At 37.2% G+C, this 576716-nt stretch overlaps 1 protein-coding gene and 2 pseudogenes across 1 annotated transcript; 2 read left to right on the top strand and 1 right to left on the bottom strand.

Moving 5' to 3' along the window:
- Positions 1-261931: 261931 nt before the first annotated feature.
- LOC109447731 (L-lactate dehydrogenase A chain pseudogene) lies at positions 261932-262970 on the top strand (annotated as a pseudogene).
- A 24864-nt stretch (positions 262971-287834) lies between these two features.
- FBN2 (fibrillin 2) lies at positions 287835-554340 on the top strand. The gene is made up of 65 exons (XM_019732405.3): positions 287835-288091; positions 288910-288992; positions 293618-293716; positions 301860-301955; positions 310905-311000; positions 361340-361537; positions 382968-383093; positions 422578-422703; positions 436408-436560; positions 438035-438268; positions 439231-439368; positions 444083-444202; positions 445428-445553; positions 446423-446545; positions 448225-448347; positions 453631-453783; positions 455900-455953; positions 458333-458458; positions 460948-461073; positions 465673-465792; positions 471236-471373; positions 471924-471974; positions 472449-472574; positions 475725-475952; positions 476481-476606; positions 480981-481109; positions 481913-482038; positions 483930-484055; positions 484542-484664; positions 484820-484945; positions 485284-485409; positions 487042-487164; positions 489411-489533; positions 491249-491374; positions 496133-496255; positions 496814-496936; positions 500049-500210; positions 501151-501219; positions 501680-501805; positions 502915-503040; positions 504457-504609; positions 506646-506714; positions 507610-507735; positions 507907-508032; positions 508534-508659; positions 510717-510833; positions 512404-512532; positions 512970-513089; positions 515798-515923; positions 516590-516742; positions 517515-517580; positions 517898-518023; positions 518595-518714; positions 519778-519900; positions 520331-520462; positions 535080-535205; positions 535813-536019; positions 536921-537046; positions 538892-539014; positions 540350-540466; positions 541070-541198; positions 543119-543238; positions 548040-548271; positions 550061-550232; positions 552421-554340. Exons 1-65 carry the CDS (start codon positions 287835-287837, stop codon positions 552793-552795), a joined length of 8742 nt encoding a protein of 2913 aa, XP_019587964.1. The 3' UTR covers positions 552796-554340.
- LOC109447746 (heterogeneous nuclear ribonucleoprotein A1-like) lies at positions 297029-299078 on the bottom strand (annotated as a pseudogene).
- Positions 554341-576716: the final 22376 nt, after the last annotated feature.

Raw genomic sequence — 576716 nt, 5'->3', positions numbered from 1 at the left:
ACAAAAATCTGAGTAGACACATCTCTGAGAATTTGTGAGCAGAGGTGTGCTCTTAAGCAGACTTTGAATCAAATGTATACGCCTGTATGGCCTAGAAATACAGAAGCTAGTGTGTTAGCCTGAAAGTAGTCAAATCATCCCACCTAATAATGCTCAGGGAAGAGCAAAGCATAAACTTAACTCTGGAGACCCATGGCCCCAACCCAGTCTTCATAAGGTTTCCTTAAGTAAAGACCCCTTCCCCCAACATAAGCATATAGTCCAAAATTAGAAGAAATGGGAGAATATTAGCTATTATGTCACAATCAAGTCATTAAACATAACAAACAGCATATTTACACTCCATAATAGACTACAGAATCATTAGTAAATAATAATGTTAAAATGTACTGTTTCTTAATTTTTTGAGAAACCTCCACACTACCTTCCATAGCGGCTGCACCAGTCTGCATTCCCACCAACAGTGTATGAGGGTTCCTTTTTCTCCACAGTCTCTCCAACACTTGTTACTATTTGTCTTGTTGATGACAGCCATTCTATCTGGTGTAAGGTGATATATCATTATAGTTTTTATCTGCGTTTCTCTGATTAGTGATGTTGAGCATTTTTTCATATGTCTCTTGGCCATCTGTATGTCCTGTTTGGAGAAATGTCTCTTCAGGTCCTCTGTCCATTTTTCAATTGGGTTGTTTGTTTTTTTGTTGTTGAGTTGTATGAGTTCCTTATATATTTTGGATATTAGCCCCTTATCGGAGGCGTTGTTTGCAAAAATCTTCTCCCATTTGGTTGGTTGCCTCTTTATTATTATTTTTTTTTACACTTTACAATGTATGTTTTATTTAAGTGTTTTTTTTTAATGCTATTTTCTTTTATTAGTTTCAGGTGCACAAAACAAAGTAACACTTAAACATTTATCATTTCTATCCCTCACACTGTGTAAACCCCCCTCCCCCATCCACTATCCCTTTGACATCACACACAGCCATTACATTTCCACTGTCTCTATTCCTAAAGCTGTACTCCGCTTCTTGTATGTTTATATATATATATATTCATTATTGTTCACCTTCAGCTTCAGGTGTACAGTGCAATGATCAGGCATCTACATCTTCTCTGAGGTGGTCTCCCTAATGAGACAAGTGTCCATCGGATACCCTACAAAATCATTACAACATTATTGATTACATTCCCCAAATTAACTTTTGTAACCCTGTGGCAATCTTGTGGTTACTGACTGCTTTCTAATCCCCTCACCTCCACCTTATCCCCATCCCCCCCATCTAGTAACCCTGTTTTTCCTCTATGTCTCCAAAACTGTTTCTGATTAGTTCATTCACTTATTCTTTTCCTTAGATTCCAAATATAAGTGAGATCATATGGCATTTGTCTTTCTCTGTCTGACTTATTTCACTTAACATAATGTTCTCTAGGTCCATCCGTGTTATTGCAAATGGTAAGATTTCTTTCTTCTTTATGGCTGCGTAATACTCCATTATATAAATGTACCACAGATTGGTGCAGCCACTATGGAAAACAGTATGGAGATATCTCAAAAATCTGAAAATGAAACTACCTTATGATCCAGCAATTTCTCTCCTACGTATCTATCCGGAGAAATCCAAAACTCTAATTCAAAAAAATTATGCACTCCTATGTTTATTGCAGCACTACACACAATAGCCAAGACATGGAAACAACCGAAATGCCCATCGGTAGATGACTGGATTAAGAAACTGTGGTTGCCTCTTTATTTTGTCGATGGTTTCTTTTGCTGTGTAGAAGCTTTTAAGTTTGATATAGTCCCATTCATTTATTTTAGCTTTTACTTCCCTTGCCTTTGGGGTCAAATTTATAAAATGCTCTTTGAACCCAAGATCCATAAATTTAGTACCTATGTTTTCTTCTATGCAGTGCATATGATTTAACTGATATGTGAGATATAAAACTGAAAAAAACAAAGGAACAAGACAAACAAATGAAGAAATAAAAACTTGTAGACGCAGACAATAGTTTAGTGGTTACCAGAGGGTAAGGGGGATTGGGTGGTAGATAAGGGTAAAAGGGATCAAATATATGGTGATGGAAGGAGAACTGACTCTGGGTGGTGAACACACAACATGATATATAGATGATGTAATACAGAATTGTACACCTGAAATCTATGTAATTTTACTAACCAATGTCACCCCAATAAACTTTAATTAAAAAAAGTACTGTTTCAAGGAATAAAAATGAAGTAAAAATAAAACAAAGGTATATACTTTTAAAAATAGCAGACTGATGAACAAAAATTAAAATATTTACAAAAGGAAAAAAATAAAGTCACTGAAATGAAAAGCAATCAATAGCGTTGTTCACACACAAACCTCCAATCCTGTGGTTAGCTGTTAAGGTAACTGTGAGGAGCCCAGGAGGCCACCATGGACTTTCTTGCCACCTGAGACAAATCCTGGGGGAAGAAATCCTGAGTGACTTGGCAAGCATTTTAAATTTGATGTCCACAAAGAAATGCCAGTGTGTACACACACACACACACACACACACACCCTCACTCTCCACCCCTGCGAACACATGAACACACTCATGCACGTATGCATGCGTGCCTCATTTCCTGTAGATGGTGAGAGATTTCAGGGCAAAATAGAGGCACCTAGGACAGAGGGTGGGGCTGGGGGAGTAAAAGGGGGGATGAAGACAGAGTGCCATGAAAGGAAAAATCCAGCTTTTCATTCGAGAGTGAAGGGGGAGAGAGAGAGCATCAGAGAGGGAAAAGGAGAGTGAGAGAGAGAACAAGAATGAGGGAGAAAGAAGAAGAGGAAGAGGAGGGAGAGAAGGGAAGAGGAGTGGAAGAGAGAGGAGGGGAGGGGAAGGAAGAGCATAAGCCAAGTGTCAATGTTTTTCAGAAGTCCATATAGGGTTCCTGCTGTATAACCAAGAGTAAGATGAGACTTCAAGCAGTTAGACTCTGCAAAGAACTGGACAGTAACATAGTCTAAACTGCCAAACCAGAACAAAACCACATAAGCGAACAAACAAGCCTAGTGCTGATATTCCATCAGGCATGTCTTCTTTCTCTAGGAGGCATGCCACAGTTACCCTCACACTGATTTTCCTCACATTATAGTAATTAGTAATATTATTATTACACACACACACACACACACACACACACACACACACACACACGGTACCAAAAAAATGCATACACATTTTAAGAAAGGAAAATCTGTATTAGCATTGTAATACTTAATATATACTGATAACAAATGATGAAAACAACAAAGGAACAAGACAAACAAATGAAGAAACAAAAACTCATAGACACAGATAATACTTTAGTGGTTACCAGAGTGTAAGGGGGGCGAGGGGTGGTAGATGAGGGTAAAAGGGATCAAATATATGGTGATGGAAGGAGAACTGACTCCGGGTGGTGAACACACAATGTGATGCATAGATGATGTAATACAGAATTGTACACCTGAAATCTATGTAATTTTACTAACAATTATCACCCCAATAAACTTTAATTTAGAAATAAAAAGATGAATACAAGACATGTGTATACATGTTTTTGGCACCCCAAGTATATTTCTATATTTCTCACAGCGACTTTATGGAGTAAGTGCTGCCTTATCCCCATTTTCACAGATAGGGTAACTAAGGCAGAGAGAGTGTAAATAACTTGTCTGAGCCCATACAACTAATAGGGGGAGCAGGGTCCTGAACCTAAGTGACTTGGTTGAGAGCCTGCTTCTTAGTCTGAATGACAACTACTTCTGGACTTCAGAAAGGCAGGTGAGAGCATGCTCCGTACAAGCAAGCAGGGTTGTAGGTTGGGACCCCAAGATCTTTCTCCTCGCTCTGGACAGAGTCTGTGTGGATTTTACGAGCCCACGTCCTAAGCTGTGAGAAGGGGAGGGGGAGATGGCAGCACATCCTTTCTGCTCCATGCTTTCTCCATCTCAGAGCACACTTGCAACCACGACAGGGATGGGAATATAGCACTGAACTCTAATGTAAACCTGCTTTGAAGCTTGGCCCAGCCTTCTGCTGTGTGATTCTCAGGGAGCAGAAAGGAAAACACAGGACACTGCAATGTATGAGATTTTCCTGGCACATATTACTTACTCCTCCTCAAAACCATGGGCCTTGGTGACCTCTCTTCTCAATAGCATCGTAAACTGGAGAGAAGTTTAGTAAGTAAGCAAGTGTAATGTCACTCCCTGCTGGAGTTCTCATTTGTTCCCTAGCTGCGTGATCCACGCTCCATTCAGATAGCATCACACCTCACAAGGTCCCTGTCTCTCCATGGGTCTGAAATCTCTCCATTATATCACACCAGTTAGTGTGAAGTACCTCTGAAGTGCCAATTCTCAGGTTTTAAGACACTCTTATCACAGAGCGAGGCCCAGCGACTCCCCGCCAGGACCCCTTCGAGCTGAAGACCGAGCTCTTCTCACCCCATGCCTGAAGGAGCGGTGTGTGGCGCTGAGCACACACCATGGATGGCAGTGGACAAAAACCCAATATTTATATTTGACTTGAGAGGCTCTCTGGGTAATTTTGCAGGAGTTCTTCTGTCCTGGTTGTTTTTCTTAGATTAAAATTTTCACCAGCATTCCAAGGGCATACGCTCACTCATGTGCCGGGCCCGGTAATGAGAGGGAGCGCCACTTCAGAGTCAAACTCTGCCAAGTCTAATACTCAAAGTAGGTGAATGAGGTTTGACTGCCTCCTAAACTGAATGTCTATGGAATTTCTTGGACCTGAAACAGAGCCCAGAACAAGGTCTGTATAGTAACATTCACTAGGTGTCAGTGTTTGACAAACCGTCTTGCCAGCATCATTAGTGGAATGTTCATGTTGGCACAAATTGTCTATGGAAAATGCAATTAGGAAAAAGTTGTGCGAATGGCAATTAGAAAGTGAATAACCAGCCTTATTCCTTTTATTCAGATTACCCTTGGCTACTAAACTAGAGCCCTACTGGAAACAGCCTGCAGACTGTCACAGTAGCCGCTGGAGTGCATTGTCTGCAGAGAGAGTGGGAGGAACAGGCCAGGGATTTCTTCCATCTTGCCCGCTTCCTCTTCCTGCCACTTTCTTCCCTTTTTCGGGACACCGTCCTGTCACTGTTATGGCCATTAAGTCCAGGCTTCCTTCCTTGGCCAGAGGCTAGTCCCCGTGCAGGGAGAGGAAAGCCCCTTCCAAGGAGTGGCGTTTTAACATGAATCGGCCTTGACAAACATTGAACTGTTTTTAACAGAGAGGTATTACTATCTGCCCCATTTGTGACTGGTAAAGTACCAAAGAAATACATTTGTTCTTTCATTCAGTTAATTTAATCATCTACGATGTACTGAACACTTTGAACGTGCCAGACACACTGATCTGGCTTCAAGAGAATCAACAGTCAACATCCCTGACTTTACGCATGTTGCTTTCTAGTTAGAGACGACAAAATAAACAGAAAAGTAAAATCCATAGTATGCCAGATGTTTATAAATGCTATGGAAAAAAATTAAAAAGGGAAAGGAGAGAGTGAGTTCCTGGTGTGGAAAGTGGCTGCAAATGTATTATGATGGAACACATCACTGAGCAGGTGGCACGTGAACAAAAACCTGAAAGAGAGGAGAGAGTAACGCCCATCTCAGGAAATGGCATCCAGGCAAAGGAATTGGCAAATGTGAGTGCCTTGAAGGATGAATGCACTTAGTGGGTTCAAGAAAGAATCAAGATCAGTGAGACTGGAGAATAGTAGTAGATGAGATCAGAGAAGTAAAGGGGCGTGGAAGGGTGTACAACATCAAGGGCCTTTAGGTTATTGTAAAGAGGGGAGTTTGCTCTGGGAACCACTGGAGTATTTTTGAGCAGAGAAGTGACACAATCTGACATAAGTTTAAAAGATGATTGTTGAGGACATTCTCCAGGGGTCGGTGTGCAAAGAGACAAAAAGTTACAATAATTCAGGCAAGGTGGTGAGATTGAGGTGCTAAGAAATAAAAAAAAGATTCAGGATATATTTGGAATGTGTAACTTAAAAGGACTTGCTGATGGATTTTTTCTGGAGTGTGGGAAAAGAGAGGAGTCAAGATAATGCAAAAGATGTCGACTTGGGCCGCGGGCATTTTCATTTCCTTACAATCACATGGCAGAGGGCTGGGGCGGGGCGATGTGGTGGGGGGAGGCAGCAGTTCAGTTTTGCATCTGTTAATTTTCACATGCCTCTTAGCTATCCAAAAGAAGATGATGAGTAGGTAATCTGATACACAAGTGTAGAGCTCAGGGAAATGGTCCAGGTTGGGGACAGACATTTGGGAATTGTCACTGTACAGGTGGGGTTTCAAGCCCTGAGACGGACAAAAATCAGCAATGAAAGGAATGTAGACAAAGTAGGGATGATGTGCATGTTAGAGAAGACCTCAGTCCTTACTGAGTCTCGGGACACTTCACCGTTTAGAGTGGGGGCTACAGGAAGGAACCCATAAAAGACACTGAGAAGGAATGGCCAGAGAGGCAGGAGCAAGAACTGGAATGTGTGGTGCCCTGGAGACTAAGGGAAAGGAGTGCTCAGGGAGCAGAGAACGGTCAACTGTGGATTAAGGAGCCAGAAGCAACTAAGGCCAGTGGGGTGAGAGAAGAATTTACAGACCCTAAGTTAGGTATCTTCTGGTAGGGCCCTTTCATTATGGTTGGGGCCCACATATAGTGGCTATGTGAGACACTGCTAGTATTCGGAAAAAAAAGTATCTCTGTTTTGTTTAATGTTACTTCCTTCTGACTCTGTAACTTCTGCCACTTTTACCCCTCACCTGTACTTGTGTGATTGCATGTACATGTGCAACAAGCATATGCAAGCTTTTGTACACACACACACACACACACACACACACACACACACACACACACCAAGTTATGTCTGGGAATCCCAGGAGTTGGCTCACTTGTGCTTATGAGCAACTCCTGAGAGTTACTGCAAGGTACCCCTCCTTCTTCTATCTTCCATGGGGATGGATGTCTGCTACCGTGTTTCCCCAATAATAAGACCCAGGCAGACAATCAACTCTAATGCGTCTTTTGGAGCTAAAGTTAATATAAGACTGGTATCATACCATATCATATCACATCACATCACATCACATCACATCATTAGACCTGGTCTTGTATTATAGTAAAATAAGACCAGGTCTTATATTAATTTTTGCTCCAAAAGATGCACTAGAACTGATTGTCCGGCTGGGTCTTATTTTCGGGGAAACATGGTACTGCATCCAGCCTCATAGATTAACCATACACAATGTGTTAAGAGTCCCCAAGGTATTAGAGATAAAACCTAATAAAAAAAGGAGGGGGATGTAATATTATCATAATTAAGCATTTGATTTCAATTAATATTTAATTCATGACATTGTTACTTCTCTAAAAATGCTAAGCCAAAATGTTTTGCTTGCTTGTTTACTGCTTCTTCCTCATCTTCCTTTTCCTCCTTCTTTTGTAATATGATCAAATTTCAAGTGTATGTTCTAAAAAGATTGTGGTAAATATAGAACCAATTTAATTCAGTTAAAAATAAATGTGGTACAGGAGCCAACCTGAAGACACTAACAAAGGCAAAAAATGGAAGAATTTGAGCAAGAAAATAAATAATGATAGTATTGGATTATAATCCATATAATCTCCACGAGGACATACTAATGTAAATTAATGTGATCACCACATAATTGAATAAATAAATCAGTGCTGGTTTTTTTTTGTTGTTGTTCTATAAATAGTACTGAGAAATAAATCTTCTATATTGTGCCTTTTTTCATTTAATATTTTATTTGGAAGATCTATCTATCTATCTATCATCTATCTTTGCCTTGCTGTTTCTAACTGATGCACAGTATTTCACCAGTTTACATATCCCTCCCTTATCTTAGAAACACAGATTTCTTTAATCTTTCCACTAGCACCAACTATGCTGTACAAATATCTTTGAACATGACTATCTTTATGGAACTATATCAGAATATTTCTCAAGGATATGTATCCAGCAGTAGGATATCTGGATCATAGAACAAACATGTACTTAATTTTACTAAGCACTTCCAAATTGCTTTCCAGAATGAATCTATAAGGCTATACTTTCACAAGCAGCATACAAGCTTCGCATCTGTTCACATTTTTGCCAATATCTGATGCCATATACCTGCCAATTTTTACAATTTTGATGGGCACTGAATTAGTTTCCAGTAATGCTGTAATAAATTATCAGAAATATAATGGTTTAAAATAACTCTAATTTATTATCTTATAGTTCTGGAGATCAGAAATACAAAATTAGTCTCACTGAGCTAAAATAAAGGTGTCAGCTCGGGGGCAAGAATCCATTTCCTTGCCTTTTTCAGTTTTTGGAGGCTGGCTGCATTCCTTGGATCATGGCTCCTTCTTCCTTTTTCAAAGTCAGCAATGTATTATCTACAAATTGCCCTCTCATTCTGACCTCCTTGCTTTCCTCTTATAAAGAACCTTGTAATTACATTGAGTCCACCCAGATAATTCAGAATAATTTCCTGAACTGAGGATTCTTAATCACATCTGCAGAGTCTCTTTGCCAAGTAAGGCAACATATTCACAGGTTCCAGGGATTAAGATGTGGACATCTTTGGGGGTGGGGCATTATTATGCTCACTATAGGTGTAAAGGTTTTCTTTTTAATCACCTTCAAGAGAGTGGCAAGAAAATATGAGCGTCATATTTTACAGCAAATGCCATGAGAGCTTTTTTTCATTTACCTACACACTGCATTGTCATATGACACTAAGACTACTGGAGAGCATGTAGAGAAAAGACTTGTACAAGAAAACTGATTCTTCAAACTCACACAAGTCAGAAATTCCATGAACCAGTTTCTAAATAAATCTGCAATTTCCTAAAAACCTGACAAAGAAAAAATGACAATCAGCTCTAAAGACACAATTTAGATCGAGAATACTCTTATTTGTTAAGTGTTCAAATTCAGTGTTATTAATGCACTAGTATTGTGCAAGTATAATCACAGATTCACCATATTTCATCCCTGAAAACAAAATTATTCCTGAGTTTGTATGTAGAACTTCACATTATTCAAGGATGCAGGTCAGAACCTGAGAATACAAAAGCAAAGATCCTAAAAAAAATTTTTTTTTTAACTTTAAATTTTTTAAAAATCCTAAAAAAAAATTCTAGCAAATTGAATACAACAACACATTTAAAAGATTATACATCACGATCAAGTGGGGTTATTCCAGGGGTGCAAGGATGGTTCAACATACACACATTGATCAATGTGATACATCATAAAACAAACAAAAGAGATAAAAATCACATGATTATATCAATAGATGCAAAAAAAGCATTTGACAAGACACAACATCCATTTATGATTATAACACTTAATAAAATGAGTATAGAAGGAAGATACCTTAACATAATAAAGTGCATATATGCCAAACCCTCAGATAATATCATAATTTATGGTGAAAAACTGAAGCCTTTTGCTCTACATTCTGGAGTAAGGCAGGGATGCCACCTCTCACCACTGCTTTTCAACATAGTGTTGGAAGTCCTCGCCAGAACAATCAGGCAAGAGAAAGAAATAAAAGGCATTCGAATTGGGAATGAATAAGTTAAATTGTCACTTTTTGCAGATGACATGATTCTTTACATAGAAAGCCCTAAAGACTCCACCAAAAAGCTATTAGAAACAATAAATGATTACAGTAAAGCTGCTGGCTACAAAATCAACATACAAAGATCCATTGCATTCCTATATACCGTGTTTCTCTGAAAATAAGACCTACCCTGAAAATAAGTTCCAGTTAAGATCTCAGCCAGATGGACGCATTTTAGTACGTTATGATGACGTTTCAGTAGAAGATGACATGACTGTAATTGAATAAATGTAGATTGTTGTACATGAAAAAATAAGATATCCCCTGAAAGTAAGCCCTAATGGAGCAAAAATTAATATAAGACCCAGTCATATTTTGGGGGAAACACGGTACTAACAATGACATTTAAGAAAAAGAAATGAAAAAAAATTCCTTTTGCAAATGGAACAAAAAAAATAAATTACCTAGGAATAAACTTAACAAAGTATGTGAAGGAAGGACTGAAAACTGTAAGACATTATTAAAATAAATTGAAGAAGACACAAAGAAATGGAAAGATATTCCATGTTCATGGATTGGAAGAATAAAAATAGTTAAAATGACCATATTACCCAAAGCAGTATACAGATTTAATGCAACCCCCATCAAAATCCCAATAGCATTTTTTAAAGAAATAAAGCAAAAAATCATCAGATTTGTATGGAACCACAAAAGACCCTGAATAACCAAAGCAATCCTAAGAAAAAAGAACAATGCTGGAAGTATCACACTCCCTGACTTTAGCTTGTATTACAAAGCAACAAGAGTAAAAACAGCATGGTATTGACAGAAAAACAGATACACAGACCAATGGAATAGAATTGAGAACCCAGAAATAGACTATATATATATATGCAGGGAATTTGCCACAAAGAAGCCAAAAACATACAATGGAGATGAGAAAGCCTCTTCAATAAATGGCTCTGAGAAAATTGGAAAGCCCCATGCAAAAGAATGAAACTAGCCTGCTACCTGTCACCAAATACCAAAATTAACTCAAAATAGATCAAAGACCTAAACATAAGACCTGAAAGAATAAACTGCATAGAAGAAAGCGGAGGTACTAAACTTATGGAACTTGGAATCAAAGAGGAGTTTATGAATTTGACCTCAAAGGCAAGGGAAGTGAAAGCAAAAATAAATGAATGAGACTATATTAAACTAAAAAGCTTCTGCACAGCAAAAGAAAACCATGAGGCAACCAACAGAATGGGAGAAGATATTTGCAAACAATGCCTCCAATAAGGGGCTAATATCCAAAATATATAAGGAACTCATACAACTCAACAACACAAAAAATAACCCAACAAGTAATCCCATTAAAAAATGGGCAGAGGACCTGAATATACATTTCTCCAAAGAGGACATACAGATGGCTAAGAGACATATGAAAAAATGCTCAACATCACTAATCATCAGAGAAATGCGAACAAAAACCTCAATGAGATAGCACCTCACCCCAGTTAGAATGGCTATCATCAACAAGACAAATAAAAACAAATGTTGGAGAGGCTGTGGAGAAAAAGGAACCCTCATACACTGTTGGTGGGAATGCAGACTGGTGCAGCCATTGACCCAGCAAGTCCTCTCAGGGGTATCTACTCCCCAAATTTGAAAACATTTATCTGTAAAGATATATGTATCCCAATGTTCACTGCAGCATTATTTATGGTGGCCAAGACATGGAAACAACTAAAGTGTCCTTTGATAGATGATTGGATAAAGAAGATGTGGTATATATACACAATGGAATATTACTCAGCCGTAAGAAAAGATGAAACACTGCCATTTGCAACAACATGGATGAATCTTGAGATTATACTTAGTGAAATAAGTCAGACAGAAAAAGTCAAGAACCATATGACTTCACTCACCTGTAGGATATAAAACCGAAAGCAACAAAGGAACAAGACAAACAAACAAAGAAACAAAAACTCATAGACATAGACAACAGTTTAGTGGTTAGTGGTTACCAGCGGGTGAGGGGGAAAGGGGATGGTAGAAGAGGGTAAACAGGGTGAAATACATGGTGATGGAAGGAGAACTGACTCTCGTGAGCACACAATGCAATAGACAGATGATGTATTATAGAAATGTACACTTGAAACCTACATAATTTTACTAACGATTATCACCCCAATTAATTTAATAGTAAAAAAAGTAAATAGCCTAGGGTATCATTTTTCAAAAGAATGGTTTTTTTCTTAAGAGCAGTAGAAGCCTTTTACAAACAAACTCTTAAACTGATCATCAAGACGTAATAAGCCAAGCTCTCTGGTTGAAACAGGAGGTGGAGAAACAAGAGCCAAGCTCACTCAACCTCTTTTCCCTTTGCAGGAGCCCTGGTGACATCTCTGTGGGGTCCTAGGCTTTGAGCATGACACCGTTACTAATCCTGAGATAGTCTAGAGGGTAAAGTCCCAAAACAAAGAAGAAAATACAGAATTTTATTTATTTATTTTTGTGTGTGCACGCAGTGAATCTAGGAAGAAGGAGGCCTATTAGTGATTTGTCGGTGATAAAAGAATATCCTGCCTACAACAGAGAATTTGGAAGACATGTCACCTAAAATACTAACCAGAATTTAGACACACTGATTTTCCAGTAAGAGACCATTATAATTGGCTTTTTTGTAACAAGTTTGTCACTTGTTGTGCCACCATTATAATTGGCTTGCTTGAGCATAGTTGGTGAATTTGGAGGGGAAGCTCCATTTTAACTGTTTTGGGGAATGTGTTGTAACATGGAACAATTAGGAATTTGTATTAGAAATTAGAAATACAAAGTTCCAATAAATGTATTAAAATGCATGGTATAGCCAGATTCCGAGTATAAGGAGATGTACAGGGCTTCAGTCATTTTAATCACTTTGCCAGCCTCTTACTGATAATACTCTAAGCTCTTCTCTCCTACTTTCCAAACTGCCCCTCCCATCTCATTGTCCCTACAGTTCAGCCACCACCATTCCATTCCAAGAAACCTGTACCCAAATGCATGCTTTGCAACACACAGCATCTCTGTTATCTGCCTACTGTCCCATCCAATCTGAGTTCAAAATCAAATTTTATGGTCATTTCTCTCAAGTCTATTTTTAATATCCATGAAGCCACAACATTTATATGTTCTTCTTAATTTAATCTGCTGGTTCTCAGCTGGTGAAAATGACAAGGAGTTGGCAACATCTGCAATCCCTGATTGGACTGATGGATTGTTTTCTATTTAAAGCACTCAATTTAGAAACATTTCTTAGACAATTGGCTTTAAAAAAAAAAAAAAAAAGAAAAAACAACCACCATCAACACACTCCCTGGTCTGTTTTTAGTCATTGCCTTGTTTCCATCTGTCAAAAGGGCTTTTTTTCTTTTTTTTTTTTTTTAACAACTCTTCAAATGTTGAAATTTAACCAATAAGCCTCAATTGTGATTTGATTTGGCTTCAGTTACCTTTAATGCTATAAATTGACTTAAATTTTTTGGCTGTAGTGGAGCAATCCACATAATTGGCTGCTGATATGGAAATTAGAAGGTGAATTAGCCAGGTACAGCCATACAAACTGGATTAGAGAATAAAATGATTGAAAGATTGGCTTGAGACACGGCAGTGCAGCCAAAGTATCTTTCATATGGAACAGATTGGATTTGTAGTCTGGAACCCCAAGTTGGTGGTTTGGCTGCTAGAAGAAGCTCACAAGAGGTAAAAATGCTCTTTAACTCCTCCTTTCACAACCCAGGAAGCTAGTATTTACAAAGTCCTGGGTGAGAAGACGGGCAACATGATGAGCAGAGAGCCTGGATTGTGATTCCGTGTAAGCACCTCCAGCTGAGCCACCAGTGCGGTGGCCATATCTACCGAAAAGCCAGGAACCATACTTTTGCATGACATTAGGTGGACACTTAAATATTGTGTCATGGCCTGGAATGAAGAAAAATAAAAGGCATATGTATTAGGCAGAGTTCTTCGGAGAAACAGAACCAATTTTGTGTGTGTGTGTGTGAGAGAGGTGAGAGAGAGAGAGAGAGAGAGAGAGAGAGAGAGAGAGAGAGAGAGAGAGATTTATTTATGAGAGAGAGAGAGAGAGAGAGAGAGAGAGAGAGAGAGAGAGAGAGAGAGAGATTTATTTATGCTAACGAATTGGCTCATGTGATTGTAGGAACTGGCAAGTCCAAAGTTTGCAGAGATCAGCAGGCTGGAAATCCAGGGAAGAGTTGTTGCAATCTTGAGTCTGAAGACGATCTGGAGGTAGAATTCCTTCCTCAGGGGACTTTAGCTTTTTCTTTTAAGGCCTTCAGCTAATTGGATAAGACTCACCCATATTATGGATGGTCATCTGCTTTACTCAGCTTACTGATTTAAATGTTGATTACATCTAAAAAATACTTTCACAGCAACACCTAGACTGGAATTTGACCAAACATTTGGGCACTGTAGCCTAGTCAAGTTGACACTTAAGATTGACCACCACAGAACAGTAGCCTTTATCCTCAAAAATGTTTACTGCGCCCTCCGCTATGCTAGGTACTCTCCTAAATACTCGGGACACAGAAGGGGACAACACTGACTGGTTCTTGTTTTCAGGGAGATCACAGCCCAGCCAGGAAAATGGACAAGAAAAAACACAAGACATTGAATGAGGCTCTGCCTACTGATTATGAATTTGGGGCTAAGGTCTGAGAAAAATACAAGATAATTATCCTGATATTCTAAAGAGATGTACTTATTTTTTGCAGTTATAGGCATGTAGTATAGTATTTATATAGTATAGTATGTGAAATCCTTTACAACAAAGTTTACTAAGAAACTCAAATGTCTCAGAATGGACTAAATTTCTCAGAATGTTTATACTTCATGGCATTCAAGGAGCATAATTTCCATCATTAAGCTATTTTTTTATCTAGGTAAGATAAATATTCAAATTGGCTATACATGTTTAAGTATAAGTATACCATTATCTATTTAGCTAAACTTCTGCCAATGTTCTGGGCAGCCATAAAATGCTCACAGCGCTTGTCCTATAAATAGACAATGGCCAAAAGACTATCACTGCATTTGGATCTATGTGCATGTGTTTTTCTGTGAAGACACAGTGTGGCCCGAGAGCCTAGCTTGGATTAACACTCTCCTACGAAAATGCCTGGGGGGCAATTCTGTCCACTCTGCCTTCTGTGTGGAACACGCCACAGTGAGGTAGGCGGTCGTGCTGATCAACTCTCTAAGAGGGAGGCAGAATGACGATTAATTCAAGCTGGTAAGATTCTAGATGTTAAGGAAACCAACACTGAATTCAGACTGCTTGTGTTTAAAATATGACGTATGAGCTATGTGATTAGTAAGTAGCTTCATTTCTCTGTGATTCAGTTTGCTGATTTGTAAATTAGACACAGTACCATGCCTATGCCATTGAATTACTGTGAGGAAATAAAATAATGTATATTGAGAAACTAGCATAATTCTGGCAATCAGTATGCCTAATTATGTATAAAATATACATAAACATATATCTGTATATATATGTCTAATATGTATACAAATACATAGATTTATATATAACATGTATTTATATATGTATATTCATAGTGTATATAAATAGTACAAGCATATCAAAATGAAAGTTTGTTATTGTCTACCATTATTCCTTTTAAAATTTATTTATGGGTAATATTTCCCTGTATAATATCTTTTTTTCTGAACACACCCCATCTTTAATATACCCTTTGGTCACTTTCATTTCCAAACAAACTTCAACTAAAATGTTAGAGCACATAGTCCCAAACAAATCTGCACTTGATCTAAGATCCAATCATCCCCTCTGCCCCAGCTGGGCGTGGCCCTCTCTTGTCTCCAAGGATTCGTCCTCCCTTAGTGCTCTCTGTGGTTTTGGACCTTTTCAGAGGCTATCTTGGAGGAGAGAGTGTTAGGAAAAAAGGGAAGTTTTACATTCTGAGTGCAGTTTTCATCCCCATTGTTGGAGCCCACCGCCCACTGGATGTCAGTTGCGTCACTGCTGCCACTATCTCTAGATCAGGTATTTCAGCTTGGAGGCCAAAGCCCACCTCCTGATACGATATGAACACTTATTTCTCATATGTCAATATGTATGTTCTTAGGGGGGTGTGCATCCATAATTTTCATCCAATTGCAGAAAAAAAAAACACCCACTGCTCTACACGGAAATCATATCATTCAGGGAAAGCTTGTTGGACCATCCCCTCTTGCCCTGTGGTAAAGGACAATTCAAGAGAAGGGAAGCTCTCCAGAGGAAATAGTGGTCTTTTTAATAAGGCACGTAAAAAAGGTAAGGAGAGGTGGATGCATTTGTACCCTGAATTAGTAGATTATAGAGTTTTATAAATACCTACTTCCTAGAGTGTTAACAAAAGCAGCAGCCATACAATTAATGAAATAGTTACACATTGAGACTCTCCGTTGTAGCTGGTAGTACTAAGTGATTCATACGTATGTGAAAAGAACCTAGCAAATAGTAGGTACTTCATACATAATTCCTGCCTCCTTTTTTCCCTTTCATCCTCCTCTACTCCTTCCTGACATTCTAGACCACTCGTTTATATGATTGTCCTCAGCTCCCGAGGCTCTTCCTTCCAGTTTTCTCCCTAAGCTTTCTATTAGGTTCTGTTCAGCAAGAATTCATCAATGGGAAAACTCTTTACTTACCCAAATATATTTGCAATCATAAATAAGGATTGAAATGTCCAAAAGCTGAAGTAATTCATTTAGGATAGCTCTACTTCTCAGAATTCAGAAGTAATTCCTTTCCTTTTAATTTTTTCCCTTAAAAAAATCATATTGTAAGAACCTACTTAAAGTATTTCTTCTCTTTTATCATAAAGATCATATAAAGCATTACAGATACTGTGAAATTACAGAAATGTTACTTATAATTGATTCTCCCTAACGAGACTTGTGTGTCTAGTACTTGTCTATCTCTGTTCATCTCCTTACATGTAATCAGTGTACAGATGCCGCTCATAACCATTTCCTTATTGCTCCTTAGTCCTCATCATTATTTTTATAATGGCGGCCTAATATTTCATGAGGTACATAATTTTGCCTTCCTCTTCTGTTGGCCACTTTTATTCTTTACTTTTTATTCTGTTACAAAAAATACTTTGTCCTTCTTTTATTGGGTTAATGTCTTTTAGACTGAATTCACAGAAATTACATTACTGGGAACTTTTTTCCTATAAGAATGTTTTCTCTATGCCATCCTCACAAATTACAAATTGCCCAACATTATGATCTGCCTTCAGTAGACCAGATAAATCTGTTTTTATTAAGCTAAATATATTTAACCTGTGCCACCAGAAGTCACATTATTTTAAGACCGATGACCCCAAAAAGAACCCAGAGCCATACTGGGACTACCGAAGAGGCTGTGGAAAGTGGCCACTGCTAATTCTGAGAAATAATGAAGACCTCTCTCTTAAGCTTATAGGCTGTGAGGCTGTGTGAAGGAAGCAAGGAGGACGGAGGCAGATAGAGGTGGACAGCACAGTCTTATCTCTCTTCTCTTCCTGGCTCAGTCTTCGTGGAAACTATTTTGAAGGAAATGGAAATGTGTGTATCTTAGGGAAATATCCATAGCATGTTTATAAAAGATCACTCTGGTAAGCTCTTGGCAGGCCTGAAGGATCATAGCTGTCATCTTTGCCTATCCTTCATAGTCTGGAGAAAATAAATGATGATAATGTTACTCATCTACAAGAGTTCAGTTTTCTCCATAAACACAGCTGTGTCGTGAGTTAAGCAAACCCAATATGTGAAAATTTGGATTGACTGAAAAATAAACCAAAGATAATTATTTGCACCATAAAAGAATTCTATGCTTTATAAATGATTCATCATGGAATTATTTTGAATAGTGAGGTCTGTTAATGATCCAGCAATACAATTCTGTTTATAAGCATGTGATCAGCACAAAACTTTTTAAAGCCTCATCAATTACGTACAGAAAGGTATAACCATGCAGATGGTTCTCCCTTCTATTTGTGAAGGATTCTGTTTATTTTTCCAAAGACAGATCAGTTTCAAGTTATTATTTTATCATTTAGATGTGAACTTAAATTTAAGCTAACTTTCCCCTTAAGTTGACTCTTTAGGAAAATAATTTCTATTATTTCAATGCTAGTTAAGTCATTTTTCCTATTTGACCACTTATTTCTAGAAATAATAATAGAGACATTATTTTAGTAAGGATATGGTTTGTGATCACATCACTTGTGTTTCCAACATAGCACTGCATCTAGGAATAATTCACATTTCATTATGGGATGGAGAATGGGGCAAATAAAGTAGACTGTAGTGTCAGAAAGACTTGATTTCACCGCTTTATATTATACAGGCAGATTTAATTTTCCAGAATTCAGCGTATGAATATCTAATTTCTTGCGAGACTAATAAGTGAATTTAAGATTGGCAGAGGTTGAGAGATAGAAGTAAGTAATGAGCTGCAAAAAGGAATAAGGGAACATTTACATTCTCACTGCACAAGATGAGAGGAGGTTTCAAGAGATATCATTAAACATTGCTTTACAAAACAAAAAGAATTACCTTTTATCACTCCAAAAAGTAAAACAAAACAATAAATGTACTTGTCAAAAATTGGGAGAAGAGAGAAATGGGGTTTGGCTAAAGCCCTTACCTTCTATAGTGGAGGAGTGGTCAAATATACTGTCTAATGTTTTAAAATACAGAAAATGGCATAACGGAATAAGCATCATATTTAAACTTCCCAATAAAACCACCATTAGAACTAAAGCTGAAGTGACTAAAAACGATTCATTTATGAAGTAGGAATGGGTACAGAAAAAGGGACGTGCAGAATGTTGCTTTTTAGCTAAGCCCTTTGCTGTTGTACCTGTTTTGCTTTGATTTTAACAAAAACTTTTGTATATGTACACATAGGCATACGAGCACACCAGAATCTTCAATGGTTCGCATCATCTTGACAACAAAACAATGCAAACTTCTCAGGATGATCACGGCCACTCATAACCCAGAACTCCTTATCCGTCTAACCTCTTCCACCAGTTTCCAGTGTCCACCTGCAATCCAGCCATATCGAGCCACTTAAAGGTCCTCCAGACTTGTCTTTTTCAGTTGCTCCTTAACATCCTTGCATTTTCTTCTGTTTGTCATTTGCGCATCGGCTCTTCCATCCATTTCCCGTCTTTTCCTTTTTCTGTTCTGCATTACAGGGAGCTGACCCCTGCAAAACATAGTCCTAGACTCCCTTGCCCAGGCAATGGGAGGAAGGGACAGGAAACTGGTGTACAGGAGAAAGGTGAAAATCAGGCTATTTTTTTCCATTCGTTCTATGCTACAGGCAGCTTCCCTGGCAGTGCTTGCTGTGTGTCCTCAGTGGTCCCAGTTCCCGGTAAGCACACTCCTCCGTAACTCTGTTTCCACCTGGCAGACCCAGCTGTACCACTCCTGCTAGGTACTACCGTCTCTTCTCTTTATCTCTCCAGCCCTAGGAGCCGGAGTTGTTCCCTGCAGGTGCTAATCTCTGAATTGCTTCACCTTTTGCTCTTGGCTCTATCAACTCTTCCAGCACTTTTGTAGCTACTTCTGTCTATTAAATCCCCCTTCTTGAACTACACATAGTAAGTTCCATTTCCCTCACTGAGAGGTCTCATTAACTCTATTTCCATAAAGACTAAGGTCTGGGGTGACCACCTTCAGGACGCCTTCCTGTTCTGACTGCCTTCTAGAGTCCTCTGTGGTCATCATGCTTATGGTCACATTGTATTGTAGTTGTTCACATTCATGTGAATTTCTCAAGGGTTGAGACCCTGTCATATTTAACTAGTTTGTCTTGTATGGAATACGGACTGGACCTAGTAAACACCCAGTAAATATTTGTTGAATGACGATATCAGAAATGTGGACGATTTTCTTTTCAGATTGACAGTAGAGTTGATCTTCCAAACATATAAATTTGACAGTCCTTGGGTGGAGTTCTAAGGTAGTTTATATGAATATCTGCAGTATTCTATAAACTGCATCTTCCACCTACATCAGTGCCTTTTAAATGTTTTCCATCATGAAACCAGTAAAATATACACATTATACAGAGACTCCATATTTAATAAAGAGCATTTTTAATTAGGCTTTTGTTTTTGAGGATATGTACACATATACACAAGACTGGTAGCTTCTATTCTATTCTTTTCAACTCATTTTATTCTATTTCATTAAAAATATTATGGTTGCATCCCACCAAATTAATTTCTTGAAAAGCTAATAGTTCACAAACTTTCAGTTGAAAAGCCTACCTTAGGTAATAGAGGTGGCTTTTACTTACACAGGAGGGCTTCAATGATGCAGAAAGATTATTTCTGCTGTCTTCTTTTAAAATTATTCCCTCAGATATATTCAGATGCTTGAAATCCCACTGTGGAATCTTAGTTGTCTTATGCTAAAGATTCAATTCCTACTATGTATTACTGCTACTACTACTACTGCTACTAACATTAATAATAAGTACAATTCTCTTTGGAGGGTGCAACACTTTAAACTATTATCAAACTCTTGAAAATATATAAATGAGTTTCAGATCTTTCTATAAGGGTAAGATTTGATGAATAGTGAAGTGAAGAATGCTGAACATCTGAAAGGAAAGGGAAAAGGTTTCCTAATTTGGATATGCATACACACAAAAGTACAGGTTTAAAGTACTTCCTAATTTTACCTTGAGTATTTGATTGAAAAGTTTATATGAGGTTTGATCAATAAATACAATAAATGCTGCTGCCAAGTGCCATCCCATGGAAAGGCAGGGATCTTCAATACAGGAAGCAACACATTGAACCTTAGTAACAGTGTGTGACAAGTTTCAACTTGTTTGGTGCAGTCAGTTGGGTGTGACCTATGGTTGAGGAAGGTGTGTTTTAAAGTGTGCCATAAATCATCCTCCATCATGACAATGCTGTGTGTCATACATCGCTTCTGCTACAGAAATTTCTGTCAAATAAAGACATTACAGTGTGTCCCCATCCACCTTATTCACCAGATCTGGCACCGTGTGACTTCTGGCTCTTCCCCAAAGACAAAATGGTCATAAATGTAAACATTTTGAATCAATTCAGGACATCGAAGCAGCCATGACAGCATAACTAAAGACTCTCACGAAAGAGGACTTCCAGAACTGCTTCAGAAAGTGGCAAGAACGATGGAATAAGTGTGTTGTGTTCAAACTGATAGTGAACATTTTGAGGGATATTAATGGCAATGTGTCTTTTACTGTAATGAATTGTTTTTTATTTAAACATTCACCATATTTTTTGATCATTCCTCATATATGTTGACATCTTGCTCAATAGGAACTCATTGACCTCTCTAATGAGATAATACACTTATGGAGACGATTTTTGATTCATTGAATTCTATGTTATAAAAAGCTTGAAAGTGTTCACACTCTTGGATGTTACAAGGAACAGGCAGCAAAAAAATCTAAATTATGGTCTCATTGATCAAATATTTTGGATCAGGCTTACTGTCAAAATATCCTCAATAGATTTGCAGAACACTAATCCATCTCTCTTTCTTAGTATACAGATATTGTTTCTCTTATTAGACATGCATGCGCAGACACAAAATAATTTTTTCCAAGGTAAGTTACAAAAGACCATCACTGAGCCATCTGTGAGCAATTTCACATCTGAAATGCATAACCAAGGTCAGGAACAAAAACACATAATAGATGGCTCAGGGTCAAGTCTACATCCTGAACAAAGAGGTAGATGTGATCCAAAGCAAAAGAAATGCTGCATTCTTTTGCTTCAGCTTCTAGAGACTATCAGCTCAGGGTTTGATGGGGGTGGGGTTAGGGAGATGGTATTATTTAAAGACCTTTGCATGTGGTCCAGGGAAGAAGAAAATAAATTTTATTGAGCCAGACCCACCCCCTCCTCCAAAAATATTACTAGGCAAACCAGAGTAATTTTCATCCTGCATGTGTGCATTCGTTGTATTTGCTGGGGGTAGTCTATTAAAAGGAAAATGAGTAGAACGAAAAGAAGAGTGTCAAAAGTTAGAGAGAAAGAAAGGAAGATAACAAGATGGAGATGGAGAGTGTACATGAGCCTACATTTATAGGACTAAGTTTCTTTCTTTCTGGAGTTTAGGCCTTACCAAAAATGTATAGCATTGTGGTGCAGACCAGACCCTATTCAGAGCCTAGGTTTTGTGTTTTTTTTTCAAATTTCTGATAGTTTGTCCTTAAAGGGATACCGTTATGGGTTGAATTATGTCTTCTAAAATTCATATATTGATGTCCAAATCCCTAGTATCACAGAATGTGACCTTATTTGGCAAAAGGGTCATTGCTAGTGTAATTGGTTAAGATAAGGTCATACTGCAATAGAATAAGCCCCTAATCCAATATGGGTGATGTGTCTTTATAAAAAGGGAAAATATGGACATAAAAACAGTCATGTACAGAGGGGAAGTATGTGAGGAAACACAGGGAGAAGATGGCTATCTACAAGTTGAGGAGAGAGACCCGGAACGGATCCTTCTCTGGCATCTTGGTTTTGGACTTCTGGCCTCCAGAACTGTGAGACAGTACATTTCTGTTGTTTAAGCCACCCAGTTTTTTGTTTGTTTCGTACTTAGTTGTGGCAGCTCTTGCAAATCAATAGATACTAAGGCAGATTCTAGTTCCCTCACTAAAATTGAGTGGTCTATAAAACACTAGGCATTGCTCTAAGATAGGGATAGCATGATGAGTTGCTCAGTCCCTCCCTACCCTCAAGGAGCTCCTGATGACAGTTCAGTGTTCAAAAGCAAGCAGAACATTTCATGAACCACCCTAATCCAGGAGAAAGTAGAGGGCAAAAATCACTGTCCCACTTGCAACGACAAAGAACCAAAGAGGAGAGATTAAGTGACTTCTTAAGCAGAACATCACAAGAGTGAATTGAACTTTTCTCAATTTGCCCAGGAACAAATGGTTTCAGTGTCAGTTAGGGGTAAGGGGGGTGGGAGTAGAGAGCCTCTTGTTTAACTAGGAGTCATTTGGTGAGTTGGGTATTACACAAAGTGTGAAATGTATGAAGTCCAAACATTTGTCTCACTCTGCCATTCCCTTTCTTCAACCTTATATATATTTTCTTTTCTTCTCTCTACTGGTAGTATGTTTGTGAGATGCTACGCATGGTGTGCTTAACAACAAAAATAGTTATGTTCCTCAGAATGATGGAAAGGGAATAAGAACAAAATTGAATTATATACACATGAAGAAGACTCAATTATGATGACCATGAAATGTATTTGAAGTACAAAGAAACTGTTGTAGTGAATTATTTCTTTAGTAGAAATATTTGTTTTATGCCAGTCAGTTATTGGGTTTTTGCCATTTTTACTCTCAGGTCTGAGAAATAGTTGGCAGAGTTTGAAATGACATAGTTTATGCAGTTCTGTCTATAATTATACAGGCTGTCTGGTATTTTTACTAAGTTTTACAATATGATTCCCATGAAATCACATATAAGACTCCTATTCAAGAGGCTTGTTTGCTGATACAAAATGACCCTGCAGGATCTTGAATCAAAATTTTAGGTTATAGTATTGGCTCCAAAAAAACCCCACTCTGCCTTACTGTAAACATCTACTAGTGTAGATTACAGCGTGTTAGATACCAGCATCAGGAAAGCAATTTAATTTTTGTGTTTTTCAAGTACGCTTTCTTTTTTTATGTAATATATTAAATATTAATTTATCCATTAGAGGGCAGTGTTTCACAAATTTTAATTCCGTTATCTCTTGGGAAATTTGAACGGCAAATTTCCTGACAAAATAGTAAAAAAAGCCTTAGAAAATTCTCACTATTTCAATAACTGTTTAACTAGAATTTTGAAGACAACACACATGAAGTATTTATAAAGAATGCAAATTCCAAGAGCGCATTGGACATGTCTGTTCATTTATATGGCACCTGGACATAGTGATGACAAATGTACAAAATATCTGCAACATCTAATTGAAACTGATAAGGCTGTGTAATAAAATGTTAAGGCATCAGATTATTTACTGGGCTTCAGAAACCCGATGTTTTCCAAATTTTTCATCGGCCCATCTAATTAGTCCACGCTTTTATACTTTTGTGTATTTTGGGCATAGAAAGAGCAGCCAATGACTGCTTGTACTACCATCAAACCAAAGAAAACTAATGCATAAAGAAAGCTCTAGACGAAACAAATTAGCTGATGCAGTGATTGCCTTTGGACAGGAAGTAGGTTTGAGGAAAGATGAAGGAAAACTTTCATTATTAACTTTCTATTTCTGCATAGTTTGATTTTGATATAAGAAAAATGATATTATTGTCTATTTTTTGCAAAAGGATGGACCTGGCATCTTCCATTTCAAAAATGTTAGTACTTGAGTTGAACTTTATCACTCTCGTTTCATTCCAAAGAAATTGTTATAAAGATATTTTAGAGGAGAACATTGTGAACACAATCATAGATATTGGATTTAGAAGCAAAATACACAGAATAATGTATATATTGGCATTGGAAATTTTTATGCAATTGGTTATAGTTAGATAATTTGGGTGATTTCACAATTTGAAGATAGTAAGTTTCCAATGAGAAGAGAGCTTCACCATCCCCTAATTCTACACAAAAATGTTTTCTAATCTAGAATAAATGTAATTAATTGAAATGTAAAGTTATTTAGAATAAAACAAATAGTTCATTAGATAAAAATGAAGATATTAACTGAAATGAAAAAACTTTGACTTGTTTTCACTCTTGATAGAAGTTCATGTGCAGATAGTTACTGAGTAATCATTCTAGATTATCTATTAAAAAGGAACAATGATCCATTCTTGCAAACTCCTAAATCCCAAAATGTAAAGTTAAAACATTTATCCTGTCTACTCCATTGTTATACCCAGAACCCCTTCCCAAGCCCTTTCCACTTTTTTATTCGTGCCCATGACCTTAGTTTTTGATGAGACTTTAGGAGTTGAACTGATAGGCAAATCTAGCCATCTGGTATTTTCTGCTTTCCAAATTCTATTCATGAGTTTTAAAGCTGGGGGACATTTGTTAATGACTGGAAGTTAAGCGGGTATTGTATAGCTTATCCCTATGAGCAGTTTCCTTTTCTAACTGAAATATTTGGTCCAGCAGAATTCTAAGTCTATAACAGGGCTGAAAGAACAAGTTTCCAAAATTTAAAGTATCTCTGAGGTCAAAGACCTCAGCTATTTGGAGCATCTACAAATGGTAGCCTGGGTGACTTATAAGGAATGAATAAATGGAATAGGATTCTTTCACATATTTGCTTAGTCATCCAACAATATTAACTTCACTCTCCTCTTATGGCTCAAATCTATGAATAATGTGCACTTCAGTGGGACAGAACTGATGAGTGAAATGGCCAAAAGGGAAATCTGTGGCCTGGGAAATTCTGAGTTTAATGGCTTAATAGCAGTATGAGATAACAAGTCTAGACTATATAAATTGAAATGCCATTATATGCTTTAGAATAATGGGAAGATCTGGAAAATGCATTTACCTAATTCATTTGAAGCCCATGCAAACATCAGAAAACTGATCTGCAGGAGAAATGCCTATTCTAGCACTCATGCTTTATTATCATTCCTGGGTATTTGGATCCTCAAAACTAATTAATTTAGTCCCTCAGCTAGGTCTCTTTAAGCCCACAAGCAATGCTCATCAGTCCCTTCATAACTGGATTTTCTGAGGTGAATTGAACTGAGTAAAGAGCACCTCTGCTATTCATTCTGCTCACCAAAATTCAAAGTCAAAACTTTGCCAGAGTTGGATGAGTCTCTCTAGGAAAAGAAAGATCTTTCCCTCTGCCAGGCCACAAGGTGGGGCATTAAGTATGCAATGACATGTTACAACTTGGGAAATGTACAAAAACCTAAGAACTGAGCAGAAAGCAGAAACTGAGGCCATTTGTGATTGACAGGCCATTGGGCATCCTCCAGTGTTCCTCTTATTCCTACAGATGTTTTACAAACCATGACAACTCTGAAGTTTTTCTAGTCTTGCCAGCTTTCACTCACAGAAAATAGCCTTGGTATTGTGGACCTGTGTATATATGACAGGCCACCTTGCCAGGTTGGAAACTCCTTGAATGCCTGAGCTGTATATCAGTCACGCTCGTATCCCTAGTACCTAGCACATTTCTTAGCAGATAGAAGGTCTTCCATGAAGATTTAGTTTGAATTGAAGCCAAACAGTCAAACAAGCGTCATAAGGTAGTTTAGGTAGATAACTATGAGACCTGATTTCCAGCCACTGTGGCTGGGATTGTGGATTTTCATTTCTCTGTGCCCCACACCACCAGAGTGGGAGTACATTCTCGTGTCACTGATGTGCCCAGCTTGAATTGCCTAATGATTAGCTAAAAGAACAAGCTCCACATCAGCTTTGTAGAACATTTCCCAAAGTCCTAACTCTCCAACTTTGATTTGTCTGTTGAGATTGAACACCTGCTTAATCTTATGGTACAGACATTATGTACCACTTACATCGTTCATAATTCTACCATAAAGCCTGTCCCAGCTGTCCATTTATGTTTGTCAAGTGACTTACCCTGCCTGGGCGTCAGTCTCCTCATTTCTAAAACAGATTACAACAGTCCCTACTTCATAGTCTCTGGTCTGGGCTTTTAAAACAGCTTCTTGACTAGACTTTCTGCATTATCCTCGTTCTCTCCCACTTGTTAAGTATTTAAATGAGTTAGTTTAAATATTAAATGAGTAAATATATACTAGGTGCTCAATAAGTAGTAAGTATTTTTAATGTTAGCTATATTTTGAACCTCTCCCAAGGACTCATAGCACAGAACTCCAAAGATTAAGATTTGCAGGGTGTTTGTATATGTTAGGATGTCTATATTTGATATATAATCATTAGAGATGCAACTTGTTTTTAACAATTAGGCCTGGAATTGCTGAAAATGCCTTTGAGCTCTTTAGATACTAGAAACATGCTTTACTTGCCGTACATAAACTGACGTGCTACCACACAGAAACATACCCCATTTGCTGGTACATTTCTATACACCACATGAGAGAGCAATGTGCCTGTATCATATTGCAGTTGTTAATAACGAATATGGGGGTAGCAAATGTTAGTATGCTGAAAACTGTCTTGAATCTATTTTTTTTTGTCCTTATTAATAAAAATTGTGCTTTTGCCTTAACCCACAAACTTATTAAGTTGTCCTCTGGGAAAGAAAATAAATAAAAGTAATTTGATATCATAATCTAAAATCACTCAAACTCCTTATCAGCCCCACACAAAGGTCTCAGTTAAAATATTTTCCTATTGAAAACTTAATTTTATTCTGCAGTTAGGAAATATTCGTTCATTCTTGTAGCATTCCTGGGTTTTAAGAGAGATAATTCCAAAACTCTATCCTCACTTCACTCCCTGAAATTCAAGACTAAAGGGAACCTGAGACATCAAGAGGTTAAATGGCTTTCTCAGGACCACACACCACGTTAGGGTCAGAGCTGAGGTTAGAAACTGCAAGTTTCCCCATTTCTTTCTTAAGTGTTTCATGGGGGGTATGCTTCCTCTCTATTTACTTAGGTGTAGTAACTGTGCTGGTCACCAGTGAGTGGGGTTTCACAGTGTGACAATAAGATATTTAAAAAACGAACTTTTAAGAGGGTATTTTGTGCCCTTTGGTTAAAGTAACACAGATAGTCTCAAAATAAATCTTTCTGTCCATTTGTCTAGATCTAGAAGTCTGGGTGTGTCAACATAGCAGGTAATCAGCTTCAGGACATATGTGTGTCTTGTTTGGTCCTTTAGGAAAATCCCTTTCACACAGCCATCTCATTTTACATTTTTGTAATCTATAGTGTATCCCCAAATTATACTTTGAAAAATAAGAGGAAAATACTTATTTACTGTTATGGGATACAACCTTTGTGATATAATCAACTACCCAACAGCTTCCATCAAATGGGGATGCCATGTATAGTTGAGTCACACAGTGACCAACTCTAGGGCAACACATTTCCTTCCCAGTCTATATGAATGGTACCATCTGGAGTTACACAGTGTGCGACATGTGTGGCCATCCACCATGGTCCTGGTGACAAAGCTGAAGGTTCTATCCATGTGCAGAATAATTTCCAGCTATGTCCTTTTTCTTAGCCCATGAAAGCTGAAAGTATTGACTGATATCAAATGTTTAAGAAAATGTAATTATATATAGAAACAATTCAAATTTACTCTTGGATTTCTTTTTGTTTAATCTTTTATCTATTATTTTTAAAAATCCATTTCTACTATCATCCTATCTCCGCATCACCACTGCAGTTTTATATTATTTTACTATTTGTTTTTCTTTCTTTTCCTTTTCTCCTCAAAAAAAAGTTAATGCAGCTGAATATCATATTACAGTTCTAATTAATGAATATGAGAGTAGCAAATGTTCATTATGTTGAATCTATGTTTTTCTTCTTATTAACAAAAATTGCTTCTCCTTAACCCACAAACATATTAAATTGTCACTTAGGTAATTTAATTTTTACTTGGATTTAGCTATTATGGCTTTCCCTCGATAAGTCCCTTTCTTCTTCCCTAATTTGTTTTATTATAGTTTGTTTTTGGAGTTGGATAAAGTACATAAAATATCAAGCCAGGGCAATTCGATTCCAATTCTAGTGGTTCTGCTATAGGGGTTTTGTGATTATGATTCTAGATGTTCAGCTGCCTCATCTGAAAAATGAAAAGGATAGATCAAACAATCCCCAATGTCTCTCATAGTTTTAAAGATTTGTGTATCAATGAATTTTTTTTGTAGCATTGGATGCATGGCAAATTATTTGTGGTCTTAGGAAATACTATCATATATATGTTTTTAGGTTCTACTTTGACCAATAATCTAAGTTGAGGCTGAAATAGCACTTAGGATAAGCCTTATGAACTCCTCAGAAACCAGAATTGCCCACAGAGGCAGGGTGGTGAGCTGGAAGATGACCTGAGACTGGTCAGTGGCAAAGGAGTCCAATTCCTATCTTCTTCTTCTATTGGTATCCCAGTATTATTCCTGTCTTCATTAGCTATGACATATTACTTAAGCTCATCTGTAAAATGAAGATGATATGTAACTCCTGGGGTTTCTGCGAGACAGAAATGAGATAATGTATGGGACAGCATGTGACACTGAGGTAGCACTCAGTAAGTACGTATCATCACTTCAGTACTTCACCAACTCAAAGTAAAAAGAACCAAGTAACATACAGATCAAAGTTTTATTTGGGGGACTAAAGTTTAAAACTATTAACTTATTCCTGGAGTAATAATAGCACTGATTAACTGATTTATTGGTAGGCAATCGATCCAGAAACCATTGAGAAGCTGGGAACACACTTTGGTCTGAGGGACACGTGAACTCACTGTCATGTGGCACAACATGGAGCCCTGTCTCATGTCTTGCTGACACGTTGCAAAGCATCAGTGTCTAGAGCTTCCAAGCAGGAGTTAAAAACTGGCATGCGGATAGTAAGCATTAATGTGCCTAAACAAGAATTACATCTATTTTAAAAAATGGTTTGAGATATGACTACAAGGGCAGTTGAAGTTCTTTATCAAAATGAATGGTAGAGTTAAGCCATATTTAAAAAGGCTTTTTTTTTTTTTTCACTTACTGGGATAATGCAAAGGATAGCCTGACAAAGGAAACCTCACAGATTACCAACGAAACATTTAGCAAAGGAATGCACTTTTTACAGATTTCAGAGGAAACCAATAACTCACAGGTTAAATGTAAATCTGCTGAACAAAAATTTTAAAGGGTTTGCAGTTCGCTGGTTGATTGCTCAGATATCCTGAAATAACAATGATGAAATACAAGACAAGCATCATTTTAAAGAAAGTGCAGTATTAAAGTTTGAGAGAACATGCTGTAGTAACTTCCCACTCTTTAACTCACCGTGTATTCAGCGCTGCCTAATAACAAGTATGTACGCCTAGGTAAGTCTCCCTCGTGATAAAAAGTATCTTCAGAGCCTCCTGATGTAAAATACTTCTTTGTTCATTTCTAGTGAATAATGAGAATGTCTACTGCTCAGATACCTCAATCCCAAATCCCAGAATTGCACCTCCCGGCCCTCGCTTGCCTGGCTTGTGTTATATGCCTACCCTTGAACCAATTACAGTCAGGGTAGGAACTGTGAAGGTTAGTCCAAGTCAGGACTCAGTAGAACTTGGGCTGCGGTGGTAAATCCCTGGCAAACCACATGGCTAGGAAATTTAGAGTGAAGTTAGGAAGGGATGAAAGGGAAAGAACGAGGAGAGACAACTACCAAATGTCCACCATATTGATTTTCACAGCTCCTTACAGTAGTAAGGCCAGAAAAGAAAACTAATAATGCCAGACAGACCCCTTTTCTCCACAAAATAAATAGCTCCTTAGACCACTCTAGTTAGAAGAGGTACTTTAAATTTTAATATGGTCATCATTCATGTGGGATTTAATACAAAGATCCTCTGGAGTCCCCTGACTTGCCCTACGTGTCACGGGTTTCTCAGGCCTTGGGAAGCCTAGGTTCTAACTCTGAACTCAATGACCATGACCCATCCAATCGGTCACCCTCCTGGGGGACAGCTGGGTGGAAGTAATCGTTTTGGGTGTTATAAACATATTACCAGTAAACTCATTTTTTCTTTCTACAGATGTCCTTTCTGTTCCTTATATACAATAAATAAGGACAATATAACCTGTGGAATTCCTCAGAACTTTAGAAATGAACTTTTGTTCAAATATCTCTTTAGCTTTTTTCATAATTCATTGTAAATGCATTCCTAAATAAATCATTTTTTTCATCTTAAAAGGTTTTTATATTCTACATAAAGTTCTACATTAGTATTTTGTGTTCCCCTCCTCCCACAGCATTTTAGGAATTCAGAGAGGAAAACGGATTATGTAGAAGTGAAAGGGAAGCAAATCAATTGATAAAAGTTAGAAAACCAGATTTTTTGACAGTCAGTTTTGATTTTCTTTTCTAAATAATCAGCAGGATACATGCTTTGACCGACATAATTATCTCCAAAACCAGCCCTATGAGTTTCAGAAAATAGCTATTGCCTTCATTTTGCATTTAGTGACATTGTACCTCTCAGCCTATCAAACCTCATACCCTGGATGATCCTGGGCTAAGCTGCCCACATTACTATTAAAGGTGTTAAGGAGACAGACAGTAAGATTCAAAACCAACTACTCCAACTACCCCACTTAACCTACTAGCTGTCTAAACTTAGGCAAGTTGCTTCACATTTGTAAACCTTGGTGCTGGAAAATGGTGATGTTAATAAATGGCCCACAGGGATTTTGTGATGAAAGAATGAAATAATGCACATTAAGGAGCTCAGCATGATGCCCAGAGCAGAGGAAGAGCCTACCAACATATTAGCTGTTATTGGGAGGTCCTTTTATCTCGAAAGCATTCTTCTAGAGAAGTTCCCCCATATTGTTTTGGAAGTAAAGAAAACCCTCGAATACCACAAAACTTGCTTGGTATTGTTCCAGAAAAATATGGAGAATGTGATTATGCTCTTTAGCATAATTTGTAGCAAATTATGCTGGTTTAAGTTAATTCTAGTGCCCTCGTCTCTAGTGCAGTCTACACAGCTATTAGGTGAAGTGAGCATTTCTTTGTGAAGACTGATAAATAATTCAAGACAGCTGGTTGTCTCCACTGGTACAAGGAACTGAACAACTGCCAAGTGTCTGCTTAACTTTCTGCAGTATAGACAGAGAATCACTGTTTGCACATCCTAGAAATATGCTGTGCCTAACATCAGCAAAGGAAGGAATTGTTAGTTTGCTGTTGGAGGGGCAGAGTGAATCTTCAAACCCAGATCAATGATAGGATTACTTTAATGTGGAAAATTCTGACTAGTATAAATAAATGGGCTTCTATTACTCTTTGCTTTTTTCCAACTACTGACATAATTTGGCTGTTAAAGAAGGTTTTTGAAATGCCTTGATATTTTATTTCCTCACACCCAATTCTATAAATCTTTCACACAAGTTGAAGATATTCACAAAGGAAGGGAGAGGATGAGTCAGGATTTGTCTCTCTGCACCTATTCTTAGAAGGAGAGAGAACTTAAACATGAACTTAAAAAACTTAAGAAAGCTTAAACGTGAATAGGTCTGGACTATCAGTTTGTAATAACCTACAAAATTCTGGAAATCCCTTGAAAATATGGTTATGGTTCTACTTTTCTAACTGAACTAAAAGAAAGAAGATACCATATCACGGAACGGATATAACATTTATTCAAGCCTAACAGCAATTCAGTGTTTACGGCAAATTACAAGTAGTCTATGGAAGTAGGAGTATATTTGCTACTTTTAAAGAATCTTTTCCTCCTATGAATTTTCTTGTAATTTTCAAGATTCCTCCTATTACCTATGAATTAACTTCCTACATAGCACTTAGTAAAAAGGAATACAAGTATAATAGTATACAAATTACTATTAAAGAATACTATTCGTTTTGCTTTCTAGATTCAAATATTAGCTTCCCTCTGGAATCTTCTAAAATTAAATATATTTATTTTTCTTTTTTTCCCCTTTTGCTCATTGGTTGTCATTATTTTTTGCTGTATTTTTTAAAAAGATTTTTATTAAAATATAGTTAATACATTTATATTAGTTTTAGGTGTACACCATAGTCATCCAACATTTATATGCCTAAAGAAGTGATTACAATGATAAGTCTAGCAACCGTCTGATACCATATTATGCTATCACAGTATTATTGACTATATTCCCTATGCTGCACATTACATCCCCATGACTTATTTGTTTTATACCTAGAAATTTGAACCTCTTAGTCCCCTTCATCTTTTCCTCCCTTTTCTAAATTTTTAATTACAGTTGACATTCAATATTGTTTTATGTTAATTTCAGGTGTACAGCACAATGGTTAGACATTTATATAATTTACGGAGTGATCCCCCTGACTAGTCTAGTACCCACCTGGCACTATATATAGTTATTACATATTATTGATGATATTACCTATGCTTTACTTTATATCCCCATGACTACCAATTTGTACTTCTTAATCCCTTCCCATTTTTCACCTTCCTCCCCCAATCTTCCTCCCAGCTGGCAACCATCAAAATGTTCTCTGTATCTATGAGTTTGTTTCTGTTTTGTCTGTTTGTGTATTCGTTCTTTAGAGTCTACATATAAGTGATAAGATTTACACTGCATCTGTCTTTCACTGTCTGACATACTACACTAAGCACAATACCTTCCAGGACCATCCATGCTGCCACTGATGGCAAAAACCCATTCCCTTCCATGGCTGCGTAATATTTCATTGTATAATGTACCACCTCCTCTTTATCCATTCATATGTTGATAAACACCCAGGCTGCCTCCACATCTTGGCCATTGTAAACAATGCTGCAATTAACATATGGATGCACATGTCCCCTTAAAGTAGCATTTTGGGTTTCTACAAGGAAAGGAAAGGAAGTGGGATTATTGAGTCCTTCTTTAATCTCATGTTATAGCCTTTGTTTTAAAGTCTATTTTATCTGGTGTAATTATTGCTACCCCAGATTTTGTTTTTCATTTCCATTTTTATGAGATATCTTTTTCCATCCCTTTACTTTCAGTCTGACTGTGTCTTTCGATCTGTAGTGAGTCTCTTGTAGGTGCCTAGCATATGTAAGGGTTTTGTTTTCTTATTCATTCAGCCACTCTATCTTTTGATTGGAGCATGTAATCCATTCACATTTAAAGTAATTGTTGATAGCTATGTAGTTATGGCCATTTCATTATTCATATTTTTGTTGATTTTTTTTTCATCTTAAAGAAGTCCCTCTAAGATTCCTTGTAATACTGGTTTGGTGATGATGAAATCCTTTAGCTTTTTCTTGTCTGGGAAGCTCTTTATCTGTCCTTAAATTCTAACTGATAGTTTTGTTGGGTAGCGTAATCTTGGTTGTAGATCCTTGCTTTTCATCACTTTGAATGTTTTGTGCCAATCCCTGCTGGCCTGCAAAGTTTCTGTTGAGAAATCAGCTTAGTCTTATGGGAGTTCTCTTGTAGGTAACTAACTGCTTTTCTCTTGCTGCTTAAGATTCTCTCTTGATTTTTATTTTAACCTTTGCCATTTTAATTATGATATGCCTTGGTGTGGGCCTGTTTTGGGTCATCTTGTTTGGGACTCTCTGTGCTTCCTGGGCTTGTATGTCTATTTCTTTTGCCAGGTTAGGAAGTTTTCTGTTATTATTTCTTCAAATAGGTTTTCAATTTCTTGCTGTCTCTCTTCCCCTTCTGGTACTCCCATGATGTGAACATTGGTATGCTTGATGATGTCCCAGAGGCTTTTAAAACTATCCTCATTTTTTAGGGTTCTGTTTTTCTTTTTGCTGTTTTGATTGGGTGGGTGTTTTCTGCTACCTTATCTTCCAAATCACTGATTCAATACTATGCTTCATCTAATCAACTTTCGATTCCTTCTAATATATTTCTCATTTCAGTTATTGTATTCTTTAATTCTGACTGTTCTTTTTTTTTATGTTTTCTACCTCCATCTTTATGTTTCCAATCTCTTTGTTGAAGTTCTCCCTCAGCTCTTTGAGCATCCTTATAATCAGTGTTTTGAACTCTGCATCTGGTAGATTGCTTGTCTCCATTTTGTTTAATTCTTTTTCTGGAGCTTTGCTCTGTTCTTTCACTTGGGACATGTTTCTTTGTCTCCCTATTTTGGCTGCTTCCCTGTGTTTGTTTCTGTATATTAGTTAGGGCTGCTATGTCTCCCAGTCTTAGCAAAGTGGCCTTATGTAGTAAGTGTCCCTTGGGGCCCAGTGGTATAGTCTCCCTGGTCACCTGTGGTGGGTGCTCCAGGTGTGTCTCTTGTGTGGGTTGTATGTGCCCTCCTATTGTAGTTGAGCCTTGGTACTGTTTGCACATTAATGGGAGGGATTGACCCTCTGGCTGACTGGTTGTGAGGACTAGCCCTGAGTACAGTAGAGGAGCTATTGTGCAGGGGGTGACCCTATGGAGCTGGGTTCACTTTAGCAGGTCTCTGATGCCTGCCCGGTATGCCCATTGGGTGTGTCATCCTTGGAGGTGGCAGGATGATGCTTGGGCTCAGTCCGAAGCTGGCCAGTGGGCATGCCAGCCCCAGGCTTCCTGGGAGGGGCACTGCCACAGGCCAAGTTCAGTAGCAGCCTGTGCCCTGCCTGGAGCCACAAAGCACAAAACATGAATGGTGTTAGCTAGGTTGATGGAGATTCAGATATGGCAGCTGCCTGCATCTGCACATAGGGAGAGAGGAGGGCTCAACAAAGAAACAATGGATTCTGCCAGCACTTCTTGCCAGTCCAGCCCTCACTCTGAAGCCAGTCAACTCAGCTTCTCCCTGAATGTCCCTGTGCCTTTTGGGCTACTGCCCCAGCACTGGAGCTCAGAGTGAGTGAGTGTCAGTGAGTAAGTCCATGCATGGGCCCTTTAAGAGGACCGCCTGGGACTCTAGCCACCCTCCATCTCATTCAGCCACAATCTCCGCTGGTTTTCATAGCCAGAAGTCATGGGGACTTCTCTTGCTGGCACTGGAACCCTGGGCTGGAGAGCCTAGTGTGGGGCTGAGACCCTTTGCTCCTCCAGAAGGGACCTCCACAGCAGAGATATCCCTCCCGATTTTTAACTACCACACGTGGGTGTGGGACCAGCCCCTTCTGTGTTTCTGCCCCTCCTACCCATTTCGAGGTGGCTTCATCTGTACGTCCTTAGTTGTAGAGCTTCTGTTCAGTTAGACTTCAGGTGATTCTCAATGATGGTCATTCTATAGTTTAGTTGTAATTTCAATGTGGTCATAAGAGGAGACAAGCACAGTGTTTACCTACTCTGCCATCTTAAATAGATTTCTCTTTTAACAGTAATTTACTGGCAGTCATAGAGTGATGTCACAATGGTGTTAATTAAGAAAGTATGGCAAAAAAAAACCCAAAAACCCCAAAACTGTTGTGACAGCTGTTTTCAAGATGTACCCAAACCTTAAAGGATGGTATCACTTTCATTTAAAAGTGCATTTATTATTTTTCCTAGAAAATTCTGCCACTTATAAAAATCCTTCATAACAAGTAATAGCATATCAAAGGATATTGTCTTTAAATATTAAGACGAAGAACTCCAGAGCTACGAATTATGGATTTTATCCTTGTGCTGCTGCTACATATTTCATTTCTAGTGCTATCACCATGCTCTGTATTTTGTGCATATTAGCAAACTATTGCTTAACTAGACTAGAGATTTTTAAAGCCTCAGATGATCTTCCTAGTTAAAAAGTGTATTTCTGTCTCTTACAATAATTTTCCAATCTTGCCAAGGATGAAGGAGTAAATTGTTCACATTTAAAGACTTGTGGAGATGATTTGCATCTAGAGTGATGATTTAATAACCACCTATGTCTAATATAGTACCTCAAAGGTCTCCTTAGCACCTGAAAGAATTCCTGTATTTCTAATACAGACCAGCTTGCATACAGCAGACACCCAGGATATGTGCAGATTCGTGGTAGAAGATTTATTGTCATTGAAATCAGTGAGTCTAATTCCACAATATAAAGGTCTATTGATTGACTTCAACTGTCATGTTAGCTGTGGTCCTTACCAATCATTATCTTTTCCAAAATCATATTGGAGTATTTTCATGAATCACATGACATTATAGATGTCTGTATTTATTGTGACAATTTTTCACAATATGTTAATCAATGGTCTTCTCCTGACATACTAGAATACCAAACAATTACCATAATTATAAGGCATTACAACAATTACTAAATGATAGGACTTAAGTATTTTAAGGTAGATGAGCCTTTTTCTACTTTGCACAGAGGAGCCACACAGAGCCGTACGTTCAAGGTCTTTTCATTACCATCCCCAGTACAGTACATTCCAGTCCTACAAGCCCCCCCAACACATCAAGCTCAAGTCTACTCTTGGAAACTTGCATTAATGTCCACTCTGCTGGGATTGCTGGGATTTTCCAGATTTTTGCCTGGTTCCCTGTGATTATTCATAACTCACTCAGTTGTCGCTGCCTGAGAGAGGCATCTCATGACCAATGCATCGAAAGTAGTCCTTGCTTGTACCATTACCCTGCTGATTTTTTTGGTCTCAGCATTATCACTATCATCCTACAAAAGCATTTATTTTCTGTTTACTTTTTAATTGTCCGTTTCTCCCATTCTCATTAGGATTTAAGCTTCATGAAAACAGAGACTTTGTCTATTTTGCTACATCCCCAGCACCAGGAATAATGGTTGGCACATAACCAGTGCTTAACAAATATTTTTTGTTAAACAAATGCATGAATGGATATTTATGGAGAATTTTTCTTAAGGCTAAGCAGTCAGTAAACTAAAATGCAACCTTGGATTCTGTGAGACCACCAGTGATCTGTGTTCTCAGATGACATTTTAGGATTTAATTTGTGGAACTTTGCCCTGGAGGAACTCTGTAGACCCACTTTATGGAACATTATTGCCACAGCTTTGTGGAGCTCATTGCTCCATTCTTAACAAGAATGATATTACTGATATTGTTCTCACCATTAACACGTTCTCTTTATGAAGACACAAAGAAAAAAATTCTCATAATTCTCTGTACCAGAAAGAGAGAGAATTTCTCTTGTGCAGCTGGTTTGTTTTTGTTTCTTGACTTTGAAACTCATGATTAATCCTGTTCCTCTTCTTAGCTTGTTTGCTAGGAAATTCAGAGCCACATTTGTGGCTCCTCTTTGGTGAATATATGGCATACACTTTGTGTATTAAGCTTATTTCTTGTTTCTCTATCCTTATTTTCTGTTCACTTTCCATTAAATTTTCTACCCAACTTCCTCTCTCAGTTTTTATTTATTTGCTTTATCATATTGAAGGATTCTTTGCAATCATATTGTTTGGAACAAGGCAAGGTGGAAATACATTTTAAAGTGAGATTGTATTCCAAAAAGCACTGTGTTATTTTTGGATCTTATGTCTCGAGGATGGAGGTAGAGTCCTGAGTGACATACAGCCCTTGGGATACAAGCAGGTGTGCTGTAAAGATAAATTAGAGAACGTTGCTTAAGTGACTTGTTTTTTGGCCCCAGTATTTAAGATGCTTTGTATGCTTGGACAAAATTGTCTTCCTAGGAAAAACATAAAAATTACTTTTTGGACATTCAAGGAGGTGAAAGAAAAATCCAGATTGCTTTGAAGGAGGAGCCTGCAGTGCAGAAGGGTATAAACACAACCCCAGATGCCAGATGTTTTAGCATAGCAATGTGAAGAAATACTCCCTTTTCTTTATTTACACTTTACAGCAAATATTTTGCAAAGAGAAAGCAAAGAATGTTGATGTTCCCCCAGTTAAGCTTCAAGCATAACAAGATCCCAAGCTCCAAAATGTCAGCATTCCTTGCAGTGTCCTTCGAAGCACTGTGTAGTGATAAACATCTGGCATTCTATTTTCTAGTGTTCAGAAATGCTGATTATTAGGATCGTAGAGGAAGGAAGAAAAGCCTGCAACACTGATCAACTTCTAGCTCTAGTCTAGTTTGCAAGGAGCTAGATGAGGTGACATCATTGTTCCTTTTTTTAACCAGGGGAAAGAATTTGCTAATTTATATATACACACAACACACACACACACACACACACACGAAAAGCACTTTTCCTGCTAGCTGAGTGCTTAAATGGTATTAGATCATAGAACCATCTTTAAATTTGTTCATATGTTTGAGGATGGGAAAATACTCTTAGTGGAGGTCTCAGTATTCTGAAAACTAGTACATTTAAAGCAATTCTTTAAAAGTGACCATTTGGATTTTGTTACCAACCTAAGGTTCTTATTTCTTACTCTCCTTAGTAAATCAAATGAAGAAATAGTAAATCATACACTTAATAAAACATCAAAGACAGTCTCAGCTGGGAGTGACTACCAGTACCATTTCCATCATATCTGTCAGGAAGGGTCTGATGCTTGGAGGATAGTAAACTTAAACAGGCTGAGAGAGACTGAAAGAAGGAAGGGGCTTCATAAATCTCACATCACAGAGATTTATTCCAGCAAGCACTCAGCAAGCAAGGGAAGATGATACAAGTATATTCCACACACAATTCATAACAGAGATGGATATATTATTTTGTCCTTTAGAATGGAAGGTCATATTAAATTACATCTTAGAGACCCTTTACTTGTAAGGAATTGTCCTTTTTATTCGCAACTGCAAAATGTAGGGAATGCAGTTCAATAAAAGACCAAAGAAAAAAGTGAGGTGCTAGGATGTTCCAGACCAACTTATCAAACTGGGGCCTTCTAATAAAAGATCAAAGAAATCAAGCCATAACAGGAAGCTTTACTCCAGGCAGATGGAAAGATTCTAAGTCACACCAAAGTTTTGTCACTGCCCTCCAGGTGAGAAGATAATCTGATCTGATCTTATGAGTAATGAAGGCCATAGCAGGAGTCTGGGGTCCTGATCTCCTAAAAAGATTCCAGAACTATGAAGCAGGCCCAATAAGAGGTCTTATCTGGAAAGGTAAAGCTAATGAAAACAACTGGAACAAAGAGAAGTTAAAATGGGTTTTTGAGATGATTGAAATATTTATCTTATGTTAGTTTGGAGAGGGTGAATATGATCAGATAGCAAACTAAAATTAAACTTCTGTTTTCAACTTTTTAAATACGCCTTACAAAGCATTTGTGTTTCTAGATGAACACATCACTTTATAACATCGTGATGCGTGAATCTGCTATCATTGAAGTAACCCACCGTTATTAGAACTGAACTCCTTCCCTTACTGTTTTAACCATCTCTTATGCCTCTTAACTGTTCCTTTCAAAATCGTGCATTTGCAGGCTGACAAGCCAAGTTTGACTTAGGTAAACATGTATTAAAGCAGTTAACTGGCCCACATGGAATCAAACCCAGTTCCTTGACTTCATTCCACCAGACTCTAAGAAATCCATTAACAAGTCACATGAAGGGTGAACAAACACATAGCCACATGATTACATTTGCAACTTTACATTTTAATTTAGGTTTTGGTTTAGAGATTAGGCAGTTCTTGTTTGACCACCATTAAATCTGGGAGGAGATTATATTCTAATTAAATTAGTGGACCTCTGGATAGCGCAGAAATGATAATTATAAGTTCAAATGCTATCTGGGTGAAATTTTTCTTCTACCAGATTATTCTTATCTCTTTTTTTTGTCATTAAATTTCTAGTTAAAGCTTCTGTTTTAAACAGCATAGGTGTTCAGGGGGAAATAAGTGAAGATTACTGTTTTTTTCTCTGCCTTTTGTCTTCCATAAAAGGAGGGCAGAAACAATATCAGTCAGAAGTTGCTGACTTTGCCTATGATAATGTGTTTAGTAATAAATACTCATATTACTACTTCCTAAGTAACATGAAGCAGGAGGGAAGAAAACATGAATTCTAAATCTGATTCTCATCGTTACTTCATCTTGTACAATGACTGGTTCCTTTGAGGTCTATATGCTGCACTGTGTCACGCCCTTTAAATACCTCATCTTTAATTGTTATAGTAGTCATCAGAGGTAGGTACTATTATTCCCATTTTGCAGATGGGGAAAATGAGGCACAGAGAGATTAAGTAACTTGCCCAAGATCATGGAACCAGGAAGTAGCCTAACCTCTTCCCCACTATACTTACTGGCTTTGATTAATTCATCCACACCATCCACACCTCTACTCCCCAAATAAAATGTCCCATGAATATTCATAATTTAAATAATGACATCTAGCTTAGCAATTGACAAGATAACTATGTTACCATTTGTTATTATTTAATTTGAACTACTCTTTTAAAAAAAATTCTATGTAATCATTTCATTTAATTGGGCCAAAAGACATTTAAATAGCCACTTAATGTATTAACACATTCTAGGACATTTATTCTCTTATGGATTGATTTGTTCTTGAGCTATTTTATGTTTTTTGAAAGATCAGATCTTTTATTGAAAAAAAAGACACCATTCAACGTTATTCTTTAAAGCTTTCTATATTTTGGAAAGTAAGTTATTTATAACACATAATATATTCTAATAAGTTAGTCACTATCTTTCTTGCTCTTATTTCATCTTCATAATGTAAATTCATCTCTCCTTGTTTCCTCTCATGGTCAAGAATTTTAGGGAAGAGAGACAAGTTATCTCTCAATCTCCTCTGTTAGGTATTTACCTTCCCTTGTCTCTTTTATTTGCAAAAACTTCTATCCGTATTTTGTTTTTATTTTGATCTAACGTTTAACATATTTTGTACTCCATTTCCCATTCTTCAAATTACCACATATAGAGTGATTAGCTCCTTTTTACACTAAAGCTGAATATGTTTGTTTGGTGTATAGAAGCATAATACTTATCTGGTGATATTTCATTTTAGGAGAACTTACAATATTTGTTTGGCATATGCAGAACAATATTGGTTATTTTATAACTATGTTTTTTTGTGGACAGTCCCATGGATTTCTTCTTCAAGATATTAAATTAATCAATTAATTTCAATAAGGCATCTCATTTATCAAAATTAAATCAGAACTAAATTTTAGCAGCATATAAATTGTTTATATAGTATTGTTGGAGCTATGTAAAAAAGCAAACAAAAATGTATTTGTATTCTAAAGACAGAGAAATACACCAATGATAATGGAACTAGTGTGGTGCCAGGAATCATTTTTTTAACTCTTACTTTTTGTATTTTCTAGACTTCCTCTATGCTATTCTTCTTTGCCAGATCAGCCTAAGAGGCTATTGTTTAGAGATGACTGCAACAGAGGCAGAAGCTCACAGGCCACCAGTGTAGACATTCTTGGGACCAGGCCAAAACAGAGAGAATTGTTTCCTATTCATTCAGTGCATCTTTGAAATCTAGACTCTGACCTGGGATATGAAGACTCCTTGGAACTCAGGGGCAGATTTTGCAGTCGGGTCTGCAAGGAATTTTCTACTTTTTATAGAATTGTTTTAATGCATTAATAGAGGAGAAGCCCTCTGTTTATATTGGTAGAATTTCAAACACTTTTGTTTCATGGCCTCTTTATTGTGTTTGGAAAGCAATAACCCACTCCCTGGGGTCACTTTTAGGAATGACAGGACTTCAGCCCACAATACGCAGAGACTGTTAATATTGTCTGCATTTGAGAAGGTTAAGCATTTCACCAAGCTTGAATTGTTTCTATCATTAGAATTACAGAATCCTAAAGATTGAGGGGTAATATGGCCTAGCTTTGCATTTAAGGTAACAGAGATTGGAGTGGTTAAAGTGATTTGCTCAAAATCAGAGTGAGGAATGGAAGCAACTCTCTGTGATGCTGTGAAAGTCAGGCAGACCTGACTTTCTGTCCCATTTCACCACTTCCTAACCCTTTGGGTTGGCTTTCTTATCTAGTGCCACCTCCCTTAGGGGTTGTTGTGAGATTAAATGAGATCAGGTATGTTAGGCTCCCCACCCCCGCCTATAGCCAAGCTCAGGCCTTCCCTTGTGTCCTCTGAAAAACTTGAGTTTGTTGTTTTATCTGTTCTGTAAAGGAAAGAGGGCTGAACCAAAAATAAAGAAATATATGCATACTTAATTCTGATAATGTCAACTCACACTCCCACACCACAGTAAAAATTTTTCAATGTCTCCTTTTTATAAAACTTGGATAAAATCCAAGCTCTTGCATGTAGTGCACAGGGAGCTCCAGGATTTAGCTTCAGTCTCCTCTAAGGACGCGTCTACCTTTCCACTTCCTCCTCAAACCTCATCTCTACTCATACCTTTGCTAAGTCTCTGGGGGGAAATAACTTCCTACCACAAAATTCTTCTTCCAACACCTAACCCATGCCCTCTCTTCTATGACTCCCCCACTGCCCTCACTTCCCTTCCCCAAAGATGCAATTTTTAAAAACACCTTATTCAGCAAAAGCAGGGATCCTATTTTATTCACTTTTGTGCCCCCAGGGCTTGATGCCTAGAACCCAGAACCAAAGTGGACAATACTATGTATGTGTTTAAAATTGAGAGGCATTATTATTTAGCAATTAAGAGCACAAGCTATCGGCCTAGATTTCTTGAGTTTAAATATTGGCTCTGCCACTTTCCAGTCTCTGTGGCTTTAGGCAACTTAATTAAGGTTTCATCCTTAGTTCCTTCAGATATAAAACAAAATCATCATAATGCCCATCTCATAGGGGTGTGTTGAGAGTTAATATTAATATATTTTAAACAACTAAAATAATTCCTGACATATGACATTAGTGCTATTATTACTAATCTATTATATCATCATCATCATCATCACCATCTAAGCTCCCGTAGGGCAGGGGCAATGTCTTTTCAACATAATTTATTAAACTCTAAATAACTACTACAGAGGGAGGAATTTTTTTATAGCACAAGGAAATATAAGCTAATCAAATTCTCATAAAAGATTCTATTCAAGAAATATTTTGGCTGCCTACTAATGTAAAACACACTAGGTTATGCTCAGGGAGCTATAACTAAAAATAAATCAAGAGCCTAGTTTTCAAGCACACAATGCAATGGAAAACAGACATATACACACAGAATAGTAACACTTTTGGAAGTAAATGAAGACCAACCAAATGAGAACAGCAAAGGCTATGTATTCGGAGCTAGCTGTAGCAAGGGAGGCAGCCACCATCATTTGCATTTGGTAGAGACTCAAAGGTAGGCAGCAGAGTGGGAAAGCTTTACAGTGGAAAGAAGGGAAGGCTCAGTATGCCCTGATTAGGGGCTGTTGACATGTTGACTCTACGTGGGCTAAGCAGAAGCAGGCATCCTATGTGATTGGTTAAGGGTACATATTTGGCTTTTTTGGTTGGGCCTAAGTTGGAAGTGGGACAAAATTAGGAAAGCTTTCAGTTGTTCGGCTTCTGTACTAGGGTACCTAGGGTAATTAGTGATAGTAGTGTGACTTCCTACAAGTCTGACTTATAGATAGCAGGCTGACTATCTATAGCTAGATAATGGATTGGTTTCCTGAGCTGGTTGCTGCAGGTTTTAAGTCAAAGTTCTATTTTCATACATGTTCTGACCTGTGGATGCCAATTTGTCATTTGTTGGAAAGACAATTTTTATTGATTAAATTGTCTTGGCACCCTTGTCAAATATCAATTGACGATAAATGTACAGCGGGTATATTTCTAGCCTCTAAATTCAATTGCATTGATCTACATGTCTATTCGTACACCTGCACACATTGCTTTTATTACTATAGTTTGTAGTAAGTTTTAAAATCATAAAGCGTGAGTTCTCCAACTTTGTTCTTTTTCAGGATTGTTTTAGCTATTTTTATCCCTTGTATTTCTGTATGCATTTTAGGATAAGCTTGTTAATTTCTACAAAGAATTCAGCTGAGATTTTGAGAGGGATTGTGTTCAATCTCTAGATGATTTGGGGGTCTTGTGATGTCACAATATGTCTTCTGATCCATTAACACTAGATGTCTTTCCATTTATTTATGTCTTTAATTTTTTCAGCAATGTTTTATAGTGTTCAGTTTACAAATCGTGCACTTATTTGTTTAAATACATTTCTAAGTATTTTATTCTTTTTGATGCCATTGTAAATGGAATTGTTTTCTTAATTTCATTGTCAAATTTTTATTGCTGGTCTATAGAAATACAACTGATTTTTGTATATTGATCTTGTATCTTGCAACTTTGTTGAACTCATTTATTAGTTCTCAAAATTTTTTACTAGATTCCTAAGGATTTTCTCTATGTAAGATTATGTAATGTGCAAATACAGACAGTTTTACTTCTTTCTTTCCAATATGGAAACTCTTTATTTCTTTGTCTTGCCTTATTGAGCTGGGCTAGATTCTTCAATGGCAAGAGTTGTCATTCTTGTCTTGTTCTTGATCTTAGGGGGAAAACTTTCAGTCTTTTACTGTCAAACATAATGTTAGCACTGGGGGTTTACTTTATTAACTTATTTTTAATTATAATTGACACACAATGTTTTATTAGTTTCAGATGTAAAACAAGTGATTCAACATTTATATACCTTACAAAATCATCACCACAATAAGTCTTGTAATCATCTGTCACCATACATAGTGTTATTGACTCTGTTCCCTGTGTTGTGCATTAATTATATCCCTATGACTTATAACTGGAAGTTTGTACTTCTTAATCCCCTTCCCCTTTTTCACTCCTCTTTCAACCCCGTCCCTCTGGCAGCCATCAATTTGAGTACTGGGTTTTATAGATGCCCTTTATCAGGTTGATGAACTTCCCTTTTATTCCAAGTTTGCAGAGTGTTTTTATCATGAAAAGGTGTTAGATTTTTGTCGAACCTTTTTCTGTGTCTATTGAGATGATCTTATAGTCTTTGCTCTTTATTCTATGAACATGGTGCATTACTTTAATTGATTTTTCAATGTTGAACCCACCTTGCATTCCTGAGATAAATCCCATTTGTTTGTAATGTAAAAATGGTGCCAGGTTTGGTTTGCTAGTATTTGTTGAGGATTTTTGAAATTATAATCACAAGAGATATTGATGCATTGTTTTTTTCTTCTCTTGTGATGTCTTTGTCTGATCTGGTATCCAGGTAATACTGACTTAATAGGTTGAATTGAGAAAATTTCCCTTCTCTGCTATATTTTAAGGAAAATTTATAAAGAATAGTTGTTGATTCTTCTATAAATATTTGATACAATTCACCAGTGAAGCCATCTAGGTCTAAGCTTTCCTTTTGAAAAGTTTTTAAATTACTAATTCAATCTCTTTAGTTGTTATTGGTCTAGCCCAATATTCTATTTCTTCTTAAGTCAGTTTTAATCATTTGTGTCTTTTCATAAATTTGGCTATTTCTATCTAAGTTATCTCATTTTTCAGTATACAGTTTTTCATAGCATTCCCTTGTAGTTCTTTTTATTTCCTTAAGGTTGGTAGTAATGCTCCCTCTATTAAACATTTTTAGTACACAATATTGACACTGCTGCAGAAAAACATTCATACTCTATGGTAAGGATTTTTGTAACTTGGTGAAATCTTTGAAGACACTTTAGCAATTAGATTCAACAAAAGATGGTGGCAAATTAGATGTGGGTAGTAAGGACTTATGAGAACTTTAATATCATAACTTGTGGCCCAACATTTGGATTTTTGCAGTTTGTACCCTGAGGCTGCTTACAGAGCATGACTCTGTTCCTTGGACTTGGAAACTGCCTGCAAAATGTCTCTCTGTGCTGTTTGATCTCTGTTGATAAGTAACCCAAAAGCTTTTGTTCTACAAGCTTGAACCAGAACTAAGATGTTACAAGTGCCTAATCATATGTTGCCCATTGTTCTTGTATCACAGCCTCACTTGCTGACCACTGAGTCAGCTGACTGTTGAATTTTTCAGTTGCCCCCACCAAACAGAAAATGAATAATGTAAGTTTGTGGTCCTGTTTCCATTATCAACCCATCTCTTTGATCATCAGCTCCTTGAACTTTACCTTTAAAATTTTTGCTTTATCCCCCTGCTTCAGAACATGTCTTCAATTCATACTGAGGGCTATGTCCCTGATTTGCTAATCATATATGAATAAAACTCTTTTAAAACTTCTTTTGGAATTTTTGTTAACAGTAGTAAGGAGGAATTAAAGACAGCCCCAGGTTTTAGAGCCTGAGTGACAGGAAGACTACACAAGCATGCATAAATAGAAGGAAATTAGAAGGGAAATCAGTTTTAAGAGGAAACTAATGAATTTAATTATTAATTGTTATGTGTGATGGTTGTATGTGTTGCAAAGGTAGAAATGTAAGCAGCCAGCCAGAAATTCAGAATTACTATATGGAAGAGAATAATTATGGATCTATGTTGAAACTACAGCTCCTTAAACCTACACGAACAGATGAGGATTTTGTCGTTGTTTTGGTTTGGTTTTTGAGAAGTGACTATAAGAGAAAGAAGAACAGAAAAAAATATGGCAGAATCTTGAGACATATCTACAATTATGGAGTAAAAATAGAGAAAGAAATTAATACCAGAAGCTAAGTGGGAACATTCACAGAGATAGAGGAGAACTAGGAATGGCATTATAGAAACAAAGTAGGAAGCAACTGTAAAAGAGAGAAGAAACAGGAGTGTCAATTGGTCTATGAGGTCAAATAGGATGATGAGTGGGAAGAGATTACTAGGTCCAAAAAATGGGATGTCAAGTTTGGCTTTTGAAAGAATAGTTGGTCTACCCGAAATCTATTAGAATTTTTTTCCCCAAAAGTTACTCATTTCAAATTGTATTGGTTACTAAAATTGACTAAGCAGAAATGCTTTCAAGTACTTGATTATACAATTCTTTCAAGTTCCAACATACAATCATTTTTACATCTCATAAATATAATGTCTATTAACTGTATTTCTGTGCTGAAATATAAATTCAATATTTTTTCAGTAGATCAACAAAATTGTTTATATGCTTTGCCAAATATTTATATATCATTTTTAAATGTTATATTTTCTGCTACCAGAAAATATAAGAAAACCAAATGAATCCCTAAAACCAAGATAAAATGTTTCCGACTGAAAGGTAATATTGGAGTCTAAAATTTATTTTGGCATAAATTTTACCCTGTGAATAGAGAGTACTAAAATCAAACTCTTACTCTCTTGTGAAAAATTTTAAAAGGCTACATTATCCCCTAAATAGTAACTGTCTGGATGCCTGACCAGAATGTATTCCATCTGGTCCTTGGTTTAGGCAAGTAGAGATGTAATGTAAGTTGTAGCAAATTAGAAACATTAAGCCACATAAAAATGTCATTTTGAAACTGTTAGGACATTCTCAGAAAGCTGTGATTCAGTAAAATATGATGTGAAAAGCACTCACTCTGCCCTAGGGATAAGGGAGCCATAGCTTCCTGCTCAGGAGGCACACACACCAACCAGAGTTCTGTTGCCCTTGACTTTTTCTGTCTCGGGATGGGATGATGACCAATCAGGAAGCCATCTACCTCTCAACAGACCTGAATACCTGAGGCTGTGAAGGCAAGGCAAGATCCCCCTGCAGCCTTTAGCATGTGCAGGTCTTCCCTGTATCACTGAAATTCAATCCCACTGAATGTTCCAAAGGGCTAGAGATATGGCTAATGGCTCTAGTCTTTGGAGCTGAATGGGAACTTGAAAAGTCTCAACTGCAAAACAAATCATGTGCATGAGGAGGTTAACTTTCAAATTCCATTGAAAGTTTAAAATAAACAGCAGATAAAAAGTTTTCTTTTGCTAAAAATAAATGAAGACTTTGCTGTTTCATGATATCTTTATTGTGATTACCTAAGTTTTCTATGCTTTCCTAAAATTAATCTGACCGGTAACCATTGATCAGATTCTTGGCTGACTTGTTTCAAATGTTAGAAATGGAAGTTGTAAGGCTGAAGGACTGAAGAAGTTTCATTATTTTTGTTTGTTTACCCACCCAGGCAAAGCTTCTTATAGTAGAAATACTTCAAAAAAAAAATTAGGGACACGATTAAAATCTCAGGTTAATCCCTTCTCTCCAACTGGTCCCAGACCCAGAAAATCAGGGTCTATAGCAAGATGAAAGCTAGGTTTTTCTGAACAAACCAGAACACTGAGGTATGGAGAGATTCTCCCACAATTACCCTCCCCTTCTCCTATTCCGCACTAATCATCTTTCTCTATTCAATCAGGGATAGCAATTAGTGAGGGGAAAGGTAGGCAAGGAACTGTGAAGGAGTGGTGGGGGAGGGAATGGGAAGGAACACACAACATCTTGTGAGTGGTGTTAAGTACTGCAGGCCAGAGAAGAGACCACTGTCCTTGACAGTAGTGTCTGCTGGTAGGTTTTCATATATTCCATGAGTTCACAGTACCAGATATCACAAGATGGGGACAGGAGAAGATGCAGAGGTAAGTCACACCATATAAATATCTACTATAAATTGCCCTCTAATTGTACAACCAAGAATGAGATTCAGCAATGTCCCAAGACAACAGAGAATCCACACATTCTGACTTTTGAAGGAATATGGCTAGATAATCTCACTTATGAGAATAAGTAGAGAAAATAAAAATGAAGACTATGGAAAAAATGTTACCAATCAAGAGGAAGGAAAAATAATCCCTTTGAACTAGAGGCAGAAGTTTTGAAGGGAATGATTTAGTACTCAACAATTTTATACCCAACCAAGTGGTCTTTCTTGTATGAAAGTAGCATAAAGACATTCTTAGATAAATGACACCCCCCATAAAAATATACAAAACATAAACCCTTAAAAAAGACTCTTAATATTAGAAGATGAAGAAAGTAAAATTAAAAGATAAAAATGGAGAAAATCTTGATATGAACAGTCTGGCAATAAGCATTAAAGTCAGTTTAACATGGAGATTATGCCAAAAAAATTATATATGTTTTTACAACATAGAAAATAAAAGCCAAAATTAATCCTTGAAAAGTAAGCACTTAATATAAAATGAGCCATTTAATGCCAATCATTTGAATTAAATGCTGAGGTCTCACTTCATAAATAAATTGATCTGCAGTAAGCCAGTGTTGAAAATTAAGTGTATTATAGCAAATTATTTGGCTGTAAGCATTACATTTAATTCCTCACGGTAGTGTATATGGTGCTCTGCAAACATAAACACTACAATGGGGAATTCATTAAGAAGCAAGCAATACTAAAGTGTTTGAAGATGTGACCTCTTGTACTGGACCCTAATAAAGAGCTTATAGAATCATGTCTGAAGGTACTTTTTCCAATCTTTTAAAATAAAACACAACAATAACAAAAATAATTCCTCTTTTTCTTCTAAACAACGGGAGGAATCCCTTAGTTTTTGGTTGTATCTGAAGCATGAGAAACACAGGTTACACATGAGGGCACCAGGGACTCACCACATAGTTTTAGGAATCATAGGTCCTTTTTCCCACTTGAACGCTGAGGTGAATCAGCTGCAATGACTACATTTTGCATCATCCTGGGGCTGCCATAGGAGAAAGTAAATGCCATTTGGCTTGTGTTTAGGCAGAGGGAAGGCCTGAGAGACTAGTCTCAAGTTCCTCATTCACAAACAGGCGGAGTTTCAGAGGAAGTTCCCATGAGTCCTAAAAGAGGTGAGGGGTAGTTGAATGAGGAAGTATCAAAGAAGCTGACGAGCCCGAAAGGCCTGGTGTCAGAACAAGGCTGGTAGAGACTGCACAGCCGCTGAAACCATGGGCCATACCAAAGACCCCACAGTTTAGCAACAGATGCATCAGTACAGAGTTCAATAGCCAAAAATCCAACTGGATGAGGAACCTCAGCAAGGGACCCTGAAGACTGGGCCAGCACAGCTATGCATTCACTTACCAAGTGATTAAGTCATTGATTATCTACTATGGGCTAGGCAGTGTTCTAGGCACTGGGCCTTAGACATGAGAAAAAATAGCGAAAGTATCTACCCTCACGAAGCTCACATTTTAGTGAAGACAATTGTCTGTTTCTCTTGATAGACAATAAACAAATAGGTAAAATATGTAAGCACTATATTCAGGATGCTAACAAGAAAAATAAAGCACGCAATGGATAGATTCAACTAAAAATGTAAGTTCACAAATTATATACAAAGAGGTGCTACAATTCGGAAAACCAGGATAACAGTTAAAAGTGGGGACAAGTAACAAACCTGGGACAAGTCATAGACTCTGGATTTCTATTCTGGGTTTACAGGGAAAAATAGATTACCCACAAACCTCTACTACAAATTTGAGAATCTTTGACTCTTTGAATTGGAGAAGGGTAACAGACACCTTAAATGGGGAAGGGTTTTCTCCGTTCTGCTTCTTGAGGGCCCTTGTTTTGTGCTTGGAGAGGAGTGCTCCAATTTATAAATAGGGTTTCAGAGACGATTTCCCTGAGAGGGACAGGGACCTAAAAAATGGGGCAGGAGGGAGCCACATGGTACAGTAGGGCAAAAGCATTCCCAGCCAAGACAAAGCAAGGGCCAAAGCCCTGAGTGGAGGGAGAGGAGAAGGGGAGGGGGACACGACGTCAATGGGGTGACCAGGAGTGAAGTTATGTACGGTTGGCTCTGCAGGCCCTGTATGGAATTCGGATTTATTCTGAGTACGACGGAATATGAGCAGAGCAGTGACAAGATCTAATGGAGGTCTCCTCCCCTTACCTAATTCTCAACCTGTGCCCAACACTATCCCCTGGAAGAAGAAGAGGGGAATTCCCTTTAGAGGGGGATATGGCTCTAATGAGGAAGTTAAAGAGGAAATTGATTGAAAGTGCACCCGAAACTGATCAAGGAAATAGTAGTAAGGGATTACTTTGAAACTGGACGAGACATTGTTATCCTGAAAATGAAATGAAGGTTTTCTTGCCTTTAAGGATGTGGCCTCATTAAGAGTTTGAATTCAGTTATGGAGCAGAAGAAGCTGCATTTCTGCCTATATGAGATGTGTTTATGCATTAAAAAAATATTTTTTTCCATTACATGGTCAAAGGGTATGGGAAAGGACTCAATTCAATGGGCACCACTAGAATTTAGAAGTAAACATGGTGTCATCAAATATTTATTATGTCCCAGTGGAGGCTGAATTACTTTAATAAGCAATGCCAGACCAAGCCTCAGGCCTGTCCAGGACTAGACCATTTACAGGTGGCTTTCTCTCTCTCCCCTTTTATCCACATCCTCATGTGATGACCCCAGGAAAATGCATTAAGTACAGGTTAATACCAATTCCTTGGGGCAAAGTTCTCCTTCTTCATTAGGATAGTCTAAATCTTTTATTTTCTCTGTTAATGGCTCTCAATATTATTGGACGAGCATCACCACACAATTTGAGATCTTTTTAGAAATGCAAATTGTCTGTCCTCAACCCAGCTCAAATGCATCAGAAGTTCTGGGTGGGGCCCAGCAATTTGTATTTTAATAAATCCTGCAGGTGATTCTGATGCATTTTGAAGTTTCAGAACCAGGAGTCCAAGCAGAAGAATGAGGACCTTCTCACAGGTTCCTCGACGCCTCTTAACCACTCCTTCATCCTTTTCATCTCTTTGCCTCTTTGTGCCTAACTGTTGTTCAAGTCACTAAATCTTTCTCTTGCCAAGTGCTTATGGGGTTAAAAATGTCCTTTGGGGCCAGCCGGTGGCTCAGGCAGTTGGAGCTCCGTGCTCCTAACTCCGAAGGCTGCTGGTTCGATTTCCACATGGGCCAGTGGGCTGTCAACCACAAGGTTACCAGTTTGATTCCTCGAGTCCCGCAAGGGATGGTGCCTGCAACTAAGATTGAACACAGCACCTTGAGCTGAGCTGCCTCCTGAATGGCTCAGTTGGTTGGAGTGCGGACTCTCAACGACAAGGTTGTAAGTTCGATTCCTCGACTCCCGCAAGGGATGGTGGCCAGCACCCCCTGCAACTAAAATTGAACATGGCACCTTGAGCTGAGCTGCTGCTGAGCTCCCAGATGGCTCAGTTGGTTGGAGCGCATCCTCTCAACCACAAGGTTGCCGGTTCGACTCCCTCAAGGGATGGTGGGCTGCATCCCCTGCAACTAGAAACGGCAACTGGACCTAGAGCTGAGCTGCGCCCTCCACAACTAAGACTGAAAAGACAACAACTTGAAGCTGAACGGCGCCCTCCACAACTAAGATTAAAAGGACAACAACTTGACTTGGGAAAAAGTCCTGGAAGTACACATTGTTCCCCCCCAATAAAGTCCTGTTCCCCTTCCCCAATAAAATCTTAAAAAAAAAAAAAAAAAAAAAGTCCTTTGACTTTTTAATTCCAATTAACATCTTTTATTTCTAAAAATTTTATTTGGTTATTTTTCAAATCTGCTTGGTCATTTGTTATATAGTTCCTTGTACCCTACACATATTTTCAAATTTGGCTTTTATTTCTTATAACTGATCCAACATATTTTGTAAATTGTGTCTGGTATTTCATTGTTCTTTAAACTCTTGAGTCTGTTTCTGCTGGTTCTTCCTCATGGTGTCTTGTTTAGTTATTTTTTATTGCGGGCTTCTCAATCGCCTCAGTATTTATTATAGAAATTCATCAGGGACATGATGATGGGTTCTTGTAGAAATTTATATTTGCTTCTGCCAGGTGGTCCTTGGGACACTGACAATTTGGGATCACTCTAAATTTTCAGCTTGAGCTTTCTGACCATCCCTATGCTGCGTATTTAGGCTTCAAACGCCATGTGTGAATTGGTTTGTGGTTATAAATTCTCAACAGTTTCATTTTCCCTCTCAATCAGCACCTATGTTTGAGAGGGTTGATTTTTCTTTTCGGCCCATGATTAAGAACACAATTTTCCCATTTTACTTTTACTCTGAGGGTGTTGCCATTTGGGGTCTCAGTTGTATGACAGGGGGAGGATATCTATCAGACTTCTCATTTTGGGTGGAACTTTGACTTTGTCTCTCCTTTTTTCAGCCATGTGAGACCATAAACGCCAAAGTTCAGGTTGATTTCATTAAACAAATATCCTGAGTAACATCCAGTTGCAGCATGGGGTCCACTTAGTCCTCAATCTTTAGACTGATACTTCCTTACTTTCTTGTCAACTCATCGATCCTTTCAAGAGTTATTTTTATATCTTATTCAAAAAGTTTAGTTGTTTTTAGTACCAGAAACAAAAGTTGGATTGTTTTTCTTTCAAGTCCATTTAGTTTCCTGGTGGGCTCATTCCATATCTAAAGACGTCTACCGTCTTACCCATCTCCCTGTGATGATGGAGGCAGAGACTGAAGTGCTGTAACTGCAAGCCAAGGAGGCCACGGATTTCTGGCAAACTACCAGAGGCTAGGAACAGGCAAGGAAGCATTCTCCCCTACAGATTTCAGAGGGAGGATAGCACTGACAACACCTCATTTCAGAGTTCTGGCCTGTGAGACAATAACTTTCTGTTATTTTAAGCCATCCCATTTATAGTACTATGTTACCACAGATGTAGGAAACGAATGAAGCCCCTATTCAAGATAATCCATTTATAATAAAGGGATCTGCAGGATAGGTGATTGTCTTATGGGCATGAGAGTTTGTGCCCTAGGAAGAACAGAAAATGAGGAGGAAATGACTTTCTCAGTGTTCTCCCTAGTGTTGCATCTGTTGGGTAAATAGGAATGGCCTGGGTGATTGTGTTCCATTATGTGTACACACGCACTGATGTTTCACAAATGGATATTTGAAACACTTTCTGACAAAGAATTAGTTCAAGTTTGTCATATCTGGGAAAGCATACCTTAGTGAAGTAAGGTATTTCCTTATAATATTTAAGGAGAACCACATAGAACATTGTTGCAACTAGAAAACAAGCGGACACAGTGTTGCTTCTTTTTAACTACTAATTGAAATAATAATGAGTGTTAGCCCCACTTTGGCAACTAGAAGCCCCAAACAGCCAGCCAGTATACTTAGGGAGGCACTCACCAGGAGAGTGTAGGGCAACTGGATTTCACAAAAGGTCCAGGAGAAAATTTCTTTAGGGCTATGAACCAGGTGTGATCACAAAATACGGTGAATGCTGCTGCTGAGTGCCATCCAACGGAAAGGCAGGGATCTTCAATACGCAAAGCAGAGCCTTGAACCTTAATAACAGTATGTTATTAAGTTTCAACTTGTTCGGTGCAGTCAGTTGGTGTGAGCTACTACAGTTGACAGAAGGTGTTTTCCAGTGTGCTGTAAATCATGGATCATGAATAACACATGAAATTTTGTTTCAAACTGCAAAAAAGTGCTAAAGAAACACACAAAATGTTAAAATTAGTTTCTTGTGATGCTGTAGTGACCACGATCTGGCACTGTGTGGCTTCTGGCTCTTCCTCAAAGTCAAAATGACCATGACAGGTAAACGTTTTGAATTGATTCAGGACATCAAAGCAGCCACGACAGCGCAACTAAAGACACTCACAAAAGAGAACTTCCAGAACTGCTTCAGAAAGTGGCAAGAACAATGGAATGTATGTTCGAAGTGAGGGGGAGTATTTTGAGGGGGAATTAATGGCAATTTGTCTTTTACTGTAATAATTTTTTAAAGTTTAAACATTCACTGTATTTTTTGATGATGCCTCATAAGTAGTTAAGACACATTTAGATAGCACTGTCAGTATTTACCAGAGACCTGAATTAGATTAGGAGTTAACTAGGCAAAGGTGGAGAAGGGATTGGGTAAGAAGAACATGCCAGACAGAGGGAAAAGTCTGGGCAAAGGATGAGTGGATGGATTGAGCATAGTGCCCCCAAGGAATTGAAGGAAAGCCAAGGAGTGTGGAGAGTGGAAAGCAAAGAGAATGCTGGTGCAGTGTGAGGCTGAAAGTGGCAGGCAGTGGCTGGTCACGCAAGACTTTGCAAATCACATTAGGGAAGGTTTTAAATTGTTTTAAGTGTTTGACGGGATTATTGGGTGCCAGAGGACAACTCCGGCAGAGATACAAATCTGTAAGCAAACTCCGGCAGAGATACAAATCTGTAAGCAATGCGGATGGTGGATATAGAAACCAAGGGCTCACCTTTTCAAAGTACACAGGCTGAGAAAGCAGGAGGCCTTTGGACTAGGCTTGCTTACGATAGCTTTTATTTCGAATAAGAAAACTGACACTCAGAGACTTATGGTGACTCACCCACTATTCATTATTACACTCTCTTATCATACCTCTGATTACACCCTACTGGAGTCTCCTCTATGAGATGGGGCTCTGTTTAAAAATGGTTCTGCTCCAAAATTATAAATACTACAACAAATATGACACTTTGGAAAAAAATGGTTCGGTTGTATTGACACTAAGTCCTAAAGTTTTACATAGAAAAATTGACTCTTTTAATAAGAAGATTGTCTTAGTTAAAATAAAATGGTATACAAAGCACAGTAAATAAAACTAAAAAATAAGTTATCACAACCTGGGCCTGCATATCCCTAAGAAGGCAAGTAGCATCTTTTGTTGCTGATCTTGAAAAGTCAAAGTCAAAGACTGGAAGGGCTGAAAACACAGTCTGTAAGGTATTGTTTATTGTGTGCGGTGGGAGGCTCAGGCACATAGAACTGCACGCAAGGCACACTCAGGACAAGGGTTTATTGACTAAGGAATTGACCCCCTAACATCTGAAAGGACTTGTATCAGATTCTTATGAAAAGTAGCCTAAATTAAGTCAGGATAATTAAATACTGGTTAACAGTAGTTGAGTTTAGTGAGAAACACATCGCAAGTTAAGATATCCAAATCAACTGTTTTATTTCAGCTTGATACTCAGCAAACATCATGAATAGAGGTACAATTATTTTGATAAATACTCTATTTTTGTTGAAAATTTCACGTTACCTAAATCTTGCGCTCTATCTTATCTCTTAAAACTCCTCATACCTGGAAGTCACTATTTTTTCAGAGCTTTTGACAGACACTACCACTGGGATGCATTTGATTCCCCACTCTTCCAGAAAACCCTCCGTGAACACCACATCCTCCTCCACCCCCCACAGCTCCACTTCTGTTTTCCTATACGGCAAAAAGAGTTGACTACAATCTCCTCAAGCTCTTCCAAAAAATCCAGAAGGAGGGAAGACTCCCAAACACTTTTTACGAAGCCACTATCACCCTGATCCCAAAATCAGACAAAGATACCACAAAAAAAGAAAACTACAGGCTGATATCTCTAATGAACATAGATGCAAAAATCCTCAACAAAATATTAGTGAACAGCATTCAGCAATACATTAAAAAGATCATACACCATGATCAAGTGGGATTCATCCCTGGTATGCAAGGGTAGTTCAACATCCACAAATCAATTAATGTGATAGACCACATTAACAAAATGAAAAATAAAAATCACATGATCATATCAATAGATGCAGAAAAAGCATTTGGTAAAATCCAGCAACCATTTATGATAAAAATTCTTCAGAAAGTGGGAATAGAGGGATCATATCTCAACATAATAAAGGCCATATATGATAAACCCACAGCTAACATCATACTCAATGGGGAAAAGCTAAAACCATTCCCCTTAAGATCAGGAACAAGGCAAGGTTGCCCACTTTCTCCACTTCTATTCAACATAGTGCTGGAAGTTCTAGCCACAGCAATCAGACAAGAAAAAACAACAACAAGTCATCCAAATCAGTAAGGAGGAAGTAAAATTGTCATTATATGCAGATGACATGATACTATATATAGAGAACCCAAAGACTCCACTAAGAAACTATTAGAGCTGATAGATGAACTTAGTAAAGTAGCAGGATACAAAATTAATATTCAGAAATCAGTTGCATTTGTATACTCCAATAATAAAATATCAGAAGGAGAAATTAAAGAAATAATCCCATTTACACTTTCTCCAAAGACTATAAAATACCTGGGAATAAATTTAACCAAAGAAGTAAAAGTTCTGTACTCAGAAAATTATAAGACACTGAAGAAACAAATGAAAGAAGATACAAATAGATGGAAACACACACCATGTTCATGGATAGGAAGAATTAATATAGTTAAAATGTCCATATTGCCTAAGGCAATATACATATTCAACGCAATTCCTATCAAACTACCAATGACGTTTTTCACAGAAATAGAACATATAATCCTAAAATTTATATGGGACCATAAAAGACCCCGGATAGCCACAGCAATCTTGAGAAATAAGAACAAAGTGGGAGGTATAACAATACCTGACATCAAATTATACTACAAGGCTACAGTAATCAAAACAGCATGGTACTGGCATAAAAACAGACACGTAGATCAATGGAACAGAATAGAGAGCCCAGAAATAAATCCATGCCTATATGGCCATTTAATCTACGACAATGGAAGCAAGAATGTACAGTGGGGTAAAGACAGTCTATTCAATAAATGGTGCTGGGACACCTGGACAGACACGTGCAAAAAAATGAAGCTGGACCACACCACCTTACACCATATACAAAAATAAATTCAAAATGGCTTAAAGACTTAAATGTAAGATCTGAAACCATAAAATTCCTAGAAGAAAATATAGGAAGAAACTTCACAGACATTACCCAGAGTAAGATTTTTACTTATATATCCCCTCGTGTGAGGGAAGTAAGAGAAAAAACAAACATGTGGGATTACATCAAACTAAAAAGTTTTTCACAGCAAAGGAAACCATCAATAAAACAAAAAGGGACCCTACTGAATGGGAAAAGATATTTGCCAATGATATATCTGATAAGGGCTTGATATCACAAATTTATAAAAAACTCACTCAACTCAACTCCAAAAAAACAAACAACCCAATTAAAAAATGGGCAGAGGACATGAAGAGACATTTTTCTAAAAAGGACATACAGATGGCAAACAGACATATGAAAAAATGCTCAACCTCACTAACCATCAAAGAAATGCAAATAAAAACCACAATGAGATACCACCTCACCTCAGTCAAAATGGCTATCATCAATAAATCAACAAACAACAAGTGCTGGCGCGGATGTGGAGAAAAGGGAACGCTGGTGCACTGTTGGTGGGATTGCAGATTGGTGCAGCTGCTATGGAAAACAGTATGGAGGTATCTCAAAAATCTGAAAATGGAACTACCTTATGATCCAGCAATTCCACTCCTAGGTATCTATCTGGAGAAATCTTTATGCACTCCTATGTTTATCGCAGCACTACACACAATAGCCAAGACATGGAAACAAGCGAAATGCCCATCGGTAGATGACTGGATTAAGAAACTGTGGTACATTTATACAATGGAGTATTACGCAGCCATAAAGAAGGAAATCTTACCACTTGCAACAACATGGATGGACCTAGAGAACATTATGTTAAGTGAAATAAGTCAGACAGAGAAAGACAAATACCATATGATCTCACTTATATGTGGAATCTAAAGAAAAGAATAAGTGAATGAACTAATCAGAAACAGTTTTGGAGACATAGAGGAAAAACTGAGGGTTGCTAGAGGGGCGGGGGTGGGGATAAGGGGGAAGGTGAGGAGATTAGAAAACAGTCAGTAACCACAAGATGGCCACAGGGTTTTGAAAGTTAATTTGGGGAATGTAATCGATAATGTTGTAAAGATTTTGTAAGGTATCCGATGGACACTTGTCCCATTTGGGAGACCACTTCAGGGATGATGTAGATGCCTGATCACTGCACTGTACACCTGAAGCTGAAGCTGAACAATAATGAATGTCAAGTACAATTATATATGTGTGTGTGTGTGTGTGTGTGTGTGTGTGTGTGTGTGTGTGTGTGTGTGTATACTTACAAGAAGCAGAGTACAGCATTAGGAATAGAGACAGTAGAAATGTAATGGCTCTGTGCGATGTCAGAGGGATAGCGGATGGGGGGAGGAGGGTTCACACAGTGTGAGGGATATAAATGATAAACATCTAAGTATTACTTTGTCTTGTGCACCTGAAACTAATAAAAAAAATCTAAAAAAAAGAAGTGATAGATATATATTTTAAAACGTCATAGAAGATTGGAACATAAAGTGGAAGATACTGCCTAAGAAGAATTAAAAGTCAAAGTGATAAAAATTTTGAGAAAAAGGATGAAAACTTGACAATGTATTCAAGAAATTCAATATTCCAGTACTAAAAAATTATAGGAAAAGCAACTGAGAAATGGAGAAAAGGAAATTACCAAAAATATAGTAAGATATAATAATTTTCTATAATTAGAAAAATGCTAGATCTCTACACAAAATGCACAGCAAAACAATTTAAAAAATCTGTATCAATGCACATCATTGTGAAAGATCAGATCTCTGGAGATAAAGAGGAGATTCCAAAAGTTTCCAAACAGGGTAACATATGAAGGCATAGTCATGACAATGGCATATGGTATTGGACTTTTCAAAACAGCAACACTGTAAGCTAGAAAAGAATTCCATTCAGCAGTGATTTGTTAAGTGCCTACTCTGCACCAGGCATTACGTTAGGTGCTGACAATAGAGAGATGCCTTTGGAATTCTGAGAGAAAATTATTTCCAACCTAAAATAAGATACTCTACTCAAACAGACTAAAGTATATAAACAACAACTGTACCTCTTGAACTTTTGCTCAAGAAGCTATTGGAGCATATGGATCAAAATAAAGTTTGTAAACCAAGAAAAAGGAATTCAGGATTCAGGGATAAGGGATATAGATGAAAGGACAGACTTGCCAGGGTGATTGGAAGGGATGTCCCAGGACAAATATGGTTCAAATTAAAGGAGGGATATTGGGGTGGGGGAGATAGAACTTGCGGATTACCTATTGTGTTTAACTAGTTTCAGAACTCTATTAATTCTAAAATTCCAAATTAAAAGTGTTGGCAGTAGCACCCTTTGAGAGTAAGACTTGACTTACAAGTTGAATAATAATATTTGATTCTTTAAATTATGGTCACTTATTACTCAATAAAATAAGTATGAATTTTAACAAGAACTTAATCTGAACAAAACTATCTCAGTTAAAGCAAAACAAGATTGTATTTCCCCTTTTTTTCTTAAACCTAACTTAATTTTAAAAAGATAAATTTGTTGCTTTGCTTTCAACTAAACATGATGCCTTGTCTCCAATATCATCGCTATTATCCCTTTTAGGATATTTTGAATAGGAGAACATCAGTTTCCATACACAGTTAGAGAAGCAGCTTCTGCAAGGTAAGGATTGAAATGAAGTTTACGGCTTCCATAAACAATTGCATCATGCTATGCAGCCTGTATTTTCTTAAGAAGGAAGATAACATTTTCTTTATCAAAGCAAGCTAAAACAGGCTATAAATTATACAACGTCTGCCTCTCGGTTCACAGAGAACTACAATCCATCTGGAACCAAGTAGGAATGGAGCTATATAAAGTCTCTCTAAGTAAATGTAAATTATAGAGAGAAGAATGTTTCCACTTTGGTGCACCCATAGTTCTGGTCAATTCCTTTCCTATATTTTGATATGCATGACAGCCAAATGATTGGCTACCAAATACCCAGAACATTTTTATATTTACTCCCCAATAAATAAAATTCAGTGGAAATAATAAGAACCATGGTGAAAACAGTGGACTTTGATCTGTTTAGTTAAAGTTAAAATACTACTGTTAGAATACAAATTTCCTAGTGTCCCTATAGTGGGAACCCAATGTCTGTAACATTATTGTGGTGGTAAGAACATAAAAAGTTGGAAGTATTAATGTGTTCACAATGTGAATAACCTTTTCACCCCAAGCAACCTGAATTCAAAGATGGTTAACCACAGAAGTGAAAATATCTTGGGTGGTCTAACTCTAGACATTTGTTCTTAGTGTATTTGGCCAAAGCACAAAACCACCAAGGAGTCTGGCATAATGGATGGTGTCTTCCTAGAAGATGCTTGAGATTAAGCAGGTTGTTTTAAGTCAGACACGGGCGGAGTAATTGTGGCAAGAAGCCTTATGGAGAGGTTTACCAGGTCATAACAGGCCTTTTCTCCATGAGGATGTCATTAATACATGCCTGTCTCCTTCAAAAACTCTGCTTTTCCCCTAATCCTCCTACCAATTACAACTGAAAATTCTGGACGTTATATAGAAAACACACTAAGAAGAATCTGAAAGGCAGAGATAGGAAGCCAGACCAACTAGGGTCCTCAGGACCCAAAGAACAACACCGTAGCCTCATATAATCCAGACTAAGAGCTGAAGAAGATGACAACCTTGAAAAACAAATGGGTGTGGACAAAAAAGGCCCAAGAAAAGCTTGCTCTCCTTAGCCCAAAGACCAGGAAATAGGTAGTTTAGGAAGATAGAAGACTTTTAGATAATCACTGCTCCACTATAGCCAAACACCACAGGAAAACAAAACAAAATAAAACACTGTGGTTCCCATTCTTACCACACCAACAAAGGTTGAATGAAGAACTCAGAATTCCACCCTCACTGAGCTATAAAGATGCCCCACCCCCAGTCTCCCACCCCACTGGAGCCAGGGTGGTATCAGAGAAGGCTGAGTAGGAAGCTGGCCATAAGGAGGCCACTCCCTCACCCTGTGGTGTTAGTAACAGCCAATTGGGCAGTAGTAGGAGTGACCTCACAGGGCATGCCTACCTTTCCCAGAGGGTAATGTATCAGTGGAGACCTAGTAGGGAGTTGTAACTCCTATTTCTGCCTAGTAGTAAGGAGGAGTCTCATTACTACTCATCACTGAAGATGTCGACTGATGCCAATGGGAACCTGGACTTCTACTCCCACTTAGCAGTAATGAGGCAGTGCCCTCCCACCCCCCTCCCCTGCTGGAGCCATGTCAGAAAAAGCCAGCTAAAACAGAACGTTTACATCTAAAGTCTCATAGCAAAATACCCAAAATATACAAGTTTTTATATTAAAAAAAAAATCACTCATTATACCAAGAACCAGGAAGATAGGAAACTAAGTGAAAAAAGACAATCCACAGAGGTGTACGTACCAAACAACAGAGCTACAAAATGTATGAAGAAAAAGTGATAGAACTGAAAAGAGACATAGACAAATCTACAATTATAGTTGGAGGCTTCAACACTATCCCGTCAACACGGATAAAACAACTAGGTAAAAAATCAGCAAGGATATATAAGATATTCAATAACACCATCATCCAACAGGATCTAATCAACATTCATTGACCACTTTACTCAACAACAGCAGAATACTCTTTTCAAGTGTGTACAGAATATATACCAAGAAGACCACATCCTGGGCCAAAAAACAAAGCTCGACAAATTTAAAATAACTGAAACAATACAGCATGTGTTCTCCAACCACGATGGAATCAAATTAGAAATGAATAATAGAAAGATAACAGGAAGATTTCCAAATGCTTGGAAACCAAACAACACATTTGTAAATAATCTATGGGTCAAATAGGAAGACTCCAAAGAAATTTTAAAATACATTAAACTAAATAAAAATAAAGATACAACATATCAAAATCTGTGGAACACAGCGAAAGCAGTGCTGAATGGAAATTTATGGCACGAAATGCATACATTAGGAAAGAGGAAAAATCTCAGACAATAACAATGACATAATTATCTACATAGAAAATCAAAAGGTATCTCCAAAACACTCATAGAACTAATAAGTGAGTTCAGGAAGGTCAAAGGATATAAGATAAACATACAAAAGTCTTTTGTATCTCTATATACTAGCAATTTCACAAGTGGACATCAAAATTAAAAATATAATGCCATTTATAATCAAGAGAAAGCAAGAAAGTGGGAGGGTAGGATAGAAAGGGGGAAGGAGAGCTAGATAAACGGAGAGACACGCTTTGCTTAGGGATTGAAACTTCAATATTCAAGATATCAATTCTCTTCAAATTGATATAGAGGTTCAATGAAATTCTTATCAAAACTCCAGTAAGATTCTTATAGATATAGATAAGATTATCTTCAAATTTATATCAAAAGGCTAAAGAACTAGAAGAGCTAAAACAATTTTTAAATAAGAAGAATAAAGTCGTAGAAATCAATTTGTCTGATTCCAAGCCTTATTAAATAGCTATAGTAATCAGGACTGGTAGTTGGCAGAGAGATAAACATAAATCAGTGGAACAGAATCGAGAACTCAGAAATAGACCCACACAAACATGCTCAACTGATTTTTGACAAAAGTGAAAAAGCAATTCAATAAGAGGAAATAAAGCCTTTTTAAATAAGTGGTACTAGAGCAATTGGGCATCCCTGGGGAAAAAATGAAACTTAACCTAAGCTTCGTACCTTATGCAAAAATTAACTCAAATTGGATCATAGAGTTGACTTAAATGTAAAATACCAAACTATAAAACCTTTGGAAAAAAGAAAGGAGAAAGTCTAGGCAAAAAGTTCTTGGACTTGACATGAAATGTGTTATTCATAAGAGGAAATTTTTTTTAATTTGACTTAATCAAAATTTAATACTTTCCCTCTTTTTGTTTCCCCATCCCCCATAATTCTTACCTTGCCTCACTTTCTATAAATTATTTTAGTGCTCAGTATATATGTTCAGTGGTTTGTACATTAAATAGGTTCTATTTAGATCATCTTCCTCTCTAGCTATTTCTGCCACTTATCCCTCTGTAGCCTGCCTCCCAAGACATTGTTCATTTCACTAGGTTATAACTTACTAGTATTTTCCTCATCTCCCACCAATCACATAGACCTTAAAAATGGTAACTTTCTCTTTGTCTAATAAACCAACTTTTCCACCCTCTTTGTTTGATTTCTATTTCCTAACAATAGGATTTGTTATCTATTTCTCCTTGTGAGTGAAGTATTGTTCTCACACTCTGAGCTTTCATTCTCCTTTCCTTGCATTTTCCTATTTATTTGCAGCATTTAAAAAATTATACAAGTAATATGTGAATAATAATTGCTATCCATGATTGAAAGAATATCGAAGTTTTTTTCTGAGAAAAATATGATATTCTCAATTTTCTCTCTTTCAATCTCATTCTCCTCCTTGGAGGTAACAATGTTAACATTTGTCAGGCATTCTTCCACCTTGTCCTCTTTCTGTGCATTTACATATATTTTTTCAAATAAATAAATGTCTTTTACATTCCGTAAACAACATCACACTAAATGCAGTATTCTGAAACTTCCTTTTCCACTATAAGTTTGGGGACATTTTCATGTCAATGCCTATAGGTCTACAGCTCTCTCATTTAAACTATGTTATTATTCAAAGTATGGCACTACCGTGATTTACTTAACTCTTTATTGTTGGACAATTACAGTGTTTCTTATGTTTATCATTAAAAGTACCCTTACACTTTTGCACAAATGACTAATTACTTCTTTAAGCTACAGTCCCAGAAGTGGAATTGTTGGATGTAAGGATGTGTGCATTCTTAGTTTTAAGAAATACCGATCAATTGCCTTCCAAAAGGCAACTAACAGAATATAAAATACCTTACAAGCAATGTTCTGATGCAGGAAAAGAATCTCTAATATGTTAACATTTCCTTGATTGTCAGCGAAGCTAAGAAGATATTTTTGGTGCATTTTGTGGCTAATGTTTATTTAGATTTTCCTTTAATAACATTATAGTTTTGTTTGGTCATAGTTTACATCTAGTTCATCAAGTTTATCTTTATGTACGCTGTGAACAGTGGGTTGGAATTTATTTGCTCCAAAGGAGAGCCAATTTTACCAGGACATTAAATAAAGTATCTATTTTTTCCTTATTGATTTTAAAAACCTCCTTTATCATAAATTGAATTACCTAATATAAAGGAATTTCTTTCTGGAGTACATGGTTTCCCATTTTTCCATCTGTTTTTGCCTGCCCTAAACCACACTACATAAAGCACAGCTTTTAAATATGCTTGATATTTGGAGTAACTGTTCATCTTCAGAATTTTTTTTTGGTTATTTTATGCATCTTTTTTCTATATCAAATTTAGAATGAGCTTGTCATTGAATATGAAAAAATACTGTCGTGATTTTGACTGAGTTACATTGAATTTGATCACCATTTTCTAAAAAATTAGCATCTTTATGCTTGCAGTCTTATAAATCATGATATGCCTCTTCTATTTGTTTAGGTCTTTATGGGGGAGATCTTTTAGCAGCAGTTTATAATTTTATTCATATAGCTTGATATGGTTCTTGTTATCTCTATGCCTGACATTTATAATTTTTGTGAAATACTTTAGCATAACATTTTCTAATTGGATATCACTAATGCATAGAAAAGTTACTGATTTTTCATATGTTGGTCTTCTAGTCAATCACCCTTCAGAATTACCTTACCAATTTTAGTAACGTTTCAGTTATTTACTTGTAAATAATTATCAGTTTTGTGTTTCTTCTATTCAGAGATAGATAGCTATAGCTATAGATATATAGCCATATCTGAAATATACACATGTCTTATATACAGACACATTTTTTATGACATGTAAGATATATTTTTCTTGACTCATTGCATTATCGAGGACCTCTAGTGCCATATTAAATTGTGATGTTGTTAGTGGGTATTCTATTTTTCCCAAAGGTCTATTTCATTGGACCTAACAGAAAAACACATTGATTTTGTTCTTAATTTAGTTTTTTATATTGTCTACTTGATTAATTTATACTTTTATTTTATTAATTCATTCCTTTAATTTTCATTGTGCATTTTATTCTTTTTTCAGTTCTTCAAATGTTATACTTACTTTATTCATTTTACTATATTTCTTATTTTATAATATAAAATTTATGTATTATTCAGGCATTTTTTAATAGGCTGCATGTGAGAAATATTTTATTTATGTTAGAGTTATATTATATTTCTCACCCCTACTTAATGGAGTTATGACTCACATCAAGTTTTGAGGATAAGGAGAGATAAACTCTGTGATGTAGGGAACGAAAAAAATATTTGTTTCGGTTCTAAATATCTGCAAGATTCTAAGTCTGTGATGAGCATCACAGAACCTAGTGGTCCCCATGGGATGAATGAACAGAACCTAGGTTAGGAAATATTGTCCTTGTCTGAGAGGAGAAAAAAGGCTTCTATTTCCATTTGGGGTCTTCATCACGGCTGCCTTACACCCAAACTGGCTACATTTCTAGGTTAACCCTCTGATCTTTGTGGTAGTTTAAAGGGGTCAGAAAATTCTTTAGGGATCTATATATCTATATCTACATCTAAATTGAAATAAATAAATAAATAGCTTTTTATTGATAAACACATAAAATAAAAACAGGAGATCAATGATGAATGTCAACATGTAAACGAACAATTCTATCAACTCCTTGTTTAGAAAAAACATAAGCCTAGGAACATATTGTTGGTGCAATAAATGGAGCCGTTGCCTTAGCACTTCAGAAACATTGGAAAGGTTGATTTCTGTGCTATCAAGCATGGAATTTGGGTTTTAGATTTGCTCTGATAATGTCATCATTTTCGAGGATGATTCAAAGGGAATCATGAAGACATATCTCCCAGGCTTTCATGTGAGGTGATTAGGGGACTTACGGTAAGACTCCAGAGCCTCTTGGGGGAATTATTGATATAAAACTTCCCATTGGCAGTAAATGAATATGCAATGTTTATTTCTCTACCTATCATTTTCTCTCATCTCTCTACCTACTCTTTTCTTTAACTGGATTTTATGGATGCTAGGACAAAGTATGAGGTATGATAAAAAAAACTACAGTGAATATTTAAATTAAAAAAATATTATTACAGTAAAAGACACATTGCCATTAATCTCCCTCACTTCGAACACACTTATCCCATCATTCTTGCCACTTTCTGAAGCAGTTCTGGAAGTCCTCTTTCATGAGTCTTTAGTTGCGCTGTTGTGCCTTGATGTCCTGAATCGATTCAAAACATTTACTTTTCATGGTCATTTTGCCTTTGGGGAACAGCCAGAAGTCGCTCGGTGCCAGATCCGGTGAATAAGGTGGATGAAGACACATTGTCATGTTTTTATTTGACAGAAATTACAGTACCAGAAGCAATGTGTGACACTGTTTGCATTTTTTTGTAATAAAAAAAATATGGTGAATGCTGCTGCCGAGTGCCATCTAACAGAAAGGCAGGGATCTTCAATATCAGAAACAATGTGTCAAACCTTAGCAACAGTGTGTGACAAGTTTCAACTTGTTGGGTGCAGTTAGTCTGGTGTGAGCTATGGTTGAGAGAAGGTATTTAAATTTTTTTTAATTGGGATTATTGGGGAACAGTGTGCTTTTCTAGGACCCACCAGCTCCAAGTCAAGTCATTGTTTTCAATCTAGTTGTAGAGGGCGCAGCTCACTGGCCCATGTGGGAATCAAACCGGCGACCTTGGTGTTATGAGCACTGCGCTCTAACCACTGAGCAACCGGCTGCCTGAGAGAAGGTAGTTTTTAAAGTGTGTGGTAAATCGTTTTCCATCACAACAACACTCCTTGTCACACATCACTTTTGGTATAGGGCAATTTCTGTCAAATAAAAACATTACAGTGTGTCCTCATCCACCTTATTCACTAGATCTGGCACCGTGCGACTTCTGGCTCTTTCCCAAGTCAAAATGATTCTGGACACCGAGGCAACCATGACAGTGCAACTAAAGACACTCACAAAAGAGGATTTACAGAACTGCTTCAGAAAGTGGTAAGAACGATGGGATAAGTGTGTTTGAAGTGAGGGGGAGTATTTGGGTGGGGGGGGGTTAATGGCGATGTGTCTTTTACTGTAATACATTTTTAAAAAATTTAAACATTCACCATATTGTTTGTTCACACCTCATATATGTTGGATCTATTTCAGGTAAAAGTAGTGCATTTTACAAATAAGTCTTTCAAAACCCTAAACAATAACACCTAAATGGTTATCAGGGTAAAATTACAACAATATTGGAATTCTACATGATTCTCTACTAGACTTCAAAATTTTATTACAAGGCATCCTATCTATTAAAAAGTGAACTCTGAATGTGAACTGTCTTAGTCCTTATCCTCTGTTGCACCTAGACAATTTTGGGAAACCTAAACCTAGGTCTGCTGCTAATGAAAATGGGAAGCATGGGATTTGGAAGACCAGAGCAGGAAGGAATGGGTAGAACTTTCATATGCCCAAGAGGAAATGTAATCCCAGTCTCCAGCCCAGGAACTGAGCTGGATAACCACTGCTCTGTGGCAATAGTGGCTAAAGACAATGAAATAAAAATGGGTCAGAACAGGAATTTTTCCCACCTGTACCTAGGTGATCTAGGTTAAGTGATCTCAAAGCCCCAAGAGAGACTTGAATAAGGCAAGCTCCATACCAGGCCTCTGCGACCCCAGCATTGTCATCTTAAAAGCTGGTAAATTCAGGTCACACAACAAAGTTTACAAATATATTTCCCTGTTCCTGTAACTGTTTATATGTAAGAATATAATGACAAACAGAGGGACACATGGACTCTGTTTTGCAGCATAACATAACTATAAAATAATGTGACTCTTTCCTAATTGCATTATGAGTGAGTTTTCTCTGCCATTGACTTACATACAATAAGGCCTCTTGCTATGAAATGCCTATAAATATGCAATTCATGAATAGTCTAGCTAAAAAGTCTGGTGAGAGCCATGACTCCTCTTACTGGTGGAGGCCAGGAAACTGCAAAGACAATAAACCTTGGCGTCTGCTCCAGTGTAACTGGCTGTGGCCAAGGCACACTGTTCACATGTCACTTGGGTCTCTGCCAGGCCATTAGTCATTATACATTCTGCCCCAATGGTGCTTTAGAAATAGAGTGGGATCTGAATATGCTCAGAGGGAAGAAAGAGGAACACCAGTTTATACTCTATTGGGTTAAAATTTTTGACCTTTTCCCTTCCTGGGAAAGTTATACTTAAAACAAAAACTGAAATCCTTGTTAGCCAACCTTCAAAGTCACTTTCCTATAAAAGTATGCAGTGGTTATTAACAACTGCTTGAGGAAAAAGATGAAAGCTAAAGGAAATGGGAAAGTTAGCACAACGAAAATGGCAGATGTCATTAGCAGAACAATTAAATTCACCTCCTCAGATAATCTGCTTACTTTTTTTCTTCTTATTCATTCTGTACCATCAAGAGCCTTTCCCATTAACCTACCAATTAATATCATAATATGCTGCTCTGGGTACTATTTGCTGTGTTATTGCCCAAAGAATTTTGGGATTGCATTTAAAAGGACAATATCTTTCTGTAAGTAGTAAATCAGAGAGATTAATAGTATCTTTGCCCCAGACACAATCATAAAAAATAGCTGACCATTTTTTAAAAAACTCTATGTAGTTTTGATCTCCAAACAATGACTTGAGTTGCCTAGCAATTGAGTCAATTAAGTTCAGATACCTACAATGCTAAGAGCATTAAACTCAGTGTATAAATCAACCATGTTTATACTGATCATTCCAATCACTACTTAATCAGTAAGTAAAACCAACATACAAATATGAATTTGTGAACACATTTTGTGGTTATTTTTGTTACATGTAGTAAACAAATTTTTCAGCTACAAATGACAGACAAACATTTCAAACTATGTTTTCACAGAAATAGGAATTTCTTTTGTGGATGTAACTGAAAATTCAAGGGTATATTAACTTCAAACACAGCAAGTCCTGGGACCCAAACAATGTCTTAATACAGCTTCTGTTTGCAGGTTAGTCCCTCTGACAGAAGAGAGCTTTTTATTTATAAATTGAAAAGATGGCCACACTCTAAAAAAAGTTTGTCTTCAAAACTGTTAACAGTGCTGACATTGAGAATACCTGATATCGAGGACAGAGAACTCATCCACAATCACACTGACATTAATTAGCAGAGCTTAAATAAACTTTTTCACAGAGCTGTGTATTATAGGTTCAAAATATATTTCAAAAGATTTCTTGGAAGTATATCATAAATTATTCTTTTCTCTATATTTTATGTTTATTAACGTTTACATTCTGTGGCATTATTAAAAACCACTCTTATTTGATATACATATTTCTGCAACAAAATGGATAGAGTGACATAATGTCAAATGCTAATCTGTACATATCTTCCCCCTATTTAAAGCTATCAAGTGGATCTCCATCAATACTAGAATTAAGCCCAAGCTGGTTACTTTGGCATGCTGGGCTCTGCATAATCAGGCCATAATTATCTCAATTTCCTGCTCAGCCAGAACAATCACTTAAGTAAAATAAAACAAAACAAAATTAAATTAAATTAAAAAGATAGCCACATACATCTGCTTAAGTCATTCTTATAACTTTCAATACCACAGCAAAAGAGGCACGCTTTCCACCCCAGCATCCATGTAACGAATCTTTGGGAGGATTCTTAATGTCTACTTTGAGCCACATTCTGCTTTTTAACTACTCACCCTGGACAGAGGGATGGCATTCTTGGTTGGTCCGCCCTGAGTCCTGTGCTGGTCCCTTTGTTCACGTGGGAGGAGTATATGGAGTCCATGCTGACCTGACTCAGCCATCCAGGATTCACATCTGCCAACAAAAAGGCCTATTTTAGCAACGCTATACGCTCTCACTAATCTGATTTTAGACAAGCCAGCTAGGACCACAGATTGTCTCTTTCTTGCAGAACCAAGAAGATCTGTCCAAAAGTTAAATTATTGGTCCCAAGTTAAAGTTAGTGTTGACAATGGCAGGAAGCCCGGAACTAGAGCAAGAGATAGAATCAGGAGTTGGAGAAGAGAGACAATCCTCCATCTCCTCCCAAACTCTTCCTGCCTGGCATCGCCTTGCTTGACAATAGTAATAATTACTCCCCCATTAAGAAGCTCTAAATTAGCACACAGACTGGCACAAGGCAGGGCACTGTAGGGAGGGGAACATGATAGGCAGCTCTACCATGTCTGCATGGAGATAAGGGTTGCTCTGACCAGATAGAAGGGAGAGAGATGCTGGCCATGCCAAAAACCAATCATGGCAAGCATGACAGTTCTTTTCCCTATACCTGAATGGGATCTTCTTGTATCATTTTGGCTCTGTCTAGACACTAAAGCATTCGGTTCGATTACATATTATCTAAGGCGATATGCTAGGGCTACAAAATCTGGTTGAAGATATTGTAGTAGAGATGCTAATTTTATCCCTCATAGTTTCATTTTACATGATGGCTGTCATTAAATGACCTCAAAACAGAAATAATGTTTTGTGATGAGAAAATATCCATATAATTGCATATGTCACAAATTTTATAGTTAAATACTTAGCTGCAAAGGGACATAGGGAGAGAGAGAGGGAAAAGGAGAGGGAGAGGGAGAGAGAGAGAGAAAGAGAGAGAGAGAGAGAGAGAGAGAGAGAGAGAGAGAAGAGTGGGACAGAGGGAGGGAGAGAATCTAATGCTACACATAAATGATAAATGGTTCACGCAGTAATTTTGATAATTTTATATTTAACATAAGACTGTTTAGATATCTTTATCTTAAAATTAGTAAAACTTAATCTGTAATGCAAATTTAAAAAATACACCAAGAATCTAATTCTAATAACATCGGAAATCTAAATCAAATACTTTCACAATATGAAGCAGATGTTTAATTTATGAAGCCATTCCATCTGGGGTTCTAAATGCTATTTGAGCCACCAGCATCTCCCTAGGTTTTTCTACTGAAGGCAACTTACATATTGAAAATTGATATTTTAAAATTTAATCTATAATAAAGTTTTAAAAAGGCATATGGCCAATTTTTATATAATTTAGCAAATTATACTCTCTCAATAGGAGGAAGGAAATTCACTTTCAAATTTCCATAAAGAAAAATTTAGTACTTTTTTTCTCTTTAATCAAAGGAACATTACAATGTTTAGGTGATAATCCAAATAGATAATAAGTGGAAAAAGTCTGAATTTAGTGTTCTCAAAAAACAACTGATTCCCACGGAATGTAGCCTCATATAAATTGCCTTCCCATTTAACTTCATTACCCCTGCTGAGCTCAATTTTCTGCATCACTTTTCTCTACAAAAATTCTTGAATTTCAATATAATAAATAAAATTATTTCATGCACCAGCAAAAACCTAAGTAAATATATTTTTGGACTTCTATTTCCTGACTTCAGAAATTTATTTTCCCATATACATGTTTTCTCCATCCTATAGAATAAAACTAGTATAGTGTGTATTTATTTTTAGCATGGTCTTCAAAGTCTGAGAATTCATTTTAGAAAGACTCAGTATATCTGGGTAAGAAGAGTAATAAGTAAAAAACCATCATGTATATACAAGAATTATATATACTCCACTTCATTCCATTTTAAGTAGATGTATACCAGCATATCTGAAGCTACCAAAACTGATTTTTATGATAGTGATGAAAAAAAAGTTTGAAAAATAGGTTCCAGCGTAAGAAATAGAGAATGGAGAAAAAGCAGTAAAATGGAAAGAATTAACATATTTTGAATGCCTACTATGTACAAAAACACTACAGAAACAAATTTTCATAATGAAAAGAAATACAGAAAATAAATATTCTTTTGCAGTGTTTGTAGAAACTTTACCAACTTCTACCATTTACTTTATATAGGTCAGGCTTAATTTCTTTCAAGCCTTGAGTTTATAAGATAAAACAAATTTGCTGAGTTGCATTTATAGCCTGAATGTACAGTCCTGTCTGTCCATTGCTATCACATTTTGCATACCTGTCTAACTATTTTTTAGAGAATTTATACTTGGAAAACAGGACCTGAATACACCATTTCCTAGGATGTGAAATATATTCCCAAACCTACACATAAATGTATTAATTCAAAAACAGATATAAAGCTATATAGCTAAGCAATGAAATTCTAAATATTATAAATTTAGGTCCCCAATGTGTTTTAAATGCTTCTAATTTTATTTACTACAAATAAGCAAAAGAGTAAATCTACAATTTAATGATTGCACACATAGGTTATAACATGCAAAAAGTCATAATTCCTCAATAAACCTTAATTAGGCGCCGCCCCCCCCTTTTAAAGAAAATATTTCCTTTTGTATTTGGGGGAAGGGGAACCTGATGAATTAAAATCAGTACTCATGGATCTCTTGTTAACTCTGGACCATTTGATCAGCTCCTGCCCTCTGTTAGCCTCTACAAGAGCTTTAGTGGCTCTAAGGGAAGTTTATTCAACTGCTTCTCATCACGTCCACCCACACAGATTTACATGCAAAGAGCTCAGGATGTCCAAAAGCCTGGACTTTGAAAACAGAAAGGAAGAGAGAAAAGGGGGAAAAAAGTGAGAAAAGCATTTTTGAAACATGTGCCTTCCAACCCATTTGTAACAACTGCAGCCTTTTACACAGGTCATTTTACTGGAATTATTAGCTGTTAGAAAGAAGTTTTGTCATCATGATTGGAGTATGTTGAGCTCACCAGGACACCTCATGCTTTTCAAAGCAAAAGAGAAAGGCAGGAAATAACTGCTATTCCTTTTTTTTTTTAATTTCCTGAGATGTGATGATAAATTAAAAGTGACTAAGTACAAAAGGGGTCCCCAGTGAGACTAGTCCCTTAGAACAATCTTCATAGTAGCACTTCTGTGTCACCCACCTTGGAGGGTTTCTTGGCACAATTTGTTTGCATTCCCACTCACATCCCAACCTAATCTTAAAGCAACTATTCTTTTCTATTTCGTTTTTTGTTTTTTTTTTGAAGTGATGGGGTTCCTCATGGCTAGCCTAGGTCTACTTTTTCATTGCTCAGAGGAAATAAACAACTTAAATTAAAATTTAAGAGAAAGTGCATAAAATAAAAAGATGCTGGAGCAGTCTTTTATCCTCGTGGTGCCTGCCTTCCCTATAGATTTCTTCTGAGAGATACTGTCACCTCTCCAGTCCCTACCAAAGGATTTTTTAAAAAGTCCCTTATTTAAAAGTGGTAGTATTCTGACCATACACGCGGACCCGCTGGTAGAAATCACTGAGCCAAGGAGGCTACATGACAGGGAGGAAGCCAGTAGATAGACAGGCAAGCAGCTTGTCAGGTAGCCGGGCATTAGAGCTTCACTCAACAACTACCACAGTGAATCTCTCTCGAGAATTAGAATTGGGAACTCAGAGAGTTAGTGAGTAAGGAAACTCAAGAGTTAGGTAGAAAACTGAAAAGAAAAGATACACAGAAAGAAGTAGACATAGAAAGAATAGCTGATTCTTGTTAACTGCTCAAAGAAGGCCATAGTCATCATAATTATTGAAAAAGCAGCATTGGGCCCCTGAATGATGTTCCATTTGTTAAAATATTTTCTGGGTGCCAGTCCTTTTCTGAGCAGGTTAACCTGGCTCCTGTGAGACCTGGCCGCCATGGTGGAGAAATTGATTTTTCTCTGTAAATCTTTATAATAAAACTCCCCTGACATGAATTACTTTGAGTGGTTTTTGTTACCTGTAACCAAAGACTCTAACTAACACCAGGGGTCAGCAAAGACATTGTAGTTTGAATCAGTGAGATGTTTTTTGCAAATTTATGTAAAGCGAAATTGATGATTAAGAACTTTGTCTGCATAATTAAGTGACAACAAAAAATGTAACAAAATATTCATGTATCGAAAATCACTTTTGATGATTCATCCAACTGCTCTTACTGAAAATCTGAGTGTCATCCTTGACATTCCTTTCCACTTCGCTTTTCCATTGTCATCAGAACCTGAGGTCTACCTTCAAATTATATGTTAAAACCTTCTACCATCCCTCAAATCCTTCAACTTCTCTGAGTTTCCACCACTGTCCCCGTTCAAGATACCAGTGACGCTGCCTTCAACCATGTAAAGTGCCTCCGAACTAATCACCCTGATGTTTCTTACCTAAACGGTTTCCACTCTCCAGTAAATTCATTTAAGTCAGTCATGTGTATAAAACTCTTCAACATCATCTCATGTCTTTTAGAACAAGGGTAAAATCCCTCAGCATAATCTTGCAGACTCAAAAATCTGGTCCCTGTGCATCACTCCAGCCTTTGGCTCCAAACGGCCCTATTTTTGTTCCCCAATTATGGACTGTTTCCTCCGTCAAGGTCTTTTTTCCACCATCTTATCCCTTTAGCTGAAACATTTCCTGTCACATCACTACCTCCTCTCCCACTCCATTCACCTGGCTTAATTCTTAATTCTCATGGCAATTTTAGAGTCCCTGTTTCAATCTCACTGCTTCAGAGAAACTTTTCCTGACTCTGCATTGCAGATCAGGTTCTCCTGTTGTGTGATTTCAGAGCATCCCATATTATTCACGCATAGCACTTACTACATTTGTGCCTATACAGTCATCTGGGACTCCAAATCAGTTAGTCTTGTAGCATCACCCTTCCTTTAATATGCACAAATAGAATTTACTTCTGTTGCTGGGCTATCGTCTAAAAGACCCTAATGCTTCTCAATGCCTAAACTATGTCGCGAGCTATGCTTGCTTATAGGAACTGAAAAGGATTCCCTACAGCTCAGCACAAAGACCAAGACCAAAGATGCCCTGCACAAAATCCAAGATGGTGTGGGGGCATCGTGTGTAAAAAGGGCAGTGCGTAAAAGGGCCGTGCGCAAAAGGGCTGAGTGCAACAGAAGAATAACCTCACATGCCGAAAAGAACTTAATCACTCCACACCACAGCCTATAAATACAGAAAGGTCCTGCCTAGTCAGGGAGAAGGTGCCATCAGAGCATGTGCTCACCCGTCTCCATTCCTTGATCAAAGAATACAGTTTCTGCTCTGCCTTACGGAAATTAGTCTCATTCTATTGGCATGAAGGACACTGGTTTGGGTCTCCGACACAGAAGGGTCTGTAATAGTTCCAGACTGTTCCAGTATGTGAAAATTGTTAGCTATATCGTCCTCAAAATCTCAAATATGTTTGAGATAACTGTATGTAAAATACAGGTATGTAATATCAAAATTGACTTTGTGGGGCTTGAGCATCTTCAATGTTTTCTTCGTCACGAGTAATGTGGTTTTATAGACTTCGTGAAATTGTGAGAGTTGCACAATTCATATACTTTGAATTTTGTCATATCATGCGTGTAAGAATTGATCGAGGGGAGTTGGGGGGGAGGATTTTAAATGCTTGTAAACTTGTAAATTTGCAGTCTGATATTAATTTTCCTTTTTTTGCTGTAGATACATAATAAATATGAGTATATATAGAAAATGCCACCATGATGACAGACATATTTCACTTCCTCATTAATGAGCACCTACATAAGAATTTTTAAGACAGACCAAAAGATCCTTGAGAGGGACAGCCATTTGATGGTAAATAAGGGAAGACAGACCCTCTCAGAGGCAAACAAAAGCATCATCTAATTAAAGGCACAGAAAGTCATACACTTCTAAAAGGTACTGAGACCGGTGCCCAACACAAGCAAATTAAGTATCGAAAGAGAAGGTACCATCCTCTAGTATAATCAAGTTCAAATGAAAGTTGTGTCCATGAGAATGCCAGCTTGGAGAGACACTCTTGCCAAATGTAATTGAACCAAGTCTAGCATCATGATAACTGACTACCAACTACCAATTTGGGAGATAAATGTAACATACATCAAGACAGAAAAAAAGTTCAAATATTTAACTTCAAAATTGTTTTAACAAACAATTAATTAAACAAAAAATTGTTTAACAAAAGTTCAAAATTGATTATACTAAGAAAATCAACATTAGTAGGTGTTTGAAGATTGTTACGATAATTGGGCTTAATTTGGAAGAGTGAGCTTTGTGTTTCAACAGCAAGACTTTTCCACTATTCTATATAATGTGCTCTAGAATTTCTGATTGGCCATTTTTTTCCGAGTGTTTCCCAGCATCTCACCATGCTGTTAGATGTCTTTCTTGCTCTGTCTCTTTTTCTCTCTTGGGTTCCTAAACTGCTATTTCCCCATGGCTTCAGAAAATTCAAAAGTTTTCCAACTTGCAAGCAAGTTATTTATAACTTTGGGTCGACCTAGTTTATCCCATCCATGTCCTACGGATTCTGTCTTTGACACTCAGAAAAGCCATGAAGACAATCTCATAAATAAGAACAGTTATCTCCCAAAGAGTAACATACTTTCTATCAATATTTACTTTTTTCTTGCTGCTATACTCATATGATTATTTGTTTGTTTAATATCTCTTTTCTCCACTAGACTATAAGCTCTGTAAGGGTAATAGCCGTATCTGTTTTATTATTTTCAGAACCTCTAGCACTTAGCCTGACAAGAATAAAATAAGAGCCCAATATAGCTTTGCTTGATGAATAAATTAATGTGTTGGGGATTTCCCTCCAAACATTTTTTTTAGGTATGAGCACCAGTCTGTAATGGCAATGTTCCCTTTGACTGTAGAGGACAGTGGGAAGATTCTTGGGACTAGACTGAGAGTGGGAACATGGCTGGTCTGCAGACCTGAATCCTGCTCCTTGAAATCTCCTGTATCCTCACCCACTTCCTGCACCCTGGGCCAGAGTCAAAGGTAGCCTATGGAATAATAGTAGGAAAGCTAGATAAACTGTGAAAAAGCTCACTTTGCTTTAGAAGAGGCCCACAGAGATGTCATGAACACTCCCAAACAATGGTATGTACAGTTGTCCTGTAGTCATACTTAGAGGTAGGATTAGCAGATCTCACAGCACTCTTTCCTTGGACAGCTTATCAACTAACACAGCAAACCACCACCACCACCACCACCACCACACACACACACACACACACACACACACACACACACAAGTTCAGTAGCATTATCTCTGTTTTACTTATGAAGAAACAAGGCTTAGGAGTTCAGAACCTTAATGAAATACCTAGCTGACACCTGGGGGACCCAGAATCTGAGCCATGACAGGTCTGACCATTTTTCCTTCCACCTCATGCTCTCATTCATGTTTCCACCATGGTCAGAAATATGAGGAGGAACAAATCAATGCATATAAATGAAGATGCTGAGTTTTTTTGTTTGTTTTTGTTTTTGTTTTTTTAGAAACAACATCTGTTTGACCAAGGTAAATATCACTAAGTATTTCCTTTAAATTAGTCTAGGCAGTTTTATTGTGAAGCAGTTTCTGATCCAAAAGTTTGTTCACAATCAAACGAATGGACACAGTTATTTGCTAAACTATCAGGTATCCTTGCTGCTATTGTGATGTTTAGTAAAGGAGAACTGCAGCTCCTCTGAGAAGGTTTTTCATCAAGATGAGGTGTCATCAAAAAATACAGAGAGTGTTTAAATTTAAAAGAAATTATTACAGTAAAAGACACATTACCATCACTCCCCCTCAAAATACTCCCCCTCGTTTTGAACACACATATCCCATCGTTCTTGCCACTTTCTGAAGCAGTTCTGGAAATCCTCTTTCATGAGTGTCTTTAGTTATGCTGTTGTGGCTGCCTCAATGTCTGAATTGATTCAAAACTTTTACCTTTCATGGTCATTTTGACTTTGGGGAAGAACCAGAACTCACACGGTGCCAGATCCAGTGAATAAGGTGGATGACGACACACCGTAATGTTTTTATTTGACAGAAATTGCCGTATACCAGAAGCGATGTGTGACACGGAGCATTGTCATGATGGAGGATGAAGTAAAGACACTCATGAAAGAGGACTTCCAGAAAATGTTTCAGAAAGTGGCAAGAATGATGGGATAAGTGTGTTTGAAGTGAGGGGGAGTATTTTGAGGGGGATTAATGGCAATGTGTCTTTTACTGTAATAGTTTTAAAAGTTTAAACGTTCACCATATTTTGTGATCACACCTTGTATCTTTTTAACACTGAAAATACCATGAGTTTTAAATGAAGTATGCATTATTTCTAAAATTAGAAAACAGGGAATGCTGAAAGGATTTATTTAAGTTTTGGTCTAGATACTCAAAATGAAATACAAGATTGAAACTAGCCTATAAATAATTTAAAAATAAATATAACCTTATATATAACCTTTCCTCAATTATCTAAATATTTAGGTCAAAGTAGTTTTAAAAAAATTTACTATATCTAGAGGTTTTCCCAGCTGCCCATTTTATTCATTGCAATTAAGGACGCTTCTTAAAATAAACGTTCTTGATAAACATGTTTTTAAAGAACAAGTGATTAAAGTGTAAAAAGTTTTGTGGCTGGTGTGTTATTGTATCTGTTTGCATCTACGCTGTGACACAAGTTTCTTCCATATTAGAAATGATTTCTCAGGTGTATTGTTGTGGTTTGTTTTTAATTCTGTCCAAGTTTTCTAAGTGTGTAATTTACTTTGTTTCAAATGCGACTGGTATAATGATATAAAATATTCAATATTGGCAATTACAGGTTAGGTTCAAGTATGAATAACACATTGTTTCCAACAAGCCAAATCCTTGTATTTCATTTCATGTGGGTAGTGTTTCCTCTCTTTTATTTTCACTGGACACTTGCCTGCTTTCACAGTACCATGCACCACACATCCTGTTTATTAGTTTAAAGGAGTTTAACAAGGGGATTTATTTTAGGTTTTTCTCTGTCCACCAAAGTGCGATTTACTTCTCTGACAAAAAGTGGTTTCCCCGGTATATTCACACTATGCCTCATTATGACTCCTTCTGTAACATTCATATGATGTTGAAATATTCACCTTACTTACCATCACCCATGCTAACTTTCGTGAATATTTCCCAGTAGCAATTTAATTGTCAGTTTGATTTAGAACTTCAAAATTGTTCTATCCACTTTTTGAGCATTCAAAATATTTTTCAATCATATATTTTGTTCATCATGCTCTTCAAAAGGACCAACCCACTTGCATCCAATTCTATTGCAATGGATAGATTTGTCTCCACTGTCGGGACTCTAGATTTATGACTCTTAGCAAAGTGGACAGAACACGTTTTGCTTTAATGTAATTTCAACATAGTCCCTAGCATGACTGCTTGAACAAACTAAATACCATTACACCGATATTCTATTTACAGAAAGATCATATTATTTAGGGTTTATGTAAACTGCTTGCCTAGTTCCCTTAGAGACCCACCAATCCAAACGAAAAATATGCCATATCATTTCCCCTGATGTTACCACTACCAACAAGTCTCTCTCTAATGGTCCTGACATGCCTTGGTTTAAATAGCATGGAGCTAGAAGTGCCAGCCCATGTGACATCGCACATGGCTGATAAACCTCCATGGAGTTTAGCGATTATGTATTTTCTCTCCTGGAGCCAATCACACTCTCTGAACAGTGGAATGCAGAAACACATTGGGAACACTGCTAAATTCTTTATCCAAGTGTCTTCATCTTTTCAAATGTTTCACAACAATGGTTCCTGGCCCAAGGCCATGTCCCCAAGAAGCAAATAATCTCTTTCAACCACAATTTAAAAGCTCTGTCTTCAGACTCTTCAACTTCCCCACTTCATACTAGAAGAATAGCTTCATTTGGCCTGCCACATGGAATGCTGTTTTTCTGGCTCCAAATATCATGAACACTAAACTCAATTATATAATGAGCCATATGATGTGCATACTGTTAGGGTAGTATGTGGGTCAGTGGGACCAAGGACAAATAGAATAATCAAAAACACAGTTCGTGTGGAATACTCATTTGGGCTTGTTAGGGAGGCAGTGATCGGAACTATGGAGACTACTAGAGTGAATCATGCTGATTCTATTCTGAGTCTACAAATGAGCTCTTGTATAGAGCAAAGAAGAATGATATGCCCAGTTTTCTTAGATGCAAAGGATACCTAGGGAAGGAAACAGGAACGTATTAGCAGAGAATTCCCATACCAAGCTCCTTCTGCACCACTGGCAAAGTACCTTAACTGTCTAAACTTCAGGTTCCTTTTCTGTACAGTGGAAGTAAAATTAATTCCACTTCCTTCAAAGTGTTCTCATGGAGCTGTCCATATAAGGCGCTTAAGTAGTTTTTAGAAGGCTGTCAGATTACATGAGTAGTGTATTTCTATGTAGGTATAGAAACCATTTCAGCTAGGGTGACCAAGCATCTGGTTTGTCGGAGACTATAGGTTTCCTGGGCGCTGTGGAGACCTATTAGGCAAACTAGGAAGAGCTGGTCACCCTAACTCAGAAGTAATCATGTTACTATGGAAGTTACAGGCCTTTTTGCTTTTTTCCAATTAAAACAATATCTTTATGATTTGTATTCTTTGCACTACCCAGCAGAAAAAAAAAAAAAAAAAAAAAGAGTTGGAAATGTAATTACTAACGAATACCACTAGCTGGGAAGAAGTAGAAACTAATGTATTCACAAAGTACGCTTAAAAATTCCATGAAGGCGGAGTCCTTTTTCCATGGAGAGGCTTCTTCAAGAAAGAGAAAATGACTGATACTTTTTTCTCTATTTATTAGATTTTTTTTTTTTTTTTTTTTTACAATTGTTCTTTTGCTTCATGTTAACAGAATGGTTGCTAAGACAATCCCTTCTGGATGGAAGTAGAAATAAGATGCTGGTGGGGCTGTCACTACTCTCTGCTACTCAGCCGTCTGCAGAGTAAAGTATTTCATGATTATCTTTCTCCTTTGGGTAGTCATAGGAGTAAAAGAAAAAGAATATTAGCTGCTCTGGAATGCAAGGTAGGAGTGTAAAAAGGAAATACTGTGAAAGACATTTGTCTAAGACTGAACTTTGGGGAAATTAGGGACTTTGCTTTTTGTTTTGGTTTGATTTGGTTTCATATTACTATATTTTATACATTATTAAAGCATCTGTTAGGACTGTGACAGCTTCAAAAGGCAATTTCATAAAAAGATTTGGATATACAACATAAAGAATGTCCTCTTTCTATGTTCATCAGAATAAAAGGTTTCCTGGTTATTGTCTCTCTGGTCAGCCATCAGCAGCTGGAAAGGCCCTTGAATCCCCTACATTCATCCCTGATGTCACCTAAGATATAAACTACAACAGCTACGTCTCAATGATTCGTGAACAGAACTCACTTACAAAGCTGGAAAGACATCGAGTTCTTTCTTGCAGATGGCCAAATGCCATTTTACATATCTAAACAATTCTACTTTCTATATCATTATGTCAGACATTGATGTATTGATGGAACTGAAAATAACTGTGCACAAAGAATTATCTTTTTTGATGGGCATAGTTAGTAAGTAACTTATAGTAACAATTATAATTATATACTGACTATGTAGCAGGTACTAGGTTGATTTTTTCATATATTATCTCATTTATTTTTCATAACTATGCAAGAGGTATTAGAAACTTTTCCAGACAGATGAGGAAATTGGGGCTCATAAAAGAAAAGTAATTTGCCCAGGTTTCACTGATAGAAATTAGCAGAATCTGGCTTTGAACTCAAATTTGAATGTCTCTAACACCACAATCTTACCAATACATTACATTTTCCTGCTACCTAAAGTCACTGTACTAGATCCAATCAGACATACAACATGAATAAAACAGTGCCTTCTATAAGAGGAAATCTTTTAATAAGGCAAAACACGGTCACAGAAAAACAGTTGACTTTGGACAAACAACTTAACCTTGCTGAGTTTTAGTATCCTTGCTTATAAAATGAGTATACTAATTTCCAATACACAAGTTCGTTGTTAGGATATAATGAGAATGTACGTAAACTTAAAAAGATTCTCAATGCCTACAGCAGTGGTATTTGTGTTCTACTGCCTCACCCTGGTTACTTCTACATGGCCAATTTGCACAGGTATAGAGCTCATTCCTATCAGCAAAGACTCCAGTGTTGAGTGGATGTTTACTCCCAGAAAAAAAAAAAAAAGGAGATGGAGGAGGGGTAAATTGGTGAGGTTGTTGATCCAAAAGGATCTCACGCACATGAAGACATGGCAGGTACTTGACTGTTGACCACTCTGATCACGAGCTCTCCCATGTGCCCCCATCCTCCATCTTGGCCCACTCCCTCATCCCCTGGGCAAGGACTGTGGCCCCAGGACCCTGTTACCAGCTTATGACCCTAAGCACATAGATTACCTTCTCCCTGGCTTCTACCTCCATCTTTCTCTGTCACCTGCCCAATCCCATTTACTTTCTACTCCCCCCTCTCTTTCTTCCCCCTCTCATATAATTGCTTTCAAAGGCCCATTAGAAGGCCTTACTCACTCCTTAAAACCTGGGCTCAAATTATGACTATCAGGAAATCAGTTCCCTTTTTCTCATATCCTACCATACATTCCAATGCTGTTTCCATTTACCCCACTCTACTCCATTTATCCATCAAGTATAACTCAAATGTCACCTGTAAGAAAGTTTCCCAAGTCTCAAAAAGCAGATCATCCACTAGGATCTAATAGCCTTTTAAGTAAAATTTCATCAAGCAATTATAATTAATTGCTTATATGTGTTGGTCCTTAAGAGACTGTAAGTTCCTTAAGGAATAAACCCTTCCACAGTTACCTCTGTGTCAGCAGGGTCTGCAAGGAAAGAGCTAGGGGCTCTCTTTCTTGATGGTTACTTCCTTGATCTTTTGCTGATGGGTCTCAGAGAAAGAGCAGAAATGCAAATAGGAAAATTAAGAGTCTCAGTTAAATATTTTGTTTATGATTCTCTAGAAAGTAAAAATCAGCAGTAGCAGAATAAATAGTTAAATAAATTATGATATACATTCCATGAAATATTACAGCATAGAGCTGTTAAGTAGAATGAGGCATATATGTGTATATAAATTGATGCTGAAAGTTACCCTACATATTATTAAGTGAGAAAAGCAATCACAGAATAATTTTTGACAATTACATAATTTTTAAAATATCCAGATAGGTACAAGGAGGGGGGACAAAGAAAATATATGAATAACTCTCTATTCATGTAAGTTACTTATAGTATAAAAAGAATTTGAGGCACAGTATACAAAGATGCAATTTCTTGGTATCAACAACTGAAAGGGTGGGTGGAGCTGTAAAGGAGCAGAGTTTTTTTGTATTTTATTGAAGTTAAACTTACATAAATTCAAATTATAACTTTAGGATATTAAATGTAATCTCCACAGTAACCACACAAAAAAATAGCTGCAGAATATTCACCAAAAAAAATGAGAAAGAAATTTAAATGTTTCACTACAAAAAAATCAACTGAACACAAAAGAAAATAGTAATGAAGGAAATGAGGAACAAAAAGCTATAAGACATAGGGTAAACAAATAGCAAAATGATAGAATTAAGTCCCTTCCCATCAGTAATTACTTTAAATAAATGGGTTAAACTCTCCAATCAAGAGACAGAGATTGGCAGACTAGATTTAAAATATATATATACTAACTATATACCGTCTATAAGACTCATCTACATCCAAAGACACAAACAGGTTGAAAATGAAAGGATGGAAAAAATATTGCATGCAAAAAATAACCAAAAGAGAGTAGGAATAATTAAATCAATATCAGAGGAAATAAACTTTAAATAAAAAAAGATTATGAGACGTAGAAGGACATTATATGTTTTTAAAGTTTCAATACAGCAAGAAGATAAGCAATTGTAAACATTTACCATAACAGACCATTCAAATATACAAAGAAAAACTAACAGAATTGAAGGGAGAAAGACGCAGTTCTACAACAAGAGATGTAGACTTCAATACTCCATTCTCAATAATAGATGGAACAACCAGGCAGAAGATAAAGAAAACGAGGACTTGAACAATACGATATTTTTCTCAAGTGCACATGGGACATTTTCCAGCATAAACCATATCTTAAGGCACAAATTAAGTCTCAATAGATTTTAAAAGACAAATATAATACAGAAATTCTTCTCTGATGACAACGGAGTTAGAAATCAATAGTAAAAGGAAAACTGGAAAATTCATAAAATTGTGGCAGTTAAACAACACACCTTTATTATTTATTGTTTGTTTGTTTGTTTAGGTTTACTTATTTATATTTATTGGGGAAACTGGTTAATAACATTATATAAATTTCAGATGTACAACTTAATAATACAAACTCTGTATTCTCCATTGTTTGCTCACTACTCAAAGTCTAGTCTCCTTCCATCACCATATATTTGACTCTCTTCCCCCTCTTCATCCTCTCTCCACTCCCCTCGTAATCATCATTCTGTTATCTGTATCTATGAGTTTGTTTGTTCATTAAAAAACAATCTTTTAAACAACAAATAGATCAAAGAAGAAATCACAAAAGAAATGAGAAAATACTGAGAGTCAAATGAAAACAAAAGCACAACATACCCAAAATTATGTAATGTAGTGAAAGTGATACTAAGATAAATGTATAGCTAGAAACACTTATATTTTTAAAAAAAAGAAGAAGAAAGAAAAATTTCAAATTAACAACCTAAATTTACAACTTAAGGAACTAGAAAATAAGAAAAACTAAACCCAAAGTTAGCTAGCAGAAGAAAGGAAATAATGCTAGAGCAGAGATAAATGAAATGGAGAATAGGAAAAAAAGAGAAAAATAAATAAACCCAAAAGTTGGTTTTATGAAAAGAACCAACAAACTTTTAGTTAGATGGACAAAGAAAAACAAGATTCAAACTATTAAAATCAGAAATAAAAGTGAAGACAATACTACTGATTCTATGGAAATAAAAAGCATTGTAAGAAAGTGCTATGAACAACTGTACACCAACAAATAGGATAATTTAGATAAATGGACAAATTCCTAGAAACACAAAACCTACCAAGACTAAATCACAAAGAAATAAAAAATCTAAATAGATCTATAATTAGTAAGGAGATTGAATCAGTAATAAGAAATCTCCCAACAAAGAAAAGTCCTAGACCTGGTGGCTTTACGATGAATTTTACCAAACATCTAAAGAAGAACTAATACCAATTCTTCTCAATTTAAACAAATTAACAAACAAACAAACAAAAAATTAAGAGCGAACACATCCTGATTAATTCTTTGAGGCTACCATTTCTCTGGTATCAAAGCCAGACAAAGACACTACAAGAAAACTGGGGACTAACGCCCCTAATGAACATTGATGTAAAAATCCTTAACAAAATACAAGCAAATGGAATTCAGCAGCACATAAAAGGATTATTCATCATGACCAAGTGACATTTATACCTAGAATGCAAGGATAGTTCAAAAATGCAAAATTTGATCAATGTAATACACTACATTAACACAATAAAGGAAAAAAGCCACATGATCATCTCAATTGATACAGAAAAAACATTTGGCAAAATTCAACATGCCTCTATGATTAAAAAAAAAAACAAAACATTCAAGAAATTAGGAATATAGGGAAACTACCTCAACATAATAAAATCCACACATGAAAAACTCACAGTGAATATAATACTCAATGGTGAAAGACTAAAAGCTTTTCTTCTAAGATCAGGAAGAAACAAAGCAAGGACACTTCTTTTCAACACAGTACTGGAAATTCTAGCCAGCATAATTAGACAAACAAAGGACACCCAAATAGGAAAGGAAGAAGTAAAATTATTTCTGTTTGCAGATGATATTTTCTTATATGTAGAAAATCCTAAAGATTCCTCAAAAATATTGTTGGAACAGTAAGTGAATTCAGCATAGTAGCAGGATCCAAAGTCAATACACAAAAATCAGTTGCATTTTTATACACTACAATGAGCAATCCAAAAAGGAAGTTGAGAAATTAATTCTATTTAAAATACAACTAAACAGAATAAAATACTTAGAAATTAACTAAGGAGGTGAAAGACTTGCAAATGAAAACTACAAAACATTGCTGAAACAAATTAAAGAAGACATAAATAAATGGAATACATCTCATGTTCATGGATTGGAAGACTTAATATTGTTAAGATGTCAATACTACCCAAAGCAATCTACAGATTCAATGCAACCCCTATTAAAATCCCAGTGAACTCTTTGCAGAAAGAGAAAAACCCATCTTAAGATTCATATAGAATCTCAAGAGACCCTGAATAGCCAGTCTTGAAAAAGAAGAACAAAACTAGAGGACTTGTGCTTTCTTATTTCAAAACTTACTACAAAGTTATAGTAATCAAAGCAGTATGGTATTAGAAGAAAGACAGATATATAGACCGATGGAATAGAATAGAAAGCCCAGAAATAAACCCTCACATTTATGGTCAAATGATTTTTGACAACAGTGCCAACTCCATTCAATGGGAAAAGGACAGTCTTTTCAACAAATGCTTGGGAACACTTGATATCCACATGCAAAAGAATGAAGTTGATCCCTTACTTAACAACGTACGTACAAAAATTAACTCAAAACAGATCAAAGATTCGAATTTAAAACCTAAAGCTATAAAACTCTTAGAAGGAAACACAGTGCAAAATCTTCATGACATTGGATTTGGCATTGGTTTTTCCATATAACAACAAAGGCCTGGGCAACAAAAGAAAACACAGACAAATTTGACTTCATGAAAATTCAAAAATTTTGTGTGTCAAAAGACATTATCAATAGAGAAAAAAAGAAAACCCCAGAATAGGAGAAAATGTTTATGCATCATATATCTGACAATGGATTAATATCCAGAGTACCAGAGGAGGCAAAAAAATGTATACAAGTAGACACTTTAGTCAACATTGTTCAAGCAGTATTTTGCTGTAATCAGAAGTGTCTGGATGCTTATGGTAACCACTTTGAGCACCTCTTCTAATCGCAGAAGTCAAACGTGACTTGTAGTCATCTTTTATTATCCGTATATATTGAATATTACCATTTTAATACAGTTTTCCTTTCTTAAAATGTGTATACATTTTTTGGCACCCTCTGTATATAGAGAACTCCCCAATTCAACAACAATAAAACAAGCAACCCTGTTAAAAAGTAGGCAGAGAACTTAAACAGACGTTTCTCCAAAAATAGATATACAAATGGTCAATAAGCACATGAAAAGATACTCAACATTACTAATCATTAGGGAAAGGCAAGTCAAAACCATGGTATGATACTATCTCACATCTATTAGAAGAACTACTATATATATATATATATATAAAAATACCAGAAGATAGTAAGTGTTGGTGATGATGTGGAGAAATTGGAACCCTCATGTACTGCTGGTGGGAATCTAAAATGCTACAGCCACTGTGGAAAACAGTATGGCAGTTCCTCCGAAAATTAAACATAGAACTACCATATGACCCAGCAGTTCCACTTCTGGGTATATGCCCAAAATAATTGAAAGCAGGGCCTTGAACAGATATTTGTACACCCATGTTTTATGGCAGCATTATTCACAAGAGCTAAAACATGGAAGCGACCCAAGTGTCCATCAATGGATGACTGGATAAGCAAAATGTGATATATATATTCAATGGAATATTACTCAGCTTTAAAAAGAAAAGGAATTCTGACACATGCTAAAACATGAATGAACTTTAAGGACATTATTCTAAGTGAAAAAAGACAGTCACAAAAAGACAATTACCATATGATTCCATTTATCTGAGGTACTCAGAGTAATCATAATCATGGAGACAGAAAGTAGATTGGTGGTTTGCAAGGGCTGGAGGAAGAAGGGAATGGCGAATTATTATTTAATGGATACAGAGTTGCAGTTTTACAAGATGAAGAGTCCTGGAGATGGATGGTAGTGATGGTACCAGATCGCTTATGTATTTAATGTCACTGAACTGTATGCTCACAAAAAGGTTAAGATGGTAAATTTCATGTTTTTACACAACAGAAAATAAGAATTTGAAAACTTAAGATCCACCTTTCTCAAACTGTCACAAATACTGTCTCATACATCTTTCCGTATTTGTGTAGTAAATACAAGCAGATAGTGGTAGTTTCCCATTGCATAAATAAAAGGACGTGCAAGTGAGTTGAGAAAAATACATTCTTAACAGTTATCTCCATAGGTTGGTAATCACATGTGTATCACCAGAACATAAAATTTGAAACAGAATGCAATGTTCATATCAGCAATGGCCTCAGAATTTCATGCATTCATTCATGTATTCATTAAATATATTTTTTAAAGATTTTATTGGGGAAGGGGAACAGGACTTTATTGGGGAACAGTGCATACTTCCAGGACTTTTTTCCAAGTCAAGTTGTTGTCCTTTCAATCTTAGTTGTGAAGGGTGCCGTTCAGCTTCAAGTTGTCCTTTCAGTCTTAGTTGTGGAGGGCGCAGCTCAGCTCCAGGTCCAGTTGCCATTGCTAGTTGCTAGTTGCAGGGGGCGCAGCCCACCATCCCTTGTGGGAGTCAAACCGGCAACCTTGTGGTTGAGAGGACGCACTCCAACTAACTGAGCCATCCAGAAGCTCAGTGGCAGCTCAGCTCAAGGTGCCATGTTCAATTTTAGTTTCAGGGGGCGCTGCTCACCATCCCTTGCAGGACTCGAGTTGAACTGGCAACCTTGTGGTTGAGAGCCCACTGGCCCATGTGGGGATCGAACCTGCAGCGTTTGGAGTTAGGAGCATGGAGCTCTAACCACCTGAGCCACTGGGCCGGCCCCCATTAAATATTTTTTGAATACCTTTATATACCAAGCATATGCTGAAAGAATAGCAGTAAACAACACACAGTACTACTTTCATAGACCACTTTCCAGTGGGGCAAGAGAGTTATTCATTCTTTAAAAATAAAGAGATATATAAATTAGGTGGTAAGTGCTACAGAGAAAAATATTGCCAGATAAGGGAATACAAAACAGCTGAGAGTCCTATCTGAGATAGAATGATTCAGGATGACTTTTCTGGTATTTAGAGAGGAACATAAATATATGGGGGGCAAGGAAGGTGGCATGTGACTAAGAAGAAGATTCTGGTGGAAAACATAGCAGTAAAAGCCCCAGAAACAAGAACACGATTGTTATGTGCAAGGAACAACCAGTTCTGTGTGATGACGCTGAGGGAGGGTGGTGGGAGATGATACCAGAAAGGTGGTAGGAGGCTGGTTCATGTGCTCAAAAGGGCGATTGTGATGTCTCAGTTAAGGTGCCTGGTCACAAATTTCAAAGTTGTTTTTCTTCTACCAAATTCCTCAATTCAGGTCCATGAGCTTTTCCCAGCAGGTAAGATGGACCCAGACAGCAGATTGCTGAGGTTATATGCAAAGAGTGCATGTAAAATTGGGCTCGGGGTGAAAATTAGGACATAATGGAGGTGGTAAACAGTGGAAAATGGTTATTGTCAGTGGATTAGAAGTCCTAGTGAGGTTGAAGAGTTGTTGGATTTGTTGTTAACTAATGTGCATTAGTATGGAAACACAGGAGATGGTTTGTTGATGCTTAAAACTGAATTTTGGAGGGATACCATTATTTGTAATAGCAACTTCCAGGATATGATTGAGGAAACTCTGGATTTAGGAGCAGGGTTGGTAGTTTAAGGATCCTGAGGGTATTCTTAGGGGTATGAGAAATACAGAATCATGGCTTAGGGAAATCAAGGGGAGATTTGAAGTGAAAAGAAATCATAAAAGGGTAGTCTGAAGGGTTGAGAGTGGAATGGGGGCCATGTAACCCAGAGTCTGGCAGGTCACTGCAGATCTCTTTGATGGGAAGCCTTCCTCACTGTATTACCACTTGAACACTAGGCAGAGGGAAGCTCCATGATTTTCCATGGCCAATGGTTGTCTGTCAGTAGAGAATCTCATACAGTTTTGAAATGGGGCACCCATAATACGTAAGGGTACTGATTGTCTAAAAGAAAGGAGTAAAGGCAACACACTCATGGTGCTGGAAAGAACTTGAAAACTGACTGTTCAAGGCAAATTGTTTTGTTTTGTTTTCCTGTAACCCTTTTTAGCATCACTCATCCAATAGTGATGAATTAGACAACATTTAATAATAGTAGTTTATAAGTGTCATGCATCAAACACTAAACACTTAGTAGTCATTACATTGTTTTATTTTTATAGTAGCCAAAGAAGGTAGAGTACTGCCGCTTCCCACTGTGTAGGTGAGGAAACTGAGATTGAAAGATATTAAGTATTTTACCCTGTTCATAAAACTATTCAGAGACATAACTTGGACATGAAATTCAACATGTTTGACTCCAAAACCTGTGTTCTCAACCTCTGTTCTTTACTGCTAAATTCTTCATAAAATAAGGTAAAAGCAACTAAGAGTGCAAAAGAATCATAAAGCAAGTATTGGAGTGTTTGTTCAGCAATAATTTGTACTTCTTTTGTGCTCAATCAGAATAAAATCAAATACCAAGTAGATATAATGGTTCCTAGGAAATCACAAGGCAATTTGGTCTAAAATAACTCCAGCATTTAACAGTCAGTATTTAAAAAAATCAAAATGAACATTTTAATAGGATTATTAAATTTTGGCTGGTGACATAGGTGTTCCTCTTGTTTCTCCTCAGATATCAGGAACGTGTATCCCATCATCAATAGCGACACAGGATATATGGCAAAAAGATTTAGATGATTCATTAAATGCAAAGCTTTGGCAGCACATATGGGGAAGTGTTTATAAAGCAGTTTGGGAAACAAGGCTGCAACAATTCAGGTTAATATTCTTCCCAGAACCTGCTGGTCCCCATCCAGATTGGGTTACAGACAGATACCTCACTTTGGAAATACTGAAAAGGCAGAGCTGTTATTCTTTGTTACCTCAGTTTGGTTCTGATCGTTACTTAAAGCAGGAAGCCTAATTCCTTTTTATCAACACTAGGTCTTTGGATGGGAAATTCTAGAACATAGCACATTATCAACAAAACAAAAATACATATTTTATTTTAAGCTCTGCAACCAATATTTTGAGCAGGGAATAAACAGTGCCCATGCTGAGGCCATTAAAGAAACTGCCAGGACAGGATTACTGACTGAAGGGGTATTAGGTGGAGTTTAAATCGTTTTTATAAGGCAGAGTCTGGACTCCTCACTGGTTCTTGACCAATAACTTTCGCCAAAGAATCTACTTCACGTTTTGCCTCAAAATTTTACTTCATGTTATATGGGAGACTGTTCTTATTTAAACTATACAAGCTATTCCAAGTTTGCCAGGAGCTCCTTTTTACCCTCTTTACAGAAGAACTAGCTGAATGCTGGTGAACTTTTAATGGAAAAAAAAAGAGAGAGAGAAAAAAGCATTACTGTCTCTCTAGGTCATTGGGGTAAAGAGAACTTGGGGACAATGAGGAATCACTGGATCTAACAGGCAGACCAGTTTGACTGAGTTTTGAACCTTGTTAACTCCTCTTGGTTTGCCCTCTGACCCAGGCTGGCCTGAGTGCATGCCAGAAAAATCTGAGGAATGTCAGGTGATGCCTCCTTCAGTTAGCAACCAGCAGGAGCGCTGGCCACCAGCCACACCAGCCTGCTTTGGCATTGATGTAGGGTCTGGTCACGGGACTAAACATCACTCACAAAGTTTTTGGAAGGGAGAGAAGTTTCTTTTGGCCACCCAAGGTGGCTGCCAGGGGAGGTAGAGGGCATTTCTGGGAAAGCCGTTTGCCCCACTGCCCTTCTAGAATTGGAGACCTCCTTGGCTCCATTCTCAAAGGATTGTGGTAAGAAACCACCATTGCGGCTATCAAGCAAGTTAGGCATGTGCAGTGGCTACATCACCCTGCCATTATGCTGTAATGTGCCATCAACTTCCTGGGAAAGAATCTGTCCCTGTGTGTCATATACAATCATGAACCATGAAGACGAGATGGAGCGAAAGGTAAAGGTGGCACCAAGGGCATAGGATCTTGGAAAGGGAACTTCAAAACCCCCAACACCACAGCAAGCCAGCCGTTGAGGTCTCAGTTTAGGCCAAGCTTTGGGTTAAGTGCTTTGTATCCATTATTTAACTAAAGCCTAACAATAACTGTAAAAGACAGGAATTTTAAGCCCCATTTGACAACCCAGTGGTCACGTGTTAAACGTTAGCGAGCTTTTAAAAAACAGCTTGACTCGAATCTGGCTGATGAGCTTGCTCCTCTGTTAACCAAAATTCTATTTGCTGGAGTCCTGCACAGACATCTCAGGATTTCCAGGAGCATAGTCCCTGGGAGCCAGCTGGCCCTAGAGGCAGCCAACATTCTTTGGGCTGCACACCCGTGATGGGAAGCTGGAGTCCAGCCTTCTGCACAGCTGGCTTATGAGCAAGCCTCTATTTTTCCCCCTGGAACTCCTTCTGTCTGCAGGTTTATGATGCTCGGGCTTTTTGTTAAATCTGGCTGGACCGTAAATGAGAATAATACTTTGCACTTCTACGAGGCCTGTTATCTAAAAGTTTTAAAGGACTTTACAAATTATGTCAACAAACCACCATCTCCCGCTAGTATAGATACTTTAGCCATTTTGGAAATGAGTAATAATAAGCAATGCAGATTTAGTCATTTGTTTGAGGGCTTCCATAATCACTTAATTAAAAAATGAAGCACTGATGGCCTTTTAACTGAGGGGGTTGATAGCAGAACCATTTATTTCTACACATTATATAAGCTTTAACAAAGCAATGTTTCCCTCGTTTACCACATCAAAATCTGTGGCTCTTATGTGGTACTATCCAAGCTACATCCGCTTTTCATGCTGATTAAACAACATTCACTGGGAGCAGGGAAGATAGCAATAGCTGTAGCCCAACGCCTGCAAGCTAGAAAGTTTCCTCCCATTATCTGTGCATGAAAATGAGTATATTAGTCTCATTTTATGTGCACATGGGTTAGGGATCTCTCCGTGAAAGCTTGGTCTTCATCATCGACTCTCAGAGTGTTAGAAAACAGGCCCTGAAGCTGAGCTGCTTGGGTTTAAATCTCCACTCTATCACTTACCATCTTTGTGTCTTGGACAAGTTACTTAACCTGTCTATGCCTCAGTTTCCTCATCCATAAATGGGGGTAATTAAACAATTCCTACCTCATAGGTTTGTTGCTGAGGATCAAATGAGCTGATGTATCAAGATTGCTTAGAACAGTACCTGGCATACAGCAAGCTCTATATAAGTGTTGGTTGCTATTATAATAATGAATATTAATGTCATAAATCTGTACATGGAGTAAACCACACTGCACTTTCAGTACTATTCATTCCCTTTCCACATTACTCCAAGAAGGCATTTTATTTCCATGTGGATATTCTCATTTGCAACTGAACCAAGGAGAAAATCACTCACCCAAGTGAGTAAATACACATTCTTAATGTTATCTGTATAGATTATCTTCTCAAAATCAAGATGTGAATTTACCTTCTGCCTAAAATGTGATTCACTATAATGTAATATCTAATTTAATGAATTTATTAATCGTCATTTGTTTCCTTCCTTTGCAGCCTGATAAATCTTTCCTCATTTCCCATGTATCTTTTCCTTGTTAAAATACTTTTTCCAATTTTCCAGACGTCTCTTCCTTATGTTTTAACAGTTTGTCTTAAGCCAGAATTTTGTTTTCTCTCTGCTTCTCTTCTCAAAGCCCACCACTTTATGTTACCTCAACATTGGATTTTCTCTTGACTCATCTCAGTCTCATGTTCAATAGTCTCTCTCCCTTTTCAAACTTCAATTTCCATATCTGGTCTCATAACCCCACTTGCTTTCCTTCTGCCTTTCCCTTTCCTCTTTCATATTGTCTGGCTCTTTTCCATTGGATTTCAGTCCTTCTTTGTTTCTCCACCAGGAACTTTCTCCCCCAAGAACTTAGACATAAATCCCTAAAATTTAATTTCTATTAGTAATGATTCCACACATCCCCCACCCCATAAGCCCCTGGAAAAAAATGCCCTCATCTTGGCTTCTATTGGATGTATAACACTCTGAGACCATCTTTGGGAAAACTGACATTTTCAGGACAATCCAACCAATAGCATAGCTCCTCCACTACCCTAAATACAGCACTGGGAATACTCCCACTTGGGCTATATAAATCCCAATCTTTAATGAGGAGTTTCCTTATTCATTTCAAATAGACACAGACAAGTACAGTAAATTCCTCAGAATGAAATGTGACTGACAGATAAATAGTACCCAAGGGGATGAACAAAAAACTCTATGGCCTTGACATATTCTGGCCAAACCATCCAGCAGTTTCTGAAAAGTTCTAGAGCCGTCAATGGGTCAGCATAGCAGGCTGCCAGAGAGCCAGATGTTGCTATTGGAAATACATCAGCAACACCTCGTGCACACAGCCGTGGGTCTGTGGAGGAGACACGAGACGGCAAATCAACTCTTACCCCTTTATTACAGTCACACAAATGACAGTTGCTAGAAAATATTGTCATGTTGGGCTTTTTTTTCTCTCCTTGGAGAACCTGCATTAGACAAGGGATATTAGAAATAGAGAGATGTTAAATTTTGATAAAATGAGGGAGAAAGAGACTGAGGCAGAAAGAGACCAACTTTCACTTAAGCATGGAACATGCCTTCAGTTCCCTCCTAGAATGAAATACATCGTGTTCCATATTTGAGTTCAATAATGATGCAGAGCCAATGCAGTTCCAGTCTCCACTGGGAACATTTTCCTTGGCATCAGTCTGCACATTTTGGATTAAACACTGTTCTCTCTGAACTGACAAAGAACTTAGGTAATGTCTTTTCTGTAAGAACTTAACAAATATATTGGCAATGAAGCTAATCACACTTCAAAAGCTCCCTTTTTTATAGTTTTCACAAAGCAATCGGCATTATACACAACTGGAAAGAACACCTTTGCGTTAAGATTTACTTACCCACTCTTAAGGTATAGCCATCTGCTGAAACCATTTACTGGTACTTGGAAATACAAACTAGCATTTTAGAACATTTACTGAAAAAAAGATGATGTGTCTGACTCATAACACAAAGAGATTTCTCTCAAAGAGGAACTGTGCTGTGAAACTAGGTAGTGAGACAGCACAAACAACGGTGAATTTTCCTTAGGGATGGCAGTGGTCTCTTTTCACTTTCCTCACCTGCCATCACATCATGTCTCTCCTCTCTGTCCCCTGGTGGAAAATCTCTATAGATAATTGGAAGTGTCCCTGAAAAGGAACATTCTCCTCAGCACCATCCCTACTATCCTCATGATGATTACCACCATTATCACCACCTATGGCGCTGTCACTACAATTGTCTCCAACATCATCACTATGAGACCACAGATATCCTTACCACTACCACCACACCTATACCTTCACCACCGTCATTACAACCACCACCACTCCTGCTACCACCAACACCCTCTATACCACCATTGCCACCACTACCCCCATATCAGCACTGTCACCACCACCACCACCGTCACCATGATGACTTCCACCCTTCCTAACACCATCACCACCAAATATTTTTCAGGACTTTCTTTTCCTTTTCCTTTTATTTTATAAGTATGTAATGTGATTCTAATACCCAGTTCCAATTTTATCTTCTATAAGAATTCATCCCAGCCAGAAATGATGACACCTATCTATATTACCCTTAGCTGCTTTGTATTTATGTTACAATATTATAAGCTCTTGGATATTTTTTCTTCACATTATTTTTTTCTCTCATCATCCCTTCAGAGCATAATGACTTCCTTGCTCACAATAAGCATTTTACAAGAAGGTGATAAAAATTAAATTAATAAAATAAAAAGAAATCACCCTGCTTCTCTTCTGTTCTCTGCCCCCAATTAGAATGCCTAAAAGCAATCAAATGGTGAATAACTGAGCAACCTGAGGGAAGCTAGGTATAGGATCATACAAATACTGGGACTTTAGTGATCAAATAACCAAGACTTGGTTGTATTATTTATATAACTTCTGGATCATTCCCCTATATTAAATTATATGTATCTGTAGCTGAAAAGAAATCTGAAAAATGACATCCACATATGCACTGCAATAAAAAAACAAAAAACACTGCTAACAAATGGGACAGAAGGAGTAATACATACTGATAGCAATAAATTCTTGCACAGGCTTTAGCCACTTGCCCTTGCAGAGACTTCCTCATGGGAAGGGCAGTAATAGAATGATAAAAGTTCATGTTTACTCCTATAGGATGTACCACAAGACTCTGGGACAAATAGAAGGTTATTAGGAAAGTTACAAAGTTGTTTTTCCCAGGGAACTCTCGCTCTCGCTCTCGCTCTCGCTCTCTCTCTCTATGTCTGTCTGTCTCTGTCTCTCTCCATAAAATCTTTTCTTTGCATGCAATTTACATGGAAGGGAAAAGAATTTGATGACATCTGAAGTCCTTGTTACCTTGTTGCAACTCCAGGACTTTCTATCGTTTGTGGACAGGATCTGTTTTTACAAATCCCTTGAAATATGAATCACAATTCTAGCTGCAGAAAAGAAACATTCCTGAAAGTACTTTATCTCAGCCATGGCCTCAAGGCTGCCCTTGCAAAGTTCCTGAAATCTAATGGGATTATGGGGGCAAGATGAAGAGGCACTGTCAGCATCTCTCACATGAGATAATAGCAATAATTCTAAAAATGCTTTTGTCTTGTGGCAACAACTGTCATCAGAGAGACTCACGTTTTCCTCAGAGCAGCAGCATCTTTACAGACATGAATCACTCTGGAGAGCAGGAGCAAAGGCAGAGGGGAAAGTTTACAGGCAGCAGCCCGAATAGCTTCATCACCGAGGACGTACAGTTTGATGGTCGCCTGGTTTCAGGGATTAAGGAGGAGGTTATTTGTTTTACTGCCAACTCTTTCCTAATAAACTTCTCCAACTGGGGTTCATCTACTCATTATCTGTTCAAACTGTTAAGATTAATTTCTTAGCCTACGCAATCAGAAAAGAAGGCTTGCGATGTGATTGTTGGTTAATGTTGTGCCAGAAACATCAGGATCTAATGAATGGAGTCCTGGCCTGAAAGCCAAACCGATCCGATTCTTTTGCCAAGTCCATCCCTGACGGACTCAACCTCTATTCTTATGAAATGGGCTCAGCGGTGAGTGCCTTAGATCCTCCAATAAGTAATTAAACTGCTCTGACCTGAAATTCCTTCCCGCTAAAATGACAGGATTTCTTATGTTATGCAGCTATAATTGCCTCACGGGCCAATCCCTTCCTGGCAGGGAAGGAAGTAACTTGTGAGTTAAACCATCTTGTCCATGCCACACAGTGTAGTGATGGCATAATTAGCCTTTTGCCTTGACATCTCTCATTTATTCAATGAGTATTCAGTGTATTTCTCATACGTGCCTGGTACATGCTAAGGACCAGGTATACAGTCGTGACCAAGCACAGACAGATTTACTTGCCTTGTGAAACCTATAATCATATATTAAAGTAACCACACAAATAAATGTATTGGTACAACTTTGATTGGTACAAGGAAGAAGAAAAACGTGCCAGGTGGGATTTGGCTACCCTTCCCCCCTCGCATATACTTAGGCCAAATGTGATAATGGGTCTGGTTGAGGTGGAAGGAAATGGGAGAAACAGAAAGGAATGGGAACAAGAGTTTGCCATGGCTTGCGGAGGGTCTATGCCAGCCAAGCCACGCTGCCAGCACTGAGCCTCCTCTGAGGGATACACAGAGGCACAAAATCAAAACTACAACATCACAGGAACTACTGAATCCAGGTTAGCAGCCCATCTCAGAAAAGTGGTGGCCACTGTGTCATCACGCACCAGGTAGCACCACATAACCACCAAAAGTTGGCTCTGTGTGTTGAACATGCCACTAAGTAGGACTGAAGCCCTAAAAAACTAGAACCAATGGCAATCTGAGTTTGAACACCAGAACTACTTGCTGTTTATCCTGTTCTCTGTGGGATTTGTGGTGGATAACACATGAAAAGTAGCACTGCTGTTGCTAGAATTATCATTATTCAGAATCTCATTCCTGGCTTCTCTTTGTAGTTTCATACCATCTGAAGACAGTAAAACATGGTTTTTGTTTGAAATTATGGTTTTCCTACTGTATAACCTATGAGTATAAGGTATACAACAAATAGGCATTAAGCTGAAGTACAGAAACTAGAGTCCATGAAGCCATCAATCTACTTGCCCCTGTCACCTGGCAGACGTGGACAAGACTGTGGGCATTCCCATTGGCTCCAGATCACGCTTATCACTGAACATTGGTTCCCTAAGTTTCGCAGAAGTTTTATTTGGCTCGTAATCCCACACATATAATTTTTCTGCACTTTACACACCCAGTTCCCTGTTCTTTCCCCTCCCATCTGCTCTCCAAATGACCAATGACTTGTCAATCATATAGGGATAGAAATGCAAAAACAGAACACTCAGTACCTTTTCTGATCTCATTTCTGAGGATCTGGAGTAATCCTGGAACAGGAGCAGAAAGTTCTGTCTACCACGCTGACCCCACTGCATGCCTCTAACTCAAATATCTTTGCTCTTTCCCCATCTGATGTCTGGCTTGACTCCTATCCAGACCCAACTCTCTCCATTCATGCTTTAGTCCACTTCTCCTTGGCATGACTGCTAGCTGCAGCTGCCAAACCTAGCTCTGCTGCCCCTGCTTCCCTGGTGCCCACCGGCAGCTCCTTCACCCTTGCCACGTCCATGCCGTCTCTCTCCCTCTGACCCTGCCCCCTCTTTTACCCAATGCCAAGACTTCAATCCATAGCACTTCAACTCTTTTACACGAAAATGGTATTTCTGCTCTCTTGCTTCCTAAATTTTCTGCCTTTTAAAAAAGCTGTATTGTTTATGAAAGAAAGATATTATTAAAACCTTAAAATGACTGAAAAAGATATCAAACAGAACTGTAAAAATAACCCCAAATCCTACCACTCAGGATAAAGCAAGGCTCAACATATCTGTGAACATTCTTCAGACGTCTGTCTCTGCATAAATGCTCACATGGTTTGTAACAATAATGTCACCTGCACGGAGCATGCAGGACAGGATGACTGGTAATGTACATGCTTCACTGTCTGTGAGATACTACAGCCATGTGATAAATGGCAACAGACTTTTACTGTGCGTGTGCGTGTGTGTGTGTGTGTGTGTGTGTGTGTGTGTAATTACTGAAGGGCATTTGGATCGTTTGGCACTCTTCAATGTAGACATGCAGGAAGTTGTAAAGGGTAGGGCTGCTGATTGGTGAATGATTTTGGGTTCCCTTATGTTCAGTAACCCCTTTGTAGTCAACAGCTGCACACTTCCTCATCTGGCTTTCCACTGGAATGGAGCCTGGGGAAGGCAGAATTGTGGCCCCACAAAGACATCCATGTCCTAAACCCCAGACCTGTGAATGTTACCTTACTTGGCAGAAGGGACTTTGCAGATGTGATTAAGGTAAGGATTTGGGGGTGTCCCCATCTCCAGATGTCTTCATCTCATGCTAGATTATCTGTGTGGGCCCAATGTAATGTAAAAAAATTGCTTATAAAGGAAAGAGGGAGGATGGGGAGTTAGAGTCAGGGAAGGAAATGTGATGGTGTGATGACGGAAGCAGAGATGAGAGAGAGAGAGAGAGAGATTTGGAGGTGCTACCTTGCTGGCTTTGAAAGTGGAAGAAGGGGTCATAAACCAAGTATTGCTAATAGCCAGTAGAAGCTGGAAAAGGCAAGAAAACAGATCCTCCCCGAGAACCTCCATTAAAAAACACTCTGCCAACAACTTGGTTTTAGGACTTATGAGGTTCAGAACTATAAGATGTAAATACATTTGTGTTGTTTTAAGACGGTTTCTGGTAATTTGTTACAGCAGCAATAGGAAATTAATAGAGTCAGTCTCTAATTTCCCCCTTAATAGTCTCCTAAGAGAGTCAGTGAAACCATTATCACCCATTCTGAGGACCCTTGCCCAAAAGTAAAGAATTTGATCATGAACCTGAAATTTTTCCTCACAAACAATCTCTTGGAGTTCCTCAGATCACTAATGTAAGAGTAATCTTAACTTTGGGAAAATGCAGGGTCAGTGAGGAAAAGAGAGAGTTCCAGCCCCTCCATTATATTGGGTGAAGTTACCAGATCAGCCTGTGACAAATGTCACATACCAGGTACACTCACATGTAGGTGGTATCTGTGGGGCCTCAGGTTTGCTGGACTCCTACCTTCCCCACAGACAGTGGGAAAAATAAACCCAAACAATGACTATGTTTGAACATTATAGTTCCCTTCAAAATCTTGGTACAAATTAAAAACTTTTCAGTGTTGGATTGCACAGAAGTCTTTTCTGATAGGGTAAAGTAAGGGTCAAAGTTTCAAACATTTGAAAGAGCGAAAGGAATTGCAATACTGGGTGAGCACTGGAATGTTTCACTACAATTGTTTGGCTCTATAACCCGCCCTCTAAATTGAAGAAGATGAGGTGAAACGGTCACTTACTCTGTGAGGGGAACTGTAATCCAATGCACAAATGAGGACCACAATGACCCATTGTGTCACATCAGCTTCCAGGGCCTTTGGCTGCAAGCAGGTGATACAGATGTTGGCTAACTTAAGAAAAGAGAGATTTTACTGTTAGGGTATGAAGTAGGTCTTGAAATCCATGGGGAGCTGAAGATCAAGGCTTAGAAAGGTCAGCAACCAGAGCAGCTCTGGAGTCCTAAGTAGCGGGAACAAACAGAGAGACTCTTTAGGGAACTGCCCTTAGGATGACAAAAGTACCAGATTTAAATTCTTGGGGAAGAGTCATGTATCCAGCCCTTAGAATGTGGGGAGGAAGGCTGACTGACCATCCGCAAAACACGGCTCTCAGAGGAGCGAAATTATTTAATAATAATAGCAATAGAAAATAGTTCTATTGTGTTTCACTATGGTCAGGCAAAAGCTCAAGCACCTTATAAATGTTAGGTCATCTACTACTCACCAACCCCGTGAGGCTGGTTGGTTCTATTATTGCCGCTACTTTGCTGAGGAGGAAACTGAGTTACTGAGAAGCGAAGTACCTTGATCAAGGTCATAGTGCTGATAAATTGCCCCCCGGATTTCAGCACAGACAGTCTGATTCTAGAGACTAATACTTAACCACTATACCACAAGGCCTCTCTGTATACTTCCCAAGAAATATTCAGGGTACTGCTATCAGAAGAATGTGGAATGATTGCAGGTGGCAAAAACCATAGTGGGAGCCAAACTACTATTAGCATTTATGGGACATTAATTTACTATGTGTCATAAAGTAAAACACAAGGCGTTAAATATGGAGAGGAGCCCCTATCCTTACACAGACAACACCATTATAATACAAAGACATATACTGAAATGTGAGCTCCATGAGGACAGATACCTTGTTCAACACTATATCCTAAGTACCCAGAACACGGTCTAGGGTCTGGCACACAGTTAAGTGCTCAATAAATATTTATTGAATAAATGAATATAACAAATGCATCTAAAATGTATTTAAGTAATTCTAAAAAACAGATTCAAATATGACAACCATGCAGTGTATTGTGGGAGAGATGCTGAGTGAAAATATGAGGATACAGGAGAAACCATGGGAAGCTTCCTGGAGTAGGAGGCTTTGGCCATTGGATGTTAGAGTTTTAACAACTACCAGTAGCAGGTAGTAGGAAGAAAAATATAGTAATCTTCACTACTAGTTCATCTGCTGAACTTTTCTAGTTCTAATTAAAGAGATTATTACTTTCATAATATTTTAAAGTGAGTTGGAAAGGATCTGCAAATAAATATTTCATAGTGTTTTGAATGTGATCATAGAATCTTAAAGAGATCCCCAAATCGGAGTATTTTGATGGAGGAAGAAGATGATGAAAAAGAAGGGGATAGAGAGCACAAAAGATAAATTTTAAGGTCTAATTACTTTTTGGCAGTGAAATGGGTTAAGGTATGGGGGAGAGGAATAACATTGTTTCCTTTTATATACCTGGAGATAGAATTGAATATTTCTGATTTTTTCAGTGAGTTGAAAAATTAAAAAAAAAAAAAAACTTTACAAAAAAACCTCCTATAGTAATCATGTCCCTTTATTTCTTTTTGAGGTGCAGGACTAAGATTTAGCCACTGTGAATGTCAGACACAGTTATGCCACCCCAGCCATCCAAGGCCAGTGTCTGTCCCAAGCGGTAAGTGCCCATGCAGCACCAATAGTCAAATATGTTTTAAGAAACTCCCTGATGGTATTCAACCTAGGAAAGGGGATGTGGCTGAAACCACAGCAGAGATGCTTTTCACAAAGAAGATATTGCTTTATGGACAGGAAGCAAAGGATTGAAATAAATAGGTGCATCTTTGGGTGAAAGTTGTCTTCAAGGGCAAGTTCTAAAATTCATTTAATTTTCATAGATTACTGAGAAGAGAAATTCTGTAGCATCACCTCTATAATTATGAGCTCCACCTACATTTTATAAGTAGATAGTAGCCGGACTAAAGAATTAAAACACAGGGAGTCTTAGGAACCTTTATAAGCAGAGTCAAGCAAGATATATTCTCTATCAGTCACAATCCACAAAAGGGATCTGAAACCACTGTGGAAATACTTGAGAACATGTGTGCAACATGCAGGCCTATGAGGTCTGCCAATTAAGGTCGTGAACTAATCCTAGAAAAAGTGCTACATACCTCACTGCTGAATATCACTATGGTCACCTTCGAAGTATTCCCCTTGGAAGCTATGCACCAACGCCAGCACCTAGTCCACCCTTCAAAATAATTTTGGAACTCTTTTCCTGGAATGGCCATCAGAGCTGTTATCTATTACCCTTGATGTCCTGAATGTCATCAAAATGTCTGCCTTTCAATATTTCCTTTATCTTCATTCGGGTAAAGAAAGAAATCATTGGGGGCCAGATCAGGCGAGTGGGAAGGGTGTTCCAATACAGTTATTTGTTTACTGGCTAAAATCTCCCTCACAGACAGTGCTGTGTGAGCTGGTGCATTGTTGTGATGCAAGAGCCATGAATTGTTCATGAAAAGTTCAGGTCGTTTTCATCTAACATTTTCATGCAGACTTTTCAGCACCTCCAAATAGTAAACTTGGTTAAGTGTTTGTCCAGTTGGTACAAATTCATAATGAATAATGCCTCTGATATCAAAAAAGGTTAGCAATATTGTTTTGAACCTGGATTGGACTGACGGGACTTTTTTGGTTGTGGAGAATTGGCTGACTTCCATTATGCACTTTGATGCTTTGTTTTTGGGTCATATTGGTACAGCCATGTTTCCTCACCAGTCATAACATGGCCCCAAACATCGTCTTGCCTCTCCAAAAGGTCTTGGCAAACTGCGACTCTCCTTTGCTTTTTGTGCATCGGTGAGCTCCTTCGGGACCATTTTTGCACACACTTTTCTCATGCCAAGATTTTCAGTTAAGATTTTCCTAACTGTTTCTCTATCAATGTTTACTTGGTCTGCTATGCTTCTCAGAGTCAGCTGACATTTTTGACACATAATTCGAGGAATTTTTGCAGTTTTCATCAGTACTGCTTGTTACTGGCCGCCCTAACCTCTCTTCATCAGTGACTCATTCTCTCCCCTCAGAAAAATGTTTAATCCATTTGTACGCTGCCATTTTTTTTGATGGCACTATCCCAATAAACTTGGACTAACATGTCCCTGATTTCACTTCCACTCTTGCCAAGTTTAACAGAAATTGAATGTTTGTTTGTTGCTCTAATTCAAGCTCAGACATTCTCACGACGGCGCACAAAATCACACAAAAACAATAATGAACGCCACTCAGCAAGACACTGTCACACGTCGACACGAACACAGCTGTGAGACACTGACATACCAAGGTTATGAAACCTTACTGAGCTGTTTGTACAGTGCTGCCAATGTAAGTGCACAGTGGCAAATTTGCAAACTTAATTGTCAGTCCTCGTATACTCTACATAATTAAAAGTAAGAGAGATAGGACAATCATTCCAGGAAGAGAGTGAATCCAAAAAAACAGAAGCTGAAAGAGAACATGGTCAAAAGCTACAAAAATTATCTATAGAAGTGAAAAAAGACAGAAGATTTTTTACGACAAAATTACTAAAAGTAGGAGGCTTTTTTGGCATGTGAATGAGACAAATATGCAACTAATTTTAAAAGTTTTTCTTTCTACAGCTTTAATGAGTGTATGAAATTCACACTATTCAGGGTCTCTCAAGGACAAAGACTTGTCTTATTCACTGTTGTGCACTCACTTCTCACTATGGAATCTAGAAGCAGCAGATGCTCATTAAACGCTTTTTAGGTGGATAAATGAATAGATAAATAAAAAATCTATAAGTATTCCATTATTTTGAGTTCCAAGTTTCTCTAAACTGTGTATGAGAGATTTCACAGATAGAGGATAAGCCACTTGAAGGTGGTGACAAGTAAAGATAGCACATGGTCTCCTCTCAGCGCGATCTTCTTGCTTCTCCAGTACAGCCTCCCTCTTACATCCCCAGCCATCCACACACTAACCTCTGACTTCTAAAATAACTGCTGAGCAATGTGATCCACTAAGCTAGGTTTAGTGGCCATTGTAGTGTTCACGGATAGAGACTTGGCCTTCCTTATATCCCCAGCATCTGCATGACAGAGACCATCGGGCTTGCAAAGCCTACGATATTTATTATCTGGCCCGGCCCTTCCCAGAGAAAGTTTGCCAACCCCTTTGGTCATTACTGACCTCTGCCACTGTAGCGTGAAAGCAGCCTCTGTAGACAATACGCAAACGGATAGGCATCGCAGTATTTGATCTGCAGAGCACCATTAGCGGAGCCTTGATATAAAGGAAAAGGACCTGACTCCACCTCAGGGGTTCAAGGATATGAACACATGTCGGTGCACGGAACAGTGATATGTGCCCAGAGTCTGGAAGGAGCTGGCCAAGCAGAGGCGCCCAGGGCAGGGCATTCTGGCAGGGACAAGAACACAGCAACAGAGGTGAGGGAAACTGAAGTAGTCAGCAACTCCCAGCCATACGGTGTGGCTGGAACATTTGTTGCATGTGGAGAGTGTTAACAGATGGGGTTGGAAAGAACAGTTCCATTCAGTCAGGATGGGCCTGCTCTGTCCTCCTCCTTCTCCGGGGCCTGGCACAAAGCCTATCAGGTAGCAGCGGCTCCACAAACGTTAGTTCACTCAGAGTGAAAGAAAGATAGACAGGGTCGAGATAAGAAGTAACTCAATTTTTTTTCTTTTCTTTTCTTTTCTTTTCTTTTCTTTTCTTTTCTTTTCTTTTCTTTTCTTTTCTTTTCTTTTTTCTTTTCTTTTTTAGGACAAGAAAAAGAGAAAGCTATGAGCAACACATCATGGAACTATCAGGACATGACCGTGAACAGTTTCCTTAACTTCTCTGGTCTCTAAACCTCCATTTTCTTGAATGTAAACCTGCAGTGGTGAGGCTGACCCTCTATTATTATTGCAAAGATTAAATGTAGTGTGATTGGAGTAAGCTGCCTGGTACAAGGCCTGGCACCCAGAGGCAGTGATTATTGTGAGTCTGTGTTACTGCTGAGTTTGGCAGCACCTCAATGTTTGATATTATATCTCGTCTGGCAGGGAAAACTGAAACGGAGCTGAAGAGCGTGATGGTGAAAGCAGTGCACTGAGATTCTGTTCTGGTTTCGGCTGGGATTGTTTGTTCAGTCCTAACAGCTAGTGTGAGTCCTCCTTTGGGACCCTGAGAAATCACCAGCCGCACGGTAACCAAAAGGCAGGCAGAAATCCGAGCAGTCAGGAGGGAGGCAGAGGGGGCCTTGGTGGAGAAAACATTTGTTCCCCTTAAAGAAATAGGATGTTTGAAAAGAAAACATGGCAACATTAGAGACGCAGACTCCAGCACATACATTTTTGTTACCACTCCCTCCAGATGGGCAAGGGGATCAAGCCAGCTACATGATATATTCCTTTGCCAGGAACAAAACTTACTACAGAGAATGCTGTGTTCTCACACAAACTAATTTTCGTGTTATATTGAACCAGAGTCGTGTCCAACTGCCATTTTCCAGAAAGCAAGCAACCACTCTAATTCCTTAAATTTGTGATGTACCTAAAAGTCATGAAATCCATTATCAATTTGTGGTTTGGGGTATTGTTTACCGTGTCCAGAACAGTGCCCTGGAGTTTTTCCAAGCCTTAGAAGCACAAAAGAAAATGGGTTGAATGCACCCTCCCCCTTGTGTTTTACACTTTTAATCTGGTCTAGACTGGAATTGGGAAAGCTATCTTGGCATGGGAATAATCTACAGGCAAATTTAACTTGATGGGCCTTGCTCCATGGGGAGCCTGGAATAACACAGACCAAAGAGCAGACAATAACAATGCGGGCAAAGCAAGTCCAAAGAGCAGAGTTCATGAGGCCCTACGACTTCCTGGGTCATCTTGTCCACACTCCTGCAAAGTTTTTCCTCTGTAACTTTTTTGAACAATCTGCTCAAGTCCTGATAACCATCTTGCTCCCCACTCAGCGGGTATTTCTTTCCCTCATCACTCGCCTAATTGACATCAGTGACATTTAACCAAACCAACCAGCTTCCTATGTAAAATAAAATTCTCAACTAGGGATTGGCTTCAATGGCTCCCATTGCAAGTACTGGGGGATAATACTTTGCATGTATATTATCTTTCTTTAAAAATCTTTTCTTAGAAATTTTTGGTCTTTCACTCAAAAGCCCAAAATAATCATTTACTTTGCGTCATTATTTAAACAAACTTTTCATTGATAACAAAAAATTTTAGAGACTTAAGGATTTAGGAAATAGTTAATGTTATTAAAATATAAATTATATATACATAGACATATATATATTTATAAACTTTCTATATTTTAAAAGGTCACAAGATATAACAACTTTTTCTTTACTTTTTTTATACACGAGAGTAAGAGTTTTATAGACCTTTGGTGGTCAAGTTATTTTTGACCATTGTTTGAGCATTTTCCATAGCTATACTGTGGACACCTATGTGCAATTATGTATCTGAAAGAAATTCTGCAACACGGAATAAGAGTTCCCAATGCAATGTCCTAGAATAGAGAAAATGTCCTAGAATAAGAGAAAAACATAAAAATGATTTTCTTATATTATTTAAAGTTAAATATGCTAGGTAATAAGTTGGCTATAGACAAGCCAGAACATTTGCACGTGTTTCTTTTAGAGAATGGTTATGAGTGTGAAGCATGAATGACTCTCTGGCCTACTGGCTTCTCCACAGCCTTTTAGTTTTCTTCACAAATTATTTTCCCCCAGGTTGGTCTCATTGTAAAGACTGCTCCCATTTGAGAGACAGTATAGTATCATGGTTAAACACACGAACTCTAGAGCTGAGCTGGTTTCCAATTCCTGCTCTGCACCTTACCAGCTGTGTGTTCCTAGGCAAGTCTTTAACCTCTCTGTGGAACAGCCAGCTCATTTGTAAGAAGATAGCAGTAACTATAACTACCTCCTATTTATGAAATCTCTTAAGAATTTCATGGTTGATGCTGTGTTCACTAGCTGTTAGGTAGAATTTACTTTCCCTTCATCTTCTTCTGCTATTTCCTTTTCCATGAAATCCTTCTTCTCCAAGTATATAAGTATCAATAATCTCAATCTTATTACAGTCTAGAAATACTATGATCTCATAGGTCAACACTTAAAGAGCCATTGCCCCAGTGTTTTGTGATGATTTGGAAATCAGCACGATCAAAACCAGGAAGAGCTGCCATCATTGCGCTGGTACGACAACCAAAGAGCGACCATTGTGGATTAACATCTGTCTTTGTGAAACTTCAGCAATTATTCGGTAAGGTTACTGAGGCAGTTTAAGGCGAAAATGTAACATCAAAATTTTCTGTGGGATCTATATTTTACAATGTACACACACACACACACTCACATACACACACACACACAGAGTCATTACACTGAGACAAATACATGAACACTATTACTTCAATAATTAAAATAAGTAATCCTACATTCATTTTAATTAGACAGATAATCAATAAATATGAGAAGCTTTTCCGAGTAAGGGACAATAAATATCATCTAGTCAGTTCACAAACACAGGCTCTAACAATGCTTACAAACTCCTCCTCACATTCCTCAGGATTTTCTAGAATTTTCTCTAAATGTTGACAGGCTTAGTCCATAAGAAGTGAGGTCATTATCTTAACTGGCACATTACAGATTAACTTAACTCTATTAAAAGTTGATAGTCACACACATATACAGGGTTCTGTACATAGCTTTCAGTTTTCAGAATAAAATTCTAAAATACTCACAAAATGGGAATATCTCTTGATGGTGTTTCTCTGTTTTTGTGTTACTCCCTCAAGTGAATGTCTTTTTGGTTTTTGGTGATTTCCTCAAGTTTGAAATAATTCTTGCTGTTTAACATCTCTGTATATGTGCCTCTTTCCTTCTCTCATTCTATTTTACCCATTTTTTTCAGTCACTGCATTTACTAGTATCTGTTCATCCATCACTTTCCATTTTTAATGTCATCTTGGTCACTTTTATCTTGTTTCTAAACAATCACTGTATAAAATCATAATTTTATATTATTTCTTAAATGTGTTGAATTAAAATGTATTTTTAATGGAATATTTTATGCCTCTAAAAAGTCTTTGATTTAATTAATTTAGCTTTTTGAAATATAACTCACATATAACATTATATTAGATTCAGGTGTAGAATATAATGATTTGATATTTGTATATATTGCAAAATGATCACCACAATAAGTCTAGTTAACACCCATCACCACATAAGTACAATTATTTTTCTTGTAATAAGAAATTTTAAGATCTTAGCTCTGTTACTTTTATTGTTTATAGTAATTTTTCCTTTTTAAATTAGTTTCAGTTGTACAAAGCAACATAACGAGTTAAGTTACTTTTTAAAACTCAAGTTGAATTTTCACTTACATGACACCGATACTTACCTTTTTTCTCTCAGATTCAGTGGTCATAAGAGTCCCTTAGAATATTTTAGTTTCCTTTACAATTTATATTTAACTAAATAAATAATGTGTGTGAACATGTTTTGAAAATCTTTACCTCATATTTTTAAATGACTTTTTATTATGCCAAATTGTAAACTATAATTTAATTATTTCCCTACTGATGAACATTTAGTTTCTTTCATTTATTAATCTGTGAAAAAAAAGGCCTCAATAACTATCTTTATATACATATATATCCTTTTTCAAATATGAAAGTTTCTTTGTTAACACAGATCTATTAAGTAATAGTTCCAATTTAAGGGTTATATGCATTTTCAATATTGAAGTGAGAAATGCCCTTCTAAAATGGTCCTGATTATATAAATATTAACATTTTCTAAATGAAAAAATACAACAAGGTATTGTAAAGGTCCCTTCCTGCCTGTTTAATAAGAATTTTATCAGATATGGAAGCAGGATTTTATTAGAGTTTTTACTCTCACCATCTGGGGAAATTACTTTTTTCTCTTTATCATAATTATACTAAATTACATTAACTTTATCCTATTTGTTGGTCATAGACTGTTGTTGGATATTATTTGCCAATATTTTATTTTGGATGTTGGCACAAATATTCATAAAACTGAGGCTTTAGTTTTCCATTTTTACATCCCCTTGCTCAGATTTTGGTATCATTGCTATGCTGACACTCTTCATAAAAATAATTCAGATCTCCCTGTGTTTTAGAATAATTTACATAAAGTTGGAGTTGTCCATTCTACAGTGCATTTACCTATTGAATAGTTCTGTTCTGATGCTTTGTGGGGCAGGATTGCACTCTAAAAACATTCTCTATTTCCTCTTAGGTAATTTTTATCATTAAATATTGCTCCCTTTTATGTGATCACTCTTGGTTCTTGGAAAATCAACAATTTCTTCCAGGTGTTCCAATTTATTTTCATAAAGTTAAATAATTTTCTAAATTTTAATATTATTTTTCTATTCTTTCTAAATTTTAATATTATTTTTCTATTCTATTCTATTCTATTCTTGTAATTTTTTATGTATACTGTTTTCCTTTCTTCTTGATTAGAATAATTTCAGTCATATGCAGCACTTTGTTTTATCTTCATTAATTTATAATTTTGACTAGTTTGTATTTTTGTCATACTTCAGAAATTTAATGCTTTATTAATGTGTGCAAATCTTTTCTTTACCACTAATTTAATTTTTTAACTGAATTTTCCTTTGAGCACTATACTATGTAGTGTCTTCCTTTTGTCATTTTAAAGGTATTGTGAAATTTTGTCTGAATTTAATAAAACTCAAAATAGTTTAAAGCAGATTTTTACATTTACAGGTGGTGAGACTGGGTATTTTATTAATTATTTCTGGTTTTATACCTTTAAGGGAACAGAATATAGTTGAATATATTCTATACAACTCCTATTTTGGAATATATTGATTATCTTTTAAAATGTTATATGATAATATTTATAAATATTTCATGGGTATGGACATAGAAGATGTGTGTGTGCATGCACACACATATATGTTTATAAAAAAGACATCTCCTATATTTCCAGTTCCTGAGCTATCCTTATTTTTTGTCTTCCTAGTCTGAGAGATTTGTATGAAAACCTTTAAATTTCAGTCAATGATACGAATGTGTTTAATTAATATTTCCTTGGAGGAGTCCTTCATTTTTCCCTTTGCATGACTCTCAATACCTTACAACATATCTTACGAAAATGGCTGCATATCTCAGAGTGAAATTACTAGATCATCAGGTAAGCATACTCGTACATTCAGGTCCATTAGACACCTTCAAACTATTTTCAACATTGTTGTAACAATTTACAATACACCCTGCAATATGAGAGTTGCTGACCTTTACCAACTTTTCACATTGTTGCCTTTTTTATCTATTCTACTGAGTTAATTTGCATTTCCCCGATAGCTAAGAAAGTTAAGCATCTTTTCATGTTTATTAGCAATTTGAACAGCCCTTTAATGAAGTGCCAGACAAGTCATTGTGCCTATTTTTCTATTGGGTTGCTTTACCCCTCTCTCTTTATTATTTATAGAAGTCCTTTATTTAGACTACAGTCTAAAATAATTTTTGTCTTACTTTTACAATTTTCTTAGTATTATTAGAAACTTAAAACACCTTAACTCCATTTCTCCCCTTGCATTATTGAGACATTTTTTTCCCCCCAATATTTTATTCTTAGAACATATTGAGTATTTACTATGGGCCAGACGTTATCTAGGCATTGGGCAAATAGGGATAAACATGACAAGAAAAGAACTGGCCCTAGTGGAATTTAAATTTCTTTTTTTTTTTTTTTAATTTATTGGGGTGACAATTGTTAGTAAAATTACATAGATTTCAGGTGTACATTCTGTATTACATCATCTATAAATCCCATTGTGTGTTCACCACCCAGAGTCAGTTCTCCTTCCATCACCATATATTTGATCCCCCTTACCCTCATCTCCAACCCCCCACCCCCCTTACCCTCTGGTAACCACTAAACTATTGTCTGTGTCTATGAGTTTTTGTTTCTCATTTGTTTGTCTTGTTCTTTTGTTGTTTTTGGTTTACATACCACATATCAGTGAAACCACATTGTTCTCTGCTTTTTCTGTCTGACTTATTTCGCTTAGCATCATACTCTAAAGATCCATCCATGTTGTCACAAATGTTCCTATATCATCTTTTCTTACCACCGAATAGTATTCCATTGTGTATATATACCACAACTTCTTTATCCATTCATCTATCGAAGGACATTTTGGTTGTTTCCATGTCTTGGCCACCGTAAACAAAGCTGCAATGAACATTGGAGCACACATGTCTTTATGGATAAATGTCTTCAGATTTTTTGGGTAGATACCCAAGAGAGGGATTGCTGGGTCATATGGTAATTCTATTCATAATTTTTTGAGGAACCTCCACACTGCCTTCCATAACGGCTGCAACATTTTCATTTCATATATATTTTTGGAATATTTTACTTTTTAGGAAAACAGTTTTATTTACTAATTATAGAATCCATTCATTTGGGATACACTACACCCCCCTTTCTTTGCTTTTTTTAAATTTAAAAATCTTTATTTTTCAATTACTGTTAACATACATTACATTAGTTTCAAGTGTACAAAACCACATAGTGATTAGACATTTATATACCTCACAAAGTGATAACCCCTATAAGTCTATTATCCATCTGACATTGTAGTTATTAAACTATTATTGACCTTATTCCTTATGCTGTAATTTATAGCTTCATGACTATTTTTTAAATTATACTTGACATTCAATATTATTTTATATCAGTTTCAAGTGAACAGTGTAGTGGTTAGACTTTTATATAATGTATGAAATAATCGCCCCAGTAAGTCTAGGTTTCACAATATTATTGACTATATTCCCCATACTGTACTTTACATCGCCATGACTATTTTGTAATGACCAATTTGTACTTCTTAATGCCTTCACCTTTCTCACTCAGCCCCCCAATCCCTTTCCAATTAGTAACCATCAGTTTGTTTTCTGTATCTATGAATAATCTGTTTCTGTTTTGTCTGTTTTGTTCTTTAGTTTCCACATGTAAGTGAGATCATATGGTATTTGCCTTGCTCAGTCTCACTTATTTCACTTAGTATAATACCCTCTAGGTCCATCCACGTTGTCGCAAATGGTAAGATTTCATTCTTTTTTATGGCAGAATAATATTCCATTGTATAAATGTATCAGAGTTTCTTTATCCAATCATCTATCAATGGGCGTTTCAGTTGTTCCCATTTCTTCGCTATTGTGAATAGCGATACAATGAACATAGGGGTTCATGTATCTTTTCAAATTAGTGTTTTCATTTTCTTTGGATAAATACCCACAGTGGAATTGCTGGGTCATATGGTATATTTATTTTTAGTTTTTTGAGGAATCTCCACGCTGTTTTCCATAGCGGTTGTACCCACCATGAGTGCACAAGCATTCCCTTTTTTCCACATCCTCGCCAATCCCTGTTATTTGTTGATTTGATGATGGCCATTCTGACAGGTGTGGGGTGATAGCTCATTGTGGTTTTTATTTGTGTTTTTCTGATGATAAGTGACTTGAGCATCTTTTCATATGTATATTGGTCATCAGTATGTCTCTTTGGAAAAATGTCTATTCAGGTCCTCTACCCATTTGATAATTGGATTGTTTGTTTTTTGGTGTTGAGTTGTATGAGTATTTTTTATAAATTTTGGATATTAACCCCTTATGAGATGTATCACTGGCAAATATCTTCTCCCATTCAGTAGGATGTATTTTTGTTTTTGTTGATAGTTTCCTTTGCTGTACAAAAACTTTTTACTTTGATGTCATTGTATTTGTTCATTTTTTCTTTCGTTTCACTTGCCTGTGGAAATGTATCAGTAAAAATATTACTAAGTGTAATGTCTGAGTGTTTACTGCCTATGTTTTCTTCTAGGTGTGTTTTATGGTTTTGGGTCTTACATTTAAGTCTTTAATTCATTTTGAATTTATTCTTATATATGGGGTAAGGAGATGGTCCAGTTCTCCCAGCACCATTTATTGAATAGACTGTATTTACCGCAATTTATATTATTGCTTCCTATGTCATAGATTAAACGACCATAGGCATGGGTTTATTTCTGGATTCTCTATTCTGTTCCATTGATCTATGTGTCTGTTTTTATGCCAATACCATGCTGTTTTGATTACTATAGCCTTGTAGAATAGTTTGATGTCAAGTAGCATGATACCTCTAACTTTGTTCTTCATTCTCAATATTGCCATGGCTATGTGGGATCTTTTATGATTCCATGTAAATACTAGGATTATTTGTTCTAGTTCTGTAAAAAATGCCATTGTTATTTGGATAGGGATTGCACTGAATCTATAGATTGCTTTGGGTAGTACGGACATTTTAACTATATTAATTCTTCCTATCCATGAGCATGATATATGGTTTTATTTATTTGTATATTCTTCAATTTATCTCTTCAGTGTCTTATAATTTTCTGAGTACAGGTCTTTTACTTCCTTAGTAAACTTTATTCCTAAATATTTTTTTTGATGTAATTGTAAATGGAATTGTTTTCTTAATTTCTCTTTCTGATAGTTTGTTATTGGTACATGAAAATGTAACCAATTTCTGAATATTAATTTGTATCCTGCTACTTTACTAAATTCATTTATCAGTTCTAACAGTTTTTTGGTGGAATCTTTGGGGTTCTCTAAAAATAGCATTATGTCACCTGCAAATGACAGTTACTTCTTTCTTTCCAATTTGGATGCCTTTTATCTCTTTTTCTTGTCTGATTGCTGTGGCTTAGGACTTCCAATACTATGTTGAATAAAAGTGGTGAAAGTGGACATCTTTGTCTTGTTCCTGATCTTAACGAGAATGCTTTTGGCTTTTCCCTGTTGAGTTTGATGTTCGCTGTGGGTTTGTCATATATGGCCTTTATTATGTTGAGATACGTTCTCTCTATTCTCACTTTGCTGAGTATTTTTATCAAAAAATTGATGCTGGATTTTGTCACATGCTTTTTCTGCATCTATTGATATGATATGATTTTTATTTTTCATTTTGTTTGTGTGGTACATCACAGTAATTGATACTGAACCAACTTTGAATACCAGGAATGAATCCCACCTGATTGTAATGCATGATCTTTTTAATGAATTGCTGAATTTGGTTTGCAAATATTTTTATGACGATTTTTGCATCTTCTTGAATTATTTGAAAAAGCTTGAGAAGAATGGGTGTTAACTCTTTTTTGCATGTTTGGTAAAATTCACCAAAATTAAAAAAATTCAAATTTAAAAGCCACACTAGCTGGGTTGGGCAAGGTCCCAGGGAGTCACTAGGGTGGGGTATGCATGGAGTTCACCAGGCCAATGTGATCTCAGATTTGGCCCTGCTGGGGAGGACTCAACACAGGAAAGATGGTACCTGCATGTAGGCTACATGTGAGGAAAGTGCTACACAGGGATAATGGCGGCTGTCCCTGGCCCTTACCCTATAGCCACAAAACTCAGCCTTTCCCTGTACGTCTTTGGTGCCTTTTGAGTTCCGTCTCTCCACCGGAGCCAAGAGTGATTGCTTGCAAGTGAGTTAGTCTGCACGCAGGCCCTTTAAGAGGATGTCTGGGTTTCCAGTCACCTTCTGTCTCACTGGGATGAATGGAGTCCTTGCTGATTTTCATTGCCAGATGTTGTGGGGACTCCTCTTCCCATCACAGAACCCCATTACAGCTAGGGAGCCTGGTGTGGGGCTGGAAACCCTCACTCTTCAGAGGGGAATCTCCACTGAGGAATTGTCTCTCCTGATGTTTAACCACTATTTGTGGGTTTGGGGTCAGCCCATTTTATGTCTCTGCCCCTCCTACCAGTCTCAATGTGGTTTCTTCTTTATATCCTTAGTTATAGGGGTTCTGTTCAGCTAGTCTTCAGATAATCCTTGAGGTTAATTGTTCTATAATTTATTTGTAATTTTAATGTGGCCATGAGGGGTGGCAGGCACAGTGCTTACCTATACTGCCATCTTGGCACTTCTCATTCCATATATTTTAAATCCCATAAAACATTATTATTACTATCATTGTTTTGTATACACCTATTTATTCTTTTGATTGCTCTTTAATTATTTTTGCATTTTTAAATTTCACTCTGTGATCATTTTATTTCTCTCTGAAGAACTCTCTATAATTTAAGTCTTCTACAAACAAATTCTGTTTTTTTCTCTCTAAGAATATCTTTGTTCATCTTCATTTTTAAAAGATATTTTTGCTCAGCATATAAATAACAGCTGGAACTAATTTTCTTCCAGTACTATAAGAATGTCATTTTCTTGTGTTCTGTCTTGCATCATTTCTTCTGCAGAATCAGTGGGAAATCTTACCATTGTTTCATCTTCCTTATTCCTAGCTGTCTTCTCTGAGAAGAGCCAATTCCTCCTCAACAACTCTTAGCCTCTTGAACCCTGATGCTTTGTTACTCTTAGAATGCCACTTTCATCAAACATTTTCTAGAAAAGGAAAATCTTTCTAAAAAGGAATTGTCATATCAGTTGCTTAAGAAGACATAATCTTCACCACCCAGAGTCAGTTCTCTTTTCATCACCACATATTTGATCCCTTTTACCCTCATCTACTAGCCCCTTCCCCCTTACCCTCTGGTAACCACTAAACTATTGTGTCTATGAGTTTTTATGAACACACAACATAATATATAGATGCTGTATTAAAGAACTGTATACTTGAAACCTATGTAACTTCACTAGCAATTGTTACCCCAACAAACTTTAATTTAAAAAAAAGAAGACATAATTTTTTCCATATCATTGTACATATTTCATCCCCTTTGAAATTCATCTTTTTTTCACTCTCCCTTTGCATATTTGAGGGATTCTCTTTTTCCTTGAATTTGAACAGTATTTTTGAGTTGGTTAATGCTCATTTTATCTAGGACAAGGTAAGTGCTTTCATTTCCCAGTATCAATGATTTTTAAATATCTAGGAACATTTTAACTATTATTGAATATTGATTCTTTTCTATTTTGTATTCTTTAATTTAAAAAAATTTCTGTCTTTAATATCTGACCTCTAAAGTCTTATCTGTCTTAACTTCGCCCACATTCTCTCTGTTTTTAATGCCTAATTTGGATTTTTCATTAACAGAAATTAATCTCTTTTGTCTTTTTTTATAGCTGTATTTTCTATTCCTTTCCCAATGGCCAATTCTTCTCACCTAAAAACTTAATGCATACAGTCTATTTTAGACACTGGTTATATTATTTCTGAATTTTTCTTTATACTCTACAAATTTCTCAATAGATTGATACAATTTAATGTGTGCATAGCTTTCCTCACACTTTCTAGTGTTTCCTTGTAATTTTCTGAACATTAGAAACCTAGTCTCATGAGAGCCAACATTTTTTTAAATTGGGGTATAAATATACCTAGTAAAATTCACAGTTTTGACAGATGTATACATTCATGTAACCAACACCCCAACTGAGATATAGTAGATTGTCATGCCTCTAGAAAGTTCCCTTGTTGCCCCTCTTTCCAGTTAATCTCTTTCTTACCAGAAGAACCACTATTTTGATTTCTATCCCTATAGACTCATTTTTGCACATTCTTGAACTTGATATAAATGGAATCATATTGTATGTGTACTTCTGTGTTTGGCTTCTTTCACTCAAAATGTTTTTGAGAGCAACTGATGTTGTTGTATTTATTTATCAGTAGTTCATTCCTCTTTGTTGCTGAGTATTTATTTACTCATATATCACAGTTTGTCTTTCCAGTTTCCTGCTGATGGACATTTGAGTTGCTTTGGTGTTCAGATTAGATTTTATTGCTCTTGTGTAATACTTTTCCATCGCTTTGTGTGGGGGGAGATATATAGAAATGTACTAAATTCTGGGATATTTTTTATTCTTGCCATTTGCTTAAGAAAGTTTTGTAGGTTTTCTTCTTTTGATAATTTCTAGAAATCTTAATTTTAAAAAGTGATAATTTCCAGAAAATTTCCTTACTCTGTCATCTTATTTGAACAATTGGGGTCATATGAATAGAATATATCTTAAGTAAACACTAAAGCCTTTAGAATTTGGAACTTTTAAATACAGTAAAAAGTGTTAGGTAAGAATAACTGAAATACAATTGCAGAATTAACTATGTACAGATATTATTTGGGCTATTTTTCAATTTCACTGAGAAACAATTTAGACTCAACAAAATTCACTGATTTGAGTGCACAGGTTAGTGAATGTTTTGATAGTGTATATAGGTAAATAACCATCGTCCACATCAAGAAATAAAATAGATCCCTCACCCTAAAAAGTTTCCCTTTGCCTCTTTGCAGTCAACCTCATTCCCTGACCCCCATCCCCAGGCATTCACTGATATACCTTCTGTAACTATAGTTCAGCTTTTCCTAGAATTTCATATAAGTAGAATCATGTAGTATGTATTTATATTGTGTTTGTTATCATTAATTTAGCATAATGATTTTTTATAACTTTATTGTGGTATATTTTACATTCACCCATTTCAAGTGTACAATTCAATGATTTTTTTAAATAGAGTGCTGGTCATTTTCACACACACACGTATATATATAAAGTTTATTGGCGTAAGAATTGTTAGTAAAGTTACATAGGTTTCAGGTGTATACTTCTGTGATACATCATCTATATATCACATTGTGTGTTCACCACCCAGAGTCAGTTCTCCTTCCATCACCGTATGTTTGATCCCTTTTACCCTCATCTACCACCCCCTCTCTCCCACCCTCTGGTAACCACTAAACTATTGTCTCCGTCTATGAGTTTTTGTTTCTTCATTTGTTTTTCTTGTTCCTTTGTTGTTTTCAGTTTTATATCTCACATAGCAGTGAAATCATATGATCCTCAACTTTTTCTGTCTGACTTATTTCGCTTAGCATTATAATCTCAAGATCCATCCATGTTGTCGCAAATGGCACTATTTCTTCTTTTCTTACGGCAGAATAGTATTCCGTTGTGTATATATATATCACATCTTCTTTATCCAATCATCTGTGGAAGGACACTTTGGTTGTTTCCATGTCTTGGCCACCTACAACTGATTTATGGTGATGGTTGCACAACCAGTGATTTTTAATAAATTTTCCGAGTTGTGCAACCATCACCATAAATCAGTTGTAGACTATTTTCATCACTCCAATAAGATCCTTTATGTTTATTTACTCTTTATCTCATTCCCACCCTCTGCCCTAAGCAACCACTAGTACACTTTCCATCTCTATATATTTGTCTTTTGTGGACATTTCATATAAATTGAATCATATAATATGTGGTCTCTTGTTTCTTGTTCCTTTCACTTAGCATACTGTTTTGAGATTCATTTATGCTGTTGAGTACATTAATATTTTGCTCCTTTTTATCACTTATTTATTACTGTTTTGTCAAAATGCATAGTATTACTTAATTTGCTTATTACTCACTTTTTGATTAATATTTGGTTTGTTTCCAAGTTTGGGACTATTATGAATAATGCTCTCATAAACCCTTTTAAGCCTGTGAGTAAAATACATTTTCATTTCTTTTGGGTAAATATGTAGAAGTGAGATTGCTGGGCTATGTGGTAAGTATAACTTTCAACACACTATTCTACTGATATTAAAAGTGGCTTTACAATTTTGCATTCCTAAAGCAAAGTGTAAAAGCTCCAGTTACCCCATATCTTTATAAACACTTAGTTGTCAGTATTAGTATTGTCAGTCTTTTAAACTTTGTCCATTCCAGTGGGTATGCAATGGAATCTGTATAGCTATTAATATATATGTCTATCTCAATACAATCTCAATGAAGATGCTAGATGACTTTTTAAAGAAACTAATATCCTGATTATAAAATTTATATGAAAAGGCAAAAGCAAACAAACAAAAAACAGAAAAGCCAAAACAATCTTGAAAAAGGACAAAGTTGAAGGACTTACAGTATCTGATTTCAAGACACCCTATACAGATTTATCACAAGACGGTATGGTATTGGCATAAAGATAGACGTAGATCAATGATGCAGAATAGAAAGTCAGGAAATAGATGCATACTTACATGGTCATTGATTTTCAACATTAAAAACATTTGGGTATTCATTCACTCAACAAATACTTACTGGGCATCTCCTAAATGCCTGGCACTATAATAAGCATTGGGGATAAAACCATTAACAAAGCATTCAAAAATCTCTATTGTCTTGTAGCTTATATTCTGGTTGGGAGAGGAAAAATTCAAATCAAATCAAATGAATGAATGAATGAATGAATGAATGAATACATAAAATAATATGTTAGATAATTATAAATCCCTTGGAGTAAACAAAGCAGGAAAGGGGGATAGGGTTGATAGGGATCAGCTTTAAATGTTGTAGCCAGGGTAACAAGCCATCTGCAGAACATTCTAGGAAGAGGAAGCAGCAGGTATAGATTCCCTGAGGCAGACCTTGGAAGAGTGAATGCCATGAGAGCGAGCAAGAGTCAGATTGAGAAGCCTCAGCTCCGAAAAATAGCTTGGGCCAGATCACACAGGATTTTGGAAGAATTGTAAGGAATTTAGCTTTGATTGCCATTGAGGGTTTTGAGTAGGGAGGCAATATCATGCCACTAAATGTTTTCAAAGAATTACTATGGCTGATATAATGAGCATGGAATTTCAAGATAGAAGAAGGGACGGCAAAGGGGAAGTTAAGAGGTGTAGCCTATTCAAAAATTAATCTGGCCATCACAAGAGATACCAAAGAGAGATTGTAGAGTGAATAATAGAAAAGAAGATAAAAAGATACAGATAAACAAGAGGTAATGGGGAGGAGGTAAAGTGATCACAGTAGTTTTTAAAAAAAGAAAGAAAGAAACTATAAGAGGATGAGAGAATTGATTTTCAAAAAACAGAGTGAGATAGTATCAAATGCTTGAGAGAGGACTGGCAGTAAGTATGAGGTTAGGAAAAGACCAATGAATTTTAAACATTAAGTGTTATTTGGTGAATTTCTATAGCATAGTCTCAGTACCATGGTGGGACCATAGGGGCTTTAGAACAAATGGAGGCAGCAGTAAAAGCCACTTGCTTAAGAAATTTTCCAGTGGGAGGAAGGACAATAGCACAAGTTAGAGGACAGTGGGAGAAAATGAAGGTTGATTTCAGTATAGGTTAGACCATAGGGTTTAGAGGCTGAGGAGAAAGATCCAGGTGGCTGGGAGTAACTGAGGATGACAGAGAATGCAAAAGATAGGAGAAGTGTTGGAGAGGGTGGAGACTGGGGGAGTTACTAGGGACCAAGCTTCCTAGAATCTTCTAGCCAATTCCAGAAATTGTCTTGAAGGTGCTGTTTCTTTTGATATTTTTTCAGTGTTTGTTTTGTACTTATAAAATACTTGTCGTGCAGGGTGTCATGCGGGGTCTCTGCTCCCGCTCCCCACACAAGAACGCAGGATATCGTGAGGCCAAAAAGGAACACCCACGGAGCCATAGGTAGGGGAGTCATATCACTATATTCTGCTGGCGGCATCCGCCTCTCTGCAATCCGCTCTTGCTAGCTCAGCCAGACTTCCTGGACACAGCCAGGGCTCTCAGGGCACTGCCACTCTCCCTGGGAATAGCCCGACTTCCTGGACACAGCCATTCTCTCTCTATATTCTCGCTGGTGGCTAGGTTGGAGACACAGGAGGCAGGAGCCACACAATTCTCAACCCTCACTCTGCTGCTTGCCAGCCCAGCTGCCATCTTCTTGCTAGCCCCCATTTTCTTCTCTTTCTGCTAGCGTAACCACAGCAGTTATATTAGTGGCCAATGGCTCACTGGTTACAGCTGATGGCCAACTAACCACAACTGATGGCCATCCAATCAATACTGCATTCACAAATGCACCAATCCTACCCAGATTTCTCCCAGCTCACATAACAACTCACCTCAACTTGGTTGTCCCCCTCTGCTTTACCCTTAACTACAAACTCTCGTTCTTTTTGGAAATCTAAATAGGATGCAAAAATTCCATGAAGACACAAGTCAGTCCTGTAGAAAGCATAAGTTAGATGCTGCCTGGCTGAGATTTGCTGTGTACTGGGCGCTGCAACTTAGCGGTGTGAACCGTCTTAACCTGGCGCTGTTTGAACCTCTCATCTGCGAAGCCATTGGAGATGCTGATTTGCCCCCTGATACACAACATCTGGGCCTTGCCATGCAGGGCAGCCTAGTTCTAAGTAGGAGGTAGGCAGGAACAGCTGAGCAAGACTTGGGAATTTCACCCCCCACATACACATCCTTCTTTAATTTTTCCTTACAAAGCTCACACCCAGTTTCATTTTCACACACAAAGAGGTCCTTTGTATTTTATTATGACCAAGTTACAAAAGTAAATGTTTTCCTTTAAAAAGCAAGTGGGTGTGGATGATGGTCGCTTGGGTGGAATGTGAATAAAGACTTTCCCCCCAGCAAGCCGAACTCCAAAGGAAAATGGAATTATGTTGAACCCCCAATTTGGCAACAATGCTTTTATTTTAATTATGTGTTTGTTATTTTATTTTCCTGATCTGTAAGAAATTTTGGAAATATTTTAAATTTAACCATGGTGGGTAAAAAGAATTCTGAAGTCTCTGAAGCGAGTTACAGTGCTGAATAGAAGCAAATTATTCTCCATTCTCCTTTAGTTCAAAAGTGGATGCTCAACTGAAATTTTCCAATGTGTTTTAGTATCACTATAATATGTGGAACGCATTTTTTTACATGGGAACTAGAAGTGAGTGACCAAACCAGATACAGCTCAATGGGTCCCTGGCAGATTGCTTCATGTAACTAAAACACACAGTTTTGTTTCCTTTCCACTACAGTGTTTCCCCGAAAATAAAACACCCCCAAAATAAGCTCCAGTTAAGATCGTCAGCCAGATGGACGCATTTAGCACGTTATGATGATGTTCCAGAAGATGACATGACTGTACTCGAATAAATGTAGATTGTTGTACATGAAAAAATAAGACATCCCCTGAAAACATGCCCTAATGTGTCTTTTGGAACAAAAATTTATATAAGACCCAGTCTGATTTTCAGGGAAACATGGTACTCTTTTCTGGCTGACCGCATGAAACATTAGCGCCTGCTTTTGCAAATTGTGAAGTAGACAAATACTCGGAGTGAGCTAACTCAATGGGTACTTTTCTACATTCTTCAACCCTGCTGACAATATATCCCCATTCCAAATGTTACTGAAGGCTTTATGCTTTCCTCTCAATCTTTCTTTACATCAAAACCTCCTTTTGGGAAAGGATCTTAAAAACTGTTAATATATACATAATAAGTCTTTAAGCGTTCCATGTTACAGGAACATCTAATTGAAAATAGAAATAACACAGTAAAACAAAGGAATGAAGCTTTAAGCAATTTCAGCTGGCAATCAGCACAAGCTTGCTTTTCTCAAGAGAAGGAGACTTTCTAGTACCTTTGAAAAGACGCATCAGCATCTTCCTACTCTGAAAAATCTTAACTATGGGAAGACTTATAGACAGTCATTTCCATTAAAAAAAGTTATTAATTGAACAAATATTTACTGAAATTTTTTTTCCACTGTGGCTTTTACTTTTCCCCCCCGAGGCCCACATTTTTATATCATAATCCAACACACACACACACACACACACACACACACACACCAACTTTGGAAACAATATTTTCATTAAATAACACTTATCTCACCCTGTGCAATGCACTCTGATATTTTAATTTCTATTGACTTTTTTTAATGCTCATGAACTTTTACAACCCAGTTTTATGACCCAGTTTTATAAAGTACTGTAGAGGTACTGGAGATCCAAGATAATGAAGCAGATAAATGCTGTGCTTGCCTCATCCCATGAACACATCAAAATTATAACTAAATTACAGAACAATCAACCTGAAGAACCATCTGAAGTCTAGCTGAACAGAAGTTTTATAACTAAGGATATAAAGAAGAAGCCACATTGAGCCTGGTAGGAGGGGGGAGATGAAAAATGGGCTGGTTCCACACCTATGTGTGGTGATTAAAGATCAGGAGAGATATCTCAGCCACAGAGGTTCCTCACGAAGGAGTGAGGGACCCTAGCCCCCCACACCAGGCTCCCCCGCCTGCAGTACTGGTGCTGAAAGAGGAGCCCATCTGGCTGTGAAACACAGTGGGGATTCCGACCATACAGGTGGGACAGAAGGCTGTGGGAAACCCAGGCGTCCTCTTAAAGGGCCCATGCAGGCACTCACCCTGGCCTCCAGCAGAAGATTGGTGACTCGGGGGGGCATTACAGACATCTGGGGAGAGACTGAGTTGCATAACTTTAGGCAAGTACTGGAGAGACAGTCCCCATTTCCCCTGTGTGGTGCCCTCCTCCCATTCAGCCAGGAGCCATCTTTCCTGTGTTGAGCCTGCCCCCACAGGCCAAATCGGAATCTGACTCACCTGGTGAACTCCTCTGCTCCACCCTGCTGACTCACTGAGACCTTGCCTTACCTAACCTACATACTGCAGAATGCTTTATCAGAGGCTGAACCTTACAGGAACCAGCAGGTGGCAGCAGGCCTCGAAGTGTCCTGGCTTTTTGTGTAGCTACTCCAGACCTGGTACTGGAGGCAGCCATCCTCAATTCGCAGCATGGCCTCTCCCACATGCCTCCAGGTACAGCACAGTGACCAACTGTGGATCACTTTGTAGCTCCTACCAGGTACTCCTTGGCCAGTCACAGGCAGTGGCTGACCTGGGCCTGCACCAGAACCCCTCCCTTTGAGGGGACCTGTGCATCCATATGTTCATTGTTTACAATGGCCAAGATGTGGATGCAGCCTGGGTGTCTGTTGATATAAGAATGGATAAAGAGGAGGTGGTCCATATATAAAACGGAATATTGCTCAGTCAGGGAAGGGAATGGATTCTTGCCATCTGCAGCAGCATGGATGGACCTGGAGGGTCAGACAGAGAAAGACAGATGCAATGTGATTTTGCTTCTATGTGGAATCTAAAGAACAAAATAAACAAACAAGACAGAAACAGACTCATAGATACAGAGACCATTTTGATGGTTGCCAGATGGGAAGAGGGTTGAAGGAGAGGGTGAAAAAAGGGAAGGGATTCAGAAGTACAAATTGGTTGTTACAAAGCAGTCATGGGGATATAGGGTATAGCATAAGGATTATAGTCAATAATATTATAATAACTATGTATGGGGTCAGATGGGTACTAGATATATTGGGGCGATAGATGGAAGGAGGTTTGGAGGACAGGGTAAAAAAGATGAAGGCATTAAGAAGTACAAATTGGTAGTTACAAAACAGTCATGGGAATATAAAGTACAGCATAGGGCTTATAGTCACTAATACTGTAATAACTGTATAGTGCAGGTGAGTATGAGACTAGTCAGGGGGATCACTTCTTAAATTATACACATGTCTAACCACTGTGCTGTACACCTAAAATTAATATAAAATAATACTGAATATCAATTGTAACTGAAAAATTAAAAATGGGGGGAAACGGTGAAGGGCAATAAGTGGTCCAAATTTCCAGGTATAAAATACAAGTCATGGGGATGTAATGTGTAGCATAAAGAATATAGTGAATAATATTGTGATAGTGAGGTACAGTGTCAGATGGTGCTGGACTCATCATGGTGATCACTTCTTTATATATATAAATGTTGAATAACTACTGTGTATACCTGAAACTAATATAATATTGTATGCTAACTGTATTTTTAATAAAAATATTTTTTAAAAAGACAGGAAAAATTGAGAACCATATGATTTAACTCATATGTAGCATATAAAACTAAAAGCAACAAATAAGATAAAACAAACAAACAAACAAAACAACAAAGAACAAAAACTCATAGACACAGACAACAATTTAGTGGTTACCAGAGTGTAAGGGGGGAGGGAGAAGAGGGTAAAGGGGGTCAAATGTATGGTGATGGTGATGGAAGGAGAACTGACTCTGGGTGGTGAACACACAATGTGATATATAGATGATGTATTATAGAAATACACACTTGAAACCTACATAATTTACTAACCAATGTCACCCCAATAAATTTAATGAAAATTATAAAATAAATAAATAGCACTATAGAATGTCTGGACTCTGTACTAGACACCGAGGACGTGTGCCTACTTTCATTCTTCACTCTGGCTGTAGTCCAGAGTGGGAGATATTCTAAAGTAAACAAATACAAGTTGTGACATATTCTATAAGGTAACCAAGATGGAACCCTGATAAAATTAGGAGACCTAATCTGGAAAGAGTGGTCAGAGAAGACCTCTTTGAAGAGGGAAGTAAGCTGAGACCCAAAGAATGAAAAAGACAGACATACCAAAGGCAGGGGGAACAGCATTCCAGGGAGAGGCGACCACATTCCACAAGGCTGGAAGGAGCCTTTTGAAGAACTGGCAGGAGGCCAGTGTGTGGAAGGGGGGTGGAAATGAGGGTGGAAAGAGAGGCAGAGATATAGCACACAAGGATTTGTAGGCAACAGTGAACAGTTTGGACTGAATTCTAAATGTAGTGGGTAGCTCCTGAAAGATTTTTGAATTGTGCTAAATCAAGTTATGCAGCTAAAGCTATTATAAAGCATTCTGTGTGTTGACCTCTATTGTTAAAGATTCCATACTGCATTTTCAGAAACTTTCCAAGTTCAAGAAGAACTGATTGGCTCTCCAGTGATTTTGGAGGCAGCATGTAAGAGATGAGCTCGTGAAGGCAATGAATAAATGGAAGAATTCCCTTTGGGTATAGTGGCAATATATATATATAGCCCGATTCAAATCCAAGTGCACTTGAGACATTCCCATGGTAAGGCACAGTTTTTGTTTTTTTTAACAGCTGCATAAAATTGTTCACATTGAACCTTTACAATGTGGCACACAGTGTGCTACTCACAAATTTCCATCTCCCCAACCTGTATATGGACAGCTGTGCCTAAAAAAATAGGTGAAAGATTACATTTGCCAGTTCTCTTGGTATTCCCATTTTATGGCTTTTGTGGGAATGCAGTTCAGGCTTGCCTGCTATTTTATTTAATACTTCTCCTTGTAAATTCCAGCTGTTGACCATGTAATTAATCCCTGTATGGAAAGAATATTGGCATTTGCTACCGCAATACCTGAGCTTTATCCCAACAAAATTATATTCATCGTAGCCTTTTCCAGTACTCAACAGTTGTTTCTCAGGACCATTTTGCATTCCACACAATTAATATATACCAGGACTCTGCTCCCCACTTCTGCATAGTTATTCAACCATGACTCACTTGTTCTTCTTGGTTTCTAGTCACTGAAATCTAGGATTTAAAATAACAAGCATCTTCTATGTTACGCCTAAACAGGTTGCTTCTTAGCTTGTTAACTTATTGTTTAGTGTGGTCTTTAGAATAAACATGGTGGTTAGATCTTGATAACTATAACTAATACAAGAGACAGTCTTTGATATTTATCCTTGGCCATACTATTCTCTCATTAAGTCCTTTTTAGCTTTCCATGCTATACTTGACCTTTTTTAGTCATTCAGTCTTTGTGGTCCCTTTCAGTAGATTTATAGAAACATTTTTTCCTTTATTGTACCAAAATTAAAATGGCTAAGATTTTCAAGCACCATCCTCACAGGAGTATTTGTCTTTTGATAGGGAGCAAACCTTAAGATAAAGAGAAAATTCACTTGCTTTTTATCCATAAAGTGACTGGACAAAGCTCTAAAAAGCCCGCCTGTCTCTAATACGTCATCTTGTAATTTGTTCTTATACTACACATATGTAAGGCCAGCTCTGTTCATTATGACACGATATCTGGAATAACACCTATATTATTGGTATTGACTTGATGGCAAAATAAATCAAACATTTTCAAAAATTCACATTTGGATAAGGAAACTGATGAAAGATCATCAGCTTTGCAACAGTGTCTGGAAATCAGTTTTTTTAAAGCCCAAAGAAGAAAGGACTAATTTTTTTAAAAAATTACTATCTGAAAATTTACCCTAGGATCTGGGAAATACATGTACTAATGAAGAACAGCTGGATTTGGGACAAAATTATGAAAGTAAATCACATGTTTGACTGGGTATATTTTCTTTAGGATAGAGATCAAGAAGATACATTGCCAACCCAAATGTGGATAGATTTTAATGTTTTTGTAATATATAAAGTTAAAGGCTCCTTTGTAAAGGCTTACACTTATTTATCAAGTTAAGTCTATTTGTCAAGTGGGAAAGGACTTGCAGTGAATATCAATTCTTAATTAGGAGAGAAAGTAGAAAATCCTTTCTCCCTAATGAGAAAATGGAGTCCACCTGAGTGCAAATTTTAAGGAGAAAAATGTTGAAAATTTCTTAAGGATTTCTAGTTCATCATTTCCTCCATGATATTTTAAGGTGCACAGAATGGTTCTGCTATCCATACACAAGTACATAAAATGAAACAGGTATTAGTGTAAGAATACATTTATTTCTTTAACTAATATTATTTGATAATTTACTATATTTAAAGTTGTGGGAGATATAAAAGTAAATTAGAAATGGAATGTGTCCTAAAAGAGTCCATTTCGGGAAGAAAATATGAATATGCATTATTTAATAAAAGATGATGAATTAATTAAATCTATACCCTGTAGTGTATTTCTTAGGGATAAAACAATATCATCATCATCATCAAAATATTTCCTTATTGGTTTTAGAGAATTATCAGAATAATACACATCAGTGTTGACATATGTTAAATATTATTCTTCCTGACACTGTTATAGCATCTTTGTTTTTTGAATTGTGACTTACTTTATACTTTCAAATTGCAATAGAACTAAAATTTTATAAACACTTTCCTTCAAAATATAAGAATGTAAAATTAAATCATTTTAATATATTTTAAACCCTGATAACAAGCAGTGCAGGTGTAGAAACTGGACATCTGGAAGGCAGCTTTAGAATAAAGTCTATCCCTAAAGTTATCTATATAGAAACCTCTCACCATTCTTCCCATAGTGAGCGCACAGCCCATGGGGCAGGAGGCCAGCTTAAGCAGGCTTTGGCGTATAGGGCTTTTCAAGGTTTATCCAACCAAGGTGTGTATGTGTGTGTGTAAAATTATTAATGTTAAGTATGTCTACTGCACATCATTGCCGAATAAATAATAGGTTCCTTCTCTTCCTAAATCTCCAAGAGAATTACTGCCGCATATCCCAGCCGCCTCCACTTCTGCAAACAGGAGGGAAGGAGTCCACTCTGCAGGCTGCCTCTTACTCCACCACAGTCCTCATGTTACAGCGTCTAGGTTGAGTTACTTAAATAGATGTTGGTATTTTTTTACATAAATATGAAAAAAAAATCTTCTCTTTTAAAAATAAACCTAGAACATTATTTTCTTTGCTGAAAATTAACAAATTCCTGGTGTCTGGGGTGTCTACTCCACCCCGGACCCTCACCTCCTTACTGGGCCAGTTGAATCCTCTACTGACCCAGAAGCATTAGCTCCAGGACTAATGCTCCTGGGCATTGGGCAGAAGGAGGAAACGGGCATCTGGATTACCTCTAGAACACTATCATTTGCTTACTTTGTCTACACTAGTCACTGCTCCCTCTGCTTGTAAGCAACCTTCCAGGAACAAATGGACATTCCTCTTCTTCCAAATTACAATGCCTTGACAGGAAAAGAATGTTACACTGGGTGGTTGAAGCCAAAACCCTTTTTAAAAAAAGTAGAACTATAATTATATACATTAAATTGTAATATGGTTTGTGGTAAAATGCTTTCTGAATAACAGCTAATTCACAATGGAATTTTTGGAACACAATTCAAAATCCATGGAAATGCTTTTCTTCACCCAACAAAGAGCCAGTGTTAGGCTGCTCATGATCTGATTATAGTCAAGTGAAATGACAGCTGCAGTGTCATCATTTGCTCGTCTTCAATGCCACAACTACCGCCAAGAACACATCTTCCTGATGAGGTATACAAAGGGCAATCGCTCGCCCTACTTCCCCAGACCTAACAGCACCTCACTCTTCTGGGGAGAGAGGGCTACAAGGGTACTACATCTAACTTTATAATTTTCTTTCCATTTCAGTCTGCTCCTCTAAGACCAACTGCCACTGTAAGTACAAAGTCTTCCAATTTTATGTGGATTAGAAGTGGATCGGGCCCACTAATGCACTAATGAAATTTTAATCGTCACCCCCATACATATGTATATACTATCTATCTTCATTCAATTGTCTGCTGTCAAGAAAATGGAAAAGCAATGTTGAATTTTTCATTTTCCTAAAAGTAAAGCAGATACATACCTTTTCTGCTTTCTGTGCAGTACAATTTTGATCTGATGAAACCATAAAAGCCAAAAAGTGATGGGGAGAATACTGGCATGATTCATAGTCTAACTTTAATACCGTTATTTCCTTGATTTTATGTCTACCTCCAGAAATCCCTGCTGAAACTTTGGGACTCACATTTATTTTTCTGATACTATCTGTAGCTGAACCTGTATAACTTCAACCTCATAGCTATTCAACTATCTGTTAAGAGCCATTTCTCAATTATCTTTAAAAGTTTCTCCACCCATGGTTTAGTTCTTAGGCCCCAAAATATAGTAAATAAACAACCTTCCAAAATGAGAAAGACTTAATGAAATTGGTTAAATACAAATAATCAAAAGAAAAGGTTCATAAGTGTGAAGAGAAATAATAATATGAGGCATAGGATATGTACCTAGAGTTTGGGCAAGTTAATTTTTAAAAGATGGTTGTTCAAAAGATATGCATGTACCATTTGGTAAGGGGAAAAAAGAGGACAGTGACAGTAGGATACCTTCTCATTTGGGAATTCTGAGAAATTATAGGTAAAACATTAGACTGGGAATTTGGAGGAATTCTCCAACTGCACAGTTGAGAGATAAGGTTGAGGGGGATAGAAAGGGAACCAAGAAAGAAGAGTCCTCAGGGACTCCAATCTTGCTGGGCTTTCCAATCTTGCTGTGTTTTCATCTGGAATACATTATTCCAAGATCCTTCCACACTAAGTCCAGAATCCCTTTTCTGAGCTTTAAACTATTTCTGCTTTATACTAAGAAAACTACTGTAAAGTTTTCAATTAATTTTAAAGAATGGTAGTTTTATGTTACTTGGAGAAATCTTTTTTTATTGAAGACAGACAAGTAGAAGTCTAGAAAAATATCTAAGATACACATATGCAGAAATAATTTATGAACATTGAGAGAAAGTGAACAAATTGATTGGATGGAATGCCAAGCTCATGGAACATATTTTCAGTTCTATTAGTGTTCCACAGATTTTAGGCAATAAATCAGAATTTTTAAAATGAAATCTCTAAAATATTATTTCCATGCTACTACTGGTTGCTTTGTTAATTCAGTCTTTAAAAATATGTTCTTAATCCATCTATTTTTCTCCATCTCCAGAGCCTACCCGCGGCTTAGCCACCATCCTTGCTTCTCCCCACCATCCATTCTAATTCCTTCCAGTTCTCGTCCACACTTTAACCAGAATGAACTTTTCAAAATAAAACAATGCCAACAATGTTATCCCATTGTCAGTGATATCTTACTGATCTTAGAATTGAGCAAAGTTCTTCACACGGCCTCACATCGTTCCATCACTTGTCTCCTGTGCCTTATCCCCTCCTTCATTACATTGCTGCAACCACTCTGGTCTACTGACTCTCTTTCTTCCTGCCTGCTCAGACCTCCCCAACAATCTGAAGAACACTATTCACCTCTGCCTCTTCTCATCATATTAACTCTTGTTCATTTGTCAAGATCTCAATTCAAATATCACTTTCCCTCAGGAAAGCACTTCTTAACCACCTCCCAGATGAGATTAAAAAAACAAACATAAACCTTTGTAGTACCTCATACTTCCATGTTTTCTTCCTTCATACTAATCCCAGTTTGTCCTTATATTTCCACTTGTGTGATTATTTGCATAATCTCTCTCTTTTCAATAGACTGTAGGTTCCAGAAGGGCAGAGACTGTTTCATTCACAATTTATATCCCAAGATCTAATGCAGCACCTGATATTTAGTAAAAAATGTTGAAAAAATGAATAGAACAGAGCAGACTTGTGACTGTCAAGAGACTATCACTACTATATACCTTTTAAAAATACCCTTTCCACTCAATGACTACTCATTGGTTAATACTGATATATCATCCAAAAACTTCATGAAGCGTATTTTTTGGTCAAGTACATTAATTTCAAAGCACATCCCTCCTTAAAGGGAGTTAAAAATACCCTTCAAGAAATTTTTGATTTGGGATAGAGAAACACAAACGTGATTGAAAAATTCATTCAGACCACCCAAGTCTAACTCTTTTTCAACCTCAGTTTTAATTTAAATATTAGTTCCCCTAGAGAACATTTCTGCATCCCTCAGCTAAGTGCCATTCTCCTGTAAGACCAAGAATAATATTCCTGTGGACAGGTGGCTCTTCACACATGATTCAGGAACAAAGTCTCCTTCTGTCCTGAGTATCCACCATGCCCTGGGGCCTCATGGTCATTTATGCAACCAGTCAATTGGCAAAAAGAGACTGGAGAAGGGATACCTGCTTCTTAAATGACACACAATTCTTCCTTTTTTCCCATTGGTAAGAACCTATTACATGTCTACACCCTACTAAAAGGAAGGCTGGGAATACAGTCTAGCTGTGTATACAGGAAGAAGAAGAAATAGGTTTGGGGAGTCCCAAGAAGTATCTGCCGATCTGTGTCTCAGGTACCTAACGTTTTAAATATCCACTAAGATCTATGTATATTCTGTACCATGGTATCACTCTGGTATTTCTATTTAAAACTTTTTAGTCATGGTGACATCAAGGCAGCTCCAATGGGAGTTAAATTTGGTGCCCACGGTTTCAGCAAATCTGCATCAAGCATTGCTGCTTTAACCTCCAAATCAGTTGAAAGTCTCTTTAGCATCTACCTCCCAGACTAGGGCGGAGCACCTCTGCAGAGCATGGCAAGAACTAAGATTTCCATCAGTGACTGTTACCCATGCTGCCACACCACTGCCTGCCCCCCAGCCTGCTGGACTGAAGAGAAGGCCTCTGCATGGACACAAATAACAGCAGGGAAGGAGAGAGGATTTCTAGCATTCAGGCTGCTAGATGCAGTTTGGGAGAAGGGCAAAATAACTCTGGGTCAGGAAAAGTGAAATAAGAAGGTGTGTCCTTACTCTGTTCATGTCACAGAGGCAGAAGAGCCATGAAAGCCTCTCCAACCCTGACTGTTGTAATTGCCTTATTTTTACCTCTATTCTACATATTCTTTAAGGATTTATTTTATAGCTCAGTTGAAAGAAATACAAGTATTTTAAAACATTATATAATACTTGTGCTTTCTTATAAAGAAAACACACAATGAATGAAAAAGCAAAATACTTACATAAGAATCCTAAATCATACATTAGAAAAACCTAAAATTATAATTTAAGGAAGCAAACTATCTTCTCCCCCATCCCCATTTCACCTTCTATAATCTCCATTAATCACTTCATCCTACCAATTATCCAAGCAAGAAACAAAGGTAGAAATATCTTACTTGCTATTGACTCAACCATATCCATCCAGTCCATTCACATGTGATGGTTGGCCTATAGTCTACATTCCTTTATTGACTGCCTTCTCTCTATCACATTACTTAGCACAGAGCCCATTACATTACTCACTAGAATTTCTTCTCACAAAGACTCATCTGACCACCACATCCTACTTCTCCAAGCTCCCCACCACTCTTCACTCTCCTAATGCTTTGAACTCACCTCCGTATTCTATCTGACTTTCCCAAGTCCAGTACAGTCCTCATCTATAAAGTGGAGGTTCTAACGGGATTTAAGTCATTGGGTCATTATAAATATTCAATGTCAGTACTTCAAAACTTCTCATCACTGTGTCTTATAACTATTTCTTATGCCTGCATCCCCCCAACAATTTGGTTTTTAGTTCACTCATAGTGGTAATTATATTATCTTTATCTTTGTAACCCAGGTCCCTGCCTCATTGCCTGACACAGAAGAAGCTCGCAACAAGTATGCTGAATAAATGACTTAATAATCATGGTGTGAAATCTGGCATCACACATATATAAGTACTGAAAGTTCCATAAACCTCTGACACATAAACATAATTAGACATTGGTCACTTTTTAATATTTCAGCATCTTTTCTTTCCTTTAGAAAATGCCAAAAGGAGATCAACATTCACCATAATGCATAGAATACCACAGATGTCAGGAAATGTTTAAGTTATTATAGAATTGTTATCATAAACTCAAGTTCGCCCACATTGCACATAATGTCTATTAACCTTTTTAATAGTGTCATAGTATTCACAAAAAATATATATGTGCAGTAGGGGTAAAGTATAGGTATTACGAGAGCTTTATCTTATGTATCTCTGGACTTTTCATTTTCTTTTTGTATGGCACTATTTCTGCACATTAGTAAAATATTTTATATATTTTCAAGTAGCTTCTCTAAGAAAATGCAATTTAAATTTCAGGATGGAGATTTGTAGACAGGTAGATAAATTCTTCCACTGCTACTCACAGGTGTTGAACTCTCAGGAATATTCAAGTCAGTCACCGAGGACTCCTCAGCTGAAGAGCTCAAAGTCTGTTCAATGTGCAAAACCTCAGGACTATTGTTAAAATTCCAGGCAAACTAGAAATTATTTGAGCCAGAAATTACACAATTGTACACAGACCTCCAGACCAGTGGTTCTTCCCTAGAGCACTTTTAATCATTTGAGGAGAAAATAGTTTTATTTTAAAAAGCTTAAAACTTGGAACTGCACAGGGTGTTGGGAAAAAAGACTGACGAAGTGACCTTGCAAAGTGAACTCACCTATAAGTGACCATCACCGGCAAAGCTTTCAGAAAGCTTTTAAGTCCATAAATTGAAAAAATTAGAATTGTAGGTACCAGAAATATACAGTGCCTTAAGTAAAGATCGGTGTTATACGATTATTATTTTTGGATTTGAATCAGAAAAGCCTCTGTTTTTAAGCAGTTCGGAACCTCAACAACTGAGATGTGAATATGCAGTCTGACCATCTCAGTTCAAATTTCTCATAATAAAAAGAGATTCAGGGTCCCAATAAAAATGCTGAAACAATTTGTTTTTGGAAATTGAAAATTGTATTCTAAAGCTTATATGGAAAAATAAACAATAAACAGTAGTATCCAGGAAAACTCAAAGAACAATAGGGGACTAGCCCAACTAGATATGAAGACATTATAAAACATCAATAAATAGGTCGGCTGGGTGGCTCAGTTGGTTAGAGCGTGAGCTCTTTACAACAAGGGTTGCTGGTTTGAGTCCCCCATGGGCCAGTGAGCTACACCCTCCACAACTAGATTGAAGACAACAAGCTGTCGCTGAGCTTCCGGAGGGGCGGCCGGATGGTTCGGCTGGTTAGAGTGAGCTCTCAACAACAGGGTTACTGGTTTGATTCCCACATGGGATGGTGGGCTGCACCCCCTGCAACTAAGACTGAAGACAGCGACCAGACTTGGAGCTGAGCTGCGCCCTCCACAACTAGATTGAAGGACAATGATTTTGAGCTGATTGGCCCTGGAGAAACACACAGTTTCCCAATATTTCCCAATTAAAAAAAATTTTAAAAATGTATATCAATAACTAAAATGGTATTGTATTGCACATGAATAACCAGGTAGACCAATGGAACAGAACAGAAATTCTAGAAATAAACTCAAATGCATATGGGAAATAAGAATATGATAAATCAGGGTTCTCATATCAATAAGCTGCTGATTCATTTTTTTAATAACTGGTACTACAACAATTGGATAGTCATTTGGAGAAAGATAAAGGTGGACTAATACCTCACTACGTACTCCAGGAAAAATTCCAAAAAGAATAAAGACATAAAATTAAAAATATAAAATTTTTATAATTATAAAATATAAGAGAAAACCATATAAAATATTATACAAAAACAAGGGTGAATTTTCTTATTATCTTCAACTAGGGAAGACCTTCCTAAATATAATATAAAATCCAAAAGCCATAACAGAAAAAACTGATAAATGAGAATACGTAAAATTAAAAACTTATACTTGTCAAGAGTGTGAGAAGAAACACCATAAGAAAAATGTAAGACAAATAACAAACTGAGAAAAAACTTGTATCAACTATCATAAACAAAGGTAAATTTTCCTATAATATGTGAAGAGCCACTAGAAATTGATAAAAGAACAAAACTCCTGATAGAACTCTGAGGGAAAGATATGAATAGAGAGTTCACAGGGGGAAAAATGCCCCTTAAACACATGCAATGATGCTCGATTTCACTTAAGAGAAATGTGAAGTAAAACTATACACTAAGGTACCATTTCTTATTCATCAACTTGGCAAGAATCTAAATGTTCATAGTGGTGGGAAACTAAATGGTATTACTTCTATACAGGATAATTTGGCCATCTCTGACAAAGTTTCAGATATATCTTTAACCCAAAATCCCTATTTCCAAGAATCTATCCTCCTGATATATACAAGTATATATCACAAGTATAAAAATCACACATGCACAAAGGTACTCACTGCAACATCATTAATAAAAGCAAAAGACTGGAAACCACCCAGGTACCCAGCAATGAGTAATTAGTTGATTGGACTGTGATACAGCTATTCAATGCGAAAGTACAGTTTCTTAAAAGGAAGATCTCTATGCACTATTGTGGGGAGATCGCCTGCATGCATTCTTAAGCATACATATGTAAGTGAAAAGGAATATCTATTTCATTCACATTTTGTGTAGGAAAGTAGGAAAATATGTACACACATGTGGTTGCAAAATGAAACAACAAAATGATAAACAAGAAACAAATAAAATGGTTTATCTTTCATGATAGGGTTACCGAGTATGACAGAAAGGGATAAGTTTGGCCTAAAGGAACTAAGGAATATTGGTACCAATAGAGGGCAGGGGACTAGGATGGAGGGAAAAAGAATGGCAGCAAGACACTGTATATACTTCTATATGATTTTAACTTTTGAATTATGAAAATAAATTTTTATTTAAAAATCTAAAGCTAATTATAAAAAAATTGCTTAAAATTGAAATCAATTATCTATGAAGCACTTCAGAATGAGACACCCCACGATGCCCCTCTGTGATATGCAAATTATTTTGAGCTAAAGGCAATCAAAACCCTGTGGGCTCAGCAGAAACTTCTGCCCCTCCCTTGACTACCTAAAAGGTTCCATGTTGGGGGCCTTGCCCATAATAAAAGTTATTACCAGAAATAGCTGTTTATAACCATCTGTAGGGCAGGGCACACTTCTAATAACCCAAAACTGCTCTTCTTATCGTCCTGCATATCGCCCTCCTCCCCTCTGAAGTCTCAGGCACCTTACTTCACTCCTTGGCTCAAGATGCCATAGATACCTCATTTTCCCTTTCTGTCTCTGACTCTCTCCTGCATGTATATGTAATTACATAGCTATGTAATTAAATTTGATTATTTTCGCTTATTAATCTATCTCACCTGAATTTAATTATTAGACCATCTGGAAGAACCTAGAAAAGTACAGGAAAATTTCTTCCTCCCACACATCTATTAATAGCCTAAAAGCAATGTCAGCTCAGTAGCAATGAGTACCTATTGCACCCAGACTTTCATTTTTATTTTCACCCTCTAAAAGACCAGAGTCTTCAGAGAAATATTCATTTCAAAACTGGGATAAAGAAAGCACCATGTGAGTCTGGGACACATTCTTGTTCCAGAAACAAAGAAGCTTTCCAAAATCAGTGGGGTCGTATCAGAAGTACACAGGAGCCAGTCTGAAGGTGTCACACTGCCCCAAGCTGTGGATAAAATGAGCAACAAAAGAAGGATTTGATGGATTGGTAGTACAGTAGCAAGGAAGGCCTCATACAAACGGTTAAGTTTTGAGTAGAGACCTGTAAGATGTAACTAGCATGTGAATATAGGGGAAAAGAGAATTCTACATCCAGAGGGATAATAGCAAATGTAAAGGGTCTAAAGTATGAAGGGGCCCGGGTTACTGAAAAGTGAAGGTGGCCAGTGTGGTTGGAGTATGAGGAGTTAGGAGGAGAATAGAGAAAGATGGTATCAGAGCAGCAATGGGTCCAAATCACAGCAGAAACACAGCATTGGCTTAAGGGCCAGTGACAATGATATAAGTTGGACACTAGAAAGATAGAGGTCCTTGTTATGCAGTGAGAAAGCATCTTAATAACTGACATCTTCTATTACTTGGAAAGAAACCCACCTGCCTTTGAACCTTTGCCTCTAGGTGAGATGGTTGGAAAAATGTTAGAATTTTGTGTTGATTTTTACTAGATGTATGTAGCAATATTTCAGAAGAAAGAAATAAGCTCAGACAAGAACTGGCTGTTTAGAGGCAGTGATAAAAGTGGAGAGAGATTTGAGACTTCAAAATACTAGCAAAACTCACTGCTATCAACTCCAAAATTAAGAAATAAAAGCAAAAACCCTTGAACAAGAAAGCCCCATTAAAACTCAGTTCTGTGGTAATGATCACATTAAATAATGTGTGACCTTTCCCCTAAAACTAATGGCCTCAAGGTTGGTCCCCTTATGTTGAGAGAGAGGCCTGGAAGCAAGGAAGCAAAGACAATAGGCTTGAGTATTATGTCCAGGAAAGGAAGTGGGTATGTTTACTGACACGTAAAAGTAATGAAAGCAAATTAATCCAAAGCCTACTCAATTTTTAAGGGAATTGTATTGACAAAGAAATGATAACCCTCAACTGAAAAGGGCCTTGAATGTTTGGGCCACAGAATAATCTTAGGGGTTCCAAATTTGGGCCAGAATGGAGGGGGCTACAAATCTTTAAAGCTCCAGAAATCACACTCCTGCAGATCCATGGAAGATAACAGGCAAGGACAAAGCGCCCAGAAAGTGGTACTGGAGGACACAAAGAACTATGGACGCAAGTATTATTGCCAGACAGCAGAAGCAGGTCTAATAAGAACTCTATTTATGCAGGGTAGAAGGCTTTGACAATGCTTCCCACCCCCAATCTCATCCAGGCTTTCATCATTGCTATAAATTTCCCTTTACAAAGCAGAAATTTAAATTGAATAATCTTTTCTCTGCTCCACCATTATGTATTGTGTGTGTGTGTGTGTTGGGGGATGGATTGGAAGGGTGGAGGCCATAAATCTGTCTCTCATTTATAGGTCTCTGGAGCCATGTTTAGACCTGATGAACAGTGCTATGCAGTACAGCACCTAGAGATCCTGACCTTTGTAATGGATGCAGTAAATGAATGGGACTTTGGGTTATCTCATTCCAGGGGGGATAAGCAGATGGAAGGAAGAACAAAACAGATAGGTGGTGCCATAAGAAGGGACTAGGACAAAGACTTGCTATTCACTAACTCATTTTCTTTCTCCGGCTACTCTCATCCAGGCTACCTTTCCCAGCCTCCCTTGCCTGTCTCAGTTAAACCTTTTTCATGACCCTATTCTTTCGCTTTTCCATCTGCTACTAGGACTTTGATCTCCAGGATAACCTTGGAAGCCATGTGGTAAAATGGCAGAGCCTCCATCAGCCTGAAGCCTTGAATGACCATATGGAGCAGAGCCTCCCCCCTCCACCATCTCCAAGTGAACTCTGCTTAATAATCAAGCCACCTAGGTTTGGGCTTTATATTTATAAGAATGTGTAGACAGTGAGCCAGGAGCTAAAATTTTCAAGAAATAAAGGGATATGTCCTTAAGAAAGGGGGAGTAGATAACCGCATTTGTTCAAGTAGCAAATGTTAAATCTGATGACCTGTGATTCAAAGGCAGGGAAATCTATAGGTGAGGAAGAATGAATGGTCTGGAAGTATCAGTGATGATCTAGGAGGACACCTACCCAAACTCTGGCCCCAGTGATATTAATGTGGAAAGAAAATATCCACTCTTGAGAGGGCTGAAAGAGAAACAAGATCACCACAGAATGGCCAGGTTTTAATTAAAGCAAGAATGTGAGGGGAATGTTCATATAAGAGGCAGAAGGCTTCAGAAAAAGGGAAGCACTCAGAAAAGGTAATATACAGTCATATGGGAATCAGAATTTAGTGGATGAGGGATGACCTTCGAATTCTTGCTTTTTGTGATGACTGACATGAACAGAGACGAAAGACTAAATACCATTAACCCCAAAGGTCTCAAGGCAGAGAGGCTGTGATTGCTACAGAAACTGCAAGTGTTGAGGGTCAGAGGGGGTCAGTTCTTGCTAGTGACTCCTGCTGATGGAGGCCCAGAGTCCTACAAAGTGTGGTCTTACTCGTAAGTGCAGGCAGTGTCCTGCCCCCCCCCCCCCACCTCGCCCCTCTACAATGATGGCCGATAGAGGAGTGATCTTACTTTAGGTCCTGCAGAGGGTTGGTTTTACTCCAAGCAATCAAGCAGTCTCTTGTCTCTTCCTGTTACATACTGTAGTTCTCATATTCTTAGGGTGTTCTCTAGGCTCCCCTAGAAGGTTTATCTTGCATATTTATTTAACTCGTATATTTGTCTCTGCATATTGTAAAGTTAGGTAATGTTTTGCCCTCCTCTCAAAGAGTAAAAGGACCTCAGAATACTTTAACTCCTACCACTTGATTTGTAATTATATGCCATTGTTATCCTGTATTTTATTCCATATTGATTAAGAAATTATTTTTGTATTCTTAAAGAGTCAACATTTGTTTAGATTTACCCTTTTGTGTATCATTTTCTTTGTTCAGCATTGTTTCTGCATCTCAGACCTTTCCTTTGGGATCACTTTTATCCCTCCTAAAGTATATCCTTTAGAAGGATTTTAGTAAAGAGTCCATTGGACTGTCAGAGTTTGTTTATTCTTTGTTTTGTAAAAATATCTTTATTTGACATTATTTCTGGGTGCACAATTCTAGATGAATAGTTATTTTCTTTCATAACTTTGAATACATTATTCTGTTATATTTCTTTGTTACTCTTGAAAAGTCAGTTGTCCAATTGTTATTCTATTCTATTTTTAAGTTTTACTTATTAAACAACATTCATCTAACATTTACTCACCACATTACTCTGTTCTAAGCTCTTAACAAGTATTCATTTATTTAATCCTCATAACAACCCTATAAGTATAAGGTAGGAACTGTAATTATCATTGCTATTTTACAAATTAATTATTTAAGGCACAGAGAGTTCACCTTTTTTGCCTAATGTCATCCAATTAGTGAGGGTTTGAGCCAGTATTTGAACACAGGCTGTCTGGCACCAGAGTCCCTGCTCTTAGGTGTTACTTAATGATGCCTTTCTCTTTTCTTTCCATCCGTTTTTAAAATCTCTTTGTTGTGTTTAACAAGAGTTGTAAAAAAATGTTTCTAAGAAGCCAAAAAGCAATCAATATTTTTGAGGAATAAAACTCTTTGTATATGGAATTCTGAATTTTGACAAAATGAGGTATATATTTTTTCTTTTCTTTCTTTAATCATTTTTATTTAAGACTTGTTGGGCTTCCTGGATCCATTGATTGGTATCTTTCATCAATTCTGGAATTTTTTTTCAGCATTTTTTTTTTTTTAAAGAACATTGCCTCTTATTCTTTCTGATCATTCATTCAAGAACTTTGATTAGATGTATGTTGAATTTTCTAGCTTTGTCCATCATGTCTCAACAATTTTTTCATACAATTTTTCTCTTTCTGTACTATATTCTGGATACTTTCTTCAGAAAGGTCTTCCAGTTGATTATTTACCTTTAGCTGTGTCAAATCTGCTGTTTAGCCACTCCAATGAGTTTTAAGTTATTTCATTTTTAGAAGTATTATCTCACTCATTTTAAAATGATTACCTAAAGTTTATATTCTTTTGTTCCTTAGCTGTACTTTTAATTTCTTCCTTTATTCATTTAAACAAAGAGAGCATACTTTATATCCTGTAGTTTTTATCTCTAACATCTCAATTCTTGCAAATCTGATCCTGTGCGTTATTGTTTCCATGATTCTCACTCTTAATACTTAGTTTTTTGTGAATTAGTTATTTTTTTCTTAATGGTGAGATAATGTACTTTTGAACCATAACCTGGGAGAATTCTTTGAAGCTTTGGTTTAAAATGTATTATCTCCAAAGAGGTTTTCCTTTTTTTTCACACAGCAGCGTGAATTCTGACTTCCAACCCAAATGGTACAGAACTGGGATTACGAATTCTCAAGCAAGATGTTTTCCTTATTCTGCTTTATGTAGAGCTAGTGTATATCATCACTTTCTACCTCCACAGGCTTCAGAGTTTTTTGTTTTCCTTTGTAGTGAGGACAACACATCAATCAGTAAAGATGAGTACTTGATTTTATGTAGAAATCTCTTATTTAACCTCCAGTCTTGTTTTATTTCCAGGCTTTGTCTTGTGTCCATCTCTCACATGTGGCTCAATGTATCTCAGATTCTGGGCTCTAAAAGATGGGCATATCATTTAAGGAGAAACCACCTTATAAATTCCCCTAATTTTCTTCCAGGTCAGTCACACATTAAAATTTTTCTTTAATATTGCATCAGCATTCATATTTGTGTTATACATAGAAGTCTCAATGAGTGTTCCTCATTGTTTGATGTTATTTGAATATCAATATCACCAACATTCAGTAACAACAAGAATTCAAGAGATCTTTTTATGTACTAGGCACTTTGTTAGACACTGAGGGATATGAAAGTAAACCAACCCAAACCAAAATAACACAGTGTTCTGAGCTCATGGGCATGCAGTACTGCTAGGAAAAAGGCCATTTCAAAAAAAAAGTAATTAAACCAACATGTGATCAATGTAGTGAATTTTATGACATGTACATTTTGACTGACCTTAAATGACTAGTCCATATCACTGATCTAAAGGCCTTTATATTAAGTAAATATGAAATGGGACAATTAAGTTCGTGAACTTTCCACTGTGTAAGTGCATGGTGGAAAGTTCATGAACTTAATTGTATGACCTTCATATAAGTACTCTAGGAGTTATTTGAAACCATATGTAGATGGTGAATCCAGCAAATATCAGTGAGACTGGAATATCATCTAAGAAATCCTAATACATAACTAAAAAGAAAAAAGAAAAAAAATGTTGCATTTATGAGGAAGTGGAAGCATTAAAAGGAAGGGAAAGGCAAAATGTGTTCTTTATTGGAGCTATGTGTGATGGTTCAATGTGACAAATATAAAATGGGGAAGAGGCAGCATTGCAAAGGACACCAGAAATTTGGAAGAGAAGCAGAGGGCCCAAGCCAGATGACACTAATTATCAATATGGAATGTATGTCACCTGTTTAGCGCCAGCAAGAAAAGAAGCAAGACCATAAAGAGCCTGTAACAGAATCCTGTGGAAATGTAGTCGAAACTCCCCTGGCAACTGCTTCGAGCCAAAAGCTGGAGTCACCAGATGTCCATTTTCCAAAGAGAAAAATCAGTGTGAGTCAGGCCCCAGAGATTTCCCACCACTGATGTTTGAACCTAGTTGATATAAGGACTCTCAAACATCCAGGGTGTGTCCATTTTTTAAATTTCTTTCCCCAAATTATTCTTAATATATACTATCAACGTTTTAACAATCACCAAAATATATGACAGGGTTTTTAAAAGGTGTAGTTTGTTGCAAAAAGAAATCTAAAGGCCTTTTACCCTTTTTTTGGTCCTGGTTTGTGGTGACTCTGCTGATTTTCACATTATTTTAGAGACTTAGAACTGGATGGACATGTGCAGAATATTTAAGAAACTGAAAAATAATTCTACATGGCTGGATACAGATTTGAATGGAGAACAGGTATGTTGTGATAAAAGAGGTGCTCATGTTTTAAAAAATTATTACTAAGCATTCCCTGAACTCCAAAAGCATTCTAAGTACAATGAATACTTTCTGATAACACAATTTACAATGAGATTACAAGGGGGAAAAAAGGCAAATCTGGGAAAATAAATAACACATGAGTTGCTTAGGGCAAATTTAGGTAACTCTGTAGTTGCAATGAGATTATTACTTAAAAAAATAATTTCCATTGAGTGCGTAACACTAAAAAACAAGATCACCTGATATAAAGATAATACAGTTGGGATAGATTCTTGAATCACACACTATATTTAAAAGCTCTAAATTTAAAAGGTTTCAGAATTTGAAACCATCTTAGAAACTATCTACTTTTATTTCCTTTGTTTTATGAATGAAAACAATCTCATTAAGAGACTTTTCAGGGGTTGCATTGTGCAACCCCTGGAAAGTCTCTTAATGAGACTATATATATATATATATATATATATATATATATATATATATATGTGTGTGTGTGTTATATATACTAATATATATATATATATATATATATATATATATATACACACACATATAATTCACCCAAACATGGAGCGGTTAGAATTTGGGGGGAGGGAGGGACATTTGGCCACCCTGTAGAAAATTAGAAGTTTTTTACTTGATCAAGAGTTTTGTATTGACATTGAGACATGAAGTGGAACAGGTACTGGTTTGGAGAACTTAGCTGACTGAAAGAATGTTAGCACCAAAAAGGAACTCAGACAAAAGTTTCAAACCCATGTTTAATCATCCATCAATTCAAATGCAAGTATTTGAGGCCACAGGGATTGAATTCCAACTGGATATGTAGTTAGGTATAATGATATAGAAAAAAAAAAAATGATCTCAGAAAGAAAGAAAAAAAAGAGGCCATGCTTATAGACTTCACAGATGTGGGTTTCTTTTCTTGCCAAGAACATGCCTTCCAACAATAGGATAAGGCTTGTGATGTTTGCCTTCATGACAATCACTTTGAATTAACTTATCAGTTGAGCCAAAAAGAGGAATTGGATCAAACAAATTCTGATGTAGTGTTCATCAGATAGCTGAATTGCATCCAAAATGACACTATTATCTTTGTTTGCCAAGCTATCATTGAAGAAATTAAAGTGAGATTAAGAGCGTGCATTTTGCAATTATTAGGTGGGTGCAAAAGTAACTGTGGTTTAAAAGGTTAAAATAATTGCAAAACCCACAATTACTTTTGCACCAACCTAATACTTTCTTAATGAAAGAAATAACAGAATTATAAATATCATATCTGTGGTCCATGGTGTAAACTTAAATTGTGGGCCTTATCAAAAACCTTTCCAGTTTCTATCATTGAACTCTTTCTTTATCGAGCCACCTGAAAGGAATCACATGGGTGGGAAAATATTCTGATTTTCCTCTTCTTTCCTTTGATCTATGACGTGTGAATTTCCCTGCTGAAAAAGCTGAGATTCCCAGAAGTTAAAAAACAATGATTTGAAAAACATGAGTCATGCTTGAAAATAAAAAAGAGGGATCTTGATTTGTGATTGACTGATTACTGGATAAATTTCCTTAGTTTTAAAGAACAATTATAAAGAAACAAATCTGAAATAGTCATTGCGGAGGCCTTCATTTGAATTTTGAATGGTTGTGGGGTCAGAGCCCCAGAAAGTAGTTTACAGGCTCTCGGCCTCACGTGGAGGGGTGCTGGCTCGGGTAGTAGATGGCCATCAGCTGTGGCTGATTGGCCGTCAGCTATAGCCAGTTAGCCAATTAGCCGCTAATATAACTGCTGTGGCTACGCTAGGGAGAGAGAAAGAATGGGGGCTAGTGAGAAGATGGCAGCTGGGCTGGCAAGTGTGGATGGCGGTTTGCGGACAGTGTGGATCCAGCCTCCAGTGAGAGTATAGTGCCGCCAGAGAGAATATAGTGGTATGACTCCCCTACCTATGGCTCCGTGGGTGTTCCTTTTTGGCCTCACCATATCCTGCGTTCTTGTATGGGGAGCAGGAGCAGAGACCCCGCAGGCCTCCCTGCATGACAAATGGCACAGCGAGCAGAGTCTCCCGCACGACAATTATGCTTCATTATTCTTAGTAAGGAAGGCAGCCCATCACAAATGAAATAAAAAGCAAAACAGAAAATCACAGCCTGCATTGGTCATTCATCTTGACAATCTTCCTCTACAATTGCCAATATCTAAAATGATTCTGCTCTCCTCCTTTTGCCTTGCTACTAGCCATTCCCAGAAGTCATGATGTGCCTAGCCATGTTACTGTGGTGCTAGGAACAGCTTGTTATGTGACTCATGATACTCAAGGTGCGTAACACCAAAAAGGAGGGACAGTCCAAAGGATGGTTTGAAGTTCAGTGAGGGCACAACCGGCTTAAAACATGGAGCAATGTTGGTAGCTCTTCTCAGCAGAACCACTGATGAGCTCCTGTGTCACAGCTGTTCCAAGGTCAAATCTTACCAAGATGATAATTTACCCATATCAGCTGAAGGCCACCCTACCTTTATCCCAAACAAATCTGAGAGGAGACAGTCTCAGACTCTTTCCTAAAGTGTTTGGGTGACACAGCACTGACTGGTGTGCATCAGTTTGTTTCCTAAATCTCCTTTGCTCCCACCCCAAGCCTATTTAAAGTTCCATTGTCTTATGCAGCCTGGTAGACCAGTTTCCCTCCATTCTTGCTTTTGTCCAGAGGTTGACCCTAAACTCAAGCAACCCTGAGATAACTTTCTCGGGGGCTTACATTGTGTTGCTTAAAAATGTGTATTAGTTGCTAGTATTTGAAATCAGATGATTTTTTGACAAGTAGAGATCCCATCTTTAATAATATTACAAAGGAAAAAAAATAATAGCTTTACAGTGGAGAGATCTAGCAAATAATATCTTATCCAGCTAATCAAGATTGACATCATCAGTAAGAAGACATGTGGACATAACATCAGAGGTTACTTTCTAGGAGCCAATCAAAAGCCAGTCCTGAAGACATGCCTTTTTTGTAATGTGCGTGATTTGAACAACTCCAGGCCTGTTGAGTTAATGCTTTATTGCACAATGAAAAAATTGATTATATCCAAATAAATCTATAGTTTATAGTATTGCACCAATGTTAATTTTTTAGTTGATAATTATACTGTGTTTGTGTAAAATGTTAAAATTAGGGGAATCTGGGTGTTATGGGTTGATAGTGACCCTCAAAAAAGATATATCCGAGTCCTAACTCTTGGTACTTATAAATGTGACCTTATCGGGAAATAGGGTGTTTGCACAGAGTTGGTCACACACTTCTCTCACAGCGCAGAGCAAGCTCCAGAATATATCTCAGTACCCTCACCCCCCAGTTATCCCTGGCGTCTGCCCTCCCCGTGGGAGGTTCCATTACCAGGTCACACTCCTACCTCTTCCTGTGCAGCCATGACTGACGTGCCTCAAACATGATTCTTGAAATGTGTCAGTTATACATGTTTACCTCAAATGTAGGCTACCTGTGGAAGACAATGAGAATCATAAGAAGCAGCACTTTTGTTTAGGCACCTGAGAAGGTTAGGTTTTTATAAACAATTTCTATAAACAATTTACTACAAAAGAGAAAGTTATCTCCCATATATTTTTCCTCATATTTCACTTAACCTTTTAAAAAAAAGTGTATGTTTGTTTTGGTTCTTCAGAATAATGTATCCACTGTATAGTCTTCTATAGGTTAATCTTTTAAGAAATTAAACATGTACTTTTATACTGACCATGAATGTGTGATATGTATTAATGGGTTCTAGGTATTTCTGCCATAAGCATCTTTGCCCTAAACCTGTTCCCACGAGCATTTCCTCCGCAAACTTTTTTGTCACACAATGAATTGGCCATAAGGCAATTTTGCCTTAAAAGAAAACAAATAAAAGAGGATATAATGAGACGTAAAAAATTAATGACAAAATTAAAGACTTTATTGCAAAAAAATGAAAATACATCATCTTCGAAGTCTTTTGTGCATAGTAGTAGACATTTTTTTTTTTTTTGCTTGATTTGTATCCTCATTCAACACTGCACTTTTTCTTTTTTGCTACAATTTCTTCCCTCATTAAGAGAGGTATCAGTTTCCAATTAAAGAATCAATAATTAATGCTCTCAAAAACTGTTGTGAATTGGTAGCTGCCTCCTTTATATTTGCCATAGCTTGGTAAACTTTTGGTGTTGAAGGGTGGGAGGCATGGCTCTGCTGCTCACCTAAGGATTTACAAACTATGTTATTTTCTAGGATGGTATGTAATCTGGCTTAACGTGTCACTTTGCAATCTGGCTTTATACGTAGTTGTTATCATCCACTATTTTAAGACCACCATGTCTACGCGTCCCGTCACTGTATAGACCATTACGAAGGTTAAAATTAATAATATAAAAATGAGAGTATGGCAAGAAATTTGTCAATGGAGAAATGAAATCAAACTGACAACTAGCTTACATACATTAAGTCTTCCAAATGTAAACTGATCTGTCAACCAGCTACTCTATCTTTTATGGCAATATTACTTTACAGCCAATTAGCTTTATAGCCAAAATGGTTGTGGTGAAAATGCTTGCAGCAGAGAGGTTTACAGCAAACATGCTTATGGCGAAAATACCAGACATGGTATTAATATACCGTACTAGTTGTCTACATTTATTATTAAAATAATCTTGCAAAATTTTATAAGTAATGGAATGATAAGGAGAAATATTCTCAGTCACAAGAGGATATAAATATCTCCCCTAAATATATGCTCTTCAAAAGGCCTTTGTAGGAGATTTGTTGATTTTGCACTTATAAAAATTTCAGTAGGAATTAACAAAATTTAAACCACTGCTGCTTGCTCAAGGAAAGGAACACCTTTCCAGGGAAACTTATGAATATGTATTTGAGGAATTTATCAAACAGGAAAGGAGAGGCAGAGAGATGTGTAAAAATTAAACTTGCAGGTTGTCATCTTTGGTAAATATATATATGGATAGCTTTGTTTTAATCACCATCACTAAATCCTCACAAAGGGGGGAAAAGGGCATTTTTCCATTTTTCTTCTTTCCATCATCATCTGCCTTTGGCTACAGGTGTAACTGAAATGTTTTTGGAGAATGGCTTGATGCAAGTTGACTACTTGTTCAAAGACCCCGTAGGTAGTTATAATTCCCATGGACATTTGTATCAATGATAATAATTCATTTACCTAGTAAACAAATATTTATGGAGTTCTACCATATACTAGACACTGTTCTAAGAATGAACACCACAATCAAATCTCCTTGCTTGCCAGTTAGGGAGAATAGAAATACATGAATGGAAAATAAAACAATAAACAGTATTGAAATACAGGAAATGCCAAAACTTGGTTTTCACCAAAAACCCTGTGGGAAAGGAGCATGTTAGTGCTAGTGTACATGTTAGTGCTAGTGTACTTACTAGTTAAGCATGCAGGCTTTGGACACTCAGGCCCCTGAATACAATCCCAGTTGATTCTGCCATTTGTTGGCTGAGTAAATTTGGGCAAGCTACTTAACCGAGTGGTTCTAAAGAGTGGTCCCCAGACCTGCAACATCACCTCTGTTAGAACTTGTTAGAGATGCAAATTCTCAGGCGCTCCTCTAAATCCAGGGAGTCAGGGTGAGGTCAACAATTTTTATCTTAACACGCCCTCTAAGGGATTCTACTGCACATTGAAGTTTGAGAACTACAACTTAACCTGTGTCTCAGGATCCTTGTTATGTGTTGTTATGAAGACTAAATGCTATACAATAATGGGGTACAGAAATGACAACTTGTTATGTTATTGAAGTGCAGAGAAAGTTGTACGAGTTCTGACAATTAAGTTCGCGAACTTGTTGCAAATATGTTGCTAACCCTTTTTTGACATCAGAGGGATTATTCATTATGAATTTGTACCAACTGGACAAACAGTTAACCAGGATTATGGTTTGGAAATGCTGAAAAGGATGAGTGAAAAAGTTAGACAAACTGAACTTTTCGCCAACAATTCATAGCTCTTGCATCACGACAATGCACCAGCTCACACAGCACTGTGTGAGGGAGTTTTCAGCCAGTAAACAAATAACTGTATTGGAACAACCTCCCTACTCACCAGATCTGGCCCCCAATGACTTCTTTCTTTACCCGAATGAAGAAATACTGAAAGGAAGACATTTTGATGACATTCAGGATATCAAAGGTAATACAACAACAGCTCTGATGGCCATTCCAGGAAAAGAGTTCCAAAATTGCTTTGAAGGGCGGACTAGGTGCTGGCATTGGTGCATAGCTTCCCAAGGGGAGTACACAAAGGTGACCATAATGATATTCAGCAATGAGGTATGTAGCACTTTTTCTAGGATGAATTCGCGAACTTAATAGTCTGACCTTGTACTTGAGCTGAGGTTAGATTGGACAGAATTAGGTACATATGGAAGAGGACGAGGTCATTCTAGGAGGTGGAAATATATATGATGTTTTCAAGTGTCAGTGACTAGAAATTTAATTAGATATTGGAGTCAGGTGAATTCTGGGAAATGTTTGCAATAAACATATCTGGGTTGAAATCCCGACCCCACCAATTACATCCTCTGTGATCTTGAATTACTTAGTTAAATGGAATAAATTTATTTAAAATGGGAATAATAATTGTCCTAGAGAATTATTGGAAAGATTAAATGAGAGAATACATGTAATGTCCATAGCAGAATATTTGATATTTACTAAATATTACTAAATATTAGCTATTGTTGCTATTATTAATATTATCTGTTCATTGTTAAATTCTTTCTTATCTTTTCTCCTGTTTTCTGTTTTGTTTGTTTGTTTCTAAATGGTTAATTCCTCCTCACGTTTCAAGGCTTTATGTCTTCTCCTCAGTGAAACTTCCATGATTAAATAAGGTAAATAAAAACCCTCCTCCCCATTCTCTATCTTGGATCCTGCTTGTTTTCTCCTGTATTTATGTAAAGTAAAATAAAGATGTTAATATAAAAATTGTTGCTCCCCACCCCCAGAGTTTCTGACTCTCTGGGTGTAGAGGAGCACCTGAGAATTTGCATTTCTAACAAGTTCTAACAGAGGCGATGCTGTAGGTCTGGGGACCACTCTTTGAGAACCACTCTGTTAAGTAGCTTGCTAAAATTTACTCAGCCAACAAATGGCAGAGTCAGCTGGGATTGTATTCAGAGGCCTGAGTATCCAAAGCCTGCATGCTTAACTAGTACACTAGTACTTATACGCTCCTTTCCCACAGGATTTTTGGTGAAAACCAAGTATGTGGCACTTCCTGTAGTTCGTACTATTTATTATTTTATTTTCCACCGCTCAAGTCAGAGCACATTTGTCATGCGGGAGACCCTGCTCACTGCGCCATTTGTCGTGCGGGGCGGCCTGCAGGGTCTCTGGTCCCGCTCCCCATACAAGAACGCAGGACATGGTGAGGCCAAAAAGGAACACCCACGGAGCCATAAGTAGGGGAGTCATACCACTATATTCTCTCTGGCGGCACTATACTCTCACTGGAGGCTGGATCCACACTGTCCGCAAACCGCCATCCACACCAGCCCAGCCGCCATCTTCTTGCTAGGCCCCATTTTCCTCTCTTTTAGCATAGCCACAGCAGTTATATTAGTGGCCAATGGCTCACTGGTTACAGCTGACGGCCAACTAGCCACAGCTGATGGCCATGCAATCACAGTTGGCCATTTACTACCTGAGCCAACACCTTTCTATGTGAGGCCGAGAGCCTGGAAACTACTCTCTGGGGCTCCGCCCCCACACTCCACCCCTACAGGCTCTCGCCTCACAATCTACGCGACAAGTGTCTTCCGCGAGGGGACCTGTGCGAGGAGCCTGGGGGTGAATGCAATATCCTGGACACAGCCAGGCTCTCTGGGCACAGCCAGGGTTTCTCAGGGCACCACCAGTGCTTCTGGGCACGGCCAGACTTCCTGGACTTCTTAGGGTACCACCTGTCTTCCCGGACACAGCCAGGGTTTCTCAGGGCACCACCAGTACTCCTGGGCACTGCCAGACTTCCTGGACTTCTTAGGGTACCACCTGTCTTCCCGGACACAGCCAGGGTTTCTCAGGGCACCACCAGTACTCCTGGGCACTGCCAGACTTCCTGGACTTCTTAGGGTACCACCTGTCTTCCCGGACACAGCCAGGGTTTCTCAGGGCACCACCAGTACTCCTGGGCACTGCCAGACTTCCTGGACTTCTTAGGGTACCACCTGTCTTCCCGGACACAGCCAGGGTTTCTCAGGGCACCACCAGTACTCCTGGGCACAGCCAGACTTCCTGGACTTCTTAGGGTACCACTAGTTTCCCCGGGCACAGCTAGGATTTCTCAGGGCACTGCCACTTTCTCTGGGAACAGCCACACTTCCTGGACACAGCCAGGGCTTTCAGGGCACTGCTACTCTCTCTGGGAACAGCCCGACTTCCTGGGCACAGCCAGGGCTCTCAGGGCACTGCCACTCTCTCTGTGCCTCTCAGGGTACCCTGCTGGAACAACAGCGACTCACAATCAAGGTGCTTACATATTCTCAATGGTGGCCAGTCAAGAGACAAAAGCAAATATCCCCCAGTTCCACTAACAACAATTCCCAAACAAACAGTCAAGCGGTCCATTAAATTAGGGATGGAAGGCAATTCCCCATAGTCCATAGTCATTCGCCAGGGCTGTCCTGGGGGTGAGGGACGACTTGGACCTCACCCTCTCTCCCACGGAGGACTCAGCAAGCGTTACCTCCTGGGACTATAAGTCCTGCATCCGGGCTGCCTCAGCAGGAACTTCCCCGGCCCACAGGGCTGCAACGACCTTTGCTTTCTCCGGCCTGTGCTGGTTGCGGAACCGTCCACATCTTTCCACCTCTCCACGGGGCTCCATCTCTCCAGCAGCTGCATGGCTTTTCCTGTGCTGGTGGAAGAACCGTCCATGTCCTCCCACTCCTCCACGGGGGTCCAGCTCTCCGGCAGCTGCTCCTCCTGGTCTTCCTCAGACTGGGTGTTCATACGCACAAACTGCTCCACCGTCCTTTGGAGAGCTTTGGCCGGCACCATATCCTGCCGACTACGCCATGTGTCAGGCGGGAGACCCTGCTCACTGCGCCATTTGTCGTGCGGGGCGGCCTGCAGGGTCTCTGGTCCCGCTCCCCATACAAGAACGCAGGACATGGTGAGGCCAAAAAGGAACACCCACGGAGCCATAAGTAGGGGAGTCATACCACTATATTCTCTCTGGCGGCACTATACTCTCACTGGAGGCTGGATCCACACTGTCCGCAAACCGCCATCCACACCAGCCCAGCCGCCATCTTCTTGCTAGGCCCCATTTTCCTCTCTTTTAGCATAGCCACAGCAGTTATATTAGTGGCCAATGGCTCACTGGTTACAGCTGACGGCCAACTAGCCACAGCTGATGGCCATGCAATCACAGTTGGCCATTTACTACCTGAGCCAACACCTTTCTATGTGAGGCCGAGAGCCTGGAAACTACTCTCTGGGGCTCCGCCCCCACAACATTATAATAAGCTCCCCTTGGCATCCCCATTGCTCGAAACTCTGTAAAGGTTGGTTTGTTGTTGTCAACTCCTTCTCTGCTTAATTTAGGCTATTTTGACTTCAAGAATTCACAGCTTGCTTAGGCTAGCTTTTGTAATGGAGATGTATTATAAGGATATGTCTGACAATAAAAGAGAAAGAATTTTGGCAGGAATCTAAATCTGGTCTCATTGATACTGGATCTGATGGTGTTCTGGACCCCAGGTAGCTTTGGGTACCTCAGCTGCATCATCATTTTGAAGCTATTCTGAATATGACTGTTTGCCTTTGTATCAATTGACTTTCATTCCTGTTGCTGTTGATTCTTTTCATATTCTCAGGTCAAATTCCTGAAAGAAAGAGCACCTAATAGGTCTAGATAATTACTACCATCCCTAGTTGGACAGGACTTTTCCTGCTTGACAAAGTAATGGTCTTCTGCCCCATCTATGAATTGGCAACACTTGGGGCAACTGCCCGTCCCTGGTCCAATCAGTTATGATCATCTGGGAAGGGTCTCAGGGTCCAGAATGTGGCTGAGCATGGCAGCATGCTCAGCAAGGGCTGTGGGCACATCCTATGTGACTGACATGTCAGGGGCAAAAATTACTTTCTACTGAGTCTCCGTCTTGTATTATTTCTAATCATATAAAGTATTTAAGTAAATGATACAAAGACTTTACAAATATATTCTGTGGTTGACAGCGTTTTCTTTTCTTACATCTTTTTGTTCATTAATTCTTTGATGAGATTTCTCCTGTAGTTTTACATGTAATATTATATCCTCAATGGAACATTGTAATAGAGCTATAAAGAATGAGAAATAACACTGCCGAACTATTAATCCTTTATCCCAGGACGTGAGAATAGCATCTTAATCCCACATCTCAGAGGATGAGAATAGATATGGGAAGGAAGTTCTGTTTTAGGTAAAATGACACTGGCAGTCTCATAAATTCAATTGTCTGCTTGTGTTTGCTCTCTTGGCAGAGCCAGAGTGATAATTGAAACCTTTTATTCTTCAAACAAAACCTATATTTTCAGAAAAACTTGGGCAGAGATTTTGTTTTACCTTGGATAGTTTATACATTCTTTTAATTTTTTTCTTCTGCCAATAGAATACCATATATTAAGTTTCCATAGTCAGTTAGGCAAACACATAAAATTTAAACCAACCTTACATTTCTAAAAGATTTCTATCTTATGAATTGCTACCATTACTAATCCACTAAAAAAAAAATCAAAAAAAAAAAATCCAGACTTTAAGCAAGGGTCCCAGCTGTGATTTTATTTGCTAGTTGCTGCCCTGAAATTCATGACGACCTATCTCAGATTTCAGAATTTCATTCACCCATAAAATGGTTCAGAGTGACTTGTCTCTTGAAATCAGTTACTAAACTAATATACTTTATTGACTTTCCTGTTCAAATTCCTCGTCCAATTTTTTCCTGCTTTGGGGATTATCTCTGTATCCTACCCTCTTTATTTTCTGGAACTCCTTAGAGCTTTTTTACTTTTTTAAATTTATTGCACTTGAATTTCTACAGGATAGAGTCTGGGTGCTTTACCTTGGAGACCGTGATAAGAATTTCATTTTTAAAACTTCCTGTGTGTGTGTTTTTTAAACTCTAGAGACACAGTGCCAGATCCACTTGTTCATTCCCAGTTATTTCCCAGTGGGGGTAGGGTCATGTGAGGAAACAGTTCATGGAGCTGAAGAATTATTAAATGTATGTGGGTTTTATGAATGCTCTTATTCATTGCCACAAGCATATTTCATAAATAAATTTTTAAAACACATGTTTGAAAGTTGGAAAAATGCTAGGACAAAGTAGCTTATTTCAACTCTGAAATATAATTGTCTAAAATTAGTCAAGAAAAAATAATTTCCAAAGAGTTACATTAAATCACATCAAACAAAATTGCATCCTACCATCCATTGTCTTATGCTAGTGACCATCCTGGTCACCTAAAAGGGCAGCAGAACAGAGCAATGTGTCCATATGACTAATCAGAGGCACAAAAGTATAGACTTGAAAAGAAATGAATAGTCTCAAACATAATTCATTCTTAAATGACATCATATTGAGCTAGTACACCTATGAGAACATACAGAATCTACTCAGGAGAGATAACAAGCTAGCACTGAAAGATATGCTTTTCATCTGCTATTTGAAATAAAAGGTAGAAGCTTAATTTAACATTACCTGTAAATATAAAAGAATTTCATCTTTTTTAGGAGGCATATTATGACCAGCAACAAATTCCATGAAACCTTTATAAGAGGGAGGGGACAGGCTGAACATCTGGATTCCCTCTGTATCATCAAAAGGCCCTGGGTTTGGCCTCTGAGGAACTTATTTATTCATTTTTCCCAGTCAACCATGAGATTAGAGAGAGGGAGGTGAAAAGGGGTGAGAAAAATTACTTTGATATGATTAAAATTTCTTTCTACTAAGAACGAATAATTACGATGATGTAAAAATCACGAAGAGAACAAGGAAGTGATATTGGAATGCTGTGGAGAGACAGTTAATAATAAGCTTTGCTTCTTCAATCATACGATGAAGTTTCCTGTTGGCTTTTGTTTCTTTGGGTACATACATTAATCAAAAAACAATACAAGAATCTTTATTTACAAAGAATTGGGAGTCCCCTCTCCGCCCTTCCATCCCATCTGTTACTCACTGCTCCTCATTGGACCTGAAACAAGAACTCAAAGGCAAGATGAGCTTTTGGAAATGGTAGAGAATTAATTATGTCTCATGTTACCTTATTTATAACCCAGCTAAACTTTAATTATTCAGTTCTGCTATTCTCAAAGTTGGCACGTAGAGTAAAACATTATAGAGAGCGGGAAACATTTCCAAAGAGTCTCCTCGTCTACGTTTGCACTATGTAATTTAGCTTCAATTAACTTCAGGGGGCTAACAGCATCGAAGAGGCAAGGTCTATCATTTCCAGTGCAGTTTCAAAATAAAGATCACATTCAGAAAAGCTTTTTGTCTAACAGTTTTGCTTCCTCCTAAGACTGTGAAGCTGGTACTGGTCATTTTTTTGGTATTTTCTCCATAACAATATTAAGAATATCTGACGCTAAGGAAGCGTCAACCTTTCTTTCTCTGCTGCTGTCTCGAGCAGACAATAGGAATAACCTCTGTGAAGGTAACTCAGAATGATGGGTGAATTCAGCTGGCGGAAGGTGAAAACTTTTTATTAGTTTAACTCAATTCTACAAAAGAGTGTGCATTATACTTCTGCCATTTTAGGTATAGTAGAAATATGTTATGACCTTTCTATCAAAACCTCTTCAGGACCTATAATTCAGACCTGAACACTAGAAAAATAAATAATACCCATTATCATTTACTGAGTCTCCTTTGTGTTACAGGAATTGTATGAGGTGCTTTTCAGGACTCTTACCATTCTGCAACCTATACGTTATTGCTTCCTTACAGATGAGGGCACTGAGGCTGAGAAACGATCATTTCCCATGATCGCCAAGTTTGTAACAGGGCTGACGCCCATGTCTGCTTCACTACAGAGCTGAACTGGTTGTCTGTTCTTGCTTCAGAAAGCATTAGCATATGACATCAATAACCAAATAAGGGTAATTTATGTTGGTGGTTAAGCCAATCTTGATGGAACTGGAGGTAGAATTTCCATTCACTTTAAAAACATGTAGAGTAAAACGACCTTTATTTTCCTAATATAGTCCTTGCAGGAGATTAGATTATATCCTCATTACTAGAGGTTAAACCTGCTTTTAGGAAAGATGCAATTCACTCTTGAAAAACTCTAAGGCATAGCAGGGAAACTTAAGCTTTGCTTTCAAAGACCCATTCAACTATGCATATATAATTTAGGTTTCAGTATCTTACATCCTTCTCTTTCCAACCTAGCCCCAAACGTTCCTTTATCCTAACGCCTTATGCCACCTTACCACATTTTAGAAACAGCTTAGGCTTTTAGGCAAATTAAATCCCCTTTAGACTTTATGCAAAACTTCATTATTTTACTTGGACCATTTTCTGTCTATAACAAGGATAAAACAGCAGGAATTTAATTCCAGTTCAGTTTGGCCAACATCCAGGTTGGTGATATTTCCCTCTCCTTGTTTTCACTGTTGTTAAATGCAATAGACTCTTATAGATCCAGAATTGGAAAGTAAATGGACATATTAAATGTCCCCACTTTCAATCTGAAATAGCTGCAGAAATGTTAGGAAAATTCTATTTGTAATGATTAATAGCAAATTTCTAAAACAAACAAACAAAACAAAACAAAAATAAACTCATATCCTGAGAACAGATTGGTGGTTAACAGTAGGGGAAGGGATAAAGGGGGTCAATTATAGGTCAATTATATGATGATGGATAGTAACTAAACTTTTGGGGGTAATCATTTTGTAGTATATACAGATGTCGAATTATAATGTTGTACATCTGAAACTTATGTAATAATTTAAAAAGATAGCAAATTTCTGAAAGGACAAAAGATTAGCCAACAAATCCCTGGGATTTCTTTGGATCCCCCCAAATCAATATTATCAGAATTCTATACTTTTTCTCCTAATAGTCTTCTAGGCATATGAGTTATGAGCAAAACATAACAATAAATTGTGTTCTGTTTTAACCTATGTTAAATCTCTTTATGACTTATTTATAACTTACAAAGCTAAAGATAATAGGACTTTGACTTTTACCGGTGCAAATACATCCAAAGTTGTGTAGAAACTCTGAATGGCTAGAACCCTAATAGTCTATTATCCATGAAATGCGCCATTTGTTTCAGCCTGTCATCCTACGAAAAAAAAAATCAAAAGGAAAATAGTAGTATTAACTCTTAAGAAAGAAGAGAATGCACTATAGCTCCACTTTAGTTCACCAAATTTACAGAGAAATCTTTCTAGTGACATGCCTATACCTCAATTACTATTGTGTAAAACAATTAACATTTAGATATATTGTAATACTGTCTAAGAGATCATGAAAATATATCAAGATCTTTTTAACTTTATTCACTGAAGGAATTTCACTGAGCAGAGACAGTGGAAGAACCTTGTGCCTCTAAATTAACACATGTGGAATTTGAGACTTTGAGAAATTAAATAACTTCACCAAGGACACAGAGCTACTAAATAATGGACGCAGGATTTGAACTCTGCTCTTTCTGACTCTAAATCCATGCTTTTAATGTGTGAGTCAAGGCATGTACATAACTCACTGTAACAGCAGGCAGAAAATATACACCCTAAGAGAGATATGCAAATCAGAGAAGGAAAAGGTCGCATTAAATTGGAAAGTCTAATGGATATATTAGGTTATGAGCTGGACCATGTAGGAAGGAGAGGATTATGAACTTATGAGAGGAGGCCGTGTACAGGGCAATCCAAAGGAATGGCATAAAAAATGCATGAAAGGAAAATGAATATGGATGGTCACGTGTGGGACTAAGTTCTCATTACCTGTTATGCTCTGCCAATAGAGGGTGCTAGAGAGAGACTGCGAGGCTGGAGGAGAGAGAAGGAAATTTTTTCTTTCTGTTTGCTTTCTGTTCCAGTCAAGGTAACCCCAACAATATTTCTTCAGTCTGGGGGCAGCAGTTTGTTCCTGGACGAGAAGCAAAATAACTTCAGTTTGTTGTTTTGCCACATTATCAGAACCAACATTATTATACCCTTTCAGAAACACTGACACAGCCAGCCAGAATGTATTCTGCAGATGTCTGGGGTCCAGCTCCGTGGAGCCCCATCTCTGCACTGCTTTGATTAATTATTCCAACTTTTTCTCTTTGCTTATTCCTGAAGTTACTTCCTGCATGATACCTAAGTATTCCATGTTTGCCTTTTCAGTTCTCCAATATCCAGTCATCAGTATATTAAATCTCTGTTAAAATAACTGATATGGTTTCTGTTTCAATATACATTTTTCATGTGCTAATGCCCAAACCAACTACTTGTGAGAAAAATAGTATGACCATAATGGGCTTATTCTTAATAAACATTCAACTCTGCACAACGAGAAAGGCTCATGAAGCATATATATGACCAGTATCTGAATAAAACTGGGAGGAAGTTTCTATTAGCAAAGAGGAAGAGGGAAAGGGCCGTTAGGGAGACAAGTAGCAGTGACAGCCAGAGACACAGAAGATGAGTGGAAGATAGCTAGGTGAAGAAAGAGGGAAGAACATCCAGGAAAGAAAAGGAGTTGCATGTGAGAGGGATCAGAGTTGGGAGAGACTGAGATTTAGTCAAGAAACTGAGGCAGGTACCGTATCGCTGGAGTGGTGAAAAGAATAGGAAAAGAGAGATCAGATGAGGCTGAAGAGGTCATATCCAGGAAGTAAAGAGTTTAAATGGCCTAGAGATTAGAATCCAGGGTTTAGAAAACTGGTTATAAATTTTATTAAAACAGGGATGTTAGGGGGAGAAAACCAACTAAGAGTTATGTTATGTTGAATATAAGGGGTTTGGCTGCAGGAACATGTAAATTTTAACTTGATATGAAAAGTCTTGACCTGGGTCATCAACTTCAAGGCAATGAGGAAGCCACTAGAAATAATGTAAAGAAAAGAAAAAACTAAGGGCAAACTTTGGAGAATACATATATTTTAGAAGTGTGAGAAAGGAGATTGATGTCAGAGTGTAGAACTGCAGATGAGATTGAATACCTAGGTCAAATCTAGGAAGCTAGTTAAAGAGTCACATAGTGATAGGCTGCAACTCTTTTGACAGTCAGATTCTCAGGTCTGGGAGGAACCCAGCCATTGGCATTTCTTATTGGAACACAAAGTAATAATGATGCAGGGGCTCTATGTGTCAGAAAGATTGCCTAAAGATAGGGTGTAATGGGATAGCCCAGCCTTGGACAAAAAGATGATAAAGTATAAAGTAATAATGTCACAACGAGTCCTTAAATTTCGCAGATCCTAACTCAAGGCAATGGGGTATGACTGCCTTCTCTGAGACTCTCCCTTAATTATACAGAGTATCATGGGTTACTGGGCGGGGCTTCTGAGTTCATTTAATGCAAAGCCTTCATTTTACAGAGGAAATATCCTCCCCAATTCATGTTCCTCTTCGTGTTTCCAAAGTATCTCATACTTTCCTCTGTTATCACACCTTTTACATTGTGTAGTAATTGGCCACTTATGACTGTACTTCTCACTAGAACATAATCACCTCAGTAGGTTGGACAGTTTCTCCTTCATTATCTTTTTACTAAGATCCGTTACTGTCCCAGGCATTTAAGAGGTGATTAATAGATGGATGGATGGATGGATGAAAATTATTAAGACCAGAGAACTTACATGCCTTGTCTGTGATTCCAGGGACAGCAGAGACAGATGTGATCTCTTGTCTTGCAATCTTATAACTACATGTTGCTGTTCAGTGGCTTTTGCCTATAATGCATTAAAATAATGCCTAGCACATTGTAAATGCCCACTAACATATCATCTGTCTTATTTTATTTCTATGTGAAGTAAAAGAGAATAGTGGTACAGAACAATAATTAAGAGCCTAAAGCTTGAAATCAGAAAAACCTGGCATTGATATTTGATGAAGATAACTCTGAGCCTCATTCTACCTAAAACAATTCCCATGAGTATTATGCAGGTGATTTCATCCTTATTTAGCTATCTAACAAATGTTTGTGGAGACCCTACTATGTACCAGCCACCTTTCTAGGCACTGTGGACACAGAAATGAGGAAAACAAGCAAATATTTCTGATTTTATGGTGTTTAGATTCTAGTAGAAGGCAACAGACAGATAAACAAATAGAGTATATGGTCTTCCACATTTGTCATAATAAATCAAAGAAAGGGATAAATAGTAGGCTAAGAGTCAGATTTAACACAGGTCAAGGCCAAGCCAGTATGACAAAGACTGAGATGAGCAAGGGAATTGAAGGCCTATGCAAAGGAGTGACTGTAACCACGTACCATGGAATCTAAAGTGAGTAGGAAGAGAAATCAGAACATGAGAGGATGCAGTAAGGGATGGAGGAAAGACAGCAGGATCAATAGAACATAGGTACCAGATGGGGTTTAACATTTGTTGAAGTTGTTATAGATCTTAGATTGGGTTTCCCCATAAAGAGACCTTGAGACAAGGACTTGAGTGCAGGCAGTGTATTTGGGAGACAATCCCAGAAAGCACGAGTGAGGAAATGAGGAAGTGGGGAAGTAAGACAAGGAAGCAAGTAAATCCAGTAAGTTGAGCAACCAGGGTTCAGTCTCACAGGGAACAATATGAAAATCACGTAGGCTATGCCTCAGAATTATCCCACCAGAGACAGGGAGACTGAGATGTTATTCACTGACTCTCTATCCCCACTGGCTGAGGGTTTCCCATTGGAGATGCTATGTGCCGTCCCCACCACACATAGTGGAGGAAGTCCCCATGACAGAAGTTCTTTTTCTCTGAGAAAGCTCCCAGAAAAGAAGTGAGACAAGGAGAAGATGACAGGCACAACTGATTGAGGTGGGATGACTTCAGGCGAACACGATTCAAGGGAGTATATATAGATGGGACATAAACAGTCTTTGCTTCAGGATACTGGAAGAAATAAGAGAAAGGAGGAGGTAGTTGTGGGTGAATGAGTTGCTTTAAAACTATATTATGGAATGACGGCAGTTATTACAAGGTCAAGGGTATAACCATGGGACTCAAAGCCAAAGTAAAGTAAATGACAAGATCAATAGAGGAGAGATATGAGGAAACTTATAGTGCAGAATTTTGGAAAGATGGTCTATGAGGATATTTAATTCACCAAAAATTATGACGAGTCGTGTTGAAGAAAGTGGCAATGAATCAAGAACTAAAATTTTTTGAAACCTATGAAAGAGTAACCAAGGGAACTATAGATGCAAACAACAAAGAGGGATAATGTCTGATATAGTGTAATGACATGAGAATCCCAATGATTGTAGAAGCAGGGTGAGAAGAATTATTATGAAACATCAATGAGGATGCAGAGGCGCTTATACCACTTCTAGGTCCAGGGTAAAGGAATGTAAAAGAATAGTCTCCACTGAAGTTAAGAGCAAGGTTTCAGCAATAACACGAAGGTAAAGGGAATGTTCATTAAAAAGGCTTAAATACATAAAGAATTTCATTGATAACTAACTTTGATATTCAGGGGGCCCAGATGACAGGTTTCAGGGATGAGAGATGGATGGAAAATAAAGTCAGAAAAGCAGATGCATGGAACCAATGGAGATGTGATCAGAGGATTTGCAATCCTAGGTTTTATGTGGTTTGATGTTTACATTTTTGACAATAGTTACATATAGGAGAAGCCAGTGTAAAGTAAGTTAATTTATCTAATTTGTCATCTTAAACTTACTCCAATTCAATAATCTTATGTGTCCAAGTGATTATTTATTTATAAAACAATATAGCAGAATATCGGGATATATTTGAAACAACAAATACTATTTGAAAATAAGAAACATCTCAATAACACAGATTAAAGAAAAAATTATAAAATGAATTATAAGATGTTATCTAATAACAGTGAAAATACAATATACCAAAGCTTTTGTGATACATCTATATCAAGCAGTTCTTAGGAGTTACTATATGCCCTAAGGTGTTAGTAGCAAAAATTAGGAATAATTAAAATTAACGAGCTAAGCATTTAGCTCATGCATTAAAAATATCAATAATATAAATCCAAAGAAAGAAGAAGAAAGGAAATAATAAAGCCAAAATTAGTGAAAAGAAAGATAAAGATATAGAGCAAAATAGTCAAAAGTTTGTTTTTTGAAAAAAATCCATTAACAAAGTACTCTGAGATTATAAGGACTAATGAAAGGGAGAATAAACAAATATTCAATGACATATTTTTGTAAAGATATATTATGACAAGTGCTGAAGACATGAAAAAATAAACTTAACAATAAACCTGAACATGTACATGAAATGGGAAAATTCCTAGAAAAAATATAACTTAATAAAAAGAATTTAAGGAGAAATAGAAAGCTTAAACAGTCTTATATCCATTAAGTAAAATGAGTTGGGAGATTATAATTTTCCCACAAAGATGACTTTAATCTCAAATGGCTTTCACAGCAAGTTTTACCAAAAATCTAAGGAACAAATTCAATTCTTACACAAAACCTTTCAGAGACTAGAAAACAGGAAGCTTAAAAAAGATAATATAGGAGAATACATTGATGATTACAGGGTAGAGAAATAATCTCAAGTAAGAAAAAAAGCATTATTTTCAATGAAAAAATTGACAAATATGACATTAAAATTAAAAAATTTGGTTCATCACTGGACACCATAAAAAAAGTGAAAACAACACAAGCCACTGATTTTTTTATTTTGCTTTTTTTTTCTGAAAGTTTCCTTTTATTGAGTTATCTAAGGCTATTTTACTGATTTTTTTTTTATCAGCAAAGAATTCTGAAATTTAGCACAAGCATTTATAGCACCCACTGAGATTATTTTTCCCTCTGATGTGTTAATGTGGATTTTTAAAAATTTATTGGAGTGACAATTGTTAGTAAAATTAGATAGATTTCAGGTGTACAATTCTGGATTACATCATCTATAATTCCCATTGTGTGTTCACCACCCAGAGTCAGTTCTCCTTCCATCACCATATATTTGATCCCCCTTACCCTCATCCCCCACCCCCACCCTTGCTTTTTGTTTTTGTTTTGCAGTATCTAAAATGGACAAAGGACTAGTATCACAAATATATAAAGAACTTCTATAAATTAAAATTGAAAAGAGAAATGCTTCCCCACATAGCTGCAACACTTGAACAGATACATCTAAAAAGAAGAAAAAAAAAGAAGAAGAAAAAGAAAAAAGAAAATTGGTCAAAAAAATACATACATGAAAAGTGTCCAATCTTATTTGTAGGGAAATGCAAATTAAGGCCACAATAAATACCATTATTTCCTCAATAGGCGAATATTAAAATGTCTGGCAAAATGAAATGGTGGCAATGATGGCATACAATGAGAAGTCTCATAAAATGCTACAGTGTATGTTCATTGTATTCACCGCTTTGGATAAAATTTGGAGTCATTTAATAGAGTAGAAAGGTTGGATTACTTTTTGTTAAGATGGCAGTGTAGGTAAATGCTGTGTTTGTGTCCTCTCACAATCACATCAAAATTACAACCAAACTACAGAATAGCTATCACTGAGAACCACCTGAAGACTAGCTGAACAGAACTCACATAACTAAGGATACACAGAAGAAGCCACACTGAGGGGCAGCGTCGTAGAACGGGTTGGTCCTACACCCACATGTGGCAGTTAAAAATTAGGATGAATATCTTGGCTGTGGAGGTCCCCACTTGAGGAGCAAGGGGTCCCTCCCCACACCGGCACCCCCGCCCAGAGTTCCAGTGCTGGAGAGAGAAGTCCCTACAACTTCTAGCTATGAAATCCAGCATAGATTGTGGCTGAATTAGACGGAAGGCTGCTGGAGTCCCAGGTGTTTCTCTTAAAGAGCCCATGCACGAACTTACTGCTGACAGACTCAGTTGTTCTGAGTTCCAGCATTGGGACAGCAGCTTAAAAGGCATCAGGGACACACGGAGAGGAACTGAATTGTCTGGCTCAGGGCAAGGACTGGAGGGACAGCTTTCTACAAGACAGAAATGCTGGCAGGAGCCATTGTTCCTTTGTTGAGCCCTCCCCCTCCCAGCATGGAAATGCAGATGGCTGCCATATACCTGAGTTAACCTGGCTAACACCATTCACCCTGCCCTGGTGATTCCCCGAGGCCCTGTTTTACCCAACTTTAAGACCCACCCAAACCACTTCCAGTGGCTTTACCATACAAATGGATTGTCTTGGCTCATGCTGCAGACTTTCAAAAAATCTCTCAAATGTTCACAAAACCCAAACAAACAGCATCTAGCCTCAGTGTATCTCATACCTCTTGCTAAGCAGACCCAGGCAGGCAAAGACAGCAGCAGGCCTTGGTTTGAGGCTTGGCCTCTCCCAAGCACCTTCAAGCCCAGCACATCTGTGTATTGTTTTGTGGTTTATGCCAGGTGGCCTTGGGCAGGGCAGTGGTGGTGGCCAGCTTCAGACTAAGCTGGAGCACCACCAGGCTGCTTCTGTAGACAGCACACACAAAAGCAGTTATCTACAAAGGAGCTCCCATAAGACTGTCAGCTGATTTCTCAATAGAAACTTTGCAGGCCAGAAGGGATTGGCATTAAGCATTCAAAGTTATGGAAAGCAAGGACCTACACCAAGATTACTCTACCTATCAAAGCTATCATTTAGAATTGAAGGACAGATAAAAAGCTTTTCATACAAGAAAAAGCTAATGGAATTCATCACCATCAAATCAGTATTACAAGAAATGTTAGAGGGACTGCTTTGAGAAGGGGAAGGAGGAGAAGAAAGAAGGAGAAGAAGGAGGAGGAGGAAGAGGAGAAGGAAAATCAAATATATTATATGAAGAATAAAATGGCAATAACTACATACCTACCAACAATTACTGTAAATGTAAATGGATTAAATTCTCCAAACAGAAGACATAGGAGGACTGAATAGATAAGAAAACAAAACCCTTACATATGCTGCCTACAAGAGACTCACTTCAGATCAAAAGACACACAGACTGAAAGTAAAGGGATGGAAAAATATATTTTATGAAAATGGAAATGAGAAAAAAAATCTTTGGTAGCAATACTTATACCAGACAAAATAGACTTTCAAACAAAGTCTATAACAAGAGACAAAGAAGGACTCAGTAATCGCACTTCTGGATGTTTATCCAAAGAAATCTGAAACACTACTTCGAAGGGATATGTGCATCCATATGTTCAGTGCAGCATTACTTACAATAGCCAAAATACGGAGGCAATCTGGCTGTCAATCAATGGATGAACGGATAAAGAAGAGGTGGTACATATATAAAATGGACTATTACTCAGCCATAAAAAAAGAATTAAATCTTGCCATTTGCAACAATATGGATGGATCTAGAGGGTACAGTGCTGAGTGAAGTAAGTCAGACAGAGAAAGACAAATGCCATATGATTTTACTTACATGTGGAATCTAAAGAACAAAATAAACAAACAAACTACAGAAACAAACAAATAGATAAAGTGAACATTTTGATGGTTGCCAGATGGGAGGGGTGTGGGGGGAGGTGAAAAAGGGGCAGGGATTAAGAAGTCCAAATTGGTGGTTACAAAACAGTCATGGGGATGTAGGGTATAGCATAAGGAATATAGTCAATGATATTGTAATAACTATGTATAGTGTCTGATGGGTACTAGATTTATAGGGGAGATAAACTTTGTAAGTTTATCTAATGTCTAATCATTATGTTGTACACTTGAAACTAATATAATGTATGTCAACTGTAATTGAAAAATAAAAAAAAATTTTTTTAATTATAAAACAAAGTTTGCATATCCTACTATTCAGTAATTTTACTCTAGGTATATTCCCTAAATGTGATCTAAGATTTACATACAGAGTGTTCATAAAGGAAGTGATCAATAACAAAAGATTAGAAAGCAAAATAAATGTCCAAAAATACTTGAATGGAAAAAATACATTGTGGTATATTCATACAAGAGAATACTAAGCAGAAATAAAAATTCTTACCAAAGGTACTCCCCAAAACATGGATGAATTTCACAAACATAAGATTCAGCAGATGAAGCAAGCAAGAAAAGAAGGCATGTATTATGATTTCAGTTATGTAAATATCAAAAAGGGGGTAAACTAAATTACACTGGTTAGACATGCACAAAGACAGGACAAACTCATAAAGGAAAGGAAGACAATGTTTGTAACAAAAGTGATCAGGTGGAGCACACAGGGGAATTCTAGGTTACTAAGTAAGTTCTTTTTCATAACCTGGTGGGAATTCCATAGGAGTTGACTTCACAAATATTTGTTATATTATACATTTATATTTTCTACCTTTTCCTGTATGTATACCTCATAATTTTTTAAAATGTTAAAATGGAGATTTATTGAAAATTATTTGCATGTTCACAAGATAATTTTTTCTCAAGATCCAAGACACCAGTTAATCAATAATTTTATTGCATGCTTATCTTTGCAATATTGTACACTTGAGAATTATCGTATGAGTTTGATGAGCATTTACCAAATAATTTATTTTATTTTATTTTATTTTATTTTATTTTATTTTATTTTATTTTATTTTATTTTATTTTATTTTATTTTAAATTGAAGCAAATTTCTCATTCTGTCTTCCACTAGTTACTTCTACAGGCGCTTTACTAAACTTAGCACAGTTTCTAAGAAATTGGAATTCTCGGAAACATCTGGAAGTTGAAATTTTTTTAATTAATAGTAACATTTTCATCATTTCTCAGAGTGTTGTCTGTAATCCTTTCTTTCTTGACAATCCAAGAATAAGTCTAGGAGTTTCTGTTTGGGAAAATTTTTTAAATCTAACCCCTACAGTATTTGCACTTGGTAAGAATGAAGTTTGTTGAGATAAGTAGTCCCCACAGCTGATCTCCATGTGTTATTTCCAATGCCTCCTAATAAAGACAGCAGAGTTAGAAGCTTGCCCTTGTGTGACAATATTATCTTCATTGGTGTCTAGGATGTTCTTACCGTTGCAGTCTCTCACACCAACAGGAGATTTTCACTGGTGTTTTCCACTAATTCTTTGTCTTCTCTCTCTCCAGATGTTGGAATTGTCAACAGACAAAGTACTTGAGTGCATAAAAATAGAGCTGCAAACACTGCTCACATTTATTTTCAATTGCTTTGGGGATCCTACCTAGCTAAGTTGTAATAAGAACCAGAATTTCTCTTAAATCAGCAACTATCCCACCATTTTGATCACACTGAAGGTTAGTAATTTCTCTATATTATGATCTTATGTTAATTACCTCCTGATGAATTGCGAAACATTTTCTTTTGGGAGATTCAGTAGGTATCAGAAGAATTTAACATCTAGATCAATCATTTAATTTCTGACCCTGATGACCACTTAAATATCAAAAGAACACATAAACATCATTTGCACACCTTAAACTGGCTCCCACTCAATCTGTGGTTGTATCTTATCAACCAACCAATCAAATACTTTAAGAGTTGTGACTAAAAATACCAAATATGACTGTTTTGAATGATTTAAATGATCAAACCATTCAGAGTACTTTGTTCCCACAGAATAATTTAGCTTAGCTTCTGGAAAAATAGTGATTTAGTCCTGAAGGTTCTTTTTGGTTTCTACTACATAGCTGTCTTAGATGGTGTGCTTGTATGTTAAGCTTTATTTATTGTAGGTGCTTAGTAACCCAAGCCACAAAATTGCGAAGACCTTATTCTTTTATTTTCCCAGTTTCTCTTTCTTCTCTTAGTGGTGCCAGCAACAAAAGGACATGTAACTTTATCCTTTCTGGTTGCTAATACTTCACCTTTTAGACTCTGGAATGACAAGTTCTATAATTGCTGCTATTTTTCACCATTCCATTCCTTTTTGTGCTATGAAGTGGCTAGTATGTGCTTCAAAATTATATTTTTAAATAAAGTTCCTTTAAGTTGACAGAGGTTAAAGAAATATCCAAGCCAAAATGTTTTGGACTTGGTTTTTTAAACAGGATTTGGTTTCACAGCTCCAGAAATGTGCCACTTCAAAGTTTCCAGGTTTTCTTTTCTATAGTTTTTATATGGAAAATATATCCTTTTGTCCTTTGAAGAATATTTAGGTCATTATTACTTGGTAGGAATTTAAAACAAGTCAAGTAACAATTTCATTTAACATATACTGAGTGTATGCAGACAATCTTCAGATTGACAATGGAATAATATAGAAAATATATAAACTACAAATTACCATTACTGTGGTGGAAAAAAGGGACAGAAATTTCTGACTCCTACAATTTAATAAGAGTTCTTTGTTGCTTTCAGTTTTATATCCCACATATGAGTGAAGTCATATGGTTCTCGATTTTTTCTGTCTGACTTATTTCACGTAGCACGATAATCTCAAGATCCATCCATGTTGTTGCAAATGACAGTATTTCATCTTTTCTTATGGCTGAGTAATATTCCATTGTGTATATATACCACATCTTCTTTATCCAGTCATCTATTGAAGGACACTTTGGTTGTTTCCAAGCCTTGGCCACTGTGAATAATTCTGCAATGAACACAGGGGAGCACATATCTTTATGGACAAATGTTTTCAGATTTTGGGGGTATATACCCAAAAGAGGGATTGTGGGGTCGTATGGTAATTCTAGTCTTAATTTTTTGAGAAACCTCAGTACTGTTTTCCATAGTGGCTGTACCAATTTACGTTCCCACCAGCAGTATATGAGGGTTCTTTCTCTCCACAACCTCTCCAATGCTTGTTATTACTTGTCTTGCTGATAATAGCCATTCTGACAGGTGTAAGATGGTATCTCATTGTGGTTTTGATTTGCATTTCCCTAACAATTCAATATGAACTTAAAAATTTGGATTTCTCCACTGCTTTTTGATATATCTATGGATTCAGGCATTCTCTCTCTTCTTTTCTCATTTTTGGGAAAGCAAAGAATGTTTTCTCTAACTCATCAGAGCTGTATTCGTTGACGTCCCATAATTCACAATGAAGAGAAAGAATTATACCATCCTACTAGAAATGATCACTGTCCCCAACATTGACCAAAATTCCAGAAAATTTGCATTGTTCTTCAACAAATATCAGTTCCCACATGACAGAGAATTAAGAAGATACCAATATCCAATTTTTATATATAAAAACTTCATAATTTAAACAAGGTTTCTTCACTACCTTGGTTTTTCTCCTTGGACACTTTATAGTTTATCTGTGTTCCAATTAAAAGGTGACATCATATCTTGAACACACCATACTGCACAGTTTGACCAGCGCAGAGTAGAACAGGTCTGTCATCATGCTTGCTGTGCATAACGTAGTTCTACCCATAAATCTTTCTCACACATGTTGCTCATAAGTCATATGTAATTCATCTTAAATTTGTGCAGTGAGATTAGGGTCCTAAATTACTCCTATTAACTGTAAGCTTGACAGTAAAGAATGCCAGCCAATCAATTCTGAACATTGAGTCCATCATTTGTTATATTAGATCACCATGCTGTTTCACATCACCTACAACTTTATCAAAGTCATAATTGAAAATATTGAACAGAACAAGGCCAAGGATAACATAAGTTAATTTTAATCAGTGATCTTTGCATATGGTTCCCCAACAAGTTACAAATCCATCTAACTGTACTATTTTCCAGCTCAAATTTCTCCATCTAATACCTTGAGAGTCTATAAAATGCTTTACTCAAATTAGGGAGCAGTGTGGCCACATCATGCTCCCGACCCACAGTCCAAAAAGGGAATGAATACAAAACTAGTTGTGCTTTTTTTTCATAATCCCAGTGATTACCACTTATCTTTTGAGCTCAGACAGCCAATCCTTTAATAATCTGCTCTGGAATCTTTCTTAAGACGAGTAAGAAGTTTACAGAATTCACTTTCTTGTGAATTTCAGAAAAATAATAAAAAGACCTCATCTTCAGACATCCATAAATTTCTTTCTTTCAATTAAACTCAAAATAAAAACTTATTCTATTTTTATTAAAATACAGTTGGTATACACTATTATATTAGTATTAGGTGTACAACATAGTGATTCAGCATGTATATACCTTACAATGTGATCACCACACTAAATCTAGTAACCATCTGTCACCGTGCAAAGTCAATACACTATTATTGACTATATTCCCCTTCACCTTTTTCACCCATCCCTCTACGCTCCTCGTTCTGGCAACCATCCATTTCCTTTTTTTGTTTCTATGAGTCTGTTTTGTTTTGTTTGTTCATTTGTTTTGTTTTTTTAAAATTCCACATATAAGTGAACTCATGCCGTATTTGTTGTTTCTTCATAACACTGTATAGATTGTCAGAGACTTAACAATGCCAAACACATTCTCAGTGTTCTGTTCTGTAATTTTTTCCAAATTAGTAGACTGAAATGCACTAAGAGCATCCAATATTTCAGAGCAAACTGTTCTGAGAAAAAAAGAGAGAAATACTGTATTTATCAAATTAAAGAAAAAGACCTACACTTGAACGTAGCTAAAATGAACTTGCTTAAGGAAGGTGAAAAAGTGGAAACAGTTTTCATTATAAAACTCTGCTAACACATATTTCCTTCTATGAAGTTCATTTCTTCTCCTCTTACCTGGACAACAAAACCTGCTTTGAGTCAAGGATCTGATGCAACCAGATATTTTAGTGTGACTTTAAGTCAATGTGTTCTCTTTGAAAGGGACTATTTGTGTTTTAATCCCCACTTCTCTTATCTTCAAGTGTGGAATTTAAATCTAGGTTCTTTATTAAGGGAATTTCAAGTACCATAGAGCAGAAATGGGAAATCTGGGTAAGCTGGGTGGGGGAGAAGAGCTCCTAGTTATCCCTGAAATCACACCACTTGAATGCTACCCCTTCCTTAGACTTGTAACTGAAAACCACCTGACCAAAAAACAAAACAAAAAAAACATGCCAACAATTCAAGGAAGATAGTAGATCTGCCCTAAGTGTCAACCAACTTCTGACCCTTTTGTGTCTGAAATACGAGTTTGAAAATATAAGCCCGTGTTTATCTTCCGAAACATGAATCTTAAATTTCTGTCAATAATTCAGCATTCACTGCTAAAAGTTTGGAAGACAGACACTGGAGATGAAAGCTGAAAGTCACCTCAAGTTCAGCTCAGACAACGTTTCAGAGGCTGAGCTTGTACCATCTCCTCCTCACAATGGTTACTCTGAACGGTGCCAATTTGAAAGCTTAGCAAAAATTTTTAGGCACAATTTTAGTATAATTCATACCCAATAATAAATATAATCATCATCATATTTCCAATTAAAATGGATTTTTAAGTCTTTCAAGTAACTGTGAATTATATACTTCCTAGAATTTCTATGTATTTAATAGCCTGCGATGACCTTTCCTAAGTCAATTCTTATACATATTTTTAGATGAAAACATTTCATTCTAATGTCATCTCACCAATAAAATGTACCATGTGATATATTTTATTCACTGCTAGCTCAATGCCAATTGTGTTTTTGGTCAGATGTTGATGGAAAAAGAAAAGAAAAGAAAAACAACCCTACCCAAGAGAATTGCTCAATGCCCTAAGCAATGAGATTTTCTAAGAGAGAATCATGGAAAAAAAGATAGGCTTGAGTAGCCATCAGCATGGATCCAAAATTCACTTCTCATATTTTGGAGATTTCATTTGCACTTCCAGGAATTTAGTTTACTGTAAATCTTTTTCTTTTTCTTCCAACACATATTTTTGAAATTGGAAAAGCCTCTAAGAAATGACATAGAAAATTAATGGTATCAATACACCCCTGGCAAGTAAAGAAACAGATTTGAATAATTATCACCTATTCCAATTGTGAATTTATTGTAAAAATTCTGATGCAATTTCCTTTAGGTTAAAAAAAAAGCATAATTAAGTTGACTTAATCTATTGAAATGTTGCCTTGATCTACTGGAACACATAGTAAGAGACATAGAAGCAGAGTCACACTTTCCTTTGTATTTGAGGATAAAATAACAAACTATTTAATGTTATATTAGATAGATATGTAACCTGATATGAATAAAAAATCAGTTTTTGTTGGTTGGTTTTTGCTATGACAGCTTCAAGGTAAAATAATTACTTCTAAATTCTAATTCTATGGATTAGGTTAAACACCTCAGGTAAATTTTGAACACAAGAAAAACATTTGAAGGAAAGGTTTTTCTAACTGGTCTCAGTTTAGACTTGATAACCCAGTTTCTTAGCAACATATAACATATCCAATCCAATTATTCTTTTAAAATACTATTAGACATGCCTTTTAGTTAAGAAAATATTTGAACAAAAATTGGAGTGGGCATGGGTACAAACTATTTTAGGGTGGGGTAGAATTATTTTGGTAACTATTTTAATCATAGCCTTACCTATATAATTTTTAAAATAAAACAATCTTAGAAGATATAAATAATTATTCCCATTTTATAGATAAGAAAATTATGGTTCAGAGATGTTAAATGGCCTGCCTAACATTGCTCATCCAGTTTTCCAATCAATTATGTTAATTCCAAAATCTATGCAGTTTCTGCTACACCACATAAATGTCCAATAACAAGGAAAAGGATTAAGATAAATTGCAAATTATCAACTTCTGGGAGTATTATATAGCACTAACGTTATATTTATGAAATTTAACACCATGAGAAATGTTTATGATAATTGTTCCATGAATAAGAATTCCAAATTATTGCCATCTTGTTATTACTGTTATGTAAAAATTAAAAAAAAAATTATTTCATAAAGTGATAAGATTATGAAGGATTCTAAATATAGTTTTTATCATTGTTCTAAAGATATTTGTGGGGAAATATACAGATATGTAGATTTATAGATTTATATATATATATATAGATTTATATTTATAGATTTATATATAGAAAGATATAGATATATAGATATAGATAGATACAGAGAGACAGAGACAGAGAGAATGACTGTTTCGTGTTCCTTGAATATGGTGAAAATGGATGTGTTGGGATAGATTTTTAAGTTAGAAATGCACTTTTAACAATGGACTTAAATGTGTTGTTTCATTTAATGCTCACAAATACACAAAGTGGGATCATTATTATCTATATTTTACAATTGAGAAAAATGAAGAAGAGCTAAACTAAGTAACTTGGCCACAATTACCCAGCTAATTACTTATGAAGGCAGATGTTGAAACCACAGTTCACTTTTGAGTCACAGCAACTATATTGCTAATATTTAGTAAAGATAAAATATATCAACAGTGCTTACTTTATGAGATGAAAGCTAGATGTTAATAGACTACATAACAATGACAAAATATTATTAAATACTTAAGAATAATATAGAACAACTCAAAAGGAGGATAGGTAAAAAAGTAAATGTTAGGGATAATTCCAAAAGGTCACTAATACTGATATGGCATTTCAAAGGTAAACCATATCAAAGGATGAATAGAGAACAACTTAAATATATTTTATGGAAATTAACAAAAATAAACACATTAGAAATATATTGAGATTAGTATTTAAAAAAACAATTGAACAGCTAAGAAATCCAAGGAGCAAATATGGGACTAGGATGAGAATTCCATATATAGGAACAAATGAAAGAGATGCTCTAGGCAAACCAAGTAGAGGAGACACAACTTATAAATAAGAGAAAAGAATGGAGGAGAAAATCATGTCCTTTATGTTTGTATGTATTTTATAGTTAATTCTGGAATAGTTTATCACTGAATTGCATTGAATTGAGTTTTATCTAAATACGATTTCTTATATTTTTTTAGTATGACGTCTACCATCTTAAAATTTTAAGTGCACAACATCACATTGCTAACTATGGGCACTATGTTGTACAGTGGATCTCTAGAACTCATTCATCTTGTATAACTGTAACTTTATACCCATTGAACAGAATTCCCCATTTCCTCCTCCCCTATCTCCTGGCATTCACCATTCTATTTTCTCCTCCTATAATGTAAGTTTGATTATTTTAAATATCTCATATAAGGCAACACCTGCAGGATTTGTCTTTCTGGGACTTACTTTTCACTTAACATAATGTCTTCCAGGCCCATTCATGTATTTTGATTTCAATTATTTTGGATATATATCCAGTAGTGAGATTTCTGGATCATATGGTAGTTCTATTTTTAGAGGTAACTTTATACTGTTTTCCACATTGGTTGCACTACTTTACATTCCTATCAACAATGTATACCCTTCCAAACTCATTTTATGAGTTACCTGATACCAGAGACTAAGACAATACAAAACAGCAACAACAACAACAAAAAACCATATTGCAATATCCATGATGGACATAGATACAACTCTCCTCAACAAAATACTGATAAATAGAAGCCAACAGCACATTAAAAGCATCAGATACAATGATCAAGTGGGATTTATCATGGTTCAACATACATAAACCAATAAATGTGATACACCACTAACAGAATAAAGGATTAAAATCACATGATCATAATAATAGATGCAGAAAAAACACTTGAAAAAATTTAACATCCTTTCATGATAAAATCACTCCATAAATTAGGTACAGAAGAATGCACCTCAACATAATCAAAGCCATATATGACAAGTCCACAGATAACATCGTATTCAGAGGAAGGTTGAAAACTTTTCCTCTAATATCAGGAACAAGGTGCCCACTCTACTTAACATAGCACCAAAAGTTCTAGACAGAACAATTAGGCAAGGAAAAAAAATACATTCAAATCAGAAAGGAACAAATAAACTTATCTGTTTATAGATGACATGATCTTATACATAGTTAACCCTAAAAACTACAAAAAACAACTAATGAATGAATTTGGTCAAGTTGCAGGATACAAAATCAACACACAAAAGTCAGCTGCATTTCTATACACCAACAATGAATTATCAGAAAAGGAAATTAACAAAACAATCCCATCTATAATGGCATCAAAAAGAACAAAACACTTAGAAATAAACTTAACCAAAGAAGTAAACGACTTATATGCTGAAAACTACAATACATCGGTGAAGGAAATTAAAGAACACACAAATAAATGGAAACACATCCTGTGTTCATAGATTAGAAGGCTTAATATTGTTAAAATAAGAGTTTCTGTATATTTTATTAACAGAAAGTCCTGGAGTAGAGGTCAGGAGCTCATCTATGTAACCTCAGGCAATGACTCTGCCTTCCCCATCCTCAGTGTCCTGATCTGCAAGGGAGGGAGTGAGGCTGGAAGAGTCTCTCAAGTTCAACCTGTGAGCCTAAGCAATTTCTGAGCTGTATTTCACCAGTTCTGTTATTTGACCATAGTGCCAGATGAAACATGTGAAAAGGGGAGATGATCCATAATATCAACATTACTGGCAGTAGTCTAAACAAAATGACTGTTTATTGCATGCAAATCGTTATTTAAGTTTATATTCCTCATTAAGTATTTACCTTTTTTTTTTTATGGCAACTTGTTTTAACACACTCAACTTTAACTGCACATCCTGAAGCTCAAGGACTACGCAATGACAGAGAGACTTTAAAGGTGGCAGAGCCTGGTTAAATGTCCTGCCCTGACCCTTGCTAAGGGATTTACTTAATCTCTTTGGGTCTCAGTTTCCTTATCTGTGGACTAACAAGTGTTATCTGTTTTAAGGATTATGATGAGGATTAATGAAATAAATAATGTAAATTAGTTCACCCAATGACTACCACACTGCAGTGGGGTTAATAAATAATGCCAATCAGCCTTATCAGTGAGCACTAATCCATGCAGATTTAAAGACTGAGAGAAATAAACCAGGCAAGCATTCATTTTCCTGGCTTTATGCAGACAGCCTGCAAAGTGAAAGTATGCCAGGAAAAAAAAAAATCTAGGGAGAGGTAGTTGACAAAAACATGAAAAAATCAACACAGGAGAATGCAGATAAATGTAGGAGAAAAAGCTAAGAGGAAAACTATTTTGATTCTGAGTCAACTATGTGACCGATAAAGCTGTGACCCTTCCCAGGCAGGCAGAAGGTGGTCACTGACTTTAAACGCAATCCCAGTAACATACTGACCTAGATTCTACTTTTAGAGCATCTATATGTAAAGTCAATGGCAATGTTAAAACATAGACATTAGCTACAAAAGCAAAACAGTTGCAAGTAATTTGTTAATTTTAAATAAGAGATATGTCCACACAGTCTGCTTCCCACTAACTAAAAGCAGACACCAGAGAGGAACAAGCCCCTGGGCTCCTGAATTCTGTACACATATCCCAGATTGACTGTTCTATAGGGTCACTGGGTGCATCACTTTGTTCTTTAGGAACTAAAGTGAGTGCTTAGAACCCAATGACAAACTCTACATGGGAAACTGTGTAGAGAAATGTACATAGACATGTGACACATGTAACACTTTCCTATCTTCCTTCTTTTGTTCCTGCTCTTTTCTGCCTGATGACGTCTGCTTTTCACAACTGATACAGTTTTCAAGTTTCCTCATCAGGTTGTATACTCATCTAGGATAGAGAATTATTCATTATTCTTTGATCTTCACTGTTTCCCAGGTTGTACATACTTACTAAGTATATTTATTGAGTAAATGCAATATTACAATTTATCAACAGTGCCCTATCGTTTTAGATGCTAAAGAATGTGACAAAAATCTGTGAGTAGGCCTTTGTCCTTCCTACGGCACCTCTCTGAAATAACCCAGCGCTGGCCACCATGCCAACACCAGAGAGCTACCAGGTCAGCAGATTCTGAGTCTTCAGTGTCAAGTCAGTTTCACAAGCTTCTTTCAGGCCTGGTGAGCCTATTCTCCGTCTTCTGAGACAGTTATCGTTTCACCTGATCAGTTTTAACAAACTTATTATATTCAAGGTCACAAAAGTCAACACATTTAAGGTTTTGTGTGTCCATTCATTCATTTATTTAATATCTATATTGAGCACTTCCCATAAGGCACATATTGAGGGTAAAAGATTAATAAACAGAAAACCTTCCCACCCTGAGCTCCTGATGTAGCAGGAAAAACAACGCTCCACGAGGCCAGAAACCCCATCTCCTTTGCTCTTTGCTGTGTCCTTGTGGCTCGACATAGGTCCTGGCACATCTGGGGCACTCAGTCAGTATTTGTTGAATTGAAAATTACTTAAAAGTGAAGTGTTATACAGAGGTCGAGGGAAACCTGGTGAAAGCATGTGAAAGGCAGGGATTTTTCCTGCATGAAGAAGGAGTGAAAAGAGTGGCTTCAGAAAAGAACATCATACTAAATCTTGAATAATGAATAGAAATGTATTAAATTGTGACAGGACTAAGAGCTGCCAAGGCTGAGTGGACAACATGAGAGACGTGAGAGTGTGTGGCAGTCCATTTGGCATGACCCATCAGTCTTACCATTCTTTGGGTCAGAGATCATTTTGAAAGTTTGATGACCACTTTGACCAAAGAAAAAACCCCAACAAAACACTTAAATATACTATACTCATATGTGAGAGGGTGTTTTTCTGCATAGTTTTAGCAAACGTCCAACGGCCCAAAGGTTAGGTGTCACAGAACTTCAGATTCCAAATTAAGGTCCTATAACACCTCTGCAGGATTTGTAAAAACTGGTTTTGAAATCCTTTGCTCATCATGTCGCTTGAGGTTATATCAGAGGTTTGAGGGAGGAGAAGGATGTTATCACGAGGTAAGAGAATTGTGTGGAGCTGAGGTATTTTCCTTCTTGCTTCATGTGGGGAAGGGGAGAACAAAGGGAGGCGTGGCACCAAGTGAGAGGATTCCAAGATGTCCACTCAGAGCACTTGGGAGACACAGTGAGCTAGGGTCTACCTCATGACTGAGAAAGACCAGGGTGCACTGGGAGCGAGTGGCCTTTCTCCCAAGTAACAGCACCACCGGAGGGAACCAGCCTGGGGTCCTTTTGAAAGGGACTCCATTCAAAAGTAATGTCTGGGGAGAAGGAAATTGGTAAACAAAATGAACCTGCGGAAGGGTGCACTTCTGAGGCCTGGAGGTGGCCGGCTGGGGGATGGACAATGGCACTGGATAGTCCTAGCAGTGGAACTTTTTCAAAGAACTTTTTCAATTTTTACAAAAATGTACCAGAAAGAAAAAGCCTAGAAATCACCAATATAAAACCTCAATGACAGCAGCTAAAGTCCCTTCCACAAATCCTGTCTCCCCCACCACCTGTGAGGAGGCCAGAACTTTAGCTAGCAGGTGGGAAAGGACTGACAACGTAAGGAGAAAAGAAGCCAGGGAGCCTTCTGGATCTAATGCAGTACCAAGCTGGGGCAAAAGGAAGTTCTAAATTAGAGAAGAGCTTGCAGTTTTTATTGTTACACCGGACTGGAATGTCAAATGAAAAACAAATCTGGAGTTTTTTAAGGGAAGACTGTATTCAAAAGGATTATTGCAAGGTGAGGAAAGCATTACTGCAGTGGGGGATGGGAACTATGGTAGTGGGGAGAACACTGCTGCCCAGAAGATCTGCAAGCATCTCAAGGTTTAGACAAAGAGTATTTCTGTGATAGGTGGGAGTAAACAAAGCTAGAAAGAACCATGTGTTGGGAAGTGAGATGAAAGGGTGGTGTGACTGGGAAGTAGATTAGAGAATTTTTGCTTTGAAGCCAGCCTACTCTCAGGAGAGGTTGTATGTAGCTCAGGCTGAGGAAAGGTCAAAATTCAGGAGCCTGGAAAAAAGAGAGACATTTAACCTATGTTGTAACCCAAAGGATCTTGCTCCTATTGATCAGTGGGGAAAAACGGTTCAGCTATTCATTTATAACACAAAGAATGAGAATTTGCAGGGGCTGTGTCCGGCCTCGTCACAGATAAACAAGGGGGTATGACTTTGTCTTATTTAAGTCATATGGGGAAGGGTGATAATTTGCAATCAGCTGTTTCCCAGAACACAAAAGAAATGGGGGGAAATCTTAACCATCACTGTTTTCTAGTAAAACAGGGCTCAGGTAAAATTTAGCATTATCAGGACTTTTCAATTTCTGCATCAAGGTTGTAGCTATGACTGGAAAGGGCCAGAAAAATCTACGAAAGTTGCCAAAATTTTATACAAGCACCAGAAAAACTAGCCCATGCTTGAAAAGGGTGGCTCATTAAATCCCTCTGAGTCCACGAGGGCTTTGTCAGATCCCAGGCTAAATGAAGACCCCCAAACTCGAAGATCTCAGGGTGTACAGTAAGGGGAAACAGGAAGCAGAAAGGGCAGCGTGCTCATGCAAGCAGCTTCGATGGTTCTCTCAGTTAGATAAGCAAGACATGAAGTTTGCCTTCCAGGAGCTTTTACTCCAAGAGACAGGAAAGTATAAACACATTATTATAAAAATAGAAATGTACAAATACTGTGAGAGATACAAAAATCCAGAAAAGGAAATCTCCTAGCCCAAAGAGCTATAAGAATTCGGAGAAAAGGAGCATAATAATTTTTTTCCCCCTGATATCTCAGGAAAGGCTTCTGTAAGGATAGCACAGAGCTAATTCTGGTCCAGTATGGGATTAGAAAATGTGAAGAGAGGGAGGGCTGGGACATTCCAGCTGAAGGTGACAATAAGCATAGGTGGAGAGGTAGGATCTGAGAGGACCTATGTGAGGACTTACAAGGAGCTGGAACAGGGGATACAGGAAAAGAAAATGGGGAGAGAATGCTCTCAAGAAAGTGGCAAGGCATGGCTGCCAGACGGTAAGGGAGTTCAATGTGATTGTATTCTATATGAAAGAATAAGCCCCAGAAAATATTTGACAAGTAAACGGCATGATCAAAAATATAATTGCATTATTGTATAAAATGAATTGAAGAGAGAAGGCCTGGAGTTAAGAGGGGTCAATGCCACATTTGACATGCAAAGGGGATCATTTTTTAAAACCATCTCCTCTTTTTGCCAAAATAATTTTAGATAATAATCATTAAATGAAACAAAAAATGATAATAGATAGTAAAGAAGGAAAGCAATTAAGATATTTTTCTATGCCTTTGTGCTATAATTATGCCACTAAAAAATTTAAAACAAAAAAATCAATATGATAGAGCAAATATACATATACATACATATACATATGGATACACTTTAAATGTTTTTAAATGTAGTTTTGAAAAAGGGGGAAGTCTTATATATACATATTGGTCTGCCACAGTGATAAATATTAACATTAAAGTTTCAATTAAGAGCCTTAATTTTTGCAACTTTATCAAAATTGAGAATTTTGCATATTCCTGGTCAATAGCAAATATAACCAGATTTGTCAGTCTCTCTTCATTCATAGTTGACTGGAAAACATGTTTTCTTAATTTTAATTTTGAAAATTTTCTTTCACACGGGCAACTAATAGTCTGTGGGCAGCTGTAGCCCTAAACATAAGGATAAGTTTGGCAAAGATTAATAAAAATTCCATTTCACAGTACTTTCAGAGAAATTTAAACAACTAAAACTCCAACTGCTCACACAGACTGACAGAATGGAACTAACTCAAATTATGCTTTTGTATTTTTACAGACCCTGGGCTCTTTGCTTCTTTCATTGTTTGTTTCAGATCTACTGTTTAAATGCAAGAATATGCACCATCACAGGGTTGGGAGATCAAAATCATATCCGAAGCATGCTTAAACATTTCCAACGTGTTAAGAACATACTCAGCAAACAAAGACATATAACAGTCTATGTGTGTCTTGTTGAGACTGTGCAAGGGAAAATTCTCTGGATTGATGTTTATATATAATATGATGTTTATTAAAAGATAAGTAATACAAAGATGCTCATTTGAAGCTATTGTAATTTGAAATTACTGTTGAAATTGAATAGCAACGACAGCAATTCTTTAAAATTTAATTTTAAAATTAAAAGAATTTTAGAGGAGAAACATTTTATCACTGACAATGAGTTATTAAGTACCCAATATAACAAGCAAATGATCTTTTACGTCATTTACATTGTTGCTTTTAAATTCCCTACCATTTAAAATACACTCCTTTATTACCTGTAACCAAGGCAACAGTTTCCACTGCCCTGCTCTCAAATCCTCCACAGAGAAGGGAAAGTGGAAACTGGCATTTCAGTAAATATCAACACTGTGCCCAACAATATGTTGGATTCTTATATAAGAATAACTCTTTGAAGAGAAATTATTTTGTCATTTTAAGATGCACAATATTGGGATGGATTGCCAAAGATTACACTGAAAAGTGGGGAAGTTGAAATTCAAACCAAGGTTTTTCTGACTCCAAAGCATATACTATCTACTCTACCACACTATTTCTTGATGAGGGTGGGAGGGAAGTGAGTTTTAAGGCTGTGGCAAAATTTAGATGTAATTGGGGCTTGACTTTGGCAGCATTAGAAGAATGGAGAGAAAATCATGGTGGGGGCACGGGGGCTGTGGTGTGGTGGTGATACTGTGGGTCAAATGGACCAAATATGACAACGTATTGGATCTGGGAACAATGGGGATAATGAAATTCATGTTTAAAAGCCTAGAAAGAGTAGAGCCAGGCAATATCTGAGACACCAATATCAAACAGTTGCCAATACTTGATTGAAATTACAATGAGATGAAGAAAAATCTACCTACCAGAACTCCTGTTAGAGAGACTTGTATGGGGAAGTGAATACTTTGATAAACTGCTAGGCATGCAGAAGGAGCATTTTCTAGAAACAAAAGTTGATCACAAATTATCTTCTAAGAATGAATAGTCTAGTTAATCATATAACTTTTGCTTGCTGAGTAGGAAATGCAAGTTAGGAGGCAGAGCTGAATTGCTCAGGAAGGTACAGAAGAGTTTAAGAACGCTGCAATTTTTAGTGCATACATTTGCCCTTATGTAAGTTCAGTCTCCCTTCTAAACGAAGGATACGTTTTTCTTTTAAATATAACAACTTGAAGTGTCACCAAATTACCAGCTTCCCAAGTATACCTACATTGAGTACTATTGCGAGGGTAGTATTACTTGAAAAATAAACTAGATTAGATAGACAGATGATAGATAGATAGATAGATAGATAGATAGATAGATAGATAGATAGATAGAACAAAGAAGCGGATTTGCAAGGGCCAGTCTGCAGAGCAATGCATGCAAACGCACAAGCAATTTAGGGCCATTCTGTATATGCCATTTGGATTAAGGCATCTTCCCAGGCAACATACTGCCCAGGATGGCTCTTTCTGACACTCCTGTCTCTTTTCTTCTGTGGGTGGGATCCTGTTTCTTTTCCTATAATCTATTTCCCCAGTGGTCTTCACTGATAACACTAGAGAAGGTTGTGTTTACCTTTGTAGTAATCTCTTGACTGTATCCCCATGGAGTCCCAGCACCCACCTGCAGGGAGGAGACCGCACTGACATCAACTGCCACTGTGGGGCAGCAGGAAGCTGTGTCCCTGCACATCTCAAGCATATCATTAGATATCACAGTCCTAGGACTGAACACTCTCATTCGGTACCTATTTATAATTTTTAAAAAATACTTTCATATGGCCAATTCTTTTATGATAGGTCTGTTACCTATTTCTTAAGTCTTTATTAAAAAAAATTCCTACCATATATATATATATATATATATATATATATATATATATATATATATATATATATATATATATAAAGTGTGTGTGTATGTATATATGTGTGTGTAATATATATATATATATATATATATAGTATCTTAGCATTTAATGACGTATCAATGTGGCTAGCTTAAATCAATCATTTACAGGATTCTGAGAATCAATTTTGAAAAGTTTCCTCTTTTCTCACATCTTAAGGGTCACATTCTACTTTTAGTCATTAAGAGCTAACATTACATGAGCTCATATGTCTCAAGCACAGTTGTAGGTGCATAGTACACAGTGACTCAATCTTCACAACTCTCTGAGGTGGCTTTCATTCTCAACCCTTTTTTCCGATGATAAAAGTAATCAGAGAGGTTAAAACATTCCCAAAGTCATGTAGCTAGTAAGGGATGCTCAGTTTATACGTAAATAGTATTGCCTAGCTCCAAACCCCACACTCTGAACCAACACTCTTTTTGTTCACAATCTCTAAGGCAGGCCCTAATAACAATCAAAATACAATGTAAGATATAACTTAAGAATTAACTTTAATAAACTCTACTGTTGCACGATAGGAACCTGTGAACATTATGGTCAAGTAACAGGACTACAAAAATCACAAGTTCTGAGGTGATTGAGCAAGAATCATTACTGAAATACATAGGGCAAACTAAGAGAGGGGAGAAAAACCTACTTTGAAAGGGTTAAGGATTCCAGAAGGCTGTAATAGCAGGTTTGCAATCAAGGGCCACCATAAAGACACAGCAGGAGAGGGGGTAGGTAATCTTGCTCATGCTGCGAGAGCACAAGTCTTTCGTTTAGAATTGTGTCAAGCCACCCAGGAGCAGAAGAGAAAGCTGTGTTTAAATTCTGTTCCATTTCAGAATAGACATGGTATTTTTTTTTTTCTTTCTGAAACCAGAAAACTGAAGATTAATTTAGAGCACTTGATTCAATAGTATCCATTTGAAAAGCTGGACTGGGTTTTTGCTAACACTGTTACTCAGGAGAAGTCTACTTTTCCATTATAAAATAAAATAAAAATTATCTATACTATTTAGCAGCAAAGAGCTTTTGAATCCACCTCCCAAGTAAAACCACAACATTCTTCAATTCTGCTCTCTGGTAGGTCAATCAATCTGGACTTTAAAAAAAAAAAAAAAAAAGATGAGGAAGAGTGCATGTTTAAATACCATGCTTCAGCATTCCACTGCCTAATTCCCTTTACCCATTTGGAAAAGAGATCCAGTTAGGCCATCCATGCTCTTTCATTCACATCTAGGGGTGTGACCTGGTTTTCTTGAGGTGCAGAACAAAATCTCCCAGGAGTATGGTCATGCAATCATATTTTTTTCCAAGTAGGAAAGCCAAATCTTGAGGTTTGGAACAGCTAAATGAAAATGACGTTGGCCATATTTTCTATGGCAAGTTGATCCACTCTGAAAATGGGCACTTTTTTATTTCGCATATGACATCCTTTAACCATCCTTTCTGAATCCTGACTAATTCATGCAAATCCATGAAAGATCAGGTTTTTCAGGATAAAGAATCAAAAATACTACTCAGGGGTTTAACCTGACTGAGAGGACACTGATATTCGGCAATTCTGCTCTTATGAAGCAGCATTTCTATTAGGTTGGTGCAAAAGTAATTGCGGGTTAAAAAGTTAAAAATAATTGCAAAAACCGCAATTACTTTTGCACCAACAATAAAACAGGAAGAACCTGAGAACAGGAAAATGTAGAAGCTTTCCCATTTCTCCAGGGACCTCAGCCTTCACCCTGAAAGCTACAACATTGCGCCCAGTGGTTTCCACCGAGGACGAGACCAACAGAGAAATTAGATTTACCTCAGTTATGGGCTGCTAGGAGAGAAGCAGGTAAATACCTCTCACTAGAATCAATCCTTTTTTAAATGTGTTTATGTAGATGATAGCACTAACTGCCTTCTTTCTATTTAAGATCGGTATTTATTTTTAATACAAAGACACTCATTAAATAACTTTCGAAGAAATTAACTTTTATAAGCACGTTTTCTAATTAACTTTTCCATAATGATGACCTGGAACTTTTTTATAGATTTGTTCCAATCAACTCACTTTGCATTCATCTGCTTATGAAAGCATTAATCCCTTTACCCATTCTGAATGCTGAATGGATCCGAAAGTCCCCCAATTTCTCTCAATCAAAGTGGGTTCTCTATAATCCACAATGTCCGGACTGCCCTTCTCTCCCTACAGATGTCCTTTTTCCTGATCACTTCTGATTGTTTTCACAAAGGGAGACACAACACAGTACTCTTTCTGCTCCAGCTTGTAGAGGGTCCTTAATTTGAATGAAAGATTTATTTTGTGGCTGGGGTTGTAAAGAATCCAAATCCTTATTCTTTCTGATTAAACATGTTTCTTCCCTTATTCACTCAATATGTTCAAATCTCAGTGTGATTTTATTAGAAGGAAAATTATGGAATTCCTAAAATATCAATGTTCTTAAGGCTCCCAGTTTTCTCTCACTTGAGATAAAAACAAAACTGAAAACCCAATCCCTTGAAATAAAAGTCCCTTTGTAAGTGTTAATTGTAAGCACGAAATAAAGTTCCAAAAATAAATCAGCAGTCCATGTTTCAACTATGAGGGAAAAAAGACTACAAAGAAAAAACAAGAATTTAATGATTCCCGTACAAACATCCTATGTGAAAATACTGCCACCCACCATCATTTTTTTTTTCTTCTGCTAACTACAGCACAGTTTTTCAAAGAATTTTTGGCATCTCCAGATGATAAATTATGTGAATTACTGTTGGATCAAAATTCCTTTGAAATAACTGCAGGTGTTCAAGATCCTGTCGGAGCAAATGTATTTTAAGTACGCTGAGGACTCTGACACGCAGCCATTTCTCAGGCTTCTTTGAGGTAGAGCTCCTGTTGGGAGTGGCTTTGTTTAAAATTGGAGACATATGGAGAGCTACGCAGTGAAGACAGGAGGAAGCCTATCCAATTGGCACAGAATTAGAACCTAACTCTTGATTTAAGTCCATATTTGAGGGTCTTTTTTCCCCTGCTATGGGTCCTCCCCTTTATTTCTTCTTAATCCATAGTAAAATGCTACAAGGATGGTTTCTTATTGCTATGTTGGGAACTGCAGCTTCTTGGAAACATAATTTGGTTGAACACAATGATATTAATTATAGTGGGTATGCATTTGGACAAAACTTTTGTATGAATATTTTATTTTCCTTGAGGTTCCTCAATAGAAAATGGGTTTAAAGATACTGTTTTTAAAATTAATACAAGAAGTAAAACTTAGTGGGTATTGCTGTTTTTGAAAGAATAGATAAATGAATGAATGAATACTATTTTGTATTTTAAGAAAAAGAGAGCTAAATATACAGAAATTATAAGTCATATATTATAAGCATATTATGCGTCTCATTAAACTCTTACATAATACTTAGAAGATAATTATTATTGTTCACACTCATCTATTAAGAAAATTGAGGGCTAGAAAACTTAGGTTGTTCAATGTCATACAATAGTAAGTGACAAGAAGAGATTTTTCCAGCTTTGCTTCATTTGTATCCATGGCCATTCTCTTTTCATTTCACATGTATTCCCGAAGGATCAGCTTTAAGCTTTGATAATTGTCTCTACCATATTTAGTTTAAATCATAATTGCTAGCATTCAACTATTTTTGACCAACAAATATGTTAATTCCATATAAACCCAAAGCAATTTTTTGTTTTCTGTATTATTTTCTGCTTTCTTCATTATTTTTTCTTATTCTTTTCACTTATTCTGTTGTACTTCTAACTTTTTAAGTTAAAACACATAGTTCATATTTTTTCAGTTCTTTTTCTATTATATGCATGAAGTTTATAAATTACAAGTACCTTGGCAATATCCCACTAATTTTGACAAATACTATTTCCATTATCACTTAGTTCCAAATATTTTCTATTTTTCAGTCCGTAACTCATGAGTTATTAAAAACTATGTTTTGAATTAATCAAATGTATTTTAGGTATTTTTATGGATTTAAAATTGTGCTGTCATCAAAAAGTGCCTCCATGATACCAATTCCTTAATCGTAAGATTTGCCTTATGAACTTAACCTACAGTCAATTTTTATAAACATTCTATGTGTCCTTAACAAGAATGTATATGAGAATATCCTAATTGTTAGGTGCAGGGCCCTATTGTTAATTATGTTGCTCAAAATGTCTATAATCATACCAATTTTGTATTGCTTGATATGTGAAATACTGAGAGGTTATTAAATCAGTATTAAAATGTCCCATTCTGATGACAGAGACATGACATTAACCTTAGGGTTAATGGTGGAGATGAGAAAGGAAAGGTAATCAGCGTCCACATCATGAAAGGCTTAGGGCATGTTGCCAAGGAACTCACCCTTAATTCTCTAGAGCACTGTTTCCTTTCCTGGGATGGAGGAGGATTATGCTCACCTGGGAGACTACTGATCATAATCACCAGCGAAACTACTGAAGATGCAGATTTCCACGCACTCTGAGGCTATGTTTTTTACTGCTTACTTCCTCTTATGATTCTGATGACTATCCAAATTCAGGGATCATGGGTATAAGTTTTATAAGTGCTACTGCATGATATTTAATGGGGTGAATGCCATATCCCAGTTGCCTTTAAGAAAGCTCATTTTAATGTAGTAAAATAGCCAGATACTGAAAGAATTACAGGCTGGGAATTTATTCAGAAAGTTTTTACTGTAATTCAGAGGGAAAAGGGGGAGCTTGATCAAGAGGAAGAGTTGAACTCAAGACTGATTTCAGAGGTAAAATTAACAAGACAGTATGCAGTTAAATTTGGCGGGTGAGTGAAAGGAAAGAGTATAAATTCTAGATTTATAGCATAGGTACCAGTGTACGTTGTCGGTCTAGAATACCAAAACAAGAACTAAACTGGGAGAAGATCTTTCAGACAAACGGAATGTGAGGTTTTTGTGTGCCATCAACCTAGAAACATTATGCATCATTTCTTTGAATCTGGCCTCTCTTTTTGAAGATTCTGGTTTTGTAGGGATTCATTTTACAAATTATCCCACTTAAAAGACTTAACTGAACATAAATGCTTCTTTTTTTCAAAAATTTCTAGAACGAGGTAAGATTTTCAACTTTTATTTCCACTTAAAAAAATTATTTTCATTTATAGTTTCCATATTGGTGGAAAAGATTCATCTCTATCCCTAGAAAAGTTAACACTGTCACATATATTAACAATGGACAACATGAAATGCCTAACAGCATAATAATGAAAAGTAGACTTAAGCAGTCCTTCCTACAGTATGTAATAAAAACATAATTCAAAATACCATTAGACTAGCCTGTCAGCAGTCACAATGCACATATATTTTAAAATTTAGACACGTAAGATATTACTCTTTATGACATAGCCAATTTTTCTCAATAATGAATAAAAAATTCAAGATAAACACTAAGTGAAGCATAAAACATTTGGAATTGATTTGAATTTTTTGCCCAGCTTTTATAAGAGGTTCTCACAATTCTCTGTAGAAATCCTGGTCCATGAACTATGTAAATTACTCCTTCAAGTGAGTTTTACAATAGAGGGATATGCTCCAGAGATTGGGTTGTCACCGGGGATAGAAACCCTATTCCAGGCTATTTATTGAAAAAGCATATAAATATTTTTATTAATATGTAGATATTCTCTGGAGAAAACAAAATACTTCTTTCATTCATCTTTAACAATTCCCTGTAGACAATAAAGAGAATGCTTTATCTTTGTTTGAGAAAGCTGAATTTAAAAAGAGTTGATTCTATTGGTACATTTTTCTATATTACATTCTGGCAAAGTTTTTATTTACATATATCCAGGATTATCCTTACAACATGTGAAACTGCATATGTGATGTACATTGAAGGTTTGTGGAAGGCCCACTACCTAAAAATTTACTATCTTTAATATCTAGAGAATATATGTCAAGATTCATTAATTTGAGTCACTGACATTAAGAAAGAAGTAGTGACAATCTTGGTTCATTAAAAGGCAAATGTTCCAAGCAATGTAGCACATTTAGAACTTTATTATTATTTACACTTAGTCTAAAACTTATCAGATCATGTCCTTAGGAAGGAAGAGAGGGGAAGGTGAGAGAGTAATAATTTTAGAGGTTAGGGCAGTTCCACATAGAAGATGAAATAATTAATTTTATGTGTCTATTTGACTGGCCACAGGGTGCGAAGATTAAATCTTGTTTCTGGATGTGTCTGTGAAAGTGGGTCTAGGCAAGATTAGCATTTGAATTGGTGGACTTAGTAAAGTAGATTGCCCTCCCCAGTGTGGATGGATGTGATCCAATCTGTGAGGGCCTGAACAGAACAAAAGGCAAGGACAAAAGAATTTGCTTTTGAACTACCTCACCTCTGAACTGGTGCATCTCATCCCTTCCCTGACACTTGGGGGTGGGATTTGTCCCATCCACCCCCTGGTTCTCAGGCCTTCAGACTCAGACTGAATTACACCACCAGCTTCTCTGGGTCTCCAGTTCGTTGATGGCAAAACATGAGACTTCTCAGCTTCCATAATCATGGGAACCAATTCCACATCTAGTATCTGCTACTGGTTCTGTTTCTTTGTAGAACCCTGACTAATACAGGTATTTGAAGGTCTGCCTCTCTGAGTAACCTGGACTCCCTAGTATCCTGAGCAGTTTGGGGACAATGAGTATTCAAAGAAAACAAATAGAGCCAAAAAGAAGCTTCACAATTTGTCAATGATAATCCCCAGATACAGCTTATACCTTTACAATATCTTTGCTTTCTCTATACTTCCTGTACCCCTATCCCTCTCCAGTGGCTTGTGGAATGCCTGATCTACAGGCATGGAATTCTACACAGCATAGCACTGGACCAGGGGATTGTCTGACTACTGTACAGCAAAGGAGGTACGGGAGTGACCCCATGACCTCGGGACCCACTAGGTATATACCTCGAGAAAAGAAAGAAGCAGTAAGTCTAATTAAAATTCTTAAACAAAAAAAGGTATTAAGTACAGAATCTAGAGTAACTCACCTTATATGACTGTCTGAAAACCAAGTTGTACAAGTATTTGTATAGATATTACTTTTCCTTTGGGTAAACACCTAGGAATAAAATTGCTGAGTCCTTTGGTCAGTGTTTAACTACCTGTTTCTCCAAAAATAAGACCTAGCCGGACCATCAGCACTAATGCGTCTTTTGGAGAAAAAATTAATATAAGACCCAGCCTTATATTATACTATATAAGTCCCAGACTTATAATAAAATAAGACTGGGTCTTATATTAATTTTTGCTCCAAAAGACGCATGAGAGCTGATGGTCCGGCTAGGTCTTATTTTCAGGGAAACACGGTATATAAAAACAAACAAACTATTTTCCAAAGGGCTACACAACTATACAAAAAACTGCCCAAATGTTGCACAATTTTACATGTCCACCAACAATATAAACAAATTCCAGGTGCTCCATATACTAGCAATGTTTTGGTGGTGTCAGCCTATTTAACTTTGGACATTCTGATGGATGTGTAGTGTCATCTCACTAAGGTTTAATGATGCATTTTTCTAATGATTAATGATGATGTTGAGCATCTTTTTATGTACTCATTGGGCATTTATATATCTCCTTTTGTAAAATGTCTATACAAATCCTTTGCCCTTATTTAAGTATGGTGTTTGTCTTAACATTATTGATATAGTAATTTATTATGTTCTGTATACCAATAGTTGGTCAGATACACTCATTACAAATTTTGCATTTTCATTTTCTTAGCAGCATCTTTAGAAGAGCAGAAGTTTTTTAATTTTGTTGATGACCAATTTATCAATATTGTTCTTTTATGGTTTGTGCTTTGGTGCCCCTTAAAGAAATCTTTGCCTAATCTTAGCCATGAATATATATATTTTAAGCTTTATAGTTTAGTTCTTCTTACAGTGTTCTAGTTGGCTCCTGCTGCATAACAAAACATACCACAATTCAGTGGCTTAAAACAGCAACAACATTCATTTGGCTCATGAACCTGTATTTTGAACCAAGCATGGTAAGGGTTGCTTGTGTCTGCTCCACTCAATGTTAGTTGGGGCAGATTGGAGGTTAGTGTTGAAACCATCTGGAGGCTCATTCATTCACACGTCTGGCATGATCTATCCGCTGAGATCATAGCCGGGGTTACTGGCCAGAACACCTACATGTAGCCTGGGTTTCCTTACAAGGTGGTGGCTGGATTCAAACAACATCTTGAGCAAAAGAGCCAGAAAGAAGATGTCACACATCTTATAAACAAGCCTCAGAAGTCACGCAGTCACCTATTCTCTCCTTAGCGCTGCTAAGGCTGGTTATATTCAAATCTGGCCTATGTTCAAGAAGACTTGGCATTTTGAAGGGAGGTTAACTTTGCAGATGTGTTTAAAACCACTATATACTTTTAGGTATAGATCTATTTTGAGTTACTTTTATAGTGTGGTATGAGGTAAGGCTTACAGTTAATTATTTTTCCAAAATGGATATTCAGTTCCACCACCATTAGTTGCAAGAACATTGTTTTCCCCTTTGGAATCTTTTACAAAAATAAAATGACTATATATGGGTAGATCTCTTTCCATTCAATTAATCCATATGACCACTCTAACACCAATAGCACTCCTTCTTGATTAACAGCAGTTTTATAACATCTTGAAATCAGGTAGTACAAGTCCTCCAACATCTTCCTTTATATTTTCAAAATTGTTTTGGATATTCTAATTTCTGTATATTTCCACATGTTAGAATCAGATTGAATATTTCTATCCCCAACAATTCTGGGATTTTGATCAGATTTGCATAAAATCTATGGACTGAATTGAAAGGAAACTGACATTTTAACAATACTGAGCCTTCCAACTCATGAACATGATATATGGCTATATTTATTTAGGCATTCTTTAATTTCACTAATTTTTTGTTGTGTATATTTTCCAATGTACAGGTTTGCACATATTTTATATAAAACATAAAACATTCTGTATTTTAAAGGCTTTCTAAATGATATTTTTAAAATTTCACTTTCTACTTGTTCATTCATACTATATAGGAATATGTTTGAATTCTTGCCGTTTGATTTTGTATTCTGCAACTCTGCTAAATGCACTTAATAGTTGTAGCAGCTTTTCTTGTAGATTCCTTTGGGTTATTTATGCAATCTTCCCTTCCAATCTGCATGTCTTTTACTTCTGTGTCCTGCTTTATCACATTGGCTAGGATCTACTAGTACAACGTTGAACAGAAGTCTCGAGAACAAACCTACTTGCCATTTCCTGATCTTATGGCAAAATAGTCCATCTTTTACTAAGTATGGTATTAGCTTTAAGATTTTTTTACAGATACTTTTCTTTAGACTGAGAAGTCTTTCCCTTCTTCCTTTCCTTTCTTCCTTCCTTCTCTCCCTCTCTCTTTCTCTCTCTCTCTCTCTCTCTCTCTCTCTCTCTCTCTCTCTCTCTCTCAGAAAAGGGCCTAAATTTTTAGTATATAAAGAGCTTTCATAAATCAGGAAGATAAAAATGAGTAATACGAGGCATTTTACAAAAAGATATGCAATTAACCAAAAATACAAAATACTATGTTCAACAGCACACAATTTGAAAATGAGATACAGTTTCTACCTATTAGCTTTACATAGATTTAAAGGTATGTGTGTGTATATAGTTTTTAATAAAAATTATATTTATTTAAGGTGTACAACATTATGATGTGATATGCATATTCACACAGAGAAAGTTCCTTTCTGTTCTTAGTTTTCTAAGACTTTTAAACATGAATGGGTATTGACTTTTGTCAAATATGTTTCCAAGGAGCATTTATTGATATGGTTATATGACTTTCTCCTTAATGCTCTTAATATGATGAACTGCATTGATTGATTTTCAAAAGGTAAACAAACCTTGGATTCCTGGAATACGTTCCACATGATCATGATGTACTTTCCTTTTTATATATTATGAAGTATACCTTCCTTTTATTAAGAATATTTATATCTACCATGTTTCTCCAAAAATAAGACCTAGTCAGACAATCAGCTGTAATGAGTCTTTTGGAGCAAAAATTAATATAAGACCTGGTATTATATTATATATTATATTATATGTTATATTATGTTATGTTATGTTATGTCACGTCACATCACGTCATGTCATATTATGTCATATTATATTATATAAGACCCGGTCTTATATTATATTAAAATAAGACCGGGTCTTATATTAATTTTTGCTTCAAAAGATGCATTAGAGCTGATTGTCCAGCTAGGTCTTATTTTCGGGGAAACACGGTATGTTCAGGAAAGGTATTTGTCTCATGTTTTCTGTTCTTTTAATAATATCTGGTTTTGGACAGAGAGTAATGCTGAACTCATAAAATGAGTTGGGAAGTACCCCCAACTCCTCTATTTCTTTAGTGTACATAAGATTATTATAGTTTCTTTAAAAATATTTGGTAGAATTGACCAGTGAAACTATCTGGCCTGGATTTGTTGTTGTTGTTGTTGGTGGTGGTGGTGGTGGTGTGTGTGTGTGTGTGTTGGAAAGTTTTGATTTATAAATTCAATTTTTTAGACAAATAGCAATATGTTTAGATTTTCTATTTTTTCTTATATTAGTTTTGGTAATTTCTATCTTTTAAGGATTTTTTTTCCATTTCATTTAAACTGCCAAATTTATTGTATAAAGTTGTTTATAATACTGCTGTATTATTATTTTTGTTAATGTAAGATACATACTGATACCTCCTTTTTCATGTCTGATATTGGTAATCTGTGTCTTTTCTTTCTTTCTTGTTCAGTCAAGCTAGCTGTTTATCGATTATATTGATTTTTCCAAAGAACCAGCTTTGGTTTCATTAATTTTCTTGATTGCTTCTACTTCATTGATTTTTCTCATTATTTCTTACCTTTTACTTCTATTGGATAAAATTGTCTCCTTTTTTTGTGCTTGTTAAAGTACAAGTTCAGATCACTGATTTTAGATCTTTGCTAAGATAAGCATTTAAAGCTATATATATTTCTAACTACTGCTTTAACTGCAATCCATAAATTTTAATATGTAGCATTTTTATTTTCATTCAGTTCAAAATATTTTTAAATTTCCCTTGTGATTTATTCTTTACTCAGTGAGTTATTTAAAAGTATGTTGCTTATTTTTCAAATATTTGAGAATTTTTCAATTTTTTTTGTTATTGATTTCTAACCTAATTTTATTTTGGTCAGAAACCATTCTCTTTACAACTTCAATCCTTCTAAATTTATTGAGATTTGTTTTACAGTACAGCACCTTGACTATCCTGGTGGATGTTCAAAGTGTACTTGAAAAGAATGTGATCTGCTGTCATTGGGTGGGTTGTTTTATGAATGTCAGTCTCACGGTCAAGGTGATTGAAGTCTTCTACATACTAATCTTTTGTATACTTCTATCAATTACTGGGAAAGAAATGTTAAATGTTCCAATTAAAATTGTGCATTTGTCTATTTCTGCTTCTAGTTCTATCAGTTTTTGCCTTATGTATATTAAGGCTCTGTTACTAGGTACATAAATATTTGGGATTTTTGTCCTTTTGATGAATTTACCTCCTTTATTGTTATGAATTGATCTTCCGTGTAAAAAAGTATTTTCATGACTTAAGTGATGGTTGAAACCAAGGTCTGAAATGACATGTGAGCGTGGGAAAGGCGAATATAGAATGAGAAAAGAGAAAGGTTAGCAGCAGAAGCCTGGAGAACACCAATATTAAAAGAATTAGCAAAAGAAAATGAGTCCACGACAGAGACTAAAGTGGAGTTAAGGCCAAACTCGAAGAAGCACCATGAAAAAATAGTGATACAGAAACAAAATGAAAGAGAATTTTAAGGAGAGCAGGTTTAACAGTGTCAAATGTTTTTTGAGCCACTATTTAAGACAGGCCTGAAAATTGATAATGGACAGAAGATAGCATTGAGGAGGTTATTGATAACGCTAGCAAGAGCACAGTAATAATGAATCAGATTAATGTGGACATAAAAGGAAGGAAAAGGAGTTCAATACCTTGAAGACTTATTAAGGAGAGGGCTATGTAATGGGAAATATTAGATTATGCTTATGTGCTGAGACAAAAGGAAAATTTGAAGGTACAGAAGAGAGGGAATCACGATCTCAGTGAGAAGGGGGTATGTTTCATAGTTATAATGGATTAGAACAAGAAATGTAATATAATGCCCGTGTTAATTGCTACAATGCATAAAACAGCATTTTATTACTCTTAATAAACTTCAACTATTATTGCCACATATTTTAAGGCACTATTTAACTATTTAAGGCACACATTTACCCCTAATTTTCTTTGCAGAAGAGATTCCAACTACTTTTGACATATCTGGCTAATCACAGAAGCATTCCTCATTTACCAATTATTTTCCTTTGGTTTCATCAGTTTTCTCTTTCTGCAGTGCTATGCCTCGCTACACAACAATGCCACATTTTCTCCTTATGCTAATGTTACAACATGAAGAAAATATGTTTTCTAAGTAACATTATGCACATAAATTACATATTTTGTATCACTTCTAATTTGGAACAAAACAGTTTCTGGTTTCTAACATGACATAACCTACATCTAAAATTTGAAGAACACCATAATCATAACAATTTATAAAATGTTACTGGTGTAAATCAAAGTAGTAACAAACCATACATTTTTCTTATACATATGTCAATGTATAATCAACATACACATTACATATTCTTTAAAAGGCATTAATGAAATACCTGATTCTTCATTTAGATTGGTGGAGGCACTCTTTTCTAGTTACTAAAATGCTGCTCTATTAGGATCTTTAACCATTTTTGACTCACAGATAAGCTTAAGAACCTGATGGACATTGTGTTCCATACTCATAGAAGAAATGCATATACTTATATGCACATATAACTTTGTATAACCTTGTAAGAGTTTAAAAAAGCTCCTGATTAGAGGAACATAAGCTTTTTGAACATTGATGGTAATATCAAAGGAAACATAAAAACATGGCATAGGCATCATAGAATCATGATTCAAAAGCATGAGTTTGGAGTCAGTTAGATGTGGATTCAAGTCTTGACCCAGCACTTAGTAGCTGGATGCTCTTGGCCAAGTTATTTCACAACTCTTACCTTAAGTATATGCATATGTATAATGGGGTTGGAGAAAGGACTAAATCAGATAAAAAGTATATAGATTTCCAGTCAAGATGGCATAGTAGGTAAACATGTGCTCATCTCCATTCACAAGCACATAAAAATTACAATTAAAGAACCAGGATTGAGAATCACCTGAAGTCTAGCTGAACTGAAGTCCTACAACTAAGGACATACAGAAGAAGCCTGCTTGACACTGGTAGGAGGAGCAGAGATATGAAATGGGTTGGTCCCATATCTGCATGTAACCATTAAAAATAGGGATAGCTGGAGAGGCACCCCTCCAAAAAAAAGTGTGAGAGGTCCCAGCCCCACACCAAGCTCCCCAGCTCAGGGTTCCAGTGCCAGAAAGAGAAGTCCCCATAACTTCTGGCTGTGAAAACTAGTAGAGATTGTGGCTGAGTTTGATGAGGGCAGCTGCACTCCCAGGTGCTCCTCTTAAAGGAACCATGCACGGACCCATCACTCTGAGCTCCAGTGCTTGGGCAGAAGCTCAAAAAATGCCCAGGTACATATGGGGAGGAATTGAATTGTCTAGCTTCAGGGCGAAGGCTAGAGGGGCACCTTTCTCCCAGAAGGAGGAGATAGCAGAAGCCATTGTTTCTTTGTTGAGCCCTCCCGCTCCCTGCATTCAGACCTAGGTGGCTGCCATATCTGAGTCTCCATCAACTTGGCTAACACCTTTTATGTGCCCTACCCTGGTGATTCCCAGGGAAGTCAACCCACCCAACTTTCCGGCACATCCAAGCCACTTCCAGTGGCTTTTCCATACAAATGGCCTGTCTCACTCAGCTTATACTCTGGACTTCCCTAAAATCTCTCAAAGGTTCACAAACTCCAAACAATCAGCATCTGGCTTCAGTGTGTCCCGAAGCCTGGTCCTGGAGGGTACTGTGCTGAGTGGTGTATGTCAGACAGAGAAAGACAGATGCAATGTGATTTCACTTATATATGGAATCTAAAGAACAAAACAAACAAGCAAACAAAACAGAAACAAAGTCATAGATACAGAGAACATTTTGATGGTTGCCAGATGGGAGTGAGGTTGGGGGTGAGTGAAAAAGGGGAAGGGATTAAGAAGTACAAATTGGTTGTTACAAAGTATTCATGGGTATGTAGGGATACAGCATAAGGAATACAGTCAATAATATTGTAATAACTATGTATGGTGTCAGATGGGTACTAGATTTATCAGGGTCATCGATGGGAGGGGGGTTGGGGGCAGGGTGAAAAAGTGAAGGGAGTAAGATGTACAAATTGGTAGCTACAAAATAGTCATGGGGATATAAAGTAAACATAGGGAATACAGTCAATATTATAGTAGTAACTATGTATAGTGCCAGGTGGGTACTAGATTAGTAGGGGGACCACGTCACAAATTACATAAATGTCTAACCACTATGCTGTACACCTGAACTTAATATAATATGTAATGTCAACTGTAATTGAAAATTTTTAAAAGGGGAGAAAAAGGTGAAGGGAAATAAGAGTTTCAAATTTCCTGGTATAAAACAAGAAGTCATGGGATATAATGTACAGTATAGGGAATATAGTGAATAATATTGTAATAGTGAGGTACAGTGTCAGATGGTTGCTGGACTTATCATGGTGATCACTTCTTTAGGTATATAAATGTTGAATAACTATGGTGTACACCTGCAAACAGTATAATATTGTGTGTTAGCTATATTTTAATAAAAATCTTTTTAAAATGTAAAGTACACAACCAGTACCTATAATAAACATAATCAGTGTTTGTTTTAAATATCAGAGAAACAACTTCAATGGAACGGTTCTTGAAGGCATGAAAATTTATCATTTAGATTTTGCCTTTCACGTTCAAATCTGTTAGACTTGGATTAAGACATCTCACCGAAAGTTCATCTCAAACTCACACTTTCTAATTGCAGAGTTGAATAGAAGAAGCATCACAAGGTTAGACACACACTGCTCAGGTAGAGCCCGGCTCTGCTGGGGGGAACCTTTAGGAGTCACTCATGGTCACCAAATGACAAGACGCCCTGTGTCAGGGGACACAATGAATTATTATTAGTATTTGAAGTGACACGTTTTACAAGGTTGTTCCCAACAGTAGTGAATCAAAAGATAGCTACACTGAAAAGATGTCTAAATTTGACACACACATACACACATACACACACTAACCATTTTCACAAACAAGATAGGAATAACTGTGATATAATTTCATCAAATGTCCTGAGTCACCATCCTATGTTTCAGTCACCAAAGGTAATGTTCCTGGAATATATTTTTTTCCTAGATTTTAAAATGTTATATAAGGCCACAGAGGTAATCATGGTTAGTGTGCCATGGTAATCATGGCACACTAATTCCTTTTGGCTCATATTGACATATTTGGTCCCTTACAAAGGTGCTCTCCCCAAATGCCCTATAGTCTGAGGCACAGCCTCACTAAAGAGGGTAAGGCTTTAATTTAAATTTCCTCATCTCGTCTTGATTTCAACCAATGAACAGTACCCTAAGGCTGTGTGCTGACCTCGAAACATAAGTCTAGACAGAACACTAAAAATTGCCTTTAAAAGGTGCCATGAACAGCATCCAAAATATCATCCCTTGAATGGGTTAGACAATTTATTGTGCCAAAATCCTTCTATGTGTGGCTGCACCCAAAGCAGGTGCTTCTATGGAAAATATATCCAAGACCATTTCTGTCTCAATTTACTTTGAGCAAAGCCAGATTTTAATTTAAAAAGTACATGCTTAGATGTCTCTGAGATGTTTTACTGACTTAGTAATCCAAGTAACTTCTGACTGAGGCTGAGCGAAGGTATCTCTCTCTCTCTCTCTCTCCCTCTCTCTCTCTCTCTCTCTCTCTCTCTCTCTCTCTCTCTCTCTCTCTAGATCCTTATCACAGAGCAAGAGCTTTTAAATGTTTTGGGAATGCTCTGCCCTTCTGAAATTGAGTTTTGTTCAGGATATGAAGATTTTAAGGACATTTGCCTGCTTGCCAATTTTATTATATACCACTATTTTTTATTTAAATTGCAGATTCTTTTTTGTCTCTTTCTCCGTGAGAGGCTGGCACCAGATCATCCCCTGAGTAGAGCAGACATTCCAAAGGCTGTCCTGCCAACAATAATGGAAAGCTGGACACAACTGAATGGTATAAAATGGTACCTGAGATGCTTAGAAAACTGTAAAGTTTAATGCCGCACACCCAGAGCAGATGCCAATAAAAATAACTGCTAGTTATACATGAAAAATGTGGGTGGTGTATGCTTTTTAATTCATGCCTTTTTTTTTGCTTATGAATCTCTGGACATCTGTCTTTTAAAATGTCTTATTTATAGGGTCAACAATTTCTGTCTGATAAGATGAGCCAAAAGAACTTTAATCATTCACAGACTCACAAGGAAAATGACACTGTGTCCCAAATAAAAGATTGAGCAGAAATTGTTACTAAAATATCTTAATGTTATCCAGTAACATTTGCCAAACCTAATTTATAACACTCACTGAACCTTTCTTCCCCTTAGGAGTTGTACACTCATTTGAAGTAAATAGTGTATCATCGATGCCTTTTGAAATCTCACAATGGTGAGCTGCCTTTTTAAATTCTAAAATATACAGAAAAATATAAAGAAGCTATCTCTTTTATTTAAATAAATGGCATGATGCATTCACCAAACATCCAACTACCAAAAATAACATTGAGAAAACTGAAGGACACATGAAAATATTATTTTCCCAGAAAACCTGTGTTTCACAAGGAAAAATACTTCACCTTTCTGGAAGCCTTAGTCATTGCACTTTCAAAGGTGATTTGATTATTCATTAAGTAACTGTGCCCTAAATCACAGAACTATGGTGAAGAATACCTTTAAAAACATTGAAAATGCAAGTTACTCAAGCCTTGAAGAAAAACATATTTCATGTAATTTCATAGGAAAAGGAGACACACGGAGACATAACATGCAAAAAAAAATTTGAAACAATTAAAGAAATGATGATATGAATTGGTAATACACGTAGGGAAGCTATTCTTCTTAAATGTGACTTTGAACTGGAAACAAAGATGCTGATGCTGGAGGACCCACTATGGTGTAGCTGATTTAAAGCACCAGGGGTTTAAACGGTCACAATATATTATTTTCGGTAAGTACACTTCTGGAATGTTTCAGTTTGGATTAAGCATCCTGAAACATGGATTTAATTAAAGGAGCCTTTCAGATAATTATGGGACTGATTTTCAGAGGCGTGCTAGATGATTCAGATTCCTAGGAACATTCTGAGCTGCATCATTTAAAGTCTGGTCTGGAAGGGCTATCCTCTGAGAATTTACCATTTTCCAAGAACTGAAGATATTTCCTGGCTGAACATCTAGAAGTCAAAAATTGGGATTTAGATAATCTTTATCTTAAATATTATCAACTTTGAGCAACTTTTAGATGCCTCTTAGGAAGGCCTCAAAAAATACAGCTGGGATTTGACAGGACAAGGCAACAACATATGATTGTCTGTCCAGAGCCAGCTAAGAATTCTGGGATCCCCCCCCAAAGTTTTGATCCATGAAGAGACTCCTATGGACACTCAACACACTAAAACATCTCTGCTCAAGGACAGGTTAAACTGTAATCTCCAAAAGGGAAATTTGTATGTCCCCAGGAATAAGGAAAACAAGCCATTGGGGTCTGGAAAGGAAATAATACTTCTATCTATATTTACTTTTAAAATCATTTTTTATAGCTCATATATACAATTAGAATGTACCTAACAGATTAGAACAGCAGTATAGGAATGTAATACATAAATAAATAGCTATACATATGTTTGGACACAATATCAATGTTGGTCTAAATGGATATCCCGAATTCTGAGGCAAACCCTCATTCTGGGACCTCTCAGCCATCTCAGAATGTGGGGTGTAGGGTCAGTGAGCCTGCAGCCAGCATTGCCTGATGGAAAATGGGGGCAGCACCATCCTATAGTGTTGGAGACAAATATTGTGGGCTGCAGATTCCTTCACCCATTCAATAAATATTTACCAAACACCTGTGAGACCTACGGATGAAAGAGTGAACAAAGAACACACAGTTCCAGCTTTCATAGCACTCATATTCTAATGAGGAGAGGAAGATAAACAAGAATGGAAAATGAGGAAAATGTAAAGACAGGCAACATTACATTCTCTTGACATGAGATGGAGGCATTGCCTGTGTGATATTCCTGCCAAAAATGTTCCACTGGACTCTAATCATGAGGAAATAATTAAATACACCGAAATTCAAGAATATTTTTCAAAATTGTTAATAACATGAAAGACAAAAAGAAGCTGGGGACCTGTTCTAGATTAAAGATTACTACAGAAATAAAATAAAATGTAATGTGTGATTTTTGCTAGGATCCTAGGCTGACAGAAAAAAAGCTATAAATAACATTATTGGAATGACTGAGTAATTTAAATATGGACTGAATATTAAATAATAAGATTGGATCAATATATTTTTCTTGAGTGTGATAATTATATTATTTTTTTTGTTGTTTTTTTTTTAAAGAATGATCTTGTTCTTGGGAAATGCACACGAAAGTAGGTAAAACCAGGTGAATGGTAAAAGATGTTGGTTGATTATTACAGCTTTTCTATAAACTTAAAATTTTCCAAAATGAAATATTGTAGAATAAACAAAAAAATGTGTGTGTGTGTGTGTTTGTAAGGAGATAAAGAGCAATGAGAGGAGAGATGGGAGCACCGTTTTATGCTGCTGATAAAAGGGACCCTCTCTAATATGTTGACATCTGAGCAAAGTTGTAGTAGCAGAAAGAAGTGAAGAAGCAGACCACGCAACTGTCTGAGAAACAAGAGTTCCAAGTAGCACACCTGCCGTATTTGAGAAACAATAGATGCCAATGGGACTGAAGCAGAGTGAATGAGAGGGACAATGGGAAGAGATGAGACCACAGAAGCAGCCAGGAGTAAGCTTACTGCTGAGCAGTACAAGGCGGGATGAGCACATTGGAATTTGACTCTAAGTATGAAAGGAAACCATTGGAGGTTTCTGAACTGAAATATGATGTGGTTGGTTTTGATTCTACTATGAGGGAAATTGTTTTCTTGATTTAATTTTAGGATTGTTCATGACCAGCCTATGGAAACACAATTGTGTATTAATCTTGTATCCTGCACACTTACTGAATCCATTTATTAGTTCTAGTTTTTTAGTAGGTTCTTTAGGATTTCCTATGTATACGATTGTGTCATATGTGAATAAAGAGAGTTTCATTGCTTCCTTTTCAATCTGAATATTTAGCTCTTTTTCTTGCCTAATTGCACTTAGCTAGGACCTCCAATATACCTAATGTTAAAAAGAATTGTTGAGAGTGGGAATGCTTTTATTTTTCCCAATCTTAGAGGAAAAGCATTCAGTATGTCACCATTAAGTATGATTTTACCTGTAGGTTTTTTGTAAATGTCCCTTTTTCTGGTTAAGGAAGTTTCATTCTTTGTTTGTTGAGAGTTTTTACCATGCATAGTGATTGGCTTTTGTCAAATGTTTGCTCTACATCTATCGAATTTTTTGTCCATTGTAACTTATTTTGTAAGCAACATTTTGATGGCTTTTAGGAAAGTGTGGGCCAAAGGTAGAACAGGATTGTGGTGGGTGAGGCACTATGGTGGTAGCAGTGGAGGTGGTGAGAAGTAGATTTTGATTAAATTTAAATATAGAGCCAATGGGATTTGTTGATAGATAGGACACTATATATGACAGAATAGATCTCAAGGATGACTTTGGAGTTGTGTTGTTTTTGTTGTTGTTGGTTTTTTTTTTTAGCAAGAATGAGGACGGAATTTCCATTCACTAAAATGGAGAAATTATTTTTAAAATATATTTTACTTTTTAGAGCAATTTTAGGTTCACAGCAAAGTTGAAAGAACAGAGAATTCTCATATGTCCCCTCCACCACACATATACAGCTCCCCCCACCCTCTATAACATGCCCTCACCAGGGTGGTATATTTGTAACAATTGATGAACCAACATTGATTTCATTATCAATTAGGGTTCACTCTTGGTGTTACAGTTCTATGGGTTTTGCGGAATGTATAGTGACACATATCCACCATTATAGGATCATACAGAATAATTTCACAACTGCCAAAACCCTCTGTGCTTCACCTAGTCATCCATCCCACCTCCCTAACCCCTGGCAATTACTGATCTTTTGACTGTATCCAGAATTTTGCCTTTTCCAGAATGTCATATATTTGGAATCATGTAGTATATTTTTAGATTGCCTGTCTTCAGTTAGTAGTATGTATTTCAGGTTCCTCTTTGTCTTTGCGGCTTGATAACTCATTTCTTTTTAGCACTGAATAATATTCCATTGTGTGGATATATCAGTTTATTTATTGAGCCACCTACTGAAGGACATCTTGGTTGCTTCCAATTTGGGACAATTATGAATAAGGCTGCTATAAATATCCACATGCAAGTATTAGCATAGATGTAAGATTTTAACTAACTTGGGTAAATACCAAAGAGTATGATTACAGAATCCTATGGTAAGAGTATACTTAGTTTTGTAAGAAACTGCCAAACTGTATTCCAAAGTAGTTGTACCATTTTGCGTTCCTACCAGTAATGAATGGGCGTTTCCACTGACCCACATTCTTGCCAGCATTTGGTGGTATCAGTGTTTTTTATTTTAGTTATTCTAATAGATATGTAATAGAAATTGCATTTTATCCTCTGTAAACACACACGCGCGCGTGAATTTAAAGTCAAGAATGAATAATCAAGTCACCATCTTTTAGACTCAACATGAAACATTCTCATAGAGAAATTTGTACTAAGTTTGAATCCCACTGCATACGATGGGAGCACTGTAAGATACTCCACTTTTATAACTAAAAGTGATAGATCATGCCAGTTATAGGTTTGACCACCAAACAGTACTATCTTATATAAACAGTGAGATACAAATGATTTACACAATCTGAAGAAATTACATGGCAGTACCATTGTACACGTGTTCTTTAAATGCGCTCCTAAATTTGGGGGTTCTAACAGAACAGCTTCTAAACGCAGGGCATCATCTTGAATAAAGATCTGCAATCTTTTCTTATAAGACTCCGAAAAGCATTTTTCTTGAATTGTAAATGAAGAAAAGGACCTTGAAGGTTATTTAGACTGAAGCTCCCATTTTCCATCTAAGGCAGCTGAGGCCCAGAAAGTTTAAGTAATTTACTCAGCTCGGGTTCTGGATGATTTGCAGTAGAACAGCCACAAGAACTCTGCTCCGCACCCTTTCCATTGTACCATGATGCCCCTTGAAACCAACAGTCAGTGGTGTCCTTCCAGTTGCAAATTCTGCTTGCCTTTCTTGCCTGAGCAATTACAACTCACTGCAGTCTCTTATCTGCTTCATAAAAGCTCTGTCTCCTTTCAAAATGACAAATCTTCTACTTATAACACGAAAATTGATGATAGTTAAGATAATCCTAAAATCATGACTATTCATAGAATATTTTTACAAATTATAATTAGTTTTCCTTAAATACATTTAGAAACCTGTCATTTGTATATATGAATCGTTAAAGATTTCCCCATCCTTCATCCTCTTATTTTAAAAGCTGTAAATTTTCCCTTCTCTTGAGTGAACCCTGATTTCCTTTCTATGTTTTCCCTGTGCTTTTGGGTCCCTTCCTTTCCTAGTGGACCCTCCTTTAAGTTCATGAAGACTCATACTCTGAGAGTCACTTCTACATCTACTTTTTATGTTACCTTTCTTTTCTAGACTTACGTACTTCACTTTCTCTGCGCAAATCCTAAGATTCTAATCTACTTAGAGATAACAGCATTCATTAGCTTCTTCCCCTAGTAATAAAAAAGAAAATGTTACTTCCAAGTCAATATTGTAAAATAACAAATTACATCAGTAAGAAGAGAAGCCATTTATTTCCTAACTTCCTGAATTAAGGAAAATGTCATCTGAACAAACATCATAAACATATTGTGATAAGAAATCTATACACAAAGATGCAATTAATGTGCTCAAATATGAGGTTGCTGAAGTACTGGGATTTATCACGAGGAAAATATAGAGGCAACTGCCATTGATATCCTCAGGGAAATTAAAAATTAATAAATAAATAAGGAGCCAGCAAGAAACTGTGAATGAGAAGATACAGATGTTTCACAGAAATAAAACATTGTCTTAATGTTGCTATGACTATAGTTAAATATAATAAATGTACACAGTGATAGATTATCCCAAGACACTAATGGAAAAGAGGCTATCATTATGAGTTATTTTTAATACTAGGTTCTGCTTCCATGTCTAATTGAAATATCAGACATGATATACGCTCAGCAGATATAATTATTCTGTAACCATATTAAAAATGAAACTTTCACATAAGACAAAGTATGATGATACTAGAGGTGAAGCGGGTGGATTTTATGAAGACATGAAAGTTGGATTTGAAATGGAAAATAAACCAGTTATCTTAGATATTAGTGGTTGACAGATTTAATTTAGTTTAATTTACTAGTCTATTTTGAAAAATCACTTAGATGATTCTTTTCTTTATAGAACATTTAATGAATTCAATATTTGAACTTCCAAGAAAGTAACATGACAATTAAATTTTGAAAATAGAGATACTGTAAGTTGGTTCCTGTAACAGACTTCAAACTACATATCATTCTTCTAAACCGTTTAATGTATTTGATTACTGGAAACAAGCATTTAATGCTGTATTATATAGAGTTGTATTGGACAAATACAATTTACTTTTTTTGGGGGGGGAGGGGAACAAGACTTTATTGGGGGATAGTGTGTACTTCCAGGCCTTTTTTCTTTTTCCAAGCCAAGTTTTTGTCCTTCCAATCTTAGTTGTTATGGAGGGTGCCGTTCAGCTTCAAGTTGTTGTCCTTTCAGTCTTAGTTGTGGAGGGCGCAGCCCAGCTTTAGGTCCAGTTACCATTTTCTAGTTGCAGGGAGCACAGCGCACCATCCCTTGCGGGAGTCGAACCAGCAACCTTGTGGTTGAGAGGACGCATTCCAACCAACTGAGCCATCTGGTAGCTCAGCGGCAGCCCAGCTCAAGGTGCTGTGTTCAATCTTAGTTGCAGGGGGCGGAGCCCACCATCCCCTGCGGGACTCAAGGAATTGAACTAGCAACCTTATGGTTGAGAGCCCACTGGCCCATGTGGGAATCGAACCAGCAGCCTTCGGAGTTAGGAGCATGGAGCTTTAACCGTCTGAGCCACCGGGCCGGCCCCCTACAATTTACTTTTGAGATATAGTATTAAAACATTATTTTGTCTCCCACTGTCTCTTAATTTTATCTGATGGTGCTAGATTTTCCTTGTCCTTGGGAGTAACAGTCTCCATGCAGACATTAAAACGTTCACAACCACGTAATAGTTAAAACTCTGAATTTATTTTAAAATTAAGGAATATTTTACCCCGCAATATAGCTCCTACAGTCCTTTCTCAGTTCACAGAACTATTATGATGTCTTCAGTTTCCCTCTGCTAAAGTCTGTTCATCCCTCAGTCTCGGCGGCCCTCTTAGGAGCTTTCCCGTGTTGACTTTCATGTCTGCACCTATTCCTGGGTCACATGTACACCTTCCCTAGCCACAACAAAATCTGAAAGGACAGGCCATGGAATGAGGCCACTCTCCTCTTGCTGACTGGCAGCATGTTGCCTGACATCGCTCATCCTAGAGATTTCACAGGTGAGAGGAAGACCCACTCTTGGAATGGTCTCACTAACACCTCCTCTCTATATGTGAGACTGAGAGAGGTAATGCAACACCATCCCTGCACCTTTGAGAGGGGAGGTGGCTATCACAGCACCTGGTATTCACTACTAAGAAATTCTCCTTGTGTATGATCCTTGAAGACCCTTTTTGCAAGCAATGTTAAGAAGTAGCACCTTGTCTCCAACAGATCCTCAAAAGAAATTCTTCCCAGATTCTCCCTGAACCCTACACACACTGACCCTTTTATTCTGTAGATGTACTGTATCTAATTTTCTGGTTTATCCTTTAAGCATTTACAACTGTACTGGCACTTCACTTTAGCATGTCATATCAATTGTCCTTCATGCTTCAGTTTAAATTACCATCTGTTTCGTTGGCAGTGCCAACTCCCAATAATTCCATACATCAAGATTAAATACTAAAATGCTAAATACTGCTGGTATAAATAGTTCAAGAAATGTATACAATTCTAAAAAATTGACTTTGCGATCACCTGTGTCATTATATGTTTATAAATTAAAAGGCCTGACATTTATGTGACCACTGCATATTTACATATTCAGGTGTCAAAAACTAGGTGTAGCAGAACTTTGCCAAAACACACTCTTTAATAAATACTTGCAAGTAGAAGATGCAAGACGTCCCTTTGAACAGTTTCCATCTGGGCCTCATTGCTCCTTGTATGGCGCCAGGATGAAGTCAGCAGGGATTCCTACGATTTACATCCAGAATGACCAGTGTGTTCAGGTAATCAGCTGTCCATGGTGGTATGGGATTACAGTACAAATTAGCCAGATTGTCAGACTTATCAGTGTTTTAGGCCCAGTTGTGGTCCAAGTCATTATTACATTTATGTTGGTTCGTGTATCTGGTCCAGCTAGTGTGAACAGCATGGACAGTATGCTGAAAGTACTATGTCCAGACCATCAGTCTTTCCCAAATGATCACTGGTGAAGAGCTAGTTCAGATGTTGGCCATATATTTATCTTTCTGTATATCTCATCGACCTGAAAGAAGCTCTATCCTCTAGCTGGTAATTAAAGGTAGCTGTGGCTGGGTGAGAGGGGTGGAATGAGGCTTTCATTGGCTCTTTCCTAGATTTGAGTCCCTGCTGCCTTCTGGCCTGGCCCCTCGACCCCTTAAAAGGGTTGAATCTGGCCCCACTGGAAACGCACCGCATCACTCACCACCCTCCATCTTCACGCCCTTCACTCCAGATTCTACGAAGCAAGATGATTGCACACGTTGTCTGTGTGACCTTGGGCAGGTCACTTTAGCCTTCAGACTTCAGTTTCCTCATCTCTATAGGACAAGAATAATACTTAATTCACAGAGCTCTTAGGAGGATTAACTGAGCTCATTCATGAAGCAGCTCTTAGTCAGCAATTGATGTGTTCAGTGGATACTAAATTGTGATTGGAGGGGTCATGTGAAAATTGCTTGCAACCCAACATGACACACATAAGATATATATCACACATGCACACATAAGATATATATCACACACACACAATACATATGAGTAGGAATATAAATTTTGTATGCTGACAGATATTTCATATATCTCACCATGTGCTTTGAAATAATATTTAGCTCTATTATAGAATGAGGTTTCAAAAAATGTATGTAATGGTGAAAACACTTAACTCATAATTCTAAGGTAATTCTTTCTGAAATATTTATATATATATTGAAATCTGATATCGTGTACACACTTCTATTAAGTAACAGACTGGGATAAGTTTAAGTGTCAGGCCCAAGAGCAAGTCTTCGCCAAAACCTGCCAAGTAAGTCTCCAACTCACAAAAATGACTTGCGCACATTTGTCAGGTGAGAGGGAGTAGGGAAGAAGGGATTTCCTTCTTTTGTGGCCCACCAAGGATTATGCCAGTAAAATGAGGTCCTAGTCCTAACCCTGTCACTAGTTGTGTGCAGAGTCAAAACAGGTAATATCTGTGGACCCCAAGTTTCTCAGTCTTCAATGAGGAGGTTGGTAGTTGTATGCTTTGAGTTGCAATGACCAGAAGACTCTGACTCAACTATCTTACATAATCAGGAGACATATTATCTTATTAACAATACTTCCATAAATGGAACAGGCTCCACACACACTAACCCAGGTTTTGGCTCTGCTCCTCTGTGATTTTCTTGGCGCCAGCCTTGTCCATGTGCAGGCTGCTGCCCAGCTGGCTTCTTTTATGACCATGAGATGGAGGTGACCGGGCCACATGTCATTTATAACCATGATCGAAGGGGAGAAGGGGTGCTTTCTAAGAACAAGAAAACCTTTCCCTGAATCACCTAGCAGTCTTCTCTGGAGCCTCATTAGCTAGGATAAGGTCATATGCCTTTTTCCAAGGAAGTCATTGTCAAGAACAATAAGGTTTCCACAAATGGGTAAAAGAAGTGGAGGTTTAACCCACAGTCATGTTGGGAAGAGTTTGATAGCTGATAAAAATTAGGTTTTTATCAATAAGGCTCTCAACAGCATTTGCTGTCATCCTTTAGGTCTCTTTCTGTTGTAACATAATAAGATTAAGGTCCTTTTGTCATTGTTTGATTAATTATGCCATGCTAAGTGATAATTTAATGTAACACTGAAGTAACTGGCTTAAAAATGGAAAATAACAATTATATATGTCATGTGCTTAGTGGAGAAGATTCAGATCCTCAAGGGATTCAAGTATGCTGAAAATGCTCTCTGTAGCTCTGGAATGGCCCAACTCATAAGGGAAAAGCGATGATCAAATTTACCTACTCCACTTGCATTTCCTCTGGGGTAATAGTTAAATGGATCAGTCTTTCCTAAGTATGTAACAAATGAAAGCTGCAAGGAGCAAATTGTATCCTGGCTATCAAGCTAGAAGTCAGCCTGGACCAAGGAGATCAGTAATCCTTAATCAGAAATGCAATTATAGTTAACAACTTTGTTTGATTCCTAAAACATTTTCCCATATACTGTTATTCTCTTCCCTTTTCTAGTATAGAGCATAGTTAGGATTTCTATTAAAAAGAAATCCCCCCCTTCCTTCCTTTCCTTTTTTCTTTACTTTGCTTTCTTGTTTTCCTTCCTTCCTTCCTCCTTCCTTCCTTCCTTCCTTCCTTCCTTCCTTCCTTCCTTCCTTCCTTCATCCCTCCCTCCCTCCCTCCCTCTCTCTCTCTCTCTCTCTCTCTCTCCCCCCCTCCCTTCCCTTCCCTTCCTTCGCCTTTGCCTTCTCCTCTCTTCCCCTCCCCTCTCTTGCTTTCTCCCTCCCTCCCTTGTTTCCTTTCTCACATTCCATTACGACTTGTAACATTATTTCTCTATTTTGGGGAACCAGTCAGTGGTGTTGTGAAGACAGCTCATACTGACTCACTAGAGCTAACTTTGCACATACCTTCCCAGCTCTGAGTTTGGTAACAATATGTCAGTAATGTGAAATTGGCCATAACGGGATAGTTTACACAACATAATTGGCAAACACTGCAAATCAGGGTCTTTTTTTTTTCCTACAGAGTCAGTTCACCAGCACACCACTAGAGGCAGCATGTCAAGGTAACTAAGAGCAAGGATCCTGGAGTTAACACTATTTCACTTCAAATACCATCTTTCCCATTTAATCTCTCATCATCAGTTTTCTCATCTGTAAAGTAGGGATAACAACACATATTTCACAAGGTAATAATATAAAGGGACAATGCATTTTACGAACATTAGTATCATCTGTGGTAAAGATAGCCACAAATTCTTTGTCTAGAAAGGTAGGGTCTGTGTCCCCTCCCCTAGAATCTACATGTACATTGTGATTACAATAGAATCTGAAAACAGGATGATATGCCAGTTTCCAGGCCCAGATCTTAAAGAAAGTGAGAGCTTCCACTTCCTGTCTAGGAGATGGATGGATGGATCGATAGATAGATAGACAGATTCATTTATTTAAGGAATTGGCTTATGAGTTTGTGGGGTCTAAGAAGTCCAAAACCTTTAGGGCAGGCCAGCAGGTTGAAGACTCAAGGTAAAGTTGATGATACAGTCTCAAGTCCAAAGACAATCTAGAGGCAGGATTCCTTCTTCTTCTGGGGAACCTCAGCCTTTTTCTCTCAAGGCTTTCAACTGAGTGGATAAAGCCCACCCACATTATGGAGGGTAATCTGCTTTATTCGAGTCTACTGATTTAAATGCAATCACGTCTAAAAAATACCGTCACAGAAACATTTAGACTAGTGTTTGACCGAACATTTGGGCAACATAGCCTAGCTAAATCAACACATAAAATTAAGCATCACATAGGGATAGCCACTTCCAGGTAAGAAGTCTAACTACATGCTGCAGAAAACAAATAAAGAGACCCTGAAACAACATGGTGGTAGGAGAGCAGCTGAGAGTAGCCCTCCAGATGACCCTGCCAAGGCCCTTGGCATGTGAGAAGCCATCTTGGATCCTCCAGGACAACCCTGTCATCTGCTGAACACCAGTCAATACTATAGAGCCAAAGAATTGCCCAGCTGAGCTCTGCCTGAAATTCTGACACACAAAATCATAATGCAGTAAAAGGTTGTTTTAATCCACTAAATTTTAGGGTATTTTTTTATGCAGAGAGATAGTGGAACACTACCTATTGCTATTTAGACTAGGCTTTATTTGGGAGATAGTCATGTTATAATTAAGCTCACTTTTAGGTCACCAAGCCTCATCCCAAGCTTAAGGTATGTTTCTTTCTGGGAGCAGGCAAGCCTGAATCTGACTGCCTTTGCATGAAAAACAAGAGATTCCTGGAAAAGAAATAATCCTAAAGAGTAACTAGAGCCTTGTAGATAATCTGACCCACTTTAGTCATGAGAGTGCATAGGCTTCGGTGATAGCGTTTGATACCTACCTTGGTACCCAGGCGCACCTGAAGCTGTGTCCTCATTCTTGTGTATGTGAAGATGGGTTTGCCATGGGCTGGGGGTGAGTGGTGGGGAGGAAGCATACTGTAATCAAAGCCTGAAGTAGTCATTTCAGTGAAATTTCCGTAAGATGTTGAACACTAGCATCTCACATGTCCACTTTGCTACAGAACACAGCTTTGATACTCTGAAAGCCTCAGCACATCAGAGGAACAGTGCCCAACAGGTAACAACTGTCTTCAGGAGGAGCAGTGATACTGTCAGGAGTGGCAGAACTTGACAGAAGTCATGTCAGTGACCATCGACTTAATGGTGTCTGGCTTGGCAGAATCAGGTAGAAATGGTCAGGAAAAGGGGAATCAAACAGGAGACCCATGTGGTCACCAGAGGAGAGCAGGTGGAACAACCTCCCAGGCATGCTCTGAGCATTAGGGGGGAAAGTTCAGGGAGCTGAGACCCTGAGCCTGCATTCTCATATAACCCAGTTCCTCTTAGCCCACCTGATTCACTAATGTTCAGCATCCCCTCTGGAAAACAATGTAAATAATGCCTGTCAACATTCACTGCTATGAAGCCAGTCTCTGCCACAGCCACACAACTTGGCTACTACCACATGGTGGTTACCAAAAATCAATCACTCTGCCACTTTTTATATCTGTGACTGTGAAAACACATTTTTGTTAAATATTATGTAAACTAATGAAAATGAATGCAAAAACCCCCCAAAAAACAACACATTGTTTTTCTGAATACGAGTTAAGTGATTTTCCAATAAAGACCAGCCACTATAAAAAGATATAGTCAATTTAAGTGTAAGTGATAAAATTGTATAAGATTGGAACAAAAATGCAGAAAGATTCTACACTCAGATCTCTTCAGAACTATCTTTAAATTCTTGCCTCTCTTTAAAGAAACCAAACCAGGAACTTATATTCTAAGTGGGGAAATGTCCTGATATCTTTAAGGAATGCCCAGACAACCTTCACCTTTCTCGCTTTGCTCTGGTTGCCTCTGAGAATCAAATGGCATTCTATTAAAGTGCTGGTTTATGTCCTGTGAATATTAGGCGAATATTCCTCTGTACATAACTTACTGTAAGATTGTTTTTGACCACTACCAATTTATTTTTATGATTTTCTCCTTTTCTTGAATAATTCTTGATACTGATTGAGATATAGTGTATGTTTTCTACATTAAAAAATTTTCCCTGACTATTAAGAGATGAGAACTTTTTTACTTGTCTAAGTTTACCAGCTTTCACTAATGTCACTTAGAAATGGAAGACTGACTTGCCCATAGTTGTATAGAAACCTGGTTTCTTTAACTTTCAAGATCTCAGAACTTCATTTCAGAGATTCTAATCCTTGGTTCTCAGTTGTTTAAGCGAGGATAAGTAAATTAACTAGTAACAAATCCTCAAATCTCAGTGGTGTAACACAATATAAATTCATCTCTCACTCATAAAACGTCTAACTCAGAGTTGCTGGTCAGTATCATTCAGGAACCAAAGCTTTTCATGTGGCTCAATCATTCCTTAAGGCCTAGGAATCCCCTGCTGGATTTGCTGCCTAAACCCAGGAAACTGAAGTACAGAAGAAGCATGGGAAATGATGCAAGAGTTTTTAATGGACGAGGTGTGAAAGAGGCATGCATCAGTTCTATCCATGTTGCATGAGACAGAATTCAGTTGCCTGGAGACATCAAACTGCAAAGAACTGAGCTATGTAGTCTAGCTGTGTGGATCAGAGGAAGAAGCACGTTTACGTGCATAGCAGCCTCCTCCATAGAAGCCCTCCACTGCATATATTTCCAGCATATAGTGACAAACTTATCCTGGTCCTAGAATAATATTTAGAAGTAGACATGAGGAGGTAAGAGGACGATTTTCTCCCTTCTAAATTGTATTGCCCTCCTTAACATAAAGAATTAAGCTGAATTTTTCGTGTACTGTACTATAATATATTTTGAATTATTGCTATCAATGAACAAGCTATTTCATTGTTCTAATGTGTATTGAAACTTGCCTTCCATAGTATTACACATGTAGTGATAGAATGTAAATATTACTTCTATAGGAACTAGAAAAAGAATGCTAAAAAATATGACCTTTTAGGGAAATAAGCCCTGAGTAACAATGACTTTGAAAGCAAATTTTGTTATTACAGATTTTCAATTGAAGAAATGTAGCTGGTTGATTGACTTGTTTTATTTTTTAATACTAATTATAAATACAAATGTTTTTATTACATAAAGATAATTACAAAGTACAGAAACAATCTATGTTCATTTTAGACTCTAGAAGGCTATATGAAAACCAAATGTGATACAAAAATAATATAATAATTAAAAATCTGAAGACTATACTTCATGGAGGTTTATCCCAGGGAAAACTAAGCTAGAATTACATAAATTAGAGCTCTACAAACATTCTTCTTAATTTATAATTTGGAAATGAAATAACCAAATCCAATTTAGAGGAAATATTTTAAATGATTAAGTTAAGATATTTCACCAAAATTCTGTCAATGTCCCAAGGGAACACAATGTTTTAAACTGTAATCCAGAAAAACTTTAAACTATGAAAAAAGTATCTCAATTGTATATTTCTAATATTATCAAAGAAAATCCAGAATAAGGGTGCTACAGAGCAAAAAGCTTTAATGGACTCTCTAAAAGTCCCTTTAGGAGAAAGATAATCTGCTTGTCTTTCTGTCTTCTTTGAACGACCTCCTGAGAAAAAATAAAATGATTTCTCCTTGGCTGCACTTAAAAAATCATTTTCCAGTCAGCAGTGGTTAATTCTCTTCATCCACTTATTCAACCTAGCTGAGGCCAAGAATATTCTGGCATGGCTCAGAGCTAGAGGGTTGGATGGGTGGTATCTGATAGTTTGCTCTTTGGAACAGTTCTTGTCACTGGTGAAATCATGATTCATTTGACCAGAAAAGCCGAAGAACACATTGGAGAGGCCTGGGAAAGCAGAACTAAGTTCCAACAAAATAGTGTAGTAGGTGAAATTTATTTCAGCTTTCTCGATCATTTCTCTTCATTAATTTCCCCTCTTTAATTTCCTCACTGTGAGACTCAGCTTGGATGTAAACCCAGACAGGGCACTACAATCTGGACCTTTTCTTCTCTTTGTTTTCTTTCATCCTGGGTTCCATTTCCTCCTGCCTACTTTGTTATGCTAGATGACATTTACTGACATAATATCAGTACCTCAGTGTGTTACCTCATCCACAGTCATTAGTACTTTAACATAGACCTACAGGACATGAAAACTTTCTTTATTGGCAGCTGATAGAGAGTTTTGAAGGCATATGAATGGGAGGACCACTCCACAGCTTTCAAATTTGAGCCATATCTGTACCATATTTGTGGCCTTCTTCTTCAATAATGGGCCATTATTTTTATTTCTTCCCTAATATATAATAGAATGGGTTTCTATGAAGGGAACAATCTCCTATTAGATATTTATATAACTCATGTTATAAAAAGACTGATTATTTTATTATTGTAGATTACAATTATCTCCTTATGGTGATGGTCACGATCTGAAATGCCTACAGGAGCCACGGAGGTGAAACAAATGTGTGAATCTGGCAGCATACACTCCTACCTGGAAGTATTGAAATTCAACTGTCTTCATCATTATGCTGGCTAAATTTCAGTGCTTGCATCCTCTGCTTTAACACCCATGACAACAAAGCCAGACCCCTGTGGTACGAGACAGGAGGCTTAACAGGTAGATGATGAATGATGTCTTGGACTCTTGACCTTACGATGTAAGAATTGAGACTGCCTGGGAGGCAGAAGGCATTCCGCCTTTCCTGAGCCTGATGTTGGAAGAAAGGTCAAGCTATCTTAACTGTAATAAGAGAAGAGAGCTAATTACTGAACAGTAAATATTCTCCATTTAAAAAAATATGTCCATGTGTAAATAGATGGTGAGATTATGGGATATTTTTTCTGCTTTATAATTTAATATATTTTCAAGTGTTATACAACAAACAAATAATGTTTCTATAATCAGAAAAGAGAACAATGAAATCTTTGTTCATTAAGATTAATATGTTTATTTATCCATAAAGACACATGTGCTCCAATGTTCATTGCAGCTTTGTTTACGGTGGCCAAGACATGGAAACAACCAAAATATCCTTCGATAGATGAATGGATAAAGAAGTTGTGGTATATAGACTCAATGGAATACTATTCGGCGGTAAGAAAAGATGAAACAGGACCATTTGTGACAACATGGATGGATCTTGAGAATATAATGCTAAGCGAAATAAGTCAGACAGAAAAAGCAGAGAACCATATGATTTAACTGATATGTGGTATATAAACCAAAAACAACAAAAGAACAAGACAAACAAGTGAGAAACAAAAACTCATAGACACACAATAGTTTAGTGGTTACCAGAGGATAAGGGGAGAGGGGGGTGGTAGATGAGGGTAAAGAGGATCAAATATATGGTAATGGAAGGAGAACTGACTCTGGGTGGTGAACACACAATGGGATTTATAGATGATGTAATGCAGAATTGTACACCTGAAATCTATGTAATTTTACTAACAATTGTCACCCCAATAAACTTTAATTTAAAAAAAAAGATTAATATGTTTATAAGACAATGTTTATACCACTGTGTTTAAAGGACCATGCCCAGTGGCAGGCATTAGGATAGTGGCACACGTGGCTCTGGGCCAGGAAGTGAGGACACTTCCCTAGAACTATGGTTGCCTGCACGTCTCCACACAGTCTGCAAAGTGGATCACTCTGTAGTGACTGACTCAGAAACATGTGCCTTGCATGCAAAAATATCTATATTGCTTATACCTTCTGTGTATTTTTCATTTTTCCCCTGTCCATTTTGAAGCTCCAGCCTGTCTAAACTGTGAATGCAAACAAGAGAAAGAGCTTTTGCCCATATTTGAGCAGAGGGGAAGAGAAGAACAAACTCCTGGAAATCAGCATGGTGTAGCAGCTACAATATAACTGAGAACTACTGGGAGATAAAGTAAAAATCTGAAAAGCAGCTGACCTTGGTTCTCCTTCCAAAGTCATGCTGGAGGTTCAGGATTTACGTTGTTCTGGGAGGGGAAGGCAGTATTTCCTAAACCCAGAATAAAATGAGTCATGCATGCAAGGCCCTCAAAATCCCAATGTTTTATTTTCTTTCATTGCCCTTAGGCATTTTTTTCACAAGAGAAATGTGACTCAGGCTTAAGCTTCAACAGACCTTCCAAAATGAAGTAACTTCATCTCAAAATGGAGGGGGGGGGGTGATTCTACAGAATGAGCTTATGTGAGAACCAAAGAGATTTCCTTCTGTGCCTTGACTACCATCTGTATCCATGGTCACTACTAAACAAGAGAGGAGGAGGAAGACACATGGTTTCTTCAGATGGTTGATTGTATTAATTTGTACCTTGGTCAGAGTTGGAAACCTAAAGCTGCAGGACTCTGATGACATTTTCCTTAGTTGCTCACCCATTAACATACGCACACCTCAATCTGGTATTTAAAGCCATCCACAGTATGCCACATATTAGTTTTCTTTTGATGCATAATCCCAAATTACCACAAATTCAGCAGATTAAAACACCTATTTATTGTCTCGGAAATCCAGGAGAGCTCAGATGGGGATCCTGCTCTGGGTCTTAAAAGGTCAAAGTCAAGGTGTAAGCCAACCTATCTCTCATATGGAGGCTCTGGGGGAAGATCCACTTCCAGAAGCCTTCAGATTGTTGGCAGAATTCTGCTTCATGCAATCGTAGGACTGAGGTCCTGTTTCCTTGCTGATTGTTGACAGGAGATCATTCTCAGTTTCTAGAGGCTGCCCACATTTTGTGGCTGGCAGCCTCTTTTTCAAAGACAACAATGGTGCACTGAATTGTTCTTGTGCTTTGAATCTCTTTGACTTCTCCTGCCTTCCTCTTCTACCATTATCTGAGAAGGATCTCTGCTCGTAAGGGCTCAGATACTCAACTCATTCCCTCCAGCCATCCCCATAGTATCCTGACTGTGTACCTTTTCTTACCTAGCTTCTTCGGCATAGAATGCATCTTTCCCTTTACACTCCACTACCCAGCCTCACCTCCTAGGTCCTGCTGATACTTTAACTTCAAAGAGCTCCTCCATCAAGAATCACTCCCAGTGTGATGGTGGAAAAATTGCATTCTTTTCTCCAAGGGACCAAAGGCTTGAACCTGCATGTAGGACCTTCCTGATCTGCTCTGTGTATAATAATGTGTGTGCTGTCTTTCCAGCACTTACCACACTGCAGAGATAATCTTTACATTGCATCCTCTAAAATGAAATGCCTTGAGGGCAGGGACTGTATTTCATTCATTCATTCATTCATTCATTCATTCATTCATTCATTCATTCATTCATTTGGCACAAGTTATTGAGTGCCTCCTAGTTAGTGCTAAGCCTTGTGCCACATATAGAGATACCACAGTGAACAAAATAGACCTCATGGAACATACAGTCTGATGGGAAAGGCAGACATTAGAAAAACAATCAGAGAAACAAATGTATACTTACAAACTGCAGTAAGGAATCTGACAGAAAACTGAAAGATGCTATTAGAGAGAATACCAGGGAGCCTTACTGAGGTGGGAGAGGCAAACAATGACTTCCTCGATGAAGGAAAGTTTGAAAGCAGCACAGGAACTTTTCAGAAAAAACATTGGTAAGAATGATCGAGGCAATGATAGCGTAAGTAGGGGATGATGTGACATGAAGCTAAAGAAGTAGAAAGTCAGGTCATTCAAAGCCTTATAGGGGCATGTTGAGGATTCAGATTTTATCTTAAGTGCCACAATTATTGAAATTAAAGTTTGAAGTAAAGAAGCAACGTGGCTAGACTGAATTTTTCAAAAGAACACAGGTGGTAGTATAGAGACGGACTGAAAGAACCATAAGGGAAACAGGGAGCGCAATCTTGAGGCCATTACTGTCGTCCAGGGGACTTGCCATCTACAAGTGTTGCACGACACATAGATATTCTATTGAACATTAACTGGACTCTTGGGCTTCCATCCGGTAGAGAGACTCCTACCTTCAAACATTTACTTTAGTTGTAAAGGCCTTAAAAAGTCTATCTAATATTTTTCTGAAAGCTTAACATATGTTTCTGTCAGTACAGATGAGCTGACTTGTAATGTTTTTGTGACCCAATTAAGTGCCATGTGTTACATAAACATCTCACACATGAACTGGCCTATGGTAATGAGACAACAGGGACAGGGCTCGGCTCCACTCCCTTATCTGCCAGATCTGGCATCACTCAAGTTCAGCTACTTTAGGTGGCAGTGAAGACAAGCAGCTTTCCAACTGCAAACTTACCCAAGGCAGTCGACCCCCACATCCGCCTGCGTACAGAACCCTGAGTTGACCGCTACACAGTTTTCCCAGGGTGGCGGTAGTGAGCGGCACTGCCATCTTGGGCCCACAGAACATGCGCTGGGACCCTGGCATCAATTACGCCTGCGCAAGCCTCACCTCACAAGCAAGAAAGAAAAGGATCACTCCAGCTGACATCAAGCCCTGCCTCACTCTGCCCTGTACAATGTCCCCAGTAGCTCCTTTTGAGGAGTCAGCCGGAGAACTTCTCTTTATGTGCTGTCTCCCTTGAGCTGGAGCATAAACCATGATAAACCTTGTCTGAGACTCCCACTTGGCCTCTTGTCAATTTCTGTTGCATAAAAAGCCTAAAAGCCCAGAATCGGTAACAGTAAGTGATCAAAAAATATTAGCATCCTTGTGCCTCCTCTTTATAGGATTCTCTTCAAAACACGACATATTGGTGCCACTTCATTTAACCTATGTCCTCATCAGAAACCCAACATAGTGCAATATTTAAATTTTTTAAGGTTTAAAAATCTGATTACGAAATAAAATTTTCAAAGTACATTAGAGTTATATGCTATTTGTTTATACTCCTAAGTATATTATATACATCAATAAGTCACCATACAAACATTACCAACATGATTCCTAAAAAGGGTAAAACCCTAGTGAACATCCTTCTGAACTGGCTTCACACTCCACTGCACTGAGTTCAGAGTCAGTAAAACAGAAGTGATAAATGAGTTAGCATGACCCAATATCAATAAGTACTCTGCCCACATGGGCTTTATCCAAGACAGTTCAAAAATTTTGAGGAGGAAAAAATAGACCAGTGGCAGAGATCCTGGAAAACTAGAATATTTTGGAAAAGTTTTGAAAGACCTATAATCAGAATAACATCCAAAGAGAATAAAGTAGGTGAAATTAGAAAGACTAAACTACAAAATGTGAAGAAAATCAGTATGATTGGCACACTGAGTAAATTCTTGAAATAAGAGTGTAGAAATTTTACTGATGAATATGCATGTGAAGCATTAGAGATTTCAGTTGATTTACAAATTGGTGTATTTATTGACTAATCTTGGATTAGAGTTCAGTTCTTCCCGCATGCCACAAATCTTTCACTTATTTCCTCCTCCAAACTGACTCTCCACCTTTCTCCACCTTGCTCATTATCTAGAGAAGCTGACTTGATTGGATTATATCAATGGACTCCCAAGTCCTCTGGCTCCCAGTTTGGTTTGGCCAAAAGGAAACTGAGAGTGGGAGGAAATTAAGGACAGAATATTCATTTCCCCAATTTCCATGCTATAATATTAATTCACCCTGGGCAGCCTGCATCCTTTGACAGAAGGTCACTTTTCCACTACAGGTGTCAGCTCTCTGAGACATTCTCTCCTTCTGGGTTCTGCTAATATCTTCTTCACCTTGTCTATTTAGCTGTAGGGGTGGTGAAAGCTTCCTTCTACTAACTCCAGGTTTCTGCACTATCTCTTATGTTTCTCCCCACCACCACTGTCATGCAGGAGACCCTGCTCGCTGCGCCATTTGTCATGCAGGGAGGCCTGCGGGGTCTCTGGTCCCGCTCCCCACACAAGAACGCAGGATATGGTGAGGCCAAAAAGGAACACCCACGGAGCCATAGGTAGGGGAGTCATACCACTATATTCTCTCTCTGGCGGCACTATACTCTCACTGGAGGCTGGATCCACACTGTCTGCAAACCGCCATCCACACTTGCCAGCCCAGCCACCATCTTCTTGCTAGCCCCCATTCTTCCTCCCTTCTTCTTCCTCTTTCCCCGTAGCCACAGCAGTTATATTGTGGCCAATGGCTCACTGGTTACAGCTGACGGCCAACTAGCCACAGCTGATGGCCATGCAATCACAGTTGGCCATTTACTACCTGAGCCAGGCACCTGTCTATGTGAGGCCGAGAGCCTGGAAACTACTCTCTGGGGCTCCGCCCCCACACTCCACCCCTACAGGCTCTCGCCTCACAATCTACGCGACAAGCGTCTTCCGCGAGGGGACCTGTGCGAGGAGCCTGGGGGTGAATGCAATATCCTGGACACAGCCAGGCTCTCTGGGCACAGCCAGGGTTTCTCAGGGCACCACCAGTGCTTCTGGGCACGGCCAGACTTCCTGGACTTCTTAGGGTACCACCTGTCTTCCCGGACACAGCCAGGGTTTCTCAGGGCACCACCAGTACTCCTGGGCACTGCCAGACTTCCTGGACTTCTTAGGGTACCACCTGTCTTCCCGGACACAGCCAGGGTTTCTCAGGGCACCACCAGTACTCCTGGGCACAGCCAGACTTCCTGGACTTCTTAGGGTACCACCTGTCTTCCCGGACACAGCCAGGGTTTCTTAGGGCACCACCAGTACTCCTGGGCACTGCCAGACTTCCTGGACTTCTTAGGGTACCACCTGTCTTCCCGGACACAGCCAGGGTTTCTTAGGGCACCACCAGTACTCCTGGGCACTGCCAGACTTCCTGGACTTCTTAGGGTACCACCAGTTTCCCCGGGCACAGCTAGGATTTCTCAGGGCACTGCCACTTTCTCTGGGAACAGCCACACTTCCTGGACACAGCCAGGGCTTTCAGGGCACTGCCACTCTCTGTGGGCACAGCCACACTTCCTGGACACAGCCAGGGCTCTCAGGGCACTGCCACTCTCTCTGGGAACAGCCCGACTTCCTGGGCACAGCCAGGGTATCTTCAGGGCTCAGCCAGACTTCCTGGACTCAGCCAGGGCTCTCAGGGCACTGCCACTCACTCTGGGAACAGCCCGACTTCCTGGGCACAGCCAGGGTATCTTCAGGGCTCAGCCAGACTTCCTGGACTCAGCCAGGGCTCTCAGGGCACTGCCACTCTCTCTGTGCCTCTCAGGGTACCCTGCTGGAACAACAGCGACTCACAATCAAGGTGCTTACATATTCTCAATGGCGGCCAGTCAAGAGACAAAAGCAAATATCCCCCAGTTCCACTAATAACAGTTCCCAAACAAACAGTCAAGCGGTCCATTAAATTAGGGATGGAAGGCAATTCCCCATAGTCCATAGTCATTTGCCAGGGCTGTCCTGGGGGTGAGGGACGACCTTGACCTCACCCTCATCTCCCACGGAGGACTCAGCAAGCATTACCTCCTGGGACTGTAAGTCCTGCATCCGGGCTGCCTGAGCAGGAACTTCCCCGGCCCACAGGGCTGCAACGACCTTTGCTTTCTCCGGCCTGTGCTGGTTGGGGAACCGTCCACATCTTTCCACCTCTCCACGGGGCTCCATCTCTGCAGCAGCTGCATGGCTTTTCCTGTGCTGGTGGGAGAACCGTCCACGTCCTCCCACCCCTCCACGGGGGTCCAGCTCTCCGGCAGCTGCTCCTCCTGGTCTTCCTGAGACTCAGTGTTCATACACACAAACTGCTCCACCACTCTTTGGAGAGCTTTGGCCGGCACCATACCCTGCTCGCTGCGCCATTTGTCATGCAGGAGACCCTGCTCGCTGCGCCATTTGTCATGCAGGGAGGCCTGCGGGGTCTCTGGTCCCGCTCCCTACATAACGCAGGATATGGTGAGGCCAAAAAGGAACACCCACGGAGCCATAGGTAGGGGAGTCATACCACTATATTCTCTCTCTGGCGGCACTATACTCTCACTGGAGGCTGGATCCACACTGTCTGCAAACCGCCATCCACACTTGCCAGCCCAGCCACCATCTTCTTGCTAGCCCCCATTCTTCCTCCCTTCTTCTTCCTCTTTCCCCGTAGCCACAGCAGTTATATTGTGGCCAATGGCTCACTGGTTACAGCTGACGGCCAACTAGCCACAGCTGATGGCCATGCAATCACAGTTGGCCATTTACTACCTGAGCCAGGCACCTGTCTATGTGAGGCCGAGAGCCTGGAAACTACTCTCTGGGGCTCCGCCCCCACAACCACCATACACACATCTTTGTAATTAGTCCCTTTTATACATAAACTCTCCTCAAGTTATACTAATTTGAGTGTGTTGTTTTTCTTTTGAGATCCTGCCTGAAATCCATAATTCCTGGCAAACTCTATTTCTACTAGACTTGTGTTTCCAAAACTTCAGTTATTCATATAAGGCCAGAGAAGTCTGAGCAACTGATCTTTATTCTCATGCCACAGCACCGAGTTCAGAAGAATCCTTGAACTAGATTTGGCCAGCCTACAGTGGAGAGGAGGTGATAAATGTGACCTGTGTTCTTGGCTTGAGTGTTTGGTACTAAAATGTGCTCTGTTGTCCCATCTATATTGTACAACACTAAGACTGATGAGATATACCTACGTCATGATGAGGTGGTATCCAGCACACAGCCAAACTAACCTACCAGTAAATGGCTCTAGCCTTCCATATTTACGGTGGACTTGGAGGGGACAGCTGAGCATCCAGAAGTTCTGAGGTGACCTTCAATGACTCATATTATCACCTGAAACCATGTGAACCCCTGATAAAGATTCTGAAATTTTGAAGCTTGCCTATCTACCCGACCTGAGAAATATTGCTGATCTTTCTGTTCTTAATTGTGGCTGCTCTGGCTTCATTTGCCATCCTTTGACTATGTCAACTTTGTCTCCCATACCCCCGTACTCTCTGAATCTGCTCAGTACAAACCTCCTCTTGACATTTGTGAATACAATAGTCATGGGGCTTGCTGTCTTCATGATTTATGCCTGAACTGCACTCCACTTTTTAATCAATTTTAAATCCACTCCTTATTTTAACAAATATTGACTACATAAAATATTAGTAAAATCACAGATCTAACGTGCTAGTTATGTGATTTCCCATACACATTAAGAGAAATACTTAACGCTGGTTTCTGCTGATATAGTAGGCTAAGTACCTGGATTACCCTTTCATTGCAATCAGCTGAAAGTCGTAGATAAAGAGAAAATTTAAATCTTCATCAAAGCACAGATGAGCTGGTAGAAAAGTAAACAATTCTGTCTGATGCTGTCTGAATGTAGGTTTCACAGGCAAGAATAAGAGATAAGCTTCAAAGCCTAGTCAAAAGGGGGAACCCAAGAGAATTTCTCTGCTTACAAAACTTGGACTCTCAAGTTTTGAGCTGTTGAGTGATGAGTAGAAATAAATGCTCTTCTACTTAGACACTGAGAAAAGGGGGGAATTATTGTTGAAAATTAGGGACTAGAAAGTAACCTTCTTCAGCCTGAACCTACGCTACCTCAGCAGAATCTCCCTCAGTTCATGGTCCAGTATATTAACCCAAGCCGCCCGCAGCACATCTGGTGTGTTTTTACCCCCAGACTCAAACAGCAGCCACTGGGCACCCCTCACTTTCCAAAAATAGTTTTTGTTTCTGTGGAATTTCAAAGTGCAAATGGAACTCTTAGAGTTCACTTTCTACATTTCTTCTGTACAGTCGTTCCCCCTTATCCATGGAGGCTATGTTCTAAGACCCTCAGTGGATGCACCGAACCCTATATGTACTGTTTTTTCCTGTACATACATACCTATGATAGAGTTTAATTTACAAATTAGTCACACTAAGAAATTAATAACAGTAACTAATAATAAAATAGAACAATTATAACACTATACTATAATAAAACTTATGCGAATGTGGTCTCTCTCTTTCCCTCTGTCAAAATACTCACCCTTGTTCCGGTGATGATATGAGATGACAAAATGCTGTAAGTCAAGAACTTTCACCTTTTCACCTTTTCAAGGAAGCACTTTACGGTCTGTTTGGCATACCCAAATTGCCAGCATTACTAATCTTACACTTTGGGGCCATTAAGTAAAATATGGGTAACTTAAACACAAGCATTGTGATTATAAGATAGTCGATGTGATAACCAAGATGGCTACTAAGTGACTACCAGGCGGGTAGCTTATACAGTGTGGGGTACACTGGACAAAAGGATGATTCATATCCCAAGAGAGACAGAGCAGGATGGTGGGAGATTTCATCACACTACTCAGAATGGTGCACAATTTCAAAATTATGCACTGTTTTTTTCCTGGAATTTTCCATTAAATATTTTTGGACCGCAGTTGACCATGGGTTACTCAGACCACGGAAAGTAAAACCACAGATACGGGGACCACTGTAATCTAAGAATCCTGGAGAAAGTCATCTCATAGGCAAATACTAAAACGGCTACATTTGCTTTCTCTTCTTTCCTCTACCCTCTGTAGATCACCCTGTAGCCTAGAGAGGTTTTTAAATATTCCACAAGATCCTCTCTAACTCAATCTCATTACTATCAACTAATGGATCCAGAAGCCAGAATGCCTTCTGACAGTGAGCTTCATTTCAGCCCAACAATGGCAAAAATACTGATTCAAATAAAGCTCCTTTGGTGGCTATAGTGAGTCTTTGGAGCAGATGTGAGCTGCACAACCTGCTCAGCAATCCCAGTGCAGACTCACAAGTAGTGGGAACAAGTCCAGGCGACCACAGAAGTTAACACCAACAGTTAATGTTTACTTACCACTTACGACGTGCCCGACATTTTTCTAACTGTTCTAACTCATTTATTCCTCACAACAACCCTATAACATAGATACTGTTATTGATCTCATCTTATAGTAAAACAACCAAGTAACAGAAAGACTAAGACACTGGTCCAAGGTCATATTGATAGTAATTGCAGAGACATGACTTGAACTTCTGCAGCTACTTAAGACATGACTTGACTACTCTGACCCACTGTGCTCGGTTTCAAGAAATAGCCATTTCTTTATTTTCTTTAAATAAACTTAAATTGTTCCAGGAGCCCTTAGATGGAAGAAAGTTCCATTGTGGTCACTATTTGGGCACCAAATCAAATGTTTGCAGTTCTGCAGGTTATGAACCATCCTGTGTGCAATTCTAGGTGGACTTGTAAAGTGGCTCAGAATTTTACTCTAAAATGTCACATCACTGTGTGTCTTGAAAATATAGTATTTCCTCTAAATGCCCACCTACTTGAATGGTGGGAGGTTTTTATTTCTGTCAAGTTTTTGTGGACTTCTTTTAGAATCTTTAGGCTTACGCAAGAATCCCAGAGGCCCAAGTAGGCTAGGACATTTGGGAAAACTCCCCTTGCTCTCTAGTTTCCCCTTAGCCGCTAGCTGAAACTGGCCACTGGGGACATGTTCATTGTCCAATCCTGCCTGGTGCCTTGAAGTCAGAAGCTTTGCTGGTTAGATGCCCAGGGATCAGTATCAGGACACCGCATCACAGAACTTGGTACCCAACCCCAGAGGGACACCACCCATCCAGTCCCCCAGAAACCTTGACAATCCTGGGAGACAGCAGGATGCAGAAAGTGTTGTTGTACACCTATCCTCATACCTGGTCCTAGGAGAAGCTCTCAAAACTTTTTTCCTCCCCAGCATCACCCAGTTCCTGGAGGTCCTTCTCTCCTTAGACAATCTGATTCCACTGATCCATGAATCTACCTTTCAAAAAAGCTCTCAGTGGGTATTGTTTTCCTTTGGCAACTTTTACTTCTGACCCTGCCACACAACAACCATTATTAACTTCCTGCAGTAAGGAAAAAAGACTTGGCCACTATCTTGGAAAATCGAAGGGAAAATTACCAATAGTAAAATAACAAAAGACAAATTATTATTTCAATAAGTTGTCCTATCCCTTATACATGTTTACTTAAAAATAGTCCTAGTGAATACATCCCAAAATAGTAATAGTGTGTATCATGGGCTTCTGAGCTTTTAAATTGCTTTTTCTTTCTTTTATTCGTATTTTACAAGTTTTCTACAATGACTACATATTTGTGAATTTCTTCAAATGTTCATTTTTCCTTTAAATGTGTTCACTTTGGGGTTTTTGTTCACTAACTCAAAAGTTAAAATTTGCCCTCATTTAAAAATACTAAAAAGACTTTGCAGTTTGAAATCAGACAATTATATCTCTGTAGTGTATATTGTATGTGATTTTAGTGAATAGTGATTGAATACACTGGGTTCTAACTTTTTTTGTAACTTAAAAAAAAAAAAAAACTTTATGAAGAAAAACAACAACCCTGAAAATACTGTTCAGTTCATGGGAAAAAAAGAGGAGGAAACGACCACCCACTCACTGAGAAGTGGTAAAATTAAAGTTGTGTTTACTAGGTCCCCATTCATACACACAAAAAATGGACTTTAATTTGTCCTGTCTTACCTCAATCACTGTCTTAGAAGAAAATGTTTTTCATAATTCAAAAAATTAGTGGAATTCAGAAACAATGAACATTTTATTGTGGTAGACCTACTACACTTTATATCACTTCCAATGACATCAATGACAAGCCACGGTTTGACTAGCGAGATTAAAATTTATCTCACAGCTATTCAAATCCAGCGCATTTAGGGTTTTATAACCAATTTCCCAAAATAGATCATCCCTCCTGATGCTGAAGGTTAGATAGTTTTGAGTGTGTGTGTGTATTTTTACAGAAAAGGAAAACAGACCACCCCAGGAGTTTGGATATTTCTGATATATTTTTTGGGCACAAATAGTTTTTCCAGAAGTTGAGGAGTAAAAATCATAACAGTAAGTGTTGGAATTTTCCGTATTCTAATGGTTTTCCTAGAAGAATAGAAAAATAAGATTTTTAAGAATTACGTTGCATTCCAAAGAAAAGTGTTTAATCAGCTGGCTTCCATACATAGCTTAGCAGTGAGGCACTAATTAGAATTCTCACACATTTTAAAGGATGACTTGTTAGCACAGCGTCCTTGATACTGACTTGAATTGGTCAAAATAACCAATTGCTCTACCGTTGTTTTTCATTACAATTTACTGTTAATTTAAGTTCAATACTATTAATTTAGTTTGTTAAAGGCTGTGGGGGCAGATATTTGAATCAAGAGTGGTTTGCTTGGTTTTTTTTGGGCGAGGGTCAGGGAGGTTAGGATACCCAGTGTTACATTTAAAATATACATGATATGCATTTCAAATCTGAGTCATTCACACCCTGCTGCTAAATTACATGTACTCAATGTCCACTATCTCTATCACTTACCACCACCCCCAAAATAGAATGTGCTTAAACACTGATACTCATTATTATTAAAGTCTTTTACCATTGTATAGTGTGAATGGTTATGGCTTTTTATTAGGGTAAAAACTTTCAGAAAAAACTTTTATTGCCACCATTCTATAATTTCAAACTTATGAGAAATTAATTTAAATAAAGAGAGGAGTAAATCACCACCATTCCCAATTATAAAACTCTTTCCAAGCATCTTGAATGTTTTGAAGGTAAATAAAAATACTGAAAAGAAAAACCAAGATGTGGTGCCTTCTCAGAGATACCTATGATTTTTACCTTGAGATAATTTAAAATGTTAGTATAAGTTAAAATACTATATATAAGAAGACTATATATAAAGACTAATATAAGAAAAGAAACTAAGACCTCCTTATAGGCCCATCAATTTTGTTTTGCTTTTAAATTGTATTTCCTTAAAAATGCATTTGAATTTCTTTACCTTTCTTTAAGTTTTTATTCAAACATTGGATCAAAACCAAAAACGAAGAAAATAAACTTTTAGAAGAATATGAAATTAGCATTGTAGAAGGAATAACAAAGCCCTCAAGAAAAAAAGAAAAGGCTATATATGCAGAGCATAAGAATAAGGAATTCTTAAGAAAATTTGTGGTAGACTTCAATGGCCCTCGATGAAGCCCACCTCCCAGGAGTCTTTCCTGTATGACTCTGAGCTTGTCATGTGACTAGCCATGGCCAATGGGACACGAGCACTTGTAAAGTATGCAGAGGCTTGGTAAGTACTTGCACATTAGGACTTGCCTTCTTGGAATGCTCCTTAGAACCCAATTCTGGGGATGCCCAAGAAGCCATGCAGGGAAGCCCAGGCTGTGCTCCACACAGGGATGAGTACCAGTTACTGTTCATGTGAATGAGACCATTTTGGACCTCCTAACCATCCTAATGTCCCCATAGACCCTCTATTAAACAGAAGAACCTCCCAGTCATAATGCACATTTATGAGAAACAATCAATTGTTACTGTGTCAAGCCACTATGTTTTAGGATGACTTGCTTCATAGCAATAGCTATCTTTTCAAAAGAAAAGAAACGATGGTCAGAAAATTTAAGTAATTTTCCTAAGGTCACAAGTAGGTAAGTTATGGCTCTGGCCTTAAATCAAGATCTCTGTGACTTAAAACCCATGTCTTTGGTCCCACGTTAGCTACTGTTAATGTTTAAATAAAGAGGAAATGAGGAAGCACTTTTTTTTCTCAATAGGACACACCATACAGCTTCCTTTTATAGTAAACAGGAACTCATACAAATGCCTTTATCTTATGACTGGGGCCAGAAACCCCACCTGGACCACAGCTCAGAGCTCTATAGACAAACCACTCCAGAGGTCCCGACTTATCCTCCACATAAGCAGTATTCTCCGCGTGGCCAATCTAATTCATACCTGCTACACTGAACAGATGGAAACTGAGACCAACAGTGGTGTTTGACACATTTCTCCACACAGAAAAAGAAAACTGGCGATTTTTGAAAAATGGAAGTTATATCATTTCTTAGAGAAAGGTGTAGAGCTCACGTTAAAAATTTGAATATAGTATGCTAAAACTTCTCTGTTCACTCTTAATTTTGTGTTACAGATTTTGAAAGAGAATTCATGCTGAGACAGTACGGTCCATGGACAATTCTGTTCAGTAAAGTAAAAATCAAATGGTCTTCTACAGAAAGGAAATGTATGAATGATCAAAATGCACATGAAACAGTATTCATTAGACCTCTGGGAAATGCAAATTAAAATGACAATGAGATATGACTACACATCCATCAGGACGGCTAAAGTTAAAAACACTAAATGTTGGTCAATATATGGAGCAACTATAGTTCCCATACATTACTGGTGGGAGCGAACAATTATACAACCACTTTGGGATAAACCCTGACAATTTCTTGGAAAAGCAAACATATACCTAAGCTGGTCATCTAGCAATTCCACCATTAACTATTTAGAGTAGAGAAATAAAAATGTATGATGAACTGTATAAGAATATTGATAAAAACTTTGTTCATAATAGTAAAAAAACTGGACACAACCTAAGTTTCTATCCTTAGGAGAATGGATAAACAAATTGTGTTAGATCCACACAATGGTGTCACGAATTGACACCATTTGCGTCTCCTGCTGGGGGAAGCATAACTCTCTTACAGCCCTAGCTGCTGCCCTTCTAGATCTACCCTCATGCTTCTTATGGCTGCTTCTAGCCGATGACATGGTGGGTGTAATAATGGAGACCTTGGGACTCCTTTAACAGGCAACTCTGGCTTGAGGACGCCCCACTGACCTACCTGAAACTTTCTCAGAGCTGCTCTGCAGTGAGGCTCTTCCTACCCAGTCTACCTTCCAGCCTCCTCTCCATTATAGATGTCAGGCCCACATGACAGTCTGAAGGCAAGATCCCTACCTACTCTGACTCCCTTCCCTTTATCCTTCATAAATATTTCCCTAAACAAATCTTTTATACATCTAATCCTGTCTTTCCACCTGCTTCTCAGAGGAGTCATACTAACACAATCACTCAGTGACAAAAAGAAATGAGTAACACATGGATGAATCTCAAAACTACCATACAGAGAATTAAAAAAAAAATTAAGAATCACAGGAATAAATATTACATGATTCCATTTATATGAAGTTCTAGAGCAGGTAAAACTAATCTATGATGACAAAGAAATCAGAACAATGGTTGCCTCAAGGGATTATGGATGGGTATTGACTGGGAAGAGATATGACAAAACTTTCCATGGTGATGATAATGTTCTATATTTTGATAGCAGTTTGGATTGCAGAAAACTTACCTAATGGGTAGTCTTTATATTTGTGCATTTCATCATATGCAAATTTTACCACAAAACAAGAACTATAAACAAATATTGAACTTTAGTTGATGAAGCATGCTGAAATATCTGGAGAGAAGTATACTAATTTCTGCAACTTACTTAAATTCATCACAGAAGCAAGGTGGTTTGATGGATGGATAGAAGAATGAATAGATGGACAGATATGTGATAAAGCAAGTACAGTAAAACATTAATGTTTCAATCCAAGCTAGAGTATATAGGTATTTACTGTAAAATCCTTTCAACTTTTCTGTCTGGTTACAAATTTTCATAACAAATTCCAGACATTGCAGATTAAAAAATCCTAACCCTCATACTCAGTTAGTAGGAATGTAAATTGGTATAGTCACTGTGGAAAACAGTATGGAGGTTCGTCAAAAAATTAAGACTTGAATTACTATATGACCCAGCAATCCCTCTTCTGGGTATCTACCCAAAAAATCTGAAAATATTTGTCTGTAAAGACATATATACCCCTATGTTCATTGCAGCATTATTCACAGTGGCCAAGACATGGAAACAACCAAAGTGGCCTTCGATAGATGAATAAAGAAGATGTGAATACATATATATATATATATATATATATATATATATATATATATATATTATATATGTATATATGTGTACACATATATTATATATATGTGTACACATATATTATATATATGTGTACACATATAATATATATGTGTACATATATATTATGTGTGTGTATATACATGTGTACATATATACACATATTATATATATATACATGTATATATATATATATATATATATATAATACGGTATATGTATATATACAATGGAATACTACTTGGCCATAAGAAAAGATAAAATATTGCCATTTGTGACAACATGGATGGATCTTGAGATTATTATCCTAAGAGAAGTAAGTCAGACAGAAAAAGTCAAGAACCATATGACCTCACCCATATGTGGGATATAAACCTAAAAACAGTAAGTGAACAAGACAAACAAACAAAGTAACAAGAACTCATAGACACAGACAACAGTTTAGTTGTTTCCAGAGGGTAAGGGGGGAGGTGGGTGGTAGAGGGAAAATGGGATCAAATATATGATAATGGAAGGAGAACTGACTCTGGGTGGTGAAGACACAATGTAATATATAGATGATATATTATAGAAATGTATACTTGAAACCTATGTAATTTTACTAATCAATGTCCCTCCAATAAATTTAATAAGAAAAAAATCCTTCAAGAGGTCAAGTACAAAAAAAGATAAGAAAATATAACAGCCTCAGACTAGAAGCTAGGAGATAATGTAAGGGTAAAACAAAAGCATTTTCAGATTAAGGATCTCAGAAATTTTGCCTGTAAATAATCTTTTCTTCATAGGGTGTGCTCCACCAATACAACAGTAAACTAAAAAACAGAAAGATATGGAATCCAGGAGAGAGATTCAATATAGGAGCAAAGTAAAAAGAATTCGCAGGTTTAATGTGACAAGAAGCCCAGGATGACAGCTGAGCACCTGGTCTAGATAGATAACAAACACTGCAGCACCAAATGCTCAAAAAGAGATATCACTCGGGGAGAAAAGGAGATTGATAGATTATCTCTTGTGCTCGATTCATTATTTTACTGGGAGGAGTTCATAAACCTGAAGAATTTGATGATTATTAGTAATAAGTATGTATGAATGAGCAAAAATATAAAAAATTCATTATTAACTCCAAGAGAAAAAAAAGCTTTGCAGGAAGTAGGATATCGCTGTACTACAAGCTCAGCTGATGACAATATTAACGTAATCAAAGGAATGTAGACACTTAATATTGATTTAAGGAAAAATTATGCTATATTATATTGGAAGTGATAGGAGATGGAAATTCTGGGCACAGAGGGTGAGTGGTGATAAAAGAAAACTAAATACTTACCCTTCTTAGTTGTAAATCAGTAGCTAATATCTGTAACTGTAAAATCAAGAAAGAGCCAAATTATTTAAATAAGCAGATTATTTAGAAATATAGCAGAAGAGCTGATAGTTGACAATCTTTGCCCCGAAAGCAGAAATTGGGGGTAGCAGTGTATGAGTGGGATGCCATCTATTGTCATAAGGCTTACTGTCTTACTTGGCTTTTAAAAGTACATATGTTCATTTGCTTTGATAAACATCAAAATTTAATGAAAAAGTTTTTCCATCTTGTGCAACTACAAGCATAGTGAGAATTTATTTTTCTGTAGCCGATCAACTGAGATGCCAGACATTCCTTGGTATGTCAAGGACTTCAGAAAACAGGAAGATCATAGTGGATTTACCATGTGTGAACTGTAATCCACTCTACGTTCCCTGGGTGGGCCCTTGAAAGAACTTACTTCTTTCAAGGTTTGTGATATACATTAGTGAGAATAGCACCAGCATCTTAGAGAGGTATTTTCATGATTGTTCTCTTGGGGATGTTAGTGGGAGAAATGCCTAATAAGTCAGCTTCCTTGGTTTCAGTAAAATGTCAATATAATGTGGTACTTAATCCTGAGGGAAAGGAGGCATAGTTGCTATAGCAATCAGAATGCCCCAACCTAGATATTTTTGGCAATGGTTCATCAACCATGGGGTTTCTGGGGTTGAAAGAGAAGGACAATCCACTAAAGTCTTACTTGACTTATATACTTGAAAAAAACATTTGGGTCTGGTAAAACATACCACCAAGACAGAAGTTAAATTCTTGACCTCTCACCCAATTCCTAGAACAAGGTTATTTCACAGATCCAAATTCCTATTAATGAAGAACCTAACGACCTTGAAGGATAATAAAATCCTAAGTAACGAATTCAGAGAAGAGGTGCACTGTATAGAGATAAGTGCTTAGATTTAAGAGTCAGAGTACTTGGATTCAAATTCTGGCTCCAACATTTACTAGCTGTGTAACTTTTGGCATTTACCAAATTAACTGTGTTATAGAAAAAGAAAAATATCCCAAAATTTAGAGAAATACAGAACACTGTCTAAGAGCCAACACTAATTCCTGAGAACCAAGGATTCTATGCTATCCACCACTACCCGCAGAAGGAAAGCATTGGGTGTTTTGTCTACTTCAACCTAAGCCAGGTCTCGGCACCTCACACAACACTGCTTCTGACCAAGGCATTTATTTCACATTAAACATGACCAACGGAGGCATTGGTTTTATCATGTGACCACCATCTAGAGTCAAAAAGAGATCGCTTCTCGGCCTTTTGGCTAAGATCAAGTGTAGAGTCAAAAAGAGGTGAGATGGGCTGTGAATATTGATTAAAGTCATCATTTGGGAGAAATACCTTGAAAATTCATGGCGCAATTCTGTAGATGCAGTAGTTGTTCTGAACCAGCAAGAAGTGAGAGATTCTGTTTTTCTCAAAGCCAAATTGTATTGGTCCAGGAACCAAGGACTGGAAAGACAATGCTAGTTACAATTACCGAATTACTAATTACACCTTGCAAAATTTTGCTTTGCATCTCATCATCTCCAGGCTCTGCTGATGTGGAGATTACAGAAAAGAAAGGACTGTTTTCAGCATTTAATGGAGCTAAGACTTCCACTGGGCCATGTCATACTCCTTATGCCACTGTGAAGACAGGCTGAAAAAAAAAAAAGAGAGAGAGAGAGAGAGAGAGAGAGAGAGTTAGCCTGGTTTGATTGATTCTAATTCTCAAGGAAAAACAAGATTGCTATTATACAATGGGAGCAGGGAGGAGAATAAACAGAACACCTTCTCATATTACCAAGTCCAGCACTAAAAGTTAATCAAAGACTCTGGCAATCCATTCAGGCAGAACCACCAAAAGCTTAGATCCCTCAGAAATGAAGGTTTGGGGGGGCCCCAACTGGGTAAAGAATCCCAGCCAGCTGAGGTGCTAGCAGAGGGCAAAGCAAACAGAAATGCTGGGTGGAGAAAGAAAGTCATAAATACCAGCTACTGCCTCATGGCCAGTTGCAGAAACAAAGACTAATGCCTCTACCTATTTTTATTCCTTGTTGGTCATGGTGCCATGTTTTAATTAAGTTCCCTTTTCTTGGGGAGGTTTGTTGGTAGTGATTAATGATGTAATACAGGCCTTCAGTGGCAGAATTCTGAAGTGGGATGGTGCAAAACTAGAGAAAAGAGGCAGCACCCAGAGATTCTGGACCAACTGACTCACTTTGGGTTTTCTCCTGTTGGGGAGAGAAGGAGCACATTTTAAGTAGTTTGTGGAATAGTTACATTATGTTGAGTGAAAGCATTTTAAAACATAAATACCTGCAGAAGGACCAATAAAGGTAGCCAAAAGGGTAAACAGTGGTGAATACGTTATTTAGTGGCTACACAAACCCCTTCCTATTGGGGTGGAATTCTCATTGTGTGAGCCTTGGGGAGATACGAAGGCCAAAGGAAGCCACGTTTACCCTCCCCCTGCCCTAATAGCAACAGCAGAGACATGTGCCCAGTCTCAGCCATCCTGATGCCCAGTCTCAGTTCCCCTCCGCTTTTGAACTTTCAGTGAGTGACGCAGAGATAAAGTGTAGTAGCGTGTTCAGTGGCAGGGATGGGCATTCAGAGTGGCGTTACTGTTGGGACACCGTCAGCAGTGGAGGCAGGGCCAGGGCCTCCCCTTGTTTCCTACTTTTAAATCCTGTCTCCTTACATTAGGCAGAGTTGTTTTCCATTGCTTGCAACTAAGAGCCAAGTGAGACAAAACCGTTTCACTACTTTAGAAGAAAGACAGCCACTGCATTAGGGCTAGCCCATCTGAAAGCAGGAAGGAAAGAATATATGGCTTTGTTAAAAGAGGCCCTTTCTGCCTTTAGCCAGGAACCAAATACGTCAGAAAGTCAGATAATATTGAGCCAAAATCTCTGCCCTAAGCTCACATAAGTGAGAGAAAAAGGAGAGGGGAAAACACTGCGGGATTTACGACTGAGACCCCGAAAAGCCTAACCCCATGCCGGCACAAGCACCAACTCTAATGCGCTCTCTGACAGAGGTGTCAACCACCTCTGCACCAGCTCTGTATATAATTTCAGGGGTTCATGGATCCCCAAAGACTTCCCCTGCCTTAGAGGCCTCCATGCAAATAGAATCCTTCAACAGAGATTAAGTAATTACCACAGAAATTAAGACATTACCACTACTGGAATCCCCAAATTAGGTATGAGTAATTAAACTATTCATTAAGTTTTGAAAACAGCACAGAATTGACCATTACCTTTAGCAACACAATGGAGAAAAAAAATCTACCAAGTACATTTTTGTAAGTCAAGGCAGAAACTCAAGAACTGTATAAATTTTCCACATAAATATCTTTACAATTTAATAACTATGCCTAAAATGAAGTTTTGCTACAGAATGTAATACTTATATTAACTCCTCTTTAGTCAGTTTTAAAATATCCTCTTTCCTTTTACAATATCCAAATGAAGTTTTTGTCTTTTCCTATTCCAGCTTTTTTTTTTGTTCCAAATGGATTAGTGCCCAGCATTGCTGAAGGGAGAATTTCTCCTCTGGAGTCAGAGGCTTCCATAGTGGCCAATAATTCAAGTTTCTTCTGTTAATCTAAATCTAGTACCGGAAATAAAGCTTTGTTCCTGGCCAGCTATCCCCTCAGCCAGAGACAGCTGAATTCATTTGAAGGTGCAGCAAGGCAGCATGGTACCCAAATGCAATCTCTATTTCAGACATCCCTCGTGAACCCCAGCCTTCTCCTCTATTCCCTGTCTCCGTGAGAGGCAATACAATCATCCAGATCCCCCAAAGCAAATACAAGGTCTGACAACTAAGTTTGCGAACTCATCCTAAAAAGAGTGCTACTTACTTCTTTGCTGAATATCACTACGGTCACCTTTGAAGAACTTCCCTTGGGAAGTTATGCACTGACGCCAGCGCCTAGTCCACCCTTCAAAGCAATTCTGGAACTCTTTTCCTGGAATGGCCATCAGAGCTATCGTCCTATTACCCTTGATGTCCTGAATGTCATCAAAATGGCTTCCTTTCAACATTTCCTTTATCTTCAGGTAAAGAAAGAAGTCACTGGGGGCCAGATCAGGTGAGTAGAGAGGGTGTTCCAATACAGTGATTTGTTTACTGACTAAAAACTCCCTCACAGGCAGTGCCATGTGAGCTGGTGCATTGTCGTGATGCAAGAGCCATGAATAGTTGGGGAAAAGTTCAGGTGGTCTAACTTTTTCACGCAGCCTTTTCAGCACTTCCAAATAGTAAACTTGGTTAACTATGTGTCCAGTTGGTACAAATTCATAATGAATAATCCCTCTGATATCAAAAATGGTTAGCAATATCATTGCAACAAGTTTGTGAACTTAATTGTCACACCTGGTATATGGAATTGACTTTGACTCTCTCCTCCTTACCAATCCTCTCAAAGCCATCCACTTCTCTCCACTCCCTTGGACAGAGTCTCATCATATCACACATGAATTACAAACAGTAGCCAGCCCTTGGAGCCCTCTGGAAGCTTGACTCACTCTGCCCCCCAACCCCAGTACACCTGCTGATTCCATGGTATGACAAAATGGCTTTTCTAGAACAAATCATTTTCTGTTTAGTTATTCAATGGCTCCTCACTGCCTTAGGAAAAAGTCCAAACACCTTACCTAGCATACATGCAATGCCAGACAGAATTTGGTCCTCTACTGCCAGTGGAGTGTCATTTTTGATATTTCCTGCCTTGCAGTTCCAACAGCATTTATATCCCCAAACGTATTGTTTTCTTGTGCCGAAGGCTTCACCTGGGGGAATGGAGGAGATAAAGTTTTAAATGTTTTTCCCTCCTGTACACTTAGTATTCCGCTGGCTAACTCTGCTCCTCCTTCTATCTCCAGCTCAGATATTGCCCCTGCCAGGAAGCCTCTCGGATTGCTCAGACCTTAGGATGGTGTGCACAGCTCTACAAAGGCTACCACTGAGGTGCAGTTGCCTATTTGTCAGTATCCCCAAGGCAGTCAGCTGTGCCCTCTTCCACGTCAGGCTACCTAGTACCCAATAAGCAATAAACAGCCTCTGAATGAGTGAACGATTGATAAATGTGGGTGTTTTTTTTATTATTATTTTCCCTTCTGTAAGTAGACATACTCTGTAGGCAACACAATAGTCTTCAGTTTCGTTTTTTTAGAGTCTCATTGCTGGTCCCATGACCTTCAAGTTTTATTTCTATACTAAAAATGCCTTACATTTTTTTTTAGACAAGGCAGAATACCCAAGCAGACTGATGAGGCAAAATATTGTTGAATACAGAAGATAGGACTATTATGTTTTGAAATTGTACTTTGTTGTTTGATACTAAAGAAATACTAATCTACCATCTTTGAAAAGAATGGAGCTTGCTTAGTCCAGTGAGAGTTACGAGTATGACATCTTTCTACAACATGGGGTTATATGTAGTAAACTTTATACATAAATACGTGTATTCAGTTTTTGAACAAGAAAATTCCTTGTTTTCTCTTAGCTGCTGGCTGACTATACATTGCAACTTTCCAATTTTTGTTTAAAATTGAAGCTTAAAATCATACACTATTTCAAAAGAGAAATGCATTTTTAAATAGAAAAGGCAAAGACCTTCAAACTTGTCTTCTCTGAGAATTCCTCTGCAATGCATGTAGAAATTGTATTAATAGTTGTAGTGGCTGTTGTGTGTTTGCTCTGAGGTCTGAGTAGGAAAATTATTGTGCAACTGAAGAAAATGAAACAATTGTGAAGAGGTCACCAAGTTCCATTTTACAAGATAGCTACTTTCACTGATAACCCTGACATAATTTCTTGGAATTAAATATGTCGTATATTCATCAATGTATCTAATTTGGGAAAATACTTTGTAGAGCTGTCAATTCTTCAGTAAAAAGATGTGGGAGGAAAAGAATATTAATGGTGCTGTTAATTCATTCTTAAAATATCTGTATTAGAAGTTATAAGATGAATTAAGACTGTTGGAATTCTGGATTGATTTCATTTAAGGAAATGAGATAAGGACTGTTTGGAGGTTCTTTTTAGAATTATTATACTCATAGAAACACTATAGCAACAGAAATTCTACAACTTTATATGTTTTAAAACAACAATTTTCTCTCCTGTACATTTTGTAAACTATGAAGAAATAAGTGAAAACTGAGTGTCTGGAAGGTTGTGTATCCATGTGCCTCTTCTAGGTTTTATAGTTTAATTCTGTAAAGCTTTTAATTAAGAAAGATGTGTCCTTAGGGATAGCATAAGGTGTTGATTTTTCCATTTTAATATAGAATAGTGATCAAAGTTAGGAATTATGAATGCAAGCATTTAAATCACAATATTGTGAATGCTTTTTTATGGGTAAATCTCATAGTTGGAACCTCGCATTCTTTTTTTTTAAAAAGGTGTTTAAAAGCTTCATTTGTCTTTCAAAGTCCAGTAGTCACATAACGTTCCATGAATGTTAATAAGAGTTAAGAGCAGATCCTGAAAATAAGTTTCATGAAGTATTTTTATGATTTATATTTCGTTAGAAGTAAAATAACATTCCCCACAAGCCAACGAGCAATGGTTTTAAGTGTTTAATGGAAAATGAGAAATTCATTAGTCCTTAATATTGGGGAATCCTAAATTCTAATTTCTGCCTTATTTCTTTGTTATGATCCTATTATTCATACCTGGGAACGGGGCAGAGAGGGGGAGGTTGATGGAAAGAACCTTTAAGAAATCATCAAGCAGTAGTCAGCAGACGTGAGGATGTGCTATGATTTCCCTAGTGCCCAACATTATAATTCCTTTATTATAATACCAAATTGGTATTGAATGTGAGAGTGCAGTTGCATCTAATGTTTACGCATTTTGATATGATTAATGCATTAAGAGACACTATGGTATCCCCCATTTGGGGGAAGTTAACAATTCACACTGAAGTTTCATATTATACATCTTAGGTTGATCACTCTTAGAGGACTCAGTGAGGGCTGGAGTTTTCATAAAAGACCTGAGCTGCCTGGAGTTGAACCTAAAGAGAATTTTCAAAGACTCCTGCCATATTTTGCCCTTTCAACAAAGAGTTTTTAGAAGAAAAGACAATGACAGTCATTCAAATTTCTTTGTTCTGTCCAGCTTAACTGGCAAAAAAATAGATGATTCTCCATTTCAGGTATTGTCTCAACAAAAGAGTGAGGACTGTTAATCTTGTGTGAAATAATATTGGATGACAGTTTCAAATTCCCACACAGAGTGATAAAATTGTCATGCTAATGATAACATACAAGGTCTTTGTACTGTTTGTGCTATAACATTAAAGAACTGGTGTTTTCAACATAGAAAAATATTAATACCTGGAAAATGAATCCTTTTACCTTTCCTTTGAGCATATGATGAAGTTATGTCATTTCAACCATTTTTGTGTAGCACTAGGGAAAACCCTAAGATCTATGATGTTTCATATTGTATTCATCACTCTGAGTCCTTCCTCCCAGCCCTCCCCAAACAAACAAAAGATACTATGCACTGTGAAAAACAATGAAGAGAATTACCAAAACTTTTTAGATAGTATTGGTTACCTACTTCTAGCTAAACTTAGTCCCAGAAACCCATAAAATCACTGTGGTGTGATAGTCAGAGTGAGGTTTGTGGGATCAAGTAGCAAAACAGAGGACTTGCCCGAGGCTGATGGAACAACAAACCCATACAATGATGATGTCCCGAGCTTATTGGGGTATAGATAGACATCTTTGGCCACTAGTTAAATCCCTATACTAGCTCACTGATGCACAATGTAAAGGTCATTATGGTAGGAAGGGTCAAATGCAAGTCATTAGTGCTCCTCAGTCCAGGGCCAAATAATAACTTCCACAATGCATACGCATTTAACCAAATAGAAGTGGGTTTGTTGCTCATGTGACAGTCCAGTATGGGTGTTCTTAATTGGTAGCATTTATCTACACAGTGGTTCAGAGATCCAGAATATTTGCCTCTTAAATCTCTGCCATCCCCTAGAAATTGTCATCCTCTGCATCTACATGGTTGCAGGAAAAGAAAAGACTGCAATGAAGCACAAGGCTTTCTAAATGTCTTGGTCAGAAAATGGTAGCCGTCATTTCTACTTGCATTCTATTAGCTAGAACACAGTCACGTGATCACACCTAACTACAAAGGAAGCTGCTAGATATAGCCTAGAATTAATTCAAGGGAAAACAAAAGAATAAAAATTTTGGTAAATAGCCAGTAGTCTGCCACATGGGAGAATTTGAGAGATGTAGGTTAAAAAATGCCCTTCTTTTTAAACCCGTATCGACAGATTCATTGGCAATTCATTTCGACTGGATAATTGAGAACGAAAAACGGCTTTGGAACTGATAAATGAATTTAGTAAAGTAGCAGGATACAAAATTAATATTCAGAAATCAGTTGCATTTTTATACACCAATAGTGAACTATCAGAAAGAGAAATTATAAAAACAGTCCCATTTACAATTGCATAAAAAAAAAAAATACTTAGGAATAAATTTAACCAAAGAAGTAAAAGACCTCTACTCAGAAAATTATAAGACACTGAAGAGAAAAATTTAAAAAGATGCAGATAAATGAAATCATGTACCATGTTCATGGGTAAGAAGAATTAATATAGCTAAAATGTCTATACTACCTAAAATAATATACAGATTCAATGCAATCTCTATCAAAATACCAATGGCATTTTTCATAGAACTAGAAAAAATAATCCTAAAATTTATATGTAACCATAAAAGACCTGGAATAGCCATGGCAATCCTGAGACAAAAGAACAAAGCTGGATGTATCACACTACCTGATATCAAACTATACTACAAGTCTATAGTAATCAAATCAGCATGGTATTGGCATAGAAACAGACACAGATCAATGAAACAGAACAGAGAGCCCAGGAATAAATCCATGCCTATATGGTCATTTAATCTATGACAAAGAAAGCACTGGGGTATAGACAGTCTATTCAATAAATGGTGCTTGGAAAACTGGACAGATATATGCAAAAAATTTAAACTGGACCACCTTCTTAATCCATATACAAGAATAAACTCAAAATAGATTAAAGACTTAAATGTACGACCTGAAACCACAAAACTCCTAGAAGAAAATACAGGCAGTAAACTCTCAGACATTACCCTTAGTAATACTTTTATTGATGTGTCTCCCTGGGCATAGGAAACAAAAGAAAAAATAAATAAATGGGACTACATCAAACTAAAAAGATTTTTCACAGCAAAGGAAACAATCAACAAAACAAAAATACATCTTACTGAATGGGAGAAGATATTTGTCAATGATACATCTGATAAGGAGTTAATATCCAAAATCAATTTAAAAATTTTGGTTTTTAAATTGGTTACCTACAAACCCTCCCCCCCCCCAAAAAAAAACAACTCATACAACTCAATACCAAAAACACAAACAAGCCAATTAACAAATGGGCAGAAGAGCTGAAAAGACATTTCTCCAAAGAGGACACACAAATGGCCAATAAACATATGAAAGGATGTTCAATATTACAAATCATCAAAGAAATGCAGATGAAAACCACAACGAGATGCCACCGTACTCCTGTCAGAATGGTAATCATCAATAAATCAACAAACAAGTGTTGGCGAGGATGTGGAGAAAAGGGCAACATTGTGCACTGTTGGTAGGATTGCAAACTGGTGAAGCCACTGTGGAAAGCAGTATGGAGGTTCCTCAAAAAATTAAAAACAGGACTAACTTATGATCCAGCAATTACAATCCTGCGTATTTATCCTAAGAAATCCAAAACACTAATTTGGAAAGATATATGCACCCGTATGTTTACTGCAGCGTTATTCACAATAGCCAAGATATGGAAACGATGGAAATGTCCATCAATAGATGATTGGATAAAGAAATTGTTGTACATTTATACATAGAGTATTACTCTGCCATAAAAAAGAATGAATTCATATCCGATGGACACCTGTCTTATTAGAGAGACCACTTCAGGGACAGTGTAGATGCCTGATAACTGCGCTGTACACCTGAAGATGAAGCCGAATAATAATGAATGTCAACTATAATTTAATATATATAGTGTGTGTATATATATATATGTGTGTGTGTACACATATATGTATACATATATATGTACACACACACATATATATATATACATATATATGTATTCATATATATTCACAAGAAGCGGAGTACAGCATAAGGAATAGAGACAGTGGAAATGTAATGGCTTTATGCGATGTCGGAGGGGTAGTAGATTGGGGGAGGAGAGTTATTACTTTATGAGGGGTATAAATGATGAATATCTCACTATTACATTGTTTTGTACACCTGAAACTAATAAAAAAAATGAAATCTCACCATTTGCAACAACATATGGACCTAGTAGATGCATATTAATAGATACAGAGAAAAAAAACTGATCATTGCTAGATGGGAAGGGCATTGTGGGCCTGGGTGAGAAAGGTGAAGGGATTAGGAAGTACAAACAGGTAGTTACAAAATAGTCATGGGGATGTGAAATACAGTATGGGGACTATAGTCAATAATGTAAAAACTATGAATAGTATAGTAGTATAGACTGCTGTTGAGTAACATACAATCCTACTTATTTATGCCCTGAAGACAGTGGAGAAAGACAATCCTTCCAATGGATACTCTTTTAAATTGTACTTTTCTTATCTACTATTTTTTTTTTTTTAAATAACCTGAGAAGAGTTTCTATACTGGTACATAGACACTGGCTAATGGTTTGCCTAAATGGAGTTCTCAGAATAGACCAAGTCTAATAATATTTATGTCTCATGTGAAAGTTCACCAGAAGGCCACCACTGTTTAAGAGGTGTTTAGAAAAACAACAACAACACATATAAAGGGCTGTGAAAGGAAGACATAAATAGCTGGTAAGGCTTTATGACTAGCTGCAGGAACAAGGATAAATCTAATCCAGAGATTCCAGGCTTGAAGCTGAACACACTAAATGGTTATCATTTGGTTAGTCTACGCTACAGTGCTGAGAGCATTTTCTGTTTGAGATAGATTATGTCACGTGAGGCTATTTAAACATTTTTATATAGAGACGAAAAGGGTTTTGTGTGTGTGTGTGTGTGTGTGTGTGTGTGTGTGTGTGTGTACTGGTAAGCTCTTGATAGAATCTGGTGGGAATCTGTTTTCCTATATTGAGCACATTCCTCATTTTTATAGTTAATAAAAAACCTTTGGGAAACTGTCTCCCATTCAAAGTAGTCACTGAAGTGTAGGAATAACCCAATCCATGCCAATTAGATAGCTCTCCTTGGAATTTGAATCTGATGCAGAGATAGACAAGAAGGAGGCAGACAAGAATGCAACACAAATAAAAAGATGGTCCTGGATCTCTTATTCACTTGGATCCCCAGCAGCCTTCACTCTTAACCTTCCAGACTGGTTGTTTGGCACATTCTTTGACGAAATAACTGATACAATAATTTTCTTTTCCAATAAATTATGTTTATGCTTCAGTGGTCATAATTGAATTCTTTTCTTGGAATCAGGTACAACAGGCATAATCTTGTCAATTTATAGAAGTAGATTGCAATTTTTTAATTAGTTGTAGTCTCACAAATGAGGTTTTACGTGGTATCTAAATGTGTCTGTTCCTTTTGTAATGACCTTAACTTATTCCTAAAATTAATGCCATTAAGTGAAAAGTTGTTAAATATAAAAATATGGGATTTGCGCATACCAACCTAATATTATATATCCAACATTTTTCTCAGATAATATATCAACTAAATAATAAAAACGTATTTATAAAAAATAATCAATTTGAAAAGGAATGTTTTTGTACATATAAAGCAATATAATTAAGTTTTATTATATTACCAAAGGAGGAAGATTTTTGATAGCTGGATGATGAGGAGTGAAGTATCATTCTTTGAACGGTGGTAGAAAGTCAGGTGTTTAAATATTGGGCAGACATTCAATATCAGAATCATATGAGCTTGACAATTCTCTTTCCCTTGAGAATTTAACCTTAAAATAACTGATATGGAAGGCTTTGACATAAATGGAAAAGACTGGGATATTTGAGTAGAAAAATATAAGCCCCATGAAGAACTAGCATACATACACAAGAGTGAAAAGTGGTAGAAGAGGATACCGCTTTATTCTTCTTGCTTGGCATCATAGACAAAGCAAAACATTTGGGTTCATCCAAATATAGCATGCATTTCAAATCTGTTCCATGGAATGTTCTGAGTAGAAACTATTATATAAAATACATTTATAAGTGTGCCTCTGTTTGAAGCAGTAATGTTGAAGTATAACTGCTTATTTGGTGGATTTTAGCCGGGGGTGGGGAAGTCATTATACTGGGAAAAAGGAGTCATTGTCTAAAAAGTGGTTTAAGTTTTCTAGAACTGTTACAGCAAAGAAATCTTTAAGGAAAAAAGTGATATGTAAATGTAGACTGTACGAAAAACCAATAAAAGCCGAACTGGGGAGGTGGTAGTGAGCTATGACCCTTTCCCCTTCTCTTCTCAGTTGTTTCCCCAGGCAACCACTTCCAAAGCTTTGACCGATTTACCTTCTCCGCTCTATATGCTGTAATTTTTTTTCCTGATTCCTGTTATCCACCATCTGAACTGCCCTACTTGCTGATTTTTGAACATGCTATGCAATTGTTTATGTTCCTCCCTTTCACTAAATACCTTCCCTTTCTCCTCAAAGTTTAAGAAAATCTTACTCATTTTTCAATTCCCAGCATATATGTCACCATCCCTAAGCCCTACCTAAAGCAAAAATAAATACTTTGTCATGTATATTCTTGTAGCATATGATTATACTTCCATTTCTGTACTTATCATGTTTCATTATAATTAGTTGTGTACATGGCTAATTCCTTGGTAAGATCTTCAGAGAGAGAAATTCTGCCTTGTTTTTATATGCCCTGTATCTCGCATGTATCTAGCACAGTGTCTTAGTCATCAAAAAGATGATCAGCAAATATGTGTTGAATTCTTGGTAAATAGAACAAAGGGAGAAGAGCTTAAAGAAACATTTCATGGTTATACTAGAAGGTGAATAACACTGAAGGTCCAGGTGGTGCTGAAGTTCTTGTCTTGAGAATGGTCTCTACTCAAACATGTAACAATTCAGATTAAATAAAAAAGAGAAAAATTTTAAAGATAGCCATGTTCAAACAAGACAATAGAACAAAAATAAAACAAAGCAAAACTCGATACGGTAAGTGGCGCTGAAGGCACAAACCTCCTAGGTGGTCAGCAAGAGCAGATGACCAGTTTAGATCATGCATAACATTGACTATAAGCTCTGTGCATGAGGAGAGAGACGGGAGCTGAGAACACTCATTTAGTGCTGGTGAGAACATAAGCTAGTACAATGATTCTAAAACTAGTAATATGCTCATACTTTGTAAAGCAACAATTTCATTTCCGTGTGTGTATCCTAAAAAATCTTTGCACCGTGTGCACAGAGATTCTTCTAAGGCAGTTAAGCATATGTGCTCTGGATCAAGACTTTTGGTCTCAAATCCTGGCTGTGTTACCTTCAGTTATGTAACCATGGACAATTACTTAACCTCTTTGTGCCTGGGTTTCCTTACCTGAAAAATGGAAATACTAATAATACTTCTTGTGGAATGTTATGAGGGAAAAAAATGTATTAAAAATTTATAGAACTCTTAGAATAATGCCTGGCACATTGTAAGGACTCAAATTTTAGCCATAATCATTATTACGGCAGCTTTGGTTCTGTTAGAAAAAAGACAGCAGGCCCGAAATGGAGTCACTTATGCTAAGCCTTATATCACCAAACTGAGACTTACAGTTTCAGCTCTCCCAGAAATGGAATCTTAAACCAACCAGGAATCACCTAATCGCCCAATCGGCTAATCTGACATTCCCTAAAGGTAAGGAACTGTGCATTAATCAACTTGCTGTTCTACCTCATATAACCACCTTGTTCCTGCTCCCTTCTGCCTAGAAAAGGCTTTCTTTTTGTACAGTTCCTCAGAGAACTTTACTGTCTGCTAAACTGATTGCTGCTTTATTCAAATGGATTTTTGCTCAAATAAAACTTTAAAAATTTTAATGTATCTCAGCTTATCTTTTAACAGTCTGGCATCAGAAGAGGGAACTGAGACAGACCCCCAATCGCCCCCAGGAGCAGCAAACAACCAGATACATAGGTACCTGTTGAGCCCCATTGAGCTTGCAGCTTTCTCCAGGCCTCTGGAGGTTGTGGGTAGGTTCCTCTCGGATCCTAGCTCCAAGGCTTTTTCACCATGAGCTTTCAGACTGGGAACATATCTTCTTCCAACTGTGTTCGGAAACCAACCAATCAGACAAGATCTGACTTAGAAACCAGAGTGAGTCCACGTGGGGACAGAGTCCCAGAGAGCAGTTTCCAAGCTCTCGACCTCATGTGGAAAGGTGCTGGCTTAGATAGCAGATGGCCATCAGCTGTGACTAGTTGGCCATCAGCTGTAAAGGGTTAGCCATTAGCCACCAATATAACTGCTGTGGCTACGCTAGGGAGTTGGGTGGTTGGCAGAGAAGCGGACGGCAGATTGTGGATCGTGTGGCTCCTGCTTCCTGTGTCTCCAACCCAGCCGCCAGCGAGAATATAGTGGTATGACCCCCCTAGCTATGGCTCCGTGGGTGTTCCTTTTTGTCCTCACCAAATCCTGCGTTCTTACGTGGGGATCGGGAACTGAGACCCCGCCTGACAATCCATAACTGTATTGGGTCTGACTTGGAAACAGAGCTGGGTCCAGGGACGGACTGGCTCCGACTGAGAAACCAGACGGGCCAAGGGATGGACTGCTTCCTCTTAAGCTTGACTGGGGCCTCAGGTGTGAGGCCTCAGGTGAATAAAATTTTGGTTTAAAGATGAACAAGTAGATTGACCTCACCAAAGATAATCTTGAACTTTAGTGGCCACAGTGGAGAACTCTTAGCCTAGGTAAGCTTATTCATTTACAAGGTGCCCTTGTGTCATGCAGGAGACCCTGCTCACTGCGCCATTTGTCGTGCAGGGTGGCCTGAGGGGTCTCTGCTCCTGCTCCCCACCTAAGAATGCAGGATATAGTGAAGCCAAAAAGGAACACCCACGGAGCCATAGATGGGGGAGTCATACCACTATATTCTCACTGGCGGCTGGGTTGGAGAAACAGTAAACAGGAGCCACACAATTCTCAACCCTCACTCTGCTGCTTGCCAGCCCAGCCGCCATCTTCTTGCTAGCCCTCATTTTTTGCTAGCGTAGCCACAGCCATTATATTAGTGGCCAATGGCTCACTGGTTATAGCTGACGGCCAACTAGCCACAGCTGATGGCCATCCAATCACAGTTGATGGCCATTTACTACCTGAGCCAGCACCTGTCTATGTGAGGCCGAGAGCCTGGAAACTGCTTTCTGGGGCTCTGTCCCCACACCTTGTAAGAGAAAAAGGAGTCTCCACCAAGCACTCACGATAAGGGGTTGAAGAAATTTTATTTTTTCTCCTGTACAGTTTCTGGTATCTAGGATGAGACCCACAGGGACACACTCCAGAGCCTGCAGATGGGATCTGGGAAAACCGACAGGAACTGGCAAAAGGTGAGAATTATCAAAGTCAGATCTCTATCTGTGGAGTCTGGTGCAGAGAGACAAGTAAAACTTCATGTTGCCCCTTCCTTCCAGATTGGCAGGGAAAAGCATTTGTAAGAATTAGATCGTTGAATTGTGACTTGAGAATTTGCCTTCAGCTACTCATTTGTTGTGGATCTTTTCTCTCCCAGGGACAGATATTGCCTTCTGGTTTGTCTTATTTTGTGTCCTGGGAACTTAACTAAGGTTTCTGCCTGATGGGGTCACGCAGATTCTTGTGTGTGCAGGCAGCTCAACCATCAAGTTGGGGGCTCCAAAAATAGGGCTGGCCAAAAAACATGTATGTTTCACCCCACTGGCATGACAGATATGGCCTGACAGAAATGTGGGTTGCACGCCATTTGTAGCTAGAGTCCTACCAACTTTTGCCAGCTCTCAGGGGAATTGTCTAAACTTTATTCATCTTCAAAATTGTGTTGGCTATTCTGGATTTTTTTCCTTTCTATATAAACTTTAGAGTTAGTTTGTCAATATCCACAAAATAGATTGTAGGCATTTTGAGTGTTGTATAATTGAATCTATAGATGAAGTTGGGAACATGGACATCTTAACAATACTGAGTCTTCCAGTTTATAAACAGACACATAATATCTCTTCATTTATTTAGCTCCTCTTTGATTTATTCTATCAGTGTTTTGTAGATTTACACATAGATTCTTCACATATGAGTATTTTGTTAGTTATGCCTAAAAATTTCTTTTTCCCCCCTTTCTTTCTGTCTTTTTTGATACTAATGAAATGGTACTGTGGATATCATTTGAAATTCCAATTGTTCATTGTTAGTATATAGGAAAGCAATTGATTTTTCTATACTGACCTTCTATGCTGCAACCTTGCTGTAATTGTTTATTAGTTTTAGGACTTTTTTGCTGATTCTTTGGAATTTTCTGGACAATAATGCATAAAACTGTGAACAAAGACAATTTTACTTCTTCTTCAAAGTACATATGCCTTTTATTTCCTTGTCTTATTTGAGTACAATGTTGAACAAGAGTGGTGAGAGGGACATCCTGCTTTTTTCACATGCGCAGGGGGAAAGCATCAAGTTTCTCTCCATTTAATCATGATATTAGCTGTAGATTTTTGTAGATGTACTTTATCAAGTTCCCCTCCACTCCTAGTTTGCTCAGAGTTTTTTTTTTATGATGAATGGATGTTGGATTTTTGTTAAATGTATTTTCTGGGTCAATTGATATACAGTGGTACCTCGGTTTGCGAACATTTCCGTAGACCAACATTTCGGTTTACAAATGCTGTAAATTTTATGGATCTATGGTATCGTTAGATAGTAAAATTCATGCTAAATTTGAAGTTTTAGGGATTGATTTTAAAGGTCTGGAACGGATTAATCCATTTTGCATTACTTTCTATGGGGAAACCGTGCCTCGGTTTTCAAACGTTTCAGAACTCGAACGGTCTTCTGGAACGAATTATGTTCGAAAACTAAGGTACCATTGTATTGTATTTTGCCATGTATAATGTGCACGTTTTTGCCCAAGTTTGTGAGGGAAAAATAAGGATGTACATTACACGGGTAGTAATTATTACATGGGTAGTAATAATTCCATACCTATATAAATGTTTTTAATTCTTTTATTTATGTTTATGAGTTAAAAGTGTAACTCTAGAAATCAATAATACTCTGGAATACGATAATAGGTTTTGTTGAACTTACAACGAACTTGCAACGACAAAGAGTTCTTGGCCTTCTATGATGCAGAAATATCATAAATTTGTTACCGGTACATAAAGTTTCTTGTACCTTGTATCTGTTTTTGTGTTTTGTAATCATTTGTCCCATAAAATTTCTTGTACCATAATGTTAAACAATAAGTGCTAAAATTCCTTTATAATACAAAAAACAAGTACCTAAATATAAACAAATAAAAATTTGAATTAAAAAATTAAAACAAAAGATTTTTTTTCCCTGAACGTTTGGCCAAAAACGTGGGAGAGCCTTATACATGGCAAAATACGGTAATATTCTTCTTTAGCCTGTTGATGTAATGGAATACCTTAATTGATTTTTAAATGATGAAACAGCCTTACATGCCTGGAATAAATCACACTTGGTCATAGTGTATAATTCTTTTTATACACAATTTAATTCAATTTGCTAATGTTTTTTTGAGCATTTTTGCATCTATGTTCATGAGAGATATTGGTCTATAATTTTCTTTTTTGGTAATACCGGTATCTTTGTTTGGTTTTGGAATTAGGGTAATGCTGGCCTTGTAAAATGAGTTCAGAAGTGTCCCTTCTGCTTCTACTTTCTGGAAGAGACTGTGGAAAATCGATATCATTTATTCATTACATATTTGTTAGAATTCACCATTAAACCCATGTGGACCTGATTCTTTCTGGTTTAGAAAGTTATTCATTATTGATTCAATTTCTTTAATAGGTATAGGCCTATTCATATTATCTATTTCTCCTTGCATGAGTTCTGGTAGTTAGAGTCTTTCAACGAACTGGTAACTTTTTTACTAAGTTATCAAATCTGTGACATAGAATTACTCACAATACACTTATTCTTTTATTGTACATAGTATCAAAAGAGATGACCCCTAGTATTTATGATATTATTAACTTGTGTCTTCTCTTTTTTTTTCTTGGTAGTCTAGGTAGAGGTGTATCAATTTTATTGATCTTTTCAAAAAACAAGCCTTTGGTTTCATTGATTTTTCTTTATTGATTTCCTGCTTTTAATTTTACTAATTTATACTCTAATTTTTATTATACTTTTTTTCTGCTTGCTTTGTTTAAATTGCTCATCTTTCTCTAGTTTCCTAAGGTGAAATCATTAATTATTGATTTTACATCTTCTGTCTTCTTCCTATGGGCTGCTTTTACTATATCCCACAAATTTTGATGTTGTGTTTCCTTTTTATTTAGTTCAAAATCTTTTTCAAATTCTCTTGAGATTTCTTCAATTTATGTGTTACTTAGAAACACGTTATCTGATCTTCAAATATTTGGGGATTTTCCAACTAATTTTTTGTTTTTGATTTCTAATATAATTCTGTTGTGGTCTGAAAACAAACCTTGAATGATGTCTATTCTTTTGAATTTGTTAAGATATATTTTATGGCCTAGAATATGGTCTATATTGGTAAACATTCCATGAAAGTTTGAGAAGAGTGTGTACTATGTTGTTGTTGGGTAACATGTTCTATGTCAATTAGGTTCAGTTGATTGATGATGCTATTCAGTTCAACGATATTCTTACTGATTGATTTTCTAGTTGCTGGAAAGAAAGGGGAGTCTTGAAATCTCCAACTAGAATGTGGATTTATCTCTATGTCCTTGTAGTTTTTGCCTTATGTGCGTTGATGCTCTGGGGCACTGGTAATGTGATGCTCACATGAGGCAAATGGAAGTGCTCTATAATCTCAGCATGAAGTCTCATTCTTGGAATGGGCCTAAGTCCTTGCCCTGTGATCTTCAGAAATGTTTCTTAGCTTTTGTTTTCCTCCTTAGGTAAGACAGGAGGCCTAGAGGAAACTGGGTTGGCTAATTGCCCTTCCCCAAGTCAGATAAGGATCTGATAAAGTTCTTTAACACGGACAGTAGGCCTTTGCTACAGAGGACATTCTGGTCATATTTCAAAATGACTGCATTTCTCCTCCTCCTGTAGGAAACATGAGAGGATTGTTCTCGGATCTTCACCTTGACAACATGGTAGAGGTAAAAACCACAAAGTATGGGGATCCCATCTAAGACTGAGCCAACATGAATTTCTCTCTCTCAAGCAAGGTCATACTCACCCTCCACCAGCTCATCAGAATATTCCCTGTAAGTTTGAGACAAGTGTGTATTGTGCTGTTGTTGGGTGATGTATTCTATAAACATCAATTAGATCAGGATGAATTACTACTGAAGTTTTATGGCCCCCATGGCTTCTGTTCCAGGGAAGCTGATGGTGACTGTGATTTCTGTTTTCACCTTGTCTCTCCTGATTTCTCAGTGGCGGTTTGCTGTGTAACCTCAATTTTCTGATGGGTCTAAGGAGAGTCATTGCTTTTCAATTAGTTCAGCATTTTTCATCTTTGAGGGTGGAAATGCCAGCTTCCAAGCTCCTTATAGGTCAGAACTGAAATGCCCTACCTCTGTATTTTTTAAAAGCCAAGTCAATGACTTTGAGGTGAACTCACCTGTGACTCAGGCACATTAGGAGGACTATATTATATATTCTGTGGGTACAATGGCGTTGTGCAAATGATAGGGTAAACCTGAGGCCTTGAGTCCCTCAGTCAGGAGGGCCTGGTGGAATTGTTGCTGTTTTAGGCTAGGTGAATAAGAAAAATTGGTGAAGATGAAACTATGGGATAGGGTTTTGGGGATGAGAGCCCCCACAGGTGGGTTCAAGCACATACACAGAAGGTCTGATAAGATCTCAATAAAATTAGTGCAAATATGAAGGTATAAGAATGGATTGTTATCCTCCAAAGACTATGATGTCCCAAGAAATATACGTTGTTTTTCTTGAGTAGATGAACAAGCACCCAAAGTGGTCAGTTTCAGCTGCCTCCTAGTATTCTGTTGGATGATGTATTCTATAAACACCAATTAGATCAGGAGGAATTACTACTGAAGTATTCCTAATAGTTTATGTCTCCCATGGCTTCTGAGGACCTTCCTAGGGTAAACCAAGTCCTTGGGGAACAGGTGAAATGGCCCTCCTCGTCTCCATTAAGCTTTTCTTAATGACAGCCTCCTATACGATCTAGCTTCTCCTTGACTCTCATAATAAGAAAATGGGAGGTGAGGGGACCCCAGGCACATAAAGATTTCCCTATGAACTTGCTGGGAAAGAAAATATACAACCTGGAAAGACATAGAAGAGGAGCTAGACTAACTTAGGGAACCTACTCTGCATCCTGCCCCATGCTTTAGATCACCACAACTGTGCTGTCTATGACTCCCCATCCCTCACAGCTTTCCCCCCAAATCCTGAGTTTATAGATATCAGAGACTATGGCTTTTTTTTAAGTCACGTCTTCTCCTAGAAAGAAAGTCTAAATAAGGTGAGGTATCGGAAAGAAACACTCTAAAAGGACTCAAGTGTCAGTCTCATCACAAAAAACTAAATAGTACCAAACTGGATTTAATGAGCCTCAAAATTGGTTGATTATACTGACAGGAGGAAACAGAAGGGGGGAAAAGTACTGTAAAGTTTTACACAATCACTCAAAAATTAGAATGCCCAGATACTTGATATGTTTCATGCCATAAAAAAATTATAGAATAACACATTTTCTTGGTTCTAAAATGTAACTGACAATTTAAAAACAGCTTTCCTTGATTCTAAAATGTAACTGGCAATTAAAAACAGGAAAAAAATAGAACCTCTACCACATTAAACACACATTCATTATAGAAAGCCTCCGGACATTAAAAATGTTTAAATTTTAACATCTTATGTTTGTGGAAACACAATATTTTATGGTCTCTACCAAGTTACATCATTCTGAAATAAAATAAAACATAATAATGAGGGTCTCAGCTTCTTTTGATGTAAGTGGAACAGCTAAATGAAATTGAAAAATATTTATACAAATGAAATTTTGACTTATCCATTGCCCTAACGTTAATAATGCATTTCAGAGTTTCCTGAAAATAAGTTACAACATTGCACATGAAAGAGTATAGATACTTCTAGAGATGAGCTTATTGAACACTAACAGTTACTTAAGTAGTAAGTATAAGGGCTACCACAAAAATACAATTAGTAACATAATCTGGAAAGTCAGTCCAGGAACAATGCATTGAACCGACTTAAAAAATTAGTCCTTAGACAAAGATATATGAAAACTTTATGGTTCATGGGAAAAAGAGTAAGGATGTTTGTAGATTGTACAATATGTTCCCCTAGGTTGATTTTTTGCTTCATAAAACATTTGACACATATACAATAGGAAAATGAATTCATAAATGTTTAAGTTGGTTTTTAATACAACATCAAATAAATTGACAAAAATCTAGAGACATCTGTATCGATGATGAAAAAGCAATGGCAGGAATAAACAGAGGAATGGTGAAAAAGCTGTAGCCAAAGTATGTTCAAAGATTCACTATGGTTCATAGACAACCACTGGGCAGTTAAGAAAATGAAACATCATTAGATGTAGCTCTAAATAAAGATAAACTGTCAATATATTCAGATACAGTCTCTGTGTTGCCGAATATTCAGAGTGTAGTGTAATGACATGGGAGTAAACTAAGACACCATGACAACGTCTTCCCTAGGAGTCCTCCTTTGCTGTCCACCCCTCTGTGCAGTGAAATGAGTCCTGCCTTTAAATGAGCATAGCAAGTTTGCAAGGGTGCTATTTTTCTGCAGGAGGGGTAGGTAGCTAAGTTCTCTGTGCGGCTGGGGAGGGAAAGCCAAACAGCTTTCCTACGCGACCCATTTCCTTGGACCTAGGCAGTTCCAGAAGGGCTACCCCTCTCCTGTCTGGTTCTGGCTGGAGTTATAGAGACTAAGCACTCCAGGCCTCTACGCCTGCTGAAGCCCCCCCGCCCCTTTCATATGATAGAACAGGAAACACAGGAAGGAAAAATCAAAACAAAGATGGGAGTTTGCTTCTGGAGAGGGGCATGTTACTTGCCCTGGCTTATCCCGTCAGAAGCAGGCACTGGCTTGAACCAAGAATCTCTTAATCCATTTATTCACTCATGCATTTGTTTATTTCAGTCCAAAAAACTGGATATGTATTCTGTGCAATGCACTGTTTTTGGTGGGGGGAGTCGTCCATGAAAGCACTCTAGTCACAAGCCCAAGAACCCCTGAAGCTCATGGGCCCCAACTTAATGCTTTGTCTTAATTTTACCAATGATAGGAAGAGAGTTCCAGAATTTGTTTTTATTATTATATTGAGCTTATTTAAGAATATGAGTTAAGTCAAAAGGAAGAATGATTCCCTTTTATTTCTTAAAAAGAAGCGCTGTCAGTTATATATCTCTCAAATATAGGTAACCAAATTCAACTGAATTTTGTTGGCTCAGCCTCATGTGGCACCTACTCTAAAGTTAAACTCATAAGACCCTTTATCACACACAGGACTACAGGAAGCACTGATAAGTAAGGTTGATCTTTTATTGACATTCTCATGAGGAAATGGAGTAGTGGTTTAAATAGCAAGGCTTACTAAATGTCCTCTTCAAAGATCCTTGCGCACCCTGACCTGTGTTGACTACATCATTGGGCTTCCCGGCCCTGTGGTCAGTGGAAGGTCTAACAGAGGTTAAGAGCAGAGTAAGAGACTGAGCTCCACCAACCCCTTCCCTGCAGGCTACTCTGTGTTGTCTTCAGCCAGCACCACTCCACAGAAGGCTGCACCCCTTGTTAGCAGCCCTTTCATCACAGGCTCACTGCCCCCAGGTTCTGATAACTGTTCCTTCCCTTCAGATCTGGAAATGATAATGATGCCTTTTATTTATTTTTTATTTTTTTAAACGAATGCAGGGATTCTACACTATCCCTTATGGTTTCCCTACACACTGCATACATCTTGATGAATAAACCCTTTATTAAACTCTGTCCAAATTAGCCTACTTTGAATGTGCCATTTGTTTCCTGCCAGGTCCACTAACTGATACAATATCCCCGTTTCCCCCCAAAAGTCTGTCTGAAGTACTTGTCACATCTCCCTATCTCTCTCAGCCTTTCTCATTCCTCCCTCATATATCTTCTTCTATATGGGGTTCCACATGCTGATCCCAATCTGCACCCCAGCCCCCCCAAAATGCTCATCTAGAAGTTTAAGCAAAATAAATTCTGGTTATTAGCTTCAAGGACAACCATTGTCTCTCCTTCAAAATCGGTTTTGGGACGATTCAGTGTATTTTTCTACAGTTTCCTGCTGGTTAAGAAAATTACAATATTTTCTTGTGGCTGTTAGGTCACCCACTGATCGTCCATCACCCACCAATCTCCCCTGTTCTCTTACAAGGTGGAGTATAGGGCTATTTCTGCATTTGTCTTTATTCTCCTGGCTCTGCCTGGCTTGTTCATCAAAGTATTTAGAAATATAAAACTGGAGAAAATATACCTGCCATGCTGATACATTCAAGAGCATCCAGATTCAAGGAGGAGGAGGGCAGAGTTTTGTGTCAGGTCCCCGCTCCCACTTCTCCTCCCTGAAACTTTGGTAACATGTCCTCAGTGTTTCCAGCTCACATCTATAAACAGCACCAAGGGAACACCTTCTTCTAAACTTCTTGACTCCTGTAAATGTGGAAGACCAGTGTACTTGGTCATAAAATGTATTACATACACACTCTTGCCATAACCACGACAAATGATAGAACGTTTCAAACTCCCAAAGTCCAGAGCAGGTTTCTGTTTGATTGATAATATATGGCTCTTCTAGATATATCTTCTTTATGAATATCAAGGGCTCAAAAATATCACACCAGGAGTGTGGTCTCTGACAGGGGCCACGGACTGGCCATGAGGAGCCACCAGTCCCAAACATTAGTGAGCAGCTTATTCCTCAAGAGGTTCAGATGCAGGACGCTAAGTCACACTGCAGTTCCTCCAGCTTTCGTGAGTCAGCCAGGTAGTTACTGACTGGGAATTCTGGTGGCTGGCAAGGTCTGTGTGGGACTTATAAGAAATGTGTAGTCGCCCCCACACGAACCTGTTCTAGCTGATCTCAATTTTTGAAACTGTGTTGCCCAGCATGTTGTTACGTGGCTTGCTGCCACGTCTCTCACATCTAAACATATGTGCAGGGCAAATCTCTGCTTCCTATTGACAAACTCTCACAAACAACAGCCCCTCTCTTAGCTCTTGCTGAATTATCTTTAGACATTATGGTACAAGCACAGACCCTTACACAGGTCCTAAAACAGGACCTTGTAAAGTCTTCATTTCTCCTCTTCCAAGAGTTGCTGTCGACATGTCCCTGAACTGTTTTAATGTCGCCTCACAGTCATCTGCCTTCCCTGGCACTACACTCCTTGAAAACTATTCTAGTTTCTGATAGCAGAAGGCTTCTATTTATGGTTCCAAAGCAAGCCTTCTGGTTTTCCCCACAGAAGGATGCAACTCTCAGTTGCTTTTAGATATTAATTGATTAATGAGTAATTAATTATAAGGAAAACTCTATCTTTCCACTGGAGAACTGTCAGAATGTAAGTTTTCAGGACTAAATTTAGAGACTCAAATTCTATTCCTGCCACTTACTAACAACGTGATTCCTGACCAGCACGTAGGTTTTCTGAACCTCAGTTTACTCTTCAGAAAATGAAAGTGCTAGCTTATCAGGAAGATAAACAGTCTTCATCACATGCGTCATTTCTGTTTGAATAATACTGGCTATCCATAGTGCTGTATTAAGAAAGATTTGATAGTCAGGTTCAGGCCCTGTGGGAAGGAAGGTTGTGAGATGGAAAGGGTCAGCATCTGAGCTATGTATTTGCATCTGCTGGACTAGATGATTTCTAAATCCCCCTTCACAGCAAAAACATGACAGTAGTAAAGATTTCTTCCATATCTGATCAGAAGCCACTGGTCCACTGGTCATCTGTAGATGGGCCTGTCGCTGGAGGCTCATGGGATGTCCAGGAGAGGACTCAACCCCGAGCCTCAGTGACTGGGTTCTTGTCTCTGTGCAAGAAAGCATTGAAGAGCAAGACAGATGCCGGAAAGCGAAAGTTTTATTGAAAATGAAGGGACACACTTGAGAGGAGAGTGTGGGCAAACTCAGGACGAGTGGCACCAAAGAAGTCACAATCAGGGATGTTTATCCCAGGGCAGGAATTGGTGATGTCCCATTGACGTGGTTCATTCATCTCCTCCCCCTGGGCAGAGCCCTCATATATTGCTTTCTCTTCCTTATCCTTATTTGGTTTCTCCAGAACTATCATGGCGTCAGATGCATGATGGGTCAAGTAACTACAATGCAAATGATATTATAATGACATTATAATTAGCTAAAAGTCAGATCCCTCTTGTAGGGATCAGCCTAGCTGGAAAGCACTGGTTCTTGTTTTTCTCCAGCTGCAGGTACTGGATCCAGTCACTTTGTTACTTATGTAACCTATGAAGCACCTCCTCACATTGCACCCTGGAGGGGGTTGTCAATTTCCTAGGCTACATGTCCTACCTCAGGCCTGTTAACCAAAAAGCCATTTTGAATGTATAGTCCAGAGAACATAGAAATTCTAGTCAAGGGTTCTAGATAATGCAGTGACTGCTATCTTAGTCATTGTATAATTCCTTTTGGTAAGGTTTATACTCTTGTCAATACCTATGAAGTAGAATCATATCAATTCTCCAAAGGTAAACATATCCACGGCACAACTATAGTATTTGGCATGTTAGAAATGGTTATGAATTTTCTCAATAAACTGTTTCTCTTAATCACTGTTTAAATACACAAATTACACTTTTATACTTTGAAATATGGGAATTAATATCTGTAAAAGAATTGTATGTATGTTTGAAATACATTTATTCTTCTATATTTATAGCAAAATAATATCTAAGCCCAAAATGCACACTTCTTAATTTTTGCGTTTTTATTTTTTCTGTAAGTAAAGCATATGTACAATATGTGAAATATTTTACCCTAGGCTGTAAAGGGGAAGGGTGTAACTAACATTTCCTTTTCAGTCTGAAAATTTACAGGAATGCACTAGCACATCTGTATGGAATTAGCAGAGCTGATTCTATAGATTCATGTGACCCTCCAGTTCTAGTTTCTGTGCTTCTGAGATCAGCTTTTTTTCTTTTTCCTTTTAATAAAAATATGACTTGTCTATTATGGGTAATATAATTAAACCAGGATAATGCAAACTTGTTTAAATATAAGCTCCAAACCATCAAGTTGCTTCATATGTTTGCATTCACTTGTAAAATATGATCTCCTGAGATATCTTTCATTGGGCTAAACACCAAAACAAGCAAATGATTCCGGAAAATAAAAAGACAGCATTCTGGGATTTTGAAGTTGACAAATTAAGCATTTCTATGTAATAAAATGATTTCGTTTTGCAATCTTCTTTTGCTATTTAACTTATGGACTCTATGTGGTCCAAGCTTACATTTCACAAAAGTATAAATATATTTAAGACAGATTACATTTACTTCATTAATCATCTATCGGACATTCAGTCTGAAACTGTAGGTCTTTTTTATGTGGCTCCACTGAGAAATCACTCATGGTGTTAATATTTTTGACTCCTAAGAGCTTGTTTACCTCAATTTTTCACTTTTTAAAAAAATTGCAGTTCCAATTTCTTAGAACATCTTCTATATTTGTCTACATAAACCATTGAAAAGATTAATTCAACTTAGGAAACAAAATACAGTGCATGGTATCAGAAGCCTTGACAAACAACAATGGATTTTTTTTTTTTTTTTTTTAGCAACAAGCCATTGGTCCAAAATGACAGGTGAGCTCTTGTTCATCAATTTAAAAAATATGATTATATAAACATGCATATAATAAGCAATCTGCAAGCAAATGCTAACTAATTTCAGTTCTACGGAAAAGTCTTATGTCTAAGTCTTTCAGGTAGTTAGTAAATATGTACTAGATATGTACTAGTTAGTAAATATGTAGCCAGTAATGATAGTGCAGAATGAATACATTTTTAAAAGCATGTTGTTTGGAGAAAAAAAGAAAAGTTATATTCTCGGTAAAGTGATATACACAGAAGTTTAGAGAGAGTGTGACTGTAAAGATCCATGTCAGTGATCAAGGATGACAGTCATGACTACGATTGGACAATAGTATGTAGGACTAGAGAGAAATCTTGTTTGTTTCACAGGAGTAGAAAATCCAAGACAAGGGAAATACCAAATATGAGATGGGGTAGTTGGTATCTTGGAATGCACTCTTAGAAGTTTGGATTTTATTTTAGAAGCTGTGCAGGAGGAGAATATTGTGTTGGAGGTGAGAGTAAGGAAGATGATTTACTCAATCTGGTTCGATATAAAACTGTATCTAATAAAGAGATTTACTATGGCATGAGAGTTGCTGAGAAGGTTAAGTAGAATATCCAGTTGGAGTAGGAGTGAGTTTGAAACAAGGTCGTAAAAATGGAGAGTTGAGAAACTGGAAATTCTGCAAAGCAAAATTTAGGCTGGAGAAAGAAAAAGAGAAGCACAAAGGTGTGGTTCTAGAGAAATCAATAATGGCCTGTTTTTACATCAATTTCAAGGCCTTCATAAAAAAATCATTACATGAAAGAAGGTCAAAATGCTTCAAGACCATGTTTAAAATGAAAAAACAAAAACAAAAACCCTAGTGAATAGTAAATGTAGCCAGGTCTATGTTATTCTTTAGAAACACTAAGAGAATTAAACTTTAAAAATTCTTCAGTAAAACTTAAAAAAAATGTCAATTTAGTGATAAAGTCACTAAAAGGTATTGATACAAATATAACGAAAAATATTGGAAAAAATTATACTTGCTTTGTATACTTGGAAAGGGATTTCAAGCAGAATTTAGAGAAATAAGTGCCTTAAGAATGAACATCGTTGCCATTTCAGGCCCCTCCTTGCAGGGCTCCGAGTACCGGAGCAGCTGCCACCAAATCAGTATCCAATGCCGGGCGCCACCGGTGCCCACCCACCTGCCGTGCTCTCCCTATTCATTTTGGTTCTAAGTTTAGTATGGCAGTTCTCAAGGATCATCTGATTGTGAATCTTCTTAAGGAAGCACAGAGCCCCCAGAATAAGATTGCAGTCGTTGGAGTTGGTGCTGTTCGCTTGGCCTGCGCCATCAGTATCTTAATGAAGGACTTGGAGATGAACTTGCTCTTGCTGATGTCCGTGGGAGACAAATTAATGGGAGAGATTATGGATCTCCAACATGGCAATCTTGTCCTTAGAACACCAAAGATTGTCTCTGGCAAAGACTATAATGTGATTGCAAACTCTAAGCTGGTTATTATCACAGCTTGGGCAAGTCAACCAGAGGGAGAGAGCTGTCTGAATTTGGTCCAGCATAACGTGAACATCTTTACATTCATCATTTCTAACGTTGTAAAATACAGCCCCAATTGCAAATCGCTTCTTGTTTCCAATTCAGTGGATATCTTGACCTATGTGACTTGGAAGATAAACGGCTTTCCCCAAAACTGTGTTATTGAAAGTGGTTGCAATCTGATTCCACTGGGTTCTGTTACCTAATGGGGAAAAGGCTGGGAGTTCACCCATTGAACTGTCATGGGTGGGTCCTTGGGAAGCATGAAGACTCCAGTGTGCCTGTATGGAGTGGAGTGAATGTTGCTGCTGTCTCCCTGAAGACTCTGCGCCCTGATTTAGGTACTGATGCAGATAAGGAAGACTGGAAAGAAGTTCACAGACCTGTAATTGACAGTGCTTATGAGGTAATCAAACTGAAAGGCTGCACATCTTGGGCCATTGAATTATTTGTGGCAGATTTACCATGAAGTATAATGAAGACTCTTCCATTTTCCACCATGATTTAGGTGACGTCTTCCTTAGTGTTCCTTGTATCTTGGGACAGAATGCAATCTCAGATGTTGTGAAGGTGACTGACACCTGAGGATGAGGCCTGATTGAAGAAGAGTGCAGATCCACTTTGGGGGATCCAAAAAGAGCTGCAGTTTTAAAGTCTTCTAATGTCATACCACTTCACTGTTTAGGGCGCAACAGGATTTTAGTTGGAGGTTGTGCATATTGTTCTTTTTATCTGATCCATGACTAAAGCAGTAATATTGAGACAGCCTAGGAAAAACATCAATTTTCTCAAGTTAGAAATAGGAATGGTTCATAAAACCCTGCAGCTATATCCTGGTGCTGAATGGTACTTACCTTGAGTAGTCCTAAACTGCTTACTGTGAAATAGTTCCATCTCCTCAACAGCACCACCACTGACATTGTTGCACACACTACAGTTGCCCGTCAAACTAGATGCGTGTTTACTGTGTTATATAACTTCTGGTTCCTTTAACCAACGTGCCTCGTCCAACTATTTTTTTCTCTAATCAATCACATCCTGGGATCCAATGTATAAAACCCAACATTCCATGTCTTGTGTACAACTGTTCTAAAGGATCTTATTTTGTGTACTATATGTATCAGAGTAGTGTACATTGGCATATAATGTAAAAAGAAAAGCCTGTGTATAAATAATGCAGCCAACTGTACAAGTGTCATACAAAGTAAAACACCAAATAAACCTTGAACAGTGGGGTGGGGGGAGAATGAACATCCTTTAACATAGTAGCTTAAATTTCTCTTCATATGAGCAAGGAGCCATTCTATATTTGAACAGGAAAATCTTATTTATAAAGGGCTTCCTCATCCAAGAATCTTAAATGTACTATTGCAATTGGCTTCAAAAACTGACTCCATAAATTGCCTAATATAGTTTAAAGATGGGAAATTTGAAACTGCAGGACTTCACTTTCACAAGAAACTTTCACTATTCCAGAGGGATGAAGGGGAGGGGGACAGAAATAAAAGAAAATGGAAGCGTGTAAAAGAAATTCAAATAAATCCATAATAAATTTAAAATTTAAGAAAAAAAATAATGATGTAAGTCTCTTAGCAACTTAATATCACTTTCATCTATTTTAGCTTTTCCTAAGGAAATACTCTTTATTGTATCAGAGAAATTCCTCTGGATGATGGGGGGGGGGACAAAAGCTCACCTATTTATTTGTTCTATTTAAGTAGATAATGGAGTTTTTATTGACTATATTTACATGGTTTGAGGAAAAAATTAATTTCCTGCATGTTGTACTAACATAATAGCCAAAAACTAATATAAAAAATAAAAATAATATAAAAATTGGTGTAGTATTTTAAAGTTTTCTAGAAGATAAGAGGTTTAGGTTCTTTAAATAAATTAGATGACTTTAGAAAGTGGAAAATATGCATTTTCAAGATGAGTATTTCAGTGACAGAAAAGTCAAAGCCGTAATATATGCCAATATTGTAGATCTATGTGTCACTAAAAATCTTATTCTTGTTTGTACTGGATATAGGAAGAGTCTCAAAAGAGGTTTCATGTGTTCCCTTTAAAAGTTTTAAAAATAAAAATCCAACAGATAAATATTTAGAGAGTAATAACAATGACTATATTTAGATTTAAAGCAATGATTCAAAGGATTGTTCCACATTAGGAAGTCTCTTCATATAATATTTATCAAATAGATACAATTTAAAAGATTATGTCTTTTAATTGAACAATCATGGCTTATTTTTAAATACTTATTTTAAGTACTCATTAAAAGGTAAAATACATTTTGAAAATAATAAAGAGTATCAGCCAATTAAAAAAATTTATTTAATGGTGAAATAACAGAACTAATCATATTAAACTTTTAATTTTTCATTGGCATAATTAAATAAAAAAACTATGATACCTGCTATATATTGTTCTAGAGAGTAGTACCATTTAAAAAATATATTAAAAAATAAATATTTACTTTTTATAAATAAAAGCACAGAATACTGATTTTTTTTCTTTTTTGGCAATACCAACAAAAATTGAAAGTAAAAGTTATTCAACAATGCCAGGATTTTTAATAAATAGGATTTATAATATTATTTATAAATAATTATTTTATAAACACAAATTGATAATATTCATACATAGCAAATCGAAAATATTTTTATAACTTGTTTGCACAATAACAACAAAACTAAAACTACCTGGCAAAAATTTTGTTAGGAAATATATGTGAAAGATGCTATGAAACTTTTATGAGCAATAAAGAATAACAACTTAAATGGAGATATATCCCTCATTCTTGAATGGGAAGAATAAAGTTTATAAAGATGCTAATTCTTCCAAAATTATTTACTGGATTAATACAATTTCTATAGAAGTCAGCGCAATTCTCAGGTTCATCTAGAATGATAGAGTGAGTACAATGGATGTTTACTCTTTGGAGTCACCCAGCATTCATTTCCTCCTTGTTTTCTTGGTTCACTTCTTCCACAAAGGTCCTGTGTGCTACAAGGGAAGCTCACTTCACCCAGGTGAATGATGGCCCAAGATTGGCTTAAGCCAATCAGCTACTCTCATTTGCTTATCAGAGATTGTTTCAAGAAAGGTCCTATGATCTAATTCAGAAGGATGTATATTTTACTAGAAGCTTCAGAGGAAAAAAAGCCCTTGCTCTCACTTAGACGTTACATGGGATTATAAAACACTATAAATCATTAAGAAGGGTGGTGTATCTAACAATTAGTACTGGGCATTCAGCTCATAAATTTCAGGAAATACAAGAAAATCAAAACAAATATCAAATTTCTATTTAGGGGAGTGTTTTCTAAGTTATGAAGAAATCTGTGGTAGAAAAAAATGTAACTGACAGATTTAAAAAACTTTTGTAAATGTAAAAGAAAGCATAATTAAAGAGTGGAAGATAATCGTTGAACAGGGAAAATATTTTCAATAAATACTGAACAAGGAAATATATTCAGTAAATACTGAACAAGGAAAGAGATTATCATTAATGTATATGCATATATAACTTCTTTATAGGAAGACCAAGAATAAGAATTTGCTCTTATCCCTCCCTTGACTGAAAATGTATAAAAACAATCACAGAGGGGCAGACAAAATGAGGAAACAAAGAAATATTTCCCAAATGAAAGAACAGGAAAAAATTCCAGGAAAAAAAACTAAACAAAATGGAGGCAAGCAGCCAACCAGAGACAGAATTCAAAACACTGATTATAGGGATGCTGAAAGAGCTTAGTGATAACTTCAACAGAGAGATAGCAAGCGTGAAAAAAGACATATAAAACATAAAAAAGAACCAGTCAGAAATAAAGAATACAATAACTGAAATGAAGAATACACTAGAAGGAATCAACAGCATATTAGATGAAGCAAAGGATCAAATCAGTAATTTAAAAGACAAAGTAGTAGAAAACACCCAGTCAGAACATTAAAAAGTAAAAAACCATCTTTAAATGAAGATTGCCTAAAGGACCTCTGTGACAACATCATAGGAGTACCAGAAGAAGAGAGGGAGGAAGGGATCAAGAACCTGTTTGAAGAAATTATGACTGACAACCTCCCTACCCTGGAGAAGGAAATAGACATACTGCCGTGATAGTTACAATAGCTAAGCTATCAAAGCAACAAAACTGCCCATGAATAGACAATTAGATAAAGAGGAAGTGGTACATATATACAATGGAATATTACTCTGGCATAAAAAATAAAACTGCCCATCAATAGACAATTAGATAAAGAGGAAGTGGTACATATATACAATGGAATATTACTCTGGCATAAAAAATAATGAAATCTTGCCATTTACAACAATATAGATGGACCTAGAGGGTGTTATGCTACGTGAAATAATCAGATTAAGAAAGACAAATGCCATATGCTCTCACTGATATGCAGAATCTTAAGATCAAAATAAATGAACAAATAAAACAAACAAAAAAGGACACATGTCCACAGAAATTGAATTCAACCCTTGATTTCAACAGGGATGCCTGTGGTTCTAATTGCTTGCTGTGATTATAAACAAAGTTGTAGACTCCCAGTGGTGATACTCACTAAACAAAGTTTGAGATGACATAAATTGTTTGGTATAATATACAGGAAAGAATTTAGACTTTGAGATATAAGAGTGCTAAAAAATATTTATCAAGCATGGCCTACACAACACATACTATACCCTCTAAAATACCCCTGAAAGCACTCCTTTTACCAAAGACTTGTGTCCTGTTTGACGAGAAGAGCAACAACACCTAAGGAATGAAGAAATGGTAAATTTGTGAATCAATATTCAAATCCCATCTTTATAGCTATATAGTAAGTGTGTCAGAGTCAGGGTTCCACCATAGAAACAGAGCCAGGAGGATATATATCGAGATTTATTATGAGGAATTGGCTTATGTAATTGTAGGGTCTGGCTAGTGAAGTCTGAAATCCATAAAGCAAAGCGTCAGGAAGGGTAGGCTGGAAATTCTTGGGCAGAAGTTGAAGATGAATGCCACAGGTGAAATTTCTTCTTTCTCGTGGAAACCTCAGTTCTGCTCTTCAGGCCTTTCAATTGATTGTATTATATTAGGCCCAACCAGATTATCAAGATAATCTTTACTTAAGGTAAATTGATTATAGATGTTTTTTTAAAATTCAAGTTTATTGGGGTGACAATTGTTAGTAAATTTACATAGATTTCAGGTGTACAGTTCTGTAATACATTATATCTCACATTGTATGTTTACCACCCAGAGTCAATTCTCTTTCCATCACCATATATTAGACCTCATTTACCCTTTTCTAGAGACTCCTCCCCCTTTACCCTCTGGTCACCCCTAAACTATTGTCTATGTCTGTGCGTTTTTGTTCCTTCATTTGTTTGTCTTGTTCTTTTGTTGTTTTCACTTTTATATATCACATATCAATGAAATCGTATGGTTCTCTACTTTTTCTGTCTGACTTATTTCGCATAGCATTATAATCTCAAGATCCATCCATGTTGTCACAAATGGTACTATTTCATCTTTTCTTACCGCCGAATAGTATTCCATTGTTTATATATACTACAACTTCTTTATCCATTGATCTATTGAAGGACATTTTGGTTGTTTCTATGTCTTGGCCACCGTAAATAAAGCTGCAGTGAACATTGGAGCACACAAGTCTTTATGGATAAATGTTTTCAGAATTTTTGGGTAGATACCCAGGAGAGGGATTGCTAGCATCATGTCATCTGCAAAGAGTGACAATTTAACTTCTTCATTCCCAGTTTGGATGCTTTTATTTCTTTCTCTTGCCTGACTGCTCTGGCGAGGACTTCCAACACTATGTTGAAAAACAGAGGTGATAGAGGACAGCCTTGTCATGTTCCTGAATGTAGAGCAAAGGGCTTCAGCTTTTCATCATTAATTATGAGATTAGCTGAGGGTTTGTCATATATGGCCTTTATTATGTTAAGGTATTTTCCTTCTTTACCTATTTTATTAAGTATTTTAATCATAAATGGATGTTGTATCTTATCAAATGCTTTTTCTGCACCAATTGCTATAATCATGATTTTTGTTCTTTATTTTGTTTATGTGATGTATCACATTGATGGATTTGCAGATGTTGAACCATCGTTGTGCCCCTGGGATGAACCCCACTTGGTCGTGATGAATAATATTTTTAATACATAGTTGCATTTGATTTGCTAGAATTTTGTTTAGGATTTTTGCATCTGTATTCATCAGAGATATTGGTCTGTAGTTTTCTTTTTGTGTGTGTTATCCTTATCAGGTTTTGGTATGAGAGTAATGTGGGCGTCATGAAATGAGTTAGGGAGTATTGTCTCTTCTTCAATTTTTTGGAAGAGTTTGAGTAGGGCAGGTATTAGATCCTCTTTGAAGGTTTGGTAGAATTCACTAGTGAAGCCATCTGGTCCTGGACTTTTGCTTTTGGGAAGGTTTCAGATGACTGATTCAATTTCCTTACTGGTGATCGGTCTATTTAGATTTTCCACTTCTTCATGATTCAGCCTAAGAAGTCTATATGTTTCTAAGAACTTGTCCATTTCTTCTATTTTATTGAATTTGGTGGCATATAGTCCTTCATAGTATTCTTGGATGATCCTTTGTATTTCTGTGGCATCCATGATAAGTTCCCCTCTTTCATTTCTGATTTTGTTTATTAGTGTCTTTTCTCTTTTTATCTTAGTGAGTCTAGCCAAGGGTTTGTCAGTTTTATTAATCTTTTCAAAGAATCAGCTCTTTGTCACATTAGTTTTTTCTATTGTCTTTTTGTTCTCTATTTCATGTAGTTCTGCTCTGATTTTTATTATTTCCTTTCTTCTGCTGACCTTGGGTTTCATTTGTTCTTCTTTTTCTAGTTCTTTAAAGTGTAGCATGAGATTATTTATCTGGGATTTTTCTTGTTTCTTGAGATAGGCCTGTAATGATATAAATTCCCCTCTTAAAACTGCTTTTGCTGCATCCCAAAAATTTTGGTAGGATGTATTTTCGTTCTCATTTGTTTCTTGGTATCTTTTGATCTCTCCTCTAACTTCTTCTTTGACCTGGTCGCTCTTTAAAAGTATGTTGTTTAATCTCCATGTATTGGTAGTTTTTCCTGCTTTCTTTTTGCAGTTGATATCCAATTTCAAAGTCTTGTGATCAGAGAATATGCTTGGTATTATTTCAATCTTCTTAAATTTGCTGAGGCTGATTTTATGTCCCAATATATGGTCTATCCTTGAGAGTGTTCCACGTACACTAGAAAAGAATGTATAGTCTGATGTTTTAGGATGAAGTGCTCTATATATACCAATTATGTCCATTTCATGTAATGTGTCATTTAGGGGCTGCTATTTCATTATTTATTTTCTGTTTGGATGATCGATCCATAGCTGTCAAAGATGTATTTAGGTATACGTCATTGTGTATACTATACTTGTGTATGCTATACTAAATTGTGTTTTGGTCAATTTCTCCCTTTAGTTCTGTTAGTAGTTGCTTGGTATATTTCGGTGCTCCCTGATTGGGTGCATAAATATTGATGATTGTTATGTCTTCTTGTTGTATAGTCCCCTTTATCATTATGAAATGTCTGTCCTTGTCTCTTGTTACCTTTTTTATCCGGAAGTCTGTTTCATCTGATATCAGTATGGATACTCCTGATTTTCTCTGGATACCATTTGCTTGGAGTGTCAATTTCTACCCTTTCACTTTGAGTCTGTGTTTGGCCTTGTAGCTGAGATGTGTCTCTTAAAGGCAGCATATGGTTGGGTTTAGTTTTTCGATCCAATCTGCTACTCTGTGCCTTTTTATTGGTGAGTTCAGTCCATTTACATTTAGGGTGATTATTGATATGTGAGGATTTCCTATCATTCCATCTTTGGTTTTCTGGTAAGTCTGTGTCTCCATTGTTTCTTAGTCTTTTTGTTGTTGTCTATTATTTCTGTGTTGTGGTATTCTATGATTTTTCCCTCTGTTTCTTCTTTTATTATGTTATATATTTCAGTTCTAGATTTCTTTTTGAGTGATTACCATTAAGTTTATGTAAAAGAAAATTTCATATTTAGAGTATTCCATTTTTTTCAGCATGCTTACTTTCTCCATTCCCATATTCCGGTTCAGGCCTTTACTCTCCCCCCTTTTATTTTTTGGTTGCCACAAATTATCCCTATTTATGTTGGTCAAATAGCCTCCTTCAGTATTTCTTGTAATGCAGGTCATGTGTTAGAAAATTCCCTCAACTTCTGTATGTCTGGAAAGGTCTTTATTCCTCCTTAATATCTAAAGCATATCTTTGCTGGATATATTATTCTTCACTCATAATTTCTCTCTCTCAATAGTTTGAAAATTGCATTCCACTCCCTCCTGGCTTGTAGAGTTTCTGCTGAAAAATCTGATGATAATCTAATGGGCTTTCCTTTGTAGGTTACTGTCTTCTTTTCCCTGGCTGCCTTGAGGAATCTTTCTTTGTCATTAATTTTTGACAGCTTCAATACAGTGTGCCTTGGAGAAGGCCTGTTGGGGTTGAGGTAATTAGGCATTCTATTTGCTTCTTGGAATTGAGGATCCAGTTCTTTCTACAAGATTGGGAAGTTCTCATCGAATATTTGTTTGAATATACTCTCTGTTCCCTTCTCTCTTTCTTCTTCTTCTGGTATGCCCATTATTCTTATATTGCTCTTTCTGATGGAGTCAGAAAGTTCTTGTAGAGTTTTTTCATTTCTTTTAAGTCTCAAGTATCTTTCTTCTTCCATCCATGTCATTTCCAGATTTCTATCTTCGATGTCACTGATTCTTTCCTCCATCTGGTCAACTCTACTACTTAAGCTGGCTATTTCATTCTTCATTTCTTTTATTGAGTTCTTACTCTCCAGAAATTCTATTTGGTTCTTTTTAAATTTAAATCTCTTTGGTAAAATGTTCATTTTGTTCTTTGATTGTGTTTCTGAGTTCATTAAACTGCCTTTCTGTGTTTTCTTGCATCTCATTGAGTTTAAGAACTGCAATCTTGAATTCGCTATCATTTGTCACATGTTTCCATGTCTTTAGGTTCATTTTCTGGAGACTTTTCCTTTTCTTTCTGAGCTGTCTTGTTACCTTGGTTATTCATGGCAACTAATGATATATTATGTCTCTTCCTAGACATCTATAAGAGTGGGTTCTGCAACAGGTTGATAGAAAGAGGTCTTTCTTTTGTTTTCCAGTAGGTGTTGGTAGAATGTTTTATTTTTTCTCTGACTGCAGCCTTTTATTCTCTCTCACACGGTAGTGCTATGTTTTCTCTGCACTATTCCGTAATCTCACACAATGGGGGCATTACCTGGAAGGTGGGCTTCACCTTTGAGAACAGTTCACCTGGGTCATAGGGAGCCACCACCGTGGGGCGTTGTGGAGAGCTTCTGAAATTCCAAAGCTCTTCCTGTACCAGATTCAGAGGCCATGTGTTTCAGCAGCTCTGTTTACTCCTGCAGGGATCCGCCCAGATAGGTGGGGACAGGGGCAGGGTGGGTTGTGAGAGGTGGCTCAGAGCAATGGTGGTGACCACCACCACAGCCAGTCCTGCTTCCATGGCTCCCTTCACTTTTCTGGAACTAGTTGGGTTGCAAGTCCATGTCTGTGGACCACAGTTCTCAGAACTGCAAATATTCTGTTCTTTTGATCTGACACTGCTACTGTTCCACTTCTAGCAATGTGCGGGGGAGGGGGAGGGGAGCAGTGGAAGGATAGGGAGGGGACAGCTATGCTCAGTGTCTAAGGCTTCCATTCTCTGCTTGGCAGTGAGGGCTTAAACCACCATTTTCAGCCTTCTTCCCTCAGTCTTTGTTCCGTGGTCTGTGCCGTGAGCATTGGGTTCAGCCGTGTTATATGCTGTTCCCTCAGCCCTGTGGGCCATAAGCAGAGCTCTAGCAGTCTGCGTTCTTCCCATATCCCACAGCTGCAGTAGTTCCGGAATGCAACCAGCTCAGAGCACTGAGCTAGGTCTGTGTCCTGCGCCCACGTGGTGCCGTCTCTGCACTTCTCCCTTCCCTCTTCCCCTACTTGTGCAATTTGCCCACCTTTAGATGATTTCAGTAGTGCGCCTCTTAGTCTTGCCTGTCTGCTGTGCAGGGAGTCCTTTGTGGAGTTATAGTTGTTCAATTTGTTGTAAATTCCAGGGGTGATTTCAAGAGGCTCACTTCACACCGCCATTTTTATGACATCTCAATTATAGATATTAATTAAGTCTATGAAATACCTTCACAGCAACATCTGGATTAGTGTTTGATTGAATAACTGCGTACTATAGCTTTGCCAAATTCACACGTGAAACTTACCATCATGTTGAGTAAGAAATAAGTGGAAAATAAAATTAGCAATTCTATTCTCAGTAGGATCAAAAATCATTAAATACATAGGATAAATTTAATAAAATATGTTCAAGACATCTACATGAAAAATTATATTCCTTAGAGAAATGAAGACCTGTATAAAAAGATGTTTCATGCCCATAAATTGTTAGACTCACTAAAGACTACATATTGATGAAATTCCATTCTCCTAAACTTGATCTACAAATCAATGCAATCACAGTCTAAATCCAAACAGAACTTTCTGTAGAATTGACAGACTGATATTAAAATTTAAATAAAATGCAACAGATCTAGAGTAGCCAAAAACAATTTTGAAAGTGAACAAAGTTAGGGAACTCTAATTGCTTTCAAGACTTACTATATTTGTATGGCTACAGTAATCAAGACAGTATGGTATTGATTTTTGACAAAGTTGTCAGAGCCTCTCAGTGGAGTAATGAAAGTGTTTTCAATGACCAGTGCTAGAACTATCTATATAAAAGCAAAAACGAACCCTGACTCATTTATTATATCTTACACAAAACTAACTTGAAATACATCATAGATCAAATTATAAAAACAAAAAGTTTTATCAGATAAACACAGGAAAATATCTTCATTAGCTTGGGTTAAGTAATGATTTATTAGCTGGTAATCACTATCCATAAAATAAAAAAAGAAAAGATAGACTTGTACTTTATCAAAATTTAAGTCTTCAGCTCATCAAAAGACACCATTAATAAAACATACATGAGTCTCAGGCTGTGAGAAAATATTTGCAATACCTATATCTGATAAAGTATTTGTATCCAGCATATATAAACAATTCCTACAACTTAATAATAAAAAGAAAAACAGCCCAATAAAAAATCAGCAAAAACCTTGAGTAGGCATTTTATGAAGATATAAAAATGCTTGATAAGCACATTAAAATTTGTTTAATATTAATCATTAGTCATCTGGGAAATGAAAATTAACATCACAATGGTATAAACCACAAAATTATTAAAATGGCAAAGAAGAAAAGACAACATCAAATGTTGAGGATGTCATGGAATCAAAATTTTCATATGTTGCTGGAGGTAGTCTAAAATGGTATAGCTAGTTTGGAAATTGTTCTAGTAGTTTCTCACAAGTTAAAAGTACACCTGCTCTAAGAGCCAGAAATTCCACTTTTACTTATTTACTCAAGAGAAATGTAAAACACAGGTACATAGAAAGATGTGTACAATAAGGTCCATAGCTGTTTTCTTCATAATAGTTCCAAACTGGAAGCAAACTAAATGTCCATCATCAGAATGGGTAAACAAATTGTAATATAAACAGACAATAGACTACTCTTCAGCAATAGAAAGGAACAAACCACTGAAACATGAACAACTTTTAAAAAGTATGCTGAGTGAAAGAGGCCAGATATAAAAGAGTGCCTACTGTATTATTCAATTTATGTGAAGTTCTACAATAAGCAAACTAATATATGATGAAGAACAGCAGTGACTGCTCTGGGATAGGGGAGTGGGGATTAACTGGGAAGTTGCATAAAGCAATGCATAAAGCATTTTTAGGGGGAGATAAAAATGTTCTATATTTTAATAGAGGGGGGTCACGGTGGTATGTGCAATTGTCACAACTCATCAAACTTTACACTTAAGATGTGTACATTTCACAGTATGTAAATTTTTCCTCTAAATGGAGGAAAAAAAGAAAGGATGTCTCTTGGGAGTGAGGTTTGGGTTAAGCCACAGTGAAGCTGAGCTCAGTTGTTTCTTATCACAATATTTTTGCATGATTTGATTTGTGACCATTTGTTTGTATTACTTTGATTAAAACATATTTAAAGTACTTGTACAGAGTAAAGATGGTAGAATAAAAACATCTGAAACTCTCTTTCCCCAACCCTAATGATAGAATAACAAATAGGACCAAAGTAGCCAAAACATCTTTCAAAGAAAGGCTAGAGCTTCATGTCATTCATGTCAAAATATGCAACACAAAATATTAGAGAAAGAGAAAGAATCCACCTCACACACTCCCTATGCAAGAAATGTGAATAAAAAGGTTCTTTTTAATTATGCTAAGACCCTCAAACATAGAGAAAGGTGAACCAATGCACAAAAGTTGCACCTGAACATGGAAACATGTGAGAATATTTAATTTAAATGTCCCCATTAGCCATCACTAGCTGGCTGATGCATTAGACATCATTAGCTGTAAGTCTTGGAAACATTGCCTTTTAGCTGGGAACCTTATTGCCCTGAATAAAACGAGTGGTCTGGAAATGAAAAAACAGGGAAGAATGGATATTGAGTAGGCTACTACTAATATATGCCACAAATGACAAATCTTGTCTAAGAAAAAAGCATAATTGAAGAAACAGAAGAAATTTCCCTGGGAAGATTTTGTGTTGTGGAAGAACATAATAAAAACATCAACCTAATAAAGGCAGAGAACCTTAAAGAAGAGTTGATGAACAGTGGAGTTGAATGAAGAGGAAAATCGCAGACCTAAGTAATAAATTGAGAAGTAAAATTAAACCCAACAGAAAAAAAAAAAAAAGACTAAATTTAGCAACTGTAGACTTTGCCGATAATCAAATGACTAACAAAGAAAGAAGGTTTGAGATAACCGCAATGAATGTAGAGCAAAGGAGGAGATTAAAGTAAATATAAAGAAGATAATAGACCAAAGCAAAGATAATTTGTGTCATTGAAGTAAGGAACCCAACATACATAATGGAAAAGATATTCAAAGACAGAACACAAGAAAAATTTCTGGAAAATAGTAAGAATTGAATCTGTAGAAAAAAATTATATCGTGTTCCACGAAAAAATACCATAAGTGATGATATATACTGAGTCATGTCTTAGATAGGTGTATAAAACTTCCAAAGTAACAGAAGCATTTTCCAGGTGGAAAAATCAGGTTGAATATGAGGTAGAGGTGGGAGGGACAGTTTAGGCTGGCTACATACTGAAATCCATAACCACAATCAGTGCCATTAGAAATGTAGCAATAATCTTATATACCACATATCAGTGAAATCATATGGTTCTTGACTTTTGTCTGACTTATTTTGCTTAGCATAATAACCTCAAGATCCATCCACGTTGTCACAAATTACATTATTTCATTTTTTCTTACAGCAGAATAGTATTCCATTGTGTATATATACCACAAAGGAACAAGACAAACAAACAAACAAACAAACAAACAAACAAAAACTCATAGACATAGACAATAGTTTAGTGGTTACCAGAGAGTAATGGGGTAGGAGGGTGGTAGATGAGAGTAAAAGGGATCAAATATATGGTGATGGAAGGAGAACTGACTCTGGGTGGTGAACACAATGTGATATATAGATGATGTATTACAGAATTGTACATTTGAAACCTATGTAACTTTACTAACCATTGTCACCCCAATAAACTTTAAAAAGAAAAAGAAAAAGAAATGTAGCAATAATCTACAAAGAGCTAGTAAAAGGATTATGAGGCTCCATAATATGCCTTATGCTGTACTGAGTAATTATTCAAATATAAAGTCAATAGTTAGATCTTCTCAAAAAAAAAGCAGATAGGTTTAGAAACAAAAGACTCAGGATATGTGCAATAGTGAATCTTTCTTGGAAAAAAAAAAGAAATCTTCAAATTATTCTGTCCAAGTAAGAAATGGTAGGAGAAATAATAGCATATGTGGGGTTAATTTAAATATATAACAACTACATTATTATAGGATGTATAATTAGAGAAGGGAAATGTCATATTGGTAAATTATAAGTTACAAAAACAATAAAACAACCCAAAATTTGGGGAAAATTTTAATGTACTCATTTTCTCATCATTCTTAGTGATAAACCAACCATATTAAGGTGAATAAATTAACAAATGATAGTCTAAGTGTGTTACTTACATGTTTTAAAGGAAATTGCCAGAACTAAAAACATTACAACTGAAAAAAATCAGAAAGTGAGAAAGAGAAAAGAGGTAGGAAAAAGTGTAGTGTGCAAATTATTTAATCTTTCATAGGGGATATCAATAAATGCTGTCTAAAGCTGCTATATCAAGAATAGTAGTTAGGTAAAATATATAAACTTACAAATGTTTCCATAGCAATATCTATAAAGAGGATTATGTGCCTTCCAAATTACAAGAAAAAGTGCACACTATATATACTTAACCCAAGTAACAGCAAGAAAATCCATATACAAACAGGTAAATGACAAAAAAAAAAACACAAACAACCCCCTCCAAACCCCTTAGAACAACAACAACAAAAACAAAACAACCACATAAAATTGGTTGAAAAAAATTAAAACCAAATATATTTGTTTGACACCAAATGAATGTAAGATATATTTACACAAAGATTATCAGATTTGATAAGAGAAAAACAAAACCAAACAATGTGTTGAATACACAAGAAACATCCAGAGCTAAAAGACTCAGGTCGTGTGGAAAAACAAGACATATTAGGCAAATAGTAACAAAAAGAAATCTGAAATCAAAATATTAGTTTCACAAAGCCTAAATCCAAAACAAATGTTATATAAGATAGAGGTCCATTTTATAAGTATTACATACAATTTACAATGAGAATAGAGCTGAAATAAATGTGTATATAATAAGAGATGAAAACACTGCAGACAAACAAGAAGAAATGAAAAGAATCACAATACATTTTATTTTGTCTCTGTAGGCTCGTGACAGATCAACTACACAACAAAATAAGCACACAGAGAATTGTAATAATATAATTATTATTTTTCAGCTAACATATGCTTCAATCTGTAACAAGAGTATGTACTCGTATATACCTTCTTTTCAAGATACCATGGAAAATTTACAGAAATCAATGCCATATAAAGAACACAAATACTTTCCAAATATATGCACAAATACATGAAGAACAGATCATAATTCATGAATATACTGCAGTAGAACTAAAATTAACAATCATAAATAGAAAAAAATTTAACGACAGAAAAATTGTTCATCTTTCTCTTAAATACATCAAATTCAAAATGAAAATGAAGAAAATTTATAAAGTAAAGCTAATGAATAACTCATATATCAAAAAAATTAGATATTGCCTAAATTGGAGCTCAGATGGCACATTTAAGCAATTAACGAGGAAACAAATAAAAGGAAAAAATAAATTAACCATTAGACTAAAATCTAAACAAAAACTAGAAAATTAAGCCATGTACTTTTCAAGGAAAACATAAGAAATAAGATGATAATGACTAAAGCAGAAATTATTGACTTGGAAAACAGAAAATCAGTAAAATTGATAAACCTAGAGTGTGGATATAGTTTGTGGTTAGGGGAACGGAGAAAAAATGGAGAATGGAGAAAAGGACAGTGGAGGAAGGCTCTCAGGAACCAGTCTGTAGCATAAAACACCCCCCCTACTCCACACACATCCACACACACACATGGATTGAGAGAGAGAGAGAGAGAGAGAGAGAGAGAGAGAGAGAGAGAGAGAGAGAGAGGGAGAGAGAGAGAGAGAGAGAAATTTTTCATTATGAAACACTTCAAACATTCACAAAATTAAAGGGAGGACTATATCTATATATACATCCATGGATCGAATGCCACACTCTTGATTACTGTAGTTTTTATAGTAAACCTTGAAGGTGAGTAGTATTAGTCCTGTGACTTCTTCAGTATTGTGCAGGCTATTCTGAGTCTTTGGCCTCTTCATATAATCTTTAGAATCAGTTTGTCGATATCCACAAAATAACTTATAACCTGCTGGAATTTTAATTGGCACCTGGTTAAATCTATAGATCAAGACAAAAAGAACTGACATCTTAACAATATTGAGTCTTTTTATTCATGAACAGGGACTATCTCTCCACCTATTTGTATTTTCTTTTGTTTCTTCAGAGTTCTGTAGTTTTCCTCATATACATCTTGTATATATTTTGTTAGATTTATACATAAATGTTTTTTTTTTTTACCAATTGTTCATTGATATATAGGAAAGCAGTCAACTTGTCTATATTGACTTTGTGTCCTGTAAATGTATTATAATCTCTTATTAGTTCCAGGAGTTTGGGGTTGATTCTTTGGAATTTTCTAGATAAACAATTATGTCATCTGCGAACAAAGACAGTTTTAGTTCTTCCCTTCCAATTTGTATAACTTTTATTTCCTTCTCTTATTCCACTACAATGTTGAATAAGAGTAGTAAGAGGAAACATCCTTGCCTTGGTCCCAATCTTAAGTGACAAGCATTCTGCTTTTTACCGTCAAGTAGTATGTTAGCTCAATGTTCCTTGTATTTATTCTGTATCAAGTAGAGGAAGTTCCCCTCTATTCTCAGTTTGCGGAGAGTTTTTATCATGAATGGGTACTGGGCGTTGTCAAATGTTTTTTCTGCATCTATTAATATAATCAGAATAATTTTTCCTCTTTAGTCTATTGATGTGATGGAGTACATTAATTGATTTTTAAATGTTGAACCATATCTGGACTAAATCCACATGGATCACAGTGTATAATTCTTTTTATACATCATTGGATTCAATTTGCTACTATTTTGTTGAGGGTTTTTGCATCTTTGTTCATGAGAGTTATTGGTCTGTAATTTTCTTTTCCTGTAATGTCTTTGTTTGGTTTTGATATTAGGGAATGCTGGCGTCATAGAATGAGGCTAGAAAGTGTTCCCTCTACTTCTATTTTCAGGAAGAGATGGTAGAATATTGATAACATTTGTTCCTTAAGTATTTGGTAAAATTCCAGTGAATTTGTAGAAACCATCTGGGCAGGCACTTTCTGTTTTGGAAAATTATTAATTCAATTTTTTTATTAAGTATACTGGGGGCATCAAAATAATGTATACAAGTGGACATTTTTGGCCAAAGTTGCTCAAGCCATAGTTCGCCATAATCAGAAGTGTGTGGACGCTGATGGTAACCACGTTGAGCACCTCTTGTAATTGCAAAAGTCAAACGTGACTTGTACTCATCTTTTGTTATCGGTATATATTGAGCATTATAATTTTAATACTTTTTTCCTTTCTTAAAATGTATATACATATTTTTGGCACCCTCTGTACATCTATTCAGATTATCCATTTCTCCTTGTCTGAGATCCGGTAGTTAGTGTCTTTCAAGGCCTTAGTCGATTTCATTTAAGTTATTCAACTTGTAGCATAGAGTTGTTCATACTATTCTTTTATTATCCTTTTAATGTCCATGGGATAAATAATGGGGTCTCTCTTTTCTGATGTTAAGAATTTGTGCTCTCTCTCTCTCTCTCTCTCTCTCTCTCTCTCTCTCTCTCTCTCTCACTTTCTTTTGGTTAGCTTGGCTAGAGGTTTATTAATTTTATTGATCTTTTCAAAGAACCAACTTTTTGTCTTGTTGATTTTCTCTATAGTTTACCTGTTTTCAATTTCATTGATTTATGCTGTAAATTTTATTATTTATTTTCTCTTGTTTACTTTGGATTCAATTAGCTCTTCTTTTCCTAGTTCCCTAATTTCAAAGCTTAGATCATCAATTTTAGATCTTTCTTTTCTTCTTACATACACATTCAATGCTATAAATCTCCCTCCAAACACTTTCACTGCATCCTACAAATTTTGGTAAGTTATAATTTCATTTTCATTTAGTTCAAGATATTCTTCAATTTCTCTTGAGATTTCTCTTTTGACATGTGTGTTATTTAGAACTAAATTATTTGACACCCAAATATTTTGGGATTTTTCCAGCTACTTTCTGTTATTGGTTTCTAGTTTAATTTCATTGTGGTCTGAGAGCACATTTTGCATGATTTCTATTCTCTTGACTTTGGTTAAGGTCTGTTTTATAGTGGAGAATGTGGTCTATCATGGTGAATTTGTGTCTTCTCTCTCTCTCTTTGTATCCTATAAATGTACTATAAATTCATGTGAGCTTGAGAGGAATGTGTATTGTGCTGTCATTGGATGAAGTATTCTATAAATTTCAACTAGATTCAGTTGATTGGTAATGCTGTTCCATTCAACTATGTACTTACTGGTTTTTCTGCTTGCTGAATATGTTAATTACTGGTAGAGGGTTGTACGTATAGCTTTAACAGTTATCAACATTTTGACATTTCATTTCATCTGTTAACTTCCTTTCTTTTTCAGTCCATGGAATGAAATGTGTCAACTTTACATCAATAGGACATAGGTAAAAATAAGTCAAGTAATAAAATAAACATGAGTTTCCCATTATCATTATAAGTTTTTTTAAAAAACTTATAGATTCACAGAAAGTTGCAAACAAAGAACAGAGAGATTTTGTTAACCCTTCATGGAGTTTCCCCCAATAGTTACATCTACATATAGCTATAGCACAGTGTAAAACCCAAATGTTGACATTGATACAATGTGCATGTATAGTTCTATGCCATTTTATAATATGTGTAGATTTGGGTAAACACCACTGATCACTTAGAGAACAGTTTCCTCACCACAAAGATATTATGCTATCCCTTTAACTTATCACAGTCTCCTGGTATCAGTATTTTATCAGTGTAGAAACTTTATGAACCTTAATGAGCTTTTACCCTCCTCTATTTATAATTGTAAATATATCCCCTGTATACACTGAGGAGCACATAATACACTATTATATATATTTTTGCTTTAATCATCAAGCATACTTTAGAAAATCAAGAAAATTAAAGTCTATTGTATTTACCTATAGTTTTTCATATTTTCATTCTTTTTGTTGTTTTTTCTTCCTGAGGTTCCAAAATCCCTTCTGTTCACATTTCCTCTCTGTTTAGAGAATTTTCTTTAGCCATTATTTTAGGGTAGATCTTCTGGAGACAAATCGCCTTCATTTCCTTCATCTGAGAATATCTTGATTTTCCCTTCACTCCTGAAGGATATTTTCACTGGGGATAAAACTCTGCATTGACAATTCTTATCTTTCAGCACTTGAGAAATGTGTGCCACTTCCTTCTGGCCTCCATGGTTTCTGTGAGAAATCTACTCATTCAAATAGTTTTTACCTACCACTATGGTGTTATTTCTCTTGCTGCCTTCTTTGTCTTTAATTTTCATAAGTGTGACTATGGTGAATTTTGATTCCTTTGAGTTTATACTGTTTGGAATTCATTCAGCTTCTCAAATCTGTATGTTTGTGTCTTTTGCTAAACTGGGCAAATTTTTAGTCATTGTTTCAAGTAGTTTTTCAGCAGCACTTCTCTCTTTCTCTTCTTCTGAGATTCTGATGACCAAACGTTAGATTTTGTGTTATAGTGTCACAGATCCTTGATATCTGGTTGTTCCTTTGTTTTTTCAATCTATTTGTGGTTTAGTTTGAGTAATTTCTATTATGCTATCTTCAAGTTCATTGCTTCCTTCCTCTGTCCTCTCCATTTTGCTGTTAAGCCCAACCATTAAGTTTTTAAATTTTGATTATTGTATTTTTCACTTCTAAAATTTTTATTTAGTTCTTCTTTATATCTTCTATTTCATTGCTGAGGCTTTCTATTTCTTTTCTTTTGTTTCAAGGATATTTACAAATGCTCTTTGAAACATTTTTATCATGGCTGCCTTAAAACTGTTGCTAAATAATTCTAATACCTGTGTCATCTCAGCGTTTGATGAATACTGATTTTCTTTTCTCACATAAGTTGAGATTTTCCTGGTTCTTGTTATGATGAGTAATTTTCAGTTGAATCCTGGACATTTTGGGTGCTATGTTTTGAGACTTTAGATCATATTTAAATCATCTGTTTTAACAGCCTTGTCTGACACTGTGCAGAGGGTTGGGGAGAGGAGTGCTGCTTCTTATGGCTAGATAGCTGTACAAGTTCAAGTTCTATCTCTGTTGACACACTTGGGGTGTGATGAGCACTATGTTATTGCTGGGCAGGGTTGGGAATACCAGCTCCTTTCTAAACCTGTGCTATACCACCCTGACTGGGAGGAAGAGGGGTGCTCCATTACTGTTCCCCAAAGCTTCCCAAGAACACCATCAGGATGGGCAATGATAAAAACCCTGATATTCCACGACAGCTCCTCTGATACCATCGTAGAAGACACTGTACTTCATTACTGTTAGATGTGAGTGGAAGGCTGGCTTACTGACACCATATGTTGGTAAGTATAGAAAAACAGTATTAGAGAATGTAACCATGATAGTATTGTCACACCTCCTCAAATTGAAAATACATCTTTAATATCCAATAATCTGCTTTTAATATACCCTACTTCCCACAGATTGCCTCAAAAATGTCGTTTTACACCTGTGTTCATATCAAAATCCCAGATAAGGTAAAAACACTGCATTTGGTTGTTGGACCAAGACAGTTCCCCTCCCTTTTTTCTACCCATGTTATTTATTTGAAGAAAATTGGTCCTGTGGCATTTTCCATGTTCTAGATCTGGTCGACTGTATTCCTGAGGTATCACTTGATATGTTTCATTATTCTCCATAGTTCCTAGAAACTAGTACCGGGTTTCCCTGAAAATAAGACCTACCCCCAAAATAAGCCCCTGTTAAGATCGTTAGCCAAATGGACGCGTTTAATACATTATGTCGATGTTCCAGAAGAAGATGAAATGACTGTATTTGAATAAATGTAGATTGTTGTACATGAAAAAATAAGACAACCCCTGAAAATATGCCCTCATGCATCTTTTTGGAGCAAAAATTAATATAAGACCGGTCTTATTTTCGGGGCAACATGGTAGTTAAATGTATGATTACATTCAGGTTCATATTTTTAAAATTTTTTTGACAGATATTTCATAGGCAGTTATGTGTGCCTCTTATTTCACCACTTTAGACACATAATGTTTGGTTACCCTGCTTTTCAGAAGTGAGCAATCAGTAGGTTCTGATAGTAACAGCTTGAATCATTCATTAAAAAGTCCCCCATTGTCTGTTCACCTAATGTAGGATTTCCCAAATGTATTGATATTTTATACCAGTTAATCCTTTGTTATAGGGGACTGTCTTGTGCATTGTAGGATATTTAGCAGCATCCCCGGTACCTTCAACTCTCTTGCCACCCCCAACATCATCCTGTTGTGACAATAAAAATGTCTCCAGATGTTTTCAGATGTCCCCCAAGGAGAAAATGTCCCCCAGTTCAGAATCCTTGATTTAATGGTTTTAAGCATTCATTGGTAACTGTTGTCTGGGTCCATTATTTCTTTAAACTTTGCAAAATCATGATTTTTCTAATTCTATTATTTTTGCATCTATAAATGTGTTTTTCTTTTAAGAAATACTTTCTCTGAGTCTGTCTAGCAAAGGCAAGATAATTGTTTATTTTGTTTATCAATGTTTTTACACATTTCATATATTTTAGTCCTTTGCAGTCTTTTTTGTTTTCTGATGCTCAAGTTTTCCCATCTTTGGTCAGCGGGATCTTTTTCAAGTTAGCTCCAGTTTCCTTTTGACATGACTCTAATAGTTGATAATTTCCTTGCTTTCAAGTACAACAAGATAGATAGTCCTGACTCACCTTATTGTTTTCACTGGGAAATGGTATTTAGGGACCATAATCTGGGCACAGTGGGTGTTTATTATAGTTGAGCTCTCACTGCTTCTAGGTCTTTTCAATGAATGTGTATGACCGGAAAATGCATAATTTTTTTGAAAGCTAAGTTCTGATTCCATATTGGCATTTTAATCCAATGTAAGCTTACAATGTTTTTATTTTATATTCACTCTATCTTTTCTTGTGCTGAAATCATGATTTCTAATATGTATCTCCCTCTTTCTCTCTCTCCCACCCGCTCTCCCTCCTTCTCTCCCCTTGTCTCTTTCTCTCCCCACCCTTCTCTCTTACATGACCACTACTGAATGCAATTTCAGACTTCTTTGTGGTTCATTTCTCTTTTGTTATAACCTACTAAAGATGTACAGTCAAAATATTGTGTTTAAAGATCACTTTAATTATTCTCTCTGTTTATGCCCCCAATGTGATAAACAGGTTCATTTGTTTTAGTTTGTTATCAATTTTAGGCATTGCTCTTTTAAATTTTTATTTTATTTTTAATTATATAGAATATAAACATGGTTTCAAAGTTCGAATAAAACAAGGCATATTTAAAAAGGCATAGCATCCATCATCGTCTCTTTCTCCATATCCTCTCCCTTCCCTAAGATTAGTATTTTTATTAATTTGTTTTACACTTCTATTTTTAAAACACACACACACACACACACACACACACCAAAAGGTAGCATACAATATACAATAGCCAGTGTCTTGTATTAAATTTTTTTATTGTTGTAAAACATACATAACATAAAAATTACAATTTTAGCCATATTTAAGTATACAATGCACTGGCATTAAGCATATTCACAATGTTGTACAACCATTATCACAATTAATCTCCAGAACTTTTCCATTATCCTAAATGGCAACTCTGTACCCATTAAACAGTAATTCTTCATTCCATTCTTCCCATCCCTTTATTCTTCTTTCTGTCTCAATGGATTTGCCTATTCTATCTGCACCTTGCTTTTTTCATCAAATTGTACATTCTAGAGATCACTCCATAGGCAAATACAAAGATCCTTATTCATTTTTTATAGCCATATAGTATTCCACTGAATGGCTTAAACTATGTATATCGAACCAGTACTTACTAATAGGAAATTTGTGTTCATAATCTTTTGCTATTACTAACAATGCTGCAGTGAACAGATTAATGCATTCATCAGTTCATTTTTTGCCAGATTTTAAAAAATAGATCACTAAAAGTGGAATTGCTGAGTCAATGTATAAATGCGTATGCAATTTTAGAGCATTTGGATTTGATGTGATACGCAGGAATGTACCACAAAGCCATTTAAGTATTAAGTGAAAACCCATTTAACAGGGTTAAATATTTTAAAGCGTATGGTTAAAACAATGCTTTAACCTACAGGATAGTTACCGTTTTTAGATCTTTCAGTTAAATTGATTTTATTTGTTTGAAGCACGGTGCATGACAAATAATCGCTGCCTTTAATTCCTTTGGATTTGAACAAATTGGTGTCCCACATGAAATTATGTCACTCCTACATTTTCTTATACCTTATGAAAATATTGTAAGAAGGGCTACTACGTTAAGACTTTGTTGGGCTATATTAGGAAAATAAAGGAGGGAGTTATGCCAATTCTCAGAGAATTTTGACTGTGAAATAGCACATCTGGGCAATTCAGGTCAGGAAAAAAAATTATGTATATGTATCTTTAAAGTAAGGTCCTCTAGGTCTGAATATTCCAGACATTGCTCTCTTATGCTGTTTCATAAACTGGTCTTGGATGGTCAATCCTAGTTTTCAGGGGTGTTGATTTTTAATTATGAAATGCCATGGACTGAGAGAGGGCCACGGCTTTGCAGAGACCTCATGAAAGTTGGGCCACAAAGAAAGACCCCAAAGGCGGGTGAGCGCAAAGGCAGCTCTAAGGGTTCAGAGGGCAGGTCGCCAGCCTGGATGTACCAATTGCTAGGGTTTAATAATTAATCAGGAGTCCAAGCCAGGAACCAAGGATGTGCCCGAAGACCCATTTGCCCGCCCTGAGTCTCCGGCCCCGCCACCCACTCCACTCCCCCTGCCCCCACTACACACACATTCTCAGGCTACAAACCCCCGCAGAGCCCTGCCAGGGGTCACCGCGGAGCACACCCCCTGCGCGGACTCCGGGGGATCGCGGCGCCGGCACGCTGCCGAGGCCCCCTGCGGCCGCGTGTGCTCCCTCTTGGAGGTGGAGGGCGCATTTCAATCTGGATACGCACAACCTCTCTTCGTGTCCCGCAGACTGACGCCGCTCCTGGTGGGGAGGTGGGGGTAGGAGGGCGATGGGGGAGGGCCCGGCCTCCACGGATGGAGGTTACAGCCAGCTCCCGCGCGAATCTATTCCTGCTTGGCTCTGCACCGAGTCTGGGTCCGGGTCCATGCAGGAGGACCCGCTCTCATCAAGCTTGTGGCTTCTGCCGGGCGAGTTAGTTCAGCTGCGGGTCTAGCGAACCAGGCACGTTTAGAGACCCTGGTCCTTGGTCCGCGGCCCTGCGAGGGCAGAGGGGGAGGGGATGGGGCTGCAGCCTCCTTTCCCAAATCCGGTCCCTAACCGCCCCCTCCCCCGTCGTCTGCTCGCTTTGTACAGGCAGTCAAAACAGAGCTAGCGGCCAATTGAGGGGGACGGGAAGCAGAGCGGACTAGAGCCTCGCCCCCTCCAGCCGGCCCCCTGGCCCCCTCCTCCTGGCCCCGGCCTTCCCACCCCTTTCCCACTTCTCTCCTCGCCCTAACCTCGCCCCCATCCCCCGCTCATTTCCTCTCGCACCCGGGCTCGCCAATCCCTCTTTCCAAACCCCTCTTCCAGCCCTGGCCTTCCTCTAGGGCTCGCCCCCCTTCTCCCCAATCTCGGTCCTCTCCCCTCCCTTCACCCTACCCCCTTCCTTCCTTTTCCCCTCCCCCAGGTCCTAGCTCCCCTTGTTCCTTCCCACCCAATCGCCCCCTTACTCTGTCCCCGCCCATTCTGCGCCGGCCCCTCGGTCCGGGCTGCGCCCCACGTGTGGACTGCTGCGCTCCAGCCCCCACTGACAGCCGCCGCCCGCTGGCCCGCCCCGCGCCCCGCCGGGCCTCAAAACCCCCGCGCCGCGCCCTCACCCGCCGCATCTTTCCCGGAGTCCAGCCTCCCGCCCTCCCTCTCACCGGCGGCTCGCCTCGGCCCCGCGCACCTCTGCTCGGCTCCTCAGCCGCCGCAGGCGCGTCGCTGCCCCGCGGGACTCCGGGCGAGCTTGGAGGAGACCCCCTCTTCTTTTGGGGGCAACTTTTGTTTGCTTGCCGGCTTCTTTCTGGTGACCTTTGCAGCTTTCCAAGATCTGTGCCGGCAGCGCACGGGAATCCGCCAAGCCGCTGCGTGCAGGCCCTTTTTTTCTTTTGAGGACCGCTTTCTTTGTAACTTTACGCCGCGGCTGCTCGGGTTACTTTTGTAATTTCCCGCCCCCGCCCGCTGGCGGTCCTGGAGTCGCTTGGGGCCGTGGCCCGGGGGATGCAACGTGGACCGCGCGGGGCTGCTGGCCTCACCGCCGCCGCACTTCGTCGCCCGCTGCGCTAGAGCCCGTTCCCCACCGGCAGCCAGAGGGCTGGCGCTCGGTCCGGGGCTCCCTCTAGAGCAGGGAGCCCGTGCCCCAGGGAGTCTCTGGAGCCGACGAAGAGCTTGTTAGACCCTGACTTTTTCCGGGCCGCGCAGATTTTGTCTTTGAGCGCTCCCTGTCCGCGGACCACGGTCCGCGCGCTCTTGGCGCCCGCGATGGGGAGACGGCGGCGGCTGTGTCTCCAGCCGTACTTCGTGTGGCTGGGCTGCGTGGCGCTCTGGGTGCAGGGCACTGCCGGCCAACCCCAGCCTCCGCCGCCCAAGCTGCCCCGGCCCCAGCCGCCGTCGCAACAGGTCCGGCCGGCGGCGGCGGCAGGCTCTGAAGGCGGGTTCGCGGTGCCCGAGTACCGGGAGGAGGGCGCCGCAGCGGCTAGCCGCGTCCGCAGGCGAGGACAGCAGGACGTGCTCCGAGGGTAGGTGGGCAGGCCGCATCCGGGGAACCTCAGCTTGGCAGCTTTCCATCCTTACTGTCCCTAAACCTAGTTCTGGCGGCTAGAGCCGCGACTCCCACCACTAGGAGACCCCGAAGACTTCCAGGAGCGCTTCCCTCTTTTCCTCCGCAAGTTCACCGGCAAAAAAGCCCCCCTCGGGGAGGTTGGTGGCGGGCGGGTCAGAGGCCCCCAGGGTGTGGATCGAAGAGCATATGCAAAGCCCGTGGTGCTGGAACTGGTTCTGAATGTCGGGTGGAAAGTGGGTTTGAGTCTACGAGGCCCCCGGGCTGGTGGAGCCTGTCTGCTCCCCACCGTCGGGGGCGCCGCTCCCGAGTCTTTTGTTTGAGTACGTGTGCGGGGCTTTCAGTTCACTCTAATCACCAACCCGTGCGCTCCACCTTTCGACACGTCGTCCTTGACACGTCGGGGCCAAAGTTACAGTTGATCAAGTAGGTATGGACTTGGGGACAAGGTCAAGGATTTTCGAAACAGAATGTTCCCTTTGTTCTCTGCATCCGGAAGGTAGAATAGTAGCAAATTATATGTTTCCATGTTTCTTTTTCGTCCTTTAAAAAGGCAGCAACGGAGGGCAGATGAAAGGCAATGTTTAGACGTCTCTGACCATCCCCTACGCCAGTGTCTAGCCCATTTATTTCCATGTCTGCGCCCCCAAACATTTGAAGTGTAGTTTTGGTTGGTTTGTTGTCCCGAAATCTACTCTCATGGCTTTGCTTACAAAAGCCGCGAATGTGTTACTGCACCCTTCCCTACGTGTGTTTGACTTCGCTTGTCCATTGCAGGCCCAACGTGTGCGGATCCAGGTTCCACTCCTACTGCTGTCCAGGATGGAAGACGCTCCCTGGAGGAAACCAGTGCATTGTCCGTGAGTGATTGGCTGGGATTGCAGCTTGGGGCAGCTCTCGGCCCCATCTCGGGTCCAACCTCTTGTATTCAGTCCTTTGATTTAGAATCCAGTGGCCACATAGCAGTGATAATCAGGACGTGGCCCCATTTGAATGGTGGGGAAGAAGCAGCCGGTTTGCATTAGTTCAGACCTCACTTCTAGACTCTGTTGAAGGGCAATAACGATAAAGGTTTCAAAGATAACTTGGAAGTTTTATCTTTCTGTGTCTATTAATACAGACGGATGGGGGAGTACAGCAATTCCCTAGATAACTCAAAACCACTTTTTCCTAAAAGAGTCCAGATAAGACCACAGTGTGGTTATGTAAATTAACTGGCTTTTGACTCTGCGTGAAGTTTAGGCCTGAGGAAGATCAAGCTTTCTTAGGCCTTTGTACAAAACCACTTTATTATCTCTGGTTTCATCTCAACAGCCACATAACATTAGATATGGAAGGAGCACTCAGGGATTTAGGCTTGACCCAGGTTAACAAAATTTTTAAAAGAGAGAACTCTTCCAAACGGCTTCTTTATTTTTTGGAGACATTTAAATTTAGGATTTACAAACCAAAAATCTCATAGTGTATAGTGAGTCTTAGAACTTCAAAAATACTGCATATCAGACCTTAAAAGTTTTGATTATTCAGTTTCCAAAGTGTATACCCAGCTCTCCAACTTCTACTTGGAGAAGTCATTAGTTATCAGCCTCCCAGTAATGGACTATGGGATGTCTTATTTCACATGCCTGTGAATTCACGAGTTGAAGTGTGACTGGCCTTCCTCAGTGTGTTTATATAGTACAGCCACACTTGTCTTTTTGGGAGGAGAGTCACGTATCATAGGCAGTGTATTCACTTAGGGCCAATCTTGACTTTAAATTGACCTTGATGTTCTCTAGGGAAAAGATAATTGTGCCATTGTGAACAGAGAAAAAGGGCAAGCCCCACTGGCCAAAGGATAATAAGGATGTAGCGGCATGTCTGACTCTATATTTATTGGTTTTGTGGCTTTGAGATCGACCCTTAATGTTTTTTTCAGTACAGTTTTTAAAAAGAAATGAAATCTTAAGTGTTGTGGAGACTAGTTTCTTATTTTTTTCTATCCGAAACATCCCCCAATCTCCAGTAATGAGGCAAAAATAGGAAACAACAACTGTGTTCTTTAAGGTGATTCATAAGTAGTTAAGTATACCCTCTCATTATAAGCCTTCGCTTTTATTAAAAAGAAGTATTGCATTCTTTTCTCTCCCACACAGAAGTCATATGTGTGAGGCATTTATGGAGGGTGCATTTACTCCTTTAGGCCAGTAGGGCATTACCATGCTTGCTTAAACTTACATGGTTCCTAGAATCCTGAAACAGAGCTAACGTCACTCACCACACACCTGCCATACTAGCTGGGAGTGACTTAGGCACTGCGGAAAGTCTGACTCACTAAATGTAATGAATGTGACTGCCATTATTGAGTTGGAGAGCAGCCGAGGAGAAAGGATTGGTTTATGGTACGTGTTGAAAATCTGTAAAGTCAGATTTTATTGGGTCAGTGTGGAATGGGAATTCCAGAGAACAGCGCCTTCCAGAATATTTGCAGTAGAAATAAATAAATAAGTAAATAATATATAATATATATTATAATATATACATATTATATATATGGCCCTCAGAGTGTCAGCTTTAAATATTTTTGGTCTTTGAATAACATTGTGCTCTTTATTTGTTTAGAAGATCAGCTTTAGAAATCTCAGAGTAATAGTATTGTAGCCTGCATTTCTACTACTTGAAACATTTGGGTGCCTTTGAGATACATTGGAATGTACATGTATCATAAGTCTATAAAAATCACAGACTTGAAATGATCTTTATATCTCCAAGAAACATTTGCTACACTTGTGTTAAGAGATATCTACAAAAATATTAATTACCACACTTAAAAATATTTCAAATACCCAAGAGTATAAAGTAATACACAAAATAGAGGGAGAATATAATGCCTTTATAATCTCTTGTATGAATCTCACCTAAATTTTAACTTTTAATATTCTGCATTAAATGCAGTAGCCTAATTATTTTGACATTTTAAATGATAATATATGAAGATAAAAACCAAATTGAAACCACGATAGTTGAAATCAACAATTTTGATTCCAGGATTTTCTGATAATAAATTATTTATTATATTTATTGACTTTCCACCATTTCACAAAAGAAAAACTATGAGGCCACATACAAAAATAGGACAAGTAAAATACAAATAGAAAACGGGGACTAAAGATTAATTTTCTCATACGTTTGTACATCAGCATTCCTTCTCTGTAGAAAGATATTAAAATGAGCAACTTCTAAAATTTTAATGTTTTGGCCTTGACCAGGCTTCATGAGGAAAAGAAGATATTAAAAGAAAAAATGTATTTCTCAAACTACTGGAAACCTAGTGCATTTTGATTTCAGTCTCTGTGTTTTGTTGTTATTGTTCTTAACTGTGCCCTGCAAAGATCGCTGAAGTCCTTCCAAGCTTCCAAATATTTGTTTCCGAAAGGATGGAATTGACTTTCTCAATGTTCATAGATTTTTTCAATCTTGTTAGAAAATGAAGCAATGGGAAAGTTTGCTTATTAATTTATTTATTGTGAAATTATGATGTAAAGGGCATTTTGATCAGTGGAATCACAGTGGGAAGGGGTTGGCTCAGAATCGTAGCGCTTGATACCTGAAGAGACATCAGAACACTCTAGTGTAATCCTTTTGTTGTATTTTACCAATGGAAAAAACTAAACCCAGAGAAGTTGTGTTTTTTGTTTTTTGTTTTTTCACCCCAAACTTTCAGTGGATCAGTGGCAGAACAAGAACTGAACCTCAGACTTCTTGCATACCATATAGTCTTGTTTTTATTCGTTTTTTGTTTTTATGTTTTAAATTTATTTTTCAATTACAGTTGAGATACAATGTTATATTAGCTTCAGGCATACAACATAGTCTTTATTGTGCCATGCGTCTTCTCCCAGCATCACTGAAACACCAACACCCAGGTCTTCTCTTTTTCTCCCTGCAGTATTTCTGGATCTCCTGGTTTTGTGTGATTGTGGGAGGGACAGATATTTGGGTGAGGCATACCACCGTCTGAGATACATGTGAGGAGAAAGGGCCTAAGCACTCTCGCTTCTCACTGGCCCGTAGATGCAGTCTGCGTACCTGTGGCCATGACAGGCATCTGTCTGAGGACAACCGATCTCCAGCACATCAGATCTTCTTTGGGTTTAGGACCTGGGTCAGGAGCACTTTGTGTATCACCGACGCCTGGACTAAATGTCTGCCTGCTGGAGATGAGGGGGCTTTGAATTAAAACAATATTTTAGTGAACATTTGTCATTGGGAAGTTACTGGTGACCAGAAACACTAGTACGTTTTTTAAGAATCGTCAGTTCCATGGTAGGAGCCATGTCCTTGCCTAAATCAGTTTTCTATCTTCATGCCATGATCTATGACATTGCTGGCCATATCAAGTGGATGTCAAAAGGCAGTCTGGAGAAGAGAAACAATTACAGAGTTAGTTTGCTTCTACAGAACATGCCCTTCACATGATTGGGGAGGGGCTCAGATCCCTTTGAAAGTTGTGAGATCCTTCCCTAGCACAAGACATATGAACACGCATATTCGCATCGATGTGTACAGCTAGTTTCGGGGCGTTCCCAGACTCTCCTCTTCTTGTCTTCATGCATCCAGTCATGGAGCATTAAAGCACATATCTTTTGTGGACAAAGAAAATTCATTCGTGGGTATAGAGATAAATCTCTCAGCTCCTAAATGAACTGATTAAGTATGGGAGAGCCTCCCCATTTGAATGTGTTCAGCTAACGATTTTGAGGCTCCATGGTATGTGCTGTGTCAGTGAGCCTAACATTCTTTGCCACGATGACCCTCCTACCGCGGAGGTCACAGCTGCAGGAGGCTGTGACTCTCCCTCCATCAAAATGTCGCAGCAGCTTTTCTGAGCAGCAGGAATAGGCTAGGTTGTGGAGATAATATGGGAGAAGAAAGGCTGGAGGAAGGAGAGAGGGAATTATTAAGGGGAACAAAGATTGATGATGGGGCAGGTCAGATACCAGCCGAGAAGGAATGTGCACTGAACCCCTGAGGCTTGGCCAAGTCATTAGGGCCTGGAGTCTCCAACTCAGCCAATTTCACATTTTCTGTCTCCTGTGAAGGTCCTTTACAGAGTGGGCTGTGTTTTCTGAGCATATGCAGGACCTCTGGGTTTCCTCAACCCTCCCAACTCCTAGGGTCAAGACTATCTTCTTGGGGTGAATTCTGCATATAAACTTTGCATTGAATGGAAAAGATGACCTCTATTGATAGGAGAGTTAAAGAATTAGGATTATGGAACTTGAAATAGCTTCATTTGTTTGCACATTATCATAAAGATATTGTGAAACTTCTTCTCATGTCTACAATGGGTAATTTCATTGCAAATCTGAAATCAGACTTTATATATCACATATTTTATATCTTAGTTTTTCAGGCTTATTGTTTTTAACTATAACTTTCTTGTGTTGTAAACTGTGGTTTATTACCTAATTATTTATTTGCTTCCCTATTGTGCTTTCTACAGCAATTTGTAGAAATAGTTGTGGAGATGGATTTTGTTCCCGTCCTAACATGTGTACTTGTTCCAGTGGCCAAATATCACCGACATGTGGATCAAAATCAAGTATGTTTCTTATGTGACCTTATTTACTGCACTATCCTTAAGCTTGAATAAATTCTAAATGTCCTTTTCAATGAGGATATAAATCCATGATTATTTTCCTCACTAGCTGGGTCAGTATTAATCTTTGGAGTAAAAATCTTTGCTGACTTAGTTGTTGCCACCAAAAACTAAGGGGTAATAAGGTAATGATTTTCATTAAGAAAAACGATTTAATTCTGGCCCAGAAGCTATGAGTTTATGCAGTAAGAGCCTGGATTCAGTGGAGAAGTAATTCTTTGTGATTAATGGCTATAACTTACTGGGTTTTCTCAATGTACCAGGTGCTCTTTTAAGTATTTGACTCTATCATTTATTTAATCCTCACATGAACAGTGTGAGATAGTATTATTTACCCCATTTTACAGAGAAGGAGATTGAGGCACACATTAATTAAGTAACTTGCCCAAGGTAACCTAGATTTGAATCCAGGCGTTCTGATACCTGAACCTATAGATTCAAACCCTAGACTCTTTATTGCTTTACTTAATTCCTGCGGCTCATATCCTGTTTTGTGGATTAACTAAAGGGAAGAGATAAGAAGGTTAGGAAAAAACAACAAGTATTTACTGTGTACTGACCATATACTTTACATATATTAACTTATTTTGCTTTACACATATTAACTCCCAACAACTCTGTAAGATCACTGTAACAGTGGACTAAGATTGTGTTATCCACAACCCATTTAGAAAGTATTGGGTTTTTAAGGTCCAAGGTTAATCTTTTAGGCCAGAGTTTAAGATAACATAATAACAAGGAGGAAGCAGATGCTATTTATTTAATTGCACAATAACTAAATACATCATTATGTCTGCCTCAAACTAGTATGAAGTTGTTAAACTTTTGACATTTCTTTCTACATAGTTTCCCCAAAAAAAGGTAATAGAGAATTCCTCTGACTCAGGAATATCAGATTCAAAATTTATACAAGAAATGTCATTGCTTCTGATGAAACTTCTGATTAAAACTCATTTCACTTTCTTTGAAACTAATCTGTCATTTTCACAGCCTTTTGATGGCAATTACTCGAAATTCGTTGAGATTTTCTCGATCACTGTGATTAGCAAATTAATTTCCTTTACTCCCTTGTCTGACTGCTTGGAAGACACTCTTACCCGTATCTTCATTATCCTATTCTTTTCTCTCTCTCCTATATGCCCTCAGCAAAAAACTCAGTCCTAGAGAAATTTTACAGTTCAACTTCTTAATTTCTCTACCTGGGCAGCTGAACATTCACTGGCTCAGTTTATGGTATTTAATTTAGTAGGGGATCCATGAATTCACTCCCTTTCCATCAGGAACTTTTCTGTTCTTTTCAGTCCTCATCCTGCCTCCACCTCCCTCAAGCATTCATCACTATTCATCATCATTAACCACTATCTTCTTGAAATGCTTTCCTTTCCCTTCACTTACGTAATATCAATGGCCCACAATTCTTTTCTTGGTTATTATTTTTTAGTGTCCTTTCTGTGTCTTCTTCTTTAGCTTTCCATTCAAAGTTTGGTGTTCCCAAGAGTTCTGTCGTCTGTGGGTGAACTCATTTACATACATGTCTTTGACTACTGCCAAGATGTTGGTCACTCCTACCAATCTCTAGCATAGATCCTTCCACTGAGCTCACATTCATATGTTCCATTTCCTACTCGACATCTCCTGAATGCATCTGAATTTGGTAGCCTGAAACTTTGCTGGTCACAGTCTGCTTCTTCCACAATTTCTCTTGACTCAGCAAATGACACTGCCATCTACCCAGTACTTAAGCAACTGCTTCTCTTTTTCTCACATCAACTCTTTTTATTTTTTAAAAAGATTTTTATTAAAATATAGCTAACATACAACGTTATATTAGTTTCAGGTGTCTACAATATTTATTCAACATTTATATACCTAAAGAAGTGATCACCGTAAGTCCATCAACCATCTGACACTGTATCACGCTACACAATATTATTGACTGTATTTCCCATGCTGTACATTATATCCCCATGACTTACTTGTTTTATACCTGGAAATTGGAAACTCTTATTCCCCTTCACCTTTTTCCTCCCTTTCAAAAATTTTAAATTACATTTGACATTCAATATTATTTTATATTAATTTCAGGTGTGCAGCATAGTAGTTGATATTTATATAATTTAAGAAGTGATCCCCAGACCAGTCTAGTGCACAACTGGCACTATACAGTTATTACCATATCATTGACTATATTCCTTATGCTTTACTTTACATCCTCATGACTATGTTGTAACTGCCAATTTGTGCTTCTTAATGCCTTCATCTTTTTTACCCTGTCCTCCAACCCTCCTTCCATCTATCACCCCAATCTAGTACCCATCTGACACCATACATAGTTATTACAATACTATTGACTATATTCCTTATATTATACTCTACATTCCCATGACTGCTATGTAACAACCAATTTGTACTTCTGAATTGCTTCGCCTTTTTCACCAATTCCAAACCCCCTCCTGTCTGGCAACCATCAAAATGTCTTCTGTATCTATGAGTTTGTTTCTTTTTGTTTGTTTGTTTATTTTGTTCTTTAGATTCCACATAAAAGGGAAATCACATTGCATCTGTCATTCTCTATCTGACATACTTCACTCAGCACAATACCCTCTAGGTTCATCCATGCCGCTGCAGGTAGCAAGAACCCATTCCCTTCCATGGCTGAGCAATATTCCATTGTATATATGTACCACCTCCTCTTTGTCCATTCTTCCACTGACTGACAATTGGCTGCCTCCACATCTTTACATTTGTAAACAATGCTGTAATGAACATATGGATGCACGTGTCCCCTCGAAGGAGTGTTTTGGGTTTCCTCGGTTAATTACCCAGAAGTGGGATTACTGGATCCTTCTTTATTACTTGTTACAGCCTTTGTTTTAAGTCTATATTATCTGGTATAAGTATTGATACCACTGCTTTTTTTTTTTTTTTCCGTTTCTACTTTCATGAAATATCTTTTCCCCATCCCTTTGCTTTCAGTCTCTCTGTGTCTTTCAATCTGAAGTGAGTCTTTTGTAGGCAGCATATGTAAAGGTCTTGTTTTTTTATCCATTTGGCCACCCTATCTTTTGATTGGAGCACTTAACCCATTTGCATTGAAAGTGATTATTGATAGATATGTAGTTATTGCCATTTTATTATTCATATTTATTCTTTTTTTTCTTCTTAAAGAAGTTCCTGTAAGATTCCTTATAATACTGGTTTGATGGTGATGAACTCCTTTAGCTTTCTCTTGTCTGGGAAGCTCTTTATCTGTCCTTTGATTCTAAATAATAAGCCTTGCTGGGTAGAGTAATCTTGGTTATTTATCGTTGTTTTTTTATCACTTGGAATATTTCTTGCCACTCCCTTCTTGCCTGCAAAGTTTCTGTTGAGAAGTCAGCTGTCTTATAGGAGCTCTCTTGTTGATAAATAGCTGCTTTTCTCTTGCTGCTTTTAAGATTCTCTCTTTGTCTTTAACCATCGGCATTTTAATTATGTGTCTTGGTGTGGGCCTCTTTGGGTTCATCTTGTTTGGGACTCTGAGCTTCTTGGGCTTGTATGTATATATTTCTTCCACTGGGTTAGGAAAGTTTTCAGTCATTATTTTTTCAAATAGGTTTTCAATTCCTTGCTTTTTTTATTCTCCTTCTGGCACCCTTATGATACAAATGTTGTTATGCTGGATGTTGTCCCAGAGGTCTCTTAAGCTATCCTCATTTTATTGGATTCTTTTTTTTCTTTCTTTCTTTTTTTAAAGACACATTCATTCAGTGTCACGATCAGAGTATGACATTTGGCAATCAACAGCATGGGTACAAAAAGAAAAATCTTCATTAAAACCCTTTGTTGGAATGCTTTATACTTTCCACAGAACAGAAACTAAAATGACCTGTTATACAATTAGTCACAAATACAGTCCTTGAGTTTTTTGCCCATACACATGAGTATTGTCTAAAACATGTCTTTTTTGTAACATCTAGGCCTTGCCACCACTGTGCTTGGCTGAGTTCACAAATCTGTTGTAACCTGTACCTTCCCTGTCACTTGTCTGGCATCCTCTTCTGCTAAGCTTTGTTTCCTGGCAGTAATTAAAACCTTCTGCCACTGCCATAGCCACTGCTGCTGCTGGAACCACCACAGCCACTTTGGTTTTGTGGTTTAGCAAAGTATTGGCCTCCACGACCACAGGGGCCAGAGCTTTGCCTCCAAAGTTTCCTCCTTTCATGGGTCCACAATTTGAAGATTGATTGTTGTAATTGCCAAAATCATTGTAGCTTCTGCCACCTCCACAATTGCTTCCATCATTACCAAATCCATTATAGCCATCCCCACTACCACCATATACTCACCACCACGACTGCCACAAAAGACACCTCGACCACTGAAGTTTCCTCTACGACCAAAGTTGTCATTCCCACCAAAAGCACCTCTTTGACCACCACCAAAGTTTTCAGAACCACTTCGACCTCTTTGGCTGGATGAAGCACTAGCCATCTCTTGTTTAGATAGGGCTTTCCTTACTTCACAGTTGTGGCCATTCAGTGTGGTATTTCTGAATGACAATCTTGTCTACAGAGTCACGATCATCAAAGGTGACCAAAGCAAAGCCTCTCTTCTTCCCACTGCCTCGGTCAGTCATGATTTCAATCACTTCAGTTTTCCCACACTGTTCAAAATCATCTCTTAGGTGATGTTCTTCAGTCTCTTCTTTAATACCACCCACAAAAATGTTTTCCACAGTGAAGTGGGCACCAGGGGTTTGAGAATCTTCTCCTGAGACAGCCCTCTTTGGTCCCACAGCTTTTCCATACTCCTGTGTGGCCTCGCCCTCATGGTTGCATCCACTTTCTCCATGGTGGCATAGGTGACAAACCCAAAGCCTCTGGAGCACATGGTGTTTGGATCTCTCATTACCCACAGTCTGTGAGCATTCCACATTGCTCAGAATGGCTCCTCAGACTCTCATCAGTTGTTTCAAAGCTCAAACCTCCGATGAAGTGCGTCAGCAGCTGTTCAGGCTTTTTAGGAGACTCTGACTTAGACATGATGACCGTGGGAAGGGAAATTTTAACAATGCTTACTGGCGGCATAAACTGACAGAAAAGCTGGATTCTTTTTTCTTTTTGCCGTTCTGATTGGGTGTTTTCTGCTACCTTATCTTCTAAATCACTGATTCAATCCTCTCCATCTAATCTGTTGATTCCCTCTAATGTATTCTTCATTTCAGTTATTGTATTCTTTATTTCTGAATGGTTCTTTTTTATTTTCTATCTCCATTTTTATTTTTTCTTTCTCTTTTTGAAGTTCTCCCTGAGATCACTGAGCATCCTATGTGTTTTGAACTGTGCGTCTGGTAGATTGCTTGTCTCCATTTTGTTTAGTTCTTTTACTGGAACTTTGGTCTGTTCTTTTATTTAGGACATGTTTCTTTATTTCCCCATTTTGGCTGCCTTCCTGTTTGTTTCTGTGTGTCAGGCAGGGCTGCTTTGCCTACCAGTCTTAGTAGAGTGGCCTTATGTAGTAGGTGTGCTGTGGGACCTACTGTGGTAACCAGCGATGCAGTCTCCCTGGTCACCAGAGCCAGATGCTCCAGATGTGTCCCTTGTGTGGGTTGTGTGTGCCCTCCTGTTGTAGTTGAGCCTTGGTTGCTGTTTGCAAGTCAATAGGAGGGATCGACCCTCAAGTTCCTTGGTTGTGAGGACTGGCCGTGGCTACAGTGGAGGAGCTGTGGTGCAGGGGCTGACTATACAGAAAAAGATTCACTTTAGCAGGGCTCTTGTGCCTGCTCAGTCTGCCCTTTGGGGGTGTCATTCTTGAAGGCAGCCGGGTGATGCTCCAGTTCAGTCCAAAGCTGGCCACTGGGCTTGCCAACCCTGAAGCCCCCTGGGAGGGCACCTGCTGGAGGCCAAGTTCAGCTGTAGCCTGTGCCCTGCCTGGGGCCACCTGACATGAGGCACAAAGCAATCTGCAAATGGCCTCTGCCCATGCTATGCTTGAAGGTGTCTTGAGAGGCCGAGCAGCAAACCAAGGCTGACTGTTGCTTGTTCTAGGCTTAGAGCTGCTCAGTCAGCTGCTTGTTCGAGGCTTAGAGCTGTTCCAGCTCATTTTGGAGTCAGAAGATTTACTTCTGTAGGATGTATTTTCCTTGAATTGGATATTTAGTACAGTTTTATAACCCTTATAGATACTATAAATTTGGTGATTGATAATTTTTATATCTTTTGTTCTTTGCAGTTCAGCAGTGCAGCCAGATGCTTCTTATTTGGGTTTTGTGAACCTTTGAGAGATTTTAGGAAAATTTGTAGCATGAGCCAAGGTAGGCTGTTTATATGGAAATGCCACTGTAAGGGGCTTGGGTGTGCCCAAAAGTTGGGTGGGGTGTACTCTTAGGGAATCACTAGGGTGAGCTAGACGAAATGTGATAGCTAGCTTGATGGAGACTCAGATATAGCATCTGCCTGTGTCTGGACACAGGGGAGGGGGAGTGTTCAACAAAGAAATAATGGCTTCTGCCAGCTCCTCTGTCCTGAAGAAGCTGTTCCTCCAGCCCTCACCCTGAAGCTAGATAACTCAGTTTCACCTGTATGTCCCTGGTGCCTTTCAAGCTGCTGCCCCAGCACTGGAGCTCAGAGCAACTAAGTCAGTGCACAGGCCCTTTAGGAGGAGCGCCTTGGAGTGCAGCCACCACCTTCTCACTCAACCACAATCTCCGCTCGTTTTCACAGCCAGAAGTTATGGGGACTTCTCTCCCCAGCACTGGCAGCCTGGGCTGGGGAGGGGCTGGGACCCCTTGCTCCTCGGGGAGATCTCCACAGCTGAGATATCCCTCCCAGTTTTCAATGGTCACATGCAGGTAGGTATTGAACCAGCTCATTTTGCGTCTCTGCCCCTCCTACCAGTCTCAAGGTGGCTTCTTCTGTATTGCTGTAGTTATCGGGCTTCAATTCAGCTAGACTTCAGGTGATTCTCAATAACTGTTGTTCTGTCATTCAGTTGTAATCGATGTGGTCCTGAGAGGAGGTGAGCACAGCATTTAACTACTCTGCCATCTTGACTGGAAATCCTCACATCAACGCTTTTTAATAAGACCTGCAGGTTCTACTGGAAATATATATCTCAAATCCATCTTTCCCTCGCCATTGCTACCATGTGGTTCAAGCCACCTTTATCTCTCACCTGGACTATGGCAGTAACTTCCTGAGGGGTTCCCTAGCTTCTAATCTTCCCTTCTTCAGATCCATTCTCTGCAAAGTAGCTAGAGTGATCTTTAAAAATAACAAATCATATCACTTTACTGTCTTATTTATATCCTTTCAATGATGCCCTGTTGAATTTGGGATATAATACAAACCCTTTCATGGCAGGGGAGGCTTGCATTATCTAGCTGGCCACTGCCTACTTTTCTAAGATTATCTCTTTCCAATCTGCCTCTTTATAATCATGTGAATTTTTCAGTTAGTCAAAGGAAACCCTATACCACCCCAAGGTCTTTTGCTTTGCTGGGTCCTCTCCCTGTGAGGTTCCTTCCTGGTACTCCTCATGCCTGGCTCATTCTAGTCCTTCAGAATTCAGTCTAATGTTACATCAGAGTGGCCTTGTCTGGTTCCTGTGTCCAGGTTCCTTCTTGGCTCTAGGCTATCCTCCTTCACAACATAGTTTCCTTCAGAGAACATATCATAATCTATAATGACATCATGGTATTTGTTTACTTGTGTTTTATCTGTCTGCCTTTGAGAATGTAAGCCCCATGAGAGTGGATACCAAGTCCACCATGATGCCAGGGCACTTGGCTCCTGTGGCAGGCATTCAGCCCCAGCATTCTGCAGGGATACCTGCATCTTAGAAACAAACTATGCTACCGGTCACCTTACATTTATTTCCTTTAACACGGTTAGTCTAATGTATTTTAAGCACATACTTAATAACATGTTGTAACATTTGCTCATGTGAGCATTTACAACAAAGAAATACAGATAATGCTGGAGTCATCACATTTACTTCTGTAGGATGTATTTTCCTTGAATTGGATATTTAGTACTGTTTTATAACCCTTATAGATACTATAAATTTGGTGATTGATAATTTTTATATCTTTTGTTCTTTGCAGTTCAGCAGTGCAGTGTGAGATGCATGAATGGTGGGACCTGTGCAGATGACCACTGCCAATGTCAGAAAGGATATATTGGAACTTATTGTGGACAACGTAAGGAACATGGGAATAAACTTGATTTATTAGAAACAATTAAATTGAGTGGGAATTTCACACTGAGTCATACTAAAAGGTCTTGTAAAGACTAAGATCCTTTAGGAAAGGAATTTTATGTAGTAAGCCATACCTTAAAACTGGATTTCTAATTTTTATCTATAAGATTTTTTCTAACTCCTTAAAGATTTTTGTGTTTTATAGTATTGATGTTGTTGAATACCACCAGTACTTCATCAAATTTGACACATATCACCAGTAAATATTTACTTGTTTTTCTTTTCTCTCTCTCTCTCTCTCTCTCTCTCTCTCTCTCTCTCTCTCTCTCTCTCTCTCTCTCTCACACACACACACACACACACACACACAATTTTTTAGGATATCCCAGAATTGACCCTAGAAGAGCCAGTCTTATAAGTTGTCTTTGGCTCAAATATATTTAATTATTTAGTTCCATAGTACAAGGCTATGAAATGATTTTTTAGAAATCATGTGTCATTGTGAAAGAAGGAGCTTTTATCCAGCAACACTCTTGTTTTCACTCACTGGAGAATATCCTGTGCTAATCAAGAAACAACTTTTTGGCAAGGATGCAAGGATTGTAGCTCCTGGATTGTGACACCTCATTGGGGAATACTTTAGGTTAGTGTTCCCCAAATTGTGGGACTCTTACGGGAATCCCCATGTTTTTAAGTATGCATGAGTGAAAGGACATGACATTAAAGAAAGCTGAATCATAATTAAAAGAAAGTCCCTTTTCACTTCATTTATATTTCATCGTAGGCAGAGTCTAGTTTTGCTGTTAATCTTCAAGGGCTCCCTAAGAATTGCTCATCCACCTTTTGAAAACTGAGTGTTAGGTGTGCAAGAATATCCAGCTTGTTTTAAATTAAACTTACTTTACTTTTGTTGCAGTTAAAATCTTTTGAAATTGTAGTAAAAAATATATATCATAAAATTTTCCATTAACCATTTTTAAGAATACAGTTCAGTGGTATTACGTACATTCACATTGTGCATCCATCACCACCATCTATCTACAGACGGTTTTCATATTGCAGAACTGAAACTCTGTACCCATTAAGTACTAACTCCCCACATTTCTCTCTTACTCCAGCTCCTAGCACCCATCATTCTACTTTCTGTCTCTATGAATTTGACTACTCAAGGTTCCCCATATAGGTGGAATCATACAGTGTTTGTTCTTTTGTGCCTGGCTTATTTTATTTAGCATAGTTTTGTTCATGGTTCATTCATGCTGTCGCATGTGTCAGAATTTCCTTTCTTTTTAAGACTGGATAATATTCCATTTTATGTGTGTACCATATTTTGCTTATCCACTTATTCATTGAGGGGCACTTGAGTTGCTTCCACCTTTTGGCTATTGTGAATTGAATAATGCTGCTGTGAACATTGGTGCACAAACATCCATTTGAGTCCCTGTGTTCAGTTCTTTTGGATATATACCCAGAAGTGGAATTGCTGGATCATATGGTAGTTCTATTTTTAATTTTTTGAGGAACTGCCATACCATTTTTCATAGTGGCTGCACCATTTTACAATCCCGCCAGCAGTGCAGAAGTGTTCCAATTTCTCTACATCCTCGCCAACACTTGTTTCTGCTTTTTTTGTTTTGTTTTGCTTTGCCTTTTGTTTTATTTTGTTTTGCTTTGCTTTGCATTTTGTTTTGTTTTGTTTTGATGATAGGTATCCTGATAGATGTAAAGTGGTATTTCCTTGTGGTTGTTGAAGTTATTTTTAAGGTTGCCTTCTAGTTTGGATAATTATAGCTGTCTGTTTATAAGTGCTATAAAGCTTTCTTTTAAAATAATTTTAAATGAATTGTGAATCAATTTAAAGAAAAACATTCTGGTAAGGTCAGGAGTAGGCCAACTTTTTCTCTAAAGGCTAGACAGCAAATATTTTAGACTGTGTGGACTCTGTCCCAACTACTCAGCTCTGCCCCAGTAGTGCAAAAGTGACCAGAGACAGCATGTAAATGAAGGAGCTTGGCTGTGTTTCGGTAAAACTTTATTTGTGGATGCTGACATTTGAATTTCATATAAATTTCACTGTCCCCAAAACGTTCTTCTTTTGTGTTTCAACCACATAAAAATGTAAAATCCCCTCGTAGCTCTTGGGCAGTACAAAAACAGGCAGTGGGCCAGATCTGGCCTGTGGGTCACAGTTTGCAGGCCTCTTGTGTAGTGGTCCTTAAGTATGGCAAACACTGTTAGAGTAATCTGAGATTGAATGAAGTTTGGGAAATGGAGTGTTAAAGTATTTAATGGAATACAGTGCATTGAGGCCAGCTTTCTTGCGAAAACTAGGAGTTGCCAATGTAATGATTTTTTTTTTAGGCTAGGGTTGGCCAGGTGAGAGCAAGAAAGAGCTGGACAACAGTAGAGCAGGAATTGTAGCAAAGTGTCTTTTTCTGTGGGTGATTTTTTAAAAAAATCTATATTTTTTTCATACATTCAGGTTTTTCCAAATTTTACACAGTGGACTCCAGTTTATAATCATAAAAGAGAAAAAACGTCTGTTGTGATCAGAATATGAACAGGCAGATTTGTACCTTTTTTTATACTACACAAGTGTGAGGAGAGCTGATCATCTCTCTTTTACAGAGTTCAGTAGCCAGAAAAGACAAAGTTATCCTCTCGAACTCAGCTTTTCATTCTGCAGGGGGAAAACAATCGTAATTACTTTAGAACTACAGGAGGAACAGCCTTGCTTCAAGTCATCTTTCAGAGTATTTGCTCAAATCTATTCTGAAATGAGCCGCTTTCAGCCTGAATTCAGCTGCTGTACCTGGATAGGGTAGATGCGTGTATGTCTGTATTTTCCTGAAGGTTCTGCAGAAAGAGCTCTTGTGGGTGTGTCCCTTCCTTGCTCCTCACACAGAAATGGGAAGCTGGGGGATGGCAAGTAGTTTCTCTTCCTGGAGGAGTTGCCTTTATGTTCTTCTGCCCCTGTGTCCGACCATAGTGATGTTACCACATTTTCCACTCAGGGTAAAGCGAAAAGCACTGGGTCAGAAAAGCAGCGTATACCTGATAATTTGTTTTCTAGGTATCATCTTATGAGATGAAGTCATCCTTGCCTAACGCTTATCTCCGGGGTAATAGAACATATGATACAAGCAGAATATGTAACTAACACAATTCATTAGTCAGCAAATAGAAGGTAAAGGTAAGATAAATACTGTGTTACCCCGAAAATAAGACCTAGCCAGACAATCAGTTCTAATGTGTCTTTTGGAGCAAAAATTAATGTAAGACCCTGTATTATATTATATTATATTATATTATATTATATTATATTATATTATATTATATTATATTATATTATATTATGTAAGACCAGGTCTTAGAGTAAAATAAGACTGGGTCTTATATTAAGTTTTGCTCCAAAAGACACATTAGAGCTGATTGTCTGGCTAGGTCTTATTTTTGGGGAAACATGGTAGTACATATCAGCTTATGAAGGAGTCTTAGGAAGACATAGTCTAAGTTGTTTCATATAGAGAATGTGTTACAGTACTGAGAGTAAGGAATGTAACCGTTTTCAGCTTGTGAGTCCAGTGAAGTTCTGGAAATACAGAGGTTGCTAAAAAAATGTATACATATTTTAATAAAGGAAAAACTGTATTAAAATTGTAATACTCAACATACACCAATAACAAAAGATGAATACAAATCATGTGTATACATTGTTTGGCACCCCCAGTATTTGTTAGCAAATACTGGTGGTGCCAAAGGATTATAAAACATTTAAACTGCTTAGCTGCTTTCCCAGGAATGTAGAAAGCATTCTTTAGAAAGCACTCTTTTCATTTTGTTCAGCCATGTTTATTAACTACTGTGTGTCCCACACTGTGCAAGGTGCTGGGAGTATATCAGTGAGCAAAAAGATGATGCTCCAGCCTCACAGAGCTTGTATTCTGGTGAGGAAAACAATTAACAAGTAGATGAAAAAGCAAATACCTAGAATTAGGTAATGAGAAGTTCTAGAAGAATAAAGCAGAGTAGGCGAGAGAGAGTCTGGGTCAGGATAAGCAGTTCTCTACTGTTTTACACTGGGGATCTCTGAGAAGGGGACTTTGAACACAAACCTGAATCTGTGCTTTTAGATCTATGGGAAAAGTATTCTAGGCAGAGAGAAAAGCAAATTCAAAGAACCTGTGGTGGGAATAGACGCCTGTGTTTTGGAAACAGTAAGCAGACCCATGTGGCTGCAGGAAAGGACATGGTAGGAGGTGAGTTCAGAGATTGAGGCATAGGGCCTTATAGACTAAGGAAAGAAATTTGGATGATGCCCTCAATATTAGGGGAAGCCATTAGGACATTTGAGCAGTGGAGTGATACTATCTGACTGACATTCTAAAAGCAAATCACTCTGGCTGCTGTGTTGAAACTGGATCGTAGAAAGAGCAAGAGCGAAAATGAAAAGACCAGTTAGGAGGCCACTGCAGTGGTGTTGGTGAGTGATGCTGTAGTGATTGAGGATGTAGTAAGTGATTAGAGTCGGCTTGTGTTTTGGAGGTAGAATCTATGGAAGGAAGTGCACGGTGATGGAATGGGTGTGGTGGGTCAGAAAAAAAGCAAAAGCAAAAATCCATAGTGACAACTCGAGGATTTTGGTGGCGCTCTAGGCTGAATGGTGATGTAATTTCCTGATACGGGAAAGACTAAGCAGGGAGTGGGTTGGATGGGGGTTGAGTGGTATTGAGAACATGCGATATCAAGAGTTCTGTTTTGGAGTTGAAAGTTTAGAAAGTCTGTTAGACCTCCAAGTGGAAAGATCTATGAACTGAGATCTTCGGAGAGAGGTCAGAGACAGAGATAGGAATTTGAGAGCATATAGATTGACTTTTTATATAGGTAGTATTTTAATCATAGTCCTAGACGAAGATCGCTGGGAAGTTGGTGTAGATAGAGAAGTGGGTTGAAGCCAGAGCTCTGATTCAGCCCAACATTTTGAGATGGAGAAGAGGATGAGAAGCCAGTAGAGAAGAGTGAGAAAGAGTAGACAATGAAATAGGGGGAAAACAGGGAGAGTGTAGTATCCTGGAAGACAAAGGAAGAAGGCAGAATCCATAGCAAAGATTCATATTTCCTATGTCAAAACAATAGGCTTTTGTTTCTTCTTTTTCACGTTTTAACCTGGTGTAGCATGCTATTTTTACCTGATATGTCTGTGTAGAAGTAGCAACCATAATACGTCCAAGTGTCTGTACCTATGTTAGTGGTAGAGGAGTCTGTCTAATAAAAACATATACTTATCATATTGCTTAATACAAAGTAGGTGCTCAGTAAATATTGAATAAAAACACTCAAGCTTCTACACTACATGATCAGTGTTCTGTTTCACAGGCAGACCAATATGAAACAGGGTACGCTTTTCCCTTCTGCCCAGGTTGTGGTAGGCAGTTTAGAAACCAGCTCATATTTCCAGCTATAGTATGTGTTTTTCTCTCTTGCCTTTTGATTTGTCCCATACCAGGTGTAAGTATTTTTTCTTCTTGGGTGGTCAGCATTCTTTCCACGGTGGAAATTTAGGCATGTTCAAGTTTCTTTCCAACTCCAGTTAACATGAATTTCTGTTTCTGTTATGTTTTGTTACCAAAAAAAATTATTTTATAAAATAACTTTTATTATTACTCATTCAAGAGTAGGAAAATGACCGTTCTTTGTTGCTGTTCCAATTTTATATGTATTGTCTACTTCTCTTCTTTTGCTGTTGCTGTTCAGGGTAAACTTTGGATGTTGTAGAGTAAGTCTTGTGTCTCATAAAAATACTCTGTAGTGTAAAAGAGGAAGGGGCCGAAGGCTTGTAGCACAACTTTAATATGCAATGACTGTGCACGTTGTTTTAGACACCATTTTATTTAATCCTCGCACTCCTACGAGGTAGAGCCCATTCACACTATTTTATAGGCTGAGGATTGGAAAGGTGTTGTGATTAGGACGTGCTGGGGACAGCAGAACTCCTGATCTGTTCACTGAATCATTCTGCCTCCCCAAACAGTGGGAAAAAAAGGCTGTGAAATTTTGACATATGGCAGTATCTTTTTTTTTTTTTTTTTTTTTTTTTAAGTGTCTGTAGTACATCGAATACTACAGTAGATGATGGGGGTACAAAAGCAGACTGCTCTGGTCCCTGTCCTGGATGAGCTCACTCTCCTGTGAGAGGAATGTAAGCAAATGGCTATATCAGGGGGTCTCATCCTTTTTGTTCACAGTACCCGTTTGCATTTTTTAAATTATTGAGGTTCTTGAAGATCTTTTGTTCACATGGGTTATCATATATCTATCGATATTTATCAGACTGAAAATTAAAATTGAGAAATAAAAAAAATTGCTTACTTCATTTAAAATAACAAAATAAAATAAAACCATGTTGCATGCTAACAAATTTTTTCTTATGAACAATAACTGTGTTTTCCAAACTTCCAAAAAATTAATGATAAGAGAGGCATTGTTAGTCTAATCTTGATAGGTTAAACTAGGCATAATCTCCATCCACCACGTGAGCTCTTTCCAGGAGAAGCGCCAGGCTTCTCCCGCCCTGTTCTCCTACCTGCCATTTGGAAGCTGTGTTTTGGAAAAGCCTGAGAGAAGCCCTTCCTCCACTTACCCTGGGATAGACCCCGAGTGTCAATCGTGAATGCTTTTTCCCACACATGTTTTAAAGGCTAACAGATGTCTGATGAAAGAATATGTCTGGGAAAGTGACTTTCATTTACACTTCTTACAGCTTGGTAATATTTCAAGGAAATTCCTCACATTATAATTAATTACATTAGATGAGTGTTGCCTTTTTGCAGTATATCATTTTAGCAATCAAAATCTTCAAATCCTGGCAATTGTTACACACTACTGCAAGTTCTCTGTCAGGTTTCTATTTTCTTCCAGAGTTCCTGTCCACCCCCACCATTGTCATGCTTCTGACGACTTTTTTCCCTTTCTTTTATCCTCTATATTTTCTCATCGAATTTACTGCCCAACCCATATTTCCAGGTAGTGGTGAGCAATAAGTGCTTTGTAGAACTCAGCTTGGGACAGTTAAAGAAGCAGAAAGGTGTTCCTAGAGAAACATGGTTATGCAAATGTATACAGTCCTTGTGTTTGAGCAAACCCTGATGCAGACGAAGAATTTTAAGGCCACTGGCACAATGATGCTTTAAGGTGACGATATCTTTTGTTTCGAAGTATGTTTTGGTCTACCTTCTGTCAGCAGAACAGAAGCCACTCCAAGCATTCTGGATGGTGATGGCAGGTAATCCAGTTCCGTACTCCCGGTTAAGGAAACAGCATTATTGCATCTTTAAATATCAGTTTACTAATTGCCTTCCTCATTTTTTTTTTTTAAGACTTTTTTTTTTATTGTGGAAGGGGAACAGGACTTTATTGCGGAACAGCGTGTACTTCCAGGACTTTTCCCAAGTCAAGTTGTTGTCCTTTCAATCTTAGTTGTGGAAGGCGCAGTTCAGCTCCTGGTCCAGTTGCCGTTGCTAGTTGCAGGGGGCACAGCCCACCATCCCTTGCGGGAGTCGAACCGGCAACCTTGTGGTTGAGAGCCCACTGGCCCATGTGGGAATTGGACCGGCAGCCTTTGGAGTTAGGAGCACGGAGCTCCAACTGCCTGAGCCACCGGGCCGGCCCCTGCCTTCCTCATTTTTGATAGTTAACTCACTTGCAGTGCACATAAATGTGAGTTGCTTCTTCACTTCCCTTTAATGTCTTAAACCCTATTTTTGGGCACAGGTCATAGAATATAATCCTTTTCATCTATGAGGACAGCGTGTTTCTGTTCAACAAGGTGGGTGGATTGAGAGACGTGCTCTTAGTATCAGTATTTTCTCTTGGAGAAGGCATGATTCTCAAATTCAGTTGTCAGTATGGTTCACAGGAATACTTACTTTTCAAGGAATCGGAAAAGTGATCTTTTAGGAGACTTCTTGTCACGAGTCTTGGCTGCTGAGCTGTTACACTGAGGGCGGTGCAGTGAGGGGGGAGCTGCTTGCATTCAGTTCTGGGACGACTGAATCCCAAATCCTGGTCTCCCCGTCACAGATAAAAAGGAGTGAAAGAGTATGTGCTGCACATGTGTGTCATCATTACGTAAAAATTTTGAACTGTGGTTTAATTTTATATGAAAGAACTTATTGTGCTGACATAGTGAGGTTTTCCCCTTTTATTCCTTTACACCCTACACATACTCTCAACACATTAATTATTTCTCTTGGTATTTTATTGCTGAATTGATGGTATTTTCCCCCATTTTTCATGTTAGTTTTACCCTGTCCTTATTTAACCCCTCCACCCTCATTTCTTGGCTTTTTCTCCTCTGACTTTTGCTTCTTTATTGCCATATCCACTTTATTTTTCCATATGACAGTCTCCCTTCTTTCATTCTTCTTCTCTCTGCTCCTTAGAGTCTGCCTTCTTTTCTCCTACTTCCCCACATTTTACTCACTTCCTTACCTATGAAGACAGGTTATAGGGTAAATAGAACTGAAACAGAGGATTGAATAGTTATTTTCTGACTATATGAACATTAGAGCCATTCAATTATTGTGGTTCTGATTTTTTTTTTAAATCAAAGTTCATGGGGGTGGCAATGGTTAGTAAAGTTACTTAGGTTTCAAGTGTGCAGGTCTGTAATACATCATCTATATCTCACATTGTGTGTTCACAGACAACAGTTTAGTGATTATGATTTTTTTTAGAAAAACATCTTTTACCAAATGCTTGTTTAACAATGTGACTTACATGAATCTTGTAGACTTTGTCTCACTGTACTTGTAAACATATTTATTCAATACATAATGTGAGTCATAACTTGTGTTTTGGACGTAAGATCCATTATTGGCTACATCTCCACCCTATTATATATACTTGAGTATTCACTATGTAATGAACTTCTTGCTGTGTTTGTGTGCAGCTGTCTGTGAAAATGGATGTCAGAATGGTGGACGTTGTATTGGACCCAACCGCTGTGCTTGTGTTTATGGATTCACTGGTCCACAGTGTGAAAGAGGTAAGAAAAGAGAAATGAGAACCTCCCTTTGGAGAAGTCTATTTTATGCAAAAATGTGTCATTTTTTTGTTATCCAGTGAAAATTCTTCAAATCAAATAATGTTTTCATTCTTCTTTAATTATGTCTATTGCTTGAACGGTAAGATTTTGAGATACAGCTAATAGTGGCAGAAACGTCTTAGTTTTTTCCACCAGAGTGACCTCAGTTCAGGAGGCCAAATCTGGAACTGTGTCTCTAGGCTAATTGTACATGAGTGATGGATGGCATATTCTAATAATGTGCTTAATTTAAATTGGGAGTCGCTGTTGGGAGTGCTGCCTCTGTTAAGAAAATAATAATGTCAGGATGTTCTTGGCTTCAAAACCAACAAAAATGGTATAAATTTCCCTAATCAATAAGGCAATATATTACATTGCACAACAAAAAGTCCAGAGCTAGTGGGCTTTAGGTAGGAGGTAATCAAGGCCTTCACTCTGTTACTCCACTTTTCTTGGCCCTTTCCTTTTTTGTGTATCAGTTTTCCCCTACCTTGAAGTTCTTTGTGGTTGTAAGATGACTACCAGCAGTAACTGAGGCAACAAGCTTTCTTGTTCACATCTAGAGAGAGCAAACGCTCCTCTAATGATGGGCCAATGATAAGTCCATTTGCTGGATGGCTTAAGGTTGAGTTTTTGAACCAGTGCATGGGAAGTGGGGTGGTACTAATATGTTTAATGCAGACTTACCAAGACCTGACCTTGGAGCAGGGGATAATGTAAGCTTCCCCAAAGACACATGGAGGGGAGAGTTTGGTATCTGAACCCAGCAGAGTTTCTGTTGGGCAGGAGAAAAGGGATAGTAGGGGAAATGGATGCTGGGTAGGCATCCAGCATTGTCCACTTTATTCATGTAAATGGTCAGTCAAGCCAGCATGAAACCAATTTACCGTAATTTGAATTAGCAATTAAACTCATGTCCTGTGGACAACTGAAAATCCCTGTGTTGATGCACTAAGTGAACTATTATTAATGTACTGGTAGCAAATGGGCACCAATGGTAACCAAAGAAGTTAAATTCTATAAAATGTGGTAAATAACTACTTAGCACTGAACCATAAGAGTACGCTTAAACTAAAAGCAATATTACATAATCATGCATGATTACATACATCCTCAATTTATTTTTCCAGGGCTTGTCATAGCATCTAAAGTTGTATAGCACTTTCTTTGTTGCAAAATTTTAGAGTATATGAAGTTATGTCATTGAAATATTACAGATAAGTAGTGTTGATGGTTTATACACGTATAAAGGCTTTGAATTGCAAAGAAACCTTATATTTTAAAAATTATACTCATTACACTGACAAAAATTTCGTCTTGGTATTCAGGTTAAATCTTGAGAAGAAACTGAGACCTTAGAATTATATGGTGAAGTTAGAAAAGATGTATGCAGTCTTTTAACATTCACTTGCAAGATATTTATATTATTCTTAAGGTAATTGAGATTTCTTGCAACTGAAGTACATTCCACAAATGACAGAGTTTATAGTTACACTTAAAATAAATTTAAATGTCTTTACCAGATGCTTTTATTTGGGGAAGAAAAATTAATTATGAAATGTTAGCATAAAAAGATAAGTTGTTAAGTATTGAATAACACAAAGTTCCTAGATGATGTTAAGTTTATTTACACACCATAGAATGGAAAATAAATTTAAAATTTCAAACATAATTATAATTGATGGTGATGATGTCCATTTTTCTGGCAGTCATGTAAACTTTGCAGTTCTGTCATCCTTAAGCAGATTTCAAATTGAATTGGCAAAGGAATTGGGCAGTTTCATCCCAGAGACTTCCAGCCATGACATCATTGTTCTTCAACAGTTATTCATTCATTAGATTTGTTAGTCCTTACTAAATGTATGGGAACCCAATAAAGACCTACATATATTTCACATGTACAGTAGCATGTTATCAGAAGAAATTACAAAATTCATTAGTTAATAAATTGGCCTGAAGGATATTTTTTAAAATGTGGGTTTGTTTATTAAAAATCTTTTTAATTACTACCCTTCAGATGAGAAAGTTCTAAAACTTCATTTCTTCTAAAGAAGGAGTTAGTAATTTCCACTATTATATTGCATCCATGAACTTTAAAAGCTATTTTCAATTGTATTTTTTAAATGTATAATAGCTCAGACTGTTAAAAGGGGAGTTCATAATTTTTTTCAAGAAACATTGTCTGCGTAGATACAGAAGGAATAACTTATTTATGTTGTGTTAGTGAGTAGGTTCGTGTGCCCTGTTAACATTTAGTTTGCATTGTCTTTTTCAATTACTAGATTTCAAAATGTATGTTCTTTGTTCTCTTAAAAAAAAAAAAAACACTTGTAAAATTAGGCAGATTTTTCCTCTTTAATGTAGAACACATCTAATTTTCCTTTAAATTGGCCTCTGGGGATTAGTTCTATGATAAAATATGGCTGCTTTTTCAGCTATCTGGGCTTCTGGCAGACTGGTTTCTGGACTGGAGACAGAGACTGAGTGATAAATAACGGCTGGCATGATTATGGTATTTAACTTGAATCTTGGTGCTGGGTAAGCTGAACCTCTTTGGAGTTCTCTTCTCACTCTTCCTGAAATATACAATGACCTTTTATACTTAGCTTTAAGAAAAGAGTTCTTGTGGCCACATGCTAGTTATAAAATGCAGACAGATCAGCTCTATCCAAGGCACATGAAAGTATTCAATTCTTTTTGCTTTTCTCTCCAAACAGATGCCATTTGAAAAATGATAAATATTGCACTTAATATGTACTTGAGAATACATAGAAATGGAATCAGCATTATATATCAAGACTGGATGTTTTTTTTCCCGTAACACTTAAAATGCACCTTATTATATAATATCGGTGGAAACTTGGAAGGGGTGGGCAGGCAAGAAATGAATTTACCTAAGGGTTTCTGGACAAAATACAGTGATTACTTGCTCATAAATTTGGCCGACCCTAAGTCCCTGTTTCAATTTCTTTTACTTAAATGATTGTTGAAATCTTACTTTGTAGTTGAATTTTCCTTGAAGGTTATATAAGGACCATTTCTTAGAAACATATCCTAGATCCTTTTAAATTATGCATGAGTTACTCTACAAGTTGTTTTATCCTGTAAGTATGACTTCCTTAAAAAAGTGTGTAAATTAGGTAAAATTTCAAATACATACCCTTATGCTTAATGAAATTATATGGTATATTTCTTGGTAAAATGTACATCTTTCAGTAAATAATACCTTAAAAAGGACGATTGAAGATCTGCTTTTTAATCTATTGACATATTTAAAAAATTTTTAATTAAATATATTCGGGTGACATTGGTTGTAAAATTATATAGTTTTCAAGTGTACAATTCTATAAACATCTATTTCATTATGTGTTCACCACCCAGAGTCAGTTCTCCTTCCATCACCATATGGATCCCCTTTTCCCTCTTCTACCATCCCTTCTTCACCCTTACCCTCTGGTAATCACTAAACCGTTGTCTATGTCTTTGAGATTTTGTTTGTTTTGTTCGTTTGTTGCTTTCAGTTTTATATCCCACATATGAGTGAAATCATTTGTTTTTTGACTTTTTCTGTCTAACTTTTTTCGCTAGCATGATAATCTCAAGATCTGTCTATGTGGTCATAAATGTCAGTATTTCATCTTTTCTTATGACCAAGTAATATTCCATTGTATGTATGTACCACATTTTCTTTATCCAATCATCTATCAAAGGACACTGAGGTTTCCATGTCTTGGCATCCGTGAATAATGCTACAATGAACATAGGGGTACATATATCTTTATGGATAAATGTTTTCAGATTTTTTTTGGGTAGATACCCAGAAGTGGAATTGCTGGGTCGTATGGCAGTTCTATCCTTAATTTTTTGAGGAACCTACCTCCATACTGTTTTCCATAGGGGCTCTACCAATTTACCTTCCTACCAACAGTGTATGAGGGTTCGTTTTTCTCCACAGCCTTTCCAACACTTGTTATTATTCGTCTTGTTGTAATAGCCATTCTAACAGGTGTGAGGTGGTATCTCATTGTGGCTTTGATTTGCATTTTCCTAATAGCTAGTGAAGGTGAGCATTTTTTCAAATATCTGTTGGCTGTTTGTATGTCTTCTTGGGAGAAGTGTCTGTTCGGGTCCTCTGCCCATGTTTTAATTGGATTGTTTGTATTTTTGTTGAATTGTCTGAGTTCTTTGTGTGTTTCGGATATTAGCCCTATCAGAGGTGTTATTTGCAAGTATCTTCTCCCATTCGATCTCCTCTTTTTTTGGTTAATGGTTTCTTTTGCTGTGCAGAAGCTTTTAAGTTTGATATAGTTCCATTCATTTATTTTTTGCTTTTACTTCCCTTGCCTTCGAGGTCATATTCATAAAATCCTCTCTGAACCCAACATCCATTAATTTAGTACCTGAGTTTTCTTCTACGCAATTTATTGTGTCAGGTCTTATATTTAGGTCTTTGATCCACTTCGAGTTAATTTTGGTACATGATGGCAGATAGCAGTATAGTTTCATTCTTTCGCACGTGAGTCTCTAATTTTCCCAGCACTATTTATTGACAAGGCTTTCTTTTCTCCAGTGTATGTTTTTGGCTCCTTTGTTGAAAATTATCTGCCCATATATATTGGGTTTATTTCTGGGTTCTCAGTTCTATTCCATTGGTTTGTGTTTGTTTTTCTGCCAATACCATGCTGTTTTGATTATTGTCACTTTGTAGTATAAATTGAAGTCAGGGAGTGTAATACCTTCAGCCTTATTTTTTTTTTTTTCCCTCAGTACTGTTTTGGCTACTTGGGGTATTTTGTGATTCCATGCAAATATGATGATTTTTTGTTTTACTTAAAAAAAATACCATTGGGGTTTTGTTGGGGATTGCATTAAATCTGTATATTGCTTTGGGTAACATAGCTATTTTAACTATGGCATTTTAAAGAAAACTTCTTGTTTAAAATCTGAACCTAGATGGAAAAAAGTGAGATCATCTTGCAAATGTTAAAGCTTACGAAACCTAAACCTTCAAGCCTTTATGTAAAATGAAAAATGCAACTATTTCACTTCAGGGTAACTTCCATAAAATCATCTGGTTGTAGAACTTAATGCATGAACTCAATATCCAAAAGCATGTCGAGAAGGAATCACTCAGCCTCTGCTTGAATGCCCCCAGTCACAGGTCTCTCACTCACTCACACACTCCATTATGAGACAGTGTTTTATTGTCAGTCTTGATTGTTCAAACTCTGCATGATTGCAGGCCTAAGCTAGGCAGTTAACAGATGGATGGCACCTCCCTTACTGTCGAATTAATTCAGTGAGAACATGGTGGTGGTATCTCTGAAAGGAGTCAACCACAACCTACCACTCAGGTTTGTATGATAACAACTTGAAGTCTAATTATAAGCTCTTTAATTATTCTATACATTTTATGTTCATCCACCCACATTTCAGGAGGTAAAGTAACTGACAACTATTAAACCTCCTCAGACCTTATGCAGATTGTCCAAGAACAAGAGTGGAGACAGGCAAATTAGGGTTTTCCTGGATTCTGGGAATTATGTACATCAGATACAAGTTTGTTCAGAAATAACTGATATACTTATTAATCAACATTAATTCCCCATGCTCTTGCAATTTATTACAAAGTATACAGGGTGTTTGGAGGGTGGGTTTGTTCAGCCTATGAACATTCAAGGAACATAGCAAATTAATAGTGTGACCAGAAATACAGGAAAGCATGGTGAGAGAACATGCTGATATTATGCAGACTTCTATTTACGGTAGATTTGATACATCCAAGAAATGTATAAGCAGTACTCTTTAGAAGAAATTCCTCCCACTGTAATGTTATTACCAAAACTAAAACGTTTGTTAAAAAAGTAAGACAAGATAAAAACAAGAAAAATGCAATCATGCAGTTCATAATTTTATAATTTCTCCATTCAGAGCGAATTACTTTTAACATTTTGGAGAGTATACTTTGAGTCTTTTTTTCTACTGCACACATAGTATTTATAAAGAATGGGATCTTTCCATTCTTACTGGAATTGCCTGTTCTGTAACATGAAATGTACTTATATCTTGATTCTCCTTTTGTGCTGTGAAATACATTATATTGTGTTATAGATGGTAAAAGCTGCACGAATGTTGTAACATGAAGACTAGGCAACTACATTCTGTATGAGCACACAATGTTTGTAAAGCTGTTTTTTCGGTCTTACAGATGAGAAAACTTTGCCCAGGTCACACTTATGGTAACATTGGGAGTCTAAGGACAGGGGGAGGATATCAAAACAGTCTGATTTAAGACCTTAAACCCAATTACTGTAATAGAGCTGCCTGCCATAATTATATTTCCTATTATTTGACATTTAGGGTCATTGCTAGGTTTTCTTTTAATTTTGTTGGTTTGTTTATATTTTAGCAATCCTATGATAAATGTTTGTGTCGATAAATCTATATCCTTGATTTTATTTTTAGGATATATATTAGAAATGTAACTGTTGAGTTGCTGAGTTTGTGAACATTTAAAGCTTTTGATATGTTCACTTCCCTCTAAGAAGGCTTTTTGTAATTATTCATCTGGTATTGTGTTTAGAAAGCCTTCCCCCATTCCAAAATCTTGTAAAAATCTATAGTTTTTTTCCTATTACTTGTGGGATTTGGGATTTCATTTCTTTTTAATTTTAATGTCAAGTTAGAATATACAGGAGGGTAACTAAAGCAAATTTATTTATAAATATTTATCAAATATCTTTTGAGTGCTTATTAAGTATTAGGCTAAGTACTCGAAACTCAAGTTACAAGACAAACAGTAAATACTCCCTGTTAATGAGAAGCAAATTATCTCTTTAAAGAACAGAACTGGTCATCTACTTTAAACATTGCAATGTAATATGACACAGTAAATACTGTAATAGGAGTAGGAACAAATTTGTGTGCGAGTTCAGAAATGCTTCCTGATTAACACAGAATTAGAAAAGTATCCCTGCAGTTAATTGCAATGAAAAACAAAAAAAACACAACTCATTATCATGGGAAAAACAGTATTGGACTAATTCCTGTATTGATGTTTTAAGATATATTGTGATTGAATCTTATTTTAAGTAACATTACTTAAACTCCATAATTAATTGCCAGTTACCACAGTCATGAGCTGATACTTGCTTTATAGAAAGAAGGTATCTCCCTGTTTTTCCTTTTTTTGCCCTTTGAAGATTTAGTGAGATGAATTACAAGGAACAGAGAATGTTATCAGCCGTAGATGTCACAGTCACGTGTGCCTGCGTATGCACAGAGCACACACACATTTCTGTACTTGTGAGCCTGTTAAGAACATCTCATAACCTTGCACTCTCTAAGCTAAACTTAGCCTTAAATGGGCATCAGAGAAATACCACAAGATCTGTGAGAACTTAACTTTTTGGCGCTAGCTCAGACAACATCCTTATCTTGAATGCCATTAAGAACACAAGGGAAGGAGAATGAGAGAAAAAAAGCACACAGTGGGAAGTGGAAAGAAAGGATGGGAAGAAGAAAGTGAAAGATGGCAGAAGACAGGGGCTTGGAGCATAGATGTGTGGCTGAATAAAGGAAGGAGGAAGGGTCTAAGTTTGGGAGAAAAATTGATTCATTGATTGACCTGGGAGAGGCCAGGGCTTTCACTTCTCATTCTTTGCTATTTAGATCTGAGCAGTAAGATTGAATGTGGTTTTTCTTATTTTTTTTAAATTAAAGTTTATTGGGGTGGAAAAAAAAGATTGAATGTGTCAGCAGCTTGATAGACCCAGATGCGTTACTTATAAAACTCCTTTTATAAATGAATTAAAGCAGTATTTCCATTTATTCCAGCTCTAAGTGCCTCTTTTTATATTTTCTTTGTTTTTGGTTTACCCTACCTAGAGGCATGGGAACCTGCAATGCAAAATAAAAATACTCGAATATTTCATATTTGTGTAACTCCCTAAATATTTTCCTGTTTTCCAATTTCAAGATCAGGTTGGAAGACATTAAATGTTAACTGGCATGGAAACTAGGCAAAGCTACCACACACACACAAATTAAATATAATGAAATGTTATATAGGATTTAGCCAAAAGTAAGTATTATTAAAATGTGCATGTGTGTGGGGAGGGGGTTTATGTAATATACACTGTATATTTCACAAATCTCAAACATTATAAATTCCTAAATAACACCTATCTGCAAGGGTTTCAGGTAAAGGATTGTGGACCTGTAGTTACCTCATGGTATTGCTGGAAAGATTGAAAGTAACGTGTTAAGTTTTGACACATAATAGGCATAGTGCCCGCACATGGTAGGCACCTATAAAGTGGTATTTGTTGTGTTTTAGGAATATAGGGTGTAGTCAGAATCCAAATTTAATTTTAAGACTCGTGTGACCTTAGAAATGTGGTTGTTTTCTTTGATCATTGTTTCTGCATATACAATGTGTGTCTACTGTGTCAACCTTGAAATAGTTGTGTGAGCCTGAAATGATTTAGTGTAATACCTGGCACCCAGTAAATGATAATCATTGATGCTAATCTCTTTTAGTTGGACTCACAGTTATCAAAACAATAGATATGGTGGTTTGGTTATTCAAAATGGAATATTGAAAAATGGAATTTTAAGTGGGGAATAAAAGGATTTTTTCAACTATTTAAGTCATGCAAATAAAGTTTAATGCTGTTTTTATTAAGAGTAGAAGTATAGCATATTTTAAAAGAGGCTCACATTCTTGAGAATGTGAGAGATGAGAATTAAATGAGAGATAAAGTGTCTAGCCAGTGTCTGGCACAGAGTAAGTGCTCAATAAATGATAAGCTGTAACTATGAAAAATAAAGCCAAGATCTTAGACAAAATTGTCTTGATGGATGAAGGAAATTGTTCAGGATCACTGGGACTGTCTCAGGTCAAGATGGATCATCAGTTGTGAAAATATAAGTTTCATAATTTAATTTTGTGGGTTTTTCTGGTGATAATACAGATCAACTGAAAAATATTGTTTGTCATTATTACCATCTTGCATGTTATGCAGTTGAATTTTTAGATCCTACTTATTTTGTTTTGACATGTTTCTACTGTAAATAACCAGTGTTGCTGTCAGTAGTTACTCACTATTTAACTGGTCTTTTTAGTCTTAGTTTCCCCCTTCCCTATGCACAGAGCCCTGTTCTAAGCATTTTACAGTGTAACTAACATAGTATATGTAGAGCTTATTTTTCCCAAGGTACTTGTAATCAATAGACTTGCATATTGCTAAATCTAATAGAAGTAGATCAAAGGAGTCTTCAGACAGACAAGAGATCAGTTCCTCTCTGAAGTTTTTTTTGACAGCACCCCAGCACCTTACTTTTCAGGCAAAAATTTAGGCATGCTTTCCTTTTATCATACCTGTATATATTCCATCCTTCTAGAATAGCTCCCTTCATCATTGTGTTGTTTACTTGGCTGTGAGCCTGTGAAGAGCAGAGGTAAATGATATCTTAAATTTTTATCTTAAATTACCTGTGTGTTTCCTCTACTCCACACAGCGCAGTACATGGAAGACAAACCATATATGTGACTACATAAACATAGGGGGTCCAATAAAAGAAATAGGGTGAAAAGGGGTAGATATAATAAAAGTCCTTGAATGTTCATGGAGGCTTATTCATTGGTGTGGCTGTGAGACACAGTTAGTGAAAGAGAAGAGTAGAAGATGAGGCTTGAAGAATATGCTTGGACTACTACACAAAGTCTGGAATGCCAGAGTCAAGAGGCTGCCCTCTGCTCAGTAGGCACTGGGGAGAAGGATTATGAAGGACTTCTGTGCTTGAAAGTAGTTCTCTACATTGGTGAATCTGGAGTGGCAGACAAAAAGGAATGGAGGGTGGAGAGGCTGAAGGCAGAGCCACCATTCAGGAGAATTCATTGCATGTCAGCTGGATAATAGCAATGGGTCTATTGCTTTTGTATAATTTTTTCATTCAGACTATGATTCATGTATGCATGAATTAAATTATTAGTATCAATGTAAAATTATGTTAATACTGGGAAAAATAACATTTATTGAACATTTACTGTGATAAAGACTTTACAGGAATTAACCCACAGATAATCATTTTTAAAAACATCAGATTACAAATAAGAAAACTGAGTCACAAAGAGGTAAAGGAATTTGCTCAAATTCACTCATATAATAAATAAAGAAGGATTTGAACACAAGTGATTAAGTGCAAAAAGCATGCACTTCACCACAATATTTTTAAGTGACACATAAAATCATGCAGGAAGTAATATATTTCCATTCTTTAGAACTATGTTATATTGTGTCATTTGTTCAATATGAAAATGATAACTGGGTACTTTACACCAATTGGTTGAAAAGGATGCTTGCTATTTTTGCATTTTTTTGTTTTCTGGCCTAGGGAAATCTTTTTGGTATATACATTTCAGATTGTGCCTCAGAATTTATATATCCAGAATTTCTTTATGTCTGTGATCTTCTACAAAATTCATAATGCTTCAAACAAAATTGAGGTTTCTGTTTTTTGCCAAGATGGACTAACAGGAACCAGTGTAACCCTCCTGCCTGAGAAGAAATGAAAACCAGAATGAAATATATGAAATGGTTTCAAGATATTGGGCATCAGGTAACAAAAGACAGTGATTCCTGAGAGAAGGGCTCGTTAGATTCCCTCAGACCAGAATGGAGAACCACGGAATCTGTGGGACAATGATGAGAGTTCTCAGAATGGTCCTGCCTCAGTAGTGGGGAATATTAGCCATAGATTCAATGCTGCTCTGGTCCTGGCGAATATATCTTAAAAGCAAATACAAGAAGATCAATGAACCCTCCAAAAAAGAAACAAGAAGAAAATTACATCAAAAACATCATAACCAAATTGCTCCAAACTAGGTATTGTACAGAGAAAATCTTAAAAGCAGCTAGAGAAAAAAAGGCGTTTTGTACAGAGGGAAAAAAGATACAGATGACAAATTTCTTGTCAAAAATAGTGCAAGTGAAAACAACAATGGAACAGTATAAAGTACTGAAATTAAAAGAAAAATAAATTCTCCACCTAGAATTCCATATCCAGGAAAATGACTTTGAAAAACAAAGGCAAAAGAAAGTTTTTGTCAAACATACAAAGATGAAAGAAATCATTACCAGCAGACCTGCACTGCAAGAGATGCCTCTTGAAGGCATTCTTCAGGCAGAAGAAAAGCCATATCAGGTACAAATAGGAATCCATGCAAAGGAATGAGGAACAGCAAAAAGGTAACTATATAAGGGTATAGTATGTGGGTAAATACAGAGGGTGCCCCCCCAAAATGTATACACATATTAAGAAAGGAAAACTGTGTTAAAATTGTAATGCTCAATACATACCAATAACAAAAGATGAATACAAGTCACGTTTGATTTTTGCAATTACAAGAGGTGCTCAAAGTTACCATCAGCGTTCTGACACTTCTGATTACAGCAAACTACTGCTTGAGCAACGTTGACCAAAGTATCCACTTGGCACTCCCGGTATATAAGATTTTTTTCTTAGTATTTAAATCTCTTTAAAAAGCAACTGGCTGTTGGAACAAAAAATAATTACAATGTCCTGTGGTGTATATAGCAGATGTGGTGGTAAAATATATTAAAACCGTAACACAAAGGCTGAGAAATTCTCACAGTTTCTGTCAAGTAGTATATTACTTGAAAATAGACTTTGATAGGTTAAAGATGTGTATTGTAAACACCAGGGCAACCCCTAAAAATATAGTTATAACTAATCCAACAAAAGGTGATAAAAGGAGTGAAAAAATATTCTCAAAGCAGCAAAAGAACATAGAGAACCAAGAAGAAATAATGAACCAAGAAGAAATAATGAATTAGAAAACAAATAGAGGTTGGTAGAGTTAAACCTAGCCATATCAATAATCATTTAAATATAAATGGTCTCAACAGTTGAATTAGAAGGCAGAGATTGTTAGGATAAGAAAAACAATATGCAATTATATACTTCCTATAAAAAATTCTATTTTAAATAAAAGATACTAGTAGATTAAAAGTAAAAGGATGGAAAAAGAAATAGCTGGCTAATACTAATTTAAAAAAAGCTGGCATGACTAAATTAATATTAGGTAAGTAGATTTCAGAGCAAAGACTAGTTTCAAAAATAAAGTCATTTCATAATGATAAAGGTCAGTTAATCAAGAGGATATAAATATTCTAAACATTCATATGTGTAATAACATAGCTTCAAAATACATGAAATAAAAACTGATAGAACTGCAAGAAGGAATAGACAAATCCACAGTTATAGTTGGAGATTTCAGTACTCCTCTCTCAATAATTGATGTGATAGAAAGTCGGTAAGAATATAGAAGATTTGAACAACACCATCACCATCAATCTGCTTGATCTACTTGACATTTATAGAACACTCTACTGCACAACAGAGAATGCACATTTTTTTAAGTACACATGAACATTTAGCAAGATAATATTCTGAGCCATAAATCAAGTTTCAATAAATATAAAAGGATTCAAGTTATACAAAGTATGTTCTCAGTTTATAATGAAATTAAATTAGAAATCAATAGCAGAAAGTTACCTAAAAAATACCCAAACATTCAGAAACCATGTAACTCATTTTTAAAACCCATAGATTAGAAGTCAAAAGGGAAATTGGAAAGCATTTTGAACTGAATTAAAATAAAAACAATATATCAAAATTTGTGGGGTGCCACTAAAGGAGTGTTTAGAGGAAAATTCATAGCTTTCAATGTACATTAAAAGAAGAGAGATCTCAAATCAATGATCTCAGCTATTCATTAAAAACCTAGAAAAAAAGGCAAATTAAATCAAAAGTAAGCAGGAGGAAAAAAATAGTTCAAAGTGAAAATAAATTAAGTAGCAGAAACAGTGAGAAAATTGAGCCCAACAGCTGGTTCATTGAGAAGATCAATAAAATTGATAAGCCCTTGTCCACACTGATCAGTAATAAAGACAAGTTATCAATATTAAGAATATGAGGTGATATCACTGCAGATTTTCCTGATATAAGTGAAATATGAGGCAATACTATAAACAACTTTAACTCAATAAAAATGAAGCAATTTCTTGAAAGACGTAAATCAGCAAACTTCATTCAAGATGAAGTAAATAACATGAATATCCCTATGTCAATTAAATGAATGGAATTTGTAGTTAAAAACCTTACCATAAAGTAAAATCCTGATTCAGCTAGCTTCATTGGTAAATGTTACCAAACATTTAAGGAGGAAATAATACCAATTCTATGCAGACTTTTGTAAAAAACTGAACAGGAGTTAAAGCTTCCCAACTCATTCTGTGAGGCCAAATTACCTTGATACCCAAACCAGAAAAAGACATTTCAAGAAAAGAAAGTAACATACAACTATTTCTCATGTTGCAAAGTTCCTCAACACAATTTTAGCAGTGTATCAACAATATATTGAAAGGATAATATAACCACTTGAGGTTTATCCCATGATATTAAAAAATCAATGTAACACCATATTCAAACATTTAAAAAAATCATATCATCTGAATAGATGTAGAAAAATTATATGACAAAATCCAAAACCCAAAATCCATTCCTGAAACAAACTGACAACAAACTAGAGAATGAAAGAGAACTTCCCCAACCTGTTAAAAGGGCATTTCCAAAAAACCTCAAGCTAACATCACCGTTGATGAAAAGCTGAATTCTAATATCAGTTACAAAGCAAGGGCAGTGATGCTCACCAATTTTATTGAACATTGCACTCTTTGGTTCTAGCAATGGCAATAAGACATTAAAAGATAAAAGTCATACACATTGGAATAGAAGAAGTAAAACATTTTTTTCACAGATGACATCATTGTAGAAAATAAGTTCGCAAGGTTGTAGGATACAAGATCAATGTACAAATTCAGTTGTATATCTGTATCTAGCAGTGATCAATTGAAAACCTAAATTAAAAATAATTTAGAGTACCATGAATATGAAATACTCAGGGATAATTCTGATCAAAAAACGTGCAAGACCTATATAGTAAAAACTATAAAACATTGCCAAGCAAGATTAATGAAGACATAAATAAATGGAAACATATACTGTTTACTTGAACTGGAAGACTCAATACTGTGGGATGTCTCTTCTCCCCAAATTAATCCATAGATTCAACATAATCTTGATAAAAATCACAGAATTTTGGAGAAATTGACAAACTAATTTTAAAACTCCTATGAAAATTCAAAATTGGATTTCATCAATATTAAAAACTCTAGTCTTTGAAAGATATTGAGAAAGTGAGAAGTGAAACCATGAACTGATGAAACTATTTCTAAATCATTTATCTGATAAAGAACTCGTATCCAAAATATATAAAGAAACCTCAAAACTCAATAATAAGGAAATAAACGACCAGTTAGAAACATACACAAAGATTTGTATAGACTTCACCAAAGAAAATAAATGAAAGGCCAATAAACACATAAAAATATGGTCAACTTCGTTAGTCGTTAGGGAAACACAAATTAAAAATCACAAGACATTACTATACTGAACTCTCATGCATTGCTGGTAAGAATGTAAATGGTAAAACCACTTTGTGAAACAGTTTGTCAGTTTCTTAGAAATATAAACATAGACCTATTATATGATTTAGCCATTCCACTCCTAGTTATTTGCTCATAGCAGCTTTATGTTAATAGCCCCCAAACTGGAAACAACTCAAATGTCTCTCAACAGATGAATGGATCAGCAAATTGTGGTATATTTATACAATGGAATAGTTCTCATTCGTACTAAGTGAAGGACTAATGATACATGCAATATTGATGAACCTCAGTATTTATCCTGAGTGAAAGAAGGCACACAAAAAGGTACATACTGTATGATTTCATATAAACATAATCATAGATAATTCAGACGAATTTATTGTGACATTATCCATGGTTGTCTAGGGATGGAGAGATGTGAAGGGCAGGGTAGAGAAATTACAAAGGAGCAAGAGGAATCATTAGGGTGATGGATATATGTTCATTATGTAGGTTTACTTAATAATTCAATAGGCTTATACCATATGTAAAAACATTGTACACTTTACATATGTAGTTTATTGTGTGTCAACTACACCTCAGTAAAGCTATTTTTAAAAAATTGGACAATGAAAGTAATTTGTTTATCCTTTTTTTTTTTTTGTACAAGTTGGTTTAGGTTTTGAGATTACTACCTCTCATAGGTTTTGTATCTGCTTGTAGAAACCAACTCGTGTTAAAATCTGAATTTTACACCTTCCACAGACCAAGTTAATGCTGCTCATTAATACACAATATGAATAACCCCCATGCATAACTCCTTGAAAGAAGTTATTGGTGTATGGTGGATAAAGTGGACGAGTCTTAGGGGAATGGAAACTATATGTCTCTGAAAAGGTGTATTGATGTTGTAATACATGTAATCCAATCAGTTCTTCTCTAGGGGATTACTATAATCGTCTATGCTTTCTTGTTCCTTTGTAGAGTTGTTTGTACTCAATTACAGTTAGGGAAACACAGTGAGGGACACTTCCTGAATCATTGTGCCCACTCTTTTAGGGAATTTTAATTTGGGACCTTGAGAGAAGCCATGTCACTAAAGCATGTCTGCAGAATCGGGATTTCTCAGGGAGTGGATGGCCAAGGAGCCAGGAAATATCACTAGATAAATAGGAGGATTACATTTTTATTAGTTCCTCTACACCAAACACGTTGTCTTAATGAGTTAAAAACTCAATTTATGTTGAACAAAGTGTCATAGCACATGGGGAAGAGATTTTCTGCCTGCCTGTTTTTTCCATTGGAAGCTTTTGTCCTTACAACATTAATGAGAATTTAAAAAAAAATAGTCGTTATTTTAGACTAAATATTACACAGATTTCCTTCCAATTTTATTATTTTTATTTAAAACTTTAAAATCTGATTAATATACTTAGGCCGCCATTTCTTGATATATTAACATTATATAATTTCTCTTATCTCCCCATCATGAGGGGAGTAAGTAGTACTGGGATTTGGGCAGCTTTGATGAAAAGATCTGAGCTCTGCAGTTTCTCAGGTTATCCTTTGTGTGGCTTGTGTCAGGACCACTCATCTGGTCATACGAACATTCTCTTTTTTCAAAGAGGGTATCCCTGAAAATTGGATGATCCGAAACGCAAAGTGGAGGATTGTCCCATTTCAGCTACTCATACAGTCCCTGGTGCACCTTTGCTGTTAGAGAATCGTGCTTGCATTGGCTTCCCCCACTTACCTGTCATTCTGTAGCAGTAGTCCCTCCCCTCCCCAACCCCATTGCGGTGGTAGAGGCTTCAGCCCAGCCTCCTGCTTGAGGAGAGTCTTGTTTTCTTATATTCCTTGTGTCCCCCGTTGAATGCTGGGGATAACTCCCTGTGCCGTGAGGCTCATCTCATCTTTGCTGTCTAGTTTCCTCCCATCTGGTAGAGATCACAATGGCTGGCTCCCTTTGTTTTTCTGCTTTCTGGGGAGATGCTGTGTTGGTAGGTAAGGACTTTTACTCCAGATTTTCTGATTTCTCCATAAACTGAACTGACCCCCAGCTTTCCATGGAGAATTAGTGAAGCTTCTCAGGATTTTGATGAGTCATTCTTATTCGCGGTGTCATTTGGGGGAGAGGGACTGTGACTGTCTTCTGTTACATTCCTAGGCTGCAATTTCCAAATACTATGCAGGAGTTCGTGCCCATTTTCTACTTTAGGTGCTGAGTATGCATTTTATTTTGTTAGCTTTTGCCATTTTGTTTGTTTGTTTTTGTTTATATTAGCTGCAAGAAAGGGAGATTCTATGATAGGGTTTCAATCTCCAGTGGTTTCCAGGAAGTTGATACCACTTCTTTTAAAAGTTTTTGACCTGGAATCTATCTAAAGTAACACAGAAAGCCAGGCTAGGACATGACATAATTTGTGATACTGCAGTTATCATTTCCAAGTAATATTGCGGTGGTTTATTAAGTACACATCATTGAACCAAGAAGCACTACTTCTATGGGTGCCTCATCTTCTATGGATTAAGGACCGTGTTTCCCATGACCATACTTAATGTCACCGTTTAATGCATGCAAAATTCTTCCATATGGGCAAAGCTGAATGTTTGTGAATGTCTTCATCTGATTTAGAAATAGCATACAAGGCACATTCCAAATCTTGAGCACGATTGTTTTCACTCTTAAAAAAAAAAAAAAAGTTTTGAGTGTCACAAAGGGACTTAGTTAGAATTTAACAGATTGACTGTGGTTTTAAGCAAGTCAATTCATAAGTAATGTCTTGTTTGAAAAATGAGGACATTGGTCTCTATCAGTGTTTACCCATCGTTCTTGATTGTAAGAATCACCTGGTTTTTGTAAAATATATTGATTTTCTTGCCTGGCCCCTGGAGACACAGATTCAGTGCTTTGAATTCACTGACTTTCAACCATAGCTGCATATTATCATCACCAGGGAGCTTTAAAAAATCCTGAAACCCAAGCTTCATCCCAGATGAATTATATAAGAACCTCTGGAGCAGTGGGACCCACACCCAAGCATTAGCATTTTTTAAAAAATCCCTGAAGTAATTCCACTATAAAGTGAAGTTTGTGAAACACTGGTCTAGCATGACATCCTTACAAAATACCCAGGAATATTTTTATAATTAGACAAGTTTGAGAAATCATTTATTAAAATACCTTGAAGAATTTATTCAGTAATTCAGTTTTTACATTTAGAGCCCCAAATGAAGCCACTCTGGATGAAATTTACTACTGAATTATTTTGAACAGATTTATAATGTCTTAAAATTCCATCATCAGAATAGGCTTTGCCTCCTTCTGATGTGGCAAAATTGGATTTGAAAATAGTAAACTTTATCTTGAGGTTTTCCTCCATATCACATATTTTTAAATCGCAGTGACCTCAATAAGAAATACATACTCCCTGCAGGGGGCAAAACTGAGCCAACAATGTTTATAATGGCTTCAAATCTTGACTTGGTTACTATGTGGTAAACTAATCCAAATATACTTTAGAAATGGTACATAGAAAACTGAAAGCTTTATCTAGTTATTTTTTTTTTTAAGTAAAATCTCACTTATGTGAAGCAGCTTTGTGACATCATATCTTGCTAGAGTTAAAACACTATAGTTTATTCAATGATAGCATTATAATTTTGTAGATTTTAGTGAGATATACAAAGGGATATAAAATTACGTACTTTTCTTATTATACTTTATTATACTTCCTCTTTTAGAATAATTACTGGCATTCATAAGTATTCATTTGTAACTACACAATTATGTATCTCCTGTTGCTTAATGACTCTGCAAAACTAAGTAAGTACAGGTATAGTTTATTCCTCTACATTTCAGTGAGAGCCAAGGAACTTGATCCCTTTCTTGTAATTATTTCAGGAATGACTTGTGAAGGAGGTGGCATCTGAGAAGCTATTTGATAAACAGACAGTTTGGAGGGCTTCACGGGGGCTGGGGCATACCAAACAGCATTTTTTGGGCACATGGCACTTTAGGAAAAACCTACAGCCGTAACTAGACAGAATCAAAGAGTAGCTGAGCAGATAATGATGAAGGAAATGAGCGGGGAGGAAGGTACTTTGGGAAACCAGGTGGGAAGTACATCTACTACTTCAACCCAAAACTGTGGTGAGATGTGTGAGGGGTTTTGTGCATCTCTGTTAGGTATGATCAGGAGTATATATGGGACTTGACAAAGGCCTGGCCAGACCTCCAGGGGCCCATGCAGGGGGCCACTTGGATGCAGTCATCCTTAGATTGGTGTGCCTTTGTTTGCGAGGTGACCTCTTCCCAGAGTCCCAAAAGGAGGCAGATGTGCTCTGAGCCCTGCATTTCTATATATCTAACAGTGACCCCGCCCTGGGCCTCTGCAGCCTCCTTCTTTTAGACTTTTAGCAATACTCCTCAGGACGAAGGGACCTGGCTTTCCTTTTGCTTTTCCTTCCTTAAGTGGGATAAACACTTAAGTCTTACCCTCTTCCTTTGGATGCCAGCTCCATGGCCAGTTTGGTGCCAGATGAGTGCCAGAAAGGGAGAGATTGACCTAGGGATGGGATTCTGAATTGAGAGTTATTTCACAAAATATACTTTGATGTACATAAAGAACTCGGGACATTGCTTGATACAAATGCCTAATAAATGTTTTCTATTATTTAATTACTAGAATTATGAAACAGTCTCATCCAGTCATTCAGTTAAAAGCTATTTGGAGGTTTTGTGTTACTTATTTTAAATATCCCATTATAAGGGATCTTGAGATAAAGCTGTAGCTGTGCCATTAGCCCAAAGACACAACAGTGAACTAGAAAACATGTCTCTTTCTCGAGCTACTTTACTGAAAGAAATTTGTAATAATAAATGTCCAAGTCTAGATGACTGTATTGTGAATTACCTTGCCTGGGGACTTGAGTGGGCTTGTCATGGTACAGAGTGGCTCTGGATGGTTCCAGCTATCTTAGTGCCTATTAGGATGACACTAAAGTAAAACCTTAAGTATAGTAGTTACTTCACTAGTAATGATAGTATTTATTGACTCAGGGCATTTCTAAGAAGTTTGGAGTGGACTCTCGGATCCTCTACTTTATTTCTCATTCATTTGGGATTAGATTTGTAGTGATTACCAAGCCAGCTTGGAAAGTCAGTTTACAGTTCATAGAGGTTCAAGGGAATCAGGTCCACAAATCTCCGAAGGTCTAGGATTTCTTGGTGTGCTCATCAACAACACATCCACGTGTGTCATATGTTATGTTTTCTTAAGTCTCATGTTTGTTGTTCTAAGTGTTGACATTTAGCTGCCCTAGAAATCCTGCCCATCAAGCTGATAATCAGCATAACTCAAAGCAAGGAACGCCCTTCTCTGCCTTACTCTTGTTTTTTGAAGACGTTTAAAAAAGGTATCCTACAGTGTCTTAAAACAATTATTTAATTTGTTTTTTTCTTTCTTTTATGGAATATCTTTTATTTATATGTTTCTTTAATTTCTTTCAACACTGTTTTGTAGTTTTCAGAGTATCAATTTTACACTTTTGTTAAATTTGTTTCTGAGTATTTTATTTTTTATGCTATTATAAATGCTATTGTTTTCTTAATTTTGTTTTTGAATTGTTCATTGCTAATGTATAGAAATAATTGATTTTTGCATATTGATCTTATGGCCTGCAACCTTGCAGAAATCGTTGATTAGTTCCAATATTTTTTTAGTGAACAATTTAGGATTTTATATATTATATATATGCACACATATACATATATTCACATATACATATATATACACACATGTGTATCATCTACAAATAGTTTTACTTCTTTATTAACAATATGTATGTCTTTTATTTCCTTTTCTTGCCTAATTGCCTTGACTAGAACCTTCACTATAATGTTGAGTAGAAATGGCAAGAATTGACATCCTTGTCTTATTCCTGATCTTAAGGGGGAAGCAGCTAGTCTTTTGCCATTAAGCATAATGTAGCTGTGGTACATATATGGCTTTTATCCAGAAAAATTTATCTTTTAAAAAAGGTTGAGGAAGTTTCCTTTCATTCCTCATTTTTAAGGTGTTTTTATCATGAAAGGGTGGTGGATTTTGTCAAGTGTTTTTTGTCTTAGATATTTTTGTCCTTTATTCTATTGTTATGGTGTATTACAGTAATTGATTTCATATGTTGAACCAGCCTTGCATTCCTTGAATAAACTCATTTGGTCATGGTATATAATCTTTTTTATATGTTGCTGGATTCAGTTAACTAGTATTTAGTTGAAGATTTTTGTGTCTATATTCACAAGAAATATTGGTATGCAGTTTTCTTGTGATTCTTTGTCAGGTTTTGGTATCAGAGCAATAGTGGCCTCATAGAATAAGCTAAGAAATGTTCCTTCTCTTTTAATTTTTGGTAGAGTTTGTGAAAAGTTGGTGTTATTTACTTGTTAAATACTTGGTAGAATTCACCAGTGGAAACATCTGGGCTTGGACTTTGTAATTGGTAGTTTTTAAATACTAAGTCAATCCCTGTACCTTACATGGGTCCATTCAAATTTTCTAAATATTCTATCTAGAGTCACTTTTGGTAGTTGTGTCTTTCAAGGAATTTTTCTGTTTTATGTATTTAATTTATTTCCATACTGTTGTTCGTGCTCGTAGTATTACTTTCTAATGATTTTTATTTCTGTAATGTCAGTAGTAATGCCCCCTCTTTTCTTCCTGATGCTAATAAATTGAGTCTTCTGTCTTCTTTCTTGATCATCCTAGCTAAAGGTTTTCTAGTTTTATCTTTACAAAGAACCAACTTTTGAGTTCATTGATTTTCTCTCTTTTTTTTTCCCCTTTTCTATTTCATTAATTTCTGGTCTACATTTTATTATGTCCTTCTTTCTGCTTGCTTTGGGTTTAATTTGCTCTTATTTTTCCAGTGTCCCTGGGTTCAGTTGTTTTTGATAAGTAGTCAGCTGTTAAATGTATTGGAGTTTCCTTATATGTGAGGAATCGTTTTTCTCTTGCTGATTTCAAGATTTTTCTCTTTAAGATTTTTATTATAATATATATAGGTATGGATCTCTTTGTATTTATACTACTAGGAGTTTGTTGAACTTCTTATCGATGTAGATTAATAATACTTTGCATCAAGTTTGGGAAGTTTTCCATTAATTCTTCAAATATTTTTTTCTGTTCTTTTCTCTTCAGCTAGTACTGCCATTATGCATATTTTGGTGTGTTTAATGGTGTGACACATTTCTCTGAGGCTCTGTTCACTTTTCCTCATTCTGTTTTTTCTTCTACTCTTCATATTGCATAGTCTCTATTGTTCTATCACCGAGTTTGCAGATTGTTCCTTTTGCCAGTTCAAATCTATTATTGATCCCCTCTAATGAATTTTCATTTTAATTATTGTACTTTCTAACTCCAGAATTTGCAGTTGCTTCTTTGTTATAATTTCTATCTTATTGATATTCTCTCTTTGGTGACACATTATCATCATTCCTTGAATTACAGCATACTTTCCTTTAAGTCTTAGAACATATTATTATATTTGCTCATTTAAAGTAACATACTATAGCAACTCTTGATGGGGGCTTCCCCTCCTTCAGGAGCTTTATATTACTTTTTGTTTACTTGTTCATGTAATGACTTGGCTGAATTCTCTTATGTCCTCAGTGTGAAGCCTCTGATGTTGCTCCTCAGAGAGCACTGTTTTGGGCACATGCACAATCACCCTGAAATGGCAGTGGTTTCAGCAGGTTCCCTTTGATTTTCCTTTCCCTAACCTCTCTGTTAAGCTGTCTGCCTTTGTTGTTTTCACACCAACTCTTAGGCTCCACTAATAGCCTGCGGATTGCTTACTTTTTCACAATGCCTGGGTCACAAATTGCTCTACAGTCTGATCCAATTAAATTTAGGCCCCTTTCCTGGAGTAGTTCTTCAGGCCATTCTTTGAGGTTTGTTCTGACCCCAGGAAGACTCTTCTTAATTGTTTTATCTGGCCTATGGTTTAGCTTTTTGCCTTCCTAGCTTACCAGCCTTCTGTAGTTGCTTATCATTGAACTCTCCATTGTTTTCAAGAATAGTTTTAGGTTTGAACTTTCCCACTTTATCTGTTGAATATAAAGTCAGTTCTTTGAGGAGAGCTTCAAGAGCCCTCTTTCTTATGACCTGCCTCTCCCACTACAAAATCTCTGAGCCACTGCTCTGCATTGGAGGTGAGGGCAGTGGTCTGTCTCAGAGTGAACATCCTATTTCATGAGTAGGATGCTCTGTGGGTTGGGTAGCCTCTGGTGTTTTCGGCGTGCCTCTCCTGGCATAGAACTTCTGCCCTCCTAGCCCTCTGTGATGATGGCAATGAGGGCCCCCTGTATTATTGGCCTCCTGCAACTGAGCTAGAGCCTCCACCCTATTAGTGGGGCTGGGTTAAGAAAGGGGTGCCCTGATCTCTCTGCTGCACTCTCTTGGAACCTGGCTCTACAACATGAAGCTGAGGGGAAGAAGAAATACTGGCAGCTGTCCCTTCCGGGGAGATATCATGGCTCTTGACTGAGAACTCAGGGAGAGAGAGTACCCCATTTTATTGGCCATACTTGCCTGGATTGGAGGTTCCATCACACTGTACAGGGGTAGGGAGGGAGGAAGTGAGTTGTGGCTCAAGTGACACAGACCATTGCTCTTCTTACCTAGATTTAATAGGTTTTCTTGAAGAAGTATGTCGCTGTTTGCTTTATGCCCATAGGACAATATTGAGAGATTAAAATAGTTGTTTTTAAAAATACTTTTTAATAGTTATGGTTGTTTCTCTGTCACTGCCTAGAACATATTTATCAATTTAATAGACTTCCAGAGCTCCTTATGTTGCCATTTTCTCCTTATGAATTCTTTCTGCATACAAAAATGTATCCTTTTAATATTTTACTTTCTAATTCTTCAACACTTTTCCTCTCTGACCACTTTTTAAAGATAGCGTCTCTTTGTCAATTAAATATTGTTACTCCCTCTCTTGATTTTTTCTTGGGCCTGTTCCTACCTCTCCGCAATCTCATGTCATCTGTAGGCTTTACTTTTCACCTCTGAATTCTCTACGTGTCCATCTTATACTCTGAGTCTCAGTCTGTATTTACTATTGTTTTACTATTGTTGCTCAGAGGTGTCTAACTGTCCCGTGGGCATATCAAATATGTCATGTCTTCTATCGAACCTGCTGTCATTTCTCAGAATTCTGGATTTCTCTCTGTGTTCATGTCAAATGAGGTCATCTGCATTCACGCCGTCATCCAAGCTAATAAACCTCCTCGTAATTCTTGACACTTCTCACTTCATTCCCCAGATCTGTCACTAAGTCTTACTCATTCTGCCTTTGAAGTGTCACTTGAATGTATACCCTGCTCTTTGGTAAAATACTAATACCTTAGTTCAGGCCCCATTCTCTTTTCCTCTCAGAAGCCATCCTTCTTTCAGTTTCATATAACCTTCAGAGTTCACTTCTACATCTTTTCCAGTTAAGGAATTTTCTAAAGTACTAACCTAACAAAATATTTTCATTGGCTTCCTGTTAGACTGTAATAAAGTCCACATTTCTTAACTTGACATAGCAGGTCCTTTATGTATGATTGCACCCCATTAATGTTTCTGAATCTTAGATCCTAAGTGAAGATAATACTCATTAGGAGAGTTGTGAAGTTTCAATGACATGATGCATGTCAAGGACTTACCCGGTGTCTGAAACCTATGGAGTGTTCAAATATCGTTAGCTGTCATTATTATCATTATTATTATCCATTTTCTTTATAACTGATCATTTTTTTTTCAACTATGCCAGCCCCAATATATACTCCACTCCAGCCACAAGAAACTAATGTTCCCTTCCCCAGCGTGCCCTCCATTTTTACCCCTGTGCCTTGGACTTGACATTCTCTCTGCCTGGATTTCCCACTGCACTGCTTCATGACAAGAATGTAGGGTCGAGAGCCAGTCATTTTCTCTCATTCTCCCATTGCACTTACTATAGACGCCTGGCATTTGTCAAAGTGTTTGCCTTAACAGACTCTTCTCTTATTTGTCTTTGTATCCTCAGATCCCTAGTAATTAAGATGGAGAAAGCCTTGTAGCACTGAGGGAATGCTTGTTTAATGTAAACTTATTTTCAATCCCTGGCCTTTGCATTCTTTTGCATTACATGGTTTTGCACTGGACATTGTAAAATTTTAGGTCAAAATAAAGTTTTAGTTAACTTACCAGATTTCCCCATATACTAATAGATAAGTATTTCCATATTTTAACAAGTTTTACGCTATTTATGAAATGTTGACTGAAGGTCTCTGACATCATGGAAGTAGTTCCATGTTGTCACGTGGCTCGCTGTCACTGTAGCGTGTGTGCATTCTAATACAGAAGTCTTCTTGGTCATAGGTATTACCTACATGGCTGATTGGCTCTGATGTTTAGAAACAATCAGCTCTTGGGCACTGGAAGAGCTCTGATTCTTGGCTCTGATTCTTTTCTAATGAGGACGTTCTGTGGGTTATAGTGGGTGATAAAACTATTTTCAAGAAAGAGCAAGAAGAGTGTGGGAGTAAAAATAGAATGAACACATGTTGATTTTATTTTCACTAAGTAGTTGCAGTTTTATCTGAGTATTTCTGACTTTGACAACGTGAGGTGGAGGGAAAACGTAACTGTCATTTAGGCATGAATCTCAATACCTTTAACTGATGTTAGAGGATAAACTTTTTTCAAATTATGAAATAATAACTTGAGAGAATTTGTGGGCCATAGATCAAAATAAAAAATCTAATTATGCTGTTTATTAGAAGGGGTTGTGACAGAGAGAGAATAGCCCCAAAAGGTATTTTAAAAAATTCTGTCACTAATTCCTTCAGTAGAATTTAAATATTAGAATAATCTTGGTTCAGGCTGAGAAAAAAATTTCCATCATTCGGAGATTGTTTTTTTCACCTTTACAATTGCTAGCAAATTCCCTTTATTCATCAAGGTAGGCTTTCTCTCGGTTTGTTATTGTTGTTGCACACTCCCCACCACCACCATGTTTAACATTAGAAAATTACCCCCTTCAGTTTTGGGAATGATTTTGGAAGAAATAACTCTAGTGCTATTAAAGAGTAAGAAGATAGTCTATGAAATAAATGGCAGCCTGTGCCAAAGCCATTGGGCTTGTGGTTTGCACTGAGCTCTGGTAGCATTAATGATATAATAGACCTGGCAGTCTTCTGTTTCTGCTCCAGTTTCTGCGTGGACAAAATGTGATTATCCCCTAAGCTCGGTTACCAGCTGATCTTGCAAGGAAGCATGCCAGCAGTGCTTTTGCCAGTAACCTGCTCTTGTTCTCAGTAAATTGCAGAATCTCAAGCTCTGTCACTGCCTGGAGCATAGTTTACAATGTCCTAAGAACTTTTGATTGCATTGCAGAACATTTAAGTGTCTCATCAAGAAAATTCCAAGTATACTGTAGAAAGTACAGTAAATAGCTTGATGTCCTTTTTAAAGTTGATTTGAACTTGTAAAAGACAGTTTTAAAACTAGAACAGACTGTATGTACCCATTCTTCATTGTAACTTTAAAAAAAGAGACCTTTTCTCTTTTTGGAAATTAATTTTCTCCTTGTCTTCTTAACTCAAAAGTTATAACATGAGTTTATCTGTGTTCACCTCATGTTGCCATTTTAGTTAAGCATTTGAAGAAACTACTTATGGTGAAGGTTTTTTCTGTGTATGGGATCAAATCACAATTATGGGAATAGATCAGTAAAAACTCAGGAGCCCTCTGTACTTGGAAGGCAAAAATGCATTCTAAGATATTTGGATCATTGATGGTTAAGGAATTCATTGATGGTTAAGGAATTCATGGATGACTTGTTTGCTTTTCATAGAAACCATTAATCAGTAAAATAGAAAAATTGCTAGTTATTGTTTATATTCTTATTCCTGCTAGTATTAAATCGTATGCCTGGATATAGATGGATGAACATAGAAATAAAATGTGTCCCTGCATATGCCTAATGTCTTCATGTGTGCGTTAGCATTGATATTTCCACTTTGGAGTTGTACATAAAATATGTTCAATTGTGAAGGAGTAAACTCTTGTTTTTCAGATTCTATTTAAGATAATAAGTTGTAGAATTTTAAGAAATGGGTTGGAGATTATTATTCTCTTATGATGAGTCTTTTTGCATTTGCTGCAGTCCCAACAATGGTGGTTTTGTCTTTAGTAGAAACGTCAGTGGACGTTTTCATGATGAACACTTATTTCTTTTCCACAAACCTTTCTCACCATCAATATGGCTTATATATGTTGAAATTAAGTTGATATGAAGTTGATCAGTTTCCTTTTTTAATGCCTGGTCTGGGTATGGCTCTAATCTCAAATTGTCAAAATAATAAAATTGCTTCTTTATATGATATTTTTCTTTCTTTTGATAAAAATAATGCATGCTTATCATACAATGCTTGGAAAATGCTGACCATAAACAAAAACTATCAAACGTATAAATAATGATATGATGAATAGCTATCTTTAAATGAGCACCTACATGTGGTAAGGCTCTTTCCATGAATTATTTCACTAAGTTAGTGTCAGGAAGCTAGTAAATATTGGCACTGAGATTTAAATTCAGGCCTGTCTGACTCCATAGTCCACTTTTTCTATTATACTGCTCTTCTATTCTGTGCCGTTCTCCTGGGCATGCATTATAACTAATAATACACACACACATACACTCACGCACAAACAATTTTTTCATGGTGCTATATTGCTTTGGACATAATACATAACCTCTGAGAACCTGTTTCCTGATGTGTTCAATTGAGTATAATAATCACACCTACCTCACTATAAGGAGTAAATGAATTATTATTCACAAAGCAGAACAGTGACTGAAACATATAAGTACTTTATAATTATTTGCTAATATTTTTATTATTATAAGGAATCAGAATTCTTTTCCTTTTAAAAAATGAATTTATTTGTTGTTGTTTTTTAAAAGATTTTATTGGGGAAGGGGAACAGGACTTTATTGGGGAACAGTGTGTACTTCCAGGACTTTTCTGCAAGTCAAGTTGTTGTCCCCTCAATCTTAGTTGTGGAGGGTGCCGTTCAGCGTCAAGTTGTTGTCCTTTCAGTCTTAGTTGTGGAGGGCGCAGCTCAGCTCCAGGTCCAGTTGCCGCTGCCAGCTGCAGGGGGCACAGCCCACCATCCCTTGTGGGAGTCGAACCAGCAACCTTGTGGTTGAGAGGATGCGGTCGAACCAACTGAGCCATCCGGGAGCTCGGCGGCAGCCCAGCTCAAGCTGCCGTGTTCAATCTTAGTTGCAGGGGGCGGAGCCCACCATCCCTTGCGGGACTTGATGAACCGAACTGGCAACCTTGTGGTTGAGAGCCCACTGGCCCATGTGGGAATCGAACCGGCAGCCTTCGGAGGTAGGAGCACGGAGCTCTAACTGCCTGAGCCACCGGGCCGGCCCCTATTGTTTGTTTTTTTCATTCATGATTACATGGCATAGATACAAATACATTTACTAGAAAGCCAGGATTTTTAACTTCATTGTGGTATAGTGGCATGCATCACCTGAGTGCAGTTAACATTTCTTAAGTAGTATAGAAGGGAAAAAAAATGTTTTAAATGAAAGGATATGAAAGTAAGAGTCTAAAGGCATATAAAAGAGAAAAACAAGTCCAAATCAGAGGAAAATATAGCTAAGTAATTTTTATAAGAACAAATATTCCAAATAAAATTTGATCAGGTCTTTTGTGGGCTATCGTGGTCAAATACCTCTTAGTGAGTAAGAACCCAAGTGAAATTGCCACAGGTGTAATTGCCATTATTGACTCTGATTTAGCATGATTGTATAGAAATACTCATTTTTAACATGTGTAGTATACAGTTGCTTTCTAGCACTGGCATGATGCCTTTTCTGATGGTAGGTTTTGAAATGTTATTGAGCAGAGACCTCCAGGCGTGCTAAACTCTACCACAGAATATATGATAAATTGCAGCTCACCATCAGTCCATGGTTGATATATAGCCATTGGCAAAAGTATGGCAGCTGACAAAGATTGTTAGTGCAGCCACTGTTTTTACCTTACATCATAGCAGTTGAATAAGAAGATTTAGGACTTCAGTGGATGCCAGCCTAAAATTCATTTTTGTAATAGATTCTTCAGTCTGGGTTTATTGAAGCGTGATTTTAGCCTGGCAACAAAAGATATGTGGAAAATGAAATCGTTGTAAATATGACTGAAATGCTAGCAGGAAAGTAAGGACTCTAGATTAGTATATGTATTCTTTACAACTTCAATAAAATGCCATTTTAATAACTTTTATGACTTTTTACTTGTTGAATAAATTTAAGTTGACACTCTGTTGATGTGAACTGCATCTGAGTTTATCTGAAATTATTTTTTTATGATAAATCAAGAAATCCCCTGTAACTAATATTGTCTAAATTGAAGCAGTTGTGTCCCAAATGTAAAATGCATAGTTTGTAAATCATGTGGGTGTTCAAATTTAGAACTTTTATATGTGTTGTGAGAATTTATTGTGCATTTTAACTCTTTGTTGTCATTGGGATTTCTTACCCAAGCATGTTGACGATGTGTCAAAAATTTTAAAGTACCTAACAGGTTATTTTAAATGAAATAAAATGAAACATTCATTTAACAAATATTTACTAAGAAGATATCTGCTGGTTACTTTGCTAGGTACTAGGGGAAACCACTATAACTAAGACATTTGAAATCTCTTTTGGATGGTGCTTACAGTCTGTTTGGGAAAATTTAAAACACGAAACAATACATTTAATATATATGGAGTGATAAATGCTCTGAAGGAAACAAAGAGGTGTCTGAAATAATAGTTTAAAATGATTTTAAATGATTGTATGAACATTCCGCTCTGAAGAGATGCCATTTAGTCTGAGCCCGTGTATTAGTCAGAATGGTCTAGGGTATGCTGCTATAACAAACAATCATAAAATCTGTGTCACTGGTTTACTTAATAAACAAAGTTTAATTTCTGTTAACCCTACATAACCAAGTATCCATGTCAGTTGTTTGGGGAGCTTTGTTCATCATAGTTTCTCAGGCATGCAGTGGAGTAGACTATATCTTAACACATGCTCCCATGGTCACCAAAGCAAAGGAGGCTGTTGTCACTGCCCAGCAGTGACATCTATTCCCATGTGATTGGCCACAAAGGGTCACATGACATGGCTACATCAAGTTTTTAAGAGGGCAGGCATGTGCAGTTTTCAGTGTACCTGAAAAGAGGGGAAAAACGGATATTGATGAGCAAGAGGCCTGCAGAATGAGAAGGAACTGGCCATTAAAGAGTTGAAGGGATAAAGTTCTTGAAAAGGAGACTGCATAGGAAAAAGCCCTGAGCTAGGGAAAAGGTGTATTTTGAAGACATTGGGAAAAAAAAAAAAAAGGAACTGGAGTGTTGTGAGCTATACTTTTTCATACAATTAAATATTTGTTAGAATTATTGTTTTGAATTATTATCTGTCTTCCATTAAAATATTAATGTGGTAATAGTAACCATACTGGAAATATTTTTCCTAATTATTTATTATTTACTTTCAATTTTTTCATTCATTGTTACTGGGGTTATCTTAAACTGTAAAAGGTTTTCATATTGTACTCCATTTATGGTAGGTGTGCAGTTTTGTGGAATATGAAATCATTATATACTAATTTTTCTTTAGAAGATTTATTTGATTTTAAGTCTTCTACGTTTATAAGAACAACTGTGTTTTGTCTCTTGTATGATTTAACTTGGCTGTGATAGCCCTTAGAAGAGAAAGAAATCTGAGAATTAAAATTGTAGGGTAAAGGAATATATGGCAGATAACATAACATTCTAACCTTAAAGTTATTTTTATATGTGGACATTAGTGAGATACGTCTGAGCTCTTGCAGTTAAATAAACTCTGAGAAATACCTCTAAAGAAGTGCTGTACTTAAATGATAAGTCTGCTTTAGTCCTGGAAAACAGGACAGAATTCCCCCTGATCACTCAGTTGTTTAGGAATGCTCTGTTCTTAATTAAGTGATCTTTTTAAGTAAAATACTTTGGATCATTTTGAAAGTCTGGAATATAACAAAGAGCATTTCAAGAAATCTTTCATGTGCATGCCACCAAATGAAAAGAAAACTAAGTTTTAAAAAGATTATTTCAGATCACTTCTTGCTTTTGCTCTTTTTAAAAAGAAATAGAACTTTACAGATAAAATTGAAATCCCCTATGTTCTTTTCATTCCCCCTTTCCTTTTCCAGAGGTAATGCCATGAACTTGTAACGTATTTAGTCCATGCTCTCTATATGCTTACTATATCCAGCGTTTCCATAAATGATATATATCATTGTTTTATATTCTTAATGAACATAAATGCTATCAGTCTCCATGTATTATCAACTTTGCTATATTCATTCAGCATTGTTTTTGAGATCTTCCCATGTTAATACATATAGAATTAGTTTATTAATTTTAACTATTGTATAGTATTCCATTGCATGCATGTAAAGCAATTTACTTATCCATTCTTCTACTGATAGACATTTAGATTCTAATTTTTACCAATAAAAAAGTGTTACTATGAACATCTTTAAAAATGTTTCCTTGTAATTTTGCTCTCCAAAACAGTTCACTTGACCATGAACACAGCCTTCTTTTAACCAGGATTGTCTTATTCAGTGTTATCCAAGACTTGGTGTTGTCAGTTTGAGAAGTTAGGCTGCATAGACTGCCATTTATTAGCTCACTGACCTTGGGATATTACCTAACTTCTCTATGTCTCACTTTCCTCATCTGTAAAATGAGGGTAAGAATAGTCATGTATATAAAGTGTTTATGAGGACTAAATGACGTAAAATGTGTAAGGTGCTCAGAATAGTGTTTGCCACATTCTTTGGCCTGTCTGCTGTATGTATACCCAATGATATCTCATTGTTTAAATTTTGTTTCTTTGGGGGTGAGTTTGCACATCTTTTCATATGTTAATCAATTATTTGTGTTCTCTTCTGTGAATTGTTGATTAATACTTTTTCTGTTTTTCTAGAGGTGTTGGCTTACTGATTTGCAGTTATTATTTATATATTCTGGACATTAATTCTTTGCTCATGCTATATACATACATATACCATAAGCAAAGAATTTATATATAATCTATAATAATATGCATTATATATAATATATAACTATATATATATATTTCTGTTGTTCAGTTATCTGCTTTTAGAGTGTCTTTGCCTTGGAAGTTTTGGTTGTTTCTTATAGAAGATTTTAATTTTAACTTATTCCCTTTTACTCATCTCTTCCCTTATGATTTCAGCTTAAAAGTATTAATATCTAATTTCTAGGTATGTAATATTCTTCGTCTGCTTAATGCTTAAGTAATAATAACTTAAAAGGACCTAGAATAACATTGAGAGAGAGAGAGAATATGAATGAGAGTGCATGTATGTGCTTCAGTGTGGCTAATATAACAGTATGAAAAAAAAGCTCAAATTCTATGAAGACCAAAAAAAAATCCAATGAACTTTGACATTAAACAATTAGTTTTTCTCCCATGCTTATGCCTTGCCCATGCCATACGCAGTTTAATTTCTGGGATTATGTTAGACAGCCCAATCACTCACAGGCTTCCATCACATATGTGGTGGAAAATGTTACCTCACAGCAGTCAAGTTAGACATGATAGCGGGATTGAAACGTTGTTAAATAGCCTCTACTGACAACCAGGTTCATCCACTCTAGAAACAGGATTATATTATTGAAGAGAACTACTATATACTTAAAAAAAATTTTTCCAGCTATGATCACTTAAAATGTTTTAAGAACTGATTCATACAAAATATTAAAATTCCCTATTATTTTTTCCCCCAGGCAACTCGTCTTTTTCAGTGCTTGTAATACTTTTATGGGTTCAAAGTCATTATATTTTATGTATCTCATGGGCTTACCTGTCATTAAGGTTTTAACATAGAATTAGTGAAAATTCAGAACTTGGAAATGGGCGGACTTTAAGCTTTCCTGAGTCTGCTGCCCCAAATGTAACAGATTGCTTTGGGACTGTCAGCTTCTTCTAAGACAAGTTAAAAAGTCAGCCAGTCCTAGGTAATCTTCCAAACGGCTGGATCTCATTTTCAGCTAGTATGCATTCTCTCCATAACTTGTCGGATGTCACCATTCATAAAGTGCTTTTTATTCGTGTCAGTCCTAAATCAGTGCAGCCCATCTAATTTCTTGTTCATATCTTTTAGAAACCTCATGGCTGGTCTCACATCTTGGCAAGTTACTATGAATTAGACAAGAGCAGGTTTTGACATTATAAAGATTACAGAAAATCTTTACTAAAACCAGCACGTGTACCTTTGTAAGGTTTAAGCTTCATTTCAACATCTTAATTATTAATACTTGCAGGTCATGTAGGAAAGATTAAAAATTGGGACCCTAGTGCAGAATGTTATTAACCTACCAGTGTTCTAAAATTCTAATCAAAACTCAGACACACATGCAAAGAATGATGGCTGCCTATGAACTTCACTCTCTACCTACAAGAGTACAAATGGAAAAAATTATGTAGAGTCCTTCATTTTAGCTAACATTTTAAATTTAACTTAAGATTTCCACTGTGAAGAGGGTGCTATCTACATCAGTTGGAGTCTTGGTTGCAAAAAACCAGAAACCATGTCTGGCTCATTGAATTAAAAATAGTAACAAAAGGAATGTAATGGAAAGGCATTGAGTAGATAATAGACTCTCTAAGCAGTCTGGAGAAGCAAGGTTGGAGAATAGGTAAGAGCCTGTAGAAGCCGCAACAGAAAGCTCAGCTGAGGTCTTGGCTGATTAATTCCTAGTTAGTCCTTTGCTCCCTCCACTGTGCTCTAGCTGCTGACGAAAGTTTCTAAATATGTGTCTTTGCATCTCTTCCTCCCACCAAGACTCGCATAATTTAGGAGATTTCTCCTAAGTGGGAAATAGCTTGGATGCAGGACAGGTCAAATATCTGTAGTCACATTTTCTTTACATAGCTTATCATATATTTTGACCATGATTTTTATCAACTTTATAAACCCATTTTTGTTGGGAATCCAGTGTTAGAATGAAACAATATTGAACACAGTGTTATCGCAGTCCTGTGGGTCGCAGCTATTCAAACTTAGGAGGAATTAAAATGCAGCCTTTTTGGTAAAAAGTTAAGTTTGCCCTCAAAATGTATTAGTAATTAAGGAAACCCAGGGGATTTATTATTTACTGTCTCTCTATTAACTCCAGCTTTCTGTAGTTGCCTAGGAATTGGAACAGTTACTTACTGAGTAGAAATACAATAGCCATAACCCATATATTATGTACCAGAAAAGATAATATGAAATATGTGAGTATATTTATAGAAGTTCGAATATGATTTTTCCAGTAGAAAATTTCAAGTTTGGGGCTGGCCCTGTATCTCAGGTGGTTGGAGCATTGTGCTCCTAACGCCAAGGTCGACGGTTCGATTCCCACATGGGCTAGTGAGCTGCGCCCTCTACAGCTAAGATTGTGAACAACAGCTCTCCCTGGTGCTGGGTTGCCATGAGCAGCCAGAAGTCAGTGTGAGCTGCTGTGTGCTGCCATGGGATGCTGAGTGCTGCCCTGTGCTGCCATGAGTGGCAGGCAGCCAGCATGAGCGGCCTGCAGCCTGCGAGAGCAGCCGTGAGCTGCTGTGAGCGGCCGACTGACTATCAGCAACCAACTGACTATCAGCAACCAACTGCCTCAGCCCGGGGAGCACAAAGCTCATAATACCAGCGTGGGCCAGGGAGCTGTGTCCTACACAACTAGACTGAGAAACAATGGCTTGAACCAGAGTAGGGGGAAAGGGGGAAAAATTTCAAGTTCGATTTCTTTTACTAATTAGGAACAGAAGATATAAATAGATAATATAAAATAATAAGAATCAGAATCCTCTAATTTTGGAAGGCAGTCAGAGACACGTACTCAACCTTGCAAACATCCTGTTAGAAATTTAAAAATTTACTAAAGCATCAGGATGTTTTCCTGTATCTGGAATGCCAGCGAAGTTTGGAAACATGTGGACTGAGGTTTTTCCTTTGATGTTCCTCATTAGGCAGTGAGAGCCTCTCCCATGAGCTCAGACACTGACAGTCTCCTGTTCTGTGCTTTAATTCTTCCCTACTGAAGGCCTGCTCTCAGTGGCATGAGCCTTAGTCTCCTGGCATGGAGAGAGAAGCTGGTGGTAGGAATAGATAAACCAGATAACAGCATGGCTGATCACAAACTGACGATGGTGCTTTTGTTGCCAGGTCAGAGCAGTATAGCTGGAGTAAAGGCTGAGTCATGAATCAAAAGGGGTGCTCTCGTTTACAGATCACATAAATGGATGACCACTGTGCTTTTCTATTTGTCCATTGTACTTTTTGGCGAGGTAAAAAGGGAGGCTTTTTTTTTTTTTTTTTTTCACTGAGTAAAAATTATGTGAGTCTGGTATTTCTCCTTGCAAAATAATTTATTTCTGTCTGCACAATATTAATTTTCAGGCTGTGAAACCTGGCTTTGATTCCAAACAGATCTTGGGGAAAGAGGGAGCTTGAATAATACAGAAAATAACTCCATAAGGAAGTATATTATTTCTTGGAAGCATCCTGCTATCCATTTAAGTGGTTTCTTCCAGCTTTCACATCCAAGAAAATTGTATCCACATATAATTAGGAGGACAAAAGCCATAGTGAGGGATATGTTGGCTTTTCTGCCTCCATCATCCTTCACCTTACAATGTCACGGTAACAGCCATAATGAAATAAAGCATAGGAAAGTGTTATAAACTAGAGATTACTTGACAATGTTTATTAATAGCCACAATAATGAGAACAGCTGCCAGGTGCTGTTTACTTACAGCCAAGCACTGTGCTAAGTACTTATAGTTTTTATCTCATAACATGCACACATCCACGTCATAAGCTATTAGTGAAGTTCTCTTGTTATACTCATTTTACAAATAAGGTCACTGAGTTAAAGTAACTTATTCGAGACTGTGGGCGAGAAGTTTGTGAAGGTCAGGTTCTGGTTGAGAATCCAGAACTGTCAGACTGCTATCCTGCGCTCTTAATCACTGTGTCAAGTGCTTCTATGTGTATATAATGCAGGAAGCCACAACATGTCACAACCTGGAGGTTGCCGGATAGAAGAGAAACTGCTAGAAAACCTCATTGCTGTGTAGAGTAAACACAGACATCTCAGCTCATTATCATTAGTAGCTTTAACAAGAATTTTCAGAAAGCTAACTGTGTGAATCTTTATCACATCTTTTTTTCCTGGTTTAGTCACTTACAGTCTGTGTGACATTGCATGAGTTACCTAACTTCACTGTGCCTCAGTTTCCTCATCTCTAAAATGGGCATAATAATAGTACCTATGTCATGGTGTTTTGGTCATCAGAAACATAAAAAAAAAAATGCAGTGTCTTTACAGTAGTGATATAGTACTCTGTCAGTGTCTATGTACATGTCACTATTTCCTTTGCCATGCATGCTGACAAAATCCTACTAGGAATATGGGACTGTGTGCTTTCAATCACCAAGTATGGGACATCAAATCTTAGGCCCTAGAAGAATAGATGTGATCTTTGGTATAAGAAGAATAATGCAGGAAACTTAAAAACCTCTGAACTATGACCACCTATAAATATTTTCAATACTATTAGCAATTTAGGCAATATTTAGCAACTACTAAGAAAGTTTGAGTGCTACAGTGATGTCACAAGTTTCTAACGTTCTCTGTGATATTTATGGTAGTAGTGATGTCATCTGGAGGAAAGCCAGTTACGCCCAAGATACCATTTTATTAAATCTATTTCAGGCAGTGATGTTTAAGGCCACGACAAGGGACTCATCTGCTGATAAAGTTAGATAAGTGTTTGCTGAAGTAAGTTTCATCCCACACTAGTCTTGAGGAATGCTATTGAATAAAAATATTTTATGAGCAAATAAATTTTGAACCCTGTCTACTATCACTTCCTCTTGGCAGTTAATAATGCACGTAAGTACATTAAGGCTTCTGAGAGTTGTGTAGTTTCACACACACATACACACACACACACACACTCTCTCTCTTTGTTCACATAAAATTTATTTGACCACATAAATTTTTTTGACGTAATACTCCTAATATTCTGTGGATCTGGTGTTCCTTCGACCACATTTTGGGACATACTGAGTTAGACCATATTTCTGGATCTCAACTCAGCAGGTGTATTTTGTCATGAAAAGCCCTTGACAGCCCAGATTCCATCAGTTGTAAGCTTCTAATTACCAATTTATAATGAATGCTGCAGGAGAATGACTCAGGAGGCCTGAGCTGTTATGTCACATCCTTTTGACTTGGGGCCAGTTACTGAAACATTATTTCCTCATCTGTTAATTGCATGATCAGATCAAATAATCTGTAAGAGTGCTCCATCTCTAAAAGTTGTTACTGAAAATAATTAAAATTTAAATAATACTTGACAGTTCTCAAAATGCTTTTGTATGTCTCATCCAAAGTAGCCTGGATTCTTTTCTGAAGCTGGCAGTACAGCCCAGTACGTACTTAATGCTACAGATTAGATTGAAAATTTCCTGGCAGTCAATTTCATCTTCTGTAGGTGCTGTGTCTGGCTTCTTGGACACTGGGCCAGCATCATCTGTAGTCCAACCCCAGCACTACAACCTCTCCCTGCATGGAAATGACACTCGTTAGTAGTCCACCTACTCAGAGAACAGGAGCTAAGCTGCTGATACGATCGGAAGTGGGTTAGCTGCAATGGCATGAAGGGGCCTGCTGAAAGAGAATGTCCATAATGAGACATATTTGTACACTCAGAGTCATGGAAAGTCTCAATCCAGGCAGACATGCAGCCATCTGAGACATGGCAGCTCTCTTTGGAGGCATATCAAAGTGGCCAGTGAAGCATTTAATAAGCTGGATTTCATTTATTAGATGAAAAAAGGGGTTACAGCCTTAAATCCGAAGAAAGAATAAATGTATATGGAAAAGAGCATTTAATGCAGAGCAAGAACCATTCATTGATCAAACATAAGAACCCCCCCCCCCCCCCCCCCAGCGGTGAATGCTACTGGGAAATAGCGGAGTATGGTGGTTAAGAACATGGGTTTTGGTGTCAGATACATGTGTCACTCAGATTTTGGCTCTGTTAAGCACTATCTTTGTGATTTTGGGCAATTTTATTTAATCTACCCAGGCCTACTCTAATCATCTGTAAAAGAAAGCCATTCATGCCAACCAAATAACCTAAGCGATGGGTATAGTGCATTGCACAGACTTCATGGTTGACACTAAAAAGGACAGGAGTGATTTATAGTTTCAAACATAACCTCTTAAAGAAGTGTTCCTCAGCACCAAGCACTGTCAGGCACCTCAGTGTGCAGCCATAGAACTTTCCTGAGATGATGTTTTCTTTGCGCTGCCAGTACAGCAGCCACTAACCACATGTGGCTCTTAAGCACTTGACATGTGGCTAGTGTGACTGAGGAACTGAATGGGTATCTTATTGAATTTAAATTTGAAGTTTAAATTTAGAAAGCCACATGTGGCCAGCAGCTCCTGTTTTGGACAGCACAGCTATAGATTGTAGCAAACCACATTGGTGTGAAGTTATATAACTGCGACCATGTCTCTAAACTCAGTTTCATGTCGCAGGTTCTACAGTTTAAAAAGTTGGTTGTGATCCCTTTAGAAGGGATTAACTAATTTAACTTGAATTTAAAAGAATACAAGGTGTTCTTTTTTGGCTAATGTCATTAGCCACATTACTTAAAATCCTTCTATGCAAGAAACTGTGGGAAGTTTCAGACTTACACACTATGGAAGAGAAAATATTCAGTAGAAACCACGGGGATCTACTGAATCTCACTGAAATACTGGTGTGCTTATGACCAAGTACCATGTTTCCCCGACAATCAGATCTATCTGGACCACCAATTCTAATGCGTCTTTTGGAGCAAAAATTAATATAAGACCCGATATATTATATTATATTATATTATATTATATTATATTATATTATATTATATTATATTATATTATATTATATTATATTATATTATATTATATTATATTATATTATGCCTGGTCTTATATTATAGTAAAATAAGATCATGTCTTATATTAATTTTTGTTCTAAAAGACGCATTAGAGCTCATGGTCCGGATAGGTCTTATATTCAGGGAAACAAGGTATTTGATCACCTTAATAAATGTTCCATGAAACAAAAGAGTATCACATTCTCTGTTTATATATAGTACAAAGTTATAATTCCATCTATTAAGTCAAACTTTTGATTGTGTTCTTATTTACTCTTTGTCAACTTGCTGTGTCAAATATGAAAAGATATCTTTTATAACTTTAAGCTCTGCTTGTAGTTTTTGCTGTTGGCATTTCACTATAGTTTCAGTCTATGAATCTTATATCTCCTGAACGAGTTGTAATTTTTAACCTTATTAATACTCTTTTCTGACTTAGTTAATGCTTTTTGTCCTTGAATTCCACTCTGTCTGATATTGATTATTGCTGCTTCTGCTTTATTTCATTTATATTTCCCCTGATTTTTCTTTGTCCTAGAAAATTTTTCATCCTTTTTTATCATTTCATTTTGATGGTTTTCTTATAGACAAAATAGAGCTGAATTTTGTTCTTTTAATCAGATCTACAAATGATTTCTTTGTTTAATTAAATACTAACCATATTCATATATTGTGATTTCAATGTATTTGGTTTATTCCCATCATTTTACTTTATGTACACCTCTTTATATTTTGTGGTTTTCCTCTTTTCATCTTTGTTACTATATATATGGCTTAAACATATTTCCCTCCTCTTCTTCCACTGCCCTTATTCCTTAATTAAAAAATCGCATTTTGGAAATCGTATTATTCACATTTTAGCCTCTAGTCTCTGTCTCCTAAGTCATCTTTTACTCATGGTATTAATTTCTTAGAAATTTCACTTTGTGTAGTAAGCTTCCTTTCCCTGATCTTCTAGACTACTTTAGCTTGAAGCCGTGTACACTTGTTTTTCTGTTCTTGTGTCAATTCTGAATATTGAAAGGGTTTACTTTCCTGAACCAAAGAAAGACTTTAGTCTTTTAAGTTATATTTGTCTATTAATTATGCTAATTCTCTTAGTACCAATACCAGTCAGTCTGCATGGGCTTCCCCAGCAATTACAAACATATAGGCTGCATATGCTATGATCATTTTTATTTTACTGGCTGGTGTCGTAGCACTGGAACCTTTCTACTGAGATGTTGCAGTGGGATCTCTTTGTTCTTGAGCCTCACTTGGTGCTAATGGATGCGGAACAGATATAAGGCTCCAACCGGAGAGTCAGGAATTAATCACTGCACCAGTGTAGACCACCAGCCATCCTGGACCACCAGTGCCAGCCAGATCTGTGGACCACCTGCCCTTCTTCATACAGCAAATCACGGGCAGGTCTCCCCCTTTGCAAGTCAGATGGATGCACTGATAGATGCTACATGTGTCCTCTTAGAAGGGCATATGATGTGTGGTTTTCCTTGCTCTTCAGCATTTCCCTAAAACTCCCAAATAGTTAAAACCCCAGTAGTGAATCACTTGGCATTTTCTCTTCCCTCCGGAGAAATCCTAGTTCCTCTGGTTAGATGTTATATTGGAAGTTGGATATCAGGACAGAATCTTAGAGGCGAGCTTATGTTTTCCCATCAGAGTTCCTGGAAAGAGTGTGCTTTATTAGGCTGGACTGACTCAGTGATATGTGTGTGGCTGCTTACATGGCTCAGGAGGAGTTGATTTAGGCAGAAATTTCAAAAATAAAATAGGTCACCACACAGTGTGATATATATAGATGACATATTGCAGAATTGTACACTTGAAACCGATTTAACTTTAGTGGCCATTGTCACCCCAATAAACTTTAATTAAAAAAAAAAAAGAAAATAGTACATTAATTCCATATTATTAGGTTGGTGCAAAAGTAATTGCGGCTTTGCAATTATTTAAACCACAATTACTTTTGCACCAACCTAATATTATATAAAAGCCCTGTCAGCAATGTGCTTAGTATTTTATTTACTGCCACTGTGATCCAGTCTTGTGACCTCACTTTGTTTGGCTTAAAGGATATATAAGATCTGTTCAATCACTGGTTTTCATTGATTCTCTTTCTGACTTTATTGATCATGGATAAATGTTTTGGGAACACATATCACTTTTCCCTGAAAATTTTCAGGCCTACTTAGCTATACAGGTTTTTCTTAGATACTCCCATAAAATTTTGTACTTTGTTGATTTGACTTGCGTATGATCCATCTTTGTGTTAATCATTTATATCTCTGGACCCCTTATTAACTCATGACAAAATATTTTTGCCTCTCACTTTCTTCAAAAGTGACGATATCCTTCTGCTCAAATAACTTACTAGTTTTTAATTTTCAACATCTTTTGTTGCTCTTAAGTTAATTGGATTTGCTCTCGGAAGAGTGCACTTTTAAGTTCATAAGCCATGAATTTGGGGACCACGTTGTTGATGGCCTTCATCCTTGTGAAACAGGACATCAAAGATAGCAATCTTGTTTGCATCATTGGCCAGCACCTAATTATCTTTCCTGCCTTTTCATTCTTCAAGATCCCTTTGATGTCAGCAGTAGTCTTGTGCTCTGAAAGCAGTAGTCTTGTGCTGTAGAAAATGGTGGTGGGGTCCTTCTTGACTGAGTCCACATTCCACTGAAACATTAACTAATGATATTATGTTAGAAATAAAATGCAGTACAACTGTGGTAATTAAAGTAATTACTCATCTATTTGCCGAAGCAGCAGTCTCTGACGTACAGAGGTTCTCAATTGACAGAGAGAGAATTTCTCCCTAATAGAACATGCGAGATGGGAGAAACCAGAAGCAAAGCAAGACTGGGCTTGCAAATTGGGAGTTAGGAAATTATACTTGGGGGTTGTAGGAGGCATTTGTGGGATTGTGCCAATATTCATTAAAATGGTAAAGGGCTTTTGGTCTTTTTTTTGGTTGGGAGAAGGCAAAGCTACCAAAAACTAAGAGTGCAAATGATCCGTGTCTTGGGTTGAATGACAGCTTAGTGCTTTGGAATAAATTGGGTCTCCAAGTAGACTCGCAGCTCATTTTTGTCTGGCTCGTTGATTCTCCACATATGACTTAATCTCTGACTTAATTTTTTCATATGTAAAAATGGCAAAAATATTTCTTTTTGTGCTTCAGAATAAATGGAGATAGTTTATTGAATGGGTCACGATAAAGTGCCTGCAACAGATTTAATTTTCTTCCCTTGATGGTCAAAACATAGGGACAGTGAGTTGTCATAATTCAAGAACAACATTGATGTACCGTTGTTTTACCTATTGAATGAATAAAAATCAAACCATTTGCCTCTACTCAGTGTTGGAGAGGATGTGAGGAAACAGCCACTCTTCTGTACTACAGTTGAGACTGTAAACTGGTACCAACTATTCAGAGAGCAGTTCTGAGTTATCAGTTTGAAGAGTTTTCAAACTGAACTCTTGACACAGCAATTCCAATGCTAAGAATTTACTTACAGAAAGCTAAAGTAGGTAGTCAGTAAATAATGCTGAAGAATAACCCATACAACATTGTGTGTGCTTGTAATAAATTGTAAACAACATAAGTATCCATCACGAGGCAAATGGTCAGTGTTGCAAGGGCATGTTTCAGTGTCCTTGGTGGTGATTTTGTATATGAAAAAGACTCAAAGTTTATTTTGGTGTTAAAAATTCAGGTTTGCTTTATTTAAATATAATTTCAAAACTCTAGTTACTTCTTGAGCTTTTAAAAATATTTTTTAATTGTGAAATACACATAACATAAAATTTGCCATCTTAGTCATTTTTAAGTGAACAGTTCAGTGGCAGTTAGCACATGTACATTTTTGTGCAATCATCACACCCTCCATCCACAGAACTCTTCATCTTGCAAAACTGAAGCTCTATACCCATTAAACACTAACTCCCTTTTCCCCTTCCCCCTCAGTCCTTGACAAAAACCATTCTACTTTCTGTCTCTGTGAATCTGACTACTGTGGGTACCTCATGTAAGTGGAATCATAAAAAAACTTTTCCTTTTCTAACTGGCTTATTTCACTCAGAATAATGTCCTCAAGTTTCATCTGTGTTGTTGCAGGTGTCAGCATTTCCTTCCTTTTTAAGACTGAATAATATTCTGTTGTGTTTTTGTTTACACCTTCATCCATGAGTGGACACTTGGGTTGCTTCCATCTCTTGGCTATTGTGGATACTGCCACTATGAACATGGGTGTGCAAATATTTCTTCAAGTCCCTGCTTTCAATTAGGGTATACTGCAGTGCCAAAAAAATGTATACACATGACTTGTATTCATCTTTTGTTATCGGTATATATTCAGTATTACAATTTGAATACAGTTTTTCCTTTCATAATATGTGTATACATTTTTTGGCACCCTCTGTATTCTTTAGCCTTTTAAATTCAACTTATAAATATCACTATAACCTATTAATAAATCTAACAGATTTTAGTAGGCACTTTAAGAGGCCTTTAAATAATATTGTATTCCATTTTCATACTTGTTAATGAAACACCTCCATACCTTTTAAATTGCTTTTATATATTAAATATATGTAATATCTTTCTTAAGTACTTCAGTTGTGCCACTTAAAAACCTTTGCAAGTACTCAAATAACTCGTATAAAGCTAATTAAAAACTAAATGTATAAATAATCAGTTACAAATTTATAAAAACCTGAAGTTTACTTAAATGATCCAATTCTGTATATAAGCATGGTCATATTTTAACTTAAAAATCACAACTCTAAATAAATAAATTATTTATTTTAAATTATATATATATATATATATATATACACACACACACATACACACATAATCAAATATTACTCTGCCATAGAAAAAGAATGAAATTTTACCATATGTGACAGCATGGATGGACCAAGAGGGTATTATGCTAAGTGAAGTAAGTCAGGCTGAAAAGACGAACACCATATGATCTCACTTATATGTGGAATCTGAAGAACAAAATAAATGAACAAATAAAACAGAAATAGACTCAGATATATAGAACAAACTGCTGATTACTAGATCGGGGGAGGACTGGGGGTGGCTGGGTGACAAAGGTGAAGGAATTAAGAGGTTCAAACTGGTAGTTACAAAATAGTCACGGGGATATAAAGTACAGTATGGGGAATATAGTCAATAATATTGTAAAAACTAAGCATGGTGTCAGATGGGTACTAGACTTATTAGGGGGATCACTTCATAAACTATGTAAATGTCTAACCACTATGCTGCACACCTGAAGCTAATATATTAATATTGAATGTCAACTTTAATTGGAAAAAGTCAATCACAGGGTTGTAAGGTACAGCATAGGGAATATAGTCAATAATATTATAATAACTATGTACAGTGTCAGATGGGTAGTAGGGTTATCACTTTGTGAGGTATATAAATGTCTAATTACTATGTTGTTTTGTACACCTGAAACTAATATAATATTGTATATCAATGGTAATTGAAAAATAAGTTCTTTAAAAAAAAAATCATGGTTGCAAGGTATTCTAAAGGTATGGATTAAATACTGCTAAACATTACTGGTATATCATTTTTGCAGATTCCTTGAAGCAAAAATATTAAGTTAGTGGCTTTGATTCTCTTAAATATTTATGTACGTAATTCTAAAATTTCCTGAGGTTGAGAGATGCTTTTCCAACAAGTACGACAATTGCCATCTCAGTCATTTGAGTTTATTTAATTAAGTCAGAATATTTAGAACTGGCGTGAAGTCTGGAATGCAGACATTCAGGGTAAATTTTATTGAAACTACCGAAACTATTATATCATCACATGTAATTCTGGGGTTGCCTTCCCTGCATGCTCCAATTATATCTATGATCAGAGATTCCAGCTGACATGCAGACTAGATTCTCAGTTATAATCCTAATGGGATGCACCACTTTATTTATAATTGCTGTGTCACAAACTCCATCACTCAAAGGAGACGGTCACTTAGCCAGGATCGTTAGATTCAAGTTACACACATTCCACAATACTTCCTTATACTCACTTATGTCTGCAGTTCCCACACAAGGTGATCACTTGATTACATGCTATATTTCTTTGGTTCCTGAGGATGGAAAGGCCTTCCTGCCTAAGTCCCAAGACTGTTCAACTCGATGGGGAATCTCACATATTTCCATAAACTTTCCAGGATCAGGCAATTCTTTGTACTAAAGTGGGAATGGATGGAATTCTCATATCTGTGCTAGTATTTGACTTGCAGTTACAGCATATAAGGTCTCTAACAGGGCCATCCCATTCACGACTTGAGGGATGACTTACTTACCGTACAGTATATGTGGATAGTTTCCTTAAGTTAGGCAGTGTACAATCTATGCAGCTGTATACCGTAACTGCATTCTGCTGATAGTTAAATAAATGGTATTACAAACACATGGATTTGTATTACTAATGATATATTACTGTCACTGTGATGATTTTCCCTTCACATGTGGGGCCTTATGGGGACACCTAGTGAGAGCCATTGGTCTCACTGCTTTCTCCTACTTGATCTATCAGTTCTCTCTTGTTCACACTTTCCATTTCATCCACCATAGAATCCACGGTCTATAATTTTAAAATATATGTAACACTACCCTAAACTCCCTTGCCATTCTGAATTTTTTTCACATCTGACAGATAAAACCCCAACCCCGGATGAACCCTAATCTCTGAGTGAGCCTCTGAACTGCCTAGAGATGCTGGAAAAAGTCACAAAACAGGCAGATTGGTCCCACTATAAATCATCTTGTTTATCCACCATAGGAGGCCCCGATGTCACCTGGGAGTCTGCCGGGTTCTCACGTCAGCTATCTCACCCAGTATGTGCAGTGCCACCTCAGTTAACCTCAAAGATCAGACACTCAGACACCCCCCACAAAAGACCCATGGTCCCATCTCCTGTTTCACACAGAAAATAGAAGGTATGGGAGAGGACATTGCTCATTTCCCCCCTGCTATATAAATATGCCTGCATCTGTCTGCATTTTGCCCTTCTTCCCTCAGGCTACAAGAGAAGTGCTTTTCTTCTATCTAAGGATAACTCCACACAAATTCTGGTTCCACTCTCAGCCTGACTCCTCAGGGATCTTATACTAGAAATTATTATTTTTATTGGGAGACATAAGCCCTCTCTTTCAACTATGTCATTCCCATTGGCTTTTAGAAATGTTCGTCTCTTCCACAAAACAAAACAAAAATATAAAGAAACAAAAAATAAGCAAAAAAGAAAAAGAAATAAACAACAAAAACCCTCTCCTTATATCCCAGGTCCCCTACCAGACCTGTTTCTGTCTTTACCTTACAGAAACCTTGCCAAAGTTTGTCTGATTTCCCCACAACAATACTCAACTTTGGTTATCTAGGACTACTTAGCATCTCTGGTTATATTAAGAGGACTGGTGGAATTTTAGCAAAATTCCCAAATATATTCAATTGCATTTATTTAAAGTAAAATGGTGACATAAGCTATAATGAAAAAGATAGTGAATAGAAAATATTAGCAAGGATGTGGAGGAATTGGAACCCTCATTCATTGCTGGTAGGAATACAAAATAGTACGCTATATTGGAAAACAATTGGCAATTTCTTAGAAAGTCAAACTACATTCACCATACAGCCCAGCAAATGGCCACTGATTGGTTAGCAGTGTTGTATATCCATGCTTTGGAATACTGTTCAGGAGTAACAGGGTTTGAAGTACTGACCCAAGCCATAGCATGATGGTCCATAGGGCATTATGCTAAGCTGAAGAAGCCAGACAAAAAAAGACCACATATTAGATGATTCCCTTTATGTAAGTGGTCCAGAAAAGGCAATTATAGAGTGACAGAAAGTATACTAGTTGATGATGAGGGCTGGGAATTGGCACAAGGAATCTATTTGGGTGGTGGAAATGTTCCAGAATTGGATTGTAGTGGTGGGGAATTAAGAAGTACACGTTTTTCAGTTATAAAATAAGCCATGGGATGTAATGTATAGCACAGGGAGGAACATAGTTGGTAATATTGTAATAACTGTGTACGGTGACACATGGGCACTAGACTTACCATGGTGATCACTTTGTAAGGTAGATAAATGTTGAGTCACTATGTTGTACACCTGAAACTGACATATAATATTGTATGTTATTCTATATATATGTATGTGTGTGTGTGTGTATATATATATATATATATATATATATATATATATATATGTATGTAGTGAGAAGCCAAACAACCAACACACACAAAAACAAAATGGGATTGTGGTGATGGTTGTACAATTCAGTAATTTACTAAAATTTATTGAATTGTACATTTAAGAAAGGTGAATATATGGCATATAAATTATACCTTGATGAAGTTATTTTGTGGAAAAAAGCAAGCACCAAAATCTTTTGATGAGTTTGCTAATTGCATCATTTGCTTAATGTGAATAAAAGTGAAATTACATAAAACAAGTTAACATGCTACATTACACTTAGGTATTAGAAAATCAAAGTAGCAATATTTGTGTTTCACAGGCTAATTTTAAACAAAATTTTCTTGGTCATTGAGTAATCAAGACAATATTTGTTTCCAACCCACTGGCTCCCCCTAACCAAGTGATAAGTTCTCTCCTTTTATACTTCGCTAACACACTACAAGTATGTCCTTGACTGTGAATAGTCAGGGTGGTTTATGCAATAATATTTAACCCACAGTGAAACCTTGATGAAGAGAATGCATTTAATTAACATTTAATTAAGGTCTTTTGGCAGTCTTTGACCATAATTAAAATTCTGTAAAGTTTGGGACAGAATGTTTAATCCGACAAGGAAATTTAAATCCCTTTTCAGTGTCTAATATTCATATTTTATATTAGTAATTCTTAACTAAATAGGTAACATTGTAAGTTTACATTTTAAAGTAATCAGTTGCCAACCAGAAAGCAGAATGTAATCATATAAGAAAATAAGTTCAGCACAATTTGTAAGGAGGGAAATTTAGGCAAAAGAAATAAGGAATAGTAAACTCTGTTCCTAGGAAAGGGGAGTCTGAGGTTGGCTTAACTAAAGCCTTAGACATGAAAGGTCATTCACGGAGCAAGGACACCTATCTTTGTCCAAATAGATCTCTTCTCCAAAGAGACTAGATTAAAAGGACGTAATTTTAAAACGGTGTTATAGTTAGAAGAAGGAATGAGTTTCCAGACAAGTTGGTTTATTTAAGAATGAGATTATGAGAGAGACTATGTGGCTTCTCTCGGGGAATTCTAAAAGTGTACTGAATGTCAGCATAGGTATAATTGCATGAATCCCTCCCCCCCAAAAAAAAAGGTTTATATTTTTTGTGAAAAATAGACTTTTCCCCAACTTGTTCAGAACTTGATTTAATTTACTGTCAATCTAATACTTATTTTAAAATGGCAAAATAATATGTTGTCTGGAGGACAGTAGAATAGATTTTAAAAATTTATGACTCGGCAATTTGTGGTGTGGAAGCACGCTTATTTACAAGGTTGACATTATCTACATGTATACTACAAAGATTGTCTTTTTCAAAAATGTGATTTGTAGCCAGCACATCTGTTGTTCTTATGTAAGGCATTAAAATGAACTATTTTTGTTGAAGTTCAGCTGCAGAGTAACAGAACGTTAAAACAACTTGCTAAAAAAGTTACCTGTTTTAGATTTTGTTTTTATATTGAACTTTTAAAATATTCTTTTTCTCTATATGAGAAAATTTCATTTTTCATTCTAAAATAGAAGTTTTATGTAGTTTTAAGTTGTATTTTTGTCCTACTGTAGCATTTAGATGATATCTGGGTCTTTCTGGCTTAGCATTTTGAATGTTAAATTATATCCAAGTTTGATTTTTCAAACAATAACATTTTTATAATAATCTCATCAACATTATTAATTCTTTCTCCTTTAAATGTGAGATTGTTTTTCTCTTACAAAAATCTCAAGTAAACTTGTTGTGTGTGTCCCCTTCAAACAGAATTAGGTCATTTACATTAGGGCTTATTATCAGGAAATCCTGACTATCATCTTATATTCCCAAGAGTTAATAAATTATATCCATACAGTCTCTCTGAAGGGCGGGTCAGGAAACTTTTCATATATTTCTGTTGTAATTTTATAACAAATGTGAATCATTGAATTGGTCAGTCTTCAGGAAACTGACCTATCTCTGATTTCCTGTGTTTCTCGAAACAGCAGCAACAACAACACTCAAGTCAAAAATTATTTAGTTAATGATTCAGTCCTGCTTGAAGGAATATATACTGATCCTCTAAAAGGTTCATTGAAGTAAATTATAGAGGGAAGAAGGGTAGAGTAGAAATGCCTAGCTTTCAAGTTGCCCGCAGTCTAGATCAATCCGTCTTAAACTGTAAGGTGCATATGGGTCTCCTGAATACCTTGTTAAAATGCAGGTTCTAGTTCTGTGAGTCTGGGGTGGGACCTGAGCCTGCATTTCTAACTAGCTCCCAAGTGATGCCTATGTTGCTGGTCCATGGACCACATGTTGAGATTCCGGGCTCGACATAGACCGTCCTTTGCATTCATAGAAGAGTCTGCATGTAGATCATATGTGACATAGCGCGTTTCCCCGAAAATAAGACCTGCCTTGAAAATAAGTCCCAGTTAAGATCGTCAGCCAGAGGGACACATTTAGTACATTATGACGATGTTCCAGAAGAAGATGAAACGACTGTATTTGAACAAATGCAGATTGTCGTACATGAAAAAATAAGAATCCCCTGAAAATAGGCCCTAATGCGTCTTTTGGAGGAAAAATTAATATAAGACCTGGTCTTATTTTCGGGAAAATGTGGTATGTTTGCTAATGTTTTTATTGTCATCATCACAGAGCTGGACAATGGTAGTCATGTTCTGGCAAACAGCCATCCTATAATATTAGCTTACCTGCAAAGAATCCGTGACTGGGCCTTACTAGTGCTGTCTGTCTAGTTAGCTGAGCTCCACAGAGAACTAAACAGACTGACACGGAAACAAAAGTCAAATTGTTAGAACTAAGTGTTTATAGACAGACCAGACTGACCCAATATATTTGTAATATGGAAGGATGTATGTTCATTGGTTTTGTTTTGATTTTTTTAACTCTTGTCCACCTAATTAGAAAGAAAATCTGTGCTGGGAAAAGAGGAGTTATTCAAGCAGGTGCCATCAGGGCACAGGTGGGGAATCTGAAAGCATGAACTGTGCTGGGAAGACAGGGTGGCGGGGGCTGTGGTGTCACAGAGAAGGTGCATTTCACTCTCCCGCTGCCATGTCGCATGGCTGGCCCAGCAAGGTCAGAACTTCCAACTTTTTAAGAAAAGCCAGAAATCCAAATTTCATGTGAAATTTCCTAATTTAAAAATGTTGGCTACTAATTTAAATTCTTTTCAAACCGTATGCGGGCCAAGAAAACACATCTGTGTCCCAGACGCAGCCCTTGAGCCACCCCCGTGTACAATATCCAGTGTAGACTACATTGAAGGCCCACGATTGAAAAATTATGTATTTTCAAAATGAAACTTTCTGGCCTTTTGTCTTTATACACTTTAGTCAGAAGAAACAGCCTCTGTTTTATGTATTTGGAGGTATTGGTGTGAGATTGGTGTATGATCATAAAACCTGTCTTTTTCGTCGTCTTTCATATTCCAGATTACAGGACAGGCCCATGTTTCACTCAGGTCAACAACCAGATGTGCCAAGGGCAGCTGACAGGCATTGTCTGCACAAAGACTTTGTGTTGTGCCACCATCGGACGGGCCTGGGGTCACCCCTGTGAGATGTGTCCCGCCCAGCCTCAGCCCTGCCGACGGGGCTTCATCCCCAATGTCCGCACTGGAGCTTGCCAAGGTGAGTTAGCCTCCTGCCTGGGTGCAGTCACCCATGTGGCAGGTTTTCCTTTACTGCACTTGGAGCATCTGCCACTGTGGGTGGTAACCTTGAACCCAACACTATTTCTAAGAGGAGACTCATTTGCAAGCCTGACTAGAGACGGCTTATCTTTTGGCCACCTATTAAATGATTATTTTTTAACTTTTAACATAAATGGAGAAGAGAGGGTGATAATGTGAGAAACGGGGGAACATTTTTAAAAAATACAATTGAAAATATTTAATGTAATCAGAAGATGGGTTTATTCCAGGTCTTCATCCACTTCCTGCCACAGTCACTCAAACTATAAACGTGGAAATAAATAGAAAAAAAAATTGTATCCCTTTCTCCATATCTCATTCAAGATAGGAGAACCTGAGCCTAGTAAAGGGGAGAAAAGAGATGCCTGATATTATTTTGTTTTTTCTTTTAAATGTTTTTTTATTTTTCAATTACAGTTGACATACAATATTATAATAGTTTAAGGAGTTCATCATACTGATTAGACATTTATATAACTTACTAAGTGACCACTCCTATAAATCTAGTACCCATCTGAACTCTTATAATAACAATATATAGTTATTATAATATTATTGATTACATTCCCTACGCTATATTTTGCATCCCCATGACTGTTTCTATAAGTGTCAATTTGCACCTCTTAATCCCTTCTACTTTTTCACCTATCCCCTCAACTCCCTACAAAATATTCTCTGTATCTATGAGTTTGTTTTGTTTGTTCATTTATTTTGCTTTTTAGATTCTACATATGAGTGAAATCATATGATATTTGACTTTTCTTTTCTGACTTATTTCACTTAGCATAATACCCTCTAGGTCCATCCATGTTGTTGCAGATGGCAATATTTCATTCTTTTTAAGACCAAGTAATATTCCATTGTATATACGAGGTCTGACAATTTTGCGAACTCATCCTAGAAAAAGTACTACGTACCTCATTGCTGAATATCACTGCAGTCACCTTTGAAGTACTCCCCTTGGGAAGCTATACACCAACACCAGCACCTAGTTCATTTGTTTACTGGCTAGAAACTCCCTCACAGACAGTGCCATGTGACCTGGTGCATTGTTGTGATGCAACAGCCATGAATTGTTGGCGAAAAGTTCAGGTCCTCTAACTTTTCCACCCAGCCTTTTCAGCACTTCCAAATAGTAAACTTGATTAACTGTTTGTTTAGTTGGTACAAATTCATAATGAATAATCCCTCTGATATCAAAAAAGGTTAGCAACATCGTTGTAACAAGTTCGCGAACTTAATTGTCTGACCTCATATGTACCACCTCTTTTTTACCCATTTGTCTGTTGATGGACAGATAGATTGCTTCCATATCTTGATGACTGTAAATAATGCTACAGTGAACATAGGAATGCATATGTCTTTTTGAATTAGTATTTTGAGTTTCTTTGGATAAATGCTCAGAAATGGAAATGCTGCATCCTTCTTTGTCTCTTGTTACAGCCTTTTTAAAAAAGTTTATTTCATGTGATGTAACTATTGCTACCCCTCGATTTTTTTTTTCATTTTCATGAAATATCTTTTTCCATCCCTTTACTTTCAGTTTGTGTGTGTCTTTCGATCTGAGGTGTGTCTCTTATAGACAACATATGTAAGGGTCTTGTTTTTTTATCCATTCAGCCACCCTGTGTCTTTTTATTAGAGGATTTAATCCTTTTATATGTAGAGTAATTATTGATAGATATGTAGTTATTGCCATTTTACTGTTCATATTTTTTATCTTTTTTCTTCTGCTTCTTAAGGAGTCCCTTTAACATTTTTTTTGTAATTCTGGTTTGGGAGTGATCAACTCCTTTAGCTTTTCCTTGTCTGGGAAGCTCTGTATCTGCCCTTTGATTCTAAATGATAGCTTTGCTGGGTAGAGTAATCTTGATTGCAGGTCCTTGCTTTTCATAAACTTTAATATTTCCTGCCACTCCTTTCTGGCCTGCAACATTTCTGTTGCGAAATCATCTGACAGTCTTATGGGGGCTCCCTTGTAGGTAACTAAACTGCTTTTCTCTTGCTGCTTTTAAGATTCTCTCTTTGTCTTTAACCTTTGGCATTTTAATTATGATGTGTCTTGGTATGGGCCTCTTTGGGTTCATCTTGTTTGGGACTCTCTGCACTGCCTGGACTTGTATATCTATTTCCTTTGCCAGATTGAGGAAGTTTTCCATCATTATTTCTCTAAATAGGTTTTCAATTCCTTGTACTCTCTCTTCTCCTTCTGGTACCCCAATAATGTGAATGATGGTACACATGGTGTTTTCCCACAGGCCCCTTAAACTATCCTCATATTTTTGGATTCTTTTTGCTGTTCTAATTGGGTATTTTCTGCTATCTTATCTTCCAAATTGCTGATTCTAATCTGTTGATGGCTAATGTATTTTTATTTCAGTTATTGTATTCTTCATTTATGACTGGTTCTTTTTTATGTTTTCTATCTCCATTTTTATGTTTTCTATCTCTTTGTTGAAGTTCTCCCTGAGATCACTGAGCATCCTTATAACCACTGTTTTGAACTCTACCTCTGGTAGATTGCTTGTCTCCATTTTTTTTTTTCCAGTTCTTTTTCTGGAACTTTGTTCTGTTTTTTCATTTGGGACATATTTCTTTGTCTCCCAATTTTGACTGCCTCCCTGTATTTGTTTCTGTATATTAGTTAGATCTGCTACATCTCCCAGTCTTTGCTGGGTTGCCTTAAGTGGTAGGTGTGCTATGGACTCAGTGGTGCAGTCTCTCTGGTCACCTCAGCTGGGTGCTCCAGATATGCCCCTTGTGTGGGTTGTATGTGCCCTCCTTTGTAGTTGAGCCATGATAGCTGTTGGCACAACAACATGAGGGATTGATCCTGAGGCTGATTGTTTGTGAGGACTGACTGTGACTACAGCCGGGGAGCTATTGTGCAGAGGTTGACCCCATGAAGCAGGATTCACTTTAGCGGAACTCTGGTATCTGCTGAGTCTTCTCTTTGGGTGTGTCGTTTGTAGAGGTGGTTGGGTGGTGTTCTGTTGTGGTGTGAAGCTGGCCACTTAGTGTGCTGATTCTGGGGCCTCTTGAGAAGGGCTCTGGTTCAGGCAAAGGTCAGGCAATACCTTTGCCCTGCCTGGGGCCACTTGATTTGCATGACAAAAAGATCTGCAGATGGTCACCGCTTGTTTTGGGCTTGGAGGCTCCTGTGAGAGGCTAAGCTTTGAAGTGAGCCTGATTGCCACTAGTGGCAGGCTTGGGGAGACTTACCAAGAGGTGTGGGGCACACCTAGGCCAGAGTCTGCCTGTTTGGGGTTTGTGGTCCTTTGAGAGATTTTAGGAAAGTCCACAGCATGAGCTAAGACAGGTCATTTGTATGGGAAAGCCATTAGAAGTGGAATAGGTGAGCCTAAATGTTGGGTGGGGTGGGGTCTCGGAATAACCAGGTTGAGACAAACACATTAGCCAGATTGACAGAGACTCTGATGTGGCACCTGCAGGCTGGGTGAGGGGAGGACTCAGCAAAGAACAATGGATTCGAATAGTCTTCTGTGTGGGAGAAAGCTGCTTCTCCAGCTCTTGCTGTAAAGGCAGACAATTCAGCTTTTCCCCATATGTTCCTGGCAATTTTCAAGCTCCTGCCGTCATGCTAGAGCTGTACGCAGGCCCTTTAGGAGAACGCATGGGTCTTCAGCAGCCCTCTGTCTCACTCAACCACAATTGCTGATGGTTTTCACAGCCAGAAGTTATGGGGTCTTCTTCTGGCACTGAAACCCTGATGTGAGGCTGGGACATCTCGCTCCACAGTGGGCACCTCCGCAGCCAAGATATCCCTCCTGATTTTTAACGGCCACTTGTGGGTGTGGGACCAATCTGTTCCATCTTTACCCCTCCTAACAGTCTCCATGTGGCTTCTTCTATTTATTTTCAGTTATAGGAATTCTGTTCAGCTAGTTTTTGGCGGTTCTCAATGATGATTGCTCTGTAGTTTAGTTGTAATTTTGATGTGGTTTGGGGAGGAAGCAAGCACATCATTTATGTACTCTGCCATTTTTGTCTGATATTGTTATTAACAGTTTTCAAAGACAAAGTGTGAACTCCATCTATGACTGCAGTTATTTCAGAGCTTATAACCTGGTTGGTTACAATCTTGTCACCAGGCAATCTTCCCAACCACATCCTGATGTATATTTTATATATCAGGGTAGATTGGGGCTCTGAGGATGCTACAACACTAAATTCCAAGCCGAATAGCTGAAACTTGTTATGTATTTACAGGATAATTCCTTTATTTTCAGCTATCATGATTCTTACCTTTTTTTTCTTTGGATACTTCTCTAATATCATTATATATTAAATCAATTTTTAGAGCTTGGAGACAGAGCTCTTTAGTGAGCTCTCAAAAGGCAGTAGGATCACAAGAAAATGGAAAATTATTTTGTATTATTCAAAGAAATGATATCACTCATATTTGAGACATGAGGAGCTCGGTTTATTTGTTATAATTAAATAATTTACAAAGTTAGATGTGAAGTCTTTTAAATTGATGTTAGTAACCCATATCAGAGGTAGAAATGTTATCTACTCAGCCCATGTAAATGGTATATTACAGAAAGCCAGTCCAATGCCCTAAAACCCAATGAGAATTGTGGGGTGGGGTACCTGTGCATAGCTAGCCTTAACTCATTGAATAATAAATTTTGAGTGCTCTGCATAATTTAGTAAATCTATCCCTGACAGAGACCTACAAAGATTTTTGTTAGTTTTGTAAAAGGCTATATTAAAAAACAGTTTGTATCTAATCTCTTTTCAAATCAGAACTATAGGGATTCCCAAGGGATGACGTATAACTCAACAGATTAACAAATTTATATTCAATTGTATATAAAAGCCATGTCAGCTGTGGACTTAGATTGTTTTTGCAAGTGTTTTGTCTCTTTGGTTACTATAGGCCAGACCTAAGTATGAAGATTGGGTTAAATGTTTTTAATCTGTTTTTTACTATGGATAGTAAAATTCTGTATCTTTGATATGACTACTAGTCTGATTGTATGTAGTTTCTGATAAAACGATTTTTTCTTTAGAAGATGTGCTATACTATATATTGTATAATATTTACTATACTAAATAGATTTCCTAGATTAGTATATAGATTACCATGTAATTTGCATAGATTACTATTAAAGGTAAAATACTATGTAGATTTACTAGATCAATGCTAACTAGATTTACTAGAGTAACACTTTTTGTTTTTCCACAGCATTTTTCACCTTCTAATATACTTGCTTATTTATTGTCTTTTATTGTTTTTACTCTCTCCAACTAGAATGTAAACTCCATTAGGGCAAAAATCTGTTTTACTCATTAATATCTCTTAGGCATCTAGAACAGTGCCTAACATGTAGTAGGTAGGTGTTCACTAAGTATCTTTTGAATTAATGGGATTAAAATGAAAATACTTCCAAAAACCACTCTTATAGAAATAGTTCAGGTTGAGAAAAGCCCTTAACTTCAACCAGAACATAGCAAATTACTGACTTTCCTCATCTTGTATATTTGTGCTTACACTTTTTTACCTTGGTATTTTGTCAGACAGCCCTAGATTTTCTGAACACAATTATTAAAAATGTGTGATCTGATCTCAAACTTTCTGAATGTCCGTCAGGATTTAGTAATGTCTACAGTCTTATTTATTTGATTTTGTTTATGTAACAAAGATAAGTTTTGGGCTCTGTTTGTCTAAAAACCTAATGGATTAATAGAGCAACAGAAGCAAAATGAAACTTGCCACATGGTTAAAATGTCTGGAAAAGCAAGTTTAAACAGTTCTGTTTTATTTCAAAATCATGGCATAGTCAGAAAGTTCTCAATTAAATACTGATTCTCAGTTCAGACTATTTTAAGACTACATCTTAGTGTGATTTCATTTTTCCCTTTAAATTCCTAGACCGTTTCCCAAATACTGCTGCCAAATTAACTTGGAAGATATAGGACATGAAAAAATAACATAATAAAACTTGATATGTACATGTCATATTTTTCTTTATAAGAGTGATCAATTTTTATAGGATAATTGAACATTTTATAGAGTTAAAAATAAATTTCAGCTGTGTAGATGATAACTGTAGATAGCTTAATATTGGTTCTAAAACCTGGTTCATATTAACAAAGGGAGGACATTTCTGAAGTTCTGAACATAAAGTTATCCTGTGGCTGATGCAATTAGTGAATTAATTTATCTATGGCTACAGAGGGAACGAAACAAGATCTTGTAATAAACAAAATAACTGAAAAATGAGGACTGACAGAAAAATTAAGATGATACTTTTAAAAATTAATCTGCAAGGAAAGCAGTCAATGTAACTGTTGCCATATGACTTTCTGGCCTTATGTAAGCAGTGTCAGAAAAGTGGATATTCCTTGGGTGCTGTGAGGTCAATCATAATGATTCTTGACTCCTTCCATTTTGAGAGTCATTTTGCTTCTAGCCCTTGTGCTTACGTCTAATCCACATTTAATCTTATACTTTCTTCCATTTTATTTACAGTAAAGGAACAAAGTTAACTAAAATAGGCCTTAAAGTTTAGGCTATCGTAAAATGACTGAATTAAGATTATAAAACTTGGCATGAGACCCTTTCCCAAGAATATTTACAAATTTAAATTTGTCATAAACTTCTACGTGCATATGTTGTATCATTGTCTTACAAATAGTTTCTTGTTTGTTATTCTTTACAGTCATATGAATCTATTCTAATTAGGAAGATATTTTAAGATTAGTGCATGACTTGGGTTCTTTTAGATTTTCAGACGAGCAGTGTACAATTAAATTAAAAAATATATATTAAAATGAAATCTGCACAATTATTTATGTTATTTGATATTTAGGAATTAGGCTTTCAAACGAAAATATGGCGGAAGAAATTTGCTCATTAAATTCTCTTTTACTTTATCATCGACAATCGTAATAGACTGATGGTGGGCCTCAGCTCCGTTCCAGGCAACATGAGAGGTGTGGCATTCACACCTATATCATGAGTCAGGCCCTAGCTAGGACACAAGAGAAGGACCTGAATAAAGTAATAGAAGTACAGGCCCTAACTCTCTCACTGAAAAACAAAAGCTGGTGCATGTTCTTTTCAAGTGGTATTAGTGTACAGAAATATGTAATTCCTTTACTCTGACTGCACATGAAAAAATGTAGAGAAGTTTAATCTTGGCTGAAACCAGCTGGCATAGCTAGTTCCTCAGTTGTAGACCGAGAGGAAGATGTCCACAGTAGAAAGTTATTTCCAGGCTTTCCATATAGCACTAAGTAAAAAGTTGATTGGGTTCATTTGAATGGTATAAATTATTAAAAACAAATTTATCTTGGCTATGTACATAGACCAAGTTAACCAGATCATTACAAAGTTTAACTTCAATTCATATTGTGTGAATACAAGCCATTCCAATACAATCTAAAACATACTTGATTATAAAAACTCTTATTTAAAATAGCAGAGTCTCCCCCTTCTTCTAACTCAATGAAAACTGACAAGAAAATGAATAACAGAGAACAAGGCATTATAAAACAAAAGTCCACAACCCTCATTAAAAGCAGTGATGAACATGTACAGGTATTGGGAAGTCACTCGGACAGGGAGACTGTTCTAAGTATTTACTATGAGTGTCAGCATCCTGAAAGGCTATTTGGTGGTTGTGGATGTTCAGTTGGAGAAGAGGAGAACGTCCCTGGAAGACATAAATCTGTTGCAGACCCTCAGAGAAAGGAAAGGAGAATGGAAGGAGAAAATTTGGAGGCAAAACATTTCTAGTATCGAATACCTGGCTCCAGCCCAGAGACACTTTGAGGTAAAGGAGAGGAAAGGAAAAAGAGAATGTAAGGACCACTGGTGAGCAACTGGGAGAGTCAGTATCTGAAAGGGCATAAGATGGGAACCACATCACCACCTGAAAGCTGAAAATGAATACCCAGAGGGGATAGGGGGACAGGGAGAGGAATTAGGTAAGAAGGTATTTCAAACAGTATTCCCTTTAGAAGTTTTCAAACCGATCCATTTCCTCTTGGCCATCCCCTTTCTTGCTTTAGGAGGAAATGGCACCATTTAAAGATGAATAATAAAGAGAAAAGGCCTACATATAAAAAACTGAAAAAAGAGAAGGAAAAAAAACATAAGGAAAAGGCAGATGAATATGCTTCAAAGAAGAATTGCCAAATAAACACCAAGTTCATATACTTCTCTCTTATCTCAAGGAAATGAAAAACAGTATGGTCCTTCTTTTAAAAAATGCTCAAAAGAGAATTATAAGAGTTCAGTAAACGGCCGGCCGGGTGGCTCAGGTAGTTGGAGCTCTGTGCTCCTAATGCTGAAGGCACCTAATGCTGAAGGCTGCCGGTTCGATTCCCACATGGGCCAGTGGGCTCTCAACCGCAAGGTTGCCAGTTCGATTCCTTGAGTCCCTCAAGGGATGGTGGGCAGTGCCCCCTGCAACTAAGATTGAACACAGCACCTTGAGCTGAGCTGCTACTGAGCTCCCGGATGGCTCAGTTGGTTGGAACAAGGGCTCTCAACCACAAGGTTGCCGGTTTGACTTCCGCAAGGGATGGTGGGCTGCGTCCCTGCAACTAGCAATGGCAACTGGACCTGGAGCTGAGCTGCGCTCTCCACAACTAAGACTGAAATGACAACAACTTGAAGCTGAACGGCACCCTCCACAACTAAGATTGAAAGGACAACAACTTGACTTGGAAAAAAGTCCTGGAAGTACACACTGTTCTCCAATAAAGTTCTGTTCCCCTTCCCCAATAAAATCTTTAAAAAGAAAAAAAAAGTTCAGTAAAGACAATCAGATAAAGATAGATTGGTAATACTGAAGAAAGAAATTGAGGAAGGATTTAAATCTTTACCTAATGGAAGGTAATCGATGCATATATACATATATGAGTACACAGAGAAACATACATAAAACTGAAAATCGGTGACAATGGTTAAACGTGAGGAAATCACAAATCAAAATGTCAGAGAACAGTAAACAATGATTATAAAGAAGCGGAAACATAATGAAGTCAGACCAAAGAAAGCTGATGAAAGGGACTGAAAAAATACTTAAAAATAAAATAGAAACATTTTCTACAATAGGTAAATGTTTCAATCTGCAGATTGGAAGGCACAAAACTTCAATAAAAAGAGAAAATAAAGAGAATCCTGTGGGCATAAGACAATAAGTAATTTTTAAAAGGGACTATCCCTACTCGTCTCACACTTCTGTAGAACAACTCATAAACCCAAAAAACAGTGTGGCAGTGTCTACAAACTTCTGAGATAATAACCTGTACTTGATTTGATTGATATCTAAATACAATTACTTTAGTTACTCTGTAGAGTATCAATTCTAGGGGGGCTAGAGTGGAGGAAATAAACAAGTTAGAAGGTTCCTGAAATAGTACAGGTGATATGAGAGAGGTTGGGACCAGAATAGAGGCAGAGGAAAGATCTCAGGTATATTTGGGAAGTAAGTTGCACTTGTTGCTACGGATGGAATGGCGTGAGACAAGTGAGACAATAGTTCTAGTTAATCTAGGTTTCTGACTTTGACAGTGGGATAAATGATGATGACATTTGTTGAGATAGGGAACATCGAGAGAAAACCATGATCTGCTCTTTTTATTACAAGTTCAGAGTCCTATAGGTAGTGAATTACCAATATTTGCTTGTTGGGATGATCATTTATTCAACATTTTAATTTTGTGAATACATGGATAGGTTTTCTGGCTGAATCAAACCACATATAATGGTTGCCAGGATACCCTGTATTTCTCAGATTCCAGGTAGAGACAGACTTATTCTTCAATTGCTATACTTACATGCTGACATTGCTTTCTATAGAAATATAAGTACCATGTATGAATATCTATGGAATATAGAAATAAGAACTTACATTTTAAAAATGGAACCAATATGGTGACATTCATTTTTATAGAAATACAAGTACTAAGTATGAATCTCTATGGAGTATAGCTGTAGAAACTTATATTTTAAAAGTGGATGTAATTTGGTGACGGGCGAAGTTCAAAAACATGCACTGTTAAATATAGTAATAGGAATTGATCCATGGTTCCCACAGATATAAATTAAATGAACCATTTTTATATGCCTGTACCGTTGCACAAATTTTTCCATATTTTAATTTGAACTAAAAATAATATACCATCTAATACTAATTTATATAATAAAATCAGTTTGATCTTTTATGGCAAGTTTATTTGGAGAAGTTGGAGAATAAATGAGTTCATGAACTAGAATTACTGTTGCTTTGTTACATTATTATAACCTTAATAGACATAGACTGAAGTGATTATAGAAGATCAAATTTCAAAAGATTTCATTTTGTTCTATAAAATCCTTACATGTGATTTGAAGTAATTCAACATTTTAAGAAATAATAACTTCGTGCCTGAATTGAAGGGATAAATAGAAACACATCTGTGTAGTAATCTGGGCAGTGGAAAACTAATCAGACATTAGTAGCTGCTTATGCTAGCACTTTGAAGATGTAGGAACTCGAATAGTTTTAAGGTCTGAGGCTTGCCTCTTTTAGTTTTATAGAGAGCACTTGTGTATGCGTCTACATGTGTAAGTTGATTATTTCGATAAGATTTCTTTAAAATGTCCTTTTATATTTTAACAATTAACTTGATCTATCTAAAAAACTTCTGTATATCTTTGTAGTCTAGGATACTTCAGAAATAAAGGTTTTATTTTTCCTTCTAGGAAAATACTTTTTAGGCAATTACAAAATAAACCCTGTAAAATTGGTTTGCTTTTCCTTTGAAAAATTACTGAATCTACTAAATATGTAGTCAAAAGATTTTATGATTTGTATTAAGGGATTTATTGGTTAGGCTTCATTTTTCAGCTTATACCATGATATCCTTTCTCTGATTTATCTGCCAGAAAAGAGGTTTCTAGGGATGTTTTATGTCACATTGTAATGAGGGTGGCAATGTAGTACATTTTAAAAATAATACAGTTTGAATGTTCTGAATTAAACTGTTCAGTATATAAACTTCTTGTCATATATTTCATTCTAGTTGCCTTTTGTTTGGATCAGCTATCCTTTATAAGACAATGAAATTTACTGTAATTTCAGTAGAAAAATACTTTGGACTGTTGCAATCGGTTTTATAGATAGAGAGCTAAAGCGAGGAAGAAATAAGTATGTTAACCTCTTTTGTATGCTTGAATTCCCTAACTTACTAATGTACACCAAACTTGTGGACTTATCAAGGAATAATAGGGTAAGATGTATCCGTAAAATATTTTTAATGAATAAAAGCAAGATGCAGAATAACACATGACATGTGATCTTATTTGTGTTAAACAAACAGATCATGACTCTGAATGTGTATTAAGTGAAAGAACAGACTGCTAACTTATTTCACTGGTTATCTCTTTAATTTTCTATTTTATATATCATTAACGTTTATTACAATGAGCATATATTTTGTAATTAAAGATATAATGTTAATAAATCTGCTGTGAGCCTGTCAAGTTGAATAATGTAAATTTACATATGCTTATATATTACATTTATTTTTATATACAGTGTTTATCATAACAATACACTGAATTATAATTATCTTTTACACAGAGAAATTAAGACAGATTTACATCGACATAAAATGATAGATTCAGAAACTCGAAATCAAAGGATTTTTCCCAGCCCCCTATTATATGTTAGCTATAGTTTTTTTGTACATGCTCTTTATCAAGTTGAGGAAGTTTCCTTTTATTCCTGGTTTACTGATTTTTAAAATCATGAATGAATGCTGAATTCTGCCACTTGCTTCTTTTTTTACATCTATGAGATAATGATATGTTTGCTCTTCCTTAATCTATCAATACAAGTATAATGAATTATATTGATTGATGTTTGAATATTGAAACCACCTTAAATTCCTGGGATAACCCCACTTGGTTGTGATGTATTAACTTTTTCATATATTGCTAGAGTTGACTTGCTAAGAATTTTCATGTGCCTATTCCAAAAAGATATTATTTTATTGTTTTCTTTCTCATAGTGTATTTGTCTAGCTTTGGTGTCAGGGTGATGATAGCTCAATAAAATAGGTAAGGCAGTGTCTCCTATTTTCCCTGTAAGAATTTGTGTACAATAGCTATTGTTTCTTCTTAAAAGTTTGAAAGAGTTTAACAGTAAAGCTACCTGGGCCTGAAGTTTTCTTTGAGCAAAGATTTTAGTATGAATTAAATTCCTTTAAGAGATATAGATCTGTTCATATTATGTTTGTTCCTGAGTGAACCTTAGTATTTCTGTCTTTCAGTCTCTATGGAGATCCTTTTAATCTCTATAGAATTTGTAGTGATGCACCCACTCTTATTCCTGATTTTAATTGTTCATTTCTTCTCTCTCTCCTTTTTCTTGATCAGTCTTGACAGATATCTATCAGTTTTACTTATATTTTTAGAGAACCAGGCTTTGTAGTTATTCATTATCTTAGTGTTTGACAGCTGTTCTATTTTATCATTATTATTTTATTGCTTCTGTTTACTTTAGGTTTAATTTGCTCCTTTTTAAGTTTCTTAATATGAAAACTTAGATTGACAATTTTAGACCTTTCCCTTTTTGTAAAATAAGGATTTTAATGCTACATATTTTGCTCCACATACCACTTTAGCTGCATCCCACAAATTTTGATAGCTTGTGCTTTCATTTTCATATAATTCTAGTGTTCTAATTTTCTGTGTGATTTCTTCTTTGACTCATAGATCATTTCAAAGTATGTTGTTTAAATTCAAGTATTTGAGGATATCCCAGATGTTTTCTATTATTTTCTAGTTTATTGTGTTTAGAGAAAATAGTTTGGATGATTTTAATCCTTTTATATTAAATGAGTCTTTTTACATGGCCTCAGAATGTAGTCTGTCTTGGTAAATATTCCATGTGCTCTTAAAAATAATGTGTTTTCTGCTATAGTTTGGTAGAGTGTTCTATAAATGTAAATTAGGACAAGTTGGTTGAAAGTATGTGTGTAATTCAAATCTTATTTATCCTTTCTGTTTTTCAGTATACTTATTTTACTAGTCTACTTATTCTATTAGTTACTAAGAGAGGAATGTGAAAATGTCCAACTATAACTGGTTTCATCTATTTCTCTTTTCAGTTCTGTCTTTTTGTTCTGGGTATTTAACAGTTTATAATCCATGTGTACACACATTTCACATTATTATGTCCTCTTAACAAATTGAGCCCTTTGTCATTATAAAATATCCATCTTTATCCATGGTAATATTTCTTGTTCTGATGAATACTTTGTGTAATATTAATATAGCCACTTCAGCTTTCTTTTGATTAATGAGTACATGATGTTACTTTTTAGCTATCTTTGTCAAAGTGGGTTTCTTGTAGAGAATATAGCATTATGTCTTGCTTTTTTAAATCAAATTTTATGATCTCAGCATTTTTAATTGGATTGTTTATACCATTCACATTTTATGTAATTAACAATATTATTGGGTTTAAATCTATATTTTACTATTTCTTGTCTGTTTGTTCTACCTATTCTTTATTCCTCTTTTGCTCTTTGCCTGCCTCTATTAGATTGAGTATATTTTAGTATTCCACTTTATCTTCACAACTGGATTATTAGCTTTATTTATATTTTGTCTGTTTTTACCTATTTAACTTGCTACAGTCTATTTTCAAATAATATTATTCCACTTCATTCAAATGTCATTATTTTACAATAGTATTCTATTTTCTCCTTCAATCCTCCATGCTATTGTGGTTGTACTTTTTACTTCTATGTATTTTATAGCCTCCAAAATACATTATTGTTATTGTTGCTGTTATTTTCAGCAACCAATTATCTTTAAGTTTATTTTAAAATGAGAAAGATATCTTTTATATTTATCAACATATTTACTTTTTCCAATGCTTTCAAATTTTTTTTGTGTGTGTGTGTGTGTGTAGACAGTAATTTCCATCTCATTTTGATTTTTCCTGAAGAACTTCCTTTACTGTTTTTTGTAGACTCTTGGCTTTCATTTGTCTGAAAATCTTTATTACAGTTTCTTGAATTTCATTTCATCAATAAGGATTTCTGTTCCTAAATGGATGAAATTAATAGACAGCTTAAAGGATGAGGAAAATAATTGCCATGTCTAAAAAAGAAAAGGTTTTAAATTTCAAAAAGAATACAACAACTTCAATATAACAATATTTAAGGGATATAAACATACAGCTTTCAGATGAGGAACTCTAAAAGCTGACAAGCATAGTAACTAATATTTAGAGAAATGAAAACTAAAATGAATCATTAATATTTCTTTACAATTATTAGGCCAAAGAAAATTAGGATATAGGATAGTTATGTGTTGACATGGGCACCCTCAGCTCCTGGGCAGCTGGTCCCACCCACAAGCTGCTGAACGCTTGTACAGCCGTGGACAGCCACAGCAGCCTGTGAAAACTTTGGTGGCAGGTGATCAGCCACAGCTCAGGCTGCAGCCTTTCTTGGCAGCTCTTAGAGCTCTGCGGACCTGAGGCGAGCAGTGGCTGGCCATGGTTTTCTTGGGGCATTTTGCAGAGTGGCCACAGGCTCAGCACTGGCGCAAGGACTGAATCTATATTAGCTTTGTGAAAACCATCAGCCACACCCTGTGACTCCCTGGGACCCCATCCCACCCAACTTAGGAGATATTGATGGGGGCACTGTCAACACTGGATGAACTGGCCCAATCTACACACTTAAGGAGGATCTTTCAGCAGCAGAGCCTCACGGGCAGTATACAGGTAGCAGCAGCACTAGGGTGACCCTTGGCCTTTTGCTCAGCTGCCCCAGGCCCAATACTAGTGGCAGCTGACCTCGGTTTGCAGCAAGGCCACCCCCACATTTCTCCAGGTCCAACACAGGCAGAAAACACTTGCATATAGCTTTGTAGCTACTACCAGGTCTCCTGAGACCATTACAGCCAAGGCTGAAATTGGCCTGCATGGGATCCCCTCCCAAGAGGCACCAGAAACAACACACCCAAAGGGTGGTCCCAACAGGCACAAGAGCCCACTTGGGCAAATCCCCCTCTGAGGAGTCAGCCCCACACAGAAGCTCATACACTGTGGGAGTAGCCAGTCAGCCTGACAGTCAATCCCACCCACTGACACACCAAGAGCAATTACAGCTCAAATACAACAGGAGAATGCAGACAACACACAGAAGGGACACTAGTGGAATACACGCACAGGTGATCAAGGAGACTGCGCCCCTGGACCACACAGGACATCTACTATATAAGGCCACTTGGCAAAGACTGAGAGACGTAGGAGATCTCCCTACTACATACGAGCAAACACAGAGAGGCAAGCAAAATGAGGAAACAAAGAAACATGTCCCAAATAAAAGAAGAGAAGAAAACTGCAGAAAAAGAACTAAATGAAATGGAGGCGGCAACCAACCTACCAGAAACAGGGGTGAAAATACTGGTTATAAGAATGCTTAAGGAACTTACTGTGTTTCCTGAAAAATAAGACCTAGCCAGACAATCAGCTCTAAGGCGTCTTTTGGAGCAAAAATTAACGTAAGACCCAGTATTATGTTATGTTATGTTATGTTGTGTTATGTTTCGTTACATTACCTTACATTACATTATACCCGGTCTTAGAGTAAAATAAGATTGGGTCTTATATTAATTTTTGCTCCAAAAGACGCATTAGAGCTGACTGTCCAGTGAGGTCTGATTTTCGGGGAAACACGGTAGTAAGAACTTCAACAAAGAGATAGTAAGTATAAAGAAGGACATAGAAACCATAAACGAACTAGCCAGAAATAAAGAATGCAATAACTGAAATGAAGATACACTGAAGATACACTGAAATGAAGATACACTAGAAGCAGATTAGATGAAGCAGAAGATCGAATCAGTGATTTAGAAGACCAGATAGCAGAAAACACCTAATTGGAACAACAAAAAGAAAAAATGAAGATTGTCTAAGGGACCCCTGGAACAATAGCAAGTGTAACAACATTCACATGATAGGAGTACCAGAAGAAGAAGAGAGGGAGCAAGGGATCGAGACCCTATTTAAAGAAATAATGACTGAAAACTTCCCTAACCTGCAAAAGAAATAGACATACAAGCCCAGGAAGTGCAGAGAGTTTCAAACAAGATGAACCCAAACAGGCCCACACCAAGACACATTATAATTAAAATCACAAAGATTAAAGACAAAGAGAAAATCTTAAAAGCAGCAAGAGAAAGACAACTAGTTACGTACTAGGGAACTCCCATAAGACTGTCAGCTGATTTCTTAACAGTAACTTTACAGGCTAGAAGAGAGTGGCATGGAATATTGAAACTGATGAAAAGCAAGGGCCTACAACCAAGAACTAATCTACTCAGCAGGCTATCATTTAAAATTGAAGGAGACATAAAGAGCTCTCCAGACAAGAAAAAGCAAAAGGAATTCATTACCACCAAACCAGTACTACAAGAAATGTTAAAGGGACTTCTTTAAGAAGAAGAAGGGGGTAAAAAAATAAAGATGAAGAATAAAATGTCAATAACTGTGTACCTATCAATAATCACTTTAAATGTAAGTGGATTAAATTCTCCAATGAAAAGACATAGGGTAGTTGAATGGATAAGAAAATAAGAGCCACACTTATGTGCCAAAAATATGTACATATTTTAAGAGATGTTATCTCTGCATTACTTTTCAAAGTTGAATTGAATTATGGTAGCAATGTGTAGATTGGTGTTTGATCAAAAGATGGCATTAATCAAATGAATGCTAGCGTCATTGTACTGCAATTTTAATACAGTTTTTTTTCCTTTCTTAAAATGTGTATACATTTTTTTGGCACCCCATGTATGTTGCCTAAAATACCCGCCTCAGATTGAAAGACACACATAGATTAAAAGTAAAGGGATGGAAAAAGATATTTCATGCAAATGGAAACAACAAAAAAATCTAGGGTAGCAATACTTATATCTGACAAAAATGACTTTAAAATGAAGGTTATAATAAGAGACAAAGAGGGATATAATGATAAAGTGATCAGTCGAGCAAGAGATATACCCCAAGTAAACATTATGCACCCAACATAGGAGCACTTAAATATATAAAAGAAATATAGACAGGCATAAAGGCAGAGATCAACAGTAACAGAATCATAAGAGGGGACTCTTATACTCCATTGACACCAATGGACAGATGTATGATACAGGAAATCAACAAGAAAATCAATAAGGAAAAAAAAGCAGCCTTAAATGACACACTAGACCAGATGCATTTTATTGTTATTTTTAGAGCATTTCACCCTAAAGCAGCAGAATTTACATTCTTTTCAAGGGCACATGGAATATTTTCCAAGATAGACCACATGTTAGGCCACAAAACAAGTCTCAATAAATTTAAGAAGATTGAAATTATTTCAGGCATCTTCTCTGACCACAGTGGTAGGAAACTAGAAATCAACTGCAAGACAAAAACTGAAAAAAACACAAACACATTGAAGCTAAATAACATGCTACTAAACAATGAATGGGTTAACGATGGGATCAAGGAAGAAATCAAAAGATACCTTGAGACAAATGAAATTGAAAACACAACAACCCAAAATCTATGGGACACAGTAAAAGCAGTCTTAAGAGGGAAATTCATAGCAATGCAAGCCTACCTCAAGAGACAAGAAAATTCTCAAATAAACAATGTAACTTTACATCCAAGCGAACTGGAAAAATAACAGCGAACAAAGCCCAAAGTGAGTAGGAGAAAGGAAATAATAAAAATCCGAGTGGAAGTAAACAAAGTAGAGTAAAAAAAAGCAATACAAAAGATCAGTGAAACCAAGATCTAGTTCTTCGAAATGATAAAATTAATAAACCTTTAACAAGACTTATCAAGAAAAAAAGAGAGAGGATCCAAATAAATAAAATCAGAAATGAGAGAGGAGAAGGCACACCAGACACCACAGAAACACAAAAAAATTTAGGAAAATATTGTGAGCAATTACATACCAACAAATTGGACAATCTAGAAAAAAATGGATAAATTCCTAGAAGCATACAGTCTTCCAAGGCTGAATCAAGAAGAAACAGAAAATCTGAACTGACCTATTACTACTAATGAAATCAAATCAGTAATTGGCAAGCTCACAACAAATGAAGTTCTGGACCAGATTGATCACAGGTGAATTTTACCAAACATTTGAAAAAGAATTAACACCTATTCTTCTCCAACTATTCCAAAAAATTCAAGAGAAGGGGAGGCTCCCAAGCTTGTTCTGTGAGGCCACCATTACCCTGATTCCAAAACCAGACAAAGGCATTACAAAAAAAGAAAATTATAGGCCAATATTCCTGAAGAACATAAATGTAAAAATCATGAACAAAATATTAGCAAACTGAATTCAGCAATACATTAAAATATTACACCACAATCAAGTGGAATTTATTCCTGGTATGCAAGTTTGGTTCATTATCCACAAATCAATCAATGTGATACACCACATAAACAAAATGAAAAATAGAAAATATGTGATCATATCAATAGATGCAGAAAAAAGTGTTTGACAAAATCCAGCATCCATTTATGATAAAACCTCTCAGCAAAGTGGGAATAGAAGGAACATATCTCAACATAATAAAGGCCATATATGACAAACCCACAGCTAACATCATAGTCAATGGGGAAAAACTAAAAGCATCCCTTTAAGATCAGGAACAAGACACTTTCTCCACTTTTATTCAAGATAGTACTGGAAGTCCTAGCCACAGCAATCAGACAAGAAAAAAATAAAAGGCATCCAAATTGGAAAACAAGTAAAACTGTCATTATTTGCATATGACATGATATTATATAGCGAGAACCCCAAAGATTCCACCAAAAATCTATTAGAACAGATAGATGAATTTAGTAAAGTAGCAGGAGACAAAATTAATATTCAGAAATCGATTGCATTTTTATACATCAGTAATGAATTTTCAGAAAGAGAAATTAAGACAATTTCATTTGCAGTTTTATCAAATACACACACACACACACACACACACACACACACACACACACACATATATACCTAGGAATAAATTTAACCAGGGAAGTGAAAGACCTGTACTCAGAAAATTGTAAGACATTGAAGAGAAAAGAAAAACTAAAGATGATACAAATAAATGGAAACAAATACCATGCTCATGGATAGAAGAATTAAAATAGTTAAAATGTCTGTACTACCCAAAGCAATCTATAGATTCAATGGAATTCTTATCAAAATACCAATGACATTTTTCAGAGAACTAGAACAAATAATCCTAAAATTTATATGGAACCATAAAAGACTGAATAGCTACAGCAATCTTGAGAAAGAAGAACAAAGCTAGAGGTGTCACACTTCCTGATATCAAATTGTACTACAAGGCCATAGTAATCAAAACAGCATGGTACTGGCATAAAAGCAAACACACAGATCAATGGAACAGCATAGAGAGCCTAGAAATAAATCCATGCCTCTATTATTGCTTAATCTGTGACAAAGAAAGCAAGAATATACACTGGGCTATAGACAGTCTATTCAATAAATGGTGCTGGGAAAAATGGACAGATATGTGCAAAAAAATGAAGCTGGACCGCCTTCATACTCCATATACAAGAAGAACCTCAAAATGGATTAAAGAAAGAGTTAAATGTTAACCCCCCAAACCATAAAACTCCTAAAAGAGAACATAAGCAGTAAAGTCTCAGGCATTAATTACCCTTAGTAATGTTTTTACTGATAGATGTCCTCAGGCAAGGCTATAAAAGAAAAAAAACAAAAAACAAATGGAACTACATCAAACTAAAACGTTTTTGCATAGCAAAGGAAACCATCAACAAAATGAAAAGACATCCCACTGAATGGGAGAAGATATTTACTAATGATACATCTGATAATGGGTTAATATCCAAAACTTACAAAAAACTTGTAAACTCAAAAAATTAAAAATAGAACTATCTTATGATCCAGCCATTCCACTCCTGGGTATTTATCCAAGGAAATCCAAAACTGTAATTTGAAAAGATTTATGTACCCCTATGTTCACTGCAGTGCTATTTACAGTAGCTGTGATATGGAAACAACCAAAATGTCCATCAGTAGATGAGTGGATAAAGAAATAGTCATACAGATACATATACAATGGAGTATTACTGTCATAAAAAAGAATGAAATCTTAGCATTTGTGACAATGTGGATAGACCTAGAAGGTATTATGCTAAGTGAAATAAGTGGGACTGAGAAAGATAAATACCGTATGGTCTCACTTATGTGTGAAATCTAATGTACAAAATAAACAAACAATACAGAAACAGACCCATAGATACAGAAAACAAATTGATGGTTACTAGATGGGAAAGGGATTGGGGGCTGGGTGAGAAAAGGGAAGGGATTAAGAAGTACAAACTGGGAGTTACAAGAGTCATGGGGATGTAAAATACAATTGGGGAATATAGTCAAAAATATTATAAATCTATATGTACTGTCAGATGGGTACTAGACTTATTAGTGGATGACTTCATAAATTGTATAAATTTCTAACAACTGCACTGTACACCTGAAACTAATGTAAAATAATATTAAATGTGAACTAGAATTTAAAAAGTAGTTATGGGGCTGTGTAGTGCAGCATGGGGAATATAGTCAATAATATTGTAATAACTATGTACAGTGTCAGATGGGTACGAGACTTACTGGGGTTATTACTTTGTGAGGTATATAAATGTGTAATCAGCATGTTGTTTTGTACACCTGAAACTAATAATAAGAAAAATCCTCATGAACAGTAGAGGTGTGGGGACTACTTGTAGCTGTGTAGATTGCTGGTGGTATAAAGACTGCTGCAGGCATTCTGACCATTCGGCATGTTTATTCATATTGGGTGTATATATATATCCTATGATGTAGCAATTCTATTCTGGTCTACAACAAGAGGATAGAGTCTCTTTCAGTTCTCAAAAGTCTATGGTCACTCAACTCCATAAAGAGACATAGTGGAGACATTCATTGTATCATTCACTGAGGTGGTGAGAAGTTGGAGGTATACTGAGTACCCATCACCAGGACAGTGAAGACACTCAGAAGTGTTCTGCAGCAAATCAAAGGAAGAGATTTGTTGTCCACATAGCAACATGGATGGATTTTAAAAGTAAAATTTCAAAACAAAAATTCAAGAAACAAAATGAGATCCATAACATATATGTAACATTTACATAAATTAAAATTTACACACACAAAGGAGTCCTGACTGATCTCACACCATTCTTAACAAGAACTGATTTTTGTCTATACATTAAAGAAATGCAAATGTATGTTTTCTCAAAATCAGTGGTATTTATGTTCAAAATGCTTTCTTCTTGCAGATGTTGATGAATGCCAGGCTATTCCTGGGATATGTCAGGGAGGAAACTGCATCAATACTGTGGGCTCTTTTGAATGCAAATGCCCTGCTGGTCACAAGCAGAGTGAAACTACTCAGAAATGTGAAGGTAAGTGTCTCTACTTTGAGGGATATGTCTAATTGATGACTGTAACTCTATTTTGAATTTTGAGGAATTTAATAACAATTATAATTATTTTGATACGAAAATGGAGTCATAACCTTAGAGTAGTTTTGTCTTGGTTTGTACATTTAATGGGTTTGATTTGGGAAAAGCCAGAGAGCATTTTGCATCTGGTTTATTATCTCAGTTTTGATTTTGTAATAAGAATGGGAGTAATCCAACCATTTATATTATTTTCCTTCATAATGCTTCATTTCACTTACAAAATTATATGAAAGATTAAAATTGGGTAAAGAAAAGTCTAAATGAAATATGGTGTTATGTGTAAAAAGAATCATTAGAAGTTGGCACTGTTGTATATTATAAAGTAAATGTTTTAATGTTTGTATTGAATATTGCTTGACTAGCCACCAACCTGAAAAACAAACATAATTGACTCAGGGAGGATTTGAAAATTACCACAACAGATATTTTGTGAAATAATAGCTTACTCAAAAATGTTTTTTAAAAATTATCTGGAATGTGACTATATGGATTATAATACTAAAATGTAAATTCCATCAGCATTTCTCAAATAAAATAAATTAACTTGTTATATTTATCTGTGATCAAAAGCTTCATCATAAAATTCAAGAAACTTTTAAATGTGTCTAGCTTTAATGAACATGGATATTTAGAACAGTGATGTTCTAATAATACTGATGTATAAAGCTTATCTTTTCTGTTATTATATTACCCAAATCAGTTTATTTCAACTAAGGCAGTTTTCTAAAGACAATTGGGTATATCTGTTCTCATTCATTTTGTGACATAAGCATTCTCATCTAGTCAAAGTTTAAAAAAAAAAAATTATCCTAGATATTTGTTCTTGCCAGTCTAGCTTAACTGAGGTGGATAGATATATATGGGAAATTCAGTAAATCTGAATTTTTTCCATATGCCTGTTATGATCTTAACTGGGAGCGTTTTCTGAGTTCAGTAGGCTAAAAGTACCACACATGTATTATAATTGCTTTCTGTAAAAAAAATTATCACAAGTTCATTTAGACCCACTTATCTTCAATAACTAACATGACCTTCTGGTGTATAAAACAGTCTTTTGTTCCTTTTCTTTTCAGTAGACAGTATTTCGGGTTATTTTTTGTTGCTTGGTTATAAAAAATTGTGTTCCTCTCTGTAGAAGAAAACAATAGGAAAGGTAAAATCTAGAGTTTAATCATGGAAGACAAACAGGAATACGAACTATTCTATCAGACAGCAGGTGGAGTATGGGTGCATATGCTATTGTTTTAACACCAGAAATCATAATCCCATGAATGCATGGGATATGTATGTATCATCCTGTATTTCCTATTTGCCTCAATTTATTAACAGTCAGCTCCAAAATAGTCTATAGTTCTATACATTTTACATTATTACAACTTAATTTCATGCTCCCTGAAAGAGAAGGTAATAAAATGTGGTTAATTATTTTAAAGACCAAATAAATTCTCTCTGTAACTGTTAGCAAGAATGTCCAATTTTGGGTGTACAATTCTGTAATACATCATCCATATATCACATTGTGTGTTCACCCCAGTAATCTTTAATTTTAAAAAAAAACAGGATATTTTAAGTTTGAAATTTGAAAAAAAATAATAAAATAAATGACTACAATGTGGAAAAAAAAAGAATGTCCACATAGTTTATGCCACTTAAGTACGATGTTGATCATCAAAGCTGGCCTGTAGTGGAAAGATTAAGAAAAATACTTAGGAGATGGGAAAATGATCTGAGTTAGCATAGGAATCGGATGAGGGACTAAGAGATCCATAGATAGTGTGCGTTGTGCTGTTGCTATATCTTGGCTACTTTTTCTGTTTTCTCTCCTGATTTCTTTTTTTGGGGGTTGATTCTATCACTCACCCTTTTGCCACCCCCCTTCACTTTTCACTTCTGGAATAAGATCCAAACTAGATTCGAGGGTGGTGGACTTAGGAACAAAGACAGCGTTTGATTAGAGGTGAGAAGGCATAGCCACTGACTGATTCAAGTGTTGTGACATTTCCATTAATCATCTAACAATGTATTTCTTCTTAGTTGAAAATAGAATGAGCCTTTTCTACATCACATTTCATCAAAACAACATATAGAGCCAAGACAGAGTTTGGAGAAAGACAGTGCAACTCTGTATTTTCACTTGTCTGTGTTCTTCAGGAAAGGGGGCTATTGATGTAATGTAGTCACCACCCGGAGCACTGAATCCAGTCATCTCTTTCCTTACTTCCTGCCCAGGCAGCCAAATCCATTTAACTAGTGCCCAGAAAAAATTATGTGATTTAATATTTGGGATTGCTGGGGAATAGCAGATTTGGGAGAAGTGGTGATTAGAATTTCAAAACGAAAGGTTTTATGAAGCCTTTACTTTGTGTATAAGTCATATTTATTTGGATATGTCTTAAAAAATGACTAGTATCAATTTTCTTTGGGGAATATTGTTCTTTTATGTAAAAGATAAAGTGGCGTTTCCTTATGTAAAATTATTCAATGTAATTGGTAGCATAATATATCTGGAAAGACTGTAAACTGTTGCATTACTCAGTGACAGGTTTTGAGTTATAATCAGTTTATGTGTAGTTTATATAGTGTCAGTGTAAAAACGTTGACATAAATTTAGTGTTTACCTCAAGTAAATATACAACCATAGCATTAACTTTTGACCAACTGTCAAAGGTAAGATATTTTAGTTTTTATGTAGATTACAATGTGAATATAAAATGTAGTATTGGAAGATTTTATGCGATGGTTTTCTCATTTCTATTATAGCAAGTATCATATCTGTTCAGACGGTAATGAAATTTCTCTAGAGAATTTTTTTCTGTCTTCAATTTACCAGTTCTATTCAGAAATAAGAAAGGTCACTCCAGTGTTTTGGATCTGAGTAACTGAGGAAATGGTTGTAGTATTAATAAGGAACTGCAAAGTTAGCTTATTAACTTTTAAAAATTGTTACTGGTATTTTTGTGTTTGTTCACCATCTCACTTGAGTAAAATCCTTGAGGATGAAAACTCTGCCTTATTTATTGCTGTATCCCAGAGCCTGGAATTGTTTATGATATTTCATGGACTCCAAAGAAATATGTGTTGATTAATTGAGAGTAGGGTGTATATTAATTTCATTGATTTGGGTTGAATGTCCAAAAAGAAGGTTAAATTTAAGGCCAAAGTTAAAATTGTATTTGGAAGGAAGCCAGGGAATTTTTCCTTCATCTGACCTGTTTTCATTTTCTTAATAATTTTATTTTGCTCTGGCTGCCATTCAGTGACCAAGAACATAAACATTAAATGCAGTTTGGCATTTTTAGATCTTTGTGTCATTGTCCCTCTTTGTTCATCTATAGGTAATGCTTCTGAGGTTGGGCACCTTTGCCCCTCTATTTAAAAGGAAGAACTGCTTGTACATTGGAATGTGCTCTTAACTAAAATATTATACTAAAAGGCTTGTTCTGCTGAAAATTTAAGTTTGAACATACAAAGTTTATACTAAAATGAAAAAAATGGTAGGGGCAGCATTCATCTCATAATTTAATGTTTGAAGCATATGATTTAATGTTTGAAGCATATGTATATCATTGATTGGGTGGATTCTACTATGGGATTTTTTTTTTCTCATGTTTAGATATAGACTACTGTCCAAGCTGTAAATCTGAGCCCAAAGCAGAAAGGAATCTCTCTCTCTCTCTCTCTCTCTCTCTCTCTCTCTCTCTCTCTCTCGGAGAATCAGTTATTTCCCTCCTTCACTCGGGATCCCAGATTCAAGAAAACCTCTGTGCCTACTAAAGTCATGTCTTATTTCTCCTGGGCCAGTTTGGCTACAAATTTCCTAATTCTGTCATACAGTGGGCAAAATGACTCTTTGGTGGAGTAAACTATTTCTTCACATCCAAAGAGAAGGTTGTTTCAGTTACTTGCTCTATTCAAAGATTCATTCATCTAAATATTTGTTTAATTTAAATGAAGAAGGGAAGCAGAACACATTAATATAATATGAAATGATGTATCAGAAGACTTTCCAGAATTTTTCTTTTTTTTATAATAAAAGATGTTATTTTGACTTGCAGTTCACTTGGATAAAGCACAAGTAGGTGCCAGATGTCCTTGCGTGATCCCCCCTTCCAGACTATACCTTCTTTAACATTCCTTGAACTAGTTATTCTTTCCTGGCTTAAATGGAAGGCAGGAAAATAGCATCACTGTATTGGAAAGTTTCCCTTCAATAGCTCTTTATAGGTTGAATGGTTGTTTGCAGTTTATTCTGAAGAGTCTTCAGCTTTGTTCCATTACCACAGCATTTAGTTTAAGATTCGTGACAACAAATATATTTACTTATACACATGAAACTCAGGAAACTTGTTGGCACAGTATCTATAGCTGCTTCCAACTCTGCTTTGATAAACCATGGAAAATAAACCTCTGTACTAAACTAAAAAGTTCTTGCTTTTACTCATATTACCAATAGTGTATTAACTTTAAAATAAATAATAAATTCATTGAGTATCCCAAAAGGAAAACTACATATTAAAAATTGAGATTCAGTTACGGGGATTATAAATATTGGAAAGAGAGGAAACTTTTTAGGTCATCAATTTAAAAACCACAAAACTATTATCTTTTAAATTCTTTGAAAAAGAAATTTATAATATTGTAGTTAAAATATAAATTTCCTCCTTCTTAAATAAGAAGGCTCAGACTGCTAAACCCAAACCTACTTTCTGCTCCTGTAACAAATAAGTTATTTCTCCATCACAGCACTTTTTACATTGTATTTTAATTATTTTTCTTGTCTGATTCTGCCAGCAGATTATATGCACCAAAATGACATATTAATGAAAGCTAATATGTATGGACCACTTAATATATTCTAGATGCTAGATAAACTACTTTACATGGATTTTCTTATTTAATCATCACACAGTGCTATGAGGATGGTTACTATCATTAACCTACTTTACAGATGAAGAAATTGAGGCACACAGAGCACAAGCAACTTTCTTGAAGTTACATGGGTAGGAAACAACAGGGCCAGGATTCCAACTTGCTAGATTCCAGAGCTTTCACCCTTACCTCAGCTGCTGAGCAAAGAAGGCTAGATAATGTGGCAGCACACACCCCAGCCCACAGACTAAATTTACAGGGGGAAACTCAGAGTGACAGCAGCAGCAATAGGAGCATGGTTCTCTCTTTGCTTATTGCAGCAGTGCCCTGTGATCCAGCAAGGCCAGAATTAGGCCCATTTTAGTGATCCTGGCACTGACTGTGGAATTTGCTTGATTAGAAAAGGCATTGTCTCCAGCCTCTGATATAAAAGCTGAAAAAAGTGGGACCTTGACTTACAGTCCTCTTTCTTAACCTCAGCCTTCTTGAGTAGAGGCGCCTTTCCTTTGTGTCTTCAGGATTCAGGGGTCCAAGTCGTGCGATTGTGGATGTATGACATGTCACTTCACTGGCTCCAGCCCAGACCCATCACCTTAGTACTCTAACTGGATTGACCAATTTAAGCACTCGCTTATGGATGGTTTCCATGAAGCCTTAGGAGAAGTTAGCCCATGAAGGCTAATTCTTGAAAAATTTAATCTTTCTCTTTAACATACGTCAACTGCCTCTCATGGTTGATGTATTCAGTCAACAGATTTTTGTTGTACTTTCTCTTCATTAAAATAAAAATTCACTTTGTACCTCTGTGCTAAAATAAACCATCCATTATGACTTTAGAATTGAAATTGTAGGTCTAGGAGAACAAGAGTAGGGATTACTAATTCTATCTTTATTCATAGAAGGGAGTCAATAGCAGAGATCTAAGGTAATAGTTATAGAATAGCAAAACAATATATTCTATCATTCCTATGAAAAGATAAAAAAATTAAAAAAACAAGAATGAAGGACTAGCTTTTCTAGATACTAAAACGTTAAAAGAATAAAATAGTTAAATTATGATGGTACTAGTATGTAAACAGACAGCAAATGGAACACAATAGAAATTATAGTAAAATAACCCAAATATATAACATTTAAATCAATAGGGAAAAAGATAAAGTATGCAGGGAAAGATATTAATGACTGGATATCATTTGAAAAAAAATTTTTTGTATTCATACATCATATCTTATACCAAGATTAGTCTTAAATAAATCAAGGATATAAATATCAACAAAATAAATATGTTGTTAAAAATAATCATGGGGACGCATAGAGAAATAGAGCTGAGAAAGTATTTCTTTATCACTTCACCTGAAAGCTGTGGAAGTATAAATTGGTAATTTCAGTTACATTCAGAAAAATAAATTGGATGGCAATAAAAGGGAAGAAACCACTACAAATAAGAATAAAACACAAAAGATAAAATTGGAAAACATTTGCTACACATAACACTTTAAGACAAATGTTTCTAACACATAATGAAACTCTCCAAGTTAGTATGAAAATATCCAGACAAGGATGAAGATGGCAGAGTAGATAAACACTGTGCTTGCCTCCTTCAGTGACTACATTAAAATTACAGCTAAATTATAGAACAAGCAACCTAGAGAACCGTCTGAAGTCTAGCTGAGCAGAAGTTTCATAACTAAAGATATAAATAAGAAGCCATATGGAAACTGGTAGGAGGGGCGGAGACATGGAACAGACCAGCCCCACACCTGCATTTGGTTGAAAAATCAGGAGGAACACACAGACCAATGGAATAGAATTGAGAACTCAGAAATAAACCCACATAAATATGGACAGATAATTTCCAACAAAGAAGCCAAAAACATACAATGGAGGAAAGATAGCCTCTTCAATAAAAGGTGCTGGGAGAATTGCAAAGCCATGTGCAAAAGAATGAAACTAGACTCCTATCTGTCACTGTGTACACCAAAATTAACTCAAAATGAATCAAACACCTAAACATAAGACCTGAAACAATAAACTGCATAGAAGAAAACATAGGTACTAAACTTACGGACCTTGGGTTCAAAGAGCATTTTATGAATTTGACTTCAAAGGCAAGGGAAGTAAAAGCTAAAATAAGTGAATGGGACTGTATCAAACTAAAAAGCTTCTGCACAGCAAAAGAAAAAAATAAATAAAGAGGCAACCAACTGAATAGGAGAAGATTTTTGCAAACAATGCGTCCAATAAGGGGCTACTATCCAAAATATATAAGGAACTCATACAACTCAACAACAACAACAACAAAAACAATCCAATTAAAAAATGGGCACAGGACACGAACAGACATTTCTCCAAAGAGGACATACAAATGGCCAATAGACATATGAAAAAATATTCAACATCACTAATCATCAGAAAAATGCAAATAAAAACTACAATGAGATATCACCTCACACCAGTTAGAATGGGGCTATCATCATCAAGACAAATAATAATAAGTGTTGGAGAGGCTGTGGAGAAAAAGGAAACCCCATACACTGTTGGTGGGAATACAGATTGGTGCAGCCGCCATGGAAGGCAGTGTGGAGGTTCCTCAAAAAGTTAAGAATAGAATTACCATATGACCCAGCAATCCCTCTCCTGGATATCTACCAAAAAAAGTCTGAAAACTTTTATCTGTAAACATATATGTGCTCCGATGTTCATTGCAGCTTTATTTACGGTGGCCTAGACAGACAACCAAAGTGTCCTTCAATAGATGATTGGATAAAGAAGATGTGGTATATATGCACAATGGAATACTATTCTGCCATAAGAAGAAATGAAATAGTACCATTTGCAACAACGTGGATGGATCTTGAGGTTATTATGCTGAGGGAAATAAGTCAGACAGAAAAAGTCAAGAACCATATGATTTAACTGACATGTGGTATATAAAACTGAAAACAACAAAAGAACAAGACAAACAAATGAAGAAACAAAAACTCATAGACACAAGACAATAGTTTAGTGGTTACCAGAGGGTAAGGAGGGTGGAGGGGAGTGGCAGATGAGGGTAAAAGGGATAAAAGATATGGTGATGGAAACAGAACTGACTCTGGGTGATGAACAACACAGTGTAATGTATAAATGATGTATTACAGAATTGTACACCTGAAATCTATGTAACTTTACTAACAATTGTCACCCTAATAAACTTTAATTAAAAAAATAAAGAAAATCAGGAGGGATATTTCAGTTGTAGAGGTGTCCCCCCTGGAGGAGCAAGGTACCCCAACCTTACACTGGGCTCCTCAGTCCAGAGTGCTGGTGCCAGGAAGAGGAACCCCAATAACATCTGGCTGTGTAAAACAGTGGGATTCTGACCGTCCGGATGGGATGAAAGTCTATGGGAAACCCAGATATCTGCTTAAAGGGTTCGTGCACAGACTCACTCACTTATAGGCACTCACCCTGGGCTCTGGCAAAGGAACAGTGACTCTAGAAGTATCAGAGACATACAGGAAGAAACCGAGTTGTGTGGCTTTAAGGTGAGGACTGGTGGGACAGTTGCTATTTTCCCTGTATAGAATCTTCCCCCAGTGCAACCAGCAAGCGGCTGCCATCTTTCCCGTGTAGAGCCCTCCTGCACAAGGCCAAATCTGAACCTCAATTAGCCTGGTGCGCTGCACCCTGGTGTCTCCCTGGGACCCCAACCTACCAAACTTGCCCAACACCAGAGGTACTTTCTTGCAGGCAGCTGGCCCAGGCTGTCTATTGAACTCTTTCTTAGACAACTTTCTGGAGTCCGTGGGTCCCAGGTATGTAGTGGCCTGCCTTGGTATGCTCTGAGACTTTTGCTGAGTAGCTCCAACCTCAGACCTAGGACCAAGCCAGAATCCACATTAACATGGTGAACACCACTCATCCCACCCTGGTGATTCCATAAGACCCCGCCTCACCCAACTCATGTTCCACACAAGGCTCTATCAGTGGCTGAGCTTTATGGGAGCTGTAAGGCAGCAGCAGGGATCGGAGTGTCCTGGGCGTTTTGCAGAAATTCCCCAGGTCTGGTACTGGTGGCAGCCATCCTCTATTTACAGTGTGGCCTCTCCCATATGCCTCTAGGTCCAGTATAGGCAGCAACCAACCACGGATTGTTTTTTAGCTCCCACCTGGCCATTCACAGGCAGTGGCTGACCTGAGTCTGCACCAGAGCCCCTTCCAAGAGGTCACAGAACCAACATACCTGGAGGTCAGCATGAGACCACAGCAGAGCACCACCCAATTAGCCACAAAATCAGCACACCCAAAGGGTGGTCTCAACAGGCACCAGAGCCCATTGGGGTGAATTGTACTCTATGGGGTAAGCCCCCCTTCCCACTATAGCCCATAAGCTCTGGACATGGCTAAACCCCACAGCCAGTCAGCCTGAGGGTCAATCCCAGTAACTAACATGCAAACAAGAATCAAGGCTCAAATATGACAGGAGGGCACACACAACCAACACAGTGGACACTCCTGGAGTACCCAGCATAGATAAACAGGGAGACTGCGCCACTAGCCCCACAGGGGACCAACTACATAAGGCCACCCAACCATGACTAGAAGGCAGAGCAGATCTACCTAATATGTACAAACAAACATGGAGAAGCAGACAAAATGAGGAAACAAAAATGTCCCAAATGAAAGAGTAGGAGAAAACTCGAGAAAAAAACCAAAAACAACTAAATATAATGGAGGCAAGCAACCAACCAGAGACAGAGTTCAAAACACTGGTTATAAGGATCTTCAAAGAACTCAGTGAGAACTTCAACAAAGAGATAGCAAGTCTTTAAAAAAGGATATAGAAACCATAAAAAAAGAACCAGTCAGAAATGAAGAATACAATAACTGAAATGAAGAATTCACTAGAAGGAATCACCAGCAGACTAGAGGAAGCAGTGGATCAAGTCAGCAATTTGGAAGACAAGGTATAAGAAAACACCCAATCAGAACAGCAAAAAGAAAAAAAGAATTTTAAAAAATGAAGATCGTTTAAGGGATCTCTGAGAAAACATCGAGCTTAACAACTTTTGCATCAGAGGGGTACCAGAAGGAGAAGAGAGAAAGCAAGGGGTTGAGAACCTGTTTAGCAAAATAATGACTGAAAACTTCCCTTAGCTGGCAAAGGAAATAGACATAGCCCAGGGAGCTCAGAGAGTCCCTAACAAGATGAACTGAAACAGGTCCACATGAAGACACATTATAATTGAAATAGCAAAGGTTAAAGACAAAGAGAAAAATCTTAAAAGCAGCAAGAGAAAGGCAACTATTAATAGTTACTTACAAGGGAACTCCCATTAGATTGTCAGTTGATTTCTCGATAGAAACTTTGCAGTCAATAAGGGATTGGCACAAAATATTCAAATTTATGAAAAGAAGGGACCTACAACCAAGGGTACTCTACCCAGCAAGGCTATCTTTTAAAACTGAAGGAGAGATACAAAGTTTACCAGACAAGAAAAAGCTAAAGGAGTTTATCACCACCAAATCAGTATTACAAGAAATGTTAACACTTTGTAAGCGGGCATTTTCCCGCCAAATTGTGTCGTTAACGCGGGGCTTTTTGCCATTTTCTTGCCAAAATTAGACTTTCCGTAAAATATTCATATCTTTCGATCTATTTGATATTTTTCTATGAAACTTTCAGTGTTTTAGTTTAAAAAGAGGTCTCTATTGATTTACTTTGCAAAGTATGTGTTATTCTATTTTTTATGTACACAAAATCACTACATTCTAGGTAAACATAGAAAAAAACACTCTTTCACAATCAAAATAATTTTATGTATACAAAATTACAATATTTTTTCGAAATTTTCAACAGATCTTATAAAAAAAACTATAACTAATAGTGCTTCACTGTGTGGTAGCGTTCGAAACACTTTCCTTTGTGCAGGGGTACATTACAAAACTTGCACATGTACCGCGTTTCACTGCAGTACGCTTTCGCTTTGGCAGGAATAATTAGATAAATTGTCAACAAACAATTCATCGTTCACTCTCGTATGTATCTTGATTCATGTCCAGGGATAATAAAATTATCACTTTCAAAAATAATATTTATCAGAAAAGAAACTAGAGGCAGTTCAAAAAAAAACCATGATTTTGCACCAATCACAACAGTAGTTAGGTATTTTGTACGAAATTTCAGTAATTTAAAACAAAAAATATTTTATAAAAGCAGAATGAATTCAGAAACACGAAAGTAAGACGTCCGAACGAAAGCAGTATAATGGAGTCACTGGAGAAACGAACAAAAATGCAAAAACTAAATCCTTTGTTGGAATCATTGTGTCTTTTTTTTTTTTAAATATTACCGCTGTTTATTTTTATGGCTATTGTTTTTGTTTGGTCCCAAATTTATTGTATCGGCAGGTAGACGCATAGGATACCGCTGACAATAGATAATGCGTAGTCCGTCACCCGTTTGGTGCCCTTGTTTACAAGTTTCCTGCGCCCCACCGCTTAACGGAACAAAACGAGTTAACTCGTCTCTCGCGCTTTGGTATAAAAAACGATATGATGAGTTTACTCGTTTCCCGCAAAAAATGTGTTAAAGGGATTTCTCTAAGAATCAGAAGTGGGTGGAGGAAAGAAAGATGAATAATAAAGTGGCAATAACTATGTATCTATTAATAATCACTTTAAATGTAAACGGATTAAATGCTCCAATCAAACGACGTAAGGTAGCTGAATGGATAAGAAAACAAATCCTATACATATGCTATCTACAAGAGACCCACTTCATATTAAAAAAAACACAGACAGACTGAAAGTAAAGGGATGGAAAAGATATTTCATGTGAATTAAAATGAAAAAAAAACTGGGGTAGCAATAGTTATATCAGACAAAGTAGACTTTGAAACAAAGGCTGTAATAAGACCAGAGAGGAAAATTACACAATGATAAAAGGATCAATCCAACCTGAGGATATAACACTTGTAAACTTTTATGCAACCAACATAGGAACACCTAAACACATAAAGCAAACATTGACCGACATAAAGAGAGAGATTGAAGTAATATAGTCATAGTTGAGGATGTTAACACCCCATTGACACCAATGGACAGATCCTCTAGACCAGGGGTGTCAAAACTGCGGCCTGCAGGCCAACTGTGGTCCGCAATCCATTGTTAATTGGCCCGCAGTAAACTCCAAAAATATATTTAATTTACTTAAATAAACCAGGTGAGGCAATACGTACTTCACCTCGAGTGAGTGGCCCAGCTGCTTGTGTATTTTACCACATATGGCCCTTGGTAAAAAACGTTGAAAAAAGTTTGGCCACTCCTGCTCTAGACAGAAAATCAACACGGAAATAGTGATCTTAAATGACACACTAGATCAGATGGATTTTATTGATATTTTTAGAGCATTTCACCCCAAAGCAGCAGAATATGCGTGCTTTTCAAGTGCACATGAAACTTTTTCTAAGATAGAACACCTGTTATGTCACAAAACAAGTCTTAATAAACTTGAGAAGATTGAAATCATACCAAGCTTATTCTCTGACCACAGTGGTGTGAAACTAGAAGTCAATTACAAGAAAAAAACTGAAAAAAAAAGAACACCAAAAAAAACCCCACACAAACACTTGTAGGCTAAATAACATACTACTAAATAATGAATGGGTCAATAACAAGATCAATAACAAAATCAAGGAAGAAATCAAAAGATACCTTGAGACAAACGAAAATGAAAGCACAACAACCCCAGCAATACAGGCCTACTTCAAGAAACAAATTTCAAGTGAGCAATCTAATGTTATAGTTAAAGGAAGTAGAAAAACAACAGCAAACAAAACCTGAAGTGAGTAGAAAGAAGGAAATAATAAAGATCTGAGTGGAAATACACAGTGTCTAAAAAAAAAAAAAAAAATACAGAAGATCAATGAAACCAAGAGCTGGTTCTTTGAAATGATAAGCAAAATTGATAAACCTTTAGCCAGACTTGCCAAGAAAAAAAGAAAGGACTCAAATAAATAAAATCAGAATTTCAAGAGGGGAAGTGACAACTGACACTAGAGAAATACAAAGGATTATGAGAAAATATAATGAACAATTATATGCCAACAAATTGGACAGTCTGGAAGAAAAGGATAAATTCCTAGAAAATATACTCTTCCACGACTAAATCTAAAAGGAACAGAAAATCTGAATGTATAGATTATTACTACTAACGAAATCAAATCAGTAATCAAGAAACTACCAACAAACAAAAGTCCTGGACCAGGAGGATCACAGGTGAATTTTATGAAACATTCAAAGAAGAATTAACACCTACCTTCTAAAAATATTCCAAAAAATTCAAGAGGAGGGAAAGCTCCCAAGCACAATTTTCGAGGCCACCATTAATTACCCTGATTTGAAAACTAGACAAAGACATTACCAAAAAAAAGAAAATTATAGGCTGATATTCCCGATGAAAAATCAATGCAAAAATCCTCAACAAAATAGTAGCAAACCAAATTCAGTAGTACACTGAAAAGATCATACACCATTATCAAGTGGGATTTATTTCTGTGATGCAAGGTTGATTCAATATCTGCAAATCAATTAACGTGATACACCACATAATAAACAAAATAAAGATAAAATCATATCATATTAATATGAGGTTGTACAATTAAGTACGTGAACTTGTTGCAACGATGTTGCTAAGCTTGTTTTGAATCAGAGGGATTATTCATTATGAATTTGTACCAACTGGACAAATAGTTAACCAAGTTTACTATTTGGAAGTGCTGAAAAGGCTGCATGAAAAAGTTAAATGAAAATGACCTAAATTTTTCACCAACAATTCATGGCTCTTGTATCACGACAATGCACCAGCTCACATGGCACTGTCTATGAGGGAGTTTTTAGCCAGTAAACAAATAACTGTATTGGAACATCCTCCTTACTTACCTGATCTGGCCCCGAATGATTTCTTTCTTTACCTGAAAATAAAGGGAATATTGAAAGGAGGACATTTTGATGACATTCAGGACATCAAGGATATAATACGATGGCAGCTCTGATGGCCATTCCAGAAAAAGAGTTCCTAAATTGCTCTGAAGGGTGGACTAGGCACTGGCGTCAGTGCGTAGCTTCCCATGGGGAGTCCTTCAAAGGTGACCGTAGTGATATTCAGCAATTAGGTATGTAGCACTTTTTCTAGGATGAGTTCTCAAACTTAATTGTCCGACCTCGTAGATGTAGACAACGCCTGACAAAATCCAGCATCAATTTGTGATGAAACCTTTCAGCAAAGGGGGAATAGAGGGAACCTACCTCAGCATAATTAAGGCCATGTACAACAGACCTTCAACTGACATCGTACTCAATGGGGAAAAACAAAAAGTGTTCATGATACTTTTATCTTTGGAGGCAGAGCATTGAGTAGCATATGCATTAAGCATTCATAATACTTTTATGTTTGGAGGCAGAGCATTGGTATTAAGAATTAAAATCTAAATTGGAAATATGAACTACTTACATTTTTGTAAAGCACTGGAAGGGGCATACTGACCATACCCCAGGCTAGCAGTGGGGTTTTCAGGCTTGACTTTAGAAGCCCCCCATGTGTCTCATGAATTGAAAGGTCACATCCAAGAAAGTGAGAGCAGTGGGGAAGTGATAGGGGCAGACAAACATCAGCCGAGGGTTGACATTTGAGGCAGAATTCACACATACCATTTGCTAGCATATTTATCAGAAGTTGCCAATCTAAACCCTTGTAGTTTTTTCCTGCAGATGAGTTCCACTATTAAAACATGTGCATCAAGTAACTTGGGCAATACCTGGACAGTCTTAGTCAACTAACAACATTATTTTATAGGGAGTTACTGAAGTGACATCATTCCCTTAATTTCAACCTAAACAAAATGGTTTACATGAAAAGTTGCACACACAGATGTCTATGAAACCCTAGAGGAGAAAGAATTCTTTATTTGAGGCACAGCAGGTAACATCATCATTCCGAACATGAAGTCTGAATAATTATTACAAAAGCAAATCATTTAACAAAACAATGTTCTTTGGCATGTGATCCAGTTTGAATCAAAATTAGGAATATTCGGATCACCTTTTGACTTTCTTTTATAAGAAATTTATTTTTTAAAGTTTTTATTCCAGTAACAAGAGGAAAATTATAGAGAGAAATGACAATTTAAGTTTCAAGGATAACTCAGAAAATAAATGTGGAGAGAGAAGAGAACACAGTAACCAATAGCTCAAGATTTCGGACCCGAACGTCAGGGTCTGTGCCCTAGTGGCACTACATGGGAACTGTAATCTCGAGCAAATTAATGCCCTCACCTTTTGTTTTTTCAAATGTTCAGTTCTTTCTAAAATTAATTTATTGGGGTGACAATGGTTAGTAAAATTATATAGATTTCAAGCTTACAATTCTGTAATGCATCATCTATATATCACATGTGTGCTCACCAACCAGAGTCAGTTCTTCCATCACCACATATTTCACCTCGTTTATGCTCATCTAACATTCCCTCCCCCCTTACCCTCTGGTAATGAATAAACTGTTTTCTGTGTCTATGAACTTTTGTTTCTTTGTTTGTTTGACTTGTTTTTTGTTGCTTTCAGTTTTATATCCCACATATGAGTGAAGTCATATGGTTCTCAACTTTTTCTGTCTGACTTATTTCACTGAGCATAATAACCTCAAGATCCAAATGTAATGCCTTTGAATAGAGATAATAATGACCTTTTCTGCATGAGGTTTTTATGAGTATTATATAAGATAAAGAAAGTATTTGGCACTTTCAAGAAGGCAGGGATAGAACAGACATTAATTATAAAAGATTCAATAAACCCTGTGATTCGAGATCTTAAAAAATTAATTGTAAAAGAGTTCTAATGTAACATTTCAATTATGGTTTTTTGTGTAGTTTTCCATAAATATCCTTTAAAAAATTACCTATTAGAGTATGTATTTTGATGAAATATACTAGTTTGATGAAAGTATTAACAAACAATGTAATGGACCCAAATCTGTCATCATGATGAGGGAACATGGAACTGTGGTTTTAGATTATCCATTAATTCTTGACTGGTCTCAGCCTGTTTTAATTCCCCCAGCCCCAGTTCCACCCAAATTACCGAAATGGATATTTGAGACCCAGAGGACTTGATTTATTTAGTATAACACAATGGTCAGGAAATTACATTTCAGGATTCAGAGAAATTTTCCCAAATGGTGGGAACCAGTGTTGTTTCCCCCGTGCCATTGTGTATTAAAATCCTTTTTAAAATACAAAAAAAAAAAAAAGCATGGTAAAGTAATTTCCAATATTCTTGCAATGGAAAAATTGAGAGCTTCCAAAACACCTTTCTCAGAGACATAAAATTAGGTGTGTGTTAATGATAGAAAACTCTATTCTACCCTGGAATGAAAGGATCGGATGAACTTTTTGAACTTTGCCATTAGGAAAAAAGTATAAACTGAACTATACCTCCTTATTTTTTCATTTTACTTACTAAATAATTTGTTTCATAGTAGAAATGGAAAAACAATAGTGCAAACCAAAATAAAACGCTAGTTTTAGAATATCCTCAATATATATCTTTAGCTTCTATTGAGAGAGAGAGAGAAACAGAAAGAGAGAGAGAGAGAGAGAGAGAGAGAGAGAGAGAGAGAGAGAGAGAGAGAGGCAAAGCTATCTCACAAGTTACTGTGGCTTTAGTGCCTGAAGGAAATTTGTCTACTCTAAAGAAATATCCTGCTGTAGTCAAGTAAAAATATAACAGAACTTGAAATATAATAATACCTGATTATAATAATACCTGATACAGGACTGCATTTCTTGCAAGTGTTGTCACTTACTGACATATATACTTCATTCACTTTCCAGCACTGAAAAATGTATGAGGGATGGTGAAGATTTTTACGGGCTGCTAATTTATTTTAGATACTTTCATTTAGTAAAGATATAAATGGACATAGCTGTGAAATGCTTAAAGTATCTTTCTTTTTTAGTCCAAGCTAGGAATCTTTCTTTTCCTTAATGTAATCCTTTCATATTGCAGTGTAAAATATTTCTCATCTATACTCTTCCTTTACTAGATTTTAGCACAATTAATTATGTTTTAAGGATTATATGAATGTTTTTGAAAATGTTATCTATAGTCACCTTCTCTATTGGCCAAAGTCAGGTGAATTGCTTCTCCAAGTACCTGTCATTTTACTTTCAGAAGACAACTATTTTAAGTAGCATTTATTTCAAGGACACAAAAATTAAGAATAAACAAACAAGTAAATAAATAAATTTAGTTACAGTATGAATAAGTTTCTTTTAATGTCATCGTGTAGATAGATATTAGACAAGTTACTACGTTTTTTTCATGTGAGCTTTGGTTTTCCCAGTGGGCTGTGGTTTCATATTTCTCATGTTAACATGTCTTTTTCAGTTTAGGTGTGAAACTATCTGAGGTATCTTTTTGTCCCAGTCTAGAAGCACATGTAGGACAAACGTAGGGCTGAGTTACGGGTTTGTATTTTTCAGCATGGCTAAGTTCTGGTGAGTGGTAGAAGACAGTTTGGGCAATACTGACCTGCAACTATATGCCACCATACTAAATTAGCATGGTTTGATTTAACTACCTACTGCTGATGCTAACTGGAAGCATAAACATATTCTTCAACTTCAGGTTTTATCTTCCAAATTCTTAGAAATGCTACCAGGACTGTGTGACTATAAATCCAAATTTCCCCTCTCCCATTTGTGGTAGAATATCATACTAGTTCTATCACATGAAGTAAACTTCTTTTCATTTTGTTCTTATCTGTATTAAGGATACCTCTTACCTAGCAAAATCATTAGTATATGATAATTAATTTAAAAATCAAACCTGGTAAAAGAGAGGATCATAAAAGTACTATATCCTTTAGCATTTTAGTTTAACCTAAAACTTATAGGTCGCCCTTTATTTTCTATTCCTTTGTTACAGGGAGTAGATTGCCTTTTTGAGGATGGTTTCCCAAATGACAGCCTGAACTGTTATTATTACATAATGCTGTGATTTCTAGTTTTGTTTCTTTAAATTGAAGCAAACTCTGCAAGACACTTGTAAGTGCAGACCCCTTCTAGATCAAGGGTTGGCAAACTTTTTCTGGAAAGGGCCAGATAATAAATATATTTTAGGATATGGAAATCACTCTTTGTTTTATCCAACTCTGCCACCCTGGCACAAAAGCATCCGTAAACAATAAGTCCATGAATGAATGCGCGTGGCTGTGTGCTAACACAAATTACAAAGACAGGCGGTGGGTTTCAGATTGCCACCCCCGTTCCGATTATCACTGTCATACGTGTTCTTGCCTTGTTCCAGTTGTCTCCCCTCTGCCTCATTCTGCAGCCATTTTCTTAGTGACTAGCTAGATGATTTTGGGTGGATCATGGACAAGCAAGTTTTATTTTAATAGTTATAATAATTTTAATAGAAGGTTTTAAGGAAAAACAGCATTAACTAATACACCATAATTATGTGCTGATGGATGTTATTCCTGAAAACATTGATTCGAATGAAGATCATATGAAATTTTTTTGTAAAGACTTAATTTTTTTTAATCAGTTTTAGAATCACAGGAAAATTAAGAGAAAGGTACAGAGATTTCCCATATAGCTCCTATCCCCACACATGCACTATCTCCCCCATTATCAACATATCCCCTCCTATTGTGGTGGATTTGTTTTAACTGTGAACCTACATTGACACATCATAATCACCCAAAGTCCATAGTTTACCTTAGGGTTCACTCTTGGAGGTGTACGTTCTATGGATTTGGACAAAGGTAAAGTGACATGTATCCATCGTTGTAGTATCATACAGAGTATTTTCACAGCCCTAAAAATCCTTTCATATTAAATTTCATACACACACACACACACACACACACACACACATATTCAGTAAAAAGTAGTATAGGTGATTCAAGGATATAGCAATAGGCATGGAGATGTTCTTTAATGACTAGAATTTGAGAAATGACATTGTAAGATTATCATTACGATTATTATTATTATTAGAAAGCTGTTTGACTTCCAAATATAAATGTTCTCCAGACTAGAACTCAGAGTCACCATTATGTTAGCCAGAGAATTCCAAAGGGAAAGAAATGGCCTGCTCAGGTTATAATAAATTTAGTTCCATTATCTTTATCTCTATGGCTACCTTTCTTATCACCAATCATCACTTTCCTTTCTATTCTTCCTACCGTTCTATATAGTGTTGCTCTTCTTCTAATCTTCCGTATTATCACCTGCAGTGCAGCTAGATACCTAGCCTTTCCCAAAATTAGAAGAAATTCTCTCAACATCTTTAGCATCATTACAGGTTGTTCTACTTTTATGCACCTGCCTGTATCCTGTGTGGGATATGAACGAATGCGGCTCTCGAAAAAATGGGATGCGCATGTTAACTGCAGTCAGTATGTATTTTATTTTTAAAATATAATTTTTCAAGAGAAACAAAAATAGAAGCAAACTTTTCTTCATGCTTGACATAAATGGGTTCTGTTTTAATATGAGGGCATATAAGAAAGTACTTTCAATGATATTTCAAAAAAAATACCAGAGGTTGCTTTCTTGTTTTGTTGGGCTCTAAGCACAACAGATTTGAAGTCTTTGAAGATACTTTGTAATAAAAAACATTTGAAGTTTGCTAAAAAAATTTCATCCAATACTTTAGTAAAACCATATTGTGAATATTTAGTTGTAGGCTTAGAAAATTAATTCAACTTAACAAACTCATAGAATACAGCTACTCACAAATTAGATTATCATGATTTTTCCTCCTACATGGAATATTTTTCCTTAATTTACCATTATAGAAACAAACATTTTTCATAATTAACTAATAAAGAAAAACAGGAAGTAAAGCATTCTGGCATTTATTTGAAATTTGATTTTATGTTTTAAAGTATTTCTTGTATGTTGATTTTCCTTATAGCTTCAAGATGGAAGATTGTTATTTTTTATGTTTTTTTCACAAACTATAATGTTGCAGTTTTATTTAAATCCTGTATGCTAGTGTATATATTCTATTTCTAGTGACTAGGTAATTAAGTATTAATATTTCTATCTGGAATCAAGAAAGTGTGTGGATATCATGAATAAAATGTATTCTACAATATGCTCTTTAAGGAGGTAATTAAAATTTCATTGTGATGTTCTTTTAGGAATATTACTATACTATGATTAGCTAGTGTCTGTATCATTTGCATAACTTATAAGCAGTAGGATTGAGATGAGGGAGAACAGAAGAGGGTGAAGAGAAAGGGGAAGATGGTTCTGTCTTCAGTGGTTCATCCCTCAACTCCAGGCTGTGAAAAAAGAGAGAATCCTTTAAGAGGCTGAAGAGAATGGTAGTGAATATCATTTTTGGAATGTGTTGTCTATGAACTAGATGGTGGGAGGGGAGATATTATAAGTGGAGCTTTATTCATTTCTGTGGTCTCAGTTCAGCATTTCCAGAGTTTGAAAGGCAAAGGATACATGCGTTTCTCATCTGCCTGATGAGGACCTCACAGAAAGGAGATGGGTTGTGTGGTCTTGGAAAGGGCTTTGGCCACACAGACTCCTAGAGAGCGGGTGACCCCAGCCTGGGGCTAAAGTGTCAGCAGTGTGGAGCTGATTGGAGAGTTGTAACTGGTCAGATAGAGGAGGTACCTCTGGGATTAATGTGAGAGTGAGAGACCCCAGCATTGACAGGTTTCCCAAAATATCGATAAAAGCATTAGGCTTTGGAGCCACCTTGTCCAGAGGGTACTAATGGCAGAATCATTCATTCAGAGCAAATATTTATTGAGTTCCTGGAACGCTTCTCTAGAGTAATGAACAAAACATAAAAATCCATGCTTTCGTACAGGTTATATTATAGAAACAAGAGGCAGACAACAAACAAATAAAATCTATGCTATGACAGATGTAATAAAGCCATCAGAAAATCAAAGCTGGATGAGAGCCAGTGAAATGTTAATGAGGGTGTGAAGAGGGTGAGGGAACAAACCATGGCTTTGGGGTGTGTGTGTGTGTGTGTGTGTGTGTGCGCGCGCGCGCGTGTTGGGGGTGGCATGGGGGGATGCCTGACAGGGATCGGCAAGCAGTGGCCCTGACGCAGGCACACCTGAGGTACACAGAGGACATTAGAGAAGCCAGTGTGACTGGAGCAGAGTGGCCAGAGGGGAGTAACTAGTAAGTGATGGGTTTAGAGATATAGCCTTGGGCTGGATTTTGTGGAGTTTCGCAGGCCATGGAAAGTACTTTGGACTAGTTGAGTTCTCAAGATGGGAGCTATTGGAGAGTTTTGAGCAGAGGAGTGAAATATTCTGGCCTTCATTTTAAAAGGTGTACTCTGCCAGCTGGGGGGTAAAACAATAATACGGGAACAAATGTGGAAGCAGGGAGACCAATTAGGAGGTTACTGCAATAATCTAAGTGAGATCTGATGATAGCTTAAACCAGGAGTTTATTGGTAAACGTGATGAGAAGTTGTTGAATTCCACATGTATTTTGAAGATTGAACCAGCAAAATTTGTTGACAGATCATATGTGGGGTAGGAAACGAAAAGAATCGAGTAATTCCAAGGTTTTGGGAACTGAAAGGATGAAGTTGCCATTAACTGAGATGGAGAACATCTGTGAGTAGAACATAGCGGCGGCAGCTCAGCAGCTTTACATCGTTAATTTGAGACACCTATTAGACATTCAGACATTTGTAATTGCGTATATGAGCCAAATTCAGGGGCAAGGTTGAGGTTGACTATACATTTGGGAGTCTTCAGCTTACAGTTGATATTTAAAGCCATGAGAATAGATGAGCTCATGAAGGGAGCATTTTGATAGAGAAGTCCTAGGGCTGAGCCCTAGAACACTTCAACACTTAGAGGTCCAAGAGAAAGAACCAGCAACGGAGACCAAGAAGGAAAAGTCTGTGAGATTCATCTCCTCCAACCAAGTAAGATCTTTGTTACCAGTACCTGTGCTCTCTCCTCCCCATTGCAACCTTGAACATATTCATAACAGCTGCTAGCTGGGGCAGGCTCAAACTGGAGGGGTAGCGGGGAGGAGAAGCTTTAACTGGATGAGAGATTAGAACTATGTGATTGTTGGATTTGAGCGTACATTTTGTTCATCCGAGAGGGATAGAAAAACCTAAGGGAGCTACCTGAGATTTCCTACAGTCAAGAAACGTCTAGTCAAAAGAAAATGTGCGAAATGGCAGTGGGAGAAATAATAAAGTTCCTTTTTGCTTGCACCCCTGTGGTTTCAAGTACTCATTACCATGTATTCTCTGTTTATATGAAACTATTGAAAACATTTCTAACTTCATGACTTATAGTTCTAAGTCTACAAGCAAAAGTTTAATTTTTGCATAAATCATTAAACTGGTGTTCTAATTTAAGGAAAAGGGAATTCCAAATGTGAAGTTCTTTCAGAATCTTAGTAAAGACCCCTGAGGTGTTTTGGGTCCTTGAGAATTGTCCAGATAACTTCCTATGGATAAGCAACAGTTCTCTTCTGTACCATAAATTAATCATTGAAGTATGTAGTGTGAATATGTCCATGCTCCAATAGCCCAGTTAGAGTGTGACCCAAGTGACATCCAATCACCGTCTTGGTGAGCCTACCCAGTCAGCCATTTTGAATTTGTCACTTGGCTCAGAGAATGCTAAAGGATGACTCTTTGTATTTATGCATCTCCATCACCCCCTTGAATTTATCATTGTGTGCTTTACAGACTGAGCTTTAGGAATGACCTCTCCGAACTCCCACATCCACACTGATACAACCCGTTTTGTGCATATACACAGATATCTGTGCAGTTCGATGTTGGTACAGTTATTTATTGAATCTAAACTGGCTGTATATCAGTGTAACCTGTCAAGTGAATAAGGAAATCGACCAAATCCAAGAAAATACAACTGTACCAATTTGAAGATTAACTTCCTTTATATAAATTGCTCATAGTATGTGTCTTAATAATAAAGTGTACCATTTTTATTGAGTTATTTGCTTCTGTGGTAATAAGTATGGAAAGCACAGAGAGATTAATGAATATGTATATGATAGTTTTATACTGGAATCCAGGACATGTTTCTTTTTTTTCTTCACTTAATGCCATTTATTTAGAAGATACAAAATAAATGACTTGATGCCTCATTAGTATTGATAAAAGATCAAGATTTCTTAAATTAAAGTTCTTACTGCATTATGCCAAAATATTTTGAAAATCTTAAGGGTTTTATGATTACATCTTAATGTACTGATGTTCAACAAGGAAAATGGGAACAGAAAATATTAAATTCTTGCATCTTTGCCAAGTCCAAATGGTTATAGTAAATTTAACTTTGGAATTTCCTGATTTTTGTGTTGTTGAAATTGTAGGTTTTACCCAACATTAAGGGAGCCTTGCAATTTAATTTCCTTGTATTTAATTTTTTTTTAGGTAATTGTAGAAGGCAGGGAGGATTGGAAGAAAGAAAGACTCTGGAGGACATAGTTTTAACAGCTCACCACTCAGTTGTTAAAAGCACTTTGTTACAGAGCTCAGCTCATCATTTTAGATCTTCAGTATTTTAAAACTTGTAAATAATTTGGTCTTACTTATCTTGAACTAATAAAGGGTAACAAAATGTTTCTGCCCTGAGTAACTTAAAAATAAAGAAAAAGAAAAAAGAAAGAGAAAGAAAGAAAAGACAGGAAAAGTCACTGCTGGTAAATAGGTAGATTTCCCAAGAACTATCATTTTGTAATGCAGACCAAAAATTTAAGCTCCTAATGTTTGACTATGGTATCAGTAACTTTTATGTATTTTGAAATAGAAATAGCTTTCTGACTATTGTTGTAATGTTAAAAAAAAAAAAAAAAAAAAAAAAAAAAAAAAAGCACTGCGATGGAATTGCCTCTTGCCGCCATTACTTCATGCCTGAGTTACTCCAAATTAGTGTTTAGAAAGATGCAGTATTGATTTCAGTCCAAAGGAAACTATTCATTACATTGCTATAGTAGTAGCTTTTAAAAATGCTATTATTATGCCTATGTAGACCCAAAAAACCCCTCTTAATTAAAAAGTTCCTTCAGTGACTGTTAATGTTAACATACAGAGACTATTTTAAATGTACTTCCCTAGGTCAATACCGAGGAAAGAGGGACCAAAAAGGAATAGATACTCTTTCTATAGTAAAACTATGAAATAGCACAAGATATTAATATTACATGATAGACAACAGGCCTCCATCCTCTGTATAGCCCCTGGTGTTTTCATCATCCTAAAAATAATAATAATTGTGTATGTGTGTGTCTGTAATAATTATATATATGTACACACACACACACACACACACACACACACACACACACATCCATCTTTTTCCATACTCCCCTTGGGCCACTGCCCTCTCTTTTTCTTCCTCTTCCCATCAAATCATGGAATTACAGTCATTGTCTACTTTCTTCTGACTTGCTCTAGAACCTGTTGTAACTTAGGGAATATCCGCATCAGTCAATAAGACTAATTTCATCAAGAACACTGGGTGGGCTTTTCCCTTTCCTACAGGAAGAATCATCTATGTGCAGCTGGGTCCCAAAAATGGAACACAGATTTTCCCCAAGTTTCCTACCTTTGTACGCAGCTGCCTATGGGGCATGTGTAGTTTAGATGTCCCCCATTTACCTCAAATTCAGCATGCGCAGTGTCCTTTGTTCCACTATGCCCATTCTGCATGTCCCTTACCAGCATTTCTCATCTCAGGGATTGGTCTAACCATCCATTCTCTTGCCCAAGACATAAATCTGGTACGAGTCCTGATACCTTCCTTTCCTGACACAACCATTTTAATCAAGACATTTGGCTGGGTTCTCCTTCCTAAATATATTTTTAATTCATCCATTTCTCTCTGCCTTCATCGTATTGTCTCTCTTCTGGGTTACTGGGATAGCTTTCTTTGAGGTCTTCCTACCTCCTTTTTCCACATTGAAGCCACCATGATCTTTCTAGAACATAAATTTGGTCATGTCACTCCCCTATTTGAGTCCCTTGTTCTCGGGATAAAGTTCTTGCGTGTCATCCTCTGCTTTCCTCTCTAGCCTCATTTTTTTCTACACACTCTGTGGTTCAGACACATTAAGATTTACTTAGTTCCTCAAATAAATTGTGCTCTCTGTTGCCTTGTCTTTGTGTGTGCTCTTTCCTCTGATTGAAAAACAGTATTCCATTTCACTTTTATGGCCTATTGGAGGCCTCTATTATGTTTCAGTTTAACTGTCACTTTCCTGTGGAAGTCTTTCCTGACCTTTTTCTCCTCTGTGTCTCCTACTTTCATTTTTATCATACCACATTGTCTCTTGGCCACCACTGGCAGCTTCTGGGGGAGAAGTGCAGCAAACCTCTGGTTTCAGCTGTCCTCATTGCTTTGCAATTCTATTTCTGAGCCAAGGAAATATTTATCTTGTATTTTGAAACCAACTAGGTCTTTTTGTTTTCTCTTTTTATATGTCATCTGTCACTGTTCTATGTTTAGAACAGAAGCTGAGTACCAAAGCGTCTTGATTTGAAGTCAAAATCTGCATGTTTAATAAGCTGTCCAGGTGATTCTTATGCACATGAAAGTTTTTTAACCTCTGTACTGTTTTTTTTCTATTAAAAAGACTGAAGCTATCTGACATGAACTTATTTAACCTCAGATTCCCTATATTTCTGCATCCTCATTTTCCATTTTTCCTGCCTTTGATGAAATGTCTTCCCATCTTTCCAGAACAAAATCTTCCAGCTCTGCACTTAATTCCATCACCTTTCAAGACTTCTTCTAACTCCTGGCATTAATTAGTTCAGTTTCTACGGTAGCTTGTATCTCTTCTCTTTCCTGACTCTTTGCCTACAATCAAGGCCATCCTAAAACACATTAACACAAAACCTCTCTCCATCTTTTTAGCTGCTCTCATTGTACTTTCTTTCTGACTTTCTTCACTGTAAAGTTTCCTAAATGCTTAGTCTGTAGCAGCAATGTCAAGTTCCTCATCACCTACTTATTTCTCACCTTTTGTAAAATTGTCTTTGTTCTCTTGAATCCCTCATAGCACTTGCTATTCTTTTTTTTTCAGGCTTTTAAAATTATTACTATTAGTTTCAGGTGTACAATACAATGTAATAGTTAGACATTTACACCCCTCACAAAGTGACAACCCCCTTCCCCCAATCTACCAGCCCTCCAACATCGCACATTGCTGCCACAGTTCCACTGACCCCATTCCCTGTGCTGCACTCCAGATCACATGAATACACACACACACACACACACACACACACACACACACTAAACCACAGTCGACACCCATCACTATTCAGCTTCAGCTTCAGGTGTACACCGCAGTAGTCAGGCACCTACACCGTCCATGAAGTGGTCTCCCCAATAAGACAAGTGTCCATCGGATACCCTACAGAATCTTTAGAACACTACTGATTATGCTTCCCAAACTGTCCTTCATATCCCCGTGGCATATTGTGGTTACCAGTTGTGCTTTCTAATCCCCTCAGCTCACCTTATACCCATCCCCCTCCCATCTAACAGTCCTGTTTTTTCCTGTATCTCTGAGGCTGTTGCTGATGAGCTGTTCTTGACTACCTTGTTTCTTCTTAAATATTGTTCCTTAATGTATTAGTTTCCTAATGCTTCTGTAATATAGTACCACAAACTTAGTGGCTTAAAACAGCACAGATTTATTATTTTGCAGCTTTGCAAAGAAGAAGTCCAAAATAGATCTCACTGGGCTGAAATCAAGTAATCAGTAGGACTGCATTCCTTCTGGAGAATCGAGGCGACAGTCCATTTTTTTCACTTTTTCAGCTTCTCAAAGCTGCCCTCGTTCCTTGGCAGGTGGACTCCTTTGATCTTCAAAGCTAGCAGTGTGGCATCTTCAAATCTCTCTCAGAATCTGACACTCTGCCTCCCTCTTCCATTTCTAGACACTTGATTATATTGGACCCAGGACCAAATAATCCAGGATTATCTCCCCATCTCCAAATTAGATGGTTAGCATCTTAATTCCCCTGTGTCATATAAACTAACCTATTTACAGGTTCCCAGGATTAAGACTCTGTCATCTTTCATGAGCCATTATTCTGCCTACCTCATTTGACTTCTTTAAAATATAAACAGCTTTTCAATAATCTCTTCCTATCTTCACTTGCTTCTCTTCCTTCAAGTGAATATATCCCCTCAGTAACTACCGTGTTTCCCTGAAGGTAAGACATAGCTGGACCATCAGCCCTAATGTGTCTTTTGGAGCAAAAATTAATGTAAGACCCGGTCTGATATAAAATTATATAAGACCCGGTCTTACATTAGAATAAGAGCAGGTCTTACATTAATTTTTGCTCCAAAAGACGCATTAGGGCTGATGGTCCAGCTATGTCTTATCTTCGGGGAAACACGGTATCTTTAACATCTTATGTTCTGTTCACTTTATATTCCCTGTCTTACTGATCTTACTCATATTGATGGTTTCAAATATTTTTATGCATAGATGCTATCACTTTCTAAAGATCTACCCTGGATATTCACCTGTTTTCTAGATATTATTAGCTCAAAATGTTATGATGAAACGATCAGCTTTCTCAAAAATATTTTTTCTTTGGTTCACTGACTTTATTAACTTTAGCTCAATAATGAGTCCTTACCATCCCTTTCCTTATCCTTGCTTTTACTTACAGAATAGTCCTTTCATTTACTCTTTCCTCTTCCAGTCCCACCCTCAGGAACTGGAGCTTAGACCATGTCATTACCTCTACTGTTCCTGACCCCATTCTTACCAGAGCCCTGTTCTCCTTTATCGACATTGCCAGGTATCTTTGCCAAAAGTAAAACTCTTATTCCCTTTCCCTATTTAATGATTCACTTGCTCCTCATTGCTACAAAGCAGGGACAGATTCCTGACAATGGCATTCTAACTTTCTTTAATTTTTTTTTTTAAGTTTAAAGGGATGACAATTGTTAGTAGACTTACATAGATTTCAGGTGTACAATTCTGTAATATCTATATATCACATTGTGTGTTCATCATCCAGAGTCAGTTCTGTTTCCATCACCATATATTTGATCCCCCTTACCCTCATCTACCACCCCCCTCTTACCCCCTCCCCACTCTCTGGTAACCACTAAACTATTGTCTGTGTCTATGAGTTTTTGTTTCTGCATTTGTTTGTCTTGTTCTTATGTTGTTTTCAGTTTAATATACCACATATCAGTGAAATCATATGGTTCTCTACTTTTTCTGTCTGACTTATTTCCCTCAGCATAATAATCTCAAGATCCATCCATGTTGTCGCAAATGGTACTATTTCATCTTTTCTTATGGCAGAATAGTATTCCATTGTGTATATATACCACAACTTCTTTATCCAATCATCTATTGAAGGACACTTTAGTTGTTTTCATGTCTTGGCCACTGTAAATAAAGCTGCAGTGAACATCGGAGCACATATATGTTTATGGATAAATGTTTTCAGATTTTTTTGGTAGATACCCAGGAGAGGGATTGCTGGGTCACACAGTAATTCTATTTGTAATTTTTTGAGGAACGTCCATACTGCCTTCCATAGTGGCTGAACCAGTCTGCATTCCCACCAGCAGTGTATGGGGGTTCCTTTTTCTCCATAGCCTCTCCAACACTTATTATTATTTGTCTTGATGATGATAACCCCATTCTAACGGGTGTGAGGTGATATCTCATTGTGGTTTTTGTTTGCATTTCTCTGATGATTAGTGACGTTAAACATTTTTTCGTATGTCTATTGGCTATTTGTATGTCTTCTTTGGAGAAATGTCTCTTCATCCATTTTTCAATTGGATTGTTTGTTTTTTTGTTGTTGAGTTGTATGAATTGCTTATATATTTCGGATATTAGCCCTTTATCAGAGGCGTTGTTTGCAAAAATCTTCTCCCATTCAGTTGGTTGCCTCTTTATTTTGTCGATGGTTTCTTTTGCTGTGCAGAAGCTTTTAAGTTTGATATAGTCCCATTCATTTATTTCAGCTTTTACTTCCCTTGTCTTTGAAGTCAAATTCATAAAATGCTCTTTGAACCCAAGGTCCATATGTTTAGTACCTATGTTTTCTTCTATGCATTTTATTGTTTTAGGTCTTACGATCCATTTTGAGTTAATTTTGGTACACAGTGATAGATAGCAGTCTAGTTTCATTCTGTTGCATTTGGCTTTCCAGTTCTCCCAGCACCATTTGTTGAAGAGACTATCTTTTCCCCATTGTATGTTTTTGGCTTCTTTGTTGAAAATTATCCGTCTGTATTTATGTGGGTTTATTTCTGCATTCTCAATTCTGTTCCACTGGTCTGTGAATCTGTTCTAAGAATGGCTTTCTAACTTTCTAGTTGTATTTTTCACTCCCTTATGAATACCCTCAGCTCATGGGAAACTTTCATTACACATCCATACTTCTTAATTGGCCACCTCCATCCTTTGGCTCATACGTAGTAGGTCCTCTCTCTGGAACAACCTCTGCCATCTTCTCTGCAGGTTGAATCTCTCTACCACATTCTTTGGAGTTCTTTATCAACTACTGTGTCCTCCCGGTTCTCATAATTGAATTGAGATGACATACTGTTAGTCGTCTCTTATTGGGCCTTGTTTTACATTTATCTACTTACCGTAATAGATTACAAATTCATGGAGGTTAGAGATTATGTGTAGATAGTACGTGGTATGTGACCAACTGAAGGCCTTTAGTCAGCAATTCTTTAATAAGCTCATAAATGAATAGTAGGTGCCCAATTTAAGTCTGATTATTTGATATCTATAGAAAGAAAGTTGAAAGTTTTAAAAAATGAATAGCATGTTCATTATTATTTCAAACAAATTATGTTTAAGAAATTACACATTTTTATTAGTTATAATCAGTGAGCTAAATATTCCATGTGTTTAAATTTTAGTCTGATTCAACCATTTTCTATAAAAATACTTTTGATCAAGGCATAGAACAGAGCTTATATTTACCAGTTAGAGCTGAAGGTAAAACAGAAGGATAATTCAGAAATTTCACAACTATTCTTACCAGACATGATCTATACTCTTATACTCTATGGAAAAATAATCACAGAAAGATTCTAGGGATTATATATGCCCACCTCCCGACAAACTGTATATAACAGAAAAATAGCTGCATGTTAATTGGCAGGTCTGAATAAGATAATACATCAACTTTCTTGATTATAATAATAATGTAATAAGTAATATCTCCAATGGTTCATGGTTCATACTAAATTAGAAAACCTGAATTAAGTGAAACAGTATATGGCATGGAGGGCAAGGCTTCCAGAATGATGAACTAAGGACCTCAGTAGACCCTGTCCCCAGCAAAATAAGAATTTAACTGATGAAATTTATTTAAGAAAATAGACACACACACACACACACACACACACACGCCCCAATAATTTTAAGCCCCTGAAATTCTCCTAAAGGCCTATAGCAAATAAAGAGATATTAATTCAAGAAAATCTACTAAATCTTGGTAACAACAGCAAAAGTCAAATAGTGTTTGGGCCACAACTTGCCCCCTTTCCACCACCACTCACCTGTGTATTCCAGAAGCTCTACCTGGGTGGGTGCTCTAATCCGTGTGGATGCAGCCAGGAAGACGGGGGCCAACCTCCTCTCCCAGCTACCACGCTGGGACTATGGTTTCGCCTCAGGAGGGCCATGCTCCCAGTGTTTCTCATTCCTTCCCCTACCCTGTCCATTTGCAGAAGCTGTAATCCAGATGGGAACAACAGAGAGAATTCTCTTCCTTCCCCACCCACAGGCGGGAGCTCTGTTGCAGGTGCAACAGACCAAGCATCGTGGTTATCCAAACACCCCAACTCTAGCTTGCTTGTAGAGCAGAGGTTCCACTCAGGGAGCGATACACTGAGCTGGTTACCAGGCCCTGCCAATCTCCTTCCCCCAGTACCTCCTGGCAGAGCAGAGGCATCACTCTAGGTAAAATGAGATTCTGCCCTCAGCATCACTGGATTGTCCAGAGGAAAGGCAGACCAGAGGATTAAGAGCCCCTCAGCTCTTCCTGAGAGAATGACTTTATTTGCAACTAAGACTAGAGAACTCCATGTCTAAGGTCACTCCATGTCTAAGGTCAAACACGGTCGAAATTTTGGTGGAAAGCGATTAGAAGGAGGTTAGTCTCTCCAAGATTCAAGCAAAACAGCAGAATAGCCAGAGACTTAATAGCGAGAATTAGAGAGACAGTTCAGAAGAGCCCTGCTAGGATCACAGTCAACTCTGAGGTTTGAGAAGAGTAGGCGACACCCACTCAGGAGTAATCAGAGTAGGATGTGTGACAGACTTGAAAGCATTCCTCAAGCCACACACAGACCTGTCAACACAGGCAGAAGCTTCACTGGCACAAAGAGCTTAAACACAACTTCTGACCAAACATTGGATAATTAAGCTACTTTGACCCAGGGATGACTTCTAGGGGGCCAGGCTTACAAATAATAGCACAGTCATTACTGGCAGTTAGAAATTACGTGCAGCGAGAGCAGCCTGTAAGCCACATACATATCCAACAGTAAAGGGTAAAGCTCTAACTGGCGAAGGGGCCGTAAACAGAACACTTGACCAATAAATATGTTGTGCAGTCTACAGAAACATACTTTAGAATAGAAAATATAGATAGGTTGAAGACTAAAAGATGGAAAAAGATATGCAAATGACCACCAGCCAGAATGGCTAAATTATTATCAGACAAAATAGACTTTAAATAAAAAATGTTTCTAGAGATGGGGCCATTTCATAATGAGAAAAGAATTAATCCATCAGAGTTTTATAATGGTTATTAAAATATATATACCCTAACAACAGATCCTCAAATATATGAAGCAAAACTTACAGAATTGAAGGGAGAAAGAGACAAATTATAATGGTGGAGCATTCAATAACCCACTTTCATTAATGGATAAAATTAATTACGACAACTAGGAAGGAGATCAACAAGGAAACAGAACAATGAATAACACTATAAACTAATTATATCTCTCAGAAATATAAAGAATACTCTACCCAACCCCAGCAGAATATACACATTTTTCAATGCACACAGAACATTATCCAGATAGACCATATGCTAGATCATAAAACAAGCTCAATAAATTTAGAAGGATTGAAATCACACAAAGGATTGCTCCAACCAACCACATGGAATTAAATGAACAGAAGGAAGTTTGAAAAATTCATAAATATGTGGAAATTAACTAACAGACTCCTAAATAACCAATTGTTATTGGTTATAAAGAAGAATCACAGGGAAACTAGAAAATAATTTGAGATGAATGAAAACAAACACAAAACATGCAAAATTTGTGCAGTTCATTTAAAGCAGTCCTTAGAGGGAAATCTATAGCAATAAACATCTATATTAAAAAGAAAAATCTCAAGTCAGTAACCTGATTTTCCACTTTAAGAAATAAAAGAATGATAAACTCAAATCAAAGCAAGCAGAAGGAAGACAACAATTAATACTAGGGTGGAAATAAGTAAAGTCGAGCTTAGAAAACAACAGAGAATGTCAACAAAACCAACAGTTGGTTGTTTGAAAAGATCAACAAAATCAATAATCCTTTAGCCTGAACAACCAAAAAGAGGGAAGACTCAAGTTATTAATAAAAAATGAAAGAAGGGCCATCAATACTGACATATAGAAGTGATTATAAAGTAATATTATGAACAACTCTGTGCCACTAAATTAGATAACTTAAACAAAAAGTACAAATTCCTAGAAAGACTACCAAAACTGACTCTGGAGGAAATAGAAATCTGAGTTGATTATAACAATACATTATACACATGATATAAGTAAAAAGATTGAATTAGTAATTTAAAAATTTTCCACAAAGAAAGAAAATCCCAGGCCCAGCTGGCTTCAATGGGAAAGTCTACCAAACATTCAAAGATAAATTAATACCAATCTGTCATAAACGCTTCCCCAAAATAGAGGAGGCAGGAATGCTTCCCAACTCATTCTCTGAGGACAGTATCACCGTGATATCAAAACCAGGCAAAGAAAATAGCAGAAAAGAAAACTATAAATTAATACCTCTTATGAATGTAGATGTGAATATCCTCAATAAAATATCAGCACACCAATTCCAGCCACATACAAAGAGGATCATGCATCATTATCAGTTAAGACTTATTCCAGGAATACAAGGTTTGTTCAGTGTCTGCAAATCAAGTAATGTAATAATATATAAGAATAAAGGACAAAACCCATGCAATCATCTCATTAGATGCAGAAAAAACATTTGAAAATAATCTGACACCCTTTCATAATAGAAATGATCAACACATTAGGAATAGAAAGGCACATCCTCAACCTAATAGGGCATGTATGAAAAGCTACAGCTAACATCATACTTACTGGCAAAAGAGTGAATGCTTCCTCTAAGATCAAGAACAAAACAAATGTTCACTCTCAAAATTTCTGTTCAACATTGTTCTAGAGATTCTAATTAGGGTAATTAGGCAAGAAAAGGAAATTAAAAGTATCCGGTTTAGAAAGGAAGAAGTAAAATTACCTACTTGCAGATGACATGCCTTTAGAGGATAAGGGATTAACTAAAGTGATTAAGGTATCCACTAAAAAGTGAAGATGGTATCCTCTAAAAAGCTATTCAATCCACTAAATGAGTTTAGCCAGGTTGCTGGTATGCAATATCAATATATAAAAATGAATTCTATTTCCATACACTAGCAGTGAACATTCTGAAAATGAAACTAAGAAAATAATTTCATTTACAGTAGGATCAAAAACAATAACATGCTTAGGAATATTTAACAAAGGAAGTGAAGGAATTTTACACTTAAAGCTACAAAACCTTGTTGAAAGAAGATCTAAATAAATGGAAAGACATCCCATGTTCTAGACCAGAAAACTTAATATTAAGCTGGCAGTACTTACCAAATTGATCTATAGATGCGACACAATCCTTGTCAAAATCTCAACTTGGTGTTTTTTTTTGCAGAAATTGACAATCAAATCCTAAGGTTAATGTGGAAATTCATATACAAATCGTATATCAGATATAGAACTCTTACAACTCACTTATAAAAAGACAAATAACTCAGTTACAAATTGGGCAAAGTAATGACTAGGTATTCCCTAAAGAAGATATATAAAAGGCCAATAAGCTCATGAAAATGTGCTCAACATCATTAGTTATTAAAGAAACGCAAACCAAAACTACAGTTTGATACCACTTCACACCATTATTTTAAATAAAAAAGAATATGTGTTGGCAAGGATGTGGAGAAATGGAAATCTCCGTACATTGCTAGTGAGAATGTAAAATATTACAGATGCTTTGGATAACAATTTGGCATTCCTTAAGAAATTAAACACAGAGTTACTATATGACTCAGCAGTTTCACTTCTAGGAATATATTTGCCCAAGTGAGATGAAAACGTATGTCCACACAAAAGTAGTACACAAATGTTCATAACAGCTTTATTCCTAATAGCCCCCAAATGGGAACAACTCACATATGCATCAAATGATGAGTGGATAAATAAAATGCGGTACATCCATACAGTGGAATATTATTCAGCAATTAAAAGAAGTGAAGTACTGATAGATGTCACAATATGGATGGACCTTCAAAACATTAGGCTAAGTGAATGAAGCCAGTCATGAAAGATCATATGTTTTATGACTCCATTTATATGAAATGTTTAGGACAGACAAGTCTATAAAGAGAGATTAGTTATTATTAGTTATAGATCTATTATTTATAGATTAATGACTGTCTAAGGCTTGGAGGGAGGTAGGGAGAGTAACTGATAATGGGATGGAATTACGGAGGGATGAAAATGTTCTCAGATTAGATTGTAATGATAGTTCCACAACCCTGTAAACATACTGAAAACCACTGAATTTTATAGTTTAAGTAGGCAAATTGTATTCCCACACAATTATTATATTTAAATAAAGTTGTTTATAAATATACAATGAAATTCTGAGTACGATTGGTACACACCATGCTTTCAAAATGTGAAAAGGGGAAAGAAAACATTAATTTTCCATTACAACTTGTTTTATCATTTTGATAATGCCATTATCCTTATAAAAGCTTGAAATAGTTAGCAATTTATTGCATTTAAAATTCAGTCACACATTTTTTTCTAATTTCTAACAGTGTATTAATGAATTGAAATTCAATGTAAAACAGAAATATACTTTTTTATACCAAAAAAATTATACAGAGTGGGCCAAACACATATAGTTCCTTGGCATGGATGGAAAGAAAATATTGTAAAAACACTTTTTTTAAAACAAAATTTCTTGTTTAATTTGTTCTAAGTTTTCTGTAACATAATTGTTACATGGACTGCTTTTATGTATGACATGTACATATTGGAATTGACAGAATCTCTGGAGCAATGTTCTTAGAATTCAGTGATATCTGAGATCACACTTAGCACTACTTACCAAATTATTCATTATATTCTGCTTAGAGTAAGATTTACAGTAAATGTTGTAAATGTTGGTTGACAAATATGAGGTTATGTGGTTTTGGCAGTCAAAAATCTGTCAGATGGTTTTGCTTAGATCTAGTTTTCTTTTTCAAAAAACCTGTGTTCAGCCTCTTCAAGTTACCTAACACTTTCCAGTCCTTTTATTTCTTTACCCTTCCATGACACACTTAAAAGCCCCCTCCTTTTTGACAGTGTTCTCCCTTAGCCTCCATTCATCATACTCCTCTTATCTCCCTGATCTTTTTTTCCCAGCCTCCTATACTGGCTTTTCTTCCTTGGACTCTCCATTAGATGGGTGGCACTTCTCAGAGTTCCCACCTTAAGTTCAGCTCTTCTCATTTTCATGTCTTCTTTGGAGATCTCATCTATTGTTACAACTTCAAAATGCAATTCATGGAGTTGGTGATAAACCACAAATGTATATCTTCACACCTTATGTCTTTTCTGAGTTTCAATTTTTTAGCTGTGTAGTTAGAATTTCTGCCTATTTCTCTCAAACATCTCAAGTTCAAAATGTCCCAAACTCAACTTACCCTCCGAATGTGTTCTACCCTCTGTGTCCCATTCTCTGTTAATATCACTATCATCACCTCCCTTGTCGATCAAGCTAGAAGTCTGAGATATTTATCCAGTGGCCAAGTCATGTTGATCTCTCCCTGCAGATATCAATTGAATATTTGTTCTCTTCTTCATCATAAAGCCTGTTTCAAGCTCTCGTCATTTATCATTGGACTGTTTCTTATCTATCCACATTAAACACAAGGAATGTCTTTCTGAAATATTGATTGGCATGTCTAATGCTCCTGTTTCACTTAAACTCCTTCACAGACATCATTAATCACCTCAGAATAAAAACCAAAGTCCTCAGGGAGGCTCTCCAGGACTCGGCATATGGCTAACCAATTAAGTTTATGTTCTATCAGTTTTCTAACCGTTTTGGTATACTTTGCATTCTTCAACTGTGCCATATTTTCAGATGCGTTCACCCATGCTATTTTTTGCTGTATTTGTTTGTTCATTTATTTATTTTATTTATTTTTTATTAGTCTAAAGCTAACTGCATTCCACTTGCCACCGTAATTGGTTCAAGACTCTGGGCCCATGACAATCAGCACATTGTCCTAGCTGGAGAAGTCCTTCAAAAACTGGCATGTGACTCAATTCAGGACCTTAAAAAGGGGAGATTTGCTTGGTGCTCCTTGGAAAAAAGTTTTCTCCCTCTTAGGAGAGAACCACAGGAAGAGACACCCTCTCTCCTGCTAGATGTTCCAGTCAGAGGTCTAACCTAGAACTGCTGCAGCCATTTTGCCTCCATCAGGGAAGGCAGCCTAAGGAAATCAAAGTATAGAGGAGGGCATCGCTGAGCATATCTCATAGAAAGTGAGCAAGAGACTGGCTTAAATCAATCCTGAAGTCCATCACCCTCTGGACTTCCAGATATGCAAGCTATTACATTTCTGATTTACGTCAGTTTGGATCAGTTTTTCAGATATTTGCAGATCAAAACCTCCAAACTGATACATAAACTTGTTAAACATTTTTCAAGGGGAGGTGGGTGGAGGCGCATTAGGTGTGTAGAGCATGAATGAAAACAATTTCCATTGTTAAGACTGCTTTTTCCCCTGAATAGATTTGGATGCACTTGTTACACCCAGGCAATACACACTTTGTATTTGAGCAGATAATACTTCCAAATCTTATTATGACATATGGTCTTGAAGAACTAATACTACAAAAGAGCTAAATGCATACATCCTTCCGAACATAAATGTTAATACTAAATTTAAATTTAAATTGATGGATAAATATTGGGCATGACTACACTGAAATGCAGTAAAAAAAGAAAAAAAGCACCAAACGTTTTAATTTTTAAAATCTGGGGCTAAGTCTAGCCCAAAAATAAATGGAAAACATTCTTAGTTTTCATATAGAATTCTTAAATACTTTACTGAGAGCTTTTTACATATAATTATTTTGAAGCTAAACTTTTCAAGTTTCTGTTTAATTCTGAGGAGAATTGTGAAACATGGAGCTTTTATACAATAAAATATTTAATGCAAAAACCACAAATTTAATATCATTCCATGTGTTCTTCTATGTTCCAGATTTCTTTCTTTAAAAAAGAAAAATATCAAACGTCTTTCAATTTTGTACTCTTTTTGTTGTCGGGAAGGGTATTTGGAAGTAGAGCACAAAGAAGTTCTTTATTATGGAAGGAAATGCCTGGAAATAAGAGTTAATGCCTAAATGAAAGACTTAAGTTCCTAATTTTTAAGAGTTTGGATCAATTCTGGGTCCCATAAGTGCTTTGATTGTTGGTATAACTTTAGATGTAAGAGGATCAGAAGGCAAGTTGTTAAAAGGTCCTTCACTTTTGTACTTCTTGTGCTGTACTTTGCTTTCTCTCTCTCTCTTTTTTTTTCTGTCTCTTCCTTATCCAGAAGTGATTGATCGATTTATTTGATGATCACAGTCCAGCTGTTGTAGTTTCCTTTCTCTTCTGAACCCACGTTCAGTTTTATTACAATGCACTGCGCTTAGATAGCTACACAAGATGCAACAGGTCCTAATTTTGCACATATGGTTTCATTTTGTTGGATTAAATCTGATGGTAACTCACCACATTATATATTCACTCCTCATGTAGTCAATTCATGTTAGAATTCTGATCTCTCTTGGGGAATTGGTAGATTTTGATTTGTACAACTGTGCCTTCAGCGGCTAACTGTTAAGCCTCAAATGAAGATATTATTTCAGAGAATGTCTGAATCTGGCAACATTTTTTATATGAATATTCCAAGAAGACACACAAGCATATAGTTATTTCATGGTACAGCTCATAGGCAAGAGTAACTTGTCAGAATAAATGGAAAATAAAAGAATGAATAGATCAACAGAGGAATTCAAGAAAGCATTGCCAACTATTTTTTTAATTGTGAGGGTTAAGTTTTTTTTCTTGTATTTACCATATCATTTTCCCTGTGTTTTTTTTAAAATTGATACATTTATAAAAAATAAATGCAGCTAAAAAGAAACTAAATGCTCAGATTCACATTTCAGTAATTAATCTGTTTGAGGTTTTTATAATTGGTGCCTGTATTCACTGGTCTTTGCTGGGGACAGCCAACTTCCAGCATCCACTGCTGGATTTTCCTCACAATGGTTCATTTCCTTTCAAATGTATTAGCAATTAGCTCCCAGTGTACCTAATTGTAGCTTTGTTTGACTTTCCACCTCCTCTCTCTGTTTATTGAACTAGAAGAAAAGTACATTACAGCTTATATAAATGGCCAGCTTTCCTGCTTTAGGGAAAGTATAAAAGAAAGCAGACCTTTCATTAATGTGCAAGGGAATAGACTAGTCCCAGCATTGAGTAAGCTGAATGAATAAGTGCCGGGAGGTACAATAGGAAAACTGGACACCTCCCAAAGCCTCCCAGGTTTGCCCTGTGCCATGTTTCTGTATTATTTTAGATTTGAAGTTAATTCCCAGAATGTCAAATATACCCGTATTCAGATGTAAGTACAAAAACATTTCCTGAAGCCAAAGAGAAAAAAATAAAGCATTTGCCACCTTCCATTGGTTCAAATAATGTGTGAAAATTATTTTTAAATGTAGCTATTCCATATTTTAAAATATAATCCCTATAGGTGTTTTTTTAAAGGTTGTAGTAGGATAATTCCTAATTGATGTAGAGTGGAAACTGAAACAATGACATCTTTACTTATTTCCAATTTAAATTGCGTTTGGGGAGGGGGGGAGGATATAGAGTTTTGCTTTAGTTGGCCTTGTTTTCCTGCCATGGGAGTTGACTTTCATCTGAGTTCCCATAGATATGTGTGAGAAATTCTTTAGGGCCTGAAACAAGAGTATCTCGAGGGTTATGTGATCTGACCTAATCAACCATGAGTGTTCTCATACTTTTTTTTTTAATCCCTTTTAAAAGCTATTTACTGAAGGCCTATCTCAATCGTCTTCTCCTTCTTCCCTTGATTAGACATCGATGAGTGCAGCGTCATTCCTGGGATATGTGAAACTGGCGAATGTTCCAACACCGTGGGAAGCTATTTTTGCATTTGTCCACGTGGATATGTAACCTCAACAGATGGCTCTCGGTGCATCGGTAAGCCTTGTATTTTTGAAGGCACAATACACTGCTTCTTTATAATGACAGAACAGCCCAAACAGGTATGAAGATGGCAACGATTATAAAACTATTGGGAAGATGGCTGAAAGAGTTGTTTAAAATAAATGGCCCCACTATTGAGGGACTCATAGACGAGGTGCTCTTTGCAAAGACTTCAGTTTCAGAAGCCATCTGGGTTTGTTTTATGTTGTCAGAGTCATTTGGGAAATGAAGAAAGACTTCCTAAAGACATTGCTCTTACCCAGCGTAGAGATACAAAGACAAGAGAAAGATTTCCAAAAATCTGCTTTAGAGACAGACTGTAGCCATTAAAGGTTGTTTTATTGCTCTGAATCATGAATGTAGTCACTGTTTTGTTTATTTAGACTTTGTTTATTCTAGTGAAAATAGTCATTACAGAAAAGAAATTCACACCTTTAACTTTGTTCTTTAAGCATATTCAAATTAACGCCAAATATATTTGTATGTTCTCCTTCATTTAGAAAGATGGAACAGTGCTTTCCGATCATGGGTAGGTCATCCATTATTAAGCAAGCCTTAGACTTTAGGGTACTAAAGAGTCATGGGATATGGGAATTTGAAGAATTAAACCAGCACCCCAAAATGGAGTTGCTTTGTTCACTAGAGGATGGTCACCCGGATGGTGACAGTCTCCCTTTCCCACTGGAAATGTATATCAGCAACTAACTGCCAGGCCTCTGTAGATCTTGAGGATGGTGCCCAAGTGATCTGGGTTGATGAGATGGAAATACAGAGTCAGGGATGGAAGCTAGAAGTCCTGTCCCACACACAAAAGGTCTGTGGCCTGAATCCGTTTGATAAAATGTACCGATATACCAGACACTCCTAGTTTTGGCCATCTGCCCCGAAACAAAAGTGATGTAGATACTGCCTTTAGCATCACAAATAGTAGTGGAAGAGTACAATAGCAGTAATAAAAGAAACAGTGGGAGTGAGAGTAAAAATAACAACGACAGCTTATGAAACACGAACTGGGTGTCTACATTGCCTCATTATCTCAGAGCTTTGGGGCCTTGGGCAAGCTGCTGACTTCTCTGTACTTCAGTTTCTCCTAGTAAATGTTCAATAAAATATTCCTTATGATTAGTATTCTTCTTATTATTATCATTATTATTATTGTTAGCAGGAGGAGAATATGCCTGCACTGGACCCATATATTATGCTTTATAATCCTTAAAATAGCCCTGACTGATAGGAACAATTATTCACATTTATAGATGAAGGAACTGAAGTGTAGAGAGGTAAGGTGACGTTCACATTGTTACAGGGCCAATAAATGGAGCTAGGATTTGAATCCAGGTCTCTCTGACTCCTGCCTGTTACTCCTGTTACGATGACCCTCCACTGCCTCCTTGAGGTGGCACAGACCCTCTCCCTAGGGAGCAAGGTCTCCAGGGAGTGGTTTTTCTGCCATCATGCTGACAGTCTGCTTGGAGAAGCAGCGTGCCCATTGGGAGCCTCCCTTTCCCATCTGAGAACGATGAGATTTGAATGACAATTGTTTGTCCTTTGTGAATGAATCAGAGTTTCTTCCTTACATCAGGTAAAACATTTTTAGTGAAACGTTAAGTCTGTAAAACTGAGCAAATTAACTATTGTTAGGGTCAGTGTTGCCAATTGGCTCACTGCATAATAAGTCTGATTCATTTAACATAATTTAAAAGCTATGAGAATTGAAAATTAGTAGAACTACTTACAGTTGGCTTAATTTTCTTGAACTGTACAGGAAAATACTGTGTGTGTATGTGTGTATATATACACACATACACACACACAGACACAATCACCACCTTGAAAGAGGCATGGACTCAACTCTGCAGGAGAAATGCCAATTTAGGAGTCATCGCTGAACATCATTGGTTAGATGTCATGGCTTCAGGAAGTTTATATTCTAGAAAATGGCTAGAAGAAATGTGGCTAGAGAAATAAATGAGGTTATTACCCTGAAGTTCTGGAAATGTCAAATAAGGTGTATGTGTTTTATTTGATAAGCAGTGTGGAGTAACTGCAGGCCTTTGAGAATGAATTAGAACACGGGTGGGGCGTCTAAGAAGAAGAGAGGCAAACTAGTTAGAAGGCAGATTTTTCCACAACAGATGTTACTGCTTTATATCATATTTCTAAATTATTTCTTTCTATTTGATTTCCTAAATTGCTAAATCGTCTTTAGTAAAACAAAACTTGTGGTTTATTTATTTAATTATTTATTTATTTTTGCATTGAAAAGCGGTCATACTCTTCATCACATTCAGATAGTCAAGATCAAGACTCCTAATGATTTACTGAGGTTGATTTTCTTCAATGTCAGATATTTGGTTTCCATTAAATCATAATAAACTCTCTATATCTCTTGCTTCTCTATGTAAAGTCCTAAGTCTTTTCCTGGGTATTGAAAGTCCTTTAGAACCCAGCCCAGACTGTATTCAGGACTCATCTCTAACCACTGGCCGCCTGACACTGCTCTCCCATTTCTCTCACTGCCATACATGAGCTCAGTTCCAGACCTCTGTCCACAGTATCCCCTCTACCTGAAGCATCTTGATACCCCCAATATGCTCGTTTAAACTCAACACATCCTTTAAGTCCCAAATTAGACACCACAGTTCTTTATAGCGATTTCTACCCAACCCACGTTTTCTTGTTGGACAAGATTTATCAGCCCCTCCCATAATATTTCTTATTTCCTTCATTTCTGGGCTTATATTGTCACAGGTACTTGTGGCTTACGTGTTGACCAGACTCTGAGTTCCATCAGGTCCTGCCTTATGCAGCTTTATGTCTGTGTAGTGCCTTGTATACAAGTTTGGGTCCTGTAAATCTTTTCTGAAATGAGTAGGCCAACCTGTTGGTTAATAACTGCTTTGCATTGTTTGGCGTCTTGCTGACCATGAGGTGGTGGCACTGAGTGGTGATCGGGGATGCTCAGAGGCAACAGAGCACCTGCTGGAGCGCCTGAGAATGAGGAACGATGAGTCCTCTGCTAAGCGTCAGTCCCCATTCATTTCATTATCAACGTCTTGACCCAGGAACAGAGGAAAACCCCAAAGGACGGAGAATGACTCTTGGAAATTATGAAACCAATGTTAAAATTAAGTGCGCAGCTTAAAATTATTTTGAATAACTGTGTTACATTTGGAATAAGTATGTGTTTTCCATATGGGAGAACAAAATAAATCTAACATGTTAATGTGTAAGAGATCTTTGACTTTGATTTTTAAAAATCTGAGTCTGTATTTTCTTAGATTGAATTTATTTATGATTAAATTATATATGCCATGGATATTTCCAGGCTATTTATTTTGTAACCACACATATGCTCATAATAATGAGTTGGACAAACTCAAAACTTTCTTGAGTATGAAACTGCATGTTATCCGCAGCTTTATTCTAAGAACGGCATATGCTGAATGCTGCCCTAATTCTTTATTCTAGTTAACGAAAATATCCTTCATCTGTACTACACTATAAAGCATCAATAAACTTCCTTTTTCTTTCATGTGTAGGAAACAGTTTCATATGGCAGGAGAGTCTAGCTGGGCACTTTATTTATAAAAGAAGATAGTTTTTCCATTTCAGCTGATGCTAAATATAAAAGTCAAATTCCTAATTTAATTTTATCTAGTGTGTCCCATCAAGATTTTTAAATATCCAGGAAAGAGCTTTATTTTTTAACAGAGTACTAACATATGTCAGTTCTAAAAAAAAGTGGAACATACCTAATTATCTTTTTTAGAAGCATTTTTAATAGCACAACTTAATGGCCTTTATGTCAGTTTGGAATTCAGTGTCATTGTAATATACATTGCATTATTAATACCTAGTGTTCACATTGTAATATACCGTGTTTCCCCGAAAATAAGACCTAGCCGGACAATCAGCTCTAATGCGTCTTTTGGAGCAAAAATTAATATAAGACCCAGTCTTATTTTACTATAATATAAGACCAGGTATAATATAATATGATATAATATAATATAATATAATACCGGGTACAATACAATACAACACAACACAACACAATACAATACGGGTCTTACATTTTTGCTCCAAAAGACGCATTAGAGTTGATTGTCCAGCTAGCTCTTGTTTTCGGGAAACACGGCAGGCGAGAAGAGTGACTAGCAGCCAGCGATGAGTAAATAATGAATTGACAAGCGAATTCTGTATGCAAGATAATGTCCCCACTACCATTGTGAGCATAGAGCGCTAGCAGGGACCCTAAGCAGTGGGATGGAAAGCGCTAATCAGCAGCAAGTGAAGTTCAAAGAACGAGAGGAAGCACTTAGAAATCCTTACCGTAATGTGACCTTGCCACAACATCGCAGGACACTTCCTTGAGCTTTACAAAAGTTTCAGTGCACAATATTGCCTTGGAGTATTCTTGAGAAAAGAAAACCTGAAAACATAATATAAAAAGTAGTAACAGAAGAGAAAGTTTGAGGCAGTGGGTGATTCATTGCAAAATAATTTTTTAGGCAGTAAATGCCGTAAGTCACAAAGAAAGGCCTCATTATTGTAGTGAAAATTGTCAAGGAAATGATGTCGACCATGAAAAATGGGTGGGAGCTCCCCAGAGGAATAAGGGTGCGCTAAGCAAGGAGAAAGGTGTGAGTAAGACTGCAGGTGCTGAGAGTATCTGAAGGGTCTCAGAATGGTGAGAAGAGCGTGTCTAGGAAAGAGAGCTGGGATAAAATGAGAAAGATGGTTGAGATTAAGATCCAAATAAACAACCTAACAGATTTAAGATTTAACCTTAAATCTTAAAGAACTGGAAAAAGAAGAACAAATGAAACCCAAAGTCAGCAGAAGGAAGGATATAGTAAAACTTAGAGCAGAACTAAATGAAATAGAGAACAAAAAGACAATAAAAAACTTAACATAACAAAGAGCTGGTTCTTTGAAAAGATTAATAAAATTCAGTCCCTGGCTAGACTCACTAAAGAGAAAAGAGGAAATACACAAATAGGCAAAATCAGAGATAAAAGTGGAGAAGTTAGGATGGATACCACAGAAATACAAAGGATCATATGCAAATACTCTGAAGGTCTATATGCCACCAAATTCAATACCCGAGAAGAAATGGACAAGTTCTTAGAAATATATAACAAACAAAAAAAGATTCTGTTGCTGAGGTTCTTAACTGCCATGCTAAAGACCGTGTTTCAGGTTGATCCTGAGAGCAGTGAGAGCCCATCAAGATTTTAGAGCAGGACAGAGACAAAAATCAATGGGGAAAAATGTTTAAGGAAATGAGGAAGGTCTTGATACAATGATATAGAAGGATGATCAAGGTATGCTGTTATGCAGCATTTTATGTGATATGCATGTGCATATTTGCAACAAAACATTTAAAGGACAACCCAAAACTCCTAAAGATGTTTAACTGATGTGGGATAGGGAAGACGGACGAAACAGTATACCGAATAGTGTTTTAGTTTTAACTTCAGAATCATATTAAAGGAACAGGGGTAGTAGTTTTAATTAAGAAAGAATGTTCTAGAAAGAGAAGGTTAGACAGTGTGGAAGAAACACTTCAGTATTTTAAAGGAGGAAGTAAACCTAAGAGCCACAGTGGTTCCCTTTCTTTCATTGTTCCTAGTTCTAGTTAGTCTTGTATAATGCAAACATAAAGGCAACATGAAGGTATTTCAGGGATAGCAAGAATCTGCAGAGTTAATCAAGGGGAACCCAGGTTGGCGCCAGCCCATCAAAGAAGCGGGTACAGGCCTCCAGGATCAGGGGATGACACCTGAGACAGTGGTTGCTATTGACCAAACACCTATTATCACTAGTATTCTGACCTGAGCTTACCTCATCGGTGTTTTCTGACTGAACCCTTCATTTTTAATAAGCAAAATCTCGTTCAACAGGAGGCATATTTATTTCAAGGTACAACCCCCAAATTTGACCAAGTTTTCATCACATTGTGTAATTAACCATTCTCTTAAATCAAGTTTAGACGAAATGTCAAGCCATGAAACAAACTCTGATAATAGTACCATTATTTGGCTTCAAGATAGATTTATATTTTAATCAGAGGAGATGGATTGCTTCCTCTTTTTCAGTGTGGCTTTAAATAACACTTCATGTAAACTTTGTTCTGGGACTGTAGTGAGGGTGACAGGAGATTATTAGAGGAATAGACTTGTTTTCATTTCTATGCCATATCAGTCCTACAGTTAAACATACACCAAGCATTAGAAGGACTTGTCCTAATGATGTAATAAATATGCTTCATCTGCCTTTGCCCGTGATAGTAGTTCTCTGTGTCAAGGGATGGTGTGCCTAGACAACTTAGTTCTATAGGATGTTCTTCTTTTATTTCAGATATTCTTCCATATGATGCATTTTCCTTTCCTTTTTTTAAAGTTTATTGGGGTGACAATGGTTAGTAAAGTTACATAGGTTTCGGGTGTACAGTTCTGCAGTACATCATCTATCATATTGTGTGTTCACCACCCAGAGTCAGTTCTCCTTCCATCACCATATATTTCATCCCATTTACCCTCTTCTACCATCCCCTTCCCCCCTTCCCCTCTGGTAACCACTAAACTATTGTCTATGAGTTTTTGTTTCTTTATTTGTTTGTCTTGTTCTTTTGTTGCTTTCAGTTTTACATCCCACATTATCAGTGAGATTATTATGCTAAGCAAAATAAGTCAGACAGAAAAAGGTGAGAAAAAGGCGAGAACCATATGATGCCTTTCAACACAGTACTTTCTAAGGACCAGACAGTTTCAGACATGCAAAACAAATACCTAACTCCTAGCCACTGTTTCGCTTTTGAAATATATTTTGGGGGACACCTTAACTATGAGACATCACATTACACTCATCTATATCTCATCCTGGTATGTTTTTGACTCATAGGATTGGAGGTAAATAGTTTGACTCCCCGATGGTGTTAAAAGAGACTGTGGAGTTTATGAAAAAAGTTATGATTTACTTTCCAATCCTCTCTTTCTGCCCCTCCACCCTCTCACCAGTGATATGGTTTCCTTCAGTACATATTATAAGACTGTCCAGAAGTTTCCACACTGTATAATTCAAAGACCCCTCTTTAACATCAAAAATGTTTTCCGATCCATGCATGTTGGTAATTGAATAGCTTAGAGAAAAGACACAGTGAAAAAGCTACTGGGTATTAAGTAATAATTTAAAATGAATTTCTATTTTATTAGTCACAGTGGGGTCTCCGTAAGTGGGAATCATGTAGTGCCTACATATCTAAGGTGTTTTTCACTTGCACTGCAAGGTACAGTGTAAGGAGAGATTTGTGGACCCCTCCCAGCATCATGGCAGATTCCCAAATATACTTAGATTCCTGATGAGCACCGTCTCGTGTGTATACATATTCCCTGATTTCCAGTGTGCTGTTGTGTTTGATCCACGAGTTGTTTAGAAGTGTAAGGGGTTTCTCTGGTTTGCAAATCTTCCATGTGGGCTTGAAAAAGATGTGTTTTCTCCAAATGTTGCATAGATATACCCATTAGATCAAACTTGTTAACTATACTGTTTAAGTTTTCTCAGTGTCTACTGAATTTTGTCTACCATAAATATCAGTTTCTGAAAGAGTTGTATAAATATCCCACTATGACAGTAGATTTCTCAGTTTCTCTATGTGGTGCTTTAAGTTTTTATTTTATGTATTTTGATGCTATAAGGTGATGAATGTTTTAAAATATTTTCCTGGTAAATTGAACCTTTTTTTCAATAGGTATAGACTGTCTCAAGTTCTTTTTCTTCATGGTCTATTTCTGAATATTTTCTTTCAGTCTATTTTACATATTATTTTGCATCACATTTTGTGAGTGTGAGTGGAAGATTTAAATATATGCCTGTTGTATAGCTTTCCTCTCAATTTTCCGCTTCCTTATGTTTTAAATCTCTCTTTTAAACAGTCTAAATCTAAATTGTTTTTACACAGAATGAAATCTTTGTCTTTTAAATTGAGACTTAAATTTATTTGTATTTACTATAGTCATTGATATATTTGTTTTTATTTCTATTATTTCTTTGTGCTTCCTACTTGCTTTTTTTCATTTTTGTTACTTTTTTCTCCTTTCTTGCTTTCAGGTTTCCTTCCTCCACCATACTCCATTCTTTTTTCCTCTATTGTTCCGAAGTTACATACTTTATTTCTGTGGTTTTAGTGCTTATCCGAGCTGTTTTAAGATGTATATGTAACTTAAAATCCAAAAATAATCTATATTTTTACCCACATCTAAACAACAAGAGAATATTAGATTAGTTACACTTTGATGTCCCTTTCCAAATTTAATAAATTCTAGCCATTACCACTCCCTCTTTGCAACAAATTAATCATTTTTATTACTGTCTGATATTTTAGTGCTTGTTTAGATTTTACCTGGGTATCTAACAATATTTTTCGTCTTTCCTTTATGCATTTCAAACCTTCTATTTGGAATCATTTTCCTTTTGCCCAAAGCACTTCTAAAATTTCCTTTAGCAAGAACCTTTTGGTAGAAAATTCTCTGTTTTTGTTTTCCTGAAAATGAACTTCATTTACTCTCTGGAAAGATGGTTTCTTTGAGTATAGAATTTTAAGTGGATAGTTATTTTATTGTAGTGTACAGAAGATACTGTTCCATTGTGTTCTAGCATCTATTGTTGCTATTAAGAAGTCAGTGATTGTTCAGATATCATTCCTTAACAGGTAATCTGTGTGTTTTTCCTAGCTATTTTTAAGATCTTCACTTTTCCTTTGAAGTTCTGCAGTTTCACGGTGATATGACAAGCTGTGAATTTCTTTTTATTTTTCCCACTTTGGATTTATTGGAATTCCTAGATTTGAGGTTTTTGGAACATCATCAGAAAGTTCTAAGCCAGTATCTGTTAAATATTGTCTCTGCCCCAGTCTTCTTATTACCTCTTTCTAATATTTCTATTAGATGTATATTACCTTTTCAGGCTCACCTCCATATTTCTTAACCTCTTAACATTTTCCATCTCTTTGTCTCTCTGAACTACACTGAAATTAATATGTTCAGCTATATTTTCCAGCTCAGTAATTCTCTTTTCATTTATATGGAATACCCTGTTTAATATATTCACTAAGCGTTTTATTTCAGTTATGATCGTTTTCATTTAAAAGTTTTATTGAATTTTTTTAAGTCTGTTCTTCCATTGTTTATGGGCTCTTTTTCCCTGCTCACATTTTTAGATTTTACTTGCTTAAACATTTAAAATATAATTTAGTTATTAACTACTATTTACTGAATTATCATTAATTAATAATTGTCAGAATTGGTGTCACCATTCCAGTATCTGAAATCTGCTGTTTATTCAAGTCACTTTTGTTCATTGAGCCTTGTTTCTTTATGTGTTATTTATTTACTTATTTATTTTCCTATTACCTACTCTTTTTTTTTTTTCTTGGAACTTTACCATGTTTCCCCGAAAATAAGACCTAGTCGGACCATCAGCTCTAAAGCGGCTTTTGGAGCAAAAATTACTATAAGACTGGGTCTTATAGTAAAATAAGACTGGGTCTTATATTAATTTTTGCTCCAAAAGACGCATTAGAGCTGACTGTCCAGCTAGGTCTTATTTTCGGGGAAACATGGTATCTATGGAAAATATTTAAGACTTGTCCTTAGTGATAGTAGCTTATGCCAGTTGTACGGAGTATCGCTACCTGAGGACATCTTTATATTATATTCCACCTTTGAAATTCTTCAGACCACAAACCTAACATGAACTGAGACATCAAAAGGGGTCTGTGTGAGGAAAAGCTTGGAGTTACAGATTTCTTTTTTTTACCTCCACCCAGCAGAGTAGAAATTTAAAGTCTCTCGAGTTTCGCAGAAGCCCTGAAGCTGAAACCTGGCTGTGCATCTACCTCCTAAAGTTCCTGTTTTCACTTCATTTTAAGACTCTATTTTTCCCTTTCTTCATGCCAGCTAAGGGATGCATTTTTTAACATAATTTTTCATATTTTACTTGGGATCCTTTTATTGGGAAAGCCATTGGGGTAGCTAATCCACCGTTCTGCTAGAAACAGAACACATGCTGTTTTATTTCATTTATCCACCAACTCTTTTCCATGACGAAGAAGAGTTCAATATAGTTTCAAAATCAAAGTTAATTTTGATGTAAATCTAAGTCTCCTGATTCAAGGCCATTGTTTTTTCTTCAAAACTTATGGTACAGCCTCCTCCTTGCAGAAGCCTTGAAGAGATAAATACAATTCAGCCAACCTTGTAGTACTGTTTCATAACAGTGATTACTGTTAAGAGTTTAGGGCTTCCTTATCCTAATTTGCACCCTGTTCTTGAGGAGCATAGCCATCAAGTAAATCTGGGAACATGATATTTTGGGTTTCTGGAATTAATATTCCAAAAATTATTTGCCTGGCTCATTCTTGGGAATAGGAACCTACCTGTGACACTCTTCCCAGTGACAGCCTGTTCAGGCGCAACTTGTGAAGTTTATGAAATGTCTCCAGTGCCTTTACGTGCGCATGCGTGTGTGCGTCAAATTTAATACAGATGCTCGTCGACGTACAGTGAGGTTACGTCCTGATAAACACATCGTGTGGTGAAAATACATTTAATACACTTAACCTAACGGACATCATAGCTTAGCCTAGCCTACCTTCAACGTGTTTAGAATACAATAACCAAAAAGAAAAAAAGAAAAAAAAGAAAAGCACGCTGGCAACACAGTACACTGTGTAGTATCAGTTGTGTACTCTGGTGACTGTATGGCTGGCTGGGAGCTGCCCTTCTCTGCAGCTGCCCAGAATCATGAGAGAGTATCGTACTGAATATCTGTGCAGGGAAATATTGAAACCAAAACTCGAAGTACGGTTTCTACTGAATGAGTACCGTTTTCACACCATCCTAAAGTCAAAATATCGTAAGTGGAACCATCGTTAAGTTGGGGACATCGGGACATACTGGGTTTCTTTTGGGAAATGTGAGGAGGTGTTCTGATTCTTACATGGAATATCTTAAAGCCAATTCATTTATTTTAATAATAGCTTAGAAGCAACCTGAGGTATACTGTGGACCAGTAGAGGAAATAATATTATTTTACTTATTTATTTATTTACTTATTTATTTATTTATTTATTTATTTATTTATTTATTTATTTTAAATTCTGTATCTAGTGCAAATCATTTAGGCTTTACCTCTCAATGGAATTATTTAATTAATAGTTTCATCTTCATTGTTGATGTGCAGCTCCTTATTGTTGTGGTACATCTTTCTTGTGGTTTTAGACAAAATATCTTTTATAGCACCTTGATAAAAGTTGAATAATAGATAATGAATTAGGCTCACAATTTCTTTCATTGCTTACAATAAAGGCAGCTTCAGTTATAAACCCACAGAGTGTACAGATGCTATTATTTTATCCCTATGCACTTTTTGCATTTTATGTAGTCTTTTGATGTCTTCTAGCCTTCATCTGCCGTTCTGATCCATTCTCTACCCTGCTGCCAGAGTGACCTTTATTATAGTCACGATTGATCATGTCAGTTCTCTACCCTCAATCCTGCAAGATAATGCACAAACTCCTTATGTAGCAGTCCTGCCAACCCAGTGGCTAGTTCTGAATCTCCACTTACTTTATTTTTCAGCACCATTTGACATATAACTCATTGCCCCTAGTTCTTAAAAATGTCTCTTGCAATGTCATGGCTTACACCACCATATATATATGGATACACATATACATACATATATACAGAAGTACACACACACACACGGTGCCAAAAAATGTATGCACATTTTAAGAAAGGAAAAAACTGTATTAAGATTGTAATACTCAATATATACCCATAACAAAAGATGAATACAAGTCAGATTTGACTTCTGCAATTACAAGAGGTGCTCCAAGTGGTTTCCATCAGCGTCTAGACACTTTTTTTTTTTTTAAAGATTTTATTAGGGAAGGGGAACAGGACTTTATTGGGGAACAGTGTGTACTTCCAGGACTTTTTTCCAAGTCAAGTTGTTGTCCTTTCAATTGTAGTTGTGGAGGGTGCCATTCAGCTTCAAGTTGTTGTCCTTTCAGTTGTGGAGGGCGCTGCTCAGCTCCAGGTCCAGTTGCCGTTGCTAGTTGCAGGGGGCACAGCCCACCATCCCTTGCGGGAATCGAAACCGGCAACCATGTGGTTGAGAGGACGCGCTCCAACCAACTGAGCCATCCGGGAGGCAGCTCAGCTCAAGGTTCCCTGTTCAATCTTAGTTGCAGGGGGCGCTGCCTACCATCCCTTGTGGGACTCGAGGAATTGAACAGGCAACCTTGTGGTTGAGAGCCCACTGGCCCATGTGGGAATCGAACCGGCAGCCTTCGGAGTTAGGAGCATGGAGCTCTAACGGCCTGAGCCACCAGGCCGGCCCCGAGACACTTTTGATTATAGTGAACTACTGCTTGAGCAACATTGACCAATGTCCACTTATATACATTTTTTGGCACCCCCAGTGTGTGTGTGTGTGTGTGTGTGTGTGTGTGTGTGTGTGTATCAGTATATAATGGTGTATATATCAGTATATATAGGTATGTACTGATATCTCACAGGTATGTATCTTCAGCCTGACCATTCCTCTGGATTCCAGGCTCGTATATTCAATATTCCAAATATAACACATTTTAAAGTAAAGCCTTGTATTATGCCCTTTAATCCTATTTCTTCCCTTTTTATCCCCATCTCTGTTGTGAATCAGAAACTTGAGAAATTTCCTCTTTTCTCTCATACCCTATGCCCATGCAAGTTCCCATTGGCTGTACTATCAGAGTACGTCTGTCATCTGACCACTGTCATCATCTTCACTGCTATCACCCTCATCCAGGCCTCCCTCATCTCTCCCCTGGGGGTCTGCAGTATCATCTTCACTGGTCTTCCTGTGCTCACTACAGTCAACGGCCAAAGAGACTTTTTTAATGTAAACTATTGTTCTTCCTCTAACTGAAACCATCCTATGACTCTTACAGAATTCCAAATAAAACCCCAAAGCCCTTCCCTAATGCTCTACAGAGCTATACGAGATCTTGCTTTGGTATCTGTCTGAGCTCAGTCTCCAAGTCTCCCTATTACGTGCTCTTCTCCAGCCACATTGACCCGTTTTTCATACACATCAAGCATATCCCCTTATTTGTCTTTGAACTGCTCTTCTTTCAGGTAATTATGTGGTTCATGTTCTCATTTTATTCAAGTCTCTCCCCAGATGTCACTGTCTCAAAGAGCTGCTTCCAATCAAAATTTCTAAAACAGACCTGTATCTGTCAGATACTGCTGTGTAACAACCAACCACAAAAAATCTCAATGGCAAGCAGTAGTACATGTCTGCAGGTCAGCTGGGGGTTGGAGAATGTAGGATGGGACTGGGTGGTTTCTTCCCTTCAAGCTCTGGATCTGTCTGGGCTAGGCTTCTCACTGCAGGATGGGCTCATGTCTGCTTGCCACCTTCCATTTGTGTATCTCTGGGATGTGGCATGGCATAGGTGCTCAATAAATGGTTGCTCAGCAAATAAGTAAAGGAACGAATAAATGTCGTAGAAATTCAGAGAATAAATAGAGATTAAGTAAAACAACTTCTTTCATTTAGCCTCTTCTAATATGTGAAATGATTGATGTAAGAACCTGAGATAATTCTGCCATGCCTTCTATTTTATTTTTACATGTTCAGATCAAAGAACAGGCACATGTTTCTCGGGCCTGGTGAATGGTCGCTGCGCACAAGAGCTCCCGGGCAGAATGACAAAAATGCAGTGCTGCTGTGAGCCTGGCCGCTGCTGGGGCCTTGGAACCATTCCTGAAGCGTGTCCCGTGAGGGGCTCTGGTGAGCAGTCTGCTGCTAGTCTCTTCAGGATCCACAGCATTAGGAGAACGAGTACCAGCGTACTTTGCTCTTCTCCTTGAAGTCAGATCCTATTTCTGTTCCTCTCACTGTCTTCAACATGACTTGAGTGTTTTTGTGAGGGATAGGATGGCATTGTTTGTTTAGGATCAGTTATGATTATACCCAATTTATTAATACCAAAAACATTCCTGAGAGCTGATTATGGCTTGTGTTTTTGGAAATATTTTTTAAAAATTATTTCAAATGTCAATATTTCAATTCAGTTTTAACACCTCCTGATCTTTCATTCCAGAGCTGGAGTATGTTTAAATAACAAAGTTCTACCTTCATTTACATTTTGTTTTAGGAGTCTCTATCTCGTAGTGTCCCAATCCTTGAAGATATTTCCTCTTTTCTAATGACCTGAAAACTAAGAATAAAAGCGTAGGCGGATACCTCTCATTCACTTTGCTGTATTAACTGCCATGTAACTAAGGCTGTATCAGGAAATTAGGATGAATGAGAAGCAGCTCCTCTTGTTAATACAATGGGAATCGTTAAGTACGATTAATGTTTGTCACATAGGGGCATATCAATGTATTTTATTATACATCTTCATATTAAATTATTATTATAAAAATAATTAAAGTTTTTGAAATATACTTATAAAGATATGTACCTATATGTACTGTTATGGAGAAAAAAATTAAGCACATTCTTTCAAACTAAGCTATAAAATATGAAAAACAACTAGAAAAAATTTTTAAAGCAGAGTTAATGCATAGTATATAGTTTTGGAAAGTCATAGTTCCACTAGTAATATGCAATAGTAAGATTAATACTGAAACAATTACTTGAGTTAAATAATTTTCATTTCTTCTGATATAGTTTTCTAATTCTGACAACAGTTAAGGAAATAAGGCAATCACTATATTCTTTCTACTTTTCTCTCAACTTTGACACTTGGACAAATAAGGAGCAGATTTAAAAACTTATTAAATACCATCTTCTGTTAAAAATCTATGTTAGAAAAAATATTCTGAAGCCATATTAATCCTTTAATGAGAAGTAATAGGAAACGTATATTCCTTCTGAAATTTCAAGTAAAATCAAATATGCAGAATGAATTACTTAAAGCTTTAATATTCATCTATTCAAGTAAATTTTTTTGTATTCATAGTTATATCTGGAATTTTATGAGTTGCATTAAGGGACGTGAAATCAAAATGCTCATATAAATGATTCTTTGGTTTTGCAACTCAGTTAAAATATGGCATAGAGGTTGTAAATTTTTTCTGAAACAGCTATACCTTTTCCTGCTACTGCTAGCATTGAAAACATTTATTAAGATAATACCCTACTTATTCATATTGTGTGGTATAGATAAGCTAAAATGATCATTACAGTACAAAGATTGCTTTTATTTTGCAGAAAGACATCCATTTGTGTTTCACTGAACTTTCTTTTCTTGTAGAGGAATACCGCAGGCTTTGCATGGATGGACTTCCAATAGGCGGGATTCCAGGGAGTGCTGGTTCCAGACCTGGAGGCACTGGGGGGAATGGCTTTGCCCCAAGTGGCAATGGCAATGGTTATGGCCCAGGAGGGACAGGCTTTATCCCCATCCCAGGAAGCAATGGCTTTTCTCCTGGCGTTGGGGGAGCGGGCGTAGGGGCCGGGGGACAGGGACCTATCATCACTGGGCTAAGTGAGTATTTACTTCTTGTGTAAACTCTTTCGTTTTCTGCCTTAAATGATATTATAATTGCTAACATTTTTTTTCTCCAAAAGGGGTGTGTGTGTGCGTGTGTGTGTGTGTGTGTGTGTATAAAAACTTGTTTTAGCATCTAAAATATAATGTAGTAATAGAAAATTCTTAGGAAAATATTATCTTCCTGTTCCATAAACTTTCCAAATTGGAGCAAAAAATGAGTAACCCAAGCTTTCTTTGCGAATAGAGATGAGAGCACAGCAATGGTCCAATCCAGATGACGCCATTCAAGGGCACGTTTTTGGTTCAGTGTATTTCATTTGGCCCTTCGCAGCTGCCCGGCTCATACACCCCTGGAATGATTTCCAGAACCATTTCTCAGCTGAGATAAACTGAATAAGTCTTGCTCTGTGCCTATCCAAATATTATAATGAAATATCTTTATTTTCCTCACCCTTTTTTGTTGAATAACTTAAGAAATGGAGAGCTGTGGGCTTCAGGCCAGAATTGGCATTGGTGTACTTGACATTTAAGTTCATTCTTTTTAAAATAACTGTTCTTGCTAATAATATTTAATGATGTCCTATAGTGTTATGTTTATTCTTTTTGGCATGTTGCCTATTTACTATATCTGAAATTCAGCACAGTTACAAAAAAAGAAATGGAAAGCATTCAAATGTACAGTAGAACATTCCTGAAAATTTTAAAAGGCATTATTATGAGCAAAGTCTCCAGATGCGTAACTTGACAAATGCAAGTAACAACCGTGTGTCTCAAGAATATTTTTATATCTTCAACAATGAAGTTTAAAATATTATTGTCTATTATATTATTCTATGTGAGCTTTTGATATACATACCTAATTAATGTACTATTAAGCATACTTTTAAAAGTGAACTCTAAGAGAAGTCATTCATGTTGTAATGATGAAATAACACTTGTGTTTTGATTTTCCATAGCTATTCTGAACCAGACAATAGATATCTGTAAGCACCATGCTAATCTCTGTTTAAACGGACGCTGCATACCTACTGTCTCTAGCTACCGATGTGAATGCAACATGGGCTATAAGCAGGATGCAAATGGGGATTGCATAGGTAAGCTCGTGATTCTTTAATCCTTATTAGTTTTTTGATAGCTTTTAGACTACAGGAAGAAATTGGACTGAATATGAGTTTTAAAACGCCGTTTGAAGTAAAGCTAATTTCCAAGCTGCCTCTCCTGTGTGTATGGTCTTCCATTTTCTCTTGTAACAGTGTGCCGAGCTAAGCCACTTCAGGAATACCCTATCCTTTCACATCCTAAGTGTGGTGATTTCTGTCTCTGCCTCTCCTTTTCTTTCCTTCCTAGCTGAACAACACTGAGATATGTGGTGGTGTCATTAACACACAGAAGAAGATGCCACTTGGGAGGGAATAGTTGATGAGTTTCTTTTGGACATGTTGAGGTTTAGGTTGCCTCGGACGTTTCATTATAGAGATCTAAAGCTGAGCAGAGTGTTCAGGGAGAGTTACAGGTCAATCACATACAGGTGGCTATTAGAACCATGAGGGCGAACACTGTCACCAAGACTGGACAGAAAGAATGAAAAGGTAAGAGTAGTACTGAGGCTGAAAACCTGTGGAATAGCAACATAGGTCCATAAAGAAAACTTAGTAATAGTGCTGGAGACACAGAAAAATCATCCAGTATTATGTAACTGAAGCTATACAAGGGTACACTTTCAAGAGAAAAGTAGTGTCAAGTGTTAAATGTGGCAGAAAAATCAAACACACTGAGGAAGAAAAATCTATTGGATTTCATATTGAGAGTTCTAAAGATCTATTAAGAGTAGTTTTAGGACTATAGCAATTGAACCATTTTGAAGTTGTTCATTTATTCATCATATTAGCAAATGGTTGTGTATGTGTTTTATAATAAGCATAACCCTAAATACCAGATTTGGGGTCAGGTGTTCTGTTATAAAATGAAAAGGGAGGCCAAGAACAGAGAGTTAGTATTAGAATTTTGCCACGTTAAACTAAAAAAAGTCTAAGTGCACTATGATTATGAAGGAAAATGTGAGCGAAATATGATATTTTGGAAAAACGATCATTCTAAACCATGTATGGAGCTACAAGATCAGAATGATTAAATAAGGCTTAGCTCAGGATCCCTTATGTATAGTTGCACAGGTTTTGCACTGCACAACTGTAGAAGGTGCCATTCAGACTTTGTGCATTCTATAACCATATACAGTAGCCCTGTCTCAGCTGATACTACCTGATGCTTGTTTAAGTGATACGTAGACCAGGCAGTTATTTTTGAAGCACCATGAAATAGTGATATGTTTATTCTTATTATATAACTTGAAAATTATTTTACCACCAGAAGACATGATTATAAGTATGCAATACAATATATAAAATATCCCCTTACACAGTGACAGTCTACCAAACTGAAATTTGATTAGTTTTGTCTTGCTATTAATATTTGTCCTTCATGTGTCACTGCATGATTCACTAACCAACAAGTAGAAATAGGCCAGAAGTTAAATAGTTTCTATAAATTAGCCAGAAACCACATTTATTCCATGTTAGCGCCAAGGTGCACGTTATTCTAGCTAGTAAAGCACCTCTACCCGGGGGGAGTTTGTGAACCATTGGTATAAAGATAAACGGTCCTTAAGAATCAGCACTTCTTTCTGTAGTCAGGCTGCCAACTCAGCCTTCTCAACTGGGCTTCCCTTAGGTAATAAGCCCTGCAGAAAGTGATGTGGTTTCAGTGACTGTTTTTTTTTTTTCAGTTCTCCCAAGGGTGATACACAGTTAGTACAACTCTAGGATATGAGCTAATCATATAAAATTCATGTCTCAAGGTTCTTACTATTCCCAGAACCCAGGTGAGAAGGGCTCCTGTCACCCTTTGTATGAACTCTGTCTAATGTAGTGTTGAGATTCTCTGCACAGTTAATGTGTCAATATAAATCTCAGACTTCTGCGTTCCACCTGAACATTATTACAAACGGTTCCATTCTAGTTTGATGTCATCACCCAGCCCTGCATTTAACCCTGGGCAGAGTTAATCTTTCTATTGTAATTCATAGGGACAAAGATTAGTATTGGGGCATACTTTCAGAAAATAAGTTTTTAGTATTGTTCAGCCTCTACTCTTTCTAGTGTCAACTTCTGGTCACTTTGAGTTTATAAACAAGTTGGGATATCAGAAAAAGTTAAGAGGATATAAGCCCAAGATAAAGTGGTAACTATTTTCACTGTACCTGTGTTTTGAGGAATAGCAAACTGCCTGTGCTATTTGGGAACTTCTGTTAGACACCTAGGAAGGGGTGTACCTTGAAAGGCAACAACTATATTAAAGGATCCAAGACAAGGAAAATAGAATTGGGTCCATTTTGCTAGTATGAGTTACTCCTGATACTTGAAAATAGTTACATTTACTCATCACATGTTTCTTTCTTTTTACTGAGAATTCTCTAAAATGAATTTCTGTGACTCCTTTACTGTCAGTGTAAGTCAAACTGCTATTAGCAGTATTTTTAACTCCATTCAAATCGTTCTATTTTGGCGTAGTAAGAAATCATTTCTGTTGAGCTGGACATAATCTTAGAGCCCTTGCAAATTAAAAATGTTGGAATATAAAGGACTTTTCAAGGGTAAACATTTCTTACTCCAATAGTGTCTGAGAATTTAACCATTTCAATAATCGGCATCTTTCTCAATTACTTTGTTTTAGGAGTTCAAAATTCTGTGAATTTTGCTTTAAAAATGCTCAGTTCCCAGTGAAAACATAGGAAGAAATCAAAGGGCACAGATTGTCGTCTTTTAATACTCCTGTCCCCCTCTACACAAGGCAGAACAAAGGTCAACACTCAAAAGTTCTGGGCTGTGAGACTCAGAATAGAGTAGAGGCATGAGATGTAGATTTCAGAACGTGGCCAATGGTCATTTGTGATTAGTCTAAAACTTAAAATCTTACAATATCCTGGAAAACAAATGGAGTTTTAAAGTCATGGATTGTAAAGTCACTAATCATTTTTTGGTGATTTTTTTCCCTTCCAAAGAAGAAACAAATAAGTGAACTGTATGTTCTCTCTGAGCACTAGTCCTTTAGCCCTATGGGCCCAAGGAAACAAATGAGTTAAGGCTGCAATGGCAAAATAACTGGCAGAGCTGTCACAGCAACTTAGGGTCCTTGGAAACAGGTTCTCAAAGGGAGGAAAAGGTTCTGAAAGGGACCCGCTGCTCTAAGGATGGGGGTGGGGGGGCGGGGGGAGGTTGGATGCACAATCTCCTGCTTGTCACTAGAGCAGAGCTTTACAATGAGGCTTTTATGAAGGTGCACATATTTTTAATTGTTGCATTTCAATATGATGTGCACACAGAGAATCTAAGGGAAAGGATCTTCAGCACTGCAAACTAAAGGTCATATTTTGAATTGGAAAGTACCTTAATTATTTTTTTATGTGTCTAACGCTCAAAACTCTCTCTTTTCTCATTTTGCTACATGCCTTTGGCTCAGTAGAATTGGTGTAATCAACCAAAGTTGAAATGTAAGTGAGTCTTAAGGGGCGGTGAAGGTGTCTTTGGATGAATCGAAAAAGCATTTAATCTTGTTATTCTTCGCTGTTTTTATTTTATTTGCTATGAGATTTTTTTTTCTCCTCCTTTACCAGAAAGAGCTTAATTGCTTTCAGTCTGAGTGTTTATATAATTGAGGTTGGTGAGTTTGATAAAGTTCCTATTTTAAGAACATCTGTGAAAAGAGTAATCTGTTTATTAAAATGGTAAACCTGTGAATTGATTTTATTATTGTGCTTTCCAGTTTAGCTGAAATTGATATGTTAATGACTTCTACATGTATATGAAATGGCAAATCATTATGCCTTCACCAGGCAGCCAGGTTTTTAATTTGCCAGAATTCAAAATAATATTTAGGGGGGCATTGCTGAGAGAGATGAATGACTTTTTCTAACACTGGCACACGTGATTTCTCTGGGAGTTGACAAGGCCAAACTGTTCAGTCTGCCATTTGGTCGTGCAGTTTCTGAACTCTGTGATGGGTTTGCATTCAATCAAGCCTTAAGAGGTCTTGAATGAAAAGCAGAGATGTTTCTCACATTTAGGATCAGAACTAGTACTTGCATACAACTTGGTTCTATGCAAAAAATTCCTGAGCCGATTTTAAGATCCTAAAGAAGCCTGAAGCTACTAAAACCAACAGGCTTCGTTTTAATTAATTTTCATTTTCTACTCCACCGTATGTTTGTTACTTCAAAATATTACGCGAGATTCAATGCATGCATATATAGTTAAGTATATTGTTGAGTTCCCAAAAATAGTAACAAAGAAATTCTGTCAATCTCTTTCATTAAAACTATTACAAGTGACAACATGTCATATAAACATATATTTTGAAAAATCTTCAATTGCTCTTCTAACACTATACCAAGCCTTAGTGAGGCTATTCTCTTGCCCAGACGACGAAAGATAATAAGCGTGATAGCCTATTGGAACTCATGGCAGTGTCTTTAAAGAGCCCATGCTTTTAATCATTGTGCATTATTCAAATTGAAAAATCATTATTTCTTGATTAAAGCAAATTCCCTTGTACTCTCCAATAGGCAGAATTTTTGTAAATCTCCAGACTGGCCTCTGTATTTGAAGAAAGGAATGTTCATTCATTTATAAATACTCTGCTATTTAGACTATTACCACTGACTGGCCTCTCAAATTTGGGAGGCCTAAATGTACTTTAAACAAACATTTCTAGGAACGGAGTGAAGTCTGTAATGGTTTCTTTTGCTGCTCACAGATGTTGATGAATGCACATCAAATCCCTGCACTAATGGAGATTGTGTTAACACACCTGGATCCTATTATTGTAAATGTCATGCTGGGTTCCAGAGGACTCCTACCAAGCAGGCATGCATTGGTAAGGCAGTTTGCTTTCACGGAGGAAAATGTTCCATGAAATACAGCGACCCAGGCTATTGAGGTTAAAAGTAAATTTATTAAAATAAGACATGGAATGAAATAAGTGCTGTTACGTTATTGCCGATTTATTTTATACTGCCCTCAGAAGTGTTCCCTTTATACGTAAACATTATTTGCATATATAACCCAGGCAACATGGTATCTGGCTTCACAAAAATTCCATTTATCTTCCTTCACGAGATCACAGCTTCCTTTCTCAAAGTCACATTAGTAGCACTGCTGCTCTCTGATTAACGGCGCTTAATATCTGCAGTCCTTTTCATCCACTGTTTTCTTTGATCCTCACACACGGTCCAACATCAAATTATGCCCGGTCTTTATTTTTTCATTGCTACACCCACCCATCGTCCAAACTCTCTTCCTCACTGCTGATTCATCTCAGAATTCTTTTAGCAGATGACTCTGCTTGCCTTCTTTTCTTTTTTTTTTTTTTTTTTTTTTTTTAATTGGGGAAGGGGAACAGGGCTTTGTGTACTTCCAGGACTTTTTCCAAGTCAAGTTGTTGTCCTTTCAATCTTAGTTGTGGAGGGCGCTGTTCAGCTCCAGGTCTCGTTGCCATTGTTAGTTGCAGGGGCACAGCCTACCATCCCTTGCGGGATTCAGGGAGTTGAACCGGCAACCTGGTTGAGAGCCCACTGGCCCATGTGGGAATCGAACCAGCAGCCTTCGATGTTAGGAGAACGGAGCTCCAATGACCTAAGCCACTGGGCTGGCCCCGCTTGTCTTCTTTTTCATTTCCTCTTCATCCCCAGGTAGTTGCTTGAACCAGCTTACTCCAGCAGTTTTCATGATGTTCCTCTTAATCCAGATATTTGTAGTTGGTTTACTCTTACTCTTTGCCCTGACTTTTAAGGTCTTCCACCACTGTGTCAAAAACAGCTCCACCCCTAATCCCAGCCGCACTACCTGCCCTCTGTTAGGGTCACTGCACACCCCATTTCATTTCTCTCTCTTTCCCTCTTTAGCTACAATAAGTCGGGGCCATATACCTACCTATCCAGGAAAAAAAAAAAAACAAGCGGGAGAGAGGTAGAAATTTTGCTAAAGAAGCAGTTCGATCTTGTATAAATAAACTGGATATTTAAAATTAAATTTATTGTCTTACTGTTTTTGTCTATAATTATTGTAAAAGAATAATGCTTGGCCATTCTTAATCTTCCCAGATATTGATGAGTGCATCCAGAATGGGGTTCTTTGTAAAAACGGTCGATGTGTGAACACAGATGGAAGTTTCCAGTGCATTTGCAATGCCGGCTTTGAATTAACTACAGATGGAAAAAACTGTGTTGGTATGGAAATCGCCTGTTCCCTTGCAAAAGATTTTTAAAGGATATACATTTTTATTTAGAACCATGTATACTGTTTCCATGAAAGCTCACAAAACACATATGTGAGAATTCTTCAGGTGACTTAGGGAAAATACAAATGCATTTAACATAAGACTGTTAAAGTGAAAGGACAGATTTTTTTTGACAATGTTATAAACAATGAATACTTCACTACTTCTGGATATTTCCTGTGTAGTATATGTTTGATTGTAAGTAGCCGTTATTCTTTGTGATAACTATTATTAGTATCTACTGTATTTCACATGTTGGTGTTACAACACTGACAGGAGAGTAAAGGTCTCCCCCACCCCCAGTCTGGGGAAATATAAAAATGTTTGGCGTATGTGATAATGAAATCTCTAACTTTGTGTTCCCGGTGATGTAGCAGGGCATCAGGTACCATTACCCTACAGAAATATTTTATTCACACAGCAGCACATATTCCACCCACTGATGAAAGTCCAGATCATTTTACTCGCAATGAGGTTTGTCGTTGCTTTATTCTCCCTTACAAAAGAAACACCTCCTGAAATCATAACAGCTTTTTGGTCATCAACATAAAATGCTGCTCATGTGGTTTTAATAGCCACTAAAGCCCAAAATTTACTTAACTCTTTGCCTTTATGTCCCTTATCCTAAAGGCCCTTCACATTCTCCACACTGTTTGCTCTCACTCAGTTGGCACTCATATTTAAAAAAAAAAAAAAAAAAAAATCCGTGAGCACATGGCTCATTTGTGTAGTGGAATTTGCCTGGCGATTGTTTGTGGAAGGAAAGGAGACTGATTCCCTAAAGGCCAGTGGTGCGAGTTCCTCTCTCTCCTCCCGCAGATCATGACGAATGTACAACTACCAACATGTGTTTGAATGGGATGTGTATTAACGAAGATGGCAGCTTCAAGTGCATCTGCAAACCAGGATTTGTCTTGGCTCCAAATGGCCGTTACTGCACTGGTATGTGTGGCTTTGAGATAGGAAGGGAACCACGATTGAAACCATCTTTTTCACTTGAATGAATCATGCAAGAATTACTTCAGCTTCTTCATGTGGATTTCATATTATCCACATCCCTTTCTAATTCAGTAAGGCAGGTGTCTAAAGCTTCCTAGAAAAACACACATTGTGGTCTAGGGAACAGTAATATCTTTACAAAAATAATAATGAAGTAGGAAAAATTAAGGGACTGACAGGTCGGTTCTAGCAAGTCTGAAAGCGACAATGTAGAAATAAGTTCTCTCTAACCCTTGCCAGAATAAAAAAAGAGGAAGAAAAAAATCTTGAAAGGTTTTCATTTCTATGTGTTCTCGGAACTAAAGTTTCCACTGTCGTTTATTACTGGTTTTGTATTACATCTTTTCCATAAAGCTAATCTGCAGATCATTATCTAAAAATCTTCCATTGATTTAGTGAAGAAATAATTTAAATACTCCTATCAGTTGTTTTGTTCATAAAGCCATTTTGAAGACCAAGCTCTAGTGATAACTTTAGTAAGTAAAAGACATGCCTCTTGGAAATAAATAAATCTATTTTATGTGTATACTCACAACTGGAATTTAGTAGGATGGAACAAATTTTGCAGGTCCTAGTTAAAAACACGTTTTTTTGTGTGTTTTTTCAGTTTTTCCCTTTTAGACAAAATTAACTCCATGTATGCTTTCTGCCTTCAATTGCACAAATTTATCTGGATACCAAATAAGACTCATAACTAATCCCTATAATTTCAGTGAAATTCCAGGGACGTTAGAAAGAAAAAATCAATGCTGATTCTCATGTTTCTGAATGAAAAATTCAGAATAGTCTCTTGACTATTGAAGAAAGGGGAGTACAGGATTAAATAGAGCTATTGTAGCTTTGCTGATTGAACTCATGACTGGGATGTCATCTCAAGGTTAGCTGACTTGAATGTCATACAGGATGTGAGATTAATGTTATGTTCCAGTGTTTAGCATTACATTACAACATGTAACTTACTTCAGCATTTTTTAAGAAACTAAAATACACATAAAAAGATCACCTACAGCTCACCAGTTTCTGCTTTGTTGAAATTATTTTTTATCAATTTTTTTATTACATATGTTACGATCCTAAGTCCTGAAATGTTTATGATTTGGCAGCCCTGTGTTTTGAAGGCTGTTTCATCATTTGGGGGAGTCATTTAATGTTGGGTTACCTTTGATAAATTGAAGCAGATTGAAAGTTAGAAGAGATACCCCAAACTATTTTGTTATTATGAACTGATCAAATTAACACCAAAACAACATCCATCGTGATTAGAATTGTGTGTGTGTAAATAATAGGTAATTACAAAAGTTCACCTCACTTTTAAGAATTTGTTTCACTTTACTAATTTGATATTTAATCTCTTAATATTAAACAGGGTTGCCAAATAAATAGTGAAGAATGAGTATGTAAGGCTCTTTTTTACCCAATGGATAAAGTGAGGCAACTTTCACTTAGTCTTTCTGAAAATGTGTTTCAAAGAGTTGCATTTAAGTATAGTATTTGTTATTGCATCTATGTGTTCTTCTATAAATTATAAAATTAAAGACGAAAAGTTGAAAGTCTAGAGTAGTGGCAACGAGTAAAAATAAATTTACCCAGTTATGACCTGGCTTGTATTCCCCTCTCGGCAGATGTTGACGAGTGCCAGACCCCAGGAATCTGCATGAACGGGCATTGTATCAACAATGAAGGGTCTTTCCGCTGTGACTGTCCCCCAGGCCTGGCTGTGGGCGTGGATGGACGTGTGTGTGTCGGTAAGTGCAACATTCTATACTGGCCCCAGTGTCCACATGATCCTGAAAAGCGGGCAGAAATGGATCTATTCAGCCATAAAAATGAATAAAGTACTGATACATGGGAAAATAAGGATGAACCTTGAAAACATTATATGAAGTGAAATAAACCAGTTACAAAAGACCACACTGTATATGATTCCATTCATAAGAAACATCCATAATAGCCAAATCTATAGAGACAAAGGAAATGAGTGGTTGCTTAGAGCAGAGAGGGCGGGGGTGGCAGGCAAAAAGGGTGATAGCTAAAGAGTATTTTGAGGTGATGAAATGTTCTAAAATCAGCTGTAGTGATGGTTGTACATATCTGTGAATATGCCAAACAGTATTGAATTGTACACTTTTCAATTTTATGGTACATGAATCCTATTTCAATAAAGCAGTTTTAAGAAAAATGGAGAGAGAGCCCAGCCAGCTCCCTTCAGAAGGCTCTGAGGAAAGGCAAGTGAAAAATGCTAAAGAAAAAAACAATGTCCGTAATCCAGCATCCTTGATAATGTTAGATAACTGAGGTTCTAAATATAGTAGATTTAGATTTTGTAATTAATAACAAATAATACAAGAAACGGGATTATAGTTATATTTAAGTAAACTCTTGTTTTTACCCAAACAAAATTTAAAATGTAAATAGCATACCATAGAACTTGGACTTACCATTAAACGCTACAGATGTGTTTATGTAGTTATTCTTCATCACCATGCAACTAAGTAGAGAGACAAGGGAAGAGTATGAGAGAGAATTTTATTTTATTCTAAGCCCTTCAAAAATTTTTTGTATACTTTTGTCAGATGGATTCCATGAAAATCCACCAGAGTTAATCGTCATCAGCTTTAAAGAAGCAAGCAAAACAAAAATGTCATTGGCATTTCTAAACCCAACTAATATGTGCTAACGATAACAATAGCAGAGTGAGTTAGTTTTAAAAATACATTTAATGCCATTTTTTTTTTCCCCAAAGCGTTTTCACGAGACCTCTAGGGTGCATTAGCCATTGTGTACTCTATTTTTCAGGTTATTCACTAAAAGGCAGGCAGGCATAGTCATTGGTTTTAAAGTACATTTGAGAGAAACAAAATTCTTTCTTAGATATAGCTGATAATACTTTACTCTTACCTATGGGAATCAAAACATTTGGATCGTGAAGGGGGAAAAAAAGAAGCACAGCAGATGGAAATAATCTGTCCACTTAAGTTCATCCACTCTCTCCAATCTAGGATTTATTTCAGCTTACAAGATTGTCAGCCCTTGGTTCGGAAATATTTCAAATACAACAAGTAGAAGAACGTAACTTCCCTCCTGCTTAGAGAACAAAAATATTTTCAGTTGCTTCAATACATTGATTTGCTTTTTTCCTTTACTTAAATATTTCTGTTGAAATCAGCAATGAGTACAAAAGCAGTTTGGGAGGAAGCAATTGTTTTTATTCTAAGCAGCCAACATATGGATAGTTGTTAGGAATTCAGTATTGAAACACAAAAATTCATTCTCTTGTTCATATACAGAAAAGGCATCAGAAATTGTTGGAAAGTCCTCTCTAGGTATTCACAATTGTGGTCACTTAAACTTTTTAATAAAACATCGTTTGTTCTGTGCATAAAATTACATATTACTGTTGTCATGCCAGATGTGATTTCTTCATGCCTTGCGCCTCTGGTGATGCTTTTGAGATCCACTGATTGTTGAAGTTAGAAATGAATCACTAGGATGAATTATTATTGGGATTAGCAGTTTAATTTTAGATTTCTTTCTTGTTGATTCATTTTTGTTTCCCTAGATACTGAGATGTGGGTTTTTATTTTCAGAAAATTGAGCTATTATTTTGGCTAGTATGTTGAAGAAGCATGACTCACAGGCAGGATATAAACAAAAGGCAATTCTATTTTGGTCTCTCCCATCCTTTTAAAATTTACTTTTACATTTATTCAATAGGAGCAGCGGTTTATCCAATAAAAGTAAGGAAGAAAATGCAGGCCACCCTATAACTTCACTATTTTTAGGTAACAAAAAAATTATGACTACTTTATATAATGAAAATAATCTGATTTAGAAATCAGAATGTCCGTTACCATATAATAATTAATATTCTGAACTTGATGTGAAGTTACAACTTCCCTCCCGAGCTCAGACCTTCATGAGCAAGTTTTCTGACTCCACCGGGGTCAGACGCAGGAGGAGAAGGGAGAAGGCAGAAGCACTGATATTGTCCTAGAATGGCGTCCAGATTTCTGGGTGTTGTAGGTGCTCAGGGCCAGCTTCTTCCTTATGGGCGGCTCCTGGGACTTCAGAGACATTCAGCTGCCCTTCCTGAAATGCAGACTCTGCAGATGTCTCCTGGAGGCCGCTCCTCACCCAATCTTTGGTCTTTTAGCAGTCCACTTCGGACAGACCAGCTGCCGCCGGCATCTCATCATCCCCCACATGGTCATTTTAGGACCCTCAGGATGTGGCCCGTGTCCAGTGCATAGGACATGCCCATCCTCTGCCCCGTTTACCATGGGAATAGAGGTCGATCTCACCTCCCAGCTTTGCTCCTACAGTAGGATACTATTTTGCCTGTGGAGTATCCCAGGCAGAGGTGGCTACAGAGCTCTTCAAAGACTTTGGAGGTGAGGACGGAAGCACCTCCAAGTCATAACATAGCTCTTGCCAAAAAAAAAAAAAAAAAAAAATTCCTTTTCAAAAAACCCTCTCTTAGTGGACACTATCTTAAACTATTTACCGGTATATACTCGATTTTGGGAGGGGTTTAAGGACCAGGTAACTAATTTTCCATATCTACCCCCTTCAGGATGGAGTCTCCAAATTCACCTTTTTATTTGATATTTAGCACCATGGGATTTCAGCAAAAAATTTTTTTTACATTATCTTAAGAATGTGCCAGCATCTTTATGAACACTCTTTGACATTTCTGTCAGTTCAAAGGTTAATTTTCTTTTTTTTAATTCTAGTACTGCTACTTACTAGCTGTTGGCCTTGGGCAAGATACCTTACCTCCCTGTGCCTCTTTTTCTCATTATTTGTTTTGAGGATTAAACAAGTTAATATGAGATTGAACTGTGTAAAGTTTTGAATAATGTCAGGCACATAGCAAATGCCCAAAATGATTATTGTTTTATTAAATTCAAATAGCAGTATAACATCTAGGGCCTAGTCTTAGAGTTGCTGCTTTAAGCAATACAGTTGATAGCAAAAAAAGAAGAAGAAAATAAAATGAGCATTTGTGTCCATACATACTTTACCAATGGTGTATAGACTGATAATTACCTGAGAATCCTTTAAAAATTCCAATTTTTGAGAAAGGAAAGGCATGGGGAAACTTGATAACATACGGAAAAGATACAGCTTGGCATTTAGGTCCAATCCCCTGCCAAAGCATCCACATGGGCATGTTCTGAGTGTGCTGCTGCCGTTGGCACCTCTTACCCTGCCCACCTGTGAACAGCAGCTTAGTTATATTTGAAGAGTATAATAAGAACTAGGGTTCCAGTCTGGGATCTTTGAACAGGAAAAGGTCGACTGTCTTCATTAAAGAAAGAAGAGAGAAATGAGGTTGCCACCATTTTTTGAGTATTTACTTTGTGTCCTAGGCACTCTGCTTAGTGCTTAACAAACACATTTGCATTTATTATATAAACCCTACTCTTATTTGATGGATGAGGAAAATGTTAAATAATTTAAGTAAGGTCATCCTGCAGGGATCAGAGCCCAGGACAATTCATGTCCCTAAAACCCACATACAAGGTACACTCCTTTCTTTTTCATGGTCTTTCTGGTGTTGTTAACCAGTAACACAAACCACTGTGTAATCTGTCTCACTCTTCAAGTAAATAGGCTTTTTATCGACTTGCTCCTAAAAATTGTGTGTGGCTTATGTTCTTACCATGAATACAGAAGTAACTTTGACCATTCTGTGATGCTTTCTGACCTAATTGGTGACGCTGGAAGAACTCACAAAACTCGTATTGGAAATTGTGAACCGTGTTGTGTTTGCACGGATTTGCCTAGATTAGCATCGAGTCTTACACTTACGTGTACGTCAGAACTGACTGTCAAGTTCAGCCATAGCAGAAGTAGAAAGGGCCAACACATCCGCTCCACGTGGTTGGGGTGATAATAAATCCATTACCCTCTTTCATTTGAGCATTCACACATCTCATTGTTTTAATGCAGCCATAAGTCTCATTGTTTTTATGAGAAACACTACCAGATCCTAAGAAGTCATTGGATGATTCACTTTGCATAACAAGCAGATAAAATTATTTCTAACATGTTGTGAATAATTATGGATATTTATAATAAGGGTTAGCTATTTGCTGGAATTTCCATGTCAGTAGACTGCTTAAAAGCTGTGCTGCTTCTCTGGCCTTTATGATGATCTGAGTTTTTTTTTTTATACTTAGTTCATTCTTTATTGTCTCATAAAGTTGTAGCATATTTTATGAGAATTTAGAGTGAGAAAACTGAGCGGGATATTTTTTGAGATGTAGCATAACATAGTAGGAAGAGGAAGGGCTTCGGAGGTGACACAAGTCTGACCCTGAGTCCCAGCTCAGGCAGTAGATTATCTAGGGCTTGGAACTACTTATGTACTTGACCTTCCTCACCTGTAACGTGTGGATAATGACCACTGTCCTACAAAGTTGTTGACCTGAATGTTCCTTAAGATGATGTCTGTGAAACAAGTAGCACAATGCCAAGGGCGCATAGTGGTACTTACTATTTTTCAAAACTAGATTTATTGAGGGTCTGAGATGAAAATATAGTCAGAACAGTAAATAGGGGTTGAAAAGGATTTTTGTGTCATCTCAGGTAGTTTAACTTCACTGCACTTCATTGTTCCTGGGAACTTCTAAAATAGAAATAATAATAAGTGTCATTTTGAGTAGAGGCTAGCCATTGATTAGAGTTCAAAGTGGTGTTTATAACTGTGGAAATACACCTGGTTACCTGGTTCAGTGAAAGGCATGTGAGTAAGTGGGAAAGTAGAGGCTTGTGTAACACGTAAAACTGCTTGGAGGGGGAAAAAAAAAAAAGAGTTGTTGATATGGATTCATTCTTTCCTTCACTCAACAAATATTTGTTGATTTCCTAACACTATGAGATGTGAAAGATACAAAGAAAAAGAAAAGTGGCAGATGCCCTCTAGATGCTTCCAATCTTAGGTTAAAAGAAGCCTTCAAAAAGTTTTGAAATCTCTTTGTTTCTGTTACTACCTCAAGTCCTTGTTCGTCTGTGTCCTTTAGATACTCACATGCGCAGTACATGCTATGGTGGAATCAAGAAGGGAGTGTGTGTCCGTCCCTTCCCGGGTGCAGTGACCAAGTCCGAATGCTGCTGTGCCAATCCAGACTATGGTTTTGGAGAGCCCTGCCAGCCATGCCCTGCTAAAAATTCAGGTACTCAACATTGGCCAGTTTCACACCCAGGGAAAGAATCTAGAAATATAACATTAGATATTTGGCCAGAGAGTACATCGGCTCTGAACTGTTTGGTCATTATTTTTAATTGATGAAAATAAATCCAAACCTGTGTTGGTATGTGAGACATAGAATGAGATTTGGCTTGTATTTGCCTATGGTCTCTAGACAAAGAGAACACATGATGGATAGAAAAATACAGAGGGTGCCAAAAAATTGTATACACATTTTAAGAAGGAAAAACTGTATTAAAATTGTAATAATATATACTGATAACAAAAGATGAATACAAGTCATGTTTGACTTCTGCAATTACAAGAGGTGCTCAAAGTGGTTACCATCAGCGTCCAGACCCTTCTGATTACAGCAAACTACTGCTTGAGCAATGTTGACCAAGGTGTCCACTTGTATACATTTTTTTGGTTTTGGCACCTTCGGTATATTTGCTATTCCAGTTATAATTGTTGAAACAGATTTTTTTACATGAATACATTAGTCTCAGTGTCCTTGATCTATGATGTCGTTGTAAAGACAAATGGCCTAAAATTTGCTTACTGCTCTCAAGATTGTAATAAATTCATAAGAACCTGATTTTATTTATTTTTATCTCAACACAGAATGATTTTAGGCCACAGTCTACCAGTAATTCCAGATTCTTAGGTTGATAAGATTGTTCCTGTTTATTCATACTTTTACTAAATCTGTATTGAATATACAAAACTGTATTGAGTATATGTAAGTACAATATGGGTTAAAAAATAAACACAATCTCTTTTTCATTAAAATTGAGAATATAGGTGGATGAACATTACAATTTAGTATTATTAGCCCCTTTAAAGGGACATAAAGAGAAGGACATATGGGAGAGCATAAAGGAAGGAACAGTTGGTTGCCTAGGGAAGCTGGAAAAGACTTCACAGAGGAGGGCATGTGTAGTTTGGTCTTGAAAAAATAAGAACTTCGCACATGGAAGATGGAAGAAAAGTATTCCGGCAAAATAAATGGCTTGCCATTCCATTTAACATCCTAAATGGATTGTTCAAACCTTAGCAAAATGATGAGAATTCGTCCATGCTCAATAACTGAGCATGATGTTTTTAAAAGAGAAGAGTTAATGAAGGAAACCTTGCCCTGAAATATATTAAGTTGAATTATGTGTATTATGAAAGAAGTACAAAAATTGATAACAAGACTAGATTTAAAGGGTCAGTGAACTAAATAAATTAATCTAGAAACAGATGGGAATAGAAATAGTCTTGAAAAAAATGAGAACTTCCTACGTGGAAAGTGGAAGAAAAGCATTCCAGCACAGGAAATAGCTTGTCATTCAATTGAAAATTCTAAATGGATTGTTCAAACCTTAGCAAAACGAGGCAGGTTCATCTAGAAATAAATAGGAATGTGGGATTCGATAAACGCAGATTTTACATCAGTGAGAAAAAAATTGAACTAAGTATTGAATATTGTTGATAAATATCAGTAAAAATGTGAAGTTAGCTCCCAACATGAAACCTTACAAGAATAATTTTATTATAGAATATATTAAATTTTGGTTATTTTATAATGGTAAAGTACTTTCAAAGCAGACTAAAACACACATATAAATTGGAAAACTTGTTTTCTTAATTTATAAAGAATTTACATTAATCATAAGGCAAGGTGAAATCCTCAGAAAAAGTGCAATGTATGCAAACAAGATTTTACAAAGTAGAAATGCAAATGGTAAATTACCAGATGGTAAAAAGATGCCTAATCTTTCTAAAATTAAAAGAACATTAAACTAAGATGTCATTTTTGTTTATTAGATTGGTAAAGTATAGATGATTGATTTTTCTTAGTATTAGGTGGGGTATATAAAAATGGATACTCTCTTCCACTGCTGATAGAAGGGTAACCCAGCACATTTAGAGAGAGGAGGATTATTTTTGGAATTCTTATAATAATTATGCGCTAGAAAATGGTCTTTTTTTTATTTTATTTTTAAAATTTAATGCATGTGATTCTTCCTAATGATAGCTTTGGAGGTATGTGACTTGTTGTATAAAACAGATATAGTTTCAAGTTTCTGATTTCTCTATTCATTTTTATCATGTAGCGGAATTCCATGGTCTGTGTAGTAGTGGAGTAGGAATCACAGTGGATGGAAGAGGTAACTCCATTCTATTCTCCATCTTATAATACTTATGTAATTATATAGCTTTATGATTCTGCATTATGGACATGATTATATTTAATACTATAAAAACATAGCAGTATAAAATAATAAGGTACGTTATCTCTTAGAACAATGGTTATAAACTTGATGATTATGAAGTGGCATGTAGATTCACCTTTTTTTTTGTAGTGGAAAATATGTATTGGCTAAATACGCATTGTTAAAAATATCAGTAACAAACTATACTGATGATTTTATGGGTACCATTACTTATGAAGAGGCTAGAGTTAGTATTTAGGTTAAAAAAAAAGTGAGTGAATTAAAAGAAAAAAAATTAATGGTGCTGAGATGGTTAAAACAAAAATCTTTAAGAGATATTTGATATGGATCAAGTTTGGTATATACTACCCTAAAAATAAATTGTTAGGACTACTTATGCCTAAGAATACTAAAATGTCTTTATCCAACTAAAGAAATGAAATTTATTAAAGTTTTCTTACTTTAAATTTAGCAATACGATTAATAAAATTCTAACATGGAATCTTGAATGTTAAGTACATATGTATTTATAAATTTAAAGTTATTTTATGTGTTAGTATACATATAGTTTCATTTGTTTTTTTATTTTTTGTTGTTTTCCTTTCTATTTTTATTTTTTTTAAGTAAGTTTTGGAGTAATTTGTTACACAGCAATATATAACTAATACATTCACTGACTGTTCTACATTATTGAATATCTGCATATATGACTGTTTGTCTTTCTGGTGATTTGGTCTCACATTCTTTATTTTTTATTAGTTTCAGGTGTACAGAACAACCTAGTAGTGGACAGACACTTGCATAAACTTACATAACTCACAAAGTGATAAGCCCAACAAGTCTGCCCACCCGACACTGTACATAGTTATTAGAACATTATTGACTATATTCCCCATTCTGCACTACATATCCCCGTGACTATTTTTTTAATTATAGTTGACATTCAATATTATTTTATATTAGTTTCAGGTGTACGGTGCGGTGGTTAGACATTTATATAATTTATGAAGTGATGCCCCCGATAAGTGTACTACCCATCTGACACTATACATAGTTTTTACAATACTATTGACTATTTCTTTCCCCCATACTATTCAACACATTCCCGTGACTCTCCTGTAACTATCATTTTGTACTTCTTAATCCCTTCACCTTTCTCACCCAGCCCCCCAAAACCCTTCACGTCTAGTAACCATCAGTTTGTTCTCTGTACCTATGTGTCTGTTTCTGTTTTGTTTGTTCGTTTACTTTGTTCTTTAGATTTCACGTATAAGTGAGATCATATGGTATTTGTCTTTCTCAGTCTAACTTATTTCACTTAGCGTAATATCCTCTAGGTCCATCCATGTTGTGGCAGTTTCATTTGTTTTATTTTTTAAATAAAACTGTAGGGTGCTGTTAATCTTCACTTTACATATATGTTCTACTTCCGTGTTTGAGAAGACGTTAGACAAATTAAGATTAGGTGACAGTAATGTTGCATCGTTGCAATGAATGTTGAAACCAGAGTAAAGAAGAGAACTTTTACAAGATGTTTCTCCCAGAAATAAAACTAAAAGGCTGACATCTCTGGAGTATTTGAAGTCTTCCGAATGCTAGAAAATAATACTTAGCATCAAAATTTGAGCACAGTGGCCAAAATTTGATTTTATGCCTATTCTATATTTTATTACATTTTAATATGGGCTCCCCAGCAGAGCCAGCCACTTGTTAAAAGTGCTTGGTTGCTCAAACAGCCACATCGTTCCTCAAGTCCCACTGCACATGGGTGACAGAGAGTAGTCATGTTTATGGCTTATTGTGAACACATCGTGTTCTCAAAGCATCCACGTTTGAACTGTCCTCTCCAATAATTTCAACTTATCAGCAGAGAAACATTTATTAAGTATCATATTACTTAGTTGACTATAAAAATATGATAATAAAATAGAAATATTCCATGCCTTCGGGGACCATAAAATTATACAGACCACCCTAGTAAATCTTTGTCTTTTAATTAGATGGTTATAATACCTATCAAGATGAGTTTTCCTTTGGATTTTGAGCCAACAGCCTATAAATTCTTTTATTCATTTTATCATAAACACAGGCACATTACATGGTTTAATTTTTTGAATTTCGGCCAGTTCCCTTCGTTTTTCTTTTGATTTAACAGGGAAGTGTCCTGTATCTCTGTTTTATTCTTACTCCTTATTTTTATTCCCTTTCCCTTTCTGAAAGGTAGACAAATTGCAGATTAGCAGAGTTAAACACTTCATATGTTGAGTTATCTTTATTATATATCAACAAACCATAAAATGTCTGTGAGCATTAAACTTTTGACATTTGATGCAGATATCAATGAGTGTGCTTTGGATCCTGATATATGTGCCAATGGAATTTGTGAAAACTTACGTGGTAGTTACCGTTGTAATTGCAACAGTGGCTATGAACCAGATGCCTCTGGAAGAAACTGTATTGGTAAGTTATTTGTTATGTTCAATTAGAAGCCTTTCATATAGTATAATCTCATGGATTATAGGAGAAATCAAAATACAAATAAGACTAAAACTAGAGACCTTACAGTGTCTCGTTTCCTTCTTAGTACACAAAAATAAAAAAATATTTGGAATCAGGCAAATTCTTTTTCTGTTACACAGAAACAAACTTCTTGGTGGCACAACTTAATATTTAAATTTTTTCTTTTCTCAAATGAATGGGCACATACTAAATTATTGGCCTGTTATTGTTCTGCATATATCTTAATTCTATAATTTTTTACTAAGGAATGGACTTCCTTAACAGGGCAATATGGATAATAGTAAGTTAAGAAAATAAAGTATTGAAAGTTAAAGAAAATAAAGGTTGACAAAACTCTGACTTAGAAAGAAACAACTAATTGTTACGACATATCTAAACATGATAACTGAGGTGGGTAAATTATAAGCGAATGCCTGAAAACGTTCAAATGTGTAGCTCATATATTGAAGAATTTGTGAAGACTCTAGATTTTCCCATAGAGTACTTGAGTCCACTTTTATAAAACAAATGTTATTTGATCCGTCATTATATGTAATAATTTTTACATCTTAACACTGTAATTTTTACATTGACATCACATTCAAGTTTTTATTATGACTAAGAAGAAATACATTTTTCAGCATTTATGGTACTGGTTTTTATTAATAAATATGTTCATTGATCTTGACTTGAAAAAATACATACAGATGGATATATAAAACTATGTTACATATCATGTATTTATAATAGATTTTGATACCTAAGAGAAGAACACCCGCCAAAGATTACTGAACATTTACAAAATATGCAAACCATCTAGCTTTTATTCACCAAAAACAAAGTTGCTTCCAGCATAGCTTCCAAGTACAGTGGAGTACATGGGTACTCTGTTGAATAGGAGGAGATTTGGTCGGCATTCACACATTGAACACAGTTCATGGCACTGCTTACCTCTTTAAATAAGGTATATGCGTAATTCTGATAAAAATTAAAACTAGATTTTAAAAATAAAAACGAAGCAAAATTCCGGTTTCAGTTTGTTAGGGCTGCTGTAAAGTACCAAAAACTGGGTTGCTTAAAACAACAGAAATTTATTGTCTCATAATTTGGGAAGCTGAAAGTCCAAATTCAAGGTGTCCACAGAGCCATTCCCTCTGATGGTGCCAAAGGAGAATCCCTTTCCTCTTCTAGCTTCTGGTGTTTGCCAGAAATCCTTGGCATTCCTGGGCTGGTAGGTGTATCAATCGAGTCATGTGTTCATCTTTGCCCTGTGTGTCTTCACATCATCTTCCCTGTGTGTGTGTCTGTCTCTATGTCCAAATTTCCCTTTTATAGGGACACCTGTCATATTGGATTGCAACCTACCCTACCAACCTCATTTTAACTAGATTACCTCTATGACACTCCTATTTCCAAATAAGGTCACATTCTGCGTATTGGGTGGGGTAGGACTTCAACGTAACTTTTTTGAGGCACACAGTTCAACCCATAGCATGGAGTAATGGGTAAAATAATTATGACACAGCCACTTGGTAAAACATCCAATCATGGGGGAAATACTTAAAGTATGATGCTAATTTTTAAAAGTCAAGGTTCAAAATTGGAGCAAAACCATAATTTCCAAAGGACAAAATGATAAAAAACAAAGAATTAGTAGTATTGGTAGTGACGAAATTATAGGAAATGTTTTTCTCATTCTGTTTTCCGAATTTTTACAATATAAATATGTTTGGTCAGGTACAATTGTTATTTGCAAGAGTAAAAATATAACTTACAAGGATCTCCACCCCACGCTGCAATTTTTTATTTCTTTCTGTCATTAACTACACTCAAAAAAATGAGAGGGTGGATATGAAGATAAAACTCAATGTGAGCTTCTTAAACTGGAGCTTTAAATATTTTCTAGGCTGTTCTAGTCTAGCCTACGAAAGGAATATATAAAATGCATCATTAATTTTCCATTAATAATTAATTGTTTCTGAGGTAAACTATAATGGAAAGAGATTAAATACTAGTATTTGTTTAATTGGCATTTAACACATTCTATATTAGATTTTTAATCAGATTAAAGTTTTACACTTTTGTTATTTTTATTACATATAAGCAAACATATAGGCAAATGAGTTTATTTTAATATATTTCATTGATGCTTTAAAAATATCTAATATAATACCAGTAGAGGACAATAAGTAAATGAAGAACAAGGTAGTCATGTGCCTTTTCCAAACAACATACCTGAGGGACTTCAAAACATCTTAAAATTAGCCACCAGCATAAGAATGTTCCATTTGAGTAAAGCCAGATATATTTGCTTGGGATCAAAGAATGTGCTGTGGCTACAAAGTGACTGTGTCAAGGAAAGGGGGGAGAAGAAAACAAAAACAAAACATCGGTCACTGTGCTATACGTTTCAATATGTGTGTCTCCTATCTTCTACTGGGTGCTTCCAGACATTGATGAGTGCTTGGTAAACAGACTGCTCTGTGACAATGGCCTGTGCCGAAACACACCTGGAAGTTACAGTTGCACCTGCCCACCTGGGTATGTGTTCAGGACTGAAACGGAGACGTGTGAAGGTAAGAACTGTCTTCTTGCCTTAGATGTGAACAAGTAAGCACCTCGATATGCATAAATGTCAAGTATTAGGTTGGTGCAAAAGTAATTGCAGTTTATGCAATTATTTTCAACCTTTTAAACCGCAATTACTTTTGCACCAACCTAATACATTGACGAAGCAATATAGTAAAAAGTATTGTTTGAAATTTTTTTTAACTTTATAGTCTCTTTCAGCTAATCCACACGTTTTAGAAAGAGCGTGCGCCTAACCCAGTTTACAAATACCATCAGTTCTAATCGGATAAAATATCAACAGACATGTGAAACCAACATTTTGAAGTTTTAAAACTAAAGTGAAAAACAGCGAAAGGAGCCAGTTTGTTTTACTTGCAAAAGAAAATGTTAGATTTTTGTTTACTTCGTTTCCCCTTTTTAAAAGCCACTATTACACATTAGTCTAGGGGAACCTGAATTATGATGGCAAATTCAGCTCTTAAGCATTTTATTTATGAAATGATTGATAAAATCCCTCAGCAGATGGCCCAGAATATTTGGGACCTGACTGAAAATGGTCGCCTTAATTAAATTATAGTCTTAAGAAAATTGTCCTTTTCCTTTGATAACTTAAAAGTTACTGTTTGGTCTTGTAGATCATAAAACCAGTATTTAAAAGCTTCTTTTCTTTCAACCTCATTTGTCTGCAGTGGAAGTTATGTGAATGAGTTAAATGCCTAAGCACGAGGGAAGGCCTCATTTTTAGTGAGATACCAGCTAAGAAATGAGTGCATTCGATTATGTTTTTGTTTCTGGATGAAAGTGCTGTGCATTTCAGAATAATCTGTTATGTGACTACCAGTCATTGTTCTTTTTAAGTCTCACTGTGTGGGCCTGCAGAAGTATCCCATGACATTATCAAATGCAATAACTACTTCCCAGTAGTAACTTTTTAAAAAAGAGATTTCATCTTTCATTATTTTGAATAGTCCTTTCCTTGTCTGTTAAAGTATTTGTTAGTGACTCCACAGCCAAGAAAACTGCAAGAGTAATATTATGCAAAAAGATGTTAACATTCTCTCTCCATCTTATTGTTTAACATCAAAGCATTCTTGTGAACAGAAACAAGTTAGGACTGGAACAAGATGCCAGAACACAAATGATTCAGCTGAAGTCAATGAAATGCAATTACAACGTACAATTCTAAGTTTGGATTGAATTGGAGGGACCACTGCAAAACAGTAATTAGCCTACAGAAAGAAAGAAAAAAAAACACATCAGCATGAAAAGCAGTTTTTGTAATCTTAGTACCGGTAACTTTCCCCTCTGTCCACCACATTTTGAGGAGCTCCTCAAGGAAGAGCATTCAGTCCATTCCCAATTAAAGTACTTGAAAGTCCATCTTCTCTGTAGATGACCAGGAGGTCACACTTGAGAGTTTGTGATATGCTTCTGTAAGATATAAAAGCTCTCTTTTCAAACTAGCTACGGCTTCTCAAATGGATTCACCCAGAGGCTTTAGTTTCTAGCACCCACTCCCACCCACCCCCTTTCACCTTTTCTCCCACCCACCAATCACCTTTCAAAATTGCTCTGAGAAACGTACTCTGTAAGAAAGTACTCTAACCATATTTCCTCCAGGAGTATTTTGGTGGGTGGGAGAAGGGATTTCAAGAGTTTATTAATAATTTTTTTCTTTATTCCCGACTTTCTATACTTCCTTCCCACTGTCTTTTATCATTTTCTGTGTTGTCTGCTGGAGGACAGGCTTCTGTTAAATGTTAAAAACTTGAACGCAAGAACAGCTTAAGATATCTTAATGTAACTGGGATGCTGATGACTATTAGGACGGGCTCTCTGACCTCAGTGACAGTGTCCTTCGGTGCTATTGTGAGAGAGACACATAGTGGAGAAATACACGGATGGTGTCTTTGATTTAGTTTGGTCAAAGTTTGGTTTGTATATCAAATTGTCAATGTTGTTTATAGCAAATTCCCTCCATTTTAACAAGTAAGATGGAGTTGAAGGGTACTAAGACCCGGCATACCAAGGAATAAATAAAAGGCAGGGACTCTCCTGCTTATATGAACAATTGAAGAGTAGTGGCAAATGGTGTTTAATAGTATAATGTTGGATGATTGCATAAATATTACAGCACATTAATACCAAACCAGGCAACAGTCAGGGTTAGAAACAGTGCTCTTCACTTATTTTGTCCAAAGGGTAATTGTTCCTGATAAATCTGAGCCTTTTCTTTAATATGAAATATATTTCATATCTGTCATTCATAAGAAAGAAGTTCACATTATGTAAACACAAGAAATGACAGAGAAATAGTTTGGCCCTAGCCTTACGACATTGGTGGAAATAAAAATGATTTATTATGAGAAACCTAACCAAATAACTTTTACTTCTACATTTTCTTCCCACTGTTATTTGCATTTTATTAAACGTTTTGCAAAAAAAGACATGAAGGCCACGAATCTCTTTTTTCCCTTGGGTCTCCTCCTTATTTCCACCATCGAATTCACACAATAAATTTGTCTGCCTGAAGCAGTCAAATAACAAGGAGTTATTAGCAGATTCATTGTAGACTCTAACTTTCTCTGCATATATTTGCTATATTCACTAATTTTGCTTGTCATTCATGTTTTCCATAGGCTATTTTAGATATATAATAAATAGAAGTAATAATAAAGTTCCTCTGATATTTCAGACTAAAGTTACAAAAAATTTATTTTACTTTTTTTGTTTGAGTTCTGAGAGCCTGTGAATGTTAAAATTTTTACAGCAAGCACTGTGGTTTAGATTGTGTTTCCAGTGACATAACTAGTTAAATGTAAACCAGATGTGCTTTGAAGTTTATTTCCAGGAATGTACAGTGAACTGTTTCAATTCCTGGTTCCATGACATTTATAACATAAAAACATTGTATTTAAGGAAAAATTAAACAGTTGATATTTGTAGCTGTCATTGCATGTGTTTATAGTTTTTGAGTTCATAACTGCTTAATTTAAAATAGGGATTTTGAAAATATATGATAATTGATGTTTTTCTGGTTTGGGAGCTTCTTACAGATGAAATTAATAGGTGAATTATATATAGTCCTCAGATTAGTTATCTGCTTCCTGACTATATCTGATTCCTTTTGTGTTTTTACTGAAAGAATGTCAGTACTCTTGAATAGATTTTCTCATTCCAAATCTGTGCTATATTTACAAAACCTGCTCTTGTATTTTTCTTTTAAGAGGTTTTCTTGCTACAAACAACCTGAAAGAAGAATGTATTTATATTTCCTCAAACAGTTTCTACTTCAAGAATTACATTAATACCTGGGTGCTTCATTAGTAGTTTTGAAGTGGCAAAGAAGGAACACACCTGTTTTCCACATTGATTTTTAAATTTGCACTTCAAGTCCACTAACTTGAAAATCAACAGTGAGCCCTGCCTTTTCAGGACCAGTTTAGTTTATATTTGACTTAAGACGTTCAAGAGCAAGCATTGAAATCTTATAGTTATTTGCATGTTTTCCTCAATGTAGTATTTTATATTTAATTCAAAGAGGTATTTAGAAAAAAAATAAGTATTCTGGTTAACTTGGAAACCTTAGTGTTCAACAAAAACATGTCTTGAGGTATGTTGACGTGTTTCAGATAATTAACCAAGTACAAAAAGAAATATGTGTACCCTTTCTTTAAATTGAGTGGTTGAATTTATACCGAAAAGTCAGCCTTTGATATTGTTTTTAGTACTTTAGCTGAAACTTGTATTTATTTTTAATTAACTCATGTTAAGCTATTTAACTTTATTGGCTTGACGTTTTTGTTAGTCACCACTTGAGAACATAGGCATACTCTAATTCTGTTTACTTCTGACCATCAACAGGAATTGTTTTGATTATGGTATTGGTTTGATTTAGGACTCAAATCAAATTAATGATAGTAAAGGGCTATTTGAAGCAATTAAAAGTTTTTTCTCTTTTTGATTTTATCAAATTCCGTTGTGCTGTTAAAAACCCCACCCCAAACATGTAAATGTGAACAGGCTAATCAGAGTGGAAGGTGGGTAAGGACTGGAGGAGAATGCTATACCTGGTATTCAAGTTTCATCCCTTAGCTTCTGATTTGCATCCAGGAGTTTGGAATTAAAGCCAGCATGGTGATATTTTGCCTCTAACATAGGCTTTTTTAAATTGTTCCAAAACCTCACAGAGTCATAAATGACAGAAACAATCAACCATTGTTTGTGCATCGGATGTCCCACCTAGCGATATGTTGCTTTCCATGGAATCAGAGTTCAGATTTCCCACAGGACAATTGCATCTTGTTATGGGGGGAAATTAATCCAATTCATGTAAAGTTGTAGTAAGATAGTGAAGATTCACATGCTAAATCACTTCCAAATAGGCTAATTCCTATAGTCCTACTGTGTCCCCAGTCGTGTATATGTGTATCCACTCTGTAAAATGCATATCTCCATTCCCCATTCACTTATGCCTCATAGATCCGTATTAAAATTATAAGAGCCAAGTTTACCAGACATTCTGGCATAGCTTGGCTTGTTGGAATAATATTTTCCAAAAACACATGGCAGTTCTAACAGATTCTTTTCCTTCTGGATCGTAGATATAAATGAATGTGAAAGCAACCCCTGTGTCAATGGGGCCTGCAGGAATAACCTTGGATCTTTCAATTGTGAATGTTCTCCTGGCAGCAAACTCAGCTCCACTGGATTGATCTGTATTGGTAAGATGCACACACGGGGCCCACGTTTCAGTTTCACTCAGAGCTAAGCAGAGACCTCAGGCCTTACTGCGGGTCAAAACAGAACCTGATGACGGGAAGCTAATAATTACTCTCCCTGTTTTCTCTCATTATCAAAATAGGAGTAAAACATGATAGCATAAACTGGACAGGCTCTTAAATTTTGTGAAGTTCTAGGTAGTGTTCCTTTTGTGTAAGTAGATACATCGTGCTGTAAGTTACAAGCATTTCCATACCACACAGATATTTATATTCGTTACTCTACGAATGCCTTAGGCATCAATGCAATCAAATCCCTGCTGTGTACTTTTTATAAACAACCTTCAGTGGTAAACAAAAATGTGATACCATTTGGACTCAGTTAAAGGGACAAGGATTTGAAGATTTTAAGCTTCAAACAAATAGAAAGAATTTATTGTTTTCTCATTTCTCCCATCAATTATAAATGTATGGGCTTCAAGCAAGAGAAGATAACTGTTTTCTTGCTTTTGGAAATCTCTAAGGGAAAAAGATTCCAAAACTTTAAACTAACATTTTTTAATATAGCAAAATGTTTAAGGTCAATTTTTGATAATGACAATAGGACATATATAAAATGAAATCATCTGATCTATTACTGTAAGAAACAATTCAACACGAGGGGGGAAAAAGAAACTATTCTAGTAATTCTTTTCCTTGATTCTAGTGTCTGTGGCTCCATTGGCTAGGTATAGCACATTTCATATCGTTAGCTAGTGTCCACCTTTAAACAAAAGGTAGATTTCCAAATAGAAAGATATTTCAGTTTTACATAGTGCCATAAAAATGGCAGTTCTTATTATCTAGCCAGTATGAATTTTCAGTTTAATATTTGTCAAAGACAATAGTATTTTCAATATTATGTCTGATATTACCAATATTTAGCTGATAATATGATATGCTAGAGTACCTGTTTGTTACATGAAAACAAATGGCCAAATCCAAAGTTATCAATGAAAACCTTCCATTTGGAAATGCCAGCTCTTCATCTCCCAGTGAGGTACAGCTGATGAAATTTGAGGCCTGCTCAGCTCTCCATATTAGGAAATAGACGGCCATCTGCCTGGGGCGTTACTTTTTTCTTATAGAATTCCAGATTGGGGGATGGTGGAGAGAAGAGGCATGTGGATTGGATCTGGTAAGGCAGAAGTATTTTTGCTAAGCCACAATTTCCAACTGAGATAGAGTCATTTTATTAGGCAAAGGAAATGAACTCAGCATTAGTCAATTAATGTCTCAGAAAACTAAATCTGTATGCCACTTGGGCATCAAAGATATCTTAGTTTTGGCTTCATCATAAACACTTCTATTATTTTGGCCTTTTACCCTTATATTTATTAATAAAAAAAAGACAAAGACTTTTTATTCCCAAGTCATTATGTTGGGCAACTAAACACCACCTTATTTTTCTCAGCCAATGTGTGACGTGTTTTTATTCGTTACGATCAAATTTGTATATCCCAGCCTAAAGCTGCTCAGGAAGACAGTTACTTAATATTTTGAAAATTTGTACAGCATTTTATCCGCTTTTTTCACTTAAGACGGAATTCTAGTTTTGAAAAGAAAATAAACAGTAAAATAGAGAGCGAGAGAAATTATGCATTTTTTAAATAGAACTGTTAAGTGGCTCTTATTGGTGATTAGCCTGCAACTGTTCTGTTGGAGAGTCCAAGTCTCTAAATTTTGAATGGAATAAAAATTCCCTGATGTGATTACAAATTTAAAATTAAGTGAGAACGCATATGAGTTAGTTAGATATTAAGACTACTTAGGAATTTAAATCTATTCTGCAAACTTCCTAAATATATATGTTAATCTTAAACTGCTTTGTAAACTGCTTGTAAAGACTATTGTATTCTGGTTGAAAATGATTAAATATAATAGAAGAGTAAATTTGGTTAATCCTCCTGCATTACACTGCTCACATCCAATGGCTCTGCATAATCCAGACCAGTTTCCCTCATCTTTGGTGTGGGTCTGCATTCTGTCCTCCATTTACATGGATGTATATGACCATGGCCGTGACCTCTCTGTTCTCAAATCCAATGGTCAATTCTTAGTCCTCATCTTAGCCTATATTAGCAATGTTCGGCACAGTTCATCACTCACCCCTCTCCAGAAGTTTTTCACTTTTGGCCTCCTCTTCTTTCACTTTTCTGGCCCATTTTCAGTTTTCGTTGGTAAGTCTTTCATATCCTCCTGCTTTCCAACTTGAAGTGTACCACGGGTTGGTCTTTGAACCCCTTGGCTTCCCTGTCTGCATTCATGCTTAGATGGCCTCTACATCGACTCAAATTTCACTCTTTACTCTTGTCGTGAGCGGGACGTGGCTATCAAAGTAGCAGTCTCACACACGTTTGTGTCTCTCCACAATGTCAGACTTTATTAGAATAAAGCCATGGATCTAGTCCTGTTGACTCAGTTTGCCATGAGCATTAACCAAGGCTCTGGCCAGAGAATAGTCTCCAATAGTTGACAGCGGTTTCATACAAGAGGGTCACATAAGTTTGCAAGTAATAGGGTTAGGCAAGGTAAACAGAGTCTTATGCAAGAAGGATGAGAGAGTCCGGTGTTCAACGAGAGTCCCTAGGCGCTGGGGTGCAGAGTATCGGGCATCGGGCAGGGCTGGTGAGACACCAGGAGGCGAGGCGCCAAGCGCTCCGTCTGGGACGAGTGCAGATGCGGCTGTCAGCTCCTCAGTTGAGGCCTGAGTGAGGAGCCGCCAGAGAGCTCTGATTTTATGCTCAAGACTTGGTATAGCGCACCCATCTGCAGTCCCATAAAGCCATGCAGTGGTCACACCCCACCCTGTATCTGGAGTTACCTGATTTGGGTGTTCACTGGGTGCACTTTTCACGTGATGCCCTGGCATGGCTGTCACTTTGTGACTGGCATAGCTATCAGAATTATTAGCGTCTATTTTGTGTTCATAATTAATGCTCTATACAATCCTCAACCTCTCCACTCATTTCAGGCTTGTATTTCCAACTGTCTACACAGTTTCTCCATTTGGAGACATTTCTAATAGACATTTCAAACTTAACATGTCTAAAACCAAATTCCTATCTTTCAGCTTGAACCAGCTTGTCCCCTAGAATTATTTCTGTCTTGACAAATGACAACTCCATTCTTTTAGTTGCAGACCCCCAAAACTTTGCAGTCATCTTTGATGCCTTTCTCTCAAATTCCACATTGAATCCATCAGCAAATCCTGTTGATTGTACTTGAAGTTTGTTCATATTTCAACTACGTCTCACCACTACCAGCAGCAACCTCCAGTCTGAGCCACCATTATTTCTCTTCTTGATTATCACTGTAACCTCTAATTTGCTTACCCTGCTTTTTTTTTTATCCCAACTAACCCCTGACTATATATTAATAACTACATCTATATTGTGAATGGGAGGGGGGCCGGTGCGGGGGGGAGGGGAGTGTATGCACACAAATAACACAGAGAGAGATGGATGTGTGTATGTTTGTATCAATGGATTTTGTGACTTTTAAGTGTTAATACAAAACTAGTCTGAAGAAGCTTCATGTTACAGAGTGAGCTCTCTGAAATAAGACTGTACAGGTTTGACTCTCGATGCTGACACTATACTAGCTGGGTAACCTTGGATACATAATTGTCCTCTGTGTGCCTCAGTTTTCTCATCTGCAAATTGTACATACCTTACAGGGTTGTTTTAACAAGTAAATAAACTAATACATGGAAAGCCTTTAATGGTGCTTGTTGCTACCTCAGTAAATATTAGCAAGTACTATTACAATATATCTTACTTAAAATGAATATAGCCAACGTCATAAATCAGTAATTAGTCCGGGTCCTTAAAACACAGAGCAGTCCGGATCATTTAAATACACAGTAGCCTTGCACCAGCATCTATGTTACAGGTTTAAGCCTGTAAAAAGCCTATAATTTGAGGCTTGATACAAATACTGATGAGCAAGTCTTTTTCATTTGCGTGCAATTTTTACCCAAACTGAATCTCAAAACAGTAAAAAGCAAAGTGACTCTCCCTCTCTTTTCTACATCCTTGCCCTGTAACTTTTTCTTTCCAGTCAGGGACAGAGTTGTTTCATTTTTACCTCTGTCCCAGAGGGCTCGGGTTGTAAGTAACTTCCTCTTACCCACTGCTGTGTTCCACAGGGGATCAGAAATTACAACTTCTCCCTTCATGGGTCTGCCAGTTTCATCGTAATTCCCTGTCTGTGTTTCTCGTTATGTCTTAATTTTATTGTTGAATTTAGCAGTAAAACTTTTATCTGCCCATATTATTAATTGAGTTTTAAAATAAATACTGTAGGGATATGCTTTTTCTTTATTGTTTTCCAAGTGTATATGCCACAATATGCTATTAAGATTTAGTTATATTGTGTTTTACACGTCACCTGCATCGGAACCACCTGAGAAGCTGGTCAAATGCAGACTCCTGGGCTGCACACCTGGAGACGTGTGAATCTGCATTTTAACAAGAGCCTTGGTGATATGTGTGCTAAACTGAGAGCTCCAGTTCTAAAAGGAAAAACTTTATAAATGATTTATTTTACCCAATTAGTATTTCCCGTGTCAACTTTGACTGGATTCCTTGTCCCTGCTTCAAAATCAATCACTTAGCAGTCATTTAAAGAGGAACTTCAACTTATGTGGAGACATAGTCTAAAATTGTTAGGAGCGGTTATCGCTAGATAGTTGAATTACAGAAAAGCTTTATATGTTCTTTGCTCTTTCATCAAATACTTTACCATGAATGTGTTACTTTCTGAACTAAAGATAAAACTATACATATGAGTGCATAGGGAAATGCCCAAAAGAAAATAACATCAACTATTAGCCCTGGTGTGTCTTAGTGGTGGTTTTATAGGTGATGTTTATTTTCTTCTTTATCTTGTAGATTTTTTTCCCTTAAAATTATTCATCAAACAAGAACCTTCAGTTAGAGAAATACTAGCTTCCCTCTAATAGAACATAAATTGTGTGTGGTTTGTTTGGTGGGGACTTAGGAGAGTAGATTATTTGAGCAATTTTGTTTGACAAAATCTTAAATATCAAAGCAATTATCATAAAGGATAAATCTTATGAGTATTTTTCACTCAAGTAATGGTCTCATTACAGTAATACACTGCATTTGAAAGTACCCAAGTACCAGCATAAAATCTTGGGCAACGGTGGCTGCTCCTAGAATACTAGTAGATATAGTTGTATTAATTATCATATCATGTGAGATACATATGACACAATATTTGATTTATATGTAAATAGTATACTATCCTTAGAGGCACCTACGTATAATGTGTTCAAAGGATATGCTACTAAATTTTTTTAATCCTGTTTTTAATACGATAAATACTGCTGTTGGTGTATACAAAAGATGAGAGCTCCCCATCCTTTCTTGTTCCTTCTCAGACAGCCTGAAAGGGACATGTTGGCTCAACATCCAGGACAACCGCTGTGAGGTGAACATTAATGGAGCCACTCTGAAATCTGAATGCTGTGCCACGCTGGGAGCTGCCTGGGGGAGCCCCTGTGAGCGGTGCGAGCTAGGTAGGAGCCTGCCCACAGCCTTCTCGTTGGAAAGCTTCTCCCTCAGCCAGGCACCTTTTCCACTAGTGAGGAAGACTGTCAGATCATTATTGTCCCTCAAATGTTGTTTTTTTCTTGTGAAATTTATTCATTTCTTGAAATATGTATTTGGTTTATCCTTTTACTGTAAGCAAATCTTCTGAATACTTTAGCCAAGGAAAGGCATCAGCTAGAACTTAGCTACTGGTAGGCTATCAAAATTCTCCAGTGTCCTTGTTTGCATGGGTCCCAGTAGAACATTTATTTGTAATTCAGTTGGCAATGTGAAAGCAAATAGGAATTGTGGGGAAAATGATGAGAATCTCAATATGGGTCAGCACTGATGTAGTTAACACAGCATGTCCTGTGCTCCCCTGAATTCAACAAAGGGCACCCAGAGACTTTGGCCTCCAAAACCCCAGCTTGTAGTTTTTATTTAGTTCAATTTAGATTCCATTGTACTGTTTCTTGAGCTTAAGACAGTTGTGTTTTCTTTTCTAATGAAGTAAAAATGTGTCTATTGTTCTCATAGATACAGCTTGCCCAAGAGGCTTTGCTAGGATCAAAGGTGTTACTTGTGAAGGTGAGTGTATTCTTGGATGACATGTTAGTGTTTAGAGCTGTATGCAAAATTAGCATTCACTCTCACACTTTGGAGATACTTAATCGTTTTCAAAACCCTTGAAATTTCAATAAAAATACTCAGTGTAATCGACAAATGCTTTAGAATAATACTGTTAGGAAACAGTTTAGAGTTTCCCATTTCTCCTCTTGATACTGTTGTGTAAATTTTCACGAGGCCACCACAACCTTGAGGGCCCAGAAGAGCTGACAAAGGAACTTGTCTGGGCTCTGTTTTATGGAAGGGCAAGGCTGTGGTAATTTTCCCAGCTGGTGCCTAAGAAAACCAGTGGCTATGCTGTGGAATATTTCTGCTTAATTCAAGTAAGAATTTAAATTGTATTGCAAATTGAATATACTATACAGGAAGTAAGACTACACCTGCTTTTTCTATCTGGAGCGTCATTATCCCTCTGCTTGCTTCATTTCCCTACAGATGTTAATGAGTGTGAGGTGTTTCCTGGCGTTTGTCCAAATGGACGCTGTGTCAATAGCAAAGGATCTTTCCACTGTGAGTGCCCTGAAGGCCTTACGTTAGATGGAACTGGCCGTGTGTGCTTGGGTAAGATTCGTGCCCTTGTGTATTTCATGCATGAAACCAGCCATGAATTTTTCTTATTCTTTGGGCAGTGACCAGTCTAAAACCATTAGGTCTGTATCTGGAAATGCTTTAAATGAGATATTTTGAGGGAAAATCACTAATGGATATTTTTAAAGTGAATGTATTTGAAAGAAATGTTTCTGTATAATACAGTATGTATGGTACTGCTCAAAAATTTACCTCAAAAATTAAAATTTCTTTAATCATATATTTTAGGCAGGTTCATTCTTTCACATGGAATCAGTTGAATAAGAGAACTGTGTATATTTTGAATATGAAAGAAAAATTGGAGACTAGTGTTTGACATTAACATTTACCAGCCATTGCTGCTGTGCCCTTAGACAACAGTGGCGAAAGTCATGGTCAAAGTTATGTTGTTTCTCTTTGAAAACACTGACTAATCGCTATTCTTCCTTGACCACCTTTAGAGTTTAAATTTTCTTAAGTCTTTGTTTTCTAAAGATCTAAAATGAAGAGGTTGTTTCTTTCAACATTATATTACAGAAATGCCTAGTTGATCCTACTCTTCACCAGTGTTGGGCTTGACTAAACCGGAGTTTCATTATTGAAAAGGAAACTTGTATTAATCCTATATTGTACCTAAACAATGTTTTATTTGCTTAAGGGATTTTGCCCCCAATATGCTATGGAACAATAAGTGTTTAAAATAACTTTACATAGGTTTGTATTTTAAATTTAAGCTTGTAGACAAAGCATGAGCAACGGTAATGTTATATTCAAAGATCTTTAAGGTATTTGTATATATCAGTGGTTTTTTAAAATTAGTAGTAAGAAAAATGTTTGCAAAATCATACACTTTAATTATTATAATTAACACAGATTTAATTTTAAGTTAATTTTGATAACGTTTAAATTTGGATATAAAGTATGACTGTAAAATCATATGGAATTGTTTAGAAATTATAATATCCAAAGTCTGAATAATGAAAAATTCTTTTCAGATTTTTATCGTTAAATTATCTACCAAACTCAGAACAAAGTAAAGTATCTTTTGAAGATGACAAAGTGTTAGTATGCTCAAGTGACTAATGAAATCAAGTTGCCTTCAGTAGCCGAAGGATGCTATACATGAAGCCATATCATTGATTGTAAATTATCACTAAGCAAAATTAATTCCCAATAACATCACTCAGAATCAAATCTTTTGTAATATTCTAAAAGGATATATTGGATTTTTCCTTTTTGCACTTTGGTTAAATGTTTTTGTCACAACTTGAATTATGCTACATTAAGTCATTTTGGCTGGGGAATATGAGAAAGTTTCGAGAGGAGATTGGCATATGACAATGTAAAGTTTTCTGAGAACAAAAGTAGAGGTGAACTGCTTTGATAGAATTGATTGAAATCAAGGGTCCTAGACCCCATGTTTTCAGGAGCCAGGCAGATAAATGAGTAGGGTGTAATAAGGAGTGATGGGGTCCACAATAAACTGTAGAGCACATATACCATCCAGAGGCTTCCAAATTCCTATTTTAATTTCTGTGCAAGCCAATCAAAACATTCACAGGTCATATGTAGCCAGTGTGCTGACAGTTCCTGATGTAAATACTGATATGGATCTCAGTAATAAAGACACAGCATTACCCTGCCAGGCTATCATAACTTGTTACATACTTAGTCCAAGTACTTTTTTTTTCTTCATCTAATCCCAGAATAGCTTCTTGAGCAAATTAGCTCAATTACTTCAGAAACAATTTGACTCAAGCCAGAGTTCTCAGGCTACCTGTACTTAAATGAAACTGTCAGATCTTGTTAAGATCCTCACTTCCCTGGTGACAGTGTAGGATGAGGTTGACTGTAACTGAGACCAGCCCGAGTGCCTTGTTGTAATGAGATTCACTGGATTCCTGTCACACGTCACACTGGCAGAGAATGTGGCTTTTTGGTTGTTGTTAATGCAGATACAGAAGGTAAAATCACGTACTGTGAATATCTATATTCAGTCTACAGAATCAAAGTGAAAATTTACCAGTTATTTTTTTCTTTAAAAATAGGACTTCTTGGAAATGTATGTTACTCTAGGCTAACAGAAGTTGCTAAAGTTGATGTTACTTTTGGTTGAGAAATTAAAGAATCAGTATTAACAGTAAGTATTAGGTTGGTGCTAAAGGAATTACGGTTTTTGCAATTATTTTTAACCTTTAAACGGCAACTATTTTTGCACCAACCTAATAAAATAGAAAGCACATTTGTTTATGTTTACATTCCATTAAGGATCTCTTTCCCTTTGTTAAATAATTTCAGGTTTAGGAAATTATTTAGTATCTTGAAATACTCTTATCAAATAAAACGTATTACTTGATTAAGGAAAATCTTTTTTGAACTCATTATCCATATTTGCAATTTAACAGCCAAGTATTTGTAGTTTGATGAGCAACTCTATAGGCTAACGGATAAATGTGTTATTTATGGATTGTGCTAATTTACTCTAACTTGTGACGGTTGGTTGGTTTTCTAAGGTCCTAGCTTAGCATGCTGAAACATTAGTATGCTTCGAGACTGAAGGGAAAATGTGACAACTAAATAAATAATTTGGCCTCTTATTAGGGCAGATTTACATAACCCATGGCAAAAACCATGGCAAAAGATAAAATTGAAAGAAAAAAAAAACTTTGCAATAATATTTTTTCCTTTGTAAAGCTATTTTAATAGTTGTACCAAATTGGCAAATAGATTACAGTTGATCATTTACTGTTTATGACTAGGATCTGACAGGGCTGCTCACCAGCCACTTGAAGCACTTCAGTAAACAAGAAGAATCTGACACTAAAATTATTTTATTCTTTCTGACATGAGCATATAAAAAAGGGATCATAGGTGATGATGTGAAGGAGCCTTGTCGCAAGGGGACCTTTTCTTCCTGAAGGTGTCTTGTGAGAATTAAGTAATACTGAAGGAGAACCCACCTTCGCTCTCTCTAGATGACTGTCATTATGGAGTCCATTCCAGGAGGTCAGGGACTATGTCTCTCACTCACTGGTGTATCTCCAGGGCCTGACGTCATGCCAGGCACCGAGTAGACGTCCGGTACATATATGTTCCATGAGTATTACAGCTTAATCTCAGACTGTGATTTCACTCTCCGTGTAGACATCCGCATGGAGCAGTGTTATTTGAAGTGGGATGAGGACGAGTGCATCCATCCTGTTCCTGGGAAGTTTCGCATGGACGCCTGTTGCTGTGCGGTTGGGGCAGCTTGGGGCACCGAGTGTGAGGAATGCCCCAAACCTGGCACCAAGGAGTATGACACCCTGTGCCCCAGGGGGCCTGGCTTCGCTAACAGGGGGGACGTTCTTACTGGGAGGCCATTTTACAAAGGTAACTGAGCGGCATGTCCATCCCTCTCAAGTTCACCCTCTGCATTCTCTGAGATGAGAATTGGTTTAGCTTTAAACATTTGATTTTCCACTTTATTTTCTTTGTTAAACATAATTTGTGGCCAACTTTATAGCCCAAGTGTATACATCACCTCCATAAGAGGGCATTGAAGTAAAGATATAAAACAGACTGCTGATCTTGCTTTTCTTACATCCTCTGCTGCCACTCTGCTTTTCTTAGCACAGCCTGACTAGATGCAGCCCTGATGGAGCAACAAGTTCTCTAGACACCCCCTAAACTTTACAAAACAAATGGTCAGACATAAAAGGATCTCTTCACGAAGAATACAGCATCTTTTTCATAATTGAAACGTTGTGTGTGGCATCGATGTGATCACTGATATTTTTGATATCCCCCATTTTTACTTGGATGCATTATTTTCCATCATGGTAGATGTTTAACGTAAGATGAGAGATCTACTCTGTTAGATCAAACCAGCTCTACAACCTCGCTCTATTCTGCTTTTAGATATCAATGAATGCAAAGCTTTTCCTGGGATGTGCACCTATGGGAAGTGCAGAAATACAATTGGAAGTTTCAAGTGCCGTTGCAATAGTGGCTTTGCTCTAGATATGGAGGAAAGAAACTGCACAGGTAAGGTGGTATTTTTGTTGTCCTTGCTAAACCCTAGCTCTCTTTCTTCTGCTTTTGAAACTACTGACTTCAAAAAGCCCATCCTCTCATTAGAACATGTAAATTTTTCTTTTGGTTCCTTTTCCCTGCTCTTCAACCACTTCTCTAAACTTGTTGTGAGAGCTGCAAAACAACATGAAAATGCTATTTGTTTTATCTACAGGAACAACGTAAAAATATGATTTTCAGAATATCTGAGTGCTAACGAAACAGCTATTAAATCAACAATTGTTTACATTTGGTACAGTATTTGTTAAAATTTTTAAAGTTTGTGATAAAGAAGTTGGAACTTATTTTCTTTATCTGTGAACAGTTTTCATAGTAATTATGCTTCAGTCACCATTCATATCCTTATTCATAAGCATTCCCTTTAGTTTGAAAGGATATGAAATTCCAACTTTTTCTGTTTGGTAATATAACAAATTATCCCAAAGACTTGAACTATATCTCCAAAAGTTTATTTTAAGAACTCTCTTTACTTGTATTCTCTTTGGAATTTCCCCTTGTCTCCTGCCCTCACACATACTACTTCTTCATGATTGCCACGAATTATCTTTTTTGTCTCCTTTCTAATCTACTCCATAAGGTACCACTGGACTCATGAGCCTTCCCAGCCTAGACTCTCCCCAGAGTGTTTCAGAACTGTCCACTTGGTCTTCTGAAATTCCGCTATCTTGTCTTTCTGCTATGCTCCCATGCCTATCCCCAACTTCTACCCCCCCACCACCACCATTGTTTGCCCCCTGGGCTGCTGAATGTGACTGGGAGTCTGAGAAGAGCGGGCTGACATCCATGATTTCACCTTCAACCAGGCCCTCGCAGCCATGTAGCAACATGCCTCTTCACCTCTTTCCATCACCTGCTGAATTTCTCCCAGCACCGCTTCTAAACCTCTTCAGACCCACAAACCCTCTCATATCCTTATTTATTCTCCTTTTTTCTTTGTTGAGACCAAATATGATTGCCAGGACCTTCTCACACGTCCTCCTCTCTGGTAATAAAATTTCCTTTTTCTCCCATATTCTCTTTTGGCTTCGAGAATGAGATGTGATGGTCTTCCCCTGTTTTCCAGTTAATGCCTCTGCTTTCACTGTCTTCCTGTCCTCCTGCTCCAGGCCCTTCTCTGGTAGGGTTCACTCGTCTCTGTCTAGCATCTTCCCCTCTTTACTGATTCGTCCGCCCAGATGTATAAACAAGTTCGGAATGTGTCTTCAACCCTTCTTTTCTCTCAAACTCCCATCCTGTTTTCCTACTTGTACGTCTCATTCTTCTCTTTTAATTTGCTGTTTTCTTTGTAATTCTGTGTAACTCTGTTGCCCTCACTCGTTCAGGCACGTACACATAATTTTGCAAAACACTTTTGTCAAGTTAAAAAATAAAAAGTTTCTCTTGTTCATGTTCTCCTCAACCTCTGGCTAGATTCCCAGCCTTGATTTTCTTCTCATTTCCATGGTACTTCCCTGTCTCAGTGGTCCTTCCTTACCTATGATGTTTCTTCTCTGTTCTTTACAGATTCTTCTTGCCTTTGGCATTTTCCATCCCTTGAGCCTTTTCCAGGGTCCTTTGCTCTCTCAGCATTCTGTCTCTCAGAATTGCATCTTCCATCACGACTTCAAGGATGGCCTCTGTTGAGCTGTCTCCTAGGTGCTGTCTCTAGCCCTCTACTCCTCCTAAATTTCATTCCTACATTTCTAATTTCCATCTGGACAGCTTCTCTTTGTTTTTATCTCCCTTTGTCCCACTCCCTCCTTCCTCTGCCTAGGGACATTCTTGTAGGTATTAATAATATAATTTCACTCAGGATTGAAGCCTCAAACTTAATTTTGACATCTCCCTCTCCTGATGGACCAGTAGAAAATTAGGTATATTCTCCCATCAAAATGACTATTTCAAGTACTTATAATATTTCTTCTGGAGCATTGCAGATGCAGATTTGACTGCTCAGAAAACAGACTGAGTGGAGATTAACATGCAGGAAGTTTGTTAGGGATTGCCCTTGGAGGCAGTAGCTAGAGGAGGGAGGGGAAGGAAGCAGAAATGGGCAGGGAAGAAGCTGGGTTGTGATCCATCCCAGTGTCATCCTCAGCCCACCCCACAGGGAGCTCTGCATCTGGGATGGCTCTTTAGAATTGTCTGGAGTTAAGGCAAAAGTGCTAGGAATTTATGTACCCTCATGATCCATCCATCTTTGCATACATCTGCCCGAGAAGGGGTGCGGCTGTGGGGAAGCGGTCCTCTTAGCCAAGGCATTTCCTGAAGATAGTTTACATCTCAGGGCTTTCTGCCAGCAACAGTCCCAACAGCTTGAAGGGAAGGACAAGTAAGTCCTTTCTTCTTGCAGGGAGAGCTGGGCAACATGTCATGGTATCCACTCCGTTGCAGAATCTTCCACCGTCTTCCAACCCATTAATTTTCCATAGTCAGATCCTTCATTTCCACAACCACCAGGTTTATCATCCTAAAGCAGGGCTTAGCTTATGTAACTTCTCATCAAACAACTTCTATTGACTCAGGCAGCCCTAAACCTGGATAAAGAAGCTCAGTTTTTTTCAGTTCTGCCCCACTTCTTATTTTTGGTGTGAAATTAGCCAAATCACTTAATGGCGCTGGAGCTCTCCTTCTTTAACTGTGTAAGAGAGATACTTGTTGTGGGATATGATGGGAAAGGACAGCGGGACACTGCTAGCTGCCGTTCTGCACAGCGTTTAAGGCCAGTCTTCTCCTCTGCATGTTTGGCGCCCTCAGTAATCATACCTGTACTTGCACTAATGATCAGCTTCTACAGCCCAGACTCTCTATCACTTACTGTTCTCTGAAGTACATTAGTTTTCTTTACCTGTGCATTTCATCTGTTGCCTTTTTAATTTATTCCACATCGTTAAAATAAGAATTTCTATGCGCCATTCCAGGACCAGTTCAAAAGCCACCTCCTCCAAAATACCAAGTCTTATTAAGAGAATAGCTTACATATATACAGCACTTTCTATGAGACAAGAACTATTCTGAGCACTTCACAAGTATGGATTCACTTACTCCTATGAGGTGGGTTCTACTATGCTCCCCATTTTACAGATAAGGAAGTGGAGACACAGAGAAATTAAGTGATTTCCCAAGGCCCTCCACCTGGAAGACAACAAAGTAGGATTTGTACCCAGGCGTCTGGTTCCCGAATCCAGCTCTGCAGCTCTCACCATTTCATGTCAGCCAAAATCTGTCCCTGCTATCAACCTTATCCTCTCACCACCAGTTGCTAGATACTGATAGACAAAAAGAGAATTAGTATGCACATGTTAGCTGCTTAATTGAATCGATGAATTTTGTTAAGATTTTTGTTTAAAAGAAAGTACTTAACGTTTTTCAGTATGGCCTGCAATTGGAAAAATCAGTAGAAAAAGACCAAAAGCTCGGAGAAAGCAGCGGCTGAGGCCCCAAGAGAGCATACACAACTTAGCCACTTACAAATGCTGTGGAGAGAAAAGCTTAAAAATTGAAATTCATCAAAATAAACAGATGCTGGCAAAAGCTTTTCCCATTGTGACAAAAAAATTTAAATAAGTCATGTTTTCTTAATTCTATTTTATAGACATGACTTCTCTATTGAAAAAGCTTAGTTACAGGCATGGAGAATTCTCAGAGAATCCTGTTTTTGAGAATATAAACGCTGCTCTTGAAGAATCTTATTTACTGTAGTATATAAAAAGTGACAAACACATCATTTTCCTTTCTTTATATTTCTAAAATTAGATCAGTAGGCTCTTCCTGTCTGAATGTGACACAAAATCACAAACTGGGTCTTATTCCATGTCCCTGCCATATATGAGCACTGTCTGGCTCACGGGTAGTTAGCTGCGTCTGCCTCTGAGACTGTCCCTCTGTGGCTGGTCACGCTGCTCAGGGCAGCAACCCCATGTTCTCCCACCAGGGTGGGCGTGGGTTAGTGTGGCAGTGCCAGCGTGGTCTCTACCTCATGTGTGGGACTTCTTCAATGGGTCCACTACTCCCTCGTTTACCAACCTGCCTTTTTCAGCTCATAACTGCAGTTGCTTGGTTCACCCTTCTGTTACCCTTTTGAAGCCACAAAGAGAAATCCACAATTCCAGAATTCTCAAAGGCCAAAAGGCAACGCCCGCCGTTGGCCGTGACAGTTGTGGCAGTTGGGGAGAGGAATGCGCCAAACGCCCTGTTCCCCTCTAGCTGATCTCCTGAAAACATGTCCTGGAGCTGCTAACCACTCATTTATCCAACGTCTCCCTTGGAAGGCCAGATCTCTGTTCTTTCACACCCTCTCTTCTCATTCTGTTTTCTGTTTTATTTCTCTTAAACCCTGTGAATTAGACATCGACGAGTGCAGGATTTCTCCTGATCTCTGTGGAAGTGGAATCTGTGTCAACACGCCGGGCAGCTTTGAGTGCGAGTGCTTCGAAGGCTACGAAAGTGGGTTCATGATGATGAAGAACTGCATGGGTAAGCACAGTATCGCTATTCCTCTCAGTTTTGAAACCAGTCAGGCACAGACTCATTAGCTCGACCTTGGCTTGTCTCAGAATTGCTAACAGCATGCTTGGCAAGGAGCTGTGGAGTGAGAGAACAGCTTTACATGTCAGACAGGAAGTCTGCTCCTCCTAGATAGCTCTCAGGGAGCCCCAACCTCTTGGCGCCTTCATGGCAGTGAGATATTGAGACTGGGTTCTGTTTATTCATAGAAGCTGAAATCAGCACAGACTGACTACTCAGGAGGGATGCATTTAAAATGCCTGACATTGTGTGGTGATCCCCAAATTTATATTCAGTCATCCAAATCCTGTGTTAATTTCCTTATTTGTGTGTTATTACAAATTGCTTTGATATTGCCCACCCTTTAGCCCAGTCTTTCATTTTCCGCGACCTATAGGACTCACCTCATGTGATGTAGAAGGTGATAAGTCTAAGATTTTTCTTTCACTTTGATTAGAGATGTAGACAGCAATACATGATATCTGGAGTTTAGAATGATATAAAGCAAATATTTTTACCTCTTGGGAGCCTACTCATTTCATACAAGTAGATTCCTTGATAGCTCACTATCTTTGAGGATAGAACTTGAATCATTTATCTACTGCTAATAGAAACAGTGAGGCAAGTGTTATCCCATCTCCTGTTAATCCTCTCTCTTACATTTGAGTCACACTTACCTCCGGTAATGATTCTTTCTCCCATGCTGTACGCGTGAATATTTTTTTATTTTTTCCTCAGAGTTCTTTAATGGATCTCACATTTTTACCTTTCAGACATTGACGAATGTGAACGTAACCCTCTCCTTTGTAGGGGTGGCACCTGTGTGAACACTGAGGGCAGCTTTCAGTGTGACTGTCCACTGGGACACGAGCTGTCACCGTCACGTGAGGACTGTGTGGGTGAGTTTGTTTCCTCAGCACATAAACCCACCCAGCTCAATTGGTAAAGATCAAGGGTTGATTCTAATAAACTTGTTTTGGCACATAAAACCTAGGTGACCAAAAGTTGGAAATTCAGAGTCCTTGCATTTGGATTCAGGCTGTCTTTAGAGAATGCTTCAGTGACACATGAATGAGCCAGCATTATCCTGCTTACCTTCTTTTTCATTACAAGCACACTTGAAAGGACCCTGTCTAAGGGACCTTGTGTAAGGCCATGTAATTCCCTCCTCCAGGATGGGATGGGAAAGCTGCTCCTGTTGGAAGTCCTGCTCCCTGAGAGTGCATCTGTGCACACACCTGTGCAGTCACTCAGCGACATCCACTTCTGTGCCCCTGAGTCTGTCATCCCGGGGTCTACTCGCATGTGTGTGAACATGTGATCTTCCTCCACCCTCTCTTCTCATAGAAACACCGAGGTCTCTTCACTGGCTCTGAGCTCAGTAGGGATGTCAGAGTCCACACGAGAAGACTGATGGCTGGTCTTGGAGCCTTCCAGCCTTCTGCTTTTCATAAACACACGAGGCCTCCAGGCTTACCGCGTTCTAGTACACTGGCTTTGAAACTGATTTAGCCAGGAAACATTTTCTTCACAGAAATCTTTCTTGAAAGTATAAGCAAATAAAAGTTTAAAATAGAGCAGACTATAAACCCCCATTTAAAACATAATTTAGGCACACCTCAATATATTTATTTATAAACCCTATTTATACTGATTAGGCTAATATATTCGATGAATCTTAAATCATAAACTAAACAGACATTTTTAAAAGGTGAATTAAAAAAGTTTTAAGTATATTTCATTTTAATAGTGAGACAAAAAGCTTTTTCACACATAATTACAAATATTTATTCATTGTTGTGAATCAGTGACTCAGATCTGTTTCGAAGGTCAGTTTATTTTGATAATTGGTTTTCGTGGATCTTACAGATGAGAGAAAAACCCTTCAAAGATACAATGTACATATGATACATATATTTGCATATTTAATAAAATTTTTAATGATCATAGACATAAATCTATGTCACATAGTCTTCCTAATTTTGAGAATTTGGGATGAATTTCTTGCTATATCTAATTATATTGTCACTGTTTTTACCTTAAATTGTGTCTGACAGGTAGTTGGTATGAAGAAAAGTGTCACTACCATTTTCTTGCTATTCTCTTGTGATTTCATTATTAGTGCTAGTTTATTCCACAGATCTTTGCAGAAGGTTTTTTAAGGCACCTGCCCATGTTATGAGGGTTAGTTTATTTTAAAATAGGCATTATAATATGTAGATCCACCTACCCAGGTGCACTAAACACATAATACGATGAAAACAGGGAAATGAGGCACCTGTAATTAGCCACTCTGTTTTGTGGAAACAGCCATCTTCCTCCAGGAAACATTAGTTATTTAGGCAACAATTGGCTGTGTGAGAAGGACCAGCTGAGTGTGCCAATGTAAATTCATATATGAAATATTAGCAAGCTTCATTTCTGGCATGTGCTAGACGTGTGTGGTCTAGTGTGACGGGCACTAGCCACATGTGGCTATTTAAAGTTAATTAAAATTAAATAACATTAAAAATTCAATTCCTTAGTCATATTAGCCATGTTTCAAGTACTGGGCAGCATAAACATGGAAGAGTCCCGTCGATGTAGAAAGGTCTACTGGATAGCACTGTTGCACATAGAAATAAGAGAAGTATAGATTCCAGCATTTTCTTTTAATGCCCCGAGAGCTTATCTTACTTCCCCCAAAGTACACAAAGCCTTCTGGAGACCACTGCTCTAGTGCAGCATGTTCTTGGTAGTTTAAGTGATACTGTTATTGTGTAAGCCATTAATTCTGTGTATTTTTTATAGATATTAATGAATGCTCCCTGAGTGACAATCTCTGTAGAAATGGAAAGTGTGTGAACATGATTGGCACTTACCAGTGCTCCTGTAATCCTGGATACCAGGCCACGCCGGACCGGCAGGGCTGTACAGGTGAGGGTAGGCCAGGCGGGTCTGGAACTGAGATTGCTCAAACCCGCCCAGGACAACTTCAGGCACTGAATGTGTAATGAAGTCAATGGGAGTCCTTTGTCATAAAAATGAATCCAGGAATGGGGACAGGTCTCTAAAATGCCATGGTTTGGTGGTTATGCAAAGGAATCTCTGCTTTTATCATAGAAAACTCCTTAAACTCCTCTAAGTTACTATATTTCTGAGTTCTTTAATCTTGAGTTACTGGCGCTCCATGTCAAATGGAATCCTGTCTGAAAGGAAGTAAAAAGAACTAAGAAACATTAATGGTATAATGATCAATATCACAAATAGTGGGGAGAAGAATCCAGAGCTATTTAAGCATTATCAGTTTCAAAAGAAGAAAAGCTCTTTTATTTATTTATTTATTTATTTATTTATTTATTTATTTATTTATTTGAGGAAGTAGCCCTGACAAGAAATGTGGTTGCAATGTTGTTTTCACAGATATTGACGAGTGTATGATCATGAACGGAGGCTGTGACACCCAGTGCACCAACTCAGAAGGGAGCTATGAGTGCAGCTGCAGCGAAGGTTATGCTCTGATGCCGGATGGAAGGTCGTGTGCAGGTACAGAAAGGACAACGCACAGACGTTGTACATCTATTGAATTTTATCTCACAAATCTGACTCCAGATATTTTGAGTGGAACTAGACGGAGAAAGATATTGGAGCTTAATAAAAGCCATCCTTGTTTTCATTTGATGTTAATTTTGTATTATCAGATATTGACGAATGTGAAAATAATCCTGATATCTGTGATGGTGGCCAGTGTACCAACATTCCTGGAGAATATCGTTGTCTGTGTTATGATGGCTTCATGGCTTCAATGGACATGAAAACATGCATTGGTGGGTAGTACCATAAAAGCAGGACAAATATTTACAGACATGTTTATCACACACAAATAGATGCACGTTTATACACACACACATATTGACACAAGAAGAAGAGGCTTTTTCCATTATTTGAAAAATTCAACCCATTGTATCAGATGTCAAAGCTGCAAAGAAAAAATTATTTGAAAAAAATCGTTAGTGTATTTATCAGCAATACTGTGTCTTGCAAATAGATTATATTTTACATTTTATTTGTGTATTTCAGTATTAGGCTATTCAGTTTAAAAGAAAACTTTTGAATTACGAGGATGAACAAGTATTAACCAAGGTATTAAAAATAAATTTTCTAGATGTGAATGAGTGTGACTTAAATTCAAACATCTGCATGTTTGGGGAATGTGAGAACACCAAGGGATCCTTCATTTGCCACTGTCAGCTGGGTTATTCAGTGAAGAAGGGGACCACAGGATGCACAGGTACGTCTCAAGCGTGTATCCTCGGTGTTTCAGCTTCTTATATTTCAGAGGCCAACCTTTAACATCATTTGTTTGCTGGCACATCCTAGACTAGTACCCACACTAGGCTGTGACCCCACCGCAGAGTTGGCTGCAGGTCCAGACACAGAGTGAGAGAGTGGGTGTGGAGTCTGGGTCCCTGGTTCTGATGTGCTTCTGGTGGCCCTTGCGACAGCATTCACTTGCCTAGTAGGACTGCTGTCCAAATAGGACACATAGATAAGGAGAAGCACCAAAGACCTGAAGGGATCCCACTCATTGCTTGTTTCTGCAGCTCTTCTAAACTAACCAATATTAATCGAGATTTCTATTTAGACCTTTTCTTTCCTTTCTCCCCCCATCTTTTTCTCTCTTCGTTCTCCTCTTTCCATTTGCTTTTGCCCTCTCTTCTCCCTGCCCAAGTTGTCTTTTTTTCTCTCTCTCTGTTCTTTCTTTGCTCACTTTATCTCTTGTTCCCTTTCTCTATTAAGTAGTTTTAATGTTTTGCATAAAGGAGGGGGGGCGAGGAAGTCCCAAGGTCATTGCTTTGGACCAGGTGTTCCTCATTGCTCAATTTAAGGCCTTGGTTTGCTCAAGGCCCGTGGAGAATGGCTGAGACTGCAGCCTGGCCTTGAAGCTGACATTTCCAGGAAAGGGCAAGTAACGAAAGGTGTACTCTGAATGTTTACCACCAGCAGGGTTGTTGTGAAGCCAATAGTTTGTGTGTGTGTGTGTGAGAGAGAGAGAGAGAGAGAGAGAGAGAGAGAGCGATTTCAACATCTACAATATGTAATCATTGAGCTGGATGGAACTGACTATTCTTTCTATTTTAGAAAGTTCTAGAAAGCTTTGGGAACTCAAAGCCACATGGTTTATATACACATATGTGCATATATGCATATATACATATATCTATGTGTATAAATGTATGTATGATATATATATGTGTGTATATATATATACATATATACCTATATATATATATATATATATGCAAAAGCTTCTAGTCATTTTCCAGATAACATTTCCAGTGACTATTTTTATATATTCTGAAATAAACAGATGATAGCTTTCAAAAACTATAAAATATTGTATTGTTTCTAAAAATGACAAATGATCATGTAATTTAAAAAGGAAATATACTAACACTTATTTTAAAAAGTTAAGCTTGTTCTTATCTTCATGAAAAAATATGTAACAAGTATTAATAAGAAAGAACAGCAGTCTGTTTTTGGAAATAAGATTTCTCTTGACATCGATAATCCGATGCCTTCTACATGGAGTTTTGTCTGGGCCTAGGAAGGGAGAAGGGCCCCTAGGGTGGACGGGGGCTGACACATCTATCTGTCAGGGTTCTACAACTGTTGCATCTCACTTGTACCGGAAAAAGACTGGCAATTTCTTCTATGGAAGAGCTTGTTTGGTTTGGATCACGACCTTCCAAATCTTGGACTCTACAAAAATTAAAAATCAAAATGATATGTTAGTATTTCCTCTGTACAGGTTTAGATCTTTCCATATTTACTTTAAAATTTTACATACACAGAAATATACCTGGAAATAGAATTAATTAGCTTGTGTTTTATCTTCTTCATATTAACTATGGTTTCTCAGACGTGGATGAATGTGAAATTGGTGCCCACAATTGCGACATGCACGCCTCATGTCTAAACGTCCCAGGGAGCTTCAAATGTAGCTGCAGAGAAGGCTGGATTGGAAATGGCATCAAATGCATTGGTGAGTTTGCGAATATAAATAACTTTTGCTAAAGTACCAGATTTTTAGAGGCTTTTCTTTACAGTTGTTCACCCACATACTTTAATAGGAACATGCTCTTCTGTTTCCTGTATGAAGATCAAAGGCTATCTTTGATTTTCTTCATTTCTTTATTCAGATTATTCTCTGCAAGATACTTCTTGTTTATGTGTTTCCTTGAACCTTGATATAAATGATGAAATTGCTTTTTAATGTGTTTTTCAGTATAATTATTTGATGTGCACCCAGAAATCCAAACAGGTGTATGATGAAAAAGGACAAATGTATTTTCCCAGTCTTTTCATTGAGTAATCAGTGAGATTGAAAACTCAGGGAAATAAATGAAGGAAATGAAAAGGTTTTTTCTGATAACCTAAGTCTAGAGGAAGTGGTCAGTACTAGCTTCTTAACAGAAAATCGAATTTTTCTTCCGGAGAAACCTAAGTATTTTGTTAGGTTCCAAAAGATCTGATTCAAAGAAAGGAGAATGAAAAGGCAGTTGCCATTCTCCAAGTTTTATAGTTCTTGAGCCAGAGTTTAATAAGTCTGTATAACTATGAGGCAGAGGTCTGGATTTTACCATTGGTGTCATGCATGGTGCTGTATAATCTGCTTAGTGTTTTACATGCCTTAAAAATAAAGGATTTTTCCAACTGGTAAGAATTATCCGGGTCAATTGAAAATAGAAAATAAAGCAAGCTAAACTGACCTCCCCATGATTGCTCATTAAAATCTTATAAGCCTACAGTAAGTATTAAAAAATAGTCTTGAAATCTCTTACCAATAATATAAGTTAATTTGAATATGTTTTTCTATCCATTCAATTGTTTTATACTTGCCAAATGTTTATGAGCTGACTATAGAATTTAAATTATAGTTTCCAAATAACTGCTAAGGAATATTTTATGGCTTCAAGTCCACTAGCTACCACTTCTGGTCCAGCCATCAGTCTGTCATTCATCTCACAGCTTTTCAGCCATATCCCCATCCAGTTTTTCCAGTGTCATTTGACTACTGTTTTCCTCTCTTTCAGCCTCCATTTTGTGTGCTTCTTGTCCACCTATCACTCTGATCAACTATTGCAAAAGAGCCTTCCTCCAATACCAATTATTTCCTTGTGTCCAGGCACCTCTCCTCCAAAATGTCATCCGAATCCATTCACTCCTTTCCATCGCCATTCTCCTGCTCTAGCCTCAACCATTCTCTCGCTCAGTATCTCCTCCCACCCCCTGCAAGATGCTAAACAACCTCCTCTTATGTTTTCTCATTCGCTTTCTGGCCCTCCTAAAATCCATCCTTCACACAGCAGCCAGACAAAATCTTTTAAACCGTGGATCTGATGTCTTCACAATCCTCATTTTAATCTCTTGAATCCAGGATAAAATCCAGCTTCCTTCCATGGTTTACAAGACCCTGTAGCACTTCCCACTCCAGCTTCATCTTCCATCATCCTGTGTTTTCCATTGTGCTTTGTAACTCTGATCTCCTTTAATTTATCACACCAGCTCCTTTTCTCCTCAGTGTCTTTATATGTGCTGTTCCCTCTGCAAGGAATACTCGACTTCTGTTCAGCAGGCTCTTATTCATCATTTATGTCTGAAGTTAACTAAAAATTACTTCTTAGTGGTGCTTTTCTTGTTCCTACATACCAAATTTGATACTTTTTTTTTTTAATTCTCTCATAGCACCTTGTAAATTTTCTCCATGGTACATACAATAATATTTAACTTAATTTAATTTTCTGTTTAACATCTGTCTTTTCCACTAGACAGTGGACTCTGTAAGGTCAAGAATCTTATCTCAGATACCTCATCTATAAAGTGAACTTGAAAAATCTATGCTAATTTTCCTGCTCTGAAATTCAGTACTATCTTAAAAATTGACCTTTGTGTGTGTGTGTGATAAGGGAACCAGTGATAAAAATCCACCCTTGGTAGAAGTCAGAAGGAAATCTAGGTCTGGTTTTCTGTGAGTTATTAAAAAGCTAGTTAATTAGATATCTCACAGAATGCTTGAATTAATGCTTTTGGCCCATGTTTGTGGCCTGTGCATTTTGGATTTATGGGTCTGACATTTTAGAGAATTAGAACTGTGACCTTAGAGATCAACTAAAACACATTCCATTTGGCCAGTTTACATTTAAATTGAGACAAATGAAAACTTTTCTGAGTATTTAAATGTTTCATTTTTGTTTCTGAGCTTTATTGCTATGTTCCCTTGGCACGCAGATCTGGACGAGTGTTCTAATGGAACCCACCAGTGCAGCATCAACGCGCAGTGTGTGAACACCCCGGGCTCCTACCGATGTGCCTGCTCGGAAGGGTTCACCGGAGACGGCTTTACCTGCTCAGGTGGGTGAGAGTCTGGAAGTGTGTTCTGGCATAGTTTTTCTGGAACACTCTATATGCTTCCCTTATTTGAAGAAAACTGTAGTTAAAGGAGGCTGAAGTCACTCCCTGTTTAAAAATTTACAGGTGAATATGTACGTTTCTCTTACATTAAACACAAAAGCCTGAAAACTTTTACAAAATATTGGTGAGAGTCTTAAAATAATGATATTTATTCCTATCCATTACTATGAATGATGATCATTTTCTCTTGTTTGTTTATTTGGTTACAAACAGAGGCTCGGTCTGAATCAGACCACTTGGATTCATCCCTTGCCTGTGCCGCTCACTAGCTGTGTAGCCTCAAGGACGTTACTTAACCTGTATGGCTGTAGTTTCCCTATTTTAAAATGGGCATGCTAATAATAATAACACTATTCACTCTTTTTCTTTTTTATCATTAAACGAATGACATGTGGAAAAACTATTCAGCTTCTTAAGATACGATATATGACTTACCCAAGCACTGCTGTTTAATGTGTTTGTCAAAATCTCAGTTTATCACATGGTATTGAAAGGTCTAAATGGGATAATACAAGTAAAGGGCTTAGAAAAACACATCATAAGAGCTTAATAAATGTTCACTGCTATTTAGTCCACATTCCTCAAGGATAAAACATCCATTCATTCTATTCCTATGTAAGACTGGTTCATCTTGCTGGACATAAAGTATGATACGTTTGTTTGTAAGATAGGTGTTTCTCAGTTGAATTTCAGCACAGACTTTAAACCCATAATTAAAAGATAGACTCTAGTTCTTTTTCTAATTGTTGACACTAAAAACACAGACTCATCATTTTCAAATGCCTCTTTAAGAAAACATGTCTATTCCATTTTAAAGCGTTATTACTTATAAACCTTGGATTGCTTTTTTCTTAGTAATTCTCTGCACCATGGTGTGAAGGAAAGGGCATGGCTTTGGTGTCAGATACAGCTGTACTTAGATCCTGGCTCAGCCATAGATTAGCTCGCTGGGACTCCCACAGCTCAGTTGGCTGCTCATAGCTTCAGGTCTTTTTTGTCTGAACCTCGCAGGATTGGTGAACTAAATGAAACGTGCCTGTCAAACAAGTAGCATGCTATCCGGCAAATATTAGGCCCTCCATAAACATCAGTTTCTGCCCTTTCCTCTCTTTTCCATTAGATGGAATTAAATTAATATCTTTAAAGTCTATGAATTACCCCAATTTGCATAATTAAATATAGGGATATTTTAATAAGATTGTAATGACATGAAAGAGACTTTCCTGTTTCCCAAGGAATGTCCCTAATTTGCTTAAAAATGCTTGAATTAGTGAAAGAACGAGTTATTTCTTCTAAATACTATAACGTTTGCAAATGAATTAACACCATTTTAAGATTAGTACCAATGCTCTTGGTTATATCTAAATGATGTTGGTATAATACTAATGCAACAAATTAGCATTAGAGAGAACTAAGACAAATGCAAGAGACACCTGCCTTCCTCCTCTTAATCATGTTATAATTTAATGTTAGGGTGTAGATTCAATTGCTCCACTCTCAGGTTGTATACCCGTATTTAGGTGACTATGATTAATTGTTGTTTCATGTTAATGAGCATTGACTCCAGCCAGTAAAGTGGATTTAGTTATAGAGCAAGGAAAAACTGTGTCATGAGATTTGGAACTTAATAGAGATGTAATTTGCTTCTCCCCCAGATGTTGATGAGTGTGCAGAAAACATAAATCTCTGTGAGAATGGACAGTGCCTCAACGTCCCGGGTGCATATCGCTGCGAGTGTGAGATGGGCTTTACTCCAGCCTCAGACAGCAGATCCTGCCAAGGTGGGTCACCAGGATTCCAGCTCATTTCCAAGTTGGATCAAATACAGCAAATGAAACCACAAAAAGGGCTGGAACAGGCTCCACCTGGAAGCAGAATACACAGCACATGCTGCACATAAAAAAGTCATTCGTTTAAGCACGGATTATTTTGCCGAATGAATAATGAGGAAGGCGGCTTTCATCTCTTATGAAGTTTTCCTGGCCAAGAGCCAATAGTTGGAAGTCGGGCTCATTCTCTCTTTTTTTTTTTTAACCATTTCTTTTTTTATCACTAAATGAATGACATGTGGAAAAACTATTCAGCTTTTTAAAATATGATATACTACCTACCCCAATCACTGCTATTTAAGGTGTTTGTCAAAATCTAAGTAGCTCGTTTCTGGCATTTGCCTCCATGTTTTAGTCTGCTGTCTGTATGTCTGGGACTAGCAGTCCTCTTCGGGGACTCATCAAGGGCTGTACCTTTTGCCTAACAGTGATGTTTCCTTCCTCTCAGTTATGACATCATCCCCCTTTCCTAGAAATGGGACTTCGTGACTAGTATGATATCCTTCCAAGAAAAGGAATTTGAATTTTCTTTTAAATTAATGACTCAGTTCACATTACATATCTTTTGGGCCATCCTTGTGTTCTTAGGGAGTACATCAATAGGTAAATGGAGAAAGGAAAAAGATTGAAAACAATTCATAAACCGTAAGGATGTAACAAAATTAGTGATTCATAGAAAACCTTTAAAAAAATAACTCAAGCTAACTGCTGGGCAAAGATTATAAAATGAAACCAGATTCCAGGCTCTCCCACACTAGTGTCTAATCAAATGAACAGAAATAGTAAATAGCAGCATGCACACACACACACACACACACACACACACACTTCACCAGCAGCAACCCAACGAGACCAAATTGCATAATCTGGGTTGGCTTGGAGTAGAACCTAACTCTGACCCACTAATAGAGGTGGCACTGAAGAAAGAAAGTATGCCTAAAAGATTATGGGATTTTCCATAAAAATCCATTTTGAGAGAATCAGATAAGAGGATGAATAGTAGGCCCTGGGGAAGATGATATTAGAAATTGAAAGCATTCATGCTCCTATATCAACCTGCTACATTGGGCAGAATATAATTCACTTTATGCAAGGCAGCTGTAGAGTCAGCTTCATATTTTTTCCCAGTGCTGGTTTCTTGTAAGCACTGAAGCCAGTTAGTAGAAAATGTGAGTCAGTGTGGTTATGGAATTACATGATTTATTACCCATGTCAGCTTGACAAGATTTAGTGGGAAAAGGAACAAGTAAGCAGTAGCCAGACACTTCTGTCAACATTAAATTTCAAAATTAATTCTTCGTACATAAGACAGAATTTCCCCTTTATAATTCTATTCTTTTATCTGTGGCCTACGCCCTTCCAAAAGTTCTCCCATACTTCCCCCAAGTTGATGTTCAGTAGTTTCTATTTAGTGTACGTCTTTCACTTATTGATTTTTCTCGTGTCATTACCACCAAGAGACATTCTAATTGCCAGGGCAGCGGAGAATAGCTCACATTAGTTCACCATCAGTTAAACCCTCTGCTCCATTTAGCAAAATGCCAACTTTTGAGATCCCAAAAATGTACTTTTATGGTTCTGCCTGTTTCTCCTTATTTTTGTCTTCTCTCTTCCTATAAGATCTGGCTCATCTAGACAGTTTCTACTGAATTTGCTAATGTAATTCCTTGATGTCTTCCCATCTTATTATAAATATATGTCCTTCTGAATTGACCCTCTGATTAATATTTTCCATTCAGCATCTACTTCTCACCACAAATTCTCAGAATTTCTACAGAGTCCCAAAAAATTGCTGGAGTTGGGCATTTCCCAGTATTGCCCACCAAAGTGGGAGAGTACAGAACCTGAAGGGACCCCGTCAGGGACAGGTTAGGACTACCTCAGATGGACTGGATCTAGATACTAGCTATTTAGTATAATGTCTGAAGAGAGCACGTAGGCCAGGCTCATCAGCAGAGAGCACACAGAGCCCAGTGTGGCTCTTCCCAGCCACGTTTCTCCTGATCCCCCACTTTATGACACTGTTCCTTACTCGTCCCACCTTATGAAAATTTGGGCAACAGAATAGAAGTTTTAATGAAGCCCATGCCCCCAGCTGTCCTCCATATAAAGCCCAGATAAAGAAAGGAGGATGTCCGGAAGCTCCGTCTAAACTCTATCAGGGTATATAAAAACTGACCAAGTAATGTGAATCCAAACTGAAAACGAACAAGGGCAACTGTGCAGACATCCTATGGAAACACAGCAACCAAAGAACATACAAAAAGCAGGTAAAGAACCCACCCAGAGTAGAAAAAAACTACCCAAGAGACAAAAGCAAATTTCCCATAGGTGCATTGTGCCCTTGATGACCTTAATAAAATATAATTGAACAAGTTCAAAGAGATTATAAAAACAAACCATAAAAAAAGCCAAAGAGGGAGATTGTGGAGTCAAGAGAAACAAAATGAGAACCAGTACAGAAAAATTAGAGCACTATTAAATAGAAACAGCAAAGAAGATAATCACAGTGAACAAAAAAGGGGGAAGAAAGAAATGAACACTATGAAAGAAAAGACAGAGACCATAAGCATAAGTATAATTGGAGTCTCTGAAGTGGAGAGCCCCAAAACACTGAACAGAAGAAAGTACTAAACAACTGAACACTTTCGGAAATAGAAGAAAGAACTGAATGTACAGAGAAAAGGTAAATCATAAGACAAAGACTAAGCCTTATTACTTTTGTTGGCTTAAGTTATAGAGAAGAATTCTTCAGACACTAAATAGAACTGGCAAGTCATGTACAAAACAAACATTCAAGACACTAGAAAAATGCTCAAAAGTTTTGAGGACATGTTTGACTGAAAAATCTTGTACCTCAGCACATAGTTAATTATAAACACAATAGGAATATTCTCACATATGAAATAATTCAGAAAGAAAACACCTGTGGGCTCACCCTTCTTGGGGAAAAACCAAAAAAAACACAAAAAAACGTAGCAATGAAACACAACCAATCAAGAAATAAATGGAGAGGCTGCAGTTAAAACATCATTGATTCTTTTATGTAAAGAACTAGTACTAAATAATGTAGAGATTATAGTAAATACCATACACATTTAAAAAGTGAAACTAAGTATATATGAATGATAATTTTCTTCTCATTCATTGTAGAATATCCATTAATACTATCTAAAAATTATATTTGAATTTTAGCATAAAGCCAAAGAATGATAAGTTTTTAGTGTTTTTCATCAATTCTTAACATGAGAAAGTATTTTAGAAACTGTCATGATAAAGAAAACTTGATCTGAGGCATATAAATGGTTTTAGCTTCACTCTAAATATCCATAAATATTTGGAATGATGTTTATCAATGATAATTCTTTCTGGGTGGAAGCATTTTGGAATGATTTTTGTTTTTGCCATTTTATTTTACAGATTGTTTTTCATCTTTTCTGTTTGTTATCAATACTTTTCTGTTTATGAATTTCTAAGCATGTATCAATTTGATAAAAACAAGACAGTATTCTCTTAAAATACCTTATTTTACACAACTGTTACATTATTTTAAAAGATGTTATTTCTAATAAAGTTCATTTACAAGTAAAAAACACATACTCAGAGTACTGAGAACACAATTCCTTTTCCACTTATAGATGAACACAATTCAATAATAAACTAGCTTAATATCTTTATTCATTTATATAAAGAGAATAACTTTGTTTATTGCCCCAGCACAAGAAAAGGCACTTTTATACATCAGTTGAACTTTTAAATACAATTTGAAGCATACCTTAAATCTAAGATAGTTGAAACTCATTTTAACTATCATGTTTGACCAGGAGGCACTTTTAAACTTCAGGTACAACTGTCTCAAGACGGTGCTTTAGGATGACTTTCCTAGTCTATCCTAAAATGGCATTCCTGGTCTGCATTCTCAGAATATGACGTAATTTGTGTATGAAATGTCCATGCTCTTCCTATGAGGAAAAATATAGATTGTTTTTCTACAGCTGTATACACACATAGATGCCTTCATTTTCATATTAATGAGGAGTGATTTCTCATTTAGTGACTTTTGAGTTGAAGCCTCATAGAAGAGTTTCATAGACTAAATTTCTGACTTCAACAGAACTCTTTTAATGAAATTTGTAAGCATGTGGGGCAATGGTTAATTTTATTGCATGCTCTTAAGAGGAAAATTACTTCCCTGTTTAAAATTGACTATCATAACATCATATTACAGAATAAAGAAGTTTTAAAAAGTTAAACTTAAATACTTCCAATATTGTTAATATTCAAAATATTATGTTGTATATTTCGTATGTTGTAGATGTTTAAAAAACATCTTCTGTTTCCACTGTATTATTAAAATCTTTGAATTTGTTGTTATCTTTAATTTTTCACAACCTTATTTCTTTGACATGTTCATATTTGATTTTTGTACTTCTTATGCCTTAGGTGAATTCTTTTTTGTCTAAGTATATTACAACCCAAGGCAGTTAAAATACTGTCAATAAAATAAAATAATATTTCTGTAACTCGGTTCCATAGATGAACATTAGTTGCTTGTCATTTACATGATTCACTTGGTCAAAGAAAAAGAAAATTTTTCACTGCATAAAAGTATCTGAGGAATTAGAAAAATTCATTCATGTTACACATTAAAATAGAAATGTTTAAATCTCCTTGTGAAACAAGAGATTACTTTTTTTTTTTAATTTTCAGATATTGATGAATGCTCCTTCCAGAATATTTGTGTCTTTGGAACATGTAATAATTTGCCTGGAATGTTTCATTGTATCTGCGATGATGGTTATGAATTGGACAGAACAGGAGGGAACTGTACAGGTGCGGCCTATTAAGGGCTTATTTGTGTTCTTAATAGTTCAAATGAATATTTTGTGCTAAATTCTTCAAATTTCTGCTTAGCTAAACTACACCTTGGGTTATGTATCTTTTTGAGACAGAAAAATTACATTCTGATGCATTTATTTTTAACCATGGAACTAATCCATTTTTATACAAACAACCTAATATTAAATATTGAACATTAAACTGGGAAAGTATTTCTTTGTATGTATTTTTGTTTGTGCATGCATATGTGCATATATATGTATATTCATATTTATAATTTTAGTTAAGCAATAGTGACAATTTTTTATTAAGAATTCAACATTTAGTTATCTAGTAAGGATATTAAATGACATCATAAATACCATGTGATTGATCTATGGAAAATGTTTTAGGGATATACAAGGATTTAATCTTTATTTCATTGTGCTAAGTCTTCATAATGATCTTTAATATACTAATTTGCAAAAAAAAAAAAAATCCACCAAGTTTTTGGAGGAGCAGTGACGAGAGAAAGTGAAGATCTTAACGTGGGTATTTAAATGTTTTTCCTAGATATTGATGAATGTGCAGATCCCATAAACTGTGTAAACGGCCTCTGTGTCAACACGCCCGGCCGCTATGAGTGTAACTGCCCGCCTGATTTCCAGCTGAACCCTACAGGTGTGGGTTGTGTTGGTAAGTAAAAGCTATCTGAAACAAACAAAACTGTATAGAATTGAATATTCAAACCCTTTGGTAATGAACTGTGATGAGTGTTTGGTACAATTAATTTGCAATCGAAACAGTCCTTTCTCTTAAACTCTAGATTACCAAATCGTATGGTCATTTTTATCATGTTTATCTTCCAAGTCATGTTTGGAAACAGGAATTTTTGAGGCATTTGCCCTGACCTCCTCCCCTCACTGGGGTAGGAACCAGGGCCTGCAGACGTGCAATACTTTGTTCAAGGTCTCAGAGCCTACAGATGGCAGAGCTCAGACACAGTCCCAAGTTGCCTGGCCCCCTGTCCCGTGCATTGGCCAGCACAGCCCAAAGTGGTAGAGCTAATGGAATATACATTTCTCTTTCCTGTGAGAAGGGTCACGTAGGAGTGTAATAAATGAAGTGATGAGAAGGAAGGAATTGGAGAACTGGATTTCTTGAGCCAAACCACTGGAGTGGAGCAAGTTGGGAGATCCGGGAGAAGCGGGGAAGGCAGTTCAGAATCTCTCTTCAGCATTCCTGACAGCTCTGATCTTCAGAAAAGAAGTATCCATCTTTTGCCATCAGCCCTGTTTCTGTACCTTACTGAGAGTTTATGTAAAGGATTAAATGGTCTGGAGAGTTTCCTGGCAGAATAAAAGAAAGAGAGAAAGAAAAAAAGAAGGGAGGGAGGGAAGGAAGGATGGGAGAGAAAGGAAGGAAGGAAATTCTTGTTTCAGTAGTCAGCTGCCTACTGTCTTCAGCGTTCGCTTCCCTTTGGTCTGGCAGTAGGTGGAGGAAATGTTTGCCTCTGTGATTTATATACAATTTCTATATTATTTTCAAATTTTAGAGACTATCTCAAGTTAAACTTTATGGCCACTCCAAGTTCTGATTTTTCCATTCAAAATCATTTGTTCAGTAAATATTGAGTGCCTTCTAATGGCTAGAGAGGCAACAGAGTAAGCAAATTCTCTGCTTTTGTGTATACATTCTGGTGGCAGGAAGACAGATATAGTAAGAGCAGATGCTGACACTGGAAGTAGCTGGAGGAGAAGTGCTATATTATTTGGAGGATGGGGGGGAGTCAGAGCCTTGAGGAGGGAGTAATCCAACTGGACCTCTGTGAGGAGAAACCTCCAAGGAAAAGGAGCAGCCAGTGCAAAGGGCCTGTGGCAGGAGAATGCTGGTGTTGGAGACACAGCAACGAGGCTGTGTAGCAGGAGTGATGGGTGGGCTGGCAGTATGAGGAAGAGAGTCAGAGAAGGAGCAATAGCCCAGATCACAAAGTGGTTCTCAACCCCGGGAGCACAGTAAAATCCCGTTTGGAACCTTCAAATAATGCTGTCTCTTTCACTCCCAGAAATTGAGTCACTGGAGCCTCAGTATTTCTTAAAAGCTTCCTTGGAGCAAAGACTGTGAACAGGCAGCTAATAAAAGAGAGTATTCCACAAGTTAACAAACATAAACAAATGTCCAAAACTATTAGTAGTTTGGAAAGAAACAAATTAAAACAATTACATAAATACCACTTTATATCTAATAGACTTGTGGAAATTAGGAAACGTCAGTCCCATGCACCTCCATGGCCCCTCTGTCCTGCTGGTGGAAGAATAGACCAGGACAGCCCTACAGAAAAAGCGCTGTAGTACTCAGATTAACTGTCAGCATGTAATCAGCTTCATTTTTGAGTTTCTTTTTTGAGCAATTCTAACTTTATATGGATTGATACTTCATGGCTTTATTCTGTCTTAGAGATTTTCCAAAGAACAAAAACTCATTCTAGCTCAACGCCATAAGAGTCCGCTGGACCCTTTTATAAGTCTAAGATACATTATGAGAAGTTAGTGATGTTATTTTTCCTTTGTCTGGAACCATTTTATTATTCTAGGTTTTATTTCATCATTACTCATCAGTTATGCCTAGTGATGCTAAAAACAAAGATTAATATAATAAAGTGGAAAATGATGGCATCACCTGGAAGGATGACATAATAGTGAAAATGTCACTGTTGCATCATCCTTCAATTTTCTTATTGTGTTGCCCAAGGGATTACATCATCTTTCAAGAAGGTATAAAAGAAGGCTGGACACACTATATTTGGAATATTCTTTGAACATTTATTGAACACAGTTGAGAACTCAGAAGTTTTTACTTTCTGGCCAGTATGGCAAAGAAAAGAAAATTGACAGTAGGAAACATTTTGCTATCGTTAGATGTATCAGCAGATGAATACAACAGAGACTAGCACTCTAGTCTAAATGCTAAAGATGGTGGTGAAATTGATCATCTAAGCAAAATGCCAGGCTGTGAGGCCAATATCTTAGATGAAATTTTTCAAATTTAACAAAGAATGACCTAACAATATATTTCTATAGACAAAGGAGATACAGTATTCTTGTCTGTTAGTCAGTACGAAGACATTCATGCCGTATTTGACAACAAGTACCTGAATCTTCCCAGGTTCTTATGTTCTTCCATATCCAAAATTTAATTGACCTGGTTCTTAAGTAGACAAATGTGAAGGCGGGTGGTTAGACAAGGGTTATTGGAAGGAAATATGTGATATGGAAATAAAAAGAAATCATTGGATTGATAATTATATGTTGATAAACCTAAAAATGAAAATGTTTTCCATTTGTGGAGCGAAGAAAGGATCTGTCCTCTCATCAACAAAATTATGAGCTGTCAAAGTTTTCAAACATTTCTTCAGGTATTGTGCTTTAATGATGCAAGAACAAAAAGAAAAACAAGAAGTAATGATAAGCTAGAACCTATTAGAGAGGTGTTTGAAATGTGGCATCAGTTTTTATGAAATGGATATGTTTCAGGTTCACACATGACAGCTGACATGCAGTTAATTGCATTCATAGGACCATCCAAAACCAAGAAAACAGGGAATAAAAATTTGAATTAAAATTAGATTCTTATTAAAATTTCTACTAAGGTGATTTCACTATGCAAGAGATTGTTTTGCATTGAGGGTTAAAACGAGCCTTTTATAATAATGTACAAGAATTTGAATTTCATAATTTGAGTAACCTTTCTCTAAAAAGGGGTTCTCACTGTGGCAAGGGCAATTTTAAGCTCCTGTGTTGCTCTGCAGACAACCGCGTGGGCAACTGCTATCTGAAGTTCGGGCCTCGCGGAGACGGGAGTCTTTCCTGCAACACGGAGATTGGAGTGGGCGTGAGTCGCTCCTCCTGCTGCTGCTCTCTTGGGAAGGCCTGGGGGAACCCCTGCGAGACGTGCCCCCCTGTCAACAGCAGTGAGTATGGAGCTGAAGAAGAGGAAGGGAACAAACTCTGGTAGCTGAAGACAAGTTGCCATTTTATTCTTGTGCTGAGGACAGGAGAAACTCACAGGCCAAAATTTTGAATTTGGACTACTTTTCAGGGATTATGCAGAAACCAGCCAAGCGTGATTTATATAAGAGGAATTTGAATTCTTCTCTTGCTGTGTTTCATGATATGATGAAAGAAAAAAACAGCTTTTAATCACAGTCCAGTATGAATGATGACAATGTCAGTTCTCCACGGTCTCACAGATAAACTAAGCCATTCCCGGTTCTCCTCAGAGGTTGTTTTAGTTCCGGTTCATAGCTGTGTTGTATTCCTGAAGTCAATCATACTATGCCTGAAGTTTAAACACAACGTTGTGATATGGGCATAGATGAAACTTTTGAATTGTCACGTTTTTGAGGGTATTTTTTTTACTAGCCAAAACAGTTTTGATATAAATTGTCTGTGAAGGAGTTTTTCTTTAATTAAAAACAAATGGTTTTCACCACCCAGAGTCAGTTCTCCTTCCATCACCATATATTTGATCCCCCTTACCCTCATCTCCCACCCCCCACCCCCCTTACCGATTTATAGATGATGTAATACAGAATTGTACACCTGAAATCTATGTAATTTTACTAACAATTGTCATCCCAATAAACTTTAAAAAAAAAAAAAAGAACAATTTACTATCTGAAAAAACAAAACAAATGGTTTTGTTACTCTGTCTATCTAATTTATGAAGGTAATGATCTTATTTCAAGTAAAGTGTAATATACTTTTAAATGTATTTTAAAAAGCACTAGAGAAAATGTAGATACATCCCTCGGGATGTGTGTTTTGAGCCTGGCGTTAGCCTCGTGCTTGTTCATTGTCTCAACCACTTGGATGCAGGTGTCAAAATTCTTCTTTTCTGTTATTTTGTAGCTGAATATTACACCCTGTGTCCCGGAGGTGAGGGCTTCAGACCTAACCCCATCACAATCATCTTAGAAGGTGAGTGCAGCTGTAATTATCACCCTGATTTAAACAAGGTAAAGAACTGACTTTAGAGAAAAGCTGGTAGAAATGTCAGGGTGGAGCAATTCCAACAAGATGAGTTTGCAAAATTACAGATGGACAGTCCATCACCAGGATGCGAAGTGACCACTTGTAAGTCGGAAAGAGAAGGCCCATTCCAGTGATCTGATGGCTGATTGTTCTGCACAGAAACTCCCTTTGCCAACTGTAATTATCCCCAACTTGTTTTCATCAATCACTCTCCTCCAATGACAGCAAAGTTCCATGACAAAGCCAGGAAAATCCATGTTCAGAGTAAATCCACCACCTAGGTGTGCATTCACGTGGGTGCATGGACGCCTATGGGTCCTCCAGGATCCCGTGTTTGAAAGCTCTCAGGGTAACTCTTGTCTTGAGTGATGGTCTCTTTGTAAGCAAGCTGTCTCCTCTTGTGTAGACATTGATGAATGCCAGGAGTTACCAGGTCTCTGCCAAGGGGGAAACTGCATCAACACTTTCGGGAGCTTCCAGTGCGAGTGCCCACAGGGTTACTACCTCAGCGAGGAAACCCGGATCTGTGAAGGTGAGGCGAACTCATACCTGAAAAACAAACAGCACAATTCCCAACAAAATTCCTGATCAGGCCAACGGAGAAGGCTCCAACCTCACACTCTACCAGACAATCAGTTGAGACGGAGTCATAGCTTTTTTCTTTTCATATCAGCCTTGCCAGATACATTAATGTACAGCCCATTTGCTGTAATTTATTACTGTTTTTCTCTGAGTAAATGGGTTGATTAAATATAAATGAGGAAAGCTGTGGAGTAGTGTAAAAACATTCACTATGTAGTGTTATTAATTCCGGTATTGATAAGGATTATATTTTAAATAGGGAAAATAGGTAAGCTTAAATATAACTGTTCAGTTAATATTTTTCAGTAATTTTTAAATATTGGACTTCATGTTGGACCACTATAAAAAAATGCAAAGATTATGCAGATGCCTTTCTTGCATCCATCTTCCCTCTTACCGCATGGCACTGGAGTCATCCTTTTATGGGGGCCTGTATCCCCACTAGCCTGGGAACTTCTTTATAGCTACAATTCCTGGCGTACAGTAAATTTCCATAATCATTTATGGAATGAATGAAGCCTTCTTAAACATGTAAGCATTTCCATTATAACCTTTCTCTTGCAACGTGTTAGATAAATGCACCTGGAAGAAATACCATTTAATAAGGAGAACAACCAGAATCTACATTGCTTCTAGGTCTCTTAATCAGTACTAATTTGAAAGGAACTATAAAGACTCTCCTAACTGCATTCAGTGTAAAGTTGGCACTAAAATACAGTTTTAAATGACATAAGAGGAAAGTTGGCTTTAAAGCAATTCCATTTGAAGAATATGAAATCTCAATTAAAAAAAAATAGGTGCCATTTAAATTATTTTTTGCCACTTTGGAAAATTTCATTTGGTGAGTTTCATTTTTGAATATTGGATTTTTTTTTCTTTTAAAGAAAGACATACTTTGTGTCATATAAATGCATATTTTGGAGCATTTCTCTGTAATTTAAATTCTGAATTTTATGAAAATATGGATTTTTGGGACTTATCTTACACATTGTTCAGTAGTTTAAATAACATAAATTCATGGGGGAAATATCTTAATTAATGGATATTCTTGTGCTCTAGACATTGATGAGTGTTTCGCGCATCCTGGTGTGTGTGGGCCTGGGACCTGCTACAACACCCTGGGAAATTACACCTGCATTTGCCCACCTGAATACATGCAGGTCAACGGAGGCCACAACTGCATGGGTAGGTAAAGGTCTCTGAGATGAATTAGGTCACACTTGTGTGCTTCCCATGGAAGGCATTTATGTCTCAGAGTTATTATTCATAAAGTTTGAAAATGAAATCTTTAGGAATCATTAAGTATTTCAAAGTCTTATAAACTTCTGGTTCTGCATCATGTTTTTGAACTTTGGCTGTGTAATTACATTTATTTTTTTGTTACCCCTTAATCCAGTTAATAACATAAGTAAGTCACAGGATATAATGCAACATAGAAAATATAGTCAATAATGTCATTGTAACTTTGTACCATAACAGATGGTTACTAGAGATAATGTGGTGACTGCATTCTAAGGTATATAAATGTAGAATAACTACATTGTGCACCTGAAACTAATATAATATTATATGTCAACTATAATTTTTAAAAAAGAAATTATTATATATAGTTATGTTTTATTTTTTTTGAATTAAAATATTACATATTATTAAAATGAGACCTTTTTTATTTCAGGCATACAAAACAACATAGTAGTTAGACATTTATATACTTGACAGAGTGACAACCCTATCCACCTGACACTGTACATAGTTATTACAATATTATTGACTATATTCCCTATGCTGTACTTTATATCACCTGACTATTTTTTATAATTGACTTTCAGTATTATTTTATATTAGTTTCAGTAGTACAGCATATTGGTTAGACATTTATATAATTATGAAGTGATATTCCCGGTAAGTTTTTACATTATTGACTATATTCCCCATACTGCATTTCACATCGTTGTGACTATTTTGTAACTACTGATTTGTACTTCTTAATCCCTTCACCTTTCTCACCCAGCCCCCAGACCCCCTACCATCTATTAATAGTAACCATCAGTTTGTTCTCTTTGTCTATGAGTCTGTTTCTGTTTTGTTTGTTCATTTATTTTGTTCTTTAGATTCCACATATAAGTGAGATCATATGGTATTTGTGTTTCTCTGTCTGACTTATGTCACTTAGCATAATACCCTCTAGGTATATATAGTTGCATTTTAAAAGCATGAATCTGAAGTAGGAAATTTCATTAAATTACATAGTCTTAAATAATTTTAATGTTCCATCTATAGACATTATTTTACAAATGAAAACATTTCAAATTTAATATGTACTACTTTTTTAAAAATGCCTTTGAGTAGAGAAACAAATATCTATTAACTTTGTTCCCCAAGAAAATTATAAATGAAATTCCTTACTTAAAAACAAGAGAGATGTTAATCTAAAAATGATTTATGTTCAACTTAAAGAATTCTTTTAAGATACCTCCAAATGACCGAGACATTTTTCAGAGTTGTACTAATGGAGAAAGTTTGGTATCTTCAGGTGTTTAGGCTTCATTATTAGCTACTTGCTGATATGATTGGTTGACTTACTTGTTTTTCTACATGTAGACATGAGAAAAAGCTTTTGCTACCGAAGCTACAACGGAACCACTTGTGAGAATGAGTTGCCTTTTAATGTGACAAAGAGGATGTGCTGCTGCACATACAATGTGGGCAAAGCCTGGAACAAACCGTGTGAACCATGCCCAACGCCAGGAACAGGTAAGCACACCACTCCTGCTTCTCCTGAAGGTCGAGGCAGTGACACACGCATATATGTGACTCTATAGGAAAAGCAACTGTGTACGAAAACTAGACACGCTCAGTTCTGAAGCCCAGGCGGCCTTCTCCAGAATTCAAATGCTGATTTCTGAAGTATCTGTTGAATAGGAGTCTGGATCCTGAAAAGAAACCCCATTGTCAAAGAGCTAGTTTATTGCACTGGTCCATTTAAATTCATTATCTTAAGCCATGCTGGCTAATTATTCATTTAGTCATCAAACAAATATTTATTGAGCAACTACTGTGTGTCGTGCTAGACTTGGAAGGTGTAATTTTTTGATGGGAAAAAACATGTGGTGATTTAAAGTCCATCAAGTTCAGTAAGTTTCTTTCTTTAGTTCAATATTTAAAAATATGCAAAAATAGATGTGAAAGCAAACTTTACGTAACAGAAACTTATTGTCAAAGTAGTCCTCATGCATTTCTTTTCCCCTCAAACTTAACTGGAATTTTTAGGCAGGAAATAAAGCTTGTCTTTACATGGTAAAATATTTCTCACAAGCAGATTCTTTTGAAAGAAAAACTGAAAAATAATAGACAAGAGCAAAAAGTAAAAATCTTAAACTTGTTGCCCACTCAGGTTCTTTTATGACCTGGAAAATGGTATTAAACTACTTTCAATAGTTTTAGATACTAAGAGTTAAATCAGCAGGGCAAAGAAGAAACAATGATTATGCATTTGTTTCCAAAAATTACATTGGTATATGCATTAAAATGTTTCATTTAATGTGATGAAATGAAATTAAGGAGAGACTTGATGAAATGACACATGGGGCCTTTCCCAAGTGGCTCAAGTTCAATGGGCAAATGGATTTTCTTAGCCCTATTTAGCCATAGTTTTGTTCTGAAAAATCAAATACAAATATTTTTATAGTTTTCTAATTTAAAAATTCCATCAGTTAGAAATTGAAGATCACCGGCTTGGTGAATAAAATATCACTTTTCTTTGTAACTGGAAGTAAAGGGCTTAGGTTTGAGAGCCAGGTCTATTTTTAATTTGAAGCTCTGCCACCTATTGTCTGACCTTATGTAGATTAATTATTTTTTCTGAAACTGATCCCTCAGATATAAAATAGGGATAATAAATAACAACCGTGACTAAATCATATGGTTACAGTGACTATTAAATGAAACGAGAGATATAAATTACAGTTCTCACATTGCCAGACAATTTGAAACCATTAAATTAAGCATCTACTATGTACCTCTCTGTGTGCTCTGGATGCTCGGTGAATATCGTGGGTAAATATACAAAGCCCCACCCAATAGCAGTTGGTATATAGTCTGTAGTATGTGTTTTACCTAATACTGTTTTCAAGAGTTTTACACCCTTGTATAGCAGTGGGCATCAGTAGCAATCTACTTCTTAAAAATTAGAATTCTTTTGAATTTCTATTAGTTTGGTGAATTATATGTAGTAGTTGCTATTAACAGTCTCTAATGCATTGTTTTTGATGCCTCAAATTTCACATTTTAGCAAATTGACATTTATGTGTTAAGAAATTTATGTCTCATTCATCATTTTTTATTAACCTATTTGACCACTACAAAATTATTTTTTCATGCCGATGCCTTTGTGTAATTCCTAATCCCTTTTTCAGTTTGTACTCTAATCTGATTTTTCTATCTACATAAATTGGATCATTTTTAAAACCCTCACTATTAAAAGAATAAAAGAACTTATGTGCCTAAAGGAGATACTTTGAATCTTGTAATGATTTATTTATTTTCTAATATCAGAGCAGTAAAAAGTTGATAATTTAATAATAATAATAATAATAATAGTAAAAAAATGCTTAGACTACTTCTTGGATCTAAGAGCTGGCAATGTTATCAAGTAAATATAATTGAAATTAACATGTCTGATTGTGAATAACATAAAATATATTTGTCAGTGAAAGTGGTGCTATGTAAAATGTTACTTTGAAAGAGGTGGAGAATTTTAATAGTGCATTTACTTTGTTTTTATTTTAAAGCTGACTTTAAAACCATATGTGGAAATATTCCTGGATTCACCTTTGACATTCACACAGGAAAAGCTGTTGGTGAGATTTTCCAGATTATGTTTATTTTAATACATATATGTAACATTTTGTAAAACTCTATTCAGTGTTTTTAAAGTTTGAAGCACCATGAAATATAATGATCTGGATTCTGATCTAATACAGTTAGAAAAGAAAGAGGTAACATGTTTACAGACTAACCAAGTGTTATAATAATGGTATTATTCAATCAGCATAGTCTGGTGATAGCGTTATGACAGTTATGTGACATCTCAAGATTTCACACATATCAAGCTAAAACTATAGTTTTTCTTTTCATGAATATTGTATTACATGACTCTAATCCCCCTTATTTTAACCTTTAGTTGCTGTTTTCATAAGTGTATGTTCAACTTTTGGGTGTACATTTGCAGTATCCCTTTCTATTGATCTATTTAGGAATTTGCAAGATTATTAATTACATAAATTACTTCCTTCTAAATGTACTTTCTATTGCTCATTCTACTTCTCTTCTTCAAAGGTTAAATAAGTAATATAATTTTAAGTCTCCATTATCAATGCGTATGTAACAAATAACATAAAATTAAGAAAACATAATGTTCTTTATCAGATGAGTAGCAGCAGTTAAGGGAGTCTGACCAGTAACTTGAAGAGGGGGCTTGATTCCCTAGGAAGTACATTTGCTACACTGACACTAAAATAACTTGGTGTATTTGATCAGCTACTTACATTTTTTCATCACTGTTTAAAGGAAGTACTCTATTTTATGGTCCATATGCTTTCATGAACCACAAAATCGTTCATACCAGTATAGAATTGATTTTTGTGACACTGAGTGTGTGTTCTCATTCCAGTGTACACATAGCATTGTTCAAGGTTTTATGGTAAATACATTAAGCAGAACCACATATATTTAACCAAGTCTATTCAATTTCAGACATTGATGAATGTAAAGAGATTCCAGGCATTTGTGCAAATGGGGTGTGCATCAACCAGATTGGCAGTTTCCGCTGTGAATGCCCAACAGGATTCAGTTACAATGATCTGCTCCTGGTCTGTGAAGGTAATTGAATGATGTATGACCTTCATCCAAAAAAGTTCGGTGGACATAAGTGATTTTCAGAAAGTTTTACTATTTTGTCCTCAGTATTTCAGAATAGATCACCAAATTGGCTAAGTGAATGTAATGCTGATGCAATAATGAAAGTTTCAAGTGCAGTTGTTGCTCTTTCAGATATTGATGAGTGCAGCAATGGTGATAACCTTTGCCAGCGAAATGCAGACTGCATCAATAGTCCGGGCAGTTACCGCTGCGAGTGTGCGGCAGGTTTCAAACTCTCACCCAACGGCGCCTGTGTTGGTAAGAAGGAGACCGATTCATTCTTTGGCCCTGAGCACAACATTCTTTATATTGCCTGCACTAAAAAACTGTCCATGGTTTTCTACCAAAAAATTATTCTCAAAGGTAGTTTTGAAAAGATTTTCTGAGTCCGTTCATTCATATTGAACCTCCTTCCCCATGCATTTTAGATTATTTTATTCAGAAAAGAGGTCTCTCCAATGGACTTTTAGATTTTTTTTGTTAGGAAAGGAGGTCTCTCCAATGGATTTTCCTAGGATGGGACCTAAACTAAAATAGTATCCTCGAGATACCAATCAACATTAAAAATTGCATGATTTTAAAAGAGAGAGACTTGGATACTTTAAAGCCTGTCTTTATTTTGATTCAGCTGTTGTTATGGTTCATTTTCAACCTCTCTGTAATAATTAATAGCAGGTTATAGAAACGTGCCTGTGAAAAAATAAAGGAATTTTAATAAAAATCAGATATGGGTAACATGTGTTTTATTTTTTGTTTTAGATCGCAACGAATGTTTAGAAATTCCTAATGTTTGCAGTCATGGCCTGTGTGTTGATTTGCAAGGAAGTTACCAGTGCATCTGCCACAATGGCTTCAAGGCTTCTCAAGACCAGACCATGTGCATGGGTGAGAGGAGGACCTGAGTTCCGGGGGGGGTGAAGTGCAGCTGAGCGTCCAGAAGAGATTACAGTTCAGTCACTTGCCATGAGGAACTACCATGTCTCTGTCAGAAACAGTCCTGCAAAAATTTAACAATGTGAAACTGTTTATGGTTTCATTCAATGTAAAATTTGCAAGCAGGACATACCACAGTATGTTCCTCAGTTCGGTGTTCACAACCTTTCCCCCAGATAGCGCTCAATTCACATGCTTAACCTGCACCCTGGGACACTCAGGGTTATGTGGACGTCACCACAGGATCAGCAGCCTTTTACCCCTCTCTATTCCCACTCAAGAAAGCCTTTCAAATGCAAGAGTGCAAGGGAGTAGTAAGAGAGACAGTATTAAAATGAATATATACACACACACAAACATATATGCAGAGGGTGCCAAAAAATGCATACACATTTAAGAAAGGAAAACGATTAAAATTGTAATACTCAACATATACCGATAACAAAAGATGACTACAAGTCACGTTTGACTTCTGCGATTACGAGAGGGGCTCAAAGTAGTTACCATCAGCATCCAGACACTTCTGATTATGGCAAACTCCTGCCTGAGCAACAGTGACCAAAGTGTCCACTTGTATGCATTGTTTTGACAACCCCACTACACTTTTTCCTCAGAATCATTGAATGCATGGGATTTATCTGCTTCTTTTGTTTTTTAACTCTTAAAAACAATTTTTAGAAGCAAATGTAGCAAAACTCTTTAAAAAGTTCCAGTAGCTGTTGTAATGGTTAGTTAAGCGGTAATAGTATTCAGTAAGTGCTTGTTGAGCTGATGATTAATAAGATTTGAAAAGCAGATGGGCCGGATGTCTTGGAACTCAGCAGAACCACTTAAATCTGATGTCAGCCACTGGCTCTATCTTTGCCGAGAGACTCTCCTCCGTACTTTGCACTGAAAGAGGAAACTCAAATTTAAAACTTGGCTATTTGTAATTAGCATGTTGTCAGTTTAGAAAAAGTTAAAAAGTTAAAGTTGTGCATCTACTCTTTCAATATTCAAGATGCCATCTACATGAATGGTGAAGTCAGATTGCAGGACTGCAGAACTAGTTTTACTTTATGGCACAGCCATACAATGAGGACCACCGGAAGAACATCTGTGTTTATCTGTTGCCGCCTAAGAGCGCCCCCACGGACGTCTCCCGTGGTGGTCGGAAGGGTTCTCTAGGGGATGCTTGTGCAGAAGACAAATGGAGGATTGGCCGTATTTGCGTGGGCTTTCTGAGAATCCTTGCTTATATGTGCTCCTCCTGGCTGCACTCTCTGAGGGAGAGAATACGAATAGCTAAAAAATATGTGAGATTTATGAATGGGAAATTCATATGGAGAAAATCTGCCCTCAGTGCTAACGATTCATATAATAAAAGTCAGCTAGACTCTTTGGTAATACGTAGCTTCAACAAAGCTTCCTTTCTAAGGAGCAGTACCTTTTTTTGCAGGATAGGAGGGTTTCAGCAGCCTGAAATTCAGTCCAGGGAATCTGCTCTCGTATTTGAGGATGACTTTTTGAAATATTTTCTTAATTCCATGTTTTTGAAGGCTAATAATATTGAGTTCTAATAGACTACTTCAGTTTGGGTTCATTCCACTGATTCATAAAATTTAGGAACTGAAGTTTATCTTTGTTGTGCTGATCAAATTAAGGTATATACATTTCTGGGGGAGTGTTTATAATGCTTCATAGAACAAATTGTGTTAGTATGTCAAAAGACTGGTTTCATTACAATTGACAAGCAAACTCTTCATTAAAATATCTCCGCTAAGGGATTGCTTGCTTCGCCTCGGTCTGAGCGTTATATGTGCCTATAAGTCATTAATCAGCACTTTTTCTTATAATTTTATAATTTAGAGTTTTCTCTACCTCATACTTACACTTTCCTTAAGTAAATATGGGTTCCTAGTGCTGCATAAAGAACATCTGAGTGAGTAGTTTAAAATAATGTGAATGTTTTGTAGGCTATGCTTTTCCAGTTAAAAACTGAATTCCTTTGAGCCAATGTTTTTTTGCAGATGTTGATGAGTGTGAGCGACATCCATGTGGAAACGGAACCTGTAAAAACACTGTTGGATCCTATAACTGTCTCTGCTACCCAGGGTTTGAACTCACCCATAATAACGATTGTCTGGGTAAGCACTCAGTCTTTTAGTGCTTCTATTTCATTTCTACACAATATACTGAAACAAAAAAATAAAATCAAAGAATAAATAAATATTTTTATTATTAAAATTGCAAATGTGTGTGAAAAGGTGTGTATTATCACTGGCTAATTTCTAGTTAACTAAAGCCTTAGTGTTGGCTTAAATAACACAGCCATCTGCCATGCTGAGTGCTTCTGCCAGTCAACCAAGAGATTCAGGGGGAAAGGTCATGCAGGTGATAGTAAAAGTATTGGGACTGCTTTCTGGTTTGGAGTGATTTTGACCCCTTAGATGGGATCAAAGATAGACCTGTCATTGTTTCAGTGGTATTACAAGTATTTCATATAATCCATTCTTGATTTATATTCAAATACTGGCAGTCCCCAACTTAAAACATGTTGTGCGTTGAAATTTCATTTTTGAAGCCCGGGATGCCTTTTCCCACAGAAACAATGCATGATGACTGACTAGATTTCCAGGTCAGCCCTCAGAAGCCTGTTTGATGTCTGTTACTAACTGTAGGTTTTCAGTGGAAAATAAAACTGTCTCCTTTGCATGGTACAGAATTTTGCCCCTAACAACATTGATTGAAATAAGAATTGCTAGTGAGTGGAGGGAAGTTGCCTGTATCTGGTGGAGGAGATAGTAAGAGAAATGACCACAAATGTTGATGGTATTTCTTGTTTACCACGTGTCAGGCAATGTAACTTTAATTTGCACGTTCCTATAAGGTATGTGAAAATAACAAAGCCTTTCTACCATTATGGGACCATCACAACCCAAAGGAAGCTACCCTCTAATTTAATCCAACATATGTTCCTCTCAGTTTTCTTTATTTTTCAAAATTCGACAACTGTGAAAAAATTTTAGAGCTAATTGGACATTTTATTCATCAACCACTTTCTTGTCTATAGTTTCTCAGACCCTTTGTACAGCCAGGGAGAGCTAAAGACACGGATATGGCTCTGATCAAAGTACAGTCTTCAAACAACCCAGAAAATTACTCAAATGCAATCAACCCTAAGCTTAACTGAAAACCTAACAAAGAAGTTTTGTTTTGTTTTTTCAAATTCTGTATTCTGTCAGCAAAACACAGCAGCAATTTTTTAATCTTTTTAATATAATTGATTTTTCTTTATTTAATATACTCCATTGTGTTTGTCCTTTGAATGAAGTCAGCCTATCTCCAGGTAAAGTCACCTGCAAACTACTCAGGCAAGTTAAATTCATATAGCCTTTTGCCTTTGGGAAAAGAAATATTTTTTCACTTGGAAAAAATGGAAATCTTCACCTGAAACCCTCCACTGTTATTTGGTTATAAATTTCTGAGTTATGTTAATATCAAAAATGTGCCCTTGTGGTTGAAATACAGTAGGGATCTATGTGACCTTATAAATGTCACATGATTTGATATGAGCCATTTTTCTCTGTGTTGGTGAAAAATTATGGTGTAGGGTTATTGTAATTGTGTACCAATAAATATGTTTTTAAGTTGCAGCTGTGACACAATATACCTGTGAGAGCTCTTTCTGAAAAGCTAACTCCTGTTTGCTTACAGACATAGATGAGTGCAGTTCCTTTTTTGGTCAGGTGTGCAGAAATGGACGGTGTTTTAATGAAATTGGCTCCTTCAAGTGTTTATGTAATGAAGGTTATGAACTTACTCCAGATGGCAAAAACTGTATAGGTAAGTATCTAAACAATAAACAGTCTTTATTTATGTTATTTTGTAAAATAGTAATGTGACGTCCCCCCCAGCCCCACTTTGGGACTTATTCACATTTCATTTGATCATCTGATTACATGACCTAGTAAAGATATCATGGTAAATATTCCTTATAAGGAATAAGCCAACAACTGAGAACAACTCACGCGCAGTGGTTTTATTGGGACAGAACTTGAAGCTGTCCATGTCTCAGTAAAAATAGACAAAGGAAACAAAGCAAGAAAATTAGCCTCTTGTTAAATGAGTAATACCCAAGATGTCAAAAGAGTATCTCAAGGCATTATTTGTCCATAGTGACCAGGCAGATCAGAGGGCCTGAGTTGAAGTTATGTTAATATCACCTGACAACAATTAACCTCATATCTGAAGCATTTTTTTTCTCTTGTTTCTCTTTAAAGATACTAATGAGTGTGTTGCCCTTCCCGGCTCTTGTTCTCCTGGCACCTGTCAGAACTTGGAGGGATCCTTCAGGTGCATCTGTCCCCCAGGGTATGAAGTCAAAAGCGAGAACTGCATCGGTGAGACTAACATCTATTCTGAGGTCCATGAACTGTTCAGTATAATAATACCTGGCACAGACTCTATAGAAGTCTACTAAATCCGAACCACCACAGGCATACTGACCCAAGGAATTAAACATGCAGCTGCCAACATCTGTTTTATTGAACTATCAAAAATGATTGGAAGGGGGAATGGAGGGAATACAGAATTTAGGGATGTGGGATTTTTCATTAACAGAAATCTACACTACTTACATACTTTTCAGTGTACTCTTTATCTTTTTTCCAAATGCCAATAGAGACTCTCTACTGAATTTAAGGAGTGTCTACAAAAATCATAATCTTTGGCAACCAATTTTAAAACAGCTATTAAAGGTATCCACAGTCCTAGAAATGTGAAGCAGAAAATCTTGACGATGCTGTTGAGACATTTTTTTTCCTTGGGACAGCCTCATGTCAAAAGAGAAAATATTAATTCATTTGCCCTAACAGATGTTTTTTTTCTGTTGAAACTCTTCCAGCTTATAAGAACATTGTAACCACATCAAAAGTGGGTCCCAGAATTTCCAGGTGGACATGACTGAAGGCTGACCTTTCTACAGTTACTTTATTTCACTTTTATGCAAATTATTTTTTATGGTCTTGTTGAAATTCAGAAGCATCAGCATCTTAGGGTGATTCCTAAGGGTTTTTTTTGCCTTTGAGTTATTCAGCTTTTAAAAAAAGAAATTCTGTGTAGCTGTACTGTTCACATTCAAGGGACTTATATAGACAAAACTGAAGAAAACAGTTTACTTCATCAAATTTGATTATTTTTCAGACCACGTAATTATCTATAATGGGAATCCCTACCCATTCCAATTTGGTCTTTACATCTTTTCCCTTTTCTATCTGATTTGTATAGTTCATTGTAATATTGTCTAGTGTTTTTAATACTAAAGAAAAATAAATAATACTAGAAGTATCTTAGTAAGAAATTTATTGAAAAGTTTAAAATCCTTTCTTCCATTTCTTTTTCCATATTTAATCTCATTATCCCTCTGATCCATCTATTTATAGAACAATAACAGTAGCAGTATGTCATCCATTAGGAGGGAAATGGAAATATATGTATTTTTGTATCAAAAAGATTTAGGTACCTTTTCTCTTAGTGAAAGACATCTATGATTCAGTTGCAATTTTATTAAACTTCAGAAATGTTTTATTTTCTTTATCCAGGTACTCTTTTGTACCTCTGAAAAATTGGGTTTTTTTATTAACTTCTCCTAAGAATATTTCCTTCAGACTAGAATTTCTTCTATCAGTTTTTCCCAGATGAGATGCTTCCTAACATGATACACATACACACACACACACGTATACACATGTACACACATGCACACATATCCATTCCAACATTCAGTGGACATTGCAGAGAATAAAGCACCTTTTAGGAGCTGGAAATAAAAAACATAGTCCTTGCCTTCAGGTAACTTACTGTCTAGTAGAAAAGCCATATTCTGTAAGTAAACCGGTTTTACAAACCTTCCTTACAATCCAACGTGACAGACGCTGTCCTGGAGGTATGTTCAGGCTACAGGAGCACAGTAGGAAGCTGTGAGTAATGATGGTAGTGGTGAGAGGATGGCCTGTCAAGGAAGCCTGTCACAGAGGAGTGGCGACATGTGAGGTGGCTCTTAAATGTTGGATAGGCATTTACTAATCAATGATGGCAAGGGAACAGAGGAGGCCATTTGAAACCACACGCGACACAGTGTGGTAAGGGGCATCGAGCTTAGCCCTGCAGGCAGTGTGGAGCATTGCAGGAATTTTTACAAAGGATGTGATATGACTTGCTCATGAAAATTCTGCAGATATTAACCGAGAAAATAGTATGTGCCAGACCCTATGCCGACCAGGCCGAAGGGGCAGCAGTGATCCAGACAGACAGACATGGCATGTCCTTGTGGAGCTTGCATTCTAATGTGCCTGGAGTTGGGTAATGGTTATTCCTTTAGTTTAAGTAACCCATTAGATAAGCACTTCCGATGAAAAAATGCCAAATATCACTGGTAAGGAATCCTTATTTATTTTAAGGAACCATTCTGGAATGTGGTGGGAATGATAAAATTCTCAAAACGTGTCTGAGTCCTCCTAGTTCCATAGGCACAGATTTTCAAACAGACGTGTGTTTTAAAAAGACAGCCCTGGTGGCACTAGGGAGAGAAGAGAGGGAGATGCCATAGTCAGAAGATTTATGGTAATCCCGTGATAAATGATGTTGAGTTTGAATGTACAGTGGAAGTAAAATTGACAGACCACATGCTGCTTGCAGATGGAAGTTAAAGGTCAATGTGAGGAATAAAGGTGACTCTAGGACCCCAACTTGGGTTGCTGAGAGGGGCATCAGGGAAGGAGACAGCGGAGCCCATGATGCCTGTAAGACATTGAACTAGCCCTGTTAGGTCGGCAGGTGGGCATACATACACCCCTCGGGATCAAGTGCCGGGAGCTGGATGGACGTGGACTTGGAAGTCTGGGGCGACGGGTTGATTGAAACTGGATATAGTCTTTGACTTTTGAAGCAATAATTGTTTGCTTTGAAAGAATAAGTAAAACATTTATATAATGTAATCGCTTGTGTCGTATTAAATACCAGTGGTGGACTGTTGTAGGATGATCAAATTGTTTCTCTGGAACAGCGTAGTGATTTGATTAAGCTACTAAATCCTCCTGCTGTTCTGCAGATATAAATGAATGTGATGAAGATCCCAACATCTGTCTTTTTGGTTCCTGCACCAACACTCCTGGGGGCTTCCAGTGCATCTGCCCGCCTGGCTTTGTCTTGTCTGATAATGGACGGAGGTGCTTTGGTAAGCTTTGGGATAACTGCTCTGTCACAATTCACCCTTAGAAACTTCAGAGCCGCACAGTAAGTCATCGTGCGAGTGTTTATCACTGCAAAGGACATGTCTGTGGCAGACACATCATCTGTAAATTAAAAATACAGGTCTCAAAAGTATATGCACTGGATAATTTTTAAGGTGCTTTGAATTACTGGCTCCGTTTCTACATTTTTTTGAATTTCATGCTAAAAGTAAAATTCTTACTTTGTTTCACCATTTTCATTTTGTTGTTGGCATAGATTTGTTTCTACATTGGTATATGCGTTGTTCTTGCCAAAAGTTACCTAGATTGGTTTGTTGTTGTTGTTGTTTTTAGGCTGCAATGCAAGGATGGAGAAAGAGACTTGGAAATCATTTAATATTGCGCATAATTTCTCAAATTTCCCCAGCACATTATAAAAATATTTTAATCGTTTTAAATAATTAAATAAAATCTTATAGACAGGTCATCTTAAATTGGCAAGTGAAGTCAGCAATTGAAGCTTCCCAGACCTGTCTTTACACTGCTGATGTAATTTGTATCAGATGCTCGGCCCGTGAAAAATGTTCTGTCAGAAACAGCGTTCTGTACAAATTATTCCGTCTTTTAAAACGATCAGTGAAGAGATCTGTGATGTTTGCTTTCTTGATTAGATACTCGCCAGAGCTTCTGCTTCACAAACTTTGAAAATGGAAAGTGTTCTGTACCCAAAGCTTTCAACACCACAAAGGCAAAATGTTGCTGTAGTAAGATGCCGGGAGAGGGCTGGGGGGACCCCTGTGAGCTGTGCCCCAAAGATGACGAAGGTAAGGGCAATGACAGGAAACACCACGTTATGCTAGCTTGGGAATTTTGTCAGAAGTCAGTTTGACTGCGTAATTTATGACTGTTTGGAGGGTGAAATTACCCCCTCACATAGAAACTTGAATGGTTCAGTGAACAACCTAATCCGAGAGACATGCTTCAGCTTTTCTATTCAACACATGTACGCGTAGATAGGTACCCTGTGATTTCACTTTTATTCCTTCAAGGTTAGTATTGCTTTCAAAGGAATGAATTTGAGAGGTGCAGGGTAGGAGATGCAAGGAGAGGATGAAAATGATTGCTGCAGGAATCCCACGTGAGTGTTACATCACAAGCGGGGCTCAGAATCATATAAAATTCTGAAAAGCTGAGTCAGTACAGTGGCCATTTGTTGGAAGAGACCAAGAGCTTCCAGGTCTTATTTTCTTAGCACAGCTGAATTGTAGGGTAATTCCTAGCAAGCTCAGAACTGGCTTGGTCTCTAGGTCAGAAGTGGCTTCTGTGTGTAATGGGCAGAGGCAGAGACAATGAGCAAACAGATAGAACCAGATCCCTCAGTAGTGGCACCCTGGAAGGAGCTGGGCAAGCTCAGGTGACTGTTTCTACCTATGCTCAGTGCTGCTTTTGAAATAAGTCATAAAAATAAAACTCTTGTCAAAAACAGCTTTGTAGAGGAAAAGTAAGTCCCATGTCGTGCATAGTGTTAATCAGTTCTTAAGTTCTCTGATAGTTGAGGCTCTTCAGTAATGGGGAATTTGTATTTTTTCTCTGTAGTTGCATTCCAGGATTTGTGTCCTTATGGCCATGGAACTGTTCCGAGTCTTCATGATACTCGTGAAGGTGTGGTTTGATATATTTTATTTCTGTAACCTTCTTTTATATGAATATATTACTGTACATTTATTTTATAAACCATGGAATTTTACTGTGTAATATATAGTATATTGTACTTAGTGTACATATACGATATTTATTATATATGCATATGTGCATCACATTGATCATAAAACTATGTTGTGGTATATGAAATACATTATCTATTTCTCTGGTAAAAGAAATGTTCATATGTTTCGAAATGTTAATCCTGTTGAATAGATATACACAGCTTTGGCGTATCTTTTTATATGAGGAAATTCATGGGCAATTCTATATTTCAGATGTCAATGAATGTCTTGAGAGCCCAGGCATTTGTTCAAATGGTCAGTGTATCAACACAGACGGGTCTTTTCGCTGTGAATGCCCCATGGGTTACAACCTTGATTACACTGGAGTACGCTGTGTGGGTGAGTGTTGACTCCACATCATACACTTTCACAGTTCTGTATTATTTCTCATATTCAGCAAAAGGTCTCTCAGGCACCCTGGGTGGTGGTGGGATCTGCAAAGCCAGAATTAAGTAGTTAGCAATTGCTCTTTCTTCTCCCACCCTACATTTTCCAGTAGGTCTGATTTATGTGAAGATGGAGAGAGTTGCCCAACCTCTGCCTTCAACCAAATATACAAACTCTGATGTGTCTAGAGATTTACAGTTGCCAAACCACTAACTGGCAAAGACATCCATTTTACTTTATGACTTTCCACCCCTGCTCTGGTAGCAGAAGACCACATTCCTCTTTGGGTTTGTGATTTTTAGGGCAAGCACGGCGGTCTGTGGGCTCGGAGCATTGCACACTTGATCCTTCGGGGTCCTCTGCACAGCACAAGAGCCAGACAGCCAAGACCGAGTAGGGTGCGAGAGTCCTGGGTGCCCTGCAGTGACCTGGAAATGTGCGGTGCCAGGTGGATATTCATACACATGTTCCTGTGAAACGAAAACTTCTCCAAACTTTGTAGCACTGTCTCATTCTTTTTCAGATACCGATGAATGTTCAATCGGCAATCCATGTGGAAACGGTACATGCACCAATGTTATTGGGAGTTTTGAGTGCAACTGCAATGAAGGCTTTGAGCCAGGGCCCATGATGAATTGTGAAGGCAAGTGATACTTTTCTTACTATTTCTTCTTGATACAGAATGGGTTGTTTTAATGTCTCAGCTTTTATTTATATTGTTCTGATAACCTATTAATGATTATAGTCATTACAAATGTGTTTTCATTTCACTGAGCATAGTTTCGATACCTGGTTTAAAGCCCTTGTCTGATAATTCCAGCATCTCGGTCATCTCAGAATTGGCATCTGTTGATTGTCTTCTGACTTGAGATTGGGTCCCATTTTCCTGGCTCCTCATTATGTGGGTTAATTTTGGATTATACCCTGGATATTGTGAATGGTATCTTCTGGAATAAGTTATATTACTTCTAGGAATGTTGATGCTTTTGTCTTAACTTGGGGGAACATAAAAGCAGATTGTCAGGCCTGTGGAAGACAGTGGTTCAGATTTCAGTTCTGCTCTGTAAACCTTCGTGGCTAGCCTCTTTGATTTTCCCCACACATGCATGGTTAAGTCAGTAATTTGGGCTGACTTTATGCGTAAAATAATAGTGTTTTTCCTTCTTTGGCCCTCTCTTTTCTGGGGTTGCCCCTCACTCTTCAACAGTCTGGGTGGCCCCAAGGCTCCCGCCCCTGATTCCTCTAGACAGAAGCTGAGAAAGTTTCTATTGAAAATTTAGCTGCCAGGTGCTGCCATTGCCAGGACTGTGGCCATCCACAGGGTAATTTCAGAAAAAGAAGAAAGAAAAAAAAAAACTTGGAAATTTGTTCCTTGTCGGTCGTTTGCTGAGTTTTGACTCACCACTAAAGACGACTTCTCTTAGTTTTTAGTTGACTTCCAGAGCGTATAGTTGTTATTTGTAAGAGGGTGAGTTTGTTAGGTACCCAGTTCTCCATACTGTAAGTGGAAGTTCTACTGTCCTGCTGCTTTCTGCATGACTGCCAAGTAAACATTAGGGTGGTGCAAAAGTAATTGCAGTTTAAAAGGTTAAAAATAATTGCAAAAACCACAATTACTTTTGCACCAACCTAACCCATCAGTGTTTATTTACACAAATAATAAGAACCCTGGGCGCTGAGCCATGGCTGTGTGTTTCTTTGATCAGATATCAATGAGTGTGCCCAGAATCCACTGCTGTGTGCTTTCCGCTGCATGAACACGTTCGGGTCCTATGAATGCACGTGCCCGATTGGCTATGCCCTCAGGGAAGACCAGAAGATGTGCAAAGGTAAGGCCACAGGCAAGGGTGTAGTTAAAACTTAATTTGTCATGCCTAAGGATTTTATCGAGCTTTACAGAAATGTTTATGACAGCATTTTGCTGGTACATTTCCATACCTGGACAAGAAGACACTTGGTGGTCTGTCCAATCAAGTCGAAGATAAGATGGGACGAGGGACCCACCCACTGTCATCCTTTTGGGTTCCTATGAAAGCACAAAGTGCCCTTTCCTGAATTTCTTGCCACTAGGACCAATGCTGAAACTTCTAAGTCTAGAATAGAGCCAACAGCTGAAAAAGCCTAGGCTCCTCCTTTCTGTCCCACAATACAATTAATTACATTGTAAGAGCCAGAAAACCAAAACTGTGACAGAAAAGTCCTAAACAATAGTCTGCTCCTGAGAATTTTATGTTTTTCTCTTTTAAAAATATTGTGTAGACCTGGACGAATGCGCTGAAGGGCTGCACGACTGTGAATCTAGAGGCATGATGTGTAAGAACCTGATTGGCACCTTTATGTGCGTCTGCCCACCCGGGATGACCCGGAGGCCGGACGGAGAAGGCTGCGTAGGTAAGGCTGTCACTGATGCTGTGGTGTATGTACTACTCCCACTCCAGCACAGGCTTCTGCCACTGCTGCCAAATCATCCGAACCGCACGCAAGCCAGCAATTTTTCCGGCTGTTCAAGGCTGTGCTGTACCTCGACCTCTTCCTTCCATCTCAGGGTCCATGTCAGTATAATCGGGTCTGGAAATGCAGTGGCAGTTATGCCTGTCCTAGAGTATATGCCCCCTTGTCTACTGTAATTATGTGTCCTGTAACTCTAAAACACTAAATTAACAAGTGTAGGAAGACGCCTTGAAACAGTTAGGCTCCTGTAGCAAAATAAAAGCATGAGTTAATGTTTGTTTTCTTTCTCTTTCTTTCTTTCTTTCTCTCTCTCTCTCTCTCTCTCTCTCTCTCTCTCTCTCTCTCTCTCTCTCTCTCTCTCTCTCTCTCTCTCCCTCCCTCCCTCCCTCCCTCCCTCCCTCCCTCCCTCCCTCCCTCCTTCCTTCTTTCCTTTTTTTATCATTCCCATGAATGAGGAGAGTAAAGAGGCAGATACTCTCCAGAAACCTCTTACAGGCTGGCTGGCTCTGTGACCTTGAGCAGTTTTTTTTTTTTAAACATATTTGAATCTCAGTTAATTCATCTATAAAGGGAGGAGGTAGGGCTAGATCTCTAAAATGACTTCAAGAGTTTAAAATGCTGTGGTTTTTAGAATGCAAGTCAAAGTCTCATGCCATGGACGCTGCCCATGGCCTCTGTATCCATTACCTCAGCACTTTATCCTCAAAGTCTCACCTAGGACACTGGAGCCCAGCACAGTCTTCCTTCTCCTTGAGAAGAAGTGGCTCCCCCTCCTTTAATTAAGAACCTGCTGCTCCTTCCTTACCTCCAGAACCCAGAAAAATGTGGGTATTTTTGGAGGAACATTTAAAGATTACTAATAATGTCTTATTTGGGGGGAAAAAACAAAAAACTAAATAAGATTTCTTAAAATAAATCTATTAGGGATTGCCTGGTGCTAAGAGTCAGAATACAGAGCGTGGTTGGAAATGGACATTAGGGATCCCTTTGGGAGATAGAAGCATTCTAAAACTGAATCGCAGTGATTGCACAAGACTGTAATTTGCTAAAAATCATTGCATTGCACATTGAAACACGCAAGTTTTATACAGCATCTAAATTATACTTCAATAAAGCTTTTTTAAAAATAAATCTACCATAGGAAAAGAATGTTCATTGCAATTTTACATGTATTAACAGCAACAAAAAAGAATAGGAAACAACCTAAGTGCCATCCATCATAAGAGGATAGCTAAATAAATATGGCGTATCCATGCTATGAAATGTCACAGCAGTTAAAAGGAGTAAGATATATGTGTGTACTGAAGTAAAAAGAATCATAAATGTATAGTTACAGAACAATATAGGCAATGTGTCATATTATAAAGAAATTATAAATAATACTATGCTTTCCATAGGGACATATGCAAGCAAGTAAATACACATGAAAAGATTTTTTTTTTTTAATAATCATCGAAAGAATTACCTTCAGGGAAGATTTTGAGATTTGAGGTTACTGATCTGAGGTGAATTTAACTATATCTGTCAATTTTAATTTTTTACAAAAGAGTGAGTTCCTGAATTACATGTGTAACATAAAATTCATTTTTAAATATATGCAAAAACCCATCAGGTTATGATTGTATTTCAGAGTTTCTTTTAATCTATTAGATATTTTATTCAAATACACTACTTAATAAAGTTAAAAATAGATTGTATCAGAGGTTCAGTTATGCAGTGCTTTTTTCAAAAACATTTTTCTTCCAAGATCTGAAAACCCAGAGATTAAGCTAGACTCCTAAGTCTAGGAGTAGAGAAGTTTATAGAATAACGTATGTCCCTCAAAATCTTGCACAGGGCGAATACTAACACGTACGGAAGGGTAGAAATAACGTGTATGGCAGACATTGTTTACCATCCTGGTTTCTTATGTACGTGAGATTTATTTTCATCTATTTCTCTCTTATTTGTTTAAGCATGTATGTGTGTGTGAATTTCATCCAGCTGAAATACTTACAAATGTGTTTTACTTTTTATTCACGGAAATTTCTTATTTTTCTAACTTGCTGAATTTTACTTTATATTGTTGTTACTACATTCATATGTGTGTTTCCTGGGAAGAGGAGGGGGTAGGCATTGTGATCAGGTTAAGAACCCATATTTCTTCTTCCTGGATCTCTCATAAGTGAGCTGAATGACTTGAAAGTGACTTAATTCTCTGTGCCTCCGTTTCCTCACCTATACAGTAAGAAACTATGATCTGGGTGGGAGAAGTGTGTCTGCTCTAGCTCTAATATTCTATGGTACCATGAACTTTCTTTAAAAAAAAAGACGACACAGGGCAGCATTATATACTTGTAAGTGTTTCATTGTTAAAAGATGCTTCAAAAAATACATGTTCTAAAACTTTGCTGCTCCTCAAGCTTTTCATGATACCATGTTGATTACTGTAACTTCTATAAAACTGTTTTTGATCATCAAGAAACTCTTTGTAGAGTTTTATTTTATTCAGACATATTTTTACAATTAGAAATTTCATGAACAACCAACCAAAATATTAAAAAAGTATTTACAAATGTCACAATGAAAGGTAAAGCCACACACAAAAAAAATAAAAGAAATAAGAGTGCTGAGTACAATGAAATTGGAATCCAACAAAATTACCTCAAAATAATGTCAAATGCAAAATTAGCTAAAAATATTACAGGGTAAAGAATTAATGTTGAATAACTAGGGTGTACCCCTAAAACTAATATAATATTGTATGTTAGTTATATTTTTAATAAAAATCTTTAAAAAATTTAAACCATGCTGATTCCTATTTCAACTATATCAATTTCTGACATTTGAGTGAGAAATTTCGACAGAGGAGTTCCATGTCGTAGGTCATTTAGACATAAGCCTTTCTTGCGATATTTCACTCTTCCTTTTTGGAGCACTCCAAACGATCGCTCCACATTTTGTGTGTAAATCAAAAGCAAAGAAAAAAGTAAATTACATTTGAATCTATTACAAATGTGGTGGTATGATTGTATGTGTGTATTTGTGTGTGTGTATGTTTGCATGTGTTTCTTTTATTCAAACAGTGTATCTTTTTTATCATACAATTGTTGAAAATACTAAAAATAGACAATTGTATTCATTGTGAGGAATTTAATATATGGGGAGAAAGCGAAGTCTTATCTAAAGACTTGCTCTGAAGCAAGATGGAAAATAAAGTAGATCTTAAAATATCACCTGTGAGTCTATTATAAATGTAATGGTATAATTTTTGTGTTTCTTTCGTACACATATATACATATATTATTTTTCAAATTTTGAGTCCCATCTCACTAATGTCTACATATCTAATATGCCTTATGGACTATCCTCAATGAAATTTAACACAAAGGAAGTAAATTTTGTCTCTCGTTCCCTGTTGTGAATATCAAAAGTGTCTAGAACGTAAGAGGCACTTAATAAATAATTGTGATATAAAGGAATGAATTGAACCAAGATCCTATATTTGGAAATTGTGGCTGTTTAATTTTGTAATATTAAATACTCACATGTGATGACTACAGTTTAAAAAAAAAAGAATTAAAGTTATGTAGAAAATCCAAAACCTCTGTAAAGAAAACTAAATGTAGAGACAGGAATTTGATTATGCAATATATTATGCCCCAATAATTATTTTTTAAAATAAATAATAAATGAATAGAAAAATCTAATAAATAGAAAAATTTTACCAAGATCATTAAATTTTAATGTAAATACCAACAGAATAATTTTGGGGCTTCATTAACATTACTTAAATGTAATTGATGGGAAGGAAGGCTTTGTTTTAAATATGTGGAATAAAAAACGTTATTTTACTCCCATCCCTTAAAGGTTTTAGAAATACGACAGGGAAGGGAGAGTACTGTTTCAATTTAAGTGAAGAAGTGATCACAACTACAGACTGAAAAAGAATACAGATATCTCTAAAAATAACTGCCCCAATTTAAAAAGTTCATCTAACAACCTTTGATTAGAAGATAAGGGAATTGGGTGAATGGGAGGAGTATGGAATATTTTTGTAGAAGCCCAGTTCCATGCTACAGGGTCAAGAGGCATAGAAGTGAAAGAGAAATCACAGTGACATGCTAAAACGTAAGGAACTTTGCTCAGAGTCGTGCTGACCTCCTAAATTACCTGAAAGTTTGAGTATAAATGCCCCAAGGACAGAGAGCATAACAGCTTTGGTAAGAGAGCATTCATAGAACAAACTTGAATTGAAACTGGTGATCTTCTGCTGTACTGTTTTTCAGCAAACAGCTGAACTGGAGAAAATTATTCAAAGATAAATAATTACACAAGACTGCAACAAAGGTATATATGCTGGGGAGGGGGGTAAAGGAAGAAAGGAAAATAAACAAGAATTGGATTAAAAGACTTCAGAACGCAGAAGAAGAGTTTAGAAAAATAAAAATCCAAATAGAAGAAACTGAAAAAGATGATGAAATCGTATCAAGACATAATGAGCTTAGGAAAGAAATAAAGCTACCACAGAAATTAAAGTCACGTTAGGAGCAATAAAAAGTAGAAAGGGATGAAGACACAATCAGTAATGTGGATATGGAGGTGACTAATAAGATGATAGAGGAAGAAGACAAAGAAATTTAATATGTACATAAATGGATTCCCTTAGGCGGAAAAAAAAACTGAACAAATAAAACAAAAATATGCATATATTTAAATACATCTGAGTATTTGTGGAAGAAATACTTGTAGAAAATATTTAAATATGCATATCAGAAGAGCACACTGCTCCATGGAAAATGTTGCAGAACAGTCATTCATTGTTTTCTATTAATTTACTGAACATCTGCAATGTTTATAGTTCTGAGGATATCAAAATAAACTACAAGGACAAGTTTTTTCCCTCCATCCCCTCAAGTAGTTTATGTTCTAGTCAGGGAGAAACAGACATCAAGCAAATAAAGAAATAGTCAACATGATAATATAGTGGTAAATCTTTTTTGAGAAAACAAAATTTAGTGATTGAGTGGGAGCTACTGTTTAGAATACATTTTTCATGGAGGACTTCTCTGATGAGGTCACTTTTGAGCTGGGACCTGGGAAGGAAAAATGCGGAGCTAACAAAAGCAAAGATCCCTACGGCAGGAATGAAAGCCAGTGTAGCTGGAGTTTATGCCAGGAGAGTGGCATGAGGTGAATGAAGTCCAGAGGTCGGCAACAGCGTTGCGGGCCACAGTAAAGAGTTTGGTTTTGTGCTGAGTGCTTTGTGGCAGAGCGATTCAGAGTGTGGGCCAAGAAGATGGATGATGAAGATGAGAAATGCAGTTTCCTATCTAATAGTTCTGTGACCTCAGGCAAGTTGCCTTCCCTGTGTGCCTCAAAATTCCTCATCCAAAAATAAATAGGAATAATGAGATCGCTAACCTCACCAGATTATTGGGAGAATTAAATTAGTGATTTCCTGTAAAACCCTTGGAACAGTGCTTGACATACAGTAAAATTTCAATTGTTACTTATTGTCTAAGATCTCAGGTTGCCTTGTAGATAGATAATGCATTGTAAGGGGGTAGGAGCAGAAGCAGGATTCATTTAGGTGGCTATTTTAATCATCCAGATGAGAGAGAAAAGGGGTTCAGATTAAAGCCATAGCGGCTTAGAAATGTGGTGCAATGGATAGATTCAGAATATACTTTGGGGATAATAAACAGAACTGGCTAGTGGATTGATTGGATATAGTGGATGAAGGAAGACATATAAAAGATGAGTCCTAGGAGTTTTACTGGAATAATTGATTGGATGAAGCTACTATTAACTAATAAGGAAAAGATTAAAAGAAACCAGTTTGATTTGGGGTCACAGAAGAATAAAAATTCTGTTTTAACTACGTTAAGTGTCAGATATGTATTAACTTTCCAAGTGGTAACATTAGGTAAGCAGATATATTTATGAGCCATAGCTGTAAGTTGCTGACAAATAGGTAGTAGTGAAAAAATCATAAAATTGGACGAGGAGGGAGGGAGAGAGAGAGAGAGAGAGAGAGAGAGAGAGCAGTGACTGAGCTCTGGGCACTCCAATATTTAGAGTGATTAAAAATGTTTAGAAGACCAAAATGAATAGCCTTCAAGATAAGTTGTCCAGGTCATGACGGAGTTATGAGAGTTAAAAGAATGGATTATTGCAACACTTGGGAATAGTCACTTGTAAAGCTGCTGAGATACAGAGTAAGATATAGACAGAGAAGTAACAATTAGATTTGGTGACTTCTTCAGGCACAGTTTCCACGTAGGAGTAGAGCACATGAGTTATGAAAAGAATCAGAGGTGAGGAAGTGGAAATGACAACCATAGATCATTCTTTCCAGAAACTTGTATGGAACCACGAAACACCTTCAATAGCCAATGCAACCTTGAGAAAGAAGAACAAAGCTGGAGGCATCATGCCTCCTGATTTCAAATTATATTACAGCAGTAGTAATCAAAGTACTGCAGTACTGGCGTAAAAACAAACATACAGATCAATGGAACAGAATAGAGAGCCTAAAAATAAACCCATACATATACAGTCAATTAATTTTTGACAAAGGAACCAAGAATATACAATAGAGAAGCATAGTCTCTTCAATAAATAGTGGGAAAACTGGACAGCCACATGTGAAAGAATGAAACTGGACTCCTATTTTACATCATACACAAAAATTACCTCAAAATGGATTAAACACTAGACGCTAAGTCTTGAAACCATGAAACTCCTAGAATAAAATATAGGAGATAAGTTCCTTGACATTGGTCTTGGCAATTACTTTTTTTTTTTTATTTGACACCAAAAACAAAGGCAACAGAAGCAAAAATTAACAAGTGGGATTATAGCAAACTAAAAAGTTTCTGCTGAGGAACGGAAACCATCAGCAAAATGAAAGGGCAACCTACGGAACGGAAGAGAATATTTGCAAACTGATAAGGGGTTAATATCCAAAATATACAAGGAACTCATATAACCCAATAGCTGGTAATCATCATCATCATCATCGTCTGATTTTAAAATGAGCAAAGGACCTGAATAGACATTTTTCCAAAGAAAACACAGAAGGGATCAACAGGTATATGAAAACATGCTCAACACTGCTAATTATTAGATAAATCAAAAAAAAAAAAATCCAAAATGAGATACCACCTCACACCTGTTAAGATGACTGTGATCAAACAGACAAGAGATAGGTGTTGATGAGGATCTGGAGAAAAGGGAACCCCTGTGCACTGTACCCTTTGACACTGTTGGTGGGAATGTAAATTGGTGCAGCCAATGTGTATGGGGTATGGAGGCTCCTCAAAAATTAAAAATAGCACTACCATATGACCTAGCAATCCCATTTCTGGATATATATCCAAAGCAAACAAAACCATTGTCTCAAAAAGATATCTGTACTCTCATGTTCATATCACAATAGTCAAGGTATAGAAACATCCTAAGTGTCTGTCTATGGATGAATGCATCAAAAAAGTGTGATATATACATATATATGTATATCATGTACATATATATCATATATATGTATGTCATGTACATATGTATCATATATATATATATATATATATATATATATATATATATATATAGTATATGTAATGAAATATTATTCAGCCTTTAAAAATAGGAAATCCTGTCATTTGAAACAACAGTTGGTGAATCTGGAGGGCATTATGCTAAATGAAATAAGCCAGGGAAAGACAAATACTGCATGGTATCACTTCTATGTAGAATCTTAGAAAAACAAAAGCTGTTGAGCATTTTCTCATATGTCCATTGGCCATTTGTATATCCTCTTTGGAGAAATACATATTCAGGCCCTCTGCCCATTTTTAATTGGATTGCTTGTTTTTTTGTTGTTGAGTTGTATGAGTTACTAATCATCAGAGAAATGCAAATAAAAACTACAGTGAGATATCACCTCACACCAGTTAGAATGGCTATCATCAACAAGACAAATAGTAACAAGTGTTGGAAAAGCTGTGGAGAAAAACGAACCCTCATACACTGTTGGTGGGAATGCAGATTGGTGCAGCTGCTATGGAAGGCAGTGTGGAGGTTCCTCAAAAATTAAGAATAGAATTACCCAGCAATCACTCTCCTGGGCATCTATCCAAAAAAATCTGAAAATATTATCCATAAAGACATATGTGCTCCAGTGTTCATTGCAGCTTTATTTACGGTGGCCAAGACATGGAAACAACTAAAGTGTCCATGAATAGGTGAATGGATAAAGAAGTTGTGGTATATATGGAATACTATTCGGCCGTAAGAAAAGATGAAATAGTACCATTTGCGACAACATGGATGGATCTTGAGATTATAATGCTAAGTGAAATAAGTCAGAAAAAGTAGAGAACCATATGATTTCACTGATATGTGGTATATAAAATTAAAAACAACGAAAGAACAAGACAAATAAAAAAACAAAAACTCATAGACACAGATAATAGTTTAGTGGTTACCAGAGGGTAAGCAGGGAGGGAGGTGGTAAATGAAGGTAAAGGGGATCAAATATATGATGATGGAAAGAGAAATGACTCTGGATGGTGAACAGACAATGTGATATATAGATGAGGTATTACAGAGTTGTACACCTGAAATCTATGTAACTTTACTAACAATTGTCACCCCAATAAATTTTTAATTTAAAAAAGAAAGAAAAAAAAACACAAAAGCTGAATTCACAGAAACAGAATGAAAAAGTGGTTGCCTGTGGGTGGGGGTTAGGGAAATGGGGACAGGTTGGTTAAAGGGTACAAACTTGGAGTTATAAGATGAATAAGGTCTGAGGATCTAATGTATAACATGGTGATTATAGTTGATAACACTATTGTATAATTGAAATTTGCTAAGAGAGTAGAACTTAAATACTCAGACAAAAAAAAATGTAAATATGTGAGTTGATGGATGTGCTAATTAACTCAATGAGTGGATTCCTTTTACAAGGTATATGTATATCAAACCATCATGTTGTACACTTTAAATACCTTACAATTTCATTTGTCAGTTATACCTCGATAAAGCTGGAATAAAGTAAAATAGAGCACTGAGCAGGAAAAAAAAAAAAAAGGAAAGAAAATTTTGCCCTACGGGGAACAAAAATGTAGCAGTAGCTGGAGGGTTAATATGTTACTGTGAGTTTTTTTTAAGGTGGAAGTTATTAGAAAATGTATGCTAAGGAAATGATTCATAGAGAAAAGGAGAATTGTGAAGTCTTGGAAGACAAACCAGAGGAACAAGTGCAAGGACTTGGCCTTTGAGAACAACCAGAGATAGTTCAGCTGTTGAAAAAGGACAAAAGGTTGAACGTGAGTGTGCAGACAGGTGGTTCATAGCAGAGAGGTGAAGGAGTTCTTAATGTGTCATTTTAGAAAATGGGAGTGTGGACATACCAGGAAGTATAGTGAGATTGTCAAGGAAGTATTAGTACCCATTGGAGATTTGAGTCTTGAATTAAAGTGAGACTTGCCCTGGTTGTGTGTTTTTCTCTAGTCTGTCCTGCTACACTGGATTAAGCACAAAGTAGGTAGGAAGAGTTGAGCAGAGACAAGAGTAATGGACAGTGAAATGGTTAGTCATTGGTGATTCTGATATGATCTAGAAATTATCAAAGCATAGAAAGTGGAATGCTGGAAATCAAACTTTCATAGATGGCACAACATCACACTAGATATACCCTAGTGAATTTACAAATTTCAACAGCAAAAATGGGGGGGGAGGGAGCGGGTAAACTTTTGTGGCTATAGTCAACCAGAGAGAAAAAGAAATGACCTTCGAGGTAGAAAAAAATTAAAGCTGCTCTTATTTCAAGTTTCCTCAGTAATTCTCAATGCCAATGGTAGTAAAGCAAAAGTAATCTAAGATTTTGAGACACATCTAGTTATCTTTCAAATATAAAAGCTACCTATATTTTTCATTATGAAACATGGAGAAACACAGGCAGTATACCAACAAGAGCCCTTCTTGAAAAAAATAATTCAAACAATTAAAGGTGAATGAGGAATAGATTTAAATCAAGAAGACAGACCTTGAAACCTCAGATTCTAGAAATAACAGACACTATACAATTATTTAAATCCATAACAATCAAATTTTTATATATACTTAAATTTTCTGTAATAAGTTATTTTTTTCCTAAAAGGGAAATAAATATCTACACCAAGACACATCAAGACGAATTTCAGAACACTAAGAGCAAAAAAAAAAAATCCTACATTCTTTTCTCTTTAGAAAGAAAAACCAGATTTCCTGCAAATGAACAGTAAAAGAAAACAATGGAACAATACTTTTAAAACATTCTAAGGGACCCTGCCTCACCCAATTCATGTACCTCATGAGGCTTTATCAGAGGCTGAACCTTAAGGGAGCCAGCAAGTGGCAGAAAGACTTAGGGTGTGCTGGCTTTTTGCGGAGCTATCCCAGGCCCAGTACGGGTGGCAGCTGTCCTCATTTGCAGCGTGGCCTCTCCCACATGTCTCCATGGTAAGCACAGGCAGCGGACAAGCATGGATCGTTTTGTAGCTCCTATCAGGTAGTCTCTGGCCGGTCACAGGCAGTGGGTGACCTGGGCCTGCACCAGAGCTCCTCCAAAAGGCCCAGAAACAACATACTTGTAGGGTGGCCTCAGACCAAAGCAGAGCACTGTGCAATTAGCCCCACAAGCAGCACACACAATGGGCGGTCTCAACAGGAACCAGAGCCTGTTGGGGCGAGTCCCACTCAGTGGGGTAAGCCCCCCGTACAACGGCCTGTAAGCTGTGGATGGGGCCAAACCCCACAGCCAATCAGCCTGAGGATCAGTCCCAGCTACTTATGTGTCAATAACAATTAAGGCTCAACTATAACAGGAGGGCACACACAACCCACACAAGGGACACTCCTGAAGTACCTGGAGCAGGTGACCAGAGAGATTGTGCCTTTGGGGCCCACAGGACACCTACTACATAAGGCCACCTGCCAAGACTGGAAGACATAGCAGATCTACCTAATACATTAAAAAAAAAAAGAAAGAAAGAAAGAAAGAAAGAAAGAAAGAAAGAAAGAAAGAAAGAAAGAAAGAAAGAAAGAAAGAAAGAAAAAGAAAAAAGCAGCCAAGATAAGGAATCAAAGAAATGCATCCCAATGGAAGAATGGGAAAACTCCTTAAAAAAACAACAACAAAAAATGGAGGCAAACAACCTACCAGAAACAGAGTTCAAAACAATGATTATAAGGATGCTCAAGGGACTTAGTGAGAACTTCAACAAAGAGATGACAAGCATAAAAAAGAACATAGAAACCACAAAAAAAAGAACCAGTCAGAAGTGAAGAATACAATAACTGAAATGAAGAGTACACTAGAAGGAATCACCAGCAGACTAGATGAAATGGAGGATCAAATCAGCGGTTTGGAAGACAAGGTAGCAGAAAATATCCAGTCAAAATAGCAAAAAGATTTTAAAAATATGAGGATAGTTTAAGAGACCTCTGGGACAACATCAAGTGTAACAATACTTGCATAGGGATACAGAAGGAGAAGAGAGAAAGGAAGGGGTTGAGAACCTATTTGAAGAAATGATGACTGAAAACTTGCCTAACCTGAGGAAGGAAATAGACATACAAGCCCAGGAAATCCTGAGAGTCCCAAACAAGATGAACCCAAAGAGGCCCACACTGAGACATATCATAATTAAAATGGCAAAGGTTAAAGACAGAGAATCCTAAAAGCAGCAAGAGAAAGGCAACTCCCATATAAGGGAGCTCCCATAAGATTGTCAGCTGATTTCTCAACAGAAACTTTGTAGGCCAGAAGGGATTGGCACAAAATATTCAACATGATGAAAACCAAGGATCTATAACCAAGACTACTCTATCCAGAAAGGTTATCATTTAAAATAGAAGGACAGATAAAGAGCTTCCCAGACAAGAAAACACTAAAGGAATTCATTACCACCAAACCAGTATTACAAGGAATCTCAGAGGGACTTTAAGATGAATAGAAAAAAAAAATCAAAATTATGAATAATAAAATGTCAATAGCTACATATCTATCAACAATTACTTTCAATGTAAATGAATTAAATGCTCCAATCAAAAGACATAAGAGGGCTGAATGGATAAGAAAACAAAACCGTTACATATGCTGCTTATAAGAGACTAATTTCAGATTAAAGACACACACAGACAGAAAGTAAAGGGATAGAAAAAGGTATTTCATGAAAATGGAAATGAAAGAAAAAGCTTGGGTAGCATACTTACACCAGACAAAATAGACTTTAAAACAAAGACTATAACCAGAGACAAGGACCCAGTAATCCCACTTCTGGGTATTTATCTGAAGAAACCCAAATGCTATTTCAAGGGGACCTGAGCATCCATGTGTTCATTGCAGCATTGTTTACAATGGCCAAAGTGTGGAGGCAGCCTAGGTGTCTGTCGATGGAAGAATGGATAAAGAGGAGGTAGTACTTATATACAATGGAATATTGCTCAGCCGTGGAAGGTAATGGGTTTTTGCCATCTGCAGCAGCATGGATCAACCTGGAGGGTATTGTGCTGAGTGGAGTGTCAGACAGAAAGACAGATGCAATGTGATTTTGCTTATATATGGAATCTAAAAAACAAAATGGAAACAAACTCACAGTTACAGAAAACATTGTGATGTTTGTCAGATGGGAGGGGAGTTGAGGGTGTGGGTGAAAAAAGGGGGAGGGATTAAGAAGTACAAATTAGTTGTTACAAAGTTGTTATGGAGATATAGGTTATAGCATAAGGAATATAGGCAATAATATTGTAATAACTGTGTAGTGCCATGTGGGTACCAGACTAGTCAGGGGGATCACTTCTTAAAGTATATAAATGTCTAACCACTATGCTGTACACTGAAATTAACATAAAATAATATTGAATGTCAACTATAATTGAAAATGTTTAAAAGGGGTGGGGGGATTAAAGGGGAATAAGAGCCCCAAATTTCTAGGTATAAAACAAGCAAGTCATGGGGATGTAATGTACATCATAGGGAATATAGTCAATAATATCGTGATAGCGTGGTCCGGTGTCAGATTGTTGCTGGACCTATCATGGTGATCACTTCTTTAGGTGTATAAATGTTGAATAACTATTGTGTACCCCTGAAACTAATATAATATTGTATGTTAGCTATATTTTAAATAAAAATCTTTAAAAAACATTTTAAGGGAAAATACTTTTGAACTGAAATTCTATGTTCAATCCAAGTGACAAGTAAAATAAAAAATGGTCAGAAGTATGTTTTAGTTTTAGAATATTTACCACCCACATACCTTCTAAATTCCAAGCTATATGCTCTAATATATTTTTAAAAGCTAATCCATGAGGAAGAAGTAGTATACATGAAGCAGGAGTGAGTCAAGAAACCAGTAAACCTCATTATTTGGTTAAACTAGATGTTCATAGTGCATAAAACTTATGACAAACTAAAATTTCTACATCATATCAACATGGCAGGTGTCACAGGGAGAGAGCAAAAGTAAACTCATGCCAAGGTACTGTTATTGCCAGAAGCTATGAAACTGATAATTGATCGAAAAGTATTTATTAAGAGTGTGTATTGAAGTTGTTTCTAGGTTATCACTGGAAGAATAGAAATAAGATTGTAAGATTGTAACTTTCAAATGTGAGTTGGGGATGGGAGGAGGACATAGAAAATGACTGTTTAAAGAAATACTGAGAGAAGGGGCAATAGCACGGTAAATATATAACAACATAATATGGCAGGTAAGAAGTCAAACATCAGTAATCATAATAGATATAAATAGTTGAAATTGCTAGTTAACATATAAATGTACTTTTAAAAATTAGTTTTCAATCCAGGTCTGTACTTTTTACAAGAAATGTACCAAATCAAAATGTGAGAGAGATTGAAAATAAGCCATTTAAGGTAAATGTTGATAAAAAGAAAACATGCAAAATAAATATCAATAAATTGAAGATTTAGATAATTAAAAGATATAAAGATGAAAAAAATAATAATTTATCAAAAAGATACCATTGCCCTGAGCTCTCTTATGCCCCTAACAACATGGCTTCTGAAAAAAAACTCAAATGAAATTTACAAAATATGAAATGAAATAAACACAATAAGTAAGGATATAGAGAATTTTAATAAAACCATTTTGCTCTTTTATCCTACTCATCATGCTCCCCTAACGCCATCTCTGTGCCCCCAGTCTTGCTCTCATATCACAAAAACTGACATCCTCTTCCCCAAAGTTCTTTCCCTGCTTGTCTGGTGTCTCAGAGCAAGCCTATCCCTTTTGGAGGCCAATTTTCCAATTCTCCATCTAACACCACCCCATCCCCGAAAGGGGGGGGGGGCGGGGGAGAAAACACTTTGTTAAGAAAGAACCCACCTGGAAGAATGAAGTGAAGTTGAAAATGAAGCAGTGTTCACACACGAGTAGTTTTTAGCCCATCATGTGTTAGTATTTTGGTGAAGAAGCTTTAAATAAGGTATATAACCCAATAGAAGATAATTTTAAATTATAATTTTATAATCTGCTCATTAGTCACATTATTTGTTTTTCTAAAGATGAAAATGAATGCAGGACCAAGCCAGGAATCTGTGAAAATGGGCGTTGCGTTAACACTATTGGGAGTTACAGGTGCGAGTGTAATGAAGGATTTCAGTCAAGTTCCTCAGGCACTGAATGCCTTGGTAAGTTGATATACGAGCATATTTTACTTGGTAAATAAAACATCTGTTTTATGACGTAATCACAGAAGAGCTCTACATATATATCCTTGTCTGCTAAACAAATCTCCCAATCCACATGCCTCTTCCTAAAGATACACATCTACTAAAATGACGTATTTGTACATGTGTGTGTTGTATGCACATCTATGTGTAATGTAAATAACCGTCTTAAATAGTCTTCCCAAAATTAAGATTAATTAAACTATGGAAAATGTGACTTTGGTAAAACTTACATCAGGGGATGATTTAATTCCAAAAGAAAATATTTGCGATGTGAGGTCAGCTTGCTGTATTAATGATATTAAAGTAAATGCCATATTTCAAAAATGCAATGAAGGTTAATTTTTATTTTATAGTACAGAAAAATGTTTTACAAAATATTTTCCTGTGGAACATGTGAATATCAGACATTGTGTTACTTTATAATGCATACATTATAAACCATTTTCGTTAAAAATTGTTGCAGAGAAGGAAAGTAGTGATTGTCCTATTTAATTTGAAGATCAAAATAGTGAAGTGCTGGATCCATGGCATTGATGCTCATTGACTGACTGCTTTGTCATTCCAGACAACCGACAGGGGCTCTGCTTCGCAGAAGTATTGCAGACAATGTGTCAGATGGCATCCAGCAGCCGTAATCTGGTCACAAAGTCAGAATGCTGCTGCGATGGGGGCCGCGGCTGGGGTCACCAGTGTGAGCTGTGCCCACTTCCTGGAACTGCCCAGTACAAAAAGATATGTCCTCATGGCCCAGGATACACTACTGATGGACGCGGTAAGGAGTTGAGGAAAGCCATGCATATTATCAACACAGTGTACTTCATTAATTCAGATTAATTGGAAGGAAAACTCGATACAGTAATAATATTTGTATGCATATGTGTGTTTGTATATGCTTTGTGCTAATGCTTCAGAGACTTTATTAGATGTAATATTCATATCAAATCTAAGAGGTAGAATTTATTATTTCCATTTATACAGTTGAGGAAACTTAAAGCACAAAACTAAGGTAACAAGTAATTTTCCCAAGATCACACCCTTTTTAAGGGATGAACCCAGGATTGGAATATACCTGTCTGACCCCAAAGGCCATGCTTATAACCCCCAAACTATATTTACTTAAATAGATGTTGCTTATTTATTTGAGTGTGCACTGGAACTCATTCTGTTTGCAACATATTTACAAGCCAGCAAGTTTCCATTTTTTTGTACTAATGTCCCCCAAAATACCATTTTCCTCTATTACTATACAGATTCCCAACCCTGCGTGATTTTTACTAATAAAATCCTTTCTTCGGAATCTATTGCAAGTGCAGATTTGAGGCCAATCCATGGAAAATTATCACAAATTCCAAATTAGTTGAACTTCACAAATGTCGCTTTCTAGGGCCCCCCAAAATAATTCTTGCTTAGGATGCAAAATACATAACCTTCAACAAAGCTTTCAACACAGCCTTCATTTGTTTCTCTCTCCCCATCGCTTCAGATTATTTTTCTAACTCTTCCATGTTTCCAGTCACCTAAAAGATATAAAGGTACTCAATGCTCACGAATGTTGGTTGTTAGTCATCTTATGTCAGTTCCTTGATTTCTCTTAGTTTCTAGCCATTGTTATCCTCACATATATATTAACGTCTATTTTTGTTTTTTGTTTTTGTGTTTGTTTTGTCCCACAGATATTGACGAATGTAAAGTTATGCCAAACCTCTGCACTAATGGTCAGTGCATCAATACCATGGGCTCATTCCGGTGCTTCTGCAAGGTTGGCTACACCACGGACATCAGCGGAACCTCGTGTGTTGGTAAGGCAAGCCATCTCTACATCCGGGGCTTTGTCAACTATTGTTTCCTACGAGTCACTTCCTGTCAGTACAGTATCTTTATTATGAGCTGTGGAATGTACATTTTATTAAAATGATGCCATTCCTTTCAATAATGTGGTTCCTTTGTTTTTTTAGAGAGAGAGAGAGAATTTTTATGAGAGTTTATTTGAGCCAAAGTGATGACATATGCCAGGGAGCAAGATCTCAAATGCTGCTCAGTAATATGGTTCTTAATATCATAGTAATTATACAAGGCCTTGTCCAATAATGTGAGACACAAAACTGTTGAAGTCATCAAAAAAATCTATTCAATCAGGGAAATATAAAAATTATTAAAAATACACTTTCAATACCTTATATTTTAATTTAAGATGTATAAATGACTTTTTTTGTCATTTTTTGATGAAAAAAAGGGATTTTGATTGTGAATGTGTGTTTGCATATAGAGAGAGAATGCTTTGGGTTTTTTCCTCATTGATGTTTTTTGCATAAAATATACAATTAAGCATTATCTAAAATTTCCAATTTCAAACCAGTTTCAGTACAGAAACCTTCTACATTTTAAAAATCTCTTTTTCTAATTTAATTTTTCATATTTTCTCACCCACACCATTCTACGATAATTTGAGTATGGGGTGACCTACCTTTATTGAGTCTCTCTAAAGCATTCAATTTAGTTTTAATTGAAGAAAAACATCTTTTCTCCTTCATATTTCATCAACTTAATTGATATTCCCTTAAAGTACCTGTTTCAATAACAAGCACATCTGGCATGAAAAGATTAAGAAAACCACTTGGTTGGGCATGAAAGTAATAGGAACAGGCTATTAATCGTGAGCTTTCAGCATTCTGTGGACCTCCATCAATATGTTTTACGGAGCAAATGAGATTGTTTGCTATCAGAGTCCTAGCAGAAAAATGGTGACATATTCAGATGAGGACAGTTTAAGAAGGGTTTAACAAAGGGACTATCTATAAAGGTGCTGGGGCCGTACCACTCCTGAGCCAAAAGAAAAGAGGGAGAGGTTATTGGCACGTGGAAGGAGAAAGTTGTACCTAGAGGGCTGCCTTGAAAGGAGCTGTGACCTCTGACCCAACGACTCAGTCAGTCTGAGCCCATCTTTCAAGGAGGGAGTTGAGGCAATAGACCAGCCAGAATAGAGAGCAAGAAGGCAGCCTCCCACAGTCAGTTTTTCCATCACCATAGATTTGACCCCCTTTACCCTCTTCTACCATCCCACCCCTTGGAACTCTGGGTGGTGAGCACACAATGTGATGTATTATAGAAATGCATACATGAAACTTGTATAATTTTACTAACCATTGCCACTCCGATAAATTTAATTTAAAAAAAAAAAAAAGAAAAGAAAGCAACCTCCTGGGCCCATGACCAGGGTGAGGCATGACGTGGAGGGTCAAGTGGGAGTCTTCCAGCACAGTCCACGGCCCCGAAAGACGCATAGGGGAGTATCAGCCTGGAGAGTTTAAGAGAACTTTTGCCACATCCACAGGTCAAAATATAGAAACTCTTGTTTATGGTTCTCAAATTGCAAACCGAAGTACATTAACCAAAATAATACAGTGGGGGCTTTTGAACCCAGACAGCTGTCAATACAATATTTATCCAAGTTCCATAGATTGATCTACAAAGTAAACAGTTCATTACTTGAGTGAAAATTGACGTGTACATCATTTCTCTCTGGCTGTTTTCCATTTTAAGTTGAAGAGAAAAAGGTGAAAGAACAAAATGGGACTATGGAGGGAGGAAAGAGTCTGGTTGTTTCTTTTCACCAAGAATTGAATCTTCACGTCACTTTTCCTTAGATCTTGATGAATGTTCCCAGTCCCCAAAACCGTGCAATTTCATCTGCAAGAACGCCGAGGGGAGTTACCAGTGCTCGTGTCCACGGGGATACGTCCTGCAAGAGGACGGGAAGACATGCAAAGGTGGGGAAGAGTCTCTGCTGTTTGTGACCCTTGTCTGTCTCTCTTCTTTCAGATTCAAAGTGAGCTAATCAGGGTTATGCCACATGTATCACCTTCATTAAAGCTCATCCTCCTAGTGACCATTTTATTAGTCATAGAAAATTTTAACGAAGTCTATGTGGTAGGAGGCAGGGAGAATGAAAACCCAAGTTACAGTGGCTTGCTTCTTTATAACAAGCCCCATAAAGTTAAAAATGAATAAAATTAAACTAAACAAAAAATTTTAGTGATAGAGGAGATTGAGACAATGGAAATAAGACTTTTTTTGTGCCTTGTCTTAGATTTCATCTCTGTAAACTAAACTATATGACACAGTTATTGTCAAAGTCTGAAAATGAATTGGTCAATTTAAATTGTTTGCTTAGGTCGTGTTAAAAATAATCATCAAACTAAGTTAGATAATTAAAACAGTTCCAATACTATACTCATATATTCAATTTTACATAAAACCTTATCAGTATGAAATTAATGGACTGAGGAAATTGCTATCTAATTAAATTTTTGAAATACAAATTATTCTCAAGAAAATGAAATTTTATTCCCAAGAAGTACCAAAAAAATAAGTTAAGTAGCAAGCAGTACTATTCTTTTGTACCTATTTAGTGAACATTATGAGTTAATTTAATTTTGCACATTGTTTATAAGTGAGTGTAACTAAAGTGTGTGATTTTTTAAGCTTTAAAATAATTAGTCTTATCTACATCTTAACATTGCTTTGTAAATTTATTTAAACATATTTTCCCATCTTAAGTTCCAATCTAACCAAAATCACATTTTGAGTTTTCTAGTATTATAGTCCAAATATTAATTCCATTTATAACTAGAATTACAGATGCTGTGGTTTTGCTTCCTCTGGTATTTATGATGGTGTTTTCATTTAGATCCTAAGAACCCGACTCCATGTGTTAAGACCGTCATCGATTTTCATTCTATTTTTATTTAACCCCTCCTTTACCAGCCATGTACTAAACTGTGCATTCAATACAAGAATTAGAACCTTTGGAGAACAGTCATGGAAACCGCTGTGATCCATCCATTCGATTTCTTATTTTAAGAAAACTTTGTGTCGTGTGTCACCTTTGGTATCCTATCACAGTAGCCCATAATATTATGTTGCTTAAGTATGTGAAGAGAAACTGCTTGCTCTATGCGTACTGAAATCTGTAAAGCTTCCAGCAAAAATCTAGACCCAATACATCTGATAGAACGTGCACCCCTCCTGTGGCTTGATGAGAAAAGATGCATAGCCAGATAACGCTGCTCTGATTATTATCATGGGCTTCTCTTTCCTTTCAGACCTTGATGAATGCCACACCAAACAACACAACTGCCAGTTCCTCTGTGTCAACACTCTGGGAGGTTTTACCTGTAAATGTCCACCTGGTTTCACACAGCATCACACTGCTTGCATTGGTGAGACAAAACTACAAATGGGAAATTTTGCAGACTTTTGATAGAGGCATACAGAGTGCACTTAAAATGGTAGAATAATGTCTCAGTACTTATATTTAGAACCAGCCCCTCATAATTAATGGTCTAAGAATGTTGCTAATAACAGAGATATTTTTTCATGGGAACAGTATCCAAAGGAAAAAAGGCTTATATGATCCAAGCACACACATACAGTAGGCATATTCCAAACAGTTCCTTTCTATTGCATTCTAAATAAGCCATGTGTGTTCAGATAAAATATGATTAAAAGTTTTGAATGTGATAATGAACATGCTGGGTTTTTATGTCAGAAGACACATGTTAAGGGACTTTCTGTCTCCATTATCAAAAACCATGTCCTCAGTCAACCCAAAATATGCTCTAATTTCAAGTCTCTTGAAATGCACTTTTTCTTACCATTTTTGTCTTTAATATGACAGTGACTCCTGGCATCTGTTTCCCTAAAATGCTGTTGTCACATTGTGAAACTTAGGCTTTCATATTTCACTTTTTACTTCATGTAGTGAAATTTGCGTTATGTAAATATTGGGAGGGTTGACTCTCTCCTCCTTCGTGCTTTGCTAGACAACAATGAATGTGGGTCTCAGCCTTCCCTTTGTGGAGCAAAGGGGATCTGTCAAAACACCCCTGGAAGTTTCAGCTGTGAATGCCAAAGAGGGTTCTCTCTTGATGCCACTGGACTCAACTGTGAAGGTGAGTTTATTTGCTCAAAAGTCCGTAATCTAGTGGAGTATACCTTTTTCTTTTTACTTCTAAACCACTAAATGAGAAATTGTGATCATCTCAAAAGAAAAAAAGAAAAATTAACAAAATAGAACCCAGCAATGGATTTTTGCTCATAATGTTCATATACCATTTGGGGGAGGGCAAAGAAAAACTTTAATGTGATGAAACAAAATTTTGGTGAGTACGAATTGGCTTTTAAAATAATTGAACTCTTTTATCTAATTATTGATCTAAAAAATAATTGAACTGAAAAAAGAATTATTTACCTAATATGGTTTAGAGCAGGGGTGAAAACTTTTTTCAACGTTTTTCACCAAGGGCCATATGCAGTAAAATACACAAACAGCCAGTCCACTCACTCGAGGTGAAGTACGTGTTGCCTCACCTGGTTTATTTACGTAAACTAAATATATTTTTGGAATTTGCTGCGGGCCAATTAGCAATGGATCATGGGCTGCAGTTGGCCTGCGGGCCACAGTTTGGACACCCCTGGTTTAGAGTATTATACAAGTATACCAGAAACAAACAATTGGACTTTTGTTCCATGATACCTAAATGTGTAAAAGTTAAGGGTAAGAAAAAGAACCAATTAGCCTAGAGAACTGGAGAAATGCACCGAAAGTGCTGGGGGAAACTGATAGTTATTTCCATATTATTTGTTCTGAGACTCCTGATTCACTACCTTTTCTACAATGGGCATTTCCTCTAAAGTCTCCCCAGCAGTAAGTATTTCCCGTGAAGCACAAGGGGATGTTTAAGTGGGAATAAAATAAGAATCTGCCTATGGTCAGTAATAAAAGAACAATCTGCCTATGGTTCTTCAATACTTCCATTGCAAGTTTTAGTGTTAATATATAAATCAAATTTATTGGGATTGCTATCTTTTACAAAATACCCATACCAGAGATCATGAGACTATATACATCTCCTTTATATTTTATATAATATTACAATTTATGTTCTTATTGATTTTAGTCACCCTTTAATTACTTATTCTTAGAAATACTATATGATTATGAATGCTAGAAATATATTCAAAATTTTCATATACTTATAAGAAGTATAAGATTTTTATACATGTAATTTGCAGCCAAGGAAAATTCAGTTTTAAAATTCCTGTTTTAATATTTTATATTTGAAGTCATTGAGACTTTAAAAGAATATACAGCTGCTTGCCACGTGTGAGTTCAGCTTGTGACTATCCACATAAGATACCATTTATTAATTATCCATATAAATTTGTTACATACACATCAGACATGCCAATTTTATTTCACTCTTTATGGGTAGATTTCAAAGCCTCAGTTGTCATTCCAAAAGAGTATGCACGTATGAACAAAGAAATTATTCCATATGTGTAATAATACCACATCGTATCTAAAAATAACGTTCAAATACTTTAAATTTGCATCTAATTAATCTTGAATGATAATAAAAATGTTTGCATGTGAAACAATTATACTTTTTAGGTATCTCTCTAGTGCTTGTTATCTTCCTGAAAATGAGGATTACATGTCAATCACTTTTGAATCTACTAGAATATGTAATGCAAATATATCACTTACCAAATAAATCAGACCATATGGAAGTTAATCCATCCAAAATGCACAACATTCGTGCTTGCTGTGCTGAAATTAAGATGTTTTGTAGAACACTGATGTGGCATGGCCTGGTGGGTAACATAAGAATGAGGTCCTTTCTTATCTCAGAACCATTCTTTGTACCACTACTGGCCAAGAGCCATGTGGTGCAGAAAAAAATCACAGCCTCTCCATGTGTCTTGTTTGTTTGGTCCCCTGATACTAGTTACCCCAGGTTGTGTTTGGCATGTATGTAAGGCTAGTAGAAAAAGGTCACATAAAGATCTTGCTGGGCTTGTTTTTGCAGATGTTGATGAATGTGATGGAAACCATAGGTGCCAACATGGCTGCCAGAACATCCTGGGAGGTTACAGATGTGGTTGTCCTCAAGGATATATTCAACATTACCAGTGGAATCAGTGTGTTGGTGAGTCACATGGCATCTCATCTTAAAGTATCTTTGAGGCAAATGAACAAATAATAAAGGTGGACGTTTCAGTGTAACCTTTCAGTGTAACTTGAAAACCAGTGGTTAGGACTGGTGTAGGGATCCATTATATTAGTCTCTACACTTGGCGTGTGTTTGAAAATATCTATCATAAAAATGGGGTTTTAAATACCTAAAACGTAACTCAGCTAGAACTTTTATAATTTTTATTTTCTGCTAGCTGTAATTTTAAGTTTCTGAAGATGGTGTCAAGAATCATCATCATCTTCATTTGCCAAGTTCAGGGGCTTTTTATCAGTAATTTAATATCTTTAGATTGGGGGTGAATGCTTACCCATCAATCCCCCTCATACAAATCTAAAAGAATTCAGATCAAATCCATCAGTGTTGTCCAGTCACATAAATATAATGAAGGAGGTGAAGTATTTTAAGGTAGAAATGGTACCTAGTTACTGCAAATTCTGTTGAAAACTCCAGACACAGGTGTTTGTATAGTAAAATGTGTGGACAATCCTCTCTGTTCTTTGCACTGATGATGGTCATGGAAATTCTCCTTTTAAGGAGAGATTGATCAAAGAGAACACTGTTCTCTACTTGAGTAACCAGCTAACTTACTTAGCTGCCTAGTTTCTTGGTTCTGTTTGAATGCACTTCATAGACACGTCATCCAACACTGTGACATTAGATAGTGGCATAACTGAGCACAAAGGGAACGGTGGGCCTGCAGGGAAATGGCAGGGCACTTCCTGTTCCTCTGTGGTGATTTCAGTTATCCTACACGTACTTCACATATTTTACTGTGAGCGATCCACTAAATAAATTAATCTGAGTTTATGCTTTATGGTCTTCTCAAAAGAAATTTCAAATGACAGGTTAGTGAATTGAGAAAAAAAATCAAGGTAAATTTCGAAGGAGGGAGACCAAGGCTGAAAGTCACAACTATTCAGTGGCCTTGTGCGAGGTCAGACTCAGATGCTTTGCCACACCACAGATACACTTACGGGGGGAAATGCAGAAAGCATGAATGAGCCAGAGGTAAAGGACAACGTTTTAAAGGATTATCACAATGATGAGTTAGTCATTCAAAATAATTTCACAAGTTTAATTTCCATCTTTTTCTCTTCACAGAAAAAATAAATGATGCAAAAGTCCTTATGCACTGATTTATGGATTCATAAACAGAGGCCAAGTGTAGGCATACTCTTCAGAACATAGGAATGGTACTTTTTTAGATAGCCATTAGAACAGTGTAAAATAATTTTATTATATTGCATTGTTTATAAAATATGAGGCTCAACACTTCATTTAGCAAATACCGTGTACCTCTTGGTTCATTCTATGTAACTTAAAGCAAAAGAATGATCCTGTAATATTTCACGTGTCAGCTTAAATAGAATTCTTGTTTTTTCAAGCAATTATAAGTAGAAATGGGAACATGCATGGAGTATCAATTCAATTTCCAAGTTTTTAAGTTCCCTGAACTTTCTGTCTACAAACATCTAGTTGCAAAAATACCCGCACAGGTTTTCACTAAACTTGGTCTGGCTTAAAATCAAGGCTGTGTGGTGTATAGCCCCGTTTGCCTTTGTGGGATCCTTAGAGTGGGCACCTCAGCAAGGCAGTGACCCCAGGGCAGCTCATGCTGGAGTCCAGCCAGAAGCCAGAGTGCATGCTAATCAGAAGAGCCTCAGAAGAGATGGGCAGAGGAATAAGTGGTTTCAAAGATGAGTTCAAAACTAAAGATATATAAGCAACTGCAAGTGTTATCCCCAACTGCACGTATTCATTTGTGAGCTTGCTTTGCTAAAATGGGCACATCTAAGCAGCAGGCCCCTGGGTAAATAAGATGCGGCAGGGATTTATTCGAAAGGTTCTAGATTCTTCTGTGCAGGATTGAGGAATCCAGCTGTTCTCTAATAAAATTAATGACTTTCTTGCCTTGAATTCATATACCGTGTTTCCCCAAAAATAAAACCTAGCCGGACAATCAGCTCTAATGCATCTTTTGTAGCAAAAATTAATGTAAGACCCGGTCTTATTTTACCATAAGACCGGGTCTTACATAATATAATGTAATATAATATAATACTGGATCTTATATTAATTTTTGCTCCAAAAGACGCATTAGAGCTGATTGTCCAGCTAGGTCTTATTTTCAGGGAAACACGGTAACTCAGTAGGAATTTTAACTCAAATACATAGCAGGAATAGACTTAAACAACCCATCAGGAATAAAAGCAACAAGTTAGCAGAAGAACAAGAATTACGACAAAAATGCAAATTAAAAAGCCACAAATCATTTTTATTTGTCACTATGTGAATACCTTCAGTTAAGGGGACATATAGAATGAAGTATTTCAGACAGATTTATCTGGGGTCTCCTAGTATATGAACAAAACTGTTGGTTAATGTACCAGATAATTTAAATACTGTTACATTGTAAACCTATAATGTTATTGCTACTTACAATTTAAGAAAAATGACAGTTTGTCAGTGTTAATATTTTTAAAAGATTTTAATTCAATTCAACACTTTAAGAAGTTTCCAGCTAGTTACCACTGAACATTTAAAATTTTCTAGCACAAAGATGGTACAGGTGTACCTAACATTCTCAAATATTTGCAAGCATTGTAATTATTCAAAATTGAAAATAAGTGAATATTACTAAGATTTGCATGTGAAGAAAAATTATGTCTTAATAAATGAAGCTTTTAGTTATTTAGTGTTAGTAACTTTTATGGCCTTTCAAAAATAATTCGAACATAGCTTAATGAGTCAACTCAAAGTATGTCACACAAGAATATATATTAAAAGTCAGATTACCTAAGTCTATAAAATTATACCATGATGTATAAAAGTATGAAGTGTATCATAATGTTTCCAAAAATGTTACTTATTTTAAAATAGTCTTGTCACTGGTATGTTAAAATGAAATTTATTCAATTAACTGGTTTTGCCTGGTAAGTTTTCTACTTAACACAATGTCTAATGTACTATATTCATAGAAGGATCATTTTGTTAAATTATAGCCTAATTTACATTCTCTGTTAGGAGAGAAACAGTGCATATAAATGTCAGATTTGATTATAAAAGCAGATGAGCGTTTGTGGCAGAATTCCAAGTCTTCTGTATGTAGAAATAAAATAGCAGTTATATTTATGTTCTAGGTAGCTGAGTAATTAAGAATTTATTTATATACTTTCTATGAAATAAAGGCTAAGAATGTGTCCATGGTAGATAATAATAGCAGACTTTATATCCAGTGATTAAGAATTCTACATTTGGCGGTCTGATTTAATTCTGAGATGATCATCATGATACAAAAATGTGCCTAATAACATCGACCCTTTCGGTAACCTCTGTGCTGTCCTTAATGGAGTTTAATTTCCTGTCTGAGAGGCCTCTTCCCTGAGATGCCATCTGCATCTCCCATAACCTCACCGAGCCTCTGCCGGTCTGCATTTCCCTCTAGCTGCTGTGTCCCAGACCTACTTGCAAATGGGAACGGTCCTTCACATGGGCTGCAACATATACTTGTCATATATTAAGTAAACAGACACACTGCTCCACAGGAGTCACAGAATTTGAAAGAATTCCACAGAACAGCTACGACGTGTGCCCAGGGTGAAATGTGGGTTATAATAAAGCCCAGAGGAGTCAAGCCACATGCTTGACTTGTATCAACCAGAGAGTGAAGAGCAAAATTGTGAATCTCCAAAGTTAAAAGCACCATCAGGTTTTGAATTTATAGAAATGGTAAGTGCAGCTGAAGGTGTAACCTGTGATTACGCTGCTGTCAGGCATTTACAGTATAATTAATGTTAGTCATTAAATGAGTGAAGCCTGTTGGCGGATGGCTGGCCGCAAACCACCTCCAAAGGCGTAGTCTGCCCCTGATGGTTCCTCATGTAGTTCCAAGTGTATTAGATGGTTGGTTCAATAGATCCAATTAAATAATAATTATTTCAATCATTTTCACTTAGGTTTTTTTTTTTTATATACCAGGGCTGCCAGAAAATGTATATACATGACTTGTATTCATCTTTGGTTATCAGTGTATATTGAGTATTACAATTTTAATAGTTTTTTTCCTCTCTTAAAATGTGTATACATTTTTTGGCACCCCATATTTTCTCCCCATATATAATGAAAGCTTTGGAAAATGGTGGGAGAATGGATACAAATACAGATATAGATACAGGCTTCTTTTAAACTGAGATACAATTCACATACCATAAAATTGACCTTCTGAAAGTGTACCGTTCAATGATTTTCAGTATATTCTCACAAGAGTGTGCAACCAGCAACACAACATTTTCATCAACCCAAGAAGAAACTCCATCCCCATTAGTAGTCATTCTCCACTTCTCCCTCCCTACAGCTTCTGGCAACTAGTAATCTACTCTATGTCTCAATTCATCCGTCTGAGATATAGGCTGTTGGAAGTAACCTCCTGTTAAAAGAGTTTTTCAGTAGGCAAACTACAAATTCTTGTCACCAAGGACTACTCACGTACTCAGAAATAGCACAAACAATGTAAAAAGGCAGGGCAAGGCTTTTTAACACCATAATTTAGGAGGATATTTTGGGTTTTGTCATTTTGTTTATTTTTTATTTTCATATGTTTTGCAAATCAGCCATTGGACTAAACGTTCTCTAAATGTGGGTCTAGAGTTAGTTCCATGGTAAAAAAAAATCACCCCGTGCTTTGAGACGCGGGCTCTTCCTCACTTGATTGCCCCCTTCCCCGTGTAAAGTGTTTCTTACTTGGTGTTAATAGACGAGAATGAATGCTCCAATCCGAATGCCTGTGGCTCTGCTTCCTGCTACAACACCCTGGGGAGTTACAAGTGCGCCTGCCCCTCGGGCTTCTCCTTCGACCAGTTCTCCAGTGCCTGCCACGACGTGAATGAGTGCTCATCCTCCAAGAACCCATGCAATTACGGCTGCTCCAACACGGAAGGGGGCTACCTCTGCGGCTGCCCGCCTGGGTACTACAGAGTGGGACAGGGGTAAGGCCATCAACCTTCCCGCAAACCGGAAAGCAAGCGGGGTCCAATAGGCATGTCTAACTCAGGCTTTTCTCCCTGAGTTCAGGCTGCCTGGCCGCCTGGCACTGCAGGGAAGTGAACGGTGATTAGAAGTCCAAGACACAAAAGCGTTGATCAGAGCCCTTAGGGTATGGGAGTAAGAAGCACCAAGAAGGCATATGGATTATATCTGTGTTACAGGATTACCTCCTTTGTGGTGAGCAGAAGGCTTGAACTTGTATGCAAGTATCACTCTCTTGCCACCCAGAAAAGCCTGAATTGATTAGTCAGATCCCTCAAGGCCAGAGACAAGCAGATGTTTAAAAATGCAGCTCACATGTTGCCATAGACACCTGGGCTGTGAGGTACAGGTGGAAACGGCTTCTCCCAGATTCTTCTAGGAATTTTGGCAGGTGGTAGCCCAGTGGTCCCTGAGGAAAGAGTTTGGCTTCATTTTGCACAGAAAGGACCTGCCCCATTGGTGTGACACTGCTCAGCACACGCCTGGTTCCATAGGGCTGGATTCCCTTGGACTAATCACACACTCCCAAGTGCAGCCTCTCAAGCCCTGTTGGCTGGGGCTGAGGTCCTGGCCCTTCCATCACGGCACCCTGTGCTCAACAGCACAGAAGATGGGGATTTAGGAGTCAGGTAGGGTCACCTTCCTCAGAAAGAGCAGTGTGTGAGGCAGACCCTGAGGGGGCTGGACTAATCTGTCCACCATTGCTACATAATAATGCTTGAAGCAAAAAGCGTGGTCTAGACAAGGGTCACCTAGAGCCAACTCATTGACTCTTTCACCAGAAATCTCAGTCATTAAAGCAGAGAGCTTTGTTGGGGGCAACAAACTTCTCTTAGCATTCTCTTTGGAAATTCATACTCTGCTTTTACCTTCCCAAGTTATTATAACTACACTCAAGTGCTTCATTCATTCTAATTAGGATTGAAAATTGGGGAAGCCAACAAAGAAAATGTAACATTAATTGAAAAAGATACATGCACCCTTATGTTCACTGTAGCATTATTTACATAGCCAAGATGTGGAAGCATCCAGGTGTCCATTGATAAGTGAATGGATAAAAAAGATGTGGTACACACACACACACAGGAATATTACGCAGCAATAAAAAAGAATGAAATCTTGCCATTTACGACATCATGGATGGACCTAGAGGGTATTATTCAATGTGAAATAAGTCAGAGAAAAATAAATACCAAATAAATACCATACGGTTTCACTTAGATGTGGAATCTAAAAAACACAAAACAAAAACAGACTCAGCAACAGAGACCAAAGGGATTATTGCCAGAGGGGAGGCGGGCAGGTGAAAAAGGAGAAAGGGAATGGGAGCATAGTCAATAATATTGTGATAAAGTTTGCACGGTGACAGATGATTACTAGATTTAGTGGGGTGATCATATTTTAAAGTATAAAAATGTCAAATCACTATGTTGGCACACCTGAAACTAATATAACTAATATAATACTGTATACTAATCTGAAAATTTTTTTAAGAAAGTATTTAAAAAGAGAAAATTAGGGAAGCTTAGGGCGTACTCTCAGAAAAAATTTGCTGTTCAAAATAATTAGAAATCTCCTGTATTAAGTGTGAAGAAAAGAGTTACAGAGAGTATTAGGTTTTCAGGTTGATGAGCTTAGAGCTTGCTGTGTTGGATTCATATTTATGAAAAGTCTTTGCTCTACCACCAGGAAACTATAATCAAAATTAGTGATAAAGTCTAACAATGCCTTGCTTCTTTTTGCAAATAGCCACTGTGTCTCAGGAATGGGATTTAACAAAGGGCAGTACCTGCCTCTGGATACAGAGGTTGATGAGGAAAACGCTCTGTCCCCGGAAGCATGCTATGAGTGTAAAATCAACGGCTACTCGAAGAAAGACGGCAGACAGAAGAGAAGTGTTCATGAACCTGAACCCACTGCTGTGAGTAAACCTCACTTTGTTTTGTCGCGAGATTGTATCCATATGGAGTCATGTATACCATGCAGTAAAACTTTATGTAGGTTTCAGCCTCAATGAAGCTAAAACTATCTTGAAATTTAATGGCTAAATTAATGGATACAATATGGCAGAGGCCAGTAAATCAAAATTAGTTGATTATTAGCTTAAAACAAGGACTGGGGGGAAAGACTTCAAGATTCACAGTTTCAGATCATATGTTTTAGTTTTTTATTTGTGCCAGATGTCCATCTAGAAAATAGTTATTTTGAAATCATTTTAAAAAGTATTTTGGGGCCGGCACGGTGGCTCAGGTGGTTGGAGCGCCGTGCTCCAAACACCGAAGTCGCTGGTTCAATTCCCACATGGGCCAGTGAGCTACGCCCTCTACAGCTAAGATTGTGAACAATGGTTCTCCCTGGAGATGGGCTGCTGTGAGCTGCTGTGTGCTGCTGCGGGCTACCATGTGCTGCCATGAGCTGCCGATGGCCAGCGTGAGTGGCCGGCGAGAGCTGCTGTGAGTGGCCGACTGGCAACCGGCGACCAACTGCTTCAGCCGGGGGAACACAAGGCTCATAATACCAGCATGGGCCAGGGAGCTGTGTCCTATACAACTAGACTGAGAAACAACAGCTTAAACCAGAGTGGGGGTTGTGGGGAGCGGAAGGGGGGGGGGATTATTTTGAATTTGTCCAGTTCTGTTTTATACATCTGTAGTAAACTAGGCTGACGTTAATTTTCAGTAGGCAAGCCACCTAGGTCTCATATTCTGTGACATTTATAAGATAGGTAAGCGTTCTTCGTATAAAAATGTTGTCTCCAAATAACTTGTATTTTGTAAAGAACCGAAGACCTGAATTGCCTGCAGCTGGTGTTTTTTGGCTGTAAATGGCCTTTAGCAGAATGGTTAAAGGCGGGGGCCACAGACCTCCTGGTTTTGAGTATGTTCCCAGGCCCTTCCCACTTATTACCCATTTACATGTTTACTTAACCTCTCTCTACCTCAACTTCTTTCTTCATCTATAAAATGGGAATAAAAATACTAACCTCTGAAGGGTGATGAGGATTAATTGAGTTGATCCTGTGAAGTGCCTGGAACGGTGCCTGGCATATGTATTGTACATGTACATAACTATTGTACATGTACAATAGTTAGTTAGACATACCTCGTCTACAACTAACTGGCTGTGCGACTTGGGCAACTTGCTTCAGTTTTCTGGGCCTCAGAAATTTTTATCTAGAAGATAAGACTTCTCAAGGCCAAAAAGTCTGTGCTTCTATTTTATAACAATAAATAGGCCAGTGTTACTTTTACCTTGAGTAAAGTTAAGGTACCTAACTGATTTAGATATGACAGTAAAGATATTCATCAAGTGCCCCAAACTACAAATCCAGAAATTTTGTCTGTGAAACCTTCCCATTGTGGTACTTGGGACATGAGTCTGCCTGAACACTGATGGCACTTTTGGGCCACTGTAGCCAAGTTCTTACTTAATAGGCGCCCAATCAAAGCATTGGAGAGTTTTTTGCTGGTCTTACTAAAATACATTCCTAAACCTGCCGTCCCTGTGACCACGTGAGACTTGGTTTACCGGGGCCCTGCCCCACTGGCTTTTCCCAAAGCTGGTCCAAACCCGAACCCTGAGGCCGCTGCCGGCTCCTTGCTCTGCACTGATGGCTGCTAATAAACACACTCCCATACTCAGCTTGTCATTTGTGGGCTTTACAAACCAAGCCCGACCTTTAGAGTGAAGACTCCCCTGGGGACAGTCCCTGCTGTTGGATAACAGCTGCACTTCTTGTTTTGACTCCAGCAATAACAACAAAAAATTACAATCATTTCCTACATTTTTTATTATTATTATTAATAAGCATGAGATTCCATAAACATCAAAAACACTTGAAATGTGAATGCTGTCTGTGGGCTCAGCCCTGTAACCTTACCTGGATAAGGCTGAGTGAGAAGTCGTCAGGATTTACAGAGCAACAGGCTCTGTGGACTTGACCTTTTCTCCCAGCTGTCAGGAAGTTATAGTCGCCTCCTCGTAAGGGAAGTGCAGCAAGGGGCAGCAGTAAGTTGTCATTGTGGCTGCAGCCCCGGCAGAAAGTCCCTTTCGAGTCCTCTCCTTGTGCTGTCGAAGCTCTTCCCACATTGCTCCTGTTTTTCCTCCAGGTTGAACAGATCAGCCTGGAGAGTGTTGACATGGACAGCCCCATGAAAATGAAGTTCAACCTCTCTGGCCTTGGCTCTAAGGAGCACATCCTGGAACTCGTGCCCGCCATCGAGCCCCTCAACAACCACATCCGCTACGTCATCTCCCAAGGGAACGATGATGGCATCTTTCGCATCCACCAAAGGAACGGGCTCAGCTACTTGCACACGGCCAAGAGGAAGCTGGTGCCTGGCACGTACACACTGGAAATCACTAGCATCCCTCTCTACAAGAAGAAGGAGCTTCAGAAACTGGAAGACAGCAATGAGGACGACTACCTCCTAGGGGAGCTCGGGGAGGCTCTCAGAATGAGGCTGCAGATTCAACTCTACTAACCCCGTACAGACTGGACTCCAGGCTCCAGCCCCTGCGCAGCCTGCCTTCAGAAGCCTTTGAGAAGTCAATGACTAATTTTAAAGAGGAAAAAAAGACAACTCTTGTTTCCTTTCCTCCCTGTCTCAGACTTCAGAATGTTGACCCTCACAGGGAGGGGATAATTTGGACTCTGATGTGACCAAAGATTTGAGTACAAAGGCAACCGTGGTTACTGTATTTTTTAGATAACTTCACTTTAAAATATATTAAAAAAAAAAAAACCTAAATGTTCAAGAGATCGGCATATGGCACTAAATGCACAAAAATAATGTGAGCTTTTTTATTTCCTGTTAGCAGTCTGTAACACTTTGGGTATTTTGCTATAGTTGCTAATTAAAAAAAATATAGATGTTTATTTATTTTTAATGCAGTAATATATGGAGAAATGAACAAACTATGTAAACAAAAAGGGAAACTCACTTGTTTTTCTTTAGATTTATAAATTTGAGCTATTTCTTTTAGAGGTGCTTTTTAAAAATTCAGTAGATTCAAGAGATGTTTCCTTTGGTTTCCTGCCAGTCGTCCAACTGGTACACATCTGATTATTTTAAAGAACGCCTCACAGAGCTGAATGGGCAGTGTAATCAATAATTTAAAAGATGGAAATGTCCTTCGATCCTTTCCGAAGGAGATCAAAGCCAGAGCAGCTCATTGTGACGGTATTTCACATCAGCAGACACACCAGGCAACGACGATGAAGCACAACACTGTAGCAAAATACCTTGACTGCTTGTGAGACCAGTAGCGTTGCAGGCCAAACCGTACTGTATTTCCTTCTCAGAACCTCAAGGAAGCACATATGCTACCCACAACACCTCATTCCTACCCAGGGTGTGCTGCGGACTCGTGGTACTGTAGGCAGCTGAAGAACTGCCGTTCCTTTGACAAGGAACACCTGGCATTCTGTAGTGTTTGGTGCTGTCTTAGATTAATGGTGCATTTATTATGTTCAAGCTATTTCAGGATTGCCATATGTGCAAACAAATCATGCAGTACAGCCAAGGAATATATGTTGTTGTTTTTTTTAAATCCATTTTTTTTTTTAGAATTTTCATTAATACTGTAGTTATACACCATATGCCTCGTTTTATCATAGCCTATTGTGTATGAAAGATGTTTGTACAATGAATTGATGTTTAGTTTACTTTAGTCATTTAAAAAGATATTGTACCAGAACGTGCTGTAATAGGAGTACGTCTCCGTGTTCTTTTCAACCCAAGAACCTGTCCCTGGACCAGTGACCAAACCTCATATGTGAAATGGCCAAAGCACATGCAGGCTCCGGGTTGTTCCTCTCACACCTGTGCTGACCAAAGATTAGTAACCAGTTATATCCAGTTTGGGGTTTTGTTTTATTTTGTTTTGTAATAACTAAAAAAAGAAACAGTGTAAATTTGTAATCAAGTGTTTGTGAGGAAAAACTTATGGTTTTGGGTCTTGTTTGTTTTTGTAGGTCTGTGTATCAAATATGACACTTTTCTTGCAATAAAGCTTATTTTGGGGTAGTTTGCTGGTTGAGAGATTTATGGGATTACAACCCCTGTTGTTTCTGTGGGAGAGGCTGGGAGCTTTGCTTTAAGAGGACCTGTATGAAAGTTCCAGAAGGAGAGCCAGGCACATTTACCGGAAAATGAATGTTGTCAGATCTGCGACACACAGCAACAGTGTTCAAATGAACAATTACAATTTAAAGTCATATTCAAAGAGAAGGACATAATCCAGGCAGTTAGTTGTTCACTTCCGAGTAGATTGTAAGCCTCCCAGGACATCTAGAGATGTCACAATTTCTTCACTCCATCCTCACATAAACGTTGGGTGCCGTTGTGTTAAAGTACCCGTGAAGAAGTCAAACATCCTCTCAGTTTTCCTTCTTTAGAGTTTTCCTGAATGGGGTTTTTAAGCAAAAGTACATAGAAGACATACAATAGACCAAAGGCACCTTCACCAAAAATAATCCAGAGACTCCTATCTTGTAATGTGACACTTTTCCTTAGTGGAGAAGTGGATAGCGATGACAAGTTATTTAACAGGAACTCTCTTTTGATACACTGCAGAAATGAGTACAGAAACCTCTTAGCAGTTAATTTGATACAAAGTTTGAGAATTCGTGTGCTTAAATTTTTCATCCAAGAAATAAGAAAACAAGGAAATATTATGACTGATCTTAACGCGGTTCCTTGCCAATCAGAAATCAGCTGTATGGAATAAGGAAAGTATGTATTCGCCCCAGGGCATCCTTTAAAATTTAACATGCGTATTCAGTTTCATCTGGCATCTATTATTGGTACAGCATGAGGCTTGTAATATAAAATTACGTGGAACCAAAGTTGACTCTAACTTTGAATGTTGAGCAGCAACACTCTTAGTTTAGCTTTAACCTGCTCTTGAGGAAGTTTGAGAATCCACATGATTAGGTGCTTTACACAGAAGACAAAAGATAAATGACCATTAGTGGCTTTCCACAGAGCAATGCACTGGAAGGAAATGACTACCTCCAGATGCTCCTTCCAGGAAGAACCTTCTTAGGCACCTCTGGTGCTGTATTGCAATTCTCTTACTGTGAGCACTAACAACAGCCATGGTTAATTTGTGTTTCTGGTAACTAACCACTAATGATACATTCTGTGCCTTTTTGTCATTCCCACTAATTGTCCCCTCAGAAATTACCTCAGCTAAGTTACAGAAAACTTTGCACAAGAGTAAAGTTTGATGTTAAGCCCTGACATAGAAACCAAATCCAGTGGGTACATGTATTAGTAATGATAAGCATTAATTTGGTCTTCAGCTGACAGGAATTCTTTTTTCACTAGCATTCAGATTCGGAACTATTGAAGATGTAGTCCTGTCAAATACTTTTTGATGTTGCTGCTTACTTTTGGTAGACAAAAGTTGGTCAGTCTTGCACATAAACTTTGAAAATATTCCAGGGTAATATATAAGGACTTTACTCTAAATTCAAACATCTGCCCTTTTTAAATTATCTACAAATATCAAACAGAAACGTTCATACGATTTGTCCCTTCTAAATACTCCAAGGTTTTATTTTCTGTTCATTGCCTTTTTGAGTCACAGAATAAATGTTTGGCGTGGAGGGTGGGAGATACAACCCAAATTTACAGAACATCAGTCTATTTGAGTCCTTCAATCCCTTGGGTTCATATCCTTAATGCTTCAAGGGAAACAAGTCAATTCACTTGTGAAATTGGACCATGAGGAACTGCCAATATCTGGCCATGCTTGACCTACAAAATGGCAATTTCATATGGTTTGGTTGAATAATTCCGAAATATTCATATTCAAGAATAGACTGGAAATCTGAAATTTTCCCTTCTCTGTGAAAGACAATCAATTTCATTCCTGCCTTTCCATGCTGCTTGTGGCCCATTCTACTCCTAATTTATGGTAGTCCCTAAGAGAATATACATAATTTATTCAAACAGCCACTTTCTTTCACGCTCCAAAAACTTTGGAAAGAGTCTAAATCGCACATCTTTAGGACCTTCAGAAGATTACTGGAATCTATTTAAACACAAAGACAAATCCATTGGTAAAGGTCAAAATATAGCACAATGTTTAAATGAAAATGAAGGAGAAACTTGAGGAATCTTTACTTCAAAAGAGATGTGGGAAGATGGAGATTCATTAAAACCCCACAGTAAGTGATGGGAGCAGCCATATTTGCAATCTCAGCCAGCCTACCTTTGATATCTAGCTTCTGGTTTCTTTCTTTTTTTTTTCTTCAGCATGATTGTTTTCTCAAAGACAAAACTGTGGTTTTCTTGCTTCATAAGTTGTGTTTCCGACCCTAATTCTCCTGGAAAATCCTTGTCATATACAGAGCAGTGGAGCACTGAAATATAACATACAGCTCACTAATTCAGCATTTTAACCACCGAGGCAGCATAACCTTGCAAGTAAAAGAAAGAGACCCTCAGTGGTGGGTGGGCATACTCACTGATGCCCTTGGAGCTGCAGCCCCCTCTGAGACGCTCTCCATCCACTTTTGGATGCACAGATGGGTAGGAATCTTCCAGGTGTCCTGGAATAATGTGCATGGCATTTTTGTCCGTTTATGAACACACAATGAGTTGAAATAAAAAGTGGAGAGAGAAAAGGAATGACTCAGGGTGCCGTGATACTGATGTCACTTGGCAGACCTGTGTTTGAATCCATCTCCTCAGACACTACATTACCTCCCTGAGCCTTGGTTTCTTTCCTAGGATGATGTCTCCCTACAGTGTGGCTGAGAGAATTGAGTGAGACAGTACAGGCAGCGCTGTCAGCATAGGACCCGGCTCACAGGAAGCTCTGAGTAACAGCTGCTCTTCCTCTTTTTCCTCCTCCTCCCGCTGTCACTATAATCACTGTGAGGGGAATGCGACCCCACGTTCACACAAAGCTCCTTCCTAAGCATGGCCCTGAAAGTGTGACCTTCCCACTGAACTGCAGGACCACATCCAGGTAAACAGCATCTCCGCTGTGTCTCCTAAGTGGTCTGCACCTCTAGGGAATCTTTAAATGTCCTGGTGTGGTGGTGAGCATTTGCAATCTGCACCCTGCTCTTCACTGACTGCAGTCATGGGCTACAGCCCTGGAAGTCTGTGCCACAAACAGAGCCAGAGCCCTGGGAAGCCAAACATGAAGGAGAAAACAGACATCGAATAATCCCTTTTGGGATGTAGTAATATCATTCAATGACAGAGCAAGAAAAGGCTTTAGAAACCTACTCATATTTACAAGTGAAGAAACTGAGGCCCAGAGTCGTAACCCAGCTAACGGTACTGCTAGTTTCCATAGAGCTAAGACCCAAGGCCTGGATGTCCTATTGTAGTCTGGTACTATTCATATTTCCAATACATGGAAAGTCTATTTGGATCTCTTTTAAACCCTGAGGATATAAGCCAGTTCCCATGGTTTTGGCTCACATGGAATCCAAAAATGTTTTCCAAGCACACTTCAAGCACTGCTTTTGGTTTTGTCTACCCCACCCTCTGTGTAACTTCTCCCAGCTGCCTGTAGACCAGAGATTTGTCTACACACTAGAATGCCAAGATACTGGCTGCCACAGAGAAGACCCCACCTAAATCTTATACTTCTCTAAAAGCACACTAGAGCCCTGGCTTTCAAAGGGTTAAAAGTTTTATTTAAACCAGACCTGCAAAACTTTAAAAACACATACACATTTGTTTTACTAAAAATGCTTCAGGAAAGCACACTAGTTGCTTGTGTTGCTTAATTGTCATTTTTTTCCCCCTTTTCCTATGAGCCTAAAAAAAGATATTACTACTAGATTAAGTTGACTTACTTTAGAAATAGCCAAGAACCAACAGCTCACATTAGTCACCCTGTTAGGGCTGCAGATTAAATGTCAGGATGTAGTGTAGACATTTTCCAAAGGAAAACAGGAAAACACTTTACATGACTTTTAGAGCAAACCATAGGGAAAGTTAACATTAATATCCTCCCCCAGACAACTACTACCAAATGTATGAGTTCCACTAATGGAATAGTAGTAGAGGTTCTAAATGACCAATTTCTGAAAGTGTGTCAAAAAAGCAGCCCGTTGGCTTGCATCAGCAGCCTAGGTTTCCGCTCTTGGGTGTACCTCCTTCCTCCTGCTCTGTCTGACCCCAGCACCCGTGTACTGAGGGAGCCCATTCATACAGGGGTGGACTGGCAGCCTCAGGCCTATGCACTCATGAATAGCAGGCTTGAGGCAGGGTCCAAACATCATGGCCATGTACCAGCACCTGGGAATGCCACCTGGGATGAACCTGGATCTTAGTCATTCCAGGACCAGCAAATATTCAATGAATACATGAAGGGACCGAGAGGATTCTAAGACTCTCTACATTGTCTACAACCATGGACCATCATGGACCACCATTGACCACCACGAGGAGCTGAGCTTCATCCAAGGAGTGGGTGATTTCACAGTAATTTTACTGGAAATCTCCTTAACGCATTTCTGGGGATCATTCTGGAGGTATCTTTCCTTCTTTCTGGAGGACTTTTTTATTTATGCTGCTTTTCTGTACCTTTCTAGGGAGCCCCATGGATCTCACCTAGGTTGAGAGCAGATTGAAAGGCTCTTTGGGAAAGCTGACTATAATTTGGATTTTTCACACAGAGGACCCCTGATCCAAACCTGACTGCAGCCATCATTTCTTCGGTTGTCATGGGAAGGAGAAGAGGCCTAGTAACTTCTCTTCTTAGAAAGAGATTACACAGTTCTTAGTTTTGAAACAAACTGACTACATGAATATTTGTTGGGTATCTATTATCCAATCCTAAAAAGATTTTCCCTCCAAAATCTTATAGTCAATTCAGAGAAATAAAATAACCACGTAAGATTATAAAATGGTACATGCTGAAAGGCCATAGTGAATGTCTGAGACAAATGTCCCAGGCTTTGTTTTGGAAAAGGGAGCAGTAATTGAAATGTGGAACTACTGAAGATGGTCTCCTGGAGATGGTGGAAATTGAGCTAGACTTTGAATGAGGTGGATTTGGATAGAAGGTAGAGAGCAGGAAGGATTTTCTGAAAGATAGACTAGCATGAACAAATGTTGGACATCATTATGTGAATGGCATATTGGAACACAAGTTAAAGATACGCCAATGGCGTTGAACGATGGTGCCATGAAGAACAACAGATAAGATTATTAGGTAAGGTAGAGCTCAGGCATGAGGGATCCTAACATCCATGCTGAGCCATTTGGATTTTATCCTGTAGTCAACAGCTAATGAGGGATCATTAGTGTATGATGAGAATTGATGAAGAAAAGGACCTAGACCCAGCCCTGGAAAACTCTTATATATAGAAATAGAATACAAAGAGCTGTCAGAGCATCTGAAAGAAAGAAAGTGGAGAAGTAGTAATAAAACTCCAAGAGAGGAGTGTCGGGATGCCCAGATAGGAAGGTATTTGAGAAAAGCATAATGAGAATTTTTTGCTAACAAAATAAAATCTTCTCCTTTTCTACCCACACCTACTCGCCACACTTTCCAGTGTTCATCTTCTCTTTCACTTTAGTCACATTGTTGCAGGAAGTGACAAAACAAACCATGTATGTGATCCCTGTCCACATGTAGACCTAAGAGTGGCATGGGAGAGTGAGAAAGGGGTTGCCTTTGTGACAAAAAGAATTGGGTTTGTATCCTGACTGCCACCCTCAAGATGATATTAGTCAAGTTACGTTAAGCTTGCCATGTCTTGCGTTGTGGCACATCTGCTTTTTTTACATTTCCAGCATCTTTTCCCAGTTCTTTCTGTGACAACAAACCAATTTTGCTTTGGGTAACAACCTAGCCACCATCACACACAGTCATATTAGGACTCAAGGATCTCTTTGTACCCCTGTTAGGTATTCTATCCCTGGAATTTGATATTTGAACAGAATAATGCCAGAGCAAATCACAGCTCTTATATTCAGCCAAGCAGCACCCCCAGAGAAACTTTGGGTCTGTTCCTGCAATCGAGATCCCAGGAGATGATCCCTTCTAGCTTCTTTCTCAGCCTGATCCATACGATCTTCTTCAGTTTTCCCAAAATTCTCTGAGCTATCCTTGCAATCAATTACTTTTATTGTCAGAATAAGTTGTTGCTTGCATCTTAAGAACCCTAACTAATGTGTGCCATACTCCAAGGATTGTTATCAGGATTAGAAGTACGGCCGTCTCCAAGCACAGGCTTATAGATCAACAGCTACTTCAATGATGGCAAGAAGAGGGAACCTGAATTCTCCCAAACCCATCTCCTGTGCCCTCTGTTACCATGAATAACTAAGCCAGGATGGAGTTACTCAGGCCGGATTCGCTGTTCACAAGAGCTTTGCCACTTTTTATTCATTATTTGTTGCGTTCTCCCATCTCTCTACTTTGTGCAGGCTGGGTTTGGGCAGGGTGCACTGGGCTCAGTCCCAGGAAAGGTAAAGCACAGCCAGGCCTCTTTGTTTCTGAAGCACAGGCTAGAGAAAGGTGGGGTCTGCATTTCGCAAAGGACCAAGGAAAACTGCAATAAGAAGAACCATTCATGATCTCCGAGGATGACGCCCAAAAAGAAGGGTGGAAATGGCCCAGCGAAGTAGAAGAGAGATAAATCAAATGCTGTAGTTTTATGTCAACCACTTTAATTAATTAAGTTTCTTTCCATGCTGTCATCTTTCGCTTTTCCTGCAATATTCTGCTAAACTGTTCCCATGGGCTGACTGAGCACATGCATGTGTAGAATAAATAATTACACAAGACATTTTTGAAAGAATAAATGCATTTGACCTAACAAAACCAATTCACATCTTAAAGAGCCAACTTCTCCAACGCCAGTTATGCCAGCAAACTATTTCTCCAGTAACGTGGCAGTTTAATTCTTCATCCTTTTCTCCTTGGCTATACTTAACACAAATGGTTTTCAGAATAGCAAAAAAAAAAAAAAAAAAAAAAATGCTTTCCAGTGTCTGTTTTAAATTTGTTTTTATCTACTTTATGTGTCTAACTCTGTCCTCATATTTGTTTTACAGCAAAAGACAAAATAGAGGAAAGATATCAACCATGTCCCTGGAAGTTTATACATCTATAAGTTGCTTTGTGCTGTTGATAATGAAAAACAATTCTGTTTTATAGCATAGATCTGCCTATAAACTACAAACACCCACTTTCCTCACTTCCTTCATGTCTCTTTTGAGGGCTGATGAAGGGATAGCCAGTGCCATGTGACTCTCTCCCCATGGTCCTCCTAATAGCAGCCATTTCTACTGCAAGGAACCTAATGGCCTGACCACTCTTCAAAAGAGCAAACTGAAATCATGCTGGGAACCAAGAGCCAGGATGAGCAGTTGTATTTCTGAGGCCTTGGTCCTGATTCCATTCAATAACTACTACCTGACAAGCCCTCAAACAAGTCATGCCTCCTCATGTAACATACATGCCTGAATAGGAGGCAACCCCAAGTGTAAGGGAAGCTCCCATTTTCCCAATTGAGACTATGAAAAAGAGAGAGAAAGCGTGTGAGTGTGGGGCAACATTGAATTCATAACTTTTAGGAATTATGTAAAATAACGAGTTTTACTTTCTAGTTACCAATTTAGTTACTTATACACCTACTGTGTTTCCCTGAAAATAAGACCGGGTCTTATAGTATTAATTTTTGCTTCAAAAGACGCGTTAGGGTGTGTTTTCAGGGGATGTCTTATTTTCTCATGTACAACAATCTACATTTATTCAAATACAATCATGTCATCATCTTTTGAAACATCATCATAAGCACTAAATGCGTCCGTCTGGCTGACAATCTTAACTGGGGCTTATTTTCCAGGTAGGTCTTATTTTGGGGAAATACGTTATTTAAAAATTGCATCCTATCTAAGATAATATAGTGATTTAATATACTCTATTTTTCTATACTTACACTTTACAAACCAATTTCATTTAAATTCCTTGTATGCATCTTTGACCTATGCATGTTCTGCACATTTTAAATCATTTAACACAGACTTCCAAAGCAGCATCACTTAGTCGGTTTTGAGATACAGAACTTTCAAGTGATACTGTATTCCAGATTTTCCCCAAGCTACAAGTGCTTGTTTGCATGGTTTTAGGACAGTGGATTATTTTCGTTCATCCTCTAGATGTAGATTAAAGATCTTCACAAAGAAATCACTCACTATATGGTTTTTTTAAATGATCATTAAAAAGTGTCTTTAAAAGATGATCTGAAATTTGCGATTATGATATCATACTGCAGGAATAATTACTTAATATGTTAAATTCATTTGCTTTAAAAAAACACATACAGCTATATCACATGACCTTTATAAAAACCAAAGTTATTACTGATTGACGTTATTTCAGGATAATACCTCTCCAAATCTGTACTTTATTCATAATGAAGTTATTGGGTAAACACCCCATAAAATAGGGAAATTTTGTGAAATTAACTCATTCAGGAACACCCTGCAATATAACTTTGGCCAAATACAGTACCATAAACTTAACATTTATATACATTAATAAGTAAGCCAAAAAATAGTAATTAAATGTAATGTTCATACACATTAACAAGTTAACAGAGGAAGGGTAATTTCATGATTGGAGCTTATTAATACTATTTTATATGTTTAATGAGAAGAGGTTTTTTTGACTCAATTTTTTTTTTTTACCCAATCTAGGAATCTTTGATTTTTTACAAATAATATTTATTTTAAATTTCTGAATATAAAAAATGATTTTTAAAATTCACTATAGAAGATATGGAAAGTATAAGTTATGATAGGCAAACGAATAGCACCCACAAAATGTCCACATCTAATCCTCAGAGCCTGAGAATGTTACTTTATGTGGCCAAAGGAACTTGGCTGATGTGACCAAGGCTAAGGACCTGTCAATGGGGAAAAGATCCTGCGTTGTCGAGGCTGCCCAATGTAATCATGAGTCCTACAAGCAAAGACTATGCTGTAAACTGGTATTTTGTTGACATTCCCAACAAAACTCATGTGTCGAAATCCTAATTCTCCATGTGATGCTATTGGGATGTATGGCCTTTACGAGATGAGAGTTCATGAGAGTGGAGCCTTCATGTGTGGGATTAGTGCCCTTATAAAAGAACCCAAAGAGCTTCCTCATCCCCTTCGTCCATGTGAGGACACAAGGAAATGCAACTATCTCTGAACCAGGAAGTGGGGGCTCGCTGACACTGAATCTGCTGGCACCTTGATCTTAAACTTCCCAGCCTCCAAAACGGTTAGAAATAAATTCCTGTGTTTCATAAGCCACCCAGTGTATGGTATTTGCTTTTAGCACTCTGACCAGACCGATACAGCACCTTTCTTGGTTGTGATCAGAGAGAGCTGTGAAGACAGGAAGGATCGGAGAAAAGCAATTTGGAAAGGACTCTACCCAGCACTGTTTGCTTTGAAGACGGTAAAGGAGGCAGTATTAGTTTTGGAGGGCTACCATGAGAGTACCACAAACTGGGTGGCTAAAAACAATAGAAATTTATTCTCACAGTTCTGGAGTCTAGAAGTCTGAGATCAAGGTGTCAGTGGGGCCACGCTCCTCCTGAAACCTCTAGGGAAGAGTCCTTCCTTGCTTTTTCCTGGCATCTGGTGGTTCACGGAAGTCCTGGATGTTCCTTATTTTGCAGCTGCTGCACGTCATTCTCTACCTCATCATCACAAGGTGGTCTCCCTTGGTGTGTTGTCTCTGTGTTTCTCCTCTTATTATAAGGAACCCCATGATATTTGATTAAGGGCCCACTCTCTTCCAGTATGACTGCATTCTAACTTACATTTAAATTACGTCTTCAAAGACCACAATCATGCGCAGCCTGACGGCGGGCGGCTATAGGTTCTGAGAAATGCATCACGCGATTTCATCATTATGGGAGCATCATAGAGTGCACCTACACAAACTGAGCTGAAATAGCCCACTACAGTAACAGTATGTGCTATCCTTTTATATGACTGGCAGCGCAGTAGGTTTGTTTATACCGGTATCACCACAAACCTGTGAATAACTGTAGTGTAAGCCCTGACAGTTGGCTTTCCTTTTCGTAATGCAAGTGCCCAACTTAAGCTTTGATTGCTGAGGCATCCATTTCAAGGACGGCTATCTGGAATAAACACATTGCCAGCTACCCAGTTAAAGTGCCAGGCCCCTCTCTACTGAGGTTCCTTTGCTTTAGAGATCTTGGTTGATTTTGATGACTGACCATTTAGGCTACTTATTTTTTTCTTTCCCTGTCTTCAAATTTCCACTCTTACGTTTTAAATTCACCAATAAAGAGTGAGCCCACTAAACCTTAGGCCCCCACCCTCAACCCCAATAAAAGCAGAACCCTAGACCCTACCTATATGGTGTGAGCTCACAAGGGCGCTCTCTCTCTCTCTCTCTCTCTCTCTCTCTCTCTCTCTCTCTCTCTCTCTCTCTCTCTCTCTCTCTCTCTCTGTCTCCCTTTGTCTACAACCTGTCTGTTTGCCCCCTGACAAGCCTTGTATAGTCCAGGACTCATAAGTAATAAACTCTTTTTTAATTCAAAGTTTCTTAACGGTTATCTCTTAAAGAGCATTTTGCAATCTTAATGTCCAGTCCTAATGTTAATTTAGAAAGGGGAGACATCTGTGGGAAGCTCACGGGCCCCAGGTGAGTGCCCCCAGGCATTTCTAGCTGATAGCATTACTGTCAATAGACTGGTATAGCACAAAACAGTAATGCCTTACGTTGGGTTGGCTTCGCCATTACCACGGCTACGACATTAAGATGGCTATAACGTGAAGATGGCTGCCAGGTTATGACAGCTACAGCATCACTAGCAGGTAGGAACTTTTCAGCTCCATTGTAATCTTATGGTGTTACCAGGAATGATGTTATACTTCGCCTCTTTGTCTTCTTGAAGAATTCAGTTAAGAGACAGAGTTTGTGCAGCATAGAACACCAAGGAGTTTATTAGTAAAAGGGAATACACTCCAAGACGTGGAGCGGGCTGATCCAAGAGAGGGAAGCATTCTCTCCTTACATTGTGTGAGGGATTTTATCTCTATGGGTAGAGTTATCTCCTTCTCTCCCTTCTCTTTATCTCTCTTCCTCTCCCACTGTGGTACCTAGTCCTCCCTTTTGGTTCTCAAGGTTGTTTCTGTGACTTTTCTTTTTAAGATTTGTTTGTAAAGCTCAGTAAAATGGTCCTGATAAGCATGATGTCTACTCTGATAAGCGGGATGTCCTCCTCCCCTCTCTGGCTTCTAACAATACATTCCTTTGATTTAGGGGCATGTGTAAGCCTGGAATCCTGCGGGACTAGTAAGGTATTGATGCCCTAACTGAGGGCAGCTGCAAGGGTTCTTGACCCAAGTAGAAGCTGCAGTAAGGGGCTTTCTAACCAGGGCTAGGTCTCTCCTTCTCCTGCTCATTTATATCTATCTAACTATCCTATCAATGGGACTACTGTCATGTATGCAGTTCAACTGAAATGTCCTTATGTGGCACAAGACTGTGTTTCCAAGTAAGTTCACATTCACAGGTGCCAGGGGTTAGGACTCAATAAATCTTTTTGGAGGACACAATTCAACCCACAACAGGACCATGAGCCAAGGAATACGGGTGGCTTCTAGAAGGTGGAAAATGTTAAGAAAACACATTCTCCCCTGGAACCTCTAGAAAAGAACACAGCCCTGCCAACACCTTGATTTAGTCCAGTGATCCCTGGGTCAGACTTTTGACCTATAGAACTGTAAGCTAATAACTCTATGTTTGCAGCAATTTGTTACAGCAGCAATAGAAAGCAATACATAATTACTTAGAATTTTTATAAATAATCTCTGTAAGAAAAATATAATATTTTCAGGAAATAGTGCAGGAATAACGGGATATCCATATTAAAAATACAAACCTCAACACATACCTCATGGTATACACAAAAATTAACTCCAAGTGAATCATAGACCTAACATATAAGTAAAATCAATAAGGTAACATCGTAAAAGAAAAATAATAAATTAGAGTTTGTCAAGATATATAATTCCTGCTCATTAAAAGACATCATTAGGAAAATGAATAGGCACAGCACAGCCTGGGAGAAAATATTTACAAAACCTATAACTCACAAACACTGGTGCCCAAGATATATAAAGAACTGCACCAACTCAATAACAAAAAGATAACCCAATATTTTAAAATTATCAAAATACTTGAATAGCTGGTTTATAAATTAAAATATACAAATGAAAAATAAGCACATGAAAAAGCATTTAACATAATTACTTATAGGTGAAATGAAAATTAAAACCATAATATGAAGTAATTACATGCCCATTTGATTGGTTAAAACTCAAAATACTGACAACACTAAATGCTGACAAGGATATAGGACAATGAAACTCACATATTATTAGATGGAATGTAAAATGTTACAACCACTCTGGAAAAGGTCTGACACTTTCTTATAAAACTAAACATACACCTATCCTATGACCCAGCAATTCTACCCTAGGTATTTACCCAAGACAAATATAAACATATGTCTACAAAAAGATATACAAGAATTTTCATTGCAGCTTTATTCATAACAACCCAAAACTAGAAAAATACCAACTGTCCATCAATAAGAGAATGGATTAACAAACTGGCATAGTGATACAATGGAATATTACTCAGCAATAAAAATGAGCAAACACAACAACATGGGTGAATATCAAAAATATTATGCTGAGTGAAAGAGGATTACATAGGAGAACTCACAGAATGATTCCACTTGTAGAAATTCTAGAATAAGCAAAACTAATCTATAGTGGGGAAAGAAATCAAAATACTGGCTATTTGGGATCCATTGATGGCTCACTTTGGCTACTGTAGTGTGAACCAACTGTAGGGGAAACAAGGGTGGAAGCAGGGAAGGCTGTGAGAAGCTATTGCAATAATTTGAGTGAGGTGAGAGTGTTTTTAGCCAAGGCATTAGAAATGTAGGGGTGCTCCAACCCAAATCCTGCCATTTTGGTATCTGGTGAATTTTTTTAAATGAAATATATTTCTTCTAGTTATTTAGAAAACAAGGTCTTTTCAGCAGCTCCCGTGCTCAGAAAAGTCAGTTTGAGTGGGCAGCGTGTCTTCCAGAACACAATAGCTTTCCTGGAATTCGGTTTGGTCGTTATACATAAGGAGAGATAGCGAGAAACTCTCAAAGAAACCTGATCACGATAGATCATTTTCCAGTTGGTAAGGACATCAGTGTTCATTTTTACAACTGGATCTGTTTCATTCTCTAGCTACTTGGAAAAAGAAGGAAACCACACAAAACAGATCATGTTTCTTCCTAAATTCTCCAGCTCTAAAGTTTTTATTTCTTTCCAGGGAATGGGTTTCAAAGTCCATCAAATCACAGAGATCAAACTAAAATAGAGTGTTCCCATAGTGTACATTGAAGCAATTCTTGTGGTTTGTCACTCTTGCATGCTGTAACATCCTCTTTTCATTGAAGGAAGATGGAAGAAGTATTTGGAGAGAGTGCTAGCCAGACCCAGATTGGAAGATATTAGCTCCCTCAAGTATCTAATAACTAACTTTGACTTCATATGAAGCTGAGAAGTACCATAGACATTCACAGATAGCTAAGGGCAATGTTCTTAAAACTTTAAAACTCTTTAAACGCATCCCAGATATCAAAGTATAAAAATAGTCTATTGTAAGGTATAACAAATAACAGGGTTAAAGATAGTTTTGTAATATGTATAAAAGATAACAAGATAACATAAATAAGCAGAGGGGAAAAGTGCAATAAAGTGCAAATAAGCATAGGACATATAAAAGAGCCAGGAGTGAGGCGAATACAAAATTTGTACAATCAATTCCTATACTTTTTCTAAACCACAGATCTGGAATGTTGGTATATTAAAAATGACCACAAATTCTGTGCAGCTCCTCCCATCAGAAGAAGATTCATGGCTGCCTTGCAATTTGCTGTGACCGATAGAATACAGTAGATGTGACATTGTACAGCTTCTGAGGCTACTCCTCAAAATATCTTGCAGCTCTGGAACCCAGCCTCCATGTGAGGAACCATGGGCTAGGCTGCTGGAGACATTTGGCCCAGCCAACAGCCAGTGCCCATTGAGCCACTGGATAACTGCAGCCACATAAATAAAACAGGTAAGAAAAACTACCCGACTGAGTCCAGGACAAATTTACTGACCCACTAAACCAATAGTTTGTATATTGTTTGTTGTTTAAGATGGTAAGTTTTGGGGGGATTTGTTATATAGCAAAAGCTTCTCTGTGTTTTCTACCTGTACAAAAGGGAAGTAGCATTAAGCTTTCCACTAGCCAACACAGAAAAGCGAAATCTAGTCATTTGTAGAACTCAGTGTCCACGTGATTAGCAAAGTAATTGTTGAAGAGAGACCCAGTTCGCTATGATTTCTTGTGCTCCTCGGGCTAAATGTGGCTGTCCAGATGAGTAAGCTTGTTTATGAATCTTGCTGCTTGCTCCAGTTTTTACGAGTCTTTGAAATGTCCATATCTCAAATATGGAACCACAACCTGCTGCTTCTTTCTGTTGCATATCAGGTGCAAATGGAACCTTGGGGCTGGATGGGACCTCTGAGACCATCCCGCCCAAATTCAAGGAGTGATCCTGACTCCTCTCCTCTCATACTCTACATCAAATCCTGTAGGTACCACCTTCATTATATATGAACATGCTACCACTTCTCGCCCCGTCCACTGCCAATGCCTGGGCTAAAACCACGTCCCCTCTCACTCTAATTACTGCAATAGCCTACCAACTGACTTCTCTGCTTCCACCCTTGGACCCTCTACAGTCTGTTCACCTCACAGTAGCCAAAGTGCTTCATTAAAAAGGTAAGTCTGATTACTTCTCCACTTTGCTCTACAATTGCAGCTTCCTGTGTCACTCGCAATGGCCCACAAGTCCCCTTGTGATCTGCCCCCATCCCCAACTCTTTAACTTCTGTTACCCCTCAGTCACTCCACATCTGCTATTGCTGACTCTGCTGTTCCTGGAAAATACCAGGCTGACTTCTACTTAGGGTCTGTGGACACGCCCTGCCTGAAACTTTCTTCCCACAGATAGCCACATGTCTTGTTCCGTTCAAATGTTACCTTGTGAAAAGACTTTCTTGATGACCCTTTATTTTAAAATTGCAGATTCTCACACCTGCCCCAATATTAGCTATTCTTTTAACCTGGTTTAAAGTTTTTACTGAACCTAGAACCATTTGATATTCTGTATATTTGTTAACTCTGTCCTCACTCTAAAATGCATGCCCTTGAGGGTACAGGCCTTCTTTGGTTTATGCTCTGTTAATACGACCTAGAACAGTGCCTAACACATAGCAAGCAATTAAACATATCTTAAATGCACAAATAAATGAAGATTGAAGATAAAAGCAAGCATGACTAGGCAGTGAAACCTTTTATCTCCCGTTTACTATCTTCTGTAGGTACTATTGGGTATGTACTCTTTCTTGCTTTCTTCATCCATTGAAAAATACTGTATTAAGAACCTAAAATATTCACATGTTATTTAAGTACTGAGCTTCCAGCAAGGAAAAAGTGTCCAAGGTCCCACTGGTGTGTAACGTATATACTAGAGAGGAGGCAGAAAATAAGGGTAAACCGGAAAATGTCAGCTGGTGGCAAGGACTATGAAGACACTAAACCCACTAATGACCCTGGTGGAGAATGGCTGGGGCAAGGCTGAAGAGTTGAGACCTGAATGGCAAAAAGTCAGCTATGCAAAAATCTGGGCCGAGAACTTCCAGTCAGAGAGAACGGCAAGTGCAAAGGACTCAAACAAGGATTGAACTTGGAATGTTCATGGGAACAAGAGGTTAATAGAGAGGAATGCAGAGAGAGAGAAAGAGAAGGATGTGGGCGGGGTGCTGGAGAGATGGGGGATGTGAAGGAACTTGAAGCCTATATAAAGAGATTGAATTTTATTAGAGTTAAATCTTATTTTGAATGAAAGGGGAAGCCATTACCAGGCTTTAAACAGGAAATGAAGTGATCTGATCTCTCCCCTAGCTAGCTTCTCTGTGAGCTGCCTGTGGAGAGCCAAGGGCAAAAGTTGAACCAGAGAGGAGGTCACTGCAATAATCCAGGGGAGACATAATGGAGGTGGTGGAAAGGAGATGCTTCCAGATGTAGCGGAGGTAGAGCCCGCAGAATTTATTGACGAGATAGGTATGGACTATCAAAGGAGAAATAAAGGAGTAAAAGAAAACTTTGGGTTAAAAAGCTTCCCTAAAAGGTGACTGAGCCTGCCAAAGACTGCCACTATTGTCCTCTGCTGGGACCAGGACAGACTTTCCCTGTGGGAACAGCCTTCATTCCTATTTAAGCAATGGCATTATGAAAATACCAGGCTTTCACTGTGTCCCTTTTCAGTTGCCCTGGGAGGAGCTCAGCAAAGGGTAAGAGTCTGTTGGAATGAATTTTTAAGCCACCATGCATTTCTTCCAAGCTAGAGACTAGAATTATCCCTTCCACCAGTTAATGAGTCCTATTAAGATATGTTTGCCCACCCAGAAGCTGTTACCCTAAAGTACTGCTTGGTTTAGCATCAAAATTATCCAATAAATGGACAGAAAAATATTTTCTCCTAATTGCCATGTCCAATGAGGATTCTTAATGTTTAGAAGTCACATGGGCTTTACTAAACAAAGAAAATGTAATCCAAACACAAGATTTCCCCAAGGACCACTTTGCTTTCAGAATCCTCCGCAGCTCTATGTATCCATTTCATATCCGAATATGAACCAACGTGCCACAACTCATTCCGGTCTCCCATGCCCTGTGAAGATGTACAAGGAGAAAAAAAGACATTCAAGAAATTTGGGTTAGTAAAACATCACCACCATGTGGTTATCCTTTCACAAAGGAAAAGAAAAACAGGCAAACAGAAAGATCTGACAATACACAAAATAAGACATAAGTTCCAGAAAATAGTACTGGTAACCAGGGAGAAAGATCATACGAGCACATTGAAAAGCAAATTAGTAACTCGGCGATTAATAAATATTCTGATAGCAATTAGCAAATATCCTGATAACCTTCTATGTCTCTTCTTTAATCCTGGTTCTTAAAGCAGCAGGAAAGTGGACCCCTCCTCCAACCTGCTCCCACATAAAGAGGCATTTTTTTCCAAAAGAGGTGGTGAGAAATTCACTCCAGTTCTGATAGTCATGAATCAGACCTGCCACAAGGATGGCTTAAAAAACAAAGTTATTCAAAAATGGAAATGCTGAGTGGAATAACCAAAACCCTGAAACTCAGTTTTACACACACTGCTCCCCACACACATGCTTTAAGCACAGACCCAGCACTGTGCATGCCAGCAGCACTTAAACTTGAGCAGCCAAGTCAATAATCCAAACAATCTCGCATTAAAAGTGTACTGACGAGAATAGAGGTGAAAATGTACAGAAAACCACAGCAAGAGCCCGCTAGCCTGAAAGACAAGAGACTAAAAATAAAACCTCACCTATCAAAATGAAGGATGAGACACAGATAAGAAAATAACGAGAAACAGATGACAAAGTTATTTTCCATTGTGGTGTTGCCCCCCCCCCCTTTTTTTTAAGTGTTGAGTTTTTGTTTTCTGAAAAGATTTTTACATGAGGCTCTGAACACTTCTCTGTGCACTTTACCTGTGCAAAAGGAAGTAAAAATCACTTGTCAAACTTGAAGAGAAACCCTTGACTTATGTGTTGTAGAAGTCTCAGGCAATCTGACTACATTTCAAGCTCATAGAGGAAGGATTCCCCCAAAAGCCTGGGAAAACACTTTGGGGAATGGCCAAAGGGAGGCCCTTCTACCAAGGTTTGGTTAGAGATCAGATTTGGAAAGTATGGTCCTTAAATAAAGGAGCGGAATACCTGCAACAGGTCCTGAATGGTTTTAGGGTTTTCTTTCTCCCCCCGAGTTAATCATTAAAAGACTGATGTACAAAGATATTAACACCTTAGCAGCTCCAGGAGAAGTCACTAAAAGACTAAAATAAAATATAGCTCCTCTTTAGCCCATCACAGGATCTGAAAAGAATGTTGCCTCCTAGTTAGCAGAGGAAAGTGAAATTTATTTTATGCGCCTATCTTAGTCTATTTGGGTCGCTATAATAAAAATACCATAGACTGGGTGGCTTATAAACAACAAAAAATTATTTCTCCCAGTTTTGGAGGCTGGGAAGTCCAAGATCAAGACAACAGCAGAGAGTCCACTTCCTGGTTCATAGATGACAGTCTTGTCACTGTGTCCTCACGTGGTAGAAGGGGCAAGGGAGCTCGCTGGGGTGACTTTTATAAAGGTACAAATCCCTTTCATGAGGAGTCTGCCCTCGTGACCTAATCACCTCCCAAAGGCCCCATCTTCTGATACCATCACATTAGGGATTGGGTTTCAACGTATGAATTTTATGTGGACACAAATATTTAGTCTGTAGCAGTGCCTTTGGAGGCAGGAGAGTAGTTCATCGTTATTTCTAAATATGAAAACTGCTTTTGAAATAGTTTGTTTAAATTTGGGGGAAAACTGATTTGAATTTGTGGGTTTCATATGGGTAAATTCTGGGCATTCTAGAAAAAAATCAGTTCTAAATGGTCTTCATCAGTGAGTAAAGAAGTTCCTATCAACTGGACATGAAGAGAACTTTGTATTTCACATCTGGGCTCCCGAGGCAGTGTAACAGCCGACCAAGACAATAGGCTTCAGTATTAGACAACAAGGGTTAGCCTGACAGGCACTATCTCCATGACCCATGACCTTGGCAAATCACTTCAGTGACAAAGTGGGTATTACTTTATTCACCTTCCCCAAATTGTTGCTGGGGTTAAGTGAAGTAAGGCATTTAGAACTCCACGCATAGAGTCAGACACAGAGAAGGCGCTCATTTCTACCTCCGTTCCGCACTTGCTCCTGGTTGGCCTGCAGTCAACACTCTCCCACGTTCAGATCGAGAAACTCAAATGACTGATTGTCTCCCTCACTTCTCTCCATATGGAGAGAGTCTTGGTAAGAAGAGGTGGAACAAATTCTTTCGGTGTACCCTCCAACTGTCTTTACTGTTATGTGTCAAAATTAATTTATTCAACAATTTGGCTGATTTTTTTCTACACCTCGTTCTTCAGATAGCTGCCAAACAGCATTTAATCCCTGCCAAACCAGAAATGTCAGCTTCCTTTCCTAGTCACACCAGCCTCTCCCTCCCTAAATCTTCTAGAAAAAGTAAAGTTCTTAGGAACACGCCCAAACTATACCTTGATCAAAGGAAAGCAAAGTATGAGTCTTGGGAGCCAGAGGACTTTACCTCCATCCAGGCTTGTTTTGGGCTTCCTTCTCCAAAAGTTCATTTTGGGTAACTTTTCAGTATTATGAATTACTTTTCTTCTTGTCATTCTTGGTACAGAGGGAAAAAAAAAAACAACGTGCAGTAAGAAGCAAAAGTATAATACCTGAGCACCATAAGCAGCTTGGAAAGTGAGGTATCATGGAATGAAGCCAGCCAGGAAAGAGAGTCTTGGTATTTACATATGAGCTGGAGTCAGAAAATACTCTGGGTTAAAAATAAAATAAAACTAAATGTAAAGAAAAAAGCAAGAGAGCCTAAGGGGAGAACGTGCCTACGTTAGGTTAACTTTTAAAAGCACATTTTGTAAAAACATTGTGACTAACTCATCAATATTGAGAACCATGATAATGTGTTTTTGGGGGGAGCAGAGAAAGCATTTACTGTGTGGCTCCAGCAATAAACTGTGGGACAATGAGAGATTTAAATAGTTAGCATTTCCGAGGTTCTTGCATTATTTAATAGTGCCCACAAGTTGGCCCTGCCTGCGGGATGCTTGAGTCCCCATCTGTAGATCACATTCTCTGTGGTATGTGGGCTGCTGCCCCAGGGCAAACCAGAGAGACCACCAAGCAAGATTCAGAACACCCATTTTTGGTAGCATTCGTCACTGCTCAGTTTTAGCAGGGTGCGTTTGTAAGTGTGTCCAGGCGAAGCCAGGGCAGTTGAAGAAATTTCAGGGACGATTCTTTGTTCCTGGGAAAGTTTAATTTGTTGATTAAGTGGGATTGGAACAATGCCACCTATAACAGATGCTTTAGCAGAGAGGAAGAGTAAAACAAATAATGGCTCAAATGTGTAGTGTCTGCAGGAATTACTGGTTTTTAATGACCTCATGCCGGCAAGGTCAGCCAATAGCACAGTTTAGAAGGAATCAAATCTCAATTCCTTGGTGCAAATGGAACATAATTAAGATGTAAAAGAGTGAGGTCCAGCTTATGTTAATCATCGCTGGGTTGGCATTCATATCTCTAATAAATGTTCAAAGGAGACTTTTTAAAAATTATATATTTTAATTTTTTTACAGTAATTACCTGTACTGTTTAAATTTTAATGTATAGGTAATTGGTATTTAGTAAACTAATTTCACATCTTTCTTCATGGTGTTTGTCTATGAAGGACAATTAAGCCCCTAAAGACAGGGCCAAATGAGGCCGTTTGCTACCATGAATTTGGTAGGGCCAGAGCAGGTCAGGGAAACAACAGGCTTTCAGAAAGACACAACCCTACCCAGAGCAGGAATTTGCATTGCTTCCCACCTTCAAAATCCTATATCACAAAGTCTCAAGCCTGGGTCCCTCCTATCAACAATCAAGGGACCAAAATATATTAAGGGTCAGTGACTTCTTCCAGGGGAAGTGAACCATTTCCTGAACTAGCCAGCTGTGAGGTCAGTGAGTCATCCTCATCCTAGGATAGCTACACCTCTTTTAGCAGGTTTGGCTATATTTGTCCATCACCACAGCCAGGCTGGGGATACGTGTATATGTGAGATCAGAGAGCCCACCAATGGCAAGTGTGTCATTGCTAAGGATTAATACAGAGCAGCCTACAAGTGTGAGTGGGTGTGACGTGGGCCCATGGGTGCCCAGTTCTCTCTCTCTCTCTCTCTCTCTCTCTCATACACACACACACACACACACACACACACACACACACACACACACACACGTTACTATGGAACCAGTGCTAAAAGCCTGGTGAAGAAGAAATTGTACTGAATTAACAATCACTAAGCATAGATTCTTATTCTGATTCTCCTACTACTTTGTCTGCGTGACTCAGGAAAGAAATGTTTGTTGTTTTGTTTCAATCATCTTTAGAATAACAGCGTTGTATCCAGAGCCTTCCTGTGGTCCGTCCCAACTTGATCTGAGAGTATGAGTCTATTTCTTGTCCTGACTCATTTTTTGCCTTATGTTCCTGAACTGAAAACTTTACAACTTCTCAGAGCTTTCTTCACCGGGGTTGGTATCATACTATGATACTCAGAATGAATATGGGAGAAAGGTTAAAGAAATACACACGGTGCTACAATTTTTTAAGGGGCTACCACTCTTTCTCAAGGAACTGTGGGCAGAGGTGGAAATAGTAGAGGAGGCACAGGCGTGATCCAGGGCTGGATTCTTTTCCTGTCACAGCTCCCTAGAATCAATACGTCATTCCCTCCGCTCCATAGCAATGGGCAACATATCCTTAGGCTCCTGGGCTACTCTTAGGCCTGCCTGCCCCTTTTAGCACCATTCCCTCTCCCAGAAAGGTAGTATATTCCCTACTTCCGGGAATCTGGGCTCTGGAAGGCTAAGGCATCAGCATCTCCCCCCTCCTGAAACCTGCCCTCTCCTCTACCCATTCTCATTCTTCAAATCTCCGTCTTTCTTTCCAGCTGCCACTGCCACCAGGCCAAAGTAAGACACTAGGAAGTCTCTGTGCTCTTAGCTTTCTTCTAAGGACTTTTAATAATGGAGGGTTGCACCATATCCAGCTGGCCACAGGAGAAAGGGAAGTAGTCTTTTTTTTTTTTAATTGCTGAACACTCATTAATTTCTCTCTGACCCTCCCTCAACCTCCCCCGATTCCACCCGTTTGTATATAACCCTGTCTTCCTTCCGTTAAAAAGCCACCAACTTTCTCTACTTGAATTTCCAGACTAATTCCATCTACAGCTTTTACATTTTTAGGCACTGAGCCCTTCAAAGCTGCTGGGACTCTCGGTAAATTGGGAGATCTGTTAAAGCTGTGTGTCATTGAGCAACTATGGGCCTGGGACCAGAAGGAAAGTCAGGCTGACAATGGATGGTAACCAACTCGCTGGCCTGTGGCTGCCTTTGCTAATGGCTTCCTTTACTCACTTTGCCAGGAAGCCCCAGGGCTTCCAAAAGGCTCATATGTGTCTGTGACACATTATCTGGAGAGGCCATGGAGATGCCAAATTGAATAAAGACTTGTGGATTTTTACAATAAGTCAAACTGAAATATTGTAAGGGTGCCAGTCAACCTCTCATGGGTGGGAGAAAGGAGCCAGGAGCCCAA

This window comes from Rhinolophus sinicus, chromosome 3 (genome assembly GCF_057876585.1).
Source record: "Rhinolophus sinicus isolate RSI-liver-muscle chromosome 3, RSI-T2T, whole genome shotgun sequence".
NCBI lineage: Eukaryota > Metazoa > Chordata > Mammalia > Chiroptera > Rhinolophidae > Rhinolophus > Rhinolophus sinicus.
The sequence above is the reverse complement of the archived record's forward strand: the minus strand, read 5'-3'. Positions and strand labels throughout refer to the sequence as shown.

Coding starts and splice junctions, on each gene's coding strand:
- FBN2 (XM_019732405.3), top strand. CDS start 287,835: ATGGGGAGACGGCGGCGGCTGTGTCTCCAGCCGTACTTCGTGTGGCTG. Junction 446,546..448,224: donor AAATGGCCGTTACTGCACTG/GTATGTGTGGCT, acceptor CCCTCTCGGCAG/ATGTTGACGAGTGCCAGACC. Junction 475,953..476,480: donor TGGGAGGCCATTTTACAAAG/GTAACTGAGCGG, acceptor TTCTGCTTTTAG/ATATCAATGAATGCAAAGCT.